At 37.1% G+C, this 461,601-nt stretch overlaps 39 protein-coding genes, 1 long non-coding RNA gene and 1 other non-coding gene across 53 annotated transcripts; 21 read left to right on the forward strand and 20 right to left on the reverse strand.

Annotated features, from left to right (window-relative positions):
- Nucleotides 1-1,466: 1,466 nt before the first annotated feature.
- On the reverse strand, nt 1,467-5,330 carry LOC111603944 (UPF0430 protein CG31712). 2 transcript variants are annotated; one of them, XM_023321773.2, is made up of 4 exons: nt 4,929-5,330; nt 4,599-4,871; nt 2,259-2,342; nt 1,467-2,196 (listed from the first exon to the last, which is right to left on the reverse strand). In XM_023321773.2, exons 1-4 carry the CDS (start codon nt 5,310-5,312, stop codon nt 2,029-2,031), a joined length of 909 nt encoding a protein of 302 aa, XP_023177541.1. In that variant the 5' UTR covers nt 5,313-5,330; the 3' UTR covers nt 1,467-2,028. The 2 variants fall into 2 exon arrangements, 1 of the variants encoding a protein (XP_023177541.1); XR_002751711.2 differs by lacking the exon at nt 1,467-2,196 and having other exon boundaries at nt 2,288-2,342; nt 2,808-4,871.
- A 145-nt stretch (nt 5,331-5,475) lies between these two features.
- LOC111603945 (bis(5'-nucleosyl)-tetraphosphatase [asymmetrical]) lies at nt 5,476-6,046 on the reverse strand. The gene is made up of 2 exons (XM_023321774.2): nt 5,824-6,046; nt 5,476-5,766 (listed from the first exon to the last, which is right to left on the reverse strand). Exons 1-2 carry the CDS (start codon nt 5,994-5,996, stop codon nt 5,490-5,492), a joined length of 450 nt encoding a protein of 149 aa, XP_023177542.2. The 5' UTR covers nt 5,997-6,046; the 3' UTR covers nt 5,476-5,489.
- Nucleotides 6,047-6,304: 258 nt separating this feature from the next.
- LOC111603927 lies at nt 6,305-8,207 on the forward strand. The gene is made up of 2 exons (XM_023321754.2): nt 6,305-8,020; nt 8,079-8,207. Exons 1-2 carry the CDS (start codon nt 6,401-6,403, stop codon nt 8,187-8,189), a joined length of 1,731 nt encoding a protein of 576 aa, XP_023177522.2. The 5' UTR covers nt 6,305-6,400; the 3' UTR covers nt 8,190-8,207.
- A 108-nt stretch (nt 8,208-8,315) lies between these two features.
- Nucleotides 8,316-18,300, reverse strand: LOC111603926 (ATP-binding cassette sub-family G member 4). 2 transcript variants are annotated; one of them, XM_023321752.2, is made up of 10 exons: nt 15,956-16,011; nt 12,595-12,968; nt 10,349-10,519; nt 10,146-10,282; nt 9,940-10,085; nt 9,633-9,871; nt 9,163-9,573; nt 8,960-9,060; nt 8,536-8,897; nt 8,316-8,476 (listed from the first exon to the last, which is right to left on the reverse strand). In XM_023321752.2, the coding sequence occupies exons 2-10, from the start codon at nt 12,953-12,955 to the stop codon at nt 8,335-8,337; spliced, it is 2,070 nt and encodes a 689-aa protein (XP_023177520.2). In that variant the 5' UTR covers nt 12,956-12,968; nt 15,956-16,011; the 3' UTR covers nt 8,316-8,334. The 2 variants fall into 2 exon arrangements, with proteins under 2 accessions (XP_023177520.2, XP_023177521.2); XM_023321753.2 differs by lacking the exon at nt 15,956-16,011 and adding an exon at nt 18,083-18,300 and having other exon boundaries at nt 8,335-8,476.
- Nucleotides 18,301-27,720: 9,420 nt separating this feature from the next.
- LOC111603929 (methyltransferase-like protein 17, mitochondrial) lies at nt 27,721-29,757 on the reverse strand. Its single transcript, XM_023321756.2, has 3 exons — nt 28,650-29,757; nt 28,306-28,595; nt 27,721-28,248 (listed from the first exon to the last, which is right to left on the reverse strand). The coding sequence occupies exons 1-3, from the start codon at nt 29,670-29,672 to the stop codon at nt 28,140-28,142; spliced, it is 1,422 nt and encodes a 473-aa protein (XP_023177524.2). The 5' UTR covers nt 29,673-29,757; the 3' UTR covers nt 27,721-28,139.
- A 250-nt stretch (nt 29,758-30,007) lies between these two features.
- On the forward strand, nt 30,008-31,731 carry LOC111603882 (zinc finger CCCH-type with G patch domain-containing protein). The gene is made up of 3 exons (XM_023321698.2): nt 30,008-30,090; nt 30,145-31,056; nt 31,117-31,731. Exons 1-3 carry the CDS (start codon nt 30,070-30,072, stop codon nt 31,711-31,713), a joined length of 1,530 nt encoding a protein of 509 aa, XP_023177466.1. The 5' UTR covers nt 30,008-30,069; the 3' UTR covers nt 31,714-31,731.
- LOC111603883 (DNA-binding protein RFXANK) lies at nt 31,725-32,700 on the reverse strand. Its single transcript, XM_023321699.2, has one exon. It carries the CDS (start codon nt 32,529-32,531, stop codon nt 31,785-31,787), a length of 747 nt encoding a protein of 248 aa, XP_023177467.2. The 5' UTR covers nt 32,532-32,700; the 3' UTR covers nt 31,725-31,784.
- A 339-nt stretch (nt 32,701-33,039) lies between these two features.
- LOC111603865 lies at nt 33,040-35,665 on the forward strand. Its single transcript, XM_023321673.2, has 4 exons — nt 33,040-33,616; nt 33,709-34,631; nt 34,693-34,864; nt 35,268-35,665. The coding sequence occupies exons 1-4, from the start codon at nt 33,269-33,271 to the stop codon at nt 35,436-35,438; spliced, it is 1,614 nt and encodes a 537-aa protein (XP_023177441.2). The 5' UTR covers nt 33,040-33,268; the 3' UTR covers nt 35,439-35,665.
- A 2,103-nt stretch (nt 35,666-37,768) lies between these two features.
- Nucleotides 37,769-40,323, reverse strand: LOC111603876 (transmembrane protein 184C). Its single transcript, XM_023321687.2, has 6 exons — nt 39,621-40,323; nt 39,217-39,494; nt 38,716-38,922; nt 38,565-38,652; nt 38,174-38,507; nt 37,769-38,056 (listed from the first exon to the last, which is right to left on the reverse strand). The coding sequence occupies exons 1-6, from the start codon at nt 39,927-39,929 to the stop codon at nt 37,785-37,787; spliced, it is 1,488 nt and encodes a 495-aa protein (XP_023177455.1). The 5' UTR covers nt 39,930-40,323; the 3' UTR covers nt 37,769-37,784.
- Nucleotides 40,324-40,497: 174 nt separating this feature from the next.
- LOC111603938 lies at nt 40,498-43,480 on the reverse strand. The gene is made up of 4 exons (XM_023321767.2): nt 42,047-43,480; nt 41,538-41,824; nt 41,025-41,472; nt 40,498-40,959 (listed from the first exon to the last, which is right to left on the reverse strand). The coding sequence occupies exons 1-4, from the start codon at nt 43,191-43,193 to the stop codon at nt 40,610-40,612; spliced, it is 2,232 nt and encodes a 743-aa protein (XP_023177535.2). The 5' UTR covers nt 43,194-43,480; the 3' UTR covers nt 40,498-40,609.
- A 79-nt stretch (nt 43,481-43,559) lies between these two features.
- Nucleotides 43,560-44,811, forward strand: LOC111603939 (60S ribosomal protein L13). The gene is made up of 4 exons (XM_023321768.2): nt 43,560-43,646; nt 43,906-44,166; nt 44,235-44,543; nt 44,630-44,811. The coding sequence occupies exons 2-4, from the start codon at nt 43,924-43,926 to the stop codon at nt 44,732-44,734; spliced, it is 657 nt and encodes a 218-aa protein (XP_023177536.1). The 5' UTR covers nt 43,560-43,646; nt 43,906-43,923; the 3' UTR covers nt 44,735-44,811.
- A 14,262-nt stretch (nt 44,812-59,073) lies between these two features.
- On the forward strand, nt 59,074-73,527 carry LOC111603868 (neurogenic protein big brain). Its single transcript, XM_023321675.2, has 5 exons — nt 59,074-59,572; nt 61,616-61,782; nt 63,041-63,167; nt 70,532-70,739; nt 71,615-73,527. The coding sequence occupies exons 1-5, from the start codon at nt 59,382-59,384 to the stop codon at nt 73,034-73,036; spliced, it is 2,115 nt and encodes a 704-aa protein (XP_023177443.2). The 5' UTR covers nt 59,074-59,381; the 3' UTR covers nt 73,037-73,527.
- Nucleotides 73,528-74,319: 792 nt separating this feature from the next.
- Nucleotides 74,320-75,490, forward strand: LOC111603982. The gene is made up of 2 exons (XM_023321826.2): nt 74,320-74,344; nt 74,456-75,490. Exon 2 carries the CDS (start codon nt 74,573-74,575, stop codon nt 75,488-75,490), a length of 918 nt encoding a protein of 305 aa, XP_023177594.2. The 5' UTR covers nt 74,320-74,344; nt 74,456-74,572.
- A 256-nt stretch (nt 75,491-75,746) lies between these two features.
- Nucleotides 75,747-81,065, reverse strand: LOC111603866 (putative ATP-dependent RNA helicase SoYb; the record flags this gene model as incomplete). The annotated part of the gene is made up of 2 exons (XM_023321674.2): nt 75,747-78,143; nt 78,210-81,065. Coding segments are annotated over 2 exons (5,067 nt in total), but the record flags the coding sequence as incomplete, so codon positions are not given.
- Nucleotides 81,066-85,250: 4,185 nt separating this feature from the next.
- Nucleotides 85,251-90,082, forward strand: LOC111603962 (putative oxidoreductase GLYR1 homolog). 4 transcript variants are annotated; one of them, XM_030223251.1, is made up of 10 exons: nt 85,251-85,531; nt 85,958-85,994; nt 86,434-86,516; nt 86,578-87,466; nt 87,522-87,632; nt 87,694-87,964; nt 88,039-88,128; nt 88,195-88,284; nt 88,837-89,018; nt 89,403-90,082. In XM_030223251.1, the coding sequence occupies exons 1-10, from the start codon at nt 85,455-85,457 to the stop codon at nt 89,544-89,546; spliced, it is 1,974 nt and encodes a 657-aa protein (XP_030079111.1). In that variant the 5' UTR covers nt 85,251-85,454; the 3' UTR covers nt 89,547-90,082. The 4 variants fall into 4 exon arrangements, with proteins under 4 accessions (XP_030079111.1, XP_030079112.1, XP_030079113.1 ...); XM_030223252.1 differs by having other exon boundaries at nt 88,042-88,128; XM_030223253.1 differs by having other exon boundaries at nt 88,837-89,439.
- A 721-nt stretch (nt 90,083-90,803) lies between these two features.
- On the forward strand, nt 90,804-95,440 carry LOC111603854. Of its 2 annotated transcripts, none has more exons than XM_023321651.2 (4): nt 90,804-91,609; nt 91,665-92,021; nt 92,103-93,755; nt 93,885-95,440. In XM_023321651.2, the coding sequence occupies exons 1-4, from the start codon at nt 90,991-90,993 to the stop codon at nt 95,393-95,395; spliced, it is 4,140 nt and encodes a 1,379-aa protein (XP_023177419.2). In that variant the 5' UTR covers nt 90,804-90,990; the 3' UTR covers nt 95,396-95,440. The 2 variants fall into 2 exon arrangements, with proteins under 2 accessions (XP_023177419.2, XP_023177420.2); XM_023321652.2 differs by having other exon boundaries at nt 93,874-93,998.
- Nucleotides 95,441-95,640: 200 nt separating this feature from the next.
- Nucleotides 95,641-100,394, forward strand: LOC111603855 (translocation protein SEC62). Of its 2 annotated transcripts, none has more exons than XM_023321655.2 (4): nt 95,641-95,827; nt 97,448-98,275; nt 98,336-98,691; nt 99,956-100,394. In XM_023321655.2, exons 1-4 carry the CDS (start codon nt 95,792-95,794, stop codon nt 100,047-100,049), a joined length of 1,314 nt encoding a protein of 437 aa, XP_023177423.2. In that variant the 5' UTR covers nt 95,641-95,791; the 3' UTR covers nt 100,050-100,394. The 2 variants fall into 2 exon arrangements, with proteins under 2 accessions (XP_023177423.2, XP_023177422.2); XM_023321654.2 differs by lacking the exon at nt 95,641-95,827 and adding an exon at nt 96,834-97,037.
- A 433-nt stretch (nt 100,395-100,827) lies between these two features.
- On the reverse strand, nt 100,828-104,699 carry LOC111603956. The gene is made up of 3 exons (XM_023321791.2): nt 101,335-104,699; nt 101,013-101,268; nt 100,828-100,945 (listed from the first exon to the last, which is right to left on the reverse strand). The coding sequence occupies exon 1, from the start codon at nt 104,548-104,550 to the stop codon at nt 101,470-101,472; it is 3,081 nt and encodes a 1,026-aa protein (XP_023177559.2). The 5' UTR covers nt 104,551-104,699; the 3' UTR covers nt 100,828-100,945; nt 101,013-101,268; nt 101,335-101,469.
- Nucleotides 104,700-124,323: 19,624 nt separating this feature from the next.
- LOC111603925 (protein obstructor-E) lies at nt 124,324-133,386 on the forward strand. The gene is made up of 6 exons (XM_023321751.2): nt 124,324-124,365; nt 124,555-124,612; nt 129,194-129,416; nt 130,476-130,594; nt 132,655-133,051; nt 133,110-133,386. The coding sequence occupies exons 2-6, from the start codon at nt 124,573-124,575 to the stop codon at nt 133,270-133,272; spliced, it is 942 nt and encodes a 313-aa protein (XP_023177519.1). The 5' UTR covers nt 124,324-124,365; nt 124,555-124,572; the 3' UTR covers nt 133,273-133,386.
- A 17,852-nt stretch (nt 133,387-151,238) lies between these two features.
- Nucleotides 151,239-153,670, forward strand: LOC111604004 (RNA polymerase II degradation factor 1). The gene is made up of 2 exons (XM_023321861.2): nt 151,239-151,897; nt 152,623-153,670. Exons 1-2 carry the CDS (start codon nt 151,886-151,888, stop codon nt 153,583-153,585), a joined length of 975 nt encoding a protein of 324 aa, XP_023177629.2. The 5' UTR covers nt 151,239-151,885; the 3' UTR covers nt 153,586-153,670.
- Nucleotides 153,671-154,801: 1,131 nt separating this feature from the next.
- Nucleotides 154,802-157,649, forward strand: LOC111604003 (importin subunit alpha). Its single transcript, XM_023321859.2, has 5 exons — nt 154,802-155,055; nt 155,416-155,554; nt 155,623-155,936; nt 155,999-156,569; nt 156,664-157,649. Exons 2-5 carry the CDS (start codon nt 155,492-155,494, stop codon nt 157,282-157,284), a joined length of 1,569 nt encoding a protein of 522 aa, XP_023177627.1. The 5' UTR covers nt 154,802-155,055; nt 155,416-155,491; the 3' UTR covers nt 157,285-157,649.
- A 932-nt stretch (nt 157,650-158,581) lies between these two features.
- On the forward strand, nt 158,582-163,662 carry LOC111604006 (serine protease inhibitor 42Dd). Of its 2 annotated transcripts, none has more exons than XM_023321862.2 (4): nt 158,582-158,741; nt 161,664-162,598; nt 163,288-163,435; nt 163,497-163,662. In XM_023321862.2, the coding sequence occupies exons 2-4, from the start codon at nt 161,699-161,701 to the stop codon at nt 163,619-163,621; spliced, it is 1,173 nt and encodes a 390-aa protein (XP_023177630.2). In that variant the 5' UTR covers nt 158,582-158,741; nt 161,664-161,698; the 3' UTR covers nt 163,622-163,662. The 2 variants fall into 2 exon arrangements, with proteins under 2 accessions (XP_023177630.2, XP_023177631.2); XM_023321863.2 differs by lacking the exon at nt 158,582-158,741 and adding an exon at nt 159,487-159,562.
- LOC111604007 lies at nt 162,600-163,365 on the reverse strand. Its single transcript, XR_002751716.2, has 3 exons — nt 163,076-163,365; nt 162,761-162,984; nt 162,600-162,681 (listed from the first exon to the last, which is right to left on the reverse strand). It is a non-coding gene; the product is annotated as an uncharacterized LOC111604007 (long non-coding RNA).
- A 721-nt stretch (nt 163,663-164,383) lies between the features above and the next one.
- Nucleotides 164,384-352,910, reverse strand: LOC111603983. The gene is made up of 21 exons (XM_030223223.1): nt 352,870-352,910; nt 302,167-302,232; nt 271,385-272,404; nt 256,361-256,468; nt 254,406-254,497; nt 252,763-253,031; nt 215,426-215,653; nt 214,521-214,660; nt 198,215-198,320; nt 190,115-190,816; nt 189,267-189,383; nt 183,236-183,615; nt 181,828-181,977; nt 180,584-180,766; nt 180,375-180,513; nt 179,537-179,746; nt 174,414-175,387; nt 173,933-174,065; nt 165,528-165,714; nt 164,980-165,459; nt 164,384-164,922 (listed from the first exon to the last, which is right to left on the reverse strand). The coding sequence occupies exons 3-21, from the start codon at nt 272,215-272,217 to the stop codon at nt 164,384-164,386; spliced, it is 5,970 nt and encodes a 1,989-aa protein (XP_030079083.1). The 5' UTR covers nt 272,218-272,404; nt 302,167-302,232; nt 352,870-352,910.
- On the forward strand, nt 167,622-169,025 carry LOC111603935 (odorant receptor 67a). Its single transcript, XM_023321764.2, has 4 exons — nt 167,622-168,439; nt 168,496-168,697; nt 168,757-168,912; nt 168,972-169,025. Exons 1-4 carry the CDS (start codon nt 167,622-167,624, stop codon nt 169,023-169,025), a joined length of 1,230 nt encoding a protein of 409 aa, XP_023177532.2.
- On the reverse strand, nt 206,654-207,817 carry LOC111603974 (heat shock protein 23). The gene has a single exon (XM_023321820.2). It carries the CDS (start codon nt 207,554-207,556, stop codon nt 206,900-206,902), a length of 657 nt encoding a protein of 218 aa, XP_023177588.1. The 5' UTR covers nt 207,557-207,817; the 3' UTR covers nt 206,654-206,899.
- On the forward strand, nt 211,335-250,517 carry LOC111603972. 3 transcript variants are annotated; one of them, XM_023321815.2, is made up of 13 exons: nt 211,335-211,482; nt 220,971-221,098; nt 225,394-225,743; nt 226,241-226,413; nt 227,791-227,856; nt 230,177-230,317; nt 230,438-230,567; nt 235,505-235,641; nt 238,610-238,754; nt 241,329-241,588; nt 243,569-243,667; nt 245,248-245,386; nt 249,874-250,517. In XM_023321815.2, exons 2-13 carry the CDS (start codon nt 221,035-221,037, stop codon nt 250,459-250,461), a joined length of 2,292 nt encoding a protein of 763 aa, XP_023177583.2. In that variant the 5' UTR covers nt 211,335-211,482; nt 220,971-221,034; the 3' UTR covers nt 250,462-250,517. The 3 variants fall into 3 exon arrangements, 2 of the variants coding, with proteins under 2 accessions (XP_023177583.2, XP_023177585.1); XM_023321817.2 differs by lacking the exon at nt 245,248-245,386 and having other exon boundaries at nt 249,874-249,949; XR_002751713.2 differs by lacking the exons at nt 243,569-243,667; nt 245,248-245,386; nt 249,874-250,517 and adding an exon at nt 240,826-241,102 and having other exon boundaries at nt 241,329-241,408.
- On the reverse strand, nt 263,612-264,100 carry LOC111603975 (protein kish-like). Its single transcript, XM_023321821.2, has one exon. The coding sequence runs from the start codon at nt 263,965-263,967 to the stop codon at nt 263,749-263,751; it is 219 nt and encodes a 72-aa protein (XP_023177589.1). The 5' UTR covers nt 263,968-264,100; the 3' UTR covers nt 263,612-263,748.
- On the forward strand, nt 276,932-291,338 carry LOC111603971 (cGMP-dependent protein kinase 1). Of its 2 annotated transcripts, none has more exons than XM_030223306.1 (11): nt 276,932-277,433; nt 279,551-280,235; nt 285,688-285,759; nt 286,136-287,125; nt 288,992-289,155; nt 289,233-289,516; nt 289,578-289,747; nt 289,810-290,048; nt 290,103-290,420; nt 290,481-290,712; nt 290,777-291,338. In XM_030223306.1, exons 2-11 carry the CDS (start codon nt 280,131-280,133, stop codon nt 291,290-291,292), a joined length of 3,090 nt encoding a protein of 1,029 aa, XP_030079166.1. In that variant the 5' UTR covers nt 276,932-277,433; nt 279,551-280,130; the 3' UTR covers nt 291,293-291,338. The 2 variants fall into 2 exon arrangements, with proteins under 2 accessions (XP_030079166.1, XP_023177582.2); XM_023321814.2 differs by having other exon boundaries at nt 276,932-277,055; nt 279,630-280,235.
- On the forward strand, nt 293,302-293,372 carry Trnag-gcc. Its single transcript has one exon. It is a non-coding gene; the product is annotated as a tRNA-Gly (tRNA).
- Nucleotides 352,911-360,923: 8,013 nt separating the features above from the next.
- On the reverse strand, nt 360,924-435,422 carry LOC111603936 (ATP-binding cassette sub-family C member Sur). Its single transcript, XM_023321765.2, has 23 exons — nt 435,247-435,422; nt 424,100-424,365; nt 423,804-423,979; nt 416,223-416,438; nt 412,331-413,072; nt 410,647-410,750; nt 406,804-406,941; nt 404,934-405,096; nt 403,968-404,862; nt 395,886-396,147; nt 394,190-394,327; nt 392,206-392,342; nt 390,152-390,365; nt 388,594-389,219; nt 388,297-388,520; nt 382,255-382,946; nt 378,152-378,309; nt 373,975-374,170; nt 370,790-371,468; nt 366,887-367,014; nt 362,875-363,169; nt 361,211-361,407; nt 360,924-361,126 (listed from the first exon to the last, which is right to left on the reverse strand). The coding sequence occupies exons 1-23, from the start codon at nt 435,420-435,422 to the stop codon at nt 360,965-360,967; spliced, it is 6,984 nt and encodes a 2,327-aa protein (XP_023177533.2). The 3' UTR covers nt 360,924-360,964.
- Nucleotides 435,423-436,587: 1,165 nt separating this feature from the next.
- On the forward strand, nt 436,588-437,759 carry LOC111603888 (probable isoaspartyl peptidase/L-asparaginase GA20639). Its single transcript, XM_030223204.1, has one exon. It carries the CDS (start codon nt 436,639-436,641, stop codon nt 437,704-437,706), a length of 1,068 nt encoding a protein of 355 aa, XP_030079064.1. The 5' UTR covers nt 436,588-436,638; the 3' UTR covers nt 437,707-437,759.
- Nucleotides 437,760-437,772: 13 nt separating this feature from the next.
- LOC111603891 (RIP-like protein) lies at nt 437,773-438,615 on the reverse strand. The gene is made up of 3 exons (XM_023321709.2): nt 438,417-438,615; nt 438,285-438,350; nt 437,773-438,233 (listed from the first exon to the last, which is right to left on the reverse strand). Exons 1-3 carry the CDS (start codon nt 438,531-438,533, stop codon nt 437,817-437,819), a joined length of 600 nt encoding a protein of 199 aa, XP_023177477.1. The 5' UTR covers nt 438,534-438,615; the 3' UTR covers nt 437,773-437,816.
- An 84-nt stretch (nt 438,616-438,699) lies between these two features.
- On the forward strand, nt 438,700-439,771 carry LOC111603890 (60S ribosomal protein L7). Its single transcript, XM_023321707.2, has 3 exons — nt 438,700-438,788; nt 438,859-439,157; nt 439,222-439,771. The coding sequence occupies exons 2-3, from the start codon at nt 438,859-438,861 to the stop codon at nt 439,679-439,681; spliced, it is 759 nt and encodes a 252-aa protein (XP_023177475.1). The 5' UTR covers nt 438,700-438,788; the 3' UTR covers nt 439,682-439,771.
- A 394-nt stretch (nt 439,772-440,165) lies between these two features.
- Nucleotides 440,166-441,836, reverse strand: LOC111603889 (thymidylate synthase). Its single transcript, XM_023321706.2, has 2 exons — nt 441,706-441,836; nt 440,166-441,508 (listed from the first exon to the last, which is right to left on the reverse strand). Exon 2 carries the CDS (start codon nt 441,440-441,442, stop codon nt 440,447-440,449), a length of 996 nt encoding a protein of 331 aa, XP_023177474.1. The 5' UTR covers nt 441,443-441,508; nt 441,706-441,836; the 3' UTR covers nt 440,166-440,446.
- Nucleotides 441,837-442,414: 578 nt separating this feature from the next.
- LOC111603949 (protein kinase 4) lies at nt 442,415-443,609 on the reverse strand. Its single transcript, XM_023321780.2, has 3 exons — nt 443,443-443,609; nt 442,943-443,228; nt 442,415-442,786 (listed from the first exon to the last, which is right to left on the reverse strand). The coding sequence occupies exons 1-3, from the start codon at nt 443,457-443,459 to the stop codon at nt 442,649-442,651; spliced, it is 441 nt and encodes a 146-aa protein (XP_023177548.1). The 5' UTR covers nt 443,460-443,609; the 3' UTR covers nt 442,415-442,648.
- Nucleotides 443,610-443,903: 294 nt separating this feature from the next.
- Nucleotides 443,904-446,240, reverse strand: LOC111603877 (sorting nexin-17). The gene has a single exon (XM_023321688.2). It carries the CDS (start codon nt 446,031-446,033, stop codon nt 444,513-444,515), a length of 1,521 nt encoding a protein of 506 aa, XP_023177456.2. The 5' UTR covers nt 446,034-446,240; the 3' UTR covers nt 443,904-444,512.
- Nucleotides 446,241-446,757: 517 nt separating this feature from the next.
- LOC111603893 (tRNA-dihydrouridine(20a/20b) synthase [NAD(P)+]-like) lies at nt 446,758-448,227 on the forward strand. Its single transcript, XM_023321711.2, has 2 exons — nt 446,758-448,074; nt 448,151-448,227. The coding sequence occupies exon 1, from the start codon at nt 446,793-446,795 to the stop codon at nt 447,984-447,986; it is 1,194 nt and encodes a 397-aa protein (XP_023177479.1). The 5' UTR covers nt 446,758-446,792; the 3' UTR covers nt 447,987-448,074; nt 448,151-448,227.
- A 145-nt stretch (nt 448,228-448,372) lies between these two features.
- LOC111603894 lies at nt 448,373-454,065 on the forward strand. The gene is made up of 2 exons (XM_023321712.2): nt 448,373-448,725; nt 453,932-454,065. The coding sequence occupies exon 1, from the start codon at nt 448,461-448,463 to the stop codon at nt 448,692-448,694; it is 234 nt and encodes a 77-aa protein (XP_023177480.1). The 5' UTR covers nt 448,373-448,460; the 3' UTR covers nt 448,695-448,725; nt 453,932-454,065.
- LOC111603892 (insulin receptor-related protein) lies at nt 448,694-453,076 on the reverse strand. The gene is made up of 7 exons (XM_023321710.2): nt 452,104-453,076; nt 451,907-451,987; nt 451,691-451,854; nt 451,095-451,217; nt 450,670-451,023; nt 450,312-450,615; nt 448,694-450,245 (listed from the first exon to the last, which is right to left on the reverse strand). The coding sequence occupies exons 1-7, from the start codon at nt 452,491-452,493 to the stop codon at nt 448,779-448,781; spliced, it is 2,883 nt and encodes a 960-aa protein (XP_023177478.2). The 5' UTR covers nt 452,494-453,076; the 3' UTR covers nt 448,694-448,778.
- A 1,844-nt stretch (nt 454,066-455,909) lies between the features above and the next one.
- On the reverse strand, nt 455,910-460,718 carry LOC111603902 (chymotrypsin-like protease CTRL-1). Of its 2 annotated transcripts, none has more exons than XM_023321720.2 (6): nt 460,498-460,718; nt 458,997-459,356; nt 458,827-458,935; nt 458,578-458,762; nt 456,137-456,438; nt 455,910-456,079 (listed from the first exon to the last, which is right to left on the reverse strand). In XM_023321720.2, exons 1-6 carry the CDS (start codon nt 460,559-460,561, stop codon nt 455,966-455,968), a joined length of 1,134 nt encoding a protein of 377 aa, XP_023177488.2. In that variant the 5' UTR covers nt 460,562-460,718; the 3' UTR covers nt 455,910-455,965. The 2 variants fall into 2 exon arrangements, with proteins under 2 accessions (XP_023177488.2, XP_023177487.2); XM_023321719.2 differs by having other exon boundaries at nt 460,489-460,718.
- Nucleotides 460,719-461,601: the final 883 nt, after the last annotated feature.

Raw genomic sequence — 461,601 nt, forward strand, 5'->3', positions numbered from 1 at the left:
AAAAATGAGAAAACTAAGTGAATGTTAAAATTAAATGCGAAATATTTGAGATTGAGATTGTTGACGAATGGAAGCTGTATATACTATAACTTATAAACTTATCATATAACTATAACATTTAATTATTTCTCTCCATAAAATTATTATATATTACATATTTTTAATTTCATAGCTGAAATTATGTAATTTTTTGAAATGTTTGCAATTTATTGTTTTTGGTTTTTTTGTTTTTATCTTTGGTTTCATATAATTTCATAACTATATACTTTTAATTATTATTTAATATTTTCATTTGTTCTTTTTTATGCAAAATATTATTTTAAAATAAACAAACAACAAAAAAACACATGAATAAGTGTGTAAAAAGTATTTATTTTCCTCTTGTTCCTTTATTCCTTAACTTTCTTAAACTATAAAAAAAGAAACAAAAAAAAAAAAACTCTCAAGTGCAATTATATAAGCTGTAAAACTTTCTGCTTTCTTCAGCTGCTAATGAATGTTCGATTGGCTGGCAAATTGGCAGAAAACCTTACAAATTGAAAGACTTGAAAATGAAAATTGTTGGCTGATTGATGAATGGAAATTTAATTTGAGCTAGCGATTCAATAAAAATAAATTGCATATATTGCATTAAACAAAAAACAAAAACAAAAACCAAACAAAAATTAAGTAATTCATGTATATACGTATGCGTCTATATATACATATATATACTTATATATCAGATGTGCTAGCATAACCAAGAAACAAGCTGGAAAATGATAAAAAAAAAAAATCACAAAAAACGAGCAAATCTTATTTAATGTTATCAGCAAAACATATATCAAAAGAATGCATAATAAAATTAACTTTTTCAAGGCTATAATAAAAAACTTTAAAATGGAAAAGATAGTCGGAAATTATTTTTGTTATCTACTGAGGGATCACTACGAAAACTTGTTTTGTAACCAGCTCTAAGCGTAAATGCTTCAAATACATAAATTCAGACCTTAGCTAATCATATAATCACTATAATCATGTTATTTTATAATTTTAACTTGTACTTCTATTTCAGTGAATATATTTTCATATTTTTGTATAGCTAAAGTGGCAAGGTTTATCCAACAGGCTGAATAAAGAAAGAGGCACGGACCAGCTTATACCTGACATATATTTTTCATTTCATTTCAATTATTTCAAACAATAACTTTCAGATATTCGTATCGATGCAGGCTTAAGATTGCTGTCGATTGTATAATAGTCTTGCTTATTAATTATTTAATAGATGGCTTAACTTAGGATTCGAAATTAAAACCTTCTTTGCATCAGAGCTGCAGGCCAACATAAATTAAATTATTGAGATTCAGCGATTATCTTCACTTCTACCGCCTCAACTCCAGGACCATGGTTCAAGACACTGAAAAAAACATTCGAAAAATAAAACGAAATAGTTATGTATACGAAACGCTTTATTATCAATTTTGCTTAATGGGAATTTCTTTTTAGCATTATCAAAAATTGGGAGTACATAGTTCGCGATTTCTCATTGTTGTATTTGCAATTCGTTTTAGCATTATGCAAACATTACGACGCACTACACATAATCATTTTTCTCACATATGCAGTGTATGTATAAAAAATGTAAGTAAATTGCTAGCATATTGTACTACGAAGAGCTGTATTATATTTTATAATCGAAGAGGTTGGCCATTCTTTTTTTTTTTCAATATACGAAAACTATTTTATATACGTATGCAAGTATGTCTGTCCGTTTGTCTGGTCGTATTGTTGTGTTTACATATTGTATGTTGAAGACAATGGTCGCTCCCCCATGATGTCACCTTGCTTGCAATCAAAACTGTTAAACGCACTTCGAAAATTAAAAAAAAATAAAACAAGTAAAATATATAATTACAACAATGAAACCCGTTCCATTGGTTTTAAGCGCAAGCAAAGCGCCAGATTGTGATCAAACAAATGTAAAAAAAAGAAAAGCAAAAAGCTGTTAACAAGACAGAAAGGAACGTCGACTATTGGCTGCGCGACGCCTCATAACGCGCCAGGCTTCAGGGAAAACGATAACTTTGGTCTTGAATTATTTTTGCCCAATATGACCTTTTGCTCTTCCTTGACTCGTTTCTCCTGCTCTTTGCGCATACGCTGGCGCTCCTCGTCCATCAGACGTTGCTCCTCAATGATAGCTAAGCGCTCTTCGGCCTGTGGAATATTTTTATAATATCAATGATAATGTTTGGGTGTGGCAAATTATATGGACTTACCAATTTTCTTTGCGCCTCTTCGATTTTGCGATTATTTTCGGCCAAAATTTCTTCGAGCTCTTCTCGTTTTTGCTTTTCCTCCTCCTATAAAACCCAAATAAAATTGCGTATTAATAAATCAAGTTTAACGTTTCGTCGAATGCTTAAGTCTAGTTATGATTATATAGAAACTGTATCTTTAACATCGGCGACGCAAACTTAGCGGCGGCTTTGGACGCAAGTTTATCGGTTATTTTCTTTTTATCTTATTTTTGATGGGCTGCATATAGATATACATATGTATTAAAGATCTAATTTAATGTTTAACAATAAATTACATAGAAAGATATTTGTAAAAAGTAAAAACATTTAGTAGTGTCTAATAAAAACGTTTAAATAATAGTTGGTTTTTTTTGCAAATTTAATTTTTAACAATAAGAGCACACAACATTAACAAATGTACTTAAATTTGGTTTTCTTTAAATTTGGTCTTCTTTTTTATTTGTTTTTCTTTTATTTTATTCTATTTTTTTTTTTGGTTTTTTTTTGTTTTGTTTTGTTGCTACTTACTATTGAAATAGTTCATTTTTCCAGTTTAATGGCTAAATCATTTTGTTAATTTTTGGCTTTGCTGCGAATTTGCATTTTGATTTACGGTATTCAGCTACATAGTTGTTTAATCAGAATTACATTACATATTTTGGTGTTTAGGAATCAAATTATAAAAGCGTCTCGATCAAACGATAAATGTTTGAAGAAAACAAACATACATAAAATTAACATTTGTGGCACGACAACAACAACAAGTACAGTCATACCCATTGATTGACAAATGGTTATCCGGCTTATGAGTTACGATAACAATCTTAAGTCTGATCAGCTTTGGTGGTCCTATGACGAATGTTCCTAGAGGGAGAGCTTAGAGTCCTTAAAGACTATTTGTTTTATTTATGCATTTGCATTTGCATTTGCATTCGTAATGCTTAATTCGTCGCATTCGAATGATTGTTCATACACTTAACACACTTCAAGTTTGTTTATCCGTTTGGTTATTTCACACGTTTCGTTTTGTTTAAGGAACTCACTCACCCGTTTATTGGTATGAATAGGCGCCCGTGTATGGGAACCTATTTGTTTTTGGCATGCTTCGTACAGTTGGAGCTAAGCTAAGCTATGCTATGTCCGCCCCCAAATACTAGGCCAAGCTGTACTAACTAACGGGCACTAAACTTTATTGACTAAACTGTACGGTATGCGTTATACGATATACGTGATACGTGATACGGGATACGGGATACGGAGTACGCATGTATGTGTGTGGTACATCTTGAACGATCTCCTAGAGAGCGAAGTGTTGCTCTCATCCGTGTGGCCGAATTCTCTTCGTAAGCATTAGCTCCTGCTTAGGTTGGGGTGAAAGGGAAGCGGGGCAACATACGACATATACAAGTGTGTATATGTATATGCTCGTGTTTTTACTGCTTTCTCTGTTTGTTTGTTGTATTTGTGGTTCCCTCGTACATACTCCCATCTCTCCCAAACACACACACAGGCAGGCACACACGCAGGCACACTCACTCATTTGATCGAAGCATTATATTGCGCGCATTATGTAACAATAACAACAACGAGTTACAGAAACCAATCAAAATGAAATCAAACAAGAATAGATGAAGCTAAAAGTAACTCAAAAATTGAATTATGCACTTTTGTGGGCGTCAAAACTGCAAGACACATTTTTGGCTTTGAGTATTTTCTTTCGTTTTGGTTTGTAGAAAAAAATAAATAATAATTACAAAAATTATTTGGGAGGAGAAATGCGAAATGTGCAGCGACGTGGCCAGTGGCTCAGCGTATCTGTGTGCATGAATGTGTGTTGCGGTCATGAACCGAAATGTTAATCAGTTAATTGGTATGGCATGAAGGTATGTTAGTAGATTAGCAGTGCAATGGAGCTAGTCTTGTTCCAAGCCGAGAAATCTGTTGCTGATCGGCTCTAATTCTTCAAATTACTTCAGCAATCTATGTATCAAGAACATGACTCGTTTTTTTAGTTTACTATAAATGAGTATTAGTTAATTTCTGATACACACACGCCAACACACACACATACACACACACACTTGAGGCAAACTGAGCCTTTAGCACCTGGTAATTACAGTTGGTAACTGGAAACGTCGCTACACAAATTCGTAAAAGGGTTTTTTCAAGACGACTGTTTGCAACTGCTATTGGTTTTGTACATGTGTGTGTTTTTCGGTAGTTGTAGTCGAAGGCTGTATACTGTGCGTGTGGTAGTTGGTAGTTTGGGTATTTGTGGTAGCAGCAGTCGTCCAGCGAAATCTGAATACGAGCACCTACCTCGCGACGGCGTTCTTCTTCGCGTATCTGCTCGCGTCGCTTCTCCAGCTCCAGCATCATATCACGTTCCATTTCCGCTTTGGCTGTATCGACGCGACGATTCACCTCCTGTTCGATTTCATCGCGCCGCTTTTCGAGTTCTTCCTCGACACGTTTCTTAACGAGCATTTCAATGCGCTTGGCCGCCTGCTCTTCAATCGTTTTCTGTTCAGCTTCTTTTTGTCGACGTTGCCTTTCCATTTCGGCAAGTCGTTCTACCTGAAGTAAATTTTGCTGAAACCAAATTGATTAGTTAATACAATATACAGTAAGTTGCTGCTCAATGTTTACCTCATCTAGTTTCTTAAATCGACTGCGTTTGTGTCGACTGCGTTGCGTCTCATGGTCCGAGTACTGCTGGCTATCACTGCTCGATGAGCTGGAGCGCTTGCGGGACTTGGAGTGCGAGTGCCGGTGATAGTCGCGCTCTGTGTGTGTGTGCAGGTGCGTGTGCGTGTGCCTGTCGCTGCGATGTCTATCGCGCTCTCGTCGACCATGTTGATTAATCTCTGCTGACTTGTCTCTATCCGTGCGACTACTGCGGGTGCAGCTGCTGCGCTCGTGCTCGTGGTCTCGTTCCCTGTCGCGATTGTGTGACTTACTTTTGCTGCGTTTTTTATGTTTGCTTTTGTGATGGCGGCGTTTCACCGATGGACTGCGCGAACGTGAACCCATTTTTGTATCAATATATTAATCAATTAAATCGTATCCTTTTTTATTAAATTTATTGAATGCTTTTTGATTAGTTTCTCACAACAAAATCAATCTACAGATGCCTTAAAAACAGTGTTGCAGAATGTTGAAATGCCGTCATTCATTGACAACGCTTACAGCACTAAATTTTTGGTATTTTCATGGACATTCGCAATTGGTGCGATTCTTATCCATATTCAATATCATTTCATGAAACTTATCAATCATCACTTGATTGTCCTTAAAGCCAACACATTCCTTTGCCGCATCCTTAGTCAGCCACTTAAGATCTGTATGCTCTTCGGACAGAACGACCTCTTGGTTTGGATTCCGTAATTCTGCTAGCCAATAGATAACAATTTTTGGTTTACCTTTGACCTCATAATTTAGAGTTAGTGGCGTGTCACGGTATATAATCAAATCCTTTTCATCGTAACTATAATCCAAAATTAATGAAAAAGTATATTATTTTTTATTTATTCCATGCACTTACCCGGCTTCTTCCTTTGTTTCGCGCAGAGCTGTAGTAAAGTCATCTTCTCCGGGATCGACATGACCTTTTGGCGCGCTCCAGTGAAAATCACCATATGAGGCCTTTAGTAGTAAATATTGTATTTCCCCACATAAGCGCCGAAAAAGGACGAATCCAGCTGCTCTCTTGCTCATCTTATTCGTAAGCAATGCACTCAATAGTGTTGAAAACTAAGTGAAAATAACGCTCTGAAGTTACCGTCGTGGTATAAAATATATTTATTTAAATACTGAATATTTTTATATTTTAAGAAATAATAATAATTGTCGAAACCATTTTGTTAGAGGTTATCGAATGCTCCAATAACTATTTTCCAATCTAAAATAACTACTGAAATCATTTTGTTTTTCTGTTTTGTTTGTAATTTTTATTATTTTTAGCAGAGACTACAACCAACATAAAATGACAAAAAAAACTAGTTTTTTCAAAACAATTTGCGCTTTTTACAACACTGGCTGATTAGTTTACATAGGTCTGAGGCAAGCACGTTGTGTTTGATAAATTAAGTTACATAAATAAAACTGAAGTTCTATTAGACATGTTTGCCTTGCTGCGCCGTTTGGCGAGCGCATCGATAACAAACAGCAACAAGTTAAACCAGGTGCGATGTTATGCCTCCTTCTCGGTAAGGGATGTTTTGCACGACAGTTCAGATGAGACCGGCACTCTGCTGACCCGCTTTGCCAAGCACATAGCCATCGACCGCTACAAGTGCGAGCAGCACGTGCTGGCACCAACGACCATTCGCTACTCGGACTACTTTCCCATTTCGGACGAACATTACTTTAGACGCTCTGTGCAAAAGACAGCTGCCTCACAGTTGCCACCATTGATCATACACGCATCCAGTTATCGTTCCAATGCAGCGCCACCCATGTATGCCATGGCCTTGAATACGTTGGATGCGCATGCAACAGCACAGCTAGACCAAATGGACATTTCCACTGTGCTGGAGACGCTTTATGCATTTTTGTTTCTGATACCAAATTGGCTGAAGCGCATCGATTTCTACCACGCGGCCATGCGACGCTTAACGCAGGAAGCGGCTGGCAGTCAGCAGCGTTTTTTGCAAATCTGTTTCTACTTAGGCCTCCAGAAGCAGTATCAGAAAAATGATTTAGAGACGTTTCTTGCAACACAGCTTGGCAATCATTTGCCCAACCTAAGTCCGCTGGATCTGGCTCTCGTAAGCAATGCAGCCTATAAGACTTCGACTTTGGTGACGGGCGATGTGCGTGAGGCCTATGAAACTGCTTTGGTGGATGCCCTTTTGAACTTAAAGTTTGATGCTGAAAATGATCCCGAAGATGCGCTGCTTGTTTGCTATGTCAAGGCATTGCGCTTCCAGCGCGTTCACGATGAGCGTATCTGCCAGTACCTACAGACCATTTGTTTGGACCCCACACAGATATCGAAACTTCAGCCTCGTGGCTTGGCACACATATTTGCGTACTTTGCTGAGATGCAATGGGATCAGGCAGAATGCTTGCAAGCGCTTGTGGAACGCTTATTGTCCATCAAACCCGGTGAATTGCGTGCCAAGGACTTGTCCACATTCCTCTGGAGCTGCGCACAGCTTAATTGCACCCTAACTGCTGAGCAACTTAGAAAACTTGAGGTGGTTGCATTACGCAAATTGAATCAAGGCGAATATGACCGGTTTCCCGACCAACTGGTGGATGCCTGCCTCTCCTTGGTTATCCTGGGTCACCATTCAAAGCAGCTATTCGATGCCGCAGAGGAGCTAAAGGCCGCTCAACGTCAGCGACAACGCGCACAACCTAAAGTTGATAGCCGTTTGACTGTGCTTCGAGCTGCTGTAGCCATAGAGCAGCCCAGCTGGACGGACGTCAAGACGAAGCAGGTCTTTAAGGAGCTCGCACGGGCGCCTGCCTATTTGCTTAGCCAGCGTGAGGATTTAACAGCATATGCCAATCAGCTGTCGGCAGATGCCGAGGTGGAAGGCGTTGACCTGGTATGCCCCATTGCTGGCATCAATTTGCCCAGCTTGCGTGTCCAGACTCAAGGCGAGAAGGCATGCATTTACTATATAGAGCTGCTGACACCACAACAAACGCTGAAATTCAGTCAATCGGCAACTTCTTTGCTGCGCTTAAAGAGGCGACTACTGGGAACGCTGGGTCAGCGTGTTGTCCTGGTAAGTTAACCATCGTAACCAGCACTTTTCTGAATCTAATGCATTCCACTTTCTTCAGCTCCATTCTGGTGACATGGCATCCAATGCGCAAGCGTTGCAACAGCTATTAGAACAAACAACAATCGTCAAGAACGATGAAAAGCAGGCAGCGCAAGGCCTGAACAATTGAAACGTGTGATATAGGGTCTACGTGAATAGATTTAATTAACAAGTGTTTTTAATGTAATTAATTTAGTAAAAATAACACTAAACGTAATTTTCAACAATTTATATATAATACAAGTGGGCAAGTTTGTTCCTCGGAATGTTAACGCTCATCTGATCGACTTGAGCTTGGCCTTGAGCACAAAATAGGCGCCCACGCGGAAAAGGAGTAGTATTATGCTCAGTGCCATGAGATCATTCCAGAACTGATCGCCAGACATGGTAATCTCCTCCAAAAACTTCTTTGGATATCTGCAATAGAGAAAGTTATTAAGAAATCGGTTCTAGCACTTGTTGATGTACTCCCTTACCTGTAATGGCAATAGGGCGCCTCGTTGCAATCCAAAACCCCGCGATTCATTCCATAGATGGCTGCTATATAGCCTTCAAGACCATATCGCAAATGCGATATGTGACTGCCCCACTTCAAGTAGCTGGGCAGATCACGCAAGGTGACGCCAAAGCCGGCGAACATCATCATGGGAATGGTTAGCACTGGAGCCAGGAAGGTTCCGTTGACCACATTGCACCAAGCGCCAATTATCAGTCCAAAGCTCTGTCCCACAAACACCACAAGCAAACTGATCACAAAAAACATCCAGAAGCGCACCCATTCCATGGGCTGATAGCTCCACAAATAAATGATGACCGTGAACACGAATGTACTGATAAACTGTAAGGCAAAATATTGATGGAGTAAATAGGGTTTTCTCGGCAGACAGCTATGGCAATTACCGTTATGGGTATTTCTAAAAGCGTCAAGGCAAAGTAGTAGGCCTTCAGGGAATACCAGCGATTGAAATGCTCCTTGATTAAGATCGTCATCTCAAGGGGGACTAAAATAAAGGCGTTATATAGATATTAATAAACGGGAGTTACAAAATTTGAAAGGGAAGTAGATCGATGCCAATGTCAGTTAGTATTAAAGCTATACTCACATGTTAGAACCGTCAACATCATTGTCGTCATGGAATGATGCATCAATATGGCAAATAGAAGATTATAATTATCCAAAACTCGTGAGCCCTCCTTGCCGGAATGGTCATACATCGCACCATAGAGTACGGCCACAGCAATGTTGACAAACAGGCGAAGATGGGTCAGAGTCGTATCTCGACCAGACTTGATATAGCCTCGTCGCAGCAGCACGGTACACTGATTCATAAAGCTGGTGTTCTCCAGGGAAACATTTTTACTACGCTTGGGTATGGGATGCTTGTGGATGAGCGCCTCGGAGCGTAGCACAGCGCCCGGATTGTTGAACCAGGTCAGACTGCTACCATTCTCCGACGCAGTCTTCAACGTATCGATCTTGTCAAAGCCGTACTCACCGCAGGCCAGTTCAATTACTAAAAGAAAAGAGTGAAAAGTTGAACTAGTTTTTACGTTAGTTTTATGGGGCACTCACTGTAATCAGCTGGATTGTGGTACATGGGACATGGCAGTTCTACAGATTGCAGGAATGGCACCATCTTCTGAGTGCCGCCCTGGTAGACGCAATTACCGGAAGAGAGCACATAGACTTGATCGAAAATTTGGAATAGCTTGGCAGTGGGCTGATGAATGGTGCAAATGATGGTGCGACCCTGGGTGGTCAAACGTTTCAATAGCTCCAAGACTTTGGTGCAGGAACTGCTGTCCAAGCCACTGTATTTGATAAAACAAAGCAAGAGATTGAAGATTGCGTTCAATACATTACGAAAATGTTCACCTACGTCGTGGGCTCGTCCAGAAACATCACAGTGGGATTATTTATCAATTCCATGGCAATGGATAGCCTCTTCTTCTGTCCGCCCGACAGGCGGCCTGTCAGCGTCTGATCGTGATCATAAAGACCCAGCAGCAACAGAATGTCCTCAATCTAGAAGATGGTCAGTCAAGCTTAGAGGAAATCTTTTAAAGATTCAAAACTTTGGCTTACTCTGCTCTCCTTCTCCTCATAGCTGACATTCTCGCCCAATTTCAGATCGGCTGCTATATGCATATTCTCGGTGACCGTTAGCAAAGGCTGCAGACGATCATCCTGTGTGATATAGCAGGACATGCGACGAAACGAGGCTGTAATGGAGGGATACACATATATTTATTAAATAAAATCTTTTTGAAATTTCAATTAAAACTCACGCAAATCACGTCGTCGTCCATTGAGTCGTATGGAACCATCGACGCCGGTGGTCTTAAAGCCGGAAAGAGCATCGAGCAGCGTAGATTTACCAGCTCCCGATGGGCCCATGATGGCAATCAGCTGGCTGCCTGGAAACTTGCCGCAAACATTGTGCAATATTTCTTTTTCACCTGTTCAAAACAAATTTTTTAATAAATACGTGAGTTTTCACCCTGTTTAGCGAATCATTGACTAATGGAACACAATAAATATTCTATAAAAGTCGTTTTCTCAGCTAATACTAGCAATTTAATAATTACACTCAAAGCCATTATTAAATTGAATGACAATTGTATGCAGATTGAACTAATAAGAAACTTGATTTATAACAATCTAATTGAGCAACACTTAATTTATGCCTAACCATGACGACAGCTTAATATATATATTTGATGAAAATTATAGTAAAAACATCCGATTTGGAGACACCCTGAACAAGAGAATATATACTTTATGGGGTCTGTCATGTTTCCTTTGGCCAGTTATAAACATTATTACAAATATATTATACCCTGAATTCCCATTATCAATGGGTTCAAGGTGTAAAATACTGCTGAATGAATTTTCAATCCAAAGGTCGGAAATTGCGTTTGCGTTTGCCTTTGTAGTAACATTTTATAGTTCTTTAATACATATATAAATATATATTAAGCTAGTCAAAAAATTTTGCCCCTTTCATTAGCTCTCAAAAGTTAAGTTTCATAAAATTAATTATAGAACACAACAGAAAGAATTACGTTATGGGGCGTTGTGCTAACCTATCATAATCATTCGCATAATTACCAGTCACAAATTACCTTTGATATCAAAAATTAACACATTTAGTTTCTTGGACTTTGATATTTTTTTATAATGAACCTAATTTCGCTGAAAATGCTCATTAAAGAATTTCAAATGTGCTCTGAGCAAGTAAAATATATGTGTTAGAATTATTTCCAAGTTAAATAATAATATACGTAAAATTAATGCTACACAATTTCTTGTATAGAACTATAGTATAAGTGTTATATACTTATATAAGTATAAGTATAAGTATAAGTATAAGTATAAGTATAAGTATAAGTATAAGTATAAGTATAAGTATAAGTATAAGTATAAGTATAAGTATAAGTATAAGTATAAGTATAAGTATAAGTATAAGTATAAGTATAAGTATAAGTATAAGTATAAGTATAAGTATAAGTATAAGTATAAGTATAAGTATAAGTATAAGTATAAGTATAAGTATAAGTATAAGTATAAGTATAGTATAAGTATAAGTATAAGTATAAGTATAAGTATAAGTATAAGTATAAGTATAAGTCTGTATAAGTATAAGTATAAGTATAAGTATAAGTATAATTATAAGTCTAAGTATAAGTATAAGTATAAGTATAAGTATAAGTCTAAGTCTAAGTATAAGTCTAAGTATAAGTATAAGTATAAGTCTAAGTATAAGTATAAGTATAAGTCTAAGTATAAGTCTAAGTATAAGTATAAGTCTCCTTATAAGTATAAGTATAAGTCTAAGTCTAAGTATAAGTATAAGTCTAAGTCTAAGTATAAGTATAAGTATAAGTATAAGTATAAGTCTAAGTATAAGTATAAGTATAAGTATAAGTATAAGTATAAGTCTAAGTATAAGTATAAGTATAAGTATAAGTATAAGTATAAGTATAAGTATAAGTATAAGTATAAGTATAAGTATAAGTATAAGTATAAGTATAAGTATAAGTATAAGTATAAGTATAAGTATAAGTATAAGTATAAGTATAAGTATAATTATAAGTATAAGTATAAGTATAAGTATAAGTATAAGTATAAGTATAAGTATAAGTTTAAGTATACTCGAGCGTAAGCCGCATCTACTCTTATACGTCTTATAGCCTATTTCCAAATATGTTATAGAATTGGTATGCTCTGCTCTATCTATAAAATGTTGACTAATTGCTATGCCGACAGGGGCAAGGGCGTCGTATCTAATCAATTGTAAAGCAATGAGCTGCTAAAAAATAGCTAACAGGTAGTTACTCGTGTGTTTATTGAACTGCCAAGCCACATGTGCCTAACCAGGTCTGACTGTTGTTGTAGCTTCATCAAAAAGTAGCCGCTATATTCTGTACAGATCTATAAAATCGAACGCCGTTTATTTTATATTTTGGCAATCTTATCGGGTCGTGGTTGAACTTTTATAGACTTCCATATCGCAGCTAATGCCGACACTCACCTCGATTGAAGCCCAATTTGACCGTCAACGAGAGCTCCTTGAACTCAATGTCCACGGGATCGCGCGGCGGCAGGTTGGATAGCGCGTTCGTATCAATGTGGAAATCCTCCTCGTCCTCTACCACCGGCTCCAACGGCGTTTGCTTGGAGGACGCAATTGGTGCAGCGCCAGTGGGCGTGGCAGTGGTTGTTGTGTTTGTCTGTCCATTGCGCCAGCTGCTCGCACTCGTCATAGGCACAGTGGTGGCATTGTAGACACCACGTCCCGGTTTCGCTGTGCCACTCTCGCCTATCTCAATGCCTAGTCCTATGCCGGGAGTACCGCCATCGCTATTAAAAAACTGTTCTCGTGCCGATAGCATTGTAATCAATCAGCTGAAAATAATTCAAATTCAAAATTAAGACTTAATTTCAGTATTAAGATTGAGATCGTTGATCGATTGGAATATTAGATTAGTTGATCTTGTAGTGAAGATTATTTCAAAGATAAGATTTGTTTTATAATTTTAAAAATTTTAAATTCTATTTTTTATATTATATTATTTTATGTTTTTATATTTATGTTTTATTAAATTTTTTACAAATTTATTTATTTTTATTATTTACTTCAAGTTCAGATTCAGTTATGAAATAATTTGTTCTAAGTTAAGGAGTTTCACATTGTTTTGTATATATAATATATACGTATCTAAAAGCTTGACTTAGAGCATGAACTGAGTTATAAAAACTAACTTTAGATAGGAAAGTCCAGTACAAAAAGTTGTCGCCTTGTCTGACATTTTCTTTCGATCCAAAGGTTTTAAATATAAAAATTTCTGATTTTGCTAAAATGATCTAATAAAACAAAATAATTATGTTTTGGTACCTGCTCTCCTGAAAATATTATAAACTGATATATTTTAATATACAAAATTTTTTTTGTATAAAATATTATAATAATGTATTGTAAATATTATTTGATTGGAGTTGAATGTCAAGTTATTAACGCTTTATTCGTGATTCTCTTTCAAAGATTCCATTAATTTATTATATATTTATTTTTAAAATAAATAAATTTAATTTTCAATTGGAAATAAACTATCTCATATTTTTTTGACTGTCTAACAAATAATTATAAATTTCAACCTGTTGCGCTGTGACTAATTTCGCACAACTAATTTTATCTAACGAACCGATTAGCAAAAAACTTAGATAATGAAGCCTACTAGCTATGAAATATCTTTTCATTTGTGAAGTCTAATTTCGGACTCGAGCACAATGCGTTTTGTTGCAGCAATGCTTGATTGATTTTCACAATGATGCAACGGGCGTCATGGCTCATGGAGCTGTGCCACATTTTATTGGGGCATAGTCCAGCTCACGTCTACCTGGCAGCAGCTAACATACATAAATGTTCAACTTGATCAAACGGGTTTTCTGTGAATTGCGTGCCATTTTGCACTGCGATCGAACTGTGACGGATCATGGGTGTAACACATGTGGATGACTACCGTAAGCTGCTCACCTTTGCACCTGTTAATTATCAAAGCGAAGTCGCGACGTTTGCCACCCGCTGCCAAACGCGAGTTGTGCCAAAAGGTTTTTATAAATGCATTTTAACAATGTATACATACATTTAATATATATATATATATACATACAAACAAGCATATCTATATTTGGTTTTCATTCTGAGTGAAGAGAGTATATTGGCTTTTATGTAATGACCGAAACTGTTTTTTGTTATTGTTAGTAGAGCTTAGTCTGATAAAGAAGTTAATATTTTAGTTATAAAGTAAACGTTATTATTTGGAGCGCTTTTTTCGCCTGCCCACGCCCATTTGAAGGCGTGAAAAACGGAATAATAATATGTCTTTTCCAGTTTAGAGCGCGACCTCTTCTACGCGCGAGTATAATGCTGTCGTTAGCGCCCGCTTGTAACGTTCTCACTTGTTTTTTTTTTTCTGTTTTCGGTTTTAAGCCGCGTATTTGTTTATGTCACTTAATTACGCAAATGACGATTACAGTTGACGTCAAAAAATATGCATGTTATTTGATATTTGTTTTGTTTCTTGTCAAATCAACAAATCAAGGTGCAACATGCACCTTAAGTAAATTACTAAAATTGAAGAGCAAATGCGGAAGATTATCTATAGCTATTTATTTAAGATATGTTTGGGTTTATAGCCATGCTCTAGGCATACAATGGTAATATATATGAAATATTGAAATTATCTCAAACAACCTCAATAAAATATTTAATATTTACATAAGTAAATGTAGCACGCAATTTACTCCACATTTTTGTTGCATTATTAACGAACAGCTTCATTCAAACGTATATTATTTAAATAGAAATAAGATGCATATATGTATATTCCGTAAGATCAAGGTACAACTGGGAAGACGAACAATTGTAATCGTAGAAAACAATTGTATATATTTTATATATGTTTTAAATATGTAACGACATTATCAAAACAAAAGCATTGTTCGAACACATCTATATTGTAGGCTTAATTATGTATATATACACATATATATGTATATGTACATTATATGAATTAACTGCAATCGACATCGCCTTATGACGATTTATTAATTATGTGTCATCTTTAACCCGCAGCCTGAACACCTTATCTACACAGCATCTGTTATCATTCGAATATAATGCTGAAGTATAATACTATAGCACACTACTCACACTTCTATTGTTTTGTATAAGATATGCAAAGCCGGAATAAGTATACTAAAAATAGTATACTTCGAAAGTATACACATGGTATAAGAGTTCACAAGTATTGCGTCTATGCATACTACAGCCAAGGTAAGCTATGGCTTGGCGTACTACAAAAAATCGTATATAGATATGCAAAGTTGGAAAACGACTAGAACCAATGTATATAGCATATATTATAGAGTAGAATATTATATATATTATTTATTGAGTTGAATTGAAGAATTGCAAGCTCCTACACAGGCGCATAGATCTTTAAAAGGAATGGGATAAAATCAACATAGAAACAAACAAAAAGGGTTTAATATTCCAAAACGAAATCATGCCCAATAAAATCTATCAAAGTATTAAGCAAATCTCATTTATATACTTTTTATTCATGGTCCTTCGGACCAAAAACATTAATTTTTAATTTTTTTATAAATTTTTAATTCAATTGAATCACTTTTGTACTTTTATATTTTGGTGATATAACATATTATGAAACAAATTATTTAAAAATTAAATTTAAATAATCATGGAATACTCATTTTAGTATATATTACTTCCAAAGCATACTTTATACTCTAAAGGTAAAGTTAACTTTTCTACAAGTCTTAACCTTTTCCTATACCATTCTTGGCAAATTTATAGAGCTTTGACATACCTGCACATGGTCAAGATTCGAAAGCGGCGTTTCAACTGTTCGTGAACTGCACGTGTATGCCACTATATATACATTAACATGTAAATTATCGGCAAATCTAGCAATCTGTTAATCTCGCTCACTCAACAACTAGTGGGCATTGCACTTGAACTGCTTAGAACGACAACAAAGCTTAGAAGACAATGTCAATGCCCTGAATCAAACCCTCATAGCATGCATATACATATATCAGCTAACTGAAGGGCTAGACTATAAACTACGCCATTTGCATATGACGCACACGTTGATACTTTATCAGCAGAATTTCAATATTTGATTGACACTGTTATGAATTCTCTATTTGCAGTTCACTCTTATTATTTGCATGCAAAGTCTCCGAAAACAGCAATCTTGTCAGACAAATGACTCGAAGGTAACTGCAAAACCTGTCTTACCTCGTTGCCAAGGTATTCCCGAAATTCATCTTCTTCACATATTATGAAATATTATATACGCACTGCACTTGTAACATATATATACGTATATATTTTTATACATGTATTTGTGCTATGTATCTACGTGCGTCTTTGTATTGTTCGTAGCTACAATGTTATTGTTTACTCCGCTCTCGGAAGTAAACCGGTTGAGAGACTCGATCGGGAGCCAAAGCTGGAGAATGGAAGATCTGGAGAGCAGAACAGCAGCTGCTTCCGTTGGGAATCAGAACATCAAGCCAAAGAAGACAATTATAATTTGTTTATTTTCTCTCAAATCTGACTTAATTATGTGGTAATTAAAAAATGCAAATCAATATTAACAAAAGGTGAATATACCCTTTGACGAGGTGTAATGCACATTCATCGTTCTAAATTGTTTATGATGATATGACAGCTAATTAATAGCTTTATTATTCAGTTTGTATGCTTGGTAACCCAGAGCGATCTTTGAGTTAGATTAATTTCAGAATTTAGTTTGTGTAGTATACGATATATGTGTGGAGGACTGAGATTACTTTTGTCAATAACAAATGTGCTTAAATAATAGTCGGAAATTCATTGTCGGAATATAGAACAAACTGCTTTCTTCTTTATATTAATATTTTTTAATATATGTACATTTTAGTATGCATTATATTATTATGAAAATTATTTAATATATTTCAACTACTATTATATAGAACTTTTTCATAGATTTTATTAATTTTAATTGTATTTAAAAATTATTTGTTTAAAGATTTTATTATATTTTGCGTTTATTTTCTTATAATAATTTTGCCTTTCAAGACTTTACTTCAAACATTTTTAAAAAATATATTTTTGTAAGTAAAATAAATTGTTAAATGTTTCAGATATTCTGTTTTTAGCTTTTAATATAATTTTTTTATATTATAGATTTTTTATTCTTGAGCTCAACTAAAATTTATGCATTAATTCTGCATTTTTTACAATTTTCATTTAGTTATTTATTTTGCTTTATTATATTATATAAAATTGTATTTATTTTTTGTAGTATTTTTTCATTTCTATATAATTAATTAATAGTACAATTTCTTTATTTCTTCAACAGTATATTTAAATATTGTTAATTTTTATTTTTCGTTATTAAATTTAGAAAAATTTAGCATTCATAAATACATATTTATTTTTCAAAAAAAATTTGTGTTATAATTTATTTTGATTAAGGAGAACTAAACAATTGATTAAAAATTTATTTATATATGTATAAATTATTTTTTAATTTATTATAATATTTTTGTATTTCATTTTTGTTTTGATTCATTTTTAATAAAATTTATATTCAATTATTTTTTATTTGCGGTTTTAATAATATATTTTATTTTTTACTTTTCAATTTTCGAATTGTATATATTTTTATTTTTGTAATTCATTTATGTCTAATTGATTTAATTTAATTTATGCCTTATTTTTGTTTTTTGTTGATCACTTGAAAGGCCTGAGATTTCACTGTTCATGGCTCATTAAAATTAGATCCACATAGCTCATGCAAAAGTCAAAACCAATGAAAAATGTTTAATTTTTGTGTCTTTTCAACAGTTCTTAACAATTTCGTATTATTTTCTTTTGCGCACAGCTATTGTTCCTGGTGTTGCGTTAATTTGTAGATACAAACATTTCGTGCTTGCCTTACCCGTGCCGTGTCCGAACGATCGCAGTTAACAAATGATATTGCACGTCGCTTGGCTATTATGCTACACAATTTACGGTCTTCTCTATATACTCGATTCTGTTCTTTTATGTTCGTTTCGTTTCGTTGCTTTTTTATTATTCAGTTATTTTGCGCGCTCCACACAAACCGCGTAGCAGCGTCTTCGATGTGACATCGGCGACTGGCGGCCAGCAAACAAACAATAATCCCAGCTAGCTCTGCCAATTCCCTCCGAGTTCCAATGGGGCAGCTACCAGCCGGTTGAGACGCACACAAAGACATGATCGAGCGTCTCAGCTGTTGTGTGCGTGTGTGTGCGTATCTATGTGAGCGTGAGCATGAATTCTCGTGTGTGTGTGTATCTGAGCAATGCAAGCTTTATCACAGCGCAACTGAAAACGAAGTCCGTTCGGCTTTGGTTGCTAGCTTTTATTAACGCTTTTTGTTCACATTGGCTATTAGTGTTTCGGGCCTGTTATATTGTAGTTTTCCTTCTGTGATAACAGCTCTATAAATGTACCAGCTGAGGCAGCACCCTCGATCGGTTGGCAACGCATTGATATTGGGCTCGGGCTTTGGGTTCAGAAGTCCATATATCGTATGTCTTTCATATACATTTCGTACGTCTTGCTACGTAATACATTTTTTCTAGTGGCCTTGCTGCTATTTTCTTTGCTTTTAAACAATGGATCGCTCTATACGAACAGCATTATCGTTCGACTTAACAATACACAATACCAATGTAGTCGAAGTTCTTTGTGCTCTCCACATGAATCACGGCTAATTAATGATTGGGCTTTAGCTCTCATTCTATGGATCTATACAATTCTCTGGCTGCCACCAAAAAATCCATTTATATACTAAGTTTCTTCTTGTGGTTTTTACCTAAATCTAATTATATAAACTACATAAAAATTGGTTAAAATTCTTATCAGAAATTGTCAACAGGAAGCTATGAAATAGTTGTCATATCAGTAGACTACCTCTGAATTTTTAGATTCCCATATATTATTGATAGTATAATGCTTGCCAATCAAATAATATATTGCAAAGTTCACTTCAATACTTACTTGTGTAATTATACATTTGCTAGAATCTAACTTGGAATGGAAAAATTTCAAGTAAGTTTTAAGATTTTATTCGCAGTTTCTAAGTTCTAAGCTAGTCTCAAAGTGAAGCTAGAAAAAAGGGTTGGGTTGGGTTCGGTTGGCTTAGTTTTGTTTAAAAATATATATCTTATCGGAATAACAGTAATTCGCTTATCAATAAGAGCTTATAGTACTTCACAATGAAAATCTATATATATAAGTATGTCTATATATTAGTAGTATCTTGTGTTACTTTCACTATCAAAAAATTAGCAAATCTCAATCATTGAGAATTCAGGAGTTGACTCATCTTAAGGCAAATAAAAGTTGTGTGCTTATTTAGTTATTATCGTAATTGTTGGACTAGAAATTTATATATATATATATATATATATATATATATATATATATGTGTGTTCCTTTTCAGACTTTGAACCGTAATTAGTTTGACTGTGCATCGAGACTGAACAAACCCCAATTGAAACGAATGTATTATAGTTTTCCAATTGAATAAAAGCAAATCAACGCTGCAGTCAGTCGCAACCAACTGCATAATACTCGTTCACAGGCAATAACTGTGGCTGTTAGGTTATTTGGTTTTCCACTTAGATAGTTCATAAAATGTATAGGTTTATGAGTTGCCAAACTAGTCAATCCCACCTCCAAAATAATAAAAGATATGTCTATATATATATGTAAGTTATTATTCATCTATAGAGGTCACTTATTAAATCTTTTTTAACACGCTTTCAGTCTTAATACTATATCAGGTGAGGCACGATACACACACATAAAATTTAAAGGACACACTGCAGAAAGCTAATATACTCTCCTCCCATCGCGAAATAGTATAAAAATAAATAAGCTACAATTGTAATTATAATTAAATGGCTTGAACAGGCTGGTTCCCGCGAGTCTGTAGCGCTGATTAGCAGATCGTGAGCTGATGAGAGTAGACTTTGGATATTTGATGTATTAATTGATGAACAGAAAGGAAAATGAAATTTACATAAGAGGTTCGATATCATCGAAAACACGAATTGCACATAAAATGATAAGATTAGAACATGCGACAATGAATATCACGAAATGAACAGCGAATTCTTGGCAAATACTTGGAGCTCTTTGTGGCCTGAGCGCCATAATAAATGAACGTGAAAGCAAGTTATAATATACATGTCAGTTACTTATCGGAGAGATTCGCTGCGACGCGTCGTCTAATGGCAAAGTCCAAATGTTTGCAGCATTTTTATGATCTCAGTCGAACTGGCAGTCAAAGTCGACGTCGAACTCGACGTCAGCTTGAGTTGTGGGTGTTCTATTGAGAGCGATATAGACTATATCGCTTATTGTTTCCCCTATTTGTTTGTGTGTTTGTCGTTCATTCTGAAGCTGATAACTCGGGATTAGTAATTTGTCTTGGGCTGTTTCCATAGAACAATTACGACATCGCCTCAACATGTTTCTGGTCGGATGCGAAACGTGTGCCCATTTTATTACCCATTCATGTTGATGGCGTGATTTGAGAAACGAAATATAGAATAATAAAAACAATCGATTAGGAATTATATATATAATATATGCAGTCTCAGCTCCCAATTATTAACTAATTCTAATTAATTAATAGTTCAAATATTTTAAAAATATTTATATGAATTTCAAATCTTTACAAATTTGTTCAATATTTGCAACAGAACTTGTAACACTTAACATCAAATATATAAATGAATGACATTTTTAAAAATTTTTTTAAATTTTTTTATATTTTTAATTAATTATTTGATTAAAGCGCAATTTAGCAATAATTCATTTGTAGGGACTTATGTATGTATGTAAATATATATGATGAAATATAAGATATATATTACATCATATAAAATATATTTGAAACATAAATTTTTATAGTTAAATTTCTTTTAAAATGCAGATTTCGACCATCTTAAACAACATTCATTTTCATTCAATATATAATAAATATATATCAGCTATGAATGGAATCAAATGAATGAAATTTTCGGAGACATATTTGTATATATATATACATATGTATATGTATATATGTATATATATTTACTTATTTGTGTCCAAGCCGTCTGGGGCTTATCATCAAGTTGACAGCATAATGAATGATCAATCACATTTAATGCTTTCTCTATACATTATTATTAATTTTACAGCATTTTTTGATCAACTGATACGCATCAGCTGATGCGTTATGAGCTTTGCAGGAATCATCCCACTATTGTAGGCGTTGCTTATCTTATAAGTTTCACTTTTGTTTTCAAATAAAATTTTAAATGATTTTTTTTAGTTTATGGTATAGTATACATATATAGTATACATATATATATATACTAATTATCAAAGTTTTTTAACAAGAAATATGGAATTGAATTTAACAAACTTTTAGCTAAATTTATTGAGATGCATTTATTATTATTTTATTATTTATTTTATTATTATTTTAGATTTTTCTTATACATACATAAAAATAAATCTTTGAATTTAAATTTAAAATACCTAATATAGATAAATTAATATAAAATTCATGTGCTGGCATAAGTATTTCGACAAGTGTTAATCGTTAACCCTCTGATACCCCGACCTGACTTTTGATGGGGTAATAGTAAATTCACATAAGAACGAAAAAGCAAGGGGAATCCCAAAATTTAAATAATATACTTTTCCTGCTATTTTATTTTATATATTATTTTACTAAAAGTATATATTTATATATATTTTTTATTGGCATTGACAAAAAATTGCGTTTCCTTTGTCTACTTTATAAATCTAATATAATATAGAGCTTGAATATATTATATAGAATGTCTTTGTTTATGGCTCATGAGCTTTGCTTCAAAAAATCAAATTATCAATTAATTAGTTTAAAATGATTTTTGAGCACAATGGGAATTCAACCATTTCAGAGCTAAGGAGCAAGCATCAAATTCTAACAGCAATAGAAAATGTTATTGGTAGTTAAAAACGATAAGTTGAAAGAACTTTTAAAGACGTCTTCAAATTGAGTTCTCAAAATTATAACCTCTAAGGATAACTTATTTTTATTAGCATATTTTGCCTTAAAGATGGCCTGATCCACCTCTATATATAAAAACTGTAAAACTCTCACCATTTCCAGAGATCCAAACACTCTCCAAATGTAATAGTTATATTCTATTTACCTGTTAACAACATTTTACTATTTCCAATTGCATCGTTTTAGATGAGTTTATAGGGAACACTTTGTATGCTTTGAAGAGATCGCTGCAAATTTCTCACACACCTGAAATTTTGCTCAACCGGATTTGGAGGTGACAATTGTAACGGTTCAGCAAGATACAGGCGCGAATGAAAGATGCCGGCTAAAAGGATAGCTCACCAATGGAATCAACAACAGATAGAGTAACACTTAGTCGACTTTTGCTACATGAATATTCCAACTGTTCCTGGCAACGCTCGAGCCTCGACTGATGCACAGACCGCACCAACAGCCGCTAGGTAGCCTCCCGGAATGCCATTTGCTCGACTAACTAACTAACTGCTCGTCCGACCGACTATATACTGTATGAGAACTTTGCTGCCGTTTTTTACTTTTAACTTTTTTTGTCCAGGGGAGTCGACATTAGAATTAGACTCGGAACAAAAGGAACAACAATGCCGGCTGGCCGCTTGGTTGGCTGACTGACTGATTGGGTGGGTCAAACGAATGTTGCAACAGCGGCGCATGCTTTCTAAACGCCACCAATTCACTCAATGTTGTTGTTGTTGTTGTGGGACGCAACTTACTAGTACAAATAGCCAGATAGAGACAGAGCGACAGCTGACACCAGCGAACGCGCCTTTTTAATGAGCTGACCCCACCTAGTCGGTATGCGTATAACTATGTATATACAGACATATACACATTAGAGCATTAAGCCAGCAACGTCCGTGGCTCAGGGGCGCCACATGACGCGCTTCTGTATGTGTGTGTGTTGCTCACTCAGTTCCCATAGGGCGGGGGTGTCTTTGTGCCTGGGTTAGCATATAATGTAAACGTTTATCATTGGACAGCCATATATATACATATATATATATATATATATATATATATATATATTTATATATCCTGTCATATCAATTTTGTATGTATTTAACTAAATGGGTTAATGACTTGTCAAATGCATTCCTTAATTAAATTTATGTGCCAAATGCAGTTGGAAGGTATCATATGATGCTAATTCGCATTAGCTTCCTTAATAAATATTGAACTACATTAATAACGATATATATTTATATAATATATTTATTTGTGTGCTAAGAACTAACAAATACTTGAAAACTTGAGCAATAATTGATAAAGACATCGTAATAAAAGTCGCATAAGTTTCTAGAATCATTTTAAAACCCTGGCACGTGATATAAAAGTCCTTGAATATAAGAAATTAATATATATAAACTATTCTGGAAATTATAAAAATTATTCTATATTATAATCATAATTTTATACAATGAGCAACAGTTTGAAATTGCATTTTTTCACATAAGCAAAATTGTATTGATAAATTTTAAGTTTTGTTTATTCGTAATATAATAATCAAAAACAAACTAATATATATCCAAGTTTTATTTTTATTTATGTATAATCTACTCTAATGTCATTTCTTAAAATTAAACATGTAAAGAATCAATCTTTACTTATTTAAAATTAATTAATTAATATATCTCTAGTCGGAAGTGAAAGACTACCCTGAACCTCGTTCAGATCCAAATCTAAAGTATAGATTCTTTAGCTCCAGCGACATAAGATTAAGTTCGATCGGTTGAGGTTGGAGGTCTTAAGATGATATCATTAAGTCAACTACTTAAGCTATAGTAAGAAATATATAAGGAATTTCAAGTTCTTGGAAGTTCCACGGTCGAGCTAACGGATATGGCTAGATACCCACAGTTAGTCTTCCTGATCAAGAGATGAGCTCTGACATGCTTCCTTCTGACTGTTACACACCTTTTAACATTTTTAATTTTAATGGTTATCCCCAAAAGGATAAAGCTATATTGTAATAAAAGAATTACTTTACTTTATTTTTTTTTCATTTGAAAATTTTTTTTTAATATATTTCTATAGTTGCATCAAATTTTAAGTCTCTTTGCTCACAGCTGCCAAGCCAAAAATGGTAGAAGCTTAATTTTAATTTTTTTTTTAATTTTATTTAATATTTATATATTACATTAAATATACAAATAAATATTTTTATAAAAAGCCTCCAAGCTCTAGGCTTGTACGAAATATTGTTTAGAGAGAACTCTGATTTATTTTAGTACAAATCAAATTAAATTAAATTAAATCAATTTAAAAAAAAAGATGTTAAATAATTTAATGTAATTAATGATATATTATTATGATTGATTGTACTTGAGTCATATGCATAAATAAAATTTTTGGGTATACTTTGGACTCATAAAAATTAGCTTCTTTCATATTGAACTATTTACAACTATGTTTTAATATTTTCAGCACCAGCTCAACATATTATACTAAGAGTACAAACTTTAACCAGAAGTGTTACGAATATTGTATTTTAAGTAATTGTTACATAATCATAATAATAATGTTATATCTTGAAAATACACCAAAGGGAATCGTTTTCAAACCCCTTAGATATTTTCCATTTACCAATATGCCACTCTTATGTACCCACAGTCCATTGCTCTATAGCACACCTTGTTATAGGACCAATCCTTAAAAGCATATTACATATACTTATATATATATATGCTGGCACACCCATGGATAAGTGAGGAGAAGAGACGTGTTAGTTTTCGCGCCCCACCAGTTGCCCTTTGGCCAGCACGCAGCGTTATGCCAAATGGCCACGCAAGGAGCACGACTCGACGCAGGGATGATCCGCGGTCACCAAAAGGGCGCGTTTCACATTAACACATAGCCAAATGTCAGTCTGGCAATGTGTACGGCTCGCTGCCGCTGTTAACTGGGATTGGCATTGATGCCACCCGAATCGTACGCACATACACAAACATTTAAACTCTTGGCAGCTAGTTTTGTTAATTGAATTTTGAAGGATTTTCCAATACAGGGCTGACAACTATAAATAATATGTTTTATTATTTCGGCCTTTAGTTTAAATCCTTTACTTACAATGAAGATCGGTTTGAGTCTAATATCCACATCTGAATCTTTGATGTTCAGTTTTTTAATATAGTAAAAAAATAAAAATCAATTCAAATATTTTCACTAACATTAGCTGCTACATTAACTCATCGCAGAAACTGTCAGCTACCAAAATAACTTGAAAGCTATGAAGTAATGACCAAAGCTTTCCATATTTTACTTAAATATCTTATATTTCATAAAAATTTGGTTTTGTTCATAGTAAAATTTTCAATATTTGAGTTTCAGTTTTTGGAATCTGCTCAAGAAAAAATCAAGTTTGATTATAGTTCTAACGCAATGTCGTACTTTATATTTATATATATATTCAGCTTATAATGAAGATCAAATTCGGTTCATCTGTTTGTCCATCATATACATCTTTCTATATAAGTCTAGAAACGAATATATTCTCATCCATTACTGGTATATATTAAATGCAATTTTATTCTCAACAATAAATAATATGTTTAATATTTATAGAATGTTTAATATAATATTTATATATAATATTTATATATAATAATCGTCATTATCCTTTCCATCATAATTGTCGTCTTCATCATCATCATTAACACCAACATCGTTACCTTCCTCATCACCACCATCACCATCTTCATCATCATTAATATCCACAGGATCATAGCCATCAAGCTCATCATTCCCATTATCATTATTTGTATTTTAAGTAATTGTTACATAATCATAATAATAATGTTATATCTTGAAAATACACCAAAGGGAATCGTTTTCAAACCCCTTAGATATTTTCCATTTACCAATATGCCACTCTTATGTACCCACAGTCCATTGCTCTATAGCACACCTTGTTATAGGACCAATCCTTAAAAGCATATTACATATACTTATATATATATATGCATACACAAACATTTAAACTCTTGGCAGCTAGTTTTGTTAATTGAATTTTGAAGGATTTTCCAATACAGGGCTGACAACTATAAATAATATGTTTTATTATTTCGGCCTTTAGTTTAAATCCTTTACTTACAATGAAGATCGGTTTGAGTCTAATATCCACATCTGAATCTTTGATGTTCAGTTTTTTAATATAGTAAAAAAATAAAAATCAATTCAAATATTTTCACTAACATTAGCTGCTACATTAACTCATCGCAGAAACTGTCAGCTACCAAAATAACTTGAAAGCTATGAAGTAATGACCAAAGCTTTCCATATTTTACTTAAATATCTTATATTTCATAAAAATTTGGTTTTGTTCATAGTAAAATTTTCAATATTTGAGTTTCAGTTTTTGGAATCTGCTCAAGAAAAAATCAAGTTTGATTATAGTTCTAACGCAATGTCGTACTTTATATTTATATATATATTCAGCTTATAATGAAGATCAAATTCGGTTCATCTGTTTGTCCATCATATACATCTTTCTATATAAGTCTAGAAACGAATATATTCTCATCCATTACTGGTATATATTAAATGCAATTTTATTCTCAACAATAAATAATATGTTTAATATTTATAGAATGTTTAATATAATATTTATATATAATATTTATATATAATAATCGTCATTATCCTTTCCATCATAATTGTCGTCTTCATCATCATCATTAACACCAACATCGTTACCTTCCTCATCACCACCATCACCATCTTCATCATCATTAATATCCACAGGATCATAGCCATCAAGCTCATCATTCCCATTATCATTATTTGTCAACTCGTCACACTTATTACCATAAATACAATCATCACTCTCAATATATTCATCATCATCAAAATCTTCATACTAATTCAGACTTTTATCAAAGTTTTTGAATAGCAATATAATTTTCATAATTATATGAATGTGTGTACCTCATTATAAATATACTGTCGAATTTGAATATTGTTCTTTTTACTTTCTTTTTAACTTAAAAATTATGATCGTCTCGATAAGACGCGCATCTGTAAAATTATTTTTGAAAATAATTTGTAATCTTTACTATACTATAAGACTAATTTTATTATTTTATATTTTATTACATATATATTAAACGAACTTATATCAACCAATTTATATAATTTATTATTTATCTCTCATCTCCCCGTCTCCTTCTCTGAAAACTTTCTTTCTAAAAATACATTTATGTTTGCTTTTTTTTTAGTGTTGTGTATATATATAAATTTGTATATATGTATATACATATATGCATATGAATAGAAGTTTGTTGCAATTAAACTGTTTATTAGGAATATCTGTTAAGCTTATTTGAAAATGAGTATTACAACCTTGTGAAATTGTAAATTAGATAAGGCTTTGATCATAAAACTGATAGTAAACACGAGTGTTATAATTTTATTTCTTTCCACACATATGTAATCTATACATTTTGCCGTTTGCTGTAATAAAATCCAAACACCCATCCACAACTTCAGTGGAACATAAGCAATGGGCGTGTTTTCAGTGCTGACCATTGGCGAGACACAAAGCTTATATACTCGTTCGTATATCTTATAGAAAACTATTTAATCCAACTGTTTAGCTTATTGGCTCTGGTGCTCCGCTTTGTATCGCTCTACTTTTTTCAGCTCTTTGTGTTCTTGCTATTAAATGCTAAATGTTGAGGGTGCGCTAGCTGTTTGATTTACTATCAAGGAAATGCCATTTTAATGCATCGAAATAATTAACAAAATTTACGCTGCGCAACGATTTGTTTGTATTTAATTAAACCAACAAATTGTTTGCTTTATATTTAAAGCTAATCGATTAGTGAGCGGGGGTATCGTTAACAAAATGCTGTAACAATATTGTGAGCTACGCCAGTTCAGATTATTCCGCTGGCTCCGAGTCGGCTTTGTTTTGCTTAGTTTGCGGCGTACCCAGAGCCATTGGCAGGCGGTCACCCCAGCGACTGACTCGCGCACAACTGTAGGCGGCTCTGAAGCGGATATAATTTAATGTGCGAATTGTAATTGGAACAGATTTCTCTACTTACTTGCCGTGCTTTGATGCCGTGAAGATGACTTCCTGCAAATTTCCAGATTCCGTGCAAACGCGACAAATCGAATGCTTCGAACGCACCAAAGTGGGTCGCACAATGCGTGGCCATTGCCGAGTGGCATCTGCTATGGAACCCTTCTTCAAAATAGCATAACTATACGTCGAAGTTCGACGATCAACTGCTGAATCGCTGCTTACACGCAGTGGCGTATAAGCAATTTCAAAGTTGCATGGCGTCCGATCTGCCAAATCCTGAAGACGTGGACATCGCAGATCGTGCGGGCACTGAAAAATATAATTTTTTAACTCTCCTTTTACAAGATTTTGTATGGTACTCACTGGCGCCAGCGTTTGTCCCGCATGTTCTTCATCAGCACGGAGTAGAAACTGTCTAGATTCGTTTACTAGCTCACAGCCTCGACGTGTGCCCTCCTCCACGATTACCATGTAGCCATCGCATTTGCGCCACAGATTTAATAAAATCTCTTTCCGCTGCTGCTTGTCTTCCAACTCGAATAATGTATGTGAAATAATAACCAAATCATATTTTGTATCGATGGCCGGCAAAAATTGTCTGTAGAATACGTTGCGCAACGTAATTTGTTTATTCTCTTGACCTTGCTGCAGGATTAGCTCCGATAGTTCGTTCATATCTCGTGATCGGTCCACATTATAATACTCAAAGATACTGTCGGACCAGAGTTCACTTGCCGCCCACATACCGGTGCCAATGCCAGAGCCAAAGTCAATGTAGCTGCGCGGCTTAAACTGTTCATCGCGCAATTGAATTTCTGTGAGCACGCGTTTCATTACCGCATACTCCTGGGCAGCTCTGCCCACGGCATATACAATAGATTCGTATGCACCGTATTCCAACCGTTTCCAAGCGTAAGTGCGCTGACCCAAACGCTTATTAATCTCTAGTTCACGTTTCCGTTTCCAACGCGCTGCCTCTTCCTCGCTGAGCGTGGCTAAACGTTCCAATGGCATCTTGGAATTGATCTCTTCTACAATCAATCGCTTCTTATTTTCAATTTCTAACGGAGTTGGTGGCGGATGGCGAGCTTTTATATAACGATTGAGCAGCTCACTGTCACGCAGCACTTTTCTCACAGGATGATCGCCCACAATGCGTTTTAACGTGTCGCTCAACTGTTTGGGAAGCTCGATAAAATTGGGTTTTATAATGCCGGGATGTTTCCTAGGCTTTATCACCGCTTGTTCCAAATCGGCAAGGACAGCCGGCTCGACTGCTGCACTTATTTTGCAGGTGTATCTCTGCAACAGGTGTGTGCTTGTCAGAAAAAGTCGCGGTGCAAGCATTATATGCCCAGCTGTGTCCAGCATAAAAAGCGAAGCCATATTATATGACCTTTTTCAACTGCACTAAAAGTAAATAAACACAAGGCATGTGGCGCCCACTGACATGCTTTGATAAATTGTGCAACACGCCTCGAACGTTTTCCAGCACTGTTTTGTTGTCAGCTTGGTGAGCAAAACAATCGTTTTGCCATGAATAAAACTATTCTGTTCCTCATTTAACAGTAATATTTTTGTGTAATTACTTTCATAATAATACATAAAAATATACTCTATTGATAAGCAATCGGTTTAGCTTATGGAATGTTTTTGATTTTAAAAATTATTCTGGGCGCTACTTGAGCAGCATACTAGCTTTAAGTATGTCGCCGGTTCCTTTGAACTGGCAAAACAAGTTTTTTTTAGCATTTTATAAACAAAAATGCTTCAGCTGTAGGGTATGGATGAGTACGAAGCCCAGGTACGGTTTTGCTCAATATAATAAAACGCGTTAATACCTTATTTTTAATTTCAGTTGCTCGTGGTAGAGCAGGCGCTGCTTGTGACTTCCGACGAGCAGCAACGTGAAGAATTAATAGCTTTGCGCACAAATTTAGAGGAGCTCCTAGCTCTGACCAGAAGCAGTGAAACTGAAGTTACCAACAACACAAATACACCTGAAACAACTGATAATATAGACAATGAACTACAACGTTTTCAAAATGAGCTAATTGACTTGGAGCACGAGCAAGCAGATCCAGGTGAGGATCAGCAACGACTGGAAGAACTACGCACGAAATATAATGGTCTACTGGGTGAAAAGTGCTCGGCGCCCCATGAACACAGCTGGGGTGCCTTAAGTTATCACAATGCACTCATATGTGGAGTAGATGATGAATTAATTGTGGATAAAAATGGCATTTTAGACGTACGACTGCGCGTACTCTTCACAAACCCGACTCACCGCGAGATGTTGCCATGCAACTACTACTTAGAAGGCGAATGTAGATTTGACGAAGCGCGATGTCGCTATTCGCACGGTGCTCTAGTGCCAGGAGCATCCATCAAAGATTACAATGCTCCAGATTTCCATAGACTTGCACGCAATTGTCCAGTTCTGGCTAAGTTACAGGACCGACTGTGGCATCGTGGTCGGGTGCTATGCGTAAATTTTGTGGAGCAGCAATGTCGCGTGCGTCTGGATGGCCAGGAGCACAAGGAGCGTGAGCGTGACTTTCCATTTGAGGAACTGTTTCCTCTGATCACTGACGAAGATGATGAGCTCACGAGCGACAGTGGAGATTCAAATGAAACGGATGGAAGCGATGCAGGGAATGAATCCGACATGGACGACTTCGAGGCAGCGCGCCAAGCACGCATGGTAGAGCTTAGCCTATTTACATTCAAGCCCACAGAGAGATTGGGCGCTTGGGAGCAGTATACGCGTGTAAGTTTCTTAATGAATTTCAGATGGTTTTCTATAACTAAACTTATTTTGTAACTTCAGGGCATAGGCTCCAAACTGATGGCCAACATGGGGTACATACACGGCACAGGCCTTGGCTCGGATGGCCGGGGTATTGTTACGCCAGTAAGCGCACAGATACTGCCACAGGGTCGCTCGCTCGACGCCTGCATGGAGCTACGTGAGGCAGCTAACGGAGATAAGGACTATTTCAGTGTAGAGCGTAAATTAAAACGCGCTCAACGTCGACAGCAAGCAGCGAATGAAAAGGCCTACGAGCGCGAGGCGAAACGCACAGATGTGTTTGCCTTCCTCAATACTAGTGTGCTAAGTCAGGGCAGCCAGCAGGCCGAGAATGCAAACAAAAAAACAAGGACGAATACTCTGCAGCAACACTCAAATAAAACTCTCAATGTGGAAACGGTGCGAATTGCCGATGACATACGCCGAAAACAGCGAGACATTGCCAAGGTGCAGCAATCGTTGGCACGTAATGCAACAGATGCGCAGCTGCAGAAACGATTGAATGTGCAACTCCAAGTGCAGAAACAAGAGCTCGCTACGCTGCAGGCGCAAGAGAGTAGTTTAAGCAAAGAGCAGCAGACGCGCAAGAGCAAAAATAAAATGTTTGAGTTCTAATTTACAATTCACCTTAAATTACGTTTATTTCTTACAACTCTATTATAGTCCATGAATCTCGTATGTATATTTCACTGAATGTTGCCAAGTGCTCCTGCCGTCAGCACGGCAGTCATATACTGTTCCAGCAAAGCCTGGGACAGATGCGAGCCGTGCTCCACGGCCAGAGCGTATGCTGTTTCGCCATTCTCATTGGTAGCACTAAAATCCAAATCTCTGGCCAGCAGCTCGTTGCAAGTGTGTGGGTGGTTGCCAGCTGCTGCATACATAAGTGCTGTATTGCCTACAATGTCCATGTGCGTGGACACAGCTCCGCGATCGAGTAGGAAGCGCACGATCTCATTGTGTCCCCCAGCCGCTGCAAGCAGCAATGGCGTAACCATATCCGTTGCCAGACTATTTACATTAGCGCCTGCTGCAACAAGCAATTGCGTAGAGACTAACTGGCCATAGGACGCTGCCCAGTGCAGGGGTGTGAATCCGTGAGAGTCCCTGAAATCAATATGTTTTTGTCGCAGTAGTTCAGCTTTTACGTGTTCCTCAGTGATTTCGCCTTGGCCAGCACGTTCATGAAAAGACAGCGTTACCTCCACAGTGCAAAATGTAGCTTCCGTATTACCACGCTGCAGATTCGTTAGGACCGTCGATTGTGGGCGATATGGTAAAAACGCACTTTTCCTCTTAGTCGAGTTGGCATCCAACAATATACTTGAGCCATGCAACGTAGAGGAAGCCGGTCCTTGGACTTGCGCAGGTCTGGTGGGCTCATCTTCATCAGAATTTGTGTTTTTCTGCAGCTTCTTTACGGCAGCTACCATTGTTTACACTCTGCCTTTTTCAATTCGAGCTAATACCACTTATATGTTAAGCAATTAAAAATGATACAAATAAGTTATAGTATCAAACATACAAATGCAATCAAATATGAGTTTGTTGAACTTTCAACAGAAACGGAATAATGCCCTAAAATTTTACAGCTGATTTTTGCTGAACAGCTGCTCGCTCAGCTGAGCAACTAAAGACATTAATGGAAGTCTATAAACGGTGTGCTTCAGAGCAAAATTTACTGACGGTGGTCTCGTTTTGAGCGTATTGCATGGTTAACAGAGTGATATATATATTTATATATGTATATATATTAAATATATAAACGCAGGTATACTTTTGCACCAACGCAATATTTGTTTTTAAAGTTCTAGGGATGAGCGCATTTGAAATGGTTTATGCTAATAATCGATAACAAAATTACCCAGCTGGTGATGGTTGTATTTGTTTGGGTTTTTTTCTATATTTTTTGATTAGCAAATATAATTATGTAAATATATTTAACTGATTCATTAGTACAGACTTGATATGTGCATGTGCTCGTGTGTTTCATAACTGGTTTCTTATTGTGGCGTAGTTAACAAAAAATCTACCCTGCACCTGTTGGGCTGGTTTCAAAGCAAGCCTGCGTTTTGGGCCTTTTTCTGCCCCTTTAACATTGAGGAATTTTTTTGCAATTAAATTGCGTCGAAGTTTGGACCCACGAACACAACACAATCACAACTTTAAAATGGGCAATAATGTGAGTGCCAAGGCTGATGGCGAGGGCAGTGAACCTCCTCTGGATGGTGGGAAACATAAAAACCATCATCATCACAAATCTAGCATACACTCATCGAACAGCAACAACAATGCCAGCGATGTTGTTGTCAGCAACAGCAACAGCAGCGGCAACGGCAGCAATAACAGTCTCAAGGTGCAATCACAAACACAAACAATGACCAGATCAGCATCAGGCGCCGATGTGACAGAGAAGCACCTTACACAGCTGGTGCCAGTGGAGCGCCTGGCTGAAATACTAAAGGAACAGACGAGTGCCAAGTACGGCATTAATGGCATTGTGTCAGATGTTTTTGTGGTGAGCAAGCACAATTAATTATCTGATAACAGTTTTATAGCAACTTGACAAAATTTCATTGCACGCACACGCACACACACACACATGCACAGTCTCAAGTGTTCCCTGGGTATACAGACTTGGGCCATCGGCTCTTTCAATTAATGCACGTGAGCTCGAAGGCAACAACAAAGCACCTGGGCGTCGTAGCCTTTCGACAGCAATGCGAACGATTTTTGGGAATAATGGACGATACAAAAGTGCTGGAGAGCTACATTAAGATGTACGCACAGGAGGATAACCCCGATTTCATAGATAAAGTGGGCGTCACACGTCTGCTGCACATCTGCTATACGATTGCCATGCAGCACTCTGGAAACGCAGTGCTTTGTGGCGCCATCAACAGGACTTTTGAATCGGTGACAAAGTCTATATTTTTCAGTCACGATAGCCTCAGTTTGGGCTTCGTTTGCCGATGGTTTGAACAGAATTTGATACGTCCTGTTTTACTGGTGCACAAATACTGCGTCCATACGCTATCCACGGCATATCGTGGCCTAGAGCAGCAGTCACAATCGTGCGGCATTGAGCTGCAAACACCGGTGATTGAGCAACGTAATCCATTTGCGTCCGCTGATGCCACGGATCACAGTGGGCAAAGCACGCACATTGAGTCGCTGATGCCACTCTCACAGGCCTGGCTACTGGCAGGCGCCTTGCCGCCTCTGTATTCCAAGCCGCGTACTATTACGCCACCGAACAGCAGCAACAACAGCAGCGCTTCGTCAGCTGTGCAAATATTCAAGGATAAACTTTCAATGATGCCATCACACTGGACCCTGCTATACGATTCCAACGAACATGGCGTCGGTGCCAATCGTTTTTTGCACCACGTTCTTGGCTATCGCGGCCCGACGCTGGTCCTGCTGCACACAAAAGACAAACAGACTTACTGCATTGCGGCGCCCAGTGAGTGGAAGGAGACACATTTGTTTGTCGGTTCAGAAGGCAGCTGCGTGATACAGTTGTTGCCCAAGTAAGTCTCCAGGAAAATCTACTCAGATCAAATAAGTTAAAAGTTCAACTTTGGTTTGTAGATTTGTGATACTGGAGAAGAAGCCCAATATTTTGTACCTTAACACCAGCATTCGCGGCTATCCGAAGGGCTTGCGAGCGGGCGCTGATCCCCGCAAGCCCATCATATCGGTTGATGAACATTTCGAGAATGTAGACTGCAAGGGCATTGCTGCAGGCCTTATGTCCATTGAGGTAAATACATTGATTTGTTAATATTGTATATTTCTTGCTATATTTATATGTGCAATAAGCTTTTATCAACATAGTATATATACTTATATATGGTATAAAAAATTCATAGACATGTCCCCATGTATATCGCGTATAATATAATATAATATATATATATCAACGGCCAGTCTAAGCATTTAAAAACAACACTTTCGACCCGCTGCTAGATTCAAGGCCATCGAACTTGGACGCTTTATCATTTTCAAAGTCAATTTATTTAAGTTCAATCGAGGCCAGACTTAACAGTAGGCGAAAGTGTGTGTACATTCAAATGAAGTCTAAATTCTCCTTTACCAAACAGAACAAAACAAATGAATTCAGACAACAAATTGGTACCAACAACAATAACGACACTCTCTTACAGGTTTGGGGCTGCGGCGATAAATCATCACGCGATGTGCAATTGGATATTAAAAAGTGGCAAATCAAGGAGGCGGAACGTCAACGTACAGTCAAATTAACAGCCGCCGATTGGATGGATCATCCTGACCGATACCTTCTCGAACTGGGCGGCAGGCAGAACTACAACAACTAAAACCAACAACAATTGTTGCTGATGCGTGTATTGATTCGAAAGCAATTGGTGTGTGCCTTTAATTCGAGAACGCGTTTTAAATTTACGGGAAATACATTTAAACATGATAATACCTAATAATATTATCCATTCGTTCACAACATGAATCAACCCTGGACTGAAATTGTTTGTATTTTAATTGTGTTTCGATTAACGAATTTTGTTTCATGTTTTTCTTTTATGTTTTACGGCAAATTTGATTTTAATACGAAATCTTTCGTAATGCCATTTTAATATATATTTTTGATTATGCTTCTTCTGCCTGTACTTAAAAAAACGTTGTCCTTGTCACCAGTTCTGTTTTATTCACTATTTTGTTAATCGTCCGTTTGCTTTTGCAAAAAAGAAACTAATGCGTCAGGTAATATAGTTTTTCTTTCTATTATTATTTCTTTTTCTATTTGTTCTAATCTTAGAATTCAAGTATTATGAAAAGACAAAAATGCTTAAAACAATAAACATAATCAAATGTTGCAAAAAAATAAAAATAAAAATAAAAAACGCTTTAAATCTTTATCATGGCTGTGGACGCTGATTTGATGAACTTGCTAAATTAATTGGAGGTGTCGTGCCTATCAGCGAAAAGCACTTTAAAAAGCTGATAAATAATTCAGACACACATGCATATCATGCGAAAGCGTGTGCTCTGAATCACGATATTTACATTTTATCAGCTAGCAAGAGTTTTGATAAATAGAAAAGAATGTTTACCAACGGACTACGAGTTGGCTCTGAGAAGATATCGCAATATGCTATATATATATATAGAAAGGAATGCATTTTTAGAAATCAGCGCAAAAGCTCGAAGCAATTTCGGGCTTCAGTAGGAAAAAAATTTCCATTTAAAAAAATTTCAGCCTTGAGTAATCGAAAAATTGAATTTAGAAAAATCTACTTTAGGATTCAGATTTATCAATATCTGGCTGTTTGAATATAATATTTTAAATATTGTCATGGGTAAAAGGCATCAAACTTGAATATACTAGCAGCTAATCGATGCTATGCATCTATAAAAAAAAATATAATTTACATATAATGGATATAATATTGGGAAAAAAGTTTGTATAAAATACTTGGCAATGAAGCATTGTAAGAGTATGAAAATATAAAGCATAACTAACTCTAGCGCAGATGCTGAGCTATTGTGAGTTTATAGTAATATTAGAATTAAAATATCATATTTATCATAATTATAAAAAAACGAAAATTATAATGGTGTCACAGTGGATGTAAAAGTGCTTAAAGAAAAGAAAACGCCAATTAGAAATGATAAAAACGGAAAAAATACAACAATAATAGAATTTTTGCATAATTATATTATTGAGAATTACATTAATTAAATATACAATATGTGTTTTTCAATTATAAGTTACGCCCTTTTCTGACCGGCAGTCACTCCATTCACAATCGTTTGCTTTAAGGGTATGTATCAATTGATCTACTATGCAACATACGAGTACAGGGTATTAATAGCCTAATCAAATTACAAGCTACTGACACTCACACAGCAATCGCATATATATGTATATATTTTAGTTAACTTTCCTATGATTTTGAAGTTGAATGTAAAAAACGTTCGAGCCTTATCTATGATATATGTATATAAAAATCTTCGTTCGCCAATGCACATAGAAATACATATTTATGATGAAGATTATATGGAATTGTCTGCACTTTCTAAGTCGATTATATATGTCTGCAGCTATGGTTTTAAATTAGATGTTGCTTTCGCTTTCGAAACTAAGGCCACGCAATTTTGAATCGCCCAATTTGATTGAGCTGCCAGAAGAGTTAGCTTAATGTGAGTATTTAGCCTAATATACAAAGGAATTTGGGCTTGCCAATCGATTGACCAAATGATAATTGAATAATTGAAATAACGGATAGATTGGTATATAGAAAGCACAAGTATCTCTGTGTTAATATTAATTGGGTCTAGGTGATGTACTCTCTGTCGCGTCGACGACGCGTCGTGGATGCCACAACCACAATAGGCATCTGTTCGACATTCTCGGCATTCACTATTTCACCATCTTCATCATCATCATCATCCTCATCATCGTCATCGTCATCGTCGTCATCGTCATCGTCGTCGTCGTCATCGTCATCGTTGTCTTCATCCCCGCCCGTTGAGTTGGACCACTCGGATGCAGTTTGGTTGCTGCACGTGGCGCTAAATTTTAAACTGCTTGACATACCAAATGAAACAGACAGCGATGCGCTCAATGAAGAGGCATTCAAATTCTGACTAACTTCTACATCATCCCCATCCTCGAGCACATCGATGTGCTGTTGCTGATAACGTTGTCATCTGCCCGCGCCCAGCAGGAGCGCATAATCATCGTTGGACTCGGGTATCGGAGCTGCCGCCGAGGCAGTAGTACGCGCCTGCAAAAAGCTGCTGCCACCCGCTTGTGGCGGCCCAACACCGCCAAGAAAATGTTGTTGATCTCGTTCGCGCAGATGTTGATTTGTGTCACGTTGACGCGTCGACTGTTTCAAGTTGGCGCCCGGCAAGTGAAGTTGTTGTTGTTGGTAATTGTTGCTATTGCTAATATCACCAGCTACATCGGCGCCTGCTAAGGGAAATCGAGATGGGGAATGAGTTTGGTGTTCATTTAGGGTGCCCAGTTGCCCAACATTGACGGGCAGAATTAACCGGCTCGTTGTGGCGCCATATGTGGCATTACTATTACCTGCTTGTGGGGAGCTGCCACTTGGCATCGTCTGCTCCTGCCGCTTGCCAATTAAGTACTCGGACTCACTACTTGAACGACGTGGACCACGCGCCAGTGGTTGATATGTACTGCGACCCTGAAAACGACGACTTATCGAGCTGCTAACTACGCCCAAATGTTCCGTCACATCCTCCTGCATGTCCGAGATGTCCATCATGGAGAGAAAAGCTCGACACCAGCTGTGATTCGGATTATTCCAATACTGTGGCGAATTAATATGGAATGGGTGATGCGGAAAACTATAAATGTGCGCCACAGCCGCAATAAACATTTCTATGCATATGAGAAAGTTCTAAAATAAACAAAGAGTTTATCGAATTGCAATTAGATACTCCATCCAAAGTCTTACTTGAAGCGTTGAGGCCAGATTAGCCTCACCGACGTCACCAAAGACAATAATTTGGTAAAATACCAATGCATTGAGCAGCACACCTTGGCTGCAAACAGAAGTAAGCTTTTAGTATAAATATAGCTTAATTTAAAAATGCTTTGGTACTTACAAAAACGAAAAGAACACAACAGCCTTAATACACAAAAATTTCGGTATTGGTTTCATGGGCTTCAGGTCCTCTTTGTTGGCCCGATAGAAGAGCACCAGACAGTACATGGCCACAAACTGTGAGATATTGTTAATGACCACAATATAGGGAAAGGCCACATTGGCTGAAAACTCGCCTTCGCCATAAACTCCACATAATTCGCAAATGCTGTACCAAAGAATATGTAAGAGAGTATTTAAATAATAATATGCAGGCAGTAAATGATCATAGTTTCTCATAATAATTAGTTCTTCAGTGTCTGTTTTAACTAAATAACGATTGTAAATTAAATTTTAAATTTGAGATCAGCTATAACAGTTTGTCAGAATTCCAATTGAAATTAGCATAGCATAAGGCGCAATGAGTTTTAATCTATTGTAAGATTGTGTGAAATTCCAAAGTAAGCTCGTCATGTCTAATACAACAAATTGAGACGTGGCACATGTCCGTAATCTTACTTACACTGAGATAAATGTCGTAATGGGTCGCACTACAGTGTACTGCATGATGCCGTGCTTGCAATTGTGGATGAACTCTCTGCCCATAACCCAGGGACGCATGCAGCAGAGCGGAAAGAAGTGTGGCACCTGTGGCTTATATTCCATCGTTGCCTCCAGGTCCATGCCGAGATTCAAATAGTTTAGCAAGTAAACCATGAAATTGTAAATAACGTACGCCTCATAGCACTCACGCAGCGAGTCCACGTATATGGAATGCTTGGGAAAAAGCAAGCCCAGCCACTGTAAGCATATTCAATCTAAGTCAATCAAATACTTCAACGAGAACGATAATTGGTTAAGATTCGATTTCAAACATTTTGAGTAATCAAAAGTTTCGATTTCGACCGCTTCCATTGACCCACTTACCGCATTCAACGCATAGATGGGCACCATCCACAGTATGCGTATTATATGCTTTTGTAGTATGGGCTTTGTGAAATGGATGACGTGTTGTATGATATGCCAAATGGAAATTGGCACGGCGGAGAGTACAAAGAGGCCTCCGATAAGTATAAGCTGATCATTTTGCTTAAAGCCATCCTTCACCGAATTTACAATAAGCAGCGGCACCACAATTATCGCGAATATCGCATAGGTGACAATTAGGAGCGGCTTTATCCAGATACGCCATTCTTCACAAAAGCGACGGATATCAATGCGGCACATCCTGCACATTGGTTTTGTTGTTTGTATGTTTGAAGATACGCTACAAGTTTTGCTTTCGTCACTAGACAAAGCCGCCGAGCAGCAACAGCGAAATAGTCGTCGTCTTCGTTGTTGTTGTTTTTATTGTTATTGTTGCCGCCGCCCCGTTATTGTTTGTCTGTTGGTTTCTTCGTTCAGTACGATTAGTGTCCCCTATCTGAATTTTACATGGAACGTCTCTTACACCCACGCACTGTTAGCAAGCGTTTAGCGCACATGTTGATGTTGCCTGTTTCACAATAGACACAACACACACACTACACAAAACAATTAAGGCTAAGCTGCAATATGCAAATTAAAATTATTTGTTAACTTTTTTGTTTTATGTGTTCAGTGGCAATAACTTGATAAGGGGCAAGTTTTAACTGTCTGGCATTACCAAAAATGGTTAAGTGCTGTAAAATGTCAAAAAACTTGCATAATTTACAACACTAACACATGCAGAGTTGCATTTGGTAATTTTCCACTTTTTGTTTGAATACTGTAATATTTCTGTAATAATTTCCCTCCGACACTAATAGGCCGCCATTTCCTCTTGCTCCAAATTCAATTTCCTTGTGGATATTATTGTATGTATATTTAATTACAGATTACAGAATTGCAGAGTTAGAAATATGCATATCCCATACAGTTAAAAACATTAAAATCTATTAAACATATATTGTGTCCTTTAAGCTGCTGCTACGATTCAAAAACAGTATCGCATCGATCTGATTCTGACTGCCAGTTAGCATAAAACGCTTATTGTAATCATAAATCTGTTCGCGCAACACCTTTTTGAAGTTTAGATTTACAACGCCAGGTACACCCTGATATAGTGTAGCCAAATCACGCAGCGTTCCATAGATATGACCCATCTTGTTCCACCACTCAAAGGGCGACTCGTCCAGCTGCACAATCACCTCGTTGCGATAACGCTTGAGATCCGTTTCCACCGTGCTATCGGCATCTCGCTTTGGAGGACTTGGTATCTCTGCAACATCAAACAGCAGTTCCAATTCTACAGAAAATCCATTTCAAATTAATTCAATAATTGCTTACATATGTTACAACTAGTCAACTTACTTGATTTCTTCGCGTTATGCGAAGCGGCAACTGCGACTGTCGAGCTACTGCCCGACTTGACATTTGGCTCAGTTTTAATGGTAACTGTTGGAGTGTTGCTTACAGCTGCAGCGGGTGCCACCTCAGTCGAATCTCCACTCTGGCTATCTGTGCCCATCGATCCGCCAAACGCCTTATTGTACTTCTGTGTTAGCATACGCACACAGCTGTCAAGATTATCAATTGTGGTTAGCCGATGGAAACGCGGATCAAGCAGCGCAGCGCTGGTCAGCGTATCATTTGCAATAATCTGTGATTGCAACACACTTGCAATCGTACGTTTGATGTTCATCATCAGAGGCTCATCCTGCTCTGCAATACCCAGTTTCTTGATCAATATCTTTGAAGTAATGGGTGACAACATGCTGCACAGTGGCATGTCTTCGCCACGCAACGTGTCCAATGCAATCTAGTAGACAAATTCAATATTTTATTATATTTTTGTGTATAAAGTTGAATGTCTTCTGGGCTTACCACTAGAGCGCTGAGCGCTTCAGTAACAGTTTTGGCTGTGATGACCAATTGATCCATATCTTCGGACCAAGATATGGACTCAGCAAAGAACTTAAGCAGCTCATACAGAGTCCACGGGAAGTGCTCATTATAGGCCGGCAACTCCGACACTTTGGAACTAATCTCTGCCGAATGACGTTGTATGATATCTTTAACCTGCTCCAGTGCTGTGGCCACCTCCTCCAGCTCAAAGACATGGCGCAGACACTTGTCAATCACCGATACATAGCAGAGCACAACGGGTATATCTGTACGGTGGTTCAATAAACATTTAATAGAGGATAAGATAAATGCAGTTAGTAACTGCTTTCCATGTTGACTAAATGAATCAAGATAAGTAGCCTTGTAGACTGGATGAACTATTGCTAGTCAAACTAAGTCTGTTAAATTGGAGTGTTTATATACATAGTATATACCCTGCACATCTCAGTCAACTTATAGGAATTTATAAAGAATATGATTTTACTTACTTTTCTCTTTGAGATAGCTCTGCAACAGATCATCCTCATCGTCATAGCTGACTATGGCCAGCGTACAATTGGGCAAATAGAAGTCGGCAAGCACTTCATCGAATGAGATGTACTCGGTATACTCTATGGTAGCATACATGACGCTGCGGACGCACTGCGTCTCATCACTCAAATAGTGATGATAGATGCTAAGGAATCGCCTCTGCTCCACGTTCATCCATTGCTCAAAGGCCAGCGAATAGGGCTTCTCGGCCGTAAAGTCGCGAGTAAAATCGCCTATTTCAGCGAATTTCAATGCATGCTGCTCGGTGATCAAAGCGTCAATCTTCTGCGGCATGGGCAGCGATGGCAAATTGCCCATGGCCAGGCGTATAAACTCGCTAATGCCCTGGTCATACAATGTCTCCACGGTGCGCAGGTCATGCACAACAATATCAGCTAAAGCCTCCGGCAAATTGGTAATATAGCTGCGCACCTGCATGCCTCCAGTGCCCTCTTCATGCTTGATATTTGCGCGCGTAAAATGCATTGTGCCGGACGCAGCTGTACTTTTGCGCTTACGCGCATACTTAAGATCACGCTGCTCGATGCTTATTGAGCGATCTTCCTCTTCAACCAGATTCTCGGCATCGTCATAGGTTAAAGGTACCATCGTCTCATAGAGCATTGTCTGAGAAGCGGCATCGTCTTCGGCCTGCATGGCAGCTGCGGCTGCGGCAGCCTCGTCCATATCCTCATCTTCATCATTCTCATGATGAGTGCGATTGTTAACGTATTCCAATTTGACACGGCGCGTGGAGACATTGCGCTTGGACAACGGCGGATGATTAAGATTACGCGGCGTCTTGCGCGGTGGAACTTGGATATCGTTCTCTTGACACAGGGCCTTGAACAGGTCCTTGTGGCGATGTTGCAAATGCGCACGCAAATTGGTTGTATTGCCATGGTTGGTCAACACTTTGTGGCATTTGATGCACACAACATTCTGCTTGGTAATTACCTCGTCATTATCGTTCGATGGAAAGCCGAAGTAGCGCCAATAGACGCTTTTCATTTTGGGCGAGTACAGCTTGGAAAAATTGAGCTGCGAGACATCTTCGTATTTGGCTTCAACAACCATTGGCGAACTAGCCACTCCGTCGTTCATTTTTTAGTTTATTTTGGTTGTTTATTGATATCTGATTACCGATGCCACAAAAAATAAGCGCGCAATTTCTCGATTATAGATAGTCAGTTCAATAGTCAATAGTTTTTTATCTGTATCAGAAAGTACAGTTCAGAGTTGCCACGCGACAGAGTAGTCAATCGATAAGGCAAATGGTTGTATTGTATGTCACAGATGCGCACAAATTGTATTTTTTCTATTTTTAATTGTTAGACACATTATAATCGCTGCGCAGTTGACATTTATTTTACGTCCGGCAGCGGTAAAATGTAAACTGTATGGAATTTTTGCTAACACTGATTGCATCACCAATCGATAGCTGGGGAAATTTGTGCGACAGCAAGGGTAATTTGTAAGGGAAATTTTTATTACTGTATATTCATGACGTGAAGTTGGTTGCGATTTTCTTTTTGATTCGTTGTTGGGTAGCAAAAGGTGTGTGGAATTTTACAACGCATAGAAATAAATACATTTTAATAAACACTGACACACAATATTTTGAGATTAAAAGATACAAAGATGGACCGCCAATTAGGCTATGAATTAACATCCAATATGTTGAAAATTATGTTAAAATAGTCGATAAAATATGAAAAAATAAGCCAGCCACGTGGTGTTACTCGTCGTTATTGGGTTATAATGCAAATATCTATATATATTTATGTGTGTGTATTTTTGCGATTGTTTATTGCAGCTAATCTAAACCGCCAAGATGGGTAAGGGTAACAATATGATTCCAAACCAGCATTACCACAAGTGGTGGCAGCGTCATGTGCGCACCTGGTTCAACCAGCCGGCGCGCAAGATCCGCAGACACGAGAACCGTGTCAAGAAGGCCAAGGCAGTCTTCCCACGTCCCGCTAGCGGTCCCCTGCGCCCAGTCGTGCGTTGCCCCACCATCCGCTACCACACAAAGTTGCGTACCGGTCGCGGATTCACCGTTGAGGAGCTTAAGGTACGTGAATCAATAATTCTCTACTTGCTATTTTTAAATATTAAATTTATAAATTTGATTAATTACAGGGTGCTGGCTTGAGCTATAAATTCGCAAAGACCATCGGCATTGCTGTCGATCGTCGTCGCAAGAACAAGTCACTGGAGTCGCGTCAGCGCAACATTCAGCGTCTGAAGGAATACAGAAGCAAACTGATTCTGTTCCCCATCAATGAGAAGAAGATCCGCAAGGGCGAATCTACTGTTGAGGAATGCAAGTTGGCTACCCAGCTGCAAGGACCAGTTATGCCCCTTAAGAAGGAGCTGCCTACTGTTGTTGAGTTCCGTGATGTTACACAGGACGAGAAGAAGTTCAAGGCATTCGCTACTCTGCGCAAGGTGCGTTCTAACTATGATTTATTTCTATTTTTATTTATCATAATTTTGATTGATTGTTTACTTATCAACAATGTCTTTGTTTACAGGCACGTACTGATGCTCGTTTGGTTGGCATTCGCGCTAAGAAAGCCAAGGAAGCAGCTGAGAGCGAGGAGGGCGCCAAGGCCGATGCCAAGAAGGCCAAGAAGTAAACTGCATCTAGACCTGATAATTCTGTCTACAATAACAACAACCAGAATAAAGTTTTAGTTTTTTTCATAAACGTGAATGCCTTATAGTTGTTTTCATCTATCCCTATTGTATGAACCTAGTCAAGCGAGATACAGAATTTTTATTGTACTTTAAATCAGCTGCTGAAATATCCAATTGGTGCGTGCCCTACTTGTCCTATGTGCAACATTTGTTAAGGAGATCCAGAAGTCGGATTTACCTTTAGCAGAACAATGAACCAGAAGTAACAATGGAAGCATTTACTTATGGCAGCTGTTTGTAATCTCTGGACACGCCACAGTCCTTCAATACGAAAATCTTGTTTGAACGTTTGCTGTGCGGGTGCCATCTGTGCTGCTTGGTGTGACAAAGACAATAAGAATCTCTTACGGAGTTTAAAAAAGATGCGAATGGATGAATTGGTAGTTATTTTGAAATAATTTGGCAGAGAATAACAAAGTTATAGAGTATAGATATTTAACAATTTAATGGTAATATTTAGCATTTAATTTTCAGACTTGAAAGTATAGTATCAAAATGTAACAATCGACGAAGTCAAAATAGGGATATTTTTCATTGAATTATAGAAGTCTGTAATAATTCAGTAGATCTATAAATTGAATCTCTTAGCTTACATTTATATTCATTTATTCAGATCTGCAAGTCTTAATGTATACTCAAAATGTTTTAAGTAAAGTTAATATTTAGCGCATTTTTTATTTTTATATGTATATGAAAAATAAAAAATATGTATGCAAAATATTTTTTAGTTTTAATTTTTACATTTTTAATTTGATTGATGATTCTTATAACTATATATTTCATTATATTTTATATAATATATATTTTTTAAAATATATATATAAGCTAATACAAGTTAAAAAATTAAAAAAAAATTTTTTTGTGTATATATATTTTTAATTCTTATCAGTTTTAAATAAATATTCAATATATTTAATGTATGTCTTATAATACTTTATATATTTTATTAAAATATATAGTGTATGGTTTTTATAATATATTATAATGATATTGAATATATTTCGTAATAATATGTAAATATTCTAACACAATTTATTTTTTCTTAGCCACAGCCCTGACCTGGCAAATGTCGTCATACTTTCTTCGCATATTAGGTTACTAAATAAGTGTAGGAATCAGCTTATGGATTAAGGATAAAATTCCTTTGTTATATCCAATTTGAGCCGATTTCATGCAGATGCTACAAATTATCTTATTTAGTATCTTACATACTAATGGAGCTGCTATAATATTAAGTTTAAATTCTGTTATATATAGTTTATTAAAATTTTTAAATTTTATTGTTTTTCATATAAGTTTTTTGTTAAGAAAGGATACTGAATAATATAAATACTTTCATTACTATAAGCTAAAAAAATATATAAATTGTGTATATAATAAAAAGAAAAATTTGCCACAGTTCAGCCTCTCTGACCTCCAGATAAGCTCACAATTACTGGGTGCTAAGTGCCATATTGTTTATGTGTGGCCTCTAACACAGCGCAGGCACAATGGAAACCCTAACATCTGAGCACAATTCATAGTGAAATTATAATCAACAGAACAAGATTAACAACTGCGTTTAGTGCAACATATGCAAAAGGAAAACTTTTGCAGCATCCATAAAAAGAAGGCAGGAAAGAAAGGGTTGCAGTTGCTGCCAGCCCAAATTCAATTATCGGGATGCTGCTGTGGCTGCTGTGGTTGGCTGTGTTTGGCTGTGTCTGCTACCCGCACCTTGAGCCTTGTTTATGCATTTCAATGATTTTTATTTCATTTAACCTTGTTTTCCTGCTTCTCTTTCTCTCGCTCTCTCCCTGTCTCTACTTCGCTTGTTTCGTGTCAAATGCATTCAAATTTTTATTATTGAAATTTATGAGCGCAAAAGTGATTTTCCTCATAGTTTTTCCTGAACTGATTTTTTTTCGTGTGGTTGTTATGCCGGTGGCTTAGGGTGTTATAGTTGGGGTGGGGTGGTTGCTAACGGTAAACAACCATACTGAATGACACCAAACGTAATTGGCAATTGTTTTGCCTTTTGTGTGTGTGTGTGTGTGTGTGTGTGTGTATGTGTGTGTACTTCGTTACCTTTTGTGACAGTTGCTCTACCCAAAAGTTTTTTGTTTTGTTTTCTTTTTTTCGTTTTGCAACATGTGCGCGTGGGTCCATCAAATGCAGATCTGAGCGTCTCATTTGAATGCGCGAAAGTTGCTTGTGGGGCACGAGGAGAAAAGTTTTTGATTTGAAATTTCATTTTCTCAAATGCATTTCAACTTCTCGCACTTTAAATGTGAAATCAATTTTGCTTTAACCGCTACAGCCACGTAATTGATGTCAGAGCTTCAGGGATTTATTCCTTCTCGCAGTGGGTTAATATGCATATGTGCGACATGTGCCGACGTGTCTCTGCGTGTGTGTGTGTGCTCAAGTGTCTGCACCATAAACGCAATCAGTGCTTAATGATCCATACAGCAATTGGATTAGTGCGTGCCCGGCAGGCAAACAAAACAGCAGCAGCAGCAGCAGCAGCTTGGGCAGAGGGAGGAGCAGGAACAGAAGCAGGAGGAATAGCAACAGAGACATTCAGTAGCTGCTGCAACATAGGCTTGTCCTTGGCAGAGTGGGCTTGGTCCTTGCTCCGATTTGCATTTGAAAGAAGCGACGCTTAAGCTGCTGTCGATGAAACACATTTGTTCTTTAGCCATTATCTGTATAAAACTAGAGCAGCTTAGTGAAATGGGGCAACATTCTTGAAGATATATAGAGCCACTAAATTAATTTAAATTTCTTTTACTTAGTATTTTCTTTTATTTGGTATTTGGTATTTGTATATCAACTGTAAGTTTAAGTTGAATAAAATTGTTTAAAAATTTTTATAAAATTATAACAATGTAAAATTTATAAATCTTTAGTAATGTTCTCTACTATGTTACTATTTGATTTCAGTATTCTGTAGAGACAGAGAGAGAGGGATAGAGGACAAGAGAGAGAGAGAGAGAGAGACAGGCAGAAAGAGAGAAAGGGAGATTCAGACCTCTACATCTATCAAACTTTTTCTCTCTCTCTCTCTCTCTCTACATTATTTGTCGATCTGCCTAACTCACTGTAGGCCCTGCCCTCAATCTCTCTCTCTTATTCTCTTCCTTATTCCCACTCGCTCTCTCCCTCCATCTCTATCTGCATTTTTCTTTCTGTCTCTCATTCTCTTCTATTTCTGTCGTTTTTTTTATTTTCTCTGACTGATTGGCTCTCATCTCTCTCTCACTTTCTCGCTCTCGTTCTCTCTCCCTCTCTCTCACTTCCCCCCTCTCTCTGTCCCACTTGTCCCCACATTTTTTATCTGCACCCATAAACAATAGCTCACTTACAACCTTGATTTTCCACATCAGTCTATTGTGCACACATCCCTCAGCTTCAGGCCTCTCCAAAAAATGGCCTATTATTTTTCTATAAAATCACCCAAAACGAAACAATATTCAGCAAGGAAAAAAAAACATATTAATCAAATATGCAAATAAGCGAGGCACATTGAATAACACTTAGCTGGCCACAAACAATTTGTTTGAAATGCGCAATTTATGAGAGGCGGGTTCCCGGGGTCCCCTCTCGGCCGTTCCGTTGCCATTTAAGATTTTCACGCATCATCTATCAAAAATTGGCAAAGCATAAAAAATGCGCATGCAAATATGAGAGGACCCTCGGCTAGGTATGAAAAAGCCGTCTGTTGCCTTTTTTTGTTGAGTGCCAATCAAAAGGCAACAACTCGACTCGAGTCGATTATGAGATCAATGCCAAAAAGGGGCTGTGGGCGGGGCAGGCGGGCAGGCAAAACAAATCGTAAAAAATGCAAATTGCAAGACGAATCGAACAAATGGGCGCGAGCTAACAAAAATCGCATTAGATGCCGACTACAATGGGCTGCAAAATTCTCGCATATGCAAATCATAATTGGCGAAAAATATGCAAATAAGCCAAGAGCTGCAGGGAGAGAGGGGGAGGGAGATAGATGCCTCAAATTGCAAATTGTAAATTAAGTAAGAACTTTACAGTCAGACCCCATCGACTGCATTTCTCCCGTTCATGATCCTAAAACAAGTCAATTTATGCAACATTCATATTCGCTGATTTGGCATGCCTCAATGGATGGGGCAACGGGCCAACATTGATGCAGCTGTAAGGCTTGAAGAGCTTTGCTTTAAGACTGCGAATATATCTATATCTATATCTATATCTATATCTATATCTATATCTATATCTATATCTATATCTATATCTATATCTAGAGCGACGAGCGAGAGCGAGAGCGAGAGCGAGAGCGAAGAGAGCGAGAGCGAGAGCAGAGAGAGCGAGAGCGAGAGCGAGAGCGAGAGCGAGAGCGAGAGCGGAGCGAAGCGAGAGCGCGAGCGAAGCGAGAGCGAGAGCGAGAGCGAGAGCGAGAGCGAGAGCGAGAGCGAGAGCGAGAGCGAGAGCGAGAGCGAGAGCGAGAGCGAGAGCTAGGCGAGAGCGAGATAGCGAGGAGCGAGAGCGAGAGCGAGAGGAGAGCGAGAGGAGAGCGAGACGAGAGCGAGAGAGAGCGAGAGCGAGAGCGAGAGCGAGAGCGAGAGCGAGAGCTGAGAGCGAGAGCGAGAGCGAGAGCGAGAGCGAGTAGCGAGAGCGAGAGCGAGAGCGAAGGAGAGCGAGAGCGAGCGAGAGCGAGAGCGAGAGCGAGAGCGAGAGCGAGAAGCGAGAGCGAGCGAGAGAGAGAGAGCGAGAGCGAGAGCGAGAGCGAGAGCGAGAGCGAGAGCGAGAGCGAGAGCGAGAGCGAGAGGCGATAGCGAGAGGAGAGCGAGAGCTAGAGCGAGAGCGAGAGCGATAGCGAGAGCAGATCGAGAGCGAGAGCGAGAGCGAGCTAGATCGAGAGCATGAGCGGAGCGGATCGAGAGCGAGAGCTAAGCTATATCAGATCGAGAGCGAGAGCGATAGCGAGATCGAGGCGAACTAGGAGAGCGATAGCGAGAGCGAAGCTAGAGGAGAGCTAGAGCGATACGAGAGCTATAGCGAGAGCGAGAGCGAGAGCTAGAGCTATATCTATAGCTAATCTAACTAATCGATATCATATCTATACTAGATCTAATCGATATCTTATCATATCTATATCTATATCTATATCTATATCTATATCTATATCTATATCTATATCATATCTATATCTATATCTATATCTATATCTATATCTATATCTATCTATATCTATATTTATCTATATCTATATCTATATCTATATCTATCTATATCTATATCTATATATATATCTATATCTATATCTTATATCTATATCTATATCTATATCTATATCTATATCTATATCTATATCTATATCTATATCTTTATCTAGCTTCACTCTAGCTTCTCAATAGGTTTCAATCTTGCCCAACTGTTATCGCATAAAGCCAATATACTCTTCTTTCACACTGTGAACGAGTATTTTAAAGTGAAAACTACATCGTTTTGCATTTATTACAATTGCTGTGCTCGAGCTGCTTGACAGGTTGAATGTCCTTCGGCGCTGACGTGACGCTGTCTCCCTCTCTCATGTGCAACGAAATCAATTTGCATATCTGTATGTGGGCGTGGCACTTCCGAATAGCAACATAGCCACATTTTGGGGCATTGTGCCAGAAAATTACAAAATGTTGTTGCTCTAGCAGCATTTAGCCAACTTCGAAGTTTGAGATAATTAATGTGGCTATATTCTAAAGGACCTCTTGCGTGCATAGGTGTGTGGGTCAATGTGTGTGTAGGTGTGCATGTGCATATGTGTGCCTGCCTAGGTGTATGTAAGGTAGGTAAGTGGTCGTGTTGGTGTGGCTGCAATGATAGTGTGTGTTTGTGTGTCATTGGGATTGTGTGTTAGGTAAAAGCTTAAATATGTATTTGATAGGCAATTTCCTAGAATCAAATAGACAGTTTATGCATTGAAAAGCAGCTTGACAATACGAAAATGGAAAGTATGCATAGAAAATGCATGCATGAATATAATTATAAACATGAAAGTTCTAAGTAGACTTACAGGCAAGGTAGTCATGGCAAAATATATGATTTTTGTGAGGTTTTCGTTTCTCGAAATTAAATTTGATCAAATTTATTCGAAAAGAAAATGATAAATATTTTAATATTTATTATTAAATTTGATAAGACTTTATCTAAAAGAATCAGATTGCCAGTTCAAAACTCTACTCACTGAAATAAGATTATTAAAAAAATAAATAAAAGTATTCACAAGTTCATCAACTCAGATCATACTTAATTTTTAATAGCTTCTGTGCATGTGTTTAGTGAGAATATTGCAAGCCTTTAATATTTTCAATAAGGAGCCAAATTTAATCTCTAGCCAATATGTAGAGCCTCAATATTTGACTGGTTATTAGTGCACTGTCAAAAGTACATAAAAATGTTTAGTTTAATCCAAAACCACTTTATCTGGATTTTGTTTACATTTCAATCAGGCTTAAATATTAGAGCTACAAAAATATTTAATAACTAAAAAAATTAATTTTTTGGTTAATAAATTTAGAATTTCGTCAAGCGCTTATAGACTGAGTAATAACAATATAAGCTGACAGACATATCAAAATAAAATATATGTTAGAATAATAGCCAAATAGTTTATTTCCTCGCAGTAAATAACGCAGGTCAAGGAATTAAATAACAATATCAATACAAGACTGTTTACAATTTTAATATATGGTTTTGGAGAGATAGAGAGAGAGATAGAGAGAGATAGATAGATAGATAGATAGATAGATAGATAGATAGATAGATAGATAGATAGATAGACAGATAGATAGATAGATAGATTCTTTAGAAACCTTAGTTTTTTTTTACTTTTTTTAAAAAAGCTCTTATGTCTATGCAGTATGAGCTCAAATGAACGCGAAAAATTAATATTTCGAGTTATAGGATAAAACATTTTGAACACATACTTGAGGTTTTCAGCACGTCAAAAACCTGAAGAGAACTATAGTATATCATTTCGGGTAGATATATTTTCGTGGAGTGTATAATTAAGATTTAAGTACATTAAAAATCCTTTAAATATATCATAATATAGCTTTAAAATTTAATACAAAATGTATTCAATCAATAAAAGCTTTCAAAAATATATTCTAAACTCTTTTCCCAGCTTTTAAAAGATCACAATATCCGATACGAAAACCTTTTAGCTCGTACAGCTGATATGTAAAGTGTTTAAATTTTAACTAAGCCACAATGAGGCCAATTTTCGAAGGGGACTCTGAGCCGCGGAGCACTTGAAGCACAGGCAATTGGACAACTGTGCAAAAGCGATAGAAAAACGAAAGTCCCAGCAGAGCGAAGTTTATCGCATAATCACGAGCAGACAACAGATTTTAATTTTCGACCTAAAAAACACATGTTCGAAAATTGTCCAGAGACCACAAGAAACCGCTCGGCCCAACAAGTGAAACATTTGAATGCGCTTTAAAGCCAAGTGTCTGTGTGTAATGCGATATTTAAATTTTGTATAAAAAAAGAGGAGGAAACGATACACAAATAGTCGGATAAGTTTCCGTATGAGGGCTGCTGGCGAAATGGGTGGGTTGCTCCGAACCTGTTAATGTGAATACAATAGAGCTACTTGAGGGTCGGCGCGGCGCCCGAGCCAAACGATCATTTAATCACGCCGCGGAACAACCCTCTGCAACCCCTCGGCGCAATAAAAAAAGGTCTTCTGACTTTCAATTAATCAAATTATCTCGCCCAGGGGTTGGCACCGAGCACAGCATCCACTCCAAAATAAAAATTGCAGCCGGGCAAACATTTGTCCACTTTTCGCAATTTGTACAGGTCAAACTTTTCGAACTGTCTACGTTTATATTTCATGCACACACACACATATATATATATATTTTTTTCAGATATTTTGATTGTTATCATTTGTCGCGCGCTGTGCAGAAACATCAATAAATTGTCAAAAGCTGTCAAAATTTTTAATGACTGTGTGACGCCTAATAACCGGGAATCGATTTGTTCGACTCTCGGCTCCTGATATCGGTTTGCAATTTTGATTTTTATAGACTTCTCTCTCATTTTTTATGCTACTGTGAACATTTTTATGAATTGCCCTACCTTCGCGCCTAGTTTGTCTGCTGTGGGCCATCAGCCACCATTTTAAAGTTTTTCTGCGGTCACTCAATAGTCGAACATGTGGGCTGAATGAAGAATCAATCATGCGTTTGCCAACTGAAGCACTTTTTACTATTTTTGGGCTGTACAAATTTACCAAAAAAAACTCCGATTTTTTAAACTTGCTTTCAATGTTACTGGAAAAATAACAGAAGTATAAATATAAACATATTTTGCATATATAAAAAAAAAGACTTGGAAATCAGTAAAAAAATCATAAAAGATTTAAATATTTATATCATTATCAACATCATTTGCTTTCAATTAACATATATAATATTTTAAATAAATTAAAAATCTTAAATATATTTAAATAATTCTTAGATTTCTAAATATTTTTAAATTTATATAATTAAATATTAATAATCATTTTTATTTATGTAATATGTAATTTATTTTATATTTATATATATTTTAAGCATGCTTATGTAAATGTATTTAAATTAGATTTTTTAATTTATATAATATATAATATTTGACATATAGAAATTATGTTCATAATTAAATATATATATATAATTATATATTAATATATGTGCATAAATATATTTTATATTTTTTATTAATTAATTTCAAATACTAAATAATATTATGTGCATAAATATATTTTATATTTTATTAATTAATTTCAAACACCAAATACTATTATTATACTATAGATAGGAGAAACTCTAAGCCTTTGGCAACGCTTGGCTAAACTATGCCGAATGGTTTAAACGGAATCACGCCCAATGCACACTCCACAATCCAAGTCTCCCTGCGTTCTCTTCAAGCCAAGCAAAAAAAAAAAAGAAAACAAAAGATTGTTTTTGGAAGCCCCAAAATGTTGCAATTCTCACGAAATGCAACGGACTTGGACAGTTTGACAGTACAAACCGCAGCAATCAACACTTCTGCACCTGTGCCCAATGACGAACGACCACAGAGACAGTTCAGCCCATTCTCAGAGACTCGAACTCCGCCCCGTTCGAGGCATTCGCTATTTATAGACTCGATTGCATGCAGCTAACTTTGCCAAGTGCACGTTGTGCTAACCCTTTGATTGCGATTCCTGTTGGGCTATCATTAAAAAAGAAGCCTTTAAGGTCTGAAACAGGAACGTGACAGGGACAACGGGACAAGTCAATGGTTGTATGACATGCATAAATTAACGTAACTGTAACAGTCTCACATAATTCACTTCATTAACGGGCAACAACCCCTCAACCCTTTCTGGGCAGTTGGCAGAGAGTATCAGCAGCGGCATATGCAAATAATGCCGCATCATTAGAGCATTCACAATCCAAATCCCAATCTAAATCCGAACCAGTGCAAGTGCAGCCAGCCCATCGAAAGGGTTGCGGTTGACAGTGCGAAGCACGTGTCGAGCAGCGTCAGAAAATTATTTTTATTTTTTTTTTATTTTTTTAACTGAACTCGAACCTGTGACCTCGCCACGTATTTGCATATGTTGTTGTTCACAGCGATTAGTGGGCCATGGATATGGAAAATTTGTTTTTGGCCATTTGTCTGCTTGCGGTTTGGCCGGTTCCTAGAAACAACAAAAAAGGGTTGACAGCCAACTGAGTGCCAAAAATAACTTTGAAACTCGACTGTGGGCTGAGCTCTTGTCCCATTCTTGTCAAATTTTATATTTGCAGGCAGTTTAAAAAACAGGAGGGATTTAGTAACAAACTATTTAACTAACTATGCGCTTTGACCAAGGGCGTGCTTTATTTCGGATTAGTTAGAAAATTAAACAACATATTAAAGGGTTCACAATTCTGACTTAGATAGAAATGAATGAGTGTAGTACCTAGCTGAAGATAAAACTGGACAGATCCATGGAATTGATAGTTATATTGAGAGTAGTCAATTCTATACTCATATTGTTTAACTATCAATCTAACTATAAACAGAGTCTAAATCCTCGGTTTTAGTGTATGATTTATAAATATAGAAATTATTAATAAATATAAATATATAAAGAAGCAGAGTCTAAATCCTCGTTTTTAGTGTATGATTTATAAATATAGCAATTATTAATAAATATAAATATATATAAAGAAACAGAGTTATATCAACTCACTCAGCAACTAGGGCAGAAATAGTAATTGATCAGATAGCAAAGAGAAAGGTCAGGCTACTCCGCAGCTTAGCGAATAAATTTAATTACAATATCAGGAAGCTTTCCAACTAAGCAAATTAAAATATCAGGACACTCTAGGGCTTTGCTGGAAGATGAATTAGTCATGGTTGGCATCGATCTACCAGCGTCCACGTCATTTACTCCAACTACTTTTTAGTCTCGAATTAAACTTAAATAAAAGTAGAGCAAATCCTTTACTGATATAAATTTAAGTTTAATGTATGAACCAATCTTGAGTTATATGTATATCTATATCATGACTTGAATATTGAACATATGTATGTTTAGCATTTGCAGATGACTTTATGATCTCTGTCCAAGATCTGTCTCAAGAAGCATATAGAGAGAACGTGATGCGACTGAAGAGTGCACTAATTTGCAAACTTATAATTCACTCCAACACAAATGATGATCTTGATCTTATTGATAAATTTCTCAAATGTCTTAACAATATCTAACTTTAAACATTGCCTGTGATAATGTGACATTTATAGTTAAAAGTATTTTGATATTATAAATATATCATCAATTTACAAACATCCAACAGATTTTACTGTGGTCACATTCTGTTGCGTTATCCGAAGCCTCAACATATAATTTCCTTTAAGTATATGTACCTTTAAGTATCAGTGAGTAAAGTGATCTAATCTAACTGAAAAGATTAATCAATTTCAGCTGTCGTCTTGGAACTTTCAAGTTCAATTTGTTCAATTGAATAGAACAAGAACCTAGATAGGAGCTCGGAGGATGATGATATTTGTATGGGTTTATAACATTCTTCTTTCTCAATATATTTATAGATATGTTAACTATATTATGTCCATCAGTTATGCTTTCCTTTATTGACTTTTTTACCCTTTAAAAACCTCTTTAATCTATCTCTTCTTCAAAAATCTTTAATATGCCGACTCATTTGTTTTTTTTTTCATTTTAAACATCTTTCTATTGGAATCTTTTCTATTAACTTTGTTTCAGCCTTTAATTTTGCTGGCTTATCATATGCTTGACGCCTCTAGAAATCGGCTTTCGATTCTCTTTTGCCTTTTTCCCACACACCGAGAGTCGGCAAATTAAGCCACAACAAATTTGACCTTGTTAAGTTTTGCTCAAACAGTCCGCAAACACCAGCAAAAAGCGAAAAAGAAGACAACAAAATAAAAGCAGAGAAATAACATCAAGCAGGGCGTCTGGCAGATTCCCAGCATTGTCTTACGACCTGCTCACATGAGCGAGCGTCGACAAGGCAGTGGCCTACCTCAGTTTGTAGCTTGTAGTTTGTGGCTGATCAATGGGCAGTGCCGGCGTCGGGATGCTGCAGACCGGGCCTCCACGTTTAATCCACTCATAAGTCACGCCGTCGTTTGAGTCTGTGTGAAGCGAGGGAGTTGCTCGATAAGTGCCCAACCTGCTGACTGCGTTGCATGTGCTTCTTGGACTTTTGTCTGGCTCCACTGTAGCACAGTGATGAAAGACTTACAGAGACTTTATGTATATGCAAAATATATTCAAATTGTCACTTTATATTTCTAGACGATATCGCATAAATAGCTGTGTTGCTCGGGATACAGCTAAGCCACATTTGAGGAAATTTAAGGCATATTTATATAATAGAGACTACGCACAAGCAATGTATATTAAAATGAATGATTTATTTATTTTTTTTTAAGTATATTTCTTTTTATCATTTATCTTCAAAGAAAACAAAAAACAGTTTTCTGTTCTAAAATACACATAATATTCCCCTTATAATAATTTGAATATGTTACAGATGCCACTAAATCCATATATAATAAACAATTTGTATAAATTGCAAAAAGAAAAGTAAAGTTAGGCATGAAAGCGATATGGTATCAGTACATAAGAAAAGATGCTTTGCATGAAGGTAAACACCATTATTATGCATAATATAGCAATCAATAAATCACGCCTAATTGTATGTATAGTGGTGTGTGCATAAAGTGTTAACATTTTCATAACATTCAATTAACTGCATCGACTGCCGAGTGCAAGAGTTCTTGGCAGAGAGTCCGCCAGGGCGATTGGGGCTTGCGCGCGTCACGACACCATCTATGGGCAACAAAAGCAACTACCACAGCAATAACAACAACAAGAACGGTTACAACCGCAACCTACAATAAAGTGCAAGAGCGCAACGCAAAGATAAAAGGCAATAACAAAGGCGCAGAATGAACAGCAGCAAAAGCAAATGCAAAAACAAAAACAACGCCATGATAAAGGAATCACTGAGATCGCCTTCAACTTCTGCCAACGATGCGTTTGTATGTATGCATATGGAGAAGACGGCGATGATGCGACGATGTGATTGAAACAAAACATCTTATTATTACCTACGACCGAGGACCAGCAAAAAGAACGACCCCGTGCGACCTCGATGTGGACCTGGACATGTACCAAAGACAGCCAGGTACTGACCAGCAAAAAAAAATAAGAAGAGCGTGCAAAAGCAACAAATTCCCACGCTCAGAGGCTGCCCTTTGTCGACGTCTTCGTTGTTGTCGTTGTCGGTCGCCCCCTCCGCATCCCGCCCCATATAAGGCGCAAGCTGGGAAACGTCCTTACCGCCCCATTCGAAGATTGTGCGAAAGCTGACCCGAGCAGTGCCAAAAATGTCTGCGGCTTTCTTCCCCCCCTCTTTCTCTCTCTCTCACTCGCTTGCTCAGTCAAACAAATGTTTGACTTCTTGTTGTAGGCAGTTTTGTGATTGATTTCACTTTGGTTTCTTGGTATGCCTTTTGACTTTCACAGCTCATTGGGCTCGCAATGTCGCTCACACGATAATGCAGACTACATGCATACATAAGCATACATATATGTGTGCATGTAAGGCGAGGCATCCTCCGCAGATTCACTCAGACACAAGCTCTGGCATACGGACAGGTTAAAAATCGACAGGTATCAAGTGGTGAACGCTTATAATTATAGTATTTAGTGGTGCGTAAAATGTGATACTTATTTTTTTTTGTCAAAATCTTTGAGGTTTTTAAATTGACTAGGGGTAGTCATGCGAAGAAACGACAATTATATGCTCATTAGTTTTGCTCAAGTTGCAAAATATTACCATGGTTTAAAAAGTTATTCACTTCAATTTATTTAACAATGTATGATAAAATTGAAGAAAATGTAAAACATTTTTAAAGATTGGTCTGCTTATTATAAATCGATAAATAATCTATATATTTTTAATTTTATATTTTATATTTATATATTCTTCAAATGGAAATTAAAATATTTTTTATTTTATAAAATTAAAAACAAAAAAAAACATGTTAATTTTCAAATATGTTAATTAATTAAGTTAATATTCTAGTTGTTTATTCAATAATTTGTTTAAATATTTACTAGTTTACTTTTTTATACCTTATATGCTATTTTCTTATTAATTTCTTAGTTAAAATTCCTCAACGAATCACCCTAAGCGTATCCTGTCTTTCGATTGCTCAATATTATATAAATTTTTATTAATGTACCGTAAAATCAAAGAGCATCATACTTATGTATATTCACCGAAAGCTGAGACCAGCATCCAGCAGATGCTTGAGCTGCCTGGGAGTTCGACTTTGTGTCCGAGGCGGGGCGGGTCAGGTCGGGTTGCTGTTATTGTTGCCTGCCCGTGAAATCAGTGTTATTGATCATAGCTGCATAATCAAGTTACGAGCGCGCTTTCATTATGTTGCCAGTTGCCGAAAAAAACATCCACCACCAACAACACAATCATCATGTTCAGCAACATCGCTATCATCATCATGTTCGTCAGCAACATCATCGTCAATGACAGTTAGGCTGACCAACAGGTTGCCTGTTTCGGCTTATGTATACTCAACTTCACCACACTGCGAGGGTAGCTTACTCAACACAGAGCCACAGACAATGCTGCGTTGGTGGTGTGGGCAGTATAAGCAGTGGTGGTATTGGTGATGGTGGCTTTGCTACAGTTTATGTTGCTGATGGTGGATTCTTGCCGTCAACTTGTTCGGCATTCGCTCGCAGCTCGCACTTGTGTACGGTCGTGTTCTCGCGTCGAATCCAAAACTCTGAAACGGTTAAAGGTTCAAAACTTCGACTTGTCGTTTGTCGTTGCAATTGAAATCAATTGAGTGCAATTTGCGAGTGCAAAGTTCTGGCGCAAAATGTTTGCCTAACACAGTTTCGTTTAATTAATTTGTCGCGTGTGTCGTCGAGCAATCAAAACTAAAAACAAAACACAAAACAAGCGGAGTCAGTTCCATCAACTCTAATCGAAAAGATAAACAAAGCCAACGTCTCTCACACCAACTATGGCCGACGAAAGCCTGCACACAATGCCGCTGGAGCACAATATAGACTATCATATAGTCACATTGTTTGAGCGCTTGGAGGCGATGCGCAAAGATTCGCACGGCAATGCCATCAACAATCGCCTCTCGAGCACTCTGCAGGTGCCCAAGCGGAGCATGCAGGCCGAGATACGCACTCTGGAGTTCTGGAGGTGGGCATTGACAGCATCCGAACCACTAGCATTAACAGTCCGCCCACAACCCGAAGTCAGACCACGCAGTTGTAGCCATTATCATAGGCTTTGTTCGTCTGCCTTTATTGTTTATTGTGAATTCTAACTTTTGTGGCTTTGCGTGCATAATGCAGAGGCAGTCAGCTGTACTATAATGCTTAACTAAGTGAAATTTAAGTGGTTTGTCCGTGTGTCTGTGTGCCTGTGCCTCTGCCTTTGCCTTTGCCAGCAACTTGAAGACTTTCGCGATGACAAATTTTCGTTCACAAGTTTATGACAAATCATTAAAATTGATTTAGCTTAGCTAATTTTGATAAGTGCACCGATCTAGCTCTATTATAATTGATTTGATTGCCATTTGTTCATGTTCAAATACATCTGACTGCACCTAGAGTTAGGTTGAGGGGTATCTACGAGCCATGCACTTTTAGCTTAGACTATATCAATGTCACTTGGCATATCTTATTATATTATATTATATTATATTATATTATCTATTTAGTAACTGAGAACTTCTTAATTGAATTTAATACATTTTTATTTTGCTTACCTTTTTATATACATTTTTTGTCATATCAAATTGTTTGATAAAAAAATATTATAAAAAATCATAATAATTAATTTATAAAAAATTAATATTACTATTTTATTACATTATTACTTTTTATAAATATTTTTTAATTTCTTTTTTTAATTTTAAATTTTTTTATTTCCAACAAAAAAACTGAACCTATTTTATAAAATGATTCATTTTATTTAAAATATTTCAGAAAGCAATTATGACTTAAAATTTGCAAAAAATAATAGTAATTTTTATATTTGCTGCTTAACCAAAAGTTTATAAGCGAAATATAATTTTTACGCTCGTCAGTATTGTCAGTATTTTTTTTATACACCAAATTATTACATTTTTACACATTGTTAAATTTTTAATTTTTTTATTTTTTATATATATTCATATAAATTTTAAGTTTGATTTCTATTGGAAAACCAAAATATTTTCTTCTTAAAATATTTATTCAATGTTTTATTTCACCTAAAAAGTTAAATCACGTTACTTATTCTGCGCTACAAAAATCTTTATTGATTTTTAAATATTTAATCCCAAAATCTACAAATGATTTATGCAACTTTCAACTCTCTTAACTGTTTTTTAATATGTTAAGATTTTTTATCGCCAGCGTTAAATCGTTTTGCTTCTTAAAATTTCTGCTGACAGTCAGTTTAATATTAATTTAATTTCATTTAATGGCCGCTGCATTAAAAATCTATAAAGTAATTAAATTGCTGCTACGCTGTGCAGCGCAGTTTAAATAAGTTCTCTTCTTCTTTGTCTTCTTCTTTTCTTTTTAATTTTAAAATTTAAACGAAAGTTCGCCTCAAACGACCTGCGTGTCTGTGACAGCAGCTAGCCACAAAAAACAGAAGGAAAATATATATTTATTTTAGAGTCGGGTATGAGCATAGTTAAAGCCAATTAGGGAGCAGCGAAATAATGCAAAAGTTAAATAAGAAATTTGATGGAAATAAAAAAAATGCAAAGTTGGGCAACCAAATTGCAGCTGGAGCTGGCAATGTTTATGTTGCCATCGCAGCAGTTTGTTTGATTTTTCGTTATCGCAAATGCAGTGGGAGGAGGAGGAGAGGGAGGAGGAGTGGCTGCAAAAGAAGGCAGGGGACGAGGAGAAGTTGCTGGTTGTCATGGAGGGCGTAGTCCATTTGTTTTTTATGTTTTCTGGTTGTCCAGCGATGACGACGACGATGACGACGACCACGACCCCGGGCAATCGGCAGGCAGCTGCTGTCTCCTCAGTCGCTGTTAGCTTTTTGGTTGTAGAACCTCGCAGCGAAGCGAGGCTCCCTCTGTGTGTGTGCTTAATTGTCATTGGGCCTGAACAAGGCGCACATTGTGTGCAATTTGTAGCGCAACATAATTTCTTGAATATTTACTTTAATCATATGAAATGACATGCCCCAACTGAAGTGTCTTTACCGAGCCCCGCTGTTCTCTTTCCTTTGCAGATCCATCATCAGCGAGTGCCTTGCCTCGTTCCTGTATGTGTTCATCGTATGCGGCGCAGCTGCGGGCGCCGGTGTGGGTGCCAGCGTCTCATCCGTGCTCCTGGCCACGGCGCTCGCCTCCGGCCTGGCGATGGCAACATTAACACAGTGCTTTTTGCATATATCGGGTAAGCCAAGAAACAAAAACAAAACAAAACAAAACAAACAAATGAATAAACAGGCGACAAGTGTTGCATGTTGCTTGTTGTTGTTGTTGTGGAGGGTCCACAAACTTTGCCGTGGGAATTTCGTTGCCACCAAACAACAGCAGCAGCAGCAGCGGCAGCCACAAGAACCCCATTTCACATATATTTCGTAGAGTCTTTATGCTACGTCTCTTAGCAAAAGGAGTATATAGGTTTTGTGCTATTTGTGCTGAGCACTAGCGAGCTGACACTTGAGATATATACTTCTGGTTAGCTCATAGAGAATGTTACTATTTATAAGACTTCTAGCAGTTTGATAAATCAGAACAGTCTAAGTTAAGATTATGAAAATATTTTCATTTTGCTTATCTACTTAGCAGTCAGGTATACCCTACTTCAATCGAGCTATTCGTTTTTATTTTGTATTTTTTTTTTTTGTGATTTTCGAAAAGCCAACGCACTGTGGTTGTCGCCCACGTCTGCGTTTCCCTGCCCCACTCCTGCGGCATTTCCCCCCGACTTGTTCATGCCCCTTTGCTGTGCTGTGCCGTGCCGAGACTCTTATCTGTGGCGGGCGCACTTGCAGTGGCCTCTCTGTTATTTCTCACTGTTCTCTGTACAACTTCCTCGTGTATTTGTTCATCTGCGTTGACATTCAGGGCAATTAATGTTTTCACAAAAGTTGCAGCAGTTGGGGCCATGTGCAGTGAACACATGTTCTTGATTTCGCCTTTAAGTTGCAGCTATATATATGATTCTTTTCACAGCCAATTGGCTGCACATTAAGTTATGAGCACAGTCCCTCAATCCAGCATAAAAAACATATTCCACGAAAGTGTCAAAATGTTATTTAACGGTTTTCAGAGTGAGAGGGGCACCCCCAACCACAGCCACAGCACCACATATATCTTTCTTGTAATAGATTGAACTGAAAATAAACACCACTGACAACTGACAGAGCAGAGACAAAGTGAAATATTCTATTAAAAATAATAATTTGAAAGCTAATAATCGAATAAAAAGTTTCATTTCTATAAAGTTCTGCTTCCATGCAAATTAGTCTCCATATCCTTACATCATTCAGTTTATTATAGGATAGACTCTATGATATGCGTTCACTTTGACAGGTTTTCCCTTTTTCTGAGCGTAAGCCACCTGGAGCATTGGCAACTTTTCTTTTCTTGTTAAATATTTAATGATTAATCCACTTATCCGTATTTTGTTTCCTCTCGCACCACAGGCGCTCACATCAATCCCGCCGTAACTTTGGCCTGCTGCGTTATCCGCAGCATCTCCCCCATCCGAGCTGCCATGTACATGACCGCCCAGTGCGGCGGCGGCATTGCAGGCGCCGCTCTGCTCTATGGGTAAGTCAAACAAATATTATCTAATTATTTATCTAACAGATAAGATGATGAATTGATGGAAATTCATTTTTTTTAATGCAAGAAAATTAAGTTTGGCTATGACTAAAAATTCTATTTTTTTATTTATTATTTATTATTAAATATAAAATAAATTATTGAAAAATATAGCACTATAAATATGAGCTTTTTTAAAGCTCTATTAAGTGCTGGTGTGGCAAAAAAAATCCGAAAACTAAGAAATTTAAGAATTTAATTAATATTGACTGGAAAAGACAACTTAAAATATAAAAACAATTTTTAAAGCTCTATAAAAAATGTTTAAAATTCAGAAGATTTTTGTAAATTTTATTTAAATTTGAAAGGCAAACACGCTTTATATTTAATAGGCGTAAAATATGAGAATTTTGGGCTTGAGAAAAAAAATTGTTTGAAGTCTCAACGAAGAGAAAAATATTTCCTGAACAAAGTCATTTTTGAAATTTCTGAAAATTTTCATTTCTGTTTAAATACAAAAGGCAAAAACGATTTCTAAACGTTTGTAAACTATAATCTGAAGTGAGTGACAGCAACTGAAATGATTTATATAATTATGAAGATTTCTCTTTCATTCTCTCCACTTAATAAACTATACAATAATTCCTTAATAAGAAATATAAATATACAAATTGCATTATTAAATATTTAAAAATATTAAAAAAAATTTGGTAAACTTAAAAAATATTATTTGTTGCTGTAGAAATGTATATTTGAATAGAATAAAAGAAATAATTAGCTAATAGTTAAAAATTGTATTAGCTAAATTTGATTTTTTACGCAAAAATAGCAGAAAATATTAAATTCATCAGTTTTCATTTAAAAATATTTTAGGAAAAAAATTTCTTCGTTGAACTCGCTAAATCATTTAGTTTAATTTCATCGATATTTTTTTTCAAATTTTCGTTCAGTGTAATCAGAAATGAATTGCCAAAGTTTCTATTCAGCAATTCTATGAGTCTGGCTGCAATCAGTTTCCAAGTATTTCCTAATGACTTCATGGCACTCGAACAACACCCACGCAGCCTTCACTTAAGCTGCTTTAATTCCCGGTAAAAATTTCCATATGGAATGTCCATTGGGCATGAAATTCATTTCGATGTAAAAGTATGTTTGACCCGAGCTTGGCACAGGAAATGCGTTGCTAAACAATTTCCGAATTAAATTCAACAAGGTGCTCAATGTCACTCGAAAATGCAAAAGAAAAATGAAGAGACCTAACGGCTGCTGCGGTGACTGTACCAAGGGCACTTTGCCCAAAAATCATTTACAGGAAATACGTAGTTTGTGTGCAAAAAAGAACTAAATAGGGGAACATCTAGAGAAATGTATAAATAGGATATGCAGGTAAACGCTGTGTCCTACACACAGAGGGAGTTGGAAGCACCTGCATAGAGCGCAGGTAGTAAGTTGCCTAGGAGTTGAACTCTCTCCCCCCCTCTCTCTCTCTCTCTCTCTCTCTGTCTGCCCACGTTTATCTCAGCTAGGGCGAAAACATCTGCCGACGTGATTTCCCATTTTTGTTGAAAATGCGTTTGCTGTCAGGACCGGATTCCTTTGTCGAGGCCGGGCAACATGTGCTGCCTAGATACACACACGCACACTATCATAAAAGTGCGTATCCAAATCTTTGTAGGTCCTGTCAGCGTCTTTTATGCCTCGCTGACAAACACCGCGCAGGATATGCGTGTGGAATATCAGTCTTTGTGCGCGACGGCCATAGGTAGGCATATATATACATATATAGATAGCTATAGCGAGGGCAGCATAAACAATGAAGAGGAAAAAATATATTTGCTTCTGCGCATCGCTCCAATTTTTGTTCTGTTTTGTTGTACGTTGAACTCCTTTTTGGAAAGTTAATGCGCCTGCGCAGCCTGCCCCTCGACGCACGATGTGTCTCTCTGGGTCTGTTCAACATCTGTTTCTTTGGCTCCTTTTTTTTCGAGTTTGCTTCTGCTTGTTTTTTTTTTTAAGTGCATTGGCATCTTTACTTTCTACCGAGCCGCAATCCGAGTAGCCGCTGCAGCCATGAAACATGTTTCAGCTGCCAGCCCGATCAGGTTCGCATCTTCTTCTTTTTACTCCATATAGTTTGTATCTGTGGAAGGGTCGCTGGCAGCTCCAGTTGTTTTTTAGTCGAAACATATGTTTCCAAAAGTATTTTAATGTGAGTGTGTGTGTGTGAATGTGTTGATTAATTGGTTTAGATTTGGCAGTCGATTTTGTGGCTTTTGGGCGGCTTTTGAGTTGAGTTTTTAGGCTCAGTTTGATTGATGGGCTTCTAGCCGAGATTGAAGCCAGCATGAAAACTAACGAAGTCTCTTAGCATAATCGATGCGTGAAATTGAGTGCAAATTCTTGTGGTTTCCAAGAAAAAGTGAGCAAAGACAGCTGAGAGCTGTGAAAATAATCAAAATTTAGTTGCTATGAAGCAAAACTGTTTCATTTGCGAAATTTATATTAAATATTATAGAGATTAATTGAGGCTTAACTTTGCTTATAATAATATTAGATCTTTGGAGTCTTATCATGCTAGCATGCACTGTTTTTACTGTTAGTTAATGAACTTGGTTAGAATTAGAATCAAATCTCTTCTGTTTCTATCTCATATACGAATGCAGTACTTCCACTCACCGCCCGATGGCGCCACCATCGCAAGGGAAATTTACTATCGAGTAGGCGCTTCCCCTAGGCGGCTACTGCGTATATTTCAGCTGTATCGTAATTTAACTTTTAGTTTAGAATCAGCAATTAAAAAAAAAATGGTTAGAATCATGCGTTTTTTAACTGAAAGTATTTGAAAGTCCTTTACTTCTTCATATACAAGTTTAGCCTAGATTGTATGTCTATCCAAAATGTTTTAGATAGCCTAATTGTGATTTAATTTAACTGTTTCTACCTTGAATCTTGCAACAAAAGTTTTATATTTTAAATATAATTATTTTGAAAAAAAAAACATACATTACGATACATAAACTAGCTTGCTTGGGATATTCACATAGTTTGGTTGCAGGCAAGACTCTAATTTGTCTCTATTGATAAATATATTTATATATATATTTTATCTAAATGGTTCTATACAAAACTAATATTTTCTACAACTTTATGAATAAATATGATTTTAAAGACTTTCGAATTAAATTATTAAATTCTATAGTCGAAAATTTGACCATCTTTGTGCTGTATCGATTCATCTATTACTCTTGAAAATCTTGTAAAATCAAAATTTGCTTTCAGTTTTCGTCTTTTATATCTATCATGAGTCTTCTATAGATATTTATATATATTTTGCAGTTAATATTTGAATACAAACTATATGAATTTGATTTCTTTAGAAACTCCTAGAGAGCATAAATGCGAAGATTTAATTTGATAAATATATATAAAATTAAATCTTCGCATTTATGCTCTCTAGGAGTTTCTATAGATCTTGCTTATAAAAAACAATCAATAAAAGATTAAATTAAGTAAATATTTGATTTGAACTATGAAGAAATATTAAAGAGGAAATGAGGGATAAAACCCAAGAGTAGAAAGTGCAACATAGTTTAGAGATAAGATTCAGCTGACTTAAGAGCTATATTATTATTATAGGTAGACCTGCTCCATAGAGAGAGACATTACTTTGTGGGCACTTGTTCAGGCTCGCTGTCTGCGCTGCTGTCACATATCAATTGCCGCTGAACTGATTGCCCGACGTAGCCAAGAGGCACTTGAGGCGCAGGCTTTATTATTATTTGTATGTGTTCAGCTTTATTTTGGTTTTAAGTAAAAACTCTTCAGAAGGAGAGGCAGAAGAAGCAGAGAAGAGTCGCATGACATGCGTGGCCCGCATGCAGGTCTAAGTATCGATATCCGGCTCTCGCCTGCTTAGTTGTTATTGTTATGCGCGTTGCGTTCTGGAGGATATTCAATGAGGATATTCCAGTTGGTTTGCGGCCGTCGCTTTTATTCTTGACCGGCTGGAAACGTGCGCCAAGCACGTTCCAAAATATGCCTTTTCGGTAAAAATGATGAAAGATAAAAATCAGGTAGAGCCCGCCAGTCAGCCAGCAAGCAAGCAAAACTGCATAATTACCACTGGCCTTTGTTCGGCTCGACTTCGTCTTCAATTCCTGCTCAGTTGTTGCGCCTGCGCAGGATGCGACAGAAACTTGAAATCAAACACGTGTCGCTGCCTCTTGCTGGTTGGTCAGCACGAAAGGGCAGCTGGAACTGGCAGGCACTGAAACGAGCTCACAGCCTGCCAGGCACACCTGCCGCCCAACAAAAACAAAAATGAAAAAATTACAGTAGTTGCCTCTGACAGCAACAGCGACGCAGCGCACAGGAGATACAAACCAAAAAGAAGAAAAAACAGGATTTTCGAGTCGAAATTTGAATTTTAAATGCAACGAAACGAAACGAAACGTAACGAGCTGCCGCCAGGGAGCTGAAATCGCGGCCAGTGTTGGCATTATTGATTCGTATGTGGGGCATGGGGCAAGGGGCATGGGGCATGGCGTCTTCCTGGGCAGTTGCCCAAAATCAATTCGTGTCACATCGAGGCAATTGAATTACGTTTTTGATGCCGCCCGCTAACAGCTTATCGCTTGCAACATGAAAATGGCATCCTGTGCGCCGCTTCCGGTTGTTGCACACACACACACACACACACACATACAGAATTAAAAAGGGAGCGCTGCACAGCTGGTCCAGGCGTGCAATGCGGCTTCTTCTATTCAAGTTGTGTATGTGCCACACTTGCAACTGATTACTTTGATTGTGACACACAGCTTGTGGCAAGTGTGGCACGTTAAAATTTGTAATTAATTGCCATGTGGCAGAGTCAATAAATTGCATTTACTGCATGCATATTTATGGGGCATTTTAATTGTCTTCTGCAACGTGATGCGTTTCACTTAAATTTACAATTAAAAGCGAGGCGATAAAACAATATTAAATGGTTCAACTGTTGCACGTAAATATTTTGTTTGTTGCAATATCAGATTTGATTTGAAATGCAACAAAGGCATTTGTAGTCGATGTCCATGTTGACATGCCCTTTGTCACCTGCCACATGCCCCGTCTCCCCGACCAGTGGAACCACAAACCGCAAGCAGTTGCAGCGTGTTGCACATAACACATAACCTCACTTCTCATTGCGGATGTGGCAGCAAGAAATGTATGCTTATGTCCTTTTCACACAACTCGTGCAGCTTAATATATGTAGGTATGTCGTTTTCTTCCGCTTGTTCCCTTTTGTTTGCCTTTTTATCGTGCGCCAACAATTTTGTTCGGTTAGCAAAGGGAAGCTGCTAAGCTTAACGGCACATAAGCTGCTGGCAACATTTTGCTATTTCCTGCTACTTAGCTGTAACTGTGTGTGTGCGTGTATGTTTACTTGTTGTTGCTGCAAATTTAGCACTTTATACATTTATGAGCAAACAAGCCGGGATAAGAAAATAAACTCAAAAATCAAGCTAACGCAGTCATAACCAAAGGCATATTTACTTTGATACTCTTTGTTTATTGAAAACGCATTAAAAAGGCGTTTGACGAAGTGTTCGCTTCAGCCGTATAATGTTTTTAACTATTTATGATCAGCCATGTTGATCTAGTTCTTATTTATTCCAGAACTTGATATCGAGTTTATTTAAGCTAACCAATGTCTATCGATATATTGTGTTTATTTGTGCCAGTTCTAATTACTTAATGTTTGCATTGTTGTTATTATATTTCCCTTTATTTATTCAAAAGTCCTTCATATCGAATTTATTGAAGCTATCGATTTCTAATGTCAGCAATGTATATCGATATATGGTCTAGATATTCTATCAGTGCTAGTTACTTAATGCATGCATTTACTCGTTATTTTTGTAGCCATATGTATTAGAAACAAATGTTAAAACCAAAACTAATATTTGATGCTAAGTACTGTGTTCTTACATCAAGTAGCTTACACAGGGCATCTGCTGGTCAGCCACTGCACAGAGTTCTTTACTATTTTCTTTTCGGTGCGATCTAAACTTTAATAAGCATCCAGCCAAGTGAAAAATTGTTTTGGTTAACCGCACTCTGTGTACACATTGGAGACGGCTATGAAATATTGTATCTATACATATATTTTTCTCTATCAAATGCCTTTCAAATATTTGAACTTTTTATTCCCACGTTTTTTTCCTACTTTCCTTTATTGGCAGAGAGCTATTTGGTAGCAAAGCTGGCGCTTATTGGCGCTAAGCCGGCATGTCTCACCTTTTCACTTACTATTACATACGAATATTCTGGCATCCTTGTCGCCACCTTCTCCCTCCGCTCCACTCAATGCTATTTGCTGCAACTGCGGCTCTATTTGCTCAACTACTTTTAAGTGCATTGCGAAAGCGTTTATTTCCGGATTTTCACAGTTATTCAATGTTCCGGAGATGATGTGCAATTGCCATTGCGGCTCTGCGCGCTTCCACATCCATTGAAAGCATTGCAAATATTTATTCAACAACACTTATAATGTGTAAGAGTGTGGCATTTACCAACACAGCCACACACTTCCATTCGCCATTCGGCAAATTTCTTCTATGTATTTGCGTGCACATGAAGCCATATTGCATTTATTTATTTATCTTGCATTTAGCAACACTGTTTTCATATGCATTTTTGTTTTTTTTTTTTCCTTCCATTAGGCAAGGGGATTTTATATATGAGAGCTTAAAATTTAATAAAGAGGAAGACACGGGAAGGGATTTTTTTTTGAAAATTTATTTGATCAACATTTAGGCTATGGAGAGTTAGTAAATTATTAATGTATTTTATAAACGTATATAGAGAGAGCTTATCATGAATTGAATTCGATGTGCTTTATTCTTAGCAATCGAAGGCTTAATAACTAATAAATTCAATAGGCAGCTCAACTGCTGCTCAAGTCAACTTTGATTTATGCCCAATTTCAATTATAACTCAGATTGAAGTTAACTCACATAGCGCCAAGTTGATAGCAGCTGCATGTGAATAAACTCATTAGCATTAACGCAAAAGTTAAATTGTTCATAAATCTTGTAGGAGCCGAAAAAAGTTTTGATACCGCACACAGCCTAGAAGCAGGCAACAACTTTTGTCACTTTGCCAATTGAAACTTTGGCAATCTAAATTATGTTCCCGTTGCTTCAGCTATATCTATATCTATATATATGTATGCATGCCCATATGAAGTGGCAAGTTAACTAGCTGTCTGAGCGCCTAACTTTGGGTCGCCGTAAATATTCTATATGGTTATATATGATTCGTTAACTTTAGTCACTCCTAAGGCAGTATTAATTGGAAATTCTCTCTGTTTTTGATGTCATTTGCAGTGTCACCGTGCCTGGCTATCAGGGCAATCTGCAGGCGGCAATCTCTCACAGCGCCGCCCTGGCCGCCTGGGAACGTTTCGGGGTTGAGTTCATACTCACCTTTGTGGTGGTGCTCTGCTATTTCGTCTCCACGGATGCCATTAAGAAGTTCATGGGCAATTCGGCGTTTGCCATTGGTGCGGCATACAGCGCCTGTTGCTTTGTGTCGGTAAGTTTGACATTGATAATGATGCTTAAAGGAATGCCACAACACAGATCTAGAGACTCGAAACTCGAGACCGAGACAGAGACAGAGACAGAGACAGAGACCCAGTCAGAGCCTCAAGAAACGCACCTGCCGTTTGCGCATTTTTATGGTGCAAAAATCGCAGCATGACAGGCACCAGGCAACGGGCAGAGGCAGAGGCAGAGGCACAGTCAACAAAAGAGACCGAGAAATTGGTCGAGATAATTAATTTAGCGCAAGTCAGGGTCGAGCGCGGCTCGCCACGTCGCTGTCCAGAAATTAAAAGCAAATATTTAGCCAGTTTATTTTATTTTTTGCTTTCGTTTTCGTTTAAGCCGCACAATAAAAATGAAATTTATATTGATTTGAATTACGATTTCGAGCTTGCGATAATAATTGAACAAGCAATCATAAACTGAATTTTAGACAATTTATTGAAGTGGAATTCGTTGAAAAGTGAAATACGAACATTTTTTAAATCTGTGAGCTGCTAAAAACAATATTCAAGGCTGGCTAAGCATTCCAAGATATATCTTTTTTTTTAATATGTTTTTAAAAACAATTTTATAAATTTTATTAAACAAAAAATTTGGAAAGTCGAGGTAAATTCTTCATGCATATTATATATGCCAGTTATAGAGCTAGATTATATAATTTTTATCATAATTAAATTGCACATAAATCTAGTAATTACTGTAAGGCTTAGACATGTTATTCAAGAAGAGTATATTGGCTTTGTGAACACTTTATAATGCTCTAAGCTACTCAGCGTTAAGCCTAGACAGATATGCCTCATCCCTCGTCCCATATTCCCACAGCTATTTAACACTCTGCCTTTCCCTCTTGCTCCCTTGCAGATGCCCTATCTGAATCCGGCGCGCTCTTTGGGTCCTTCATTTGTGCTGAACAAATGGGACAACCATTGGGTATATTGGTTTGGCCCGCTCGTTGGCGGCATGGCTTCTGGCCTGGTCTATGAGCATATATTCAGCTCTCGCCGCAGCGTGCGCCATGCCAAGGGCAGCATTGACAACGACTCCAGCTCCATACACTCCGAAGATGAACTGAACTATGACATGGACATGGAGAAGCCAAACAAGTATCAGCAGTCGCAGGGCACTTATCCGCGCGGCCAGTCGAATGGGGCAGCTGCCACAGCTGCGCAGCATGCCGCTGCCAATATGCCGCCCATGGGCGTGGTCGGCGCTGGAGCTGGCAACTACTGTCAGAACTTATACACCGCGCCGCCGCTCTCCTCCAAGTACGATCAGCAGCAGCAGCAGCAGGAGCCGCTCTATGGCGGCACTCGCTCCCTCTACTGCCGCTCGCCCACGCTGACGCGCAGCAACCTGAATCGCTCGCAGTCGGTGTACGCCAAGAGCAACACGGCCATCAATCGTGACATAGTGCCGCGTCCCGGGCCACTGGTGCCAGCGCAGAGTCTCTATCCCATGCGCACGCAGCAGCAACAGCAGCAGCAGCATCATCAGGCAGTCACGGCTACCCAATCGTCGCATCTGCAGAATCAGAACGTGCAGAATCAGCTGCAGCAGCGTACCGAGAGCATTTATGCCATGCGCGGATCCATGCGCGGACAGCAGCAACCACTGCAGCAGCAGCAGCAGCAGCAGCAGCAGCAGCAACAGCAGCAACAACAGCAGCAGCAACAACAGCAGGCGCCAGTTGGCATGCAGCAGCAGCTACAGCCGCAGCAGCACATGTCGGAGCCACAGGCGCAACCACAGGGCTTCCAACCAGTCTACGGCTCCCGCAACAATCCCACACCTCTGGATGGCAATCACAAGTTCGAGCGTCGGGAACAGCAGCAACAGCAGCAGCAGCAGCAGCAGCAACTCTATGGCATGACCGGTCCACGCAATCGCGGCCAGTCGGCGCAGTCCGATGACAGCTCGTATGGTTCGTATCATGGCTCTGCAGTCACGCCGCCAGCGCGTCATCCCAGCGTGGAGCCCTCACCGCCGCCTCCACCTATGCTGATGTATGCCCCACCACCACAGCCCAATGCAGCACATCCACAGCCCATACGAACGCAATCGGAACGTAAGGTGAGCGCGCCAGTTGTTGTCTCCCAACCGGCAGCCTGTGCTGTCACCTACACCACATCCCAGGTGCCCCCAACGATCACGACAACAACGTCTCAACAGCAACAGCAGCAGCAGCAACAGCAACAGCAGCAACAACAAATGATGATGCAACAGCAACAGCAGCAGCAGGCACATCAGCAACATTATGGCATGCTGCCGTTGCGACCCAACTGAAAGCGGCTCTCGTGGGGCCCCGTAACGACGCCGCCGCCAACGATACACGCCGCCCTCGCAATTCACCCCACGGGCACCATGACCCTGCACAGCTGCAGCCTAGCCAAGCAGAGCAGTTTGTTTTAGCTCCCAGAGAAGGGTAGTCCGGGCATCCAAAGGAAATGTACGCAAAGTCCTAGCATTTAGTTAAAAACCCATTTAAGTGCAGTTTAATTATATATATATATATATCCAAATTATATATATGCCTAGAGATAGCAGACGAAACATAGCCACAATGTATTATTCATATACGACAAGTAAGAAGGAACTCAAACCTAGCAACATCAACAACGATTATCATAAGTACATATATTTATATAGCCCATATTCCATCTAAATATTACACTATTCTCATAATCGACAAATCGTATAAAATATTGAACCATATGATACTGTGCTTAAATCTCATAAATCACAGAACATTTTATTTTGTTGTTTTTATTTTGTGTTTCGTTATCCCGACGACAGGGAATTATATATTTCAGTTAAATTTCATTTTTATATATTCAGTTTTTTCAATCCAACTCAATTCCTCGACTGAATCGCATTCGATCTAATATATTATCACAAAAGTACTTTTTTTCTCTCAAAATTTTTCTTTTTATATTAAGTTTTTAATTTTATCGAACCACTTAATATAAATGTATATATATACATCTATACTGATGATAATTTAATTTAAATGTTATCACTAACAGCTTAACCATATTTAAATGTAAATGTTAGGCTAAATAGGCGTAAAAGTCGGCATCTATATAGCTTATATCATAGAAAATATATTCATATATACACATAGTTCTAACCATTAAATGCTTTGTATTAACTTTAAGTATTATAGTGTGTATTAATAGAATTTAGAAAAAAGATATGCATATATATATCAAACACAAGAACTGTTCTGTAACCTAGAAAGAAATGTTGATCGAAATTAAATTCAATTTAGCGCTTGCTAAAAATGTTTTCGACTTTATTTTGACAAACTGGAATACTTATATCTTATAAGTTCCTTGCCATTAAGATCAATCCCATTAAAAGCAAATAAAATCATCCCAAGCTGCGCCCGCTCTCAAAAATCCCGCATTCAAATCATAACAGTCAAAATCTTGAGCAATAAATATCCTTAACGCAGTGTTGAGCAAATATGCAAAGTGGGAAATAATAATTATGCGCGCACTTTGCAACACTTTTCGAGCGTTTTTTTGCTTTTGCATAAATTAAAAGTACCTCGTTCTCCAGTGTTTCGTAATTATGCAAGGAGGGAAATAAGTAAGCCTTGATTAATGCATGCGCTTTGCAACACTGATTTCAAAGTTGTGAGGCGCTTCATTTGTATTTAAATAAAAATGTATAGTAGCTAAACAAATACTCTTCCTCCAGTGTTTCAAAATAGTATCCAAATGAAACGAAAAAAGTCATCACAAATGTACGCACTTTGCAACACTGTTAAAGCGCTTGTTTTGTATTTGCAAAGTTTAACTGTTGAATGTTGTAATCATGCAAAGATGTCTTTACAACTTAAACTCAGACCGCAGCCTGTCCCCAAAGGCGCTGTGCACCAAAATAGCCGTTGCAACGTCAACGCCGACCCCAATAAGGAAGCGCCTCCGACTTGTCCAGATTACAAACCTAAGGACCACGTGCGGCCTACTGGACAGACCGAATCTGCTACCGTTGATCACACCATTTAGTCTGTTCGATGGATACTATGCGACCAACAAAATACAGTCAGACAATTGGAATACGTTGAAGTTGCTTGAGTATCTACAGATAGCCAAAGAGATGTACCAGCTGTCGGACTGCGATGCGCTGCAACTGCTAGGATTCTTTAAAAACAATTTGACTGAAGCATGTCGCCATCTATATCTCAATAGCAATCAGTCCATTATGCTTTTGGACTTCGATTCCCCCTGGCGACTGAGCGCGAAATCCATTAGCGAGCTGCCCACCGTGGAACAGTTTACGACCCACACGTTCTTCAAGAACTTCCATCAGCTGTTCATCGTGAACTCGAATATATTGACCAACGTATTGCCACAGCAGCCATTAGCCGAGCAATTCTCAGGTCGCTATCTGCGCATACAGCGCACCTTTCATCGCGGTCAGGTCATCTGGGTGGGCTGCGTGCTGCCCACTCAAGAGGCACCCATTGAGGTTGCCGCGCTGCTGTTGCCCTCGTCGGAGCAAACTGAATTGAAATGCTGTACCCAGCTCATGGACGAGTTGGAGCAATATTTGGCTCCCCTTGTACTGGCCAGCAAATCTTGGACCGCCCTTGAACAAAAGCCCAAGAAGCACAACGTTGTCATGGAAGTACTCACCACACTGACAACCTCCATGGATGAGCTCTTCAAACATACAATTCCAAGAGATGCCGTTAGTGCTATGCTAACATCTTATGAAATCCTTTACTGAGAGATCAACGGATCTACGATAAGTTAAAAGTCAGGAATTTTTTTTATATTTAATTGGATGAGCATTTATTTTTTTAGATTTTATTTAAAGTATATAAACTTTAGCTTTACAAACATAAAACAAAATAAAATAAAAAAATTAACAAATTTTTTTTGTTTACTCTTTTTGATGGGGATAATCTTATGATGGTTTTAGTGATGAAGTAAGCATATCAAAAGAAGTTTTTAGGAATGGAAAGTGGAGTAAGAGATTTTTCTAAAACTGCTTTGAAATAAATTGGCAGATATATATACAATTTCTAAAAAAAATAAGCAAAAGAATGAAAATTTAAAAAAGTTATTAAAAGTCAACCAACTGCACTTTAAGAAGACTGCTGCATTAAAGGTCTCGTCCTTTGAAAAAAAACATCAAATATAGTTTATAAGATCTTCGATATATCTCTCTATATATCATCGGAACTATCGTATTTAACGCGTTCCACGTCGGACAACTCGCTCTGTTCGTCCGCTGACCAATAGTCGTCATCTTCGTTCTCGCTCTCCTGCGGGACGTATCGACTGCGCTGGTAACGCAGCCAATGTATGCGACCGATATCAGATTGAGGGCTCTTGGCGCGCTCCGAGTCATAGACCAGCCAGTGGGAGTGCTGCTGCGCGTACAAGGAGTCCAGCAAACTAGGCCAATGCACATTGAGGCCAGCCTTGGCCAGCTTAACGTGCAGCTGATAGCCATGCTGCTGCTCCGATAATATCTGCACCTCGCCCAGCAGATTGAGAATGCAGCGTTGAGGAGGCGTCGTCTCCGTTACCTGATAGAAGAGGACATTGCCCCGGTGCTCGAGCTGGTATTGCGGCACTTGCTGCTCGAAGATGAGCTCGAGCTGCAGCAGAGTCTGATGCCAGCGCACCTTTGGACGCACTGCATTGTCGGCGACGGTGGCACAGCACAACGCACTGGCCATCTTAGCAGGTGTCAGCTGTAGCTTGGTCTCTGCTTGTACATGAGACTTGCTCTTGCTTGCCATCTTTGGGCTATTCGCTTTGTCGTGCTTTGGGTTATCAGTTGCCAGAATTTCCTGCATCATGTTTTTGGCGGCATCTTTAATCGTTGCATCGTCGGAGCTCAGATCCTGCAATAGAATCTCCATAAATGTTGATGCGCTGTCCTTAAAATATGCGGACTCCGTTAACTTTTCTGGCTCCCCTTGAATCTCAGTTATCTCAATAGGTTCCTTGGGAACAAGGGCGTCCTTGCTAAGCAGTGAGTTAGTTGGGAAATTGGTTTCAGATTGGACTTGCTTGAAGTTTATTTCAGTCTCTATCCCTTCCGACTGATCTGTCGTGTCCTCAAGCCTTTCACAGGCTGTTCCTTCGGACTGTCTTCGAACATTTTCAATACTCTCACTTTGCGTAACTTTTCCCTGCTCCAGAGACAACGCTGCCTGCTCCAATAACTCCTTTTCCTTCACTTGCTCATTTCCGACCTTTAGCTCATCCTTAAGGCTACAAATTTCCCGCAATCGCGTTTGCTCCTTGAGCACCTCAACATGCAGCTTGTGCAGGTTTTTTATCATCTGCTCGTTCCGCTTGGCGTATCTCCGATTGATCAGCTCGTCATGCAGTTGTGTAGCGGCTACGCAGGCTTGTAGTGTCGGACAATCCTGAAGCACTGCCATGTCCTTCGCATAGACTACATCGAACATAGCAAACTCTACCGTTAGCTGCAAGTGTTGACGGTCACTCAGATGGCTCAGCAGCTCAGTAACCCACTCATTGGCCTCCTGCTTCCAATCGCCCTCACTTATGGGGGGCACCAATCCACAAAGTCTGACATCCATGGCCAGTGGCGGCTCCACTGCGAAACGAGCATCGCACTCCATGAGCTCAGTCGGTTGCACCTTCAGCAATTCCGTGCCCTCGTCCATTTGCTGCACTGTGACCAGGCGTTTGTCGGACAAATCTACAATGCGAACCCGTTGATATTTGTCACGGCGATGCAGAACGCAGATGTCGGAGATTTTCAGCGCCTGCATCGGCCGCCGATTCAGCCCGCTGCTCATGTGCACGTAGAGCGCAGTGATTAACTTGCGTAGGGTAGACAAGTTCGGAGCATCTTGCCAGGAGACGCCATCACAGCTCTTATAGCTGACGGGCATAATGGCGTAGTGCACCGGATCATAGATCTTGATTATGTTGCCACGCACAACAGTGCCTGATGGCCACAGAGCCGTCTGGTCTGGCCGCCGGAAGTCCACACTGGTTGGGTAATGCCTCCGGCTGCAATACAGCCGAACACACGCGCCCCTGCTCAACATTTGCTGGCAGAGCTGACGACGTTGGTCTGTCACCTGGCGACAACTCTGCACCATTTGTTGTATGTGATCGCTCAGCTGAATGTCGTGAGCTTCGAGAAACTGCACCAGACGCGGCAACTCGTGGCTATTGCTTTCGTCTAGCATTACACAGGAGACGACACCCCCTCCCAACGGCTGTGGCAACAAACAGTTGTTAATATTCCCGCTGAAAGCATGAAATCGATACGAGAACTTTGACCAAGAAACAGGCAAGCTGTAGTGAATCATGAGCTCAAAGTTGGCAACAGGCAGCGGAGTCTGCTGAACTGCATCCGCAACCAATAGCAGCTGATGAGCTTGCTGAAGAGTAGGAGTATAGAATTCATTTCAGATTAAACATTGTTAAAGCTAGACTTTGCCTCTCACCTGCCCAGCTGCATCAATGGAACCAATGCAGTCATAGCCCGCTGCAGTCAACGCCTCCCGTAGAGCAGCCAACTCCAGCTCGTGCTTGCAGTAAATAATCGTGCGTCGCTGCAGAGGATTTTGCACTGTCAAATAGTCGAGTAGACGTCCGATCTTCCTATCGCTGTGCAACAGAGTCACACTTAGCTTTATGCTGCCATAAATAGCTGCCTCTAGGAAGTCGCCGAAGAGCAGTAGAGGGTTGTCCCCATGACGCTTGAGCAGTTCAAGAAAGACCTTTCCATGCCACTGCTGAGCGATGACTACCAACTGCAGCTGGAACTTGGTAAAGTTCTGGAGCAGTTGAAGCAGTTCGTTGAGCAAATGGGGCTGCGCAGCGTTCACGCGATCGTAGTCATCGATAATGAAGTGCTTCAAGCGACGCGGATCGATCAACTGCATTTCGTGCTGCAGCAGCTCCTTCAGATGGGTGGGCGTTGTGACCAGAATGCCGCACGCGTTGAGCAGTCGCAGCTGCAGTTCCTTTTCCGTATGTCCATGTGTGTTGACCACCTTCAACATGTTCGTCTTGTAGGCACTCATCAGCTGATTGCACTGGTTAAACAATGCCTGGGCATTGGCTACGGAGTCGGCCAGCAGCAATGCCAGAGGACCAAGAGTGGGGCCCTTCCCTAGCGTTCGCATCGAGCGTATCACCAGCGAGCACAATGTGGGCAAATAGCACCAGGATCGACCGCTACCAGCACGATCCACCAGCACCAGCGAGTGCCCGTTCGCCAGATGCGGCCAGGCATAGCGCTGTGTGGCCAGCGTTGGCTTCACATTCATATCTCGCATGGCCAACAGCACATCCGCGCAGAGCAGCGAATCGGCTAAGCTGTGAATAGGTTGCACTTTGATCTTGCTGTGTGCCAGCACCTGGTTCTCCAGGCCTTCGAGTTCCGGGACTGAGTGCACGGACAAGTCATTCGCTTTAGCTCGCAAGCGGTATGCATTATAGATACTTTCCAGCTTGTGTGGATTGAGTGCTGAAGGATGTTTACTTGTCGTCAAGGATTCTGTTCCGGATGAGCTGTTACAGCTATCATACTTATCCGGGTTGCTTGATGAATGCTCACTGGTCTTTGAGTTATTCGTATTTAAATATCCGCAGATACGTTCCGGTTTATCCGGCGCTGATGACTGTTCTTGACTCGTCTTCACAGATGCCGCTTCGGTTGTGTTGTATCCGGGTTTATCCAGGTTGTTTGTTAAGTGCATATCTTGACAGGTCTTCAAGGATTCCGCATTTATATTTTTATAGATGGGCTCTAGTTTATCCGGACTTAGCGTTGCAGATTGATCTTCACTGTTCGTTATGACTTTCGTTCCGGATGGATCATTAAAGCATTTTAATTTATTCTCATCGAACGGCAAAGGCTGATCTTCACTTGTATTTAAAGGTTCTTTTTTTAAGGATGTATCGTAGAGGCGATCCACTTTATCCGGATAACTCTGACTGGTTTTTAAGATTTCGTGCTCGTTTATATTCTCCAGTTTGGCAGACTGCGAACAGGGATTCCGATGTGACGACAACAGTTTCTTATTGGTCAAGAGCTTGACAGATCCCTGCTCTGCTTTGCTGATACACTGTTCAGCCTGGTTGTCCGGAAGCTCTTGGATGGTAAACAGCGAATTGCTCGCACTTGGGGATAACGCTATCAGTTCTTGATTGAAGTCGAATGTGGGCAGCTTTTCAATCATTGATTTCTTTGGCTGCTGATGAGGCAAACTCTTATTCTGCTCCAGCTTTTGCTGATTGGGCTGCGGCATACTCATGGGCCGCTTGTAAAATTCTAAAATGTTGCGACTATTTCTTTTGTTGGTCGTTTGTTGTTCCAGGGCATCGAAACTGTCCGTGGAACAGGTGCTGCTGCTCGAGTTGCTCGAGCCGTGGCTGCGATTGAGCGCCGTATCCACGACGCCATCGTTGTTGCTCTTAATTTTGCTGAGGCGCTTCGCCGAGGCGGGTATTCCGGGCGCTGTCCGGCATTGGAGCAGGCTATCCAGTCTAGCCGACTGCTTCGAGGGACAGGTGAGATTGCGGGTCTTGTTGCCTAGTCTATGATAGCCATTCTTAAAAATCGAATCCACATAGTTCTGCTGCTGTTCGCTATGGGCACTACTTGCAGTTAGCTTATAGCCGGGCTGCAGCTCCACTTTGGGCAGCACTTTGAAACGCTGCATCAGTTGAAGTATGGTCATGACACGCAGGCTGGGCTTGATATCTGGCTCATTCAACTCCGCCAAGTCCACGTCATACGCCACCCTGGAGCTCTGAGCACACATCATGCTGACCTCATTGACTTCCAGGCGAGCACATTGCCTCTCCACCAGATAGCTGGCCGCATCTATGGGTGGCTCGTCCATCAGCAGCTGACCAAAGTTGTGGCGCTCGTTGTTGCGATGCTGGACCTTGAAGATCAGACGCTGCGCTTCATCCATGCGCTTGTCCAACATTCGCACTGCCATCTTGGACCACTCGCTGCCCGTGCGCGGCGCCACCCAGGCTATGCCACCCCATGCGATCTCGACGTACCGTTCACTCTGCTGCTCCGGCAGCAGCCACAGGTCTTTCGCTCTGCAGTTGATAGTGAAACCATAGTCCATGGCCCACACTAGATACTCATCACCATGCTGGCAAACAAGGACGAGTCCCCGCAACAATTTCTCCATATGCAACGGCTGATACCGTACAACGACATGTTTATCCGGTGCATAATTCTCGCGCTGATTGTGCGCATGACAATGATCCGACAAATGCGCCTCCACGTGGTTCACATAGGCGCCGCCAATCTGCAGCTGATGCAACGTCGTGTAGCAGAACAACTGCGGATTCACATAGTGCGTAATCAGAATCGTCTCCTTTGCCCCGCTGTGGTCCAGCTCCTTTTGCTCCTCCATTTGCTCTAACTTCAGTTGAACTGTTTGAAGGAAACGTTTTATTTATACTTTAAGTTCCATTAGGAAAAGTTCATATATATATATACATATATACATAAAGGAAAATAATAGCCAAAGCTTAAAGTTCAAATCATTCCACAAGAAGTAAAAGAAAATTATTCATGTGGAAACTTCTCTGATTTCTACGCAAGACAAAGTTTTGTGTAGACGAAATATTTATATATACAGTTAAAGCCTTAATTGTGGATAGCGCCATAGAGGGAGACTGTAGTATAAGCTACTTATAAATGTGAATTTTTAACTAAGGGAAACAGTATTTAACATCTCTCAATTAGAAATTTCCCATTCTGTGTTTTCTGTTTGAATTTATAATTGATGTAAATACTGGGAAATTTTTATTAAGTGTCGGAGCCTCGTATACTTTAAACTATATATAACATATACTTAGGCTCATATTTGGACTTGATTTGCAAGTATAAATAAATACTGGGCAGAGCCTAATATATTGTATATTGCCTTGCCTCAGAAACTTATTCATATTATACGATAACTAAATACAGGAAAATACTGGTTTAAGCAATGGCATCTCTATGGTATAGACAAAATACTTAAATACCAAACAGAGAGAACAGTTTACAGTGGGAACAGTGTAATATATCGAGTAAGTTGAGACAATGATTTTCATTGTTTTCTAGGAATTAGAATATGTGCATGCTGGGAACAATAAAGAAATTCGTTTGGGGAAACAAGACTTTTTATATTATGTCCATTTGTTTTAGGTTCTTTGAAAATATTATTTATTATTAATAATTATTTTTAATTAATAATTTGCAAAAGTCTTTAAAGGAATTTATAAATATCATCTTATATAAATAATGCGATTTATATAAGTACTGGAAATAGTTAGTCATCTATTCCTCTCTCTCTCTCTCTCTCCCTACTGTTTACCCCTAGTACAAATAGAGCAATTCGTCCTTAGCCCAATTTAAGGTCATTTTGCGCTTTTAAGCAACTTTTGCTAATTGAATTTTAAACAAAGCTTCTGCTGCGCACTTTAAACTGCATAAAAGGGGTAAACTAAAGTGCCAAAAGCCGCAACTGGGCGCATCGGAAGGAGGTCCTTGTGCCTATTTGCCACTTGTTTGTGCCACGCTGAAAGCGCAATTTGCCACAGCAGGCGACCAGTTGAAATTGTTGTTGTTTTAACGCATTCACTCCAATTGTAAAACGGTAAAACGTTAAAACTTAGCCCGTTGTGGCACAGCTATTGACTCGAGATATACGCTTGATGCTGTTCCGAGTTTATTGGGCTGACAAGTTCGCTTTAACTAACTGCCTAGTACCATATATATAACTATCATATCTATCATAATTTATACATGTATATATCTATCGATCGCTTAATCAACCATGAAGATTTGCTTTTAGTCAAGGCGACTACCTAGGGATTAGCTTATGAGAGCAAATGCAACTGCCTGCCCTAGCACACTCTTGGCCCTCCCCTTCGCAGCTAAACAGATTGTGCTTGTAAAAAAATAAGCTGTAATTTATCGTATAAAAAATCACATAAATGAAACGATATGCGGATAATATGCAAATATGCTGCCGGCTCTGGAGGGGTTGATAGATCAATCAAATCGAGGCTATTCAAGCGCACAAAGCTGAGCTAATTTGAAAATGTAGTATAGAAGGGACTTCCATCAGCTAAATTAATCGGACACACTACTAAATCCGTCAAGCTATATTTAATAAAAAATGAATATTATTATACTACACAAGATGTAATTATGCACAAGGAGACTCGATGTGACAGTATATATTTTGACATACTTGAATTTCACATAACTCTCTCTAGTTGCTGCGAGAAGCCGAGGCACACGCTCGCAAGTGTAAACAAAAATTATAACGGCGTCTGCTAAATGCCATTATCAGCATTTCCTGACGCAGTAGTCTTTCGGGTAAATTGCCAAGCTTCGCTTAAGCTATTAGCGATAAGAAAATTTGATAGAACGTACGACTTTACGAGATTTATATACATTTTCTTCAAAGCAGTACTCACCGTAACACCAGACGCTTATGACAGGCAATAATTATATATGTAAATTTCATAGTCCATTTGCCAATACTAAGCAAAGTGAACTGCACGGCGTTTCACAACTCTAGAAAGAAGTGCTTCAAAACTAAAATGGATGCACGCGCGACGAGAACACAGAGAGAATAAGAGTTTCATAACAGTAAGAAAACTTGGAATTAGGAGTTTAACATAATGCCATACTCTTTTGTTCCATAAAGATCGAGTAAGTAATTGAAAGCGCGATACGAGCTAGAAGCGATCGACTGAGCGACTGTTTCACTGTTTATGTCTGGCTGCCGGATTCATAAACTGTTCAACACACACACACACACACATGCACGCATAGCGCATGTATATATGCATGCATATGAGCTTGTCATGTGCATGTTTGTGTATTTGTGCCAAGTGTCCGATTTCTTATGTGCAGGCAATTATGAAAGATTCTGATTTGTCAAAATGTAGGGTTTTTATTTTTAAAGATGCATTTAACTGGTGTTAAAGACTTAGATAATATAAAAATATGACTAGAATAGTTTTTGCCAAATAGCAAGCAGGGGATTTCCTGTTCATCCTCTTTCTTTTCTGAAATAAATTATGGTCATATATGCATTTATGTATGTATGTACATGTGTGTATGTGTACATATTCGTAAACAGACGTATGTATGTATGCTGTATATTTATGTACATATAGCTGTATATTTATATATATTTTATTGCCTTACATATTTTTAAGAATCACTTTTATTTATTTTTTATAATTTTTTTTTTTCAAATTTTTATTTAAATATTTTGCTTAATATATATGTAAGCTCATTGTATATATTTACTCTTATAAATCATTTGCAATCTAAAACTGCATGCACCCGCCTTATTTTTGCAACCCTTAACCCTTTGTTGGCTAATTTCAAAACAAAGTGTGAACAATTTATTTGGCCTCAAAAAGTTGTGAGTTTTCCTATAGAAAGTGCAACATTTTTTTTACCCTTTTCCCGTTTTTACCCTCTACAACTTTCACTGCTACATTTGTTCCTCCTTTTTTTGTTTGGTATTGCGGGTCGCCTATAAAAAAGTTTTATGCCACTGGGTCGCCGTCGTCGTCTATCATGTGTACCCAACCCCTATTTCCTATATCCTTAACTCCTTTTTTATTTTATTTGATTGTTTCATATTTATGAGGATTATGCTTTAGTGTTGAATGCTGACTGCTCTGCCAAGTGGCTGGCTACGTGTGGTAATTTATCTTGCGGTTAAGGACTCTCGTCTCCTGGCCTCGTCCGTGGGCCTAAGTGAAAGTTCTATTTCAAATGTGGCTGCCGGATTCGCATTGTGTGCGGTTGAATTGCGAAAGGGGCGGAAGATCGTACGCACAAGATAAACAGCAAATGTGGATGAGGTCAGTTGCTAACGGACTCAATTGAATTGTAACATTTGCGATGCGCTTTGCCAAACGCTTATTTAAACAAATCAGGCCGCACGGGTTAAAAGCCTTTGAATGGAAAGTGCTTTGAAATACGCTTGGAAAGGGGCGAAGAGTCGGAGTGTGTGTGCGAAGACTTGGCACGCATTTTTGTTTATTTTGCAAATCTTTGAACTGCGCGCTTGCTAAATGGTCTGTTCGATTTTTTGGCAAACATACGTGCTGCGCTAGATTAATATTTATACAATATCCGCATTAAAGAGTTCATATTGTAAGTCTAATTTTGGCAGATGCTCAATCCATACAAATAAAAGCCAGAAGTTTTCTTCAACCAGATGACCCAAGTAAATAAATGACTTAATTTGATATACTATATTTAGTAAATAATTTTAATAGAATAATAGTAATAATATTTTGTAATAAAACCGCAATTCATTCCATTGGATTAAGATTAATCACCTTTAAGCTGGTCATACTTTTGTTTACATATCTTCTTTGAAGGCCTGCCAACCTATTTCAGAAATGCTAACTTGTTTTGCTGAAAATTTCCTAAATAATCGATAAGCATGCGCATCACATGTCGAGCGCCATTTTTGTTTTCGATAATAGTTCTTATCGACATACACAAAGCGCATCACACATACAAAGACAAAAAAAAATAAGCAGGCAGCATACGAAAAATTAAGAAAATTAATTAAGCGCTGCTTACGACGAGTTTGTGCTAAAGCAAATAAATAATATTTTTTTGTGTGTGGCGTCTCAACAACAGCAGCAAAATAACCAAGTTTAATATACGCCTAGAGAACATCATGTCGAAAAATAAAAAATTGTCGCTATCGGGCGACTCGACAGAGAAATTTATCTACAAGCCCAAGGACTTAATATGGTAAGACTGCTTTGCCACAACATAAATGTACAGTGTTCTAAACAATTAACAAAGTGTAAACTTAGCTCGTTTAAAAGAAATAATAATTTGTGCTTGATTTGATGCAAGAAAATCAAATGAAATCATACATAACCTCAACTGCCGCTGTGTTGGGCAAGCGTAAAATAATTGAAAAAATAGACAATTGGTTAACAATCAAGCATATATTGGAAAGCATGAAATACAGTTATGTTTTCTTCTAAACACCCCACACACGACTTTGTGATAGCTGCCGCTGCCGAAGTTTACTGTTGCAGCAAACGTCGACGTCGCTGCGTTGGCGCTTTTTTCGCGCGCGCGCGCGCCCAATTTTATAGTTATTGATATGAAAAAACATTTTATATGTGAACAACTTAACTAAAATGGAAATTTTTATTTATGTTACAGGGCTAAAATGAAGGGCTTCACACCATGGCCGGGAATGGTAAGCGAAATGTTTATGCTGCTGCTGGCGGCGACGCCGCTGCCGCTGTCGCTGCCGTGTTTGTTTTCGACTGTACTTTTTTTATGCAGCAGCGGTAGAGGCGTCGGACGTCGAGCGCTGCTACCTCTGTTGCTGTTGCTTACGCTGTCGACGTCATAACGCACTTACACGCTTCAATATTTGTTGTAAACGGAGTGTATAGCATTGATATCAACAGCGCGCGTATTTGTTCTGTCTTTGGCTTTAAATATCACAGCTTTCTACTATATGTACAGCTGAATAACGAAAAAAGAATGGAAAAGAACACAGTGAAATAGCTTGAGCTTTGTATCGATGTGTGCGTGTACGTGTGCGTATATGTTGTATTATGGCGAATAGAAAAGCTCTAGTGTGTGTATTTATTAAATTTTTTATAATTGTTTTAACCGTTTTGTTGCAGATTGTGGAACCGCCGCTAGATCTGCTTGCCCAGCAGCGACGCGCCAATACGAAATGTGTATTCTTCTTCGGTTCGCGAAACTTGTAAGTAAATAAAGTGAAATACTATACCGAAAATCATAACTAAACGTATGTGTGTGTGTAGCGCTTGGATTGAGGAGCACAATATTAAGCCGTTTGAAGGACCGTGGAAGGATGAACTCGCTAAGGTTAGCAAGCCGGCTGCTTTTAGGCACGCCATGGCCGATATTGACAAATATGTGGAGAATCCGGCCGAGATTGATGGGCAAATCGATGAAAGCTGTGGCATGGCCAATCATGCCACCGAAGCAGACTTTGACAAGATTCGCGATGGCTTGGACAGCGATGAGAATCCCGAAACGGCAGTTGATGGCAACAATGGTGTTGTCCCTCATGTGGTTGGCAGTCCCGATGAATCAGATGCGTTGAATACTTCTGCAGCTGAAAATAATGCGAATTCGGCAACTTCTCCAGTTGCGACCACCACGCCCACAGCCAAGAGTCAAGCGAAACGCACACCCAAAGCTAAGTCCAGTGCTGCTGTCGCTGTAAGCAGCAAGCAAGCGAGCAAAGCCGCTTCGGCCAAATCAGCAGCAGCGCAAAAGCGACGCATCTCGGCACAACACACGCCCACCGGTGCAAGCACTGCTAAACGTGGACGACGCGCTGCATCTGGTGAGGCGGATCACTATGAGAGTCCAATTGCGGACTACGATGGCGCTAGTTCGTCATCGCTTGCAGCACGAGCTCGCATTGACACAGACGCCTTTTTGGGCACATTAACAAAGCGCACACCGAATGCAATTGCGCTGCTGGATCGACCGGTTGTCACACGCCCAGAGACACAGGCCATTGACATGAATTCGCGATCTAATACCCTAGCAGATCGCGATATTGTGCCGTCGGAGCAGACATTTGGTTTTCTCGGTCTGGGCATGATGGGCTCGACCATTGTCAAGGACTTGATTTATACGAAACACAAGGTTGTGGTCTGGAACCGCACCATTGATAAGGTGAGTCCCCTTTACCTGCCACTAAACGCACAAAAATAACTCTTGTCTTTTTCAGTGTCAGCCTTTTGTGGATGCTGGCGCTGAAGTTAAGGACACACCCATGGATGTGGTGGAGGCAGCAGACATCATATTTTGCTGTGTCTCAGACCCCAAGGGTGCCAAAGATGTAAGTGGCATTAATTCAGTAATTGCTCTGTTATATTTCAAACTCAACTTTAATCTTGTAGCTCGTATTTGGCAACTGTGGCGTCCTGCAGCTGAAGGATCTGCGGAATAAGGCATACGTAGAAATGTCAACCATTGATCCAGAGACCTCCATGGATATTGGAGAGGGCATTAAGCAATGTAATGGTCGATATTTGGAGGCACAAATTCATGGATCGCGACAAGAGGCCGCCGATGGCATGCTGATCATTTTGGCCGGCGGTGATCGCACAGTCTTTGAGGAGTGCCATTCCTGCTTCAAAACTATAGCCAAGAACACCTTCTTCTTGGGCAGTAAGTTGAGCATGCCAATAGAATTCCCTTAATCTCAAGCGTACACTAAAATTTGGTTAATTGTTCTTATCTAGCAGATGTTGGCAATGCCTGTAAAGTGAACCTCATTTTGCAAACAATTTTAGGCGTTAGTCTCGTCGGCCTGGCAGAGGCGTTAGCTTTGGGTACGTAGATCCGTTTTTTATATTTAAAAATATAAATATATTAATTGTGTCTTTATTTGCTTATAGCTGATCGTTTTTCTATTTCGTTAAATGATATCATAGACATTTTCGACTTAACTTCTATGAAATCGCCGTTGCTACTTGCTAAGGGCAAGGGTAAGTGTTATTACAATTATAATATGGGTTAGATTTTAATCAGATATGGTATTTATGCAGTTTGAGCTCACAAAAAACGTTATTTCGATTGTAAATTCATTATATAAAAGTCTATAGAAACTTTTTCACTTTTTAAAGAAAATTCTTGTTTGCATGGGCTTAAACTAACAGTTCATAGTTTATTTCGTATATTTTATTTAGTAAAATGAATTTTCAAAATAAAAACTTTTATTTTACAAAAATACAAGATTACTGGAAATTGGAAACAAGAAAATTAAATTTAAATTCCATGTACTCAACTTTGAGACCATATCTAATAGATGAAGAGTTCCTAAAGTTATAATAGGCACATACACACAATTTTATTAAATAACGAATAAGATGATGATGTTTCCCATACATATGATCTTAGATCAATTCCACTGTGAAAGAAAAGAGGAATCATTAAATATGTTAAATTTTATTTGTAGGTCAACAATTCACTTAGAATAATTCAATGAAATATGTTTTTTTAATCGAATTTTCTTTTCTCCTTTTTGTTGTGTTTCTTAGAAATGGCCAAGGGAGACTTCAATCCACAGCAACCGTTAAGTCATATGCAGCGAGACTTGCGCCTTGTGCTCAACATGGCTGAGAATTTGGATCAGTCAATGCCAGTGACGAGCATTACAAACGAGGTGTTTAAGCATACAAAACGCTTGGGGTACAGTGAGCACGATTCTAGTGCTGTATTCGTAAGATCCAGATTTTAACATTTAGTTAACACGACTACCATTTAAACTATACGTTATCATTTAGTTTAAACCGTACATCAACAAACAAACAAAACACATACATATAAACTGACACACACACGTCACACATACAGCACAAACAGACACACGCGTACACACACTCAGACACATATTAAGTCGTGTTGAAAGCAATAACCACACAATATGTTTAGGCAATGCTTGTTACAACAATTTGCGTCATATTTTTGTAGTTATTGTTATTGCAACACGAATTCTAATCCATTCATATCTCTACTCCCCAACTGCCTCTTAACTTTCCTTCATCCAAAACAAACAAAACAAAAAAAAAACCAACAAACAAAACGCATTCGCACACAAAACTAGAGTAACTTCTATCCAGATCAAAGTCTAAAGCAAGCAACCATGCCAATTAACATTCTGGCGAACATGCCAACCAGACCGGGTCTCTTGCCTCGTTTGGATATGCCGCCGCCAAGCATGAGGCGCGAGCGCTGGGCCAGCGTTTGAGATCAGATATGTGAGAGAAGATAAGAGAAGAGAGACAGAGTAAAAGAGAGTGTGAAGATATGATGCAAATGATGTGAATTGATGGGAGACCCATGTGAGAGACGAGATCAAACGGGCATATAAATATATATATATACATATATATTTATATATATATAAAGCCAGTTCATGAAGCAGTTGTGTGTTAGCGGACCGCTTTCATACCTCCTTGTGCGTTATAATTTCTAATAGTTCTGATGTTTTTTAACATTCATATTATAATTATTACTGTTTTTGATTAATTTCGAGCCCAATGTCAGCTGACGCCGCGGTTCGAGCAATGACTGCATGTCTTGCACCCTCACCCAGCATCCTTGAAGACCGCGCAAAACGAGCAAGTCGCATGTCCAAAGTCTGTAAATTGTTGAAAATTTAAATTTATTTCTAGCGGCTACTTCATTTTCGATGTTGTGTAAAAGTTAACTTCCAACCAAAAAGCCAATATAAATATATTTATGAATGTAGAGAGCATGCGAATAAATTGTACAAAATGAAAATATTTTGAAAAACCCCCAAAAAACTTTTAAGAATTCAATGGAAAAAACTATAAAAGAAATTGCTTGTTCGCGGCGCTGGCTGCACATTAAATGAAATTTAATTTTAACAAATACAAAAACAAAACTGGCATTATAGATAGTTTATTTGTGTCGCACATAAATCTAGTATGCATATTGTCCTATGCAAGAACTGCAATACCAACCACCATTTCGTAGTTTTCTTTGTTTGCAATCATAAACAAAAACAAACAAACAACAAAATACATAATACAACTGGAACAGAAATAAAAGAAAACAAAATTACTAAAAAAAATTAAAAAAAAAAAGAAAGAAAACAAAAAATAGTGTAAACATTTAGAGCCAAGAGAGTTTCGAGGGATCTATATTAATAATAATAAGAATATATATATACATAAATAAATAAATATATTTTACTTATTATTTAGTCTGTATTTTGTTGTAAAACAAAGAATAATAAAAAAACCTTAATTTTTAACTATAATCCCAACAACAAAATGAACCATTTTAGTAAATTATATTTTATTCATAAAATTGGGATAAGAAACTTTCGGACTATTCTATTATACAGTTGACAAAGCTCATAAACAAACAATAATAATTGTTCTTAAACTATGATAAATTTTATTATAATATTTTGGACTCTATAAGAACAATCGTAGTTACCCATTTGAATAAAACCACATTTTCAGTATGTAAGTTTCGTATTATACGTTCAGTTAGAAATTACACGGCAGCTGTGCTGACCTATTGACACAGAATAACATATTGGAAAAGTAGGAACAAATTTGATGAGTTTTATTTGGAAAATCCTTATACTATAGTTACTACATGTTCCGAACAACAGGGAATTGACTGAATTAGCCAATTGCCGCCAATAGCGGCGCATCATGGAACTGCAACGATATGCAGTGGTCTTCGTTCTGTTGCTGGCGGCACATGTAAGGAGCGGGGCGCACATTCCAATTAAATTGGGACTGTATGCCAATAAAGTGGTGTCCTATGGTGTGGAGACTCCCTTGGTGGTCACCATGTCCAAATATCCCGATTGTAAGCTAGTTTTGCGTGTTAGCTCGTCGAGTTACCTGGTGGCAAATTGGATCGTTGACTCAGAAACTGGTCTGACGGAGCCACAGTTTAAGATGTCGGATAATATTATGGGAGAGTTGAGTCGGCTCAATATTGTACCAAGCGTGCACGTGAGCTATAATGTGGGTTACTTTGCGGAGCTGAATGCAACTTTCTGGCAGCAAAGCAACGTTGAATTGACGGTGAAAGCTTGGTGCAGCTTGAAGTCTAGGAGTAATCCAGCTGACAAGTCTATTCAATTAACCATGAATATATCAACCGCTTGCATACCCAACATGGCAACGGATCCCTGCTTCAATCCATTGACCCCAATAGAGTTCAGTGTAAGGAGCAATTTTGCGATAGAAATGAGTTTTAAAACTAATTGCGGAATAAGCAACCCGCAATTAATCTGGACCGTGATGGATCTAATGGAGACAAGTGAGTGCGCTCAACTGTCGCGTTATTCGTAAACTTAATCCACCTTCCATTATAGAAAAGCTCATAGCGTTTAGTACCCAAACCCTGGAGCTCTACCTAAGTCCATACGTTTTGCGCTTTCCCACCGAGCCGGGTCTGAATAGCAATCAATATGTTATGCAAATAAGCGGAGTCTTTGAAGGGAGGAAATTCGTTGCGCGTTGCTATATAAAGGCCTTGGCGGAAGAAGTAGAAGCCATCATTAGTGGAGGCCGTCTGAAGGAGGTAGTTAGCTCCCAAGCTATCTACATGGATGCCTCCTCGAGTCGGGATTATTCCAAACGACCAGAAGAAAAACAATTTAATGAATATAATTGGATCTGTCAGACAAGTGATATTCGCAATGCAATGTGCAACGGTCGATCTTGGAATGGTAACTAGACTATTAATAGAATTGTAGCATATATCGAGGATTATCATGATATATATATTTCATCTTTCTGAACATTTGCAGAAGAGAAGTTTCGTATACCCGGCGGTTCATATGCTGTCGGAAATAATTATGAATTTACCCTGACAGTTGTTTCCGATACTAATCCAGATCAAAGAGCACATGCAACGCAACTTATTTCAATAGTGTCGCATAATACGCTGAAAGTGGCGATTAAGTGTGTATCCAATTGCGAGTCCAATCTATATGAACCGGAAAAGGAGGTGCGCCTGTCGGTCGAGTGCTATAACTGTCGAGGTCAACAGCCCAAATATAATTGGTTTTTGGAAGGATATCCGTCGGGCGGAACAAAAGATCTCAATCTGCATGTACGAACAGAAACAGCCATAGCCAATGTCAGTTTGCGGGTGCGAACAAGTGATTTTCGCACCGGCTATACCGAGCATATATTGAGGGAGCGCATTATTGGAAGGTCGCGCGGCAGATGTTACTCGAGACCAGTTATAGGCGACGAGGCCATTACACTATTTCGTGCATGCTGCTATGGCTTTCAATCTTATAATAGTCCCTTCCGTTATTATTACTATGCGCGTCAAGTGATGCTCAATGAATGCTTCGGCTGTGGATGTCCATTGATTTTGCCAGCTCATATAAATACAATATGGGTGAATATCTGTGACGCAGCTAATGTATGCACTACGGGTAAATTTCGGGTAAGAATGAAGCCGATGAGAGACATACCAGAGGACACACCAGAGGCAGTATGGAAATTTATAACAACACCGCCCTACGATTTCAACGTGTATGATGACTTGCGCTTCATGGCGGTTATGCAATCAGTAGCTAATGTAATTCGGAAACCGCTAACCTATCATACCTTTATGAAAGCTCTTGAACATTTTGAACCAGAGTCGCTATGTACGCTGGGCAGGTTAGCTAATTTTACAATGACCATGGCTGTTAATATGTCCCCAATTAATCACACTGATTTGGTGGTCTTGGTAAATGCTCTAACCATACTGAACAAAAACTTTCAAGTTGTAAAAGACGATGAATACGCGAAGTTTCTTACCAGGCGCCCTTTTGCGAATATGACGCTCGACCTTATTAAAGTCAACAATTTAATGGATCATATTAACAGTCATATATTAGGACCAACTGCATCCATTTTAGATCAGTATAAAACGGCTCTGCGCAATAATAGCCTGGATCAGGCGCTCATTGATAAACTGATCGACGAGATCAATCACTATGCACATAAGAAGATAAGATGGCGTTCGATGAATTGGCTCGTATCAATGTGGCAAACGGAGCGCCTACGTCGTTACCTGAAATTTGCTCGGTTGTTTGGCTTTGCCACGAATGATACAGGTGGCGTGGATGTAGAGAAGGTGTCCCTATATGTTAAATGTATGTTTTACAAGCCAGATCTAACGTACCTTGTCGAGACAGATGATTTAATGCACTCGGTATTCTTCTCGACACAACTACTTCATGAAATACGGGATCCTAGGACAGGTAAATTATGTATCGAAGTCACTTCAGTAATACGCAAGCTCGATTGGTGGTATCCAGTGGAGAAGCAGCCGAGCAGTGTGTTGCTCTCCGTGCGCGTTAATGGGCAATCAATGGATTACGCTAAGGAGTATAAACTATATAAGAGCCGAATTAGATTTGAGACTCGCATTGGCAAGTTAAAGCCCGTTTTGTCCACAGGTAAGTGTTGATGGAGTAGACGTAATCGCTTCTTTTATTGAAAATTAGAATTGCTATACAGAGACTGGTAAACTCGGTTCCTTTGGGAACAAAGTTTAACATAAATATGTCTAACTAGAATTTTCGCAGATATCACGGCAGATGATATTACGATGAGGACCAATCTATGGGAGAATATCCAAATCGATTTGAATATAACCGACACAATGAGTAATAAGCCGGTAAACGATGAATCCGTCATAGACACTGGCAAATATCTGAATTGCCTGCAATATGGCCAATTGGGTAGTAGATTGCAGATCCTCGCTTATCGCATGATGTTGGACGAATGGGCGATGGTTGCCGTGCGCTTTAAGTACACCACACATAGGCTACATGTGCTCCTTGTGCTTGGAAAACACCTGCCGGCTAATCTGGGTTATCGGATAGCCGAATCCAAATGTGCCGTGCCGGCATATTCACGCAACACAACGATAGTGTTGCGCAACAAATGCAAACGGACGAATCGGGCGTATCTGGTCGTACAGTTCTTTGGCGACGATCATACTGATGGTCCGATACCTGGCGGCCCGGCTAACTTTTCGTTCGTGTTTCAAATGCGAAGCTGCGACTATTGGTCGTACAGTGGGCCGTTGGACTCCCGGCGCTGGAAGCACATAAACTGTCTGCCTTCCAACGCAGATTATCCATATCAGGCTCACATGGCCTGTAGTTGCAGCATGCTGGGAACATTCACTAGCTACGTGTTCTGTTTTCCCGCCATTGCTGTTTACGTAGATATGACTAAAAATATACAATTCTCTATGGCAATTCTGATTGCCCACGTTCTGGCGTTGGCAGTTATGTTCGTAGTCCTAGTGCTTCTGTTTACGTATCGAAATCAGCGGCCCAGCAAAATGATTGCCTGTGATATGACTGGCATGGAGGGCAAGTCTGATCGGGAGGTGCATGACTTGTTGGTCTACTTGAGAACAGGTGGCCGCGTCAATTCACTGACCACGGCCACAGTGCGTCTGATATTTGAAACCAACAAGCGTGCCGAGTTGCAGTTTACGCTAATGCAGAATCCTGAGAAGCCCGAACTGACGCGCAACTCCACATATGTACTCTGGCTGCGCACGCGGGACATACGCATACCCACTCGCATTGCAGTTATCCACAACAATGAAGGACGATATCCCAGCTGGTTTTTAAACAGTATCGAAGTGGTCGACGTACAGGCGCACAAGATGCAAGTGTTTAAAGTGAATCGTTGGGTACGGCAGAAGTTTCTAATACTCAGCTCCTCGATGGTTGTCCGGGCGGGCTCGGTCGGAATGGTAGATTGTTGGCGAGATCGTTTCAGGGCCGAATTCGAACGACAGTGGATCAACTGGGGTCTCTGGCAGCCGTTGACAGGCAAGTGGCGCGGCGCCGGCGTCCACGACAGTATGACGCGTGCTCAGCGAGTTTGCATATTCTTGAATAAGTTGCTCATAACGTACACTGTTTGCGCCTGCATCGTTGCACCAGCTTCGCGGGAATCTGTATACGACGACCGTATCCGCTTCAATTATCGTCAGTTAGTGTGGATGTTAGCTATTAGCTGTGCTTTAACTAATTTATCTCAGTTTATCCTTGAGAAATTAATTTTGTTTTAATTTAAAAAAATAAAGAATTAGGCTAAAATGTTAAGATTAAAGGAAATTTTGAACAGTCTTGCATGGGGTGCTCAGGTTGATTAAATGTGGATTTTTAAAGTTATCTTCTAGTTTGCTACACTAAATATTTATTGAACAACAGAATTCAAATTTTTATCATTTTAAAAAGCCAACAAAATGCATTTAACACTGCTTTCCCAAATTTTGTAAAAAAGAAGGTATGCGGCCAAACATAGTATTTTTGCTGGTATTATTTAGTGCGTTTTATATTTACTTCATGCGATTTCACTCTTCCTCTTCACGTGCGCTAGTTCGTTGTGCGTGTGTGGCAGAAATATTAAAATACTTAGAATCAATTAACTGAAATCCTCTCAATCACGTAGTGCTTAATAAAAAATGTCGGAAAAGAAACGAGCTCGCCGCCGTAAAGATGTAAGTCAATAGCTGAGGGCAACTAAAAAAACAACGTAAATGTCACAAAAACATTTACGTCTTGCGCGATGATTCTGTATATACGAATATGTGATTTTGTATGTGTATGTATATTTGCCACAGTCCAATTGGCATGCTCATTGTGATTGTTTTCATTTCCATAGACAAAAAAATTGCCAAATAATATAACGCTGATATGAATACGATTGTCTATAATTGTATATATAAGGCGTCCATATCAGTGTATCTGAGTGGGGGGCAAGTTCAACTTTATGGAATGGAGCTGCCATGCGGCTTAGCTGTATTGGTCTGTATATGTTTGCATTTGGATGTTATGATGCAGGAATATATATGCGTGGGTGCTCTGCAGTGTATAAATGCCCCCTGCTTGCGTTCGGGTTATTCTTAATATATATAACATTGATGCTTGAATAGTCCAATGTTACATCTTTTGTATCCAGTTAATTTTCAATTTACTCAGCTTTATTTGTTCAACAATACCCCTACCTGTCACAATCGTCGTAGTCGCATAATCAAACAGCTGTCAGCGCTTGTAATGTTGACACAGGTCTGGCAACGCTGCCAATTTAAAAGCTTGGGTTGTAAACTGAACTTGTAAGTGTATTTGTAGATCAGTTTTGTTGATGACTTTTGCGCTCACACAATGGCTTGTGGCTGTGTGTGTGAAGCTTTGCAGAAGCTGGGCATGCGTTTGTTATTAACGGTGCTCATCAGATCAGGCGCTCTCTTTCTCTCTCCCTCTCTGCTCTGAGTCGTTCCCAGGTGCACCCACTTATCAGCGGCTTAGTTTGTATTCTGTTGTAGCTGCTCTTGTACTTGGCGCTGTATTGTTGTTGTCGCTCTTTCTTGGGGAAAGTTTCTACCACAAAAGTACCTACACACGTATTTGCGTATATATGTATGCATGTACATATTGATGTGTGTACAACTGATCGTGAGCTGTTTTTGTGGGTATAAGCACTTGTTTGACCAGCCAGCTGCCCGTCTACTGCTCAGATTTAATACTTTCTAGACTTGCTTAGCGAGTGCAACACGTCACGGCTCGGGAAAAGAAATACATCGATCTGCTACACTACTTATATGAATATTATTTCCTATATATATCAAATACAAGTGCATAATGAGCGATGAGGAGCGCCTTTCCCAAGGGGGCGAGGAGGAGGAACAGGAAATCTTCGATGACGGAATGGTATTTATTATACGATTGAAATATGTACACACACTTATACATGTGAACATAAATATATGTTAATGAATCTACAGTGTGACGAAATGAAGTTTTGATGGCGTGGCCCAAATGCGTTGTTTGAAAGTGAACATTAAAGTGTGCTTTTTTCTGCATTATTATTTTTACTATAAAATATCAAAAATATAATAATAATATGTGAATTGAAACTAGATTATTTACAAAGGATATTGTGCTTGGCATATATAAAAACTATATAAAAGTGGAAAAATTTGTAAATAAAAAATACAGTTCCTAGTTATATAGTCTTAATTAGACTTGTTTACCCTACTATTATTTAAGCCATTTGCATATTTTATTTTTAAACATAATTTCAATAATTTGAAGTAATAATAATATATATATATTTTTAGGAATACACCGAACCCGGACAGCAAAAGGCCGACAAGCCTTCGAAAGATGAAAAGAATGTCGCAAAATGGCTGAAAAAGAATGTGAAGACAAAGAAAACGAAATTTTTGAGTCATATAGTCGAGTACTTTACGTCGAGTAAAGCCATCGATGGGCTAATGAAGTCAAAATTCGCCGAGGGTGATAATGCACTATTTAGCACACGTGAACAGGTCGTAGAGTTTTTGGATGTTATGCTGGAGCATAAGTTTTTCCATCGCGCCAAAAAGGTGCCCGTTACACTGGAAGAGCTGCGTAGCAAGTCGGAGAAAAAGTCCGAAACGACCAAAGCCCAGGATAAGGAGAAAACTGAAACGACAGGCGGAAAGACCAATGTAAAGTCCTCATCATCATCGGATAAAAAAGACACCGATCCAGAGGTCGATGGGGATGCGGCCCAGGCTGCTACTACCGGCGATAAAAAGGAGAAAAAGAAACGCAAAATTCGTCTGGACATGCATCCAGAACAAATCTTTGTCGATGGCTCCGAGGCATATGTGTGGATCTATGATCCGATTCCTCTGCACTATTGGATCTTTGGCTTTATATTGCTTCTCGGCGCTGTTGGCATTTGCCTGTTTCCACTCTGGCCGCCGATGCTGCGCAAAGGTGTTTACTATTTGTCGATAGCGGCTGCGGGTTTCTTGGTGTTCATTTTGGCTCTAACTGTCGTGCGTCTGGTTGTGTTTACCATTGTGTGGGCTCTGACTGGCGGCAAACTGCATTTCTGGATCTTTCCGAATTTGACCGAAGATGTTGGCTTCTTTGCCTCCTTCTGGCCATTGTATGAGGTAAGTATTTCATATAACTCTGCACGAAAATAAATTAATGGCAATAATCTCATTTCGCAGAGCAATTACGTTAACGATGCATCCGCAACAGCATCCGCCTCGAAGTCTGATAAGAAATCCAAATCCAAGTCAAAGAAAAAGGAGAAAGACAGCGACGGCGAGGAGGATACGGCTGTTGATGCCGATGGCGATGGGGACGCTGACGCCGATGTCGATGCCGATGCGGATGCAGATGCAGATTTGGATGCCGCACCCCTGGAGCCCGAGAAAATTGAGCTAATTAAGGAGCATGATGCCGACATGGAGGTGCGAAAACGACGTAAAGTTGGTGCTGATGAATACGAGGACGATGACGAAGATCTGCCTGAAGGCGAGGAGAAGGAGCCACCGGCGCAAGCCAAGGACACCAAAGCTGGGTAAGCAGGCCGCTTATTGTTTTTTTAACGAACGAATCTCGTTTGCTATGGCATTTGCTCGAATTTTAACCTATCATTTAGTGGCCTTGATTTTGTTAACTCGGAATTCAAGTAATTTTCATAGTAACTTTAGCTGTTAATTGTGTAAATTTATGTTCCTTAATAAATTATAAATTCTTCGATTTCAATATACATTAAGTTTTGTTGCTCATTGTTTTTCTTTTGCGAATTATGTCATTGTTTGCATTTCATTTGATTTCGTTTTAAGCATGTCATTCATTCATGATTCATACCATAAGGTAGTGGGCCTAAAAAGCTAGAAAAGGAATGGGCTTCTTGTCGAAATATAGCTAAGTTAGATCTGAACATTTATGGTAATTGGAAAATATTGATAAGACATGGCTAGAATTTATAACCATGTTGTATTTTATAATATATATATAATATTTCTGGTAACAGAAAAATAAAAAGACATGGTTGACACTGCGTTAGCTTATTGTATAAATTCATATATTTTATTTTTATTTAATAAATTCTGATTAACTGGAGACTTAGTCGTATTCATTCGCATGCTGAGACCTCTACTTTCTCACAGGTTTAAGAGAAGTTAGAAACAAATCAAGAACGTACCAAAAAATTTCGGCAATTTTCTTTTACCTGTTAAAGATATTTATTTTGCCAATGTAAATGAATAACAGTATATATTACAGATTACTACAAGCCATTATGTATAGAAATTTTGAGGTCACTGCCAAATATCCCATTGTGTATTCGAAAGGCTAATTGCATTTTGGCCAATCTGTAAATACGTACATGTCTAACTATATCGATGTTCCATTTAGAGCATTTTGCAATTGGGTTAAACGTTTCTTATGGATATCAAGTCCAAGCAATTCCCTGTATCATATCAATTCCATTTGCCATTGAAACTCATTCAAGCAGCTCTGTTGCAGTTTGTTCTGATTCAGATTGAATTTGAGCTTCTACCTAAAGTGTGGATATTAAGTTTCAAGATTAACCCATTAACTGAGTAAGTTTTATGAGTTTTAATTTATCACACAAAACTCACACTCCCACACAAACACACATATACACATACCACATACCACATACAACAAACACACACGCACACACACGCACACACACGTTTTTTGGCTTTTGTATTAAATTTCTATTGTTCACTTATATGATTTGTTTCGAATCGCTAACGCTGATAGCCGCTGTCTATTGATAATTTCACTAATGACACGTCCCTCTCTTGCAGCACGCCGCGAAACTCGGAATCGGATTCAGAGAGCTCAAGCAAAGATTACGAAATAATTAGTTCAAGTGAAGTGCAAAACGTTGCGGGCAACTAAGCGAAAACAAACTGTGGCAGCAGCAGTAAAACGAAACTCGGACAGAATCTATGCTTTACTGTATTTAAATCAACCACATCCAATTCTAGCTAATTGATAAGGCAATTCAAACGACAATTCACGTTGATTCCAAGCAGATTCAAACATATGTCGGGCTTTTCCAGGCATTAAGCAAGCAGTCCATAAATAGAAATTCAAATTGTTTTCTTTGTAGTAAAAATATATATATAATTTAGTTCTTGATATTGTGCCTAATGAATTCCTACCATAGACAGAAATATGGCCCAAAGCATTTCGATTTTGCTACTCTCTTTAATCTTATTTACGGCATGAGCTCTCAAATTGTTTTCTTAAGCTGAAATATTATAATTGATTTCATAAAACAAAATGCGTGCAGCTCAATGTTCAGTTTATCTTTAATTGTTTTTTAATTGAGTGCAAGCAACAATTGCAATTGATAATAACGTTTACGATGTGCATGATTATGATTATACATACAAACATACATAAATATATACAAATAAACTTATATATAAATATATACACATACAATATATATATATATACATATATATGTATATATATTTAGTGTATGTTCATTTACTTTAAATGTAATTAAAGCATTGAAATTAGTAGTGTAAACATTTAATTAATTATTAAAATAAAGCTAGGCAATTCTGATGTGAGAAATCTTGAAAAACCAAATACTCGTTTCAATTACAAAATAAAAACGCATTTAATAATTAGAAAATTTATACAAAATATAAATGTACAAATATAGTTTATAGCTCGTCCTTAAATTGACGCTCGATATGATATTGATCCAGCCAGTGATTCAGCCAGTACCAGACAAAGCCTGGACTGAGCACGCCAAATATTACTGTTACGCCCGCTAGCTACGAAAGCGAGTGGAATAATTTATTATATATAAGATACATTAGTTTAATTTGTTAACACACTCACCACGATCAGGCCATATGCTAAGCAATATGTGAACCAAAAAACGATGCTGGCACAGACACTCAAGTAGTTGGCTGCACCAATTTGACGTTGCATAGGTTCAGGGAAGCTTTTAGGGAGTTTCTTTGGGCTATGTGCATCGTACATTTTCTGAATTTTATATATGAAAATATTTTATCTGAACAATATATCACGTTATATCAGCACAAGACAGACGCGGCTTCACACTTATTTTGTAGAGTTCGTGGTTTGCCTATAACTGAAAAACAATATATATATTTATATTCAAAAGTAATATAAGTTATATGTTCTATAAGTTATTTACATAAGTCAAACAGTTTGCATAGTTCTTAAGTCCGTTAAAAAGAACGCGTTCTAAGCTTTTTGTTAATTCACACCTAAAATTTCTGTTTCTAAGTATCTGAATCTATATTTAAATTTTTTTTTCTAAATTTCTCCTTTATTGAGATTGTATTTCTGCTGTATCATTCACTGTTAGCAGCTTTATAGGCTTCGTCATCATTTCATTGATTTTTTGATGCACCACTTCGTCTACTATCCACGTATCACGATATGCTCCTCTGCGTTGCTTTGGATGTTGCTGCTCTTTGGATTCGGAGTCGTTTATAGAATTTTGATTTTCATATTTATCAATCGAATCATTAATTTTCAGCTGCACGGCTTCGAAGTAGATGCTGCGTTTTCTGTGCTTGAACGGATGGGCTGGCCACACGGGCGAGTTATATTTTTTCTTATGTTCGAAAACTTTGCTTGCTACTGAGGAGCCAGCAGTTGGGGAAGAGGTTGCCGTGTAGGCGACAGGCGTAAAAAGCGCTTCCACGTCCTTTGCACTACTTTTCCTTTCGGCCAGCTCGAATGATTGAATATCTGGAGTTCGGAACTCGTAGATGCCCACGGCAGGAGTCTTGACAGTGGTGGGACTTAGAGTATACTGTTCCATTTGAGCCGTGCGCGGCGTGCTGGTTGCCAACATTTTGGGCTTGATTATCTCACTGCTGGCATATTGAATCGTCGCCATGGTCTTTACGACATGATATAGCCTTGGCTGTCTCCGACTCGCGTTTTCCTGCAGTTTATGCAACAGTTTTCGCAGCATTTGGTTTCTGGTCTCAGGTGTCTGGGGCAGGTTTGCGGGCGTTGAAATGCCATAACACGATTCGTAGAGTGTGGAACCAGTTACTGTGGAGTGTGTGGGCGTTGGAAATGGAGCTGGATCATTTGTTAAATGCGTCTTATGAGCAGATTCAACAGCGATTTCCATGTTGAGCTCCTCTTCCTCAACTGTTTGCCTATCCATAATAATACTTGGCTCAAGTTCTTGGGCAGAAACTTGATTGGGCTCAACATTTGGTTCAATCTGAGAACTGGAGTCTGTTGTTGAAAGTTGCCCACAGCCAGGCTTATGCCCGCCATTGCAACTGTTTGGCTTGCGCTGTCTGCTCTCATTCATCAATTTCTTTTTATTTCTGCGATTCAAGCCACATTTCTGACAGCTCTGATTGCTGCGAGTCAGTTCTTTGGAGGTCTGTTCGGAGTTGATGGCTCCATAGTGAAGTTTTCTGACATCGTTCAGTGGCTTCGATTCCTCATGCTCATTGCATCGTTCGATAGCAAAGAAACCACCGAGCATGGACCACATTGAGTTGCGGCCGTTTGAGCTGGTGTGCCCCGCCTTCTTTGGCGCTAAACCCCCCCGTTCGACCTTAGCTCTGCGATTGTCAGTTGAGTAAGCTTGGTTCGGATACTTTTCATCACCTGCTGATTTATTTGTAGAATTTAAAGGCAATTCGTTTGACATGTCATTTGGTTGGTGTAATTCGGTTGTTGTCATGGGAAGATCTAAAAGCTTGAACTCTTCATCATCATCGTTCTTTAAGATTTCTGAACGTGTCTCGTCGCTGTCGTTGGTCTCGGTGATCTGTAAGCTTTTCATGAACTGCAGCAGACCCTTGAAGGACTCCTTGTGACTATTCTCGATATGTTCCTCCTGCTTGTCGATAAGGGACATGTGGTGCAAGGCGTCGTCCGTCAGGGGAGTCGTTGGCCCAGGCTCTGCAGGTGGTTTCTGTTCCATTAGCCACAGGATTTTCTCAATAATTGAAATGGGCAGCATTTCGGGCTCGGCGGCCGGCTTCTCCTCAGCGTGGGGCGGCTCCTCTCCGCCGCGACTGCGTACCGACTGCTGATGCACGGGCAGTGTGGAGCTGACGCTCTTATGGCTGCTGCTGCTCGTGCTGCTGCTGGACGCGCTGCTATCGGACAGACCTGAGTGGGCCACCGCCTTCATCATCTCGTGCAGTCGCAGAGGAGCGCCAACGCTGTAGTTGTGGCGTTGTCGCTCCGCCGGCGGCGCCGTGGGCACGTCAAAGGGCGACGATGAGGAGCAGTCGCTGCTTGGCTCCGATTCGAAGCTAGGCAGCCGCGTCGGCGGCAAATCGACGCGCTGCTTGATATGCAACGCCTTGGGCTGGCGCAGCATGAGCCGTGCGCTATCCACAACCAGTGCATCCTCCGAGGGTCCCTCGTATATTTCGAACGGCGAGAATTGTGTGGCGACATTGCTGCCATTGGGCTTCTCCTCCTTGGGCGCCAGGCCGCCACCCTTAGCACGCACCTTCTGCTTGGCCAATATTTCGGACAGGACTTGCGATAGTGGCGGCAGTGGGCGGCTGCAATGCGAGCGCAGAGGACGTCCAAAGATTCTGCGTCGCTTGGATATGGCGCCGCCGGCCGCATCCGTAATCGGCTTGTCCAGCGGTATAAAATCGCTGACAAAGAGATTATCATAAAAGCTGGGCTGACGCTTGCGCAGATGCAAGGGCCGATTGAATACCTCGTGCGCAAATGCCACCAGATTGGGCATATCCTCAGTGGGCTGCTCCCACAGCGACTCAGTGGCCTTGGCGGGACAAGCCGGCGGCGATGGTGGTGGCGATGGTGGCGGCGGCGGTGCCGTTAGCTCGGGATCAGCTTCGACCTGCTTTACCTCGACTGCAACATCCTCGCTCCTACGCTGCTTAGGCTGCAAACGCTGCGGCTTGCGAAAATGGCCAAAGCGTCCCATGTATAATTTATTGTTTTTGTTGCTGTTGTTGCATCTGGACTTCACCTGCGGCTGCTGTTGCTGCTGCTGTGGTGGAGACGGTGGTACACCCTCTTGACCCACTGGCGGCTTTGGCTCTCCGCCACATTTCAAGCAATGTGCCTTGCGCCTGGGCTGCGGCTTCTTGGCGCTCATGGCCACCTTGACACGCACTGCGCCCTGGCGCGCCTCTTCGTTGCGCCGGCGCTCCGCCAGCATTTGCTGCCGCATCGCCGCCTTCTCCTCCTCATCGCTGGACGAGCTGATGCAGGCGCGTGGACGTCGACGCCTGCCGCACACCTCGCACCAAAGCTCCGGAGTCGGAGCTATGTGCAGAATGGAGCGCGGCAATTTCTCACAGAGACACCAGGTGGGCGACGTTCCGTAGCTGGCCATTTTCTTCAGATACAGCGAGTACAGCTCGTACAAACGAAACATTAACAATATTTCAACTTGATGAGCGTCTAATGCGACAAAATTTCGTTTAATTTTTCTATTTTGTGCGCCGTGGAAACGCCAGAGCTCGACTAACTATTTGCCGAACCCAGAAACAACCAACGACCTGCTCTTGGCAGGTTTCTCAACTGCTGCTTCGTTTTTGATCGGAGCAAAACTTTCTTTTCTCAAATATTTCAATTCTCAGATTTCGTTTCAGTGTTGTAAGCTGCAAGAAAAAGTGCTGCCAATTAGCCAGCAGAAATTACATAACGTCTGAACAGAACGCGAAGAACTATGCACTATCTGTAAAGAATCAGCTAACTGAACTTGGCTCGAAGGCCTAGTTGCAATAGTATATCTAGAGCATTGTAATTCAAATTGAGAAATTTAAAATTTAATATAAATAATTCGAAAAAGCTGTTAATCTGTTAATATGATTGAAATTTATGTTTAATATATATGATTATAGGCATTCTCAAGGACTATTAAATTTAAATTAGAAAATTTAACATTATATTGAAATATCTACAATTAGATATAAGTTTATGTAGAGCTCAGCAATAAAATTAAAAATATGAAAGCAATGCACGTTTTTTAATTCAACTTTAAAGAGCTGTTTGATTTGAAGGGCTAAATGGGTTTTGTGACATGAATTATATATTTTCTTTTTCAGAATTGTTGTCAAATGGACAAGGAGCTTAAAGTCTTACAAGACAAATCTGACATACATAAAATTAATATTGAACTTGATATAAAACTTCAGATATGTACGTCATATTTATTTTTATATCTTGACTTCTAAAATGATGTAATAAACAGTAAGCTAGCTTTCCACATTATGAATACCTTCTGATTCCTCGGCAACAAATGTAGCACTGCGCGGCAGGCAGGATATATTCTAGCTGGGTACTACTCAGTATATATATATATATATATATATATATATATATATATATAATTGGAAGTGTGCAAGCACAAATAAATAAATTTAATCATAAATTAAATGTATATATATAAATATAATATAGATAAACAATTCAAACATATATTTTGAAGCACTAACCGGTTAGTCAAAGCACATTTTTATTGACACTGATTCTATAACATAAAGTGAGCACCGAAAGTCTATTCACGTTTTTGTTTTCAAATCGCATTGCATGTCATCCTAAGTGGTTTTTCATGTTTCAAAAGAAATTATATAAATTCGTGGAGCCGACGCCAAAAGTGCTCCTTTAGGCAGGATAGACCGCTCTTATAATATACCCTGCAAAGCGAAATTATTTGATTATATTGTTATATTGTTTTATTTGAATTGATTTGATAGCCTGATTAATGTTGAATATATATGAATATATATTTTTAGCCCTAGGCCAGTTGAATGTGCTTCTAAATGTAAAGGGTTGAATATTAGGAGTATAATAATTTTTTAGCAGTATCAAATTATTTGTATAACATTCTAGATTCCCTGTTCCTTTTAGCAGTGTTATTAACGGCACTAAAACACAAACATAGTTAGTTGTATTAGGATTCTAATAGAGACCAGGTATTTTAGTCCATCTTACTATGTTGCCTTATCTTTCATATCTTTTGCGCTGTGAACATATCGATTTAGTTTAACATTCTAATAAACAATATTTCATTACATCTTTAATATTATAAGAAATTTTAATCAAATCAAAGGACAAGCTAAATCCGAAATGTTTCCAGCATACTTTTATCAATTTGGATTCTTTTGACAGCTGAAATAGAGACGCTATGGCATGCAGAGAAATTTTTGTATAAATAGAAAGTTGTATTAGGCGAAAATACTATTCCAAAACACATATATTAAAACTATAAAACATACTTTTTATATCGTCTTTTGAGCTTTGCACATCTATCACCTTTCAAATTTAATAATCAGCTCGCTTCAGCCTTTCGTTGCACTGCGAATAGTTCACTTATTTTAAAGAAATGTTTTATGATAATATAAATACAATCATATTGCCAGATTCGATTTGTATCCATTTTATGGGTTTACAGCCATCAGCTAATATCACTTTAAATCTGAAATGCGGTTTGTCTGCCCGCTGTAGAGTCAAAGAACGCATTAAAAGCGCATTGGCCGCAGACATTCGAGCGAAATGTTGTTCAGCATTTCCGGCTCATTGGACAGCAAAAGGCGTTGCATACTTTGGGGCGCGCTGCAAGTACATTGTACAGACTATACAAAAATCAAGCTCGCCTATAAATTATTAAACTATCCGTTATGGAAGCACGAGGCACGTTTTGAATTACAGGCCAGTTGTGCCAGATTTATGTGAGCTATTCCCCATAAAAATACTTGACTATGAGATGCGTATATATATATTTATATATATGTATGTATATGTGTATATGCCTATATACATGGTATATTGGTGCATCATATTGTTGTCTAATTGTACGCTGCATTCAATTGGGGTACCATAAAAAGAGAGCTGCATATATATTCTGAATTGGATCCACAATTGTTGGTGGCTATAGAAATAGCTTGGTTGCTCTTGTTTGGCATTTTAATGCATTTTTATTGCATTACTTTTGGCGTTTCTTTATTTTTGGTATTTTTACTTTGCCATGGAATTTCCGTATGTTTCCTTTACTGTTAATATATATATATATTTTGTATATTTATTTTTATGCTCCCTCAGAAACAGAAAAGAGTATATTGGTTGTGCTGCCATCTGGCCATATTGCTGTTGCGGCTAGAGACCTGAAATTTGAACTTTATAATCTACCTTCCTATTAATATATATAGTATATGAGCTAAAACAATACAATTTTGATATCACTTACAGATCAACCAAATAACTGTTAGAGGGCTTGATAGTGCTTGGTATAAGTTCTATTAACGAAGAGCCCAATAAAAGATTTACTTGTCTATGTCTATTCTGGCTACAGATATATGAACGTGTATTGTGCAGTCGTACACGGCCGACTATAAAGCTCTTATTTGCTTTGCTGCTGTTGATTTTTGCTTTACTCGGTTGGCGTGGCTTTTAGTTGGCGTTTATTGCATTTGGCCAGCATTTAAAACGCGAATGGGTTGCCGTAATTCAATGTGTGCCAACTATTTTGAGGGCGCGTGCCATACACACAGAATGGGCGTGGTCAGTAGTCTGGTCATGAATTTTTACTGGCAATTCGAAAAGAATGTGAAAGATAGAGAGAGGCAGACAGAGGCTTATGAAAGCTTTTAATTAAGTGTTTAAAATTGTTTAATTGATAATAAATTAAAATTAAAATTAAAATTAAAATTAAAATTAAAATTAAATTAAAATTAAAATTAAAATTAAAATTAAAATTAAAACTAAAATTAAAATTAAATTAAAATTAAAATTAAATAAAATTAAAATTAAAATTAAAATTAAAATTAAAATTAAAATTAAAATTAAAATTAATAATTGAATGAATTAAATTAAAATTAAAATTAAAATTAAAATTAAAATTAAAATTAAATAAAATTAAAATTAAAATTAAAAATTAAAATTAAAATTAAAATTAAAATTAAAATTAAAATTAAAATTAAAATTAAAATTAAAATTAAAATTAAAATTAAAATTAAAATTAAAATTAAAATTAAAATTAAAATTAAAATTAAAATTAAAATTAAAATTAAAATTAAAATTAAAATTAAAATTAAAAAAAATTAAAATTAAAATTAAATTAAAATTAAAATTAAAATTAAAATTAAAATTAAATTAAAATTAAAATTAAAATTAAAATTAAAATTAAAATTAAAATTAAAATTAAAATTAAAATTAAAATTAAAATTAAAATTAAAATTAAAATTAAAATTAAAATTAAAATTAAAATTAAAATTAAAATTAAAATTAAAATTAAAATTAAAATTAAAATTAAAATTAAAATTAAAATTAAAATTAAAATTAAAATTAAAATGAAAATGAAAATGAAAATGAAAATGAAAATGAAAATGAAAATGAAAATGAAAATGAAAATGAAAATGAAAATGAAAATGAAAATGAAAATGAAAATGAAAATGAAATGAAAATGAAAATGAAATGAAAATGAAAATGAAAATGAAAATTAAAATGAAAATGAAATTGAAAATGAAAATTAAAATTAAAATTAAAATAAAAATAAAAATTCAAATTCAACCATTCAGTCTTTCAGTAATTTAGTCAATAATAAGTAATCAGTTGACAAGTTCGTCAGTCAGTCAATCAGTCGATATAAGACATATATAGTTTGTATTTTAAGTTACTACCAAGGTCTGAGCGTGGTCTAGCACTTTTTTCTGCCTGGTTGGTTGCCTGGGAGCAGCATGAAATTTAAAAGTCAGCTTTTGCTGAGTGCAGCTACGTGACTGTTGCGTGTCTGAGTATCCGTGTCTGTGTTTTCGTCTGTGGCTGTGTCTGTGTCTATGTCTGTGTCGATGTCTGTGGCATGTGGCACATGCATCAGAGAGCACACATATGTGCAACGCACCAGCTGTTTACTTATTTAACACAATTTGTACATTTCATAACTCAAGACGGGGCCAGCTATGTTGCACACGTGGCAAGTGGATGCAAGCGGCGCGCGTATAGCTGCCACGCATGCGTAACTGCCACGCCTTTCTGCTAGGTTTTTGGGGCGTTTTCTTATTTAATGGAATTTTAAATGCAACTATCCCGTTTCGGGCGCTGTGCATTGTGCGGCTTCCTCTACGGCTGTCGTTGCAAGTTTGTTGCCATAAGTGGAAAGTGTTGTCAGGCATCTTGAAAAGGTGCTGCAGCCAGAATGAGGAGCATCAGCGGCACTGACCCAAGTCTCTAAGCGTTGTGACAACCTTGAAAAGCACTCAACAAATAATACTACCGAAATTTCATACTTCCAAACACAGAGACATACATAGTCACACTCACACACACGCCCACACACGCCCACACACATTGGCTAAACAAAGAAGTATTCACCCAAGTCTTTCGTCCATAATTATGAAACACTCTCGTGTTGATGTTGTTGGGAAAAGCTCACGTATTCGTTGCTTCGACAATTCACAGTTCAAAATGCTTTATCCGAGTTTTCCTTTTAGGCAAAAAGTCAGTTTTAACTTTCAGGGTGACCATAACAAGAGAGTGTGAAAAATGTGTAAAGGACAGGAAGCCAAGTTAGAGCTGAGTTCTGTTTTAAAAACAATATTCCTATATTGCTTAAAGCTACTGAAGACTAAAACATTTGTTAAGTCAAATTGCTTGAAAATTACTTGATCGATGCTAAACAAACTATTTTTAATATAGAAAAAATCAATTTTTTAATTAATTTAAAACAATACACATAAGTTATATTTATAAAAAATATTTTAATATAAACAAATTATAAATAATATTTGGTTTGTACCTAGTAACCTGTGCTACGCTTATCATTTCAAATTAAGATCAAAATTTATTTATAGTTGTAAGTGATTTAAATATTGGAATCGTTTTGAACGTTGCAGCTGCTGAACCATCGACTGTTCAGAAGAAGTGTCTAAATTAAGCCAGAGTTTAAAATGAGCATATAAGAGTTGGGTTGAAAATGTTCTCTTATATAATAAATGCTACAGATGGTTTTTCCCTTTTCAAGATAGTCGATGAATATAGATGAATATTATACCGACTGTTGTGTCTACGAACTTTTTATCCCACTGTTATATAACGCCTTAAGTTTGCAATTGCATAATTTTACCTATGCGAAACATCACAATCTCACTGCAATTAAAAATATATAAAAATATATTTTAAATATTTTACAGATAAAATGGTCTGAACAAAATTATTTTTAATAAAGAAATAATTATACAAAAATGAAAATATAATGTATAAATTATCTTATCTAACGCAGTGCAATATTAAGTTTAAAATTTGTAATTTACATCTTATATATTAAGTTAAGATATTCTATATATGTCTATTCAAAATAGAGTCATGAAGTCCTGCGCATTGCACTTGATCCTTGCCTCCTATCTAGTCATACCCTGAAGCCACAGAAAATCGGAATTTGGAGTATAATGATGTTGTGAAGGCGTGGATCCAATGAACTTTATATATTCATGAGCAAGATGATGAGCTGAGTCGATTCAGCCTTGTCCGTCTTAGTGTCTCCAGTGAACCACAACAGCCAGAGGCTTGCTGGAGACTTCAGTTTTACTATGTAGGTAAATGAATATAGATATTGTCTAATTTGTATTATAGATAGCTCTCCCTAACCATCAAGTTCCTAAAAATATAATTAAAAAAATATGTAAGAATTAATGAAATAATTATAGAAACTTTAGAATTTTCAAAGAATCTCGTTCTGACATTTACGCTAAGCCTCGCTTAACAGCTAAATTGTTGTGTGGGTCTTGGCTTATTATTTATTTTTTGGTGTTGAGCGAATATTATAGATAAAAACGTGCTAGCCCACAAAGTGCTTAAAACATATATATGTACATATAAATATATATAGAGAGAGAGAGAGTACTCTGAATGCAGTTTTTAGCTGCTGAGGCTTTGCTGGTTAGCCAGCAACTTCCGCTTTCATAAAAGCACTCCTAAAGGTAATTGTTTAAAAATATATTTCATTTTATTATGGCGCACTGCTGCATAGTTGCAAATGCCCCCACTTCAGACCGGCCACATGCTCAGACCTGTCTAGTCATGTTTGGCTGTGTGTGTGTTTGTGTGTGCTATGCCCATGTCAATTTCAGCAACTCTCCCAAACTAACCAGCAAAATTTGCTGCTGTTGCGGTTTATTTTGTGTTGCAAAAATATGTAGCAGCCCCTTTGCCTTCATAGACTCCGCCCCGCCCCTCTTGGCACCCTGCTCCCTCGATTTGAATGTTCACTGGCGCATTGTTGAGCTTGACTTTTTGTTGGTCGCGCATGGAACGCTAGTTTGTTGTGCTGTGTGTGTGTTATGCACTGTTTTCTGTTGTTAGTTGGCCTGGCTTGTTATTTTAGCCAAAAGCTGTTAAATTGCACAAAACAAAACAAAACAATATAACAGCGGAAAGTGTATGTGGCATAAGTAAGTGTGTGCGTGTCTGTGTGTGTGTGTTTGTATGTGTGCGTGTGTAAAAGGTGGCTGCAAATGTGCATTTAGCTTCGGCAGACGAGTGACCAAGTGCGAAACATTCAACAGCAACTATTTCGCCTACAAACCCGACTCTAAATTGGGCTATAAATATTACAGTGGCTGTCTAGAGAAGAATGTGTGTATACATATACATACATATATATATGTTGTAGATTGACTGAAAAGAAATCTAAAACTACTTTATGAAAGCCTCTCTTAAAAGCTAAATGGTTCGGCAATGCAATATATCTTAAAACACATGCCAGAAAAGTTTAGAAATTACTATAAGACTTGAAGTCTTTTAATTAACTTTATTATTGCGTTTTAAATATCATGACTAATTTGCAAATGTATTTATCCAAATTATTAAAAAATACAATATATAAAATATTAAATATATAAATGGTTCAACAAATTTTTAAGGCTTTTCCCAGCATAATACGTGTTTATAGCTCAAAATATTTTGCCGAGTTGCAACATTTTGATGGGCATTTTGATAGGTTTATCTGCAACCAATTATATTTATATAAATAAAAGAAACAATATTTTGAAATCGTGCTTTTAAATTGTGAACAATATAATTGAGTCGGGTGCAAAGAGATAATATTTGCTGATGGGTCAAAAAAATACATATATAATTATTTTTTAAGTTACCACGTACTACTTGGTCTGGTTACTATGTCTTTGCTTTTTTATGTAACTCGATTATATTACTATTTGAATTTTCAAGTTAAGATTTTATTTGAAATCGAATTAATTAATTATGCAAAACTGTTATTTGCTAGTTGTAGTACACGTAAACTTTATAAAAATTACTTAATTCATTATATGAATGAATATATAAATTCGGTTTTAATTACGATTAAACTTGACTTCCAAATTAATTGTTTAATTATGCTCAAAAGCATTGAAAAACCTTTGAGTGACCTTAATTTTAGTGAATAGTTCAGATTACTTTGGCCAGCTTTAGTACTCTTTTGTAAGTGGCTTTGTATGCTTTTTTTGTGCGCCCTCTTTAGAGTTTTGGCGCTGCAAACTTTTGAAGAAAACTCAGTTTTTATTTAGCCAAGAAAAATAATTAAAATATCTTTATGGTTCGGGCACAGCTGGCGCACACACATAGGAACTATAAATATTTTAATCAAGAAGCTAAAGGCGAATATAAAAGAAATATAGAATTAATTTTTCCCCCTTTTTGTCCAGCGCTTTCAAAGGTTTTGGTAAAAAACAATTTATGTTTTTTATAATTTATGTTTAAGAAGTGTTAAGAAGTTATGCATTGAATCATGCGGCGTATACGCAATGCGCGTATTTCTTTCACTTTATTGGGAAAGTAAAGTTTGAGCAGCTTGCATTTTGTCTGACCGAGCTTAACTTTGGCTACTCAAAGTATCGGGCCACGCTTATTTGTTATGAAAACTTCAAGTGGAGCGTTGCTGAGGCAAGGACGAGAACTTAACGTCTATGAAAAGCCGCTCAAGTGCAGCCCTTTGACTAGAGGCAAACTGAAAAAAGCGTGCGTCCTGGCCTTAACTTTCATTCCTTGGCTGCCAGTAGTTGATTTCCTGTGTGCTCTTGTGTGTGTGTGTGCGCGTTGGTGTTAGTATGTACTTACCACTACTTATGTACCAGGAAGTTGTTGGCTTCCTAAACGGATATACTGACTTCAAATAGTATGTTTTTTTGTTGCTTCTGTTAAGCAGCATTCTTTTATGCTATTTTTGTGGCACTTTGCTGTTGTTGTTATTGCTTTGTTTGCTAACAACGAAGCAGGCAAAGGAGCAAACGATGATTTCTTTTTGCTGCAAAAAGGCGAAGCTCGGGCGATGTGGTAGCATGCAGTTGCACGTGCCTGACGTGTGCACAGTGGGCTTTCTCAACTGCTTTGCCTGTAGAAAAGTCGAATTCGAAATTTTTGGGTAGTTGTGAAATATTTTTTATGCAATAAATTAAATTTTAATTTATTTATTTATTTTATTATTTATTTTTTTTAACATTAAATAAATAAATAATTTAATATTTTTGAAATAAATAAATTATTTAATATTTTTGTGTAATTTATTACTTTATTTTATATAATTTGCTTTCGTGGATCATGCAAAGAAAATTGTTTTTGACTCTAAGGAATTAATTTCATTTCATGAATTAAAATTTCTTTGATTTTTATGCCTAATACTTTCAATATATATCAATTTTAGATTTCACTTCTTAGAAATATGAACTATTTCTATCTCACTTCATTTATTCTTCTTCCTCTATCTAGTTTTTAATACTGAACTCATTTGTATACTTTCTTGCTCTTAATTTCTATTTTTATACAATTATATTGGCAACTCTACTCTCTACTCGTTATTCACTTTTTAGTTTCTCCTCTTCTCTTCCCACCTTCTTCGTTTCGTTTTTTTATCTTGTTTTCTCTTAAATTTCATTTATTTTCTTATTATTTTCTCTGCTTATTTCTTATCTTCTAACATGTTTTAGTTGTCTCTTCTCTAATTACTTCTTTCTTTTCTGTCGTGACTATTCTTCTACTTTTTATTTCTGCTGTTTTCATTATCTTTTCTTCCCCGCTCTCGTCTCTTCTTATCAACTCTTGTCTTATCTTCGTTCCTTTTCACTTTCACTTCAGTTTTCACTTCAGTTTTCACTTCCGTTCTTTGTCATTTCTTTATCCCTTTCTTCTGATGATGGGATTTCGTCTAATATAAAATCTCTTTTTAGTTCTCTCTTTTGCTTCATTCTCTCTAATATATATTTATTTTTCTTTTAATATCTATATTTATTCTCTATTTCTCTTAATTCTCTTCATCTTTGCACCTTCTCTATTCGCCCATTTCACCTCTTTATTTCTCATCCTTATATGTTCCATTTTTACCTTACGCATAGTTTCCATTCTGTTTCCTACTTTAATAAAACATATTTCTTATGTATCTTTTGTCTTGCTCTCCTTTCTCTGCCTTTCTCTCCTCTCCTGTTGTAAATAATACTAAATTGATAAATAACTTTTCAGCATATTCGAGTCCACTGTAAGCATTTGTGTTGCAGCAGCGACGCAACTGACACCATTGGCGACTACCTTCAAGGGTTTAAGTTAACTTTGGCTAGTTCATAGATATTCACTAACAGCCACTCGAAGTAGAACTTTTTGCAACATATTTTAGCTGGCAGTGTGGGTGGGCACTGGGGACGAGCCGGAGGCAAAGTGCTTATCGCATGCTGTTTTTTGTGCTCCTGCAACGTTAAATGCGGCCTTTGATCTGGTTATTATATATTGGAAAGTGCTCAATCTTGTCTACCATAAATCATGGCCAACAAGTAGCGCTCGCTGCACAAGATACTCAAGGAATCTAAACGGCCATGCTTTAAGCCAATATGGAGTAGTTTTACACTCGAAAATAAAAACTGGTGCTGATTACCTTAAATGCGCTCGCTGCTCGTCTATTTAGCATAATTAAAGCTCTTGGAAAGGACCGAAAGAGAGAAGAGAAAAAAATATGGTGCAGAAAAATGTTGGCAATGTAAATTCATTTCGTTTATTACAACACGCAGAGCCAACGCCAACGCCAACGCCAGCGCCAACGCCAACTCGGACACCAAAGACAAAGGTGGAGCATAATCACACCCAGACCGAGACTCCAGACCCACCTGTCCGCGCTGACAGTTTGCTATGCTCCCTTGCAGCAGCAGCAGCCCAGTCCCTGCAACTGTCGGGCATTTAATCTCGGCAACATTTCCTTTGCCTGTGCCTGCGGTATGACATTTCCTAACAGTGACCAGCATCCAGCAGCCAGTCGCTTTCACCTCCGTTTATTCAGCGATAGCCCCTTTGTCGTTGTCGAAAACAAAAATTAGCCGTGCAGCAAAATGGCCGAAAGGAAGTGGCAAGTAACTACCTTACTGCAGTAACTAGCTCCAACTACCGTTACTCTCTATCTGGCCAACTAGCTGGCAGCCCACCCTCTACCATTAGCAACTGCCACATGCAGTAAAAATTCGTTAATGTGCGCCTAATTAAGTTCAAAGCATGGCTCCGGGCTTGGCCCGGTTAGAGTCAGGGATCCGTCTAGCGGCCCCGGACTGTTGTTTTTTTGTGCAACTTGCCTTGCAGCTGCCTGCTTGATAACAGTTCTGACCAAGTTGACGAAACGCTCCTAAGACCCATATAACCTCACTCAATTAGCAGCCTGGTTTTCCCAATTATTCAAATTGCTGTCATTATCTTAAGTATGAAATGTTTGGCTCAGCAAGGACATAATTCAAAAAGTTTTTAAACATCTGATACTAATATATATATATATATATATATATATATATATATATAAGTATATAGCACAACATTTATGGATAAAGTTAAGCTAATTGTTAACTAACTGCTAACTGTTAACTATGTAAAACATTTTGAAAGAAAGTGAGCAAATTACAGTTAGATTCATATGAAATACAAGTTCGTTGACTTCGAAATCGGATATTTGAAACATCATATAAATATATATAGTTGATTAAATTATATTTAAATGAAACATGCCAGCAAGACTTTTTAAAATTTTTTCAACATTTCCTTAAAAAACTTTAAACATTGAATATTTATATAAATCAGTTAAAATATTTCTAAACAAGTTTTATTTGGTTAAATTAAACTTGAAGTAAATGAAGGCTAAGCTGAGAAAAATGTAACATTTAGAACTCATAAAGGTTTGGATGTCCGACTTCTAATCAGATCTTTCAGTTCAAAAACCAAATTCAAACTTGAAATTCCTCGCCCTAAAAAATCTCGTTTAAACAGACAATCAACGCCGATGGTTTACAGTTGACTTTTATTAATTATCACACCATATCAAAAATATAATCCTGGCGAACCTCAATGACTGTGTTGCTCTTTATTTTCAGAAACCATGCCATTTTTGAAAGGCTCCTCGTTAACTTATATATTCTTGGTTATACCATATCTTGGATATGGTCATGGCGTGACTCAAGGTACTAATTCAGCATGATTCGCTTAAAACTAAAATAATTAAAAATGTAAGACTTATTTTCCAGGCCCTTTTAGTTAGGTGTACGTTGCTTTTTGAATCTGAACTTTGAGCTTTATGCAATTGTTTTCATACAAATGAGCAGTAGTGTGAAAAATGTTAGTTAACATTGTGTTTGCATAGCACTGTTCCTTAACACAAGTACGTTAACCCACTACTAACTAACATAATTATGTTGATATGCTGCTAAATAGCATAAATATTTACTGCATAAATATATACTGTTAGCTAACAGTGAGATGTAAGCGCCCTGTTAATTAAAATGTTCACTTTGCAACCTATTTCTGTACGCCTGGTATTTTAGCAGAGCCTCTGCACAGCTACCACAGAGGCCAACTCGGAATGTTATGCAACGAAATTTTTTACAGTGCATTTGCTGAACGTTAATTTTTGATTTGATTTGAACTGATTTGAACAAAGCAGCCTTTTTTTTTTATAAATAAAAATTTATTTATTGTTTTTCAAACTTGCATTGTTTAATGTTATTAAATAATTAATTAATCTCGTAAAATACAAAATGACTTAAGCTTTTCTTAAGAACCAAATGTATTGATGAGCATTTATTCTACAGACATCCTCCTAGATAAATGAGATCGAGCTGTAAGTTATTATTATAACCAAAAAATTTTGATTTGAAGATATTCGTGCCGAGTTCAAGTTCAAGTAATATAAATAGCTCCCTAGAATTAGGATACATAAATAAACGATCATGTTGAAATACTTACCAATTTGAGATTTCAGTCTATTGGCTATAATTTCGAGCAATAATTGTCGCAGGAAATGTAGACTAAAGCTGTTCCATTTAAGTTCAGACCGGCGCTTATTGCTTCTTAGACTCAGAATGAGGGAATTGGTTAATTGGGTTCGTAGGACATGGCTTGGGATAGATTCGCACTTACATCTAATGATTTATAAGGTAAACGAAAACAAAATTTCATAACATTATATGAAAATTTTGAATGGAAATCAATGTTTACATATTGAGTAAGGGTTTATGTATGGGTCTAGTCTGTATTCAGAACTTAAAAACATTGATAAAGAGCTTAGTTATACTAGAAATTTAAAGCTTGATTGCTAGTCGATAGTTCTCATAAATATGACTAAAAAAACTTAATATTTGTAAAAAATCTGGCAGAAAATAAACGAGTTAGGGCTGACTAAAATTAGAGTTAAAGTTTGTTAAAATAGAGTTCATTTATTTTAATTCAAAATCATATAAAATATAGTTAGCTAAATAGTTAGCTAGACTGCTTATGGGTGGATAACTATTCCAGTTACATCTGGCTTCTGTCATGCCAATAAATTTATTGCTGCATATTTTTCGGGGCGCCATTAAAAATGCAAATGGAAAAGTTGGGCGTTGTCAGTGAACACTTCACTTCATCAGGCGCATTAGAAAAGCTTTTTTATGGAGACTGTATGTTTTTTTTTTGATTTCATGCACAATCGTATACAAATTGCTAGTGGACTACAGTGCGGAGTTGATTAAATACTTTTGCCAAGTGTCACTTAATGAAGGAATGAAATTTTTTGTAAATTCTGTTCAAGGACTTGCGACAAACTCGAAGACAAGTTCCATTGGGCCGCTGGGCAGCTGACAACAATTGCAGCAACAACGACAACAATACTCGTGGTATTGCAGCAGTTGATAAAACTCTGTTCTCGACTGGCGTCTGATGTTGATTGCAATTGCAATGGCTGCGTTGTTGTCGTGTCGTCTTTGGCCGGGCCGCATTGTCGTTTGTCTGATGAGTTTTTAAGTACAAACAATTACAAAACGACAAGCAACAAGAATTGCAACAACAACTGCAACAACAGCTGCAACTACAACAAGCTGAAGTGTAATCCTAGAATCATGCCACAGTCGCTTAGCCACTCACTCAATTCTGTGGCCCTTTGCGTTGTGGTTAACGCAGTCTGTTGGCCAGTTTAGTTGCGTAATTGAATTAAATTTCATTTTGGAATGCAAATGCTTTTCATTTGCCTTTTCTCTGCGGCTACGTCTGGTCCCTTAATTTCAGCTAATTCTTAATTGCCATTTGTTTTCCAGTGTCTAGCTGAGTTTCGTATATTGCATTTGATGTGGCACAGCCCACATAGAATTCTAATTGAAACTGAGAATACTTTACAAAATTGCATAACTATTTTTCGACCAAAATAGGCTTTGTGCGGATATCAGGCATAATGAATTGAACCCATTTAGCAACACTGTTCAAGCGTGCTCATGATGCCAAACTATTTCCGTTACTACACTGCGACAAATCTAGGGGAAATGCGAATTCGCAGCAAGTGAAAGCATTTTTTTTCTTTTGGGCAAAGTTCACTTATCAACACTATTTTTGTGAAACTCTTCTTAGTGGCATTGTTACGGAATTACACTGGAAAAAGCTGGACGCACTTTCAAATCATAAAAGATATAAGTTGCTAGTGTCTACAACAAGCGTATATATACCGTATTGTTGCAGCTAAAGCCACTTAACAACACTGCTCTTCGAAATATTTTTTAGTGTTTTCTGTATACACTGCAAAAAAAAAGTTGGAACTTTTGAGTTTGAAAAGATGTAAAATATGTAATATAAAATAATATGTAAATATAAAATAGGTAATATGTAAGTAAAAATGTATTTACCAACACTGTTTATTTAAAGCATTTTCGGTGTTAGCAAAACTATTTTCGAACTTCACTGAGAAAACTGAGAAAACAAATGATAAGAAATATGGACTCATGTCTACAAATTGATTTAACAACACTGCTTTTACGTGTTTACCCACACTATTTCAGTGTTCGGATCTTGGGCAATATAAGATTAAAAAATCTCTGCAAGCCACTATAAATTCTCCAAGTGCACGCGACAAATCGAATGCAAACACTGAGGCGCGCAATTAAATATGCAGATACCCTGTCGCAGTTGAGGGACTTAAGCGAAATAGACAAAATAAAAGGCAAACATGGCCAGAAAGCTGCTTAGTTTCAAAATGAACAAATTTACCTGCCATTCCAACACGTGTGTGTGCGTGGGTGTGCGCGGTCTATCACAAAAATACCGGACGAACACGAGGTCGATGGCATGCAACAGAGATGACATGTAAACATTTGTGCCACGCACTGCCGTCGCTCATTAATTAAAAATTGGATAGCAACAACAACGGAATAACAATAACAACAATGCTGCAGCGGTTGTCCTATGACATGGACACACACACACACACACGTGATACCGTGAAATGGCGCTGACATGGCGCCAAGACTGACTGACTGACTGACAGCGAACGCCACAGATGCCGCAGATGCCGCTGATGGGCTGAACAGTGCCTAGCAGAAGTTTATGTATTAAATCACTAAAGCATATGACAGGATTACACTCATCTGCACCCATATATAAAACATGCCAAACTCTTTAGCATACGCAGTGTTAACTCGAGTGCTTGCTATGGTTCAATTGAATGAATCAGATATATTTCAACTTACAGTGTTGGAGAATACCAAAATATGAAGTATCAATTATGCCTGTACATGTATGTATACCTCGATATATGGAGTCAACTTGAATGCTATCAATGGCTCCATTGCATGAATGGAATATATGGGCTACGTAAAGTCTTGTAAAATTCGGAAATATAACAAGTAAAAAATATAATACTATAATATATATGTATAAGTTGATATATAGAGTTAACTCGAATGATTGAATTTAATGATTGAGATATATGGACTACTTACAGTATGGGAAAGCTCGAAAATATTGAGTAAGAAATATGACAGAATAACATATATGCGTATGTTGATATATAAAGGATGTTTTTCCATCATATCATATATCATATAAATTTTTGTAGTTCAAACGATCAGTTTGCAGTGTTGGTAAATAAAAAAAAATGAATTTGATTATTTAAGTAAATGACAGAATTTCGTAAATAAATCATGTATTCATTTATCTAACAGTTCATCTAAGTGGAAGAGCAACAATTATAATAGTGTTGTAAAATTCAAAATTAATAAATTTACATATAAAATCACTTAATCAGAAAAGATTTGTATATAGTTAAATTAAGTAAATAACTTCAGCAATATAAATCAGAACAGCATGTCCTATTCCTTATCAATATATAAATAAAAACCATTTAAAGTGTTGCCACATGCCCAAACGGCAACTGCATTCATATCAGATGATTATAATTGGAAATATACTAATGAAGCCCCTTGTAAAGAGCTTTTAATTGGTGTGCACTGGCTTAAGTCGATGGCTGAGATTCAGTTTTAAATAATATCATATGACAGGATTATACTTATGTAAGCCCTTGCAAAGGGAATTAATTGGTTTAAGTCGACTTTAAACAGAGACGGAACAACTTTCAGTGTTGTGAAATACGCAAATGAAAAGTTTTATAAATCGCATGACAGGATTACACTTATGTAAAAAGCCGTTGCATAGCACTTCAATGCGGGCATATGCGCTGTTAAGTCAGCTTGCTGCAATCAGCTTAGGTAATACCAGCTTCCAGTGTTGGAAAGCGCAGATTACTGCAAATGTAGCTAATGATACGTGAATGCAAGTAGAAAACTAGCCAAAATATATATATTTTTACCATTCAAACGTGCACTTGAGGTCGTTCGGCTAATGCCAAAGCACACAGAAAACAAAAAAACAAAAAACTTTGTTGGCTGACCTTAAAAAACGCGAACCCCTGCGCATTGGGAGTAGTCGCAGGCGTGCATTGTTGCCCAATGTTGCAAGCGCAGCACAAAAGTGCCAGATAATCGCCGGCTAATACATTGAATGACCGCCCCCGGATGCGGATCCATTCGTATTGCCATTAAATTCAATTACATGACAATAACGTGGCGCTTATGGCGCTGCGGTTCACGAAAAATTGAATATAAAAGTAAAGCTGCAGCTGATAAAAGCTGCAAGCGAGAGCTAAACTAAAGCTGCTGCGGCGCGTGCACAAGTGGGAGACAGAGAGAGAGAGTGAGACAGAGAGAGAGAGAGCGAGACAGCTGCCCGCTATCTGTGAGAAAATTATGATTAGCTTTTGGTAAAGTTTTCGAGCGTAGTCAGCAGGCACTTGAGAGCTGCCATTGCATACTTTGCGGCAGCCGGGCCGCTGCACACGCCGTTAGTCAAGCGTGCACAGCAACCCTGGACAGAAGGACAGTGCGCGACAACTCTAAGCGTGCAACGTGCTCAACCCCGTGACAATAGAGTCCGAAAATTCCGCAACGTTTGAATTTCAATCTTCATTCTAATGACGGGCGCATTGTGCGGCGTCGCTTTACGTAATCGCTTCATAATCCAACCGAAATCACAATCAAACTTTATCTGTCGCCATTTTGTATGATAGCGGGATTAACTTAAGTCGTCTTTGATGGAAACAAGCATATGCAAATTGTTATAGTAGCTGGACAGGAACTTGATATTAAATCATTTAAATGTTGTGTGTGAATGATATCTAATGTAATTTGTTCACTTTTATTCGGATATATATGAAATTAATAAATAATTTGTCAGAATATGAAAATGTACTGTAGATTAAGTATTTCGCAATACAACAGTATTTTAAAATTTACAAAAATACCCTGAATTTTAAATTATACCCTTTATTTGTAAGTATATATATATACCCTGTACTTGTAATCCTGTGGATGCTATTTCAGCCAAAATATTAAATTATATTACATAAATATAAAACATATGTGCATTACCATACCATTATCTCATAATATAATATTATGAAATATTTAAATATATTTGTTTTTGCGTACCGGAATATGATTATATTTAAATATTATAATAAAACAATTTTGCTGTGCAGATTTGCAGTTTATTTTCCGCTTTCAATTTGCTATTTTCCTCTCAGACCCATAATCAGTTATCTAAACATACAATATTTACATAATGTGGCCGTAGCCACAGAAGTTAGCAATTTACATATATTTGGCTAAATAAAATGGGACGCTTTAAATGCGAGCAGGAGATGCGGCCGAGCAAATTTAGCACAAAAAGACAATTTGTCACAATCACAATTATTACTCACGCACACGCACATACACACTTACACGGTGACTTGGCAAATGTAAGCCAAGCATCTGGAAAACAAGCCAAGGCACTTTTAGGTAGTTTCAGTTAGCCATGGACACGGGCCTGCACCATGAGGCAGCAAACATGACCGGAGCTATGTGTGCAGCAGGCGACACCTGAAGCCGTCCACACACACAAATATTTTGTCATAATTTTTAGTTAATTTTAAAAATGCAAATCATCGATGCCTGGCCTGGTGTCCCTTTGGAGCCGCCTTTTGACAAATTCAGGCATCGTTGTCATTGGACGCACGCTTGTTAAAACTATGCAATATTTCAACGAGCATTTCGTGTTGGATTTTCATTGTGCTTCTCCCAGCAGATACAAATTGTTGCCTCCGGGTCTGGAGCCAGGTCCGGGTCCGGGTCCGGTTCGGACCGGTTCAGTTCGTCAATCCTTACAAAGTGCGCCATGTACTCCATGGGTTTCGCTTGCTGCTGTTTGCTGTTGTTTTCATACATATTTGGCTCGTGTTCTAGTTTCGTAAAATTTACACATCCTTTTAAGGCTGCTATTATATTTGATATATGGCTTCTTTTCTCTGTCATACAATGCACAAATTTAAGGCAATTCTAAGACAGCTCTGAACATATTTTAATTTTGCTTTAAGAAAATCTTGACGTCTATTTAATATCATTAGGTAGAAAATTTTAAGATTTCAACACAAATTTATTTGTTAAATAGAGCTCAAAGAGCTAGAAGGGTAATTAAAAAAAATTATATTGAAATTTCTTTATATATATATATAATGTTTATATATTTGTAAATGTTAACAATAATAAATAGTATCACAAATTTATTTGTACATTATAAATATTATATATCTATCAGATGCCAAAGATTATTATGTAATTGCACTTAAATAATTTTGACTTATTGAAAATATGTTTTGATTTGAGATATTCTTAAGACCGATTCAACTTGCTGTAAATGTAAATTTTTTTATATTTAAAAAATATCCTTTCTGAATTTCCGAAGCAGAAGTTCTTTAAATTCATTATTAAAATAAATATTTACAAAAAATATACATATTCCCAAAAACTTAGCAAATAGAAGAAATAAAACATAAAATCTATATGCATTACAGTTAATCCAGACTACATATGATAAACGATAAATATCCTGCATATATTATATTATATATATTATATATATTACTATCTATATTTATATATATCTTTATTAATATGATAACAAGATATATCTTTATTAATAAAACAAAGAAAACCTAGGTTGCTGTTGCTAATATATAGTCAATGTCTTTCAGTTTTAAAACTCTTTATAAGTAACGTTTTTTCTCTTAAACACTATCTGAGCTCAAGCTTTTATTCATGTTTCAAGCTCGACGTGGCAGAGCTTTCAACCATTGCTGATAGCTTTGAAAAGCTCAGCAAACCGTCGACGCTGACCGGTTTTGGTAATTGCGTATGCGCCACCGAAGCCGCCAGCCAAGATGCATTTTGCATAAAGTATTTAACACATTTTGCTTGGCTTGCTTTAAGCTGTTGTTGTATGAGGAGGAACAACAACAACAATACAAACAGGTCGCGAAGCACATTTAAAAAGTATTTGAGACAGGCGCAAAGCGAACAGTTGGCTTTGAGACGGCGACGCGTGCGCACAACGAAATACGGAACATAGAACGGTAAATAGTGCAATTGATGAAATGTGAAACGAGTGGAATTGAAACACTGCCAAGTGCTGCAAAGTGTACAAAGCCTATTGGAAAACATATTAACTTGTATACGTGTTAACAACTGACTCGTGTGTTCTTGCGAAATAGTTAATAGAAAAGTTAAAAAACAACAACATCTTAATACTTCTCTTTGCACAGGTTGAACTGTGGAACAAAATGGCGTCAATAAAAATCTGCATATTTGCTTTGCTAGTGGGTAAGTGAAGGCTGCTGCTGCTGCTGCTCGATCCCATCGCTCTCGATGGCAATTAATGAAATGGCATCAGCAGTCAGCAGTCAGCATAATGAGTAATTTTATTCAAATATATTTGACAACGCCAAACAATTAGCATTCATTTCGAGCCTCAGCTGAAACAGTTGTTTGGCAAATGCATATTAATAGCGCCAGCAAATGTAATTTTTGCCCAATAATTTAACATCAAATTGGAAACTGTCGTCAACTGAGTTTAAACAATAGCATGGCATTGCTTTATAATACCCTCGATTTATTGGAACTAAGTCGATTGAAGAGAGTATATAAATACATTATTTGATAAGAAGTCAGTCAATCTAATCGTATACCAGTATAGTCGATTACAAGATCAAGAAATTTGACATATGTTTTATAATTTCTCTCAACAAGTTTTCTAATTTGATTTCCAAATATTTGAAAATTTTTAAACTGAAATATCATGTATTTATAGTTTTGGTAATAAATACACAAACTTAAACTTTCCGCTTTCTTCCGAGAAATAAAATCTTCATTCACAGTTGTTCAACTCAGCTATCAATAACATTCTATCAATTTTTTAACATATAAATCTTTAAATATCATACATTCTAGTTTCATTTTAAAGTAACATCTATGTCATACTGTATCAGCATATCAATCAAATTGCAATCTTGGCATGGTTGTCATGGCTTTAAGCAAAAGTCAACTTTTTTGACTTTATACATATTTAATAAAGCTATATTCTATATTCTATAGAGTCTGGAATATTTGGAATATTTCAAACTCTGAAGCAGTTAGCTTAAACAAATGAATTGTCTGAGCAGACTCAGAAAACCTTTTTCTTTAGAATTTCCAACGTTGCATCTCTTTTATGGCAAGCACTAAAAATGAAATTTTAGTAATTTTTTTAAAGATTATTTTCACACATTTATATAATTACTCAATGGCACAGAATATTCTAATAGTTTATTGTTATCCATACCTTAAATAGCTGCTAAAATAAACCATTACAAAATATTATCTCTCTCGTTTCGCACACTGTTCAGGGTATTTCCTAGTCGGGCACATCCGACTAAAGATGTTTTTTATTTGGTATTTTACGCATTGTATTTAAATTGCATTTACATATGTGTGCATAATTTTGGTTAGCAAATAAATAGACGTGTCAGCACGCATGCATTTCATTTTAATTCATATTTGACTAATGTTCGACAATTAATATATAGTTTTTGCCCAGCTGGACATGCGAGAGTATTTAGTTAGCATATTTGTTGGTGTGGAGCTTCATTAAAAATGTTGTCTGCCCCAACACGTTTGAAATTGTACTTTTGTTAATTTTCTCTGCTTGTGTGTGGGCGTGTAAAACACATTTTGTAATCATGTTAAAATGGCCATGAAAATTATTGGCAATTGTTTGCGCCGCTCCTCATTAAATTTCAGCTGTGTGTGTGGGCATCAGAAATAGAATTCCTGTTTAATTACGGTGCAATTCTGTGTGTGCAGAATAGCAACTAGTTCTGTTTGCAATAGAATAAGCTAACCATAAAACAAATACAATAATGAAAATAAATTAGATTGTTTTATTTTTGATTGTAGAGCTTGACAGTCAATATCAAATTGGACAGGCTTTAACAATTTAAATATTGGTCCATTGCTCAGTCAATACTTGCGCCTTTCTACGTGCTTCTCATATTGATCTAACGCCTTTTTGAGCGCTGTCTAGACAACTTTAATGTTGTCCCATTTGGTGTGAATGCCTTGATTAATTCCCGCCTCAGAACACTTGAATAAGCGAACTGAAAATATATTGCAAGCTGTTTCTATTTCATCTGGTAAATGTTCAATGAACTTCACACGCATGTTTCACGCCCATTTTATTTCTGTGTGACGACAGCCTCGACCACCCACAAATTTGTGTGACTCGAATTCGATTCAACGATGAAAGCAAACACGGCACAAAAAACTTTGGTGTTTTTTTCCTTCAATTTCATCACCACGGCTGCTAAGGCACTCAATTAATCTAGTTTAACCGGACTGGAAATAGAGTCAAAGGGGACGGGCACAGTCGATAGCGGATAGGGGAAAGGGGACAATCGACAGTTGTGGCAACCGGGATTCTATGATAAACTTGTTGACAAGCTGTCAGATCGACGGAAAACTTTAATAGCATGGGCAAACAATATGCGACATAGTTGAACATATGCCAAAGAGAAGCTAATATATAGAGAGGTCTATAGACATTTATGTACCTGCATAGAAGGATGGTCAGATAGTTAGAAGCTAAAGTATATTACAAAATAATAGATATTTGGGTAAGTTAATTTATAGATGTAGAGCCAGATAGAAAGAGTATTAGAAATTGATATGGCTATATATATTAAGATAACACAGATAGAACATAAGAAGATCATATATAAAATCTTAAGTCAGATATATAAATAACAGATTTATACATGGGGATATATTCAAATCAATCAATATAGAAGATCTTCAATATGAATATGCCTTCAATCTATATATCAAACAACTTATAGATATATATCTAAACATAAATCTATCTATTCAGATCTTTAATCTGCAATCTTCATTATACAAACAGATATACTGATAAATATCTTGATAAATAAGTAAATATATTGTCAATAAATAAATAGATACGTAATTATATATAAATTGATAGTTAGTTAATTAGATAATAGAGGGAGATGACTTTTTATATTAACTAGTATCAACTAGGCTATAGAAATTGGGACTTATTGATATATAGATGTATAGACAAATATATAGATATATATACTTAGCTAGAGCAACTTTCAACTGGGTAAGGGATATGGACGCTTAAGAATTCCCAACACAAAACTCTTGACATAGCTGAAGTGCTGCACTGACTCTCAGCTAGAGTATAGCCAAAATCAACTAAGAAAGTCATAGCAACTTTTTCTGCTTTTGTGAGTTTTTTCTCGACGTTTTTTTTTTTGATTTTTCTTTTTTTTTGTTTGTGTTTTTTTTGGTCAAGTCGTGTACGAAAACGTGTTTCAATGACAAGCGGCAGCTGCAGTGGCAACAACTTGTTTTTATTGTTGTTGGTTTTGGTGTTGGTGGCGGCTTAAATGTTGCCTGACACTTTACGCACTAATTGCTCTGTGGAATTGTTTCTTTATTAACGTTTAATCGAATGTCAAGCAGCGGCGGTCTTCGTCGCAGTCACAGTCCAATAGGCAACAACAACAGCTCTTCGACTTGGAATTTAATTGAATTCGTCTTTTCTTGTATTTTCGTGACTTGATCGTGTTTTATATTTTGAGTTTCTTTTGTTTTTGCCTTTATTTTTTTTGCATTGCTGCCATTTAAAGTGGTTTACCTTGAAGTGCCACGAGTTGTTGCAATTCGCTGTAGCTTGTCGGAAGTGCATGGCAATGGCTGCGTTGTTGTTTGAGCGAGTGGATGACGCCTTGGCCATGCCTTGCCGCCAGCACCCGCCGCAGCTGATTGTCAGAAAAAACAGCTGATTTGGCGCTTCTTTAGATATTTTTAACTTGTAACTTTCACTTTTGAGGTCGCTTGCCCGATTAGCCCATGTCACAATCCCCATTCCGTTCATAAAACAACGAAGCAACGCGCTTACTCATATACATATCGGCATATATTAAGTGCCAACAACTGGTTTTAAGCGTCTACAAATGAAACAGCAAAAATATGAAGAAAAAATAAAAGTTGTGTCATGCACTGAACAAAATTGCAGTTGTAGTTCGTGTAAATGATGACCGGCCGGTAAATAATAAAATAAATAACTTAAGTTTACGATTGTGTTGTAAGAGAAAAATAAAAACATCTTTTTTTAAATGGATATAATAATAATTATATATAAATAATTATACATAAAATAATTAATTGGTGGATTTTTCAGTTCTATGCTAATTTGATAAAGCAAAATTTTTATGTGTTTAAGAAATTTTAAGTTATTGAAAATTATTAAACTATTTTTTCATTTTTATTAATAAGAAAATTTTCTTTTTAACAAATTTTTTTTAAATATATTTCATATCTGTTAATATTTTTATAAAATATAATTTATAAATATATTCACACAATATACATTTTTAAATATATTTTAAATTAAATTAAATATATTAAAAATTTACAAATGTATATTTATTGTTTAAAGAATCAAACTTTGAAAAAGAAAAAAAAATGTCATTAATTAAATTAAGTTAAATTGAAAATAATATAATTTAATTGGTTTAATTTTTTTGATCTTCTGCTCATTTAATAAGCCAAATAGATAATTCCAAAATGTGTTTAAAAATGATTATATTGTTTTCATAAGCATATGTATATATGTATATATATAAAAATATAAGTATTTTTTTTATTAAATTTGTATTTTATTTTTAAGAGTTTCTAAATCATTTTTGCCATAAAAATTCTTTTAGCTTTATATTCTTAAAAACTAAAAAATTCTTATCTTTAGTTTATCGACTCTATTTCCATTTCATTTTCATTCAATAGAATAATATAAATAATGCTCTTGCTAATATTATGCAATATTCGTTTTCTCTCTAACAGGAACAACGCTGGCTCAGCGTGCGTATTTACGGGTGGGTCCGGGCCATCCGCCATCTCAGCGCCATTTACCGCCAAGGACACGCGATCCCGTCCAGGAAGCAGCAGTGGAGCCCAAACGCAAACAAGTGCAGGCAGCGGCGGAGTATGAGCCCAGCGAGGAGTGCCCAGAACCAAATGGCTTCTATCCGGATACCAAACAGTGCGATAAATACTATGCGTGCCTGTAAGTTTTACAGATATTTACTTCCATATATGTGTATCAGATATTGGATAAAGTCTGATTAGTGCTTAAAGAAGTTTATAATTTGCAGTCGAGAAAACTTGCAATAGAGATTAAGAATTTTACTTATTTAAAAACATATAGAAAAGCTGTTGAATTGTGATGTCAAATAAAGAAATATATTAGATTTATAGAAATTTGATGATTTTTAACAACATTTTTTCATTTCAGTTGCGTAATTTATGCTCGGCTTTTGTTGTGTTAAAAAACTTTAGTAACCAAAAACTTGACTTATCTTTACCAACAATTTAACTATAATTTACTATAATCGAAAATAATTCTAGGCTGAATCTAAGTTGAATGTAGTCTGAATCTTAACTGGATCTAACCGTAATTTAGTGTGTAGCTGTTGTCAAAGTATTAAATACATTTGGTAGACGACACCATAATAATATACAATATTTTCGAAAATACCATATCTTAAGTTCACTGACAGCATTATAAAGTTACAAAAAATATGGATATTTTTATTCAGCATGACAAATTTATAATTTATTAAATTATATTATTTTAATGCATAGAACCCACTTGAATTTTTTTTATAATTACTACTACAATTCGAATCTTCAGTTACAGTTAGTTCATATTAATATGAGTCAGCACCTTTTATTTATCATTATTTTAATATATTACAATGAGAAATTTATACAGAGTGCTTTTTATTCTCAGCATTAGCCAACTCATTCTTTGAACTTCTTTGGCTACCTTCTTTTTTCGCTTTAATCAGTGATGCGTACAAATGCGCGTTTGTTCATCTTTCGCACCATTGGCGTTTCAGGTGGGCGATATTAATAATTCAGGTGTGCTGAAAAAAGTGTTAAAATATGACACGAATCAAATGATGTGTAAGTTCTTTGTGTGCATAAAAATAGAAGGTGGAAACAGGACAAGAGCTGAGTTACAGTAAATACTCTCTGTATAACCTCTAAGCCATATTAGCAAACTCATTTAATATATTTTAGGTAATGCACAAATTAAGCTGTGGCTTTCGTCTAATTACAGAGATGGTGTGCCCACGGAGCGTCTGTGTGCCGATGGCATGGTCTTCAACGACTACACGCCCATCGAGGAGAAGTGCGATTTGCCGTATAACATTGATTGCACGAAGCGTTCCAAGTTGCGTGAGTATCGAGCCAAGTTCTGTTCTTTAATTTATTTTATGTATGCAGAGCGTGTGGCTCAGCGTGGAATCTCACGCTTTCAGCTATATTTAAACCTGACTAAAATCAGTCCAATAAACACAACAGCCGTGCCCGCACTTATTTGCTCGTTACGCGTACCTTTAAAGCTGAAAGAAATAAAAAAAATAAAGTTAACTTATTTATTATGCAAAACAGCATGCGAGATGGTTAACCCAAATTGTCGTCGTCAATGGGTCTTTGGACCCGGCTTGTGCCGGGGTCTCGCTCTTGTTTTGGGTGCTTCGTTTTTATTTTGGCCATTTCTTTGGTAGACTTGTTTTATTTCTGATTTTATTATTTTATTTTGTCACGCTCAGTATGATTTTATTGTTGGGGCGGGGTAGGAAGCCTTTGGGCCGACACGTGGCCTTGAAGGCTTTTGCCATTTGCCTTAGCACATTTGCAATGGCAGTAAAGAGGCTTAAAGTCGACTGTATTTTCTAATTTCCAATTAGTAATATTTTTACGTGAGCCCCATTACATGCCCATTTGGTATGCTCACACAACCTGATGGCCTGATATTTGCTGCAACTCGGAGCTGTTCGCTCTCAAAATTTAAATAAATAATTGTTCGTCCATCAAAGCAATTAGCACACTTAATATTCGCCCACTGGCAATTTCAATTACCTTTGCCTTTGACCAGCATATGGTTCTCTAAAATACTATTTTTCCTTTGTCTAAGGACTGCAGCATAATCGATTTAAGTCTGTGCTCTAGCATGGTCCTTGCCAGAGGAAATGCCAGCGTTGGGCCACAGGAAGTTGGTTTTGCTAAGATATGTGCTTCCAGTAGGTTGCACTGTTGGCAAACTGCTGCGGCAGTAAACTTTCAGCTTACAGCATAAACAACTGCAGCCAAAGAATGCTGCCTGGACACTGCAAACTATGCTGTGGAGGAATAAAAAACACACGACTTCATATGCAAAGTGCACCATATAAATTATAGAAAAAAACTCTGGTAAAGGATCTTTAAAGAATGCATATGTTTACTACAAGTTGTAATAGTGCTCGTTGTAGCAGTAGTGTAAGTAGGTGTTGTAGTTGTAGTGGTAGTAGAAGCAGAAGTAGAAGTAGTAGTAATCGTAGAAGTAGCAGTAGAAATAGTAGTAGAACGTAATAGAACTGGTTGTTGATGAGGTAGTAGAAGTAGTACTACTATAGTCGTAATAGAGGTAATAGTCACAGAAATAGCAGTAGAAGTAGTAGTAGAAGTAGTATAAGAAGTAATAGTAGAAGTAGTATAAGAAGTAATAGTAGAAGTAGTAGTAGAAGTAGTAGTAGAAGTAGTAGTAGAAGTAGTAGTAGAAATAGTAGTAGAAGTAGTAGTAGAAGTAGCAGTAGAAATAGTAGTAAAACGTAGTAGAACTGGCTATTGATGAGGTCGTAGAAGTAGTACTACTATAGTCGTAATAGAGGTAATAGTCACAGAAATAGCAGTAGAAGTAGTAGTAGAAGTAGTATAAGAAGTAGTATTAGAAGTAGTAGTAGAAATAGTAGTAGAAGTAGTAGTAGAAGAAGTAGTAGAAATTGTATTAAAAACTGTAGTCGAAATTATATTGGTAATAGTAGTAACAATAGTGTTGTAGTAATAGCAGTAATAGAGTAGTAGAAGTAGTATTATAAGTTTTTCGAGATATATGAATAGTAGTTTAAGTAGTCGAAGTAATAGTAGTATTAGTAGTAGAAGTAATAGTAAAAGTATTAGCATATATAGTATAAGTATTTAAAGTAGTTGTAAAACAAATATGGAAGTAGTAGTAGTAGTAGTAGTAGTGGGAGAATAAGTAGTAGAAGTATCTTCAGTAGAAGGAGTCGTAGAACTATCTTCAGTTGCAGAAGTACGAGAACTACCTTTAGTAGAAATAATAAAATATGTAGAGCCTTTTGTAGAATTAGATAATCGATGAACAATACAATTCTAAATATATTATTATGTAAATATGGACATTTTTATATTTTATTATTTTATAATACATTCTATAATTATTTAATCCTTAATAGAAACTCCACAATCCTCGCTGCACTGCCCACGCAAGAACGGATACTTTGGTCACGAGAAGCCCGGCATTTGCGATAAATTCTACTTCTGTGTGGATGGACAGTTCAATATGATCACCTGTCCCTCGGGATTGGTATTCAATCCGAAGACTGGCATCTGCACGTGGCCCGACGAGGTGGGCGTCACTGGCTGCAAGTCGGAGGATATCTTTGAGTTCCAGTGCCCCAAGGTGAACGAGAGCATTGCAGTGACCCATCCGAGATACGCTGATCCCGACGACTGCCAGTTCTTCTATGTGTGCGTGAATGGAGACGTGCCACGCCGCAATGGCTGCAAGCTGGGGCAGGTGTTCGATGATGAGAACAAGACCTGCGACTGGGCTCGCAAGGTGCCGGACTGGTAAGAGCTGCATTAATCAAACATTACCTTGAAGGCATGCTAAAGCTTTTATATGCAGCGCTGATTGGTATAAGGATCGTCTAACCGATGCGGAGCTGGATGAACTGGAGAACCCCAAGCCAAAGTCAACGACCACCAAGAGGCCAGCACGAGTGCGTGGCGCCTCCAGGCGCAAGCCGAAGCCGAAGGTCGTCCAGGAGGAGGAACCTGAGGAGGAGTAGCTGGTCCACTTGTCGACTGTTTAGTCTTAAGTTTGTCCCTCCTGTTAACAAATAAATTTCAAATTCCGTCAATCATAAATTCTATAACTCTAATGACAAACGGAACTATTTAAAGCCAACTCAATATTTTCCAGTCTGTTCTACACACTCTGCGCTCAGATTTCTCCGCACATTTCTTATGCACATACAGGCAAGGATTGCATTGCTCAAAAGCCATAGGGGCACTCCCCGGCAGCTCCATAGCTTACCGGAATACAATCAATGCGGTCCTTGCTCTGCTTTAAATGTGCCTGCAGCGCATAAATTCAATTTGCCGTCGAGCATGCACAAAAGTGTGCAACAAAATAGCAACAACTCGAAGACCAGGCATACACACACACACACACACTCGCTTGTATTGGACATGTGCATGACGTTTGGCAGACAAGGAGCATTCGATAAAACGCATCGAAATTGTATTGTGCGAACTGTGAGAATTGCGAGCAGTTGAAAGACGAGATTTACAGTGGCCATTATCGTAGAGGGGGATAAGCTGCAAGCGTAAAGTGGGCGCTGGGTGCCCAATGGAGGCCAACTCGTAAAGCTGTATTGTTTAAGTAGCAAAGTAAAATCTCCGACAAGCGATAAGACAATTCACTTGGCCGTGCAGCATTTGTTTATGCCAACAATTGGCAATTGCCAAGAGGTTGGCCAATAAAAGGACTCGCAATCGACATAATACGATCGAAGTAAAACAAGTTACGGGTTTTCCAACTGACTAGCTAATAAGATAGCTGATATATGGATTATTATTATAAGACATCAGTTTGACTGGCAGCTTGCCAAATGTTTAATAGCCATTGCGTGGGCTATAGCAAATTGAATTGAGTTAACAGCATCGATCAAGCACTTGACTAGAATGAGTCAGGTTTGAGCTTATATATGAGCCAAAAGCTAAACTAAACTATTTAAAAGTGTGTTTTTATATTTTTTGTTTGAGCTACAACAATTGTGATCCTCATCATGTTCATGCTTGAACACAGTTAGTCGGAGCAGCAGGCGGAATTTTTAATTATAATATAATTAATATAATTATTGTTTTCGTTATAGCTCTCAGCATTTGGCGTTTTAATTTTCTTTATGGAGTTGAAGACATTTGAGTTAAACAATTGCTCCACAGATTCGGTTGGTTTGTTAGTGGAAGGCTAATCAGAGTCAAATTTATTTGTATTACAGATATCGACGTTTGTGTGTGTGACTACAATATGTTGTTATGTCAAAGTATGAGAGTATGGTCCTCCGCATTGGGCTTCGTCTTCAGAAACAAATAACGACAACGTTCATATACTTGAATTTATCTAAGACACCACAGCATTGACTGTCACCCCGATCTCTCTTTGCTGCAGTTCTGTCTAACACAGCCTAATAAATAATACCCCATTTCAAATTCTTGTCAAATACTCGACTCACCGACATATGTATATGTATTTTCCCATATTGAGGGGAGTAGTAGGAGTAGTACTATTAGCTTTTGTATTAAATTATTTTCTTGTTCTGGTTATTCCATGATTTCCAACTGTTTGCTGTTCGTCGATGTAGTCCCCACAAGTCTTTTGTGGCCAATTTTGGCATATTTGGACTCCAGCTCAGATTATATACCCTTATATGCATTTGCTCAACAGTCAATTTTATGACTGATAAATTATATTTAAACTAATATTGCTTACTTGCTGAGTAATATATATAACTTTACTTTATTTTACTTCCCTTTAATATTAATTCATACTAAATCTCGCCGAAGTTTAGCTTTAAAGCTCTTACCTGGCTCCATCTGAACACACATTGAATACGCGCTGTTACGATTCATCAGAGCTACTTCACACACAGCTTAAAACTGAGAGTAGTTCGCACAACGGAAATTAACTTGAACAACAACAGGAGCAGCAGCAGCAGCAGCAGAGCACACGCAGCTCGATTAAATAACGCACTTCAAATATGGGCATGTCCAAGTTAAACAATTTGAGGCAAGCATCAAAGCGTGCGTTGCCTAAACACCGGATGAGGCGCTCAAGCATGATGATGAGCGTGGCCAGCGCCTGTTGGTAGTATCTTTGTTTGGTGTTAATGACCAACTCAATTCCACTCAACTCAGCTCGACTCGACTCGACTCGACTCGACTCCGCCCCATGGCGACTTATGACGCGGTCACTGGCGCACGCACATGGCCAGAATGACGAGCGAAGGACGAAAGTCGGAAGGATTGCTGTTAGCCCGCTGGCTTTGGCTTCTAATTAATCAACCCACCATCCGGGCAGTCAGAGGGCAAGCACTGTGAGTACGTTGCGAGGCAAGCTGGCGTCACGCTGTCAATAATTTGGCACGTCCTGTGACCCGATCAACGGTTCCTCTTCCACCTGGCCGACAGCAGATGCTATCGAGTGGGCGCCATCTAAAAACCATTTCGTCGAACTCAGCGCCTACTTAATCAACTGTAACATGGACATGTCCAAGCGCACCTGTCGTCTGACAGGTCAGCCAGGCCCCAGTCTTTGCCTCTACCAAAATCTCTTCGAATGTGTGTGTGTGTGTGTTCACGTACAATGGCTCCCGTCTGCAGCTCGTATCAAATGTCAAATTTGACATAAACAAGTGTTTACATAATGACAACAACAATTTGCGTAATTGTCAGAGACAGCAGCGTCGCGAGGTCAGCTAGTTGCCTCTGGTCCTTTGTAACACGTCCTGCCTGCTGGCCAAAAGCACTTCACTGGAGGACACATTCTCTTCTTTGTCTTCTATTTTTCTAGTTTGATTGTCATGTTGCATAATTAATTTAGTCGAGCGCCTTGATTAATTGATGGTGTGAACTTGTTGTAAGAACTTCAGATGATGAAAGCTACAATAGAGGACTACCAATTGATTGCAATTATAGTTAATTGAGGTCAGTGTCCAGTTTTTTCTTTAAATAGATTAGGGCTTTAGGCAGTGAGTGGCTTAAGTTTAAAATTAATTATAAACTGATCTTACACAAGAACATGTCGCATAAAGACCTGCAGGAGCTGAGAAAGACAATTGAGATAACACCTAATATTCTTAATTTAAATTTCTTAAATTCAGACACAGCAGCCAGTAAAACGTTTGAGTTGGAAATGATCTTTCTTTCAAGTTCCTGTATGTCCCATAATATAAGTCTCTGAAAATATAATGTTTTAGCATAAATCAATGCATTAACAGGGAGAAAGTGAGCTCTTTTTTAGTGGAGGAGTTCATTGAAAACATGTTGAGACTATCATAAGCAGACTTTGCATTCGATTTGATCGTCATACTCTTTTTACTTTACTTCCTATAACTATTTGAGAATTTTAGTGCTTGCACAGTGAAGCTAAGCAAGGAAGACCTTGTAATGTAATTTATTATGTAAGGGAGATTTGGCGAGCTATATCTGGATCAATGTTATTATATCTTGCAGATAGAAGTCGAGGCTTTTAGCTGAGGTGGGAGATTATTTCAATATTGAGATGAAAATTAAATAAAGTGATTAAGTGTGCTGGGTATATACTCTTGAGACTTTAGCGTCTTTCTTTGTGGCGGAGTCTACCGGCAAGTATGTAAAGCTGGCAGTGATATGTTGCTAATTGCTTGTTCCCTATGTCTTCAGCGTTGAAACTGTTTGAGATTTCAGTGTTGCGTGTGTAGCGCTCAGCATCGCTGACACGTCTGAGGAAGGTGGCTTGTGTGGTTGGCATATTTTAGCTGTATTATTAATTTTATATAAAGATATTAAAGCTGTCAGATTTTAAATAATTTTCAACTATTGAATATACTCCAGCAATTCCATGTTAAATATGTGTGTCAAAGACAAAGAGATATAAAATAGAATCATTCAATCAAGTCGAACATGGAATATGAAATATTTAACTGGAAATATTTATAAATTATAGAATAATAAATATAATAATATAATATAATAATAATATAATATAATATATAATATAATAAAATAGAACATAATAATATGATCAATAGTAATTTTTTAAATTATAAAAGATCTGCATCTAGGAATTTTCTGTCTTTTCTTATGCTGCTTTGATGTGCCTGTGTGCGCTGCCTTAATTCCATGAATCGCAAACAATTTGGTGTTGTGAATCCTTTGGCACAGGCCAAAAGCGAAAACATTGTGCTGCTGCCTGGTTGCTTTTTGGGCACTGCTGCTGATGGCTGCGTCTGCTAACAGCATAATGTGGGCTCGCATCACAAACAATATAATAAGAAAAGGGACAACAGAGAAAAATATGCCAATGCCTTATGCTGGGCAGAAGTTGATTGTTTGCTCCTTGGGCTATTTGCTTTCTTGATGAAATAATTAAATGTCATTCATTGAGGTCCTTTGCAGCAGCAGCAGTAGTCGCAGCTGCTGGCCGTTTGCCTTGGCTCGTGTCTGACTCCCTTTGCGTCTTTCCCCTCTGCTCCTTCCCTCATAGTTGTTGACCACTTGCGCATATCCTTTTTGCGCCTTGCTTCTGTAACTAATTTGTGCAGACGCCTTGGGGCGGTGTCCTTGCTCCCCACGTTTTGATTTTACCAACACGCCCATACGCCCATACGCCCATACGCCCATACGCCCACGCCCAGCAAGTTCATTAAACTTTTGTTGGGGCCTCACACACTAATTAAGTGCTGCACACTTTCGGGCAGCGCCAGTTTAATGAACCGACTCCACGACAGCCGCACCTGACCAACTTGTCGCCCAGCCAGCTGCTATTTGCATATTTATAATATTCAAAATCAGCCAGTTTCGACTCCAAATGCTACTGCATCACTTTGACAGCCAATTGTCTGGGCAAACTTGGGGCATCTGGAACAGACAAAGTAGACGCTCCACAGCAGCTGATACCGCATCTCAATGTCAACTAAAATTGTATGCCAAGTGGACGCTATCCATTTAGCTGAGGGCATAAATGAGTTAGAATTTAATGACATCTTTTTTTGATTATGAGTATTATTATTATGAGTATTATGAGCATTAATCTAAAAACGAAGCTAAAATAATTATAATAATTTTAATTAATTTTTTATTTTTAAAATTTCAACTATTCACAGGCGTTGCTCTGGTGTAAGTCTGTCTATACTAAGATAGTCAATAGTTAACTATTTAGTTGTTAAATCTATAAAAGAAGTGTTCATTACTCTAAATTGTGAGCCTCTAAAAAACTCCTCTCCATAGCCAAATGTGTTTATATCAAAACCTAATCAACTTCTTCTTCAGCAAACCTCGATTGCCAAGAGAGTTTAGTTGAAGCTTCTGTTATTTTATAGTCTAATAATTAAGTATCATACTTATGCGTTGTCATGAGTTTAATACATTTATTTATTCCTACTCTATAAGCTTATTGCTTAAATAGAGTTGAAAACTAAATACAAAAATATTTTTATAAGAAAGCAAAGCTTGAGATATATTTAAAAATGAATTGTGCTGAGATTGTTGATCACCTATTATTGGCCAAGTATCGATACCAGGTATCGATACCAAGTATCGATAGCTTCGATACCAAGTATCGATACCAAGTGTCAATACCAAGTATCGATACCAAGTATCGATACCAAGTATCAATATCAAGTATAGATACCAAGTATCAATACCAAGTATCGATACCAGGTATCGATACCAAGTATTGATACAAAGTATCGATACCAAGTATCAATAACAAGTATCAATACCAAGTATCGATACCAAGTATCATTACCAAATATCGATACCAAGTACCGCTACCAAGTCTCGATACCAAGTATCTTTTAACTTATAACTAAACAAATTGCTCTTTAGTATACCTGCTACTATGCTACTAGCATACTTATAACTTTAATTTTATTTGTACTAATTATGAATTAGACTTAAGAAAGATAATTTCTACTATTTATATTATTTATAATTTTGTGCTAATCAAATCGTTAGCATACAAAACGAATAAAGTTCCAATTAAATTTAAAAAAATGTCCACATTTTTAATTTGCTTCCTTGCATAACTCAAAGCGATGGGCAAAGCAAATGCCAACCTAAAACTGTCAAAAAGTTATGAATTTGCTTGACACACAAAAAACATTCACACACACAAAAATACACACACAGTTGAAGTAATTGCATTACAATTAAAGGGGAGATAATTTCAACTATAGCTACTGCAGCATGGGATAACATAAAGAGAAAAAAATGCTTTGCCAATCCAGAGTTGCCTTAGATAAATCACATAAATTTATTATGATGATGGCATAAATCATAGGGCCATATATAAAATTGCAGCCGAGTTTCGCTTTAATATTTTTAGATTTTTTTTTATTTTTTATTTTTCTGTCTCGTTCGGGGCATTGTTTGCATTCTCTAAACGCCGCAAAGTATGCAATGTGTGCAGCCAGTTGACAAAGAGGAGCCCCAAAAACCAGCAGCAGCTTGCAGAAAGCCAGTCAATGGTTGCCCAGGACACACAACTCCCCGTTGCGGCGCAGTTTTCGGACAATTTCGGGCTATATAGGAGCACTCGACCAGCCTGCCTGCCTGCAGTTCTCGTTGTGGCCAGCATCAGCTCCCCTCTGCTCCCGCGATGGGTTCATTGCTCAAAAATCACAAAAATTTGTTGTTGCATGGAAATTATTTTCTTGTTTTTGTGTCAGGCGGCTTGTAGGCATCCCCATGGTTGTGCAGTTAGTGCCTGTATTTGGCCTAGCTTTGCCATTTGTTTTTAGTGCCTTCTATTATGCATACCCTGTAACTGAAGAATTAAGAGTGTACATCGGTTTGATTGATTTGTTCAATATTATCATGCTTAGGTTGAAATGCTTCACAATTAGTTATACAAATTTTATTTTTACTATTTTGCTCAGATTTGCCTTTATTAATTTTATATTTTTCTGTGATTTTTCTTGTATTATATATGTATATATATATATATTTATATATAAATAAATATAAATAAATTAAATAACATGAAAAAACATTAATAATAAAGACATTTACTAAATAATGCTCATATTAAACTATACATTTATTATTATTTTATTTAAATAAAACCTACTAATTTAAAGCAAATTTTAATTTATTAAAAAATTTCTTAACTAAGACTAAAATATTTGAAATAGGTTTGCGCCTATTAAAAATTATTAAATGAATAAAATTAAATTTTGTAAGACTTAATAATAATAATAATTCAATAATTTGAAATATATTTAGTAAAAATATTTATATATATTTATCTACTTATATAAATAAAAGTTTTTTACTTTATAGGGTATGTCACAATGTAGTATTTCCAGCTAGTGTCACTATGACTGTCCAGTTTTTGTCTTTGTTTTTGTTTTTGCGTTTTGGTGTCTGTCATATTTCATTGGCCGCCATGTCCATAATTTCCATGTTAATATTGCCCTTAAGTCGTAATTCAGCTATGCAATTAACTCGCTTGTGTTTTGTTCACTTTCCCACATAGCGAACACCACAGAGACACATACAGAAATCATGTCCCATGCAATTAACATGTGGAACAATTCGTCGTCAAATTTGTCAACGAATTTTTGTTTGGGGATTTGTGCAAATCATGTGACGGTTCAAGCCACATTAGGCTATTCTATAATTGATGAAATTTTATTGATTTCATACCTAGCAAAATGTGTGTTTTTAATATGTTTTTTTATGCTTAGTTATGTGTAGTTGAAGAGGAGTTTTGTATAGAAATATATTTCCATGTTCTTGGAGTTTTGTTAAATAAAGTTTACTTAGATAGTTGAATAAGCTCAAGTCGCTTAAGGATATTTTAATTAAGGCTTATTCAGTTTGTTGTGAAGCTGTTAAGGTATATTAACTTATGTCAGAGATTGAATTAACTCTTTAAACTCTCTTTCTCCTGGTTTCAATAGCACAGGGTATCTGATAGCCGAATTTTTGTATTTCTTAATACTTCATTGTCTAAAACACTTAACATATATTTAAAATTTATTTTCCTAAATAGGCGCCGGGGAGCATTTAATATTGCATGCACTCTGTGAGCTTAACGCGTCGTTTTATGGACAGCATGGGTTTTCCGTATAATCGATAAATTATGCAAAGGCTCAACATGTGTACAGCCAAAAAGAAAAATATGTCTTTAATGGATTGTCAGCTGCCTTTTAGGGTCATCATTGAAAAAGTGAGATTAGCGCAGCTAAAATCTGATTTTGAATATTTAATTAATAATTCCCATTGCGTCAGAGGAAGTTTAAGTTAGCTGAACACAAGGCCAGCAGATAAATTTAAATAAATATTTATTTATTTTAATGTGCAACTTTGGCAATCAAAGTTTGACAACAGTCGAATGCGCATGTGAGAGGCTAATTGAAACTCTATATTAGAAATATAACTGAAGTTTTTACTATTTATTAAAATATGATTGTAAAGTAAATAGAATGAAGAAAGAAGAATGCATGAAATATTAAATTATTGATAGTCCTGAAATAGGGACAAAAACAGTTTTTGGATAGATACAAATTAGAATAGTATTATCTCTGTAAGATAAGGATTTTGAAAAAAGCAGAAACAGTGTCTTACAATCATAAACAGTTTCTTTAAATGTTTTTAGTATTTTGCACATATTTTCCACATCAACCAGGAGTTGTCTGTCATTTATGTGCTTCAAACAATATGTTCTTAAAGTCCAATAAATAATTTATAAGGGATAGCAAATAATATAATAATGATATCATAATTATAAAATAAAGATAATATTGTAATCGATACTCGATAATTGATAAGTTCAAACATATCAAAACTTAAGAGCTCTCTTCATCCTCTTAAAAATTTAATTAAATTTTAAGTTTTGAAATTGTTTGCTTTAATTAAAAATAAATTACTTTGACTTTTCGATTGACGACATGTGAAAGAATGCGGCAGCGCTTGAAGCTGATTTGCCTTTTCCCACTCAAGTTCAAATCAGCTTCAATTGGTTTGCTAAAATGCTTAGCAGAACAGAAATCCGTGCGACGATGCGCTGTCAAAGTGGCAACTAGAGCAGCAGTAGAAGCAGGGGAAGCAGCAGGAGCTGGAGCAGAAGCAGGAGCACCTGGTGCATATACACATACACTTGACAACGTTGCATATTTAAAGGCGTCTAAGTGCTGGCAAAAAGTGCAGAGCGCGACGTCTGACACATCATGCATGCTGTTTTGGCTTTCCTGATTGTTTTGAGTGTCAGCGTCAACAACAACAGCAGCAGCAGTAGCAGCAGCAACAACAACGTCTCACATTCAACATCAAATTCAACATGATGAACATCCAGAACTTGGAGCATTGATTGCATTTGCGTCTGTCTGCCAACAGCCACGCCCATGCACAGCCCACTCGCAGCAAGTGCAGAACAATGCCGTTGACATTCCAAGTGCAGAGACAACGAGACGTGAACACACTTCTTGCTAATGCCTAAAAATTTGTGTAGGGTCCTTTTGGACTTGGATGCCACTTGAGAGCCGGCGTCGACATCCTGTGCTGCCTGCACTTTAATCTCTGCTGATGGCAAATAGTCAAACAATTGCAGTTTACGGCTAGACGGTCCAATCGGCTGTCAATGGGCTGGAAAGCTTCGGCACTCCTGCATACCCACAAATATTGACAACGCTGCATATTGATTGGGTTTTTGTTGTTGTTTTTCAGTTCACGTGCGCTGGATTCAAGGGGTAACGGGCTAAACAGGTCCTTGCCAACGTTAATGCTGCTCGGCATTCAGCCATTTGCCATTTGCCATTTGCCATTTGCAGCAACTTGTCAGCGACACCTCCATCAACAACCTTGTTGACACTTTAACAGCAGATCCTGGGCCACGGGGCGTATACGCCATGCACACTTTATTAAAGAGCTGCGAGAGTAGGGAGCGCTCCGTTCAGCAGCTATGCAAAATACTTAACGCTGCGCGCTGACATTGTTTGACATTGTAAAAATTGCTTTTAATTAAAATACTATGTGCGCAAATATTAACACTCTATAGCTCCGTATATTAATGTGTAAAATATATACATAGATACAATTTATACAATTTATTTAAATTTGTGTGGAGAGGAAACAGTCCATATCCATAGACATACGCATATTTAACATATAACTTGACTGTTTATCAGAATTTGGAAATGACCTAACAAATCTAAGATAGATGAAAGTAGGTGCGAGTTAAATAAAGAATTCTTAAGCTAATCAAGCTACAAGAAAATCTTAGCTAAAGTCTATATTGAAATCGATAGATATCGAAATTAATGGTATAAGCTAACACTCGGGGCTCTCCTGTGGTTCTACTAAGAGAACTGTCTTGGGAATTGTATGTGATCGTCTAAGGGCGCTGCTATGGTATTCATAGGGTTCTTCTAGGTGTTTCCTGTGCTTGATATGGATTTTCTAAGCTTCTTCTAAGGTTCTCCTAAGCTTCGCTTAACATTTTCCGATTACTCTGCCATAGTTTTCTAAGGTTTTATTAAGGTTTTATTATTGCTCTCCTAGAGTTCTCTTGGATTTCTCTTAGTTTTTACTGGGCATCTCTTGCAGATATTTTAGATTTTAGAGTTTCCGGCGTTTTTGTGGAAGTGCTACTATTGTTCTGCTAAAGCTCTCATGACGATTTTTAGGCGTGTTAACCTATTGTCCAATGGTTCTCCTAGGGTTTTTCTTCTTTCTGCGTTTCTCTAAGGCTCCTGCTAGGATTCTGTTGGAGTTCTTCCAGGGCTGTCCTATGGTTCGCTTGGGGTTCTTCAAATATTCTGGAGCCCTCTTAGGCTTTCTTGAGGTTACTCAGCGGCTCTCCTCAGATTCCCCTTGTTTTCTAATGGCCTCCTCCTACAGTTCTCCTGTGGTTCCTCTACCTATTTACCTCGTTTATTAAACATTCAAAACAAGTTAAATAGTGTCTACAGTTTGCTAAGTATATAGAATTAAATCAAAGCTCTTTTTGGCATTGCTACAGTACGTACTTATTATTTGTCATCAGTACAAATCAATCTCAATCAAAGTACACACGAATGTGATTCTATAAAAAGCCAGCTAGAAACACTCACAAAATCCGCTTAGCTACCCTATAATTAGCCCTCGTCGTGCGTAGGTGCCGTGGGTGACAGCTTGCTGTACTCCGAGTCTGCCTTCGCTTGGGACTCCCACACCTATCCACAGCCAGAATCAGTCGTCATCTTTGGTCTCTTTTTTATTGCATAATCTTTTTGCATAATAAGGCTTAGCCAGGGGAAAAAACTATCAATAGAAATAAATCTGCAAAGTTCGTTTGGCGCACTCGAAGTTCAATTTTTGTTGACGCCATTCGAAATCGAATCGAATCGAATCGAATCGCATCGTAATTCGAAAAATTGATTAATTTCATTGTTTGTTGCCCAAAACTGGTTTCATTATAATATATTTATATATCCATTTGGATCAACTTAATTGATTTCATTGTATATATGATGTGTGTTGAAATGTTTCTTTAATTATTTAAAAACTATTGGAATTTCTGATTTTTATAACTTTAACACTATTTATGCAATTTGTTGTTTAACAACTTAAAAGAATTAGTTTTAAAGTCATATTAAGCGTTAATATGCTTATTTTATATGATAAATCTTTTTTGGGAGGAAGTGAACAGAAAAGAAAAAAGCAAAAATAAACAAAAACAAAATAAATCATGAGAAGCAGGTAAATAATAAATTAAGAGAAGAGAAAGAAAAAGGTATAGCATATAGAGAGAGAGAGAGAGAAATATAACTAGAAGACAGAGACAAATGTAAGTAGAAGATAGAGAGAGAAGAAAGATATAAAACGTGTGAAAGAAAGGTTAGGATAGATAAGGATGAGAAAGAGACTGTAAGGAAGAGAGAGAACAAGATAAGGATGATTAGAGATAGAGAATGAGAAATTGATAAAAAGAATGAGAGGGAAATTAAAATAGAGAAAAAGTGAAGACTATAGAAACGAAGAGAGAGAAAGAGAGAGAGAGAGAGAGAGAGACAGCGAGATAAAGATAGAAAGAGAAATGTAACTAAGAAAGTGAAAGCAAAACAGAAAGTGTGGAAGAAGCGTAAGATAAGACGAAAGAGCATGTAACAGAAAAAAGGAAAAGTATTAATAAGGAATATAAAAGAAAAGAATTAGGAAAACAACTCGATAAAGCCTTGAGAAGCGCATAGAACAGCCACAAAAACTGTAGGCCAGTTAAAATTGTTAAATCTATGGTATAGATTTTTAATGGAATTTGTAAACACAAGAAAGAGTTTTTCAAATTCACAATCATTGGAGACTTTAAGTTGGCTTAAACAAATTTGAAGTGACATTCTTAGCAGATGAGTATTGAGAAAGATGTGACACAAATATGAGTCAATCGACCTTAAAAATGAGTCTTAAAGCTCTGAAGTTGTGCATTGTTCATTGAGAACCAGCAATAAGTGTGTTCAAATACTTCCATATAACGATGAACACAGCTCAGGTAATGCTCAGTAATCAAGTGAATGTGATGAGTGTTCAAGCTGCAACGCCCTTGGGATAGCTTTGCTCGTGTCCTTTTTCTAGCTATTTGCATTATTGATTTTCGGATTGGCAGACAAACAGTGCAATGAAAGTTCTCCTGCTCGCAGATATGTTAGTATTTTCTTTTATTTTCACTTCTAGCATTTCCTTAACGTTGCTGAACTGCTTAACTGACTGCCCAGGTGTACCTAACTGCCGTGTGTTCTTGTGCCATGCCGCCTACGCTGCATGGATGAAGTGCGCATATTTGAATATCCGTTTCAGCGCCAATTTTGATGGATTATCTCGACTGGCATGTTGGCGACAAACAAATCTGCAGAGTCGAAGCTGAGCTGACTCAACTGGGGAAGTGAAGGGACAGAGGCAGGGGCAGGGGCAGCTGTCTGTGGAACCATTCAATCGACAAAATGTTTGCCATACATGCGATTCGTCTCAGGTCGTTTGTCTTTGCCAAGCTGACTGGCAATTATGCTGTTCGATAGTTTCATGATGAATACTTCATTCACAGAATGCGGAAAGGTGTTTATGAGCTCGGATTTGCCTGTCAATGGAAAATTTTGATCGATATCTGAGCTGAGGTATTAACGCATGACACCTAATTGGCTTAAATTCCTTGGCACAGTTCCTGTTGTGCTGCACTCAACTGAGGATTGAAATCAAGAGCAAATCATGCCAGCATTTTCCATTTGAATGCCCCATGCCTCACGCCCCATGCCCCATGCCCCATGCCCCATGCGCGCTGGCGAGTCGCCCACACATTGATTTCTGTGTAAATTGTGTGTGGAACTGCCTCTGAATGCATTCGCAGCAACTGTCGACCACTTTTCACCTTCTTCTCTTTATTCACGCCACTTGCCGTGATTTTCTATATCTCGCTGATCTCTCCCTCTCTCTCTGTCTGTCTCTGCTCGTCTCTCACTCGCTCTGCTCATTTCGCTAGCTAAAAATGCATTTCCTGTCAAGTGTAAAAAGGAAATGATGTGATGCTCTCGAGCTTTAACGTGCAATCAATCATTGCCGCCTCGTACTCGTATCTCTGCTATTTTACAGCCCGGCACACACAGCAGCCGCCCTACTCGCAACTCGCGCCCATCCTGTTTGTCCTTGACTGTGTGAATTTGTTTTTCCCCTTTTTTTGCTCAGTTCAGCTGCTATGTGCAGTTGCCAGTTGCCTGGCCGTCGTTTGTGGCTGGCAAAGTCAACGAAAACGAGTTTATTAAGCCAGGCAAATAGTGTTAAGTATTTGTCAAATGTCAAAGTGTCTCCCCCACCCCTCCGCCCCACCCCTTGCTCCCCACCCGCTCGTGAGTGTACTCGCTTTCCTATTTGATTCGCTGCATTTCCGTTACCGCAATTTCCGCTGCTCGCCAAACGCCATTAAATGTAGCTCTGCCTGCAGGAAATCATTAACGGGTTACATCTTTTATGCAGCAGCTAAATACAAGATAAACCCACAAGGCACAAAAATGCAAAGCAATTTAGATACCCTGTAATTTGATACGCCTGGCAAATGTGGAAGACTTCCTTCCGCCACGATATTTATATCCTAATCCGAGCTTGTCATGTAGCCGGCAGCCTTTCTTGATATCTGTAGAGGTGACAATTAGTCTGTTCACTTCATGACAAATTCCCTTAAGTTAAACAAAAAGAAGATGACCTTGCACAATGATTCTTCAAATCTTCAGCTGTACTTACATATGCTACCAAATTCCTATGAATTGGTGCCAGGGCCTCATCGAGTGCCTTACAGCTGTCAATCAATAGTAAAACGTAAGTATTTAATCAACAAATATTTATAAAACATAAAATATGCAGTTAGACTGATGTGCAAAGGTTTATTCTTTTTAGTGGCTACTATTTTTATGAACAACTAACTTTAGTTTATTTTTCTGTCTTTTCTTAAGTGCACATATTCCCAAGTTTGGAATCAGAAAAACATCTAAATTAATAAAAAAATGCTTACCTTAATATTCATATTTAAATTGTTTTCAAAATATTGTGTTGATTACTAAATTCTTTTGTCCAACATTTACTGCTCAGTCGCACTACTATTTTTATGAACAGTTGAAATTTTCTGTCCAATTTCTTGCCGTTGCCTTAGCCAGCATATCTTAAGTCTGGATTATTCCTTATTAAATTCTGTACAATATTTGTGATTTAGGTTCGTCCGCATTTTTAGCCTTCGTTTAGATGCGAGCTGGTTTGGCTGCGGTGCCAGTCTATCTAGAGCTGTGCGACATGACGCATTTTGCTTGTAGCAAATAGACTTCAGAGTGCCAGGCTGCCTGCTTTATCTGTATATGCAAATCGCATGTCAAATTTTACTGGCTTCTACTTAGACCTTGTCGCGTTCCTAGAGCAGCGCGCTTTTCATTGGCAATCAATATAATTACGCAGCAAATTCATAAAAATATATTCTTATTATTTGCTTAGAATATTATATTTAGAAATGTCATCTCAATTGTCAATCTATAAAATAGGAAAATAAAAATGTATAAATATATATATACATTTTTATTTTTCTATTCTATAGATTGACAATTTAAATGACATTTCTTTAAATATATATATATATATATATATATATATATATATATATATACATATACATTTAATATTAATTGTATTGTTTTGCTCCTAAGACTTCTGCTAAGCAAACAAATAATATCTATAATATTTGTAAGTTTTTAAATATCTTATAGATATGTGTGTATATGTAGGCTATGTAGGACAAACAAGATGTGACGATATCTACGAATTCATCAAAATATCAATGGAATTTTCTGCCGAAAAAAACTTGAATTTAACAGAAACTAATTAACTAATTTTTATTCCACCTCAAATAAGCTTCAATGCTCTTTCAGTATTCATTAAAATTTTTTATATTATATTTCATTTCCATTAGCATTTCATAAATATTTTAAAGTGAGTGAGATTAGATCAAAGATATTTCATCTAATTTAAAAAATGTATAAAAAGCGAGCATATTTACAGTTCAGATTGCTTCAGATTGCTTTGATACAATATATAATATATATATATAATATATATTTTTATTTATAAATATATTATATTCTTATACCTTAAGCACTTTTATTTATTTACAACATATTTTATACACTAAGACTTCAATTTACTTGAAGTATTTATGTTAAATCGCTTTGCGTCTTCCAGTTGCCTTTGGTAATCCGTAATTTGTTTTCCTTGCCTTTTTCCGCACTCGACTTATCTGTAAAGTATCTTAACAATTGTTTATTGTCACACTGCTCGAGTTCAAGTTCAAGCCTTCAGCATTTCGCTTTTTGCGAATACCATATCCATCCATCCATCCATCCATCCACCGCAGACATATTTTTTGCAAGCAGCTGAAAGCTGTTGCCCACGCCGGTTTATGGGCCTGGGGTTACGTGTCTGGAGGCAGTAATTGGCATTTAATAGGCTCGAGCAAAATAGAATGGAAACGAAATCCACTTATGAACGCATTACGCACTTTTAATATTTTAACTGAATGGAAACGACGATCGCCTTTCAGCTGCTCGCTGCCAATTGAGACACATGTAGTAAGAGTTGGCCACTTGAATAGGCTCGGAATTCCTTGAATTTCGTTGCCGTTTAATTAGATTTATGCCAGTAAATGAGTTGACAGTTATTCTTCTTCCTCTTCGTGGACGCTGCGTGCGCCCCATTGCCATGAAAAACCTTTTCATTTCTGTGGTCAGACCTTCAGCCTTTTGTGTTCAATGTTTCCGATTTTTAATTAAAATTGCAGTCAATTGGGCTCGAATGCTGCTTGGCTAATTGTTAAGTCGACCCGAAGGTAACCAACAAATAAAAAAATATATTTCGTTCTAAACATCAATACAAAGCAGAGTGCTCCCAGATAACGTTATTGCCTTTTCTGTTTCTCTTCATTTGAACTCTAGAACTGTACTTAAAGCTCGGTTTTTTTTTTGAGTATTTTTTCGTGTCTTAAGCTACTTTTTATATAGTGAGTGCATTGAAAATGGGAATTCAGGGTATAATGGTTGAAGCATGCGTGTAAGACCCCACAAAGTATTTATATTTTAGAGTAAGACGACGAGCTGAGTCGTTCTAGCCATGCCCGTCTGTTCGTCAGGGTGTCCTTTCGTCCGTATGAACTCTTGAGAAAGCTAAAGAATTGAAAGTTTGAAATGTATATTCGTCTATACATTGCACAGTAAAAGTTTAATTTTTCGACAAATCATCGATAAAAATCGATAGTTTGGCTTCGTTTTTAAGCATAGCTTGAGTACCACATATGCTGAAGGCTTCAATCTTACTGTGTAGGTTTCAGCAATGCATTCAGAGATGCTGTTTATTTTGAATTTGAATTGCTTTTCCCACACTGCAGTCTGCAGCCCAAGCGCAGCAGGGTTCAGGGTATCTTCTAGTCGAGACTTTTACTTGTTTTATATAGTAAAGTCTTGAATTAATTTTAGAATGAAGCGTTTGTTAGTGCTTATATATTTACTTATATTTTATCTTAGCATATTCTGACATATGAAGAATATATTAGGATATACTCATATATTAGGATATACTCGATATATATCTATTTGAATATATTGTTTGCTTTTACTATCTCTAAAAGATACGTTTTTAAGACGTTCGTTTGCATTATAAAGATACTTTTGGATTCTTAGGCTACAAAGGAAATATACGTTTGTATTTGAATTTTCAATTTATAATATCACTTTTAAGGATAATAATGGGACGTAAATAAAATGTTATATTTAAGAGATATTTTAGTAATTTATTAAAAATATATTTTCTTCTTCTGAAAATTAATTTTATTGCTAGTTTTTCATAGAGTGCTTAGAAAAGTTTTAATTACGTAAAACCCAATTGTTTTTGCTACGGTTATGCATAGTAAAAGTAACCTATGTATGCTTAGATACTCAAAATTGTTGTGTATCTTAAAGATACATTTGCAGTGTATACTTTATATTGCGCGATTTGTGTACTTTACGTTAATGAAATCATTCAGAAAATTGATATTTTTGTCTAGTTTATAAGTAGTTTGTAATTATGATATGCATAGACATGAGTGTATGGGTTTTTTACCTTCTGGATTTAGCTTGAGCTGACTTGAAGCTATATTTATGGTACGGCTTGGCGTTGCGTTTGGCATATCTAAAGTGAAGACACAGACAATGCGACAATTAACAAGTGAATAAACAAAATGCTGACATGTGGGGCATGGACAAAGCTCGAAAATGGAGCACAGACATTCCCTAAAAACAACCAAAAAGAAGCAAAGCTAAAACTGAAACTGAAACTGAAACTGAAAATCATGCAGTAAATGAAGCAAATGTTGCTGACATACAAACGAGAAGCGAAGCACAAGCAAAATGTGCCAAAGGTGTTGACAGACGAACAAATCACCTAATGGCAAGACTGACGAGACAGAAGCAACGACAGTGGCAGTGGCAGTCGCAGAGACAGAGGCTGGGCTGGGCTGGGCTGGGCGGGCTCTAGTTCCTCAACGGCTGACAATGGCCGACAAGCTGAGCGCACTAAATTTTTTATTTCAAGTGCAAAAAATTGGAATGTGATGTAAGCCAGGCGTTGATTGAGGAATGCAGAGCGCAGTTCGCTTTGTTGACCGATAATGATCGGCTTAATTGAATAATAGTCAATAGGCCTACAAGGAAGCGCCGGCAGCGCTGAACTTGAAAAAACGCACAACAAAAGCCGTCAACAGACCGAAAAACAACGACAAATGAAACCAGTTTGCTACGCAATTGTCACACAATTGTCAACGCGTATCTATGAGATACTTTTGTATCTTGCTCTTGTACTTATTACCGGTTTGGCCTCTGTGTGTGTGTGTGTGGGTGCACAGTGTCTGTGGGCATGGCCATGCTAATTCTAGCCACCCGCCCGCTCCATATAAAGTGACAAGCGCGCAGCCCCAACCACATCATTTAGCAAGCGTCGCTCACAACGCCAAGTGTCGACATCCGTCTAGGACCACCAATTCGAACCGGATCGCGTTATATCCACAACTCGAACACTCTGCCCTCGTGTGCGCTCGAACCGAAAAAACTCGAACACGTGTGTGTGCGTCTCTACACAGTCGAACAGAAGACTCAAGCTAACAAAATGGCAAGCCAAGTAAGTTTCCTCAATATACACAACCAACGGATATACGACTGCGGTGCCCAATGAACTAAACAGACGGAAACTAAGGGCAGAACTCTATCACATCTATTGAAACTGATAAGAGTTGGCTAACAGCAACAGCTAGCTGCTTCTCTTAGCTGCTGTTAAAGGAAACTTGATGGGAGGTGTTTCTGCAGGCAAGATCCTTGCTGCTTCCTTCTTATATTGTCCTGCCTGCAGCTCGATCGATATTCTGCCTGTTGCTTGATCGATATCCATTTTTCTGTTCCTGTCATTCAATGTTATTTGGCAGCCGTCTGCTTCCTTCTCACGTTTTCTTCTAAGCCAAACTTTGGCTTCTTAATCTGTTGCTGTTTCCTTCCTCATTTATCTGCATCTTCATCTGCTGAATTCGCTTCAATTCCTATTCATGTGGAGCTTCTTTTTAGACCCTCCCTATTCTTCCTCCTTCTACTCCTGTAGAACCTCTTGTGGATCAAAACTTTCAGCTGTTAATTCTAACTTCTACTTACTTCCTTATCACTTCCTTAGCTCTTCATATTTATCACATGATCAGCTACTCGCTCGCTCTTCAAGTTCTTCCTGGCACCCACTTAATTTTCCATCTTCCAGTACATCCGAGATTTTTTTTCAGATATATTATTTTCTTGTTTCTCATCTCAATCTCATTCGAATTAAATTTTAATTTTCATTCCTTCAAAACTATATCTGCTCAGTTTCTGACTGCTCTGTCGCTTCTGGCGCTGACCGGCTGCTGCTTGGGCGGCTTTGCAGCCACTTACTCGGGCTTCCATCCAGGATATGCCACCTATCAGTCGGCCCCAGCCGTGTACCATGCTGCGCCCGCTGCTGTCTACCAGCAGGCGGTGGCAGCCCCAGTGCTGGCCAAAAGTGTGCTGCCCGTCGCACCTGTTTACGCCAAGTCCTATGCTGTGCCCACGCCCTTTGTCAAGGCCGTTGCTCCAGTGGCCACCTATGCGGCCGCCCCTGCACTTGTGAAGACTGTGGCTGCTGCACCTTTGGCTCCGGTTGTCAAGCAGGTGGAGCTGGAGTCGTCGCCTCGTTACGATTTCTCCTATGGTGTGCACGACTCGCTCACAGGCGACATCAAGAGTCAGGTAGAGAGTCGCGATGGTGGCAACGTGGTTGGCTCCTACAGCGTGCTCGATGCCGATGGCTACAAGCGCACAGTGACCTACACAGCCGACGACATCAATGGCTTCAATGCAGTGGTGCAGCGTGTGCCACTGGTGGCTGCACGTGCCCTGCCGGTGCCTGTGGCACCTGCTGTTGCTGCTGCACCTGTGGCTCATCTGCCAGCGCCCATTTACTACCCACAAGCTCAGCAGCAGCTCTTCCAGCCACAGCAACAGCAGCTCTTCCAGCCACAGCAGCAGCAAGTCAATGTTGAACAGGAGAGTGAAGTTGTGGAAGCGCCACGTCAACCTGAACAGGAGCCAGCACCTGTCGATTACTCGGATGTGCAACAGCAGCAGCAGCAGGTTTACCCACAGGATCAGCAGTTTCCACCTTACCCATCTGCCTCGCCCGCACCTGTTGACGATTCGGACAGCGATGTGGTTGAGGCGCGCTCCGCCCAGGAGTCAGGCAGCACCACTGCTGCTCCAGCTGCCGTTGAGGAGGGAAACCAGAAGAACCAGGACAACAAGTCCGCTTAGATTGTGATCCCATTGCATAATTCCACAAAGCTTGTTGAGATTAAAACCGAATATATACAAAAATTCAAGTTCAAAGTTTTTTTCTTTCATTCCTTCAGACGAAGTCAAAGTACTTCCTGTTCGAAGGAATGCCTTGTTTATTACTTCAATAACATCCAAATATATTTCTTATTAACATACAATTTTTGCAATTTTTATTTCTTTTTAATTGTGATTCTCGAAGAGAATCCAATTTGATAAGTGTGATCGATATTACCAGGGGAATCCGTTCGTAAATCAGGACATTTTGATCAATTATTTTCCAAACTTTTGACAATGTAAGTAAAAAGAAAAAGGTGCAAGAAATCAGAAATATGCATTTAGTATATATATTCGTGATCGCAATTTACGATCGAGTATATTCAGTTTTCTTCTGCACACAATCAAAGCATTGAAAGCAGCAAAGCCTTAAAATCTACTATTTTGTCATACAATTTCCTTCAATACTCTTCCTATGCCTAGCGCAACTACGCTATTCAGAGATTCAATTTTTATACTTATTATTTATACAAAAGTTATACGACCAATAACTGAAAATGTTCGCAAAGGATAAACAAGTAGAGCTAATATACTTTTTTGTGTACCTTTTGAATCTAGTTTTATGTCAGCAATTGGAATTTCTTTGCTTACAATGCAGATTCCGCGCTTGTGGATGGTAAATGTCTTTGCTGCAAGCATGTGGACTATATTTTAATGCACATTTTATTTGTAGCTAGAAACGTTCAGCAGGCACAACTTTAATGATAATAAGCACAAGGGGTCATAAGCAGCTGTTTAATTTCACAGTTATAAACATAGGGACAACATAATATACAAATTTAACTGAATTGGCTCTGCATAAAAATTAAAATCCACAAAAAAGAATTTATATTATTTAGTTGTATGTTCGCGCCATCTGTTGTGTGATTGCGCCATCTGTTGTATGATCGCGCCATTTAGCCATCGATCACTTGAAGTTGTGCACTTCCATTTTGAGTTTTACAGCACGCTGGTATATCTTATGCTGAACTTAAATATAATGTTGATTAAATTATACTATACTATAACTATATATGTATATAATATATTGTTTTAGAGGTAGATGCAACATATTTAAAAGAAATTATCGAATCTATTAATATCAGCTATCGCACACTCGGTTAACAATATATCGATATGTTAAGCATCTCTAGGCAAGTTAAGCATCTCGTTTAAACTGAACGGAACTTTTGAAGCGCAAAGCAGGCGTGGAAATCAATTTCCTTGCGATATTCTGTATTACAGTTATTGAATATTTCAGTGTTATTCCGATTTTAAAAGCGTTAACACGCCCAGCTTTTTGGATATTTTTCAAATTTTTAGTTTTAAAAATTTTCGGCTAAAATCCATTAATGATAACTTAGCACACCCAACCAGTGAACCATATTTTAATATACAGCTTCATTAAGAAAGGTAAGTAAGTGAAGGAAAATAGAGAGACGCGAACTCAAATGGCGGTGAACTTTCGGTCCCCTTTGAGCCTCGTTCTTAGGCACAGTTAATCGCAGTCGCAGCTGTTGCTTTGTTGTTGCTGCTCGCTGGTTTGGCCTTGTAAAGCCGGCTCTGCTGAGCGCGGCAAAGGTAAAGGTAGACGAAAAATGTTCAGGGATAAAAGAAATGCAAAAAAGTACGAACACAGACGCACTTTTTAGCGCGCGTCTATATGAAAGTGTGTGTGTGTAGTGTGAGGCAATCGAAACAGCCCTTGCATTCAATCTCAGAATTCTTCCACATTTCTGAACAGGCTCACAAACGCACATTTTTCCTTTTCAGCTGTACACTTGTTATCGTAGCAGAAACATTTTAAAATTGTTTGAGAAAGAAACCAAATACTAAAAAATATTACAACATGAATAAATCGGATGCAAACACACGCCAGGGCCACTACAAGGCCAACACTCTCAACGCGCAGGTAAGTAGCGCGCTCTTTTGAAAACTGCATTTCGTCTCTAACCTCACTTTGGATGATGACCCGCTTAGGAATCGCGCATGCGTCGCCATGAGGTGACCATTGAGCTGCGCAAGTCGAAGAAGGAAGATCAGTTGTTCAAGCGCCGCAACATCAATGATGAAGATCTAACCTCCCCCTTGAAGGAAATTAATGGGCAGTCGCCGGTGCTGCTGTCGGTCGATGAAATTGTGGCGGCCATGAACAGCGAAGATCCGGAGCGTCAATTCGTGGGCATGCAGCAGGCGCGCAAGATGCTTAGTCGCGAACGCAATCCGCCCATTGATCTAATGATTGGTCATGGCATTGTGCCCATCTGCATACGCTTCCTTCAAAATACCAGCAAGTAAGTTAATATAAAAAGACGGTATAGAAAACGGTCCTCATTCCCATCTCTGGTTCTGTTAGCACTATTTTGCAATTTGAGGCAGCTTGGGCTTTGACTAACATCGCGTCAGGCACATCGGATCAGACACGTTGCGTTATCGAACAGAATGCTGTGCCCCATTTCATAGCACTCCTGCAGTCGAAGTCTCTTAATCTGGCCGAGCAGGCCGTTTGGGCACTGGGAAACATTGCCGGCGATGGCCCTGCTGCACGTGACATCGTAATCCAGCACAATGTCATCGATGGCCTTTTGCGTTTAATCAATAATGAGACGCCTCTGTCGTTTCTCCGCAACATTGTTTGGCTGATGTCAAATTTGTGCCGCAACAAGAACCCATCGCCGCCCTTTGAGCAGGTGAAGCGCTTGTTGCCAGTGCTGTCGCAATTGCTGGTCAGCCAGGATATACAGGTTCTGGCCGATGCCTGCTGGGCTCTGTCCTATGTGACGGACGATGAAAACAGCAAGATACAAGCGGTCGTCGATACGGATGCAGTGCCACTTCTGGTGCGACTACTGCAAACCGATGAGCCCAGCATCATTGTGCCAGCATTGCGGAGCGTGGGCAACATTGTCACTGGAACGGATCAACAGGTCAGTCAAAATGACAAACGTATTCACGAGTCATGATGGATGGCTTTCAAGTATTTTAGCATTCGTGTGAGCTTAATTTCAATTCTCGTTGTAGACCGATGTGGTTATAGCTGCGGGTGGCTTGCCAAAGCTTGGGTTACTCTTGCAACACTCGAAGGGCAACATTGTGAAGGAGGCTGCCTGGACCGTGAGCAACATAACGGCTGGTAATCAGAAACAGATTCAGGCTGTTATCGACGCAGGCATCTTTCAGCAAATACGCCATGTGCTGGAGAAAGGCGATTTCAAGGCACAAAAGGAAGCCGCCTGGGCTGTGACCAATACCACTACTTCAGGCACACCAGAGCAGATTGTGGATCTTATTGAGAAGTACAAGATACTGAAACCATTTATCGACTTACTGGAAGCCAAAGATCCAAGAACCATCAAAGTGGTGCAAACTGGTCTTTCGAATCTGTTTGCGCTCGCCGAAAAGCTGGGCGGCACTGAGAACCTGTGCCTAATGGTCGAGGAGCTTGGTGGTCTCGACAAGCTAGAAGCATTGCAGCATCACGAAAACGTGGAGGTCTACAAGAAGGCGTATGCCTTAATAGATACATACTTCAGCACTGGCGACGACGAGGCCGAAAAGGAGCTGGCACCACAGGAGGTTAATGGCGCACTGGAGTTTAATGCCACGCAGCCCAAGGCACCCGAAGGCGGCTATACCTTTTAACAAACTTTTAAAATAAGTGCCAGCCATCAATACACATACACACATACTAACGCACACGAAACACATACTAACACGCACACCACCACACGTATACAGTTTTTTGTTCTTATGCGACCGCGCCTACACAATCTAAGAACACACTCCATTAGTTTGTCACTCCTAAGCACACCGAACACAACTCAACAAACGTTCAAAAGGTAGGCAGAGGCAGAGGCAAATCTTTGTTCAATCCCCATGCCTTTGCCTCCTCTATGTACACACCCTTGTTTGTTGTGCATTTCCGCATTGTCCCGCATGCGGCCATGAAAACGCATCTTAGGCGCGTTCTATTTTTTGTTTTTGGCCTGTTAAACAATCGCCACGTACACATATACACACGCACACGATCAGACACCAGGACCTGCCCAGCTGTGCTTGGTAGGTGAGCGTGTTTGAGAGAATAGAACTCACAGTATACAGTTAGTCAGGACGCGGCCTGTTGCGTTTGCATGGCCAAATGAAACTGTTTGGAGTGTGCTAGTTCCAAAATACATAAATCATTCTTTCGGATAATCGTATATTTAGGCAGTTAGTGTATTTATTTATTAATGTTTTTTGTGAGAACCATTACACTACAAAAAAACACAATTTAACCTTTTCGTGCAAACAACGCAGCAGCAAATGTGTCCCCATACTTGTATTGTTATAAAAGAAATATAATTGCATTGAAAGCAAAAATTGTAAGAAAACGCATGAGTTTAAAATGTGAATCTAGATTTTAAATATGAAAAATAATTTAGATGTGAAACATTACTCTGGAAAGAGAAGGCTAATTTAAGATAAAAACTGCTCTTTTGCAATTAAAACTGCTTATATACATGTGTATGTCGCCATATCTTTACTCCACAGCGCAACGACCCAAATGCGATAGATTAGATAAGTTGATTAGACAAAAGAACTGAAAACAAAGCGCAAGCTGCATGACACAATTCAATCAGGCGTCGCATCGTTGGCGTGCAGCATCCCAATCAGCGGCAATTCGAGTGGTTCCAGCGCCAACTATAATGGGCCTGCTCTCTCACTCCCCCTTCCTCTCGTTGCTCCAAGTGGAAGGGGCTGGCTGGCTAGCAGTTCGTGGCACAGTGTTCGGCAGTTTGGATGGAATACGCGGCGGCGAAATTATAAAAATAGATTAAAATTTTTAGCGTCGGCCAAAGTAGTTGCAGAAAATTCAAACTTAGCCAGAGCTTTCCGACCCGTCGTTGTCCAAGTGTCGTCATCAATGAAGAGCGTCGGCCCAATTTAATTAGAGATTCTTTCAAATCATTTTCGTGTTCAGCTCTAGCTGAGCGCATTTAGTTCAATTCTGTGCGAAGCTGCGCGCGGGCGTCAATTTTTTTACACTATTTATCAAGCGATTTCGTATTTTATTTGCGAATACAAAAGTTGCGCTGCTAAGTGAATAGATAATATAATAGGTATATCAAATTGGATATTTTATTTCGGAAGTGATATGTGTTTATAAACAGTTCTTGTAACTTGAAACTAAAAAAATTTAGAAAATTCTATTTGCTAAATTTCTTCAAAATTACAATGAAAACATTTAGAAAATCAATTTAGAATTTTATATATAAATAGAGTTGTGCTTCCCCATTTGTGTGCTTTCTCTTAATATCTAAATCACGATTATGATCTTCCTTAATGATCATGATCACAACAAAATTAATGCTCTGACCTCATGCTTAGCCATTGAAAATCTAGAGAGCATTTACCATCTGGCACTTGGTTCCAGTCCCACTCCACTCATCAGCTGTAAACATGCTCTACATTCTGCAAAATTTAGATAGAACATTTTGTTTTCGACATGGAAGCCGAGGAAAAACACTTTTGACAAATTCATGATGTAATTAATTTTCTAAAGAAAACACACAACAAAATTGGCACACCCAAAATAAACAATAAACATTTAAAAGTGTGCTCTGTAGTGCTACTTATAAAGCGGACCAAATGTGCAGCTGAGCGAAGAGACTATTTTAATACCCTATAAAAAGTTTTATAATTAAATATGATCTATGTCGAAAAATAAAAAACTCTTCAATTAATGCCTTGATCTATATGGGATATACATATTTAAAAATTGCTCATCAATTGTTACGCTTTTCATTTATCTATATAATTTATTGCGAATAGAGCGTTTCTTAGTCTAGTTCTCTGAATTATCAAAACTAAAGTTCTAAATTGTTTTTTTGTTTTTGTGTGGGCGAGATTCGCGTGAGATTAAAAGTTAACGAAAATATATGTGAGTGTATAAGTATATACATAAGATAAATATATATATAAATATACTTAAAAGATTTTATGTGTGCATGTTTGTTTAGCCGAGCAATGTCAAAAAGTTTTTCCGTTCTATGCTCTTGGTGTGCTTATGTACTTTGTGAGCTGAACGAGAATCGTGTCAAGTTCTTTGGGCTGGCAATTGTTTTCGTATGCTCGTTCACGAGGTGAAAAGAGCGTATTGATTTTGTGCAATATGCGTCTTACTGTTCGTCTGTTTACGTTAAAAATATACTCAGAGTACGCTCGTCGTATAAAGCAATTGGAGCCTATTAGGATGAAGAAAATGGTGTTGAAAACTATATTGTTTAGTCTTACAGCTAAAATTTCAATATATGACAAGTGCATCCAATAGAAGGTTTGATACAAAATTAAATATGTGTATATATACGAAAAACTCGACTTACTTTAATCAATTATAAATATAAATTCAAAATTATCAGGAGAGTCTATAGTTTCGGATAAGTCTACAGCATTCACTATTTTAGAGCCATGATTTCAAAAAGAGTATTGCGGCCGAATAACTGTTGATCTCAAGCACAGTTAGACCAAATGGGACAACATAAGTTAATAAATAAATTAAAAAATTTTTTGAATTAAAATTTTTTAAATTTATTTTTATACTCTATATTGCTGATTAAAACGGGCTTAACAGAGTATGAATAGCATTTTTGTTGAGCACATTTTCAATTTAAATTTACATTTTCTGATAGCTCCAAGACTGCAACTGAAATAAACATCTGTCCGTTTACAACTTACAATTCTGGAACCCATTTTAAAACTATTAAGATAAACAATACATCAAGATAGATGACTTCTAATGCTAACACGATATTTGCGAGTCGAGCATTCCCGTTTAGTGCAAATTTCGATTGGCTGCCCTGTGAAACGGAAGAATTGGAAATCGAATGTTTAAAAGGAAACGAAGTTTTGAGGCCATGGCCAAAGATTTTCTAATTGAACTAAACGCATCGAACGCCCACAACAATGAGAGAATATATAAAAATAGTTGTTACAGGGTTCCAAATGCGATTGCAATTAATATTTTATTTGAATACAAAGTTCAATTTTGTGTACTTCTTCTAGCCATCTCATTATATTTTGTATTTCTTGCTTACCGTCAGTTGCTTGTGCCCAACTATAAAATGTTGAACACCATAAAATAAGTCATATTTTGATAAAAGTTTTCACATGTGTTTCGCATTATGTTGCAAGGGCACCTTTTGATATCGATTATGAGCGTGTGTTCACTGTAGCGTAAACTATTTTGTATTTACATTCGCGATTATATTTGAAGAAAACAAACTGCGGATTTAGAATTGTTTATTGATCAAAAAATTAATTTATATACAAAATATTTATGTTTACATTGCATTGTAAGGGTATATCATAATGAGGGCATCTATAGGGAATTTTATGAAGATAACTTGTAATTAAAATGTTGTGCAGGGCTTTAATAATCTCACAGTTGGAGAGATCAATATCAATAATTAAGTAGTTCTTAAATAGATATTCATCCATATGAGAATGCATACACGTATTATATATATATATATATATATATATATATATATATATATATATATATATATATAAAGAGTAATATCTTTAAGCGATGCATTCAACGAAATATTTTATTTTACTACAGGAGATTCAGCTTGAGGCTTAAGGCTTTAAGGTAAGGCTTGCCTTTCTTGTCGCCTTCTTTGACTAGGTTAGACGGATATGGTTGGAACGTCTCAGCTTTGCTCTCTGATCAAGAATTTATATACTTTACAGAGTCTGCCACGCCTCCTTCTGCCTGTTTCAAATTGTATATTGCTTTTTCATTTTCAATGGGGTCAGGGTATAAAAACGCTGCTAAGGAATACGAATTATTATAAATAAGTCCTAAATTTAAGGATTATTACCTGTATTACTATTATTATTATAATTATTATAATTATTATTTTGTTGTCCACAATTTTGGAATATATTAGAACTGCATTTCAGTTCATTGCCCGAAATACCTTCATCGAGTATAAACTATATAAGCACACATTCACCTTTCTTCTCCTATTTCGTAGCTCCCGTTTGTTAGCCCCACCTCAGCGCTGTCAGTATGAGTGCTGCGCCTGCCTCCCCAGCGTCCGGTGCTGCACTTGAAATCAATCTTGGAGCTGAGATCTTTCACAGCATAGCGTCCGCTGCGGCCGATGAGAATGTGATTATATCGCCGCTGCTGCTCGAGGCGACACTTGCTCTGCTCTACCTGGGCTCCGATGGCACGACTGCGGAGGAGCTGCAGCGGCTGCTGCAGCTGAAGCAGCGTTTCGCCAGCAATGCGAAGATGGCCAATTACTATGCAGCGGAGCTGGCTGCCGCAACGGGCGACCCGGACACACGCGTTCAGCTGCAGAATCGCTTGCTGCTGCAGGCCAGCGCCGGCACGAGCATTGCGGATGACTTCCAGAAGATTGCCCAAACATATTTCCACGCGACAGCCGAGTGCCTCGACTTGCAGCAGTCCGAGAAGCTGCGTCGCTATATCAGCGATAATATGTTGGCCAGTGTTGGCGGCGGCACCTGGCAGCAGCCTCTTCAGGTGAACGTCAGCCAGGTGGCACAGCGGCTGCTGCTGCTGCTTGTGGCGCGTCTGCACAGCAAATGGTTTCTGCCATTCAGTGCCTATCGCACGGGCCTCTACGAGTTCCACAGCTCCACGGGCGAGCCCAAGTCAGTGCCCATGCTCTTCGACGATGACATGTTTGTGAAGTACGCGGAGCTGCGGGAGTTTAACGCGCGCGCCATCGAGCTGCCCTACGAGCATGCCGACGAATTGGCCATGCTGCTAATCCTGCCCAACAGCCGCGACGCCTCGGCCTTGGCAGAGCTGGAAGCCCAGCTGCGAACTGTGGATTTGGCTGCACTGCAGCAGCGCATGCAGATGGAGAGCGTTCAAGTGTTGCTGCCCAAGTTCTCCATCGACTTTGAGTGCAGTCTACGGCAGGCACTAAAGCAGGTGCGTAAAGTACTCAAACTCTGGCTATTGGCATTGACAACAGCTTGTGCACGGGTTGCTTAAGAAGTATTTGCCACTGAAGTCTATATGTAAATTTATAGTCGATGAATGGGAATTAAGTGAGGCGTCGCAAGGTAGATATATATACGTATTTCTACTCACAATTGTCATTGAAAGCTGAGCTCATAAGGAGTTGACAATTAGCTAACGCAGTTGAAAATCGATGAGAATCGCTTTCTATCGAAATACGTTGCTTTTTCAGGATCTTTTATTATAGATTCATAGAATTTAGACAATTCGCGATACTCATTGATTTATAATCGAGTAATATTTCAATGCCATTTCCATTTTCAAATCTATTTCTAATTATTCCCTTGAGTTATGCACTTCAGATGTGGATGTAGGATTTGTAATGAGTATTTATGTGCAAAATCTATCTTGAGAATTCCAATTTCCATAATTTATAATATGACTTACCAAACTCTCAATACGATCTTAATGTTGCCAAGTATTCCAGTATATTTTCTATTACACCTTAGCTTTACTATAGTCTCTACTCGGACTATGTCTATAGTTTCTGTCAGGTCGGTCCTTTCTTCTTTTCAGCTGGATTCTGCAGTTTTCTCTATATAGACAGATATATATTAACTTATTAATCCACCCTCGCCATTTATTCATCTTTTTCACAGCTGGGTTTTTCGGAGATTTTTAACAACGCTGCCAACTTCAAGCATCTGCATTCAGTTGCCAATCAGCCAATTGTCGATGTGCTGCACAAGCTGCGCATTGACCTAAACGAATCGGGCTCCGGCTCAGAGTTGCCACAGCCAGCAACAGGTGAGAGGTCACTTAACTGACGTATATGATCGTATATACTCAAATATGTCATATTTTTCAGGCTATAAGCCAATTGTGATTAGCAATTCATCGCGTCAAAAGTTCTTTCGGGCGGATCATCCATTCTACTTTGCCATTCGGGGCGAGAACGTGACCCACTTTGTGGGGCATGTGGTTAGTTTTTAGTGGAGATGATTCAGAACATATAATAATAATCATAATAATAATAATAATGATAATTTGTACATCAACCATATTGATAGTAATAAATTAATAATATTTCATATACTCACCGTGGATTGTTGTGCCGATGTCTATAAATAAATCAGATTTCTTTGCTTCTAGATTTTGTATAACAAGAGTCTTGAGTTTATTCAAAGATATATATATGTATACATATTTTGTTGTTGCAGAAATAGTTCTGTAATATTCACTTTAGTTATACAATTATTGTAGTTTGTAGAGTTAATTTTGGTTTTATCATTTGATTTGTTTTATTAGCTCTAGGAAAATGTTAAATGGAATCAAAAAACCGAAGCACAGCTGTGCCCACATCGATTTAACCTAAGGTTAATTATTCATATTACTATAATCGGTTACTTTTATTTTTTGTTGAATGTTGATTTTCTTTTTCTTTTGTAAATCTAGCTAAAAAATGTGTTTTTCTTGCTTTGTTTAAATTTGTTAAATTCATTTTGTTTAGATGATTTGAAGTTTGATTTTGAATGTCATTTTACAGAGTTACTTGATTCGATTCGATTTGATTCGACTTGATGGTTTCATATTCACAATTGATTAAGAACTAAAAGGAACTAATCGAAGAAATTAAATTTATCAATTTAAGTACTAATAGTAATTATTTACAGTTCGATAAATTACTTTTATAGAGTTATTTACACTGATAAGACAATGAGAAGCGCTCGCCCTGTTTGGATTGAGTTTCTCCAATTATAGCTGGCTGCTCTGCTGTTCCTCTTCGCACTTCTTGACCACCACGGCGGGCGGTGGTGGTGGTGGTGGCGTGGCTGCATCCGCATCCAGACAGCCGCGGTTTAGCAAGTAGTCCAGATCGAGGCTAATGCGATCCAGAGTCGCATCGCCGCCTGAACTATTGTTGCTGTCTACTCCGGCGGTCTGCGTGGACGGCGTCGCAGATACTGTGGTGGTGGCCGTGGTGGTGGTTGTGGAGACAACTGCAGCCACCATGGTGGGCAGCATTGGATCGAAGGTGGTGCGCGACGTTGGCTCCAGTATGGTCACACGCTTCTGCGTCTTTGGTGTGGGCAGCGTGCTGCTGGCCATGATGGCGCCAGCACCACTCAGATTGCCGCTGATGGTGGGTGGCCCTGGTCCCGGTCCCGTTGCCGGTGCCGGTCCCGGTGGTGGATGCATGCTAAGCATCAACGGGTTGGGCACAAAGTCCACGTATGGATTGTGCTGCAGCGGCACGTAATGGGGCGTGGCTGTGTGTATGCCAATGATGCTGTCTGCAAGTGTGTGATGCGGTTAGCCACAGCAAAGTCGCACCTCGGTCAGGCACTTACCTGCTGCCAATCCCTGTAATATATCCAGCGTCTCGACGCCCACGAACTCGTCACATGCCCCTGCCGCATAATGTGGTTGATGGTGGTGCAGAATGCGTCTGCTCAAGCTGCCCGTTAGCCCGCCCATCGTGTAGGCGTCGTAGGCATAGCCCAGAGCACTGGGCGCCTCAGCTCCTCCTCCGCCGCCGAGCAGCGCACAGCAGCGTGCAGCTGGCGAGGCGGCCACCGTCAATGGCAGCTGCTGATGGCCACCGAGAAGAGTCTCTGCCGTGCTCACAATGGCCGCCTGGCAGCGCGGCGCCGTCGAGATGATTGTCAACGGCAGCTGCACAGCTCCGGCGGCTGTCGTTGACAGCTCCAGACCTTGCTTCGGCTGCAGCGGAGCAGCGCCTGCTCCGCTTGTCACAGCTGCTACTGCCGCTGCTGTTGCTGATGTGGCTAGGCATTCGCTCTCCTTTTCCTTGTCGTGGTTCGTATAGACTGCAAACGATGGGCAAATGGGTCGAGAGTTGCTCTCATTTGGCATTCTGCGGGTTTTCGCTACTTACAGCTCAGTGGACTATTGATGCTGGCCGTCGTCGTCGTGCAGTAGTTGTCGTCCAGGCTAGTTTTGCTCGTATTGAATTTGGTCTGCTTCAGCGAGCTGCTCTGGCTGCTGCCGTTGCTGCTCAGAAAGGGTGGTCCACGCAGTTGACTCTCAGCCTTAAGCACAAAACAAAACAAAATGCCAAAGCCCTGCAAAGAACAGATTTGTTTCTTAATATAAGAAGAAGATTGTAAAAATAATAAATAAATACTTGTATAGAGACATTTTGTAAGCGGATTAATATGCAGCTTGATTTTAAGTGCGTTGCAAATTTTATAGTCTTATTCACAGATAATGTAAAGTAATATATAATTTCTATTTATAATATATAATTTATATATATATATTTTTAAGTTTTTTTTATCAGTTTAAACGATACAGTTATTCACTGAATAATTAGCTACTCTAAACACCTATAAAAGATTAAAATTAAAATAAAATTATAATAGAAATTTCTTTCATTATTTCTTATATAGAATTATTATGGCCTTTTGTTTTTAATGTTATAAAAATATTTAAGATTTCAAATATTATATTTCATCAATAATATAATGTACAATTGTTTTAGAATAATTTATTTAAATAATAAATTCTATAGGCAAGCTTGTATAATTTAAATATTTTGAAAATAATTAATATTTAATAAAAATTAATGCATAATAAAACAATACAATACAATACTTCAAAATATGATATAAAATATACTAGGAATATTTATGCAAATAATAACTTATATACGTTATCTTTAATAATAAATAAAATATAATATCAAATATACTAGGATATAATAATTTATGTGAATAAAAAAAAAAAAAATAAAAATAAAAAAATCTATAAATATTGTAAAATTTAAGAATAATTAATATTTAAAAAATCATTGTATAACAACATATTAAATCTGCAAAAGAATGTAATAATATTTTATTTACCTAGTTTAGAAGTCTGTCTTCCTTATAGACGGGTATAAAATGATCTTAGTTGATATATATATATACGTATTTTTAATTAAAAACTTAATATTTATTTGTAAACTAAGTATTATATGTAGCCAGCCACAAATTTTTCATTTCGCAGCGAGCACCAAATGTATTTCGAAATTTGTTCTGGAAAGTTTCGCCCTGACTCCTCGTCATAGATGTCATTCGGAATTCTTCATTTAAATCACACGTTACGCTAACTAAGCAATTAAAAGTCCATTATAATACGAACTATATTTATTACTCTGAGCTCAACAGTAGCAGTAAAATGTAATTTGCATTCAGTTTTCATTTGACAAAGGCACTCAGCATACACGAAACGAAGGTACTCCTTGAACAAAATGAAATATAGTAAAAATCAGCAGAGTACTTTGACTATTTTATTTTAAAAATATAAAAGTCTTGAGAAAGATTTTAGTTTTCTTTAAGCATTGATCTGTGTTAATCATTTAATTAAATCAAATTAAATTTAATTAATAAGGAGAAGTTGACATTAATGTGAGAAAATAATTTTAAAAAATCTTGTGTCTAATGTACTTACAGCAATAATTACTTAGTAAGTGTTGCCTAATAATTTTTAATGTTAATAAAAACGAATAAGTTCGATGAAAGGTCAACTCCTTAAATTACAAATAACAATTACCTAATACCATATAAAACGTTATAAAGAATGGGAATGGGCTCAACATCAAGCTAAAATACGTTGAGGAAATAGACGTTATATAACAAAAGAAATGGAAAAGGCAAATTAAAATTAAAAAAATTAATTTGATAAGCAAAAAAGTTTTACTGAAAGATTAATTTTATTCGTTTATTTTTATTTATTTTTTTTGAAGAAATAATACAAATCAAGATAAAGTAAAAGCAAATTAAACATCAGCTGCAATCTTTGTATTGAGTTCGCATATAATATTACTAATGTATAATCTTTATACGATTCAAAGACTATCAACCTTAAGAACTAATTACTATATAATCTACTAATCTAATGATTATTTCATGAATACCTTTTTGCTTTATAATAAAAAACTTTTATTTAGGAAACCTTCAATAGTTAATATTGAACAAATTTCATCATAATGACAACAAAGCCAAAAATGCCAACAGCTCATATAACGTTCCATGACTTTATGAGCTTGCCTGTTATATTCTATCACACCCTGGGCATAAATCCCTATGAATCGGTGACCAACAAGGAAACATCGAGTCGCTGGCTCTTGGCTGTTTTCCTCTTTCAAGTGATTAATCTGAACATTACTTTTGTTTTGGAGTGGTGTTTTGTGTACATCTCGTACAAAAACAGCGAGAACTTCGTGGAGTCCTGCATGGTAATGGGCTACATTGTGTTCGTGATTGTGGGAGAGCTGAAAATGCTAACTGTCTGGTGGCAGAAGAGCCAATTGAACGAACTAATGATCGAAATGGAGTTGATATTTCCCCCGTCTGATCCTGAGAAGCAACGACATTATCTAGTCGATCGCTATCTGAAACGTTGTCGCTTCTTCACAAAGGGCTTCGCCTGCCTCTATCTGGTGCTCATCGTAACTTACAATCTGTTTGTGCTCGTTCAGTTTCTCATTCGACGCTTTGTTCTACACTCGCCAACTGCTGTGATGGCTATGCCCTATACATCAGTTTCACCCTGGAGCCTGGACAGCAAACTGGGCTTCTGCCTGATGTACACTTTGCAGGCCATAGCTGGCTACACGTGCACAGCAGGACACGCCTCTAGTGATATTCTCATCTATGCTGTGCTCATTCAGGCCATCATGCACTACGACTATTTGTCAAGGGAGCTAACTGGGCTGCAAATCCAAGCAGGACGTGTGCGAGATGGATACGAGCAAGATCTCAAAATTCTACAACAGCTGATCGCCTATCACAATAAATTACTAGGGTCAGTTGGTTCCATAATCAACTCTTTCTGAGTGATGTAATTCCATTCCCTTCTAGACTCACTGAGGTTATCAATAAGGTCTTTGGCTTACCTTTGCTCTTAAACTTTATGGCTTCTTCTCTGATGGTCTGCTTTGTGGGCTTTCAAATGACAATTGGACTAAGTGTCGATATAATATGCAAGTTGGCAGTTCTCTTAGTAGCGGAAATGGTACAAATCTATTTGATATGTTACTTTAGTGATTTGCTTATAAATGCTGTGAGTTGAATTCTATGGAAATGTCGAAGATTTTGCTATATTTTCCACTTATTTTGCAGAGTCTGAGTGTCTCTGATGCTGTCTACAATATGAATTGGATTGAGGCTGATAAACGATTTAATAAAATGCTTATCATCATTGCTCAACGTGCTCAGCGTCCAGTTTGCCTGAGGGCCACTGTCTTCTTAGATATATCAATGCAGACTATGACAATGGTGGGTCGATCATCTTGAACTTTTCCAATAATACTTTATTTTGTTTACTTTATTTTCAGTTCTTGCAAATGACCTACAGATTCTTTTGTGTGATTCGTACCATGTATCAGTAAAGACGAACTATTGAGAAGGTGGCACTCAAATGACTTAAGAGCTAGTGAAATTGTTATTAGTAGACTTTTTAGCTTACAGTTAGTTCACGCTATTTGCTATTTTATTATATTAAATCTTTGTTATTAGTAGATCATGTCTTAGTATCGTTGCTTTACTAGATTATTATATATATATAAATATATAAATATCTGAAGCAATTTCCTTGTTTGTTAATGGCATTCCATTGACTACCTTGCCTTAACTCCGACGGAAGTCAGATGCATCGTCATTTGAATGTTCAGATTACTAAAAGCTCTCTGTTTATAACTACCATTCTCTGCTTCTGCTTGCGAGGGTATCTGTAGAGAAATCCTGTGTGTTCATTAAAAATGCTAAAAAGGCTGATTCATTATATATCTAATTCTAACCAATCCCCTATCGATTTCATTTACCATTCGACAGCTGCTATCTCTCAGGCTCCCATCAAATTGGCAACGTTAACAAATGACTTTATTTGCCAACAGCAACTCGAGTGTTACTGACAACAATAATTTGAGTCATGAATAATTGAGCAGCTGTAACCGCAGCACGTTTCTAATTACCTGGTTATACTACAATATGTAATAATAAAATGAAATGATAAAAAAATAATTAAATAATGATTGATTCTTAAGGTATCTGGTTGGGCTTATATAGATGGTAAACAATCCTGTAGCGTGGCAAAGAACCGAAGATAACGTGAAATAAGCAACAAAGCTCTAGCTGGGATCATTATACTCTTGTTTCATATATTTGTCATAACGCCAATTAAATGACCTGAAATTAACAGAGGAGAGTTGTTGTCCGAGTGAGTCTCCCTGAGAAAGAGAGAGACAAATATATCTGTTGCTGAACGTAGTCCGGGATGTTGCTGAGTAAGAGTGAGAAGGCTACTTGGGCCCTTCGGATTGGGTACTTATGATTGTCAGTGAACGAAGAGACGCGACTAGAAATTTGCTGATGGAAAATACATTGTGAAAGGTAGCACCCGGGGAATTCGTTACTGGGCGTAGTTGTAGAAAAAAATGAGAATATAAGGTGACCAAACTGACATGAAACTGATATACATAATAAAATACACAGGCACAGCTAAGCACGCACCGAAGGGATGTGTAAAGGGCAACAAATATTCGCTAGTTTGGTATTTCAGTTAACCTTGTCAGGGTATTCTTTGTTCCTCCATCTTTAGTTCTTTAGTTCGAACACTTAAGTCCCTGCATATATAAAACATTTTGTGGTTTTTATAAATGGTCAGCTAAAGTTTGTGGTTTACAGAAATTAGCAAAATTGAACAATAAATAGGGCTAAAGACCATCAGTTAGTGTCAGTCAAGCGGAATAGTTGAAGATACCAACAAGATGGCAGGAGAGTTTGCAACGTTCAATGACTTTATGAGTCTGCCGGTGTTTTTCTATCACACGCTGGGCGTGGATCCCTATGAGTCGCCTAGCTTCAAGAAAGTGCCCAGTCACTGGCTGTATTTTGTTCTGCTGCTGAATCAGGCGAACATGAACTTCACTTTCATAATGGAGTTTCTCTACGTCGTGCTGTACTTCACTAACAGCGAGCACATTGTGGAAATATGCATGACAATTTGCTATCTGGGCTTCATCCTCATCAGCCAGCTAAAGACGGTTAGTGTGTTTCGGCAGAAGGCCAAACTGAACGACTTGGTGGCCGAGCTGGAATCAATCTTTCCAGCTGCTGTTCGTAAGGAGCAGGACGACTATCGCGTGCTGTATTACAAGAAACGCTGCCGTTTCATATTTCGCGCTTTCAGTGGACTCTTTCTGCTGCTGGTCGTCACGTACAGCTTCTATATCTACGTACGCTATCTCATACACACCTGGCTGCTGCATGTGCCAGATCTGGAGAAGGCCATGCCCTTCTTTTCGATTTCGCCCTGGGACTGGCACGATCATTGGAGCTACTACATTATGTATACGCTGCAGATCGGAGGCGCCTACACAGCGACCACGGGTCACATTTCGGCGGATCTGTCTATATACGCAGTGAACATGCAGCTCGTCATGCACTTCGACTATCTCTCGAAGTCGCTGACCGAGTTTAAGATAAAGTCAGCAAGCGAGCCCAACGGCTTTGTCAAGGACTTAGCTTCGCTGAGAGAATTGATTTTATATCACAACAAGCTGCTGAGGTGCGTCGACGTCGATTAAGATGATGATGATTAGGGTTAAAGTCGCTTTTGCTTTTGCAGACTGTCGGATGTGATGAACTCGGTGTTCGGCGTGCCTTTGCTCTTGAATTTCCTCACCTCCTCTGTTTTGGTCTGCTTTGTGGGCTTTCAGATGACACTCGGCCTGAGTGCCGATCATAAGGTTAAGCTAGCGCTATTCATGATTTCGTGCTTATCGGAAATCTATTTGATTTGCTATTTCAGCGATTGGCTAATTGTTGCGGTGCGTGATTCAATTCTAATTTTGATCTATCCAAGGAGACCTGAGCTTATTTGTTTTACTTTCTTACAGAGTCAGCGCGTAACTGATGCTGTTTATGAGATGAACTGGCTGCACGGCGATATACGCTTTAATAAAATGTTAATTTTCATAGCAAAAAGAGCTCAGAAAATTGTGTGCCTAAAAGCTACGGTATTTTTGGATATATCTATGGAGACTATGACTATGGTAAGTCTGTGAAATGACATTTCTATACTATTTTGACATAATCAATTTAATTCCATTCAGTTTCTTAAAATGACCTACAGATTATTCTGTCTGATACGTACAATGTATCAATAAGCCTCAATTCGGTGTTGGAACAGAGTATTTGGTACAAGGTACGACATGGTACAAGCTAGGTTATGGTACAAGGTACAATATGCTAGCAATAGGGCTGAAGGTATTCGGTGTTGGAACAGAGTATTTGGTACAAGGTACGACATGGTACAAGCTAGGGTATGGTACAAGGTACAATATGCTAGCAATAGGGCTGAAGGTATTCGGTGTTGGAACAGAGTATTTGGTACAAGGTACGACATGGTACAAGCTAGGTTATGGTACAAGGTACAATATGCTAGCAATAGGGCTGAAGGTATGCAAGTTAAATCCCTTTAACTGCACACTATAAATATATATTAAATACACAAATTATATGCTTAATTTCTTGTAAATTAAAAATCAAATATCAAAAATAAAATCCCAACTTATCCATTCAAACCTATCCTGCATCTCTACCTTAAGTTTCTCCATTTAAATTTGTTTATTTACCAAGCAATTTCTTAAATCGGACACGCTTACTGTTCTCTGCTTTGGTTCTTACTAAATGATGTTGCACAGGCATCTAAGGTCTGAAATTCGCAGCGAAATTAATTACTTAATTAGCGTAGCTCTGCCACCCCCACTCGACCCAATGCAGTGCGAACAGCTGCGTTCCAGAAGTCAGTCCATGGCACATTCGTGTGGTCTCTCTGCCATGTGCGTGTGTTGTGGTCCTTTAAATGTTGTTATAAATAATTGAACATGAACAGAGGCCGACCTAGTCGAGTCGCAGCCAATGCCAAATGCCAATTGATGGCCATATTAATAGCGACGGCTCGGACAGTGGGAGTTGCTTCACAACATTTTGCCAGGATTTGCATTTGCGTGTTTAGGATATTTAAATGCTTCGAGTTACGGTAATCAGAATCATGGATGAGCATAATGCAATTTGCATAATCAATTTATGATATTTATATTCTGTGCTCTATTTACTTATTTAAGAGCAGCTTACACACGCGTTGTTTTATCTACAGCGAACGATTGTTATTTTGTTTATTAATATTTTAAAATGTTACGAATTTTGTATCTTACATAATAATACATACAAAATATATAAAAAATATTAGAAAATATATGTTGAAATAATTTACTAAATACAATATAAAATATAATAAATAATAATAATAATATAAATAATAAAATATAAAAATATATTTTTTTTATTATTACACTTCTGTTTAATGAGATTATTTCCTTATATATTTACGGCTTAAAAGTTTACGAAAATCGGAATATAAAATTCATTTTTATAATGAAAAATAATATAAAATTAAAAGAAAAATAAGGTTTATTATTTGGAACTCTTTGACTGATAAAAACCTAACATTTTTTATTTATTAAAATATTTCAAATATCTCAAAGCATAAAACTAACCTCAATAAGAGCAAAGTTCAAAAGAAACCGAAATGATTTGAAATAAAAGTGCGCATGAGATATGTGTTCAAGGCAGCTGCTTTTAGCCAAGTGTCTTTGCCGAGTTCAGGTGCACTTACCTAATTTACAAACTAAATGAGTAAACACATAAAAAAATAAAACGAGGCACAGGCAAACATAAGAAGCTTGGCGAGCGGACTTGATGTCAAGTGCAAAGTAAATACAAACAAAAAAGGCTTCTCTTAGCCCCTTTGATAAGAGCAGGAGCGACCACAGCAGCAGCCGCCGGCAGGCAGGCAGGCAGTCAGGTAGTGAGTAGCAGTCAGATAAAAGCCTAATGCAGCCAGTGAAAGTGAAGTGGTTAGGGCGGTCGCCAAGGGGGCGTGCTGCTGCGCCAGGAGTCTCAGTTGATTTTGCATGCATAATTTGTGAGCAGGGCGTAAAAATATGCAGGCTTTGCACTTTGATAAAATATGCACGCGCAATAAGACGAACTGAAGAAGATAAGGCAGCATAAGACTTGCCAAAGATAATAAACAAAGAGAAGATACAACAATTTGCATAAGTTGCTCAGTTCCTTAATAGTTTTGTTGACAAGCGACAAGTCGAAAACACGCGTCGCCACTCGAATAACTCAATCAGCTTAAGATCAGCAGCGATTGCTAAAAAGCAAGCATACGCACTGTGGCACGCTCACGTATTATGCTCACTTAATTAAATATGAACTCTAAACTTACCAATAATATGCACGATATGCCAAACGGATATGCCCATAAAGTATCCGGCGTCGAATTAACGTAGACTATGAAGCAGCCATCGGTGCAGAGTTTTACGAGCAGCAAACCGCCTGCACGATAAAGTAGGCCAAGTCTATAGAGTGAGACAGAGAGAAGGAGTAAGAGAGAGAGAGGGAAAAGGAAATTAAAATCGCTTCCATTGGGAGCTATATGGAGTCGCTTGAGAGCTGGTTTTATGGCTTATATTCGTCGTCTGGTCGCAGTTATTAACATTTTCAGCTTGGACAGCAAAAGGGAAATTAGATTTTGGGATGGCCCAAAAGCAAACTAAACTCTCTTCGGACGTATATTGAGAAAGCATTATCAATGCATTAGCTAATAGTAATAGTTGTTTGTCAGTGCAGAGCCGGATTACCCAAGCCCAGACCCACTCAATTCGTATTGCCAATCGAGCTGTCTCGTCCCAGTCTCAGATACTTACCGCCTGCGCAGTGCCATATTGAATTTATCCAACGGATGTGCATGCACATTGCGATTCTTGTGCCACAGCCACAAGAGCTTCTTCATTAAAATGACAAACAGCGCACAGAAGAGCAGAATGAAGAGCAAATCGATGCAAACGAACAGAATAAAGCTCAGCGAAGGCGACGGAGTAGGCGACGTGCCGGAAGTGAATGCCGCGGCGTGTCCGGGCGAAGTCCAACCAACAGGCCTCTGTTGTTGTGGCCAAGTCAATGCCGCAGCTGTCACAGCGGCCAAGTTCGACTCGCTGACAACTGTGATTGATGACGCTGACGTGGCGAGAGCATTGGCCGTGCCCGCTTCCCTAGCTGATGTCTCAGTCAATGTGGGGGCTGCCTGACGTCTGCTAGTCGCATTGCCCAGCAGCGCCTCCGATTCGAGCAGTAAATTATCTGCATTGAGCAGCGTATGCGTGGCATAGTAGACGCCACCGTCGCCATATTCCGCGCCCTCCTCGCTAGCGGCGTCTGTCTGCTGCCTGCCTGTCCATACTAGCTCCAGCCACCAGTGGCGCGGCCATTTGCCTATGATGCTGCATATTAGCGGTGCGGCGATGGCGAACAGCAGCGGAAGCAGCCAGCTAATGCCGATGGCGCCTCGTATGCCTGCTGAGCCGCTGTACAATGCCAATGTGGAGCCGGCGGCGGCGGCAGCGGCAGACCTGGATCTATTGGGCGGCGGGTGGTTTCTGCTGCGGCTGCGACTGCGACTCGAGTCATTCGCCTCCGGAGACTGAGCGCTGATTTGCGTAATGTTGCTTAGACTCTCGCGGCGTTTGGCGGTCTGCTTAGTTGGAGTCGGTGGCTTGCTGCCGATTTGCAGATACTTCTTCGGCACCAGCTCCGTGTGTATGACCAGCGCAATGGCAATCAGCGTGGAGATGCCCAGTAACAGCAGCGATGCCAGCGAGCTGCTGATTATGGCATGCCAGTTCTGCAAAGAGGAAATTATGAGCCGCATTAATAATGCTCCAGTAAAAGGGAGATTGGGAGGCACTTCGTTGCAACATCATTATTTTTAATTAAATATAAAAAGTTGTCATCGCATTACAGCAACACCAACACCAGCAGCAACATCTATGCCATTTACGACCTACTACATATTTACTTAACTTTTTATGTGTATTTATGTATTTCACAGCTATTTGCTGGGATTTCCCTCAGCTCTGTTAGCCGTAAAGATGACATCACACTTTGACGCGTGCTTCGAGCATAAATTATTTCATTACAATCCCAACAAATGACTGGACATCACTTATTAAAAAGTTATAAAAAGTTGTTGCCTGGCCTTACGACAGGACAAGGCAAATGGAAAATGTTTTATTGGCGCTATAAAAAGAACATGATACGCAGCGAAGAGATTTTCTCAGACCTCGATTCATTCACGCAAACATCAAATAAAGTTCGGCATTAACACTAATTACGTTAACTATGCATTTTTATGAATTGCTTAACTTATTTCAATGAAAGTTTTTCCTATGTGTTGCACGTGGCTAAGAATGCTTGACGATGTGAACTGCTTGTGCACTGCTTGTTAACGAGGGCTGGACTGCTTGCTGTGCACGCTACGTTTTAAGTGCTTAAATTGGTAAAGTTAACTAAATAAATTTACTTATTACAGTATTAAATTGGAAAATATAACTATTAATAAATAGTATAAATTAGTTTTGTGATAAGTCTGTCTGTTTGTAATTTGACATTTGTAATATATATACTCGTTGGCAACCTCAACTTTTAAAGTGTTAAGTTTTATTTGATTTGTGGCCAATCGAGAAATTCAGTATGATTTGAAATTTAAGTCCTATATAAGTTACAGCATAATCGTGTATACAGCTGCTGAACAAAAATATATATAATATTTAATATGCATACCCCTCAACTTTTTCAGGTTTGAAGCTAGAGTTCGAAATCTCGATAGACACTGCGTCTTCGGGCGACCTTAAAAATTATATCTTTCTAAGTTTTACTGCCTAAATTAACAAATCATGTGGATCGTTGTAGAAGTCCCACAGATACACCTATAAACCAAGCCCATTAGAAATATAAAGATATTTTAGCTGCAGGAGCCGAATATTTTTTAAGCCGTTGTTCGCTTTGCTTAAGACACTTGGTTAAGTCGACTCGACTTATGAATACAATTCCTGACATAATTTAAATTAGTTAAAGGTATTTAACTACTCTACCTGCTATCAGAAATGTTGTCATGTTGACAATATTTACAGCTAGAGGCCACAATATAATAACATTAGTCTAGTTATTCTGCTCGTTCGTTTGACTTCATTCATAACTTCAAGCCACAACGCTTAATTTCATTATGTATGTTATTTCTGGGCTGTTTTTGTGGTTAAGCTGCCAATAACCACTAACCAAATAGCAAGCTGATAGACATTAAATACGTGTACGGATCTCTGATATTCAATTAGAATATGGCCTTCACAATGTTTTTTGAGCGCGCCGGCAAAGGGAAGTTGAGCTGTGGTTAAAGTAAAGCAAAATGTTGCGGCTTTAATATTCCAGCCACAGTTCATTACATTAACAGGATTTCTCTTTCAACACACACTCACTCACACGCACTCTCACATGTGTATTTGCTATAACTGTTGCTTTTTGGCTTCTTGGAGGTCAGCAGCTTTGTTGTCTGCCCCGACTGCAGCGGGCGGGTAAAATAAATTTGTAAACTTTTTAATTTTCAATTCTCAGCGCGAATATTTTACGGCGTCGCTTTGTATTTATGCGAAATTATAAGTTAAGTGCGCTTAAAAGCTTTCGCCTGTCTCGCTCGCTCTTATTCCTCCCACGGGACGCGCTGGCGTATACGTTATTTTCATGTTATTTATTATGTATTCTTAACTGGCGCTGAAAATTGTATTTATTTATACACAAATACAGATGCAATAAGTAAATTGTAAATATATTTCAATTTTATTTATTGTTCGCCGCTGACGTGGGCGTGGCTCGTCGCGCTGTCCGCGCGCTGCGACACGTGTTCTGTAAACCATAAAAAATTTGCATATGTCTTTGTGGTGTTTTGCACGTGTTTGTGTCCTGCGAGTAATTTCATTATTATTTTTTTTTCAATTTTAATTTGTTTCACATTTTCATAAATTTGTTTGCGCCTCTGGTCAAGTGCCCGCAGGCCGCAAACTCGTCTTAACGCCAGTTGTTCATTAAGACTGATTTCAAATACCAAGCGGAATATGTGGCAGGCACGCAGCGCGACACACTCGCACACACACAGCCATGGCCGATAGCTTGTTGCAGCCCGCGCCACGCCACCAAATTGTGACAGCCACATGCCTGGGGGCACACTCGGACGCGTTTGCTTTGAATTGCACTTGAGTCGAGTTTTGTGCAGCCATTAAGTAGACCTCGCTCACTTGACTAGAGCACTAGAATACACTCGCACACTCGCAGAGCCACACCCTCTGCCGTTTGAAACTTTGTCTTCAGTGTGGCTGGTGGCTGGCTCACTACGTGTTATTTCAGTGCTTCGGGTTTGGGGCGTAGTTTTGACGATTGTCAATAAGTTGTTTTCTTTGTTTTTCCTTTTGCTCTATCTGCGCGAGTTTTCCCCCAGTTCTTTGTCAACTTTTGTCAAATTGCGACAACTCGGCTTCTCTCTAACATTTTCGATTGTGTTTTCCGTTTTTATTGTCGCGTTGGCGTTTTATTTGTTTTTCATTTATTTATTTCGCTGTTGTTTTGCGGCCCAGTTTATTACTAATTCAAAAATGTTACATCTTGTTAGAGATTTTCTCATCTTTTTCCCTTGGTCTGAATACCTCTAGAGATTAGAGAGCATGAATTTTTATATTTTGTTTATACGCGCACTTTTCGCTTTATAATTCAAAAGATTGTCGGGCTCTTTTGGGACTTAAAGGTTGCAGAAGCAATGAGTTTTGAAGGCTCTTCCTAGCCGATCTCACGCATTTTATGGACGAGTCGCCCACTCTCAAGGTCTTTGCAAATTGAAAATGAAAATTTGCGCTTTTATTAATATTTATTTGGACTTTAGTGAGTTTATTCTCTGGAGAACTGTTTGGCTGTTGGTTTTTAATTTCCTTTCACTGTGCATTGGCCAACAGGTGGGCGCACGGCTCTGTTCTGGTATTTCATGGATTTTGTGTAACGAACTGTAAATTATAATATTTGCCAATCCCGGCCCAGTCCGTACGCTTATTGCCAGACGACAACCTAATTTGTTTTTAAAAAAGATGCCGATGATGACGATGATGATGCTGATGCTGATGATTGTGATTGGGCTGAAGAGAATTTGGCAGTTTACTTTTCAAGAAAAGTGGAATTCATGCTTGAATTCCTGTGAAAATTTCTAATTAGAATATTGCGGAGTTTCTTAGCCAACAACAAAGAGCTGATTGTTATTTAGCAGTCGTTATGCGTGGGCCTGGCAAATGGCTTTTTGTTGTAGTTAAGAAACCCAGAAAGGGCTAAGAACTAATTTCAATTTGACTTTACACTTAACCACCCTCTCTGCTGCTTTGTTGCACAGTGTACGCAAACCAAGCCCAAGCTGTAACTCAATCTTCATTTGTACCACGCAATACCGTTTTTACTATGCAGCGCATAAAGTTTTTTGTTTAATATTTGTTTATTTTTTTGCACTTTGTTGAGGATTCGTTCGGTTTTCGGTTTCTTTTGTTTTTTTTTGGTTCGCCTTGATTTCAGTATTTATTTCCCAGTAATTAAATTTTTTGCCTTGGTCGCTCACTGCGGCAAGTGGTGTGTGTGTGTGCGTGTGTGGGAGAGAACCACAATGGCAGCTCTTGTTTTTACGCGTACCGCTTAAGAGTATGCTACGAATTTTTCAGAATTTTCTGTTTCGAGTGGGAATTGTAATCAAATTCCTGTTATTTCACAATTATAATTTTTGATTTGATTTAATTTGATATGAACACGAACTCTTCATTTTTTGCCAAGCAAAAAGCGAGTTTGGCTGCCAAGGCTCTTTGTTTCGGTTTTAATTCGAGTGTTTGCAGAAGAGAATTTCCATTTTATTCGTGTTCAATGAGCTGCTTTCATTAATTAAAAATATATCTAGTTATAAATATGTATTTCCACTCACCTCTGGCAGCATTTTCATAAAGCCCAGCAGATAGATGAGCATCACGCTCGATGTGGATATGCAAAACTGCATCTTGAGAAACGTCACGGCGCATTTGCGATTGCACCAAATGGGCAGCAGGATGAGAAAGGCGGAGCAGCATTGCAGCAGGCAGAGAGCGCAGCTCACGATCACAAAGATGGGCCGCTGCGGCGTATGCGACTCCGTAGTCTGTAACGAGATTGGGATGCAGATTGTTACAATTTACACATTTAAATTTATACATTTAATAATTTTACTGATATGTAAACTGCAGAGCTTTGTATGTGTTTAAGAGGAAATATATTTTCTATTATATTTCTATTGTATTTTCTATTATATTTCTAATATATTTCTATTTTCTATTATATTTTCTATTGGTGTTACTTTGTCGTGCCTTTCCATTTGATAATGAGCTAAAGTAAGAGAAATACAATACTAGTCTAAATGGAATGGTTAAATCAGTCGAGCACTAAAATATCACGTTCGAAATCACGAAAATGTTTGCTTTGTGACGCAAGCACATCTTATGAAGGAGAGCAATCGCGTTAAGCTAATGAGCTCTGTTTACTGAAATATTTGCTTGAATATTTAAATATTTAATTGTGAAGCAATAGATAAAAAGGAAATATTATAAAAATAAATATTCAATATTAATGGTTTCTATATCACATTAAATTTCTAGCCGTCAGTCTAAGTATTTCGAATTAAAGCTTTGTTCTCCTCTGCTGGCAAATATGAAGCTATTTCTCATACTGTGGCTTGCAGCAATTAAGTTGCGAATTATAAGCTTGGCCTGCATTGAATGGTCTCTACTTACATGTGGCTGCCTTTTGGTCAGCATGACAACATAGGTGCCGGAGAGCGGGCAGATGCAGCGGGTTATATTCTCCATTAGATGTTTTGTGATGCACAGATCCGAGCGCCAGGTGGAGTCAAAGGATGCCTTATAGTCGTGCCTATGCATATGCATATTGAAAAGGAGTTATTACTTTAGAACTTAATAATTCAAATTTAATTAATGCTTACCCGCAGACAGCTACCCAGTCGCCAGCTTTGGGCACACTTTCGTGCTGGAATATAATTTCCACGTGGCCAGCTTCAAAGGACAAGTCGAGTGGTTCGCGGAAATTGTCATTCGAGCGATTCGATTGGAACAGCCAGGTCTGTATGATGCGCGAGGCAAGCACATAGTCCGAGTCCTTGGCATCGCTGAAAGTAGAAGTACTTCAGAAATAACTCTTTAAAGGAAAAAACTAAACTCTTAAGCTATGTAACAGCTGCTATAAATGTTCCCCACGGATGAAAAATCAGCTTTAGTCAGTTGATATTTTTAATCCTCTTTTAATTCCGTATCCAATTTACTAGCTATTACATAATTTTGGTATTATATAGTATATTTAATATAGCAAACCAGCTGCTGCTGATGCTGCTCTTCATGCCACATTTCCAGTTGTCATTTGGTATTTCAGCTAATCTTATCAAGGAACGCAAGGACGAATCGTTCTGCTGCTGAGTGCACGTTCATTAAGCCCATCATACACACACAAGACACACACATCTCTGTGGTTCATTATAATTTAATCAACATTTGTCTGCATATTGGCAACAATTTCTAGTTCGCATTTCATGCCAGATTCAAATCTCTGGCTCTCGCTGTGGCTCCCTCTCTGTCCATGCAAATATTTAGTTGTTGTTGTTGTGTCATGTTACATGTTGCATGCAGCTTATTTGCATTTTGTTTACAAACTAACAGCTTTACACACTGCATTGCGATGGTACTGTTGCAGCTGCCTTAATGCGCTTATGAGAGATGGAATCTCTTGTGCGGCAACACTTGGCATTACACAGAATTATTTTTCACAGATATGCATTGAAGTTGTTTAAGCTTTAACGGCAAAATGTGAAAATATGGGGCAAGCTATGTCTGAGAGTGTGAAATATTTCACAATTATTTTCTTGTTGATTTTCATATGTAATTAATGAAATTATTAGGTGGCTTTAATAACTTATATCACATTTGATATTCTGATAAAAATATTGAAAATTTAATTTGAAAAAAAATTTACATTTAAAAAATTTAAATTAATTAAATATTTTTTGTATAATTTTTATTTTATTTGAAAAATTAGGATTTTTTAATTGTGACGATAATTATATTAGAAATTGAGATGCTTAAAGATAATATTATGATATATAATAAAATAAATTATATATTTTATATTTTATTTTATTTATTATATTACACATGTTGATTTGTTTTTGATACCCACCTGCCGCGTGTGTAGTAAGTTTTTGGCAAAAAACTCTTAAGATTCTTATAGGAGATCACAGAAGCAAATATTGTCGAATTGGCCATGATATGCAGCAGACGTGTGGACAGTCCAATGTCCATGTAGAGTTGGTCCGAGAATAAGTCCTCGCTGCGAAAGAGAAGTGCACACAGGTCGGATGAAATCATGGCAGGCCACTCTTAATTAGCTTAATAAGACACTTGAAAGAGTCAAAGCTCGGTGCAGCAAGGTAGCCTAGGCAGCAGCTCTACGACCCCGCCTGCCAGTCAGCTTCTGCGAAAAGTCCTTCAAGTTGGAATTTTTATGAGCAATTTTTATAGTAAGCGAACGCGTGCGCTTGTTTTATGCATTTATTTTTTATTTTTATTTATGTTTGCCCATAAAGTACATTTTCCATTAGAAGGAGAGAAAAAAACGAAGGAAATGTTTGCCCCTGCCAGTGTATATTAATCAAGCGACCATAAAGCGAAGTATACTGTTTACTTGAGCAGCAAAATTTGCATTTTGCCTTTATTTCTAATTATGAAATTATGCGAAGCGCTTGACATGTGCCAGATACAGCTCTGAAATGGCCAAGATATTAGTTTTTAATGGCTGCTTTTATATGAAAAGACTTAACGTGTTTCTGATGACAACTAGTCATTGAATCGAAATTCATTTTATATAATTATATTTAAAGCGATAAGCTTTGAGCAAGAATATTATAAAATATTAAATAATTATTATATTTATATAAATTATTTAAAACTTTCTAAATATTTATCTAACAATATTTATATGTTTACTTCGAGTGCAAGTTGTGCAAAGTCAAGAAATTAAAAATTAAATTTATGGATGACACGGGAAGAGCACGTAGCCGGAAGTTGAGAATGCCTAAGGAGAACTTGTTGTAATTGTAATTATGACTGACTTCAAGAAAGAAAAAAAATATATATATATGTATATAATTTGTAAAGGCAGTTATAAAGCATACGTAGCTTAGGCATACCAATCGCCTTTGCAGTTGGCTAATTTTATTTTATATTAAGAGTTTTCGCGTCGTGTGTTTGCAAATGTTTATGACTTGAAATATTTTCATTAAAATTTCAATAAGTTAAAAAAATAATATAGAATAAAATACGATAAAAATAGGCTCAATAAGTGCAGCTTAAGGCCGCCAGCTTCTGCTGTTTATAAGTCGAGTAAGCAAGCTTTATATTCTTATCCTGTGTCACACATATTTGAGTTAAATATTATTTCAAGCCACATAATTACTAAAGTGTAAACAAAATTAATGATTGTTACAAAGCAAGCGCAAAAAATTAATGTGTGTGGCATGGAAACAGCGGAAATTGAGCAGAAATGATGCGATTCACACTTGGCTCGGGCGTTCATGTGCACAACTCACCCGTAAATGCGTAAATTGAACGGCAATGTTTTCACTGAGGTCATGTAGATGCGCAATGAGTTCAGCCGATCCAGGGACAATGTATCCTCGTCCACTGTCAAAATACTTGCGGCTCCGCCGTCGCCATTGGAGCCGCCACCGCCTGCGCCACCCTTGGCCAGCAGCTTGCTCGCAGCGCTGCCTGTGTCGCCAATTCCATCAGCTCTGCTGCTGCCCTTCGTCCCCTGTGCGGTCAAAGTTGTCGAGCTGTCAGCAGCCGTTGCCGAGGATGTCGCCTGGCTGCCTCCGTTGCCTCCTGTCGATGTGGCCAATTGTGAGGCCGCAATTGTCTCGCGGTTCAACGCCGCAGATTGCGTTAAAAGTTGCAACTTTTTAATTTGCTGCAAAAAGTGAAAATATTGCCACATTAAAGTTTAACACGTCAAATTTCGAACTTTCAACTTTTGTCGGTAACACCTCGAATTCGGACCAAAAACAATTCCGTTGCCCCGGCAACTGGCAACTGTTGTTACCGCCGCCGCCCAATTTATGAACAATTCTCGCTTTTAACGTCCCTCACGAAAAGCAGGCATTAGCCAGTATTGGATTTCAATGAATTTTGCAACAAGCGAACATTCCTCAGGTGTTAGAAACTTGTCATAAATTGGCATGTGTGGGTTGCTCTTGTCTAGGTTGTCATGGCCCTAAGACTGACATTGTTATCATTCTTATTATTTTAATGGTCAGCTTTAGCGCAGTAGGATTAATGTGAATACTTTATGACTTTGTTTCAATAACAAATGTATATAAATACTTAAAGTGAGAGGCGTTTTAGTTCATTTAAGGAAAAAGTCGTCGTAGAAATAAAATATCTGCAAAAATCATACTGAATATTTATTTTCTTAGTCTGCTTCTGTTTGAATTGGCAATGTGTATTTCTGAAGAAGTTGATCTAGGAAACTTTAGGATCCAAACTTGATAAAGTGTAAAAGAGTTTCAAAAGTTTCATAGTTTTAAGAGTTCCTGAAATTATTCTCTATATTTATGTAGACTTATAAAAACAGCTTGAATGAAAATTGCATTATGTCTGAATCTAGCTTAATTTTTGTTATTGAAAGTCTTTAAATGTCGCTTTGTTTGAAGATATAATTTATGCACTTCAGCAAATTATATTGGGACAAGTTAGCCCCAAGCCACGACAACAATGTGGGGCACTCAATAAATCAACATAAGATCTTATGCTTCATTCTCAGCTGTGACTCTGTAGTGGGCTCAAGTTGCAAATCGGTCAATGAATCGTCAATCGATTTGCGTAGACTCTAATAAAGACTCCATTAGAATGTCATTTTTCTTCGCTTTGTTTTTGGAAGGAATTTTCTGCTGTCATGGCGCAATTTCCTGTTCAAATCAAAAATTACTATCGTCCGAGAAGTTTTTTTTTAGAGGACATAAGCATAAATTTATAAAGTCAAACATGTGCAATTGAGAACAGAAACAATTTCAATTGGAAAACTTTTTCGTTGCAAAAATAAAAATAGAAATGAAAAAAAAAAAAACGAAAAATTAAAAAGCACAAAAGTTTTGCAACATCAGTCAAGCATGATGTGATATTTGTTGTTGCAACCCTCGGCCCCTGCGCCTATGCAAATTGGGGCATTTGTTTAAAAACATGAGGAGAAATGCTGCGAAAAAAAGTGAAGGAAAAAGTTTTAAATGCGAATTCCGACCTGCTTCCGACCTGGCCACGTTGAACAGTTTACCGTCAAATCACTGGGGCGTTCAACTGTGTGGGCGTGGCACATGTGCCAGGCAATTCCGTGTGTATTTGTGTGTGTTCGTAAAAGTTTTCCTGCTGATTTGAAAGTTAGCTTGCGACTTTAGAGCACGTTCGCTTTTTGCCCTCCTAAGTGATTTGTCTCGAACTTTGTGAATTTGATTTCTGAATAGGCCATATCTGTAGTCGGGATTTCTCTGCTGGCAGCCAAAAGCCAAGTTGACTGGTCAAGCTGCCCGCAGAAGCGGTTCAGCAAACATCAAGTGATATTTACTTAAGTAAAACATAAATTTAAGAACTTAATTCGCTTGCTTAATGAATTTAGTTAGGGCAGACAACACGCGCTGTCTAATCTGGCCCTGGTAGCTGGAGTCAATAAGTATTTAGAAACTGGGTCAGTTAACTTTGTTTGCCATTTGGTTGTGCTTGGTCCGTAATGAGCCAATATGCATAGAAAGTTCAGCTCGTACATTTTAATAAACTTTTGGATTCTAATATTGAAATGCAATCGAAAAAGTCGACAACTATTTTGGACTTTTTGGCCCGAAAACTTTTTCAATTGCAATGCACACAGAATGCAACCCGAAATCAATGTTAATCAGCCAAAGTAAATGCAAATCTGTTTAAACCAAATGAAATGCAATCGAAAGCCCGTAATGCCATTGACATTGCAATCGCAATTGCAAATTGTCAACAATCCCATCGACAGGCCCCACTCAGCGACAGCTCAATTTAAATAAAATAATAAATTGATAATACATCAACTCGAGCTCGATTGTATATTTATTTTGAATTATTGATAACGTGACGAGGCCTTTAAATGAGAGACAGAACTATGTTTCACTCTGCACATTCAGTCTATACAAATATTAACCTTTATATACAATGAGCTCATTCAATTTCATTAAGTCAATGAGTAATCACAGCATTTATAAGCTAATGCACAGTGTATCATATAACCAATAATAAGAGGCAGCTTAAATTATATTAAATTTATACATGAAGTGCACTATTATGTTTGCACATGAATTGGAAATTTCTTTAAACTTGATTAAGTGGGCTGGCAACATGGAAGTCAAACAAAGAATATTTGAAATATATTTCAGTGTTTCTGATGTTATTTTGAGGCTATCTTTCCGGCTTATAAAGTGTGTGCCTTTTTACAGTTGCCAACACTGCTTAATTTGATCAGTCACTTACAGTTGAAAGTTGTCTTTTGTAGGCTTTGGCTTGACATGTCATTATGGATAGACTTACACTGGGACATCACTTGCAAATTGTTAAGATTCTTATTAAAGTAATTGAGACAAGTAGGGCTTAGTATTAGACTTTGTGGGCCCAGCTGTGGTAGCCATATCATATTAAAATTATCGTATATGTGGCACACACTTTAAGAAAAGAAAGATAGCTTCAAAATAATATCAGAAAGACTGAAATATATTTCAAATATTCTTTATTTTATTACAAGTTTTTTTTGTATGACTTCCATTTCGCCAGACCACTTAATCAATATAATATATGTCATAACATTTTTTATCCAGCAATGTTTTTCCTATTCATATTTAAAATATATTTTATTATTTTATTGCAATAACTCCTAATTATAAATGTCATATATGAGATATAATATTAAAAAATGTACACAAATGAAACGACTGAGTCCCCAGAGCTCTCTATTACAACTCCAAGTGTTTCAGCGCTTGCAAGTTGCGAGACAATTGAGGGAATTTCGTTATTTTTCGTTAAATTACTTCCACTTCTTAGGCAGGCATCGGATGAATCTCGATCAAATGGTAAATATTACTGAGTATTGTAACAGCCAACAGTTATTCACAATTTAAACAGTTGCTGAAAAAGAGCTCTTGGTAGAATAACTCACATCTGACGGCTTCCTCCCAATGGGCACACGGAGAACGCAACATATCGCTTCAGGTTTCTATTTCAAAGTGTTATTAACCCATTAATTTGTGGCCTAATGGAGAGCTTGATGAGAGTGGAGAGTGCGGTAGCTCTTATTGATCTTATTGACAATTCATTCAATGATTTAACTATAGTCATATCTGTGCTCAAGTACATAGAAACAGGCGCATTTATATATAAATAAGTATTCAGCTCTTATTAATAGAATGTAAAAGAAAATAGCGTAAATAAAAGTAAACATTTACTGATTAAGTAGTCCTGTTACGTGATTCGAACTAGTGTCTTATTAGTTCAAAACTTCATGTGCCATTTTAAAAAATGTTTAAAAATACATTTTTCTTCAGGTATCAAAACTTTAAGTTGCCTTTTCAAAGAGTTTAGCCAACACTGAGATTTTTTCACTGGCTGAGCTTACTCTGTGCTCATCAGACTTAAATTTAAACTATTGAACTCTTCTACCCGTTCGATGCTGCAATTAAAAATCAATTTTACCTTAAGTTTTGCTAATTAAAAGTATGTACAAACATACAAAGAAAGAAGGAAAAAATAAGATGCAGAAGAAAAAGTATGTGTAACTAGCTTAAAGTTTGGGCTGAGTAAATAAGAGCGATGCCAACTATTTGGTAAGTTGAGAAAAGTTGAGAAATGCTGGCATTTAATCGACCCAATTATGAGGGCGAGCTTCGCTTCGTCGGCTAATAAAAATTTAACATAAAAGCGCTCGAGGTTGGGGCGAGGGGGAAAGTTTCGGGCTCATATGGCGCATAATATCGAAATGCCATAACTCAGCTTGAACTCCGGGACAAACAAAATTAATTTTTGCGCATTAAAAAGTTTTAGAAGCCGTCGTCTTGCCGTCTCTTAAGCCAAGTAAAAACTTACTTAATTTCCGTGCGTGCCGCGATCCAGCGAGATGAATATTAAAACGGGGCTAGTTCGCTCGAGTAGACACTCAATATATTATGCCGTATAGTTGGACTCATTTATAAAGTTGCGCCGCCGAGGTCCTTGACATTGAGACGGCTTTGCTTTAAGAGCCACGGCCACGCTTTACGCTTTTAATGCCGGAGCCCATACACCGCCAACAGCTGCAATCAACACTCACATAAATTTGCATACCAATATTTGAGTCTTGATGCATGTGGCATACAACTCCTTGCTGCTGCTGCTGTTACTTTTATGCCGCACTTCGCGAAACAAAGTGTGCTCAAGGAATAAAACATGAGCCTCAGCAAAGCGAAGCTTCCAACGCCTGCCCACTTAAAAACTTAAGTAAGTGAAGTGTGAGACGAACAGCCAACCGAGTGGAAAGGGCAAGCCCCACTGAGCCCCAGCATCCAAGGACATTGGCTGAGCGTTAAGACCAGAAGGAAGGCACACCTTTTCATCTTCATCATCATCATCATCATCATCAGCCCCATCTGTGAGCTGGAGTGGGGTGGCGGCTGCTTCCGTCATTGTCTGTGGCCAGCCGCCAGGAAGTGGCTATGTTCATTGTTTTGTGGCTCAGTCAGCTGTCATGGGAAGCACCGAGAAAGGCTCATTAGCTGGCTCATAAGTGCGCAGTTTTGATGGCCGCTAATTAACAACAAAGTTGTTGCCTTATTCGAGTAGTCCGAAATGATCAATGCCCTCAATGAGCTCTCGAACTGAGTGAAAATAGTTTCCAAGGTTTATTTCCTCTTCTCTGTGCCCTCAGATTTATTATTTATATATGTGTGTCTAAAGGTAAAAAATAGTTTGCTAGCTCCGAGCTCTTTTAGCTGAATTATGAAAGCCAATGCCCAATACATTATTGACCCAACACTCAGCCACATTTCCCTTTTGCTAGCTATGCAGGCGGCTTGGCAATCTACAACAAATCGACCTTTGCAGCCAAAGCATATTGGAGAAGCAGCCTCGAATACATGTATTAGAGTGTAGAAGGTATTCATTAGCCGCAAACATGAACATCAATTCTGTGGCTGCTTTGCTGAGCATGTGTGAGCCAGACAAATGTAAATTGTGGCCCAACTACAAGCTAAATAAAAGTAGAACCACAAAATAATATATATGTGCCTGCCATACAATAAGGCATGCCAGTCCAATTTGGAGCTGCTGTGTAATAAATCTGGAAGACAGAGTGAGGTAGAAAGAGAGCGAGAGAGAAAGAGAGGAAGCGTAGCAAAACCAGGCTGGCAAATATTGAATATGGCTGTAGGTTATAAATTATGACACCCGAACGCTCGACTGCCTCTTTTGGCATAATTTATGCACGAGTGCAGCCAAAGTGGCAGTCGGTCCGCTCCACTCCACCTCGCCTGCTTTGGGGGCAGCGCACTGTATACATACAAATACATAGACTCCGTGTCAGCTTACCTGTTGACTGTTCAGGGATTGCGCATTCTGCATGACTTTATCCAGAATGCGCAGTATTATCTCCGCCGCCATCTCACGCTCCAGTTGTGTGCCTTTCAGCTGCAAATAGGTGTCGAGCTGCAAAATAGGCAAGCAAATAGTCAAGCATCAGACAAGTGGCCAGCAATAAGCGAAACAGCAAAATAAAACAGAGCCCGGCGTAAGAGCCGAGTCCCGAAACTCTTCATGGCCATTCGTTAGGCGGGAAATTTGTGTGCGCATTAAAATGAAAAATTGTTGCCGTGCGGCCCGGGGCAGCTTTTCTTTGACTGTAGCTTGGCTGCGGCGAAAATTGTGTGAAAAATTGCAAGGCGCCCACTAGCGACTCGCTCAGCTGCTCAGACTCCCTCCTTCGACTGCTTTTCTTGCATTCGTTTACGTGTAAAAATAGTTTGGCAAGCTTGTTTGCGGAGTCTTTGGAACGGCCCAGCCCGACTCAAGTGGCTGGCGATGCATCTTAGGGTCCAGGTAGTTTGTAACGCTTTGAGCTCTTTTTGCGTCGAGGCTTAAGTGTGTTCAAGACTTTTTGCGGTGTGTACCGCGCGCTGTGATACCAGTTGCTTAAAATTGAATTTGGGAATACGAAAAGCAGCAAAAACTTTTCTCTCGTTACAATATTATGCAATTTCTGCAAGACAAAGTGGCCCAGCAGCTGAAGTGGCAATCGTGAGAATCTCCGAGAAAGGCGCACACAGCTTTCCAGCTGTCCCATAAATCTGCATAAACTTTGCTCATCAGATGTGGGGTCTGGTCACACGGGATCTATGTGTATAAACATAAATATTAAGTCTAGAGAGATTCCGACTCACCTCATGCAGCATGTCGATAAGGAAGCTCGCCTCGCCGGGCAGAAAGCTCTGGCGCCGCTGCAGCGTGTACTCGAAGCACGCCTTCAATATGTTCGACGAGTTGGTTTGCTGGAAGCCTGCACTCAAAGCTCTGAATCTGTTGTAGATGAGCAGCAGCTCGTCCCGCACACAGCTCGAGAAGTCGGGCAGCAGCCAGCTGGAGTTGCCGGCGTTGTCTCGCTGCTCGCAGATTCGACGCGAATGCCCCTCGAAGCCACGCGGACAGTCCGTGATGATGGGCGCGCCGGGTGCGCTGGTGGGCCAGTGGACGCCATAGCTGGACTCGGCCAGGCACACGTGCACAGCGTTGCGCTCGATGACGTTGATGTAGACGCTTCTGGACACTGGCCGCACGCTGTTCGATACGAGGCAGGCGTACTCCGCCGACTTCTGAATGTTGTTGATCTTGAGAATGCTGCCGTCTGGGTAGAGGTCCTCCCACATGGCAGTGGCAGCGTCCGACTGAAAGAGCACTCCGTTGCGGGTCCAGCTATAGCCCAGCTGGGCATATCGCTTGATGTCATCGTTGCCCGGCGACAAGCAACGCACGCGCAGCGAATCGCCACGCTGCAACGTGACACTGGCCGGATCTACGCGTAGACGTGGCGGCGACTTGATGTGGATGTGCAGCGAGCGGCACTGCTCGACGCCCCAGTCGGTAACCTGTGGAAGCAACGAGAGTTTAGTCAAGTGACGAGCCCAGTCGGCCCTCGAATCAGCCACCTAGAACGCTGTCTGATAAGCATCAACAACAATATTACCCAGAGCATTGTTTGGGCTCTGCACACAGCCAAGAGCGACAGATAGCGCAGAGCCTTTTGCAGTTGTCCTTTTCAGCGGCAGTGTTTGCCAAGTGCCAACAAATGTTGCCAGCTGATGCTGCTCAAAGCGCTTACTCGAATTTAATAGACTTCTCCTGGCCGCCTCTCCCTGGCCAGCAGCTGATTGGATATGACATTCTCTGATTGCACGAGGCGTGTGTCCTGAATGGATATGTGGTGTCTAAGCCGTTAAAGCACTCTGCGGCGGGGGATAACACGGCTGCGTGGCTACTTAAAGCGAACAGCTTTGGCTGTCATCTGGCACAAACATGTTGCACTTGTGTCGCCACACACATCCGAGCATGAGTCTAGCAGCAGCGTAACTTTTGTTGCAAATGCTCCAAGGGAATACAATGTGAGCTGCAGAGCTCATACCGAGCATTACGATAATGTTGATGACGATGATGATGACGTTGCTGCTCTCAGTGAACTTCCGTTTCAAATTTAAAAAAAAAGAAGGGAACAGACAATCTAACGAGCAGCAACGTCAGGATCACACCTCGGGGTCCTCAACGCCGGCATGTGGCAGGCACTGAGGCTTTGCCTTTGTGTCTGCTCAGACTTTGGATCCGGCACTGGCACCGGCACCGGCAACGGCACTTTGTTGCAACTGAGCCGGAATCATTTGATAGACAGAACTTTGGGCGCAAACAAATCAATGATTTTTTATAGCATTTCAAATTTAAGTTGAGTTTTAAATTCGTGCCACGATTCCTGCGGATTGGAGTAGGCGTTGGCGTTGGCATTAGCTTTTCTTTTACGACAATGCAACGTCAACAAATCCTTGCCAGCCACAAAATCCAATTGGCAATTAACTCATTTGGCCAACAGCTCCAGCTCCAGCCAGCGACAGCTTCGTCATTTTATGATCAAATGCGATTTTACTGCCTGAAGACGCTACATCGCCCCGCGCCCCCACATGATTGTATCTGTAAGCTGCGTCTCATTAACAGTCGAAGTCGTTAAACAGCACATTGTACGTGTATGGCTAATGTCATTTAGTCCCTGGTCTAAACTCTCCCCTTTTCGCTCCTTCTCGCGCGCTTTCTCTGGCCAATAAAATGCTTTGTGCCAAATGGCTGAAGAGCAACTCTCACGCCACAGAAATTTGCAATGTTAATGATGCCGATGCCAATGCTAGAAAATGGCTGCCTTTTATAGTCGGCTAGATAAAAGTGCCTTTACGAGCTGAAAAGTGCATGGCACCAAGAGCCAGGAGAACAAACTAAGCTGAGCCAAGAAAAATCATTTCCTATACATAAATCGTATATGCAATTTGCATTAGAACTGATAAGCAAGACTTAAGTTAGTTTTGCTTTCTTTTATTTGTAGCTAAATATTTTTATGATGAATAAACTTAAACCTAATTGGAAAGTAGCTTATGCGTATATCAAACGGAAAATATTTAGTAATTCTGAAGATAATTTATTATAGAATTTATCACAGACCAATGGAAATGAGCACAGCTGGCAGAAGGATGTCTGTCTTTTCGTCTCTCTAATGTAAGTTCAGCTATCAATGGAGTTTTGCTGTAGCTTTAAGTCGATGCAAACAAGTTTAAGACTTTATTTTCCCATTGAGTTTGCAAAACTTGTCTTAACTGCGAGTAAGCGACTCAGGCTGAATGTGAATTTTCGCATGAAATTGCAAAGCAACTGCAATATTCCGACTGAATTCTAGTTGAATTTTGAAAAGTTTGTGGCAAAGCGACAATGATATATATATATATATTATATATACAGTCTGTCAAGAAACACTTTACACAGTGGAAAAAATCTCAATTTTTTGACTTTATGTAAAAAAATAAAGAGTTTTTGTTTAATTTAACTAATTTTTTTTAATGGTTAACTGTTTAATAGGTATTTTTAAATCAAATTATAGAAAACAGAAACAAAAACAATAATGGTGAAACTTAAAAAACAACAAAAACTTAGATTACTCATATTTTACACTGTCAAGAAACTCTTTACACATTTTGTTCTCTTCATCTGTTTTGCTCTGATTCTAAGAAATAACGGGGCTTTACCGTTAACTATGCCTTTAGAATCTGTCTATGCATCTCTATTTTTGTGTTTATTTTTCACTTTGTGCGAAATTTGGCTGAGTACACATATAAAAGCAATACAAATTTTGATTAATAATGCCCGGAAAGAGATTAAGCTTCGATGTTGTCCAATTGATCTTCTACAATCGGCAGTTGGGCAAATCAGTTCCAGAATTAGTGGAAATGTTTTCTGTGTCAAGAAAAACCATATACAACGTTCTCAGTCGCGCGGAAAATGAGGGAAGACTTGAGGCAAAGGGTGTGGGTGGCCGAAAAAAAAAGATATCTGATCGGGCAAGCCGCCTTATGATGCGAAAGATCAAATCAAATCCCCAAATCTCGACCAGAACTCTTGCCAAGGAGCTCAAAGAAGAGTGTGGTGTGGATGTGTCCCACGAAACGATCCGTCAGGCTATTCTACGGCATGGGTATTCTTCGAAAGTGGCACGTAAGAAACCCTTGCTGTCGTCGACAAATGTGGAAAAGCGCTTCTGTTTTGCTCTTACTATGCTTAGGCACCCAGAGGAGTATTGGAAGGACGTTATATTTTGCGACGAGACCAAAATAATGTTGTATTACAACGAAGGTCCGCCCAAAGTATGGCGAAAGGTCTCTAAAGCTTACGACAAAGCGAATATCATTCCAACAGTCAAATTTGGAAAGCTGTCGGTTATGGTTTGGGCCTGCATTTCCAGCCAAGGAGTCGGTGAATTGGTATTCATTGAAAACACAATGAATGCCGAGCAATATTTTCAAATTTTGAAGACAAATTTACACCAAAGCGCAACCAAATTTGGCTTTATTAGTGAAAATCGGCCAACTTTTAAATTTTACCAAGACAACGATCCAAAACATAAGGAGTATAATGTACGTAATTGGTTGCTTTACAACTGCGGAAAGGTCTTGGATACACCACCCCAAAGCCCAGATCTCAACCCAATCGAACATGCGTGGTCTTATTTAAAGAAAAAGGTTGGAAAAAGGAATCCAACCAACCGTGGACAGCTAAAAGCTTTCGTACTGGAAGAGTGGCAGAAGATACCCCTAGAGTATATTCAAAACTTGGTCAACTCAATGAAAAGAAGACTCCAACATGTACAGAATGCTAAGGGGGGCCATACTAAATATTAAGTATTTCAAAATTAGTTATAATTAGTTTTACATTTTAAATTTAGAACAATATATAAGAAGTGTGTAAAGAGTTTCTTGACAGTGTAAAATATGAGTAATCTAAGTTTTTGTTGTTTTTTAAGTTTCACCATTATTGTTTTTGTTTCTGTTTTCTATAATTTGATTTAAAAATACCTATTAAACAGTTAACCATTAAAAAAAATTAGTTAAATTAAACAAAAACTCTTTATTTTTTTACATAAAGTCAAAAAATTGAGATTTTTTCCACTGTGTAAAGTGTTTCTTGACAGACTGTATTTATTTATTATATATATATATTTATATATTTAAACAATTTGGTGCATAAGCAGCTGCAATGATCAAAATATAGTTGGCTTCAAATCCGCTCGAATTAGAGCCGCAGCCCTAGGCGCTGTGAGAAATAAAGAAAACTGACGGCAATATCTTTACAATTTATAAGTTTCTTACAGCTACAATCTATAGAGCTCCTAAATTAAAATACTGAACATAGCTCTGGTTGCTGGCATATTTTAGATCAGAATCAGAACAGCTGCATCAATCCAGCGCTGCCTATATTAGTCCTTATGTATTTACCTGGAGTGTTGACATTTTAGCTGCATTTATATCTAAAACTAAACTAAAACAAATTTCTGTTTTATACAATTTAATTATGTAGATTATCCCAAAGTATAGGCTACTTAACTTATTTCATATATACCACTTATAGTCGAACCTATTTTTAAAAGGCATCCGCTACAGGGTATCTTCAGGCCTGGCAGCTCAATCTAAACCACTCCGCTTCAATCGAGTTCACACTTGCTGGCTGATATCTGAGGACTTTCTAAGCCTTCTTACTTTGTACGACTTCAGCTGCTTTTACATAATTCGAAAATGAAGAGTCAAGCTTCAAAGTGTTTCAATATTGTTTTTAGATTATGCAAATTATGATCTCATTATGAACAGTTTAAGGTATTTATATTGAGTGTTAAATAGCTTAACTTCAGGTGTTAGTCATCTGCTTAGAGGCATTTGCCAAAGGTAATGAACTAATTGCAGCTTAATTTCAATAAATAAATAATCATTGGGCTTACTGTCCCGCGGGCATTATTATGGCTATGTGTGTGTGAGTCGGAGTCATGGATATGAAAGGCGAGTCCCCAGCGTCCAATGGACAGAGCCTGCCACATATTATTGACGTGCGGCATAGCAATCGCAGCTCGAGGCGCTGCTAGTCGCAAAGGATTCATTCATTTCTTTTCAGTTTTGAGTCAACAGCAGCAGCAGCCGTTGGAAGGCAACAATCAACCTTTGGGGATTCTATGTTAAGCACGTTCCTTGGGCAACAAAGAAGGAAAAAAATTGTGAGCAGAATGCGCTGATTAACGTGAAATTCTCCCAGCAGCTGGCAAGCATTGTGCGAGAGGGGTCCAAGGGGCTCCGGCTTCCCTTACCTTTAAGCCAAGCCCCGAAGTGCTTGCCTTTGATGTGCTGCCAACATTACGTCGACCACAGTGCGACAGTAATAAGAGAAGCGCACTAGGCGTGCGGCAAATGGCATACAGCGAGAGAGGGTCGCGACGGGACCCAAATCAACAGCGCACAAAGTGTTGGGGCGTCGAGGAGGAACCAGAACCCCCTCTTGGGCTTGTGCTTTCGGACAAGGCATTAAATACAATTGGTGCGAAGCTTTAAGAAAATGTTCGCTCGTTAGCTTAGCGGTCGAGCAACAGCTGCTGCTGCTGCTGCTGCGGTCTTAAAGCGAATGAATTTATGGCACTGAGACCTAAAAGTGCAGTTCAAACAGCAAGAAATATTGTAGCCTTAAAGCCAGCCGGGGACTATTACGAAACACAAAATTGTGCCAAAAAAATGTTTTCTAATTTTAACAAATTGGTCAAGCTTGATTTTTGGCCAGTTTAAGCACCTGGTAAAGAAAGGGTAAATTAAATGTGCTTTTAAGTTGTGTTAGAAGTCTGTAAGAATCTAATTAAATTTTCTAAAATATCATAAGTATTGGAAAATGTATAAATTGTAAAAGAATCCTTTATTACAAATTAAATATGATATTTAATATATCCCTAAAAGAATGCTTCGAATCTATATCTATATTTATATAGATATCTATACAACATCTATATATATATCTACTTCAGTATCTATTGTCCTCCTTCAATTTAATTTATGATATCTAGTACACATAGAGAGAAATAGTGTTTCAATATTGACCAAGAGTGAAAAAGGAAATAAAAACTAATTGCAACCTTTCACTTTGAGCAAATTTGGAAGCAAGTCTAAGCAGCTTTATCTTTATACTACAAATTTAAAAAAGCACACTTAAAATATATCACAAATAATAAAAAGAATAAATGTCACTGCTGCCTGTGCTCTGCAGGAATATAATTCTAGAAATTGTATGCAATTTGCATAATTTTATATATATATTGTATACATTTGCAGTCGGCTTAATGCTCTAGAGAATAACTCTATAGAATCCATCAAGCCAAATGACTATACATATAATTTATTTAATATTTTTACCATGTTTTTTAGTTTATTCCAAGCTCAAATAAAATAAAAGATGTCTAGAATATATTAAAAAAATAAATGTCTCTGCTGAATCAATTTGATAGAATCGATTTTAGTTTAGATTTGCAACGCTTCTTGTTTACTTAGTTTACTAAGTGTAATTGGATTATTCTTTATTGATCCACTGATTTAAATTATTATTATTGAGAAACTCAATTTGTCGACTGAAAAGATTGCTAAGCTGCTGCGCGCTTGAAGGTTTTTTGGACTGACAGACAAAGCCGAAAGAATTGAAGTTATTAGGAGGAGACTATTACATATGTATGTTGTTACCACGAGTAATTGTCAAGCAATTCTTCATAAAAAAGAGGAAGAAAAGATAATTATCCGCTAAGTAATTTAAGACTGCCTAACTTAACTCTAAAAGTACAGCAAAAACATCGTTCCCTAAGTCTTTGTTATCCAAGCTTCATAATTCACAAGGAAAAGAGCCTATATTTTAATTAGTGATATTTTCTTTGACAATTTTTGTTTTGCGTCTTCATTTTCTTGGAATTTCAAAATTTTAATTGACGTTTTTGGCAGCCGTTCGAAGAGCCTTTATGAGTCTCTATATGAGTGCGTGGGCCAGGTAATCCATTCGTAAGCCCAATTAAATTATCGGCTTGAATTGTCTGGCCAATGTTTGAGTGTTGTTTTTACTGTTGAGCTGTGCTTAATGCGAAAAAAGTCGAGCGCCTGAACGACTAATCAGTTTAATTGCCATGCGTTAAGCCATATCAACAAACACTCGCTGCTCGAGTGGGTGAGGTAGAACTCAAACAATAAAAATAAACCTCCTCGAAAATGCCGCAAAATTACTTTTAACTTGGCCGGGCTCTGTTTGCCGCAGAGGTCTTCGTTTGCGCCAAAACGTGACGTTTAATTAGCCAAATTAAAATATGCGAAGTGCCGAAGGAGGAGAAGATTAAGTGGACTGAAACTGGGTTATTTTGATTTGTGTGTCGGTGTGTGTGTAGGCTTTTGAGGGCTCCTCCTGCTTTTTTATTTTATTTTTATGCATTCAAATAAATTTTAATCTATGCGCTCAACTGTTGAGTCCTCCGCAGGATTTGTTGGCCAATTGCAGAATATTTTCGGGTTTTAATAGCACTTGCCAAGTCTTTAAACTGTTCCACGCCATTAAGCCCAAAAAGCCGCTCAAATACGGGCCGGTAAACCATTCTTGTGTTTATGGCTTGGCAAATAACAAATTACGCAAATGGCTTGTAAAAAATATTGACATGTTCCAGCAGCAACAACAGAAGATCTAAGGCAGCCTGAGACGCTTTTCTAGTACCATGTATGAACAGCATGTTTATGACTAGCGAGCTGGAATGCTGCGTTTGCTGTTGACATTCAGAAGAAGAAGGCTCTCCCGGAGAGCAGCTCACATCAGAAAGAAGTTATAAATCAGTTGATAATACGATTCGGCTTCACTTACTCGCACATAGTATATAAATCAAATCAGACTCAGAGCTGTGCATGCCCGCTGCTTACCTTACAGCTGTAAACGCCCTCGTCGATGCGACTCGCTTTGGTTACGCCCAAAATGGCCGTGTAGACGTCTTTCGTTTCCGGCGGCAGCACGGTTGTCCAAATTTCTCTGCGAATAAATGAGATTCTTTATTCAAATGTGACTTAATCTGAAATGAGTTATGTGTGTCCGAGAGTTAAAGGCGATAAAGCTGGGAAAGTGCTAGAATAAAAAAAATAAATAAAAAAATAATAAAAAAATAATAAAAAATAAAAAAAAAAATAAAATATCTACATCTGAGGCGCATATAATATTATTTATATGACAGTTTTAGATTGTCAAATATATTTTTTTGATACATATATAATTCATATGTACATTTAAACATATGATTTTTAGTTAGCCCTAACTTTCCGACCTTAGATAGAATTTTTTAAGTGAAGCTACTTTTGGTACTTTGAAAATAATATATTGTGTCACAAATCAATGAAAGCGATGGTAAAATTGCATGAATTGCGCATTCCATTATTTCTGCATTTTTCAAACACCATAATCATAGACTTTTTCCTCGTCTCAGCGGCGATGAAGAAGCTGAAGCTTATTTTGAGGTTAAAGGCAAATTCCACTATGAAAATGATATCTAAAAATGCTTTCGTTTTGTAGATTAGTAACTATACTATAATTTATTAGAAATAGAAAAATTGTTTTAAAATACATCAGATAATCAAACTGAACTTTGACGCCAAACATCACTTTTTGTAGTTCACCAAATTTATAAATATATTTTTAGAATTAGCAGCCTTTTCCCCACTATATAGTTTAAGATATTAACAGCTACAGTACTAGCTGCCTTTTTTAAATTTTTACACGGCTTTCCCTGCAGAAGTTGTCATATATTTATTTCGTTTTTTCATCTATATAGCTAAACTGTCAGATATACGATATTTAATAGAGTCAAATATATTTGAGAGACTAGTTAATTAAGAGTCAACTTTCGCTTTTGCACTTGTGTCAGTCGAACCATTGATTTTCACACCCAATACACAGTTGCACAAACAGCAGAGCAACAGCAGCAGCAGCATTAGCAAATGAATTGGAGCGTATGCAGTATGCAGTATGCAGTATGCAGCTTCCCCGCTAATTGACCCACTAATAGCAGCTCACTTATCATTTCGCAGCGAAAAATGCAGTTTGTGTGGTGTATGAGTGTGTGGGGGTGTGGTGTGTGGTGTGTCTGAGTGTGTGTGTGTGAAAAATCATAGCTAATGTGAAAACAATCGCGGATGCTGCGGCTCGAAGTCAATTAGCAGACAGCATGATTCACTCGAAAATCTTTTTCAACATGTTTTCGGTGACGCGATGACTGAAAATTGTGGAAAATCAAAAAACACAAAAAAAAAACATTCTATGGCTGTTTGAAAAAATGGGTCATAGCATATTCGATGACAGCCACAGGGCAGACATCATCCTCTGTTCACTCACACGTGCCTCTAATTAGATTAGATAAGCGGAACGTCGAGTTATTAGCAGACGCAACACAGCTTTGAAATGTTGTTAGAAAATGCAGTAAAAAGTTAGAAAGTTGTGCATTTTAAAAGCAAATTGCTCAGTCTCATAAATATTAAATAATTTTTGTATAATTTTAAACAAACTTAAAGTCAAGAATTAGAGTCTGAGAAGTCATAAGTAATAAGAAGACTCAATTAAACTTTCTTTTTTATTAACTTAAAAAAGTAAAATATTTATTCTTGATAAGTAAATATAAATATATGGACTGTGAAAATATAAAGTGGAAAGCTTGCGAAATTACATTAAATATTTTGAACTTATATCTCAGTTCATAGGAAAAAAGCCATTGCGTCCATTTATATACAAGATTTATTTGGAACAACTATATTTAATTGTTCTGCTCGCAGGTAGATCGACATCAGAATAGATACATCCTCTTCACTGCTCACTCATACAGGGATCTGTATGTCCTTACATTCATGCGCTAGTGATGGTAATTTTCAGCAAAAATTCTATAACAATTCGTAGAGCTAAATTATTCTATGACTATTAAGTGTAAAAATGATTTCAATTGAAAATGAAAAAAAAAAAAAACACAAAACTTAACTAAAAGAAATAACTTTTATTCAAGCATTACCAGCTTTATAATACTCGTTTAGTATTCAAAATGAGGAAAACTTATTCAAAAACTCCCAAAGGACGGATTATATTATTTATAGAGATGAGCATCGATGATCCAAGGTTCCAAGTATTAAAAACTATTACACATATTTTAGCTTCCGATTTGTCAAACCTTAGCAGTTGTGCTTAGTTTTTCATACTCGGGGAGTGTTTAGACCTCTCGCTGTAAGGCTGTGCAAAATTCAGTTTTCCTCAATGGAAATACACAACAAATCCAAATACTCTATAATTATAGGCCTTATGTTACGAATATAAATATTCAACTTCAGATTTCAGATCTTAATAATCGACAAAGTGTTTAGCAACCAATGCACAAAACTAATATGCTCTTCTCAATTCATAAACAAGCATACAAATTGACAAAAACGAATTGCTTCAGTAAACTGTGACAATTAAATCACAATTTGATGTCTGTTTGAATTTGATTTGATGCATTGCGTCCTGATTAGTTCGTGTCAGTCGCAGTTGTTGGATGATTTATTGTCTCACATGTTGCGATGAGTCATGAAAATAGTGCATCGATTGCTAAATGGGAGTTTGGATGAACAAAGGCTAAGCAGCTAAAATGTTAATCTATGAATTCTGAAAAATTGTCTAATAGCTCAGCTTCAGCATGGGAATAGATAAGTCAAATGTGCTGAGACTGCTGCCGTGCTGGCTGCTTTTTGGTGCTTAAATGCTACCTTGAGTGGTGCCACCTTTCCACTTAGCAGCCCGCTGAGTGTTGGGCTGTGGCAGAGGGGCATAAAGTGAACTCTAAAATCAAATTCAAAACCGAAACCAGAAGCAAAACCAAACTCTTGCAGTTGGCAACAACTTAAGTGCTGTTTGGGGTTTTCGGGTGGGGCACGAGGGACGGGGGTGGTAAGGGTTATCTAGTCAGTTGCTTGTTGAAGCGAAACGGCTTAGTGAGTGCATTCCACTAATAACTTTTACGCATGGATAACAAGGATAACAGCCTCATAACATTGAAAAAGTGCCCGAAAACCACACGAAACGAAAGTGCGGTTAAGGCAGAGCCATAAACCACAGCCGTGCCTCAAACTGAGTGCGTCAAGCAATTTGCACAGGTGCATTGGCCAAAATGCCGTTTGCAGTGGAGCGGAACGCGTGCGGGGCGAGTGGCGAGTGGCGTGGCATTGCCGAGCATACAAAGCACTTAACCCACAATTTGCTAATGGCCAGCGGCGCAAGAATTTGCCAGTGCCAGTCACGTTAACTGTGCCGGTGCCCATGCCCATGCCCATGCCCATGCCCTTACCTGTCGCTACGCACCTTCAAAATCAATTAAAAGGCAACGGAAGTAATAACATTCTGTGCAGGAAGTGCGTAACGCTTAAATGCAGCAGCGAGCTCAACCGCAAAAACAGCAAAGTTCGCTTCTCGTTTACGCCAAATGAGCAATAGCAACAGCATCAACAGCCCAAACAACGCAAACAACAAAAATAGCAACAACAACAGCAGCAGCTGCCATAGCGCCCAGGAAGCCGCCTTGGTGCTGGTTACTCCTCGACTAATACAATTACATACTAAGCTGTTACGCAAATACATACTCATATGAACGACGGGTGAGCGCACACCAACCAACACAAAGATAAAGCGAAACGATCCTCCCTATGCTCCCCCCTCAGCAATAGCGCCAACAACAGCCCCAACAACGACCCCATTTGCAATGCATAGAGATGAGCGCGTGAGTAGTTATCGCTTAACGGGATTAGGTAATATATATGATATGAATAAAATATAATTATATATAAATATAATTATATATATTAATTATATAATAAATTTCATGATATTCATTAGTGTTTATGAACATTCCATTTAAAAAGGTAAATTACACACGTATAATATATAACTATAATTTCAAAAATATAATAATCTTAACTATATTAATTATAGAAATAATATTGTTTATTATAATAAATAATTTGAATCATAATCAAATTCATTAAACATTTTCAGCTCCTTCAGCCTTGTTGTAATTATGAAAATCAATATCATAACTATCAACATCATTATCTGTATTATCATAATAATAATCATCATAAAGCATTTTCTGCTACCTCACCTACAGCCTCTTCATTGCCCTTATTATTATAATTATGAGCCCATTATGACTATCATTATCAATATCGTAATAATCATTAACAGTAGCATTATTAATATTCATCATCATCGTAAAACATTTTTACTTAAAACAAAAAATCATGATCATAATGTTCATCATCAGCCTCAAAATGATCTACATTATTATTTTATTATATTTGTCAATATTATTTTAATTATTTTCTCAAATATTTTTATTATTTATAATATCATAATTAACTCATTCATTCTTATTATTGTTATAATTTAAATTATATTTACATTATTATTGATTATAAATATTTGCCACGTAAATATTAACTCGGCAAACAGACTCGACTCGATTAATCGAACTCATCTCAAGACTGTTAGTAAAGCTTCGATTTACGCTGACTATCAAAACACAACAGTCAGAAAAACTGACAAAGTTGAAAATAATAATAATAAATCCAAGCATTTGTAAATTTATATATCTTTCATACACACACAAGCAACCATATAAAAAAGGCATATTTAATATTTCATTTACATGTTTTAACAGAGAATTTAAACCTTTTTACAGTTTTCTGTTAAGTTAAGCTGGCTGAGTAGACGAGTTAATTACAGCAGGCAGGTGCGAATCCTGGGATAGACAATGGACATTATGTTGTGGTCTTGGCTGAAGGCCTAATGGCAAAACTATTAGATGAAGAGGGATTAACTTTAGGCTTTATATTTTATAGTCTCTTTATATTTTTAGATTTAGGGTCGACTTTTTAATCTACTAAGAGGCTTACCTTTGACACTAAATATGAATTGTTTACGCAGTTCTGTGACCAGACATGCTGTTATTATGTGTCAGGGCTAATTGAATAATATCTTCAATTGCCAAATATGCACTTAGAAATCTCTACACGAACACGAGTCCATCCCTAGCAGAATGAAGGCAACATCCTTTCCATTGAGCATTTGTAAACTTGTAACCACCAAAGGGCCAGATGCAACGATTACTGCATTGCCATGTGTGTGTGTATGTGTGTGTGTAGATATGTTAAAAAGAGTGTGGAGTTGTTGTATACACAGTCTAACTTGTGCTACTTTCCCCCACACACACGTCATATACAATGCAACGCTTTTCTGTGATTTTTGAAATGTGCTCAAAAATGGGGTCCATAAAATGCCATTGGCAATAAAGTTGACTGAATCATTTGAAATGCCAAAATTGCATACCAATTGAAGAGCCATAAATGGCAACGAGGCTAACAGCATAATATTATTGACGTTAAAGAAACATTTATTAAAGGAGTAACCTGACTTGTGCTGTTGCTGAAACTGTCAAATAAACTCAAATTCGTAAAAATACCAAATAAATGAACTTTGCAGTGTCAAAAATGAGAGCAGAAATTTAAATAACAGATAATTATAAAATGAATTCGAACTAACAAAGATGTCTTAAGAGTTTTATTAGTTTCTTAATTTTTTGTTTCTGACAATTTAAATGGCAGGAATAAAAGCAGGACTCATTTCGACTTTGTACGTCATATGTTTGCTAATTGCAAAAACAAAAAAAATTGTTTCAAATTATTAATCAAGATGGGCGCTCACTCAGCTCAACTGTTCGAACTTAATTTCTTAATTTACTGTTTTATAGCTAATCAACATGAATTCAGTTGTCCAATTTCTAAAAGAACGCACCTTTAATAATAATACTAAGCTCACTCAGAGCTGTCAAGCAATAAAAGTATTTTTTAAAATTAAGTTATTGCGACTGGGTCATTCATATTGCTTTGTAACAAATAACAAAAAAATTGTTTCAAATTATTAATCAAAATGGGCGCTCACTGAGCTCAACTGCTCGAACTTAATTTCTTAATTTACTGTTTTATAGCTAATCAACATGAATTCAGTTGTCCAATTTCTAAAAGAACGCGCCTTTAATAATAATACTAAGCTCACTCAGAGCTGTCAAGCAATAAAAATATTTTTTAAAATTAAGTTATTGCGACTGGGTCATTCATATTGCTTTGTAACAAAATATTTGTGCTCTACTTTTTTTATTGGCAAAAGCCACAGAAATTAGCTTCTTGGCCATAAGCAAGTAAATATGTAAAATAACCAACATATGCTCCAGCTGACTCATAAAATAACAACAATAGCTCAGAGCGATCTCGTCTCTGCTGTTGTCCTTGGTCCGTGCTAGAATGTGGGGCTAGGCTAGGGATTAGATTTTTATATGGCCAACACCGCAAAAGCCTTTGGGCTTTCAAATACAAATCCATCGCAATGGTTTTACGAGTTCATAAAATTGGCGTGTAGGTGTTTACACTGGCCGCTTTTTTATTTTATTCCTTGTCTCTCTGCCTCTCACTGTGCCGATACTGCGGGAAATTGAAATTGTGAATTTACTTCTTTGCTGAATTCTTTATGTGTAGGCTGGCTGCGAGGGCGCTCGTAAATATGAATAAATCTCTATGTGCTAGCAATGCATTAAAGCTGCCAGTCCCATAATCGTAACTTGATTAGAAATACGATACAGTCCAGCCGAAAAATTTAAGGCCAATACATTGACAGAGAGAGGGAAAGAGAAAGACACCCACGCACACTCAGACGTTCTGGGGCATATAAAAACTTTATTAAACGCAACTACACATAAAAATAAAACGATGACAAAGTACGCGACGCGTTTTGCAGCCTCCGTTTTAGCAGTTGTTGCCCTTCTGCGTGCCTGCGACGCCGACGTTGGCAGTTTTTGCTGTGCTGGCTGCGCCTAGACTCGGGCCTGGGCCCACAATTCACTTCAAGTTGTAACAAATTTCATTACAATCGTAACAAGAAAACGTGTCTCAACAACTAAATTGCAAAAGCGAAAGCAGACTACAAAAAATTGCACACAACTAGGCTGGCCGACATGACCAAAGGCTTGATTGGCTTTTAACAGGGCTACGATTAAACTTTAACATTGCGCTGTTAACTAACAGCTGTTGCCAGTTCAGCTTTAACTAACAGTCTAAACTGTCTCTCTATCTCGCCCTTTCATTCGGTCAGCATGTTAGGGTCAACATATTAAAGTGACAAGGTCTGTTGGGCCTCACTTGCTCCCTGAATTCGAATTGTCTCTCATATTATTTGCCCCTTGGCATATTGCTGTCATACTACGAATTTTTGTTATTGTTATCATGGCGGCATTTCCTTTTTTTGTTTAGGCCAATGCAGCAGCGGCAGCATTTCCCTTTTCTTCTCTTTTTTTCTGCTGACAAGCAGCTGCCTTTTCCGACTTTGCTATTTTATGGGCGTGCGTAAAAGGTCCTTTGGCCTGCGGAAGCAGCTAGGTGTTAGTGAATTTTATTCAAATTTGACGCTAATGAAATGGCACGTGACAAGGTTTGTTGAAACACATCGACAAAATCGAAATGTATCCATATGCTGAAATCTCGAATAAGACCTTTCTTAGCAGAAATCGATTTGAATATTATTATGTTGACAGCTGAAGTATATAGAGATATGGGATACAGTTGGCCATTGGCCTCTTTGAAAGAGTAAGCTATTTGCATACCATATATAAACTCCATTATAAGTATTCTGCATAAAAAACAAATAAAATCAATTTAAGCAATAAATAAAGAAGGACAAATTGGCGAATATAAATATATGTATATTGTATATATTTATATACAAATAGATAATACATCAATTTATGCAATTAAAACAAACAGCTTTAGATGAATTGTCCATCCAGTTCTCATACGAAATTTTTTTATAAATTTAAATTTAATTTATGCGAACAACCAGACTGAAAAAATGAAAAATTCTGTTTATTAAAAATTTTTATAAAAAAATAATTCGATAGCAAAGACTTTGTCAAACTGAAATAAATATATTGAAAATAAAAAACTATTTCATTTATGAAAATTTCTTGCAGTTACCGAAAATAAATGATTACCATTTTTCAAATAATAACTTTAGCCTCACAATAAGCTTAAGTTTTGACGTGCCTTAGGCAAAGCGTTTCGCATAATTAAGATTTCGGTTCAGGCTTGGTTGGTGCTTAAGATAAAGTCCTTTATTGGCATTAAGTAAGTTCCAAGAGCAAAGACATTGAATTTTCTATATAATATATATATATGCTATAGTTAAAGATTCTAGGGGCCATATTTGATAACGCTTACAACAATTTCACTAGGTGTTAACAAGAACAGAACAGAACAGAATGAACAATGTAACTTTAGGGTTAAGTTGAACGGTTGGACAAGTCCATGAAAGTCTGTGCAGTGTCGGTGCAAAGGGTGAGTGAGTGGCCGTTGGCCAGAATCATTCGACTGCAGGCTGCATACTCAGTTTAGCTTCTTTCAAGCTGGACGACTGCCTCTGACGGCCTATACGCTGCGCATGAGGCGCTTCTTCCATTTGCAGAGAGGACGCCAGGCACGCGCAGCCGCCAGACGTCGCCAGCTTCATTTGTCCGTCGCTGTGCCAGCAGGAAGCGCCTCGCCACCATCAACGGATGCCGTCTGCTCGATGGCCTTGGATGCACTGGGATCCGCAATGCTGCCAAAGTAATTGCCGGTGGGCTCAATTTCCACCACACGCTCGACATCATCTAGTTTGGGTGGTGCTGGCACCGTCACCATGAGTATGCCATCCGCCGAGAACGTGGCACGCGCCTGTGTGGCATCGTAGTGCCGCGGCAGCTTGTAGCAGCGCGTAAACTCGCGCGTTATGCACAGCTGTCCCTTTTCGGCTCGATCGTCCGCCTGGTTGCCCTCCACGCAGATGGTGTCGCTGTTCTTGGCCTTAACCGTCAGCTCGGCCAGCTGAAAGTGGTGCACGTCCAGCACCACCTTGAAGGTGCCCCGACCCAGCGAGTCTGGCTCCGTGCCCGTCTCAATAACCACACGTCCCACCAGGCACGAGCCGTGACACCAGGCGCTGTCATCCACCCGCAAATGGAACTCCCGCGCGCACACGTCCATCTCGTGGGACAAGTAGTAGCGCCTCTGGCGGCACTTCGGCTCACCTGCTGACCAGTGCCTGCGCTGCGGCCAGTGATGGTGGACGCTGCCATGCCCATGCTCGTGCTCATCCCAATCCCAGTCCCAATGAATGGGCATGGTTTCGTTCTTCTGTGTGTCCTGTGTATGTGTGTGGGTGTGTATGTGTGTGTGTGTGTCTTGTGCTTTGTGTTGTGTTTCGTTGCACACGGAGCAAACGCGTTGCTTTTTGGCAAAGGGCGCCAAAAAAACCGTTGTCCTCTGCTCGACTCTTACTCGCTAACTAACTGAACTGGTTAGCCAACTGCCTGAACCACTCGCCAGCGAATTATGCAAAGTTATGCCAGCCGATACGACTCGAATGCGAATGCTCCACGTGCCGGTGCCAGGCCCAGCCAGCAACTGCACCAAATCACTCAATTCGCACATAAACATTTGCCATGCAATATCCGAAAGTAGCGCAACTTCACGGAATGTTTGATCGATACTTTCAAGCCATGTGTCTGGCGCAACCCTTGCAGCTATTTTTATATTTTCACAAAGGCCGCCCGACGGGTCGGCTATGCGTTAAATGCCCCAAAATAGCATTATGACTGGGTTTATGCAACTAATTGTGGCATTGTCGCACAGCTGAGCTCAGCTCAGCTCAGATGTTTTTCTGCTCTGCGCTGCTCTGCTCTGCAGACGACTACGCATTCAGGAAAAATTTGGAACTAATGAAAATCGTGACCTCCATTTGGCACGTCTCTCACATGTGAGTGAATCGGACACATAAGTGGAAACATGTCAAGGATATACAGGGTACTGCATTGTAGTGGAATCCATCTAAATAAGAGCTGAAGCTTGTATGCTAGATAGATATCTTGGAGACTAATCAAAAACTATTGGACTCCATTCCATTCAGCTACGTATTCAGCACTTCGAAAAAAGAATCTGATTCTTTGCTCACAAGTCTCTTTTCATATTGAAATTATATATTCTATGGACTGTTTAGTCTCAGTAGTTGATTAGACGATATCTTGGACACTACTCAAGCTCTAATCCGAAGACATCTACTCATTCAGCAAGTCGAATAACCTATTTGATTCTTTATTACTAAATTATTTTGATCAGATTTACCATTTCCTTATTTCATATTATTCTGGCAGTCTTAATATGAGTTATAGTCGATACTAGTCAGTCCTAGTCTCAATGACTTAATAGATGATATCTATGAGACTTATGCAGCATTCTTCTAGATTCAGTTACGTATTCAGCAAGGCAAAACCCTTTTGAAGGAATAGAATTTAATTCTTTGTTACTAAATAATGTTGCTCGGTGTTTCCATATCTATTTCTATATCAATCAGGTAACCAAATTATCTATTTGTATACAATGATTCAATATACGATATTTTGGCAACTGAGGATAATCAGCAGTCAGCTACATATTCAGCTAGTCGACAAATTTAATCTATATATTTATTACTATATTTATATTTAGTATATTTATTTTTCATATCAATCTGACCACCTTCATATCTACTCTATAGACGCTATACGAAAATAAATTACAATACAATAAAAACTATTTGAGATATTTCTGCTTTTGTTTTATATAATAATTATATATGGAATCACACATTATTTAAATATTAGCATTGGTTCTGCTGTCACTGCTTCAAGTTCAATTTTAGATGATTCGATTCAATTTAATTCTAATTCAGCTGATTGTAAGCGATTCGAATTTCCTCCTTCAATACTGTTAGCTACGTTCCTTATGCTTTAATCGTGTTCAGTCACCCTGTATGTTTCAGATAACTTGGAGAGCAACTAAATATTAATTTGTCTATTTGAACTAAATATTAAGTTGTCTGTTAGCAGCAAACCTCATTGCCTAACATGAAGTTAGATAGAAATAAATGTTTGTAACATTGTAAAAATCTCATTCCGTTGAGTGTCTATAAACCATATTAATGTGACACCGACTTGAGCACCCTGTTTGCCACACATTGTGGAGAAAACAGTTTTGGCTAAGACAAAAAATATCACATAGACATTGTCAGGACATTTACAGCGCGATTGTTGTTGTTGTCGCGTGTTTGGCCCCGAGTTGAGCCAATTTGTAAAATAACGAAAAATATATATATATATATTTATATATATCTAGCATATTTTACTTATATTGCAATGGGGGTCAGACAGCTTTGCCTGGTTGGCTGCTGAAATTGAATTTGTGCTGTTAGCTTTACAGTTTGACAAATTTTCAGCAAACAAGCCAAAAGTGACTACAGCTTGACTCTGCTTGAATGACAGAGCGCATTGTGCTCTTAAACTGCAACTGTAGAGTTTTTCTACAAATTGAGCGCGGGGCAAGCAGCGAGAGCTGCAGTTCGCGCTGATGGGGTTGTCGCAAAACTATATAAACTTAGACAAAAGTTTTGAAGCAAGCGTTTAGACGACGACAATGATCACAGCGACAAGATTTACTTAAACTAAATTAAAAGAGTGACCGTATAAGAGGAACAGACGATACGACAGCTCATTGAGTGCAACAATTATCTGTCAATCTCTGTTGTAGCAGGAACAATGTCTGGCTACTATCTGCACCTATTTGTGTTCTCTAAGAATCTACTTTAACTCAACGGGAAAGTGGTCAAATATTCTCAACAAATTTTTTTTAAGAAATTGATAAGTATCGAAATTATAAGGTATACCCAAGTCATCTTTATATTTTTTTTGAGTGGACGCAGTGATTTATATCACAATCCATTTAACAGCTGATAGTTGCCTTTTGTTGAGTTTTCATTGTAGATAGACTTAGTGCAGCGCCTGCAAATTTGTTGTCAAGATAATATTGTTGGTTAGTAAATAAGCACAATTGTCTCATCTGGAGTGAGGACAATCCATAGACTTTGGTCAAACTGTATTACGACCACAGCAAAATACTGTTTGATGTGCTCAATTGGCTGGATGGATGGACTCATTGATGATCATCATTGTGAAAATTGCTGGTCCAAACTATGTGCGCCAGTCGTGGCGGCCACATGACCAAATAATATTTTAGCATTAATTTCATAAAACGTTGCAATCCACAGCAGTCCTTTCATTGATATTAAAAATATGTGTCTAGGCTTTAATATAATTTAAGCTTGTGTGAGTCGCATTAAATAAACTCAAACTTTATTCCTATGCAATTAACTACAAGCTGAATATTTGTGTGCATTTTGTATTACTCTAAATCCGGGTCGGAAAAGGTGTGGAACTTTGTGAGAATTACGAAAAAAATATGTAAAATGTTGCAATATATATTTAATTATTTTTGTAAGATTTAAAAAGAATTTTAGAATAAGTAAAACAGATTTGTGTTAATGAGCACAAATAATGTATAAATAAAATAAAATATTCTTGAACAGCATCAAAAATTGGCAAAGCCCCACTTCAATATAAAGTATAAACTGATATATTTAATGACGACTTGGGGCTGAGAGACTCGTCGGACACTCCCAAAGAACTACATATTCATGATGAAAATTTATTTGCTTTGAGTTACGCTAAATACATATATTTAAGGCTAGATGGCCTTACTCATGATGGAAGGAACTCTCCTCACTATAGAATATATTCTCAGCACAGCAAAGTAAATACAAAAACTCAATATAAACTAGCTTAAAGTACTTCCAATTTATATATATCAATATCTGTATGAGAAGGTAACATACAATACCAAATGATGTTAATTTCAACAGCAGAATGCAAATGACGCAGGTTTCTTTAAAGTCTTTCCTTTGCTCATGTCTCAGAAATTAACAATGCTTTGTGATAAAAAATATCCAACAACTGCAAAAGTGCCTTAGGGAGCAATTTTAAGTTTGCCAGTCAAAATAAATAGAGTTTGCAATCAGTCCGCTTCGATTCGCAAAGCGCTTCACACAGACTTTACTCAGCTTGAGTTGGAAAAACATAAAGTTACTTTAGTTTATTTAATTAAAAATTCAGCTCTTTATGTGAGTGAAAATACGTTTTATTGCCAATCAAAGCATCGACACGGACTTTGCACCTGGAAAGGTAATTTCTGCATGATAAACAAAAACGAGCAGTGCAAATGGGAAATATTTGTGTACCCAAAACTAATTACGGATATTTTGCCACCGAGCCTTGGTCTGCGCGACACGCACACGTTGAGGGCCACACGATTAGAGCCAAATTAATGACAGCGATTCGATACACACACACACACGCTCACATGGGGATACGGTCAGGGTTTGGGGCTTGGTAATCAAAGTGTCGGCTTTCGCTAAGTTGTGATAGCTCAGGGATGCGTTAGCGACGTGATTGGAAAATAATTGCATTAATTATCCCGCACAAGCAGCTGAGGCTGTGTCCTTGATTGAGCAGCTGCCAACTGGGTCAGAATTGGTTTGTTGCCACTTAAACTCGAATTATGACCATGCTCGAATGTCTGCGCATCTTTGGCGGGTATGCAAAGGAGCTTTAAGATTGGCTGCCCCGATAAGCCACCTATTTTCTAGAAGGCGGACAGCGAACTGCCCGTACGGCCAAGTGAAATCAAGCATTCGAAATTCACTTACTTCCGGTTATTTTAGTACGCAAAGTAAAGTCAGCAGCTACTAACGAGTCGGGCCGAGGGGTCAGCGGGCCCGCTCTGGCATGACCCAATGCTTAGTCGGTTGTGTAATGCGAAGTTAGTAAATGTCCAAATGAATGACTTCACTTGACTTTAGTTAAAATATTTACTCATATTTTGCACCCGGTCTGGGGAACATGTGTTTGTGGCTTTTGTACAGCTCTAATTATTTACGCATCAATGCGTACCAACTCTTTGGACGGATGGTGAGGCGAAGAGCCAACACACATGTAATACACTCTACATGCCGCATGCCGCATGCCGCATGCCGCATGCCTCATGCCACCATCAAACGCTGAAGGCAAACGAGACGCATCTATAAATAGCAGCTCGTGTCAGTCAAACTTTACTGAACTCTGCAAATGCCTTACAAGTGTCTCTTGAATATCTAACGAAATAGCTCAAAAAATATATGTATTTTTTATATCTATATATATATATATATTATTTATATATTAAAGGAAATTTCCTTTCGATTTGATAAGCCTTTGATAAGCTATAATAAGATTGGATCTTATGCAGGTACAAATTTATAGCGAATTCAAATGTTTTCGAACTTTTATGTAACTTAATACAAGCTATGGCGCAGCACGACTTACAGATACTCTGTACTTAACGCCGATCTCTAAAGAATAAAATATTTTATATTTTAATATAAAGCACGATAAATTTATAATCAAACTTATAAAGTTTTTCCTTGCTAATGAGCTTTACTAAAATATCTTATTTTTTCTACAAAAATATATTTAAATTTTTTTTGACTTTCTAGACAAACTGTTTTCATTAACTCTGCTGATCATTGTGATCAAAAATGTAAAAATTTTGTGATTTTCTATGTTTATTAGACGCACTATAGTCTATATACCCTTCGATTTTTAATAAGTGCAGGGTCTTTAGTTTTTTTTTTTAGTCAATAATGTAAACAGTTGTTCACATAAGCTGCACAGCTCATTAGTCAATATTTAGTCAATTTTGTTTCTTTAGCACTAACAAAAAATAACAGGTGCTTTAAATATTTGCTAATTTAAAGTTTGTTTAAAAAGTATATCACATAATGTAGAATGAACGTAGAATCATTAATAAATGGTATGAGAGCTTGAGTAAACAATAAGTTCAGCATGATTATTTGCATAGAACTTAACTAGTACTTAATACTTTCATATGGTGATCTCCTATCCCCCCATGATCGAGAATTAAATAATATATTTCCATAAATAACAAATTGAAGGGTAATTAAATAAATTTGAATTGAATTAATAATAAGATTGTGCTTTACCTGAAGTAAGCCTGTTTCTAATTCGTGCTCTAGTCCCTGAGTCTAATACAAAATCCATTCACAGGAATTCGTATTTAAAATATCGATTTTCGCTTTATTAAAATCTTGCTCAATGTAGAAATGTAAACACATTGAAATTGGTATTTATTTCAATATGAATTGTTTCGCTGGCCTGACCTTTGCAGCCACACGCGAAACAAATCGCACCACGCTTCAATCCATTTGGCTTTCCACCTGACACGCCCCTCGAGGTGAGGCCGCCCCTTCCACCTGCTTGTTGCCGGAAACTTGCGCAATGGTCCCCCCGGCACTCTCAGTGTGCACAAATTGTCAAGGCTGCCCGGTCCTTTAGTTGCGGCTAAAGCTAAGCCCCTGGAAACCTCCAGAAGCAACTTCGCGCAGTTGTCCAAGCAACAACCCCTCGTTAGTTACGGCCATATGCTTTTTATGTAATACACCACAACCAGATGGAGGGGCAGGGTTGTGTGAGCGTCGAGTGGGTCGGGGTGAGCGTATGATGTGCTCTGCCTCGCTGCGCCGTCTAAGGTTTATGATCAATCATTCGCCCTGGCTGACTGCGGTTTGCCCGGGTCGCCTCTCGCCATTCGCCTCTCTCTGCGCGAAGCTAGTCGAAGACTAGCCGTTCGTCGTCTCGTCCACTGTCGTCGCTGACAAATCTTTATCTGTGCCCTGACTTATTTATCCCTTTTGGCCGTTTCGTTTTTATTTTGCCAGGGCATTTTATGTCATGTTTATTGATGTGTAAAAGTCATAAAGTCAAATTGAACACTTGTGCTGGAAAACTGCCCAAAAAAGAAAAAATCTCATTCAAGTCACCCCCAAAAGCAGAATACAGTTTCTTAACAATATTGCCGACTAAGCAGGACTACAGCTGGGTATACCCTGGTAAAATGAATTAATAATAAGGCAAAGCAAGGCTTTAAATTATTTTTAAGCTCAAAAATCAAAAATCAGTTCAAAATTCGCCGCTGCGGGGTATTTTCGAGTCGTGTATTCCCCTACTCAATCAATTGGCATATTTGAAGCGTAGCATTTGCTTTATAGTTTTCTATTTCAATGGGCCGTGGTCAGTGGATAGACAGCTGTGACCGGTTGTCTATCCAAATTATAGTCGCAAAAGTGTGCAGCTGTAGCCTGTGTTAACTTAAGCTTAAGACTTACCTCGTTGCTTTGGTGGCATTGACTGCGGCGCCGTCTTTGAACCATTGAAACTGCATGCGAGATGAGCCCTGGGCCGTGCAGGATATGATAAACTCGCTGTCCTCGCGCACAGCTGCCTGCGGCTGATTGACGCTCAGGTCCTGCAATGAAAGCGTAACGCAGTTTCAGTACACACAATGTTCACTAATTAAACGTCCATGTGTAGGCGTCTGATGGCTGGGGGTTGGAGGTTGGGGGTTGCTGGTTGTTCCGGTCCCACGGCCTCTCATGTCGAGCAGCACAAACTCTGTGCTGTCGAACAGGAACACCCTGAGGTTTCCGGCTTGTCGGTTATGTTAATGTAGCCTAATTGCGAGCAGCGGCCAGCGGGCCGACCACCTGATGAGGCCAATTGTTCAGCTGCTTGCCACAATTAATAAATAATTATTTTTTTGGTTGCTGGCCAAGTGCCAAGTGCCAAAGGCCCACTGCCCAGTGTCAAGTGTCAACATTTATGCCAATGCATTTGCCATTGTTATTATTTTATTGCCATTGTTTTTATGGCGCCGAGTCAATAAATTAATATTTAATTTCTGACGGAAATGCAAGTAGATACACCTATGTGTGTGTGAATTTATATATTTTTATGAAAGCTTTATCTCCTGTAAGCTGTCATACATGAATGTATACAGGTATATATATTGACTTCAAACAAACAGCAAAAATCAATGTTCCGCGCCTTGATTGAAGCCCATTCAACTGCCATCATCGAAAATGTATTTTAAAAATTGAATAATCTGAAATTTATTTGCTTAATTCTTTGCGTTAAAGTATAAAATGCTGTGTAATCAATTGACAATTCGAACTCGAAAGAAGACTTTGCCTGATATCAATATGAAAACTTTAAAGAACTTTTAGTTACTTACCAACATGTTCAAAGGTGGATTCTCGTCGAAATGATGAAAGTTCGAGACGAGCGTAAAGTTTCCAATGCGACCGCGCTCGACCATCCGGGTGATGGCTTCTCGAATGCGCTGCGAATCGCCTTTGACGCCGAAGAAGTGAAACGTTATATCCAAACGATCCGTAGTATTCGAAATTAGTTCCAGATCGCTTATCTTTGTTATATTGAAATTCCGCAATACTCGAGAGAGCTGCAAGGCATAGAAATAGAAGTGGTTCCTTATTAAATTGATGTATGCTTGATGTTTCGCAAACGGACGCTGAGCACTCAGGGGGCCATTAAAGCAAATTGACAGCCTTTCGATTTCTGAGCCCATGGCATTGATTTTTATTACCCAACTACTAGCCGCGTTGCTGCTCATGCAGCAACTCTTTGGCTCATCTTGCGAAATAAATGTTAATATATTCGAGCAAATGGCACCATTGAGCATTGGCCACGCATAAAAAATACAATGTCAATGCGATTGGCAAAAGGTAAAAAGTAATATGTTAATACGGCAATAGATTGCCCTTGGCAACCCAAAGTGTGTGTGTCCCAAAACAAAACGCTAACGATTCACTGAGAAATGTGTGTGTTTCTAAAAATAGAGTTTTATAAATATACAAATCATGGCAGCCATAAAGTGTTATGGCTTATGTGAATCGCATAGAAGGGCTTGCTATTAAAGTACCTTTTTTATAACTTTGACTGAGGCTTAAGCTGCAGGAAAGGCTTATAAATATTTCATGTGAAACTTGCAAAGCAACTCTCAGAGTAATTATGACAGCTATAAAATCTTATTATCCTGCTCATGAGAATCGCCTAGAACAGCTTAATATAAAACTAAAACTTCTCTTCACCTACTTTGACCACTTCATCTGCATTTCATTTACTGTAAATATTTCATATACACTCTATCTCTTAAATATATATATCATATACCTTAGGGAACTAATTTTGCTTAGCATTAAAAGCAAAATTTACAAAAATTAGTATTAAAAATTAATTTAATGCTTGATCGTTGAGGTAAACAAATATGGAAAAGTTCAAGTTCTTAAAATACTTTTTCTTTTAGCTCCTTTCTTATCTGGCCAACTTGAAGTGGAAAGTTTTTCCTTTGCTCGCTCGGAATTGGCTATGAAATGCAATTTTGCTTTTGCCTAACGAAACTTTTCATTATTTTTTTTGCTCTCCCTCTCACTCTCTCTCTCTCTTGTTGCACCGTCGTGTGTCATAATATGGAGCCAGTGCGGTCTGGCTTATCCTTATTTAAATGATTATGTATTATGTTAAAGTCGTTTGCTTCCGTCGGGCGCCGGCCCCATTGCGAGGGTCATTGCACTGGCCAAAAGTTTTTTCGCAAACTTTGTGTTTGTACGCCACCACGGAGCGAAAACTGTCTAGTTAAATATTAATATTATTGAGCTATCTCCACTTCATGGCGAAGGCTTCTGAAGTCAACGACTCTTTTTACCAGCAGAGAGCGTCATATAAAGCAAAACAGCAGAGGGAGAGAAAAATATTCGAAATATTTGCAAGCCCGAGTATGGGAAAAGTTGCTGTGGCGCACACGTTCGCTTCAAGCTGGCAACTGTCATTAGAAGTACTGCTGTTAACTTGGCAAGTTAAGGCCAATGCGGCAACGCTTCATTTGCCACCAGAGCAGCATAAAGCCAAAGACCAAAAGCCCAAAAACCAACACAAATGCAATTTGAGGCATTTGCAGAGCGGAAAATGTAAAAATGTTCCACACAAAAAATGGAGGAAAAGAAGCCCAAGTAGAAAACTACCTTAAAAATGAGGAAAAATGTTTCCTGCGCCGAAGACCAGCAAAAGAAATTGCAAAGGATACAGCTTAAAATACTTTAGTCTGGAATACAATACTATGCAACCTACCAAAGAAACTATTTAAAAGGGCCAAATACTCCGACTTTTGGAACTATTTCTATATGGCGTTTAAAGTTCATTTGAGGTTTTTGCACTGCCCTGGGTCATATTCCTACTGAGGCCATTATGGAACAATAATAAATATTATGCTAAAGCTAGAGACTTTTCTTTTGATTGTAAATCAAAGTGGGACTAGCCCATAAATAACTTTTTAGGATAATGTAAGAAAGAGAAAGAGAGATAGAGAAGGGAAGCAAAAGAGAGACAGAAATGAAAATGGAGGAAGAAAGAGAATGTTTGATAAGAGAGAGAGAGAGAGCAAGAGAAACAAGAGAGTGAAATAGAGAGAGAGCGAGATATTGGAAGAATGTGACAGAGATAGTGACAAAAAAAGAAAGAGAGAGAGAGAGCACGAGAGATTGCTAGAATATAAGAAACAAGACAGAGAGATGGAGAGATATGGAGACAGTTAGATAGATTTATAGAGGCAGCGAAAGAGAGAGAGAAAGGGGAGGAAAGAGAGCGAGACTGAGGGAGAGAGATATGGATAGATGGATAGATAGATAGAGGAAAAGAGATATGGAGCGAAAGAGAGAGAGAGTGAGACGATAGGAAGAGAAATTGAGAGACATAAATAGAGAGATGTTATGAGAGAACATGTGATAAGACTGAGACAGTTAGATAATACGAACAAGATCGTGAGAAAGAGAGATCATGAGATAGTTGAAGAGAGCGAGGTAGAGAATGAGTGAAACGCAAGACGAGATGTAGAAAAGAAGAAAAGAGTCCAATGTGTCCATTCATTTATAAGAATTAACATTGACACTTGTTTCCCAATATTATCTAATACTTTGTATATGCTAAAAGTCAAGTCTTGCAGGCAGCTCCTGCTGCTCTATACTCGCAGCTGACAAGAATGTAATTCAGACAGTTAAAGTAAAAGTATTTAAGCCCCCAGACAGGTCCACTCTCTGGAACACAATCTCACACTCGCTGCACACATATTTTCGACACGACGCAGACGTAACCAATTAGCTCTTTTAATTAACACAACATTAAAGCATTGTAAAATGTGGCAGCTGAGAGTAAGGAAAAAATAGAAAAATTTTAAGACCCAGCTGGAGGAGGGAAGCCATGAAATCAAAGCTGACAACAAAAGTAAACTTGCCTCGCCTCGTTTTTTTTCCGCTTTGCCGGACGTTTTAAGAAGTCGAGTTCAAAACACAGTTATTGAAGAGGACGAGGACGAGGACGAGGACGAGGACGAGGTGGCAGCGTGGCAAAACTTAAAACTATGCGAGTCGTGGCGGCAATCAGCCTCTTATCGGTAGTTATTACAGAATTTTCTTTTTGTTCACGCCTTCGAGACGTGCTCGAAGAATGCCCCAGCACCAGTTGAACGACTTTCTACGTTAGTTTTTTAATATTTACTTTTATTATTATATTTTTCTTTTTCGTGCCCTTGGCAATTATATTGCACAAGTGCAAAAGTAATGCAATTTTGTTGCTCTAATTAGGGCCCCAACGGGGACCCCTCGATGGAACAAATTAGCCACGCCCGGGGGCATCATCACACGGTCGCACTTGAGTGTAAAGTAAAGTCCGAAATGTTACGGGCTGACACTTTAGCGGAGGCCGGCAATGTCGTCGACTTCACGTTCGACTTATGTAAATATATAGTTATGGAATTAATCAAGAAAGTGCAGTAGAAACAAACAAAAAACCAAAACAGATTGCGGGAAAATAAATATTTTCGGTTAATATGAAAGGGTTTTTTGTTGGCTCGGCGCATTTTCGCTGTTGTCTTTTTTATTTTTTTATAAATATTGGACAAAAAATGAAAACTTGCAAGTGCCGAATTGTGAAAAAGAAAAGAACAGAGTAATGTGCAACAGTCAATGCGCTGAAAAGTGGCAAAGTTAACAAGAGGCAGCATGAAGACGCGAAGAGCAAACGAACAGGCGCGGTCCGGCTATGGCGTGGACGTTTGTTTGCGCCTGCTGGGGAAAATGTTGCAAGTTAAGGAAAGGAAAATGTGGCGAAAAAATCGCCTTTGTTTGCTTAAAAACTTTTCACAGCGGCTGGCAAGTTTAACAGACGCTCCCTCAATGGGCTCTCAAATTAAAAAAAATTACAATCAGATTAAAGTTCCGACTGGCCGCAGTTAAAGTTCCGCTCTCATAGAGCATTTTAACATAGGGAAATACCAGAGTTACTTTTACATTATGGATGATGTTACTCTATTTATGTTTCCCTCTGCTAGGGCTCCTAGTATCAGTTTCACATAATTCCCTTTGGGCTGCGCATTTAGCACATGGACTCCTTAGCGAGGGCCACTCATATCAGTTCAATCTGAGCTCTGCGCTAATGACATTTAAATCTCCTCATTCAAATGTGAAAGGGCGGAAAATCTGTGTGGAACAGATTGCTGCAGATTTATTCAGTGTGTGGCTGATAAAGGAAAAATTCCGAATGGAAATTCGCAAAGTTAAATAATTATGCAGACGAGAGCAGAGTGAATGCAAATTTAAGCGACAGCAGCTATTTTAATTAAGATGTTTTTTCATTGCTGCGGCACTGCGAAGAAAACAATACTCTTTTGGGGCCTCAGCTTGGCAACGCTTGTAATACAATACGCTCGAGGACGGCCAAGGCAAAGTAAGACATTTGATGCCAACTGTGCTTCGGTTCTTGCAAACTGCCAAATATTCTTTTGGCTGCAAACTTGCTGCCTAATAGGGTTTAACTGCAACAAAGTTAAGAGTTTAGAGCCGACAATGAAGGCAAACTTTTTCGAGGGTCCTTTAATTAGGCTGGCTTAGACTTGCGTAGGACGCCGTTCTCTGCAGTTCTCATTAGAGATGGATGAGTGCTTTATAGTCATAAATGGCATTTATAGCAGCAAATGAGTTTCCCTTAGTGAATTTCATAAAATTGTACATTTTGTTATGGAAAATTTTCGGAATAAAGGTATTTGCTGGAGAAGGAATAGAAGACCCGTTCTTGTACTAGTAGAAATAGTAGTGAAAGAAATAGTAATAAAGTAGTTGAAGTAGTGCAACAGGTAAATTGTCGCAGTTAAAATACTTTTTATATTAATATATTATATATTTTATTATGCTATTTCTACTACTGTAATAATTTTAGAAGATGTAATACAGTAGCTCGTAGAAATAGATTTATTAATAATAATTACGGAGTCGTAGTATACGGATATTAGTAATATTAATATATGTTACAGCAGGCGTACTCATTGTAGGCAAACAGTACTGGGTAAAAGTCTATATATAAAGTAGTATATAGAAAAGAGTATCCCATCTAATATCTTAACTTATTTTGTATTACTAACTTTACGATTTGCTCTCGCTTGGAGCTAGCGATAAGAATGCATTTTGGCATTGCAGATTCTAAAGCTCAGGAGCAGTGCCAAGTTTTAATGTTGTGTGTGTGTGTGTGTGGGTGTGGGTGTGGCATATATTTGGCCTAGCAGCAGGACGGTTTTATGTTAATGTACTCCAGCTGGCTGCGACCAGTTATTGCCCTGCTGCTCATCCCCTATGGCCGGCCCAGCCTCAGAGCCCACTTGAAGCAAACAATTTGTAAACTAAAATGGGCACTTGTCTGCTTTTTGCTGTTCACAGTTGCGTCCGTTGCTACATCACCTTGAAGGAGCAGCGGTGGACTTTGGGAGGTATCATCCACAAAATGCCTGGCGTTGTCTTCCTAATCGTCGTGCCGACAGCGAACTTTGAGCGGGAGCTGATTTACGGTAAGTGGGCGAAGCGCAAGAAATTGAATAAGCGCCGAGTGCTAATTAAATAGAAAGTTACAAATTCGCTTCCCACTCGCTTGCCTCTCATGCAGCACAATGTGCTGTGACACGCCTCCACCTGCTGGCCCAACATGTCCATCCATATTCACATCCACATCCACATCCACATCCCCTTTTACATCCACATCAGCATCCACATCCACATCCGCTTCCTGCCTGCGCCTGCATGCACTGGTGCTTAGGCGCGTAATTATGTTGTTTAGTGGCGTTATTAATTATTTTATGACATCGTAAAAGTGTAAAACTGCTCTCGGCGCCTAAAAGCCTGCCTCGAAATTTACCCACAACAGAAACCACCACCCGCCACGCCCACCCACACACTAACACACATGCAGCCGCACGGGCTGTATCCTTTTTTCACTGTTCTCTTGTCAGAGAGTATTTGAATACTAGCATGAAGCGTGTGACCTGTAGTGTGTAGAAGGCACTTGTGAATCCATTAAGTATATATAAATCCTATATGTGGAATATCTTATATATAAATATATTTGTTCATAATCTAAATATTTTAGTCTCTGCATGTAGATCAGATGCTTTATCATATTTATAATTTTGATGTGCTGAATCCGAATCGAACTCTAAAATATTTCATAAATATTTCTAAAATAATCCATATATTTAGAAAAGAACTTAAGGATTCTGTACATACTTTTGTATCTTCTTAAAATATTTCTTAAATTAATAGAGTATATATTTTTATTACCAAGGCAAAGTGACTTAGAGAGATAATGTAAAATAATTATTTTTCACAAATTTGAACAGATTCTGAAGGAGAAGAGTAGTACTTAAGACACTTTAAGCAAGACTAACCCAATCTTACAAAGCCTCTTCTTAGCATCTCCTATCTAATAACATAGGTTTCAAGAACTTTGCACTCTATCTGCAAGGGTATTCCAGGGTCGTTGTTGAGCATTAGGTTCAAGTTTTCTGGGTTTTTTTTGCTTTTGCTTTTCGTCCACTTAAAGAGGTTTCAACGGCGAACAGTTTGCTGTCTAAAAATTGAATATTAAATTTTAATTAGCCAGGCCGAGTGGGGTTAAGTGTTAGCATGTGAAATGGATGCGGTAAACGGAGCAGCGGGGCTGCGGCATGTTTATTTGCTCGCAAGCTGGATGTGTAAACATCAAGTTGCCAGCGAGCTGAGAGGTTAAATTTCACCTGCAAAGGTTGAGGATGCAAATGGCACACACACACAGGCTTAAAGCAAACGCAATGAAACTTAATCACATTTTGCATAAGTGGATCAACTTAATTTGTTTAATTTTCCCAATGAGGCACACGCACGCCTTGAGTTTTGAATTTTATATTATTTAGGGAAATGTATTAAAAAAGTCAGATGAACAAAGTGAATAGAAATGTATAAAGAAAAAAGAATTATTTAATTTTAAATGAAATATGAGAAAAGTAAAATTCGTTGGGGATTTGACTCTGAATTTTTAATTTAAATCAAAAATGCTGAAGTTGGATCTTTGTAGAAGCCAACATATATTTGTAGAATATTGAAAAGAAATTAAATATTTAAGTTAAAACAACAATTAGATAAGCAAAAGGACTCCCATATGCTTGTAATGAGAACACTCATAAAATACTCAAGAAATTCTAAAAGAAACTTCACATATTAGAATTATTGGGCCAAGATACTGAATATCTTTGAAGGCAGATAAATTATAGCTTGAACAAGTTTTATCGCCGTCTGCCATTAGGGCTCGCATGGCTTTTAATTAATCATAATCGAAGCCAAAAATGCCTACAATAAAAACCGATCAGAGACCATAATTTATGACAACAGCAAACAGCAACAAAATGAGAGGAACCGAAAAAATATGTCAACTTATCAGGTTCGATTTGGCGTTGAGTGAAGCTGGCTGCTGTTATTAATCAAATATTTATTTAAATGCTTCCAAAAGCGAAATGCGCTCAATGGGCATCATTAATTTTGGCTGTCACCACGGCTAGATCCCGTCTGATAATGACCCTGAGGCTTATGACTGGCCGAATGGGCCTAGGCAAGGGGCAGGAATGCAGGGCGTGAACAAAGTTTTAGTTAGTCAAACTTAAATAAATGACTTTTTCCAATGCAAAAATGAGCATTAAGCAGCGAGCAACCTTCAACCATCGAAAAAGAGAGCAAAAAAGAAGAAAAAACACAACCACTTGACATGTACATACTTGTGTCAAGTCATCGCGGTAGCTGGGAGAGGTGTCAGACATAAATCACAGGGCTCAATGCCAAGCCAAAGCGTTCCCAGAAATTTGCAAGGTCTTCAAAGTAGCCGGCAGCAGGCAGAAGCGCAGTCAAGTTTCTTCCCTCTTTGGCCTTGCTTTGGCTACTTGTGGGACAAGTGGCCCAAAAGTGAAACAAAGACTTGGCTCATAGCAAAATTTAATGCTCTGCCCTAACCTAAGCTCATTTAAGCCCTATTTTGGCATTTGTCAATGCCTGGGGATTTATATGGTATTGCTTCTCCCTCTCTTTCACTCTCTTCCTCCATCTCTCTCTCTGTCTGTCTCGCTGTGCGTATGGCAAATAAATTGTGATTCCTTGTGTGGTTTCTGTGTAGGCCTTGATTTGATTTTTGGTTGCCAATTCTATTTATTTAGCTCAAGTGGAGCTTTGGGCCCCACGCTCTCTGAGGACAACGGACCAGCAAATAGATAATAAATAATTATTAAATTATGTTTGGCCAGCAGTCAGAAATTACTTTTGCCAACTGTTGCATAAATTATATAATTAACATTTTCCGATTTTTGTTTAATTTAAGCCATCAATTTAATTATTGCCGTATTCGCAGCTATTTAGAGCTCTGCGGTCAATTGCTATTTAAACACAGCACAAAGTCCACCTCGGCCAGACACAGAAAGCAAATATTTATAAAATGCTTAATGCTTAACAAATTCAGGCGCAGCAAATTTCGCTAATTAGAAAATAAATCGTGTAATTATATGGAATTAAACAAATTGTGCCACAATTTATTAAATGTTTAAAGAGCCTTACTTTTGTGTTGATAGAACACAAATGAGAATGATATTTAAAGTAAGCCTTTATGGGAATTTTATGACATATTTAAAATCGTTTCAATATCTGCTATCGATAGAAATAAAATTTTCATGAAATATTATTAACAGCTCAATTGTGGACCTTTTCTACCTCACAATTCGATGCTGAAAAGTAGGGCTTATTAAACACATTTGAAAATAAAAATCATGTATAAATTTATATTTGTTAAGACGCCTCTGTGGGTTATTTTATGTAATATTTTAATTCTAATATAATTTCTGGCTGCCGCGAGGTTAAATAAAATGCCTGACAAATCAACGCAAAAATTTTTAATTTTTAATATTATTATTTATATATAAAAATTCCATTTTAAATTTTATATATATTTCATAATGCTATAATAGAATTTTGATTACTCTGGTTAGTTAATCAAGCTATAGAATTTTTGATTAAAACATTTAAATGAGGCTTTGTATTTAAATATAGTATAAATCAGTGGGTTTTCACTTTCTGATATTAATAATTATTATTAGTATTTTAATTATTCATTCATTCAATCATTCAAAATTGGTCCAAACTGAAAAAAAAAAATTAAGTTAAGATGGCAGATATAATATTTTCGGTTTTGAGCCGCCCTCAGTGCTATCCTGAATACCGAAACTCTTTATAAGACGATAGCCACGAGTATACATTTCAGAAGCAGGAGTGCAGACTCCTTAAGGTATTTGAACAGGAGCAAAAGACGAGTTAAGCTAGCTCAGCCTGTTCATCTGTTTGCCTGTTTGTACCTATATATATATTTAGCTAATTTTTATAATTAAAAAAATTGTATCTCTATTATTAGTAACTCTAATAATTGTATCTCTATTATTCATTATAATTCAATAACTTCATTATAAGCCAATAACTGTGCTGAAAACGTGAGAGTTAGTTCATTAGAGTCAAAGTGATTTCATGTATAAATATCTTGTCTATTAGGACTCACAGTCATTGTACATAAGCACTTCATATCAATGTCATTGACTTGTCAGTTGTACATATCAAGCTGTTATTATCATGCTGCATAAGTGCAATTGTTTCAAGTATTCCAATGCTGCAGACCCTTCGTAACGCATGTCTCACGACTCACGTCTCACGTCTCATGGCACACAATTTTGATCCATTATTATACGCTTAGGTAGAAAGCAAATGTATGAATGTCTAGTATTTGTATTACCTTTTCATTTACTCAAAGGCACTTCAAATAATGTTTTAACTGAGCCACAGACTGGCCCGGCGGGTGGTGTTGCTGGCCATGGGCTCCATCCAATGGCCAGTGGTAACAATAATCTGAACATCAATCTTCCGGAAAATAACAACGCAATACTCCGACTCGAAGTTGAGTTACGTGACAAGAATGTGCCCAAGTATCGACGCGGTGGCGGCATGGGCGGTGCAGGGCGTGGTGCCAGCCCGGGTCGTGGCGCTGCTGCAACAGCAGCAGCTGCTAAGCGGGCCCCGCCAGGTGGGGCCGGTGGTGGCGTTGCGACTGGTACGCCGGCCGTGCCACTGGACAGACGTAATTTAGTGGTGCCGCTTGAAAAGGTGAGTCCATTGGGCAGTTACCCAAGACTGGGCAGCACTTAAAGTTGACTTTGATGCGGGACAAGGGTACTCGAAGCCTGTTGTGCTGGGGATGCACTTAACCGGACGGAACGTGACTGAAGCACAGTGCATAGTCGGGTAGGGCCGATAGCTGAACAATGTAAAATGGCGCCCAAATTGTCTTGGCTCGAGTAGAACGCAGATTTTGATGAATGAGGGTCAGCCAACAAGTGTGGGTGACAGTGACAGTGACAGCAGCATCAGCAGCAGCAGTCCAAGCTCGAGTCCGAGTCCGAATCTAAGTCCGCGTCCGAGTCGGATAATCAGCAAGATGAAGATGCGCGAGCAGAGATTGATGGGCGCAGCTTTGCAGTGGGCAGTGGGCGTGGACTCAGCGCACTGATGACTATCCAATTCAGATTCATAATCAACAAGGGCCGTGTCTTCGTTTATTACGGACTGGTTGAGGTACTTGTTGTTGCTTTTTCCGTTGCCAGGTACTCGAGGAGTTACTTGTCAAGCTTGAAATTGAGCACGTTACTTGGACGACGAGCAAAAAAGGTTATTTCCATCACGTCGTTTTCCCGCTGCAGGCCGGCGATGCCTGCGAGACGACGCTCCACTGTCTAACGGAGCTGGGCATTGGCACTAAATTGAATTCCAGTGTCAGGTAAGTTGAGACATTGAAAGACACCGCCAAACGCCGAACGCCGAACGCCAAGCGGCAAGCGGCAAGCGGCAAACTGCTAACAGCAAACGTGCCAGGCAAGTCAACAAGTCGCCAACGTTCATGCAACAGCTGCTCCAAATCCAAATCCCATTCTCACTTCCACTTTCCAACAACAGCTCCTTCTGCCCGGTTAGGTTTTAATAAAAAATGCAGCTTAAGCTCAGCCAACGGCACCACTCCATGCAGTTGCCAGGGCTTTAAGGGCTTGCCAACCAGCGGTTGGCAGCGGGCAGCTTCATATTTTGATTGCCTCCGGGCGAGAATCACGTGGACGACTAGCTGGAGATGCAGCTGCAAACTATAGCTGAAGCAAAGTCGGTCTGTGGGCGAGTCTCAAATCGATTTGCCATGCTGAACAGCTGGACAGCTGGACAGACTCAAGCTGAAAATTGAATGCTGCCGCACAGGCCTGAGCCAAACGGACGTTGATAGAGCAACAAAAGCGGAGCAGAGCAGATGGAAGCCATGTGCTTCTACGTTAAATCCGATGGCATGCAAATAGAGCGAGCAATAAGGTCTCAACTCAACTAGCTGCAAATTATATGAAATTTAAATGTTAACTCTTAATTGCAAGTCATAAACCGCATCTGCTAGATATGCTAGAAATAATTTGGAATGCATTAAGTTTTCTTTCTGGGAACTTGTGAAAAATGAAAATTTGACCTGAAGCTAGTTTCGTGTTTCAAAAGCTAAATTCTAATTAAGAGAACACGCAGCTAATTGAAGAGGGCAGCACTTGAGTCTGCGTTGAATGCATTGTGTGTCAAATAAACTTCAGTCAGGTAAATCAAGTCCTTCCTGGCCCCCTGAAATTTAGCCGGAGGCTGCCTGGCATTAAGTACAAAACAATGAGCAGTCTTAAGTAGCCCGTGCGAAACAAATGAAAGATGAAACACAGCAAGTATGCTGCAAGGATGCTGCGACAGGCGACACAAGCAGGTGTGATAATCATTTAATGGCATTAAGGAGGTGCATTAAAATGCAGCCAAAGGTGTGGCCAGTCAACCAAGGAGAGAGACTGTGTTTACCTTGGAGTGTATGGCAGCTCAAGGGATGGAATGAATTCGATGAGAAAAGTGATATTTAAGCTGTTTAATGCGCACAGAATGCAATTAAGTGCAGCCAGATCCTTGGCAGCAGCTGCAACCCGCAGGCTGCAACAACTTGCTGACAGTTGGACTGGCCAAGTCAACTAAGTGCACAATGCCACATGCATGACTTGCTGCTCCAGCTGTAAAAATATTTCCATATTCAAATGCATATCCTGCAGCTCTCTGCAATCTGCTCACTCCACTCAACTCTTCGTTTCGTTCACAGCGTTCTGCCATGCAGCGTCAGCTACGATGCCATCACAGAAGCCTCCAACATGCGCGACGATTACAGGTGAGTGCGAGAAGCCGTTCCAGCTAGAGTGCGACTCTCAAATCAGAGTCTGAGTATGTGTGCATTTCCTTTGTGGCTGCTAACAGCTCGCTTGTACAGTTTTATTTGGAGCACCTTTGTCTGGCTTAGACACGTGTGTGGCTCGGCTCGGCTCAGCTTTGCTTGGCTTTTGCCTAGACTGTTTCTTTGCCAAAAACTAATTTGAGCGCGTTCCTTTTGCGGGCATCCAGCAAAGGCGTCTGTCATTTCATTAACTTTCACCCGTTGTCTTTCACTTTCGGCGGCATTGTTTGTTTCTCTGGCCGCTGGCAATGTGACAAGTAGGTCGCCGACATCCTCTTTTCTCTTCTCTTTCTTTCCCACTCATATTGAGTTTCGGTTTCTCACTCACATCTGCATAGAACGTGGCCTGCGAACCCATCGCATTTGGCCTGTGTCCAAGTATATTGCGGCTTTGAACGAATCTATGCGAATCTATTGTGCCTGGGACACTAGACTGGGCTCGAGCAAAAAGTGAAAATGATGAAATTTGCATATGAAAGCCAACGATTTAGGTATTTTAACCCTGTCGAAAGGTTAAATGCATTTGCCTAGTGCACATAATTTATGACTTCATTCGTTTACAAGAAATTTTAGTTTGCAGGCGAAACACAGAGACCTGCATATAAGATAAACAACAAAATTCGGGTTTGTTGATTTTAGCTTTGAGATTTATAGTCGAAAAGTCTTAAATGCTTCAACGCCATCGAAAAGGTTGGCTTTGCTTAACTTTATGATCTATTAAGACTTGCATGTTTATAATTATGATGTCAATGTGAAAGAGAAATAATAGAACTAATATATTATAAAACATTCAATTCACTTTGCTGCTCAGGCAAAAGCTTCTTGCTCCGCCCAGTGTATCTAGCCCCATGCATCTAGCTCTTTCTGTCCTTTCGTCTGTCTTCTTGTTCCTTAGACTGTCGCATATGTATATATGTCTTACGTAGCGCGTCTTAGCACACGTGCAATTTAAATTTACTCCAAATTATCAATAAATTTAATATTTTCCATTAAATCTATAAAGAAAGATTGTTCTTTGTAGAGCTGCACAACTCTTTGAGTTAGCAAGACTTCTTTATATGAAAACTTGTTTAACAAATTAAAATAACTTATATTTTATATTATATTATATTATATTATATAATATTATATTATATTATATTATATTGTAATATATTATATTATATTATATTATATTAAATCGATAAGTAAAGGAAATTCTTTGTAGAGCTGCACAACTTTGAGTTAGCAAGACTGCTTTATATGACATTAAAAGTTTCTTTTACTAAGTTTAGTTAGACATTTCATAAAGGCTATATTAATATGAATGCAATGCTGGCAAATTATTGAAATTTCTTATCAATATAGTAATGTTCGTCAAACACAACGTGCACTTCGTATATTTTGTGGCGTGCATGAGATGACCATTTGTGAACGAATGTTTACGTTAATAAGCAGAACTATCGCATTTGGATCAAGCATAATCCACAAGTGTTTGTCGAAATCCATTACATCAACAAACTATTTCTGTTTGGTGCGCTTTTTGAATTGGCAGAGTCATTGGTCCAGAATTCCTTTAAATCGATGATGGTCAGGATTCTAAGAACTATTTCAGCTTGCGTCTTCTACATGCTAGCCATGATATATATTGCAGAAATTATGGCATAAAATATTATATTCAATAAAAATTATTTTAGTGATATTAAAAATATATTTCATTGGCGTATTTTAATTTAAACTTATGACACTAAAAAAAATAAATCAAAATTCAATTATATGTGGATTAATAATAATAATTAATTAACTCATATCATAGATGTTTCTTAAGTATACACAAATATCAAGCGATCTTCTTTTAAGATACTTCCCAAAAACGTATTCCAATAGAAAGTTTCGCTTTAGTTCAAATACCATTTGTTAGCCCAGTTCAATAATTGATTTCCCAAAGAGAAAAAGAAGCGCAGGCATCTGCCTGCCTTTTTGTACTAAACAACAGTAAATTAGTCTAAAAATTTATCTCTCTATTAACGGCTTCGTATGCTTAAAAACCAATCGAAAACATTTACATATATATAGATTAAGTAGATATTTCATAATTCGCCTCATGTAACTTAAAGCCAGCTTCTAGCAGCTTCTCTTCTTGCTCGAAGACATTCTAAAAATAATGTTGCAATTAGACAATTGCACAAATGTTCGCTATGTCCTCATTAGCGCCGATAAATATTTGTCATTAGGTTTTATGAACGCCAAATGGTGTTTATTTATTTAACCGTTGCAGCGATGATGCCGAGGATACCTCCAAGTGGAACAACTTTGTGGAATCGATTAAATCGAAACTAACCGTGAAACAGGTTGTGGATGGCGTGCGAGCCGGTGGCTCCTTATCCTTTGACTACTTGCTGCTAATTGTAACCGCCGAGTGAGTACAAACCGAGATGCCATTCATTGCGAAGCCATTGCTAATGTGAGTGTCTGCATGTGTGCATGTGTGTGTGTGTCTGTGTGTGTCTGTGTGTGCGTGGGTGGTTGCATCTTGCAGCTCTTTGGCAGCCCTGGGCTTGGTCGAGAATAATTCCCCGAATATTGTTGCGGCCATGTTGGTATCCCCGCTTATGGGTCCCGTTATGTCAATTACATTTGGCGCAATTATCTCGGACAGAGAGCTAATGGTAAGTGGAGCAGCAGCTGTTGCTATAGCAGATATTTGCTGCGGTTGGCCAAAGCCATTTCGATTCGCTTTTGTGTTCTGTCTATTTGTGTGTATTTGTGTCTGGCAGGCAACACATTGTGTGGCCCTTGCCAACAGCGCGTTGTACAAAAAATAAAACAAATAAAAACCAAATAGAGATCGAGTCAGAAATTGAATGCAGTTTGCTCGGGCCCAGCAATCCATTCGCAACACACTTTGGCGCTTTGTGGACTGATTTATGTATGGAAAAGTGACAGATGAAAATAATAAAAGCCATTCGCCGAAAATTGTTATGCCAGCTCGTTGGCAGCTCGTTTGGCCTCTGCTAGGCACTGGCTCTGTGAAATGTAAATGGAAATGAAAAGCTACGCAAACTTCCCACAGGATAGCTCCCACCACCCAACGCCCCGCCCCCCATCAGCATTCGAACACATGACGACAATATTTTCTGCGAATTTGTTACAAATTTTCAACACTTTTGTGGTAACACTCGTCGCGCGTTTTGAGTTCTTTATTGACAGCTCGATGATGTGCCCACAAATGGGTTTCGCGCTGCTTTCTATAAATAATGCGCTCTTCCAGCTGAGCCACTAATTGCATGCATAGCTTTACATGAATGCCCTCACTCGGCGCCAATTCCATATTGCATTTAACTCACTTGTTAGGGTAGTTAATGTGGAGGGTGAAGTGAGTTCATCTGCCAAGTAAACTAAGAGGAAACTAGAGTGAAGAAAGCGCAATGAAAAACTCATTCGAGATTTCAATTAATTTTTCATTTTTAACAGAATCTTCATTGAAAGGAATATTTAACAAATTTTTATATATAATTAACTAACGTACATATCAAGTTGTTTTGTTTCTAACTTTTGAGTTTGAGTCTCAATTATTTGTTGCTGTAACAGTTGCATCTTGCTGTAGTCAGTCAGCTTCCCAAAGCCTTTTCCTGCCATTTAAAGCATCCCTAATATGTGCCTTAATGTTAACTTTAGCGTGTTTCTTTTATGTCTACCTAGCATAGATATCACTGCCTATAAGCTACACTTCTTTTTAATCCTAAAGAGAACAAGCACCGTTTCCTGCAAATATGTTTTGATGACTCACAGCTTCGTTTGGTGAAGAGACAAAAATGACCCTTAAAGGAAAGAAATAATGCTAAACATAAGTTCAGTTGCTCAATCAAATAAGTTTTAACAGCAGTTTCAAAATCATAATAATAATAGTTAAGAACGCCTAAGGCATATTTTAGTTCTTAGTAGGTGAAACTTCAAGAAACATTTGCAAGCCCCCGGCTTAAGAATACCTCATTAGTAATACTCATTTGAAATGTTCTCACAAAAGCTTTCAAATTTCAATAGAAACATGAGCCTCACATACAATTTAAACCACATACATATGTATTTATGTATGTTTATCCGAGTTCGTATTTTTGAGAGTAGCGAACCGTAAAGGTAAAGGACTGCCAAATCGAACAAATCCAATTTAGTAGAAAGTAAATATGCTCCCCTCATTTCCTGAAGCAGAATGGAAAGATTAAAGCTCAAAAGGAGTTTGCTTAAAGATTTCAAGCTTAAGTATTCTTATGGTAAATTTAACTCAAGCATAAAATATCGCTTCACCTTTTGCTTTTCTTTTAAAACTGACTTGTATGCAAATTTGACAGCTTCTATTCATATCTCATGTATCTTGAAGCCAGCTCAGACAAGACTTGAGTTGTGGAAAGAACTTAAAATAATTTATCTAGTCTTAAGCATTTATTTGTAACTAATCTACATGGACTTAGCACAGGAATTGCTTACCCTGCTCCTTTTAAAAATCTTCCCTAATTCAGGCGGATGAAGGGGCTTAATGTTATCCGACCTACAAATTCTAAGGTGTTGCTGCCACACAAATTCTTAGGAATTGTGAACGTCTTAAGCCTAAATATACAAATTCAAAATGTTGCTATTTATACAAACCGAGCTTTGTTTACTGTCTATAAATAAGAGCGACGAGCGCCAAGAGTTCATCGTCTGACCAAAGACTCAGCGAACAGACTTAAGCTACTTAAATTAAAAGAAAGAACCACTCAAGGAATTATCCAAACTCGACGCAAATAAAACTTAACGTCAACTGCAGCAGTTGCTCTTCATCTCTGTCTCTGCCGCACTCTCTCTCTCTCTGTCTCTATCTTTGTCGCAATCTGTGTCTCAGTCTGTAGTGTTTCCATTGCCATAAATGTCAACCAGCAGCAATAACAACATTTGAATTCTATGGCAGCGATAGATAAAAGATATTTCGGGTCTGTGTCCGCTGAAGTACTTCAAGCTGCAAGCTGCGTGCTGCGACTCATAAATTTCACAGGTGCGCCTTGTGATAAACACATTCACAACGTGTAAGACATCATAATTGAAAGTAAATAGAAACTGTCCAAAAAACAAGGCGCCACAAATATGAGGCAAACACTTTTGCAAGCGCTTTTAATGACTGCGGCTCAGACGCCCACTCCCCAGCTTACCCTGGGGGCAGCTTGCTGTCTGCTGACACCATTTTGCAGACACCACACACACACACAAAGAGCACACACACATGTATCTCTAAGCACATGTCTTGTTGGATGTCGTGTACTTCAATTAAATTTTAATTGAAATGAATATACGAGCATATTTTGTCGCAATTTTGTTTTCTTTTTGTGAAGTAGCTTTAGTTGCAGCAGCTATGCTACAGTAGGGTGACTCAGGCATGAAACAAAAACCAAAAAATATTTAATAAGCTGCTGTAACATTTTGTTTACTGTATTACATAGGCAGCCTAAGGCAAATATGTGTCAACAAAATGCCAGAGAAAATTAGAGAAATCACTTCTGACACACCCTACTCTCAGGAGCTGCTAAATTAAAATGCAACATTTTCTTATTTCATGATTTTAAGCACAAAAATATAGAGTGCCAGTGAACAGAGACAAAGAGAGTGAGTGAGAGGGGACGAGCTTAGTTTTTAGTAAATATTTGAAAAAGTCATTTCGGAAATGTTGGGAAAAGCGTTTAAACCATTTCACACAAAAATGCCAATTACTCGGCCCAGCGGGCACATAAAAATTGAGAGCCATGCGCAAAATATGTAAAAATTGAAAAATATGTGAATAACAATTACAATTTAAGGACAAAAACAAATAAAAATTTTGGTAAATAATCGTAAAGTTTGGCAAAATGAAAACTAAATGCTTTTGTCTTTATGCATAAATGTTTATGGCAGCATCTGTCAAAAGTCGTTAAATGTTATTGAAATGCACTTTTTTCTGCAGCTGCGGGCAGCACACACAAACACACACACGAGTGCAATGCATATGCAAGCTATAAAATATTTGCACGCCATTTAAATTTGTTGCAATTGCTTTACACATTACTCATACGCCCAGTGAGCCGCTGGCGCGTTGTTTACACGCAGCATACCTGCAAATGAAATGTGAGCGAAGGGTGGAGGCAGGATGAGGACGATAGGACTCCGAAGACAACACACGAACTGAAAAGTTTTCTCCTTGCACTCTGCTTTAATGCCTCTTGGCAAATGCTGTTGTGGCAGGCTCTTTAAATGCAGTTTACTTTCAAGTTTTTAGCTCTGCAAATTTAAGCAGTTGTCAGTTTGCATTGAGGGTTGAGGTTGGACCCTAAGACGACGACGACGGCGACGATGTCGTCGGCGACATCATCTGGCTGACATTAGAACATTTTCGTTTTGTGTATGCAGCTGCCAAAAGCAGATTATGCTGCGTGGCTGCAAATTTGGGTTAACATGTCACGCACCCACTCGCTGCGCTTCTCGCTGCCCGCATCGCGTGGCTCTCCCCCTTGCCCCTTCTTCTCTTTCGCACTATCTGTGCCAACTATGCTACATTATCGCTTAAAGTGTCGCTGACTGGCGTCAGTTGGCGTTCAACATGCAAGCTCCCTTCTCTGTCTGCTTAGCCATATATCTATCTTTGTCAGTGCTGCTTGCTGTCTGTCTTCCTTACACCATGTTGCAGCACAATGGCAAATTTAATATCCACTATTTCTTATCTTAAGCGAATGCCGAGACAATTATTTAATTCTCTGCGAAGATGCTTTACTCTCAGAAGATATGAAAATAATACGTAACTTTTCTAGATCAGCATCAAGCACTGAATCAATAACGTTAATTCTATCTATCTGATTAAACTTTCAGTTTGATACAAGCGATTCATATGTGTTAGTTCTTTGAATACAAATTTCGCTAAAAAATATTATTTTATACATAAGTTTTTAATAAGACCAGATACCTCAGATACCTCTTATATAGAAATTTGGCTGAGCAATGACAATCACAATCCTCAATGTTTTTCCCATATTCAGAATTCATTCTTCAGCAACATTTATTATTCCATTTTCTGTTAGCCATTTCATTTATTATAGTCATATTAAACATATAGCAAATATTTCTTTTACGGTTATTCTTATATTCTTAAAAAATCCATAAATATATAAAAATGTTAAATTATTATAGATCTAAATATTATCTGCATCATTTATGAATAAAGCTTTGTCGCTCTTTTTGCTTTTCTTCACTTCAGAGCACTCAAACTTCCTACTCTCAAATTTATTTAGATTTTTCTTGTATTTCAAGAAAATATTTAATTCTTTCTGCATTGAGGACACAAAAATATTATTGTGCTATTGAATCCACTAACCCACTCTAACTCTTCAATTCATGTGACTGGGCAAACAGCGAAGCATTTGTCATCTCAAATATATAAAGCTGCTTGAAGCTATTGTTTAAATAGAAAATTCTATTTGTATATATTTTGCATATACTTAACGGCTGGCAAACACAAATATCAGTATTTTATAAAGTAAAGGGTATCCTCGGGCCTGGCATATTTACAATTCAAATTTGATTCTGCTTATAATTTTTGTTTCTTTTGCAGCGCGTTGGCTTTTTATCCTTGGGCCTGGGAATGTTGATCTCGTGTGTTTTTGGGTTCTGCTTCGGCCTGATTCTGGGCACCACCGAAATGCCTTGGGGTCAGAATATGGATTGGCCCACGGAGGAGATGCGCGGCAGGTAAGCGACGCAGAGCCTCAATCAATGCTAATCAGCCAGACAAGAAACGCTACAGATTGGCTCGACTTTGTCACGTCTTGCCGGACAAATTAGAATGCCAGGTAAATTAGCTGAGCCATGAATATAAAAATGAGTCTATTTTGGGCTCTTTACGAATTAAGAATTTACTTGCACTCATTATTCAGGGAACTGAAGAGCTATTCAGCGCGAACATTGTCTTTGAACTCAACAGATAACATATTGTCGATGTCGATCAAAAGGAAAACTGAGCTGTCCCATTTTTTTGAGTCTTGAGTCTTTCAATTGCTGTTAAATTAACTGGCGTATGGCACACAGGTGCCACAGAGTCAAATTTATGATAAAATAATTTTTGCTGCTCAGGAAATGCTTTCAAAAGATTAGTTGCCTGAGCGACCAACTCATTAGCGAAGCTGAAAAATGAGAAACTTAGCAGAAGGAACAACAAACAAAATTATTATGGAACCTTTCGCTTTCAATTAAAGCTGAGGGTATTATAAAAGTCAAGTTTATTTTTTTAGCTTAGCAGCTTTGATTCCGCTTGGAAATGGGAATGGAAATGGAATTGAAAATGGAAATCCATTAAGTATGTTAATTACGCATCGGCTCATGCAAATTCCAAAAGTTGGCAAAGACTTGAAGTCAGCTGGGAATCTATGAGCGAAAACCTAATAAATTACTTGCAAATAATTCAACTAATCTGATCAGCTCGAGCGAAATGTGAGGCGTGCGCTCATTAGGCAAACACCCGCCGCAGCCACTCAGCCTGAGAGACTACTGTAGTCGCCTGGCTAGTATATGAGCAGACATTTATTATAGCATCGTCTCTTCATCCTCTTCTTGCTTTTTTTGTTGTTGTCTGTTCGCCAGACGATACAAAGCGCAAATCTTGCAGACGCCACGTGCCGACTGCGTAAATCTCTCATGCCAGTGGGCCAAATAGGCAGGCTTAGGCGAACGCCCACACGCGCGCACAGTGCACCACATCGCACCATACAAACGCCCAAACGCCACTACAATAAATTAAGCTCACGCGTATTTCCCGGAAGCTGTGCGTAATGAATGTGTGTTGGCAATTGTGTTAATTGCGCAAAATAAATTGTTAAAATAATAATACAAAAGGACAGACGGCCCCCGCTCGGGCAATAGAGATAGGCAGACGGCCCGTCGATGGACTGCCAAATCTGACAGCTAAATGTGCAGACGTACAGTCATACATACACATAGACGAACAACACAATGCCGCACATACAAATCATCATAATATTAACAAAAGGCCAGATTGTCTGATTGCCTACCATATGCTAGGTATCTGCCTCCCTCTCTCCCCCCCTCTCCCACTCGCTCATTGTATATACGGATATTTCACACACGTTGACCATTTGGACGCCAGACTCAATTGTGGCGCGTGAAAATAGCTTTGTCCCTGTCAATGCTTGGCAAATGGCGAAATGTCGAATTGAGGTCTAATAATTGCAGGCATTTTTATACTGAAACTGATAACCGCTTGGAGCTGTAATCTCTGTATTCACGTGCTGCTAGCTAAAAGTTGAAGGCTGCACAGTAAATTGGACTTATTTTGATTTAGCTTAGGCGAAACTGGGCTTGGAATAAGGCAAGAGCGATTTAGTTGCAATACTTTTTATATTTAGTTGAATTGATTGGAGGGAATACTGCAGGTTTTTTAATCTGCTTGAATGCACACAAGAGACAGTTCGAACTAGAAAGATTTAATTTGTTTTGTTTCTCAAAATCGTAGTCTAAATTGTCTTAAATGAGAGTCGCTTCTTGAAGTCTAAACTAGCTAATATGAGAATTGCTTCCTTAATGAAAAGAGAATTTTTAAAAATATCCCTGAATATATTTATATAAAAAAGTAAAACAGTAAAGAAAAAAGTAAATATCAATAATTAATTCATGTTCATTAGACTCACTAAGAAATAAGCCCAAGTTACGCCAAATATTTTTATTATTTTCACTCACTCAGCAGACGTAAGAGGATTCAGAATCTGATGACAAATCTTGCCAAAAATGTTAACTGCTGAATATTATTGATAACTTAAACAGCTGACTTAACACAGTTAAAAAAAAGAGTAAGACTCTTGTCTGCTCCCCACATATAAGGAAGTTTTTTCGTTGCCATTATTCCAGCAGAAACTTCAAATGGAAATTCAGCATTCAAAAAGGCTCTTAAAACCAAAATTTTCTTCAACAGAATCATTTCAAATTCTAATTTTTCTTTCGCAAAAGTCAGGTCGACTATCTCGTTGAGGCTTTTGGCAAAGGTAAAATATGCACTTGCTAATTTATGGGGACAGGCGCCGAGTTCAACAATAATTGAGCGCAAATTGCGGCGCATAATAAAGTTGTTGCGTTGATAAAAAGTGAAATGTATCATTTTTTTTAGGGAAAAATTACAGCGAACGCGAAATGTAAGCAAAGTCGAGGGCCATTAATCAAGCAAAGTTGGAAAATAGAAGCCAGCGCTGCCATGTAGGCGCAAATGAGGTGCATGAATCAAAAAGCAGCACAATGAAAAGTTTCAAATTTTTCACAACCAAATGACTGCAGCACCGGCGACAAGGTCGCTTGCCGGAACTGATAACAAAAGCCGCTGACACTTGACAAAGTTGCGAGTTGCCAGCTCCCATTTAAACACAGCGAAAAAAGAAACCAAAACCAAAATGAAAAGCATGAAAAAGCAGCGTGAACAGCAGCGCCACCTGGCGGCGTGTCCAGTTGACAGCGCAGATAAGCAAATGCCAGCCACAGCCCTCGCTGTCCAGCTCTCAGCTCGCACTTCGCAGTGCTCAGCTCTCAGCAGAACTTAACTCAATTTTCGTTTGGCTCACAGGTGGCATTTGTCATTTGGTGGCATTTTTTTGTGTTTTTAATTAATTTCTCTTTGACTTTTCAATATATAATTCCCTTCCGCTACTTCCATTCGCAGGGGCAATGTGCGAGCTTTGTGGATGGGCGTGCTCTGGGCCTTAACATCTGGCACTGGCGTGGCTGTTGCCCTGCTTCAGGGTTCTGCGGGGCCGCTGATTGGCGTTGCTATATCAGCCTCACTTCTACCACCCGTTGTCAATTGCGTAAGTATTTGAGTGTTACAACTGAGTGGTAAAGGCATTCATCTCGGAATGGGCACGACTATATAGAAACCTGAAAATGTATGCAACTAACAGAAGGAGGCATTCCAGATTGAATACATATTCTTCATGCTCGCCTGTCTGTCTGTCTGTGGAATACTTGAAATAGTAACTCTTCGCAGGGTGCAGAGTATATCATAGTCGAGCACTCGCGACCAAAGTTCCCTTACCTGTTGTTATTCTAATCATGACGCATTTTGGCGAATTATTGCCGACTTGCAGGGTATTAAATAGCATTAAAAGGTAAAATTAGAATAGAAATGTCTTATACACCCTTCAAGGTGCTCTGAATTTGCATAAAATATTTTTAATTGGTAAGCTGATGCTGTAGCTCAAGAGAAAGAGAGCTTAAAGACAAGTCTTCGTCTTCGTATTGATTGCCAACGGCAACAAATTATTATATCTAGTTTAAGTTATTAAACTTTTGGTGATGTAAAATGTTTTGCTACTCTTTAAGCTAATATCCAGGCAAAGGTATGATAATAGAATGTGTAATCAAGACCTTAAATATAGAAATATTGGCTTACAATTATTAATTTTAAGAAAACTTCAGAGGCTAGATCAGGCTCTCTAACTAGTAGAATATTTGATTAAAGCAAAATTGTAAGAAATCAGGTATATCTAGCCATGGCAAAGTCTATATTTCCACAGAGTATTATTCTAACATTACCATAAAATTATTGCAAATATTAGTTAGGCACTCCAAGCATACAGGCAGGAGGGATTGGGTTGACAGTGAAGGCTGACATTGCACGCCAGAAAGAGCCGGGCACATAAATTAGCCAAATATACAATTTGCTCGATTAATCTGCAGGGCTGGGCAGAAAAACTTTTGCTCATAAATCTGCTGCACCGATTTCCAAACTGCAACTTAGCCGAGGCTCAAGCACTTGCACTGACTGTGGATGTGGGTTGTGGATGTGGCCCAGCTGTTTGGCTAGTGCATGGCAGCTAACCGCAACGAGTGCATAAATTCCGATCCAATTTTCAAGTGCGAATTGCGCAGCAGCACGCAGTCTAGCGGATGTTGTGTTAAATTATTAAGCAAGCAGACAGAGCGAACTAGCCCAGCAAGATAGAGGGGCAAAGGAACTTGTGGAATATGTATGCAAAAACTTGCACAGCGGAAGCGGCAGGCCAACAGGCAAACAAACAAACTCCCGGCGACACGAGGTTGTCTGACATTTATCAATTGTGACAGAAAGACAATGGCACAAGGCGGCAAAGCCGACAAGGCGGGGCGCAGCGGCCACAAGGCATGACAAAATGATGCAAGAGCTGCGCTTGCCCTACTCCCAGTTGCAAGCTCGCTGCTAGTCCTTTGCTTACTCCGTGTGCTGAAACAATGGGAGCTGAGATCGCTTAATCATACCGACGACTGTGGTCGAGCATGTGTGCTAGCCCAGTTAGCCCTCGCTTTGCCCTTACCACAGTTGTGCTCGTTTTTTTGCTTTCGGCTTATATGAGCTGCATAAATCAGGCGCACGCACTAAAACTCTGACGTTGTCAGCTCTATCAGGCAGCAGTTGCACGTTTTTAACCTAAAATCTGCTAACTGCATTGCCCAAACAGCGTGCCACAATTAATTGCATGCAGCCAGGACAACGCCGCGTATGAGTAATCACATATATTTACTTTTCGCATTAGTCATACGCAGCATCGTCCGCCCGCAGATAGTACACGTATATGCTAGAGGTGGCATAAAAAATGACTATTCCATGAAATATTGTGAATAATTCTTCCAGCTCAGCAATAAAAACTTATTCACTTCGAACATCCGAATTTAATTTTTGAAGTTTTCTGTTTATCTGCAAATAATTTGCTCGCTTTTTGGCAATTAGCGTGCGAAATGTGCTCTGCATTGGTTTACTTAACAGTGTTATTCACATTTTATTTCTTTAACCTCGCATTTTTATTATTTATGTGCACCATTTATAATGAATAATTACAGTTATATTTACTTGCTGTTCCATTTTAACAGAATGTTTTCTTAGAGCGCAAATTTTTTTACCAGATTTCGTTTTCAATGAAGAGCACTAAAGACGTCATAAATTAAAAACAAGGCCAAGAGTAGAGCATGGCACATGGCAAAGCATATACACAGGACACACACACACACACACATACATTCGCAGTAGGCACGAACTTCCGGAGTGTGTGGCCGGCGCTGAGTCATTATAATTTATAAGAGCGAAGCAAAAGAGCAAAGAATTGACGGAAAAAACCCAAAGAGCAGACAATGCGACAATAAAGTTTTATCCCAGCCGGAGTCAGTGCGCGTGTGTGTCTGAGTGAGTTGAGATTTATAACAATTCAAGGCCGGCAGCACTACTTGATATGCTTAGGGCAACATCTGTGCTGCTTTCAATTTCAAATCGGCTCTTCGCACATACAGCGACCTTATGACCTCAACTGTCCACGCGTGCCCCCCACACATATAGACTTTGATTAAGCCATGTCAGTCTGCCAAATGGAGTTGCCACTTAACACACACTGCCACTTTACTATACTTTACAGGGTCTGTTCTGGTCGCAGGCCTGCATCTGGCTCATCTATCCGGAGAAACGTATACCGCACTTGAAAAACGAGGCAATGAACGCCACCAGCTCCTACCCGTTCCTCTACACGGACTATTTGCCCACCGAGTTCCTCATCAATGGCATTGTGTCCGCCTGTTTGACGGTAGTGAATGTGATTTGCATATTTATAACGGCCATAATAGTGTTGAAAATCAAGGAAGTATCGGCGCCATACACGGCCAGTCCGGACCTAAAGCGGTAAGTGGATCAAGCGGTAAGAGCTCTAGTTTTGAATATCAAAGAGCCTACAATATGGCATCAATAAAGTCGCCTCAGCTCTGCGATAGGCACTGAACTGTTCCTAATGGCCGCACACTTGGCTTTAAGCTTATCATTTCCGGTATGTGCGTCTGCCAAATGGCCAGTCTAACATTTGTTCTGTAATTAATAATGGAAGCAACAATCGTTAGCAACAATATGCATTTGTTTAATCAGCAAACAAGTCTTTCCAAAGAGAAAACGCTTGTGTGGCGCTTGAGTTCGTTATGAGCTTAAGCAAACTTCGAGCAAAATTACTTAAAAAATTTATTAAAGTCAAAGTGCTTTTACGTCAATTATATAGAAGTCGCTTAGTTAAATGAAAGAGTGAGATAGAGCTTTAAGCTGCTGTTAAATTGAACATAACTTATGTGGACAGCAGTCTAAGTTTATGTTCAGACTGCTAATTAACATTAAAACTAGAAGCAGTTCTTCTTAGCTAAAGGAAAGAGTGAGAGGGAGAGAGAGATAGCATAAGCTGCTCTAAGTTCACATAACATATGTAGACAACAGTCCATCAAGTTTAGCCCAAATAACAGACTGTTAATTAACATTAAAGTTAACTGCAGCTCTGTCCTCAATGATTCTTCTGTTAACGGAGTATCATAACAGAGCGTCAAAGACAGAAATGTTACAGCTTCAGTTTACTATTGCTTTCAGTGTAACATTTCTATATTAGAGTAACATTTCAAAATTCTTTTCCATTTGTAACACTTTCACGCATATATAATAGTTCAGCATTTTTATTTGCCCTAAAACAAAGCATCTTTCTTGATACATGTGTGAGGTGCTCGCCCAACATCAAATATATTTAATTAGCCTGAAAACCATAATGCTGCAACCACATTGCCGATGACAAATCTTATAATTAACTGGCTTATTTCGTGCATTTCATAAGAAGTGCTCCGGCTAATGTTAATAAATGAGCTTTGCGCCTTCTTATATAATAAATAGCCGACTAAGTCGAATAGACGCCACTGACCCCCAGTTGGAGGCTGGCAAATGTCTGGCTTGGTCTGGTCTGGTCTGGTCTGGTCTGGCTACGTGGCCTTCAATCTCATAATGTGACGCATTAAATTACTTGAAGCGTGCACAAAACAATTTCTGTTGCTGCTGCAGAGCTCTGTCAACACTTGCGACGCAAACTGCTCCCAGATATTATAAATGCCACAGTTTTTGTTACACTGTGCGCAAAGTTGCCTATTAAGGCAAGCGCACGCTCGCCGGCTCAACCAGCAGGCAGCTTATGTTATGCTATACCCTGCTCGCTACTGCAGATGAGGTAGATAAGGATCTGTTTAAGACTATGCTGGAATACCCACAATGTGTCATTCAATACCTGAGTAGAAAGTTGGAATAGATAAGATAACACTTTCCCAACAGAACTCTGGTGAATAGAATCTGTTTACAGGGTATCTCCAAGTCGAGTACTCCATCTAAGCTTCAATTGTTTTACTATCTTTGTCCGTCTGTGCACATTTAACAGTTGTTTATGCAATATTTGTGTTTGCCCTGCTGCATTCAACGCGCGGCAGCCCTCAGTCAGGGGGCAACGCCCTCGCCCGAATAGATGTCATGGACGGGCAGTGGTTTTAGCTATGTGTTGTCCATATGGCTGCGGGCTGCTGTGCAACGCAATGTTTTCCATTCCGACTCAGCAGATCTTGCAGTACGCATAAAGTGCATAGATTCGTATTTATTTATTGAAACTTCGTTTGCTTTGCTTTGGCAAATTGAAGCTGGTTTCTTTTCCAAGGCTTTATTTGTTTTTATTAAACTGGGCTTGGCGCCAAGCGAAAGGATAAGAGGCAATTCTGAACATGTTGTTGTGTTGTAGTCCTTAGTTTATGTTATATTTTCATATTTAATATAAAGTAACTAATATTTTGCTACCATTTGTAACTCTTTAATCCCGAACAGCTTCTGGGAAACAGATCTTCGGACCGTGCGCAAGACGAACCGCTCTACGATGCGCCATCGCCAGGGCACTTTCCGGGGAGGAGCTGACAAGCTCATGAGGTAAGAGCGGATGAGAGGTCTGAACAATCTGAACTCGACAATTCCAATTCACGAAGTCGTCGTATTTATGATGTTGCCATTTTTTGTTTATTGTTGTTGCGGTAATTGAGCGCATGTGTGATGCAGTGTGTGTGCGAGTGTGTGTATATCTGTTCATGACATTCCCCGAGGGCAACGCAATTTACTTGTGGCTTACTGGAATGGGGGAGCCACACATCTCCAACCAATTTCCAGAGGTAAATAACAAAAGTATTTATATGTCGAATGCGAGTTGGTCCCAACCACCGCCCACTTCGCATGTTGTTTTTAAGGATATAAATAATTTTGATGGCGGAAAGAAAAGTGGGCAGCATACAAAATATTTATCGCATAATTGAAATCATTGCGCAACAATTTACGACATATTTGTGCAGGAGCGTAACAGAAATATTGCCCAGCTTTATGATACGCTCAATAGAAAGATATATATTCGCGGGTTCCCCTCGCAATAGGCTTAGCTCGATTACACAAATTGTAGATGGAAAACGTTCGCAATTTAAGGAAAACTCAAATTGAAATGAAATTGTTTTTTTAATTATCAGAAACAGAAATTTATATAAATAGAGAAAAAGTATTCATTAAGCATGATCAAAGCACATTTAAGCGTCAATTAGGGTCAGGAGCGGGTTTCATAAAAGGTACTTGATGAAAAGCGAAATAACAGGAAAGCCGGAAAACCAGAAAAGCCGAAAAAAAAACAAGAAATTAGCATAAAAACAATTGGAGTATCCCACTCGAAATTCATGTAGCAAATTAGCAGCCAGCTGCTGGCGCTTTTAATTTAACGCCCAGTGACCGCGCTGTTTATTCAAACAACTAAAAAATTTATGGCCCATTCGCACAAAGGGCATTGAGAAATTTGCACAAAAGTTTTTCATTTTCACACTGAATGCAAATTCGCCGCGGAGGTGATGGCAGTATTATGTGGAATGGCCCTACAACGCGCTTGATGTGTGCCTAAAAATCAGCTAAAATTTAAAAAAATGAGCTCAGAGATTTGCAGCGCAGTGAATGTAATGCTGATGAGAACTTAAGTCAATTGCCATAGTCATGCCTAGCTCGAAACTGAGCAGAGCTTAACAAATTTCACAGATATAGAATATATTCTATACCCAACCAAAATTATTAACAAAACAATAGACATTTATATTAGACAGCTGCTTTATAATTATTTGATTCGCATTAAATGTTAGTTTAATAAAGGTTTGAGAACTATGCAAAGAGGTTCAAAAGGACGAGACGGCTTCTTCTAATCCTGTGCAATTCGTGCAAGGAACGACGGGAAGAAAGCGAGATGGACACAGACTGGTGCAAGAGGCTGGAGATTGGGCCGGCCAACAAAATTGTGACTCTGCATTCTTAGCGATATTAATTAATATTTATTAAAATATAGTCTGAAATAGCTGCTGTGCATGCATCAGAATCATCTTCATTCCCATCATATATAAACAAATCTTCGCCGCCTTTCTCTCGGCATACTTTCCATATTGCCCAGCTGCTTTTTAATTTTTAACGAATTCTTATTCTATCTTCAACACCAGTGGAAACTATCAGGGTCTAGACGAAGCACGTAGTGCCAAAATGGACTCAGCACTGGAGCGAGCCCTGGCACAGGCCGAAGGCGATGCGACCTTCAAGAAGGTCAAAAGGATGAGCTACTCGAGCAATGCCGCGGGTGAAGTAAGTCAAATAAAATAAAACATATATAAAGCATGCATTCTATATGCATATACATATATATATATACATATATATATAAGCAGGTGCTAAGATGCTAAGCTTAAGTTGATGCACTCATCTTAAAAACAATAATTAAGATAAATTTGCTATCAAATAGAGAATGCATAATTCATTTAAAAAGTGAATTCGTTTATTTTTATGTATAAGACTCTCTTATATAAAGCTCTTGCTGAGTGAATGAAATTTTCTACAATACATATTATGTATGCTAAAGCCACGCGCAAAGCCGGGTAGCAGACAATAATTAATGTTTTTCTAATGTCAATTTGCCGTTTGGCTTACTAATTGTTCATGCCTCGCCTGGATCACCTTCGCTGCCTCGCTCGTTACCCTAAAGTCAATCTGCCTTCTCCTCTGCATATTTCTGCAACACCTTCGACGCCGCAACAGTCGTCGTCGTCGTCGTCGTCGTGTTTCAGACAACGCTGTGGCCGTAGCTACGGTGCAGCTGTGGCTTCTGTGGCGGTTGTCACGCAGTCCAGCGATGCTGGAGCCACTCAGCTACCCTGCGGCTAGCATGGCAGGGCATAGCTCAATATAATTGCTTCGCTATTGCAGATAAACATTGCTTGAGAAATTCAGTTCAGTTTGAGCGACAAATGCTTTATTAAATTCAAGTTTATTTAGAATCGGCGAGTTGCAGTTAATTGCGCGCGTTATTACGGGCTGGTTTGCGTATGACAACTCGGCGAATCGCAGGTCTCCTGATGCGTCTGTTTACTGGACGAGCACGTGTCCTACGTACAATGCGCACTACCCTCCTCCTCCGCCTCCTCCTCCCGCCGCCGTTGTTACCATTATTTGGCGTTGACGGCTCCGGGTCGGTATCATCTGTATCGCCATCATCAACTGGGGCAACTGGCGTCTCATCATCTGGTGGTGGATCTGCTGGGTCCTCTGGGGTACTTGGCCCGACTGGGTTCGTGTCCACAACGCAGTCCGGCTGAGCCTCATTGTCTGGATCGTCGCAGTCAGTGCACCCAGGTGGATCGTCAACATCGACACACGCTTCCGCATTGCCCTGCGGCAAGTAGGCCAAAAACATGGCCAACACTGCGAGGCTCAAAGTAATTGTTTTCGCTTTCATCTTAGCTCAATCGAATCGGGAATGATAGATGACAAGCTCAGTTCTGGTCTTATATAGCACGCTGGCGCGTGCGTCAAGTATGCGCTTAATAATTATGTTATTTGTCAACTCGAAGAAGAGAGTTCATATATGATTTTGATATATAGAGTCGCACAGCTGGTATGCTGGTCTGCTGGGTATTTAAACAGTTGCAGCTTGTTAGAGATGTCAATATTAAACTCCAGCTCGCTTTGTTTGTTTTTTATAAGGGAATTTTCCATTTACAATTCAAACTTATGCCCCAAAATTTGTTTTCCGCACCTGATTCTGAATCGAAAGTGAATTGATTAAAGATTTTGCGACGCAGATTCTCAGTAGATAAAATGAAGTGGGTATGCACGACTAGCAGATACCATGAATCCCAAAGGAGAATATTTCTTATAACTTATATAGAGAATATTTTGGGGGAGCATGTATTAAGCTTGGTGTCTCTCAAAAAGTTCGAAAAGTTGTTTAAAATTTAAATATGTTATCGATTTTAATCGATTAATGTAAACAGTAAAACTAGAGCTTAGATCTCATATCAATGCATTTACAGTATATAAATATATATGAAAGAAATCAAGTTGGAAATTCCAACCAATTCAAAATCAAAGTCTGCCTTAACTTAATTCTCTGGCAACAGACAATTTGCTTGACATTCTTTGTGTAAACTGTTATGCTACAAATGACAATTGTTATTAGATACAAGCATAGCAATTAGAATAACACTAAGTATCTGCTAATCGCCGTTGTCAAGTGCTTTGTTGCGCTGCGTGAAAGACCCTCTTCGAAGACAGCTTGGAAAGTAAATTAGCCGCAATTACGAGTCAAAGGGAGTGACTACAGTACAGTAAGAGCTGACCTCAATCATTAGTTGAGCAGCGCGGGCATAGTTGAAAGTAAGCGCTGCCCGTGGCTAACACCAGCTGGCAGGGCGCTGCCAGGCGCGACACTCGAAGGACACGCAGAATATAAAGCAAGCGAAGACGTCATAAATCAAAGGGTAGCATACTGCGAGGGAAAGGTCAGACCCAGTTGTGCCCTTGTCTCGAAGTAAAAACTGACTGCTTGTTTATTGCTGAAAATCGTGCAAGATTTATGGTGGTATTCAGATGAAGTCGTTGCGGCGCGAAAAAACAAGAGACTGCAAACAACTGCAGTGCAATCCTTACGCGAGGAAAGTCGTACAAAAACTGTTGCCCTATGTGAAGCTCTTTCTTTTTTCAGCATAGAAGTGCCAAAGACATAAAGTTGGCTATGTGCAGATTGAATTCGAAGCACGCAGCTTGAGAATTGAACGACAATTGAAAAGTGTCAAAGGTCCATGTTGAGGACATCAAGTTAAGGGCGCTAATATAATTGGACCTATATGCATTATATGCTTCAAGTATTCACATGAAGTTATTCGTAAAGATACGAGGCATTCCGGAACAGCTGCTGCCATTAGAGAAGCCTTTGTGTATAAGCAAGCAAAATATTACGTATACGCATTATGTAACCGCGAAGTGAGCTGTTTACTAGGCAAGTCATAAGTCATTTCTAAGGAAAGCTAAACCGCAATATGTGTGGTGCCAAGAAAGTCATTTAGTATAATAATGTTAAAAATATATATATACGCCTGCTGAGCATTTGAATATAGCTGAGTTTCACGGAAATCCTAAGCTGCACAGGTAACGGAAACTTTCAGTGCATAACAACGTAAGTTATTGAGTTTACCTGTTTAACAAGAAATGCTAATTGGATTTTCGAACTTTGCAAAGATATTCGAATTTGAAAACCCTAATAATGGCTGCCGGAAGCATATATATGTAAAAATCAAGTATACGCACGATGTGATTAGCCAAGGGAGTATAGTTTTTGTTTTTAAATAACTTACCCATGTCTACAGCATAGACAGAGGGTCACTTAATAGTAACAAATATTATGAAGTATTCGCTTGATATGCACACGTATTTAGCTGATTAACATCAGCCAGTTCATAGCCAACCGTTTTGTAGGAAGGAAAAAAACTTTCGTAATATCCCGTTTAGCTAAAGGAAGAAAGTTCCAATTAAAAGTTACTGCAAAGCAAGAAGGCATCCAAGCGTCAATTGCCACAAATCAACTTTTACATTAATTCATTTTGAAAGAGATGAAAGAAATGGAGAAAAAGCGAACTAGAGAGAGGGAGAGAGAAATAGCGAAAATGGGAACGTCAAGAACGCACTTGAGTGAGTGACAGACAAGACATGCTCCAAATATTTAAGGCCTCAGTCGAAGCCGAGTGCAAAACAAACTTGATAAGTTAGCGGGCGCAGTGGCAGCGGCGGGAGCTGGCAAAGGGTTTACACTGTGAACGGCTTGTAATCTATTTAAAGTGAGTCGCGGCCACTAAAACTCAATTAACCCCCTTTTCACGCAGCACAAGGCAATTGAAAAAGAGAGACAGCAACAGCAGCACAAGCAGATAGACCAAAAGAGGAAGGGAGAGAGACAGAGAGCGAGATGGAGAGACACAAAACAAAACGTACAAATCAAGGCAAAAGATTACAAACGGAAATGGCTGGCCATTGAGTGGGATTAAGGGGTGGGGAGAGGGGTTGCTTACTGTGCAGATAGATGCATGTGGGCGTGGCAGGGAAAGGCAAGAATTTTTTCACTTAAAACCGCATTGATACTCAATTACTAGTGAATGGGTTGCCAGGTCGACGGGTCGACGGGTCGACGCGCTGCCACTCGAGCTTGAGGGCAGCCGCGTGCAGCAGAAGCACAAAACAAACATCGGATGTTGAGCACAGGAAAACGGAAGCACTTTGCAACGGAAATGAAACATCAATTAAAGTCGCGCATTGCTCGACGGCCAACCGAGCAGCACTGGACCGGGGTGGCAACCCCGGACGATGCCAAAAAATATATTGCCTTTCGTCCAAATGCCGCCATTGTTAATCCTTGCGGTAGTCGCTGCCAGTGCGGCTGCCATGCGAATGCGATTGGGAACGTGCCATGGAAGTGGGTGTCCCAAATGTTGCTCTCCTGTCCGTCGTAAGTCGTAAGTTGTTGGTTGCTGGTGGCCGATTGCTGGTCGCTGGTTGCTGCAAGTCTCGCAGTGCCAAAGGCCCATTTTTTCCATTAGATTGCGGCTTAATTGCAAGCGAGCCAGGGGGCAGGCAGCATGCGGCTTATACTTTTTTGCAGCTGCATATCTTGTTTCATTTTATTCAAATATATATGATATATGATATTTACTCTACAGGCATTTCATATCCAATTAGAATAAGAAACCTTAAGCTTTATATAATATACAAACACACACATATATATATATTTATATTCCTTTCAGTTAACTGAGCGCTTGGCCAAAATAGCTGGACTCAACAAACGCCATGGGGAAGATCCGATGCACACGAACCCAAGCAGCTTGGCTGGCAGCCGCATGAACTCCATACGAAACTCTCAGCTGAAAGTCGATCTGAAGGTCTTGGACAAGTTGGTCAGCAATCTCCTGCAGCAGCATGCGGCTGGCGCTGGACGCGATACGAACACCAATGGCAACTTGGAAGCGGGCAGCCGCACGCCGCCCGTGCAACGACAGACCTCCAAGAAACTCAACCGCTGGCGTCCGTTGTCTCGGTCGGTGCACAGCTTCAAACGTGGCGACAGCAGAGACTATGGAGGCGGCAACTTTACGCAGCTGCAGGAGCGCAGCGAGGCGCAGGCGTCGCTGGCGCCCAATATGCCCACGATTATGGAGAGCAGCGCTGGCAGCCCAACGCCGAACAATGCCCAGCCTCAGGCGCAGAATCCTTGGACGGCCTCGCTGGAGCGCACACCTGGCGCAGTTCGCAATATGCTGCACAACATCAGCCAGGCCGGCAACGCCGTCGTTCAGGAGGATCAGCTCAATCTAACACAGAACTATGTGGGCTAACCAAGAAGCTCAACAGAAATAAATTTATGCTTAATCTTTATATACTTAAACTGTTGAAGACAATAAATAATATTGCATGAAAGGTGGAATTTTTTATATGAGGACTTCAGCTCAAGTGGGTTAAATGGAAGTCATGAACCACATATATTATGATAGGAATGAAACGGGAACTTTCATAAATCGCTTTCAACAGGAACTATATTTTAGAGATATCATTCTTTATACGCTAAGGTGTGCGATGTCGTTTTCTTTTCATAAACTTGGCTGAAAAACAGTGGGCTTTCATATATCCGTTATTTATTTTGGGACTTGGCTTGTGAGCAGGAGCAAGTCTCAATCTTTTTAGCAAAATGCGTTTCTGCTATACTAGATATAGAATTTCCTGAGCTGCCCCTAGTGGACACCATCAGACGAGGGTAGCCTCGAGGCACGGACATTGCACAGAAACAATATACACTTTTCGCTTTGGATATAAATATATATATAATCATTTTAATACCAGGAAAATCAACGTCTTCAAACTCTTCCTTAAGCTCTCACAACTTGATTTCTATCGAAGTCGCCCATTTCGTTCAAACTTTCTTACAAATCATTTATATAATTGCTAAGTGCATTTTGAGTTTATAAAAGCGCATGTATTGTGTGCACTTTATTTACGACTCTCATTACGCTCTTCATTTATGCCAGCTTCAACAACTAAGCAGAATTATTACACAGCTTACTCAGAAACTGAAATCAAATGTGAGCAGAGTTGTGTTCTGCGTTTATGCGCCCCATAGAGAAGTTGCATATTTAACTACATTGGCAAATTTGCTCGGACAATAATGAAGGATATTTTATTAAAAATTAATAATCACAAGTATGTTCAAGCATAAACATGGTAGTTTCGGTGGATTGTGGGCCAGCATTGGCCATCCAAAATGTCAACACGATCAGGTATAGGAAATTTCGAAACCAAGGGAAACCATGGCAATAGACATTAGTTATAAGAATTCTAAAAGAATTTTATATAAAAGACCTCTCTCTTCGGAGTAATAAGCAGTATATCATAAGTTGTTGTATCTCATACATCTGTCGCTAAAAGTCACTCTGAGTATACCCCACCAGTGCTAGTTCGAGCACGACTCAAGTTTGATTTTTATAAAGTTTTCAAATACAATGAAACTCATGAAAAGTGATTTAAGACCTTAGTCACGACTAATTTATAATTATTTATATAAAACACAAGCAGAACTAATTAGAAGTTGATTAATGTCAGAGTGCAATTGTAAGCTGATACCTGATTAGCGTCAAGCAATAACGCGAAAGATACGACAGAATTCACAGAGTTCAGACATGAGTTGAACTAGCATTGACTTAAGCAAACAGTTTTTTAATAGACCCTAAAGCTGATGCTGCCAACAGAAGAGGCAAGTGGCACAGTTGAGGCATGTCAACTGACTGGACTACAGCAGTTAATATTTTGATGGGAATGCGGCGGCAATAGGAGCAGGGGCGAGGCGCACTCAACTCTGAGTGATGATGATTTTTGTGTTGGCGTTTGCAGCCTGTCATCATCAGAGATACAAGCACTGTCTGGCTGTCTGACTGTCCGACCCCCTCAGCTCGACTCTGCGGCCTGGCTGGTACTTGCTACCGCTGTGGTTGAAGCTTTGGGGCGACAATAATGAAGCTGTTCAAGTTGTCTGCCTGTTGCGGTTGTCGGACAGTAATGATGATCAAATTTGCCAGGCCTCTGTATTCTAATGGAGTGTGAAAAAATGGCAGCATAAATAGTGACTGCCATTTATTTGTGAGTGGGCGTTAATTAAAGTGAGAGGGAGTGGGTGTTAGGAATATTTGCACAGTCATTGCAATGTAATAAAAACCAGACAAAGGCAAAAAATGTTAGCAGGACTTGCATTAATTTTATATTATTTAATAAATATACAAATAAGCAACAAAAAGTGTCTAGCACAGCAGGCAAAATGAGTATCACGTGGTCATTATCATTCTAATTACTGTGAATAATTATTATTATTTTTGTTCTCTTCAAATGTTTTTCATCATTGTGACCATGATTGTAGCACAAAGTAGAAGAAATTGTTCGTGAGAGTCTAAGAAAGGCCAAGTGTGCACACCACCTGCATAACCATGTGGGTCACGTAGTTATCGGCAGCTGTTGGGAAAGAGGGAGAGGGCACAGGGAGAGAGGGGGCGAGTGAGTCTGCCTGTCTGGGCCTGTTAAGTGTTACAAGTATCCTAATCTAATTCTTAGAGTGCTTTCCATTATATGTACGAATGCTTTTATAGCCCACTCACCTGTCGCTCCATGACGCCGGCTAGCTGTTCGCGCTCCGAATTGCGATAGTATCCGGTCAGATTGGCGCCCAGTCGCATGGTCACCTCGTAGCGGGTTTTGCCACTACGTGCAACATTGCGATTGCTCCTCACGTTGAAAATGCTTGGACTGCCACTAGAGCTGGCACTGGAGGCGGCATTGTTATGGTTGTTGCTGTTCCTGTTGCCATTGCTGCTGTCAAATTCGCAAGCACGATGGCAATTACTGGCGTTGGCATTTCCAATGCATCCTGAAAGCGAAAAATAAAATGTGAGAAACTTTCGTTTGAAAAAGTCGCACTCAATTCCTCCAGATGCAAATGCTGAATGCAAGAACGCTTTAATTTTGATTGAGCTCAAGCTAGGTGGAATAATTTAATAATGCCCAGTCATAGCCGCACAAAGCGCTGAAACCCAGCCCAGCTCAGCCCAGTGTGCCACCCGTCAGAGCGAGCGCTGTGAAAATGCAATAAGAGACATTACAGCGCACGAAAAATGCGAGAAATGTTTAAGCCAAGTGCCGAACACGCCTGAAGGGATGAAGTGCCCTTCATCTGCTGCCCCCCGCCCTACCAACTGCCTTCATCCTATTGCGCTTAACTCGCCTCGCATTCCCGATGCATTTCCCACCTGACCCTTGGTGAGCTGTGCAAAACCGAATGTCAAATTCGATGACGTTGTCATACCGAAGACACGTTGCCAGGGGAACCCTCGAGCCAACAGATGGATTTCTGTTCTTATGACATATGAACAGTGAGCGGAAGTTCTTGCTTTGTCAAAAAAAAGCCATGGATTATTTATGCAGCTGTACGTGAATCAAAAACAAGTTGAAGTTGAAGCACAGTCTTATTATGCTTGAAGATTGAGTATCGATATTTTTAAGCTATTCATTACCAAAATCATTTCAAGTTGGGGCTGACAACATCCATATTTTGTGGATCACCTTGAATGTATACAAAGTATACAAAGGTAAAATATAATACAATCTTTCGTACATCTATCACAATTTCTGGCTTTGCTTTCAATTTATACACATTTTTAACAAAGCTCTACGCAATTTAATATACGTCAATTGCTGTGGGAGAAATTCTGATAAATCATTTCGCGAAATTGTTCTGTAGTCGCAACAGTTGTCGTTGCCCATTTGCAAAACAAATTCAACAATGGGACGAGGCGTCGCGAGGCAACAGACACAACCCGCAGCTGGAAAGCAATTGCGCGTTTAAAAAGGCGCGACAAAGTCAGACAGAATAACAGATACTCTTCTCACACACAGTCACAGTCCGGGTCATGGGTGGGCCGTGGGTCGGGGGTCGTGTGCCCCAAGCTGCGACCCCTCAGGTTCTTTGCCAACACTGGAAATGAATGTTTCGTTTCGTTAAATGTTGCACTGCGTGCATCAAGTGCAATTTAAATGCTTAATTATTGCCTTAATTAAATTTCTTCCTCTCCAGCTTCACTTTTAATTTGTTGCAATCTTTTCGTTCCGTCTCTCCTTCCGTCTCTCTACCCCCTTTGCTCTGTTGTTTTAACCACATATTTTTGTTTTTCTGCCACACACGCTCAATTAGTTATTGCTTGTTACGTCTGATTACATTTCATTTACTCTCTGCGACTCCACTTACCCTGCGTAGTCTCCACTATTTCGGGTATTTCACATTTGGTTCCCTTGTAACCACTGGGGCAGTGACATGTGATGGCCGCGTCTCCAATGTGCCTGCAATAAAAAATCAATTCAGCAACTTTCATGATCTGAATAGTATAAGTAATGAAATGGTAATTTAAATTGTTAAAAAAAATTATAAATTAAATGATAACAATAATATATATCTATATATATATAAATTGCAAATAAAAATTGATTCCAAATTGAAATTGCCAGGGCATTGGAGATCTTCAGCCAGATCAGGCAGATCTACTGACCGATTGATCAGTCTTTACAACATATATTTTAGTGTTAATTATATTTATGTTCAGAATTTGCGCTGTCTAAAATTGGTTGAAAATTACTTATGTCCGGGCAAAGCAGGGTAAACTCAGCGAGAACATGCCAAAAACAACTGTGCAAATAAACCAAATTGAGGTTTACTTCAAAAATGTTATTAAAATCTTTGATGTTGAATGAGTTTATTTAGTTAACTAGAGTTGAGCTGTGTGGCACGCGTAAATAAAGCCAGATTAATTTACTTCAAATAACAATTAAAAAAAAATATTAAAACAAATTTAAATAAAGTAAAAAGTGTGTAAGGCTTATAATGAACAATATACATATAATAATATATAATAATAATATATGTTTTTTTTATATATATGAAGTTGATAAGTTTTAATATCACACTCGATCTCAGATCTTTAGACTGTAATTTACAATTAAAAATATATATATATATCAAGTATTATTTAAGCTTTAATAATAATAAAATACAGACTTATTAAATAGAACATTTTAAGATATTTAAATATAATTTCAGTTATGCTGCTGCCTCAGCTGGCGTGAATAAGGCGCAATCTGAAACGCTAATTTTCACAATCTTCACATTCATGGCCATCATTATTTTTGATGACATGTGTACTAATAATAAATAAATCTCTAATAAATATGGTGCCAAACAATAAAGTAATTTTTCTTCGATAAACCTTTGTGGATTGTTAATAAAGCATGATCCTGATCCTTATGTATTAATATTTTGATAAAAATTACAACAATTTGCAAGCGTTGGCCTCATGCAATTCTAGTATTTAAAAAATGATAAGCCAAATTCAACAGAAAGCAGCTATTAACGATTAAATCAATTGTCAAATTAATTAGTGTTGCAACTAGAATGTTGTGTAGCTCAATAAAAAACAGCCATTATAATGGCTTAAAAAAAATTTTAAAAAAATGTATATTTCAATAATATTTATTTTCATATTAATCTTATTTTGCTAGCCCACTTAACCAATTACAAAGAAATTTGTAATTTATGTGGGTGATTTTATTAAATATGACTAAAAAAACATAAAAATTCTCTATTTATTGACTTCTTTTTAGCTCAAAAATGGATGAATTTAATATAATTTAAGCTGCCTGCCGTATTACATAATACTTTATGTATTAGCACACGTATAAGCTTTGATTACTCATTGAGGTAATGAAAAACCATTGATGAAATTGAATGAGCTCAATTCATATATAAAGTTGAATATTTGTATAGAATGAGTGTTCTGTTTCTCATTTAAAGCGCTCGACAGGTTATCAATTATTTAAAATATATATACAATCGAGCTCGACAAACTGTGCTACTATCAACTGTTAAATAAGGCTGAGAATCTCTAATAATCATGGTTTATTGGATGGTCTATTCATTTAACAGAAATTTTCAATAAAAAAAAAAAAAAATATATATATATATATATATATATATATATATATATTAATTTCAATCATTTGCTTGGACTATAAAATATAAATAAAATATTTTAAATACATTTTAAAAATATTAACTATTCCTGTCATGCACACAGCTTGTATTTGTCTATAGAGATTTTCACTTATGGTTCTCTTGAGTCCTCTAAAATGTTTTGTTTCAACTGTACTTACTTGCATACTCCGCCGTTTTGACAAATATTTGTATGCGCATCCGTGCAGAGTGGGCCGTGGCCACAGTCGCTGCCGCTGAAGCCGGCAAAACAGGCGCAGCCATATGAGCTATAAAGAGATGAAAATGATTAATTAAAGTAAGTTTAAACTGCACACATATTTGACTTGGCAAACAGCTAAGCTGTCACGAACCGGACATGCTGAGCTGTGTTGTCATGAAGCAGGTTCCTATTCCTATTCCTATTCCCGCTGTCTTTTTTATACGTTCATGTGAATATGCGCAAATTAAAGTTTTTCTTTTCTTTTCCTTTTTGCTATCTCAATATTTTGGTACGTGCCTAAGCGAATATTGTTGAGAGGCAGAAATGTAATTCCATCAACAGCCTCTGAGCTAAGTGCTAAGGTCACAGACTTGGGCCCCTGGCAATAATTTAAAGAACTTGGCGCCAAGGATACATTCCAGACTCGCAGGATGCTGCCTACGTCATTTCCGGCTGCCTCGAAGAGGCGCTGCTCACTCATTAAGTTCAATTGCGAGTAATTATGCGTACAGTGCGAAAGCAGACCTTGAACAGGCTGCCTGCTGCCTGCTGCCTGCTGCTGGCTCATGGAAGTCGACATTCGCTGAGTTTTTCATTAAATTATATTCAAATTGACTCTGGCGTGTCATGTGCAAATGTTTTCCCCATAAAAAAGATGTTTGAATACGTGAAATCGATGCCGAAAACAGTTTAATTAGATTCCATTTGGAAGCCGAGCTGCCCGAATTTAGCCAAATTGCAGTTGCCCATTTGGAATCACGGAAATTAATTCACGACAACAAAATATTCTCGCTGACAATTTAATTGGGACGCGCAGCTTAGCAAAAGTTGCAACAACCAAAACATAAACAAAAAGGTCGCCATTTATATGTTAAATAATTGCGCAGCCTTTTCCCATTCATTCTACGCTCCGTCTGTCCAAGTGTCCGCCTGTCTGGTGGGTTGCTCGGTTTGCCGCTCGTTTTTCAGCGGCAACAATCGCAGTTGTTGTCAGTTCTACGTTGTTGTTGTTGTTGCCTGCCTGACACATGTCAACTGAAATTAATTTTTGGAAACGCTTACCAAATTGTTTAGCAGCAGCAACAATAGCAATTCGTATATATTTGATATAGAATGTTTATATATCAGAAATTGGCAATTAGACAGCGTTTCGTATTTTTGATTAGAAAATTCACAGCTTACAAATTTCTCGTCTCGCCCAACAAGCGAACAGCAAGTTAACATATTCATGCAGCAAAGTACTTGAGCTGGTATCCAAGCGGCAGATTTTCATAGACTTACTGCAATTAAGCCATTATCAATAAGGACTTGGTCTATCAGTTGCAGGACGTGCCTAATATAAATATTGACGGCGAGCTCATTCGGTTTTCTATATCTTCAATGCTAACGCCTTTATGTTCAGGAGAGTATTGAGTAGTTCACTCCCCTTCTAAACGCACCTTAAAGTAAAACGATCTAGTTTAGGGACATGGACAAAAACTTGTGCCTTATTCTCCAACTACAAGCCATGGGAGAATAATAGCGATGTTATTTTTGAGTAATGGAATGCTTATTTTCTAAAAGAATATACCAGTTTGAAAATAATTCTAAATCAAAAGCGTCTCTGTTCGGAGCGACCATCAGATCAGAATTGATCGATCTAGCTCAACTAGTGTCCATGAAAAAGAAACTCAAGAATCTACTACAAGCTGCGAAAATGATTGAAACTCCTAGCGCTCAGCTATTATATTCGATAGTCAGTGAGTCATTTTGTTGAATTGATTTCTGCTTTAAAAACTGAAAATTAAATTATTGATCTCTTTAATTTATCTAAATAAATACAAATATAATATAACATAAATATAATATAATATAATATAATATAAAAATTTGGGGTGCATTGAGCATTAATGAAACTAAGACCAAGATGATGACATCGAAATTGTTTTGCAAAACAGAAGAATTTGGTAAAAGGTCAGATATGAATGTAGATAAATTAGTCTTAGTTTGCGTTGATTGAGGCTTGCTTGGGGACATGCAATGACTTGAATATGGTAAGTTCAGAAAAGATAAAAGTACTGAATGTTGTATGACATTTTGTACGTTTTTCTAATATAAATAATTCTGAAAGTTGAATATATTTCATATCAACTTGTGATGAATGAGTTGGGGAAGTACGAGTACAATTTTGAGCACTCCATTGTGAGTTGTCAATTTCAGTTTGCTTATAACTGGCGGTGCTTGAATTGTGTATGCTTCACCTGCTACCATAGCAGCCTAAGTGATTATCTTCGAGCTACTGGCATTCTCTATAAATGGCGGCGTGGTGTTTGCTGCAAAAGTCACATTTGGCTATTAGGTCTGTTGGCTTGGAACAAAGAAACATTTAAATGTGCTCGAATAAACAACCTGTAAGCATTAGGCATTGTCTTAATTATTTATAACCTCTTACATAGTCTAGACACAATGAGTATTCCCCAACATGATAATAAATTCAAATGGGCTTTAATTACTTTGGCCAAAGCACAAAGTTCGTGTCAAATAGTTTATTTGCTTGAATGCCAAACTTTTAGGGTATCGATGGCACAGAGCAAAGTAGAAACTAATTGATCTGCTATTAGGTCTGTGGGCAATGCGCATTAGCTGATAGCTGTGAACATACGCTGTTTGGCATTTGCTGCATGTTAAGTATCCGCCGAGTTAGCCGGAGGCCATAAAAGAAACGAAAGCGAAAAACTTTTCGCCAATAACTTCAACGAACAAAATCAAAATGTGCCCACGGGGCATGACAATGGAAAAAATATGAAGGCGACAAGAAAACTTTTCCTTTCTTTTGTGTCCTTTCACTTCTTATTCTTTTTTTTTTTGCTGGAAACTTTCTCATAGACTTCTCGAACTGCTTGGACCTTGGGCAACGTGAGCACTTCTTAAATTTTGAAGTTAGCTGTAATTATTTGGTAGAGTTGATGCCACAACTGCTCTGGCAGCCATAAATTAAAGCACATTCGTTGCTTTAACCGAACTGCCTTTGTTGCCTACAGCCCTATATATCATATATTTGTATATGCTATGCATAGTATATGGCGTGCTTCTGGACACGCCCATTGTTTTGGAACAACACACACGCACACTCACACGGAAGTTGTGCTTGTTGTTGCTTGACTTAAGTATATAAGTAATTGTGCCTTTGTCTAGCGGAAATTAATTGCCCCTGTTCGGGCATCTGCGGCGCTTGCAGTTACAAGCCTCTTGCGAAACGTCCTTGCGTGTCCTGCCGCCTGTGACGGAAACGTTTGCCCAAATGAATGCCACATGTCTGTGCGAAACTCTCACAGAAATCACCAAAAAAATCAGTAACCGAAAACAGTGGCCATGCGAGTCTACACAGCTTAAAATATACTCTGCCTAATGTACATTTATAGCGTCTGTACATATATATATTACATATATATATATATATATCTTTTTGTGCTGAGAGCTTGCTATGCACGTGGAAAATACTTCTTAATATTTTAATCCTCTTTATTGTGTTTACACATAATGCGCACTCAGCATGGAAAGGGTACACTGAGTTGAGCTTCAATGTCTATTGCTCGCACAGGTTTTCCACATTTTTCCCTTTATAGAATCGTTGAAATTCACCTGCAGCTGTTTTCCCGTATGCTGTTTTCCTGCATATTTTTAGATTTTTCCATTTTTTCTGAAATTTTTTTGTGGATTTAAAACTTTTTTACAGAGCAAAAATATTCGCATGTGAAGTTGTTTTGAATTATTTTACCCTACATGCTGGGCCGACGAGGGTATGTATAGTTTTTGAGTACGATTTTTTCACAAAATATTAAATTTCTGTGACTTTCGACTGGGCAACAAATTATATTTTGAAAATCGTAAATGAATCCTTTCTGATTTATCATCAGTAATTAAACTTTACTTTTCATTTGCCATTGATCTTTTATAGGGTATTTCTTTACCATTTATTCTCATCTAATGCCGAGTTGTTTGCTGATATTTATGCCTGCCTGGCGGTCGGCTGCTTTTATCATAAAAAACTGCATTGTTTTGATTACGAAATCGAGCTACTCGCCATGCATTTTAAATTCATTTAAGCATTTTCAAAAGCTTCTCGACAATTAAAACAGCGTGCCAAAAGCTGTTATACTTTTATGTTCTGCCACTCGAAAGAATGCTGACAGGAGCACAAAGTGCAGACTGCAGTCGCTTGGCTGCATTTGGCGAATCGCAGAATGAACTAATAATTTCCATGACACACAGCCAAATGTGTGTGTGTGTGTGTGTGTGAGTGTTCGCGTGTGTCTGTGCCAGCCAATGGCGCGTAGATGTCATGAACATGTCATACTGGCAAATACTGGCAACATTCCCTCTGCTCAGCTGCACTTACGACCAAGCGACAGCAAGCAGACGAAAAAATATTAAAGGCAACTGAGATATCAGCTATACACTGAGAAAAAAGAGGCAGTTACAAAGGCATCTACAGGCACTCTTCATTCTTTCAACTGAGTGTACCACTGAGCTATAGTTTAAAATGCAGTTTACTTTTTAATACCCCTTAATTGATAGCGATATACCTCTAAGAAGTTCCGTCGAGACAGAGGTCAGTTATAGGGTATAAATGTAAAGAAGTATAAGATTGTGAATGTATCATTAGAGAATATTATTGCCATGTAAATGAGCTCAGCAAATATCCTGTACTTTATGCCTGTAAGAAGTTTCTGCTAAAGGAACAGAACTCAATTAGAGGGTATATTTTTGAAGAGAAACAATATATGTATGATATATAATATATAGTAAGAGTCATAGAGTCGAGCCTGTATTTTATGAGAGGTCCGTTACAGGGCATATTTTTAAAGAGAGACGCGTTTGTATATCTAGCATTCAAGAGCAATTTTCAAAAAAATAGTGTGAGTAAATGAGTCAAGCAAATACCCTGCAATTGGTGGCGAGTTGCATAGATACACAAATTTTCACATTTCCATATTAAACCCATTTTAAGGAGAGCTGGGTATATTTTTAACTAGAGACAAGAGCTCCAAGTCGACGAATCTAAGCTCCCTGGTGAGATAGATTTCGACAGGAGATGCCTTGCATCTTATGCCTGGTATCGATGCCTACTAACTCAAGTTCAAGTGGAGCATATACCATATATATATACTCTTTGATAGTGGATATTCCTTCAAGAAAACCTATTCATTTGTGTAAATGATGAACAAAAAGTAGATTTAACTTAACTTCTATAAGCTACTATATTTGATAGCATTGATGTAGCACATTTTCTGTCAGTGCATTTGGCTTGGCATATTTGAGGCACTGTCTAACATTTCTGTTAGACTTCTTGACACAACGCCAAAAAGCTTCGGCAGTGCCAAGAGTCAGAGAAAATATGAAAAGCGGCTAGTTATATCTCATGGTGACTACACTTAAAGTCAGCGCAGGCAACAGCATACTTGCAACATGTAGCACATATACGTGGACACATATGTGCACCAATTTGAAACACAATAAACTCAATTGCTTGCCTAGCAGGCTGAGTAGAGAATATTTTAAAAATATATTCAGCCTTTAAAAGGCATTTTATGTAAACAATTATTTATGGGCTTGATAAACATGAATGTGTCTCAAAGGCTTGCGAGGGCTACATAGAGCACAATGAAAAGGAAGCGAAATGGCAAATTACAGCAAATTGGTTTGTGTTTATGAATGTGTGTGTGTATGTGCGAGAGTGAGTGTGTAGTGGCATGAGTCTATATGTGGCACAACAAATATCATTTGAAAAGCAGCACGAAAAATAAACGTTGGCGGTTATATTTTCCTCTTACTTTTTCACCTAATGCAATCAAATTAAATGCCATTAAATTTGATGGCTCTGAGTGTGTGTTGGTGTGTGTGTGTGTAAAGGGGTAACATGCATAAAATGTTGCTGATTGTAACAATTGCGCCACGTCTAAGCAATTTTTTATAGCCGGACAATCGTAAAAAGGTCGTTAAAAAAAGTAAATTTACATTAGCATTTTTATGGTTTTATCTTTTTGTGTTGTGAGGCAAATTAATTTTCCCAAAATATGAGAAATTTCAATTGAACAAAAGAGTTAGAGCGAGAAGAGCACACACACGAGTTGTGAATTCTTGCAGAAATAACAACAGCCAATTAAATATCTGAGAGAAGTTTCTGCTGACAAGCCAAGCAAAGCCGAAAGGAAACTTTACGTTAGTGGAAAGGTAAAGGTAAAGGCAAGCCACATAGCATATGCATATCGTAACGGCGAAGACACAGGAAAATTAAAAGTACAACTGCGACAAAAGTTTTAGGGCGAACGGGCCAAACTTATAATTGAGCAGTAAGCAAAGGGAGGGAGACAGGGAGAGCTGAGTCGCAGTCGGATGATATGACAAAGACAGGTCAAAATTTTGGCCAAACAAAACTTAATTGCAATATGCAAAGCGAGCGAGCTACCTGCAACTACTACCTGTGCGGGTGGTCGAGGCTCAAGCTAAGGCTGAGGCTCAGGCTTTGGCTCTGGCTGCAGCTGCGGCTGCGACTGCGTCTGCTGCTCGTCGACTTTGGATAAATGACAATGTTTGACAAGGCAAACAATATACGCACTCCCATACACATAGCTGCTAGCCATGCGAATGACACTGACACAGTTCAGGCATGCAGCATGTGGCATGTGGCAGGGGCGTATGTCAAGCGACTCATTGCACATGCAACGCCCACAACATTGTCCTCTTTACTATTATGTAGTTGTGGCTGCCTCCACAGCTGCTGCTGCTGTTGCCTCTGTTTGTTTGCTTCCGCACTGAACCTGATCTCATTTAACGCTCTCGTTTTGTTTGCTCAACTTGTAGCAACGCTTTTTGTTATGAAAATACAGAAGGCAAAAAAAATGGGAATTTACGTATTTTTCCGAGACGAAGCTCTGCATATTGATTGCCCCGACCTCTGGCCATGTGACACACAATTTGTCACCGCTTGAACGTGGCCTAGTGCGAGCTCTGCTCCTTGGCTGTCCCACAGCCCGAACCTGGAATCGCTTATAACTAGCTGACTTTGACAGCTTGACACGCTGTTCAGCTTGCCTTTTTTGACATTGCAACTTCCAGCTCACAACATATGAATGGCCGAGTCTCTGACTGTCACTGGCTTTTCATAAAGTTGTGAAGTTGCCATCGAGTTGTTGCAGCCAAGCCCACAAGTTGACAGAACTCCACAAAATTCATTTTAATTATTTATTTTTAAATCAGCTTTTAGTTATCCTTTGACTCAAGTGCGGTCCTATATAGGTTTGTTCCTATTCAACTATCTATATACATATATATTTTATTTTTATTTTAGTCCATTTGAATTTTGTCTTAGCTGGAGAAGAGCACTGTTAGTGCCATAATAAAACAGGCAGCGCCCACCCAAGGCGATCCGCGTTCACCGATTCGTGCTAGCTTCCACAAGGCTAATCGCATGCCGGTCTTATTGCCATCCAAAATACTTGGACACATGGGCCTCACGTAGGCGCAGGTGCAAATCAGCAAAAGAATAACCGAAAGTAAACTTTGAAAATTAAATAGTGCACTCATAGTCGAGCGGAATTTTGTGTTTGCTCGTGCTTCTGTTTGTGGCAGAACTCTGGACCAGGTCAGGAACAGCCAAGAAATTGGCTTAAATGTTAAAAGTAGTTAAAAGTAGTTAGCAAGAGCCTACTACCTTGTTTAAGCATAGAGCCTTAATAAGTGAGTGACAGTTGTCTAGTGTCCTATGAAAAATTTATTTTATCTTTCTATAAATTAAAGTGGATCCATCCATCCTCCTTGTACAAAGCCATCGATACTTTAGTCCACAGTAATAGAGATAAGTTGTATTATGATTCGTTGTAACAAGAATATTTCTATTTGATAACTTGCTCTTCAGTTCAGCATAAAATTTTGTATCTCATTCATCTGATCCTTCAAGCCGCTTTGAGTATGCCCCCCAGTAACAAGATACTCAGAGATCACTTAGTTTAGTTTCTCTTTAGATCTACCTATTCAATTCAATTGATTTTGGACCCCAACGAGTATTCTGCTGTCGATAGCGCCAGACCTTTTCACTCTAATTATTTGCTAAATGAGAGCATTCAAAAGAATGCAAGCTGAAATACACTTTGTTAAAACTTAACAAATTTGCGCTATATTTTCTTCAATTAAAATAAATTTGCTTACTGCCAATTTAAGCCTTTGCATTTAATTCAACTTTTCAGAAAGGGGAGCAGAATATCCGAGAGGAGCTCAATAAAAAATCCCCTTTGATGCGCCTCAAAGCGAAAAACTTTTTCAATTAAACATTTTCTTCTTAAAACACAGACTCGCATCGAACCCAGGAGCCCCTCAACAAAAAAATTAAAAAACTCCTCAAAGGCAGCACAAAAAATTGTACAAAACATTTAAACATAAATTTTCGCCTTTTTTTGCAGTTTTCAATTCAACTTTTGCGGTGAGGCGGAACAGATTTATGCAAACGCCAGAATTGATGTGTGTGGATCTGTTTCCGATGGAATTGTTTTTAACTATTTTTATTATCTTCTTCTTTTTCTGTAATTTTCTTTGCAGCCACTGCGAAATGAAAACGCAGAGCTACATAGCCGATAGCCGCCCAGCTGGCTGGCCAATTGTTTATGGCTTATTGTTGTTAGCCCGTCGCGGAAGCGCGTCTGTGCGCTGCCAAGTGCCGCCAGATGACCCCCAGCTCGGTCGAGGACCCGTCGAATTCGCAAACATTTTGAATATTTTATGCAAACTTTATTAGCAATAAAATGAAGTTGGCTGCCAAACACTTGTAATGAGCTGGCAAAAAGGGCAACGGACATGCAAAGGGCAGTGTCTGGCATTTCTCTGCGATACGCAAACAGACTGCGCTTCTTAAACAATGCAAATGAACTGATAAAATTTTCTACAGAGCAAGCATATGAGCCAGCGGCTTATACATATCTATGATAGTGCAAAGTAATTTAAACCTACTAAAGAAGTTATATATGGAACAACTTTACTCAAATTTGGTGAAGATTTGGTTTTACATAGAAGGTAAGCTCTGTACATGCTGTCCAAGCCAAATTGTTACGATTTTCGATAATTATATGACAGCTACTGTGTAACTTATTATAACTGATGTAAAATTAACTAATGTAATATTAACTGATTTGATGTTTACTTATATAATGTTAACTGATTTAATTCTAACTGGTGTAATGTTACCTAATATAATGTTAGCTGGAGTAATGTTAATGTTAATCTCTATATATAATCCATCTATAATGTCGGTTGGTGCAATGATAATTATGTAATGTAAAGTGACGCAATGTTAACGTATGTTATGTTAATTGATGTAATGTTAACTAATGTTCGCTAATGTTAAGTTAAAGGATGCAATGTTAACTGTTTTACTATTGATTAGTGAATGTTATATTATACAGTATTAACTAATTAATAGTTAATATAATGTAAGCTTATGTTATGTTAGCTAACGTAATGTTCACTGATTTATGTTATGCTAATTGATGTAAGGTTAACTGATTTTGTGTTAACTGAATTAATTTAAACTAATTTCAGGCTAACTAATTTCATATTTATTGATATTATGTTAAATGATGTTATGTTAACTGATGTTATGTTAACTCATATAATATTCAATAAGTGAATTATCATTCACCTTTCAAATGTGTCGAAATAATTAGAGAAATGTCGCCAATTCCCAGCTTGCGAGCTATACAAATAGAATATTAGGTATCAGGTATAGCTGACAGCTTTTGAATAATGAATTGCAAACAACATAATGAAATTGACGCTCTTTCCAAATAAAGCTAAAAACACTTTAATACTTTAAGCTATTTTCGTTTTCATTTTCATTTCCTGTTACTAATGTATGGTCAGTCGATTCATATATTTGGCTTACAATTTTCTTTAACCCAAATACTCCTCCCGAACGATACCACCCTTCTGCTTTTGATTGATATTGGTAAGCCTAATACAGAAGCATATAAAACAAGGACTTCGCTTAAAGCCCTGTCAGCCAAGAAGCGATCCATCAATTATCTTGATTGCTTTACGAAACTGAGCTGAATGCAAGATAAACTAATCTTTGTGAATTGTTGTTACGCGCTGAGATTTGTTTCAATAAAGTTCATAATTGGTGCTTAGAAATCTTTAGCAGAGTTGGTCGGAGAGTGTAAAGGGAGGTAAGCATTTAGAATCATTATTAGAATTATACAATTACACTGTACAACAACGTTTTGTCGCTTGTGTAAAGTGAGATAATTCTGAAATCGAAAAGTACATTTTCAGAGGTGCTTTGAAGAATTCAATTTTGATTGATTTAACTGATCACTGTAAAGACTTTTAACTGAATCCTTTTATATTTATAGGGCGTATATAAGGAGTTAGAGGCGTTAAGCTTCGTTCAAGCATAATAAGAAATTGTTGACATAAAGACATTTAAAGCAGTCTCAAAAAACACTAAAAAAAAGGTTTTTGGAAGTAAAGAGCAAAATGTTCTCAAATTTGATAAAAAAATAATTATCGTATACGAAAATTAATACAATTATAATGTTATAGTTATATGAAAATTTGCTTCTATTGCTGTACTGATAAGACTATGTTGCTATTTTAATCTAACATATTTAAAACATATTCAATCTGTGTAGAGTACAGGGTTCAACAGTCTCATAAAGTATTTAATGTTATGCAAAATATACATTTAAATCTAATATTTTGCTATTGGCGTGAAGACGCCTCTGAGCATTCATTAACTTTAAATGCGCACAGATTTGACATGAAAATGAAATACTTTCCTTTATTCCCAGACCCATCCAGGACTTGGTCTTGTTTTCCACATTTGATGCGGCTTATTAAAATTTTGCACACAAAGCCGAAGCGAGTGGGAACGCAGTTAAAGCGAAATTAATAAACAAACAGGAGACGCAGCCAGAGCAAGACAAAAGCCAAGATATTGTCAAGTATACGCACTGTGTGACACAGCCCTCAACACTCAAAGCGCCTTATCAAGCATTTCAGATTTTTAAATGTTGTGCATTTTTTGCTTAAGGAAGCGCGCTGAGCAGGCGACTCATAAAAATTGCAATGAAAAATTGTGGCACAGCTGACAGCAGGCGAAGTGCTGCGTGCCACACACACGCACAGAGAGAAGCGGGCATAAACTATAAAGACGACAAACTTCAGCTACTTGTCGCCGCTGCCACGCCCACGCTATCTCTGCTGAGAGTTGTGTGTTTGTATGTTTATCTGACAACACGTAGCCGAGAGCCAAGTTGCTGCCTCATTTGGCTCAAGGTTGTTAATTAAGTTGACGTGACAGGCAGGCGCTTGGTGTTACGTGCCACACTCCCAATCCCATCGCAGGGGGAGCAGACGAACTTCCACTCATCGGAAGCTGCTGAGCAGTCACTTTTATATTAAATTTCTAGGCAACACATTTCGCTTTTGCTTTGACATTAATATTAATATTCAATTAGCCAAGCAAACACGCCGCCTTCGCGCTGTCCAATTAATGTTAATTATGCTAAGTAGCAGAGGCCACTCTCAACTTTTAGCTTCTTTCAATGCCCCCAATTTCTGTCGAATTTCGTTTTCCAAATTCCTTTTTCTTTGCTTTTTAATTTATTAAATTTGCCACACTCATAAATCGCGATACTTGACCCAGTGTGAAAAAGCTTCAAATTGATTTGTCAGCTTCTTCTTGCCTGTGCGCCATTATAACGCGGTTCCACTGTAACGCCAATGGCGTGTAAACTGCCTTTAAATTGTCCAATTCGTAAGCGTTAAATTTCAAATTAACAATGCCATTGTTCAATTTGTTCGATCTGCCCGGCTGCCCGGCTGCCAGGGCTTGTTTATTATGCTAATTGCGTCTCTATTGCGTGTTGCTGTGGGCTTTGTGGCAATTAGCTGTATATCCGACGGGGGTTCTCACCAAACTTTCAAATTTAATTTTTTAGAATACTCTGCATATATATATATTATATATATATCTGTCTGTATACATTCCACGAATCATTACAATGGTCTTGCAAAGAAATCGACATTTACGAGGGCTTTTCAAGTATTTCAAGCAGTTTTCTACTAGTTGGAGACAGAGCTTTGGCAGTAGATAGAAAAGAAACATGACTCTTCAAGTTGTTCAACTCTTTCTACCAACTAAAACTACTCAAACTTTTCCAATTTTATTACTTTTTTAGGTCACATGTTGGCCATTGGAAATAGTCTCCTTTACTCACTTCCTACAAGAGACAATTACATATTTCTGTAGGCGGTTCTAGTGCCCGCTCGCCACAGGTGCGACGCATGCATTTATTTTGGACATCTCATATAAAAAGAGTTTAAGCATTTGTCTTTGGATATTTGTAATTTAAATTTTGATATAGAAGACTTTCCCCTCATGCAATATAGAACCGAGTAGACAAAACAGCCAAGTATGTCTGTGAGAAATCAAGGCTTACTTCAAAAATACATAATAATATTCCAAGAAAAATTTGTATTTTAATAAAAATTTATAGCGTATACTCTATAGACATAGTTGGACTTCTTCTTTTATGTTAATAAGAATATTTTTTTGATTTCGTCTCCTCGCTAACTGGACTCAGCTTATTCTTCTTCTAAACAGTTGGCTTAGTGAATTTAGTTTTTTATTTTAAAAAGTCCAGATTTTGTAGCTATTATGTGCTGAATGGAAAGACTTCGATTAGTCCAATAACTGCTTATCGCATAAAAGATTTGGCTGAGTCAAAAAAGATTTCTATTTACTTTCAAGATATCTGATCGTCTTATGAAACACTCTATGTCACTATTGATGTTTGTGGAATATTAATTTCGTAGTATCGCTGAATATATAGGTCTATATTGTTCCTTTTTCTCAATAATTGCAGAGTCTTTCTGAAGTGCTAAAACACGCTGTGACGAAGGATTTTATTACTTCCATAAACTTCTCTTAGCATAACCTTTTGTGCGCTTGGAACGCACTCGGCATTCGTTTAACCTTCATAAATGATATTGCTTTTAGTGAGCTAGTCGCACATTAGCGGCAGGGCTGGGCATTTATAAGTCATGGCCGAGAGTTCGACAGCAATAACAAAAGCATGAAAGCAAGGCTGGCTGTGGTGCGATGGCCCTATGGTGCTGTAGCTGCACCACCTGCGTCCGGCTGCCACGCATATTTAAGCAAGTCAGAACTTTTGCGCCTCTCGACCTTTAGCCCCACAGCGACTGCTGTTGCTGCTGCTTCGGTTGGGGCTGCTGCTGTCGATTTCAAAATTGAGTTTCCTTTCGGTTCCGGTCAATGCATATGAACTAAGCGGCAATCGCAACGCGGCCAAAATCACAGGCAGCTAACCATGCAAACTGTTAAATGTTTGCATATCAATCTTAGCCCGCCTCTTGCTGCCCGTTCCCTGTTGAAATGGCAAAACGGTACAACTGTTTGGGGCCTTTCAGCTTTCAGCTCTCAGTTTTCAGCTTTCAGCCTAAACCAAGTGGGAGCCATACATTTTGCAATGTTCCAGTGGCTGACGCTGCTGTTGCTGCTGTTGCTATTGCTGTTGCCAAATAACTTCCATTTCGTTGTGCTCCGCTTCCTGTTTCCCCAGTGTAAAAAGCAAGACCCCAAACAATGAAAGGCATTGCCAACACATTTTCGTTGGGGCTAACAAAAAAATCTACACAAAAAGTTTGCATACGCCAAAAGTCAATTGAAATGAAGGAGCAGCGGCAGCGGCAGCAGCAGCAGCAGCAGCACATGATGCATTTCCCAACTCTCGGTATCCTTCTCCTCCTACCTGAGAATAATACACACTCACACACACACTTAGCTTGGTCCTTATGAATAACTTTGGCAATTGAGTTTGACATACATGAGAATTTGTGTAGCTCGGTTTTGGGCAAGCTCTTGGGGTAGGTTCGGACAGCGGTTGCCGACGTGATTGATTGATGAAATATTTTTGGGTCATACAAAATGGATATGCGACTGACTTGGGTCTGGTCTGGCCTCAGCAGAAGATTGAACCCATTACGCTAGTTAACACATTGAACTAAATGTTCGGAGACCAGTTTCACCCATATTTGCCACCAAAGTGAATTGGATTACTCAATGTCGTTGAGGAAAAGGATTTGATTTGTTTATTTTCTCTTTTCTAACGAAAATGCAATCAACCTTAAGATATTGAAACTCAAATATTTGAAGGAAAGAGTAAGCTGTTGGTAATATTGGACATTTAATAAATTGTGGAGAAATATTTAATTTTGCAACAGCTTGCGATATATTAAAGCACAGGCAGTCATGACATATGTTAGCTAATGTATTTTAACTGAGCAATTAGAGCTGTGGATGACCTATGAAAAGTTACATATTTGCCATGGCTTACATATATTTTTAAAATTTTGATGATCAATTTTCATTAATAAAACCAGATTTTTAGGCAATTTTCTCACGCATGTTTCTGTGCTTATTGCAGACATCTGAATACTTAACTTTAGCTGTATAAAATATGAATGAAATCTATGGATATCTGCTTCAATTTTAAAAACGATATTCAAACTGTTAAAGCAACTCTGCTTGACTAAGAAAACAACTTGCGGGTTTCTTTCTGTGATATAGAGATTCACAAGCATCTCTACCACGCAGAGCACAGAGATAACGACATTTTCGCCCTGACAACTCCAACTGCAAATGCTGCTCCTACAAAAATATAATAATATAATAACATAAAAAAAAGTCTATTCAAAATATGACAAAAGATAAATATATCTAATATTAAGATCTAAGTTCAGACTTCACTCGATTTGGCCCTGTTTTCGGTGTTCAGCAGGGAAACTATAAATTTAGAGTACAGATGATTTCTATACGCTAATAATATAACAATTAGATTCTTGAGCTAGCTTCAAATAAGATCTAGATATAGATAGTTCTCCAAACTATTTTCGCTTTACTCCATGCTACACCTCGCTATTGACTCACCTGTAATCGGCACTCGCAAAGCAATCGCCTAGGAAGCGACATTGCAGCGTATTGCACTGGGTCGTCTTCACCTCGTGCTGCACCTCGTAGGTGATATTGAAACCGTAAACGTCCAGCAGGCGATCGAGTGCCCGCAAATGCGTGCCGTCCAGCGTGGCCATGGTGAAGCGTATCTCCAGGTATTGGCTGTTGAACTGCATCCAGGTGACTTGCGTGACCTCCTCCTCGGTCAAGGTGAAGACGCGATGGGCGGGCACCTTGAAGTCGTCCGAGTAGTACATGTACTCGGTGAATTTAAGCCCGCCGAGTACGTAGAGCTGCGTCAGATAGACCACAATGGAAACATTGCCCTGTGCGGTGGCTGGCAGCTCGGAGGCATCAATTATCCAAACGCATTCGATGGGCGTGGCAAAGCGATGCGGGAAATTCGGCGTTTGAATGAGGCCATAGCGTGACTTCAGTAATCCGCCACAGCCTGATGAGTAGGAAATAGAAGAAGAGGAGGAGCCGCCACCACCAACGCCATTGCCACCGCCACCGCCATTGCCATTGCCATTGCCAGCTGAATGCTCGCCAATAGCAAAGGCGTTCAGGGCAAAGTTATGCTTGGCCGCTGGAAAAGGCGGCGGAGGTGGCAATGGAACCGCGGGCAACGAAAACTTTTGATCCGGATTGTTTTGACGCCTGAAGCGTGCATGTTGCAGTTCTTGTTGTTGTTGCTGTTGCTGTTGCTGTTGTTGTTGCCGTTGTTGATTTGTTAACAATGTTGCCGCCGGCAGCAGCATAAACAGCAGCAATATCGTTGTTAACCTGACAATTGTCAGCAGCGACATTGACTTGGCTTTTGTTGTTTCTTTTTTGTTGCTTATGAACTCCCACTTAGTCGTTTACTTGTGCTCAACTGAGTCGCCCACAGCTGTTGCTTGTTGTCGTCTTATCATTTGGCAAACGATATGCATGGAACACGTTCAGTTGTCACAGTTGTAGCTGCATTCCAGCCACGCATCGACAGCAGACCCACTGCAAAAATAGATAGAGAGGCAGAGATGATGTGAAATTTTTAGGAAAAACCATTTTGACAGCTGTCGTTTGCATTTGAATAACTGCCGCTGTCGTTTCATCCAATATGCCCCGGCTGGAGCCCCTCCACATGTCATGGTGCACTAACACACTGGAAAATCGTAAACTGTCAGCGTGAAAAAGCAATTTGAAAATCCACTAAAAATGGAGCGCATTGCCACGCATCAATCATGGCTGCCGTGAAGCGTGCCGGCTCATAAAACAAAGGCTCTGGGCTGTGGGCTCTGTGCTCTGCTCGGTTCGGCTCGCCTCGGCTTGACGCGCCACTCGAGCGTTTTTCTTTGTCAACTTTCAAATTGTTTTCCCATATTTTGTGGGGCCAAGTGTTGATGCTGCTGCAGCTGCCTGCGAGCAGTGCTCAACGCCAAAACGCCAAAAACCCTCTTCAACTTCAACTGACTTTTGTAGTTTTTGTGGTGTTTTTACTGCCAGATTTGCCTATGACCAGCGGAAGCCTCCATTTAGTAGAGTTAGGCTTAGGTCCGCCAAATCTAACCAGCCACATGGACTCGCTTAGCGCCAATGTGTGCGAGTTACCTTAATGTGTGTGGCAGGAGTTTTTGAAATTTCTTTCAGAATAACTAGACTAGACTAGACATATTGTAAAATCTTTAAGCAACAATGATTTGCAATTAATTAAAATAAATTACTAATAAAGGCGAACAAATACACTTGACCAGAGCGAGTCAATGTGTAGTCTGAATGAGGGGTAAAAATATTTTATGTAAGAGGCGCGTTGGCCCAACAGTCACATTGCAGTTTCCCATAAACACACAAAATATTGATTTGTATATCAATAAAGTTATTCGCATGGATTTATTATTATTTAAACTTGTATTCCAGCAATTATTATATAATTTAATTGAATAGAGTAAACGGAGACTCAGCCAAAGCTGTAATTAAACACAGATTTCACAGTAAATTCAAAATTCAAAATTGCGTGCCACAAAGCAGGTAAAAAGATATGAAACACCAAATCAAATTAAATCGAGAAGCAGGCGAAGTCAATTACATTCCCATTGGAATATGTGGATATCTTGAATAACTATTTGCAGCAGCAACAATAATTATCATAGAAAATCAAATATAATAGCCTTGGACTAAGCCTGTGCAACTTAGCACTCAAAGCAGAGCCAAATTAAATTATAATTTACCAAAAAGCCAGCTGCAAATACCTCGTGGCCCGGGTGTCAGATGTGAGCATTTGATCTATCACTTATTGACAGACTCGAGCTGTGGCATTTGCCCGATACAATTTAATGTGCGCGGCCTACTTCTAAGGTATTTTCATACATAAATTATATACATACATAAATCATATTTACAGACTTCTTTTCGCGAAAGAACTTGGAAAAATAAATATATATTTGATCAACTTTTATGTTTCACTGTAAATAAAATAATTTATGCTTACAACAAATTTACATATAGAGACATATATATAATATATATATTAAATATATATGCTTTAAAGAGAAGTTGAAGACTCAATGCTGTAAAGTAACTGTTTGCTGTTAACTGTTGCTTAATGTTTTTTGAAGCTTTAGTTGCTATATTCTGCATGATATTTATTCACAAGGTAGATAAGCTTATTCAGAGACTAACAGTCGCACAGATTCGGCTGTTGATAGCTAACAAGAATATAATTTTATTATCTAAATGAATTTGTTTGACAACTATTATCTATCAGAAAATCAGGTCTGATAGCAGAATTTACTATAAACTACTGTGAACTACTGGTTTGTCGGATAAATTCTAATGTTGAGCCAAAACTAGCTCAACAACATATATATATACAGTTATATATACATTTGTTTGAGTAGAACTTATTTAAGTGCTCACACATTGCATAATAAATTCAAATTAAAAGAATATAACAAGAAAGACTGCTTTCGTGGGCAGTGCCCGACTAGGATATACCCTGAACCCGGTGCAGAGCTACTATATCAATCATTCTTCTTCTTTAAGAATATTCATAGCAAATAATACATACAAACCAACACACACACATACATAATTACGCACTCTGCTTAGTGTGTAGTTTAGGCCTAACTATGGGAAACTAATTGTTGAATAAGTTCTGGTAGCAAATCATATTTAAAATATAAATAATATATAATTATATATATACATATATATATAAATAATGGCACTCATATGTATGCATAAGAATCTAGTATTTATATTTTAATCCGAAATTGGCCACAAAAGGGAATTTTAACTGCCTCATTTCTGTGGCATTCAAACAAAATCAAATAATCGATTATTATTGATAATTGGGAAATGAAGTGAGCTAACGAAAAATATGAATAGCTTTAGCTGTGGGTGTTGAAGGAATCTACATTTACGAGATCACTGGGTATAACTATGGCGAGATAGATTCATCTCGTCGCTCTGAACTTTAAGCCATTTCAAAGCCTTTTTAAGATAGACCCGATTGTCTTTGACGACATTTGTTGCCAGACTCCGACTCTAATGAGCTAAAGGCTCTTTCTTCTTGGCTGTTCAATACATTTTCACATAGCCGCTATGAATAATTTGCACGTTTGCCTTTCTATCGATTGCCACATTTTACAATTACTTAATTAAAACATAAGTCAGTGTTTCAATATAGTTAGCTACAATAGCTGAAATTCGACCAAAGTAAAGTTTTGAATTTAGATTTATTTAAAATAAAAATCCAGTTAAATAAATCTCCCGCATTTCGAATGAAAATCACATTTGCCAAAACTGTTTTGGGTAAATAAATATGCGTCAATGCCTTGTCTTCTGTTTATCACTTTGTGTCAAAATGTTACTTATTTACTTTAAGCAGGCTTCAATTTATTTTTCGCACGTCGCATTTAACTTTAAGAAAAGAAAAAGGTGTCTAAACTTTGTTGCTTCTAATGCTGCTGACGCTCAAGCCGATGCTGATGTTCAAGCTACTGCTGCTGCTGATGCTGCGTGTGCTAACAAGTTTAATCAAATGACAATGTCGTAACACGTGCATACATTTGGGGCCCCGAAGGCACAGCAGCCTCGGCTGGGCTAAGAGACAAGTCTTAGCTGACAACCCTGACACATGTGAGCACAAGCAAAGTCATAGGCCTTCAAAACCCAGTTCCTCAGCCCCTAGGGCCCCCCTTAGATGTCGTTTTCTCTTTCCCTCTCTGTCTGTCCTCAACGCTTGCCTCTCAGCGTGCGTGATTTTTACTTTCAAATTACTTTAGTTACGCATTTTAAGCATAATGAATAATATTTTGAAGCTTGCCATGCGAATATTGTGTCTGCAAAAAGTTAATTTTCTTTACCCGGCCCATACATACATATGTATAAATCACCCAAGAGACTTTTATAGAGTTATTGCCCTAGCTGATTTGCCTTGTTTGTAGCTGAAACTCTGCCAACGCTTGACATATATAAGAACATCCGACTAGACTGAACACTCAACACAGATAAGTATGCTATTTAAGCCTTCATTCAACAGTTAATCTCTAACTACTATTAAAGTGTTGCATACTTTTTGGCATCAGTGTATAGCCTTTGCTTAACAGCGTATTTTCACTATTTTAATGTGTTTCAATTTGATTATTATAAGAGAGATTGAGAGAGAGTGAGATGGAGACACAAAGCGGGTGAGTAAGAAAGTGAGGGTGAGAGCTAGAACTAGTGAGAGAGAGAGAGAGAAATAGGGAGATTCAAATGCAGTAAGAATTAGAGAGCTAGAGAGAGAAAGTGATAGAGAGATAGAGAGGGAGAATCAGCGTGAGATTTAGAGACAGAGAGAAGGAGTGAAAGCAAAAAAAGAGAAAGATGAGAGAGAGTGAATGAGAATGTGAGATAGAGATGCAGAGGATTGAAAGGAGGAAAGAGAGAAGAGAGATTGAGACTAAATTTTTTTTTTTTTTTTGTGTATTTTGTATTTTATTATTATTAAGTGTAGAGCCTGTACAATCAAATTTAGTACCTCAACAACACATGTATATATATGGAAGAGAGCGAGATTGAAACTAAGACGGAAAAATAGACAGAGACAGAGAGAAATAAATTTTTAACGTTTATTTCTCTCTTTAAGCTTTGGTATTTCTTTAAAATGAAATATCGGGAAACATATCTTAACGATGTCTATACTTCTAAAGCTAAGGTAAGACAAGAGCAGCAGTGTGATACTATCATTACAGTTGCTACTCAAAGGCAAATGCCCGAAGGAGGCCTCAGCGGCTCCTTTATATTTCACACAATTGCCGATCCGTTAAATCTCAATTAGCTGCAGTTTAGAGTGAATAACATAATTGATATAAAATGAAATGAAAAGAAAACACTTGACGTCAAAACAATGACGCGCTACCCTGCACCTGTCCGATGATAACGGGGCGGGCGTTTAGCGCTTCGCTGGGCGGGGGCACTTCAAGCTGAAACTCAGATACCGATAAAGAGCCCCAGGGCCCAGCAGGCAGTTGCTTCGCTGTTTTGCTGCTCAGCTGCTGGCGCAGTTGTAGCCGGCGCGTCGAGCAAATTGCCAATTTAAATTGGCCGCGTTAAATTAGTTGAGTTATCAGCCTCCACGGCGGCAGGTGTACGGGTAGCGAGTGCGTCGGATCGAGTCACAGTAGTTATTTCTCCCATCTACTGTTGTTATTCATACATAGCTCATAAGTGTGACTTCTTGGGCAAGCGAAGCGGAAATTGTAACGTGCTCAATTACGGAATTTCGATGAAATATTCAAAAAAATCAAAAGTTCTTAGCGGAAATGCTTGCGTAACGGCTCATGAGCGACTGGCATGTCCGAAAGTGAATGAAGAGTATAGAAAAATATAATAAATCGAAAAGCTAACCAATGTGAACTACGAGTACCCAAGCCCAAACGCGTCGTTCTACTTATCGGTGTCCATGAAATTATAGAGCAAATTCGATAAGAAAGTGGTTTCTTTCGCAGTCGCTGCCAGACCCGAGATCTGTGCTGTCAAATGTTTTGCTGTACTCCATGTATTTACCTAACGAATGGAACAAGACTACAAATCAATCACTTTGCGCCTGATATGGATATCTAATCTATAAAGAAATAAGCTTAATTCTTCTAATCATTTTCATTCCCCAGTTCGAATCGAAAATCATATCACAACTATTTGATTTAAGCTTATTTCTGATAATTAAAAATTATAAAAAAATATTAAAAAGTTATAAACAATAAAAAGAATCTATTTGCGAAGATATTTAGAGACCTATTTTCTGTGTTTGGGCTTTACAAATGCCTTGCGAAAATGCTGGAAAATTGTTCAAGTAAACTCGAGTTCAAGAAAATCAACAACAACAAAACAAACAGCAGAAAACAACAACATTTCGCTGATAACTAGAAGAAAAAAAACGAAATGTCAATAAAACAATATAAATGACGGACTCGTGACTCTCATGGATCGCTCGTCGATGTTGATATTGTTAGCAAGAAAAGTGAAATACAAATGGTTGTTGAAGCAAAAACAATTTTTTCTTCTTTTCGATTTGCAATAAGCAATTGTGCTGTTCGGTCGCTGTTATCTATAAAGATGTCGTGTAATACAAAACACTGATAAAGGCCGATATCATCTATAAGTAGCAAGATGCAGGCAGAGTGATATTGCCAGGGAGACAGAGAAAGAGATAGATACAGAGTGGGAGAGAGGCAGCAACAGTCAATTGGTCAAATCAGTTAAAACTTGGCTAGCGTTTAGCCCAAAACAAAAACGGTCCGATAAGATAGAAGCCAATTTGATTCACGGTCACAAGGCAAAAGGCCAGAACCGCGTTTCTTGCGGCCTCCAGCTATTGGCCAAACAATGAAATCCCCGCATAAATAGAAAACAATTAAGCAGTCCATACGATAAGAGATGTATGATAAACCCAAAACCCACTTCAATGCTGACTCATCGGCGCCCCGGGTCGAATGGGGACGAAGAGTTAACTGGCGGTAGAGCAGGCATTGGCATTGGCATTGGCGCTGGCCTACGCTTCGGGCCCTGGCTAATTAGCTCATCCATTTGGCGATGCGTGAAATTTATGAACTTTACAACTTTTGCTCAAAAGCACAAATATATCTGATGAAAAGCTAATTTTCCATTTTCCACTACTGTGCCAGCCTGATAAGCAACGCAACTGTCCTTGACATATTCCAGTGCTCGATTCAATAATATTCTCCCAATTTGTTTAGATGTTAGTTGAACTAGGTCTTGTTGAAATCTAATTCTGAATTAAGTTTAATGCAGTTGGGTTATTAAAAATATATTTTGGAATAAATGAGTTTGCATTTATTTAGCTTACATATATATCTCTATATTAATCGGATTTAGCAAAAGAAAAAGAAATTTTAAATTAAATGAAAAGACTCCCATTAGCACATTGGAAATCGTCCCCAGTTCTAGAGCTTGAAAGTACAGATTTTGACAACTAAAATTATTTATATAGTTATTGGAAATCGGAATCGGGAATACCTATATCTTATACATCTTTTTAATAATAACGTGTTTTCAAAATCCAATATCCTTCAATTTTATCTCATCATTTTATATCAATTATGAGTTTATATACTACTTAGAGTCATGTCTACCAAACAACTTTAACATTATAAATATTGTATATAAATATATTTTTATTGTATATATATCGAAAGTGATTCGATCATATATGATATATATGTTATATATATATGATTAGCTTATATACACAATTGGACTCAAAAGATGTTTTATAAAGCAGATTTTTGGTAAATTTTTTAATATATTAAAGCATAAATAATTCAGCAACAAGAAGGTATTTAATCAGGAACAAACTTTGATATCGACTTTAGTTCTGGCAACACCTTGATAAATGCTTCAAATAAATTGATTGATTATTTTAACAGATAATAGAATTATAGATACCGCAATGTTTACGAATAAAAATAAATAATTTTTAAGTTATATGTGCAATAAATATATACATTTTATCTAAGCTGCATATAACTAAAAATAAATAAACAATATTGTATAAATACAAAAAAAGATGAAGTAAATTAAAATAAGTCACAGAAATTAATGAACAAAACTCAACTTAAATATATAAATAAAAAAGTAAACATTTAAATGATTTAGCCTCTGAAAAGCTCAACAAATCAAACAGCCCGCTATAAAACTAATCAAATTAAAAAGCAATATATATATATTCATATAGCCATATTTATGTGTGTAAAGTCGGGCTGGCTGTGTGGCTGATAAGGCGTCAAGTGCTCGCTAAAATCCAATAGATATTGAAATCGGTTCGAATTGAGTGCGAAAAAAGAATCGGGGAATTCGCGAGTTACAGCAATTGCAGCCGAACGCAACAAATTTACAGCGGGCAATTAAAAGCGCGGCCGTAAATCACAATTCTGGCAACAGTTATCAAAAGAGGGTTAAGGGCCGTTTGGCGAATGGCTAACCGTTATTTGCAGCTACCAATCACAATAACAATAAGAGCAATAACACCAACAATAACAATAACAATAATAACAGCAGCAACAAATGCTGGGCGATAAATATGCTAAAATAGTAGCTGACAACTAACCACATAATAAACAGCACACCACAGCCCACTCCAAGCCAACTATTTAACTACTCGGCGAGTGTAGCGCCCAACGTGTGAAACTCCCAACACAGCTGACCCTCAGCACCCAACGCCACTTAGCCCGCAAATATGGCCTGTTTTCCGCGTCTCTTCCATCATCGCAGTAAAAACAAATTTACGCCCGCCCAAGATGAGAACACCGACACCATACTCAACACACAAGATAGCCCCGTGGTGAGTTTCTGCTGCTAAAAGAGAACAGCCCATACTCAACACACTATCAACCATTTAGTTGTAATAAGCAGCGCTGATGAGTTTATTAAGTGTTTAATTAAGGGAGGCGGCATGGGGAAACGTAGCCGAATCAACAGCCAAACATTTAACGGTTAACCAAATACCAAAGCCGACTAAAAAAATATATAGAAAAATAAACACATGTGTGGCCCAAACTGTTGTTATCTCTGTGGCGTTCACTTTTCAAATGCTCCTATCAGAAAGCCACAAAAATGATAAAAAACTTCGCACACACATCGAAGCACAAATACACTAACAAAAACCCGACTGCAGAGCATCTTTAATATAATTAGACATTCATTTAATTCATATTTTTATTTTACAGTCTAGCTCACCTTTTCCTAACATGTTAATGCTAGGAACAGATTTATAATATATAAGTGTAGCAGTGCTTTTTTCTGTTAAGCAACAACTTTTAACATAGCTATGTTAAGTACATAACATGAGTATGTTGGTAACAGATTTGTGGGTTAATATGGTTATGTTAAACAGATTTATGTTAAATACAGCTGCCAGCAGTCAGTGACAAATTCTTACATACTCTGCCGGTTAGCTTTATCGTAAGGGTATACAAATCGGTATAATTAGGCATAACTAACCAGGCAATACGGTAAATCATAATACATTATGTTCCTTTATCTATTAGCCAATGAAATCTCAATAGTTGCTACCAATTTATTTAGTATTTTTTCATATCAATTGCTGGACCCTTATCTATCAGGCGCGTAAGTATATAAGCATAGTTTTATTAGTATGTTGCTATAAATGTTAGCTAAGTTTTCCGGCTTTTCGATAATAACTAGGTCTTAAGGTTGCTCTATCACCATATGTTTCCAGTTAAAACTGCTCTAGATAGTGTTTAATTAGCAGAGATATGGGTGCTGGCAGGTCTTTAGAAAGTCAATTTTTTGATTCAAGATTTTGCAATTTTAAATTGGATTTTCGCATCGAAATTCGATGTTCTATTTCTATCAATCTAAGATTGACAATCATTTCATATGCAAAAATATGATAAGCAAACATATGGACTGGATGTCGGCTGAATCTCATGCATAAATCGAAGTCAAGTAGATTCCAACCAGACACACGCACACACACACACACATACATATATGGCCCTTAGTTGGCAAAATTCTAAAGTCGATGCCTGCGAGTGCTGTCGGAATGTCAACGTGATAAGGATCGACAGGATTGGAGACACTCTGGAACTCAGGCCTCATTCCAAGCAGTTCAAAGTGAAAGTCGTCAAGCAAACAGCACCCAAAGGGGAAATAAATGCATTTGCGTTTGACATCTTGAAGTGTTGCGATAAATACAATAAGAATAAAGTATTTTATTTTTTTTTTGGTTGCTGTTGACTTGACTTTTTGATATACTTTCGATTGCACAGCCTATGCGAAACCCTTTGTAGGCAACGATTATCAATCGGATTTGCAGCAGAGAAGAGCAGAGCAATTGCTTCGGGCTGCTATCGAGCACATTTTCCAGCGCTTTTCATTTTGTTTTCTTCTTTTGCGGTTTCCGATGGGAAAACGGAAAACCTGTCAAAATGTCGTCGTTTAAGTCTGATTAGCATATCAAAGTGGAGACAAACACGCGACCTGCATATTGACATGTGTTTATTTATGCGGCTTGTGGGCTTGCCATACAACAACAACAACAACAACAGCAGCAGCATTGAGCCCGTAGGCTGTGGGCTGTTAGCTCACCAAAAAGGTTTGAATATTTTATTGCCCACATGCCTGGCTGCCAATTGAGCGATAAGATGTACCGTTATTTTGCGGGGGTGGCATCTCATGAGCGCTACGAGCAGCAAGAGAAGCTGGAGGGAAAAACCTTATCCTCAGGCTAGGCTGCCAAGGAATAAGTCGCTAATCGCTGGCATTTAAATTGCATAATCTTGGCCTTTAAATTAAATAATTGAAACTTATTCCTTTGATTACCAGAGATTTTGAATTGAACGGGCTGACGCCGGAAACTTGCTTTTATTTTGTAGTGCAAAACGTATTCTAAAACCGACATTAACTGAAATAAGTAACCAAAGAAACAAAATGAACTGAATTCCATTGAATATAATTATTTATAATTTTATATTTATTATTATTTATTATATTTATAATTTATAAAGTACATGGTATTGAAGTCCGCCTCCTGTCGCCTTCAAGTGGGCTATGGGATAATGCTCTTAATGTTCATAAGACTATCGCTAACGTGATCGAGGGACATACGAAAACCACTTGTGAACTCTCCACAAATTAGACGCCGTGGGAAACCATGGCAAGGATCATAAGATTTTACTTAAGAATTAGAATTAAAGGCCTCGCTCGAGAGAAATCGGTATGGCCTTATATAACTCGTATCATTTATTAAAGATATTGTATACACATGTGTAAGACAATTAACTTCTAGTCTGCAAATTCTCATTTATTTATACTTAAAGTTTTATAAACAGGCTTCTTCTACTCTTCACATAAATAAGGACCTACCTATATAATATATTATTCGTATTTTTTAAGAAGTAAATATTCTTATAATAATATATAATTTAAATAATTTAATATATTTAATTTAATATATTGTCTATTATAATATATAATTTTTATTAAATAATATTTTTATTAATTTTTTATCTGTTGTTTTACCATTATTCTTCATTAATAAATCTGCTTAGTTACTAAAATTCTCATTATCTTAAATTAAGCTTGGTTTTTTTTTAATTAAAACTTATTTATTTAATTATTTGTTTAATTTTTATAAATTTTCTTTATAGCAAACATATTGAAGCCTTAATTTTCTATAAAGCAGAATTACCATTTATTTTATTTATTTATCAAGCAGACTCTTTTCCAGCTTTGTCGTCGTAAAACAAAGCTATTAATAGAATTCTCGCTGCTTCATATAAAAATTCATTCTATCTTTATCAACTGCACATGCGAAAAATGAAGAAATAAACAAATAAAAATACACAAATAATGCGAGCAAGAAATTCAAATGAAAGTCAACATGGCAAATAACATATACGAATATTAAAATACCCTAAAAGAACTGAATGCTTTTTAAATTAAAAGTAAATAAAAATGGTTTATTATTGCAGAAAACCAATTTAAAATACCACAATAAAATATTTAATGTCTTCAAAAATATACGTATTGAAGTCTTAATGCAAAGCTGTTAAAAGAAAATTTAAATTTAAGTATTTTACAATATATATTATTTATTAAGCAAAGAAATTGTTGGAATACGTTTATGAAGTAGAAGAATTGGTTTATGATAAGAGTATACAAAATATATATTTGCATCTCTTTACGTGAGTATACATAAATATATATATATAAATATATTTGTGTATATTTAGGTATACTATCTATAGGAATACGAATAACCTTTATTATTTATTTAGAACAATGTGCGCGTAAGCAAAGAAATTGTTGGAATACGTTTATGAAGTAGAAAAATTGGTTTATGATAAGAGTATACAAAATATATATTTGCATCTCTTTACGTGAGTATACATAAATATATATATATAAATATATTTGTGTATATTTAGGTATACTATCTATAGGAATACGAATAACCTTTATTATTTATTTAGAACAACGTGCGCGTAAATAAACTCGGACAAGCAAAGCAGATAAAGTTGTGAGTCAAGTGGGAAGCTAGATATCAAATGTAAAGAAGTTAAAATATAGATATATATATATTTGAATATATTTAGATATATATGTATATTCATATAGAATCATACGAGTCATAACTCAATTACTTCTAAAGAGTAGAATTTTAAATGGAATTGTAAATACGTTGGACTGGCACGAAAAGCTCATCAATCCGTTAAAGCCTCAGCTGTCATCTAATCAAAAAAGTGTGGAAAAGCCCCTTGCCCGGGTCTGGCCTCAGTTGGATTCAAATAAATGACAGCTCTTTTTACTTTTCAAGCAATATGAAGAGCCAAAGCGTCGCAAGTATGAAAAACATTCGCCTCGAGTCTAATGCGCACACAATACACACACACACGCTCACATAGATACAAATGCGACAATATGGAAACATATTTATAAGGCACAGAGATACAAATGGCAACACAATGGACATTTGTTGCTGTTGTTGCTGTTTATTGAGGCTCAATGGCGGGATAAACTGGCAACTGTTGCAGACATTCAACTGCACGGCTTTTCGTATTTATCAGCTGTGTCAGCAGCAGATTGATTTCAAAGCAGCGGACAGATACAAACGCACACCCATCTACACCCGCACAATGACACACAGCCACGCACACACCCACCCAACTGGCATTATATGCTTACTTTCACAGATTGTTTGCAAGTTTGTTTTCTTTTTTTTTTGTTCTTTTTCATATATTTTTTTTTGATGCTGTTTTGTTTGCATTTGCTGCGTGGCAGTCGCAGTTGTTGTTCTCTTCACTGTCATATATATGTTTTATATGTGTGTTTTTTCTCTTTTTAACAGAGACCTGTTGACATTTGACGCGCTTTGGCATTCCACACTGAATGGAAGCTAAATTACGTTGAACATAAATTTTAAGCGGCTGTCGCTCTAAAGCCCCACTGCCAGTTGATGCTTAAATAAGTTTTTATCTTTATTTGAAGTTAGAGTACTTAAAACTTCACAAATGTATATAGACTTGAATAATAGCTGAAACGCTGTTAACGGCTTGAAACTTGCATTAACATGGCTGGGAACTGTAACTGTTAACTTAACATAATAATATATTAACATAATTATAACAATTACATGACTCTGTTAACGACTGGCTGGACCTTTTGAGTAGTTGTTAAGAGAGCTCATTTCATGTAGAGGTTGAAGTAGACATTAATGATAGATATATATAGTTATGATATATAATATAATATATAATATATAGATTTTAGCTTTATATGGCCGAACTGTCTGCTAAAGCTAATGGTATTTGCCATAAAGTTAGCAATGAGCACAGATTCAGTTAGCCATAATCATTAAGAAAATGTGTAAAGTACTCTATGAGATATCTCAAAGCAATAACTCAATCACATTTCACTTTTTTGCTGCCTTAGAATAGATTTGAGCATGTTTAGTAAGACGGGCTCAGCTGTAGCTCGCGTGCTTAATCTTATCAAACATGAGTACAGAAACATTATAAAGTAAATGATGTCAAAATGTATTAATTAAATGAATTTATTTAGTTAATTAATTAAGTATAAACACAACATTATGTATTTAATTATTTTTTTTAATTAATTAAGTATAAGCATAGCATTAAATATTTATTTATTTATTTTTGCTTGCTTTTAGACTCTAGCTTTAACATGCTTGCATCTTATACAGTAAATGAAGACTTTTTGAATACTTGTTCATTTTGATTCTAATAAATATTTTATTGCTTCATTTTCAGCAAATTGGCCTCTACATACGACGCGAGGAGAAGCCCCTCTACTCACCCATCATCACACCCAGCCCGAGTGAAGTGAGTCTTTTATTTGTCATATATATATACATATTTATATAGATACACAGTAGACCTGTTGCAAAGCACTTTTCGTTAGCACAAAAATCACGGGGTCCGGCGGCACACAACATACGACCTATTCAACCATAAAATGCTTGTCTTTGCCAAACTCAATTAATATTTGCACACATGTTTCTTATACTTTCAAACGAAATGATGTTTACGAAAACAACAACAATCAACACGAAACACTTGTAAATATGTACACAACAACAACAACAACAACAACAACTTAAACAATGCTCACGGACCCACTTGCACCCCGCACTTGTGTTTGTCTTTGTAAATGTTTTGGCGTACGTCTACACCTGGCTATGCCTTGGGGTCCTATTAGGCGCAACTGCAGCGCCTAAAACAACAGCCCTCCAGCTCCTCCACACAGCCGCTCGAAGCTGTGGCCGAAAATGTGGTCAACACTAACGTTGCTGAGCTCCAAGAGGCGGCGCAGCAGCAGCCACAGCAACAGACAAAAAAGTTTCTCTCGCACAAGAGCAGACTTCAAGCCGAGTACAGAGAGAAGGAGAAGGACAAGGAAAAGTCCTGGATGGTCAATGGAAGTGCAATTAATGTCACACGTAACAATTCAAAATTAAAACCCGTCAAAGAACGTCGCCCCACAGCTCTGCCCACCGAGGCGCCCAATGTGGATGGCGATGGTGTCCAAAGTGACGTTGATGAAACCCACACAACGGAGGAGCTGGAGCTGCCACCGGGTGGCAATGTTGTGGTTGGCAAGTCAAAACTCAAAGGAAGTGTGAATGGCATAATTGATGAGAGCGGCGACAACAATGAGCCAGTCCAGCAGCAAACTCAATCGACAGCCACGTCCTCGATATTCACACCAGCACCGCCGACAAAGGCAAATGTTAAATTTTTCATTGGTCATACACAGGAACTAAATGCTGAACAGCATACTGATGACACTTTGTCCTGTCATAGCAGTGATGACAACAACATCAGCAACAGCAACAGCAACAACTTCAAGCTCGCAAATGGAACACTGCCACCGGGCCAACAACATGGACAGCGCCTGGCGGAGTCATCAGCATCAGCACAGGTACCCGCAAAGAGCTGCAGTAATATGCCCCTCCATTATCTAAGAAGATCCAAAAGCACGATAGCCACCAACGAGCCGCTCGCCACCACCGGCCAGCGACGGCGAGTGTCCACAATGCCACATATTAACATACCGCCACCGCCACCTTTGCCTGTGGAGCTTCTAAAACCGGTTACCCCACTGCATCTGCGTAAGAAACGCAGTGCGGAGACTCCAACAGCTAAGGACCCGCCGCCAGTCGATGTGCCGGATGGTGCAGTCACTCAAGTACGTAATGAATCAACTCAACTGCGGTAAAACATGCTCCAACAGAATTTTGTGGTTTTTTAAGGGGTCGTGTCATTTAAGTAGCTGGTTGTACGTCAGCTACTTGCCAACTACCCAGCTCAGTCTATTAAATAGTCCTGCCAAGTATGGCCTGCATATACAAGTCAAGGTATTCAGACCGATCCCTCGGAATTCATTTCTCCGAATGAATAGCTCTTCACTTTTCTGCTATCAAGGATAGCACAGATAGATAGATTGTTGTCAGAATCAGTTAACAGTTCTAGGAGTTATAGCAATAGACTATTGGAGCTCTACAGTCAATAAGTAAGCCAAAGCTTATGGACTGATCCCTCGGAATTCATTCGCCTAAATAACGAGCCGGACAGATAGCTATTGAGAATGGATGCTATTATTAGTGGTAGGAGTTAGTTACAAATTATAGTAGTTATTACGATTGCCTATGGAAATTCTACATAACAAATGGAAAACTATAGATTTTAGAGCGATCCCTCGGAAAACAATTGTTCGAATGAAGGGGTAAAGCAAGCTATTAATGTATGTATGCTATTGTTAGTAGTGGGAGCTAGTTAAGAGTTGTAGTAGCCATGACTACCAGACATGGAAACTCTACATCAAATATAAATCTTAAATTATTCGGGCGATCCCACGGAATGCAGTTGCTTTACATTTGTGAGGTTTTAACAATGGAGTAGCAAATTGTGAGTAATTCAACTCAACACTTGATATAATTATTTATTATTATGTTATTATTATTATTATTATGTATTTTATCAGGTTCACAGAGCATAGCTCTACACTTAAAATGCATCCCTTGGTAAATACATCCAACAGATTTTCGCAGGCAAATTAAACTCATTTTTCCGCTCAAAATGTGCAGCACATTTTAACCGAGGCTAACAACTTTGTTAACCTGATTGTGGCAGTAACTAAGTACTCATTACTAATTAAATATTTTCTACTACCACAACATAAAACAAATATAACAAGTGCAAAAAGGGGAGCAGAACCTGACCTAACGCTATGGAAAAGTCTGTATATTATTGTAGCAACTAAACGTGGCGTAGCCGGAGGGAGAGACAGCTGACTCCTCGACATGCTACTAATTACAAACGGAATGTTAATTGTTTGGCAACAGACATGAACTTCAACCTTTGGCCAACAAAAGCAGCCAACAGATAAAACTGTTGCTTTCCCTATCACGCAGGACTGCCCCTTTTCTCTCTTTCTCTGTGCTCTTTCTATCTGTCTGCCTGCTTGAATGCAGCTGTTGCCATTTCTCGCTCTATTACTGTTACAGGGCCCACCTGTATTTACCTGTGGCCAAGCACGCCCCTTGCTAAGCTGCTGCTGAGACAGCGAAATTTTCCAACCCGCAACTAAATTTTTTGGCTGATGTTGCGCCTTAGCTGCGCGTAAGTCGCTGTCCTTCGAGCCGCCTACGTGCACCGATTAAACCTTGACTCAGCCTGCCCAGAGGCAGATGACTGCAATTTCACTGCGTAAAAGGAGGTAAATATTTAATGGGTAACAGCTCGCGTCATTATGGGCGCTCGTAAAGTCCCTAATTTGCCCCCAGAAATAATGCGGTGTAAAGTTTTAGTGGAAGATATGAAGTTTTGCAGTGTTTATGTGTCAACTGGAATGAAATGTCCGAGGGTACCCTGCTCACTCATATCGCTCAGCTAATCTTGAAGCTCAACTGGAACTGTCAACAAAAATAACCACAAAACTCAGTTGACCATATTAAAAGATTGGACTGTGGAAAACAAACAACTAAATAACCCAATGCTTGCTTCATTTATATTTTACTTCGGTCTATTCTTCGCAATCAACCGCATCAATTAGGATGAAGTGGGCCAGCGCAAGGAGAGCGACAGAGGCAGCAAGAGCAGCCGCAGCCGCAGCTCAACAACCAAAACACAGCGCGTCGAGGGGGGCCTCATCTATGTGCGACCGAATTTGCCCGTGCAGCAGAATATTGAAATCGAATTTAATGCAAAGGACGAAGCGTAAGTCGAGTAAACAACTCTTGTTGATTGCCCAAGGTAAACCCCATCGATATATATTTCCACTGTCATCATCATAGTACACGCAATCTCATACTCGAAGCCATCGACCGCAACGATTTCCTCAATAATCTAATGGACAAGGAGCGCAAGGACATGGTCATCAATGCAATGGCGCCGGCCAGCTACAAGAAGAACAGTTACATCATCAACGAGCACGACGAGGGCTCCGAGTTCTTTGTCTCTGCCGAGGGCTACTACGATGTGATACAAGCGGGTCAACACGTCGGAAACTTTGGTCCAGCCACCGTTTTTGGCGAATTGGCAATACTCTACAATGCGCCACGCAAGGCCACCATTAAGGGTAAGTCAAATAGGCTCAAATAGAGTCAAGCGCAGGACCTTAAGCCTTCAGTGCCTTACAGCTGCCACCGATGCTCGAGTTTGGAAGATTACGCGAGAGACATTTCGTGCCATTATGCAAATCTCTGGCTCTAGAGAGCGCGAGGAGAATTTGCAGTTTCTCCGCTCAGCTCCATTTCTGCAGGAGCTCGAGGAGAGTTTACTCAACAAAGTCGTTGATCTATTGCAGCGGGTAAATGATTTAGTTTAATTATAGATAAGTCCGAATTGATGTGGAATATCTTTATATTGCAGAAATTTTATGAAACTGGCAGCTGCATTGTGCGTGAGGGCGAGGTGGGCAATGAGTTCTTCATCATACGCGGCGGCACGGTGACCATCAAGAAGAAGGACGACGCCAAGCAGGAGCAAGTTGTGGCCAAGCGTAAGCGCGGCGACTACTTCGGAGAGCAGGCGCTGATGAATGCGGACGTGAGACAGGCGAGTGTCTATGCAGATGCGCCTGGCACTGAGGTACTCAAGCTGGAGAGAGAGTGAGTTCAAAAGTCCCGAAAGTCTGCTTCTTTTACAAGATTTCTTGTTTGCAGAGCTTTCATTAGCTACCTGGGCACCATCAGGCAGCTGAGCGAGAAGCCAAAGGAGCAGACCAGTGAGAATGGCCGCACGAGCACTAGAAGCACAGAGTTTGATAACGAACACGCTCACATCGCCATTTCGGATCTGAAGAAGGTGGCTACACTGGGCGCAGGTGCCTTTGGGCGGGTGGATCTGGTCACCCACAACAATCAGACATATGCGCTGAAGATCATTAAGAAGATCGAAGTAGTCAAGCAGGATCAAATCGAACACGTGTACAATGAGAAGAACGTGATGATCAAATGTCGCGCTTCACCCTTCATAGTGCAGTAAGTGGCGCTGACTTTAGATAAGTTCTCTAACCTCCTCCACGTCCATGCCCTATCTAGACTCTATCGCACTTATCGCAACGAGAAGTATGTGTACTTTTTGATGGAAGCTTGCATGGGCGGCGATGTGTGGACGGTCATGTCAAAGCGTCAGTATTTCGATGATAAGACTGCCAAATTTATAGCTGGCTGCGTCGTGGAGGCCTTTGACTTTCTGCACGCGCACAACTTCATCTACAGAGACCTCAAGCCAGAGAACCTAATGCTCAGCAGCGATGGCTACTGCAAGCTGGTAAGGCGTCTGAAGGCTTCGAATTCTAGTTTACTCTAACGAGTCTCGATTCTCTTTTGGCCAGGTCGACTTTGGCTTTGCCAAGTATGTGCGAGCCAATGAGAAGACCAACACATTTGCCGGCACGCCCGAGTATGTGGCCCCTGAGATTATATTGGATCGCGGACATGATCGGTCCGTGGACTACTGGGCACTGGGAATACTCGTCTACGAGCTGCTGGTGGGCAAGACACCCTTTCGCGGCGTCAATCAGGTCAAGATCTACCAGAACATCCTCAGCGGCATCGATGTCATCCACATGCCCTCACGCATACCCAAATCCGCACAGAATCTAATACGACATCTGTGCAAGCAGCTGCCCGCGGAGCGACTGGGCTACCAGCGGAAGGGCATTGCGGACATCAAGCGGCACAGCTGGTTTGATAGCTTGGACTGGAATCGACTTAAGCACAAGCAGCTGCCCTCGCCCATCAAGCGCTCCCTGAAGAGTCTGACAGATCTGCAATACTTTATGCCGCTGGGCGTGGAGACGGACTATGAGCCGCCCGAAGAGCTGAGCGGCTGGGATAAGGACTTCTGAAAAGTGCTTCCTTTAGCGATATTTTTGTGGTTAAGTAACTTAGCTGGCGGGGTGACTACGTGTCATAAGTTGTAAATAAATTGATATTACGATTGTTTAAGAATTTTGACTTGCCAAACTTTTGCCAGCGAAGCTTGTTTTTGGCTGCGGGCGATGCTATCCAATCATTTAGCGTATTTGCTTTTGCCACTTCAATTAGAAGCGCAAACTAGTTGCTGCTGTTATCGAGTTATCGCGGTACACACACACACACATACACATATCCCCAGTTGGACATTGAGTTGGCAAATGGCTGGAGCAAATAAACATTTTCAATTAAGCGCTTTCAGCGAGTTTCCACTTGGCTCGTGGCACATTGTTTTCTCCAAAAGGCAAATGTCTAAAGTTCCATGGAAACATGACTGCATTTGCATTGTGTTTTTGTTGCAGACAGCTTTAAGCGACAGCTGCCCCTTTGTAACGGTATCATAAAGTAAAGGCAACTTTGTCGGTCTATTGTCTGCGCCTGTCGACTCGACTTGAGTTGAGTTGAGTTGAGGCACTCATTAATGTCCCCATGCCGTTGACATTCATTTGTATCTTACAGATACTTCTAAAAGCACATCCAATATAATTGCATTGTCTGCCGCCCGACGACACATTGCGTATGCTGCATATGACACAAAACTTTATTGTTTTTGAATATAATAATAAAGTGCAGCTTGCTCTCTGCACGTCTGGCAACGTATGCAAGGTAACGCAGGAGGCTCAAGTGTGTATGTGTGTGTGTGTGTCGGGAAGCTGTGGCTGTTGTTCAAATATGAAGCCAAGTCAAGCACAATTACGTTAGCTTGAGGTATTCATAACAAGTTGTATACTGTATCTATGACTTTGTTACACTTCAACGTTCCATGAGTTCAACTTCAAGCGGCTTGTCTCTAATTAGACAATTTGTGCATTTACCTTAAAGTAAAACAATTTTATTAAGCAACTTGCCAAAGTGAAGTACTTTTGTGTATTATGCTTTAGATTAGTTCGGATTAATTGATTCTTATTAGACAACTACATGAAGTGTTATCCATCTTGATGTCTATCAATCTGTTTGTCGGCTTTTATAAGCAGAAACTATTTCAATGTTATTAAAACATGACATGCGGAATATATACTCTTGTGTAAGGGAGTATTAAGACTATTTGGACATGCCACTTGCGTCATTTTGTCTTGCATTTTGAGCGCCATTGGTCTGGACGGTCTCCTCATTCAAGTGGCGTTATCTACAAATTTGATGACATTACAAAATTCTTTAGTATAGCGACTGCAGAAAAAATACTTGAAAGCTGGAGTGAGTTATATTGTACGTTATATTGAGGAAAAACAATTTTTATTCATAAGAAGAATGTTCCGATCAGATAAGAATCATAAATAAAATACTAAGATTTGCATAGATCTCTCCTGTTTAAACAATTGACAACTACTAAAATGTTGTATTCCATAGTTTGAGGGCTTTGCTCTGTGGACTGTCTATTCAAATATAGATGTTTAGCTAATTAATATTTCGAAAGCTTAAGTCTTTAACTTATATTAATCAAATTAGATGTCAGAAGGTAAGACGTCTTCTAAAGAGATATTTTCTTTTTTTGATTGGGAGTTTCACATTAAGTTGCGTGTTCAGATTTCTTATCAATCTGCTTGTTCCTCTGCAGAATTAATTCTAATTCTATTTGCATTCAACCGACTATTCAACACAGCTGTCACTAGTTACTAAACCAACTAAATATTCTTATATAGTCTAGTAAACATTGTCTATTCCATGTTATAAATTAACATATCTTTGTTTATTTTAAGTTAAGTCAATGCTTGAACACAAAACAAAAATCAAAATTTGAAAGCAAAAAAATGAAAAAAGTCGAATAAATTTGAATTGCTTAACAAGCAAAAAATTTATAAATATGCATAGCAACAAATTTATATAAATTGATAAAAAATACTTTGAACAGTTAAAAATCGATTTTTTACCGAATTCATCACAAGCATCGGTGGTTCAGTGGTAGAATGCTCGCCTGCCACGCGGGCGGCCCGGGTTCGATTCCCGGCCGATGCAAAAGAAATTTTTTACACTTTGTTATACATTTATTTTTTTGCTATGCCAAGACTAGACGATTGATAGTTAATAAAACAAGTTTCCATTCAATTGTCGCTGAACATAAAATTCCTCAACAATATTACTGCTGCCGTGGTGGCTGCAGAAATCGAATAATGAAAAGAAGAACAAATAGTCCAAGAGGAAATAGCGGTAGAAAGAAAAGCTCGCTAACCGACTGAGCAGAAAAATGTCACAACAATAATAAATGATAATTGATAATAACGTTTTGCTACCTTCCTTCCGACCGCAGTCAGTCAAATAAAAAGAAAGTAGTCTATGGGTGTGCGTGTGTCTGAATGTAGGAGGAAATCAATAAAAATGATGGCGACAACATTTGGCCACAATTTCAATTTTGTGGCAGCCAAGCAAAGCGAACAAAACGCGCAACATTTCAACAATTTCCGTTCGTCGTTGGCGGCAAGTGAAAATTTTCATTTTCGCACAAACCGGCGCAAATGTTTTTCTATACATTCCTCTTAGACACCTTAGACAACGCCCTTTGCCGCATTTCTATGCGACTGCACAAAGTTGGACGAAATGTCATCATTTCCGTTGAGGGAAAACTGTGCGCGCTCAACCGTCAACGTTTGAGGAGGAGGATTACAGCAAGGACGAGGGCGAGGGCGAGGGCGTGGACGAGGACGAATGGTAACTACGAGTAGCATGTCGACGGGTTATCAGTAAAACAGAAAGCGCGCACACCGGGCGAAAAGGGTTAACTAAGAGAAACCATGCAAATCCCCTTTTATTTACCCAAAAACTTTTGATGCAAAAAGCCTCAAATATATATATGTACTTATATATATATATATATATATATATGTATATATGTATTTGGTCGAATCAAATACACAGCGCGTCCGTTCGCCTCAGGACCTCTCAATGCTGCAGCGCACGGTGCCCAAACGAAGCGTGAAATTGTTAAATGAGTGCGAATGTCTGCCAAGTAACTGGATACCCGATGGGGTCCAATGCGCCGATGTGCCGATGGGCCCTAGCTGAGCTTGGACTTCTTTTGCATTTGTGTGAAATTATTGATTAAGAAAGTTTTCCTACGTGCACGCTTGGTCATCAAATATATTTATATATATATAGTATAAATCCCTCAATAAATTCAATCTAATTGAATCGCATTGAGTTTATGTGCCCGGTCTGAATGCCAATGGAGTCACGAAACATCTAATCTAGAAATTTGTAATTAAATTATGGCCAAAACAACATTTATTTTATCAAATAAAATGACTTTTGAATATCAAAATAAATCTGCTGCATTTTTGCATAATTGGATTAAAGTGTTGCATTCATATAACGCATACGCCACGTTGCACATCATTTAATACTGAAAGTATTTAAATGTTTCATAATTAAGTCGAAGCCCATTTGACAAATATTAAAATTTTAAAGCAAACTGACAACACACACATACATGTATGTGTGCTCATATGTGTAGGTCTGTTTGCAATCTTTTGAAACAAAACTGTCAAAACTGGACTAACAAGCAATTTATAACTTGTGTGAATGCCAAGGCACACAAAACGAGCAGCACACAAAAGGAGAAAAGTCTTTTTATAGTTTCAACTGCTGACCAGAGCAGAGAACAGTTACGAGTAGCGTAGGCCTAATATATGCAGCACTGGCAGAAGTAAAAGCTGCTTAGCAACTTTGACTTTTACCCATTCGAATAGACGAATGCAAATTTTTGTGCCACAACTTGAAGGACTTACATAACTTGGCCACAATCTGATTGAGGCTGCAAACAACATTTTCTGACCCTAATCAATGTGACCATTGTTTACCTACACTTCCAAACATCTGGTGCCCTCCAGCCAGCAAAACTATCCAACCAATATGCTTCAGATTTCATTTGAAGACAGTTTGTGTTCATTGAGTTGATATATGCCCAGATTAAACTCATAATGAACAGTTCAAACTGTTGCGATAACACATTGTTAGTTGCAACAAATGGCTCAGCTCTGACTTCAAAATAGTTCGGCATGAAAACCCAAATCAAACTATTGATTATTATCGGTAATAAGTAAAAGCGTTGAGGAACATACATCAAAAATGCCAAATCATTAGCTTTCGTGGGACAAGCGAACTTGACTCAGCTTGACTTTAATATACGGCTTAAAAATATGAAAGATTAATATAAATTATTTGTGATTATATCATTATATAAGTATATGTTCACATATATATAAACATTTAATAAATCCAAGAATTATGATACGAATATAAAGACTTTCATAAGGAATTTTCTATACATTTTAAATTGTATATAATTTTATAAATTATTTGAATTGAAATTTGTAATTGTAATATTGCGAATGGCAAATTTTTATTTCGTCAAATTGTAAAATTATTAAATTAAATATTTACAAATTATTTATGCATACATATTTATTATATATAATATTAATATAATATAATAAAAATAAAGATCCAAATAAGAAATAGTTAAAATAGTAACCATACATTTTAATTTACTAAATATATAAGACAATATTATTATATTATTTCGCAAGTCTAAATAAATTGCATTTCAAAATCATTTTATATTTATTTTTGTTTTAAAAGAGACTCTAATAGGAAAAAATTGTAGAGCTCTAGCTCGAATAATATAGAAAATGTTCAACATCAAAAGAGAACGTGATGACAAGCAGTACATATTAGTTATATTTATTAAAATATGTTAAAATAATAAAAAGTGACATTAATATATAAAAAATGTATATGTATAATCGCCAATAAAAATTGTGCCTTCGGTTGTTTACTTTAATAAATATATAAAATATATAAAATAAATATTGTATTTGAGTTTACAGTTTATTTATGTCTTGACCTGGGGCCAATTGTCAATTGAGATGTCTAGAAATCGAAATTTAAATTTTGTTTTTCTTCTCTAGATAAATTGTATTTGTTTTTCTAAGCTAAAACACTCAATTTGTTGGAATTAGTTTCATTAATTGAACAATGGGCGTTTTATTATAAAATGGGTATATCCATCAGTGGCCGCACTAAAGATTACTCCCCAATTGGCACTTAAATGCAGGCAAGTGCTGAGCATCAACTAAAATCCTTTTGCTGCATTCAAATCACAAAACAAATCATCAACGGCCTAGCACACACACATACGCCCAGGCACACACTCACACACACTCTTAGACTTTGTACATTTACAGGCAAAACACACAAACGGTCGCCCTGGGTGCAATTCTAAATTTTGGGCATTCAATAACGATTTACACAAAAGCCGCATATACAGACTGAAGCACACACACACTCACCCACACACACACACACTCTCACAGGCATATGTATAAAAAAAGATTTAAAATTTGACCATTAACAGGCAGCTCAATGTTTACAAATGGCAGTTGACAAGGAAAAGCAAATTCAGTTCTGTGTTTCGAATGTGCGTTTAGCACGTAAGGATTTGTTGTTGCTAGGACAACAAGCGACTGTCCTTATTCCAGTGAGAGCACTAGGCGTGGCCAGTCGTCCGATTGAGGCGGCTGCTCGATTTCGATCTAATCAGCTGCGCTCTAAAAGAAGCTGTTAACAATATTGTCAATTTTCTATAAGGAGGGGCAGGGGCAGGTTGTGCCTCTGTTTCCGGCAGCTAGTTTATTTTTATGTTGAGAAAAAAGTGAAATTTGCATAATTTTGTTTGTCCTTGCTTCTCTTCGCTCTATTTTGTTTCGGGTGGCAGGTTGTTTGGTCCCTTTCGTGTGTCCTTGGCAGAATTCTGTTCATTTTGTGGGCAGCGTTTGCCACATAAACACTTTGCTGCTGAACACTATGAATAATTAATGAGCTCTCTGTTGTTGTTGCCGGTCAAGTCGATGCTGCTGTTGTTCCCAACTTTTAAACAGGCAACCAACAAATGTTGTTTCTGTTGCCTTTTGCGTTGCATGCTTTTAGGCGCTACTCGACCAATAGGCTCATGCAATATTCGTGCAGCATTTAGGGCGCACTCTTAACTGGACTCTTGCCTTGTAATTACAGCAAATTCAAAACAGAAACATTGTCAACTCTGAACAGACTTTCATTGGCCAGAGCCAATGCTTGGCCTGATTTGATTTTTCCACTTGAAATTTGTATTCAATTTACAATTGTCTCCATGAAGTTTGAGTATTTCAATTAAATTTTTATATCATTTTGTATTCACTTACCGATTTCTCAGGCTAATTTTATATTAGCTTCTAGCCTGTCCCATGTCAGACGTATGGAATAGCAGCAAAGATGCAGCTGAAAATGCTAAGATCACTGGAGCTGAGATCACAGATGCCAAAGTGCCAATAATCCTAGAGAGACTAGATCAAATGATCAGCAAGCTTCAGCATAAGAGCTAGGATAAGGCTCAGACGACACCGCCCTCAACATATACCCAAATTATATCAAATGTGCTCTTAAATTTTTATTTATTTATTTCTATGTTCCCTTAAGTCATGTACGAAAGTTTATTAATTAAGTTATACTTAGATTAAGTTTCTAAAAACCTAGCAGGACACTAGACAATGCATAATAAATAAATAATAATAAAATATATTTTTCTGCTTTTTCTTAACTTTTTGATTTCATTTTTCAATTCAACAATTTGTTGAGCACTTGACACACACTCACACAAATCACATTCGCACATCCTCGGCTCAAAATCAAATTATGTTATTTTTATAAGCAGCCCAAAAGTATGCAAATGTTTGTTATGCACAAACATATGATTCTCTTGGTTAGAATAAACGTTGCCTACCGCACAACAACGGCAACAGGGGCTTACAGGCAAAGCAAAAAGGTCGTTAGATTGTTAACAAGTTCATAAAAAGACGCTGCTATACAAACAGGTCGCACACACACCACACACATACACACACACACACACATGTGCAAGGCACAATTATAGAAGCAGCAACTGGATCGAGGGTTGAAGGCACTTGCGCCTCTCTAAATACTACACGACGCGACTGGCTGCGTATTTACAAAGCACTTTTTGCCATTCTGCTGCTACCGCTGTCGCTGCCACTGCCGCAGCCGCTGCTGCGGCGAAGAGCAACAAAATGCAAACAGCACAAAAGTATGCTACAAAATAGAGGCCAGAGTCAAGTCAGAAGCCAGGGCTGACTGCAGCTGCTGTTTGTATGCGTCAATTGAAGTCTCTAAGAGTGTGTATTCGTGTGAGTGTGTGTTGTGGGCGTGGCGGCTACATCTATACGTATGCATATGTGCCTGTGCACAGATTGAAGTTGGCGGCTTGCATATTCAATGCTAAATTAAAGCATAAGCAAATACAATTGGAAAATCGCACAAAACCAGAAATAAATCCGCTTAAATGCAATGCAATTTTCGATGTTGTTGTTGCCTTTTAAGTGCAAGCGCTTGTTGTTGCTTTCAGCGTTATTTAATGCCTAGTTGAGCAACAATAACAACAACAGCTGCTGCGACAACAATTAAAAGCGATTTGTGACCGCAGCGAAAAGCGCTTTAATTCTATTGCCTGACCTCCACACACATACTCATGAGTGTGTGAGTGTGTGTGTGTGTCTGACTATTTAAAATTTAAAACAATGAAATTGAAATATTTGAAATATGTTTGGCCAAATTAATTAAATTCCAATAAGGCAAGCATTAATAATAATTACACGCACTTTTTTTGGCCCATCTTAATGTTTTATATTGATTATATTTGCATATTTTATTAATTTAATTTTAATATTTAATCTATTTTTTATGCAGGGTTTTTTCGCGTTTGCTAAAAAGCGCAATTTCATCATTTATTTACATTGTGTGAAGCATTTTTCAATTAAAAAGCCATTGTTCTAGTTTTACCGAAACTCTCAAGTTAAATATTGAATCAATGTTTGCAATTGATTATAACACGAGCCCGTAAAAAAATACGTGTGTGTGTATGTGCGCGCTCTCTTTTTGTTGACACAACTTAAAAGGACTTACCATCACTGCGGTATAAATATAAAATTAGTTTATATAATATTTAGCAAGTAAATATAACGAATAATTATTAATAAATATAAAAACTTATATCTAAGTTTTATTAAACCAAATATATATTTGGTATATATAATATATATCAAAATATATTTAAGTTATTTAAGAAATATACAAAATATTATATTAATCAAATAGAAATATAACATATATTATAAATATAAAAATATATTTAATAATTTAATAATTTAATTGGAAAATATATATGTTTATAATATTTTATAATCATAAATATTTATATATGAATTATTCGATTAAAGGCTTGGAAAAGTTTTAAATCCTGCGAAATTTCCAAGTGTAAATCTAAAAAAAAAAACTAAACAAAATATAGTTTTTACAATTTCACTTTTGGAAATTAATGAATCGAAATATCATCTTTGAAACACACTTATCATCGATGATAGCACCTTTTTTTGTTGACTTCAAGCAATCTGATCTTTGGTCTTTGACTTATGTTAGAAAAATAAAATATATTATAAATGAAAAAAGCTATACGATTTTGGAAATTAATATTTTACGTATATACATTTTTTTTGAGGGGTTTTATTACATTTCTACCCAATAATTTAATTCCTTTTTTTTAATCTCGTTTAATCCCAGTTTTAGTAGTCTGTAAATAAAAACAACAACTAAGAGAGATCTTACGTAAGTTTTTTAATATTTTCACTAGTTTGTATCGAGTATTAAAAAATAAAAAAAAAAATGAAAATCGCCATTACGACACCAAGATTCGAACCAACATTGCTATACAATGTGCATCAACTCTATTAATACCGCTACTTCATAATTTAAAAAAAAAGAACAGAAACAGCTTCTCTCTGCTGTATTGTTCGATGCCATTTAGTTAAGATTCTTATCCCATAGGAATAAATAATTATCCCCTTCTTAATATAACTTATCTTCATTGCCATGGTCTCCCATGGTTGAGTTTCGGTAGTGCGTATAAATTTAAATGTAATTGCATTCTGCCGTAGGCAAACATAAACACACATACAGGGCAGTTTGTATGTGTATAAATCAGACGTACACACACTCCCACACAATTATTTGTAGATACAAACTAACTTGCATTAACCATAGCCCATAGCATATAGCGTTAACATTAACGTTGATTGGCGAGCTAAAAAAGGTTCAGCTCTATAAGAAACCAATCCCTGAGACCATATTCCTGAGAAGTTCTACCATTTGTTTTTAAATAAAAAAAGAAGAAAACTGAAGAAATAATCTCTCTAAGATCTATCAAAAATTCTATTATTTATTATGATTTTCTATTACAGTTTATTAATTGCTATTTTTTCTGTGTACGACTGATTGATGGATATAACCAGCAATTCCAAATATATGACCTGCTTCTATTGAAAGCTGACATTAAATTAGGCATATTCCACTTATGGGTAATGGTGCCATATTGATAATTATGATAATGTCTAATGGTTCCAACTGGTTAAATAGAAAAATTCCATTGTTCGCATTTTTAGACAAACAAAACTAAACACACACTTTCTACAATTTGTTTGATTTGTTTGCTTTGTTTACTTCGTTTGCTTTGCGAAATAATCCAAATACTAAAACTTTTCGATGTGAGCATTAAAATCGCATATTAGGGAACAGCTGTTTAAGCTATGCAAAAACACTTTAAATGACTATATAAGCAGTTGTGTTTTGGAGAAAAGTATCATTCACAAACTGATAACTGATCTGAATAAGATGAAAGTCAAAGTAATAGTACTAAGCTGTGCCCTCCTGGCCATATGCCTTACATATCTTCCCATGAGCAATGCAGTGGCTTGTGACGCCACCGGCGGGCCTACAGGCTGTGTTGATTGTACCTTAGCCGCCAACGTAGCTGACCCTGACTGCCTTACAACAACCGTAGCTCCAACAACGGTTGCGCCTGACGGCGATACCACAACAGCAGCGACCCCAGGCGCAGTTACCACGTTAGCGCCCTCAGGTGGAAAGAAGAAGAGGATAAGGCGCAAGTGGAAGGTGGTCAGGAAGCCTGGCAAGAAAGTCATCAGGAGGCACCGCCGTGGAAAGAAATGGGACCTCCTAGGCTAATTGAATAGACGATAACTGATAACTGATAACTGATAACCCCCGAGGACCGACAACGAATCGAAATGAACTAAGATTTTATTATAAATAGATATAAGAAATTGTTACAAAATGCACATTAAATATGTTGAAATTATCATAAATACAAACTGCTTTTTCTGATTGTTAGACTAATAATGATTGATAATAGCATTTGGGAAGCTAAAACCTTAAGACTGTTACCCAAGCTTCACACTTACACAGAAAAAGATTTCACAAATGTATACCCAAAGTTGTAGGAAAGCCGAGTCTTATGGCTCCTTCTCAGTGAGTCCACCGTTCAATCATTTTAAGACTTTGGCTTCTTATGAACATAGAACTCCTCGGCAACAAGCCCCGCCATGTTGCAGATCTAAATTAAAGAAGCAGCTGACAGAATTCGATATCAATTCGAATTGCGATTCTTCGAATAGATTAGAATGCCGCATTTGCTTTGCTTGAAAGGATATTCAACAACTCTTGATTCCCATTTCCAAGTCAAAGATCAATCAACGTTTGACAGTTTCCAATGTATTACGTATACGTAATGCGTATTATGTAACGTATACGTAATATATTATGTTCTTCAAAAACAATAATTTCCCAAAATGAGTATAGAATCGCCTATTAAAAGTGGGTAATTTCTAAACAGCCCATTCAAAGAGAAACTCACCGTCAATCATGTTGACACCCAGAAGTTGTTGTATTTTGCGAGTGGCGGGGCGCTCGCTGTTGGTGCCTGCAACGAGAGAAGGAAAAGTTTTAATTAAATAGCAAATATTTATGCAGTATTTATGCAAATAATAAAGGCGAAAACGGAAGTTTTTCAAACCTAAAATTGCTGTAAAATATTAAACAATTAAGTGGAAGGGAATGCTGGCGCACAAGTGTTAATAATTGAAATACACGTAGCTGGCGAACTTGCTGAACAAATAGGCGAGGCGAACTTTTTGCCTGCGGCCAATTAATAATAAATCGTCAGGGGGAAATCAAAGTCAGAGTTTGGAGGCAAGCGTGCCGCATGCCGCTTGCCTCCAAACTTCAACTAATGACGCGCTCCATTTGGGACGAACCACGTGCAACAACAAATTAGCGCCACGAAACAGGGCCACAAAACTTTGCGCAGCTAAAGTCAAAAGGTGGACAAGACACACGAGATAAAGGTGCAAAAGAGGATGAAGAAAAAACAACAACAAGAAGAAGAAGCAAAACTTTAGCGAAGGCTTCAATGGGTCTTAGCAACTGTTGCGGACTTGGCGCTTGATTAAGCGCGTCCAAAAATTTTAGGGACCATTGCCCAGGCCCAGACCAGGCCTTCATCTATGTGCAGGCTCTTCAAGTTTTTGTTCGCGTCACGCGGCCTGATTGATAAGGTAAATTTGACCCGGACTTTGGACAAGGTGAACGCAAAGTGTTTCGAAACAATTTGTTAAGGTATTTTCGTGGTTTTGAAATTATGAATAGGCTACGGCATCTTAACTACACTTTGTTACTCATTGTTAAATTAAATCAAGCTGCTTTGTTGGCCAACAGAACTGGGGCTACTTTAGCCTAATTGCATAACTCAATTATCCTGCCAGGCACTGAGCCCGGTTAGGGTCAGTGTTTTCTTTCAAGACCTTAATACAAAGTAATGTGCAAGAAAAGCGGCCGAAATGCAATTTAGGAATTTAAGTTAAACTAAATTGAAGAGCAAAAGGCTCTTCAATCAAGCAATTTCAATCGTGAATTCCATTCGAAATTCCCATAATGCTGCCGTCTAATTTTAAAAAACTATTTTGCAACAGCCTTGACTGGCTGCCAGTCTTATTAATCCCGCATCGAAGAGGAACAGAAGCTCATCAATCAAATGCCCTGTTAATGCCTAAGCCCGATAGCCAATCTCCGAAGTTGGCCCAACAATTTACGCACATAAAATGTATATATAAATAAATAAGCATAAAACTGTGAAGCTCGAGTTCAAACGGCCGAAATTGTGTTCGACTGAAGATTAACCAAGCTCACGCCCAAGTCCACCCCCACTCCCACACCCATTCAAGCAACGCCCACCCAAATATCAGAACTCATTTTGACACGCATCAAAAGTGAAAAAACTGACAGCGTGAAGAATTGTTCAACAGAATTGAATTCGTACCTGAAGGCGTTCGTTTGATTGATTCGCATATTGCTCACAATGATGATAACAAAGATGCTACTGCTGCTGCTGCTGTTGCTGTTGCTGTTGCTGTTGGTGCTCATTGGCTTGAATTGATATTTTGCTGACACTAGCCACAAGTTCAATTAGATTGCCTAATCAATTGTGAATGCTGAGCTGTCTGGCGGCCTAATTAAATTTTCTAATCGACTTGCCTCCAAATTGTGTGGCAAGTGCCACAGAATTGAATTCAGCTGATTTACGCAGCGGCGCACACTTTCTGGCAATGTGGCTTAAGTAGTCCAGCTAATAAATTATTTGCTCCCAGTGAAAAAAATAAGCAAACTTGCGACGCATAAAAAACACTCTCGCATCAGGCCCAAAGGCAGGCAATGCTTTATGTTGTTTATGTGCAAATTGTTTTCTGCTGTTTATTTGCTTTTATTTTCTTCTTTTTCATTTTTTTAGTGTTATGATTTATGCCTACACCAAGCTGCCACGCCCCGGTCATAATTTATGCCCGTGCACAATAAAAAAGAAATGGAAATGCTCTCGAGCAAACCTTGAAAAACATTTGTATAATTACTCAGCTGAAATAAAAGCTCACTCGGGCTTTATAGTAAAGAGTTCTCAAATTACTTAATGATATGACCTCGTATGCATACATGGCTAAGCCAATGTAGAAGCCAAACAGGGCCAAAAAGGATTTAGTTGCTTAGTGGAAGTTGCCATTGAAAATTTTGGGATATTAATGAGGGACATAAAAAAGTCGGTTAGCTGAGAAAAGCATTTTGCTATATATATATATATATATATATATATATATATATATATATATATATATATATAATATTTAAATATATATTTCGTTTACTATATATATATATATATATATATATATATATAGTAAACGAAATATATATTTAAATATTATATTTAAGAAGAGCTTCATCGCTAACCAGAGCTCTGCTTCTCCCTCTCTCTTTAAGATCAATATTCTTTAGATGTGTCTTCCCCTTCTCTGGGTTTCTCTGACAGAATTCTTTATTTATAAGAGCCTTTCCTCTCTCTCATTTTTTACAATGTATTGTCTCTCTCTTAAATACAATCTTGTCGACTGCCAAGTGCTCCATCACGAACATGGAAACCTTAGGCTCTCTGTCTCTCTCTCTCTCTCTTTATCAGTCTCTTCCACTCTGTCGCTTATATTATATGTATCATCTCTTTCTTCAAGTCTTATCCTAAGACTGGTGACCTCCTCTTGCCCACTCTCTCTCTCTCACACTACATCTATGCATATTTTTTTTTTAATTTCTCTTTCACCATCATGGAGCCAGTCTTATTGGCAGCTCTTCATACATGACAGCCACACGCACACACACACGTTACCTCAAGTTTCTGATAGCTTCATTTTCTCCCCTTCACCTTCATTGCAGGAAAAGAGCATAAAGAAATGTGCCGCCTAGGAGCATCCTACAAATTTAAAATAAATCACAGCCTACCACAAGGATGCAGCTCCTGCATCGCCTGCCAGCGAACGAAGATGGCATGCATAATTAGAGCAACCTGTCTGCTGGAATGAATAAATTTGCGCCCTGAATGCGCCTCATATGCGTACACTTGAACATGAATGCGCAGCTGAGGCAAACTCAACTCCGAATACCCATATATATGTATGAATAACAGCATGTGTGTGTGTGCTATGTGCAGAAACTGCAGAAATAAATAGTTTAAAAAAATAGAGACCACAATATAAAAATTGAACTAGCTTAAAGCCTTGTAATTATACAAAGTTTTTAATATTTTTAAATAGTTGTTTTGCTCATACAAGAGACTTAAGTGTTGAATTTATTAAACATTTGTTTTATAACAAAAACAACGAAGCTTTTAGAGCCGAAAAAAACGAAGTATAGCTTGAGCATTGAGTGATATCTTTCAGCAAGTATTATAAAGTTACTTAGATTAATTATTTGACGCAAAGTTGAAACTAATTTCTTAATATTATTATATTTCAATTTATACATAAGTAATATATTATATTACTTATACATATATATAAGTTATGTAATAGCAAGAGAATATTCCTATAGGAAGAGTTTAGTTATGCTTCAACAATAGCTTAAAAAATCATTTATTATAGCAAATATATCCTTACATCAATAGGAATCTGCTCAAATAGCAGTCACAGAATTCTGCACAAGGAACAATTAGTTAATTGGAATTATTGTTATTACACATTTGTTTCGATCAAACTTCAAATACCGTTGAATTAGCTCTTAGTCAAGCCAAGTAAGGTTCTGGTAAGTGATTGCCAAATGAGAAGTATCAAATATGAATTTCATGATACAACTGACATTCAGACTATTTCCTTGATTACAGCTTAACTGCGAATGGGAAGCTGTCAAGTGTGTAAAAAGCCATTTGAGCAGAGCTTCTACAGCAACATGTTCATATCCTGGCAGTTTGATTGGGAGGCGAAGTCAAGAAAATTAGAAAGCTGAAGCTCGCTTTTTCAACACCAACTGCAAAATAGACAACTTCGCCTCCTATCAAACCGACCAGCAAAATCTCCCACACAGTTCGTATGCTGCAATGGCCAAAAATAAAATCTATGGACCAATCCACTCACCCATGTGAACCCTCCCTGCACGATGACACCAGTCTCTATACCTCCTAATGACTTCATGTGTCGCCTCCCAGCTGCCAGAATGTTTGAACTGACCGAATTTCATAATGCTCGCAGTAAACTAACCAGATGACCCCACAGGTTTGCCTGGCAATCGCACACTAAACGCGTTCAGCCACGAACATGTGGATGGCTCTATATCAGGATGGAAAGGATCAAATGGACGATCTACTGTTCAGGCATAAACTTCTGGGAGATTCTATTTTACAACAGGAAATATATGATTCTTCAACGAAATGAGACTCCCACAGTGACCTGAGCATCTTATCGTTGAACACCTGTTGAAGTGTTCAAATGAACTGCGGAGTAGCATTTAGAAATTTACAAACATCTTCAGCGTCAAGCCGTCGTGGGCTTCAATAAATATAAGATTTCATGTAAGAATTCCACATAAAGAGAGTCGCTACTGCTGCGCGAATTTCAACCCAAAAATTTCAAATTTCTCAAACGAAATCACTACGAAAATGGACTGGAGCTACGTGATTTGTGGGAACCTCAAAGCTACAGAAAAATCTAATGATTCTCACAGACCTAGAACTCATTGGACGACCCAGCTCCAAACGCCACATGTTCTGACTACGCACTAACAACAGGTAAAAGCTGTGTGAACCATGACATCCTATGGACCAGCAGGGAATCAGGTGAAATTAGAAATACTGTAGAATAAAATACTACAAGCAATAAATAGGTATAGATTTAAGATGCACTTACTGACTTCCTGTCTTACTCACTCAGGTTTAGAGACAATAAGCTGCAGCATATTGAACTGTATAAAGGGCAAAAAATAGCACCTCAAACTTCAATGTCAAGTGTTTTTAAAATCTAATATATATATATTATGCGAAAGTCAAGGTGACTTCCAAAAATAAAAAAAATGAAGAAGTAGTAGGCAAGTAAGAGTACTCTAGTCAAGGCTTATTGATGGAAATGATGGAAAGACAAGTTCTTGAATTTCTTTGAATAAAATTAAACAGAAACAAGTTTATTAACTGTGCATTGCAGTAATAGGAGATTATCTGGTTAGGACTCATAGGCTTGCCGCTTGAGCGAGCCGCCAAAAACTGTTGCACGCAATTATGTATAATTATTTTTTAAGGTATTCGCCCAAAGCCATGCAAATTGCTGTCTTTAGCCGCAGTCATTGCCACGCTTAGTGCATTCACTTCAGCCAACAGGGAATAAATACCAAAAATCCAACAATTTGTGGACATTTAAATTATAATTATGTCTGCCTGTGTGTGTCGCTGTCAAGCCAAGAGTTTATTATTTTTCACACACTATTACACGTCAGCCAACTGGCAGTTGGCTAATAGACCAGGCGATGGTGATTAAAAGTCTTAATGGGCCGCATTGTCTTTGCTAAAAGCTGAGTCTCTGGAAGCTGCCCGAGCTCTATTGAGTGCTTATTGATATTTATGGCCAAACGAGCCGGACTTAGTTGGCCACTTAATATGTTTAGCAGTGCGTAGAATTTATGGCCTCGCCTAATGGCTAATTCTGGCACACGAGTGCATTATTATATACATAGATGTGCTATATATGCTAGAAACTTTAGACGTTATATGACTTCTCTGGTTTATGTCTTGCATTCCTTATATATATATATATATATATTTATATATCGAACTGAGCACTTAGATGGAAACATTTTGGCATCAGCGCGCAGGTTAATTGAAATACGTTCATGTGCTCGTGAGCCAGCTTCAATTATGCATTCTTTTCCACGCACGTCAAATTGATTATAACATAATTTAATTGTATTTCACACACGGCTGCTATATTAAGCATTTCTGTGTCCATTGAAAACACGCTCATTATATGCGTATATCCAATGATAAACAGACACGAGCATTTTAAAATAGGTTTCTGGTCCCCGAGCAAGTTTATATCTCGTTTGGCATTTTCGACTGTTGTTGACATTAATTGCCAATTAATTTTGCTGCTGCAACATTAACAGAATTCAATAAATTAATAATTATTTGCACTCTTTGAAAACAAATATAAATGCATATACGATTAACAGCTGGGTAAGTTAATTAAGCGAATTGTCAAATGCAAAAAGTTCTCTAATGGGCAAAAATACTTTATTTCATGCCTTATAGCCTTGCTAACAGCTTTTTAATCGTTAGGTCAGCTCATATACAAAAACAGAAGAAGAAGAAGATAAAACTTTTTAGCTTCGTTTGATAGAAATTTAATAGGCACAAAAGTATGCCACAGTTTTTTCCTTCGAACTTTAAACGATGCCCAAAAGTCAAACGTGCAGAAGATATGACAAACACTTGAGGTCTAAGCATAAGCGAATGAAAGCAGAGAGATAGAAAGAGAGCTAAAGAGAGTGATAGAATGAGAGAGAGCTACAGAGTTGAGTAAATAACTGCACATTAGGCAAACGAAAAGTTGGGGATTGGTTGGGGCAAAAATCACTCATACGCACTATCTAACAAGCAACGAAATAGAAAGAGAGCGATAGGTGAAGTGTAGGAGCTGAGAGTGGATACAGCCACTCACACCCCTCCCCCACACACACACACACAGACAGACAAATTTATTTACGCTTCAATGCAATTGTTTTGGCATCTGTTTTGCGAGGTGTTGGACTCGGCATCATTTTTATGCATTTTCCTTTTCGCTTTTTTACTTTTCCTTGCTCTACTAACGAGAAGCATTTGCAGGACACATCATAAGCTGCTATTCCGATACGTAGCATTAAAGCATGCATAAAGAGCCAAACACACAAACACACTTAGACGATACAGAAATAAAATAAAAGTTTCGCTTTTGTTGTTTGTCTGTTTGTCTGTTTGTTGAACTGAAGTCAATTTATGGCTTGAAACCCGCATAATTTCATTTTGTTTAGCCTGACTTGATTTGCGCAGATAATATGCTAGGCTATAAAAGGCCTGACCTGCAAAGAATTTGGCTTTTTATGCGTTATGCTCATGCGTTAGTTTGTTGTTAAGCTCGTAAAATAAAGAGCATAATTAAAGTGGCTTTCATGAGCACATCAACTTTTCAAAGAAATTTCATGTGCAGCGTCACAAAAAGAGCGAACTTTATTTAAAATATAAAAATTAAAAAGAAATTCATTTTCGATCGACCGATTCAGTCAATGGCTGTCGCCTGCTCGCAGTGTTCACGACTTCAGCTTGCTGCAACTACAAACTTAAAGTAAACTACAGCAGTCGCTGCAGCAGCTGCAGCTGCAGCAGTGGACTGAAAGGTAGGCAGATGAACACTTTTTCGGCATTGGCTTTAATGGTTTTAGTTAATCCAGCGCCCTTTTCATGGCTTATCTCTCACGCTATTAGTTTTGATAAATGGTCTATCGATGGTTTCCCTTTTCTTCCTTGCTGAGCCCATTGAACTGCAAAACTGTAGGGTATACTGGTTCTGTGCCCGTGTATGTTAAAGTCAGAAGGAGGCGTGGCAGACCCCGCTTAAACTCATGCTCACGACGTCGAGTTGATCTAGCTCTGTCCGTCTGTCTATCCATCTAAAACTACTCTTTTAAAAGCTTGTAGACTGAGCATTGCTTCTATAAGCTGTCCAAATTGGTATTCGTATTGGTAAAACAACTTGATAACCATGAAATCTCGTAGAGAACTTCTGAATAAAATTTAGATATATATCTAATCCCCTAGGTGACGTGGCAAATCGGAAAAGTCTGCACTTAACAACTGTCGCCTGTTGACTCGTTCTATAGGTTTACCAGAAGATAGACATGCCGTTGAAGGTGTTGCATATCAGAAAGAAACTATTTTTCATTATTTTGAGCTCAACGATTCAGCGGATTTGTTACTGCAGACTTTCTCTTCAGATCTACCAAAAATGCTTAAACTGTTTTTGGACGCGTCTGAATGCAACATCTTTCATAATTCATTTATATAACTATCGAAGGAAAAGTAAAGTGCTAAAATTATTATAATCCATGAATCACAAAATATTTCTATTAAATTATAAATAACTTATAAAAAAATTTAAAAAAATATATATAAAACACATCTATACCCAATTACCCAATTACCATGTGTTCAGAGAGGCCCTGATCAATTCGAAAACAGTGAATTCAATCAGACAAATGGTAATATAGGACAAATCAATGACCCGAATTTTGCATTCACTAATTACTTTCAAATTATGTCACCCTTAAAACATTCTAGCTGGATAAATAGTGAAGAGCACCAAATATCAAATACAAATGACACACATAAGCATTAGGAAACAGCTGTTTAAGCTATGCAAAAACACTTTGAATGGCTATATAAGCAGTTGTGTTTTGGAGAAAAGTATCATTCACGAACTGATAACTGATCTGAATAAGATGAAAGTCAAAGTAATAGTACTAAGCTGTGCCCTCCTGGCCATATGCCTTACATATCTTCCCATGAGCAATGCAGTGGCTTGTGACGCCACCGGCGGGCCTGCAGGCTGTGTTGATTGTACCTTAGCCGCCAACGTAGCTGACCCTGACTGCCTTACAACAACCGTAGCTCCAACAACGGTTGCGCCTGACGGCGATACCACAACAGCAGCGACCCCAGGCGCAGTTACCACGTTAGCGCCCTCAGGTGGAAAGAAGAAGAGGATAAGGCGCAAGTGGAAGGTGGTCAGGAAGCCTGGCAAGAAAGTCATCAGGAGGCACCGCCGTGGAAAGAAATGGGACCTCCTAGGCTAATTGAATAGACGATAACTGATAACTGATAACCCCCGAGGACCGACAACGAATCGAAATGAACTTAGATTTTATTATAAATAGATATAAGAAATTGTTAGAAAATGCACATTAAATATGTTGAAATTATCATAAATACAAACTGCTTTTCCTGATTGTTAGACTAATAATGATTGATAATAGCATTTGGGAAGCTAAAACCTTAAGACTGTTACCCAAGCTTCACACTTACACAGAAAAGGATTTCACAAATGTATACCCAAAGTTGTAGGAAAGCCGAGTCTTATGACACCTTCTCAGTGAGTCCACTGTTCAATTCTTTTAAGACTTTGGCTTCTTATGACGCACCCACTGGGTTTAAATTTGAACATAGAACTCCTCGGCAACAACTGCCAAGCCCCGCAATATTGCAGATCTAAAGTAAAGCAGCAGCTGACATAATTTTGTTCAGGCATGAACATACTGTAGTATATTTAATAACGTATTCATAATACCCGAAGCAATGTAGAGTATTCTACATATAAATGCGTCATATGCCTAACATATGATAGTGTATACTAAATACGCATATAGTGACATTTGTCCCTACGCATGAACATAGAGCGAGCGCTAAGATAAACAATGGGAATATGATCAGCCACTTAAGTGTGGTCTGACCAGCAGCGTGGGAGATGCCGCGTACGCACTTTGCCTAAAGTATATGCCGCTTGCCTAATGTTTATGCCATATGCATATAAGTATATACAAGCAATATATATGAAGCTACATAGCGGAGAGCATAGTATGTCTCCCGCTTGGAGCTCCACTCATTACATAATGTACTTAGGTTAAGAGACGAAATACGCATGAGCCAGGGTATAAGAACTCTTGCTCAGACAAATAAAGATCATTACACAACTGAACACCACCATAGTTATATGTATTCACAATTTAGATAAATTGTGTTCACTTGGCGCTGCTTTAACAAATTGAGCAAACATTTTGTTTGATAACTTCTGTGTCATTTAGCGGATTTCAAGAAAATGTTCTGCATATAATCTACATATTCTATTGGTGCAATTGTCAGCTTGGCAAAAATGCAAACTTCTTTCCATATTGGCCCAATTTTCAACTGAACTTGGGGAATTACTAACTGGATTTCGATAATGTTTTTAATTGATAAAATTTACGAATGCAAATTATGAATAGTCTTTTAATATAATTATATATATTTATATTTTCCTTTGAGCTTGTGTGTAAAAGAAACTAATTTGATGCCCTGCTTTGCTTGAAAGGATATTCAAAAACTCTTTTGATTCCCATTGCCAAGTCAAAGATCAATCAACGTTAAACAGTTTCCATAATATTACGTATACGTAATGCGTATTATGTTTCGTGTACGTAATATATTCTGTTTTCTTTAAAATCAATCATTTCTATTCGCTTCGTACATATACACATACGGACATACAGGGCTCAATCGACTCGGCTTGTCGTCCTGCTCAAGAATATGTATACTTTTGCCTGTTACATACATTTGCACAAAACAAATTTTCCCTGATTTCGCATTTTCAATGGGATCAGGGTATAAAAAAGAACTTAAAAAGCTCCTCCCTGGCACTCGACTACGAACCTAGAGATTGTGAAAGAAGTTGCATATCTCAACTTAAGTAGCAGCTGACAAATCAAGCTCAATGCAGTCGCAATTTCCATTCTTGGAATAGAAAAGAATCGATTCCTATCATGAATAAATATATACATTCAGTTTAACAAAACTATTATGACCATTTTGAATGGGTTTGGAGTATAAACGGTAAATAACTATATTGTTTATATAAAATGCTTGAGCTACAGCGACTATGCTGTATTGTTCGATGCCATTTAGTTAAGATTCTTATCCCATAGGAATAAATAATTATCCCTTTCTTAACATAACTTATCTCCACTGCCATGGTCTCCCATGGCTGAGTTGTTTCAGTAGTGCGTGTAAATTTGAGTGTAATTCTGCCGTAGGCAAACATTAACACACATACAGGGCAGTTTGTATGTGTATGAATCAGACCAACACACTCCCCCACAATTATTTGTAGATACAAACTAACTTGCATTAACCATAGCCCATAGCATATAGCGCTTAAAATGGGATCATAAGACTGACGTTAACATTAACGTTGATTGGCGAGCTAAAAAAGGCTTAGCTCTATAAGAGACCAATCCCTGCGACCATATTCCTGAGAAGTTCTACCATTTGTTTTTAAATAAAAAAAGAAGAAAACTGAAGAAATAATCTCTCTAAGATCTATCAAAAATTCTATTATTTATTATGATTTTCTATTACAGTTTATTAATTGCTATTTTTCTGTGTACGTTCCTTTAGACTGATTGATGGATATAACCAGCAATTCCAAATATATGACCTGCTTCTATTGAAAGCTGACATTAAATTAGGCATATTCCACTTATGGGTAATGGTGCCATATTGATAATTATGATAATGTCTAATGGTTCCAACTGGTTAAATAGAAAAATTCCATTGTTCGCATTTTTAGACAAACAAAACTAAACACACACTTTCTACAATTTGTTTGATTTGTTTGCTTTGTTTACTTCGTTTGCTTTGCGAAATAATCCAAATACTAAAACTTTTCGATGTGAGCATTAAAATCGCATATTAGGGAACAGCTGTTTAAGCTATGCAAAAACACTTTGAATGACTATATAAGCAGTTGTGTTTTGGAGAAAAGTATCATTCACGAACTGATAACTGATCTGAATAAGATGAAAGTCAAAGTAATAGTACTAAGCTGTGCCCTCCTGGCCATATGCCTTACATATCTTCCCATGAGCAATGCAGTGGCTTGTGACGCCACCGGCGGGCCTGCAGGCTGTGTTGATTGTACCTTAGCCGCCAACGTAGCTGACCCTGACTGCCTTACAACAACCGTAGCTCCAACAACGGTTGCGCCTGACGGCGATACCACAACAGCAGCGACCCCAGGCGCAGTTACCACGTTAGCGCCCTCAGGTGGAAAGAAGAAGAGGATAAGGCGCAAGTGGAAGGTGGTCAGGAAGCCTGGCAAGAAAGTCATCAGGAGGCACCGCCGTGGAAAGAAATGGGACCTCCTAGGCTAATTGAATAGACGATAACTGATAACTGATAACCCCCGAGGACCGACAACGAATCGAAATGAACTTAGATTTTATTATAAATAGATATAAGAAATTGTTAGAAAATGCACATTAAATATGTTGAAATTATCATAAATACAAACTGCTTTTCCTGATTGTTAGACTAATAATGATTGATAATAGCATTTGGGAAGCTAAAACCTTAAGACTGTTACCCAAGCTTCACACTTACACAGAAAAGGATTTCACAAATGTATACCCAAAGTTGTAGGAAAGCCGAGTCTTATGACACCTTCTCAGTGAGTCCACTGTTCAATTCTTTTAAGACTTTGGCTTCTTATGACGCACCCACTGGGTTTAAATTTGAACATAGAACTCCTCGGCAACAACTGCCAAGCCCCGCAATATTGCAGATCTAAAGTAAAGCAGCAGCTGACATAATTTTGTTCAGGCATGAACATACTGTAGTATATTTAATAACGTATTCATAATACCCGAAGCAATGTAGAGTATTCTACATATAAATGCGTCATATGCCTAACATATGATAGTGTATACTAAATACGCATATAGTGACATTTGTCCCTACGCATGAACATAGAGCGAGCGCTAAGATAAACAATGGGAATATGATCAGCCACTTAAGTGTGGTCTGACCAGCAGCGTGGGAGATGCCGCGTACGCACTTTGCCTAAAGTATATGCCGCTTGCCTAATGTTTATGCCATATGCATATAAGTATATACAAGCAATATATATGAAGCTACATAGCGGAGAGCATAGTATGTCTCCCGCTTGGAGCTCCACTCATTACATAATGTACTTAGGTTAAGAGACGAAATACGCATGAGCCAGGGTATAAGAACTCTTGCTCAGACAAATAAAGATCATTACACAACTGAACACCACCATAGTTATATGTATTCACAATTTAGATAAATTGTGTTCACTTGGCGCTGCTTTAACAAATTGAGCAAACATTTTGTTTGATAACTTCTGTGTCATTTAGCGGATTTCAAGAAAATGTTCTGCATATGATCTACATATTCTATTGGTGCAATTGTCAGCTTGGCAAAAATGCAAACTTCTTTCCATATTGGCCCAATTTTCAACTGAACTTGGGGAATTACTAACTGGATTTCGATAATGTTTTTAATTGATAAAATTTACGAATGCAAATTATGAATAGTCTTTTAATATAATTATATATATTTATATTTTCCTTTGAGCTTGTGTGTAAAAGAAACTAATTTGATGCCCTGCTTTGCTTGAAAGGATATTCAAAAACTCTTTTGATTCCCATTGCCAAGTCAAAGATCAATCAACGTTAAACAGTTTCCATAATATTACGTATACGTAATGCGTATTATGTTTCGTGTACGTAATATATTCTGTTTTCTTTAAAATCAATCATTTCTATTCGCTTCGTACATATACACATACGGACATACAGGGCTCAATCGACTCGGCTTGTCGTCCTGCTCAAGAATATGTATACTTTTGCCTGTTACATACATTTGCACAAAACAAATTTTCCCTGATTTCGCATTTTCAATGGGATCAGGGTATAAAAAAGAACTTAAAAAGCTCCTCCCTGGCACTCGACTACGAACCTAGAGATTGTGAAAGAAGTTGCATATCTCAACTTAAGTAGCAGCTGACAAATCAAGCTCAATGCAGTCGCAATTTCCATTCTTGGAATAGAAAAGAATCGATTCCTATCATGAATAAATATATACATTCAGTTTAACAAAACTATTATGACCATTTTGAATGGGTTTGGAGTATAAACGGTAAATAACTATATTGTTTATATAAAATGCTTGAGCTACAGCGACTATGCTGTATTGTTCGATGCCATTTAGTTAAGATTCTTATCCCATAGGAATAAATAATTATCCCTTTCTTAACATAACTTATCTCCACTGCCATGGTCTCCCATGGCTGAGTTGTTTCAGTAGTGCGTGTAAATTTGAGTGTAATTCTGCCGTAGGCAAACATTAACACACATACAGGGCAGTTTGTATGTGTATGAATCAGACCAACACACTCCCCCACAATTATTTGTAGATACAAACTAACTTGCATTAACCATAGCCCATAGCATATAGCGCTTAAAATGGGATCATAAGACTGACGTTAACATTAACGTTGATTGGCGAGCTAAAAAAGGCTTAGCTCTATAAGAGACCAATCCCTGCGACCATATTCCTGAGAAGTTCTACCATTTGTTTTTAAATAAAAAAAGAAGAAAACTGAAGAAATAATCTCTCTAAGATCTATCAAAAATTCTATTATTTATTATGATTTTCTATTACAGTTTATTAATTGCTATTTTTCTGTGTACGTTCCTTTAGACTGATTGATGGATATAACCAGCAATTCCAAATATATGACCTGCTTCTATTGAAAGCTGACATTAAATTAGGCATATTCCACTTATGGGTAATGGTGCCATATTGATAATTATGATAATGTCTAATGGTTCCAACTGGTTAAATAGAAAAATTCCATTGTTCGCATTTTTAGACAAACAAAACTAAACACACACTTTCTACAATTTGTTTGATTTGTTTGCTTTGTTTACTTCGTTTGCTTTGCGAAATAATCCAAATACTAAAACTTTTCGATGTGAGCATTAAAATCGCATATTAGGGAACAGCTGTTTAAGCTATGCAAAAACACTTTGAATGACTATATAAGCAGTTGTGTTTTGGAGAAAAGTATCATTCACGAACTGATAACTGATCTGAATAAGATGAAAGTCAAAGTAATAGTACTAAGCTGTGCCCTCCTGGCCATATGCCTTACATATCTTCCCATGAGCAATGCAGTGGCTTGTGACGCCACCGGCGGGCCTGCAGGCTGTGTTGATTGTACCTTAGCCGCCAACGTAGCTGACCCTGACTGCCTTACAACAACCGTAGCTCCAACAACGGTTGCGCCTGACGGCGATACCACAACAGCAGCGACCCCAGGCGCAGTTACCACGTTAGCGCCCTCAGGTGGAAAGAAGAAGAGGATAAGGCGCAAGTGGAAGGTGGTCAGGAAGCCTGGCAAGAAAGTCATCAGGAGGCACCGCCGTGGAAAGAAATGGGACCTCCTAGGCTAATTGAATAGACGATAACTGATAACTGATAACTGATAACTGATAACCCCCGAGGACCGACAACGAATCGAAATGAACTAAGATTTTATTATAAATAGATATAAGAAATTGTTACAAAATGCACATTAAATATGTTGAAATTATCACAAATACAAACTGCTTTTTCTGATTGTTATACTAATAATGATTGATAATATCAGTTGGGAAGCTAAAACCTTAAGACTGTTACCCAAGCTTCACACTTACACAGAAAAAGATTTCACAAATGTATACCCAAAGATGTTGGAAAGCCGAGTCTTATGACTCCTCATTGAGTCCACTGCTCAATAATTTTAAGATGTCGCACATTGTTTAACTAACTGTGAGTTCTAATGTCTACCTGCTCGTCTGTGTAACTGCGTCGATCTCGGAAACTGGAAGTTCAAGTATATGATTTTCTGCAAGACATCACATCGTATAGGGTATCAAAGGGATATGTTCCAAATTGTAAATCTTCCGTTTCAATATACGTTCATTCAGGCATGACCGTCGGAGTGATAGTCGGACAGCCTGATGGACAGCAAAACGGTCATTGCACAAAGCAATATACTCTGTTCACTTCATAATCGGGTATAAAAGTAACAAGTATAAAAACTCTAGTCAGAGAGGCCCGACCAGGAGATAATATAATATTTAAATATTCTCAATTGCTTCTATCTACCATAATATAGACAAACAAACCCCGACATTAGGACACCAAGACTCGAACCATTATCTTCTACGGTCAGCTGGATATGAATTTTGTAAAGACTAAACTAAAGAAGCAGCTGACACAGTTCAAGCTCAACTCAATCGAAATTCCGATTCTTCGAATAGATGAGAATGCCCGCATTACCATTAATTCCTATTCTGTGTTGGGTAACAGTCTTAAGGTTTTAGCTTCCCAAATGCTATTATCAATCATTATTAGTCTAACAATCAGAAAAAGCAGTTTGTATTTATGATAATTTCAACATATTTAATGTGCATTTTGTAACAATTTCTTATATCTATTTATAATAAAATCTTAGTTCATTTCGATTCGTTGTCGGTCCTCGGGGGTTATCAGTTATCAGTTATCAGTTATCAGTTATCGTCTATTCAATTAGCCTAGGAGGTCCCATTTCTTTCCACGGCGGTGCCTCCTGATGACTTTCTTGCCAGGCTTCCTGACCACCTTCCACTTGCGCCTTATCCTCTTCTTCTTTCCACCTGAGGGCGCTAACGTGGTAACTGCGCCTGGGGTCGCTGCTGTTGTGGTATCGCCGTCAGGCGCAACCGTTGTTGGAGCTACGGTTGTTGTAAGGCAGTCAGGGTCAGCTACGTTGGCGGCTAAGGTACAATCAACACAGCCTGCAGGCCCGCCGGTGGCGTCACAAGCCACTGCATTGCTCATGGGAAGATATGTAAGGCATATGGCCAGGAGGGCACAGCTTAGTACTATTACTTTGACTTTCATCTTATTCAGATCAGTTATCAGTTCGTGAATGATACTTTTCTCCAAAACACAACTGCTTATATAGTCATTCAAAGTGTTTTTGCATAGCTTAAACAGCTGTTCCCTAATATGCGATTTTAATGCTCACATCGAAAAGTTTTAGTATTTGGATTATTTCGCAAAGCAAACGAAGTAAACAAAGCAAACAAATCAAACAAATTGTAGAAAGTGTGTGTTTAGTTTTGTTTGTCTAAAAATGCGAACAATGGAATTTTTCTATTTAACCAGTTGGAACCATTAGACATTATCATAATTATCAATATGGCACCATTACCCATAAGTGGAATATGCCTAATTTAATGTCAGCTTTCAATAGAAGCAGGTCATATATTTGGAATTGCTGGTTATATCCATCAATCAGTCTAAAGGAACGTACACAGAAAAAATAGCAATTAATAAACTGTAATAGAAAATCATAATAAATAATAGAATTTTTGATAGATCTTAGAGAGATTATTTCTTCAGTTTTCTTCTTTTTTTATTTAAAAACAAATGGTAGAACTTCTCAGGAATATGGTCGCAGGGATTGGTCTCTTATAGAGCTAAGCCTTTTTTAGCTCGCCAATCAACGTTAATGTTAACGTCAGTCTTATGATCCCATTTTAAGCGCTATATGCTATGGGCTATGGTTAATGCAAGTTAGTTTGTATCTACAAATAATTGTGGGGGAGTGTGTTGGTCTGATTCATACACATACAAACTGCCCTGTATGTGTGTTAATGTTTGCCTACGGCAGAATGCAATTACACTCAAATTTACACGCACTACTGAAACAACTCAGCCATGGGAGACCATGGCAATGGAGATAAGTTATGTTAAGAAAAGGCTAATTATTTTTCAGAAGAATGTTCCTATGGGCTAAGACTTTAAAATAAAAGGCATCGAATACCACAGCATAGATCGCTATACCTCAAGCATTTAATATAAATGATATGTATGATTGTAATATATGATGATTGTAATTTACTTTTTATACCCTAAACCCATCGAAAATGGTTATAATGGATTTGGTTAACTGCATGTAACAGACAGAAGGGGTCGTGACGGACCACACAAAGTATGCATAAATTCGAGATCAGGACGAAAAGCCGAGTTGATTTAGCCCTAGCCGTCTGCCTGTCTGTCCTTCCGTCCGCCCGTATGTCAGTGCGTCCGTGTGTCTATCCGTACGATCTATAGACTTGGGTTTTCTTGATTAAAAATAGATTTTAAGTGCTTCACTATGATATATTCTGTTATTTTTTTTTCAATTAATACTTACTTCACATGCGATGCCTCTCTTAAGTTAGCTCGGTAAGGAAGACATTGCTGTTAAGTGAACGACCAAAGAATCTGCAAAGAAACACAATTTACATCTCGACTATAGATCATAGACTCTCTCGTGATTTCGATGGATGGATGGATGAATAAAAGAATAGTCACAATATTAAATAAGCAATAACAGTTAAATAATGCAATACGAAATACCGCCAAACACAAAAAAAGCACTTACCACGAGAGTCTGGCAATATGGTATAAGAAAAGCCAGCCGTTTGGACATTTCATATATTTAAAAAAAAACTAGTAAGAGTGCTCCAATAGGGACTCTCCGACTGGCAGACACCCTGAATCCTGTAGAGTGGCAATATTTCAATCATTCCACGCCACTACAAACAACACATACATTTACATATTGGCCATGGCCAATAAGGACACTTAATTGTTAAGTTTAACTAAATCTTGGAAATTTTCAAACTCTAGTATGCAAAGTATGCGAACTTATTACAGGAACCTCATCAGTAAATTGGATGTTTCCATTTTCTGTGATATTCAAGATACGATTAAAAAACAAAATAAAACGATCAATTTTATAGTTAATAAGCAAATCAGATGTGTATCGAAAATAATGATAAGCTTATATTCATACATATGCTTCACATTTCAAGTCTCTATCTTTTGTGGCTTACGCGATCGCTGTGTTCATACGGACTAAATGGACTCAGCTCGTTGTCCTGATCAACAAAATATCAACAATATTCATACATTATGGTGCCTGCCACGCCTCCATGAAACTTATAAGCTCCTCGCAGCCGACTGCTTAATACCCTTTGTGGCTGGATGGGAGTTGCATTGTATTCACTTGTAAAACGTGCATCTTCTGTCTCTAAGAATATTTAAAATATTTTTTATTGTTATATTATAAATTTTTCTAACAACTTATATATTCATATTTAAGGAGGACGTCAACAGAAAGAGACTCACTAAAACAATACCAGTATATAAAGAACGCGAAATTATGTACTACAGCTGGTTAGCTGTAAGACCCTGAAAGATAGCATATATCCCAATTTGCTACTTTATCAGTGGATTTATCCGAAGTAAATTCATATTGAGCAAGGCGAGGCTATACAGAAGTATGAATTTCGAGACTCTCGCCCTGCGAAACACAGCCAATATACTCCGTAAAATTTGTGAACGAGCATAAAAGTGTCTACGCTCACGCATCGGTGTGAATTTGCTAAACAAAACAGGACATTTACATGCAGACGGGCAGACGAACGGACGAACAGACGAGCAGCCGAGTAGATGGCTCTGAATAGTTAAAACAAGCTGGAAAGCTGTAGTACATTACTGTGGTAACTGCGAGGATGCTAATGTCTTTTAGATAATCGCTGGCATGCGGTGCCCTTAGTCGCCAGCTGGCATATTAAACAAAATGGCGTCGACACACACACACGTGCACACTTAGCAGCAGCATGAGCAGCGGCAGCAGCAGCTTAGTCGAGTCGAACGCCTAAAGCTATGCTAACATTTTCATGCCATTTGATTTTACTTTGCTTCGTTATCTGCTACACCTCCAGCCTCCGCTCGCCCCGTCTTATGTGCGGCGCCTTGGGCAGCTTGGCAACACATGTCCTTGCTGCTGCCGGTAGAGCAGGAGGCAAGGCAGCGCCTTGGCTATTAGGCTTATCGTTTTCATAATTTACTAAAAATAATAAGCAAGCCGGGATTTGGCCGTATGGGTTTGTTCGCATGTGGCAATGCCAACGGCAAACTAATGCTCGGCTTATGACCAAAATGACCAGCACAACGAAGGCAGCAGCCAGGTCATACAGGTTGTGCTCAGCAATCGAATCAATACAAATCGCCAGCAAATGCCAAACCCAAAGCATGTGTGAATATCATATTATAATTTCCCAAGAACTCTTTCATTGTCTTCTTAAGACGCGAGAAATGTAGTCGAGTGTAACTTTTGTTCAATAATTAATGTAGCCTAATACACAATATATATATTTTCTCTCTTAAATAACAATCTTTGCAGCTATAAAAGTCTTTAGCTGAATGCCCGAAGAAAAACTCAAAACTTTGCATTCACGAAAGTGTTCCAATTTAGTAGCCTAATGATACGCTTAGCCCAAATGTGTTCTGGCTTTCTGGCCAAAGTCAAATGTTGCGCTCTTTGTTAAGTGATTTTAAAGGCAACAAATGGCCAAAAAGGTCAAGTGGGATTAATTAGCTTTGACCGCTTGGCATAGCCTTTGTTTTAGTCACAGACTTCATTCACTTTGTCCCCTTCAGCTACAGACGGATGTGGCACGTTTTTATACTCTGATTCATTTAGTGTATATAGAAATGTAATCTCTTATATTAAAAGATTAAAAGGGGCTTAAAAATTCTAAAAATGATCTTCCTTGAGATTATTTTTTTGCGAACACAAATTGTTGGAGTTGGCTCAGACTTATGTTGTAAAGGATGTTTTTCGAGCCTTACAACTTTGTGCTGGAAAAACTGTTTTATTTGACAATCTATTTAACAGCTAATAGCTGCTTTTTATTTATGTTGATTCGATATTTTATTGCGTTAGACTTGTATTTTTACAATGCTTGGAAATTATTGAAATTTTCATCAAAATAATGTTTCGGTTCGTCAAACTCGCCCATTTTACGGCGCCCATTTTGGGTTGAATGGGTAATTAAATAAACAGAATTCTCGCAATTGGAGGGAGGATAATCCACCAGCTTTTGTGGTAACGGAAAATTATTAATACGCTTTAAGGACTGGCGAAGACATTGTTCGATATCTTGGGCAAAATGTGTTCAAATTTGCTATCTAATAAAGCTCAATTAATTATATTTAAAATATATTCTTTTATTTTATTTTATCCTAAAAGAATACTATAATAAATCAGAGACTTATCCTTTTTCTTACTAAGCATGTTCTTATTTGACTTTTACAAGTTGCAACAAAAATTTTGAAAATAAAATTTCCAGATTTTTTAACTATAAATTTTAACTATATTGTTGAAAATTTGTTACATTTTATGTTGTTCATTCAACTCTGAGAGCAACTACCTGGTCCAATAAATATAAACGCATTAAGCAACAGAACTAACCTTTGTGCCCCATATGCTGGCTTATGCGCGTGCTACACATTATTTTATTTACTAAATATTTTACAATAATCAAGTGCAGCAATCAGAGCACTCAGAGCTAACGAGAAAGAGATAAAAATCAAGAGAAAGAACGACAGAGAGGGAGAGCGTAGTTTGCTGCGACTATGGACCAATAAAATATGCATGACAGAGCATCCAGTGAAATCCTTAACAAAGCTGACATGTAATATGTATTGCGAGTGTGTGTGGGTTGTGAGTGTGTGAAACACGAAACGAACATAGACACACAATCACACACACCCATACGCACACGCAACACGCATACAAAGCAGCCCGATCAAATATTTATAAAGATAAAAAAACACGGCAAAGGCGCATAAAATTACTTAAGTGTGAATTTGAGCTGAATGAAAATGCAATGCAGTGCGAGCATTTAACAGGTCGCAAGCTAACTAATTTCACAAGCTGCCCAAAAAATGGCGTAGCTCTGATTTATTGTTGGACCTGTGCTCCTGTACTGTATGTTGGCCAAAATGCTGAAATGAATTATTGCCAGGACGATCAGAGGCTGCTCCTTTCGGTTGGCCAGCTCAAAAGAAGCTTAACTCTGTGCCTCGCTTTGCCTGCCGCTTTCATCTGGCAACTTAATGTCAACCATATACGCTTGGGTATTATGCAAATATGTTTATCCCTGTGTGAGTGAACCATTTTTTACTGCCTCGGTCTTAACTCGTTCGTTTCATTTGTTTTCCTGTGCTCTGCTCCTGTGCTCAGTTAGTTTATGTTTTATTTTTAATACTTCTTGTTGGCAGTTATGAAGTACTCTTAGTGTCAATGCTTTCTCAATTACATATATTCTTAATTGGTTTTTTAAAAATAAAACTTAATGCAGCATTGCCTTGCTGTGTAAATGCATTGAGTGCCACATTCTATAGCCGATTTGAAATATATTTGATTTCCACTTGAGCGTGCAGCAAATCCCAACCACGGCCCATGGCCGGAGCACACAGCAAACCCTTGACCACATTTGCATAACCACACAAAAACCATATCATGCTCTATTTACATAACCCAACTGGGCTACTGTTGCACTCCATTGAAACTTTTGGCCAGCCAACAGCATCAAGTATACGTCATGTATACGAAACTCGAATAAAATAGAATAGCCACAAAACACAACAAAAAAATGTTGCCAACGGCCATTAAGTGCAAATAGCTGAGCGCCAGCACACAGTGGAGCACAGTTTCGAAACTTGCCTCAAATATACTTGAACATGTTGCCCAGCGAGTTGCAGGAAATTCAAGTTGAGCACTCGTATCGAAGAGCAATTACAAGACTGAGATGGCCAACAAAAGTTCTAGCACTTGGCATAAAACTTTGCCAAAAGAGTTCAAAAATATGTGCAAAGAAATTAGTATAAATGGTCGAAACTATGCAACGAACATACAAATTTCCTCCCACATTTCACACCAGGCCACCAGACCCACATATACATAAACGTCTATCTATCAAGCAGAAGAGCCACAACACTACAAATAAAAGTTATAAAGAATCAACAGATAGAAGTGGTTAAGTAAAGGGTTCCCAACTGGAAGATACCCTTAATATTGCAAGGACTTCAGCATAACTGTACATAAAAGCCCTGAGAACACAAAATATATTAAAGCATTTTGCAACTAAATATATATATTTTCCCTTTAAGATTGAAGCTTATGTCACAATCAAAAATTATGTAAGCCTTCATTAATAAGTTCTTCTACAAAATAAATTCAGCTCTGTCTAGGCTTGACCCAGAGTTTGCTGCATTAAGTCGTTATATTGTTGATTCAATATATTAATTTTTGTGAAAAAATTCCAGAATAGAAAATATAAAATAATTCAAAATTTTATCAATTATACATGATATTTGGAAACTCTTAATTTAAAGCCTACACAGCTATGATTAAAAAACTGAAATTCGATTCACGAAATAAATTGAATCAGGACATGCAATAAGATCTAAGTCCAAACATTCATCTGCTTGAATATGTTTCAGATTGGAAAAGGGACAAACAGACAGACGGACAGCACTAGATTGACTCTACTGTTGCGAAAGTTCCATAATATATATTTCAAAATCTTGGCCGTGTCTCCATCTGCCCGCATATTTCAACAAAACCAATATACCCTGAATTACCATTTTCAATTTTATTCAATGTATAAAAGTACTATGCAATGCAGTCGCTGTCTCTCAACGTAGCTTTTAAAATATCTAAGATTTATTTCCATTATTTTAACTATGTCCAGAAACCAACTCAAGTGGCAAAATATGAATTTAGTACAATTTAATAATCATTATCTGATAGCAGCTGCTCAACACGTTGTCACAGCGATTTCTTAAGTGCGCTCAGAAGCTGTCAGCAAAGCTTTATATATCGTATTTTAAATGCTGACAAATAGTCTTTAGAAAGGATGAGAGATGTTCTATACAAATCGTTTCATTATTTTATTTATTTGTGTTATTTCTCAACAAATTTAGCAGACGACAAAAAAATTCTGTCACATTGTTTTCATTTATTTTATTTAAATTAAATTATATTTATTTATATTCAAATGTATTTTTATGACAAAAAATTTAATTAAATATTTTTTCTTTAAAATTGTTTTATTGATTTTATTTATATAAAATAATATATATTTATATTATATTATTTTTGTTTATGTTTTGATAAATATTTTTAAATTTTTTTCTATATATTTTATTAAGTTTATTCTTTTATTTATTTATAAAATTTGTTTGAAAACAATTTTTAGCATTTATTTATATAAAATCTAGTTTATATAAAATTTACATATAAATTTACATATAAATTGTTTACTTTATATGTTTAGATTTTCTTTTAATTTATATTAATTAAAATTAAAAATATTTTAAGAAAAATATATTTTTATGTTTCACATCATATAAAAGATTTAAAAACTATTTACCATATATATAGAAATTTTATTTAATAAATAAAAATAATTAAAATAATAAAATCAATGTTTTATAGAGAGACTTATTATATTTTTACTAATAATAATAATATAAAAATTACATGAATACAATAGTAAAAACGTAATAAAAGTGGTTTCGTTACTAATGAACGTGTCAACTCTCAATTTGTTCTATCACTTGCTTTTGCAGTTCGACCTTAAAGTTTTAAAGTCACGTCTAATGTGTAATGTCGTATTGATTCTAAGTGTGTGTTAAGGGATTGTCTGTTATGTTTAGACTAAGCCACAGAAATCAATTGGAAATTCGATGATGCCCAAGGCAAAAAATCGTCAATATCACTTATCAAGCAAAAAATATGTTCATGAAGAGTTTTGGGCAATTATTCAGGCTTTAATTAAATTGCGTATTCGCCAACTGTGACACAAATTAAATTTTCCCCTCCCAAACAAGCAGCACAGACGCCGCTGCAATTCAGCTGCCATAACATTGGGCTAAAATAAAAATTTACTTTCAACAATTTTTATAAGGCAACAGCAGCAGTAGCGGCTGCGGTTGCCCGGCTCAGTGCCTCATACAAATTAATGTGCGACGGTCTCTCTCATGGTGTATTCCGGTTTCTATAGCTGTCCCATCCTAGCACGCTGGCACGCATGTCCTTAGGGCTATTTGCTATGCCTTGTGCATTAATTTCATGCTTTAATGCTCCCACACACATAAACAGGCAAACACACAAACATTAAAACATGTTGACGTCATAAGTGGTGCGTGGAGACAAAGAGAAAGAGAAAGAGAGAAAGAGAGAGAGAGAAATATGCAGATACTAGAAGTGTTGGCGTCAAAACGATTTGTCGTCTAATTGCGGTAGATTTTCACCACTTGCCTGTGTGTGTTTATACACACACACATACCTCCACACACACACATACCTCCACACACACTAAGGCATTTACGGCTAAATATCTTTGTGTAAGTGTGCGTGAGTGTGCTGCACTAATAGAATTTGAATATTTTATATGGCATTGCGCATAATTACGACTAAACATTCAACGCTTAGTTAGTTGCGCTTTGTTCTGCTCAAATTAACCACAAATTCATAATTTATAATTCACTATTGCGACTGTTTTTGCTGGCAAATGAGAAAGGTAACGCTCTGCATCAAAGTAAGGCTACAACTCATAACTGAGCTTAACTGGGCTAACGCATAAAATAAAGTTACAGCCCTGTAGCTATTGGGCAACAAATATAAAGGTCCAGTGCAGGGGAAGGCATTAAGAAAATCCTAGCGCTAAGCCGATGGAAGTCAAATTCTGTTCCAACAGCTGCCCGTGCCGAAATATAAATAAATACGTAAAAAGTCTATAAAAATACAATAAAAAATGAACCCACATATTGCAGCTGCACAGTGGTCAAATCTAATGGAAAAATGCAATAAAATTGAGGATAGCTTAGTTTAGTTTTAAGTGCTTGAAATTTCCAGGGAACAGCTGAAAATATACATATTTGTTGACTTGAATTCCATTGAGCCAGTTCGCAGTGAGTTCATAGAGAGACAAACTAAAGCCTAAGCTGAAGTAGTTTAAGCTTTGAAGCCTTCCAGAAAGGCATCGATAGAAAGCATACAAAAAATCTCACTAACTATTGCTTAGATAATGCACAATTTAGCTAACTCCTTACAATAAGTGGGTCAAATTGCCTAATCCAATTGATGAATCCAATTGATGAATGCTCCGCCTGAGACTTTTGTCAACTTTAAGCGATGCTTCAGTTGTGCCAACAGCAGACATTTGGCAAATATTATATAAAATTCCAACAGCTGCGAATGTTATTGACAACTTAAGCAGTTGTTGAAATAAGTTTTTTCGAATGATACCACTCTTGTTTGCTCGATCTATATTATTAATAAATATAAAACAAATTCAAAAACTAAAATGTATGTATTTATTTTTAGAAGAAACTTGAAAAGAATACAAAAATTTTAAAAATTGGGACATTTAACAGGCAAATCGATCTCTCTTAATAAGAAACTTCTATTACTATATTATTATATAATTATATTATTATATTATTATATAATTATATAATTATATTATTATATTATTATATTATTATATTATTATATTATTATATTATTATAATATTATACTTATATATTATTTTATTATTATATATATTGTTATATTATTGTGATATTATTCGATCCTTCTCTTTTTCAACGACATCCCGACTCAATGTGCATTGCAGCTAGAGCTTAGTCGCATGTGTGAGTGGCAATGCTGCTGTTGTTGTTGCTGGTCAGTAAGTTGATTTTATATGCAGGCGCTATGAATTTTATTATCGCATAAAAATAAAAAAATCCCAACAAAAAATATAGAGAATGTGAAATTTTTGTGTTTGAAACAAAAAAGCGAACGCTAAAGGCCAGCGCAAGAGAATGTCCAGGACGCTCGTTATCAGGCACTTTGTCTTTGGTGGCATTGGGGTTTTTCTAAACTGCATTTTAACGACTCCCTGGACGAGGCCAACAAAAGTAAATTTTGCCACACACACGCATACACACAGATATATAAACTGTGCTCGCATGTGAGAAATATTTTGGGTAAGTGCTGTAGAATATTTTTAACGACACAGCGGGCGACGCAGGCCGTTTGAGCGCCTAATGAAAATTGATTTCATGAAATTGAAAATTCGCTTCGTTCAACTTGACCAACTCTTCTTAGAATAAATTCACTTTGGCTCTAACGTGCTCATTTACATTACTATAAAGGGTCCACGAAAGAAGTTCAATACAATAAAGCGAGCATTAATCATTTGAGTTGAGGTTCTTCCTTCCTTTTCTCATGTGTGTCTGCTGAGCATAATAAATGTCGCTATTCACATTTTTAACAGTGACACAAATGTCTTTTATGTTCTGCAACTTGACCATTAGGGCGAAAGGGTAAATCGCTCGACTGTCACAAATTGAACCCGTAAGCTCAGCGGGCAGCTTAATGAATTGCGCAAAAAAGGTTGTCAATGCTCATAAATATTGACCCAAAACAGATTCGAACAAACATAATTTAATAAATATAGATATAGCCATGGATATATTATATTTATTAATAAATAGCCATTTATGCAATCATAAATAAACACGCCAAATAAACGAGAATAAAATCAGCTGAAATTGCGTTTATTTAGTTTATCCATTATTATCATAATAATTGTGCGCGATTATAACGCTTTAGGCAGGTGAACATAAATTTCACATTAATCGCAAAATAATTAATTTAGATGAGTTTTTTCTTCGGCTTTTTACAGTTAAATAAATTTTGTATTTGACTTCATTTAATGCATAGGATTCGCCCACAAACAACTTTGACTTATCCAATATGACTCATATTTATATTTTATAAAATATAAATTTCAAAAGTATATTTAATCACATTTATGACATTAACATATTTCGATAATGAGAATTTCAACAAATTTATTTTTAGCATGAGATTTCGCAAATGAAACATAGATGAAGCGATGCGACTTGGCTTTGAATAACTTTCTAATAAAATTGCAGAAATTAAAAAGAAATAGAATTACTAAACAATTGAAAGTGGCTTAATAAGTACGAAGCTGAAAGTTATTAAATAAAATTAATGCAATTGACAGCTGGAAAGGATGCAAAATACAAAATTACTTTTTTTTTTTCAAAAATACCATTGTAAAAATATGTGATTTATAAATGTTTGTTAATCACTAAAAGCGAAAACTTAAAGAAACATTAAATTATTTTAAGATTTTGATATTTTAAAGTTTTTAATTATGCTGATGTAATGTAATGCTAATAATTTTCTAATTTCGTAATTTTTTAATTTTAATTTCATCAAATATTTTATTAATTTCTTATGTTGTTCAGTTTAATTTTACTTAAAGATTTTCAAACTTCTTAACAAATTTATTTTAATTTTTCTTAATTTTTTAACTATTTCTTAAATTTTTATTATCATTTTTCTTAAGATTTTGCCTTAAATTGATTTTTTACGCAAGTAAATAAATTTTTAATTCTCCCTTTTTTTATTTCACTACGACGCCGACTTTTTCTCGGCAAGTTTTAGCTGAAAATGAGTTTATTCCATGCTGTAAATGATTACAATAACATTAAACTCTAATATCTAAATATTAATATTTAGCTTTCTAAAAAGTGCATAAAAATATGAGAAATATACATATTTTCAATTTTTGCATTGTATGTAAAATAAAATAAAATTAATAGCCAACTAGAATCATAGTTTATACTAAATCAAAATTTAACTAGTTTTTAAGTTTTCTTATACATAGATTATTCAAAACATTTTTATTTTATTTCACTCGCTACTAAAAAAATTGTTTAATAGTTTTATTTGGATCCTCAAAATAAAATAATTAATTTTTTTAAAAATAATTTGCTGTATTTATTAAGCTTTTAGGATTTGTCCTTTTACCCAAATAGAAATCGTTCTTTCATTTATTCAAATATTTTTTAATTTTCTTTCTTTTTATTTGTGTGCCTTAATTTTAGAAAAAATCAAAAGTCAACAATTGGCAAAATGTTCATTGGCATTTTATGCAAATTGGTAAAAGATTTTAGCCAAAAATAGAGCGATAACTGGATTTGTTGTATGGCAGAAACAATTATGCGCCTCTTTCAAGCGTCGCCTATCACAATCTGCATAAATTATATGAAAATTCATTTTAAAAACTTTTTCATTGCTACAAAACATAAGCCAAAAAAAATTGAGGAGAACTTTTATCAAGCATCTCAGGCAAAATGTCAGGCACCGAAAATGTTGTGCAAATATTTAAACAGCGAGCGGCGGGCATTTCAGTCCGTACTCCGGGATTAGTAGTGGGGACAGATGGGCGTGGCGCATGCAAGCGTATAATTCAATTATGGCAAAAAGCACCGGAAAACAGCAATAGCCGAAAGCCGAAAGAGCGCGAAATCAAAAAATTGCAATGCCAGCCACATCAGAGCAGCAAAGAAACAAAAAATCCAAAGCGCAATGCAAAAATTTGGCCTAAAGTGCGCAATATAAAGCGCTGGGCCACTTGAGCATGTCATTGGCCAGACTACTGTAAGCCTAAAAGAGAAGCCCCAAAGATTAAGGCAAGCCACAAGCAACAACAACAGCACAGCGAAAGTCATAACAACTGAAGAAGCGTTGAACGGACCTCGTCATGGCCAACGTCCTGTCCAGCCCAGTGATGTGAGCCAGCCATATTTGCTATGTAAATAATTTAAACCGGAAATGACGTAGATTATGTGCCAGCAGACGGAAGTCACTCGGGCCCCAGCACAAGGCGCTGACCGAAGCGAATGGAGCAACAGCAGCAAAAAAACGAATACGAATTTGCAGACAATGGCCAGCCCCGACCCGACCCCGGGGCCAGCTGGAAAGAGGCAACATTTTTGCCGTTATTTGCATTTTTCTAGCCAACAAGGATTTTTTTCTTTCTGCTTACCAAAATAAATTCAAATTACAGCAAACCAAGACTAACACAAAAAAGAAAATAAATAAATAAATAAATATAAACAAGCAAAAAATTGTCCATGATGCGCATTTTGTTTCGCTTTTTTGTGCTGTTAAGTTCGGCATTTCTTTTATATGCAGATTGCTTAATTTACCGTTAGGCGCACAACTATTGAAACAGCAAATTTATACATAAATATATATACATATTTATATATATATATGTTTCTGTATTGTTAGTTAGCTATTCAATTTGGCACAGTCTAGTAGAGGCTATTATTATTGCATTGCTAAGGGCACTTTTTGCTTGCTCCTCTATCGTCTTTCAGAATATATATTAAATTTGCATTGGCATTACTTTAAGCTTTAATTTTCCACATATGCACAATATAAGTAATGTATGTTAAGATTCATGCTTTAATGGTTTTTTCTCCTCTTCATTTCGCTTCAGTGAATCAGATAAACAAAAAATCCAAAAAATTCAAAGAAATATTTATTTATTATATACAAGGCAAGGCAATTACTTTTTGTTAAATTTGAGGCAACTGTAAAAGTTTTCCCTCTTTTTAAGCACAAAAATTAAAAGCGATTTCCATATGCAAGTTCAATTATAACTGCATACGTGCAGAACCTGCCTATTGCTGAGTGCTCATAAATTATTGGCAACTTAATGCGCGCAGCTGCTTTTTGGTGGACATGCATAAGCGTCCACATATATTTCTGGTAATTGCGACAAAATTCAGACACTAAGGTTTATTTATTTACCACCTAAAAGCATGCTATGAAAAGCAATAGGCACTGCTGCAAATGCCGTCCGACTGCGTGACTGCTCGACTGCTCGACTGCTTGCCAGGCACCCAACTCAAACGCTTGTCTATAAATCGAGCTCTGCAGCGGTCATAAAGCAGCCTACAAGCCACAGTTCCAGCGGCAGTGGTAGTCAACTTGACCAATACCCTAGGATTTGTAACAAATACTTTTATCTTCGTTTCTTTCTCAAACACTTGTTCCTCTTTCTCTCTCTCTCTCTCTCTCTCTCTCTCTCTCTCTCTCTTTCTCTCTCTCTCTTTATACTAAAGTGTCTTCTCTTTTGCTAACTTATTTTTCTATCATGGTTTCTCTTTCTGATTTCTGTGTCTTACTCTCTATTTTTGTCTTTCTCTCTCTCTCTAATTTTTCCCTCTCTTTTTTATCTCTTCTTCTTCCCCTTTCCACTCTCTTCTCTTTCTCATTGTTTATCTCTATCTCTTCACCTTTTTCTAGCTTTCTCTCTCACCTTTTCTGCCTTTCTGTGGCTCTCACTGTAAAGCCGAATCTGTCTCTCCTATATTAGTTCTCTCTCTCGTTCATTGTCATTCTCTCCCAATCTGACTTTAAGTTCCCTATCACTTTAGAACAATTTGGAATAATATAATCAATTATTACTATTTTTTATTCCTTCAGTTATATTTTCAGTCAAATATTGAACCCTACAATAGTCGGGCTTGTGGTCTATATACCCTTCACCAATTGTTAAACAGGATATATTATCATATGACCTTGAGTCACATATTTTTAAGCTGTATGGCGACAGCCTATGAAAATCCTATAAATATACAACAACAAAGTAACAACAAAATGCGACAAGAAGCAACAACAACAATAATAATAACAAAATAAACACAATAAATACACTTGGAGCGTCGCATCTGAGCTGCGTGACCAAATGAGGCCTAACGGGCTATAAAAATTACGAGCTAAATGGCGACGACTACTGCAGAGTGTCTGACCGAAAGCCTGGGAGACTGACAGACAGTCAGACAGTCTGACTGGTCGGCTGCCTGGTTGACTGGTTGGCTTTCTGTATTCAATTTGCAGCAGAGTCAGAGAATTGATGTCAAAGGCGTAGCCGGCAAAATTCATTGACACATAAATTACAGACTGTGAAAATCGCTTTAATGAAAGCCCATTCTGTGGAGCAGAGCCTTTTGAGTTTGCTTCCTGCGTGGCTCCCGCTAAAGTATATATAGTATATACTATTTAGTTGCTTTATTTTTTCAGTTGCTGTCTTGGACAGTCGAGCGTTTGTGGCCCACTTCAAACAGCAGCACAGTTCGCAGCGATTTCAAAGGAAATCCGAAAAGTAACGGAAACAATTTACTTAATAAACCTGCTTGGCTCTGAGCGTGGTCCGAATACCTTTGAAAATTACAAAACAGCAGCAGGCGGTGGTGGCGGGATGGTAGGGCAACGCAGAGGACGTTAGGGCGGGGCCCAAGCAGTGCTGCAAGAAACCTCCATAAATTATAAATATTACGCAAAAAGGCAGCGCCAAATGGCCAAATGGCCAAATGGCATGGCCCACTCGCAACTTATATCTAAGCAAGCCACATGAGTGTGTGTGTGTATGTGCCTGTGTGTGTGAGACCTTTTGTGAATGGCCTAAAAGGACTTCGATAGCATAGTGAGGTCGCAATGCATTATCCGTAAATGCGTAACATTTCTTCGCTCGGGCTCAATGCAGATCACCTTTGGGGCATTGGGACAGTGAAACGGATACCGTTGGATTATTAAGCTACAAAAATGGGATAAATAAATGTATATAAATTATAGAAACAAAACAAGAAATTATAAATATAACCCAGCCAGCGTGAAAGGTAAGAAAAGTTCTCCACAAAATTATCAAAAATAAATAAGTAAAAATAAAGAAATATATATTTTTATTCTAAGATATATTATAATAATTTTATTGCGAAGGTATTTTTAAGTGAACCTAAAATAATTAACATATTTGTGATGTAAAGGCAAACAATGTTATGAAGCTCATTAATGAAACAAATTAATAAATAAGAAGAAATAATAAATATGTACTTGCCGCTCTTTTTGACTCTACTTATTTGTTAATGTTATGTATACTTTTATCTATTTATTAAGCACAATATTTTTGAAAGAATCGTATTAGTAAAATCTTCACATTTTGTTTAAACATGTGTGTGCTAGATTGGTTAAGATATTCCGTTAGGCAAACAGCTCTATGCCGGTTTAAAATTAAGTTAATTTCAACTAGAATCATTTTTCTTTTTTTTTTTTAGGAAAGCTCACATTCAATAAACACTCTTAAAAATTAGTTTGAATTAAATTAACTTTTTATTTCTTTGAAAAGTCTTTTATTTGACGTGATACGAAATTTAATTAATTAACCTGATATTAAAGATATTTCAGTATCAAGCTGATTTTTATGTTATGCAGTAAGCCATATAAAAGTCTGTCTGTATTTCAACAGAAAAATTCATTCCTACGAACCTAAGTTCTCTGTATTGTTTGGTCTGAAAAGGAAGAATGGGTTCAACTCATGGAGTAATAAAAGGAAGGTAATTGGATCGAGGCTTATGCCAAAATATAGAATAACATATTGACACATTTATATATATATATATAAAATATATATATTGTTACATATTTTAAAAACTAATATAGAATCGATTATATTAACAGAATATGTACGCTTTCAAGAGAAAGATTAAGCCACTCTGCAGCTTCATCTCACTACTCCCAGAACTTTGCAAGTAAGGTAACGGCAGCATCAGTAGCTACATAAGTAGCTTTTATAAGTAAAGTAACTGCGCGACTCAGCCAGAGCTTTTGTGGAGTAAAGTAGTTACATAATCGGGACACCTACGGATTGGAAAGGACAAAGTCAGGCGACTCTTGAGCTTTATCGCATACAGTGAGGCTTTGTCTCGATGCGCCCTACATCTTTCAAAGTGACCTTCGATTAAGTTCAGTCTTAAGTCTGCAACATATTAAAATGCAATGCAAAAGAATAAAGTTCGATTTCTCTTTATTAAAACATTTTATTTTTTATATTATACAAATTTTTCTTTAAATCTATACTTTCAATACTAATAAATAAAAAATTCAATTTAAATATTTTTTTTTAATTTATCAGACTTTGCAGCAAGGCCTCAAAGTATTGATATACTGAAATGCATGGGCCTTAATACTTATTAATAGTAAATGTTAAAAAAATTAATATATATTTCATATTATTAATTGATGATCTTAAGACCGTGTTGTCAAAGGTTAATTAATTTGGCTTATATTCAATATTCAATAATAATAATAAATAAGCTTCTTGCAATAAATGAATAAACTAAAATAAACAGCAAATTAATTGCACTTTTTTTGATGCTGACAATAATAAAAATATATAAAAATATTTGAATTATAAAGCAGCTTTAATTTAAAAAAAAAAATAAAAAATTTATGGATATATATATTATGGTATATACTATAAAAAAATATATATGTAAACTGGGGTGAAAGCTCACACTTCGACCATAAATCGAGCTTATCTGGCACAGGCAATTGAAATATCAGCCAAAGGCTGTCCAACTAGCAAAGAGGAGCCACAGAATCTGATGCCCGAAAAGGACACCGCAAGGAGCGTATCAAATTGTTTACCTTTTGGCATGTGGATGCGTGCAACGACAGCAAGAAATAAATAAAAGTTACTTTTATTACAAACACACATACACGCATGTGAGTGCATGTATGTGTTTGTTTTCCTTTTTTCTTTTTTTTCTGTTTGTTCTTATGCAAAGTTCCTTTGCACAAAACATTAAACTTGAATGCAAAGAGAGAAGGAAAAAACCAAAGCATATTTGTGCGCAGGCATAAAAATCATTTAAATGTTTGTTTGCGCCTCGCTCAATGCATGAATGTGTTTGGATGAATATTAATAATCAACATAAACATAAACATGCTCGTAAATATAATACATGTGCCCCATAATGCTGCTAAATGCGAGCCTCTGGGACCACCCCACTAAGAGCGAGATGGAGAGAGGGAGAGAGTCGTATGGCTTGGTCGCACAAATACAAACAAACGTCAACTGGGGACTGCACTGAGGCTGAAGAGAGTCCAGTGGTGGAGGCCTGGGCTGGGCACTGCGCTTAATATTAAATTATGACTCACTTTTCGCTTTTATAGTACAACATTTACAATTCAAAAGATTTTCGCGCCAAGCGAGCTGCGCTGTTGGCCATTTAGTGGCCAAAAGTTCATTACGCTGTTCAAGGACAACGACATCGACATCGAGAGCGGCATCGACATGGGCTTATGCAAAACTTTGCCAACGCCATAAACTAAATTAATAGCCCAAAACGCGGGCGAATTTTGACGCGGCTATTAACAGCCAACGAGTTGTGGCTTTTTATTCCAATGCTCAAAATTAATAGCCCCAACTTTTACATCACGGCCAAAAACGAGCCTCTGAACGAACGAGAAGCTGCGACAACTAAAGCAAACGCCGCTGATAAGACCCAACAGCAGCAGAAAAGAGATTTATATGTTATCCTCGAGACTGGCTTAAAGCTGCGCCTTGGCTAATGACAGTTGTCAAGAGCAAATTAAGTGGAAGATCTAGATCGAGTTGCGCGAATTATAGCTAGGACAACAAATAATTTTCTTATGAATTTTCTCATCTTAATTAACCTATTTCCATTAAAACTGCTCTGGGCAAGATTGCAAGTAATAATTATTTATATTTAACTTATTGTTTATAAAATTTTAATTAGTTATTTTCTTAATTTTATGGGAAAATGCAGAATAGTATTTATAATTTATTATCTAAAAGAATTTAAATTGTTTTACTATTTTTGTTGTTACTTTAAAAAAAGAATTAAATTTGTATGTTTTATTATTTTTATTTATTATGTTTATTTAAATATTTATATTTCTAAAATATAATTTATTTATATATATTTTTTTAATAAAAGATATATATAAAAATTGTATGACTTTTTCTCTATTTTTTATATGTTGAAATTATTATTTTTATTTATTCTTTTTGTATTTTTATGCCATCACTAAATAAGTTTATTGTTTATATTTTTAGGTATTTTATATATTTATATCTAAAAACCAAATAATGAAAAGAGTTTATTAAAAATAATACATTTTTTCATTTATCCATATAGTTTTTACTTATTATTTATTATTTAAATATTTTTCTTATATTATTCATCTACATATATTTGATATTGATATCTTTTGTACCTACAAAAATTCCATATTTGTAATAATGTATTTTTAAAAATAAATTAAAAAGGTTCTATATAAATGGTATTCATTCTGAATCTTATAATTAATTATTGAATAGGAAGTTAATATCTCAAAAAAAAGGTATAATATAAAGTTATCCTATCTATACCTCATCTAACAGAAAGTTAAACCTTTACCATTTCTTTTGGACAGTTTGCTCAGAAATATCCACTTAATTATTATAAATATTTAAAGTCAAATATGATATCGTATCACAGTAATAAAACTTTATATAAACGAAAAACTAAAAAATTTTTAATTATTTAAAACGGATATAATTCAACCAAAATATTAAAATAAAATAAAACCAAATATCTTGGCAATAGTATTTTAAGTTTGGTTTCAATGGATTAAATTCCACATTTATTATTCGTCTAAATGAGATCAAAATAATCTTGATTATCTGTATCAAGGCAATACGCACTAGAAGTTAAGTCTATTTGCTGGAGCTCCACACAATTTCCTGACTCTGCACGTCTCAGGCTTAAGGTGGGGATCGTATGGAATTTAAAGCAAAGCACTTGAGCTGGAGAGAGCAGAGAGCGAAGTGAACTACACAAAGCACTTAGGCCAAGCTGTCAAACATTTTTGGGCAACTCACTACGATTAGAGGCAGCCGCAATTGTTATAACGTTTATTGTTTTGCCATATTTTTGGCACAGATACCAAAAGAGCGTTGCTAATGCGGCAAATCAGTAAAGAACAAACTTTTCGCGCTCCCACTACTCATCCTCATCCCAATGCTCATCTGTCCAAAAATTGAGATGCTGGCAATGTGTGCACTGATATTTTTAGAGTGACGGCTCCCAAAGCCGGAAACAAAAATAATAACAACATGCTACATGAGAGAAGTGAGTAGGAGGAGTATGAGGGGTTGGGGGCCTTTGCCACAGATAGGGGATGCTAGGTGGTAGAGGTGGATATTGGCAACTGTGAATGTGTTCCCATAGAAGGCGAGGCAAGGCAAGGCAAGGCAAGGCAAGGCAAGGCGAGTCAAGTACATGCCAGACATACCAAATAACTTTACTTATTTATGCCCAACAGCGTGCCATATGCGGGAGGGGAGATTAGAGAATTGAAACTGGGGCCAGAGGGGCTGGTGCTGGGGCTGCTTGATTTTGACGGGGCAGCGGGCGAGCTGTGGCTGCTAAGCCAACAAGAACATTTGTGTCAAATGGCGTAAACGCAAAGCAATCAGCGATGAGGCATCAATAATTCGCAACGCGTTTGTGTTCTCTAGTGTAGCACTGTGCGGCACGGGAGTGCAACTTAAAGAACGCTTTGACAGCCCTCTCGAGTGCTAATTGGCAATACACGACTGTCAGCTGCCCTGTAGGCAGTGACAAGCTGCTTCAACGCCTCGCTGACAATTACAATGCCGCAGAAAGACTTTTGCTTCAATATATCTATGCTCGATTCGTCGATGCCCATTGACGGGCGTCCCTCATTCCCACTCCTGCATAACAACCTCGATTGGCACAGGGTATCTGTAAAGAACAAAGAAACCCTCTTGCCAAGAGGTCATATTAAAACTAAAATTGCTTTCAAGTTGCGGCATTTGTTGTGGCTTCGCCTTTGACTTGACTTTTGTTTGTGGTCGTCGCCCACTCGCTTTGCCTTGATTTATGGCGCCACTTGCAGCTGACAAGCGCCACAAAGTATGCCACATTTTTTCGCCTGCCATGCCCCAGTGCTTGGCCTATTAAAGCAACTGACGACTCAGCCCCAACAGCCTCGTGTCTCATTTTCATTTGGCTCGCTTGAGCTGCTCTTCTTCTTCTCTTTTTTTTATAGATATATTATTTTATGTTTTCGCGGTCACGTTTTTATCTTTGGCGAAACAGGCTATGGAAAGTAGCGCCCAAATAAATTGGCGTTTGCTTTAATTTTTGTTTTGGCCAGCAAAGTGTATTTTGTTTTCAAACTTTCCGCTGTGCTTATGTACGCTTGGCATATACCCTAGGATCAGATAAGCCCAACGATATTATATATATATATAATATATATACAACGCTCGATTCTAAAGTCACTAAAGATGCACAACAACAAGTGAGCTATAGAGCCAGATAGGCACTCCGGCTGGTATTCCCCATTGACCCATTGCAGAGCACTTTGTAGTCAGTCAGCCGTGGCACAATATTTTTCTAGCTCAGCTACTTTCAGTGGTTTATTTATGTTTTGTTTTGCTGGACACTTAGCGATCGTTAGCCTTATGACGGTATCGAAACATTGGACAATTCCTATTTTATTTTCCTGTGCTCATATGTATAATTTATTACCTTCCCTATGTGGAATGCTATGTAAAGTTGATTTACTACCGAAATTCGGCAAAGATTGCGCAATTTTTATGAGAATTTAAAGCAACAAAGCTGCCCGCACGTGCCTCCAAAACTCCTGCCGGAGCAGGAAGTAACCAAAAACGAACAAAAAAAACAAAACAAAACAAAAATAAAATCATGTAACTCATGAGATTGTTTATATATGAATCCAAACTGAATCCAGCGAAACAGCGGGCTGACTTCCGACAAGGCCTTCCAAGTGTTTGCCATTGCCACAGATGAAACGAAAATAAAAGCAACATAAGAAAGCGAAGCAAGAACAATTTGATATTAGAATCATATCATGGCAGTCTGCAAAATGCACAATCGGCATAGATGCAAAAAAGTAAGGAAAAATTAATACAAGACTCACATTTGATAGCACAGTGTACATATACGTGTATAAAGTTTATTCTACTAGCCAAGAAATACGTTCTGAAATGTAAATTAATATTTTAATTCATGGAATATATGAAACAATTTTGATTAGTTTACTTGAATAACTTTTAAATATAATTTTTAATTTCATCTGTTTAATATCAGTTTGCTTTTTTGTTATTTAAATTATTTATTGAAGATTTCTATTGGATAAAAAAGTCATCGCTCTTCGAAGCAGCGATCAGTTCAACATCTCCAACAACATATATATATAAGAAATAATACATTTTAAAATTTTCTATTGAATAACAGTTATGCCAGACATGTATATAGTATTAAATCTGTGCTGCAGAGATTGAAGATCGATAAGAATTTATTTTATCATCCATTCATAGCAATCAATAATAAAAAAATATGTATATTAAATTATTTTTCAAAATTATCAAATATAAATGTTTTAAATGAATTTAAAAAAATATATATAATATTTATACAGTGCCGCTTAACTGAATGCGTTTCAGTATGAAATGCTCTCAATCATACTGTGAGACAGATTAGCGACCAAAATGTTAAATTAAAAACATTTCAGAATTTTTGTTTATGACAGTTTATGAAGGGGGAAGACAGCTTGACGAGTTAGCAGCAAACTTAATTCAAGCAATTAAGAAAGCCTGGCTAACAATGTTGCATAATGATATTCCAAAATACTAAAATTTCGTACCAAGTCGTATACTTGATATAATTAAAATTAAGGTAAAAAAGCGTCATTAATAGCTTAACTTAGTCAATGGCCTTAAATGCCACTTAACATAGTTAATAAGTTTTTAACTAGTTTTAATCAAACCTATTCAGTAGCACTAAAAGCGCATTTACGATGTTTTTGAAAAAAATAATAAAAAAATATAAATGAAGCTTTACATGGCAGAAACTGTTTCTTCATTATAACTGATAAATTGTTTTATAAAACAAAAATTATTGCATTAAAGTTAAAGCCTTTTCTACAGAGAAATGATATAAACAGAGCTCATTCTGTTAGGAATGCTGGAAATGGTTTGGTTAAACGTTAATTAAAGAGTGACATCATAAAAGATCAATTGCATTATATATATGTCTAATAAAGCATAAATTATTGTTTACTTATATAAATATTAAATACAATTACACTTTCAACCCTTTCACACTATAAATCTAACCTAATAAATCTAAGAGCTCTGGCCTTTGTTTATTACATTTACAATCGCAATTGTTTACTGGTTCTTCTTCTTCTATACAAAAGTAAAATTTATAAAATAGAATTTCTTAACTTTGAATACAATTTGTGTGAAATACACTCCACAGTGCTGCGCCACTACCACAATGTGAGACATTTGCTATTTAGCTCTTGATTGGAGTCAGTGTACGCGCAGCAGGGTGCCGTAACGAGGCTCTAATTGAAATAGAAATTGTTGTGACGGCAAATTGCGAAAGGCAATGCAACGGCATGGCATCTGCACAAGTTGGCCAAAAGCAAAGTTGGTAAGGCGTCAACTTTACAACTAGCATGGCAATTGCCTTAAAGTTACGGCGGCTCTAAACTTTTCTACGGCGCTGTCATAACCAGTCTAGTCCGAAACTCTGCCAGAGCCAGCATCATATTTGTGAAACTTTATCCAAAAAATAGGGTAAAAGAAGAGCAACTTGTGCAACTGTCGACCAGAAACTTAACATTTTAAAATAAAATTAAGTGCGTAATTGAAAGTGCAAATAAAATTGCAGACACCTCAAAAACGAGTTTTAATAAGTAACTTCCAACACCTTTTGACAGTTGCTTAAAAATAATAAAATAAAAGTAGTGCTCGACTAGGAGATGCCCAGACCCAGGCACAGAGCTCAGTCGATCGTTGTATGCTTTTTCTACAGGTGCATATATACACACACACTCCCACATACACATACGCATGACTATGCCTGCCGCTTACTGTGTGACTTCCATTTAGCTGCTCTAAGCCATTGTAATACTTCGATCCTTTCAGAGCTTAATAATGTCAGCCGAATGACTGCTTTTGACGAAACTCAAATGACAATGATTCGATATACAAATTATTCAATCTTGAGACATTTGCAAATATTTATAATCTGTACATTCATCTTATAAACTTGCATAGTATAACGTCCCTTGCTTTTATTATCTTCAAAATATATCAATAAAGTAAGTCAAGTCGACAAGCGAGCTGACGGATAGACATTACTAAATCGATTCTGCTATTGGTTTTTATCAAGAATATATAAGTATGTACCTAATTTATTCTGTTAGGCCTAACTGTCTGTCACTAAACTTCCATTTTGAATGTGCTTAGGTTATAAAATTCAGCTTAACTACGAACTACTAACTAGCTAGCATAAAATTGAACACACATTTTTCACTCTATGCATATGCTCTGAGTAAAATAAATATTAAAATAAATATTAAATTCAGAATTAATTCAAATGAGTTCACTATTTTTGAACTAAATAAACTAAATAAAAACCTATAACACATATAAAAACAATATGTATTACCTGAGATAAAATGTATATTAAACAACATTTCAAATTTATGAGAAGTATTAATAAAATGAAAAATATTCAATATAAAATTTAATGAAAAATATTTATCACAAATAATGTATATAAAAAATTAACATACATATGTGGGTAGCTAATATACCCCACACATAATAGCCAACATATTTCGCATGCCTATTTAAGCTGAAAACTTTTGCATCAGCTGGTAAACAAAATGGTTTGCAAATGCGAAATAATATTTAAAGCAAATAGTAAAAAGCAAAATGTGTTTTGTTTCGATAAAAACGCTGCACTTTGTGTGCCTCACTCTCACTAGCTCTCTCTCTCACTAGCTCTCTCGCTCTCTCGTGCTCCCTGCTGCTGCCTAAAGATGTCAAGGCCTAGCTAAATGCATTTATTCATATTTCGGACTAGAAATTAATTGTAAAGAAGAAGAATATCAAGCATTGAAGAGAAAAATTGCATGCACAGTGTGCGGTCTCTGATAAATTTCGTGCAAAATTTCTAATTTAGTCAAAAAATGGAAAAATAAATTTCAATTGTTTTTTTTCAATAAGAGCACTAAACAAGTTTCGTATGCCAAGCGGACAATTTAATTAAAATTTATGCATACTGCATGTGGCACAGATTACAAAATTTGAGTTTGCCACACGCACACACACACACATCTTTGGAAATCGATGTATATCTATATAGCAATAGGTTCTCATTGTTGTTTGTAAAGCCAACGGCTAACATAAATTGTCAGTTGCAAATCCTTGACAAATCTGCTGCATTGGCTTTCGCGTATATATATATATTTTTTTGACGGTGTCCTTTAGCGTTCTTTCGAGATAAATCTTTATTGCCTCATTTTGCTCAAAGCTGATTTCTCTTCGTCTTTTTTGTTGTTGTGCCATTCTGTATGCCGCGCCTCAACTTACTTACGCGTTGCCAAACTAACTGCGCCTGCCCCTCCAGCTGAGGCTTACTCCCGGCTAGTGTGGCCAAAAAAGACAAAGGCTCTGAAAGATAACGTCTACAGTGAAAAGTCCGCAGCGCAGCCGGAGTAACAGCAGTTGCCTGTATAACAACAACTTCGGAATAAAATGGCAAAACTTTGCAGCAATGAATGACAAATAAAAACGTAAAACATTTCAAATGCTCAGACCAACAACAACAACAAGGATAGCGCAACAACACAAAGCAAAAAAAAAAACAAAATAAATAAAATGTGGCAAAGAAAACTAAATGGAAACCGAAAAAGTTTTCTGCTTGGCCATTTCGCTGCCTGTCCATTCACTTGGCTTTAATTTCTCGCTGCGACGCCCGAGTTAATAATTAATTTTCCTGTTGCCAAAAAAAATCAGCAAAATAAATAGGAAGAAGAAAACTTACTTTAAGCCTAACCTAGGGCTGCCGCAGCTTCTTAAGTTTTATGGCCCTCGGCAAATGGCTTTCAGAAATTTTTGTCAATACTTATTATTGTGTACATAAAAATAAAATCTTATTGATGGCCTCGGCTCGAGCGGGTGCTCTGACAAATTGCGAAACATGATTCCTGACAAGGGTCAATTGGCATTTGGCTAATTTTTAACAGATAAATGAGACATTACAAATGAGCAATGAAGCCCTATTCAAATTGTGAATGTTTCGCTTTTAATTGATTTCAGTTTAGTGGATTCCCTGTTTGCATATTTATAATGAATAAATATAAGAAAATGCTTAAAAAAAGCATACAAAATTATAAAATTTTAAATGTATAACAAACAAATATTTATAAAAAATTTGAAATTTTATAAATTATGTTTTTAAATTTTTGTGTAAATTTCTTTAAAGACAAAAATTTGATTTTCAAATAAATTATTGATTAAATTTGAATTTATGATAAATAAAAATATTTAAATTGATTTGAAATAACAGAATTGGAAAAAAAAATTTTAATTAAAAAATTAATAACGTTTTTATTTAATATTAATTAAAATAGAAAAATATTAGTGCATAGTATTTTTTACGTTTGATTTAAATAAAAACTAAGGCCAGAAAGCATTCATTAATTTACATAAAATAACATCAATAAAATTAACACAATATAAATATTTTAGTATTTGTGAACGTAAAAATTGAAACAAAACAAAAAATTATTGATTTAAGAATTACATAAAAAAAATGATATAAGTATATATGATTTAATAGTAATATTTACTTAATAATTTATTTAAATTTACTAATATATACTTATATTTATATCTACCAATATATATATTTAATAATTTATTAAAGAATATTTAAATATATTCGAACGGCTTAAAAATTAATATAAAAAATGCAATTAAATTAATGTTTGTTTATAAATAAGCAAATAAAACATAACAAAAATTTTTATTTTGTGAATATGAAAATTAAAAATTAAAAATCATATTTTTATAAATTCTTCAAAATGAGCTTAGTAAAAGGATCCATAAATAAATAATATTAATTGAATTGAAATAAGTTTCGCTTGCGATATTTGTTCTTGAAATATGAATTTTAGATTCAGTTTTCTGAACATCATTAGAATGGCTTATGATGAGCTCCAGGATAAACTGTAAGCTGCATTGTAAATATAACAATTTCTAATATACAAAGTCACGTATATCCAAATGTATTTTTCCCATGAATTTTACCAAATTTGATGTGTTATTATTTCGTTGTTTAGTGTGAAGTTCTTGGAAATTGCATAAAGCAGCTCCAAGCAATTTCCTTGGCATTGTAATCGTTTGGTTGCCTGACTGAATTTCCCACTAGATTTCCCCATACCAAAAAGCCAAACTGAGCAATTGCAGACAACACCCGTTCCACAGTTCTCATACTTGGCAAACAGTGTACATATATTGTGAGTAACTATATGTAAGCCAGCGTAAAAAGTTGGGCTACTATTCACATTAAGCATACGCCATGTGTACGCTGGCAATGTATGGTACGTTGCGAATGCCAACGCCGCCAAAAACACAATTTCTGTTTCGGCAACGTGGTGAAATTTAAATACAAGCAACTGTAATTATGAAGTACCCTGCTCACTGTGGACACCACAAAAAGTCACACACACAGGCACAAGCTCACAGATACACACATACTTATATGTGTTTGTAGTACCCGAAGCCTTAACTTTGTGTTTGCTTAAACAGCAGCTGGCGCCTCGGCTTTGTTTGCTTTTCATATAAATTGTTTCGCACAATTTTCGCTGCTGTTGTTTTTTTTATACATATATATGCTATATATATATATATATATATCCCTATTTTATGTTGGTTTCTTTTTACTGTGCTTTACATACACATATTTCGTATATATCTTGTACCCGCACGCTTTTCACTTAATTTCGTGTTACATTTTGGGCCCCATAACTTTTGCCCCAAACTAAACGAGTTTTAATAAGCCACGCGTTTTGGCTGTTTATGCATTTGCAATTCCATAGTTTTGTTTAGGCAGTTTTCCCACCATCCTGCGGGTCAGCAGGAAAAACAGATAGATAGAGATGGAAAGCGAGTAAGGGAGAGGCATAGAGCGAGTTAGCTTTTGTAGAGTTTCAGTTACAGTTGAGAGTTGTTGCTTTGTTCGCGAAACCGAGACAATTCCAACAATTTGAACTTTTCAGTAAGCAAACAAAACTTTGTCCACAAATAAACAACAAATGAAAGCCAATGCTCCATGGCCAAAATAAATAAATAAAAAAAAAACATAAATATATATGTGAATAGAAACGTGTATATTTATATGTATTGATGCAGCGCTATGCGGGCTCTGCCGGTAACTCGCCAAGTAAACCAGGTTAAGCACCTCTGCTAGGAGAAGCTGGCATAAGCAAACTGTGCTAAGAGCTTGAATACTCTGTAATTTAGTGAAAATTCTCGGAATAGTTAGAATATAATATTCTAATATTGAACTTAAATCAAATGTGATAAATAGAAAAATAATGCAAGTATTTTACAAGCTCAGAAGTCTTTTATAAAGCTGAATAAGGTATGAAGCATATTTATTAATTGTAATTTCTAAATGATCTGCTTATAAGATTAAATATAATATGTGAATAGCATAAGATCCTATGTCCATCGTATAAATAAATAGTGCAAAATTGTCTACAATTATTGCACAGTATAGTAGGATTACAACTCGTCTTTTATATACAATGACTGCATATTTCACTTGATGTCACAGAAGCTCAGCTTGCTATTTCATTTCTGAGAATATTTAGAAATGCGATGTCATTGAGCGTAGCTCCAGCAGATCAAAAAAAGTTTCACAAAAATTAAGTCAGATAATTGCCAACTTAAGTTCACATTAAAGTAGCTAGAACAACACTTGAGCTACAGTCTGGTCTAAGATTTAATCCCAGTTGTTCATAGCGAAATAGTTTCAAGAGACTTCACGAATGGCAGGTTGAATATAGTTATATGGCAGAGTATATTCTATATAGTTTAGCATCGAATCTAGAGTAGAGTTTACTCTAACCAGCTTATGAGGGAATAAAAGTGTTTAAAGCAGCTGTCAGGCAGAAGCAGCAATCAAGTTAAGAAAAGGATATACTACAACCAGGCACACTCACACGCACACTTATAGTTTTATTACAGTTGTGGCATTATTTTAAGGTGCAAAAGCTGGCTGTTAGCAAGTGTGCGGAGCATAAAACTCTACGGCGAACGGCCAACTGCTGTTATGGAGCATGCAACAAACGAGCCTGCAACAACCACAACAACAACTATATAAAGTTTTCGAGCTGAAACTCCCACTTTACACACACTCCTGTTTACTCACAGAAAACTATATGTTATATAGAAAAGAAATGCCCTGGGCAATTGAGCTACATCGAATTGGCAAGCAATTGGATTTGGTTTTTGATTTAGCATGCATTCAGCTTGGTTCGGCTCGGCTCGTAATCAATTGAGAGCAATCAAACCAAATGCTTCAAATGTCTCTGATTTTCGATGAAAGTGTAATCATCTTTGCAGCAAATGCAATTCAGTTCGTTTGCAACTAAACTAGTTAAGTCGATAGCTGCTCAATTTATCATTTATTGGGCAAATTTAGTGGAATTGAAACAGATTTCAAATTAAGTGAGAATTTAAATAAAATAAATTCATTCGTTTTTATTCAATTTACAAAAAGAAAGCTTGTCAGCAAAACGTATTGCCTTCCCAAAAACACTTGACATTTAACTGAGATAAAAAAAAATAAATTTCTTAGAAAGAAGCTTAAAAATTAAAGGAAAATAAAAGTTTGCAAAGTTGTCTTTTAACATTGCATTCGGGTAACATTTTTTTATAAGAGATTTTTCACAGAAAAAATAAAACTTCATAAGGCTATAAAAAGTTCCCAAAACTCTGTGTGAAATATTTAAATAAGTAATATAAAAACATGCTTCAAATTTTAAGTTTATAATGACATAAAAGATTGTAAACTTAAGATTACAAGTTTTTTTTATTTAATATATTAGAGTTATTGTTAAGAACTTGTTTTAAATTCTTTATAAATTTTCAGTTGAAATCTTTTCAAGTCAATATGAAAGAAATAATGGATTGGATTCATGTTATAAAACCATGTTATATGATATTTATGCACAATATATATACACAACATAAACGTATATAAAAATTGCATCAAATAAAAAAATGAATTTTGAGACCCATTAATTAAACAAGTTCCAATATATTCAATAAAAATTCCTTGAATAAATTTATTGTATTTTATTTCAAACACTAATTTATATATTCTCATCTTTTAATTTATAATAAATATTTCAACATTTTTATTAAAAAAAAAAATATTAAAATTTTTTTAATATATAATTTTTTCAAATTAAAAATTAAAATGTTTTTTTTTATATTATTTATTTTAAAAATAAAAAATATATATAGTTTTATTTATATATATTCTTTATTTTAATTAAACATTTTGGTGAAGAAAAAGTTTTAAAATTTTGTATTTAAAAAAAATGCTTATATATTTTTAAAAATTTAAATCATATATTTTACAATTAATTAATTAAAGAAATTAAAAAAGAATATTTTTATATTATAAATATAATATAATTTTAAATATTGAATATTGAATATCTCTCAATATGACTGAAAATGAAATTAAATTAAACCAAAAATAAATCGCTTTAAGCTCTAATGGAATTAACTGCAACTGCAGAGCCTACTTTCATGCAGTGAGCGGCAAAATATTGTAAGAAAAGCCACAGAAAAAATACACATACCCATATATATTTATAAATATATATATATTCATATATATGTAACGCACACAAAGAAGCAAAATAGCTCTCGTTGGCAACGCCTGACTTACAAATACCCCTTCCACAGTCGCAGTCAGAGACAAAGGCGGGTGGATTAAGTCGAACAAGCTGTAGACTTTATTGACTAGCCTCTCACAGCTGTTCAAGAATACTTATATATATATATATATATATATATATATATATATATATATATAGATATATATATACATATATTATAAATTTTTTATGTACATTTTCAACTATAATACCCGTTCTTTGCACCCACTTGCAATGGTAAAAAATATGTATAAAAAATAACATTCTGTACAATTTTGTGAAAACTGTCTGAAAAATGCGCGCATATATTTTTCAATGGTAAACCGATATGTTGCTGCGCCTGACAGCATGCAATAAAAGAAATACACACATACACGTACACACTGTGAAATACATAAAAGTGGGCGTGAACAAGGGGCGGCACAGTGGAGGCCTCCAAGTGCTCAAAACGCAGCACGCATTGAGCTTTGGCAAACCGCTGATGTGCAAACAATAAAGTTCAAGGATATACACACACACATGTGTTCATGTGTGTGTGTGTTTGTTAGTGTCATTTGTAATAGAGTTTGTTGCATACTTTGCGGTCGCCTAGCCCGTGGGTCAAGTTGCGCTCGTGTTGACTTTGGCAGCCCAGTTAATAGCACACACAATCACACACACACATGCTGTTTGCTGTTTGTTGAGTTTTAATTATGCTAATGCAAAATGCAAGCACACACGCTCACTAACACACACACACACGAACACGCTAGCTGCAGGTGTTGTGCCTTGAGGGCTTGCAAAAGTTGTTTGACTTTTGTGCGGCTTCTTTTGGCCTTTTGGGCCAAAGCGTTTTTCGGGGTCCATTTTTAGGTCAAGCTTTGCCATCATTTGCCCAGACAATACACCTCGAGCACTAAATTAATTGGTACACTGACACGCCCCTCTATTCAGGCACACACACGCACACACATAACTGGGCATAGCGCACGCTCGCTTTCCGATTGCTGTTGTCTTTAATTAAAAATTCAAATTGTTTGGCATGCAACTAAAAGTAGTTAGTTGGCTCCTCCTCTCGCTGCCACTTTATTGCTATCTCACACACACTTTTTCATGCCCCATGTGGCAGTCAGCTGCAGCATACTTGTGCGAGTATTTAATTACATTTACTCTTTGAAAGCGCCAGCCGAGCAATGAGCACAGAGTCACGGAGACACAGAGACTCAGAGCAAGCTTCACCCGCTGTCTGATAATTGTTTAAGCACACAATTCTAATTAGTCTTGGATTAATGTGGAGTGCAGCTGATTGTTGAGCACTCGATGGCTAAGGGAGAGCCACTCAACTGCCACAACAACAAAGACAACAAGTCGCATTCGCTTTACTCTTTAATATGAACTGAAGAGTAATAAGAAATTGCTTCAGCTGCTTTTTCACTAATCAGACTATATTGGAACATTTATTGCAACACTAATTATTATTCAATTATAATTATTTTCAATGAGATTATTTATTTAATAATTAAAATGCTAATAACATTTAAGTTCAATATATTAAAAAATAAATACTGATAAAAGAACAATTTAATATATTTTAAGACAGCTCAAAAAATTATCTTAAAAATATAATAGTAATAAAATAATAATTATAATGCAAATATTAATTTAAAAATAAATATAAACAATAAAAGAAGTCTTATCTTTTATACAAGTAAATCAGTAATTAAGCGTAATTTGCTACAGAAGCTAATCAAATATTTTATTATTTATGGCAATGCTAATTAAGAATTTGTCATGTTTATTTATATCAAAATATTTTAAATGAAATTGTGTAAGATAAATGCAAATATTCATAACATTTATTTACGAATTAATATAAAAATTGGAAAAAAATATAGAAGTAAAAAAATAATAATAATTAAAGAATTTTAATATATTTAACAAAAACTTTAAAATACAAAAAAATGAATAATAAATAGACAAATAAAAAAACGTTAATAATAATAATAATAATAAAAATAAATAACAATAATAACAAAGAAATTCTTTAGTATTTAACAAGTTCTTAAATAGGCCAAATTAAAGACATAATAATATTTACAGTAAATTACTAATACTAAACATTTGTTCTAAATAATAATATTCGTAATAGTAAAATTAATTACAAAATGTATAAAACTCTAATATGCAATATATAGTAATAATAGCTTTGAATTAATTAATTATATTTAATTAATTATATTTAATAATTAATTATATTTAATCACCTTTGATTTATATTCATAAAAAATAATAATAAAAAACATAAATTATATAGAGACTTTTCACGAGCAATTGGACTTTAAAAATAATCTCTTAATAAGTATAAAATTCATTTAGAGAAAAAATAATAATATATTTTGCAAATATGTCTATTAAGCTTTTTAATTCCATCAATAAACCCTTTTTGTGTTTTATTTATAAATTCATATATTTTGATTTTATATAAATAAGGCAAATTTTCATTTATAAATTTTTATACTTATTATAAAGCTAAATAATTTGAAATTGAATCGTGTATAATTAATGTGAGTGAGGTTAAATATTTACAAGGTTCTCAATATTTATAATTGACTTAAATACATAAAAATAGAAAAAATGTGACTTTTATATATATTTCACTTAATTCACATTGATTTTACTGCAAAATGTTCAAGCTTTAATATGACTTAGAAAACTTCAACATGAATACAAAAACTTAATGTAAAAAAATGAAAAATGAGAGCTTAATTCATAAAGGAATTTTTGAAAATATAAAAGAATTTATGTAACAAAAACATATATATACACAATATCATTTCAGTTCTATATTACTTTCACATAATATATATTAAATTTCCACTTTCCAAAAGACACAAAAGTTAAGACGTTTTGTCCATTTATCACCTCTTCTTCTATTGCTCGTCTATCTTCCCTTCTATTGTATCTTATATAAAAGTAATATAAGACGTGCTCTTAAATAAATATTATACGACTGCGATTACTTATGAGAGTCACAAATAGATGGGTAACAATAAAGACTTGGTTAGCTTAAGACACTGAGAGGTGTCCCGTGGACAGCAATTAATGAAGGGTCACTTATTGAATGGACCAAAGACAAAGGTGCTAAATCACGATGACAAATGATAAATGGAGAATTATGTAATTATGGCCAGCTTCAGTGATAAATTTCAGCATTATTTAACAGGAATTACAAGTGTCATGAAATGCAAAAAATAATTATTATTCATATTATGCTATGGAAGACCAAGCCAACATGTAATATTTTGAATTTAGTTTAAAGCATTTTCTCTCTCCATTTAACACAAAAAACTGTTAAACTGGGCAAAAGAACATCAGAGAAATTGTCCTCAAACAGCATAAAATTTAATTGAGTTCGGAAATCTAATAAAAATTGATGGAAAAAGTCGAATCGAATTATTAAACAAGTACTAAAAACAAATGTTCTATATGTAACTCACAGTCTTCGTTTTCCAAAATATATCTAGTTGATTTTTTAATTGAAAACTAAATTGAATTGCATTTATCTTGAGCTGAGTGTCAAATTCTTTTCAGGCTCTATGAGTGGTTGACTTATCACAAATCACAAATCTGTGCTGCACCATTTAGGCAAACGAGGCGCAACTTCATTGAAAGAGATTCCCAAAGCGACCGCAAAACCAAAAAAAGAAACAACACCTACCTACAGCACGTACGACGGGGCGTATGTGCGATGCATGGGTCTTGGCCCGGGGCTAGGTCACAGTCAGTGCTATAAAGCAGCGCGCGATAAGCAAAACAAAAACGGTTACAATTTAAAGCCGCACTATTTGCATATGTAATTCTTTTCTTCTTTTTTATTATTTTTTTTTTTAATTTGGAGGCTGCATAGCCTCACAAACACACACTCACACTCGGCACACACTGTTAATTGGAAATGAAAATCTCGTGAAAAATCACGTTAAAATTTCGCGCTTTGGCGCAGAGCAGTGCGATAAATAGGAAATCGCACGTAACTTTTGTTAACCGAACGCGTTGGCAGACACGGGACAACTGAAAGGACAGCACAACTGATGCTGTGCTGCGGCTGGTGCTGCTGGTGCTAGTCCTGCTGCTGCCGTTATGCTGAGCCAGGCGCAACAGTATTAAGAGCCGCTATTAGACAGGTCTGTTACGCAGCCGAGACTCGCCAACGTCTAGCCGACTTCAGCTTCGTATCAACTGTCAGCTGTACGCTTCGGCTGCTTGTGGATGCTGTGCGAGACGCTCTCTCGCTCTCACACATTTTGCAGATACAGCGCTGTGAATGAGTTCCACATGTGGGACACGCCGGTATGGCTCATTCCTTACTCGTTCACTAGGTCACTCAACAGTGTTGTTTGCTGAGCAAGACTGTGTGTGGTGCGGTGTGGATGTGGATGTGTGTGTGTGTGTGTAGCCTCTTCACATTGTCAATGCCGCATATGCCGGGCCGGTTTTACGGATTACTCTTTAATACAATTCTTCTTTTTGTTGTTGTTTGTCATCTTCCTCTTCTTCTTCTTGCTAGGTTTTGGTTTTGGCTTTGACTACTAATAAAATAGAGCTCATTTGTGGACAAACTGTTTGCATACTTTTCGACTGCACCGTGCCTGCGGTCGCTCGACTTTAACTCCACGTTAAATGTCCACCACCCATGCCAGCGAGCTGATCGCATTACGCCCCTAAAGGTATACCACAATTGAGGCTTCAAATTAAATCAATATATTTATTGGTGTATCAAATTTGTTGACTTGCCTCCTTATGTATATATCTTTTCTTTGGTGTGCTCACATCCTGTTACGAAGAAGAGACAAATACAAATACGATTACAAATACAAAGCAGAAAACTATTCATACAGGTTAGGTATGACAACTATTAAATACCCTATGAAATGCATTTAGAGGAAATAGTAACTGCATATATAGAGATTTGCAATTAAGTCTACACACTTGTTTAAGTGAAGTAGGCATTGATTTAGAAGGAATATAAACTAATTTAAATTCTTAATTCATGTATATGAATATATATACAAAGTATATGCATATTTATATCTTATATTAATAATGATTCATTTTATTTACATAATTTCAAACAACTCTACTTTCAAGCGTTACATACCTGATGAGACACCCATCATAGCCCCTCTTGAGCATAAGTATCACAAATTCGCTGCGTTGACATTCGCATTCGAATTCATATATGAATTTGCCGCTTCAACTGGTCTACTTATACGTCTATGAACATCGTCTGATTACCATGCGTGCACAATAATAATGAAGATATTGTGCGCTTACATTTACTTTCATCTTAGATTTTGGGCGCACAGACACACACAAACACAACTAATCAATGATGATGACGTCTACAAATGGAACAAACCAAATTATTAGGTCAATATGCTTAAGTTGATATTAAATGGATTTCTAAGAGCAACACATAAATTTATTAAATATTATACATATATATATATATATATATATATATATATATATATATATATATATATATATATATATATATATATATATATATATATATATATATATATATATATACATATTTGTATAAATCAGGCAAATATCATCATTTATTTATATACAACAATTAATTTTAATTAATTTGATATTTTGGCATGTCGATTTTCGGCTATTATTAATTATGTGAGCTACAATTGAATATACGATATTTCATATTAGTTGATTTCCTAACTTAATAATTCATGCATATAAGTCAAGAATGTTTATTTTTAGTCTCAGTTGTTCAATGAAATTAACTTTAGGAATGTTTAGTTTATATATATATATACATATTTGTATAAATCAGGAAGATATCATCATTTATTTATATACAACAATTAATTTTAATTAATTTTGATATTTTGGCATGTCGATTTTCGGCTATTATTAATTAACTCTATGTGAGCTACAATTGAATATATGATATTTCATATTAGTTGATTTCCTAACTTAATAATTCATGCATATAAGTCAAGAATGTTTATAACTTTAGGAATGTTTAGTTTCTATTGCTCTTTGATTCATTACTTTATTTTATACACGAGCAATGTTTTCGATATTCCTTTCAAGTTTTCATATACAAATAAAATCCAATAAATATTCCTAACACTATGGCAAAACTTTCCTTTCATTTCTCATTAATTTTATAATAATAATAAATGTAATTTTATTTTATTTAATAAAAAAAAACTTATTCACTTGAGCAAACAAATATGGCTCAAACTAAAAAAATTCTCTGAGCAAAAAACTCATAAACCAAAAGACATAAAAAAACTAGAAACAGGACGAGGTAACAGTAGACAAAGAAGAAGCAGAAAAAGTAAACAAAAACTATAGTAAAAAGCATTCAATTGTAAAATTTCTCTGCTGGGACAGACAATATGATTAGCTAACATGAAGTCAATGTGAAAGCGAATTACAAAACAGTATAGACCTCTTCAAAAAAAAGGTGGGGGTTGCAGCTCGGGCGAAAGGCTGTGAAAGACATTTACGAGCGTTTGAATTTGACAGATTTCTTTTATTAAAGCGACAGATACTGTGAAAGCGACGAAAGCAAGCAACCAAGCATATTAAATTCAATTGTATGCTAGTGTTTGTGTGGATGATTGTAGAAGTGTAGGCGTGTGTGTGTGTGAGCGTTGTGGAAAATTTAATAAAAACAAACCGCAATAGAGACGAGACGAGACGATGCGATATAAAGGGCAAATCACATAAAGACGTCATAAAGCACGTTGCGCACTTGAGCGCGTTTTACCACACTAACAAAAAAACATAAAGAAAACGCTGTGCAGCACTGCTAGGTCATCGAAAGGCGAACACAAAATGCGGGCAGCAGCATTTCAGTTTCATATCAATGATACGCAAACAAAAACAAAAAACAGAAACTTCAACAGAACATCGCAGTTCTCAACACTTTTGCATTATGCGCGGCAAATCAATCAACACTAACAAAAAAGAGACACAGAGAATGAGAGAGAGAGATAGCGAGAGAGAGAAAAGAGAGCGGCATAATGTGCCTAATTAATGAAATAATTAACTTGCAACTTTTACTTTTTGCTTAAGTGCTTTTCTAGCACTTTACTCATACCTCACACACGCACACATACACACGCACGTCCACACACCTACACTTATATGTATATACCCACGCAAACAATTAATTTCATCAACAACAATAGAGGAAAAACATAGAACGGAGTAAAGCAAATTAGGCAAAAACAAATTCGTAGCATCTTTCTTTCAAGGCACGAAGCAGCATAAACAATAAAGTCAAGGTCTCTCACTCAGGCAGTGTAGCCGAATCAAAGTTGCCTTCAGCTTAATTTAGCTTAGCACACAAAATGCTTTTGAAGTTTTACCAACACTTCTTTCTGTGCCCACAAAACTAAATAAGTTCAACTAAGAATTTAAGCAGCTGAGTAATATACTAAAAACAATGTTTTACAATAAAGATGGAACATACGTGCATATATTTTTTATCTGTTAGTTCTGTTATAAAATATAAGCGTTTAAAAAAAAACTTTTTCAAATTGCACTATTTTAAATAGCCTTCAAATAATATTCTTATTTTGGAAACAGTTTATTTCAACTGTCTTTTTGTAAAGATTTTTTAATAATTTTTCTATGCATATATATATATTTTCTTTAAATAAAAATACCACCGATTCTACTGTAATTATTAGAAAGAAAACAGAAACATAATACTTCAATTAAAAATAAATTAAATATCTAAGCTTCATCTTCACTCAATCGAGCTTAATCAATCATGTGCAGTGACCCATCAATAAAGTTAGAGCATACAAAAAGTCACAAGGAACTCATGGCAAAATCCCTTAGCACGCAAAAAGATGAAGAGCCTTAACAAAAGAGAATGAAAGAAGCAAAAGCTTGATGAGTGCGTCAGCATAAGCAAGCACACACACAGCAACAACAACAGCTACAAATAAATCAACAAATCAAAGAACTTAACTAAGGAAAAACCGAGCCTCGACACGACGCAGCCGAATACAATGAATTAACCACTGTATACATAGGTTAGTTAAAGGGAGTGAGACTAGAATTCAGAAAAAACATGTGTAGACGAGCAACACGCTAGGCAGTTATAGGAAGGCAAATAGCACAATGCCCAAATAGATAACGGTACACACGAAGTCAAAGCATAATAGAAATGAGCAAAGAAAACAATGGCAAGCAAAACAAAAGAAGCCCTTCAATGTAAATTGCGAGAAATGCTGCGCAAAATATTCTTATTTATTTGTAGCTATTTGCATGGCCGTAGCTGTGCATATAATTACCTATGTGTGTGTGTGTGTATATGAGCGATTGAAGCACAGGACGCAGACTGACAGCGCGGCATGAGTGATTAACAGTGCTGGAGACGCTGGTGATGACGAGAGAATTCCTCAACCCGTAGGAGCTAGAGAGATGGGCAAGAGGAAGTCAGTCAGCCAACCAGCTACGCAACCAGCCCCTGACAATTATGTGGATTAGCCGCAATGGTGGCTGACTGTAGGGCCTTAGTCAGCAATCCGGGAACTGGTTCAAAGTTTTGGCAGCGATTTGCGAAGCTTCGGCAATTAGTCAAAAGCAGTTAACACGCCCTTAATGCGTGCGCGCTGCGTCAAAAAGTGGGCCTGGCGCATAATTTATTGCCGAGCACTTAACAATCTAATATAACGTGTTAAATCTGATATAATATTTTATTTGTTTTAAAATAAACTTCAAATTAAAAAGTCAATGGTTTAAATGACAAAGATATTCTTTTATTGTTTATGAATGTAGATATGTTCCATAAGTTTATTTAACCACTAAGAAATGCTGTATTTGAATTATATTCTCTATAGATTATCGCCATGTTTGGATGCAGACGCCAAGACCATGCTCATTTGGCTCTCAATGATATACAGGACACCTATTCGATTTCAGTTAGCGAAGCTTGCTGATCATAACTGTGGTGAAGTTACACGCGTAATTACACCACAATAAATACTAATACCACTTATTCACCAGTGTATCTGTCTCTCTCACTCTGCTGTAGATGTCAACCATGGGTTGAAATCTTAAGTGTGGTCATCCTTCTCTTTTGAGTTTGAATTTTTGTTATTCGCCATATTTATATTTGTATGCTCATTTCTGAAAGAGAAAAGAGTATACTTGTTAGAAACATTGAATATATTTATAAAAACTCGCATATAAACAAATAGAATATATTTAAGCTCGAATCTGGCTTTTCAAATGAAAATCATAACTTAATTTAAGAATAAATTTTATACATATTAACTACAGATTGACAATAATTTTAGTCACAGGGTATTGCGTAGTCGAGTACACCCGACTTACTTATTACTTTGGCATATTGGCATAAAGAATAGGCTTTCAGTTCCAATTATAGAAATGTGTTTAAAATCAAAGGGGAAATTGGAATGGGAAACGGTTTTCCGATACCTTCTCCCCACACGTTATGTGAAAAGTGCATTGCATATCGCGAATTGCTCTCTTTGCCACTTTTGCATATCAATTAACCCACTTTGGTAGAGAGTCGAACCAATTTCCCTGCCGCGCCCCTCACAATCCTGCAAAAAAACCCAAGCTTCGCACAGAAAAATTTGTTGGGGGCAAAATGAAAAGAAAATCGTTAACCATTTGGTAGTCGCTGCTCATTGCCAATTAAGTTTAATTGGCCGGCAGGCTAAATGGCCTCAAGCCGAACTACTTCAAATATGCATACAAAGTGAGCGCTCAAAATCACAAAAATGCCTTGGCCCCCAGCCACTTTCGGCCGGGCCCAAAAATGGACCGATTTAACAATCAATTTACTTCACAATAATATTGCTTTTGTCGACCGACTCTGGCCTATCGACCCGGAGCATTTAGGTAAGGCGCGTTGCACATAAATTCACAAATGTTGCTGCCACATTTCGTTGCATATTCATGCAATTATTGAGTGCTGGCCGATGCGATTCTGATTCCGATTCCGATTGCATTTCCGTTTTTAATTGGACTGATTTAGATACCCCAAAAGCATGTTTTCTGGCTATGTTTGTGTTGCATATTTTTCGAGTGCTGCAAGTGTTGCAGTTGCCAATTGAAAACTGAAACGAATCCATTTGATTGTCACTGTTAGTAAATCAATTGACACACTCGCCTCAAATACACGAGCTTGGTCAAAATCATGTAGGACTATTAAAAGAAAATAGACCAAGAGGAAACATCAATTTGTATGCATTTTTTAAATATATCAGGTATATTTTTTAGAGCTACACAAATTTAAATTATAACTAAATAAAGAAATATATTTTTAGTGTCAATAAAGTAGACTTTGTTGGATAGAAAATCTGATGACATTAATGTTTATGATTTTGATCACATAACCGTCATTATTTTTGAAAAAATATGGCCCAAAAACACCGCAAAGCTATAAAAAATTAATTTTCTATTCCGACAAAAGCTGGAAGATTATCCTAACTCTAATTGTGCCAATGCTGCTTATTTACTTACCTGTTCAACCCAATATGGACTTAATCATTTCACTTCGTACGATTAAAGCATAAAACTATTATTTTGTTGAAAAATTTCAATTGGCAAGCATTGCCTTATTTTCTGTACGTAATAAAATGTCAAACCTAACTATATAAAAAGCATCTATTGACAAATAAATGGGTTGTCACATAAAGCAGTGTTGCCAACTCAAAGTTGTATAGCTATAAAAAAACTATCTTTACTAGAAACTACCACAAGCCGAATAATCTGTAATGTCTCTGTTCAAATGTGTACATAATTTCATCTGAAATTTACAGGTAAAAGTAATGAAATACATTGAATCGAAAAAAACCAAGGAAATCTTTACAAATTCATACATAAAGAACTGTTTTCAAATACTTCAAGAAGAAGTCCAAGTTACAAATTGGAGCTAAATCGACTCTAGACAGAAGTATAACTATATATCTTTTTAACAGTAAAAGTTTAAGTCAGTAGAAAGTCTTTGTTAATATTATTTTCAGCTTTTATTTTTCTAAATAAATACTCACCTGCTTTTATTAATCTAGGTTTTCTTTGAAGTATTTTCAAATAGAGGACTTTAAGTCGAGGCAAGTTCTCTAAATTCCCATTTAGTTGACTTAAGTCACGTTCGTATTCCGTGCAATTTGTGGGCTCTCTGCGGGTAGCACAGACACACACACACACACAAGTGTGCGCTTGTACAAACACACGTCACTTGCAACAAATAAAGCAAGGCGAGAGCAGACGACACACATTCTTACTTAATATAACAAAAATATATATGCACATGTATTTACCCGTTGCAAAAAATCAAATATCCGTGCATACATCATATGTTGGACAGCTGTATATATATATAGCCCGTACTATGCTGCGTATACGTACTGTCACGTGGTCACGTAGCGCATACGCACCGTTGCCAGTTGGCAGCTAGAAATTTAATGTTTGCATTTGACAACAGCTCGTTTTTAATAATAAAAAATACTGCAAAATACTTGAACGCACACACACATATACAGGAAACATATAAAAGTAAATACATAAATATATATATATATATATATATATATGTACATAAATATATATATAAATAGGATGATCACATTTGACACACAAGAGCGCTCAACTCCATTTTTCTCCAATTTGAATTTGAATTAAAAATTAAATAAGTACTTAACTAGAACAATAAACGCATTCTGTATCAGACCCAATAAAACGATACAGAAATCCACTGAGGAGATCTGTGCTTAATGCTAGATCTAAGAGCTTGCCGCCACGTTCAGGTGCTCGCCCTTGTGCAAGAGGCCATAAAAGATGGAGCTGGGTTGCTGTTGCAGCTGCCTTGGATTGCCGTCCTCGACAATTTCACCCTGCTCCAGCACTATAATGCGTTCATAATCCAGAATGGTGCTCAGGCGATGCTGTAAATAAAATAGGAATGAATGAAGAAGAAGAAACAATGAGCAAGCAGTGGCAAGGAGTGGTTCGAGTGGGAGACAACTCACGGCAATGGTTATAATTGTTCGACCCTGGAAGGCCTTGTCAGCCGCCTTGAGCAGCGCACGCTCTGTGCTGCTGTCCAATGTACTTGTTGCTTCATCCAGCACCAGGCAGACCGAGCCACGCAGTATGGCACGTGCCAGGCAGAGCAATTGGCGATGGCCGGCACTAAAGCTGACGCCGCCATCAGAGATTTCCGTGTCTGCAGGGCAGAAGGCACGAATCACAGGTAGCATCACCATGGCCAAGTGCATATGTATAAAATATAAAAACCGGATTTTAGTGCGTAATTAAAGTTGTATTTAATAAGCGTGACGTCATGGTCGACTGGCTAAGCACGCCCTTAAGCCCTAATGAGGCGTATTAAGAGAGAAGAACGTTCCACGGCAACGCTGTAAGTGTATGTAAATGTGTATGCGTGTATGTATGTGTGTGTAGATGGATATGTGTATTGTGTAGGTGCCTGAAGAGGCCGGCGCAGTTGTCTGCTCTTATGACTGCCTGTGTCAAAGACAAAGACTTTATTGCCTCTAATTGGCGAATGATTGTCAATGAATAGCATTGTAATAATACAAATATATTTATATATTTATATATAGACTACCTTTAACATAAACGCTTATAAGTACTGAATATAAATAAAAAAAATCAGAATTATTAGCCTTGGATTCTTTTCTAGCTCAACAAAATCAAGGCAGAGAAAACTAAATAGACAACGAACTAGTTATGTTTATAGTTCCAGTAGATCTAAATTCAGAAATAGGTGGGGCAACGAGCTACGCCTACGAGTTGAGAGTAAAGTAAACTAGTTGCCTTAATCAGCTGAGTTGGAGTTTTATACAACTCATAGCTGAAGCATGTTTGCTTATATTATTTCTTTTGGAATTTTTATTCAGCTCATTGAACTAGATCGATAGCATTTGAATATCGAGATATTGAAAGTTGATTTTCATTATGCGACTTCGCGGATCCAATTTTAGACGAATTGCTTCAATATGTCCTACTGGAATGTTAGTCTCAAGCTCCTCTGAAGCAAGCTGACACCAAACCGACATATCAAATATAAATTCAATTGTCAAGATTTCAATTCTTCATTCAATTTTTGTTGTTTTCGAACTCCAGACAAGCAGACAGATGAGCGTAAGACTTATCGATTAGCTGCCGTTAGCCAAGCTCTGCTGCATGACATAACCAACTATCTAAATCTAAATTAGTTTTCACGTTTATAGACATGATTCTATGTAGAGTTACGCTAATCAAGTGGAGCTTACGCAAATATACTTAATAAGCTAGATGGATGCATTTGCAGCATCTACAGACGTATGCCACATGTGAGCCAATCAACACAAAAAATCAAACATGCATGAACGTTTTCAAATGTTATTTTCTAGGTTCTTTTTTTAGCAAACATCAGACAGACAAGTTAGCTGCCAGAGGTTGGTGAAAATCAGGGGATGAAACGGGATTGGGTTGAAAAGCTGGCGAGGCGGCCAAGCCAAACGTCATGTTTGCTGCCAAAAATAAACATGATTTTTTCATAAGGCCAACTCGGCTGGCGGAGTCAGTGAGATGCAGCGCATAGAACTGACAGTCGCAGCAGCAGCAATAGCAATAACAACAATTGAAACAGCATATAACAAATGGGGAAAACTGTGAAAAGCGCACTTACCCAATCCCTGTGGCAGCTGCACGTTGACAAACTCCTTGAGCTGCGCCAATTCGAGACAATTCCACAATTGCAAATCCGAATAATAGCCATGCGGATCGAGATTTTCACGTATTGTTGCATTAAACAAATGCACATCCTGTGGTATTATCGACAATCTGGTACGCAGCTCGTCTGGCCGGATTTGCTCAATGTCCACATTATCGATGCGAATGTGGCCGTTCGTCGTCTCCAACACACCAAACAGGGACAGAGCCAGCGAGGACTTGCCACTGCCCGTACGGCCACAGATGCCAATCTGCAAGTGATATATAAAGATATACGCGTATAACTTAATAATATAAAAATATACGTATATAATATAAAGATATGTGTATATGTATATATAGATTGGGTAACTGAAAGACGAGGCAATCGACTGTGTTTCGCTAACCACGTCTAGCCTCAATTCGATATTTCGCATATAACCAAGAGCTGCTAGGCGAACGAATATTTCTAATATGTTTAAATTCAGTTATTTTTAAACAATTTCCTTTTCATTTTTAAGAAACTAGTTCCAATTGAGAAAAAAATTATCCTAATCGTTTTTAAGCCCGCATCCAAAAACACTCAAAATAATTCCAAATTTTAATAAAAACTTAATGAAGTTTCCTATGCAAATTTTTATCCATCCCAATTATATTTATCGAACTCTGAAACAACAGTAATTGAATATATTGAATTTGAAGTTTTTTATAAAAATTCAATTTCAATTCTATAAGTAAAAATAGTTTTCCCATATTTACACAATGTTTTCATAATTCTTATTAATTATATAACATTTTTCATATATAAAGCTAGTTGTATTTTTACTTAAATATTTTTATTTAAAAAAATATTTTTTTTTGTATATTTGAAATTAAATTTTCGGTCATAAAAGAATGCTTTATAATCTAATAAAAAATAAAAATATATTTTAAAAAATGTTCCTAATTTTTCTCTATTAAAAAAATGTTTATAACAAAAATTAAAAGAATTATGAATTATGAATTATGATGCTTTTTAATTATTAATCATTTTATATTTATAAAACAAACTTTTTTGAAAAGTTAAAATTATTTACATATTTATTTTGTTATTTAAATATATAAAACTTTAATGGAATTGCTTTTGGCAAAAATTATAAAATTACGTTTTTCTGCATTTAAAAATGTAATAAATTTATTTTACCAACTTTTTAAATTTATATATAATAAAATATTTAAAATGTACTTCAAAAGACTTCAAAGCTTCGATAAAGCTCCCAATCGTAAAAAAAATTCTGCCATTTTTCCAAGAAGCATTACTAAAATATTTATCAGTTCTACTTGAATTTCAATGAGTTAATAATAATAATAATTCGCATTGTCAAATAGAGTTTTTGAGCTTTTAAAAACTTAAGGTTTATTTAACAACAAATAAATTGAAATGAAATCTCGCCTTTGTTTTTGCCCAACTCTATTGAATTATATGATATTTGTATTATATTTTTCAGACAATGCGAAAACGAAATCGTGACGACAAAAACAATAAAATGCGCTGTTTAAACACATCTAAAACATATCACAGAATATACAAATTTGCAAACATACGCAGAAATTCAATTTTAGTGTATCATGAAATTATGCTGAACAAATATATAAATAAATTCAAATCAAATTTCTGACCTTAAATTGTCAAATTCATTTTATGTATATTTATTTACAATATATTTAATTTAATATGCATTTCCACATTCCGTACATATATAACTAAATAACTTTTATAGAGCATTTAAAGTTCTTTATTAAAGATTTTTATTAGTTTTGGCATATATTCAATATTGATTTTTGATATTTTTAGTTTTGCTTAATACTTTATTTATTTGCTTTGAAAGTTTTTTGTATTTAAATATTATTTTGCTGACCACAAAAACTCAGATATTTATAGAAGCTATTGAAAATCATGTTTTTTATGTGAACTAATAAATTGTGAAAAAATTGTATTTGCTTTCGTTTATTGTTTAATATATTAGATGTTTTATTTTCATTTCTGTGAACCAAATAAAATATTTGTATTTGATGCCCTTTTAAATGTATAAGAGTAATGATAATTTGTCCAGATGGGATATAAATATTATAAAAATGCTTGACAATAATTATTATATTATATTATTATTTATAAACAATCAAGCTTTCATTTATTATTATATTTCCTAAGAATAATTTCTTGATTTTTTGGTTATATTTTTTTGCGTTTTTGTTTCTCAGACAAATCATCAACCTCTTGACTTTATAGTTACCTTGGCTTATCCTCGCCTGGCGACTGTTTTTTTGTCTTTATTATCAACTGTCTCTTGAGTTGTTATATACCAAATCAGTCGTAAATAAATTAATAACATTAGTTAATATGTGCTGAGCTATTTCATTTTAGATTGCCCTAAGGTCTGGGGAGTAATCGTACATATGTGAGTATTGTTTGGTAATTTTGATGGAATTTTAATCTGTTCAGGATGTCTTCAAAAACTGTGAGTATGTCAAGGCGTATGACCATTAACCAAAGAACATTTAGATGGAACATCAAAAGAAGCTACAACACATGGTTAGTGGTAAAACTAAGTTACAAACTCTCATAGTCGATGTTAAGTTGCCCTTATGACGGAGCCACTATTACAACTCATGTTTGCATTTACACAAATTTCTTTCTAAATACGTAATTTTTATTTTATTATTGTATTTCGTCTACTTGTAATATTATGTTTATGTTTGAATAAAAACTGTTTTTGTAGTTTTGTTTTTAAATTTTTTTATTTGATATTTTATTCATTCTTCAAGTTGATTAATGCCCACCACAAGTATAAAATATTATATTATCCATGCAATAACCGAACATGTTACAAAATCAGTTACAGTACGTTAGAAAAGTATACTTAATGTAAAATACTAACACAGAGAAATGTCAAAAATTAATGCAGAATTGTCCGGAATTATTGATTCTGAATATATTGATGAGGAAATCGGTTGCCTAGAAAACCTTTGGCATTAAAGCTTTGCATAATATATGTAGATCTCTCTTGCATTTAAAAATTATATATATTTTTTTAATAAAATATCGAAATATAATTTAGTCACATAATATCTTATATATCTATAAAGCTTTCAATAGCGCACATTTTTCCTTTAAGTACACTTCACTTGCCTCAACGCATTTTGGCATTTACTTTAGTACTTCCATAATGACACTGGATGTATCTATCTAACGATACAGGCAAGTAGTTGCTGACTTTTCAATCAGTTTTTAAGTTATTGACTTTTTGACCATTTTAGTCGAGAATGGAGATTAGAGAATGCAGAATGCTGAATGCTGAATGGATTTGTGTGGCTTTGGTTAGTTTGCGGCCAAAGTGCACACTCAGTTCTCAATGGGCGCTGTTTGAGATGCAGTTACAGTTTGTTGAGCTGCAAGAGATTGGCCTTGCATCTTTCATGCGATTCCATTTGCTGCATATATATATATTGGTCTGAGTTTTTTTATGCCCCGCATTTTTATGAACGGGGTATATTATCAAGTATTATTATAATCAATACAATATATTCTTGACTGGATGGCCCTAGCTGAAATGATCAACTCGATATTCCTCTACGATGCATTTCCTATTACCAAAATATTAATATATATCGACTATTATATATTAGCTGAATTTAAAGATCCATCTTATTTATATATAAAAATAATTTACAGATCTGAGCATATACATTTTTTCTATCTGAACAATTTATTTATTATATTTTATTATTTAAACTAAAATCGATATATATCGATTGTTGTACTCCCACAGCTGCTAACATCTAAATTTATCTCGCTGCCCATGCTTAAATCTGAAATTGTAAGCGTAGCAACTCAGCTTACTTTACTAATAGATTTTACAGGGTATTCGCCAGTCGTTTACCGACAAACTGATTCGAACTGTTGAGGTGCTGCAAGCCTGTTTGGCTTTGACAATATTTATTGTACTTACCCGTTGGCCTGCTGGTATCTTTAAGTCGAGTTGGCTGATAACATTCTGCCTTTGTCCTTCATAACGCAGGCTAACATTTTCGAAGCTGATGTCGCCTCGTTGTGGCCAGGAAATCGGAACGCTTTGGTCTGAGAAATAAATATAAAATAAAAGAAAGCACATAAGCAAACAAAGAGCTGAATGAATGTAAACAAACGCCTATATTAAATTTAAGACCCGAATCGACAAAGCATGAAAATTGTGACCTTTTCGCTCAACTATATATATATATATATATATATATATATATATATTGCGCCCGCAACTGTCAGTTGAATATTTGAAAACTCGAAATGGAAACCAAAAAATGAAACCAGCTAAGCAAAAAGTGATGAGGGCATCGGGCAACGGGCAAACAAAAACTTCATGAAAAGGGTCTTCCAGATCATGGCGCGCACTCGAGTGCTTTTTAAAGTCAACTTTCACAAACACTCCTAAGTAAGTTTAAACTGTGGTCGAACGACTTAGCCCGAAAACGATACCGAGCTTAAAAAATAAAACAAAAAACTAACAATTGACCAAAAAATAGTCGCAAATTTATCCAAGTGAATAAAGCTAAAGATAAAAAGCTTTTATAATATTGATTTAAAAAATGTTGAAACTAATTTAAATATATTGAAGGCCAATAAGAGATTCAATAAATAATAAGATGTTTGCACGTTGAAGCGAAAAAAATTATGAGAATTAGATAAACTTTCATTTTATGACAAACATGTATATTTTTTTATAAAATATTTATATTTATATATTTATAAAATATTTTTATAAAATATTTATTTGCTGTAAGTTTTTTATTTATTTTTATTTTTAGAAGAAAAGCATTATTTATTTAATAAAAATGTAAGTTTAAAAATTATATATGCATATATGGAAATACGGTTTATCCAACCGAAAAAAATTCAAACGCTGAAAAAATTGCCGTTACCTTGCCATCTTACCAATGCGCTCAACACTTAATATTCGAATGAAATTAACTATGAAGCAATGAACACATTTCAATAATTTGCAACACAAGCTGCACACCTGAAACATACTAACAAATGATTTTTTCTCTTATATATATATTTTTTTAATTTCAGATATGCTATATATGCTATTCTTTATTATAAATTAAAAACTGTAAAAAATAAAAATTAGGTAAATAAATTTTATTTGTTATATGCACAAATCCGAAATAATGAAATTATTGCCCTGTATCCTGACAACATTGTCATTGAAAATGTTTAAGGATTGTTGACCAAAAGGTCGAAAAAATTTAATTTTCTCTAAGAATTACTTGATGAGTGAACTACGTCCAAAATGGTCCGAAGTGCAATTTAATAATGGAGAAGCCGAACAAAATAATTAAAGTATTCTGATTATGCGAGGAACACGTCAAATAATCTGACATAGAAACGTTCAATTCTTGTACTATTTATATATATTTAAAATTATTAAAACTCTTGTAATAAAATTTAATGTTTTTTTCCTGAATTTAAATTTTTGTCTATATTTTTGGTTCATTTAAGTTGTAGCCACTGTGTGCCGTGGATTGAAGCTTATAGGAATTGAGAATTCTATTTGAATAGCATATAGATCATTCTTTATCATCAAAATGTCTGTCAAATTGTGTTCTATCGCTGTGTGTATTCCATATCTACGAATCTTGCCGTTCTTTCAGTCCAGCTCAGCCACAACATATACATACATATGTAAATACATATATAGTAGCTACTATATCTAGTGTGGTATACATATATATATAACTTGTACGAATGAAGAGTACCTAGAAGCTGAATGCCAAAATATGCATCGGAAATTGTGGTCTGGCAAAGGCAGTCTGAAAGGCAATTTTGTTAAGAAGATTAAGAATAATTATCAACCATTCAATGGCTTTTAATGGATGCATGACAGAAGTGGAAACCATAGAAACGCTTTAATATAGTATGCCCTATTATTATATGTGACGTGTACACTGTGTTTATAAAAATAGTAGTGCCTTAAAAAAAAACTAAACCAAATGAAAAATAATATATTATTATTATTAATGTATAATGTATATATCCATTTATTGTTTCTGTTTTGTATTTTATACTACTACGACTACTAATATTTTTATGAACCATTTATACAGGTCAGATATAACAACAGTCGAGTTAAACAAATATTTTATAAATATATTTTTTTTCCATAGAACGGACCAATGGCTTGATAAGCTCAAGATTTTTATAAATACGAAATATCGTGTTAAAGTCTTGTCAAGCTAGAAAACACATTTGCAACTCTAATAAAACCTAATGAACGCTCATTTAAGAACACCTGAACTAGTTCACTTCAAGCAGTTAATTTGAACTTGTTACAAATGAATCGGAAAAAACTTCAGTCGCAGCTATCAAAGCAACGGCATCAATTCGAAAAGTTCTCCGAGCTAATCAAGTCAAATTCTTTTTTGCCTCAAAATGGTGCTGGCTGCAATTGAGAATTTCGCCGAAGCACAGCAGGACCTCAATATAAAGGAAGTGCTGGGCATCAAGCGTGTATTGAACAAATTGAATTATCTAGTGCTATCGGATAATCAAACGACCATACTCCTCACGTCCGAGGTGGCCAAAGAGCTCTGTCCCAAGCAAATCATTGAGTTCTATATGAACAAATGTCTTCTAGAGAATGGACAAATGCATGTGCCACAGCAGTACAACATAGGTGAGCAGCCAGCTAGCCAGCTAGAACATATATTAATCAGAATTTAATTGCAGATGTCTAAGAGTGGAATGAAGAGCTCTCAAGAATTACTGAGCTTTATATGAGTTTCCTTGAGGAAACCAATAAAGTTCTTAATCGAAGAAAATTTTAAAAAGAAATCTATAAAAAATGCAATTATTTACTAAAACACTATGGAACAAGAAACTTGTTTCGTAAGTGAAGCCTAATGCTTGACAATATTTAAATAAATTTATATAAAAATTTTATATAATAAGACACTTAATATACATAAATTGTATACAATAAGACACTTAATATAGATTAATAAACATAGGCCAAAGCAATGTCTTCTCAAAGTTTTTTTTTAAATTCTATTATTCAAAAAGTTGCCTTTGATAATTCTATCTATGAAAACGTGCAAATATTTTCAGTTGATTTAAATAGATTGCCTAAGAATGATAAAAATTATTGATGATTTGAAGCGAACTCGATCGATTCGTGTTATAAAATATAAGTATATTTTCAAATTTTTGGTACATATAAAAACAGACGACTAAGGTAAACTTAAGAAATCTTTGTAATTTAGTTCGCAGATTGATTCGAATTGACGCAAATGGCACTATATTGAATGAAATAAGCTTTAGTACTCCAGCTAACGATGTTAAGGTAATTTATATATTTTATTTTATTAATGTAATTTATATTTTTATTTAAGGTAATTTATTTAATTTTTCTTTCGAAGTTTCTATTTTCAATAAGTTCTCTGACAAAACCTGATGAAACAAAAATTATATGAATTTTTTTTCTTACTACAAAAGCTATAAAAAAGGGAAAAAAATTATATATACATACATAAATATATATATGCATCACATACAATTATAATAACAGATTACACGAATCTTCATGAATTAAAAATCCAGCTCGCATCAATTTAAAGTCGCATAAACCCATTGCTAGACTAATTTCACGCAGACTCAACTTTGTCAGACAGTGTAAATGGTTGGCTCAACTATAGCAACTGTCATAAATCAATTGTTAATCAATGAGGCATATAATAGCCATTGCTGCCAACTAGCTGCAAGTGTAACTAGTCACACACAGAAGGAAGGAGACAGAGATAAAGGTAGAGAGAGAGAGAGAGAGACAGTGAGAGAATGAGAGATGCTGCGTGGTACTCACAAGTTTTGATACGCCTTGATGGGTCATTAGATAACGCGACCTTGTCGCCAGGCGCTGTCACTGCCTTATCCTTAATCATTGACGTCCTTGCCGCTGTCGTCGCCAGCTGCCGCTTGTCAACAACTGGCGCCGTGTGGAAGTTTAAGTGATTGCCATTGCCGGCTGCTGTTGGAGCTGAAGCTGCATTGCCTGCATTTAATTTATCAGCAGCTAGAGCCGAGTCGCCGGCAACATCAACGCCAGCTGACGTTGCGCCTGGGTAAACTTTGTCAACGTTAGTCGTGCAGGGCGACCTATCGACTTCATTGCTTATTTCCGTATCCTGGTGCTGCTGCTGCTGCTGCTGCTCCTGCTCCTGCTGCGTCTGCTGTGCATAGTGCGCAATGCGTTCGACCGAGCCCGCATACATCTCCATATCGGCCAAAAGTTTTACAACCCAATTAAGGTAAATCGGCACCAACAACGTGTAGTTTATGGCCAGGCCGACCAGCGAGGGCGTCGGCGTCAACTCCTTGGAGCTGGCGCCTTTATTGATGGCATAAGTTCCTGCCATCTCCGACGTCCTGCCACTTGCCTGCTGCTCCGCCACCGCCTCCTTCACATAGCTGCTGCAACTGACGCTTGCCGTTGCCAGTGCCGTTACGATGGCCACAAAAACAATGCAACCACCCAGGTAATCCTGCAATAAACAGAGACAGTCAAAAAGCAAAAGAGAGACAGCTAGAGGAAGAGAGAGGGGAATAGAGGTAGCTGCTAGCATGATGCATGCTTGTTAGTGTTGGCATTTTGGTAAAGATTTTTTCCACATGACTTTTTAATCAGCCCGTGTGCGTGTTTGTTCTTTTCTATGCTCGTTCATGAAATGAAAAGGAGTTGATTGGTTTCCACGGAATCTCTGACTGTTTATATTTTATGTTTATTTTTTATTTATGAGCACAAGTTGTATTGAAATTAAAAATAAACTCAAGAGTAAATGGATACATCTACTGAGAGCAAGACTGTTAGAAGGCTCACGAGCTTAGAGAGCTGCCATATACTAAACTAAATAGCTACAAAATAACCTAAGGAAATTGTTAAATCTAGCAAACTTTAATATTTTTTCAGCAAGAATTGACAGATCGATTAATGTCATTTCTCGACCAGATCGACCTGTAAATCATGTTAATTAAAGCTTTGTAACTGAACTAAGTGCACAGCCCGGCCAGCTAGAGCTTTTTTAAGTGAAGTAAGTGCATGATCAGGCTACCCAGAGCCTTTCAACGGCAAAGTCAGGCGATGCCCAACTACATCTCGCATACCTCAGATTCATTAGTCTAAAGTCTGCAACTGATTAAACTCCAAAGTAATTAATATTATAAACATATATTTCAAATGATGTATATAAACAGCAGCTCTATCACATTCATAGACTTTCAAGAACCCTCTAAACAGAAACTGACTATAACTTCCACGTCTAAGCAACCAACTCTACAATATTCATAGTTTCTGAGTTCCTTCATTATGGAGAAAGCCTAAGCTCGGCGCAGCAGCTAACTCTCAGAATCAGCTCTCTTCAGTATAGCTTCTTCTTTGAGTTGCAGCGTTAAATTACTCTCAATGCACTCATAAGCATATCTGTCTACTTTAATTCCTTTTCCTGCTTTCTCTGTCCCAGTATTGCTTTCAAGTGTGCAGCATCTTTGTAACTTAATGATACGTTCGCAGCTTTTAAATAAATAAATAATAATCCAAATTGAACCCACGTGAATGATTGGGCTCACAGTTGGAGTCAGCTTACAACAAACTATAAACAATACAAATTTGCCAGTCAAACAATAAAAGTCTTTCAGCCAGACCACCTCGAAGTCGACTTGGCTAACGAGTATCAAACAGTTCGTGGCGCCCGATTGCAAAGCTCGTAGTTGCTCTTTTTATATCTTTCTAAACGGATCCGTCAACTCGTTTGCCCGCCTGGCACTGGACAAACTTTTTACTCTCTTTCATCTTAATGAAAGTTTTACGGGGTAGCTGCCAAACCACAATTGAAAAGTTTTTGCTGCCAGCTTTTGTGGGCGAAGGCGGCAGATGGGTCGATTGAATCTGGCGGCCGCACGCGCTCTTCGTCTCTCTCTCTCTCTATGTTTTTCTATATATATATATATGTATATATAAATATATTTATATATACATATGTGTCTGTGTGTGAATAATCCTCGAACGTAACTTCAAAGCTGTTGCACATGCTGCCTCAAACAGTCTCTGACTTTATTTGCCATGCAGAACCGTGAGTTCGCAATGGCCAATAGGTGTTTTAGTCTTCCGCCCATCAGGTCAATGCAAATCCGATATAAATATATATTTATGAAGAGTGATTAGTGCCATATTATCAAAAGGAAATCTTCAAGTCAAAATTCTTTCTGTGCTATTTGTTTGCAAGGTAAACATGTTTTATGAGCAAATGCAATCCTATTATACATTCAATTGGAGCATGTGAAAACAAAGAGACTTTCCAGTATATCAATGGTTAATGCCAAGTTCATAATATGCTTTGCCAGGCTGTCGCAAGAGCACTTTGCATATGTCCCAAATAACCCAAAGCCAGAAATTGAATTGTTTAATCATGGCACACTCGCAAGTTTGCACCTGAATTATGCAAGTTATGCAGTGCTTGGTGGGTTGGCCCAAGGCGTCAGTCAGCGCAGAGCTAATTCCCATAACGACAATGCAATCAATATATCGGCATGTGTATCTATGTGAATATTAGCTGACCGCACTCTGCATATACCCAATAAAGCAAAGCCAAACATTTCCCCTCGGCTCATGCATAATTCCAGTTGCCGCAATTGCACGCGTCAACACAATGTGCAACAATTTGAGTACAGTCAATGGATGCTTAAGATCCATAACAGACACTTGAACAACTGTAAACTGTAGACTGTAAACTAAACCCTAAGCAAACGGACTCAAAGGCAGCTTTGCTGACAATGCGACTCCTCGGACCCCGCCCGAGGGCAGCTCACCTGAGCCAGCAAACAGCGAGAAATATCAGATATTTGCATCGGCACGCGTCTCCCTAAACTGAAATGCCAATTCAATTGAAATGCACACAAGGATACTTTGCAGGAATCAAATGTGTATATTGACCCAGCCTGTATGGACACTGGGACAGTGGGACAGTGGGGCAGTGAGGGACGCAAAGGACTTACCAATGATATGCCCAGCCAGCGGTTGCTCGTATTCATAATAGTAAACGCAATCGTGTTCGCCTCGAGTCGCTTGAAGAGTATCTCGGTGAAACGTGCCTGCTGATTGTATGCCCGTATTGTGGTCACACCCTGAATCGTCTCCGCCAGATGCGAAATGACCGGCGAGCTGCTTGAGTTCTCGATGCGCTGCAGCTCGCTTGAATAGACAATTTAAAAATAAATACAATTTTGAATTAAATTTCAGTTGGTTTATATAATAATAAAAAGAATTCATATTAAATTTATATAGCTAATATCAATTATATATTAAATTATATTTAAATTTAAATCATCATATAATATAAAATTTGAATATTTAATTCATATAATATATATATAATTTAAATAAGAAATTACGTTTAAATCTATTTTATAATAAAATAAACTTACATTTCGTTTATAACATTTATAGTAAATATAACATTAAAAAAATTTGTATTTAAATTTAAATAAACATATAATATAATATAATTTGTATATTTCACTTATTGATATTTGATTTAAATAAATGGAATATAGACAAATAGATAGATATAGAATATAATAAAATTTAAATTTAAATATAAAATAATTACATTTAAATTTATATCATCATATAATATATTATTTTAATATTTAGTTTATGTAAAAATTATATGACTTTATAAATTAAATAAAATTAAATTAATTTATATTTACATTTATTTTACATAATTTATTTATATTTATATTTATCTAGTTTTTTCGGATTTGCTACAAAGTTAATTCAGACAAAAACGTTGGACAAAAGAGACTTTGGGGAAAATTAGGAATTGTTTTGTATTTGGTCATCTTCACGATGTTTATAATAAATGATATATATATTTTAAATCCTACAAAACTGCATTAAAATATATTTTTAAAACTTTTAAACACACACAAAACCTATAAATTATATTCACTTACTTTTACATAATTATAAAGAATAATATAGAACTCAATAAAATCGTTATTAATATTTTATTCTAAATACTTAAAGAACCAATTGAATTTATGGCTAACAAATTAATAACAATAGACAAATTGTGTAGTCAATAAGCTCATATTTTGCCTTATATAAATTTGGATTATGCTAATTCTTATAAACAAAGTTGAACCATTAAAAAATGCTTCATTTTATTGTTTATTAAATATTAATAACTAAAGTAAATTTCAAATTATGACCTAATGTCAACCCAGCTCAAAGTGTTCATAAAAAGAGAATATAAAAGACAAATAAATTCCTTCAATTACAAAACTCTTTAAAATGTATTTATTTTTGTGTTTATTTTTAGATTTGAATATTTTTTTGCCTTCTTTCTTTTGTAGTCCAACCAGCTAATGGACCACAACAATTGTGCCCCGCCCCCAAGTCGGTTGTCGGTTGTCGGCACTGCAAACTTTATCTGCACGAAAGATGCTCGAAAGACAATTAGAAGCCACAAATGCTTGAATAGAAATCTGCTAATAGAGCCACTCGCACTATCTAAACAAAAACAAAGATATCCCAGGCAGAGCCAAGCAGTAGCAGAGATTGAAAAGTGATTGGCGCCATGCCGAATACTCGACACCCTACGCAAAAATTTGTGAATTAGCAAGGTCGACTTTTAAGGCATAGAAAGGCAGTGCTGAAATTAGGTCATAGATAAGCGAAGCATTCGGCTTGGAATAGTCTTACGAGAGGTAATTAAAGCTGCACAAACAAATATTATCCTTAAGAAGTCTCAAACACAGCACGAAACTAATGCAATTTAACTAAACTTGAACCTTTTAAATATAAATAATAGCTAATCTAACAGACAATTGACTTAATATTTATATACTCTAATAATAATAATTCTATTAATAATATAAAGCTGGCATAAGCTTGCATAAGATAACGTATCTAACTACCCCGGCACTTACAAATCAAACATAGTTCAATTCCCTCCTCCCTCAATTGATAAACTACTATAGTAAATATAGGAAAATAGATACATTTGCTTATAACAAAATATTATATTGCTAATTTCTACTTATCATAAAAATAAAACAAAATTCAATTCGCTCTAAAAATGTTTCTGAAGGCGTACTAAATATTGCGTGCGACTCATTAACGCCATCTAATATACTATATACATATATACTATATATACTATATACATATATACTATATATATATCCTTCGTCGAGGACATAATAAACTCACAATGGATAACATATTACTGTAGCCTGACATATTTCCTGAATACTCAGCCTCAGACGAAGAAGTAAAAGCCTCAAGCAAATTTATTCGTCGCTTTTGCCAAATCGATTTATCTACATCTTGTGCAACAAGTGGAGAGAGGGTGAAAAAAATGATAGAGAGAATTGTAGAGAAAGAGAGATATAGAGAGAGAGAGAAAGAGGAAGAGATAGAGAGAGAGAGAAAGTGAGAGAAATATAGAGAAACAGAGAGAGATAGAGAGATAGAGAGATAGAGAGAGAGAGAGAGAGAGAGCGAGAGAGATAAAGAGCGAGAGAAAGTGTAAGGAAGAGAGAGATATAGAGAGAGAGAGATAAAGAGGGAGGGATAGAGAGAGAGTGTGAGAGAAAGAGACAGAAATATAGAATGGGAAAAAGAGAGAGAGAAAGAGAGAGATAGAAGGTGAGACAAAGAGGAAGGGATAGAGAGAGAGATTGAGAGAAAGATAGAGAAACACAGAGAGAAAGAGAGATAGAGAGATAGAGAGATAGAGAGATAGAGAGATAGATAGATAGAGAGATAGAGAGAGAGAGAGAGAGAGAGAGAGAGAAAGAGAGAAAGGGAGAGGAAGAGACAGATATATATATATATAGAGAGAGAGAGAGAGAGGAAAAGAAAGAGGGAGGGATAGAGAGAAAGAGTTAGAGAAAGATAGAATAAGAGAACAAGACAGAAACATAGATTGGGAAAAAGAGAGAGATAGAAGGGGAGAAAGAGAGAGAGAGAGAAACATAAAGAAGAACCATAAGTTCGATTTGCTACAGCCTAAACTTAATTTGTCACAGTTTTTGGAACTTGAAGATATAAGTCTAGTCTCCTATAAGTCTCCCATGAGTACTATGTACTATTTATGTCCTAACAGATTAAACTATTGTGGACGATTATTAAGCAGTCGATTCTATTGCGACTGCAATATTATTACTAGAATTTATTATTTGATACTTGATACGTGTTATATATATATATAATTTTGTTATTATATTTATATAATTTTTCTATTTGTTATTATTATATATATTTTATTTGTATATATATGGATCAGATAACCTATGCGTTAGCCCTTAAACATCGCTCTAAGCAATAAAAAGAATCTCCCGTGTGGTATTTCAGACATGGATCTAAAGTAATAGTATGTAAGAGTGCTCTAGTCGGGAGTGTCCGACTGGAAAATATCTTGAACCTTGCGCAGACTTGCTATTCCAAGCGTTTTACGTTTAACGTATGCCACGCCTACTCCAGCGTGTCACATTCATTTTGTTTGCTAAGATTTAACGAATTTTCTCTTAAAGCCAAAAAATGATTAATATTGATATCTTTAGGGCTTAACATAAAATAATAAATATTCCATTTGTTTAAGGAATGACTCAAAAATCGCTTTTTTGCTAAAAATCTTATCAAATCTTAAATCTTACTAAAAAGCGTAGTTTGAAAAGTTTACTTACTTATTATATTTATACGACATTTTGATCTCTATTTAAATACATAATTGATTGAATTGCAAACTTAATCGGAATTTTCAAATAGCCTCGATGGAAGGGTGTGTGAAAAGGGTTATCAAACAGTTGGAGCAAAAGTATTAAATGCAAAAACCTTTTGTCTTCATGTTGACAATTTGCAGTTGTGTGTTCGAGTCTAAATGCCTATGGCCAAATACTTTGGCCAGCAAAATGTTGACGAAGTTTTCTAAACAATTCAGCCTGGCCGTAGATGTGAGTGAGAGCAACAAAAATATTAAAAGTTGGCTAACTTTCGAAGAACATGGCAAAATGGAGGCGTGGCAGTTGCACATATTTATTACAGTTAACACAAGAATTATGAAAGTCGCTTTGTCAGCATTACAAAGGAAATTGTGCAACAGGAGCAAAGAGGGAGGAGTATATATATATCTATATCTATATATATATATGTTTCACTTACCGTGCCGAGCACCTGTAGAACTTCTGGATGGCATAGTATGCACCACAAATGGGCAGGGTGAGGGCCAGAAACCAGGGCGTAATGCTCACATTTATGAGTATGGCACAAAGGCAGAGCAAGCTGAACTGCAGCAGGCGTTGACAGGTTGCGGCGATTTTCTGTAAATGAAAAAATATATGTATAGAGAAGCATATGTGTACACTCATGGTCAAGATAATAGGTCCATTACTTAGATTTACTGCGCATACTATTTTGTTTTGTTTTCAAATTAGATTACAAATAAATTCAAGCTTGTGTGATTCCTTGGAGTGTCCGTTTCTTATACAAGAGCTCCTTAAAGACTATTCGTAATGTGTTTGTACTGTTCGAAAGGTTACGCCATAAGTTTCTTGTGCTCTACTATGAGCTTAAAGAACAAAAATAATAATAAAAATTAATTCAGCTAATGAAAATATATAATTCAGCAACTGTAAGTAATGAAAGCTTGCATATCACATATAATTTATTTAGAACAACATTAAACAAGCAAATGATGAACTTTTAAATATTACGGCTAAGCAATTATTTCGCAATAAAAAACTCAAATAAATTAAGTAAGTAAAATACATTTACTTATAATAAAAAAAATATAAATTAACTTCATTTTATAAGTTAAAGTTGCTCAATTATCATAAAAAGATCAACGCGCCCTCAAATTGCGCAGCTGTGACGTCACACTGTTAACTTAACAGAGCGCTTTACATAATCTAATATTGCTCAATTGAGCCGCTGCAGTAGTATTTGTGAGAGACTGTGCTCTTGGCTTTTCTGGCTAGTATCCTCTTCACAAGAGAGAGAGAGAGATAAACAGAAACAGCTGTTGTCTAACGTAGTCCTGGTGTTACTGAGTGAAAGCGAGATGGCACTTATGCAATTCAACTAGAAATAGTCAGTCTGATATATGATTGGCGGCAAGAAACGAGATACAGAAAAGGCACTTGTATTAAAATAGAGACGATCAAATTGATACAGATACGACATCTAAACAGATGTAAATGAGAGCATATTTCATGCTTCTCTATTGCATGTGAAGTAGCTAAGCTTTTGAAAAGTATTTGTAGCTTGTACTGGAATATATTACCCACGACTTGTACTTAGTTGTATGACCAGAATTGTATACATGACTCGTAGCTGGCTGAAAAGCTTCGTGTGGCATGCAACATGGCAGCATAGACAGCAGGTACATAGTTGGCTGCCAGGTAGCTGGTGCGGCTTTTCGGGCAACGTTTTTAAATGACTTTTGCTCGTTTGCAACACACGAATTGACAAATGACTAAATTTGTGTGTGCCACATGCCACACTCACCTCCACTCCGATGCCGCCTCTAAAGCTGGTCGTTTGTCCTAAAATTAACGAGAACGACTACAATTTGCAAGCTCCATGCCCCAGCCAATGAATTGTGTATCCCGGCTCACGTTTTGACAAATGTGAGCCACAAACCCACAAACCCCCTGCCCCAGCAGCACTCCCCAGCCCCTGCCACGCCCCGACAATGTTTCATAATCAAATTTTGTTTGCCAGCCGCTGCGATTGCACAAAGTGCCCAGCCCACTTGTAAAGTGCACGATAATTGAAGATTTATTTGACAAACGCATGCAGATTGAGGTCTGCACAGACACAGCAAACACACACACACACACCCACACACAAACAGACACACAATGACATTATAACAGTCAAAACCAAATGTTGAATTAAATTAGTTATATAATGCACATTCATAATAATTATGGAAACTATTGTTGCACTGCAGAAGATTTTTCTAATTGCTCTACTCTATAATAATATATAAAAAATATAAATATAATTTATAATAATTATAAAATATATTTTTTAAATTTTAAATAACATTTAAATATTCTGTGACAGCTTGCAACTTGTAAATAATTATTGTGGAAACTATAAACAATCTAGTCCGTTAAAAAATAAAGATGATATTTCGAAAACATATATATCATATGGAAAATTCAAAAATTTATTTCTTACATTTTTATTTATAAGAATTATTAGCCTAAACAAATTTTAAAATAAATTTTATTTCAAATCTGATTCCCAAAAAATGTTCAATGTTTTCAGTTTGGTAAGAAACTGTTTATTTATAAGCTGCTACTAAGTTCTAATAAGTTCCAAGTTTTCTAAAAATAAATGAGAGCTCAATATATGTTCAATGTTGAATGATTTAATTCTTGGAAATTTTCGAAATTCTGTTGGCCATATTTAAGCTTTAATAAATGTTCATTCAGCTCAACTTCTTCGTAATATATTGAATTTAAGAGAATTTCATTTTTAATCAACTTAAAAAGCACTTAAATTGCTTTTAATATGTGAAAAAACTATAATTGCTTAAAGAAATAAATGTGGAATTTGACCCTAGGACATCTCAGACATAAACAAACTTCAATCAAAACAAATTAGAGAATAGGTAACAATTCATTAGAGGTGAGCATAGAAATAAATCCATTGCGTTGAAGATCAATCAATGTCATTTTAATCAAGCCAAAGGCACACACACACACACATAATCCTACAAGTTTTTGGTAAATTTGTGTGCAAAACTTGATAAACAAAGTGAAAAACTATAATGAAAGCAACCCTAAAAATGGCGTCAACAAACTCATATATTACGCACACACACACACACACTCTTATATGTACAAAACATCAATGCATAATGCGTGCTTATCAGCTTCAAATCTAAAGCAGAGTAACAGCAACGACAACAACAACAAGAGCGGAAACAACAGGCAATATGCTCATATTTTATGCCGCACAATACAAAAAGCTAACCGAAAATTATGCAGATATATGTAAGTATGTATATGATATATATATACACATATATGTAAGCATGCCAATCGGGTATTACCCGGCTTTGCTTGGTCCAAGTTTTAAATATTAAATTTAAGATTTTACCGATTTAACTATGACATTCAATTTCATTTATATATGACATATTATATATAGATATTATATAGATAAAATAACAGATTTTAAGATATAAATAATGTATATGAATTATCAAGTTTTATAGTGAATAAAATGCATAATAATTCCAAGCAAATGAGCAAGAACAAAGTTGTTTGGAAAAGAGTCTGTCACTGGACGCAGGCATCCTTAAGACCGTGCTCAATAACAGCACAAAGAGGGGCTCAAAAGTGTGAGATCGTGAAAGAGAAAACAGCCATAGCAAATGCAATTCAGCGTGCGAACCAACTGATGGTGCCTAGAGCATTTTCACTTACCTCAACAACAAAAAAATATTAAAATAAAAAATATATTTACATTACAATAGCGCTCGAAAATACTCTCAGTCAATCAGATGTTCAGTCATTCAGAAGAGCAACAACAACGAAACAAGGCTTCAAGCCACAACTAAGGAACACCCTTAATCTACGAGAGATTTTTCAATCAAATTCGAGTTATTTTTGTCAGTTTTGCTGCGGTCTTCATAAAGGAAGATGAAACAAGTTGCGTCTTCGTGAGCTCAAGACAATTACTTAAAATTGTTGAATTTTGTTTTTAATTTTCGAGCACTTTTGAATTGTTATATTGTAATAAAAAATAAATAAAATAAAAATTACAATAAAGTAAAAAATCAAGACAAAAACTGAATTATTTTTAAGGCTACTGCAATAATGATGATGATGAGATATTAAAAGAGATATATACTATTAAGAATATATATATTCTGCAATATAAAATATAGTCTTTGTTTATATAAAATAAATTCAATTTATTCTTATTCGAGCTTCTTTAGTTTGCTATAGGTTCCAAGATTGATTCATTCTTGAGCTGTTTCTTAGTGTTACATAAATCGCAATGCACTCTTTCTATTTCACTCATTTAAAGTATGCCCTAATGGGCTATGCCTACACAAGTAAAAAAAACTACAACCAGCATTAATCGCTATCAGTAATAAAATTATATTCTATATATTAAGAGATCTTATTTGAATAAACTTTAAGTTCGTTCAACCACTTGTCGCATCTATCTTCACATAGCCAGCATACCCGCTTAAATTCGTTCTCCCACACAGGGTAGTTGATATAAATAACAAATCTTACCTTATCAATGATCGCCATGTCGCTGCTGAAACGATTCAGAATGCGTCCGAGCGGCGTCACTTGGAAAAAATGCAAAGTTTTATGCAAAATCGTTAGCAACAGTTTATCGTGCAAATTACGGCTGGCTTTGCAGCCGGCCCATTGTCCGGCCGGTGTTGATATCATGGCCATTATAATGCAAACACACGAAATTGTTGCATACATGCGAAAATAGTACGTGACTTCGTGGCTGGCCGCGTCCATGCGGCCGTCGCTCCTGGCGTCCACATGGTCGCTCCAGTGCTGCAGCCAAACGTCCGTATAGACACGCAAACATTGCCAAATTAGTGCGGTGATAAAAAAGACAATGATTATGGGCAGACCGGAGGCGCGCATATATAGCAGATATATATGATTCGATATTTGGCCATATTTGCGTTCCACATCTGTCGCTGTCGCTGTCGCTGTCCCTGCAACTGCAGCTCCACCTCCACCTGCTGCATGCACAGCCTGTGCCTCTGCCCTTGCCCGTTCCCTTTCACGCTCTTCTCTCTTTAGCCGCATTGACAGTGACGTCACGTCTGACACGTCAACGTCATCGCCATCATCCTCATTGCCTTCCTCGTTGTCATCATTGTTATTGTTGTTGTTGTTGTTGTTATTGTTATTGCTGCGCCCATTTGTTGGCAATGCATTGAAGTCGATTTTAACATCTGCAAAGAGCAGGAATAATGTTGAATACACGTGGCCAAAATACAGTTTTCGGTTAGTGCCCAGAGCAAGACTTTAATCAATTGAATATTCTTTAATTACACTAGCCTACAAAGTTCTACTTTTTTAACGTTGTATGAAAATTGAAAAGGAAAAGACTGCATTGGGTTATATCTGAGCTGTTTACTGTCTGTAAATTGGCACTCATGAATACCCCTAACCAAATCACACTGAAAGCTTAGACAATCGCTGTATGTATATATAAAATATTAGAATATATTTTTATGTATATAAATATACAAAGCATTTATCTGAATTATGTACTAATTATACTGAATTACGTACTAATTATAGTTAATTATAAGTTTATTAATATATTCTGCTATTCGCACCTTAAATTAAGATTCTCGAGCAGTAAAAGGAAGCAGATCAGAAACAATTATTTTTTTGACATTTTCTAATATTTGAAATAGGTTTTTTATGCCAATTAGGGGGTAAGGGGATAACGTTTCCAAAATCCAATAACTTACAAATATATGTATTCACCACAGAAACCTACACGGGAAATCTAAATTCTACACCATTTACGAGACTCAAGCCACGCTTAAAAACGAAGGCAAATTATTGCTTTTGATCGATAATAAGGAAGCAGCATGAGTTATCGAAATAGAATCATAAATCGAAATTCAAAATTGAATTTCTAAGTCTCTAGCTTTTATGGCTTACGACATCGCTTCAATGACGGATGAATAGCCTGACATGACTAAATCTGATCAAAAATATATCTCCTTTCTAGGTTCTGCCACGCCTTCTTCAGCCTGTAACACATATTTTAACAAACCCATTATACCCTGCATTCCCATTTCCAAACTTTCAGGATATAAAAATATCAGCAGATGAAAACTTAAAATGCACCTTGAGGACGACTCAAGATGTAAGGAAGGAATACATATGTAAACATATATGAATGTATTTGCATGAAAAGTATGACTGGAAATAGTCATAACAAGTCATTGACTAAAATTTAAATTAAAATTTAAAAAATCTATAAATAATTAGAAATTTTTTTCCTTTTTTTTATTTTTCATTAAATTTGACTATATGTTGAAAATAATATTGCTTAAATCATTAGATTGCTTAAACCCAGTTAAACTATAATTTATTAATTAATTTGCAAACAAATTTTATAAAAGGTGATTTTTTATAGTTACATAAGTTAAGATCATAATAACTTTATTTTAAAAAATTATTATATTTCAATGAAACAGGCTTTATAGAATAGAAATCCTTATGAAATTCATATTCAATATGATTTCGGTCAAAAACTCATAAAAGGGCAATTCAAATTGCAAACCAAGTGTCTTGACCTACATTTTAGCAGCAATATTGGGAAATTATCATGCCAAAATTCAAGTAAAACATTTTAACCTTAATAAATTAAATATATTGATAAGTATATACATATACAAATACATATATAAATACATATATTTTAAAAATAAATATGTAGACATCTGTATATAAAAACCATTTAACACATTCAATAAAGCTCTCAAACATGTGCTCTATCTCTGCTCATAAAATAAGTAAATAAAAGAGTTAAATAAAAAACATATGTATATTTGGTTAATTTAGAGCTTCAACAATTGGATGTGTGTCAAGGTCGTTGTGCAGTTGCACCTTTTACAAATATTATTAATCAAAATATCGTGAAAGCCCAAACAACAACAGCAACAATGTAGCCCGGCGATGTGACTGAGTAATAAAATATTTGTGTTATTTTTGTATCGATTGGCATGCCACATGCACCCGACGCCCACACCGCACCGCCTGCTGTCCCCACGATTTTTGTACTTTTCCACCTGTCTGACTATCAATGCTTCCTTTCTGATGTTTGTTCCAATAAAAATTCAATTTTATATGCACGCACACACACACACATGCCAATCGTAGCAAACAATCAAAAACAAGTTTTATTTTTTCTTTTCATTATTTTTTAGCGCTTTTCCAGTTTTTCTTTTCCATTTTTTGTGCCCTTTTACAATGTGCCACATGTTGCAATCAGCAATGCGTAACGGGCAGAACAGTTGAATTTAATCAATAAGAGTAAAAACCTTTTAGAATCGAAATAGTTTTCAAGATGTTTTCAAATAATTTAAAATAAAATAAATGTATATTAAATTAATATTCTAAAAAAAAGTAAAATAATTTATAGCTCTTAACAAATCTGAAACATTATAATGTTATATATATTTATGATAAATATGAGATGATATATAGTGTATACTAAATATTTATATATATAAAAAAAATTTAAAACCTAATGTTTTCATAGGAATTTTTTAAAAATAATTTAACATCTCTGATATATTTCATCTAATAGCTCTGTATTTATTTGCAAGCTTATCTGTGTTTGTTTTCAAATTTAACTATGTGTTTGCTTGATCAATAGCAAAAAGCTGAATCAGTTTCGAGTAGTTGGGAAAATAGTTTTCATTGCACTTGCAAAGAGTCTCCATTCCGACAATCTCTGTGACACTCGAGCAACTGATTAACTTGAAAGTTTGGCGCTTCGGGCTCAAACTCGGCAAGTTGTCAGCCAAAATATTGACAGTGGGTGGATAGATCAATGCATTGAGTTAAGCAAAAGTTTTTCTTTTTGGCAAGCCCCCAGACAGAGATGAGCTCGAAAAGATAAAAGGATAGAGAGAGAGAGAGAGTCATAGTCTCTTTGAGTAACCGCTGGGAGTCGAAAACTTTTAAAAATCAAACTTGATTTAAGTTTTTCTCTCCGACACACACACACACAGCCGATGAATTGTTTCGAAAATATGCACACAGATATTGTGATAAATATGGCAATATTTTCTTTGTAGTCTTTCGGCAGCCGTCGCGCCATATAAATTCACTCTAATCAATATTCATTTATGCCCAGGCAACCAACGCCAACGCCCCGAAAGAGTTGAGCTAAGTCGCCAGCAGTCAATATTTGCAGTTGCTCCAAACTCTATTGCACATTCCTTAACGCTTATTGATGGCCCTAGACGCAGGCCACTCGCATTTTAATTAGCCAATATGCAAATTGATTGTCAATTACCTTCCCGTTTTTTCCCCTTTTCTTATGCTGCGGGTATTATTCCTTTTGCATTACGGCAAATTCAATATCAATTAGCCAAGCGTAGAAAGCGATTCGCTTGCTTCAAATGTAAATAAAAAGCTGGAAAATTGTAAAGAAACTAAAAAATCCAGCTGTCTTGGCTTATAGATATAAAAAGGAAACTCTTAAGACAGTTGCGCAAAGTTTTTGCCATCGTAAAATAATTATTTAACTCAACTTAATTAATTTCAAACATATTTGCTCACAATTGAACGGATTATGGCTCGGAATGCCAACTGAGTTTTTGCTATAAAGAACATCTTTAGTGATCAGCTGCGGAAACTGAAGCAAATGTCTCGATTTAAATGACGAGATTTAAGCTAAGCATAAATATCGTAGACCCAATCTTGGTTTTATATATTTAACCCCATTTGATAGATTCAAAGTTGGATTTAGTGGCATATTTAGCGCCAGCCTAAATAAAGTGGCCAAATAAGAGCAATAGAAAATGAAATTGTTGTGAAACAAAAACAGTCCAAAATATTACTCTGCTTTAGTTTTAGTTTAAAGCTATATCCTTGCCTTTATATAGAGTGCCATATCTCATAAATGATCAGCTCAGCTTAGCTGGCAGTGCTTCGAGCTTGAGATCGCATTTTAAATGACTCAGTTCAAAAAGTTGACTTCCTGCCGATGTCCTCTTTAATACAGATTACTCTTTACATATATTTTCTGCACTTTACATTATTCTGTGACTGGATATTGGCTTAGATTCCAAATTTGCCTGCACAGTGAAGTCGTAAGACATCAAATTTCTCTGCGAAATTCCCTTAAAATTTTAGCCCCCAAACTGAAATTTTAATGGCTTTGCTTGAATGTCTGCAAAGCCATTAAAATTTCAGTTCGGGGGCTAAAATTTTAAGGGAAGCAAGCTCAAACTCAATTATTAAATTTAATATCGCTTTAAGTTCAAACGTTATTGCCTTAAAAGTAGTTATCGATAGCATAGATCCATTGAAATTTAAATATTGCGAAAATTATACTTTCATTATCCGAAATTCTTATGTAAAATGCTGGCTCCAAATATAAAACAACTGAGAAAAAGCCAAATATTATATATAAAACATTTTTCTGATCAAATCTTAATACACAAAGTTATCGATAACAGAAATATTTAATGAATTATAATTCTCGCATAGTATGTCTTGTTGAATCGTACTAAATTCTTGAGAAAAATGGCTTCTGAGAATCAGCCCATTTTGATATACAAACCGATATCTGTTCTATCCTTATTGAATAGAAAAGTTATCGATAATATAAGCAGCTGATGAATTGTAACTCTTGCAAATAGTATTACTCTAGTTTGGTTACCCTGTACTTGAAGATAATTTGGTTTCTAATATAAAACTGCTGAGACAGTCGCAAGCATTTTATAAAATATCTAGTAGACTAATGGGTCCATATATCCAATATCATTTGGCAGATTCAAACTGGAGATTTGGCTTTGAAATATATATATTTTCAGTAAAATATAAATTTTGATCAACTTCTATATATTTTCCAAGTTTTGGTAAAACAAAAAATTTTAAAATAAAAATTATACAACAAACTTAAATGCAAGTGTGTCTAAACTATTTATCAGCACTGTAATAAAATATAAATTAATATAAATTAAGTCGAGCACGCACATGCTAAGCAAATGAATAACATAAATAAATTTACAACAAAATAAATATTTATCTCAAATAACTTTAAAGTGAGATAAATAAAACTAAGTTTTACGACAATTTTAACTCCATCGCAAAAATATTTAAAATATTTCTTACTACCTACTTCCGTTTTCTACCTTGAAATTCCAACTATTGGCTGAAAGATTGCCAAAATAGGCAAAACCTGAGGCTGATTTAAATTTCAAGGGGCCTGCCTTGGCCTTGAGCCCACTCGGCTAAGTTCAAAGGAAGTATGCAAGGAATGTGTCGACTTGAAGACAACTAAAAATAATGAACGCTGCGCCCAATGCTGTGCCAATATTTAATAACAATAAAGTGTGCGCTCAGTCGAAAGTTGTTTAAAGGCAGAATCACGTATACGCACTGTCTGCCATCGATTTAGTTGACCCATATGGCGCAGTGGAACTTTCAATGCATACAAATGTTGCTGAAGCAAGCGAAGAGGACGAACTTTAGCCAGTTGGCAGCTAGGCAACTAGGCAACTAGAAATCTAGTTGTTACAACATGCCAGATGCATAACTTACGCTTCACTGGTGGCTCCACTACAACAGCAGGAGCAGGAGCAGAAGGAGATGCGGCAGTGGCAGACAATTCGTGCATCTCTCTCCTTAGTTCCAGGTCGTCGACAGTTGTCTCTGAATTTGTTGTTGGCTGTGGATTGGAAACGTCAGCGACAGGCGTTGAAGGCACTGAACTTAGCTCAACTGTTGGCAAAAGAGCTGCGGCACCGGACTCCTCCGAGATGCTCCTGCAAGAAGACAGCACGAAACATAGTTGAAGCCAAACAAGTTACTTTCAGTACGGCTAAGCAAATTATTTACCTAATCGAGTTGGCCGCGCTGAGCGGACGATGATGATGCTTTGGCTTGTTGGAGCGCCGCATGGACATGCGTCGCAGGAACTGTTGGAAGCTGCCGCGACTCTGTGCCACAGCCTCCTCAGTGGTTGGCAGTGGCTGTGCCGCCTCCATTGCCGGTGGCGAGGAGACATTTCGCGTCACCGGCGCATGATGCATTTTCTGCGCTGGCTGCCACGACTGGGCACGTGGGCACAGCTCAGCTTGGGGCGGCGGCGGTGGCGTAACTCCGTCTGTGAGCGAGTCGCCGCCATCGACACTGCTCTCCGCATAGCTACTGCAGCTGGCTGTCATCAGGCTGCGGCGCAGCAAGTCTCCACTGTTCGTGCTGGACGTGGACGTTGCCGTTGCCGAGCTGAGTCCACTTAGTCGATGCCACGAGTTCCTCGATCGAGCACTGCTGCCACGACGCTGCAGCGCGGCACGCCGACGTGGTCGCATGATGACATCATCCGCCTGACACTCGTCAATGGGAAGCGGCACATCATAGATCAAATGCCGTGAGCCATAGACGCTCGCTCGCTTGCGCTGCAAATGGAAGCTGCCTGCCGACTGCAAGCCACAGCTGATGCCACTGGCCAGGGACAGTGACTGAGCAGAGAGCAGTAGAAACAAAAATATGTTTAGAAAGCAAACTTTACTATGAAATATAAATATTTATTCTTAATACAGAAAGGCTTGTGCCACCACCAAGGATTTAATCTAAAGCTTAAGCTTTTTTAAGGGTTTTAATTGTCTCAGAATTCTATAAAGTAAACCTAGACAATTTTTTCGATTCGGATGTGTAAATTTCCTTAAGCATACGTCTCTACTATGTATTAAAAATATCGATAATTATCGATAGCAAGAATCGTGCTGATTAAGTACATATATGCGTACATTTTCAAACATTCTACCCTGAGCTCAAAATATGAAAATATGACTAATTTTCAAAATAGAGCGATCTATAACGCACAAGAAAATACTCAATGCGCTCGATGCCTCTTGAGCGTCCAAATGAAACGCCTAGACACACCAAGCCAGGGCGTCTTGCCAGCAGCCAGGTTGATATCACCTGCAGAACCTTCTTCATTATTATTGAGTCTGCTCTACACCCCCTCTTCAACTATCCCCTTTAGTCTCCTGTAGTCATACAGAAAACACAATATAAATGTAAATATAATGTAATTAGAATTTGCTGATTGTTCTATCAAACAAATTGCCAATACAAATATAAAGAATATTGTGCTAAATATATTCAAGAACCCATTACCTGCAATAAAATTTCGACTTCTTTTGAAATATTTGCAAAAACTATATGGAATATATTACTTCGCAGGCGACTTCTGATACAACAAAATATTGAAGCCTCACAGCAGGCATGAACTCTATTTCCTTAAGATATTTTATTGCAGCCAATTACTAAACAACACGCAGAATAACTAGGTAAGGCTCAAGGTCTGTCTCTTCCTATTAGCAATTTTCTTGCAGCATCACAAGTTCTGCTTCTTTAATTCCTGTAATACACTTTTTGGCACACTTACCGCAGGCAGATCGTCGTCCTCCTCGTCCTCTTCGACGGCATTGTTGAGCATATTGTTAAATGACATTGATATGCTGCCATCCAAGCAATTGGCATCCAGCTCCGAGTTATTGCCGCCGCCAGTTTCCGAACTAATCGATATTGAACGCTGCAAACCCAATTTGCTGACATTCTTGAATAGCTTCCAGCGTTCCCGAGCTGTGCGTTCCGTGGCGCTGCAAATAGATGACAATCCAGAATAAATACAACAGAAGCTTACTCTGAGGGACACTGCAGTCCTTGCCACGCTCTATTAACAACCCTCAATATGTTACAAACAAAAACAAAGAAGCAAATGCTCTACGCTTGACTGCATACCAAAAATATTGTTTGCCACGCCCAGCTTCTTGATCACTAAAATTAGACTTCTACAATTTTATACAGACTTACTTATTCAAATGTGTACAGATTTTTACAGATATATGTTAACTTACAGATATGTTAGCTTACACAGTCTTATACAGTCATATACAGTCTTATACATAATTTTTAGTGCCTCTGCAAACTTATATCACTAGAAAAAGAACCTTGCGTATACAATCTTATACATACTAACTTATACGAACTTATACAGAGTTTAACAGAGCTGTATACTTAGACTGATTTACATAGACTTACATAGAGATACTTGCACAGTCTTATACAGACTGGCAGAGACTTATTCAGACTTATACAGATTTGTACAGAGTTATACAGATTTTTAAAGACTTATACAAACTACTTTCACAGGCTTAAAAGCCTTTCACAAAATTATAACAACTCAAACAGACATTCAAACCAATATGGACTTTATCAGACTTATACTATCTTATACAGACTAGTACAGTCTAATACAATCTTATATAGATTTAGCTATACATATGCAGACTTTTGTAGAGTTTTTTGAAAACGTTTACACACTTAGACAGACTAAGAGCTTTGAGCTGACTTATACAGACTTCAGTGAATTATGAAAAATGATACAGAGAGGCAGACTAGTAAGGGTTTAGCAGGCTTAAACTATCTTATACAGACTTATGAAATCTTATATAGATTTACCTAAACAAACTTATACAGACTTTTTTAGACTTATGCTAACTTAACAGACTTATTAGTTTATACTTCTTCTAAGAGCTTACACCATAAGGTCAGGTCATTTCAGCTTTTGTAAAATCAACACAAAATATTCATTAACAAGATAATTAGATAGATAATCAGATAATAATTAATTAGTAATACTTCTGGTATTCAAAATGAGTTCTAAATTTGTAAATTAAATTCATAGTCCCTTATGCTATAATTAGAGTGTTAAAACATTGTAGAGCAGTACGGAAATATTCTTATTTGCCCATTTCACTGAAACTAACTAAATATAATAATAATAAAATATATTAAAATTATTATATATGATATAATAAATTTATATAATATAATAAATGATAATAATATTAAATATATATAATATAATAAATATATATAATATAATAAATATAAAATGATATAAAAAGTTCCCCAATGCAAATGAAATGTGGCATTCGCAACAAGATTTTGCTACAAGGCAAATAAATTGGCTTAATATTTCATTTTGAAAATGCTGTAAATATAATTTATAGATGGGCTGCTTGATGAGAAAAAAGCCTTAAGTCTCAAGCCAGTGGATCACAAAGGCAGCTGGCACTCGTTGCCAACGGCCTCATTATGTTAACAATGTTTCAGTTTTGGCGTCAATCATTTTTTTTGCTTTGTCACAAGTGAACTTTAATGGAAATCGAAGTACTTGAAGCAGGAGAGAAAGGCGTGGCTCTAGTAAAAGTAAAAGTAGAAGTAAAGAAAAACTTCTGCGTGCACATAGCAAAGATTCCTTCAGTTTATGCCGCACACAAAGGGATAAGCCGTTGACAATGGCTCAGTCACACACTAATCTATGCCTGCTCCCGAAAGAAAACACAAAGTTTTCTCTTTGGATTGACGCTGACGCTGACGCTGACTCTGACGGTAACTCTGTTCCGGGCACTGGCAATGACGTCGTCTACTCACTTTTGTGGCTGGTCCTTTGCATTCTCGTTTGCCTTAGCAATTATCGAGTTCCATTTGGCGATTATTTTCGGCTGCTTTAGCTCAATGTCCTTATAACTGCCGCAAGCTTGCAGTCGCCCATCCTTCATCACAATTAACTGAAAGGTCGCCGGAATGAAATGAAAGAATATGAAAGGCAGAAGAAAAAAAAACGTTACAGAGCATAACAAGTTAGAATATTGTACGAAATGATGAACGTCGAACAGTTGCCCTGTAAGCCGACATGGAATAACCAATTCAAGACTTTTTATCATGATTGACTGACTCATAAGCTGACTAACTGATGGGCAGACCTAGATGACAGTTAAAGTAGACTCTCTGATTGACTGACTGACTGAGATATTGAGCATAGACTTGACTGATTGCAGTTCTCTACCTCAACTTCTGATTGATTGATGACTGATTGACTGACTTGTAGATATATGTTAATGACTGATAGATGAAGCTGACTTAGACTGAGTCATTAACTGACTGACTAATTCATATACTGATAGGTTAACGAATTGACTTGAAGTATATAACAAACAGATTGATTGACTGATTACGAACTTAACCATTTGTATTAGCGCGTGTATACCTCACAAACAGAATAACTGACGGACTGACTGAGAGATCGAGGGACTCTAGTATTACTGGCTGACAGTGCAAGCTCTTTGGTTGACTGACTGATTGACATATTAACAGACTGGCTAACTAAGGGACTGATTGAAGACTGAAGTGTCTCAGAAATAGATTGATTGATTGAAAGGCATACCTGACTAACTAAGCATAAGCTGAATTGAACAGCGAGCAAATGACGCACATGCAGATTGACTGATTGACTGACGGACTTTCAGATTAAGTGGTTGACTGACGGACTGATTGAGACACTGACTGATCATAGGCATGACTGATCTCATGAGCTGTATACACTACAAGCAGATTGACTGATTGACTGACTGACTGTCAGGCTAACTATTGGCTAACTAATTTATTGAGCCTTGTTCAATCAGATTGACTAATGGAATGGGTGGCTGTTTGAGTGACTAACTGCTCAATTAATAGACTGACGTAAAATGACGGTCCGACTGGTTGATTGACAGATAAGTTAAGTAATTTTCAAGCGGATTGCCCAGTGGAATGATTGACTGACTGAAATATTGTCTGTCGGGCAAACTAACTGACTGACTCAATTCATAGACTGATTAAGAGACTAAGCTTAATTGACTGAATGATTGACTAATTGAGAGACTGACCAGCAGTTACAATGTCCAATAACTGATTAACTGATTGAAGTCAAAAGATTTATGTATTCGAAAGACATGGCTCAATCAAAATAGTCTATTAAATTATAAGAAGAGGATAGATTAACTTAAGCTTTTATATTTTCATATTTTTTTTAATAAATTAAGAAGTTAATATCCATTGCATCAGATATGTGAGCAGCTTAACCTGCCCAAAGGTATGTGCCTTGGCTCTACGGCAAGCTCTTCTTGTCTCTAATTGTACAGGGTATATAAAAGAAAAGAGGTGCAGCACAAAAGGCAATAAATTCAATTTCGAAATTTAAATTTGAAATTTTTTTTGTCTGCTGTCTTTTTTTGCTGCTGCTGCTGCTGCGTTGCAGTTGCTGCTCAAATAATTGTAAAAATGTGTGCGCAAGCAGGCGAAGAGGAGAAGCTGCGTGCAGAGTGGGAGCCAGCAGACCGGCAACAAATGGTCTTTCCAGGCAATTGCATTTATGGCCAAAAGGCGATAAATGGCCCCGGCATTTGGAGCGCAAAGTAACGAACGGATGCTGGCAAAGAGCGCTGGACGCTGGACGCAGGACGCAGGACGCCAGACCACATTGAATGGCCAGCCACAGCGCCCAATATCGAGCCCACCGCAACTTCAGATCTGGACAGTTGTCAGGGCTAAGAAATTTGATTATGAAATGCTGTCTAGCCCCGAGGGACCCACTTACATAATCCGCCTCCTTGATCAACTGTAATTGCTGTGTCACCAGGATGATGGTACGATTCGACTTCAAAAGCATTTGACGCACACACTGCTCGAAGACATGGCTGCCCACTTCATTGTCCAGCGATGACAGCGGATCATCCTAGAAAATGCAATTACATTTCAATATTATTACACGCTTATTATGCAGCAACCCATAAAAAAGTCGCATTGTTGCTCTCATTTAATGCATGTTCATAGCTGAGCTTAACACAAAGACGCCAAGTTAACAGGAAGTTAAAGTTTGTCGTTGCCAAGAAACGCGATAAAGATTTACCAAAGGTCGTTGGAGTTGAATATATATATATTATATTATATATTATATATTTCTATTTATAAATATATCATCAATATAAGCTCTAGTTTTTCCAAAATAATTATACCATTCAACTGTATTTGATAGAGAAAAATCAAACCAAGTTTTACACCTAGTTGCAAGCTGAAGCTGGAAAGGACTTGGTCTATTGCAGTTATTAAACCTAATAGTGGTTACTATGCAGATTTTTTATATATTAATATATCAGTTTTGCAAAAGTAGATTAGATCTTAAGGTCTGTATTTTTATTAAGAATATCGCCTGCTAAATTTACCTGCCAATACTCCATTTTCAATGTCTGTTTTGGCAAATTAATTTAGCAGAAGCTTAGTTCACAAAGAAAATTTTTTTAAATATTTAAATGAGTTTTGAAAAAGAGCAATAATATTTTATGACATCTCTCTGGTGTCTATGGAAAACAAAAAAAATATTATGTGGACTACGGTCTCGTGTATTAAATAATATTTTATAATATAAAATACAAGATAATCGAGTATAGGAACATAGGAAACAGACCTTTGTCATATACTCTAATCTCATGTCCTGGGAGAACAGAGATAAGTTGTACAGAAAATCTATTTCTAGGAAAAGGCATATTCAATAAGAAGCTAAATAGTTATTAGATAACAAGCTAAATAAAGGCATTATCCATTATTAACTTTGTTAAAATTTAGTGAACAATACAACATTTTTTCACGCAACTTTGACTTGCCTACTTCAAATCTAAAGCCAAAATACTCTGGTTTCAGCTTCGAATTAGGTAAATCAAAGTCCCTAAATTCTAAAAAATTTACTTGTTCTTCATTATCTTAGCATGCACTAATATTTATAAACATATTTGTATTCTACAAAACTCTAAAAATATTTTCCTAATTTGTAATTTCCCAAATCGATATGAAAATATATTCAGATATTTTCACTAACATTTAATCAAATGTTATCCAAGTCCATCCACATATCATACCTGTTACAACCTTATAAAATTTATATATCATTCAAGACAAGACTCTAAGCCCTTATTGAAAGTAAGAAATTAGAAGTAAATGTTTTTAGTTTCTTTTGTCATGCCAAAGTCTTCTCAGTTTCCATTTGCTAAGCGCATCTCCTAACGAATAAGGGCAAGGACCCTATTTTTGGGCGAGTCTCATAAAAGCTGTTTACCCTGCAACAGTGTTTCGAGATTTTCTTTTTATGCTTAATTTAAAATTTAAACGTTTCACGGATTTTATGAGCGCAGATGCATTCGCATAAAATGCACTGAGGCATCGGATTGACTTGAAGTTAGGACGATGTGCAAGGTCCTTGTTCGCGTTCGTGTTCGAGTCCTTGGCATTTGCTCACTTACCATTATGACGACGTTGGCCGATGAATAAATTGCACGTGCTATAGCCACGCGCTGCCTCTGTCCGCCGGATAGATTGATGCCCCGTTCGCCGATTATCGTAAAATCACCGGTTGGCATTAGTTGAATATCCGGTTTTAGTGCGCACGCATCCAGCACAAAATCGTAACGCTTCGGCCGGAATGATTCGCCAAAGAGTATATTCTCCCGTATTGTGTCATTAAGCAGCCATGGAACTTGCGGCACATACGAGATGGTACAGTTTCTGAGAAATATAATAAAACATACAATTGATTACGTAAATTGCTACCATAGAATGCGTGGGCATTTTACTAAGCATTAAATGAACTAGTTGTCGTTCATTTTATGATGCTAATGAGCCAGTTCTTCAGGGTAGTTTGGCTTGAATTCAGTTTCAAGAGATGATAAGAATTTAATAAAAAAGGAGGAAATTGTAGAAATAGTGAAAACATGAAACAAAATGCAAACATTTATTCTCTGCTTATGAATGTAGGAAATAAAACGAATGTTGTTTGCGAATCGCAATTAAATCACCTTTCCTTACGTCCTCTCATGTTGGTCTGTAAGCGAGCGCAGAGATGAGTCTACTTACAAATGAGTAACCTTACTTTCACTTCCATTGCAGACTAACTCTGCTTTTGTTGTATGCAGCCGAAACTACCATATCATTTCCATATGTGCGAGCGAGACAAACAGTGGGCTTGTAAATTAAACTCAATCAACTCAGAAGAATAAGAGTAAAGCAGAGACAAGAAAATGAAGTGGACGCAGGATAGGTTTAAATGCATTCAAATTAACCTTAAATGTTTGATTTTGTATGTAACGTTTTGCTCTAAGTGTAGGTTGACTCATCTTTTGTTATACATTTGGAAACTAAAAAAGACGTGGCATAGTACTTGCGTATGTGCAAGAGAGGCAAACAGCATAGAGAGCATAAATGAGTGGAATAAAACTAATGTCTGTATGCATGTTGGTTATAATCGACGACTGAAGTTTACCGAATCGGACAATTCGAATTCTATTGACACATGTGCGAAAGAAAGAGAGAGACAGAAAGAGAAGCACGAATGAAATTATTCGTAAAAGAGTTAGAGTATTAATGCAATAGCGTCCGGGATGACAATTATGAAGCTTAAACCCATGTATGTAGGTATTAATTTACATACATATACATAAAATTCACTGTTCATCAAGCTTAGCTGGTAGACTGCATTTTATCTAAACCGCTATTAAGCTTCAAACTTTCATCGTTAATCAAAACTGTCACACAAACACACACACACTCGCAGAGGGCATACACCTAGTAGATACGCATGTGTACATGTGTAAGCTTTCGCTTTTACATGACATCGCTAATTATGGCAAATGCGAGTGACTTCAATTAATTAGCTGCAATTTAGTTAAGCGGTTTATGTGATAACTTTCGTCGCATCCCTCGTCAAGCGCATAAACCGCAGCCCACATACAGTTATATACCCAACACACAGCCACACTCGCGCTGCCATTCACACGCACCCCCGTCAGCAAAGACACAAGCAGTTGCGGCATAATTAAGTGACTCGCAGTGCAATGCAGATAAGACGATTGTTTCTTATTGGACACCGCAAATTTGCGCAGCCACAGACTTCTGACCAGCACTGTAATCTGTCACACAGTTTCATGTGTTCAACACGGAAATTTGCTGCTGTTTGCATAATAATAATAACGGTAATAATGGCACATGGTTCATAATTCCACATATGTGCGGCTCTCGGCATCTAAGCGTAATTCAATTTGCATATATTGCCTCAATTATAACTCGGACTTATTTGATTTGCAACCAGCCGAATATAAGCCGATATTTGCTGATTGACGTTCAGCAAGAGATTAAAGTAGATTTATTGATTTCTATCGATGTTACAGAATGTCAATGGCATTTTAACAAGTAGAGAAGTACAATAAAAATATAAGTTAATACCTAACAAAAACACTGTAGCAAATACAAATTTGAAGCACTTGATATGCAATTAAGTCCATGGCTACCAAATAAGAGCATTAGAAAAAGAAATTGTTATAAAATAAGAACCGTTTGGCCATATGTTAAAGCTACATTTTTGCCATTGTGCGTATAATGTATGTCTACACTTATTATGTGTTTATATAATAGAAAATCAATCAAATTTAAGCTTCAGAAGAAGGAAGGTTTTTAAGCTTAAATTTAACCTGAATACGATCAAGGTAATATTACATCACTATCGTGACGTTTTTAACGATATTTAACCCTAAGCACATGTTGAGCGCTCATTCTGAACTTAGTCAAACCCAGAGCCAATCGTTTCTTCTTCACAACTTGCATCGTTGTAGCGTAAAGGTTTTCAATTAAGTTTATAATTGAATGACAAATTGCATCAAATTTGCATATTATCGATAACTTAAATAGCTGCTAAAATACGGCTATCGAAAAAAAGTATCCTTTCTATTTGGTCACCCAAGTCATTTAAATTTTTATATTAAAATTGCACAAAATTTATATTTTGAATCTTTGGAAAGCAACAAATTTGTTAAATTCATATTTCTAATATCAACTACATATGTAATTATTATGTGTATAATAATCATTATCGTCATTATTGATCAATGTGCAGGAGCCTAAAGACTTCTTTACAATGTGATTTTTTACTCTAGAAAGTATGGCTTTTAGCTAAAGATACATTAGTTTAGAAAATTTAATTTTGAAAAGTTCAATTTTAGTTTATTTTTATGTGCCAAATTAGTTGTAGTATTTATTATTAAATATATTATGAAATTGAAAAACAATATATCCCATAAATGTTTCAAAATTAAAAGATTAAATTGTATCTGCAAACTTATGTAATTTGTATTTGAAGGAAAATATGTGGTCAATTTTCGTAGCTCAACACGTAACTCGCATTGTGTATGCGCCCTGTTGACCCGTTTAAACCAACCGCACACACACACACACACACACATGTATATAAGTCGACACACGCACACAGATACATTTGGCCATTAAATCACACTTTGCACCTCATATCAAGCGACGCTGACTTTGGACGCAGTCCGATTAGACGTCGCCGCTCGGCTTTGCCATTGCCTTCATTTGTGCATGTGTGTACGTGTGTGTGCGCGCGTGTGTGTGTGGCAGCTGAAAATCAGAAAACCGCTCGCACTTAACAATCGTTAAGTTCACGTGGCCCCTGCCATCCATAGTACTGCTGGATACATGTGCAGTGCCACAATAAATTCACAAGCCAAAAAAGGAAAGCAAGAAGCGAGAGAGAGAGAAACAAAGAGAGAAGGAGAAAGAGTGGGGAGAGAGCCAGAGAGAGACACACACTTCCGAACAACACAGACATTTATTACAGTAATTGAAATTATTGCACATTTTGCGTTTGCCAAGGCGGAACGAAGGAGGGACAAAGAAGGAATGGCGAAAGGCAGAGGCGGCGGCGGCGGCAGCGGCAGAGGCAGCGGCAGCGGCAAACAGAAGCAAAGTCGAAGGCTCGTCCTCTTGCTGCTGCCTGCTGTGCGATTTTAGCTTGTTAAATGCATTTTTATATGGCTGCCACGCCTTCAGCTGCCGAGGGCAGCCTGTTAATGGGGGCGAGGGGGCGTGTGCTGCACTTCTCTTCGTTTATTTTATGTGCAATAAAATTAACATATACAGACATTTTGTGATAAATTACCGCATCACGTGATGTGCCTGGAAACGACTGTAAAAATATGTTGAATGACTGCGACTGATGCAACTGCAACTACCACTGCAAAAGCAACTGCAATGGCAACGGCAACTGCAACTGTAACATTTAATTTGAATCTTTTTCCTGGCCGCATTAAAAGTGAAATTGAGATTACAGCAAAAGTTCTCAACTGGCATTTAAGTGCCACAAGACGCATGCCACACCATCGACCGACGGACGACAGCCGCTGACTGATGCCACCGCCGCACAATGCATTCATTTAAATTTGTGCAACGCGGCGTATGCGCGATGCGTCGTTTTGTCTTAAAAGTCGAACAGCTTTTAACTGCTTTACAAACGTTTTGTGTGCACCTTTGATGCGATTGCTTGCAGAAGCTAATTACAGTTTACGTTTGCTGCTCTATGGCATTTATAATTAATTCTTGTGGCTAATATTTAAGCCAACTAACTTGTCAATTAATAAATTCGACTCGAGGTTCTAGACTAGTTTTTAATGGATTTCAATATTTAAATTATAATAATAATAATATTATAATAATACAATAATAAAATATTTATTATCTTCTATCTACCCATTTGAAGATCTGAATTATATCAACTTGAAAACAATTAATACATATGCTTCTAATTAAAAAAATATTAGGAAAATACTTAATCAAATAAAGCTCACATAGTAATCTTTTTACTTTACTCAACTGGAGATCAGAAATAGAGAAGAAATGTGATATGTTTATATAAATATTTAATAAAAAAATGTTAGTATTTACTAACCAATTTTGAGTTAGGAATGGACAGGTCAAATAATAAAAAAAAGTAAATAATAAAAATGAATATAAAATAATAAATATGAATATAAAATAATAATAAAAAAAAAAATAAATATGAATATAAAATAATAAAACCGCCAAATGATTCCTTAGACAGAGATGCATAATAAGATGTTATTATTTTTTTAAAAAGAAAAAATTATATTTTTATTTTTTTTATAAGTAGTTTCGACGCTAAAATGTTGTTTACAAATTCTTTTTTTGCTCCAAGCAAATCGATATTTAATTTGTTTTTGTGTTATATATATAGAGTTTATTTTAAAAAACAGTTCACTGAAAGTGAACTTGAATTTACTAGAAAAAACATGTGTAATTAAGCCCTATTTCATTCACTTTCAGCAAAAGTAAGCCAATAAGTTTGATGGCTTTGATAATGTTTGCTTGATTATTTAGGTCAAGCCGTAATTTATAGATAGCTCAACTATTAACAGCAGAGAGACAGATACGAATGCCAGTAAAATAGTTCAGCGCCGCTTAACAGAAGGTCAAATCATTGACCTTACGGCAGTCACAGCTAAGTTGAATAAATCTCAAATAAATTAAAAATTTTGTTGAAAAATTGCAATATCTAAATTGTAAATTGTTTCGACTAGGGCTGCATCAGAGATAAGCACTTATAGTATTTATATATATACACACAAACACATATTATATAGATATATAAATTTATTCATATATAGCAATATATATACACCTACATATTTATTTAACGAACTAGTTACGTAGCTAATTAAAAACGCTTTGTTTTGTCTAATTTATTTCTCTATTTTCCTTTTAACTAGCTTTTGTTTAACTTAGTTTAGATTTAGCTGTTGTTGTAATTGTTGTTCTTGTTGCTTTCCTGTTACATGTTGCCCAGTTTGTGCTGCTTTAGATTACGCACGTTTTGTTGTGTGTCTACAAAAGAAGAGCAGAGCTCTAGTGGCACGCCTCCTCCTCCTGCGCCTTCTTCCACACATACACCCACCGCAGCCACCCCTCTCTCAGGTAAATATTTAAATTATTTATGTGCCATTTTGAGGTGTGCAAACACAACGAGTGGGCGATGGGCTGTTGCTGTTGCTGCTGCTGCTGCTGCTGCTGCCGTAGCCAAAAGGTATGTTTGCTCATTTAACGGCATTTAATTGCATAATTTTTGGGGCTTCGCTCAAATTAATTAGCCAAACTCAGTTCGGGGGCGGCGTTTACTATTCATATTCAATTTAGCCAACGCCCGCAGCAGCCGCAACTCAACAGACTCAAGGTCATAGTCAAAAAACCAACTACCACATTTAACAGTTGTAACAACAAAGATTCGAGCCACGATGAAGAACAGAGGTAACTTCGATTCAAACACATTTTCACACTTGGCTACATTTAATTAAAGTTTTTCAATTGTCTGTGCGTGTGCGTGGGTGTATGTGTGTGTGTGTGTGTGTGTGTGTGTGGGTGTGCTGTCTTCGCTATACAGTTTCTTTAGCATGCGGGCTGCCAATTTGGTAAAGCATACAAGTCGAGGCGCTTGCAAGTTTTCTTGGCCTTCAACTGTGCCATAAATAAAATGCAATAAGCGCCACATCCACATCCAGCTCGCCCCTCCTTTGACACGACTCTTCCCGCGCCCCAAAGCAACGTGAAAAGCGTTTTCAATAAATTTTCTTATACCACAGGGCATGCAGCTGCATACAAGTGTCCATGTGTGTGTGCGGGTGTGCGAGTGTGTGTTACACATTTCACATTTCAATTCACAAATTCTCGTTTTTTACTCCCGTTGCCTCGGCATGTGTGTTGCCTACTTTTAGGCAGCCATTGAATTGCATTGCCTTAATATGGGTTTTATATGCAAAAAAGCTAGTACTTTACCCTCAATGGGCCTCACTTGCATACATATTTACATACATACATATATCTATAGGGAGCAGCTCGTACATAAATATATTAAAAGCCTAATTTATTGGCTGACTGACATGCAAAGCAGCCATAAATAAATGTTGATAGCGAATTCCTGATGTTTCTTATTACATTTGCCGACTCGACTCAGCGCAGTGCATCGAAATTTATATTAATTAAATATATATTTAATTTTAATTCACATTGCACTCAGAAAATCAAATAACTGTAAACTGATCCAAAAACATAATTAACTGACCACAATAAGTTAATCAACTAAAATCTCTAGTTCGGTTTACTTCTATATATATATATATATATATATATATATATATATATATATATATATATATATATATATATATATATATATATATATAAGATTTCAAGCAGACACATCTATATATATGTAAATAATTATATATGTAACAAATTTATATTTTATATACATACATCAAAAATGTTTCAATATAGTTATAACTATAGTCACCAAATGTTATCTTCACATATTTCCAGAGCGCAAGTCGGAATTTCTCAAGCATTGTAAAATTCTTTTCATACATTCACTGAATGTAAAATAATTTCTAATTAAATGGCAATATTCATAAAATATTTAAGCAGCTTAATATTATCAAAATCTTAAATAGCTGCTGAAATATGTTTATTTCAAATGGTATCACTCTTGTGTGGTCATCCTATATTTGCTGCCATAGAAATCACACATACTCCACTCTTTCCACTATTTTCGTTATATATAAATTTACAACTTGTGTCATTTATGCATGCTTTAAATCTCCTTTCAGAGCAGAAAATATAAAGCCAAATATTAAAATTTCAAGTTAGAAGTCAAAGAAAGAAATAATTATTAATGCCACAATTGTTGAAAGCAAAAGAATAAGCAACAGTTGAAAGCAACAAAATTTAGTTACATTTAGTAAATAAAGCATTTTAATTTAATTTTAATTTACTTTGTTGACAATTTTGTAACTTGGTTAATCGAAATGCAAAATAAGATTAAATAACATTTTTTTTATTCTAAAAAAAATCTTGAAAAAGAGAAGCAGTAATTTCAGATAGTTCAACTACATTAGGTATAAAAAAAAATAATATTATTCTGCTCTTAAAGCAGCTTTCCGCGTCTAAAGTACTTTGGAAATTAAGCTGCTATTGTAGTCTCAGATTCAGATTAAGGACGCCAAAATTGTGATTACTAAATGCTGTGGGTCTAGGTAAATCATTTTCATAAATATATATATCTTCTAGAGAGACTGTGCTATAAGCAAATTATAATTATATTTTAATTATAATTAGAATTTAAGTTTCTAATTTATCTTAATATAGCTTTTTATTCATATTAAAATAATGCATAAAAACTTGAATGAGATCAAACAAATTAAATAATATACATATAAAAATTAAATAATATATATACAGCACTGTTCATAAAAATAGTAGTGCAACTGAGCGCTAAATCTTCAACGACGAAATTTAATAATATATATAGTGCATATATTACAAATATATTTGTTGAAATTTAAATACTCTGACTTTTTTAATTTTCGAGATTCAGCCTCTACCTCTATATAAATGGCAACGATATATGTAAGCTCCTCTTCTGCCCAATGGGATTGTAGAAATGAAAAGCTGTACGTAAGAATTGTACTTACTTGTGCCAGAACATGTTACCAGCCAGCAGCGGCATCTCCATGAGCAGCGCGGAGAGCAGCGAGCTCTTGCCGCTGCCTGTCTTGCCCACAATGATGGTCAGCTTGCCCTTGGGTATGGCCATTTCCTGAATGTGTAGCTGGACATTGGGCAAGCGGCACTGCGGCTGCCAGGTGAAGAGCCCGTCGTTGATGGACACGGCTATGTCGTCGGGCATTTTTAGCAGCAAAGAATCGCGCCGCCAGCTGTCTGTGTTCCGAGCGCGCACCACTGAGAACTCTACGGGCCTGTCGGCGGTGCCGCCAAACAGCTTGGGTGGTCGTATGGCCACGTAGGGCGTGTTGCGCAACAGTTCCTTGCGATGCTGCACGAGCTTCTGGTGGCCCAATTCGTGGGCGTACAAAGCCGGCGACTTGTCCTCAGCGGACTCGCCATTGCTCGACAACAGCGGCGTAATGGGCTCCGACTGAGCCAGGGGCGCCGGCGTTTGTAGTTCCTCGGGTATGCGAATGCGCAGCGCCTGTCGCTGCTCGTTCAGGCGATTCTCCACTTGAGCTGTGCGCAGCGCCATGTTGGACTTCTCCTGCGTCTCGTACATATCCAGCGAGGCATCGCTTTTACTCAAGATGCGCGCCATATTCCGAATGCCCTCGAACTGCTTTTGAATCTCGGGTGCGTGCAGAAAGCGCTCCAGCCGCCGCGTGGACACCCTGGCCGCAATGATAATGGGCACAGTTATGGGGAAGATCAGCAGCGGCACAGTCAGCTGCTGAAACAGCGCCAGCGCAGCAAACAGATGGCTCGCATCGAAATTCGTGCGCGACTCGTCCGGCAGATAGACATAGACAGCCAGAGTCACAAATGTGATTAGCACGGTGCAGATGTGGGTCAAAATGGCTGCAAATAGAGCAGAGATAAGTCTCTATGCTCTATGGAGTTGTCTATGTGTTTATTCAATGGTCACTCACTCATTAGAGTCCAGTACATGGCGTCCTTCTTCAGATACTTGAGCTCCTTTTGGCGTGCCGCTTGAATTTTTCTGAGAAACACCTCGTCCCAGGCATTCAGCTTGATTATCTTAATGCCTATTAAGGTGTCATGGATTTTCTTTAAACGCTCATCGGTGAATTTCTGCAAAGAGAATTATAAATAATATGTGAACTAGATGAATATATATAACAAAGTTCAAGTCCCATATAGACAGACAGACGGACTGTATACATTTACTTCTTGAAATACTTGACTTTATCTTAAAGATACTCCTACGTTAAAAACTTATTTAATACATGTAAGATTGCTCTAGTAGGGACTGCCCGAATCGAATAGGAGATACCCTGACCCATGTGACTATATTCCAATCACTTATTCTTCTTTACTATTACAAATTAAATTACTAAATAGATCCTCTTAATTAATAATTTACATAGCCTGATAAAGTCAATCTTAGTGTGCATTTGCCAAAGCACAAGTTCCTAGTCTCCATTATTACTATTATAACTATTATTATAATTATTATTATTAATATTAATATTATTATTATTATTATTATTATTATTATTATTTTTATTATTATTATTATTATTATTATAATTATTATTATTATTATTATTATTTTTATTATTATTTTTATTATTATTATTATTATTATTATTATTATTATTATTATTATTAATTTTTTTTTTTTTTTTAGTTGCTGTTTTTATTTGCAACTTGTCGTATACTAGACAATAAACAAATTTGTGAACAAAAATATTACGTAACTGGATAGCTTGGTCTTTAATGAGCTCAATCCATATATTTACCTACTTTACATATTTATCTATTTCTGTGGGGCATGTCTAGGACATGAAATCTTTTGAGTCGCCTGTGGTTGCTTGAGTCATCCACTCTTAGAGCTAGAGCATTCTCGTGGTTATGTAGTTTATTCATGTATCTGTTTACATATAGTTGTATTTCTTCTTTAACAAGAGGCACCTCAACATCTTTGTGGATATTAGAATTAGTCACATACCAGTGTGCACATGTAATCATTCTAAGAGGCTTGTTCTGGTTTCGCTGTATTTGATATACATTTTGTAGCAATTTTCTGGGCCTTCAAAATTCATATTCACATTCAAAAATCATATTCATTACAAAGAGCTGTATTCAAGTTTCGCTTTAAAAGGGAAATCAACTAATCGATTTTTATAGATAATAAGTAAAAGGGATGAGTTATCAAAATTAAATTGATAAACTTATACTGCATATGGTATTTAAGAACATAACACTTAACATGAAGTCCCTATCTGGTATCCTTGTGTTGATACGAACAGAAAGTATTAGAGCCGAACATGGCTCAGATTATACAAGATTATATAAGCTTTATAATGTCTGCCACGCCTCTATCTGCCAGTTACATACATTTTAACAAAAGCATAATACCCTGAGTTCCAAGCCAGCGGCTTATAGCAGCCCAAACTTGTATTGGCCACAAATAATTGTAGAAGGTCTCAGCAAAAGCCGAAAATCAATTAAGTGAAGCTGACCAACCGGCAATTACTTTAAATTGACCACAAATCTGTTAACAAGAAACTCTTTAATGAGCCACCAGCAACAGCTCGACCAGACTGCCAAGCCCACAAAGACAATACAAATTCTGAGCTGCAAATGACAAAATAATAGCAGGCAAATGGCAAACAAGCGCTGGCCAGCCAAACGAATCGTAAGGCTCCTGTTCTGGCGTATCCTGACGTATCCTGGCGCATGCTGAAATTAATTTTGTTCATTGTTGCTCGCTCTCTAATGAAATTGTCCTTTTGTCGCACTCGAGCATGGCTTTGGCTACATTCTTCGACTTACCGCTATCCTTTCCTCATTCCTCGACATGGCTCGCCCGATGAGGAACTGCAACGGTGTCATAATGACAATGCACACAATGGCACCAATCACCGCACTTATGCCCAGCTTCAGATACAGCAAGTAGATGACCAGGGCTATCTGCAAAGAAAATGCGAAGCTTATGAATGAATTTGCTATTTCAGACTTCAATTCATTTGCGTATGCAAATCGTGCTGCCAGTGCAATATTGTCTCCCCAGCAGATAATTATGATGTGGCTACGTTATTTGGCCAATCAACATGAACCTGCATGATGAACTTCGTAATGAAGCTGAGCACAATAGAATTATTGTGCTCAAATATTATTGTCAAGAATTTCCATTGAAAGCGAGCCAAAGATGAGGCGAAAACTTCTTATTTATTTAATGAATATATTAATTTTTGATTTTAAGCTAAATAACATTATAAATTGTTGATATAACATAGACGTAAATATTTTGAATAATGCTAAGCAAATTTCAGCTTCATATCTGTCAATCACTCAAGCAAGCAGAGTCAGTCTACAATATCATATCCCTAAGAATCATCAGTCACGCGTTCAATCAGTCTTGAAATCAAATGAAACTGGTATATAAATACATATAGAGAATCATTACTGCATGCAATAATATACCACAACTGACAGGCATCAATCAATCAATCAATAAATCAATTAGTCTTTCAGTCAAATCAAATCATTAAATACACATATGTATACCAGAGAAATATTATTATATAATATTATATTATATAATAATAACAAGTCAAAAACTAAGTCGATTTTTATTCAATCAATCAATCAATCAGAATAACGTACAATAAGAATCCATTTCTATCTTGATCACTAATCAATACCCCAGACAATCAATCAGAATCAGAATTCAAAATATATCAGAAGAGAAATATTAATACATTACAATATTATTAATATTTTAAATAATATAATATATTATAAATTGTTAAATATATATTATATATTAATATTTTAAATAATATAATATATTATAAATTGTTAAATATATATTATATATTATTCTATAATAATCATCAGTCAATGTATCCAAAAACAAATCAATCAGTCAGTAAAAATCAACTTTTATACGAGACGAAATATCATAAATCAATCAGCTATATAAATATTTACCAGTTAGATTAAAATTAGAGAAATATTTCGACTTACATGAATCTCTAAGCTAATAAAACCTTGTATACATGTAAACCTAAATGTACTTATATAAGGCGATCTATTAATAAGCCAATCAATTTGTCAATCCACTAGACAGTCAAACAGCTAAATCTTATAGTATTATATATCTTAGTTCAGTGTCAATCACACAGTTATTCAATCTGTAAATTATACTGTCAGTCAATCAACTAAGCACTTAGTCAATCTATCAGTCTATCTAACTAACTAAATATAATATATAACTGCACGTCTAAGGTGAGTATCAACCAATCAATCAGTCCATCAGTCAGTTACTTAAACAGTTAGCTAATTAGTCAATCTATCAATAAATCAGTCAATCACGCAGTCCGTCAATCAGTTTATATACTTCTATAAGAAAGATCCCATATCTAAATTAAGCATCAATCAGTCTTACAATCAAGTAGTCATCTTACGATATATATTATATATACTATTATTATTTATTTAAATTCTGTATGAATCATTCAGTCAATCACTCAATAAGTCAATCAGTCAAAGCAAATAGTTAAATATATAATATTATATTTAATACAAATATGTACCCTAGAGACATATACTGATTAATATATATCGTATTCTCTATCTAAATTGAGCATCAATCAGTCTGGCAATCATTCAGTCAGTCACTCAATGAAATATGTAAACAAATATATACACTAGAGAAATATTCCTATATAATATGTACTGATCCCTATCTAAATTGAGCATCAATCAGTCAATCAATGAGTCTTATAGCACCATCACTATCACAGTAATATGGCATATCTGAACAACATTGCACTGCTGATGATGTAAATGAAGTGGCTAGCCAACCCAGCTGCATGTATTTCGGGTACATTACGAGCAGGGGACTCACTCACGGGCGCTCATGCCAGCAACTGCTACTTAAATGTTAATTAATTTTTTACACAATATAAACATGTTGCGAAATACGATGCGCCTGCCCGGCAAATCCGATTCGGCCTGCATACAAACGAGTAAATTATAATGCAGCTGCTGCCAGGACTGTCACAGCCAGCCACAAATCCTAAGCCTGGGAGCTAACGACGAGCAACAGTCGCCCAAACATTTACAAATCAATTCGTTCTGAGACAGGATTCATGCATGAACTGGAACTGGTAGCTGGCAACTGGCAACTGGCAGAGTAAATACAACCTGCTAGCTAATTATGCCAAATTTCACACACACACACACACACAGACAGACAGATTTAATACGCATTAATTATGCATGATTGTGTGTGTGTTTGGCTTAATCATTAACCAGTTTGCTCAGTTACATAAAAATACCCATTGGATGGTCGTTTGTAGACCAAAGCCAAAGGGCAAACATTTGCACAACGCCTTGCGAAACACATTTAAATGCCAAACGCAAATACAATTTGCCTGCACTGCATAAGAAATTGCACGAAACTAGATACAAATCAAATGCAATTTATAGACAGGCAAATAAATCTGGGCGCACGATTAAAATTGTCCAAGTCCGAGTCAAGACAAGTGTTATAAATAAGCCCTGTGCTAAATGCGACCAGAAAAACAAAGGCTAGTGAAGGCATTGTAAGCGGATGTAGTCGACTGCCAAATTCCCGTTCAGGTTGCACAATTTAATGAGTTAATTTTAGAATTTAAGAGTCAATCTATAGAGTATTTTAGTTGTGTTTAGTCTGGATGAGCCTAGCTTAGAAACTGAGGAAAATATGGTTTTCTCAGTCTATTGAAAAGGTTAATAACTAATTTGACTAATTTTCAGACTGCAAACTCTAAAAATATATAAATAAATAAAATATATAAATATAAAGCTTAGTCAAACTGTAGTCTGTTAAAAGACATTAAAGGATTATTCAAAGATCAAAAATCTAGCTGCAGAAATTTAGTAGTTTCTCGGTTTTGTTTCATTTTCAGTGGGCATAACAATATAATTTATATTTATATTTTATCTGTTGAAACACGAATATATGTTTATGGAATAAAGGAAAATGAATATTAACTGCAAGTTATCAGGAAAGCGCTCCCTTCACTTGCTTCCTCAATGTTAAATATTTTATATATCATTCGAGTTATATTTCTAAAATTATTATTTTTTTTGGAATCTAGTTTATTTTTTGTAAAATAAGATAATATAAAATTAATAAAAAAATTAATTATTACAGGTAATATTTTTACAATTATTATTTCAGATAATATTTTTTAAAACAAATTAGAAACAACTTTTCATCAAATAGCGCAATCAGCCATAATTTCATTTATTTCAGTATTTTCGAATTCGGTTTCAATACTTGCATATTTAATATTAATTTATTAATATTAATGAAAATTCCAACAATTAGATTTCAAATGTAATTGTAAATACTTTTAGTATATATTAATAAAATTTAGACTTAGTTTAATTTTATATTTAATTGTTTCTCGGAAACGAACATATTCATTAGCAACCGTTCTATATATCTCTCAAATATCTAGCTTCACGAACAGAAAAATGCTCTAAAGACAAACAGACACACAAAAGAAAAGACAACTCAAAAAATATTACATAAAAACAATATACTCTCTTCGAATCATAGGCGAGCATCTAAAATGGCACACAAGTTGCTCGTAAATTAGCACAGTTTTTGATACGAACCTTGAATGGTATAGCCCAGGCATAGTGAGCGATCCAAAAGAATTGCATTATATTAAGTGTATCCTCCGTCATGTGATTCGTGATGGCACCGACGTCGCCGAGGCCTGTGCGAAGCAATATCAATAAATAAATAACAAATCACATTAATTGTTAGTTAAGGTCAAAAATAAAACAGTAAACAGAATAAGGGAGGCATTTCAACAATAGTCTTTAAATAAATATATTCTATATAAATTACTTTTTTGCCTACAGTTTTTTATAAATTTCTGATATTTTGAGACACTTAATTTTATTTGTAATTGAAATTTAAGCTGTTTTCAATAAACAAATATTAATCATTGAGCTTTTAAAAATTGGTAAATTTAAAATGTTTTGATAAAAAACATATAAAATATTTAATGTCTCAGCATATTTTTTTAAATTGAGGAGAATAACTAAACTCAATTTTTATCTATTTTTAATGAGATTCTTTTTGCAATTTTTATGAGATTTTATTTGATCAATTTTAAGCAACTGTAATTTTAAATTTGTATGTTGCTTTTATATATTAAATGGTATTAAGTTTATTATTTATTTCAATAGAATTTTTTATAAAGCAAATAAAAAAATATATAATGCTAAATAGTAATAATAATAATAGTTACTATTTAACTAAAAATTTTTTCTAACAGCTCGCAATTGCTCATTATATTTATTTTTTATCATGAAATGTTTATATGAAAATTTTTTTATAATTAGCTTATCAACTTTTAAATAAATGCTTTAATAATGTGTATTCCTTTACTTTTAAAATATTTAAAAAATATATTTAATTTGAGATTTGTAAATTCGAAACCTTTCATATTAATAATTTTTTTGGATTTAAAGATTTAATACAAAAAAAAAAACATTTTTTTTAATTTCATGATATTTTAAAGTTAACTTCAAGAAATCACAGATTGCCTACATGCGTAAATAATTCTATATAAATTACTGAGTCTTAGTGTCATAGCCTTTCCTTACTCCTGATTATTTGCTTCATTCATTCACTAGGTAATCCTTTTTTCTAAAACTTAATTTTAATTTAATTTAGAATATCTTAAATCATATCGGGCAAAGCATTTATGCAGATGTATTTCTTTAAAGTATTTATTAAAAAGATCATCTGTGGCTTATAAAATGAATATCAACTTACTTTCTTACTGTAACTCATCTATCGAATCAACTTTATCACTCAAGCTACGAGCTTTATTCGATTAACCCCATATTTGTTGTAGTTTAAGAGACTAGCTCGGCTAAGTAAGTGCCTTAATTTTATGTTTTGCTGATTAGAAATCAATCAACTCACATTCTATATTGATGTGGCTATCTCATCTAGTTGCGTTGAGTGTAATAAAGCTAAACTCTTTTGCTGGGCGAGGCATTCGAAAAGCAATTTTTCTTTACTGGTCCCGGAATCGCAACTAAAAACAAATAGCTATTCAGTTGCCACGCCCACCTAAGCCAATTACACGAGGACAGTTGGCCAGGCTTTAGCCAGGTAGCAAACACTTCAGCCGTAAAACTTTCAATTAACACCAAACGCACATTTGCCTCTGTCAAACAGAACTTGGGCACGTATAGAGATTGTGGGAGGTGGGGGTGGGCATGGGAGGAGGGATTGTGCGCCAGGCGCTAGGAGTTGCCTGCAAAGCCAAACACTCACCGCCTGAACGCTCCGTTTGTTGTGTGTCTGCCACCTCGACAGGCTTATCATCATTGGGAGTCAACCTAATGTTTTTGCCATTTTGCTGCACATCAGCTGCGGAAGTAGTGGCCGTGGCAGAGTCGGTGGCAGTGGCTGGTTTGTCATCATCAGCGGCATTGTTGCCACAACCGCTGCTGGCATTTAGAAGCAAACTTTTGCGATAAATTAGACCCTGTAGCGATGTTTTAATCCTGATGCCCGTCATGTTGAGCACATGCGTGGAGGCCTGCGACAATGCGGCCTGCGCCAATGCGGCCAAAAGCACCAGCCAAGCAATGCTCCAGCCATTTGTTAGCAAATCCGACCATCTGGCATAGTAAATTCGCACATCACCGATGCCAATACCAATACCAATACCATCGTAGCCCCCATCATCATTGCCAACATCATAATCTTCGTAGTAAACAACATCGGCACCATCTGCGGCCGCATTAGGCCCAAACATTTGACTGCCCACAGGCCCAGCCCCCAATAGTATTGATCTATTTGCTGCGGCTGCCTGTGCGTGGACCTGTGCCTGGACTTCTTCCCGTGCCGCCGCATAGAGTCCTTCAATATACTGCACTATTTGCTGTATGGCAAGTGGACCAATCAATGCAAATAAATCACCGGCCAACTTCAAAAAGCCGCCCAGCGCAAACATGCGCCAACTGTTCTTTATATAACAATACCACAGAGAAGGCGATGCATTCGATTTTTTCTAAAAAAAAAGAGGAAGCGAGAAAAACAGAATTTGATAAATTATAAAAATATTATTATTAATATAAATTATTTAAAGTTAGTGCTCAGCTCTAGTTCAAGTGCTTTCAGACAGCAAAAATATATAGAAACTATTAATTCATAAGCAAAGACTTATATCAAGAAGGAAAAGAGAGAAAGAGACATAAGATAACAAAGAGTAAGATCAAGCTAATATAAACGACAATATCAGGTGCCTCTGCAGCTTTGCTTCTTCTTCTACTTTTAGTGCTTGCTCAGACTCTTAAGATTTAAACATAATACATAATTGAATTTACTCATAGATACTTAAAAAATTTCTTAAAGTTAACAATAGTAACTAATAGATGTTGACTGATTGATAAAGTATCTTTTTAATAACTCTATGAATGAAAATAATAAAATTGTTCTAAAGCATTGAAAACCTTTTAAGAAAAAATCTCAGTCAACATTTTTTTGAGATGTGTCTCAAGAAGGGAAACATTTAAAATAAAATTATAAAACTTTTTTTCAAAAATACATTCAGCTGAAGATGATGAATTTGAGATTAATATTACTCTACTAATATCATAATATATAATATATAATATATAATAATAATATTAATAATTATTAAATATTGCATTTTTTGCAGCTTTATATCATATATTTTATTCGATATTTTCACTCACGATATTCTCAGAATTTACACTTATTATCAACTAATTGCAAAATAAAATTCTAGTAAGTATATCAATGCTATTAATTTATGATTAACAAGCTTGCTTTCAATATAGATATTCACTTTAGATATTACGTATACGTCATGTGGCACCTATTAAGTGTAATTAATAAGCACATTAATGCCAGACGTTTAATATATCCTTTGGCTGCTCCGTTCGTTGGCATTTTATAATAATTTACACAGTCAGTTGCCATTTTGTCATTAAAAATTGCGCGCAAAATGCGGCAAATAAATTAACATTTTTAAAAAACAAACCAAGACGATTCAAGATTGGTCTATGTACCAGCTGGCAAATACCCTGTTAAAGTTGCATATATGAAATGTGGATATGAAGTTTATCTTATGGAATTGATATTTAATGATTAATATAATAAATAATATATGGATATATACATATACGTATTTAAAAAAGATTTACTTATAGATTTATATAGATACATAAAGGTAGCTGTGTTTGATTGACTGAGGCATCACTAATTCAGTAAAAATTATATTAAATGATTGAAAATCCAAAGGAAAATTAAAAAATGCTTTTGACACTTCAGAAAACTGTTTGATAAATTAGTTTAAAAACATTTTTTCGAGTGTATTTGTCTTCAAGTTTCGGGATAACCATCTTCTCTCTTCCTTATCTTTTCTTTCTTTGTATTTATGCCTTTTTCTTTTCTTCTTTTTCTTCTCTCTGCTCTAGTCTGTCTTCTCTCTTCTTCTATCTTCTCTTTTTTATCTTCTTCTGTCATCTCCCTTCTACCCTCTGTCTTTTGTGGCTTATTTTTTATTTTTTGTCTTCTTACTTCTTTCTTCTATTTGCTCTCTTCTTTCTTCTTTATATGTTTTTCTCTTATCTCTCACTTCTTTCTACCTTTTATCTCTTCTATGTCATCTATGTTCTCTCTTGTCACTTGTTTCTTGTCTCTCGTAATTGTTCTGTCCTGTCTTCTCTATACGCCTTTGCTCACCTCTTTTCTCTTTTCTGCCTTTTATTATTCTCTGTTCCCCTCACAATATCCTTTTATAATACTTTCCTTGATCTTCTGTTTCAATTATGTCCTCTATTTTCTCTGATCTCTTATACGTCCTCTCATCTCCATTGTTCCCTCTCCATTCTTCTCTCTTCTCTTCTCTCTTCCATTCTTCTTGTAATTTTAAGACAAATTTTCGCCTTCAGTGTGTTACTGCTCCAGACCAGACTACCTTTTGCGAACTCTTGCCATTACAGGGTATGTCTGAAGCAAGCTGACAAAGGCCACACTTTCACTTTGTTATCAAGCAAATGGCCACATCTCTGGCCCATCGCGTGATATATTCAAATATGTGCGCAAAGGTATATATATATTTTATTTGCATTGATAATTTATTGCCTTTGGCCAACGGCGGCATTGCATTTAAATAAATAATTAAGCAATTTGCTTGTTGTGCTTTTTGCAAATGAAATACAATATTTTCTTAATGGAAATTCTGCAGAGCCGGCTGGCCAGGCCGAGCCGGAAAGAAGACTCAATTGTAACCGGGTTTTTTTTTGGCCAGTCGCATTTAATTATTTATTTATTTTTTCTTCTGCTCTTTTTGTCTTTTTGTTAATGTGTAATTTTTAATTAAATGACAGTCAATGAGCACAGTTGTCGCTTAATGCCCTTTTATATAGGTTATTATCACAATATTTAAGTGCAAAGACTTACGAGGATGCGTGAGCATATAAATGAATGAAATATGCATATCCTTCAATTGTGTCATATTTATAAATATATTACACTGCACAACAAAGTTTCTGATCACGAATTACTCTTTGCGCAATTCGTTTTATCTTCCTATGACTCAATTTCAATTAATTTTACCTTTTGTCCTTCAACTCTGTCTCTCTCTCTATCTAGCCTTAAACTAAAATCTTTGGTTTCAGGTTCAGTTAAGAAAATATTTTTATTTTCCAATTTCAAAATTAAAGATCGATAACTAAAATTGTGAAAATTTATTGCAGAATTCTGAACACTAGCTGCTGTTTTTGCAACCTCTTTTATTTATTTATTTTTTATACAGCCTTAAAAACAGGAAATTTTGATAGCTCGACCACAATTATCTCATTCTCCAAATTAGGAGAAGCTGAGGAAAAACAATTTGCAAATTAAAACAATTTTTTAGTCCTTTCATAAAACTTTATCCTATTGCATCAAATAAGTTTATAATAACTATAAAAATTATATTTAAAATTTTATAGAGCAAACCAAGTGGAATTTAATACATTTAATGAGAAAGAAAGGTTTTAAATGTTACTATATTATTAATACCAATACTTCACTGTTTATAAATTTCTGTATAAACAAACCAGTTAAAAAATAAGCGCTTGTACCCACATAATTAGTAATAATATTAATAATATTTACAAAAAATTATATTCATTTAGGTATAGCTCACCACCTCCTCCGTGTATATATACAAAAATCGATCATAGTGCGCTCTGGCGCTATCCTCCAGTCGCATGTGGCCCAGGTCTTCCAGCTCGAGCGGTTCCTTATAGCCCAGCCAGAGCAGCGAAGTTAGCCACCAGAAGCAGATCTTCGAGTAGAATGTGGCCAGCGTATGCTTATAGCCAATGCAATCGTAATCCTCCAGATAATCGTCCCGATAACGCTGCATTAGAAGAGCATATAAATATATAAGTTTCGCCAGATTTTACAGATTAGACAGCTTTTGATGAAGTTCTGAGCTTGGAGTGACAGCTCACACAACTTTGCACGCCTTTTTGTAGGCAAAAGAAGACAAAGCCAGCCCAAAACTGGACCATAACTCAGAAGCAACTTAGTAACTGGCCTTAAGTTCTGACAACGAATTTCAAGCTGCCTCTCAGTGGCTTAGTCGGCATGCAAAAAGACAAGATGGCATTTGAGAGTCTTGCTGGCATGTGTTACTGCCACTTATAATTAAGTGTATACCCATTAGGTGAGCAAATAGAGGGTATATTGCCTGACTGAACAATATTGTAAAGTAATATATAACTATACAGAAAATAAATAGGTAAATTTAAAAAAACAAATAAAAAAAATTGACAGGAGTTTTTCTAATAACATAATAATTTATTTATAATTTATTATAGCTTAGCATATATCTGAGCAGTTAAATGATATTTATGGACATTATCTCCAGCTTTTCTCCATTCCATTTGACTCTCTGCCGATGATATCTCCATATAGCACTCACTTCGTCTTCATCTCCGTTGGAATGTTGACATTTCCGTACACATCAAACATTTCAACTGTTCGACAAGTCTCCAGGGAGCTGAAGCCATAAAAGGATCGCTTTGACAAAGGAATTCTCTTTGCGTATTACTGAGTCGGAATTTCGACAGGGAATAACATGGAATATCTCATTCAATATTTAAACAATTAAACAGCCGCTAAACTATTGTTGTTCCAAGAAGTTGCACTCTTCTATCATCGTAATAATCGCTCATTATATAAAAGAGTATATTGGTTTTGTGCCTTAATGTCATAAATTGATGCCACAAACTTTAAATGTGGCACGAAACTCTCATCTTATGAAGTGTTAAGATTCTCCTAGGCGCGTGGCAAATTGTGAAATACTAACTCGAAATTAGGTACATAATCTCTCATGGACAACCCAAGATCAAAAAGATATAGTGTGTATATCTACACCCATTTGGGGCAAAGATGCAGTACTATAAAATAAACCCTTTTACAAAGAAGTTACTGCAGACTCACGCTAAAAAGTAATCAAAAGAGATTAAACTCTTTTTTGGAGCGTGCAGTCGGAGTGGCCAGAGTGCAACATTCTTACTTTGTAAAATACTCTAATGAATCAGAAATTCAAAGGCAAATAAAGTTATATAGAGAATACTCAACACAGGCACATTTAAATACATAAACATTAAAATATATATACACATTCATCATAAATAAATATTTTATATTTTATATATTTTATATTTTATATATACCCAGTATATCTCACAGAATATGCAAGTATTGGGAACATTTATTTAAAATGCAAAAGGCTTATCAAGTTATATCGGGCACTCACTGATTACAGGGTATCTCGCAGTCAGTGAGAGGTCAGTTGCAGTTGTTGCTTTTGAAGTGCAACACGATTTGCATGATGCTCAACGCCTTAGCAATGGCACTTTGGCTGGCCAGTCTAGTTGCTCTGCTTCTACTACACTTTTTGGCAGCGCCCTTTGTTGGGATGAATAGTGCTGCAGGTTGCCAGCTTTGCTGCATCTGCTGTGGCAATTGTTGTGGCATTTGTTGCACTTAGGCAAGTCTAAAGCGAGCCGTTTTTGTGGCACTCGTGGTGCGGTCAAGCTCACAACGCCTTGAAGTATGCAAACGCTTTGCCAAACTGACATAAATAAAATATTTGGCCACTGCAAAAGGATTTTGAAGAGCTGCAAATCTGCGCTTAACCTCAATTAAAATGTAAACATATTAAAATCCCAGCGCTAAGCGCATAGTCCCTGTTGCCCTCGCCCCCGCCTCGGCCGTGCTTTATGATAATCCCCTGTTAAATTAAATAAACCTTTTGCATTGTCAACGTCGGCTGAGTCCTTCACTGTCTTCTACTCCTTGACTATTTGCTCAGCTAATTTTACGCGCTCGCTCGCTGCCAAAATGCAAATGCAAATGCAAACTGCACTGAAATCCACGCCTTCACTCTTTGCCCTCTTTTCCTTCCTGCCCCAAAAACTCTCTTTCTAAATATATATATATGTATGTATGTATATAGGTATATATAAATATATATATACAATCAACCGCCTAACCCAACATCCGTTTCTAACAACAAGTAAAACAGCAACAAAAACAATAACAAGAAAATCTGCAACCGGTTTTTAATGTACTCTTCACGTTAGGGTAGCTCAGAATTGGATAATCGTATTCATTATAATTATATCATTATTATTATAATTATTATTATAATTATTTTAATTTACTATAATTAATTAATATTTATTTTAGTTTAGTATAATTTCAATGCAAAATTTAATCTCTAATATTTTATATATTTATATAACAACAAAAATATATCCTAATAAATAAATGCATAATTAACAACAAATATTACCAAAAACTATGATTGAAAATATAAAATTAATTGATTTATGAATTTTTTTTATGGAACTATTTTTTGGACTGAATTAAATTTATTCTTCAACTTATGAAATGCCTATTTATATTTTTGTAGTGTATAAAATTACTAATTAATATTTATTTTATAAATATAAATTTTTTTTATTATATTTTAAAATTGGTTCAATTAATTACATTATTTATATTTAATCTCATCTTTCTTGTTTATTTAACAATGCTGATAGCATTAAATTTAATTCAACGAAAACAAACTAAAACTAAAAAAAACCTTTACAAATATTTTTAAAATCCTGTATAAGTAAAATTAAATGAAAAAATGTTATTCTTTTTTTCATAGTTTTATTAATTAAATGATGTATTTAATAGTATTATTTTTATTTGTTTTTATATTTTATATATTTATTTTATTATTATTATATTATTAAAAAGAAAATAATTGAATATAATTTTTATATTTGTTTTATTTACTGATTGAATTATAGATTTTATTTTATTATAATATTCATAGTCGTAATTTTTTTTAATTTGTTTCCAATATTATTTAAGTTTAAAAAATTCATTTTTAGCTATATTTTTAGCCCAAAAATAAATTCCATTGACAGCGTATTCAATATTCGAACAGACCCCAGCGTAAAAGCCGTCTTAGCTGTTTGTATTTTCGGGATTGCGCTCAGCGTTGCATGGCATTATTTGCACACACCCTGGGCTCAGCTATTCTCATTTTACAAGCAGCTACCTCCCGCCCTCGCCTGCCACACCCCATCCGCCCACAAGCAAGAGCTGCCGCACACTTCCTTTATTAAAATTATGCACTGCATGGCGGCATCCAAATTAGGTTGGGTCTTCCCGTGACTCTCGTGGAGTAACAGATAAGCGGAGCACGTGAAGCGGCATTTTGTCAGTTGCCGCAGTTTCCGGCTCTTCAGAGTTTTGAGTTTGGCTAGAGGAAGGCGGAGGGGGCGTGGCGGAAAATGTTGACAAATGTCCAGCGCTCAATTGTATGCCAAAGGCTGTTGTTTTTTTGTTTTTGGTTCCCATCGTTTATGCAACGTAATTCCATTGCCTGCATTTGCTCAAAAACCCTCGCAAGGAGCATACTCAAGCATAGCATACTCAAGGGCGCACTTCATGAGAATTTACATAGTTTTTTTTTTCACCATTTGGCAGTGACAGGAGGACGGAAGGGTGCCCCAACCAAAGTTTGCCTTTCAATTGGCTTTTTAGCCTCAGCTGGCATTGATTTGATGCTCGAATATTACTCATACGACATGTGTATGAATATCTGGCAGCACAAGCGGAGGGAAACCTGTATGAGGATGGCAGCCAGCCGAATGGGACGCATGACTTTACATAAATTTACCAAAAGGAGAAATCAATAAAAAGAATATTGAATGCAACCTCAATAAATATATATTGTGTGTTAACATTGAGCCCATATTCAAGGGGTTTGTCCTTATAAATGTGAGGGTCATGCGAGAACGGATGTACCTATTTAGATTGGGGTAATCTACGCTATTTGTAGGCGAGTTTCGTATGTATGTAACGAACTCTTTGGATTGACTGATTTATTTGTGAAACAGAATCTTTAAATTAGCTACCTATTAAAAGTAGGGGCAGTGCCCTAGTTGAGCAGAAACAACATTTTGAGCTCAAGTTCTTATTGACTTTTTGTGTGAATATATTAATATTTTAAGTAAAGGCCTTAGTTGCAAGAAGTATTTCAACGAGTGGGAGTGAGAGCAAGAGATTGAGAGATTGAGAGTGACAGTAAGAGCGAGCGTATTGGGAGTGCTCGACTATGAAGTACCCTGAAATACTCTTACGCTGTTTTAAACATTCTGCCTATTCATATATATAAAAACCCTATTTTTATTTATCAAAAATTATTTTATTAAAGGTTCATAATTTTAAATTGGCAACATTAATGTATTTTCTTTTGTTAAGTTTGGCTTGACATTTCATTATGTTAGCAAATTTCAAACTTATCATGCACTGAAATGATTAATCCCAGCTTAGGTTGATTGGGTACGTAAATAAGCAGAATTGCAGCATTTGGAGTGAGAATGATAAGTTCATAAAATTCTCTATCCAGTAAAGCCTGTTTTATTGATATTAAAAATATTTTTCTAAATAAAGCGAATATTTTCTAAACACTAAAAAATTCTATAAATTTATCTATCTATATAAATGTATAAATATCTAACTATCTATCTCACTATATATTCCTAAATATTTACGCTCATCTACCTTTAAATATTTATCTACTTATATATATATTCTCTACTTATAAATATATCTTTATCAATTTTAAAATAAAAATCTGTCCATATCAATCTATCTATATCTATCAATTTATAAAGCACAACTTTCTAACATACAAATTAAATTTCTTTTGATCTTATACAAAATTGAAGTGTGATAATACAATGACACTCATAGCTTAAAGACTATTATCTATTTATTATGAATAATCAATATCTTAAAAGTGGATTAAGTTAACTATATAAAAGTACCTATAGTCAAATCTATAGCAGCTCTGGGTGACTCACTCAAGCAAACGGATAGACAAAAGAATGCAGAAGGCAAAATAGGCTTCGCAGTTGGTCGCCCTCAAAAATATATATTTAATTATTAACAAACAGACAAAGGCGCAGACTGCAGACATACAAGTCTTAATCTACTCAGCTCGTCGTTTTGATAAAGAATATATACGCTTTATGGAGTCGTTCTTCTGTTGTTCATTTCACTCTCAACGGACACTGAATACATATAAGCTATAAGACTCGCATGTGAATATTATGCATTAAGCTATAATATTAATTTCTATATACTTTAAGAAATCAAATATTCGCATTCGCCTGGTTTCGTCCTGATCAATATTAAATATCCACATTTTGGCCAAGTTTAACGCAACACACACAGACAGGGACAGGTGAACTACTTTCGGTATTCGGTTGCGTCTTCAAGTATGCAACAGCATTAGTGCATTTGGCTGCATAACAATGGTCGGGCTCAAAGTTAAGGTAGAAGTGTTCGGTGCACGGCGCCGGCTCGTTTATGGTCCACAGCAGCCAGCGGGTAAATGTATAAACAGCCGTAAGCTGCGAGCTTTATATGAAGTCCATGCTGTCTGCCCCGCGCCCACACGCCCACACGCCCACTTTCTTTGCCTTGCCAAAAAGGTAAGCAGGGCGGGCAAAAGCGCCCAATGTAACTTTAATGTTTTTATTTGCTTTGCTACTTTGGAGCGCTTATTGCGCTGTGCCTCTTTTAGTGTGTTTACTACTGCTGTTTATTGTTGTTGTTGTTGTTGTTGTTGTTGTTGTTGTTCTCTGTATATCTGTGCATTTGTGCGGCATGTTCTGTGTGTCTTGTGTGTCCTGTGTGGCAACTTTGGATTTCCGGTCTCAAGCGGAAATAATGTCAAGCATGAGAAGACACAACGACTGAAGGCAACCACGGCACGGTGCTTGCCTCTTTCTACCTCTGCTGTTTAAATATTTAACTATCTTTTGGGCAATATCATATATGCATGAATGTTAATTCGATAAGCAGGAGAGACAGAGTTACGCCAACAAATATCCGACTCTATAATTATATTGCTGCAATTAAGTCTTAACTTCTTAAAAAATGGAAATGGAAAGTCTTCGAAGTGATGTTTGCTGTACGCCTAAATTAATATAGAAATGTATTGAAAAGAATTTAAAAATGTTAAGGCGCTGCATCTGTCAGATAATCTTGTATAAATCTTTATTTTAAATGTGCATCCGGTTATATGTACGAAATGCACTTAAAAATTTAAGCTGCAGCTGTCTTATATAAGCATTTAAAAGAGCTCTAAGCGAGACTGCTCGACTAGGAGATACCCCGAAACATACGATGTGCTGATATTCTAAACAGTCTCCATTTCTTTTATGCAGACACACACACACACGCACACATAAGCGCGAACTCTGCTTACTGCGCTGCGACTGCGCTTGGACTGCACTTTTGACTTCACTAGGGGAAGTTCTTCTAAATAGCCGAAGTTAATCAAATTTTTAGAGGCACACAATCACAAGTCACAAGGAGGGAGGGACAAAGGGCCGAACACTTAAAAATTATTATAAATATGTGTTTGAAGTTTTCAGCTTTTACTGTATTCAAGCTATGCTTAAAAAATCAAAGTCAAATTATCGTTTTTTATCGATAATAAGGAAATGGAATGAGCTATTGAAAAATATTATAAATATTTACTGCATAGGACTTACAAGAATATATATGTTAAATTTATGGTGTCTAGCTTTTGTGGTTTACGAACAGACAGACATTCAGATGGACAGACGGACGATGGACACGACCAGATCGACTTGACTTGACTTGACCAGATCGACTTATCCTGCTTAATTTATAAAGTCTATCGCGCACAAAACCTTTGAGGCTTTAGAAAAAAGTTATCAGCATTTTTGAAATCAAGAACTCTGTGAACAAGTTCTATTACAGTTCGTTGTCGACCCACAGAAAGTCGCCTCTGCGCCAAGAAGACTTTGTAAAGGCTCATGCAAAACACTTAAATCTAAGAACAGACGCTAGAGTTTAAATTTTTCCAAAGAACGTTTCAATAGTATACATTTACGAGTCATAGCAGAAAGCTGGCAGAGCATCGATTCGCTGTTGTTGCAAGCTAAAAGTTAAGGCAAAAGCCAAGAGACAACTGTGGCAACTGCACATATGGTATATGAAACTATATGGTATATGAAACCTTTTCGATTAAATGGCATGCAGTTTTAATCAATTATGAAACTATAAGATTATATTAAGTCAACCCACTCAGAAAGTAAAAGTTCATGTTTCGCATGATTTCTGAGCTCTGATTTCTGATTTAAATAATTTTAGAGCTCTGTGCACTCACCTCTTTATAAATGGTAAATCCATCGAGAGCAGCCAAGCCTAATAGGCAAATCACCGTTACGCTGAGCAGTAAGGTCTCCAGCTCAAGCAGCTCCTCGTAATAGGCCACCTCGGCGAGTTCATCGATGCGCAGCAGGAAAATCAACATTTCTATGGCAATGCTGCCGTACAGAAAGTCTAGTAAATGAGAAGGGACTTGATTAATTTAACTGGCATCAAATTATCTGACCAGCAGACACACAATAACCAACACACAGAGACAGTGAGAGAGAGAGAGAGAGAGCTAGTCAGACGCACCTGTCATCTTTTTGCGCTCGAGCACACGATGATAGCACATTAGCATAATTGTCAACAGGATGGCGGCCAGGGCGTTCCACACGGTGCCAGTGCCGATGATAATCAGAACATTCAGCTCCTTGGGCGTTGAGTCAAAGAGCTGATACAGCTGCTCCGTGCTGCGCTGGGGCAGCAGACTCCTGGCCAGCTCCAAACTATTAACGGCCAGCAGCAGCAGCGAAACAGCTGCGCGCAAATTGTGAAAGGCCAGCAAAGTTTTATGGCATCTGAAACGAGAACAGGTTGCTATAGATGGGATCGGTAGGTAGGATCCACTAGGTAGTGCCAGTGGGCGCAGCATAAATAACACAATATCAACAATTTTTTGCTTTAATTAAGTGGAGTGCACGGCACAGCAAGCCAGATAGCTAAAGGACCCAGTCAGATAGGTCTCTCTATGTGTGTGTGTGTGTGTGTGTGTATTCAAGTGCTGTTTGTAATTTCCACAATTATATTCAAGTGTTTATGATACTTCTCTTTGGCTCAGTTACCACTCACACAGCCGCATGGCCCAGCCGTGCCACACGAACTCTGTCTGCTTGCTCTTGCTGCTCTCTGTGTCCTGCGACGTCTGCCTGGCCATAATCTTAAGTGTGATATATGACGGCCACTTGAGTGGCCCACTTTTTGATTGCATTGCCATGGTTTTGATTCAAAATTAGCTAACTAACTTTTAATAGCCAAGTGAGTGAAATCTGACCGCAGATTTTCTTACCAGAATGAGAAAGAGGCATCCAGTTCCCCCTCCCAGAGAACTTCTACTATATACATTTAACCTACAAAATGAAGCTCTAAGCTATGTGCTTATATTATATCCTATTCATACCCTTCAAGGTGTTTAAACACCCAAGGACAATGCTTACTATGTGCATACTCTTGAGGCGAACAGACTAAGTTTTGTTCTAAATATCTTAAGCAAATCGTCACCCAAATATGAAATAATTTAGTTATATGAAACGAATGAAAATAGCAACATTTGATCATGTTTATACATATACTGAATAGTATATAATATACAAAAAATAATAATGAAATGTTTTTTTTTAGAAAACTTTTCTGTTACACTTTTTTAAGCATTTTGAGCTATATAAACTATTTTATGTTATTACTAAAAATAATAATAATCACATTGCATAATATTAATTTTGTTGAACTATATGTATCTCATATCGCTAAGACATTATGACGTGACTTTGTAGATGATTAGCGGATTCTGATTTCCAAATTCCTAATTCTGTACCATCTTCTCGTCATTGCGTCTCACTATTGCAGTAGTATTAGTGTGAGCCTCTGTATTGTTGTAAAATTATTATCCGAGTGAGTTTGCGTGTCAGTTACTCGCTTTTCATTGGTGACTTGTCTCCTCCGAAAGAGAGAGAAAGAGAAAGATAGCTATTGCTGAAAATATTCTCGAGTGTTGCTGAGTGTGAGCGAGATAACTACTTAGGTCATTCGGACAGCGTCAGTACGAATATCTGTGAACGAAGAGAAGCGACTAGAAATTGCCATACTGTAACAGTAAATTGCGAGAGACAGCACAGTGGGATTTGTTATTGCGCGCAGTTGTAAAAGACATCAATTTAAACGGAATGTGACCAAATTGACGCAAACGAGCTATATTTTCCAGCTCAGGGCTCATCAAATGGAGCCTAAATGAGTTCGAGTTCACTTTTACAGATGCTTTGCATTCAAGTTACACTTAGAATATGTATTCCGTTCGCTCAACATGTGAATCATCAGATCACTTAAAAATATGAGGTTAATTTACAATTAATTATCTAATTACTTCTGATTGGCATGCTCATGGTTTGCTGATTTAAGGAATTGTCACACCTGCACTTAAGGACTTGTTGTATGGTATCGCGTGGCATACTCCAATTATCAAAGTTGACTGAAAAGTTCTCAAGATTCAAAAAGTTATAAGCCTCCAAGAAGCGGACTACATAAACCGTCTAAAAACCCCTCCCCAGCAAATCAACGAGGCATAAAGATAGGAATCAGGATGGCAAGAAAAGGAGCAATCCCTATGGGCAATTAATAACAAACTTAATATTAATCGACTTTTTATTTGATACAGCTTATTGTCCTACGACTCTCCAGCGCAGGTTGCTTTAAACCTTTACTAGTTTGCTTTAAAACTAAAAAGTGAAACCTGCATTTGGACTATATTTAATATCTATATATCTATGGCCAAGTAAATGATATAGCGCACTCTACAAAATTTGCTTCCTCTTCGCTGGGTATTTTTGTTTTTTTTTTTTTGCTTCCTGCTCACTCGAAATATATTTAATGATGTGCAAAAATGTGGCATACTTTTTGGCTGCACAACGTGAACATTTACACGTTTGCACATGGCTGAGAAAAAAGCGCAACTAACTGGCGGAGAGCGGGGGCCCGTAGAAGTAGAGGCGGCTAGAGGGGGGCTTAGAGGGAGGCTGGCGCACAGTTAACCTGCGTCCGCAATGCCGTTGAAATATTATTTATTGCGAATACATTGTTGCATATACCATTTGGCGCAGAGGCGTGCCCAGTGCAAGGAAGCAAGCACATGCATACAGAGTAAGAAAGAGAGAGAGAGAGAGAGAGAGAGAGACAGGGAGAGCGAGGGTAGTTCTTTTTGGGATTTCCCTTGCATTTGTGGCTTGATTTTAATTTTTTAGCGCGTCGCCAATTTTTGAAAGTTTTTTTATTACTATTTTTTTAGGCATTTTATTTATTGTGTTCACAGACAGTCTATAAATTTAATGAAAAATGCCTGGCTTGACAGGCAGACAGCCAGCCAGTCAGCCAGACAGACGACTCTTACATATTAATTACATTTTTGACCGCTCTAAAAGTGCATAAATAATTGATTTCAATTTTTTTGGATAACAATTTTTGTTTTTCCTTTATTCGCAGAGCAATGTGCAGCTGAATGCAGTATGCAAAAGAAAGTAATAAAAAATGCAGAGCTATTCGAAATTGTTTACAACATTTTTGTTGATTTGCATTGTTCCCATTTTCGCTTCGCCCCGACTCAGGTGCAACATTTTTTATTGATGGCAAAGTTTGTTGTTTTTTTTTTTTTATTTCAGCTTGTTGTATGTAGCATTTGCAAATTAATAGTCGTTGATTGAAAAATTTGAACAGTTTCTATAATTTGTATATGTTGACTATGTAGCTCATATTTACGTACACCTGTATACCTGCACATCTGCACACCTGTATGTGCAGCACTTTGCTGGTCAAACATTTTTTGCACCTGCACAATTGATAAATGATAAATGATATATGATGAAATTTTAATTATTTTAGCCAGCCAGCCTCCCGGCCAGCCAGCCGACCTAATTGAAAATTTCCTTTTATCTAAAATAACGTTAGATGATGGACAATTTGCTGCTTTGCTGCAAAACAACAAACGAATAATAAATTAATTTCTATAACTCAAAAGTCAACTTATTGCTTGAAATTGCTTTGTAAATGAATTCAATAAATAAAATTTTTAAATCGATGCCCAACACGAATCTCAAGTTGATTTGAATTGAAGCTTGTGTTTGTTTTGTTGTTTAAATACTCAATATTCAATCTCTAATTTATACTAAATAATAGTTGAAAAATATTTCATAAAAATTTTGAACACACAGAATACATAAATTTAATTAATTAAATTAAAGGAGCTGTGCATCTAAAAAGATTTTCAATTTCTTTTTAAGTTTTGTCAAAATTTTCAATTCTTATATCCAATAAAATAACAAAATTTCAATTCCAATAAATTTAAATAAGTAAGATATAGGATAATTAATTACATTTAATGTTCAAAACTTTTTTATAAATTTACTATTATTGTTTATTTTTTCAACGCCAGCATTACTTTTTTTGAACGATAATTTTTCAATGCAGCTCTCTAAAATGAAGAGAAATTTATAAGTTCTGAACGAAAAGTAATGACATTTTATCGAGGCCGAGGGACCTCCGTCAAGCTCTATCGAGATCTACGCAAAAAAGGTAAAGATCCACCACATCATTAGCGACCTTTCATCATCAACTTCTGACATAATGATCTAATGTAAATAATGAAGTCAATAAATTATCAAAACATTTTCCTGCTAATGAAACCGGCATAGGTAAAGGATCTGTAATCACTATTTTAAGCATTTTATTGACCGCTAACTTCGAGTTTTGTCAAAACTATAAGGCGCCTACTTTCGCTAATAATTTATAAATGCATCACATCGGATTGGGAGTGCTTTGAAGAGCAAATACCATAGATATAAAGAATGAAAGTTCTATCTTTAAGAGCAAAATTATCAGTATGGATATTGACTTGAAAGAGGCGAAAAGAATCAGCAAATGTATTTTATTAGCTTAACTGAGAGAGACACTGAATTTAAGAATGTTTTACCATTAGACATATTAAAACATTTGTTTTAGCATTCTGCGCGATAAATGCTATGAGCATGGGCTTTATTTCAGGTAACTCAATATGGGCTGTGTAGCCTCTCGAATGCTCGAACTTATCCAAGTTGGGGAAGTTGTCGTACCCCGAAGAGTGCATTTGATCAGCGATAATTATGTGTTAAATGAGTCATTATAAATAGTGCAAAGAGTCATCTAGAGCTTTGTTATATTTTTTAATTATTTTCATATGTTCAGCAGGCCAAGACGATTCATGATGAAAAGGCAAATACTTAGACTGCTATTACGTTCTAATACCATATATATACATGTGTTGTTAAGGTACTAAATTTGATTGTACAGGTTCTACACTTAATAATAAAAAAATACTCAAAAAAAAAAAAAAAAATTTAAACTTTGACTGAAATGTATTTATCGAAAATAGTATCACTCTGATTTAGTAAATAAAGATAAATATACTTCATCTACTGGCACTATAAAATATGAAATATGAATTGAGAAATTCTCGCAAAGATATATGCTTGATAAGGTTTATCTTATTCCGCCCATGCCATGGCATGCTCCATACTACAAATTTCAATTATGTAGCTCTTGAAGTACGCGAGACTCTACGTTCTTATACACAGAGATGGGCAAATGGATATGGCTACATTGACTTAGCTGTACCTGTCTATATATAGCTCAATTGAACTTCATTATGAAGCACTTAATTTTAATTGCTGTTTCAGTTCTTTACGATCATCACACACTTGAACAAGATCTTTTAGCCTTCTTCAAAGTTAAGAAAACTAAATAACAAAAGTGCTAGAGGTAAGAGTGTGCGACTAGCAGATGCCCTAGACTCAGATGCCGTAGTCTATTTATAGGTGACAGTATTTGATTGAAGATGAGTTGATCTAAGATAAGTTATCAAGCTGTGCGAACAATTTAGGCAACTGAACACCTAGAATCCCCATCGAATTCTAGTCTAGACAATACAATGAGCTCAGATACTTTCCGTTTGATACATTTACTCAAAGCCAATATACCCCATTTATGCACATTCAATAGATTGAGGGTATGAAAACAGACAACAATATTTAAAAACATTTTTCGCACAGATCTTAAATGCAATTTCTTGTTGCCCGATTTGCTGGAGAACGTGTACAACAGCTTTTTCACACTCTGGCAGCTCTCCACACCTGTTTCCTCTTTGGCTGACACACCTTTACGTAATGCTAGAGCGTCAAATTAAGATATCTAATAAAATTGAAAATACACTCGCCACTCTGCACTCGACTCTGATTTGTTTACCAAATTATCCGAAAATAGCAGAAAATTGCAGTTGCAGTTGCAGTTGCAGTTGTTGCAGTGGCAGCTGCTGCTGCTGCTGTTGCTGCAGGTTTTGGCTCGGCACGGGACGCTATTCCTCAAGTGCCGGATATATTATGGCCATCGGGAGTTGATTTTTTATGAATGAGCCAGGGGCACAATGAGTGCACTCACGAGTACGAGTCCGAGTGCGAGTGCGAGTGCGATTCATTGTTGTTGTTGTTAATGCATTCATTTCAAACTGTTTATTGATGTGCATCCTTAGCTCTATTTTTTTTCGGGTGTGAGTGATTTTCAAGCACTTTAAGTACTGTGCATCGAGCTCTATTAGTTTCGGAAATCAATGATATTTGGAATGAATTCAAGTGGCCTTTGGATTGCACTAAATTGGAGGCGTGCTTCGAATACTTGTTCCACTTGTTACGAATTTTGTTTATACTTGACTCATTTCAATTTATGTGCTGTATATTTTTAGGGTCAAGTTCAAATTGAATAGAAAATGATTTAGATACATTTTATTCAAATTATGCTGACTGTAATAATGGGTCTGTAAGGTAATGCTGAGGGATGTATCGAAAGTGCATCTTGGCTAATGATAATTAAGACAGACGAAATGGGTTACATCGACTTACCGCGTCGGCATAATCACTTTATTCAAAGCCAATACACTCTTTTTACAAAGTGAACGAATATAAAATTGCTTATTCGTACAGCAACGCATTTATTAGCGAGAAAATTTAACAAACTAATCTAATATTATAAAATTATAAAAAAAATGTCCGAAAATTAACAAAGAAAATCGGATTTCAGAATCAGAAAGGTTTTAATTTTTTTAATGAGCAATGCCCGGGTAAGCTAAACACACTAAGCATCAAATTTCATGAGCAACAAGTCGCAAATTCACGAGCGGGAAATACTCGGCTCAATATATATATATATAAGCATACAGATTTGCCATTTTGTTTACTTTTTTGAGATTTTTTAAATATATTTTATTAAAGTTTTATGCAAACAAATTTTATTAACTTTAGTAGCAATTATAGAAAATTCATTTATATTCCGACAAAATAATTATAAATTAATGAAATTAAATTAAATTATAACTTAACATATTTTTATTTATAATACATATATTTTCGTTTAAATTTTAATTCTATATAATATAAAAGTTTAATTAAAATATAAATAAATAATTAATGGATTTTTAATCTATTTGTGTAATAAAAAAATTAATTTTAAATAACTTTTAAATATTATTGAAAAAGAAAGCGCAAATATTATTATTTTCATTATTCTATGTTAAACTATTTTTTTTTAAATAAAAATTAGTTTTTAAAATATTGATTAATATTAAATTAATTTAAAAGTTAATTTTTTAAAATTAATTAATATTAAATTAAATTTCTTTATTTAAGCTTTTATATATATACGTTTTTTAATGCATTCTTAAATTAAATACGTTTTTTTTAATTAAAATAAAATTTTAAATATGTATTAAAAATTATTCCCAAAAGCAAATCGAATGTAAGAGCTTATAGCTCAAGTGGCAACATATCTGTGGCACATTCCTAGGCATTTGAGCATGGACTTACTTTAATTAAGTGCATTGAATTGACCGCAGATAAATATGTATATGACAACAAATATTGAAATGACAATGCGGACAATTGTTTAATGCTTTGCCGGCGCGTTGGCAGCGGCAGCAGCAGCAGTTGCAGCAGCTGCTGCTTCCATTTCGAACAGATGATGAAGATATATGCGCATATTGAATGACCAATGACCAATGATCCGACGAGATCCGACTACGGACTACGGACTGCGACCAGGCCGTGCCAAGCCAGTCTGCGATACAGTTCAGTTCATTTACGAGCTATTCGATGGCCAGCACGTCAATGACAAGACCAAATAACCAAAACAACAGCAAACAACGACAACCAAAACACAGTTCGAAACGAAATTCCTATGAAAACTTGTGCCCGCTTCTTGATTACATATCTGTCTCTCTGTGTCTCGATGTCTGTATGCAAACTGGAGTAAACTTTTATTAATTGAGCTGGGCCAATGTGTACATACAATACAATATATAGATATATATGTACACATGCACATCAAGAGAAGAACAACGATGACGTCGCAATGCAGCCACTGCCACTGCCACAGCCACAGTCACAGGCGCCGCCACCTCCGACAGCATCGTTCGTTGATCCACAGCCAGAGAACGTATGCGACACATTATACACTTCGAAATGCGTCGGCATTTTGTTACTCACATCTAGAAATAGCTGCGAGACGACTTTCAGCATAATTCAAAATTATTTGTAGTAACATGTCGAAGTAGCAGCTACAACTATTCTGACCTGAGCCCAAACAAAAACAAAATTGATTTTGTATTAGAATGTAACTGCAGCTTTACTTTATTAAAAATATCTATCCTTTATTTAACAAACATATATTTAGAACAATTGGCTATGAAATGATCTTCATTTACTTCAGTCTATCCTTCAAGGTATTTGGCATAAATAAATATTAATACTTAGCTTCATTCTAGTATCTGTATATTCGTTAAACTAACTCAAATTACCCTTGCCAGCTGCTTGACTCTATCTTAATGCAGCTTTTTACATCATGGGACAATTTTAACATTAATAAAGTCATATCATAATATAATATCATATAATAAAGTCATCATGGGACAATTTTAACTTTAATGAATTCATATCTCTCCACAGCCCTACTTAGCTATTGATATTCCTTTTCTTTATAACCTAACCCAACTTTCACGAATTTTACTTCATAAAATAAAATCAAATTATATACATTCTAGTATTTTTATTCTATATTCTTTTTATTATACAGTTCAAGCTTTATCGCAATACAAGCCAACATCAGTTAACAAAAAAAAAATCATTACAAAAACCGGCAACAATTGTTTGCCAATGGAATGTAGCCTAAATCAATATTACAACTTCATCTGTCATCTATTCATCATCCATGCACTATTATCCCAATCTCACCTAGTAAATTATTTACATAAATGTTTAACAGAATGAATATTCAATCGTAGCAATACAAAAAAATTCTCTAAACGCATCCATAATTCCCGCATTATCTTTAACCAAATATGTTGCTCCCAAGAGTATCTGCGCGCCTTCTAACAAAAATCTTATTCGGTCTATAATATTTATGAAATAGCTGGGATTTTTTTTCTATCATTTGACTTTTGTCACGGCTGTCATTAAATAATTCAAATGATTTTGCAACTAGATTTAGATTTCATGTTTTGTGTCGTCGACGCTGACGCTCAATGGAAATGTATCTTTTTATATATAATATATTTACATTTGTATCTGTAGCTGTATCTGTAGCTATAGCTGAACGTACGGTTTGCTCGTTTAGATCTTGCAGTCAGTCGGTCATTGGGCAAGTGTCTGGGGACGTATAAAAGCCAAAATTCGAACTAAACAGCGAACGGCGCACCATGGGATTTTCACAAATGAGATATTCAAATGTTTTACTTGGAAATGTGCATCTCAAGATACTCTGATTCAAAGATATATATATATATATATATATGAAAAATAATATGTAGAACATTTTTGATTCCATTGTTGTCTGTTTGGGGCTGTGCTTTATACAAATTTTCCTTTTCATTTATCCCAACAGCTGGCCAAGCGCCACATGAGTAATTTGCCCCCTTTCGCCCCTATTAATTATATATACAAAGACTGCGTCGGCTTGCTGCCTTTTGTATGTTGTTTATAAACGCGTGAGCTATATTTAAATAAAAGTTCCCAATTTGTTTATGTCCATAGAATATTCACATGCTTCTAGTCACTGGCTAGAGAGTTACTCGGCGTAGAACCAGACCAATTGGATTGACAGTGAAAATGTTTCAAAACATTAAAACGATAGATACCAATCTAAATATAATTTATATGGGTCGTCAAGCCTACAGCAAACACATATCTGTTACGACTGACCTAATCGAGAGTGCTACAATGGTAAATAGCTGGAACTAAAGACCGCTCATTGTCATCTCCCGAATACTATAAATCATACATCATAAATATTAGCATGATATCTATCATAATCTTGATCATATCCATTACTATGATTTTCTTTTAAAGATTTGAATATTTCTTAAGCACCATTAGCAGCTTACTACAAAGTAAGCTCCACCTGTTGAAGTAGCTTTAGATAAAAAAAATGCACTTCATAGTATTTTAGGAGCTAAGAAATTTATTTGAGCTAAAAGACTGAAATCTACATTCTAAAATATGTTCGGATCATTTTTGTTAGACATTGTCCAATTGACAAGATAATGGCTTTTGATAGAACGACCAAGTTTGTTTTCCATTCCTAGAAACAAGTTTTCCAAATAATCTTTCGTAACATAAAATTCAAAAATTTGGTTACGGTAAAAAAAAAAAATTAAAAACATCAAGCTAGGATCGGTTATGGGAGAAAATTCTGAAATACGTTTGTGTCGTTTCCATTAACTAAATATGCTTCAACTGGCCCACCATGACGACAGTCTTTCGATGATGAAATGGGTTTCATTCCATCCTTCAATAGCGTCCTGCTCACCGAAAAGCCCCCAGAAACCTTCTGCAGCATCATGGATTTTGAACGGGTTTGCATCAGATTCCGCCCCACTCGAGGCAAGATCGACCGTAATAGAATAGGCATAAGTACTTTCATAATAATTGGGGACGGCATTTTACGTAGAAATTTTAATTTAAAAACAAAAATGAAATAAAAATAAATTCAGCACACAAATGCGTGGTAACCAATGAAAATCTACAAGTCGAATAAACATTTTCCCATAAATAGTACGCAAAGTTGATTTCAATTTGATTTACGCTTGCTTCGATGCAAAACTTTTCTCAAAACTTTTCCAAACATTTCGAAGGTTGCTTGTCAATCCTCTCAGATCTATCAATTAGTCACGAAATTTTCCAATTAATTTTCCAATGTATTTTTGAAAATCCCATTCAGCTCGAAACTTGGGCTCTTAGAAATGATCATGCATATAAAATAATGAAAAATGGACACGTTTCAAATATTCATATTTAATTATACATATATACGCATGGGATTAGATTTTTCATCAATGAGATATACAAGTTCTTTGTTTGCCAGAGACAGACAGACACATATTCGTATATATATATATATATATATATCTGTATATCTGTCTGGTATTGCATTAAAGATCTCAACAAAAGTGTTTGAGCAAATTTACATACATATATATCTATATAGTTATTTATAGATACGTATATATACTTAATATTTATTTAAAATAGTATAAAATTCATATTACCAACTTACAGTTATTATATATACATACCTACACAACCAAGTATATATCTATTACATTTTCGAAGAATCCAACTCACCTATCACATTTTTTCCAAACATAAATGCATCCAATAATCAGCACGAATATGCAAAAGCATGATAATATATATTTCACACGATCAATTCCACAAATATCGGTCTTTAGATTATCGTACGTATCACGCGATCGATTGAACAATTGATCACAGCGTATAAGATTAAAGAGCGAACCCATTTTCAAAAAAACAATATAAACGAATAATAACTTCTCAGAGATCACGAGCTAATAAATACATTTATTTCGAACTCCACACATTTTCAATGTATTTCAAATATCATTGAATTTTCCACATGTACCAGACTAGACGTTTCTTGGTCTACATAGTATTTTGCGCACAAGAAATGTCGATACTTAGAAACCACACAGAAAATTGAAAATGTAAACAAATTATATTTCGCAATTACAAATATACAGAGCAACTAGTTTGCTATATGTACGTATTTTATTGTACTTGTTTTGCTTCAAAAGATATTTCGTATTTTAGATACACACATTGTATCTGTATATTGCATGTACACATGTGTGTGTGTATATATAGTATATAAACATAAAACGCATGCCGCGTTTGCGTTTTACTTTTAATTTTGTGTGTTTTATCGCAATTATTGTGAATATAAACAAAACGGTTGAGACATTAAATGAAATATGCGCACGTTTCTACTGATTCGAAGAAGGCCGAAAATGTTCCCGTTAGCAGCAGCGGCCCGAACCGTCTGCAGCCGAGTAACGCAACGTACTGAAAGAAACGGTAAAGAAAGAACTCTCGCTCAAGAAGCTGGGTGTGCGTGCGAGACAGACAGACACAGAGAGAGAGGGAGATCGCGAGCATGCAAGCAAACAACCGAGCAGCCGAGCAACAGAGCATGCCTGCACGTGCACGATCGCGCGAAAGCTTTCGCATATTTCTTTTATTCTTGTACCCTTTGCAAATAGGTTAACGAAGCATATAATGCAGCGAAACTGACACGCCCAGCCCTTGTAGGGAAATATTAATTTTAAATATTTTCTAAGCAAAGCCAAACTAGTTGAAAATAAACGTTGTTTATTTTCATAACAAGGTATTAAAATGTACTTTTTACGTACTATTTTATTTATTTTTGTATACACTTATGTATATACGAGGTATCTTTTAGTAGGCACCTGTATATCACTAGCCGTTCAATGTGTCGTTACGTAACTGTGTTGATTTTTGTGTTGCCTGCATTGTTTTTGTTTACATGTGTTTTGCTTATTTGCCGGTGTTTGGCCACAGTTTGAAAGCCTCTGTGGCTGTCAAACTGCCTGGCAAGAAAAGCAAGCCGGTTTGGAATGTTAAACGATTTGAAACTATCTGTGCAGGCTACGGTATGTTTAAAAATCTAGGAAATAAGCAAATCGAAATTTAAAAATTATGCCACGTGCCCTTTTTATTGCAGATAGTTTGCAGATAAACTTGAAACGTAACTGTCATTTAAATATGAGAATCCTTAAGAGTTCCAAATACAAAACACTATCTAGTAGAAAGAGCAGTTCACGTAAAGCTGCGATCTTACCCACTGTGCTAGTACATGGTGGTGCCGGGCATATACGCGATGACTGGGTGAAATGCGTCAAATTTGGCGTTAAAGGAGCAGCGCAGAGAGGCTACAAGGTGCTGCAGAAGACAGGCAGCGTGCTGGATGCTGTAGAGCAGGCAGTTAGGGTTTTAGAAATGGATATTCACTTTAATGCAGGCTATGGGTCAGTGCTGACAGTGGACGGCGATGTTGAAATGGATGCGGCGATTATGGCTGGTGCTAATCTGGAAGGCGGCTGCGTTACCATGGCACGAGATATAACGCATCCCATAAGCTTGGCCAGACGCGTCATGGAAAAGACCAATTATCGATTTTTAGCAGGCGACGGCGCCATGAGCTTGGCCAGAAATGAAGGATTCGAGATACTACCCAAGGGTGCATTGGTAACAAAGGCATCTCAGAAACTCCTACAAATATTTAAGACCACAAATACTGACACGCTTTACAATGTTACGCCAGGCACCGTTGGCGCTGTGGCAATTGATGCGTGCGGCAATGTGGCAGCGGCAACATCAACAGGTGGCCTAACAGGTAAGTTATCGGGTCGTATTGGTGATTCGCCACTACTAGGAGCTGGTACCTATGCTGACAATAAGTCAGGTGCCGTGTCGGCCACTGGACATGGTGAATCGATCATGCGCTACAATTTAAGTTCGCGCGTTTTGGCGCTGGTGCAGCACAAAGATTATGCGATACAGCAGGCTGCGGAACAGATACTAAAACAGATGACAAAGCGCTTTAATCAGACGGGTGGTCTAATAGCCATCGATCATCGAGGTCAGCTGGGCATCTGTTTTACAACGGAGTGTATGTCCTGGGCCTATCAGCAGGCTAACGAGCTGCACTGCGGCGTGACAGTTGGCGAGGATGAAGTGGAGATTGTAAACGAAACTTCAGAATAGAGCTTAACACAAACAACAAAAATAGAACAAAACATAATTATAATATCTATAATAAAAACATACATAATTTTAAAACTGGTCGCAGCCAGCACAATAAGAGTTGTAGCTATTTAAATTGAGCAACAAAAATCACAGCTGCCACAAATGGCAAATAAGAGGTTGCCCGTGGGCTGTGATTCTATGAAGAACCGGAGCGCCTGGGTGCAGCTTAATTCGTGGTCGTTCACTTTCTGTTTAATCAATTGCTGCAATTGTATCTTATCGGCTGCATGCTCAAATCGTGCACCACATTTGCATGTGTAAAGAGATTTAAAGCGTTGCAACGATTTTATCAAGCACACAGGACAAATCAAGTCAAGATCTTTGGGATCGGTGTCCGGCTCAATGTACAGTGCTTCCAAGTGCTGTTCTTGAAGGGCATACCATTCATTGACATCAGAGAGCAGCTCCTCATAGACATGTTGCTCCAATTCCAAGTCTTGATCCAATTCTTTCAGCTCTAATCGTAAAATGGCTTCAAGCTCCGACTAGAAATCAAGTTAAATTAACTGATTTTTATATTTATTGCCACAAATTACCAGTTGCACTTTACGATTTCCATCGACGCAGTCCTTGCGTGCATTCAAAATGCGAATGCGGCATTTCTATTGATTAAACAATTTAAATTTGGTTTAATAATAAGTTAATAAGCCGCTCAACTTTTTTCTTACCTCTCTTAACAGCTCTCGCAGCTTTGGCATGCCTAGACGTTGTTGTCTGGCAACACTTTGCGCATGCCGTTTTTGTTCAACACTTGTATTATATATGGGACTGCTGGGACACTGCATTTTGGCAAATTCTAAATAATAAGCAATAAGACTAAATCTTAATAATTTGTGAAATGCGCGCGTGAACGCCAACAATCACAGCTGTTTATTTATCGGTAAAATATCGAGATACAACAGTTGAATTTTCATATCGCTTACCTACACTGCCGTACAGAGTTGCTCTGAGTATATTTTGACATTCGCAATATGGCGTACTTCATGCTTCCGCTCTTTCTTTCCCTTTCTTTTACCAACGTGCATAGTGTCTAGTAAAAGGTTAGTGCTATTTTCTCAAATTTCTCAACGAGAAACGTTCTAAAATGTTGATATTTTGTGCCTTAAACAGATGCCAGCCCCGGCCGTTAAGAAACCAGCAGCTAAAAAGCTGCCCGCTGTGCCGGAATCTAAACTCAAGTTCAGCAAGAAACAAATCAGCAAGCGTGTTGCAGAGACGAAACGTCGCCTGAAGCGTGTCGCTGTCATAGCCCTGCGCAAGAAGGAGAATCTGGTGCGTGCCGAGAAGTACCAGAACGAGTACATCAAGGCTGATCAGCGTGAGATCAAGCTCCGTCGCTTGGCCAAGAGCCGTAATCAGTTCTACGTGCCCGCCGAAGCCAAATTGGCATTCGTTGTGCGTATTCGTGGGTGAGTTATTTGTCATAATTATCGCGTGTGTTATATTTTCTAATGCTCAATTATGCACTTGCAGTATCAACAAGGTTGCACCAAAAGTACGCAAAGTGCTGCAGCTGTTCCGTTTGCGCCAGATCAACAATGGTGTGTTCATCAAGCTGAATAAGGCCACTATCAATATGCTGCGTATTGCTGAGCCCTACATCACCTGGGGTTATCCCAATCTGAAGTCGGTGCGCGAGCTGATCTATAAGCGCGGCTTTGTTAAGCATAACCGTCAGCGTGTGCCAATCACCGATAACTTTGTTATCGAGCGCAAGCTCCGCAAGGCACATAGCATTCAGTGCGTTGAGGATTTGGTCCATGAGATCTTCACTGTTGGACCCAAATTCAAGTACGCCTCCAACTTCCTGTGGCCCTTCAAACTGAACACGCCCACCGGCGGCTGGCGCAAGAAGGCTAATCACTACGTCAACGGTGGTGACTTCGGCAACCGCGAGGACAAGATTAACAGATTGCTGCGCAAGATGGTTTAAACAGCAGAGCCTCGCAGTGAAATAGCTTAAAACACAGTAAACGGTCTGGCAACAGCGAAAGAAATAAAATTAACTCTTTTTATGAAAGTACCAAAATGCCGTTCACAAAATCGAAAGTGTTTTCACTTTTATGGTTAGTATGCTTCTAATTATAGAGGATGCTTCATTAGACATAGATTGCAGGAATTGGATACGAATTAAATATAAATTGCATAGCCGTGAGGTTATAAGCGGGCATTTCGCTTAATTCAATTGATCGTCAATTCGATACAATCATTTACGTTCTATGAGCATAATTTTAGTTGTGTTTACATGAATTATGTTTGGCGTTAGAGATGGCCTTAAGAGAGTGTTGGATCTCAATAGTAAGACAAGTTGTATCTCACGTTAACACCTTGGGCTTTATTTACCCATCTCTAGCGGACAAAGCACTGTATTTTCGTGACAGCGATGGACCCACTCAGTTTCGTAAATTTATATGGGCTGATTGATCATAGGGTTAGCTGTGAAAAAAATAGTGATTCACCTGCATAATTAGTCTGTCTGAAAATATTTGGTATATAGTATGTTTTTTAATTTGCGACGCCCCCGATAGGCATATTCAACAGTTTTTAAGATATGTATTCCGATTTTCAAGTCTACGGCTTTAAAAAGCCGAATACCATTTTCACTTCGTGAACGAGTATTACAAGAGTTAATATGAGATTACCAATTATTTTATTACGTTTACATGGTATATACATTGTTATTGGATTAAAAAATAAATTATACGGCCATTTCCATTTGAATCTTGCCATGCGGATTGTAGCCAAGAAGTTCGAAATCCTCGTAGCGAAGATCCTCAATGTTCGAAGTTTCACGCTTGATAACAAGTTTGGGAAAGGGACGCGGTTCTCGTTTCACCTGCTCCAGCAGGGGACTCACATGATTGTTATATACGTGAGCGTCGCCCAGCGTATGGACAAAATCGCCAGGCTTTAAGCCCGTCACATGGGCTATCATGTAGGTCAGCAAGGCATAGGAGGCAATGTTGAAGGGTACGCCCAGACCCATGTCGGCGCTGCGCTGATATAGTTGGCAGGACAATTCGCCACGCGACTGCGACACATAGAACTGGGCCAGACAGTGGCATGGCGGCAGTACCATCAGGGATAGATCCATGGGATTCCAGGCGGACATTATGATGCGACGGTCCGCCGGATTGGTACGTATGGTATCGATAACCTGTTTCAACTGATCAATTCCCTGGCCGGTGTAGTCGTCATGGCACGTCCGATATTTAGCTCCAAAGTGACGCCACTGGAAGCCATAAACTGGACCCAGATCTCCAACTTCACGATCCGTGTAGCCGCATTTGTCGAGAAACTCGCGTGTGCTATTACCATCCCATATATGTACATTCTTCTCCTGCAGGATTTTCGCATCTGTCTTCCCAGCAATAAACCACAACAGCTCCTCGGCAACTCCCCGGAAGAAGACGCGCTTGGTAGTCAGCAGGGGGAACGAGTCCCGTAAGTCGAAACGCATTTGAGCGCCAAAAATGGATCGAGTACCCACCATGGTACGATCAATCCGCTCATCACCATATTTAATAATCCTCTTTACCAAGTCCAAAAACTGCACTTCATCAAAGTTCCTAAACTCCTCATTTTCTTTATTCCGTTTCTCGGGGGAACATTCCATATCCAATGTTTTCATCTGCGCATCCAGGCGCCTTTTCGACGGGGAAGGAGATTGCTTCGCTTTCGTAGGACTAACCATTTCCGAAAATGAAAGAAAAGTTTGGCAGATAATCACGGACGTTATTAGTTGACTAAGCTTTTGGCGCTAAAATGTATAGAAAAAAGCCGCGAAAAAATTTCAGAAAATACAACCATGTAAAATGGCGACAAAGTGAATTTGAAATTGTTGATTCGATTAAAAGAAACTTTTAAATTCTAGTTTTTAATTTATAATTCATAAACCATTAAATTGTGCATTGATATTAATTTATATGAAGTACCAAATCCGTGTTTGCAACATACATATACTCAAATATTTTATGGAGCTTAGTACGAAAAATTGTAGTAAATGTCTGCAAAACTTAGCAAATATCCAAAATATCTAATTAAAATTATTTTAATTTATTTATAGATCAATTGCGCTGACAAAAAGAACTATCGGACTTTCCTGCAAAAAAGAAACAAGAACAAAACTATTTCCGAAATGTTATCGATAAGTATCGAATGGTATTTCAGTTAAGGGTCCGCATCCACATCCATGTCAACTTCTTTAACTGTTTTTCGCTATTATAATGAGCTTAGATATTATTTACGCAGTTATGTTAGATTGTGCGATTGAATTGTAAAAGTGTATCAACCGCCAAAAGCCATGTGATGTGTACGCCGCATTTCGACGTCCCTTTTATATGGTAGCTCAAAGGAAGACTTACTGCTTATCTATACTAACGATGGACAGCTCTTAGTCCTTGAATAACGCTTATCATCGATAGTATTTATGGTTGGTTTTTTTATTCCTTTCTAAATTATGATCATTAATCAAATCATATTTTGATAAAAATAAAAATCTTTACAACAGAAATGTTAATCTTATTAAACTCCAAATTGCTTTGACTATTCAAATATATTTTTTAGCGCGATCACTAACTTCGCGGCAGTAGACTAGCAATAAGAAAATGTTTTTAAAATGCCATTTTAAATCAGAATTTATCAATATATTAACTTTTTTTGCCTCGCAGCTGGCAGTGCTTGCAACTCATTTTATAATTGTCAAAGACATATATTTATGTATATTATTTCGCATAAGAAAAAGCCAAAAGGGAAGAAAACAGCAACCGGTTTACAGATCTTTGTGTTGTTGTCAAAACATATGCGATTTATATAGCATTTTACATATGTCACTTAGTCTATATGCTAACGGTATAATGCGCAATTGTCTCTCTTTGAATTATAGATTGTATTGTTCCTATTACTGATGTGTTGTGGTAACGTGTATATTCTGTACCAGGCGCTGTCCCCAATACTCTTCCAGATTGAATGGCTTGAAATTTTTTAATTGATTATCAGATTCATTGCGGTATATAACAGATGTACTCTGTTCGCTAACCTGTAAGTAAACGAAAAGAAAATCAAAAACCATTAACACTCACGATCAAGAAAAGTGACCTGCCACAAGGCGCTACAAATTGTCTTGCCAAATTTAAATATATCATCTATATCTGTATCTATATATATCTATATGCATTTTCATTTCAATACTTACTTTATTCCAAGCCTCCCGAATGTAACGTATTAACTCATCGTGCTGTGATATGGGCACATTTTGGTGCTGCTGTTGTTGTTGTTGTTGCGAGACAGTTGCATAGAGCACATTAGTGTTTGTTGTTGCATTATTAATGCTATTATTGGAGTATTGTGTGCTATGCGATGTGTTTGTTACTGTAGATGCCGAAGATGGCGAAGATGACGAAGTTGAATTTGCATTGTTATGATGATGGTGATTGTGTGGTCCGTTGCCGCTGCCCTGGCGGCGAATGTAGGGGAAACGTCTACAATAATGTTAGATTATTATTAGCCAAATTAGTTTTTCAATATCGTGAAAAAAAATATCGCCTAGTTTTTCACGCAAACACACACATACAGACACAGCCACACTCACAAACACCCTCAAACACTGAGTGTTTACTTTTTTTCAATTTGTATGCGTCACAAGCTTAGCGTAGCATAAACATCTTATGTGTGTCACGCAAATATCGGACTTACCCATTGTTGCGTTCCATTTTGTTATTGTGTTGATAGAAAATATTGCTTCAGTTGCTTGTTTTTGTTTATCACACAATTCCCAAATCTATTATTGGGAGTATTGTGAGCTATTTTTTTCTTTTCGTTGTTGCATTTGACAGAAGTATCGATTGCATGGCTATCGAATAACTAAAACACATTGGCAGCGCTAAAAGCCGGTTGATTAACAGCGGGCTAAAATGAATTTAACAGCTGTTACTGTTTGAAGACGTTACAAATATGAAATGAAAACTTGCAATATTTTCACAATTTCGTTTTACGTTTATTTCTATAAAATTCGTAACATACATATTTTGTTCAACTGTTAATAATAAATGAAAAAATAGCTGCACACATGCGTATACATACACTTACAATATAAAAAGGAAATGTAGAGAGTAATCATATAAAAATTTTTTACAAAAGAATTACCGTATATATGTGTATATAGTTCTTAATGAGCATTGTTAAACACAACACAATGTTCTTTAATCAATTATCATTTCGACAATCTGACCATCTCATATGTATTTCGATAATAAAAACTACTTTTGTCTTTAACATAATAAAATGCACATTTGAGTTTCAATTTTTGTCATTACATTTGGCAGCACCAAGGGTACGGTAGGGGGCAAGGAAAGGTATATATGTAGGTAAAGTACCGTTCAATTCGTCATATCATATCGTTGTATGCCTTTGTGCTGCATAACATATTTATATGTATTACGAATAACAGTTAGATTTGTGCTAATAGTTTCAATTTCTTTAAAAACAAACTATTTTGGCGACGCGCTGTTTACAAATGAAGTAAACAACAATTTTTTACACTTATAACATACACACATATTGTTGCAGCTGTGCTGGAAAACGTTCGAAAAGCGCAAAGCACTTCCATTATCGTAGTTGTCGTAGTAGTAGTATTAGTAGTGCGGTATATCAAGGATAGCCAATGGAATTGGAAATTAAGGTGACCACATTGTCATATGGAGAGTAAGCTGCTTTTGCTGATCGATTGTTTTCCAGTGCTACCAGGAAGTTAACATTCGCAAGGATTACAGATCATCGTCGCCAATGCCTTCAAATGCTTCGTTGCGCACGGACGCAGCCGTTTCGTCATTGCGAAAGAAAACAGCGGCGAAGGTGCGAGCCGTTGTCAGCTTGTGCTGCTGCTTTGAGCGTTGCGCTAGAAACTTAACCGGCGGTGTCATCGTTGTCGATGTACCCGATGTCGTTGTGCAGGACGAGGAGACTGAGCTGGGCGTCGATGTGGTCGATTCCGATGCGCCACGAGATGTGCTTGCTTCCTGCTCATCATCGCTTCCACCGCTGGCTCCGCCACTCCCATTGCTGTCACTGTGCAGCAGCTCATCGACCATGGCCTGCAACGAAACAGACATAAGCATTGCCTGCTGGCTGGTAATCGTTATCCACCGCAGCGTTTGCTTCGACATCAGATACTCGAAAGATAACTGCAGCTGAGTTGGCTGATCTCGTGACTCGTACGTATTATGCATTGCACTCACTCGCCAGCAGCGCATCCGAGTGACCCGAAATTTGGTCTCATAGATTTTGGCACCACGTGCCGTGCGCAAACTCAGCTCCCGATTGCCAATGGTCACCAGCGCTGTGGTCTCCAGCTCTGGGTAGTCCACCTGCGCGGCGCCGAACTGTAAACAGCCATAGGAGGGCAGCTGACGCACTAGCTCTAGATATTGCAAGGGTCGCGATTGCAGCTGCAAGCTGCACAGCTGTCGCCGCATCTCAGGCGTACAAATAACCCATTCACGTGCCACATCCGCCAGCGTTTGATTGTAGAGTAGGTTGAGCGCCACGCTGTTGTTCAGCAGCTTTGAATCCCATCGCGAGTTCCAGTAGCATGTGCGCAAGAGCAATTGACAGGGCTGCGCATGCATGCGCGAAATGAATGGCGACTCAAAGTCCATCAAACGGCGGAGCAGCAGCACAGCGGACGGATCGTCTGGCGAGGAGGAGCCATCCTCTGATGCCTCCACATTTCGCATGAGATACAAACAAAAGAATTGTATTAGTTCGTCGGGGAGCTGCAGCATGCGACAGACGGACTGCAGCAGAGCGCTTACATTCTGCTGCACATGACAGTTGACCAGCAACTGTACACCACCTGATCCTCCTCCTCCTGGTCCTGCTGCCCAGCCACTGTACACCTCCACTTGAAGCTGCTGCTGCTCATCCTCGCTGCTCACCGAGCACTCGGCCAGCGCTGTGTCCAATTGAGCGCGGTGCAGAAACTGTTGTAAGTATGTGAGACGTGTGATTCGCCCATCCTGACCAATGATCTGCAAGTAGTGCTCTAACGCAGCACGTCGTGTCTCCAGCTGACTGTTGCTCAGTGGCAGCAGCCGCTTGGGTGGGAATGGCGGTAACGCAGCGTCAGTGCAACGCCTACGCAGCTGTTCGTGCAGCGCGTGCAGCTGCTTGTAACGCAGGCTGCAATGATAGTTACCATTGATGTAGATGTTGTATACCGTGTATGTGGGCGAGCCACCGCTCCCATCCGCATATTGTTCCTGTGTGTCTGGTATTGAGAAATGCATTTTGTTGTAGTTGCTGCTGTTGTTGGACGCTGTTGTTGTTGCGTTCACTATTTCATTGCGTTTTATTTGTCCGCCATGGACGTCTCTAGCCTTTTGTTGGCCGATTAGTCACTGTGGTTTTATTTGTACATGTATTAATTTATTTAATTAAAGAAATTGCGATTGAGTTTTTTCACCTACACGCTGGAGGTGAGCTACTCACTTTGGCACAACCGATTCTTAGAAACTTATTTAGCTATCGATATTTTTATATTGCAATTTAAATATTAATGAAATAATATTTGAGATGGGTAATAACGCGGAAATATTCCACATACAGATTATTTCCTACAAATTGAATTAAATATTGAAGATATTTATATATACATTTTTACTTCAATGAAAATATGACAAGGTAGGGTATATAACCAGTCCACATTATGAATTTAAATTGGTCTCCCATCTCTACAGTTGGTGTATAGTTTTCAGTTGCATGGTTCTTGAGTTAGTATATAACTATCGATAACTTTCCTCCCAGTTTACACAATTCAAAAATTAAATGATATGAATTCAAGTTAAACTATCATATGGCATATGTCTTTCAAGCAAGCGCTAGCTTATTGATTACAACTAAGTATAATTTAAGTTTACATTATTAAGATCGCTTGTTTCAATGGACAATGGTCAGCTGGGTCAGCAGCTGATCCGCAACTATCAGCTGAGAGTGTGTTTAATGTAGGGAAAACGTGGACGACACGAGAACGTATCAACGTATTTTGAATGGAATTGCCAAAACAAAGACCACATCATGACATTGGAGCTCTCTTTGCAGACGCAGAGGGCTTTCTGCGGGTCAGTGCTCCCATGGTGAGATACAGTAAGCTGGAGTTTCGAAGATTATTGCGCCAGAATGGAGTCCAATTGGCGTTTACACCGATGATGATATCTGATTCGATCAACAATAGTGAAAAGGCTAGACAGAATGAGTTCACCACGGGCCTTGATGATCTGCCTCTAATCGCCCAATTTGCCGCCAAAGATGCAATGGAATTTGTAACGTCTGCACAGCTCATCTATCCTTATGTGGATGGCGTTGATTTAAATTGCGGCTGCCCGCAAAGTTGGGCAATAGCCAAAGGTTATGGCTGCGGACTGTTGCGGCAACCAGAGCAGGTGCGAGATGTAGTCCAAAGCTTGCGGCGCACACTGCCCTCGGATTTTAGCGTCTCTGTAAAGATGCGTCTTTTAAACAGCAGCGACAACCAGACCTCAGTACAAAAGACGATTCAGCTGGCTCAGCAATTGGAGCACTGTGGCGTCACCTTTTTAACTTTACACGGACGTACGCCAGCACAGAAGCATTCCAAGGATACACTCAACGTGGAAGCCATGGCCAATGTCGTCAAATCGCTGCACATTCCGCTGATAGTCAACGGCAATGTGGAAAGCTATCAAGATGCCTGCGAACTGCATGCCCAGACAGATGCTGCAGGCGTCATGGCCGCACGAGGATTACTCGCGAATCCTGCACTATTCAACAGTGACTATCGGCTAGCCACCACAACGCCAAAGGAGTGTTTACAGCAGTGGCTGGACATCGCAGAGTCTGCGGGTGATAATTTGCATTTTCAATGCTTTCACCATCATCTTACTTTTATGTGGAGCAATGCAATGAAACGTGCCTTACGCATCCAATTCAACAGTCTCGGCACCAAGCCGCAAGTACTGCAGTTCCTTGCCGAACACTATGATGTACGTCCCAGTCCCAGTAGTTCCACATACCAATACACAAACTGCACATATACCCACTTCACACCGCCCAAACATGCACGTCATTTGGCTGCGGAGGTGGAAGAAAATTGTTGGGATGCTGGCAGCGATGGCAAATATTTTACAGACTTTAAAAGTCAGCAAGTGTCTAGCGAAAATGGGGGCGATCTTAATCTGGGAGGTCTATTCCTAGATGACGACTGACGTGTAAAATAAATCAGGTAGTTATGGCGTGCGTTTCAATTGGTTTAAGGCGACAGTTAAATTTAAATAAAAGAAAACGTATTTGTCGGTAGGTACATGTATACAAATATTTTAAAAACAAAAAAAACACTAAACAGCTAAAAAATCTTTTAATTTTTTAACAGTTGTAGATTCTGTTAGACCTCATAGTAATCGGAATATTACATGTATATATCGATAGTAAATTCGAATGCTTACCAACTGAAATTTTTTATACAAGGCTGTTATTCAGGTCTAATTGCTGAAGACTCAAATATTTTAATTTTATATTAATTGTAAATACACAAAACTTGTCGCCACATAAACGACTATTGTGATTTAAATTGTTATTCATATTCTATTCGATAGTCGGTAGCTTAAAAATATTGGTACACCAAGCGTCGTCCATCACTAAAAACAAAGCAGGAAACCAAAACAAAAAACAAACACGTTAAAATGCGCCGCCGAGAGTTACAAACTATACAACTAAAACTCTCCGAGCTTAAGGAGTATGAGCAGGCCAAAATGGAGCGTGCAAAGGCACGCCAGCAGGTGTCATCGCCACGCACGCCCACACCCACCTCAGACAGCGAAATTATGTTGCTGCCATCGAGCAGTGTGCCGACAATTTTATTGGCCAACAACAGCAACAATGTCGGCGATGATGCCGACAGAACGGCCAAGGAGTGAAGAGATTCATAAGTTCCGCTTATAATATATGGTAAGTTGACGTTTGTAGTTACGAATACAAGTTCAAATTGTTGTTAAATTACATTAATACTCATTGCCAATGCTGCTACTGCTATTGTTGTTGTTGTTGTTGTTCTGAAAACGCACCGTCTCAAAGCCATCAACGAGTATCTCGCGATCCTCGGTCTGTTGGCGCTCACGCAACCATTGTTCGCGCACTGGCATGTAGCGACGCAGTCCCGGCCATTTACGCCAACAGCGACGTTTATAAAGCAGCCAAATCAGCGACACTGCGCATCCAAAGAGGAAACACAATAAAAATATGCTAACGCCACGCACATGCGAATGGGTCTCCTCCTCCTGCGCGTGCGCCTTTGTAACAGCGGCCAGCACAGTTTCATTGTCAATGTCCGGCGCTATTGTTGGTGGCATCTTGCTTTGCTCCTTGTCGCACCACGTAATTTTCACATAGTTTGTGATGACGTCTCCTGCAAGCGAATGAATGCGCACGGCACACTCGTTGTAGGTGCCGTTCAGTGAGGTCTTGTGTACGTAATTCGCGAGGGCATGTTGGCGTCGTGTTATGCAGCTCAGATGCGTTTCGGCCACCTGCTCAGAGATATTGTTGCGATAATGAAGCACGTAGTTAACAATCAATCCATTCGGTTGATCTGGCTCTGCAAAGCGCACGATGTAGTCCGTTGTCTTGGGCAGACGGCATGCCATTAGTTGCGGCAACAAGTCTGCACCAATTGTGAAATTTGTGCGTTCGTGCACCGTCGTGGAGCTGCTGCATCCGAGCATATTGCAAGCTTGCAATTGCAATGAGTACAAGCGATAGCGCTCCAGCTGACGCAGCTCATAAAACGTCACATTGGACGCCAGGCGCAGCTGCTGCCCTGCCTTTTGCGTCGAGGACGCACAATTGTCGGGCTCATCTAGGCTGCAGCGAAACATTTCAGCCATTTGTTTGATGAAATCCTGATCGAGCGCTTGATTTGCCTGTCGCGTGCAGCATTCATCATAGTCGTCTTGTTCCTGCCGCCAGCGCACTGCTTCCATGTCTTGCCTGGACGCCGGTTGCCGGCAAAAATTGCGTTCATCCATGTAGGCGGTATCATCAGTTAGTTCATGCACTGTTAACATATAATAATCCAACTCCTCTCCCTTTAAGCGTAGCGTTAACGTGTTGTCCGTCTTCTTGGTAATGGCCAGTGCTGGAGGTTTTGGTATATCCATGTGCGTTTCCACGTAAATCAAATCGCTGCGCGCGTCGTGCTGTATATCGCCGCCAAAGGTGCGCAGCATGCAGACGTAACGCGTATGCGGCCGAAGTTGATCCAGTTGATAGCTGTAGTGGGTGCCATTATCCTGTAGATCATCCGCAAATAGCAACAGTCGCTGCCAATTGATGCGCGTGCAGATTGGCGCCTCCAGCTCACTTTGCTCGGCATACCTTGTGCCCAGCGGCACGGTTCTATAAATCAGCTCGAGCTCTACACTCATTTGCAACTTTAGCCAGCTGAACTGCAGCGTGCGATGAGACGTTGGCTGCAAAGAGATGGTAAAGCCAAAGGCATTCAATTGTTGAATGAACATTAACATAGACGGGCTTACCTGCACGAGCAACTGAAGCTTGGCTGGACCGCAGAGCACCTCCTGGTCGCTGGTCTGCAGCGAGTCCATCACCTTGTCATGTATAACGCGATCCTGAAACTCTTTTATATGCTTGTTGCATAGCTTATTGTTGCGATGCATAAACATGCCGCCGCTGACAAACTCCAGCTGCTTGGTTGGTGCCCACAGCTCGCTGAGATGCTTGTTGTCGTACAATATGAAAGCATAATGCCGATTCTCGAGAGGATCGCCGTGTATGCGGCGCAGGTTGCTCAGGAACTTCAGACTGCTCAGCTGTGAGGAGCTATAAAAAAGCCAATTTCAATAGACAGGCGACTTGTTGGAATGGAATACGAACCGATAGATCTTTAAGTGTCCGCGTATCTCGCGTATGCTGCTGAGACTATGCTCCAGCTGCTGCTCATTGACTTTATTGCGTATGGTGATGATGAGGCTGCTGTTCACAATTTGACAGCCGCGCAAATCCTCAGCATCGGCCAAATTGTATATGACAATCATGCCATCCTGATGCTCTGGCGAACAGACGCTGATGCATGCCTCCAGTGGCGCACAGCGTACGCAATCCGATGCGGCATTGGCTTTGTAGCCGCTGGGACAGAACGCCACACACTTGTCGCCAAACGTAAAATGGCCATGGAGATGGACACATTCGTCGCGGGTATAACAGCGTTGATAGTGATCCAGCACATACCTGCAAACGGACTAAGACTAAGTGGCAATCAACCAGACGCCAAGCCGAATCTGGCCCAGTTCCGTACTCACTTGGTCGCCGGGCAACGCTTAACACAGACACCTGCATCCGTTAGGCCACGGCAGACGACACAGCCGGCAGCTGTTGTATTGTGACAGCCGCCCAGACACTCCTCGTGGCAGCTCTGCAAATTTCTGCGAAATTCAAAAGTTTTGCAATCGGAAAGTAAATCAGTTCGAAGTGGAAAGAGAAAAGTTTCAACTCAGATCAAAAATATGTTTTATTTTAATATTAGAGTTTAGCTTTTTGTGTGCTAATGGTCGGATATTGGCCTAGTGAACCTGAACCTTTTATAACATTTTGTAATCCAGGACCTAAGCTGAATATCTTAATATTAACTTGAGGCTTTTATGTCTAAGGCTTGTCTCAAGTGGTTTACAGCGAAATCGTTGCTAATGTTAAGCTTCTGTTAATAACAGTGTTGCTTATTAACATTAACAGTATGTTACATTTAATTTCTAAGAATTTAGGTTTAGCAGGGAAAATGTTCTGTCCGCTTTACATAAAACCTTTTGCTGGTCACATCTGCCTCTACTCTTCAGACTACTATAGACATTGATAGGGCTGTTCGCAGTAAAATATCAAATAATTAACGTCAGACACCTACCGATCATAGTGCACGACATTATCGTTTTCGAAGCGCTGGCAGGTAAAATTCGACCAACAGTAGTTGGAGGCGCAACCTTTGCAATTAGCTCGATGTGTGCAGTTGTTGGATCCAATTACAATATGATTCTCTCCAGCGCTCAGTGTCAGTCGATCCCAATTGATCTACAAAACGAGAGTTGAGTGAGCACATCTAGATATCAGGCATTATGCATACCCTATTCAGCTGGCAGAGCTTGTGGCAGTTGCCGATGTAGACGTGACCATGTTGTATGGCAACTAGAGACTTAAATTCCAACTGAAATTCGGAGAGAAAAGTATTATCTAGAAAGAATGTGGATTCAAATTGATCTTGATCAATTCTAGAAATTCTTATATAATTTTACGATTTTCTTCATCATAATTTTCACTTACCAGCTCTAATTCGGGCATGCTGGTAATGCCCAGTGCATAATTGAGGAATAGTCGTCGGCCGCGTATTACAGTGAGATTGGGAAACATGTCACGGATATTGGTCAAGTCCTTAACCTCGGTGAATATCATATAGTCCGTGATTTCGCGCAATTTGGGAAACGAATACAGCGAGAAGTTGCAATTTTGACTGGGCAATAGTGTGATCATTACATAGCCAATGACCACTGTACAATTATCCAATAGTCTCATTTTGCTGCACTCGTTGCGTATGTCTATGCTGGTGCATTCTTTGAACTCGGCCGATTTATATTGCTGTGTGGCTGCCAAGGCCAAGGCCAAGGCGAAGATGTTAGCAAGCGCTAGCAACATGTGTCCAAGCTTTAGCAGCATGTTGCCAAGTGTCTGTTGTTCGTGCGTGTTTATAATTGTTGCTGCAAATGGGAATGTTGCTGCTGCTGCTGTTGCTTTTGTGCTGTTTGTTGCTGGCGTCTTTTCAACATTGCTCAGCTTTCTGCTCTTTCATCGGATTTGTTTATATGGTGTAACTTACAATTATTTCGCTCTTGCCGTTTCTCTGTCTCTTTAGCACTGTTCGCCTAATTAGCGCATTGCCTTTTGCCGATCGTACCCGAATTCCCGATTAGCCGCAATTTATGAGTTTCCACACTATCGTCAACGAAAATCGCCCAAGAAGCTTCAGTTAATTTTTGGTCGCCGACTTTTTCGCTTAGTTGTCTAAAAATTCACACAGTAAAAAAAACACACACACCGACAGGAACACAGTTAAAATAATTATTGCTGCTTCTGCTAAAAATCACAACGTTGCTTTTTTCTCTTTCAAAGGGCACAAGTGCTAGCCACGAATTGATTTGATTTCAATATTGCGGTACTTTGCCTGCAGAGTCTTTCCATTGACAGAGTTGCCACGTAACTTAAAGATCAAGAAGGAGTTGGTTAGTGTAGGAAGTGAGTCAGGGAGAAATAAATACATAATAACTCCCAAGGAAAACATTATTATATAGATATTTATTGTATTATTTATATATTTATTATATTATTTATTTATTTATTATACTATTTATATATTTTTTTTTATATATTTATACCATTTTTTTTTTCATTTAGTTAAGTAATTATCATTTTAATTGTTATAAAATATTTTGTTTCTTAATAAATTCAATTGCGGTTTCAAATAGTATAATTAAATTAATAAAAATATTTTTTTGGGAAAAATTATTTGTGGATTTTTAAAACACATTAAATATTAATTTAATTGTTTAAAAAATAATAATTTCAATAAATAATTAATTTCACGATTTTAGTTTTTATTATGAACATTTTATATAAATATGCATTTTATATTTTTTAATTTTATGTATTTGTTATATTACATTTTCTTTAATTAATTATAGTATTTAAAAGTTTTTAATATTTAAAACTAAGTTTTAGATTTATATATTTACAAATTATTAAAATTAGTTTGAAACTAAATTTCTCATTTATAAGAATTTTTAACTAATTTTAATTTTTAAACACAAATGATAAAAATTGATTTTTTAGGCCCGTTTGTCGTTTTAAATAACTTGACAATTTATTGAGTTGTTTTTAGAATTATTAGAATAAATTGGCAAAAATTGATCAATTGAAATAGTTTAAATTAAAAAAATTTAGCAAAATATAATTGATCAGAAAAAAACAATGGTTTAATTAAAGCTCGTTTTACATTTTCACAAAAGAAATTTCTTTATTTATTATTATTAATAAAAAAATAAATTAATTGTTTAACACATAACTTTAATAATTTTTATTACATTTTGTTTCCTTGCAGTTGGCCATCATCAAGGAATCAATACACAATATATATATAACTACTTGACTTTATACCTCGTAACACTATATGCAAAATATAGTTTTATATATAAAACACAATTCAGATTAAATTTTGTAAGCACTCGTATATAGTTATTTATTAAGTTGAAATAGTTGAATTGTATTTATTTGTATTTTACATTCAATTTGCCAATGATTTGTTTAATGCTACAATAAAAGACTTCATAATTTGTAAAATCGAATTGAAAGTTTAATTTTCGAACAGTTTCTGAGACGCGTTCGCGACGATCTTGCTGCGGCGATGCCCAATTGTCGACTGGACGGAGGCGAATGGAAGCCACAGAGTCTGGGCCGGGAACTTAACGATCTGTGCGAGCCATCAAATTGATTTTTTATTTAGTGTATGCCCGCTTACACTGCGCAGCGTGGTTGATGGAACGTGCCAGCGCCGGCCTCACTATCATCTGTGTCGTACGGCATTTCGAGGGCAGGCCGTAAATTCATTTGAAGCATTTGATTTGCCGTCGATGTCGTTCGCGTTTCCCGTTAATTTGTCAACTGTGCAGCTGTCTGTTGCATAATGCCCGCGCACTCAAATCGAATGCAATTACACCACATATGCAGGGTGCAATTTCTCTCAGTGCAGTCAGTGGCTGCCTTTCCATTTTTATGCAGTTCCTGTTCTTGGCTTCTCTCTTAGCCATGCTCCTCCTGCTCCTGTCAAACAGCCAGCTGATTCGTATGGCTCATAAAAACAGCTGACTCCAATTAGCCACATGGCATATCGATCTTACGGGACCCTACACACACGCACGACCACACACACACACACACAGGCTCGCACATGCACAAATCCATCAGAGCAGCTGAGGCCAAAAAGCTATTAACGTTAACGAGAGTAGCATAAATATGGGAGAAAAAAGAGCTAAAACGAATCAATTTTCCAGCTGGGCCTACACGTTGAACGCATTTTAAGAAACCTTAAATATTTTATTATTTTATATTATTTTTGGGAGAAGTTTGACGGATCTTTGGGAAATTTTAAATAATTCGCGTTGAATCCAAAAGTTATGAATAGATAGAGATAGAGAGATATGGAGAGAGAGAGAGAGATCAGCTATCTCTTTATAAGGCAGTTCAAATATTGCAATGTTGAAGCATTAATGGATTATAATACTTAACAACGATTCTCAGACAAAGCCCAACTGATTTTGTATTAGAGTCGAACTCTTGACTTAAAAGTTAAATAACAACAAAAATCATATCTCTTACAATTTAGATCTTTTGCTTTTCCAATCATATTTGATTGAACTACAATTTGACTTTAAATTTTATTGAAATTTTATTTATCTTAAGAAACTATTTGAGGATTTGTAATATTTCTGACTTTGAACTTTGAAGAAATAAATAGAAAATAGGAAATATTTTGAAAAAAAAACAATTGAAAATAGATGAATTCTCTGATTCATACATAAACATAATCGAGTCATCTATGTATAAACTTTCCTTTTTTCTGATCACAGTTATCTATATCAAATAGAAAGCACAAGAAAAACAATATCATCAATAGTAAGAGGATGGCTTGGGTTCAATTGAATGAATATTTTTAGACTAAGACATCACAAATATTTCTTATTTTTTATTTAAATGTCCAGCAAACTTGCTCTTTAAAGTCTGCCGATAATAAATAAACAAAAAAATAAGTGAAATATTGTTTTCGTTGCAACGCATTATTTGTATGGAAAGATCATTTCATGTTTGGAAGGCCCCGTTGCTCGTGTCAAAGTTCAATTAATTCAATTAAATTAGTAGTAGTGTGTGTGTGTGTGTGTGTGTGTGTGTGTGTGTGTGTGTGTGTGTGTCATGTATAAAGCCCAACGCATATGAATCCAAATTTACATAAAATGAATACGTTCTCGTATGAGGAAAATAGTTTTAGACTTCTTTATCGACATTACATATATGTTTATATATATATATTTATATATAAATTTGAGGCTTAGTTTAGGTGAAATGTGAACTGGAGCTGCGTTTACTCTGGTGGCGTATTATCGTGTATCCATTCCTGGAAGTAAACCAAGCTCGTGTAGACGCTGGGTATGCGCAGGCCGCCGCAATTGTCGGAGCCGAAGGACATAATGCCGATCTGTGGAAAGGAAGACAATTTACTAAGGTTACTAAGCACCTATGTATGTCAGCTTACCTGTGAGAAGATGTTGTTCTCCTGAATGAAGAGCGGCGCACCGCCAAAGCCTTGGCAGACATCTTTTCCCTCGCCGCCGGCGCACATCCATTGGCCCTCAATGGAGTTGGGTGATTCGAGAGCGCCCGTCGAGCCATAGTTGCGCAGACACAAATCCCAGTTGGTGAGCGGCACGTCCAGATGCGACATCTCTGGCTGGCGAAGGCTCGACGTGGACATCTTGCCCCAGCCGGCAATGGTCGCCCGTTTGCCCACGACCAGATTGGCGCGTGTCTTTTGCAAACAGATCGGCTGTGTGGCCACTGCATTGGAGGAGCAGAAGAAGAATTACAAATCGATACGAATCTAATTTTGGGTTCTTGTAGGCTGCAGACATGCAACGCCCATTGATCGTGATCGTGGGCAAAGGAAAAGGGAGGCAGGTCTTGGTTATTGCAACATTGTTGAATTCATTGTTGCCCCATTGATTGGCCTTGCGCTCACGTACGCCCATTAAACGTTATAAAGCCATAAAAACCACCAGCCAACAAGCCTGGCCAGCAATTAAGGTAACGCCCCCTCGCAGCTCTCAATGGCAGCGTGGCTAATGTGTTGTTTACGGGTTTGCTTTCCTCTTCAGCCAGCCCACTGACGAATTGTGCCGGTAATGGCCCTTATTTGTTCAGATCGTAACGATATTGACGCTTTAACATTCAATTTAAATTTATGTTTTCCACAAAGCTGAAACTCCTTCTGAATTCATGAGAACACAAGAACACAAGCTCAAAATACAACAAAAATATAAGACTTACAATATATATTATCATAGTTACATATCAAAAATCCTTTTACAGAAAAAGTTAGTACTACAGTAAGCCGGGCTTATTTAAATAGTAGCTTGAATGCTAATGAAAACTCTAAAATTAGCATTAATCAAAACCATCTGATCTTTTCTTTGTATTTATATAAATATATTTTGCTATTCTAATATTAAGCCAGAATTCGAATTTATAATATTGTATAAATATGAGTTATTTTATTAAATAAATTTAGCTATCATTAATAATCATTAATAAAATATAAAAATTTCTACCTTTTCAGTTCTTTGGAATATACCATCTTGGAAGATCTTATTTGTTATAAACGTAAATTATATCATACTATTTTAATATTTTTTTTTTTACTATGGAAATTCTTTTCATTTTTATATTATCTTTATTAAACTATGCTAGGTTTATTTTTTACTATGGAAATTCTTTTCATTTTTATATTATGTTACAATATTATTTTATTAAAATTTCCGTCAACCCATACATCGAACTGCATTGCATATATATATATATATATATATATATATTTTTTTTTTTAAATTTCAAATGCAATGCAGTTCGATGTACGGGTTGACGGAAATTTTAATAAAATAATATTTTAACATAATATAAAAATGAAATGAATTTCCATAGTAAAAAATAAACCTAGCAAAGAATAATATTATATATATACCCTCATCTTAAAAGGTATAAAAAGTGAAAAATAAAATAAGCGCTCAGCACTGAAGCTAGACTTAAGTTGGAGACTTCAACTAAATACTTGCCCGATTTTAAAAAATTTTAAGTCCATTTACAATTTATGTCATCTACAAATAAATCTATAAATTATATGGCCCATTGGGCATGGACAATCGGAAAATATTGATTTTTGAATCAATTAAACTGTTTTTAGAGCGTGAATGAAATATATATATAATGATTAAACTCCATCACATACTTTTTCTGATACGCTATTTATATGATTTTTCATGAATATTTTATTTAAAACTTCCATTGTATTTATTGTATTAAAAATTTCTTTTACTTTGATTTAAGCTTTTTTAAATTAATTAAATTGAGCTTTCAGCAGATTTTAAGAGCTCGATTTTTATATTCTGTTTTTTTTTTTATCACAAATTCCTCGGATCGAATTAGAATAAATACAAGTTAAACTGCTTTAAAGAGTCTCTAAAATAGTTCCTTTCATTAATTTCAGTTGTGCAATTAGGAAGTGCAAAGCTTAAATTTGAAATTTGAAACAAAGTCCAGAACTATTGAACTATATCTAAAATCGAAAACTGGCTCATTATTTGGTACAGTAAGCACAGAGCGTAGAGCTTGGAGCTGGCCAATTAAGTTAGCCCCCAGTAACCCCCGTCCTATCCGAAATGTCGCCCTTGCCTCAAATTAGCAAACATGCAATGTGAGAGACGATGCGACGCATGTGTAGTTGACATTATTGAACTTGGCGAGTCAAAAATAACAAAAAATAGAAGAAATATCACAGAGCAAAACGATTTTTAATTAACGTTGACACTGCGAAGCGTAACCAGCTGCCAGCTGCCAGTTACCCCTCCCCCTCTCCCCTCGCCCGTATTTCAGTTCCATCGACCCACCCCGCCGTCAGCGCAAAGGCCCCGCCCCAATTCTTACCCGAGTAATTGAGCGGTGTTTTGAGCACTAGCAGCGCAATGTCATGATGGTATTGGCCTTGCTTGTAGTCGGGATGCACAATCACATGGCTAATGGCATGATTCACTGAGCGCGGTGCGCAGAAGCCAGTGCTAGCGCAGTCCGGATCACTGGAGGTGTCATACTCGCCAACGCGCACCGATGAGCTGCCGGGGAAAGTGAACGAGATTTTCTAATAGATGTGGAGATATCGGGACGGGCATAGCTTACAGTCGATGGCCATCGGCTTTGGCCAGTGCACAGTGGGCGGCTGTTAGGATAACGCGTCGAGCAATGATCGAGCCAGCGCACGGATAGGCAAAGGCGCCCGTGTTGACATCTGTAATTGTGTGAGCTCCGCATAACATACTCGCTTCTGATATTTTGTTCATTCCACTTACGCTTGAAGCCCACGCGTGCCACAAACGGATACGAGCCGAGGCCCTTGTAGAAGTGCCCCTGCACCAGCGACTTGCCGCACACCTGGTTCTTCTCCAGCGGACTGCTTGGACAGCACACGTAGGGCATCTCCTCGCCGCCGCCACAATACAGCGACTTATCGCCGTAATAGCAATTCTTGGCCACCTCATAGATCATGGCCGTGCAGTCGTGCAGCGGCGTACACTCGGTGCCAAAGGCGCACTCCGCGCTGCCAGCTGTCTGGCTGCCCAAATAGGAGCGAGCGGACACCGAGTGGCTGGCGTTGGTGTTGCCATTGGTAAGATCCCTCTTGGCAACAGTTGGCGGTATAACTAGTTTTTCTGGCAAGTCGAAAAAGTTATTTAATATATTACATTTTATATTTGGTATTTTCCATAAGTATCTACTCTATTAATTCTATACATAAATGAATATATATTTTTTGTATATAAAACTAATTTTATTTAATAATTTTCATTTAATTTAATACTTTTTATAACAAGTTGAAAATATATGTATCAAATTTGACAACATTTTTGAATGCATTAAAAATTTTGAAAAACAATTTCCAATAAATAACGTAAGCTGTAAGCAATTAATCGATTTACAATACTTTTAAGCTATTTTAATTCCATTGCTTAACTTTTCAAAGGTAAGGGAAAACACTTAAATCTAATTAATGTAGTTTTCCTATATGAGCCAGTTGGAGATACTTTAAGGAAATATTTTATAGGCCCACTAGTCAACAAAAAAATGTTTGGAATTGCAGTAAAAAACTGGCAAATTTAAAATAAGGATCGAATAAATAAATGTATATTAATACATAATTTTTAAAAAATGATATTTCTATATCCATATTTTATATTTATTTCTATTTTTATATTTATTTAAAAACAACTTTTTTAAAACCATTTTCAATTTCATCTCGAATATAAGTTAAGTTTATTAATTTTTCTTATATAAATTATGTAGAAGAAAAAACGAAATATATAATTTTTATATTAATTAATTTATATACATTATTTTTAAAATTTTTTTTTATTTGTTACCTAATTAATTATAAATATATAAATATATATATATATATATAAAAGATCTACTTAAAAAATAAATCATGAAATAATATAGTCAATATCTAGTATATAAAAATTTAGATAGATAAGTTAATTATATAATTAACTAATATTTAAGGCCAAATTAAAATGATTTTTTTAAAGAAAACTATATCAAATAATAAACAAGACATTAAATGTGATTAAATAGTTAAAAATATAAATTGAAATGCGAATTTTAATAAATAAAGGAAATAATTTATATATACACACACTTAAAAAATTAACTTTCGCAATATAATTTAAAATAATTCCCCAATTGCAAAAAAACTAAATAAATATTACTCAATATGACTTTATATGTTTCGTCGATAACCCTGCGTAATCAATAATTTTAAATAAAACCCACTAATATACCTACCAAACTCACCAGCTTCAGCTCGAATGCATGCAAATATGCTGCAAAATATGAATAATCCATAAAAGGAATGCATAGCCACGTCGCCAAACACTTGTGTGATTTATCCCAATTTTCTACAAGGCAATAAGACACTTGGCACTTAAATCACTGCACTTATTAACTAGAGTTCCAATGACTGACGAACCGAACGCGTTCACAAATCTCTTTCGACTAAACGATTCGACGCTAAGTCCGACACTAAAAATCGCGCTGCAAAATGAATACGAAAACTGAAAATGAAAAATGAAAAATAAAAACTGAAATTTTATGGGCAGTTGCGGTAGCTGCTGCCACTGACTAACTAACTGATTTTATGACAGTTTGGTCTCAATTCCAGGTTGTGTCGTGTTTTTTTCTAACTCCGATACGATCAGGGCACGCTCTTTGTATTTAATGTGTGATATATGTGGATCATAGTAACTCGCACAGCCGGTCATTAGTTAGTTGAATGCAGTTTTTATTTACCATATGATGAGCACATATTATAGAACTGTGGTTAAGCACATACAGCTATATATAACTGAAGAGATGTACCTACACACAAGTAATATATACTGGCAGATCGGTGCATACGAGGCAAATGATGCGACTGTTAGTTGCAGTTTTCACTTCGTAATTGTAAATAATTTGTTGAATTTATTGAATCCTAAATTAATCAGTATATATACACATAAATTGTTAAATATGAATTCAAATTAATTAAATGTTTATAGTAAATTAAATACTAAAAAGAAACATAGTAAAAATTTATATATTTTTTCTAATAATATTTTGTTTAAATACACTGGATAGAATGAAAAAAATATTGAAGCTTATTGGATATGGAAAAAATAAAGTAAAACAAGTAAAAAATAAATGAATAAAATTGGGTAAAATTAATTACAAAAAAAAAACCAAATTAGGTAATTAATAAAAATAAATTGCAATTTAAATAAAATAAAATATGTATATAAATTGATAAAAATTAGGTTATTTAAAAATTTTAATTAGTTTAATAAAATAATGGAAACGCAAATAAATATAATTAAAAAATTAAGTCACACTAAATATAAAATATAAAATGTAAATAAATAT

The sequence above is a fragment of the Drosophila hydei genome, unplaced genomic scaffold (genome assembly GCF_003285905.1).
Source record: "Drosophila hydei strain 15085-1641.00,03,60 unplaced genomic scaffold, DhydRS2 tig00000149-arrow-pilon, whole genome shotgun sequence".
NCBI lineage: Eukaryota > Metazoa > Arthropoda > Insecta > Diptera > Drosophilidae > Drosophila > Drosophila hydei.

Coding starts and splice junctions, on each gene's coding strand:
- LOC111603944 (XM_023321773.2), bottom strand. CDS start 5,312: ATGGGTTCACGTTCGCGCAGTCCATCGGTGAAACGCCGCCATCACAAA. Junction 4,872..4,928: donor GATTTAAGAAACTAGATGAG/GTAAACATTGAG, acceptor ATTTGGTTTCAG/CAAAATTTACTTCAGGTAGA. Junction 2,197..2,258: donor AAGAGGCGCAAAGAAAATTG/GTAAGTCCATAT, acceptor AATATTCCACAG/GCCGAAGAGCGCTTAGCTAT.
- LOC111603945 (XM_023321774.2), bottom strand. CDS start 5,996: ATGAGCAAGAGAGCAGCTGGATTCGTCCTTTTTCGGCGCTTATGTGGG. Junction 5,767..5,823: donor GAAACAAAGGAAGAAGCCGG/GTAAGTGCATGG, acceptor TTTGGATTATAG/TTACGATGAAAAGGATTTGA.
- LOC111603927 (XM_023321754.2), top strand. CDS start 6,401: ATGTTTGCCTTGCTGCGCCGTTTGGCGAGCGCATCGATAACAAACAGC. Junction 8,021..8,078: donor TGGGTCAGCGTGTTGTCCTG/GTAAGTTAACCA, acceptor CACTTTCTTCAG/CTCCATTCTGGTGACATGGC.
- LOC111603926 (XM_023321752.2), bottom strand. CDS start 12,955: ATGCTATCGGCACGAGAACAGTTTTTTAATAGCGATGGCGGTACTCCC. Junction 10,086..10,145: donor ATGAGGAGAAGGAGAGCAGA/GTAAGCCAAAGT, acceptor ACCATCTTCTAG/ATTGAGGACATTCTGTTGCT. Junction 8,477..8,535: donor GCGCCCTATTGCCATTACAG/GTAAGGGAGTAC, acceptor TCTCTATTGCAG/ATATCCAAAGAAGTTTTTGG.
- LOC111603929 (XM_023321756.2), bottom strand. CDS start 29,672: ATGGCTTCGCTTTTTATGCTGGACACAGCTGGGCATATAATGCTTGCA. Junction 28,596..28,649: donor CGGGACAAACGCTGGCGCCA/GTGAGTACCATA, acceptor TATATTTTTCAG/TGCCCGCACGATCTGCGATG. Junction 28,249..28,305: donor ACGGCATCAAAGCACGGCAA/GTAAGTAGAGAA, acceptor TATCCGCTTCAG/AGCCGCCTACAGTTGTGCGC.
- LOC111603882 (XM_023321698.2), top strand. CDS start 30,070: ATGGATGAGTACGAAGCCCAG. Junction 30,091..30,144: donor TGGATGAGTACGAAGCCCAG/GTACGGTTTTGC, acceptor TTTTAATTTCAG/TTGCTCGTGGTAGAGCAGGC. Junction 31,057..31,116: donor CTTGGGAGCAGTATACGCGT/GTAAGTTTCTTA, acceptor TTGTAACTTCAG/GGCATAGGCTCCAAACTGAT.
- LOC111603883 (XM_023321699.2), bottom strand. CDS start 32,531: ATGGTAGCTGCCGTAAAGAAGCTGCAGAAAAACACAAATTCTGATGAA.
- LOC111603865 (XM_023321673.2), top strand. CDS start 33,269: ATGGGCAATAATGTGAGTGCCAAGGCTGATGGCGAGGGCAGTGAACCT. Junction 33,617..33,708: donor TTGTGTCAGATGTTTTTGTG/GTGAGCAAGCAC, acceptor ACACATGCACAG/TCTCAAGTGTTCCCTGGGTA. Junction 34,865..35,267: donor CAGGCCTTATGTCCATTGAG/GTAAATACATTG, acceptor ACTCTCTTACAG/GTTTGGGGCTGCGGCGATAA.
- LOC111603876 (XM_023321687.2), bottom strand. CDS start 39,929: ATGTGCAGGATGTGCCGCATTGATATCCGTCGCTTTTGTGAAGAATGG. Junction 38,923..39,216: donor ATTACGACATTTATCTCAGT/GTAAGTAAGATT, acceptor TCTTTGGTACAG/CATTTGCGAATTATGTGGAG. Junction 38,057..38,173: donor TGGCAGCTCCCCACAAGCAG/GTAATAGTAATG, acceptor GATTTCCCTTAG/CAGGCGCCGATGTAGCTGGT.
- LOC111603938 (XM_023321767.2), bottom strand. CDS start 43,193: ATGAACGACGGAGTGGCTAGTTCGCCAATGGTTGTTGAAGCCAAATAC. Junction 41,473..41,537: donor AAGCGCTCAGCGCTCTAGTG/GTAAGCCCAGAA, acceptor TTTGTCTACTAG/ATTGCATTGGACACGTTGCG. Junction 40,960..41,024: donor GCATAACGCGAAGAAATCAA/GTAAGTTGACTA, acceptor GATTTTCTGTAG/AATTGGAACTGCTGTTTGAT.
- LOC111603939 (XM_023321768.2), top strand. CDS start 43,924: ATGGGTAAGGGTAACAATATGATTCCAAACCAGCATTACCACAAGTGG. Junction 44,167..44,234: donor TCACCGTTGAGGAGCTTAAG/GTACGTGAATCA, acceptor GATTAATTACAG/GGTGCTGGCTTGAGCTATAA. Junction 44,544..44,629: donor CATTCGCTACTCTGCGCAAG/GTGCGTTCTAAC, acceptor CTTTGTTTACAG/GCACGTACTGATGCTCGTTT.
- LOC111603868 (XM_023321675.2), top strand. CDS start 59,382: ATGGCCGACGAAAGCCTGCACACAATGCCGCTGGAGCACAATATAGAC. Junction 63,168..70,531: donor GGCGCCGCTCTGCTCTATGG/GTAAGTCAAACA, acceptor TGTCATTTGCAG/TGTCACCGTGCCTGGCTATC. Junction 70,740..71,614: donor GCGCCTGTTGCTTTGTGTCG/GTAAGTTTGACA, acceptor GCTCCCTTGCAG/ATGCCCTATCTGAATCCGGC.
- LOC111603982 (XM_023321826.2), top strand. CDS start 74,573: ATGCAAAGATGTCTTTACAACTTAAACTCAGACCGCAGCCTGTCCCCA.
- LOC111603962 (XM_030223251.1), top strand. CDS start 85,455: ATGTCGAAAAATAAAAAATTGTCGCTATCGGGCGACTCGACAGAGAAA. Junction 88,129..88,194: donor GGCAGAGGCGTTAGCTTTGG/GTACGTAGATCC, acceptor ATTTGCTTATAG/CTGATCGTTTTTCTATTTCG. Junction 89,019..89,402: donor ACGATTCTAGTGCTGTATTC/GTAAGATCCAGA, acceptor ACACAAAACTAG/AGTAACTTCTATCCAGATCA.
- LOC111603854 (XM_023321651.2), top strand. CDS start 90,991: ATGGAACTGCAACGATATGCAGTGGTCTTCGTTCTGTTGCTGGCGGCA. Junction 91,610..91,664: donor GATGGATCTAATGGAGACAA/GTGAGTGCGCTC, acceptor CTTCCATTATAG/AAAAGCTCATAGCGTTTAGT. Junction 92,022..92,102: donor CAACGGTCGATCTTGGAATG/GTAACTAGACTA, acceptor GAACATTTGCAG/AAGAGAAGTTTCGTATACCC.
- LOC111603855 (XM_023321654.2), top strand. CDS start 96,969: ATGAGCGATGAGGAGCGCCTTTCCCAAGGGGGCGAGGAGGAGGAACAG. Junction 97,038..97,447: donor AAATCTTCGATGACGGAATG/GTATTTATTATA, acceptor ATATATTTTTAG/GAATACACCGAACCCGGACA. Junction 98,276..98,335: donor CCTTCTGGCCATTGTATGAG/GTAAGTATTTCA, acceptor CTCATTTCGCAG/AGCAATTACGTTAACGATGC.
- LOC111603956 (XM_023321791.2), bottom strand. CDS start 104,550: ATGTTTCGTTTGTACGAGCTGTACTCGCTGTATCTGAAGAAAATGGCC.
- LOC111603925 (XM_023321751.2), top strand. CDS start 124,573: ATGGCGTCAATAAAAATCTGCATATTTGCTTTGCTAGTGG. Junction 124,613..129,193: donor CATATTTGCTTTGCTAGTGG/GTAAGTGAAGGC, acceptor TCTCTCTAACAG/GAACAACGCTGGCTCAGCGT. Junction 133,052..133,109: donor GCTCGCAAGGTGCCGGACTG/GTAAGAGCTGCA, acceptor TTTTATATGCAG/CGCTGATTGGTATAAGGATC.
- LOC111604003 (XM_023321859.2), top strand. CDS start 155,492: ATGAATAAATCGGATGCAAACACACGCCAGGGCCACTACAAGGCCAAC. Junction 155,937..155,998: donor TTCCTTCAAAATACCAGCAA/GTAAGTTAATAT, acceptor TGGTTCTGTTAG/CACTATTTTGCAATTTGAGG. Junction 156,570..156,663: donor TCACTGGAACGGATCAACAG/GTCAGTCAAAAT, acceptor TTCTCGTTGTAG/ACCGATGTGGTTATAGCTGC.
- LOC111604006 (XM_023321862.2), top strand. CDS start 161,699: ATGAGTGCTGCGCCTGCCTCCCCAGCGTCCGGTGCTGCACTTGAAATC. Junction 162,599..163,287: donor TACGGCAGGCACTAAAGCAG/GTGCGTAAAGTA, acceptor TCTTTTTCACAG/CTGGGTTTTTCGGAGATTTT. Junction 163,436..163,496: donor GTTGCCACAGCCAGCAACAG/GTGAGAGGTCAC, acceptor CATATTTTTCAG/GCTATAAGCCAATTGTGATT.
- LOC111603935 (XM_023321764.2), top strand. CDS start 167,622: ATGACAACAAAGCCAAAAATGCCAACAGCTCATATAACGTTCCATGAC. Junction 168,698..168,756: donor GTGATTTGCTTATAAATGCT/GTGAGTTGAATT, acceptor CTTATTTTGCAG/AGTCTGAGTGTCTCTGATGC. Junction 168,913..168,971: donor CAATGCAGACTATGACAATG/GTGGGTCGATCA, acceptor CTTTATTTTCAG/TTCTTGCAAATGACCTACAG.
- LOC111603974 (XM_023321820.2), bottom strand. CDS start 207,556: ATGCCCATTCATTGGGACTGGGATTGGGATGAGCACGAGCATGGGCAT.
- LOC111603972 (XM_023321815.2), top strand. CDS start 221,035: ATGCCTGGCGTTGTCTTCCTAATCGTCGTGCCGACAGCGAACTTTGAG. Junction 221,099..225,393: donor TGAGCGGGAGCTGATTTACG/GTAAGTGGGCGA, acceptor ATTTACTCAAAG/GCACTTCAAATAATGTTTTA. Junction 245,387..249,873: donor CGAGCAATGCCGCGGGTGAA/GTAAGTCAAATA, acceptor TATTCCTTTCAG/TTAACTGAGCGCTTGGCCAA.
- LOC111603975 (XM_023321821.2), bottom strand. CDS start 263,967: ATGAGTGCACTATTTAATTTTCAAAGTTTACTTTCGGTTATTCTTTTG.
- LOC111603983 (XM_030223223.1), bottom strand. CDS start 272,217: ATGTCGCTGCTGACAATTGTCAGGTTAACAACGATATTGCTGCTGTTT. Junction 254,498..256,360: donor CAAAACGGCGGAGTATGCAA/GTAAGTACAGTT, acceptor TTTTTATTGCAG/GCACATTGGAGACGCGGCCA. Junction 180,767..181,827: donor ACTTACTACACACGCGGCAG/GTGGGTATCAAA, acceptor TTCTACTTTCAG/CGATGCCAAGGACTCGGACT.
- LOC111603971 (XM_030223306.1), top strand. CDS start 280,131: ATGGCCTGTTTTCCGCGTCTCTTCCATCATCGCAGTAAAAACAAATTT. Junction 287,126..288,991: donor CGGATGGTGCAGTCACTCAA/GTACGTAATGAA, acceptor CGCATCAATTAG/GATGAAGTGGGCCAGCGCAA. Junction 289,748..289,809: donor TCGTTGATCTATTGCAGCGG/GTAAATGATTTA, acceptor TTTATATTGCAG/AAATTTTATGAAACTGGCAG.
- LOC111603936 (XM_023321765.2), bottom strand. CDS start 435,422: ATGGGTTCGCTCTTTAATCTTATACGCTGTGATCAATTGTTCAATCGA. Junction 406,942..410,646: donor CCTGGGCTATACCATTCAAG/GTTCGTATCAAA, acceptor TTTTCTTTGCAG/ATAGCCCTGGTCATCTACTT. Junction 361,127..361,210: donor GAACAATTATAACCATTGCC/GTGAGTTGTCTC, acceptor TTTTATTTACAG/CATCGCCTGAGCACCATTCT.
- LOC111603888 (XM_030223204.1), top strand. CDS start 436,639: ATGCCACGTGCCCTTTTTATTGCAGATAGTTTGCAGATAAACTTGAAA.
- LOC111603891 (XM_023321709.2), bottom strand. CDS start 438,533: ATGCAGTGTCCCAGCAGTCCCATATATAATACAAGTGTTGAACAAAAA. Junction 438,351..438,416: donor TGCGAGAGCTGTTAAGAGAG/GTAAGAAAAAAG, acceptor TTTAATCAATAG/AAATGCCGCATTCGCATTTT. Junction 438,234..438,284: donor GAAATCGTAAAGTGCAACTG/GTAATTTGTGGC, acceptor CTTGATTTCTAG/TCGGAGCTTGAAGCCATTTT.
- LOC111603890 (XM_023321707.2), top strand. CDS start 438,859: ATGCCAGCCCCGGCCGTTAAGAAACCAGCAGCTAAAAAGCTGCCCGCT. Junction 439,158..439,221: donor TTCGTTGTGCGTATTCGTGG/GTGAGTTATTTG, acceptor ATGCACTTGCAG/TATCAACAAGGTTGCACCAA.
- LOC111603889 (XM_023321706.2), bottom strand. CDS start 441,442: ATGGTTAGTCCTACGAAAGCGAAGCAATCTCCTTCCCCGTCGAAAAGG.
- LOC111603949 (XM_023321780.2), bottom strand. Junction 442,787..442,942: donor TTCGGGAGGCTTGGAATAAA/GTAAGTATTGAA, acceptor GTTTACTTACAG/GTTAGCGAACAGAGTACATC.
- LOC111603877 (XM_023321688.2), bottom strand. CDS start 446,033: ATGCATTTCTCAATACCAGACACACAGGAACAATATGCGGATGGGAGC.
- LOC111603893 (XM_023321711.2), top strand. CDS start 446,793: ATGGAATTGCCAAAACAAAGACCACATCATGACATTGGAGCTCTCTTT.
- LOC111603894 (XM_023321712.2), top strand. CDS start 448,461: ATGCGCCGCCGAGAGTTACAAACTATACAACTAAAACTCTCCGAGCTT.
- LOC111603892 (XM_023321710.2), bottom strand. CDS start 452,493: ATGCTGCTAAAGCTTGGACACATGTTGCTAGCGCTTGCTAACATCTTC. Junction 451,855..451,906: donor AGCTCTGCCAGCTGAATAGG/GTATGCATAATG, acceptor CTCGTTTTGTAG/ATCAATTGGGATCGACTGAC. Junction 450,246..450,311: donor AGCTTCAGTTGCTCGTGCAG/GTAAGCCCGTCT, acceptor ATCTCTTTGCAG/CCAACGTCTCATCGCACGCT.
- LOC111603902 (XM_023321719.2), bottom strand. CDS start 460,561: ATGCATTCCTTTTATGGATTATTCATATTTTGCAGCATATTTGCATGC. Junction 459,357..460,488: donor AGCTGAAGCTGGTGAGTTTG/GTAGGTATATTA, acceptor TCGACTTGCCAG/AAAAACTAGTTATACCGCCA. Junction 458,763..458,826: donor AAAGCCGATGGCCATCGACT/GTAAGCTATGCC, acceptor TTTCCCCGGCAG/CTCATCGGTGCGCGTTGGCG.